Genomic DNA, 479,968 nt, shown 5'->3' with positions numbered 1-479,968 from the left:
GAGGTGATGCTGCTCATCCACCGGGAACTTCAGATCCAGCCCAGGAGAACAGCAGGGAACTGGCAAGAGAGGAAATCCCACCTCGGCACTTTTCCATATTTAGTACCAGAAGCTCCATTCCACTATTACTGAGTTCCCATCTTCTGGAAAACAGTGCAAAAACTCTTCTGGCTTCAGTTTAGAATCTTTATTGTGATAAGGATACAGAGATTTGTGCGTGCATCAAAACAAAGATCCATTTTATCAAGGTTGAGCTGCACAAAGAAAGCACATGGCTGGGGTGGCAGGGACTGTTGTCCTTGGTGTGCCCCTCCTCAGCCCTTCCTGAACAGGCTGTTGAGCCCCGCGACGCAGCCGGCAGCCTCATAGAGCCTGCACATCCCGCCGGCACAGAGCACAGGAAAAACTGGGACAGATGAGGAGAGGGCACGCGTCCAGCTAAGAGATGCCCTTGGAGAAGCTGGGGAGCCCCAGCCAGCACCAACATTGCAAATCAGCCTCTCACCACGGAGGTGATGGCCCCACTTCCAAGAGCTTCCCTCCAAGTGCAAGTTCCACTGTGCTTTGCTGCAGGGCCAGAGAAATCAGCTGTAGCCCATGCACAGAGGAGAGCAGGCTGTGTCAGGCAGGAGAGCGAAGGGTACTTAGAGCCTGTGGTGGGGACTGGTTGTTTTCTGCAAGAGGTGAGCTTGCTGCAGGCACCCAGGCTTTCTCTTTTGACCCCTGAAAATCTGAGCCTCACTGGTAGTTTTGCTTCAGACCTGACACTTGGGTGAACATGAAAGAGCTTGTGGAAGTCATCAGTCCCAGAGACATCAGACTGCTCCCACACCCTGCAAAGCTATCAAGTTCCCCTGCAAGGAACCTTCCCAAAAATGGACCACTCAACATTTGAACCCAAAACAGAGACACTCATCCCACCTTGCTGCAGCACATCTTGGGGCTTCCTGTGGCAAAATGGGAGAGACCAAGGTCTGGAGTCTCAGCAGCCCAGCAGAGCTAATCAGTGAATAAATATTTGCAAGACAAGAATATGTAGTGTTAAAAGATGCTTTAACCCAGAAGAGCAAAACTGTACAGCAGCCAATGGCTGGAAATGAAAGCCAAAAGCTATTAAAATAGAAATAAGGCACAGAGAATTATCAGTGAGGCATACCAACTGCATTAACAAGAGAAGTGATACCATATTATTACTGGCATATTTGGAAATTCCCCCCACTATCGTTAATGGTCTTCACATATGCATTGAGTACCTCTAGAATACACATTTGAGCTGAATACAGATGCTGCACAGAAGCAAAGAAATGTATGTTCATTAAACTTGAACTCTTTGACCAAGCATTTTGTGTAGCCTCCATGGATAAAGTCCTGCAATAGCAGGAGAAATAGGGATTTAAAAAAATAATATGCCTTTCTGGGAAGGTTCAAGTACAGCCAGTGATATGCAAGGCTCTCACCCTGATAGGATACCTTTAGTCAATCAGTTTCTAGAACTTCAGTCTGCTCAAGTGATTTTTAAATGGCACGTCTGGTGTCACCTTAGAAATTCTAGTTCTGAAGAGACTGACTCATAGATGTAGCCTAAAAGTCACAAGGTTTAAAAATAATGTAACATGTTTTGTACTTATCTTACTTTGGAGCCTTTAGGTTGCACTCAAGTCACATTTACAGCTTTTTAAAAAGAAAACCCAAACTAAAAACAAGAGAAGAAAGGCAGAAGGGAGTAAGCAAAGATACCAGCTGATCTCCTGACTCCAGAGTCAAGAGCTAACAATATTAATACTGTGGGACTTGCAATAAAGATAAAAAACATTGCTAAAGCTCTTCTCCCAGGTTCTGTATTTGACCTTTTCCTTTGGCATAAACCCTTACGCAGGGACCAGAGGAGCTGACTGACACACGCTTTCTCTCCACACCAGCGTCCACATGGAGTTTCTGCACCAATTTCTGAAATGTCCCAGTAGCTCTGCCAGTTCCAGCATCACAGACACAACTAAGCAGCTGCCAGATCCCTGAGGAGGTCTCAGGAGAGGAATTACCATTCTGCAGTTTTCCACACTGTTCATGAGGAGCAAGGATGCACCAGCTCATATGGGGAGCTCCTCCGGGGCACCTGCTCTGCTATGATGACTCCACATGCAAGGAAGGTGGCACAGGATGGACCGTGTTGTAAATGGGGCTGAAGCAGCTCTGATCACACGCTCCTCCTGCATGCCTTCCAGCTGTGACCAAAAACTACCGCTAATCTCTTTTACCTATCTTTGCTGAAAACAACAGAAGGAAGACTCCATCTCTAGATGAATCCCAACATCACAATGTATTTGCAGATAAAAAAAACCTGGTCAGTGGACAAACAGCAAGGGGAAGTGTCATTTGCAGGTTGATCTGAATCACTTGGGGGAATATTTGAATAGTACGTGTTTCAATGGAGCCATACGGAAGGCAAAGCGACTCATGTTAAGAGACAGTGATGTACGGTGTGAGACAATGGCTGTTCTGGAAAGCAATGACTGGAAAAAAAGGCCAAGTTGCAATAGTCCAACTGGATAAAACAGTCCCCAAACTTTCTCTTAAGTGAGCAGACCTGGCCCAGAGATATGCGAATGGGGAACATAGAGTATAGATCAAATCCAGAGGGTATTACTTTTACATATACTATTAGCAACTCTACTACCACTCGCTACTGAAAACTGTGTCCAAATTTCAGAACAAAGTAAAATATTTTAAAGAAGTGAAGTCAAGTACTACAGGGGAGGTCTGCGCAGAGTGCTTTACAGATTGAAGATCAATCTATTTAATATGATACAATGATGACTTGCAAGCACCAACAAGGAAAAAGGGATTTTGATAGCAGAGAGTAACTCAATCTTTCTGAAATGGGTAGAACAAGATCCAACAGAAGCTGAAGCTAGCTAGTTCAGAGTAAAAATAGGATACAGATTTTTTGGAAGAGCAAGAACTGCCCAGAGACATTACCACAAGATTTTTCCCTTACCTTTAGGTCCTTCAATATGTTACAGCTCCTACTTCCAGGCATGAAGTAGAAATAATTGGGGGGCGTTTTCCAGCCTGCACTGTGCAGAGGGACAGGCTGGGAGAGCATGAAAACCGAGCTCTGTGTCTGTGCTTGCTTAAAGGAAAAGGCTTTACTGGGGTTGCGCATCCTCATCCTCTCCATGTCTTCTACAGCTTTGCTTGGGGAAACAGGTGAAAGTGTGTGTTTGCCATGCCTTTCTCTCCACAATATCTGTTTTCTTTTGGCCTCTAGTACTTACAGGTCATTAGCAGAAGAGATTTCCATGACTTCGTGGGAGGTAAACAGGCACCAGTGGTTTCCAAGTGTTTTTATAAAAATGGATTTCTGATTTACCTCTCTTTTTGGACCAAGGAATGGAAAATGGAAGAAAGTGATTCAGAAACCTGATCAGTGGCATCACCTTAGTTGTGTGCTAGAAGATGGGCCGCAGTATGTGCACTCACAAGTCCTGGGTCTTACAGTCATGGGACAAACCTAAGCTATGAGGGAAGGAAAGGCAAATTTTCACTGAGTTTGCTGGTGGAAAGGGTGGTTTAATCTGTGCGTGCTCATGTTGGTTAACTGCTGCCAGCTGTCTATTTATAAAGGAACATGACCTAATAAACCTTTTCCCCAGGTCGGAGGCTCCTGTATGATCAGCAGTGACACTGGGTTGTTTTCGTGGGTGTATACCTGTAGACACGCTGATCACACCAGAGTCCCTGTTGGCATAAGTACTCGCTACTAGTCAAGAATCCTTGGCCAGTATGAGCTGTTCCTACAAAAATCAGCAATGCCTGGCTGGGAACTGGTGTCTTGATGTACCCTAGGGACATGGGAATGGCTCAGTGTAACAGTGAGCCAGCTTTGGTCCAGCAACATCAGGAAGACATGGGAAAGAGCTTCTTGCCACCTCCGACAGGAGCAGACAGCCACCAGAGCCCAGCTAAGGGCTGATGACCACCAGCACACTCAGTTTCTTCATCCTCATCCCTTCTTTTCCCCGAGTCGCATTTGGGAGCCTGGCCAGCCTTCGGTGGCTGTACCCAACTGTAGGGCTGTGAGGACTCAGGGCGCGGGCAGGCGAGCGGAGGTGTGCTGGTGCAGGAAGGGCTCTTGGGAACGGCTTCAGCGGAGGAGGAGCAGGATCGCCCTGTGTGCGATTGCTCCCAAGAGCTCAGTGGGATGTGTGACCCTGAGATTACCCTTGCAGGAGCGCTGGCTCCCAAAGATTGCTGCTGCTTTTCTCTTTATACTGCTGTACACAAGGCAAAAACCAACAAGCAGCAGAGTTTTACTGAATGAAAGTACGACCCATTCAAGGAGGGGACACCTGCTTGTCTGTCCTTGGCAGAGAGAGGTGGTGAGCCTGATGTCCCAACTTCTGTCAGTGCAAATGTGAGTCAGAAGAAATAAATGCCCTTGTTGTACACAGTCAGTAGCCTCAGTTAGAGGCGAGAGGGGCTCTGCAGTACAGCCTGCTCTGCAGGGGTCTCCTAGTCCTGAGCGGCTGGGGTAACATGGCCCCGCTGCCCCCAAGGCTCTTCCTAAACAATCCCCTTCTGCAGGCACTTGGGCTTGTGGAAGAGAAGCCAGGCAGACAGAAGCACGGACACCAGCACGAGGGAGCACAGCACCATCAGCCCCACGTAGCTGCCGTGGGAAAGAGGGGGCACAGCGGGCTCCTCTGCAGGGATCATGTTAGTCAGGTTCAGCATGTAGCCCAAGGTCCAGCCTGCATCGCTGCTGCCAATCTGAAATGGGAGAGGAGCAGAATCAGGGCTGGGAGGTGAAGGGGCTGCTTGTGGCATTGCTGGGGCAGTGGCACCCCTGGGGAAAAAGGGCCAGGCTGTGCAGCAGAGGCTGCAGTTTGCTACGGGGGTAGAGCTCTTCCCGCCACGAAACACACCTTTCCAAGGAAGTGGATCCTTTGCCAGTTCTTTTCAGTGAATTCGTAGCCATTTTCCAGGAGAGAGAGGATGTAGGCTCCCGAGAAACAATATTCACTCAGGTATTTTTCTTTTATTTGGTGGTATGCTGCCTTCACCTAGGGAAGGAGGGAGAAGTCACCAGGCTGTTAAACACAGCTTCCCCCTGCTCCAGCTTGTGCCTGAGCATCCACTGCAGGTGCTGAGGGGCAGGGAAATCTTCCCCCTCTTGCCTTGGAAATTACCCCCAACCAGAAAAATATCAGCACCTCTTGCCACCCAGCAGCCCCAGCCCACTGCCACAGGTGCTGCTCACCTCATGCCAAGGCCGGGTGCAGAAGGTCTCAATGGTGCTGGCCACTTTGTCCAGGGCAACGGGGCTTTGTTCACTGGTCAGGTTCAAAAAGTTCATCACAAAGTAGAAAGCTGAAAAAGCCTGACGGAGAAAGAATATTTTAACCTAACTGGGCCTCAGCATGAGCAGGACAGTGGAAATCCCACAAAAGAAAATGATTTTATTTACAGATAGAAAACTATAAGCAGCAACATCACACACACAAAACTAGGTATATTTTCAAGAGCGATGTCATTTTGAGACACACGCCTCAGAGCTGATGAGAGCTAAGGACTCCAAAAGGAAGGTGGAGGTAGGAACTTCACTGACCACAGTATCCCAGAGAACTTCCGTTAATCCCTCTCCTCTATGCACTCTTGCCAGAGTGGCACATGGTGAATGCCATCACAAATGTGAACCCATTTTGGCAACTGAATGAGATGAGCGTGCAGCCAATGTCACCACAAACAGCAGGGGTGGTGGTCTGAAAGGACTTACACAGCCCCAGCATATAATCCAAAGTCCAGAAAACCCATCTCTGACCATGGCCAATAGCTAATAGGTAGTGGGTAGTTTATGAACAGGGCAAGGGAGTATTAAAAGTTCCCATAGCCACCCAAGTCTTTCAGCTCTAGAACTGATGTTCAGTGTGGTGTCACATACGACGTGTGTTCAGAGCGTGCACTGTCTTCTCATCATGTCTGCAAAGATGAGCTGGCTAATTGGTTTCAGTAGCGCTCACACTTCTGGATGAATTTCAGATCTGGTACCACCTTTGATCTCAGGAGACAGGGTTTGGAGGAGCAGTGTATCATGCATGGCCTCCAGCAGGCTCTCCTGCCCCTAGTGCTGGCCATCAGACAGGACTGCTTGAAAAAAGAATCAGTAAACGGAGCACCCCAAGGAGATGCCTACAGGAACTGGAACAGTGCAGTACTGGTAGGCCAGTATCTACTGGGGTAGCTCTTACATGTTCTGTCCTCACAGCAAGCACAGCACTACTTTTGTAGTTACATGCCCAAAGAGCCATCTTGTAAATGATTTCCTGACCCAGCCATGAAGAATAGACTCTAGCATTACTCTGAGTTTCTGCTCTGAGTTTACAGAAAGTTGAAGAATGTGAAAACTTACCCCAAAATCCCCTTGCAATGGAGGTAGGTATATCCCATTGAAGGAGCAACTGGAGTAAGGACAATTGGTTTTGTTAAAGAGTTTCTGGATGTTTCTTCGGCACTTTTGATAATTCCCCTCTCCCTGTATGTACAGCTGGCTGAAAGGGAATTGCTTTTTCTCGGCTGATGTACAAGGGTTTTTGAAGAAGTCACTTATGTTTATAGTCCTCTGATAGCCCTGGAGAAAGCATGGATCAAAGAGGCTGCTGTCCTCCACGGTCTGAAAGTAAAATCAACCCAAGCTGTTACACTTAACTCTAGAGTAACACCCTGGGAAAGTGCCAGAAGGCACTTGTCACAGAACATCACATCGAGATACACACATCAGGTCAAAGTGACGAGGGTAGTTTAAGGTATTGGCTGTGATGTGGGAGATGTGGGATACTGCCACAACCTCCCTGTAGGAGCCTGGACAAATTGCTTTTAGCCACATTTTGTGAAGGTGCTGCTGCTCTGGGATTCTCAGAGATGGTGAGACATCACCTCCCTTGAGTACTTCAGTTAAGCACAGTACTCCCGCTGTCCCACGCCCAAGAATCAAGGCATCTCAAATTGGTAGTACTTTTGAAAATGTTGACTGTCATCTCTTTTGGCATTTGCCCCGTTTTTATGGAGGATAATGACACTTCACAAATCCAGACTAAGGGATGAGACATTTAGCTCGGACACAGCAACTTTTACAGCATCAGTATGGCAGAACTGGGAGGGTCAGGGATCTCCGCCTGCAATCACAGATGTACTTGCCTGTAGGTCCCTGGCCAGTTTCTGTTGCAGAGCCTGGTCCTTCCCATAGCACAGGAAGCTGTGTGTGTACACTAGGTAATCCTTGCCATAGAGGCGGAAGTAGAGCAGGTTCTCTGGGGACTCAGAATAGCGTTTATTTGGTACAAAGGTAATCTGTGTTGAGGCTCCTCCAAGGTCTAGTGCTCCTGATGTCTCACTGAGGGATTTCAGGGAATGCAGAAATTTTGTCCAGCCAGACTTTAAAAACAAACAAACAAAAAAAATTCAAAGTAAAAACAGATACATCAGGCATGGAGAAGATATATTTGGGAGGAAAAAAAAAAAAAAGAGAAAGACAGAAAGACCTATGAGGAGAGAAGCAGAAGCACAGAACACAGGAAAGGCAGGAAGACCTGGCGAGAAGCACGAGATGGGAGCTGGAACAAGAAAAGAAAAAGATGCAGGCTCAGAAAAGCAGAAGATGGATCATATCTGAGTCTTTGCAGGAGGACTAAGAATATGAAATCCAATATAACTGTTATGTGAAAAAAACCAAACCAAACAGTTGGCTTACAGTTTCAGCTCCCAGGTGATTTTGAGCAACCTGGTCTAGTGGAAGGTGTCCCTGCCTGGGGCAGGGTGGTTGGAACTAGATGATCTTTAAAGTCCCTTCCAACCCAAATCATTCTATGATTCTAAGATTTATAAGCTCAACAGTAAAGAATCATTGTTGAACTTTGCAGGCACAGAAATATTTTAAATCAGGAAGTGAGGACGATGCTGTATCCAAGCAAAGTTATCGAAGATGCTGCTGTTTTATTTCAGTGCTTTAAGCCTGACTACAGTGGTACATCCTGATACTTACTGGTATCAGGATGTACTCCCAGTAATTGCTGAGGCAAGATGTGCAGCTTCCTGATCTCTGGTAAATACGGCGTACAAGGGAAGAAAGTGCCTGCAACACCCTCCTGCAAGGCATGATTTACAAAGTGCTGCAAGCTGATGATTCAGGTATGGGTTTGCCATTGATACAGTACCTGCTTGAAATTGCCCAGCAGGTAGTTAATGGTGATCCATCCATAGGCTCCTTCTTCCTGACCACTGATGATTCTAGCACCCTGGAAGTTGAAGGGAGCTGAGCGTAGTGTCTTCTCTACTGAGGACAAGACTTTGTCAGCTGCACTTTTATTCTCCAAGCTGGATGAATGGAAGAAAGGATGGAGTGACGCGGGCTGACAGCTCTCTGCAGTCTATGGGCTTTATTCTGAGCAGGCAGGCTGCAAATCCCCATCAAGTGTTAATTATAACAGAACAGTCCTGCATACGAGTACATCCGGCTCTAATGGGCCACATCCCTCTCTGTCAGATCTTGACAGCACAGCTGCCACCAGCTCTGACACTTACAGACTCTGCAGCTGAGAGTGGTATTGGAGCAGAGACCAGAGCTCTCTGCTCTCCTGGAGCACATAGGGATTGCACTGTGAAGATTCCTTTCACTCTTCGCCATCACCATTACAGAAGAAATCCATGCCCTCAAGTATCCCCAGGGAGATTCCCTAGGCAATACATACATAAGATCAACTCCCTGTCCCAGCCAGGCAAGAGGTCTGGGGCACCTCCATGAAAATCACAAATGGGAATTAAGGAGGAGATATGATTATAAAGTTACCTTGGCACTGATGGTCTTGGCTGAGTCAAGGTATGTGGGGAGTTGCAACATGGTTGCACACAAAAATCTTAGGTCAGGCCTAATCCCAGACTGTAGGGGACATGTGAGCATCCCCTTGATGTGGGGGATGTCTGAGCATCCCCTGAGCATCAGCTTGGGCATTGCTACCCTCCTGGCATCTCCACACTGGATGTGGCTGGCTGGAGAAGATGCAAGGTTGAAGCAAGTGGAAATGGACCTGCTGGGCAAGCAAGGGAAGAGCCCAGGAAGTCTTGGGGCTGAGATCATCGTATGAAGAGAGTATCTGGGCAAAGGGTGAACTGGCAGCATTTCCAAGGACTTTGCCCAAGCGGTTCCCACTGAGCATCCCTGGCGGTCCCAGATGCAGTGCTGCAGGAGAGGGGGACAAGCCCTGCAGTACCTGAGAAGCCGCATGCCAGCAGTTGCTCCGAGGTAGATGGGTGTCTCTTGGTGCTGCTGTGAGGGAATCACCTCCTCTGCTTGTTGTAGGCACTGTGCCAGAGAGGGACCGGCCTCCTCCGTGGCATGGGAGTAACCTGAGATCCCAGGACCTGCAAGAAATAAGGACACTTCATTGCTCAAACTCCAAGCGTAACCTTAGAGTGCTGTCATGAGCAGTCATGTTAAACCGTATCACTATCACAGGCAGCAACATCACATTCAACCACCCCATTTCTAGGGAGTTTCAGAAATTCTACAGCACCAACTAAACCCGATGCATGCAGGGATGGTCACAGCGCCCAGCATCTGCCACCCATTCTGCAACGAGCAGGCTATGAACTAGCAAGTGAGGGCTGCAGTGAGACACATCATTTGCCTAGTATGACCTGGACAGCTGCAGAATCATCTCTGCTTCTGCCTGGGTGTACCCTGGATCTGGGCCTGAAATCCCTGACCCTTGACTACACTGGGTTCTCTCGGGGAAGATGCTGTCATTTGCTTGTGTGTTGTATGCTTACACTACAACATTGAGTGTTTTGCAGCCATCCCCTTTCATGCTAACCCAAAGAGAAATTCATTGTCCCTCCCTGCCACCTGTCCCCTGGTGAAGGGACTGCCGCAGGAGCAGGGCCCACATGGGCGGCAGTGGAGCCCGCTCTGCGTTTGCTGTGGGTTGCTGTACGCTCAGTGTGCTGCTTGTGGCGTGGCATTCTGCAGCACCGAGCCAACTATTGCAGCAGCTTGATAACAGAGTGACTCTCCCCTGCGCTGCAGCCATGCCTGAAAAGACCCCAGGCAGGCTCTGACAACACCTCTCCTTCCCCCAGAGCGCAGTGATTTGTGATGGTCCACTCTGTTCCTTGTCATGTGCATTCTTGGGCATCCTTCATTTGTGGCTTCCTAAACCATACAATATCTACACAGAAATTAAACAGAATTAAAAAAAAAAAATGACATGCCTAAGTTGAGCAACCTTGGCCTGCAAGCCCAGTGCCAAGCTTGCACAGGCGCCTTGAAAAAGAGCAAACCATGCCCTCCTCTCTTGCTGCCTGATGTTCATTGTCACTTCAGCAAGGGCACATGCAGACATTTTATTTATTTAAGTGTATTCTTTGGTGTAGTTCTTCCCAGTAAGCGCTTCCAAACATCCTAAAAACAACAGGAAAAGTGGATCCTGCTTTTCTGCCAGGAAGGTCAGGAACATACAGCTCCCCATGGAAAGTCGTGGGATATACAGTGGCCCAGAGATGTAACACTGTTTGCACTATTGGCTTCTTCCTCCAGGTTTCTCCTCCCCCTCCCTTTGGCTGCATTACCTCTTCTTCATCCCACACCCCTTCCACAGGTCCCTTTTCTCCTCTTACCTTCGACTTTACACACCTCCACCTGCTGCACCACCCCAGTGTCGTTCTCCTTCTCCGCTGGCCACTCGTACACATACAGGTTAGTGTGGGACGACCCTGCATCCAGCACAATCCCATACTGTGGGCAAAACAGAGCAGTCATTGTACCTGAGGCACTGAACCAGACACAGCGCATGCTGGTCTCCACATGCGAGGGACCAGAAATTAACAGCCTATCTGGCAGCTGTGGGAACATGCTGTGTCATTACTCTTCCAGCAGTGCTTTGGTGCAAACTTTCCATCAAAGGATACCAGAGCTGAGAAGCAGCAAAATTAGACCTGATTACTTAAGAGATGATCCCCAGTGAAGCCATATATTTTTACCTTGCCAGATGTGAAACGGGATGCTTGAGGTGCATGAAGCCAGAGAGATTAGCCAGACCCAGCAAGGGCAGCAAGGTATCCTGGAGCACCATGCATACCTTAACCCCCCACCCTGGCTTTTTTTTCCTATAAGAGCCTCAGCTTAGAATACCTTAATGTTCTTCGGAAGTGGTTTGTTTTGGGTAACTGCTACAGTAATTAAAGCAATTACAGCCAAAGTAGAGAGGAATCCCAGGATGAGTAGAATCTTTCTTGTCCAGGACATCTTTGGTTTGGTACCTGTGACTAAAGCAGAAAAAGCATGTTAATATACCAGTAGCCCATCCTACCTCACCTCAAAGGTCTTCAGACACGTTCCTGCAGTCCCTGTCCACTATGAAGCATCTACCTTTGTCCATTGCTGCTCCCATCTCCTGCTTCATGTCCTCATGTGGGGTTTCTTAGAGGCAGAGCTCAGCCCTGGTGTCCTGCTGATCTGCTCTCACGGGCTGTGCCACGTCTCCGTGGGCTGCCCTGTGCCAAATGGCGATGAAGGAGGACCTTCAAGAAGCAGCTTATAGCTAGCTGGTCCTTGAGATACCTGCGGGTGACTGAGCAAAAGCATCGGTACGGGGCAAGCACCAACTTCTTCTACAGCTCTGCATTTCACTTAATAATCCTTGAGCAGCTGAAAGAACAGGCTGCTAATATATAAACAGCATAACCTTGTGGAAACCAAAGCTTCAACCTCTGTGACATTTTGTCCTAGTATACTTTGTGCTTCACTGTTTTTACAATGTTTATAACAACATCCTCATCACTGGTAATGCCTTTGGGAAGCCTAACACTAACATTTCAGTATGTGGCAGTCACAGTTCAAGTGATGCTGTCCTGCACCCTGGCAATGCTAAATAGAAAATACGACCTGCACTCCACAGGGTATTTAAGAAATTTATGGAGATTTTTGATGTCACTTCTCACAAGACCAGTGAATTATGAATAGTCCATATTTGCAGAATTGGTATAACATGGTTAAAAATCACACTCTTTGCAAAACTTGTACCAGTCTGATTCCTTAGCTGTTACTCATACATTTGGCATGACCTATCTTACATATTAACATTTTGTGGCTTAAAATAAAGGGTAAGCAGTAGAATTCTGTTAAAAAGCCACTTATGGCTGATGGAAATCCTTCACAACCAATATGGAATTTCAGCTTTAAACCAATATACATATACTTGCATTTGTTATTGACTAACATAATGCCATCTTTATATTTTCCTGCTCTGGTTTCTCCTTCATATATCCCATGGTGGAAATCTCCCTTCACAACTTAGGCTCAGCCAGTTTGGTAATTGTTTAATAAAAATACCATCCACAACACAAAGCTCTAGAAAAGGTATCACCAAAAATACTTTCCATATTTATAATCTAGCCGTGAATTCAACACTTATTATTAACAAATAGCTTTGGCACTCTAGAGGACATATCTGCTCCCACTATGACATGAAATCTATGTCTACCCACACTGATGCTCCATACTCAAAACCACTGATTGCTGGACTGCTTACACAGGTACTAATTTATCTTCTCTTATACACAAATACTCTAGGAGATGTTAGAAGTATATTAAAGGTCATCCAAGGTGACAATACCTCTGTGCAGGCAACAACATCAGCTATCTCCATGGTCCAGGAAAGTAAGCTTACTCAACCTGCTATGCATCTGCATGCCAGAACTGCAGTTCCAGGGGTCATTCTCCAGCCCTGAGGTGATACTGTGTCAATGCTCTGAATCCATCCTGGAGCCCCACATCATGCATGTGAATATGTAAAGCATTCAAGTTCTGAACCGAGTCATCTTCTCACCACTCTGGCTTCACATAAAAGGTAGCCCCAGGTGCCAGAACCATACAAAGTGTTACCCAACCTTACAGCAGCCTAAAATCACAGAGCTATTTTCAGAAGTTAGTCAAAGTGAAAAGAAGCAATGCACCTCTGCAAATCTCCAACTGTAGACAAACACTGTCTTCCCACCTACCTAGAGAAAATGGAACCTAAAAGTGCCAAGAGAACTTGTTCTGAAGGTGTCCCTGCAGGCAGGTCCACGGGAAACCTAATGCTAACTTGGAGCTTTGTGCTCCCTCTCATTGCGCTCATGTGAGGCTAACTGTGAAATTTGGAAGCTTGTTATGCTTGCATTTTGTGAGTGCCTCTTTGAGGCACAGCATGCTTGCCAGTATCTCCAAGAATGCAGCTTAAAAAAATAGTCTAGTGCACATACCAGACAGCAGGAGGTAAGAATGCATTTTACACAGCTTTATTCAAAAAAGCCCAGAACTCATGGCTTGAAGTGATTAGAAACAGCAGAGCATGACAGCTGGGAGACTTTCCTTCTTATTGGAGAGAGTAGTAGTTGGCTCAGATTATGACAGCACTGAGCATGTCTGTTGAATAAAAATTATTTTAACACTAGAAAAATGAATAAAAACAGATGCTATAATGTATAATTAGCTGTACGGTATAGATACGAAGCTTGCATGCTTGAAAACGGAAACTGCTGCTGGCAGTTGCACAGCACATCCACATAATTTTTGCTACCCTTACTCTGAGATCTTGCCTAGAGGCAGCCACTAACGGCTTTATTGGATGTTTACTTTCACAAGATTGCAGGATGCACCAGTTGCATAACTTTGCATCAGTTATAAGATTTTCAAACTTCCTGTTGTGATGGGTATTGTCTGTCTGCTTATCTTTTCAGCAGCCACCCTCTGAAAGTAGCAGCAAAGCAGGAGCAATTTTCTTACTGTAATGGACCATCTCAATAAACAGCTGTAGAAATCCCTTGTCTGTAGGCAGAGGCAGAATAACAATTGTCTGCATCCCACCTGAAACCTGAGACTAGTCATTTTTTTCCAAGGCACATTATTTCCTTAACCCTGAACATGACTTTGGCCTGTTGAATTTTAGCTCAGTCTCATGAGCACTTTTCAGGACTCTGGGGATTGTAAATATGTGATTTCATTGCTGTACCCCATACCAGAGCATCCATCTGTGTGAACTCTAATGCTACCAAGCAGCATTTTGTTGAAGCATTTCATACAAAAAAAGGTACAAAATGATAAGCATAATCCCGAAGGTCGCCTAGAAAAGCAATAACCTTCCAAATGGCACTTAAATTGCACAGAAATGAATACTTGATTATTAAAAAAAAACCAAAACAAAATCATAACATTACAAATCCAGATAAAAAATCCAATGTAATTAAAATAAAACTCACCTATCATTTGCTAAAGGTGAGGTGTTTGAACAAGTTCCTTTTCTGTACACTTGGTTACCTCCATCAGCTCTAGACACAATTGCAGGCCCTGCCATGGCAAAGAATTAACTTATTCCCTAGACTCCTCCAGCTCCTTTGCACCCTAAGTTCATGTTGCTGAATGCCAGGCAAACACTCCTCAGTCTCCATCAAATGGGGCAATACTTGACCCTCTAGCACCTCTGATTTCCTTGCCTCAGGAATTTTCTTCCACTAGCAGTTTCCCTCAGCTAAGGGTTAAGCAGGCGTGATCTGTCTCTGTGCCCAGCCAGAACCCAAATAGAGACAGATCTCTGCTCTTTCTCCTGCAGTACCCACCGTCAGTGGCAATAAAAACATCACATAAGGCCGTAAATTGGCATAGAAATTATGCTGCTTTTCTTCTTCTCCACCCCAAAGCTCAGAGCTGCCTGGTACTGGACCCCTGCCCGGCTGTGCAGGCATTAAGCACTCTCCAGATGTTGGAGCACAGCCCAGCTGCTCAGGCATCTCTGTCTGTTTCTAATTTTGGTCTCTTTGTTTTTTTGTAGGGGCTACCACTGACTCCATCCAGTGATTGGTGCAGGCCCCAGAACATAAACAGATCTAATATCCTTTCTGTCTCTGAGTTAGCTATCAACCGAGCGTGACGCTGCCAGCCGCTCCAGCTAACACCAGTTTTGCTGCAGAAACCCTGTTGCTCTCTCTGGATAACCCAGGAAGGATCGCAGCAGCGTGGGAGGCAGCTCTGTGTGAAGGCAAGGAAGTAGGATCGTCCCTGGTGTCTTCCAGAACTTCCAGACAAATACGAAACTGCTCCTCCAGTCAAAATCACGCTAAGTCACTGGCAGCTCTGCGTGCCAGGAAATGTCACTCACATCCAAGGCTGCCCACCTCCACCTCACCAAACAGGACTTAGCAACAAATGTTAAAAGAAATCAAGCAACCAGCTGCTTTTAGAGATGCAATAAGAAGAGTCTAAGGCTGGCTTAAGAACTGAAATGAGGATCGTCAAAAAGAAAAGCAGAGATACTGTGCACAGTCCAAAGTCATGCTCAGTTCAGATAACCTCATTGTGACCCATCATCTCTAATAAATACAAATATAGTTCTAAGCTATGGCTTAGCACAACAGCTGAAGTTGTTGCTCCTTCCTTTGGGTGCTCACACTCAGCCTGTTACAGAAGGGATCACAAGAGGCTGTACTGCAAGGCCATCACTTCGCCACTGCACTGCACTGCCAGACTGACAAGGGACAGTTCCTCACTGTCACCTTTATGTTCTCAGCACACCTCTGTCTGGTCAGAAACATAATTTTCAGTCTTAATTTATTTATTGCTGGTTTATTCCGTCTGTCTTTGTTCCACCTTTGTCTCAAAACTTCTGCAACTCTCAATCCTCCTGGAGTTTATTCTTTTAACCAATTTATAAACAATTAACCTTTCTGGATTTTAGTCTTTCCAGCCCTCTCCATCGCCCTGAACAATTCAGCAGCCCCTCTCTGTGTACAGAATAATCTGCTTTTATTTTTCTTAAGCATTTCTTACCAGAGCTGCAAAGAGCCCAGCCTTGCACAGGAGTATACGTTACACCAGGAGATGATGCAGTCTCAGCCTAACTGAAGTGAGGTGGGACCTGTACCACCTCAGACACACAATCATCGACCATCACGGCCACTGCTAAGTCAACCCAGCACCTCTCCTATGCAACCCCAGCAATCCCACATTTGATCACATTTAATTAAATCAGCTGTGCCTCATGCTGTAAGCAAAGGGAGTTCCAAGACACACTGCCTGCTGCCCACGGGGCTTGGAGTGACGACAGAGAACAAGACGGTGTCTTACGAATCCTGCCCATCAGCTGGCAGCTACCTCTGCTGCTCATCACCCACGCTGCTGCTGCAGTCTCTTGGGATTCTCTCCAGTAACTGTTTTCCTAAGCACATGTCCAGACTTTGCGGGAGAGCTGCTGGATGCTCATGCAATCATGTAGCCCAGCAAACGCAAATACAGTCCGCAGAGTTCCTGAACCTAAACATATTGGAGAGACACAGCACAGTGCTGAGAACACACTGAATTATGACCCATCACAGAAGCACACGGGTATACTTAAAGACTGAGAAACTGGGAACAGTATGGAATGAAATGAGTCAGATGCTGCCGTATTTTTAAAGCAAGGAGCAACAACTTGCCTGCCTGCCAGCTGAAAGAGCACAGGAGCCCATGGCTGACGGGTGCCCAAATCCCTCAGCAGTCTGAATGCACCCAGCACCTGTGACTGGCTCTGTGGTACAGGGTGAGCAGCTTGGGCAGGAGTATCCCTCAGGGCAGGTGCTTGCAAACAAATGTCATCCAGGCCAGCAGAGAGCCCAGTAGACAGGGGCTCTGGCAATGCAGCCTGTGCACATTTACCAGCTGCAGGAATCCATGTCCATGAAGTGCTGCTGGCAGGAATGGCAGGGAAAGGGGATGGGAGCAGTCAGTGCTGCTCTTCAAGGTGGATGGGGCGGAGGCACATTAACCTCCTGCTGAGGGAAAATGAGCTTTTGGTAGCGATGAAGTGTGTCAGGCTGAATTGCACACTCAGTGAGGTTGCTGAACTTGCATCAGGTTTTAAGGCACACTAAAAGGCACTCCTGTCTTCAGACTCACTGCAACCAAACATCTGAGTCCATAAATACGTGTAAGAGCCCCACTGCTTCATTTATCAACACTCTTCTGAAATTTTCTCTGTCCTCATCTAACTTCTTACTCATTTTTCATCTGCCTTTTTCATTCAAACATGCTCTTATCCAAGTTACTTAGGAAGATTTTGCTGCAAAGTAATCTAAACTAACTGTTTCAGGTCAACTTATTGGAAAAGTCAAAAGACTTCTAAGGCTGGTGAGAGACTCGAGTTTGTCTTAGAATATACATACAAGCACATATACAGCAAGTGAATTGCTTTGGTTTAAGAGGTTTTATTTCAAAATGTCAGGGCAAGACACTGAACAGGTTGAAACTAGAATTCAAGCTTCAGATCAGGATTTTACATCACTTTTTACAGCTATTATGTGGAACAGCATGGGAGGCTCTGCTCCAAGTTTTAATTACTTACATAGCAAAGATGTGGCCTAAATACTGGTGTGATCTCTGGCCCTCCTTGTGGTGCTAATTACAAATACACATTTACTGGATTATGTCTTTCTAGATTAAATACTTGTGAGTGCTGAAGTATGAACACTGAAATGTCAGCGAAATGGATAATCTAAACAATGTAAAATGGGCTTTTTGGATGCTGTCTTTCAGAGACATTTGATACTTTGAAATCACACAGCCCTACAAATCTCAAACCCCAGCAGATTCCTATGGATGTCGGCTACGCAGAGTGCTTGAACTAGTCTGTGCCACGTGTACACACACGTGTGCGTTAGTGAGCTGGAAGATGGAGTAAAGAGTGCGTCTGTATCTGTGATAATACCAAGTTGGGAGCAAAAGGACACTGACACATAGGTCTGGAATTCAAAATAAATTTGATAAATAGAGGAGAGTCTAGGGAAAACATCCAACTTTCTGGAGTAAAGACAAGAACAAATATGACATTTAGAAAACAGTCATCGCCCAAAGACAGCGTGGTGAGCAATTGGTTAAGTAGCACTTCCAGAGAAAACACTCTTGCAGCTACAGCCATTTGCAGTAATTCTTCCCTCCATCTAATGCTGGTAAAGCCTCCTGTGAAGTTCTATGCCCAATTTTGGACACTGCCTTTCAGGAAAGATGTAGACCACTTGGAGAAGCTCCAGATGAGAACAAGAAGAAGGATCACAAGTCTAAAACTTGACCTATGAGGAAAGATTGAAGGAATTGAGTTGTTTAATTTAGAAAGAAAAGATCAAGGGAGACACGTTAGCTGTCTTCAGATAAATGAAGTCTCTATCTGCCAGGGCTGTTGTAGATCATCCTGCCTCAGGGCAGCGGTAGCTCCTGGACTTTCTCCCAGCTCTGTTTCCTCCATTCAGAAGGCAGGGAGTTCACAAAAGGAGGGTAATGCACTCATAAGCCATGCTGTTAGCAAAGATCAGTGCAATGCGTATGCTTTACTCGTGGGATACAGATGCATTTGAATAAGTCTGTTCCCTCCTTCCCCTAACAAAGCTCCAGGTTGCATTCAGACAAAATTCAGCCATGGCAACCACCCTGTTATATGCTGTCCACACATACAACATTATTAGGGTGGGAGCACCTCATCCTTTTGCTGCTTTTAGAGTTGTGACTGGGATACATCCCTGGGAAATTGCACAAGACACATTAGAGGAGCTCTGTTTTCCTGGAAAAAAAAGAAAAGCACATGGCAATACCAATAGTTGGTGGGTGCTAGAGGCTGCAAAAGCTTTGCAGCAGCAGCAAGAGATGGACACGAAGGATCAGGCAGCACACGGGCCCCTTCTCTCCCTTCCGCAGCCGCCCGCGCAGCCGGCAGCGGCACAGAGGGGCTTTGTGCTCAGGACAGTCCCATGGCCTTGCTTACATTGGCCCTGCGGTGCTGGTTTACTGCAGGAGGGGTGATGTCCGAGGGGTTCCAGGCAGGAGCCCCTGTGACCCGGGCTGCCCCACCAACAAATCCTCCATTCACCCTGTGCACAAAGCAGATTTCCCAGTCAGAGACCTTCCCACGGTGCTCGGCAGTGCTGGGTGCGCTGCTCAGCCTCCCTGGCCGCTCTGCAAGGCACTCACACTGCCCTTCCATCCCTGCATCGCAGCCCCTCTCCCCGTTATTACACACCAGCCCAACCAAAGCTTTCCCAATGCCTGTTCTCTCTACAGGAAGATATTCTTCTGGCTTACATTCCAGCAGCCAGAGATAACTCAATATTCTCAAATACAACCAACAAGTGGCAGGATATTGCTGACACAATGACAGCTAATTTTCACATTTATATGATTTTACTGAGCTTCTAAGCCTGTACCCTATTTGTGCTCATTTCTTTAGGATTCACACATCAGAAGTGTTTTCAACTCAGAAGAAACAACCGTTATCAGTTACATCAGTCTCCTACCAGGCAACTTCTGGTATTAATTTACTACCAGCCCATCAAAACTACGTTTTAAGTGGAGAAGATTTATTGCCATTATGCACAAAGCTTGAAGTTTCATCAGAAAATATCCAGTGAGTTTGGGATCACTTCCCTCCCCCCATCCCAGCTTATCACGTAAGTTATTGCTTAAATATACTTGGATATTACATGATGTGAAGACATTTGTTTTTCTTTCAGAGAAAAAAGAAGCATCAAGCACTGACACATTTTCAGTTTTGTTATTACTGATAGTTCTAATATGCTGACTTGCAATGGGCCAATGGTGCTGCTAGGCTTCCTTTTGTGCTCAGTATCCTTAAAGTCTTCTCTACTCTTTTTAAATCTCTAGTCATAATTTTTTCTGTATGCTTTTTTGACCATCTTCTAGACTTTCCAACTTTAAATTTGCATTAACTGCAGCTTCCATTTTCTTCCCTAAATATTCATCTTTTAGAGATGATATTTTTCAAATTAGCATCACTTTCAACTGTTGCATTAAGGCTTTTGGGAAACAGAATAAGAAGTGAATAGGCTGCTTCTGACTAGCATTCCTATTTGGCTATTTTAAATACTCCACTGATTCAGCTCAAGTATTTTTAAATTTAGGAAAATCACTTATTTTAAGAGCTACTAGACATTATTTGATGACACAGAATAAGTGTGCATTACTTACATAATAATCCAAAAACTGTCATAGCAATGTTTCTTTCTCAATTAAGATTGGCGCCAGTATACACTTCCCTTGTGCTGGAAGTAATGCATTGCAAAATATGAGATGGTCACTCTTGTTTTTGAGGAATTACCCTGTCATTCACTAAAATCCACCATCATACCAGTTTTTCTCATCTCTGTATAGACAGTCACATCCTTCTCTGTCTCCGGCATCCTAGCTGGTAATGGCACTAACCTTCATCCGCATTGGTTGCTGGTTCCCAGTTCAGCCCCAGGCAGCTATTGTGTATACAACTATTTAATTATTGTTGTTGTTAAAGACAGCAAGGCCACTCCTTTAAGAGGAAGATTGGTGATGCGTGAGTCACATCACCAACCCAGTACAGTTCACCCTTCCCTGTACCCCATCAGCCGCCCACACTAGGGTGATCTAGATTTTGTCATGGCAAAAGAGGGGAAATAGCCTCCAGGAAAACTGTTCCCCCCTGTTCAATACCCGTGTTGGGTCAGCAAGTTCAGAAACTTCCTGGAAAACACAAAGTCCTGAGCACTGTAAATATTGCTACCCCCAACAGGAGGTTCTGGCAGGGGGAACGACCGCAGAGAAAACACATCCGAACTGCTCACCACCCACAGCGCGCTCTGTGCCCGGCGCTTACAGCAGTGTCAAAATATGCCCTCCCAGTAGCCACCAGTTTCCTCATGTCCTCTCCACTGACAACTTCTCCTGTCTCGAAAGGGCTGAGGCTGCCAAGCCCCTCACCACATCTCAAGGATGTTTTTCTCTGAATTGCAGGTTCCTGGGATCGCCTTGTGCATTGAGCAGCACTACCGCTTTTAGGGGCTCACTTCCTCAGCTTCCAAAAAATAACGCATCTACCACCCGCGCTGCTGCAGCCAGCGGGAACCTGAACTTCCCGAGTATTTCTGCACAGCAAAGCAAGCTGCTTTTCTCCTGAAGTTTCACTTCCCACTCAGGACTGAAAACCATTGGACACTGAGCACAGGAGCACAAACACTGTTCCAGGCTGGTGCAGCAGCCGCAGCACCACTGGCAAAGCCCCTGTACGATGAAGCCACGTATGCGGAAGGACAGATGATGCTCATTCCCCAGCAGCCCCGCGTGCGAGTGCATACACTGGGGATTGATGCAGTGCTCATCTGTGCCTGGGATTTTGCCTACACCTGGATTTTGCCACCCATCAAGTGTGATTTCCAGCACAGGTGTCTGCTCTTTTAGAGAAGCGTATCTCAGTACTGCAAGAAACCCAGTGAGTTTTTCCTCCCTTAACATGCATGGTACCCACTTGCAGCAGAGAAAACTGCAGGCACCTTTCCTTCGCAACTAATTCCAGCAGATGAAGTGAAAGGCCCCCTCCTATCCAGGCAGGGCAGCAGCCTTGCTGCCTCCTTTCAGTAAGCCAAGGTTAAGACTGCATGCATAAAAAAGATAGCTCTTTAGTTAAATATTTCCAGATTTGCCCCCGTACCTCCAGCTGTCAGCACTGGTATCTCCATTCCTCATTACAGAGTGCAGGACAGGGAACAGCTGGGACAGGGAACTCCTGCTGAGGAGTGCATCCACTATTTGTGGAAAAATATACTGATTTCTCAGAGGTCAGCTTTAATAACTAGGATTCCCACAAACCATTAGGAGAATTCAGCTCATGGTATTTGGCATGAATATCATGCTCTGTTCCTCAGGCTGCTACAATTTCCATTTCAAATAGCAGGAAACAAATTACCCTGTGGTATTTTTGAGGACAACCAATGGGAAGGAACATGAAACCCTGTCGCAGGGCACAGGCCTTGACAAAGTGCCCAACTGTAAGAGAATAAATACTTCTTGGAGCTTACAAAGATATTAAGTTAAATATGAATCTAAATTTTAGTAGTCAGAAGAGTACCTTGCAAGGGCTGGAGGCCTCATTCAGACGTGGAACAAAACAGCAAAGAAGTTTTGTGGGATGAATGGGCTGGCATAGGATGTTATTAATCTCTGAAGTTCAGATTACTTATTACCAGGACATGCAGTGAATCCTGGGGAAAATTAGGCTCAGGAAAGGAAACCCATTTATAATCAAACTGTAGTTTGCCCTTCAATTTGTATGTCTTCGTTACTCCCCCTCCCTGGCCCCTCTAAAGTCCTTGCCTCAAATAGTTCAAATTACAAACATGAAATATTTTGGGTAAGGCAGCATGGACACACAGTGGTAACAAGGACAAGGGACTGTGACAGCAACCCGTCCTTCTGGCAAGCGCCCGAGCTGCCCTGTCTGTGCACGTCACGTGAAGGGCTGCTGCAGGGGCACTAAACCACCATCATTTCTGGGTGACCAAGCAGCCCGCAGGCACCTGCACAGACTGCACCCAGGACTGGGCCCAGCAAAAGGATGTTACAGCTCTGACTTCTCACCGCGCCTCCCCCAGAGGAGTAAGAGCAAGAGCCGCTCTTGGTTCCCAGCAAGGGGGTGCAAGCAGGGAAGTCCCAAGCTCTTCTGAAACATACACCTCCATCTTTCTGCTCTGTGCTCTAGCCCGTGTGTTCAAAGATGCTTACTGGGCAGAGAAATCAACACTTTCCACTGTCAAAAGCCAACAAAACGGAGGTTACTTCAGCTGAAGAAGCAACAAGCTTGAGAGACAGCCACTCCAGCAAAGGGGGCAGATTTATAGCATGGAAAAGAGCCGCTGGCTGGCTCTGTTAAGAGAAGCGCAGCCCCTCGGCAGCAGGAATGGCCAGCAAACCTGGGGCTGCGCAAAAAGCAGCTACAGGTCTGCTGCTTCCCTGCCACCGCTGCATTTCCCAGCCTCTCTGAGTGCCCTTCTCTATCTGGCTGTGGGAGGTCCCAAGCTCAAGCCAGAGCCCACCTTCCAGCTGCAGGATCCCCAGTCCAGCCGTAGCGCTTGAGCAAGTTCACATGGCCTCTTTCCTCATGTCTCCTGCAGGAGCAAGAGGCATTGAGAAAGTTATTTATTAACACCTCTGGGACAAAGGAGCAAGAAAGAACACAAATACACTTATAAATCAGCTAAAGAGAAAACCTGCGGCTCTAACAGTCTCTTTTGTAATTCCTTAAGTGCGGCCTGGAGCTGCCCTGGCATCACGTCTTGTGATGCTGAGTCAGCAGAACAGCCCCACTTGTGCAGTAAATAGCCTGATAAGGGCAGAATAGCCCTGAAGAAGAAAGTGCTAACTTTTGCTGCATCCAGATTTTTCTTGGCTTCTGCTAGGATTTGGGAAGACAGATAGCGGTCAAGTTTCTCACCACTAAATACCAAGCAGTGACTCATATTAGCATCTATCTCTGCAATCCAGGACATATACTTCCCTCTGGGACAAGGTAGAAATAGTATAAAGAAAGAAAACTCATGCGAGAGTTGTCTCAAACAATACCAGTTAGTGCTAGCTGAGCTCTCAGATAGGACCATACCAATTCTGAGTACTTTGCCAGACTTTTTCCTTTGATGACAGTTCTCAAGGGGGGAAGGAGAACAAAAATAACAAAACGCTGTTCTGTTTAACAGTTACCCATAGCAGAGAAAAGCTGAGTTAAAGTTTCCAACAATTATCAGTACAAAATCCTAAAATAGACATGCAATGTACTTTTTTATAATTTAAAACTGGCTGGGACAGGAGTTCTATTATGTGGAACTATCAAGCTGTATAAGAGCACAGGGCAACATATCGAGATGACATGTTAGAACAGCATTAAAACACTCAGTGTAGCACTGATATGAATGAAGGAGCAAAGGCCTCAAGCAGAAGTGGCAAACTGCTCTGTAATTCATTGGGAGGAACTGCACAACCAGGGAGGATAGATAAATAATGTCCAGACTATCTATGGAAACCACGAGCATACACAGGAAACAACAAAACTTGGAGAAAGACCAACATGAGAAAAACCACTTAAACTTCAGATACTCATAAGGACAATGATGCTAATTGAAATCAGGATCTGATCCCAAAGAGATGGGGGCTCACTTAAAGAGATGTGAACATGGAAATGAGGACTAGCAGGCTGAAGGAGAAATAGGAGCTGTACAGTAACTCTGCAAAGAGAAATTTGTGGGGCTGCCTCCTTGGAGCAGATGTGGCAACCCTAGCTTTAAAATCCACTTATAAACTGGCTGGGCTCCCAGACCACTCTTGTTCAGATGACTCTCAGCACTGACTCTCCTCCTGGGCCACGATCTGCTCACCCTTTACACAGGCACACGGGAAGTCAACTTACTTTGGGTGGGAATGATGAAGGCAAGAGGCTGGTGAGTAATTTCAGCTTTGCACTTCCCATCACTGAAAGCATCTGACACCTTTCCTTGCCCTTCTATTTTGTTTTGCCCAATATTTTTGCCCAATAATTTTCAACTCCCAGAGCCTCTCACAGCTCAGTTTAGACAATTTCTGTGCTTCTGATCATGCCAAAACAAAAACTCCTTAAACCCTGCTGACTTTGCCAGTTATAAACAAAGGTTTTGCATCTTTATCTCATTTAAGAATGGAATAGTTTTGAAACGTAGCTATGATACAGGAAATTAATATAGCGACAGTGCAAGACCTTATGGAGCAGGAAGATGATACATATTTTGAAAAATTGTTTCAATTGCACTCATTTCCTCACCTATGCTGACTCCCCCCATACTCACATGCATGGAGCTCGCCCAGGTGCTCCTGCAGGATCCTGTGCGAGATGGGACCAGGAGTGCCAGCTGCCAAGTCCTCACTGCATCTCTTGGATTCCTCTTCAGTGCCAAGCTACAAATTTTTGAGCAGGTCTTTTACCATCTTTAGGAGCTAACGGTTCCTAGGGCATGATCCCTTTGCCTTCAACTCTCTCTTACCTCATCTCCCAAGAGCCCTAGGAGAGGTGGCTGCTTAGTGCCTTTTTGTGCTCATTTTGGGTACCTTAGCTTCTGCAGTTTGCCTTCCTGCTGGGAGAGGAGGAGGAGGGACTTGCACAAAGGATCTGCTGCAACCTTGCCACCATCCTTCTGTTATTGGAGCACAGTTTTTTTTTTTCCCCAAGGAGTTATCTGCACAGGGGCTCTATCAGCACCCATGCCTTCCTCTGACAAGTCATTCGTGTGAGGCTTATCAAGGTGCTGGCTGCTGTGCTTGTCGCAAACACCACATTTGTCAGTGTTTACCTAGTTTTAGTGCAGTCGGTCACATCCTTGGTTATCAATACAGACCGTTCTTTTAACCCTTGCTCTGTTGCTTCTTCTGGTCCTTCCTCTCACACACACACTTTCATTCCTGTTTCCTTCAGGCCAGTTGTAATATTTCTGCTTCTTCAGCTACAAGCCTGCCTTATGCATGGTGTGCCTGGACTTTTGCTTCATCATCGCTGCTGTGAAAAGGTCTCCTTGGCTTGGTTAGGTTATGGGAGACCCTAATAACAGCAAAGGAAGCAGATTTTAGGGCTGGTCTGAGGTCTGCTCCTGCGTGCAGCTGTGCTGCTCAGATGCAGCCAGGTCTCCTGCTCGGTGCTTGCAGCACAGCACAGACGAGCGCAGCACCAGTGACAGTCTTTTGGAAGTTAAGAGGATGCTGAAATCCAAGAGAAGAACAATGCAGCCTGTCCCTGGGTGTCACTATGAGACTCACCATGAGGGAGTTTAAATAGTTTATACCCAAGATCTCACTGACAATGTTACAGCTGGAGCTGCTCTCAGTCTGTCACATGCTGAGCAGCTCCCTGTGAACAGTACAGGGTGAGACCATTGTCACTGGTGTGGTGCAGACCTGGTAGTGTTCCTATATCTGGGCTCTCAGGGCAAGGCTGACATTAACCTTAGCTTCCCCGATAAAGCTCCGGGTGGAACAGGATAGCTGCAATTATCCCATAGCAGAACCACAAGACTCACAAGGAGGCTTTTGTGTGCACACATTTTCTCATGCTCATGTCACAGCCTTCCGAGCCCAGCCTTCTTTCAGCACATAGACACCAAGCGAGGCCAGGACTGTCTCGCTACTTTCCCACTATTCCCAGACTCCCCTTGACTCTGTGGCTTTTGCAGCTGATTCCAGCTCTCAGCAGTGCTGTCTGCCCACAACATGTGGGGAGCTAATACCAAACAGGTAACGCGGGAGCCTACCATCATACTTTTCTGTCTGTTGAACCTCAGCCTTTCCTTAATAACAAAACTTAACATTTAAATTTGTCCTTTCCACCCATATACTGCCAAGCAGTTTACGGAGGCCAGCGCCATTAGCCCCATGTCCCCAGATGATGACAAAGCACAAGAGAGCAGCAAATCGCCAGCCCGATGCTCTGTCATCATGAACCATGGCTCGCAGCACGCTCCCTCCCACAGAGAGGCAGAGTTCCCAGGGTCCTGGGAAAAAGCAGCACGCTTCGGCTACACCTACTCTTAAATTTATCTTCCATCATTTCGATATATTCTCTTGTGTTCTGCCAGATTAATGGCAACTTGGAGATTATTGGTCTAGTAAAGTACACACACGATTCATACTGCAAGATCTGTCTAGTTCTGCTACAACTCTAAAAACAAGGGAAAAATGGAAAATGTCATTTAAGTTAGGAGAAACATGCTGAAAGAGAGGAACATAGGCAGCGGAGCCCCATAGCAGGGAAGAAGGCATTCCTTGTGTTTCCTTCCCGCAGTCTGACTTCAGGGCCAGAGGCAGGAGAAACCAGTAGAGCAAAAGAGTTGTTTACTACTTTATAAAGGAGTTAGGGACTACCTAACAACAGTCCTGCTGCGTTATATTTAATCTCTATGAAATACTAGTAAACCTAAAGACTGACCGCTACACCACACCAAAAGTTCCCGAGATGTGGTTTGCAGTAGATTACAATGTTAGTTTACGGTTGCAGTCTCCTCAGAAGTAAATGGGCAGAAGAGGCTCTCCAAATCCCTATTTACAGAAGGGCATCTATTCCCAGCAAGGCTTATGGGATCCAGTTAGCATTGTCACAGACACCAAGTGGCCGCAACGCTAAAAGGTCCTTAAATTGGTAGAGAAATTACTAGTCTTTGGAGCTGCAACATGCTTTGTAACCTAAAAAGCAACTGTAAAATTACTGCTTTAACAAGGAGTTCATAGCACAGGGCCAGGTTCTGTTGTAAACCACTATTTTTGAGATGAAGTGCAAAGGCTTAGCTTCACAGCTGGCTTAACTCCTCTGCTTGCTCTGCCACAAAAAGGGACTAGCATACCTCTGTCTTTTGCCGTAGTTCTACCTCGCACTTGTACAAGTGCAGATTCCTTTTCTAATTTTTATATACAGATGTATGTTTTACAAGGCTACTCTTCGGATGGGTTAAGTTCTCTGGTCAGGCTGAGAGTCACGAGTCAGCGTGGGAAAGGAGCAGTTGTCTGAGTGTCCTTTTCATCAGGCAGGGTAGACATAGCTCAGCTCAACTTCATGTGTTAAAACCACTTGCTAAACTGATCTTTAAACTTGCAACTGATGAATTTCAAAATAAGGTCTTAATTCTCTCTGGCTAATGACCCAGTAAACCCTAAAAAACACTGCTGAAACAGTCTTTTCTTCTTTTCTTTATGGCTTTCATGCTTTTTGTCACAACAATATTTCTAAGTCTTGTAAACAAGAACCTGACCACTAGCTTTACCAGAATAAAGTTATTTCCAACTTCAGCTGGTTTCGTATTTACTGCAATCGCAGACAAAGCTGACAAACAGTAAGCTTCCTATACTATTTCAGGAAAGCAAGACTAAATATATAGAAGCTGTAGATTAACTTATTGGGCACATTCAATTCAGGGCAAAATTGCAGATTCCCAGTGTGTTTCCCACAAAGCAGCTGGAGCCAGCAGCTAAGGGCTGATCTTGGCCAAGAGCAGATGTTCTCCCTGGAAGGAGCTGCCCCCTGCCATTCTGGAAAAGAGCAGGTAGGAGGGAGGGACAGTGTTCAGCAGAGGAACAGATCCCACTCTGTTACCTGTCCCCACTACCAAGCCCATGCTCCATGCACCATGGATGTTTCCATCTCATCAGCTGGGCTGCAGCATCTCCAAATTCCTTCTGTCCCTCACTTCTGGAGGAGTCTCCCCCTTCCAGCTACAGCCCAGGGAGGAAGGTACATGGGCTGCTGCCTCCCCTGCCCCCAGCTGCAGTGTCACCATCTGTGAACGTTAGAAACCACAGCAGCTGTACCAGCAGTTCCTGTCACTCCGCTGCCTCGGGAGCCCTCCAAGCCCTCCGAGCAGAGTGCGAAAGCGCTGTGAACTGACTGAGCGGTTGAAGTGGTTTCTACGTACTGAGCTGCTGATTCACCTTCTCCAGGCAGTACACAGAGCTCAAAGGCCAGTTATAGTTTGAGCTTTGGCTGAGAGATTGCACATAGTTAATGAAAAACAAGCTAATTCTCATTCCTTTGTAAAAATAGGTCTGTTTTCTTTTCATTCTCTTCCCCAGGAACAATCTGGCATTCAGCACCCTAGATGATCAGTGCAAAGATTCTCAGGAGGATCAGAAAAAAAGGGGAGAATACAAACCAAACTGAGAGCCTTTAACTTCTACTTATGCAAAATAAAAACACTTGCTCAAAGGTGCAAGTCCCAGCCTGTAAACCATCCAGCCATGCCATAAGGGTTATCTTGGTCAGATGAGATGTAGTGCACAGCTGGATGAAGGTCACAAGGGAGCATGAGACAGTGTGGATCAGACTGATGGGCACATGTCTCCTCATATCAGAAGCTTAATCTCTGCCTACGAAGTATGTTGACATTACAAGAGGAATCTGAAAGACAATGTGAAGGCAGACAGTGAAGCAGCTCTGCAGATCCTCGTAGAGAGCACTTCCCAAGCTGGAAGGGACTGGTAAGAGCCCCAAATGGTTCAGTCAAGAACTGTAACAGGCAGAGCTGCAGCATTGTTGGTGGTGGTTGAGTATTGACAGAGTAGTGATAGCAGTGACTGCCACACTGCCTGCATCACCCTTGAAAGAGAACGGCCAGTGCAGCACAAAGAACAGAGGAACGAGGAACCCAAAGAGCAGACTGGGAAACTGATCTTTCCAGCCACATTTCGGGGGAGCAAACGCATGAGAGGACGTCAGCAGATGAATTTGTTCAGTGTGCACTTAGCCGACTCTGTTCCTTTCCATCTGGTCTCTCACACTTTTTCCCTTAACTCATTTCTTAATTTGTACTGCTAATGCAGCACTGTTTCAGAGCACAGGGCTGTTTTTGTGTCTCTCCTTGTCTTACAGTGAAGTGCCCCCCCAATAACTTTAATATAAGTGACTTTTACCCTTAACTGCTGTTATCTCACTTGGGCTGGCGTTGGCTTTCAAGCCAGACAAACTGAAAGTTATTGCAGAAAAAAAAAAAAACCCAAGGCTAGGGATAAAGGAAAGGCGCCTTTTCTCTTCTCTTTCAGCAGCACAGATTTATGTCAAACTATGTCGGCTGCAGAAGTGCACCCTTAGGCTCTGCTGCTCCCCATGCAAGCATACTGGCAACACTCTGTGCCTAGGAAATGCTGATGGAAGCATCTGCGATAAAACTTCAGCTCTGCTCAGGGAGGGGAAGTTTCCACTGAGCTGAGACATGAAGCCAGTTCTCACATCTAGCTGACAAAACCACAAGAAAATACAACTTAGGGAATGGTCCCATCTAACTCATCTTTCACAAAACCAACGGGGTTCTTCTCTTGTGAAGATGATCTGGAATTTTACCATTTAAGTTTGATCGGTCTCAAGCAATACTAATCCCTTACGGGTTGGCTCCCCCAAGTCATCTCAGTATCATTCACTTCATGACAAAAATCAGCCCAAACACCTCTGTCCTTAACCACATCCTAGCCACCTTGAACAGATTATTTCCAAGCTGAGAACCTGGCTCCTATCGCAACACGTCAAACAAAATCCAACTCCATGGAATGCTGTCATTGAACACTGGGCTAGTAAAAGGGTACAAAACACCTAGCTAGAGGGTGTTAACCCCAAAGTCAAGTTTGCTAGTTGCTCCCAACCCCATAGGTGCTAAAGGTGCAAAGATGTCTTAGGAAAAGAAGGAATGTGACCAAGCTTGATATTTTTGCACCATACTAAGTCAGTTATACAACTTAGGGAAGGCCAAAAGGATTACCAATTATTACAGCTTTTTTAACCCTTCCCTCTTCAGGTGTCCAGGCTTTTAAATTTATTCTTTCTCCTCAAGAAATTCCTTGAGAGTTTTCTACATATTTCTGGTAATTACAAGTCAAGAGGCAAACACAGGTTGCAGTGGTCACAATAAGGTTGACTAGAGGAAAATTTTATCTCAAACAAACAAACAAAATTGCTCTATAAAGCAAAGAAACTATGAGTTATGGCTGTCACGTACATACATACATACACACCTCTGCATATTTTTTTCTGGGCAACATTGTCTGGAAATATTTTTAGCCTATTCAGGATTTGAATGTCCAATTTTCCTCCCAAAGTTGCATTAGCTGTGCTTTTACAAGCTTGGCTTGAAGCCTATTATTTGCTCTTTATGTTTCCAACCACTCTTGGCTTCCTTAGACTTTTTCCTCTGACTTAATTGCTATTTGTACTGGTCCTCCTCCTAGGACTGACAAACTCCATCTGTAAATCAGCAATGATTTTATACTTTTTAGATCATTATTGAAGATGTCTAATGCCATCAAGCCTCTTGCAGAATACCTCTGAAAACACAGCTGTTTAATGACGGTTTCCTTTGATAACTATTTTTGAGGTCTGTTGTTATCCAGGACTTAATCCATTAGTTCATTCTTTGCTGGAGAGTCATAGGGAGACTTTTGTAATCAGAACAACATCAGAAATGCTTCTACTGCTCTGGAAAAGCTTAAACATAGGAAATATTAATATTTACTGTTTTCCATCTGATTTACTGATTTGCCATCTCTGAAAAACAAAACAAGTGCAAATAATTAATTGGAAAACAGATCAGATAGAGGACCAGTTGCCTTCCCAGTCCTATACTCATAATCTACCCTGCGGCTATCAAACACCAACCAGGGAGATCGGTCCTTCCATTTCCCTTTTGTGAAGTGGTTCCTAACCATCAGGGAAGTCAGGCTCTACAAGTCCCTTAACTTACAGCCCAGACTTATTCAATATTAACTCAATTTTTAAAGAATACTTTTTTTTTTCCCTAGAACTTCAATGGGCCTCCAGCCTCATTTGAAGAAATAAATCAAGACGACAATGTTAATAGTGATAATATGCATAAGACAAAATGCAGCCTGTTTTTTTCCAAATGAGAATCACACCAGGCTTGTTTGACATCTATTTTGTTAAGTCAGTTGACTGACTTTGTAAACAAAAAAAGCCTTCAAGACAGAAAGGACAAATGAAAAGGTCTGTCAGTACTTGAAATACTACCCCTGTTCCTCCTTTATAAACACATTCTCTAGTCGAGTTACATAACCAAAAGGAACATATTCCTTGAAGTTCTTGCTGCAGATTCTTGCAGGTGGGACTATCTTCGTTCTAGGGAGCAGACTGATATGCTTGCTTGAGGGGACCACATGAACTCACAGGCTTGCTTCCATCTGTGATGAGTAATTTCCTTTTCGATCCTTTCATTCCCGTCATCCATTTTGACAGTGCTATCCATTCTACAACAACATTATTCTGAAGGTTACTTTGATAAGTCTTATCCTTTACAAAAACAAAAGAATATGGTCAAACTGGCTATTAAAACTTGATTATTGGGGAGATCTATACAGTAATTTAGATAGAACAGATGCCAAACTAAACTGGTAATAGTTCTCGAGGATACCTACCATCATATTGCTGGGATATTGGGTCAACAACAGCATCCTTCCCATTGCCTGGGATATCCCTAGTGTTCTACTCTAGTTTGTTGGGAATTAACATCACTGAGCATAGATCTTCTCAGTAAATATTTGGCACACTTAATTTTGAATTGTTATAAAACTTTGTTTGCCCCCAAAATGTTAATTCACAAAACAGGCTATTTAATTGTAATACTTCCATGAAATACTTCTTCATATCAGAACGTATTTTTTCTGCCAAATTTGGAAAAGTATTTAACCAACAGTTCTGTAGGGTTTTTTTTTTCTGCATCATTAAAATCTTACCCTCTCCGACTCTGTAATGATTATGCAATTGCTAGATACACATTTTATTCCTAAGACACACAGAACGCCTGCTTTGAATTGTGCTTAGTCCTGCTAACTTTACATTTTTCGCCCCTGATATCTTTACTTTCTCTAAGTAATCTTCCACAATTCACAGCCTGTATTTTCCATCAGATGTTCTCCATTCCCTCCTCCTCCACTTCCTTTTGATTTACTTGTCTTAACTTCTATTTGCTGCCTTCACTGCCTGAATGAACTAGCCAGTCATTCTCACTCTTGTTTTTGGAGTGCTGGTTAGTATGTATTCTTTAAATTCGCAATCTTTATTCACATTCCTTTACTTTTTTCCCCATCAGATTTTGCTTTATTACCGTTCCATGCTGGAATAATCACTGGTCCACAGAGATCAGTCATCCGACAGCAGTGATTAATTCGTCATGTATATAGAGCTCCAAACCAGAGTTACTACCACTTCTTCAGTTCAGTACCTTTTATGTTAAAATCTATATATTTTAGAATGTTTACTACTTTTTACTGCTGTCTGCACGCCATCAGCATCATGCTTTCCCCAGACTGAAGCCCCCCACGTATATTTTTCAGTAACATATATTCTTCAGACTTTGTCACGGTTTCTGCCCAAGAAGGTGTTCATACTGACCACTGATACCATCTGTTGCTCTGTAGCGCCCCAAACAGAATTTCTTCGTGGGCCATGTTAGCATATGGATCCAAATTTCAAGGCAGAGCTGACAGGATTGGTATTTAAAATATGGGCTTTCTAAAACCAAAGAGTAGCATTTCAAATCTGTTTATTACAGTCCCTGTGGACAAGACTCCCGGGAAACAGCTCTCTCACTGAAACACTCCCTAATAATTCCTTTCTGATGAAAGGACGTGCCCTCGGTGTGCATTCATGCCTCACTTCAAGGTGGAAACTTTCCTACTAGCTGATAGATACCGCCCGTCCTGGCCTCCCCCGTGTTGAGCCTACCGATTACTGCCTCTGGAAGACATACTGCGAGAGGCGTTTTCAAAAACACTGTCTCGTGTTTTCTTCTCCCACACACATGAAATGCGGTTTCTTGGTATTCATTGCACCAGTTTTCATTAGGCACTTGCAAGACGACTTGCATTTTCTGTAGGTTGGCCCATTCTGACACCATCACCACCTCTTCTGCAATTAGCTCGAGCAATAACTGTCAGTTTTCTTCAGTTTCCTTCTGTCTCTTTAAAATCCCACTTTCTAAAAGAAGGCTCATTTGGTCCTCTTTGCTAAATCAGTTCTCATCATCTAAATTTCTTCCCTGTGATTCCTCACCTCACTAGAAAAGGCATCTCCGTTCATGCAATACATTTCATTTTTGGAATGAAACTTAAAAAAACCTGTTTTCAAAGCTATTCTTATCTCGCTCCTCAGCAGAGGCAAATTATTTCTACATTTCCAGCTTCACGCAAGACTGCATAAACTAATGAGTTAATGTTCTCCTTCTGCCAGTCCTTGCTTTAAATTTTGATGCACGTCAGACTGAGAAAATGCTTCTTCCATTCAAATGCCATTCAGCACATTCTATGAAGTTAAAAACTTGGAGAGCTCTAGTTTACCATTTTATTTGTTCCAAGAAAAAAAAAAAAGAAAACCAAATCACATTTTGATTCCCTGTTGTAACAGTGATAAATGAGAGACTTCCACCTGGGTACTGAATGAGAAACTATCAAAACAGTGGCAACTATTCTCTCTAAGCTTCTCGCTCAATTTAAAGGCTAAGTTCCTGCCCAGGTCTTTTCCCAGTTTATTGCTTTTTGTCTATTTGTCCGAGCTCTTGCTTTGCATTTCTCAGCCCCGCACAGCCCAGTACTGCGAGCTCTTGCTTTGCATTTCTCAGCCCCGCACAGCCCAGTACTGCCAGCAGCAGCGATGGGCCGTATTGCAGAAGTTGCTGTCAACAGAGGGTAAGACGCCCAGGCAGACAAAAGCCGATACTAAACTAGGAAATGTTTCTGCCAAGCGTTAAGCGTGACTGGTGCTGCTACGTGCACCACACCAGCTGATGCTGAAAGGCAAACCCTGGTGCAAGACAGATCTCGTAGGACAATTCCTGTGCAGGAAGCATCTCCAGCGAATGCCGAGTTCCCGCCCCCCGTTCCCCACCCCCCCCGTCCCCCCCCCAGACCCTCGGACCGCAGTGACGGCGAGACGGGGCTTTGCCGAGGTGCCAAGCGGGGAATCCCCCTCTCCTCAGCCGGTCTTGGCCCCGGGAGTACCCGGCACAGCAGATCTTCCAACCTCAGAGCTATTTCGCTTTCCACCGCGGTTTCCTAACAGCCAACACTTCCCACGAGTTTTTGCTCTTTTCCCTCCGCCCCCCGTTCATCCTTCGAGTGCCGCTCTCGGCGCCGGGGGAGCTCGGCCCTGGCCCCGTGGGCTGCAGCCGGGGAGTCACGGCCGGTTCTTCCCCAGCGAGGAAGGGCGGGAGGCAGGGAGGGAGGGAATCCCTCGCACTGACGCGGCCAAACTTCTGCCAGAGGCCAGCGCGGAGCCTCCCCTGCCGCCCGCCCCGGGGGGACACGCCAGCCCCCGCCACCTCCTCCCCGAGCAGCCCCGGCCCCCGCCCGGGCACCCCGGGCACAAGTTGGCATCGTCCCTTCAGAAACGGGTCTAAAGGCTCGGAGCTGGTGCTGGCCAGGGGGAGGGCTGCAGCGAGTCGGCTTCCACCCAGGCAAGCCCCCGCCGCGGAGCCTTCGCCCACCACCCAGCGCGGAGGGAGGGCGGGCGGGGGGTGGGGGGGAGTGAGGGGATTGGGGAGGTGCCGCCCGGGGATGCCGCAGTCGCAGCTCCCTCCCGGCTGCCAAATCTGGAGGCTCCTCATGAATATGCACAGCCCCCGGGGGAGCCCCGCCGAGCCCTGCCTCCCCTCCCCCGCCGCGCCCCCTCGCAGGGGGTCCCGGCTGCTTTTGGAGGTGAGCCTTTCGCCTCCGTCCTTACCCTTTGGCTCGTCCATCAGTGCCGGTGCTCGCTGCCTCCTTCCGCTCTCTCCCGCTCTTCCTTTCTCAGCCTCCGCCGGCTCCGAGCTGCCTCAGCGAGAGGTGCTCATGAAAATGGGCGCTTCAGTGGTCCATGGCTGTGGGAGGGGTTAGTTTAACTCGACGTGACTCAATGCATCTCACTTGCAGGCTGACCTCTCTCTTTCCCGAGAGCGCGGATCACCTCCGACCCGCTGTGCCACCAGCGCCTCGTGGGCTCCTCCTGAGAGTCGCGGGGTCCCGGGCGGCCGTGGGGAGCGGTGGGCGGCTGCGGGACTACCGGGGGGCACGGCGGCAGCCGCGCTCTGGAGTGGGACTGCATCGCTGGCTCCGGGGCAGAGGTGTCATTTCGGCTGCAGAGAGAAAGTGTTTTATCAGGTTTTTGTTTGTTTGTTTGGTTGGGGTTTTTTTGTTGTTTTTGTTTTTGTCCTAAGTCTCATAAGACTGAGCAGATACTCTTCACACCAGTGAGGTTCACAAAGAGCTGTCCCAAGTAGAGATGACCTTCTTTGTTTCCAGATGTGAGGTCCAGCCGACAAAAAAAAAAAAAAAAAAAAAAAAACAGAAAAAAAAATCAAAACCACAAACCCCAAACCCAAACCATAAAATTGCAATAACTGCTGACAAGTCATCTGCACCTACCTGCCCCACAGAATGACCTTGCACCCCTGGCTGCATCTCCTGGGGATCTTCAGGAAAAAGCGAATTTTTGACTATTTGCCAGGAAGGCCTGAAAGGCTGCTTGCCCCCGCTGCATTCCATCCCCACTGTCTTTTGTCCCTGCTGAGTCCCTGCACACCTCCCATGTCAATAAGAAATACAGGACAGCGCTGGAGGAGTCTCAGCAGCTTTTCTCCATAGCCTCTGACATTCAGGCCCTTTCCAGACATCACCTGTCCCTGCTCACCCCTGCCTTGGATCCACCAGCCTCCCACTCCAAAGGAGGTTGCCAACCACCCTGACTCTTCCACTTCCTTCTCAGAGTGGTGGCCACCAGCTTCCCAGCCCCTGGGGATCTTCCCCCTCCCCATGTGCCTTCCCCACTGGTCACCCAGAGGGTGAGGTCACCAGAGCACAGGCCGCTACTACTTGCAGCTGGCTACCATGGCCTGCCTGTGCCAGAGCCTGCTCCCCTCTCAGGTGTTGCTTTTACCAACTCACCCTCCTGCTCCTGGGACTTCTCTTTGCAGCCAGACAAGTGGACACGCTGCCCTGGAGCTGGACATCATCCAGCTCTGTGGCCACCACCAGCTTCCAGAGATCCTGCCCCAAGGAGAGGCAGGAGGAGCCGGGTCCTGCAGGCTGATGCTAGCACCTGGAGAACCAGGTCTGGACGTGGGATTTCAAATCATTGCTGCAGCCCCATCACTAACAAAGACCTGTTCGTTCTCCTTCACAAACTAACATTGACCTAGCCTGTGTTACTGCAATCTGGTAGGACAATCCTCCTGTTTATAATGTTTCTGAGAACAGGAAAATAGAGAGCTACAAAATAAAACAATTGACATAGTTAAGGCTTTAGTGAGTGACATTCTTTCTGGATTATTAGCTTTGGTTCAAAAGCCCAGGGAGCAGTGTTTCAGCACACAAAGCTGAAGCTGGACTGTAAATGTTTTCCACCTTATTCAGAAAAATTGGTCTGGGCAGCCCAAATGAGGGAGAACTGACCTTACCTCCAGTGATAACAGGCCAACATTTTTAAAGGGTTTAGCATGGTGGAAGCAATTATGTTGGTCACCTTGACACCAACTCTTTTTAAAATAAGAGTGTAGTTGATATAATGCTCAGTTAATAAATACAACTTTAAAAGTCTTCAGTGTAATAAATACCAACTGCACAGATTTATCAATAATACTATTGCCTTTAAAAAAAAACAACACTTATTAAAGTGCTTGTATACCAATCACACACTGACTCCTCCAAAGAATACTTGCTGGTAAACTGTCACAGGAAATAAAAGTTATATAAAAAATGCCACACATTAAATGAGTTAAATCCCACTGAAATGTAGTTTTTAAAAACATAGTTGGAATTTAGGACTGATTTTCAGATTACTCTGTTTAGACTCAGTGTCTCTACAGCTAGAAACTCAAGCAGCTCAGTCAGCTTCAGCTGGGCTTGTTGAAGAGCTCACCCAATGGCTAAGGAGAGCAGATTGAACAGGTGGAAGATATCTAGAGGCTGCTCTCAGGGAAAGATAGACACAGCTCCAAGCCACATCTAACACCTCTTATGGATGCTGAAATCAACCTGTTTAAAGTCTTTTAAAATAGTGTACGTACCTGACAAACTACAGTAAGCTCTTTTATACAGGTCTGCTAGTGACAGTCAGTTTGTTTGGTTTGGTTTGGTGGTGTTTTTTTTTTTTTTTGGTCTGAGGACGTTCAGCTTCAGAGATAGATGAAACCTTTATGGTGGAGGATGGGCCACCAAGTGACCATGAAACACACAGTTTTCACACAAGAGGAAGTTGGCACCTGGAGTGCAAGGGCCCCATGGGGAAGGATTGCTATGAACTGTGATAGTTATGGGCTACTATACCTAAAACCATCCAGATCCTTCACAGAGCTGCAGGGATCAGATTTCTGAGTTGAAGATGATCTACCTTAAGTGATGGACTGATAAACACGTGAATAGTATTTCTGCAGCTATAGGAGCAGAGAACGAACGTGTTGCATGCTATTTTGCAGTCATTCAGTTAAGGTGTAAGAGACTCATAAATTAAACTTTTCCCTCTTTCACTGTAACAGAGGGGAAGGGTGGACTTTGTAGCCCCATGTGACATGAAATACAGACTTCCTCTTCCACAGAGGGTCAGATCCAGATTTTGTAGAGCAGCTTGGTTTTGCCTGCTGATCCTCCTGCCTTTGGGGAAACCTCTGACTGCAGTCCACAAGTCAGCAAAAGGCAACAGGGGATTTTGTGTCACAGTCATTTCCATAAGAAAACAAAATGAGGAAAAAAAAAAAATGAAAACCGGCCCCGGAGGCAGGCATTTGTGCTTAGATAAGGCTCCAGACAGTGTGAGGAGGAAGCTTGAAAACACAGAAATAAAGAAAAGAGGAAACCAGAGAACTCAGGATGTAGTTTCCACACGTCTTGAGCAGGGGGTAAGAATAGCAAAACAGAGGAGTGCCATTCTTCTACTCCTAGGACAAAAACAAGCATCCTGTGCAACTTTGTAGGAACAAAATGTATCTTAAATACCCATCTTCTTCCGAGCCATAGTTAGAGCTTAGTCTCAATCATCTTGTTCTTCTAAGTTTACACAAGTTGTGCGTGTGTTTGCATGTGTCTAAAAACATGAAACTTTATAGACACCTAGAATTTGGTAGATGAAAGATGCTGTCTTTGGGACTCAGAAAAGGAGCAAGAGTGAGTGAGCACTGGGACACGTTAGCTCCATTTCCAGCAAACAGGAGACACAAGAAACTGAGGCAATAAGCTAGGATCCAGGGCCAGGACCTCTCGGTTTTGGGATGGGGGAAAGAAATAGCCATAGGAAAAGTGAGCCAGGGACCCTGGGAACGAACCTACAGGCATTAGAAACATAAGTAGTTTGTTTCCACGGAAAGAATTTGTATGAAAACATCTGAAATATTTTAAACAGAAACAGACCATCCCATCACCAGTCTCAAGAACAATATCCAAGTCATCGAGTCTGTGTTTGCTCAAAGGCATGGCCTGGGGGTGTGTCTTTAGATGAGGACACAGCACTCCTATGTTTAAGCAACAGAGTGGAGTGGCAGCTTCAAGAAACTTTGTGTGTAAACATCCCTGCCTCAGCAGAGATAGGCTGAACACGCCTTAGGCTTTCCTAGACACGAAGTCCCAGTGTGCTGGTTCATGTCACCACCTACCAGCCGGCAGCCCTGGGAAAGGGGGCAGCAGGTACCCAGAAGGTTGCCCAGAAAGGTGGTGGAGGCCCCATCCCTGGAAACGTTCAAGGCCAGGCTGGATGAGGCTCTGAGCAACCTGATCTAGTCAGGGATGTCCCTGCTCCTTGCAGGGGGGTTGGGCTAGATGACCTTTGAAGGTCCCTTCCAACCCTAACCATTCTATGATTCTATGATTCTATCTCTGCAGCAGATGATAAACAGTGAAGATCTCCAGAAAGACAGTGAACATGTTAAATTGCTGGGACCAGAGGGAGCAGAATTCCCTACAAAAGAAGGTTGAGCCAAGTGATTAGGACAGCTTCCTTCTGGAAAGGAAGGCAGAGAAGAGGGGGCCAGCCATTAGAAAAAGACAAATAATCAAAAGTGCTAACGATGCCAAGATTTTTTAAATTATTATTATTTTTCCACATCCTTCTGCTCCTTGGCCCACTCATCCCACATTGCAATCACCTCAGACTTGACCGTTTTCACAACACCGTAGGCCAAGTCCTCCTCACATTTCCAGGTTCCTCTGCAATAGCTGAAGTTCAAATGCTTAATATAGATACCCAAAACACTTTGTGAAAAGCGAACCACTTGGATGACTGCTGAAGAAACAGACAAACAAGCAAAAAGCTATGTAGTATTTGTCTGTGCGCACTGATCTTTATTTTTAAAGAAGGCAATTCTCTGAAAAAGGAAAACTTACTTTTGGTATTTAGGTAGAAAGATGAGATGATCTTCAGCTTCATCTTGCTGCAAGCAAGCATTGCTCCTTAGCCTTAAACTTATGAAATGCATTATCTAGAAAAATTACTTAAGTTCCTTTCCTTCATCTTAGTTCTTTGTCTTCATTTGTAACCCTCTTCATATTTGTAACCCTCTTCTCAGAGGATGCCATTATTCTCAGAGGATGCTACTATGCTGTCTCTATGTTGATATTCACAGATCTTGTCACTCCAAAGGTGTGTATCATCTCTAAGATAACACCTTTTTTACTGCGTTCTCCACCTTTTTTTAGTAATCAGTAAACGTTACTGTCTCCTCTATTGTTCAACTCCAACTCAAGTCCCTTTCATTTCTTTGAAGCTTCTTGCATCAGACCATATCGGTATCCCTGGTTCCTCTTCCACTTTAACGTAATTTCCTCAGAGATCCTCATGTTATTTTATTTTGAACTGCAACAGACAAAACTATCTAGCTCATCTGTTACTCAGCCACCACCCTGTCAGCATCTCTGCTGGCTCTTTCTTCTCCATTCATGTTAAAGTTTCATAGCCTTTGCCCATCCCTATTTATTATTTTTGTGATACAGGGATCATACTGCTTAGATGGCACACCTGCAGATCAACCTGTTAATTAGTTATTTACTGATTTTTTGTGATTGCTACGTAACTGGTAACACAGAGATAACGATGTTCATTGAAACTGACAAAAAAGAGTGTTTTTGTTTGTAGAGGTGAATCAGTTTTCTAGTTAATTTGTTAGACAGTCATGGCTATTGAAGACACATTGTATTTTTACGAAATAAATGAAACAAGTTAACACTCTTATTGTTAAAAATCCTCAAAAATTCAGCAAAATATGCAAACAAGCTCCCACACTCAGCCTCAGAATAACAGACGCAATATGAATGGTGGGTACTGAAATGCCATTTGAAAGGAGCCATACCAGAGGCCCATTCTCTAGCACTTTAAAATGCCAACCCAGTTTACGTATTCATTAGCAAATTATCTATTAGGTGCAACTCCATAACAGGCTTGCAATACCATATTCTATAGATTCAACATACTTTCTATGCTATTATCTCATAATATAATTAAAGATTCTATCACTATCTTTATTTAAATTTACAGGGAAACATTAACACACTAAAAGCAAAACCAGTTAGTCTTCATAAGCTCCACAACTTAGTGAAAAAAAAAAGAGTATATCTTAAAAAGTTAACATCATATTGTTCATTATCCAAGTACCTACTTAACAAAACACCAGTTGCTCCTTCTGCTCAGGTTATTTCATGCACCTGCTATTTCACCTGTGTCAGCTGTAAATATTCTAAATCAAATTCCAGAGGCTCTTCAGTCTGCTTGGTAATTTTAATAAAACCATGGCAGTCCCAAACATAAGCAACACCCTGCCCTATAAATCTGCTTCTCAGATCACTAGGCATCATATTTCTACAGCACATCAGTACTCCCCTGCTGATGACAGAGCTCTTGTTTTTCCTTCCAAGCAACTGGGAATAGGCAAAACTATTATTATTGGTTTTTTTAGTAAATACACTAGTGTTGGTGGTATTTGTGATTCATTTATCTTTTATTCTTATAGTTTGCTTCTTTTAGTATCTTCCTGTTGTTTTATCTGGCAGGAGTGGCAGACAATCCCTAATAGTGGCTTACCAAAGGAAAAATTCCCAACTTTCTGGTGCTTACACAGAGCAAGGAGCCCTCCCTGGCTACACAGGTCAGAGCTCTCAGGAGCAGCTAACAGGCACCTTTATCTCTTAAGTTTTCGTGTTATGGGGCCAAGAAAAGAAAGGAGTGCTGTAAAGTGAAATAGGTGAGGCTTATGCAAAGGGATTTGACTAAAAGAAAGAAACAAGTAAAAACAGAGAAGAAAGAAGTATCAGAAAAATCAGTAGTAAATATACCATGAATTGATAAGGGAAGATAGTACCAGTTGCCCTGTCTAACAAACAGAACTTCAAAATACCTTCCAAACTTAGTAAATTAGAGAAAGAAAATAACAAAAATAATTTAGCAACATGCATTTAGGCCTTGAATAATTACTATCTTAAGACTGAAGAAATGACACAGCTTTATTACTAGCTCCTCTGTATGGTTTTATGACCAAAATTAGTTTTTGTCCTGTTACATCTTTATTTATCATGCAACACATTGGTAGGTAGGACAGAAATAAACAAATCAGCTCAAAGCAGCTACTTTCAGAAAAGCCACTGTACATATTGAGATCAGATGAAGTCACTCAATTTTCATATTTCTTCAAAAGGATAAAAGTAAGACACAATGTGGAAAATACACATAAAATGAAAAATAACTTTAAAATAAATACTTTTCTCAGTGCCTGAATTCAGCCTGACTACCCACTACCCACTCACCCTCTGTTAAGTGATTTGTTCTTTAATAAGTGAGCATCCGCAAAGGAAAACCAGTGGCAGCACACAGACACATTGTCCATCGGATGTCACTCAGTCAATAGGAGAAGGGAAGTTGACTGCATCCATCCCGAGGGACTATCTGAAGAACAGTGGTGAAAAGGGATATATCTTGAAAATCCCAAGCATCTCTAATTTGCATATGTTTGTTAACCATAGCCATAAATATACCCATGATAATTCAGCCCACCTGCCTGCCTGTGTTCTAGAAGCATAACATGTTCTCGCTTCCAACAGAGCTACGGAAAGTAGGCTTTGCTTTGGGAAATAATTAAGCACCACTTTGTGTTTGACTATTTACTACCCTTTATTGAAAGTGAAACCACTAAATCTTTGCAACTGTAAAAACCTTCTGCCCTCTTTACACTACACTTCATTTCAGTACATGCCTGCAATGAGTTTATGCATGTCCATGAGCACCACAGAGAACTATCTATAGAGATATGAGTTCTCAGATATTTTCAGATGTGCTTTCAGACTCTCACTATAAGATTTTTCTCCATGTGAATTTATTTATGCCTTACATGACTTCGGGTACAAGCATTTCAGTGTGGTCATCTTTATTTAGTCTCTGGGAGGTTTCGTGTTCTCTTTTTTAGTTTTGGACTTCAACAGACTGACAAAAATGGGGAGAAAAAGGAGAGAGACTTCAAAGCCATCCTGAATTTTAGGAAGTGGTATATCTTAGTTTACTGGTGATTGACATTTATTACTTCCACAGGTTCTAGTATTTTTGCTTTATATAGGGTTGTCTTCACCCCGTTTCAATTCTCTTTGCGTTAGCAGAAAGAATTAAGTAGCTATTTATGTTTGAAGCAAAACAATTTTTCTTTGTACTTGCATTGATTTATAAATTTGAGAAAAATGTTAAATCTGATTATTTCCAGCTGCATTGAACTTCACACTCAGTCCTACATTGGGAAAATAACTTGTAATTTTATGAAATACAGAATTTGTGCATATATTAAAAAAGAAGAATCAGTTTGGGGTCCATAGACTCATGTATATTGACTACATCATAGAAATGGCTTTCCAATCCATTTCTCTCAGTGGACTTCGGTTTTTCACCACCAACTCCAAGTGATTCACTTCAACACTGCTTTCCTTATCCAGTCTATATCTGTAATGAAGGTACAGATCTGCCCCCTTACTAAATACACCTATGTAACTTCAATTCACATTTACCTTTTTCTCCTTGAGCTGCCCTTTATGGAGAAATGCATGCTTTAATCGTTCAGCATGCAGGAAGCATCCTTCATCCACTTTTTCCATGAACATGTCTCCAATTTGACATCCAGTTTAAACTGTCATTGTATTGTCAGTGTTTTCCTCTACAATCTCAACAGTGTCTTCACCTACTTACATGTGTAAGTATATTCTTATCCAACAATCTTTGTTCTAGGAATAGCCTTTATACATCTCTCAGCATCATCAGATGGCTGAGTCTTTTCAAATTGAAAGTATTTTTTTCTGAAGTTAAATGTCTCAGTATCTCTCATTTTGTCATTAAATCATTAACTCTTCAAACCTTCAACCTATGAGAGTACCAATAGATAATTGATTTAATAGAATTAATTTTATTTAATAAACTATTTTCTACCATAGTTATTTTAGTTTTTGCAGTTATTTCAGTATTTTTCAATATTATTTCAGTATATATGATATAGTTATTTCAGTATTTCCCCCAAGCATCCTTTGGAAAAAGGAAGTTACAAGGGGGATGAAATTTTGTGGATAGGTATGTGTTTTTTACATCTTATTCACTTCTCATCTCCTTTCCACTTCTTGCAGCCGGGCTGGACCGAGTTGGGCCCAGTCGGCCACCTGGCGAGAGGCCAGAGGGTGAGGCCTGCAAGGCCCATGAGGCCTGCGCCTCCCCCTCTGCGCCTCTGCCCCCGCTCAGCTTCTTCACATCTTCTCTTCTCTCTTTTTTTTTTCTGTTTTCCCCTTCTTAATTACGTTATCGCAGAGGCGTTATCACGGGACATTCTGCTACCAATTGGCTCGGCCTTGGCCAGCAGCGGGTCCGCCCTAGGCCTGGCCATGTCCACTGAACAAACGGGAGCGACTTCTAGCAGTTTCCTACAGAAGCTACCACCTTAGGCCCCCCCTCACTAAACAAAACCACGACAGTATGGAGAAGGAAAAACTTAGGTCTGAAAAATATTCCCAATGGAAAATATTTATGAAGGACTAGACAAACATGCTTGACTGTCTTTTTAAGGAATTTTTAAGGAATTCTTGCATGAGAGTTTATTTTCCAAGGAAAATCCTCTTGCACAACCAACATTACAAATGAGGTACCTTAACTAGCTTAGTTACAAATTAGCAGGCTCTGAAATAATTTCTCATTTGCAGACAAGACCCTATTTGTACGGTGGTAGTCTTTCTCAAGCATGCTTTCTACACTGGGAATAAGGAATTAACCTGTTCAGATCCCACTGGTGGTATTTCCAGCGGATATTTCATTTTATGGCAGTAATTGTATTAACGAACCAAGAAGTTTATACCATAATTGGCAGCCGGGGAAGGAGGGTGGCACAGCTGGAGCCGGACCTGCCCCGCTTACGAAGGATGCTGAGCGAGAGGCAGGACATCAGCTGCTGCCTCCCGGCTCAGCCCTTGCCAGCGCTGCACCCTGGGCAGCCGGAGCCCCGCTGCACCCAGCAAGGCCCTGCGAGGCACGGATAACTGCCGACAGTCGAAAGTGTCATTTGCGAGCAGATATTAATTTAAAAATTCTGCAGAGCAATTGTCTGGCATCTGCCACAGTTTTACTGTAATACTTTTAGGGTAATAGTTCTGTTATCTGGATCAGAGGCTTTCATCAGGCCTTCATGTGACCTAGCCCTTATGGAATTAAATAATTAAACATTAAAATACAACATGCAAGAAAAAAAATAAGTCATATTTTTAGTCCTCTGTGAAACTATCTGAACTGAGAGGCACATCAGTTCCATTCATTTTATGTTCTTCAGTCTACTATTTAAGACTCTGAAGTGAGAAAATAGTCTGTTCAAGGAACAATTCTAGTTTCAAACCTGTTAGCCAATGTCAAATTTCCAACTTCTTAACTCAGATTTCAAATTTCTTATTTAAGGATTACATATATCTTTCTCTAAATTGATAGCTGTTCTTTTAAGACCCGGGGACAATTAAAATTTTTGGACCAATGCTAAAAGCTGAAAAGGGAACAACTGCCTATAGAAGTTACTGATTTAACTTCTGCTGTTCACTCTCACATGGACTTTCTCTGAGCTCAGCTGTGTCTACTGGAACAGCATTACATCACAGAAAATCTAACATGCTAAAAATATATATTGTAGGTATAATCCTAATTATGCCTAGGTTAAAAAGATTTTGTAGCCTTGGAGATAGAAAACAGTGTAGAAATGATTATTTTTAGCATCAAGGAAATTCTCCAAGCAACAATACCACACAGTGTAAAAATATACCAGGTCAGTACACTTTAGAGATTTCAGATATTTCATCCTCTTATGGGCTAAACTAGAGTACTATTAAACTAAACTGTATTACCCTGGAACTTGGTTTTTTTTTTTTTGTGGGTTTATATGCCATATGATCAAAGAAATTACACAGACATGTGAAGATGTATGGGAACTTTAAGCATAACATCTTTACAAACTGAGCCTGACTCAACAAAAACTGAGTTTTCCACTTGCTTTCAAGACAATCATTAAATTTAGTTTGCGATATGAGAGCAGAAATCCCAAGTGACAGTCTGAGCTTGAACTGAAGACAGTATTTTCTCTGGCGTCCCATGTTTCTTGGTACACTCCTCATAACAAAGTCCACAGGCTTTAGTCACAGGCAAAAGTAGCCTCAGCAAGAGTGCTACAGGATCAAGATCCCACATTATTTGGTTCTGTTGAATCATATTCCCCCACTGACAGCCTCCCCCCATGCTCTTCTCTTGGTTTCCTCTCTTATGAATATGCCAGACCGGTCTGCTGGAGTGAGCACAGTAGCATGCCAGCCCTCTCCATCTCCTCACTGGGTAACGAGTGGAAGTGTGCGAGTATAGGAGGAGGAAATAATTGGAAGTACTGTGTGAGTAGTTATCTGTTAATACCAGCTTTCTTGTATTAATAGCAGCTTCATTTCTGCTAAATAAAGGAGAAATTTGTCTAATATTGGTAGGGAGAATCTCCCTGACTTGACGCCCTACCAGGGAAATGCACCGTATAGTGATACTTGCCTAACTTTTGTTAGCTGTCAAAAGAAACCCATGCACACAAAAGCCCAGTGCTAATAAAATTTTGAGGTTCAACACTTAGTGACAAAGCCTATATGAAAGTGTATACACTGCAGATTCACTAATAAGATTTATCAGAAGGACATATGTGGATATCAGTCATCAATATCCAACATTTCCCAAAATGCTCAGATTTTTCTCTGGCTTGTTTCCCTCATGTAACACCAACTCTTATGTGCTGAAGCGGTGGTGAGATTTCCCAACCGTAAAGGGCAGGTCATACTCTCCTCCACCAAAAACCAATGTAAAGCAGACTGAGAAAAACTGAACAGCCCTGGAAAACGCAGAAGTTGGCTTCTCCCTGGAGCTACGCCACTGTACACTGCGGCAGTGACCGGCACATGCTTTACTGTTGTAACAAAACAGACTTTAAGGCAGCTTGCTTTAAATACAGGCAAAATTAAATACTTAACACAGGAACAATGGGGTTCTTTGTGGCAGGGAAAAATGTTTTTTCCTCTGAGTGCTGGCAGATTAGCCCCTGTCTATTTTGCTTCTCTTTTACCCTGACTGCTTTTCCTTTTTTTTTTTTCTAATATACTCTGGTTTAAAGAACAGTCTGGAATTCAGGGAAAAGCATTACCTACCACTATCACACAGGCCTGCCTAGCAGTATGAAATAGTCCCCAAGTAATCTCTCATTTAAATTTACAGAGCTTCTGGAATAACTGTCCGGGGGCTACATTAGCATGTACGAACACAAACACTGCCAACCTCAAGCTGTTAGTCTTTTCTTACAGGTTCCCATTGCCAATCCTTCAGCTTTTGCCTCAGCATTATTTTTTCTTTCATTTTTTAATGTTTAGCTTTCCTTTACTCCCCCACCTATTGGTTTCTCTTTCTTTTTTTAACTACTCCCTTCTTTCACTTCCTAGTAGTCCTTCTTTTAATAAAAATTTTTCTCTTTTCATATTTTTACATAAAGCTTTTTAATCTTAGTTTTTAATCTGTTTCTTTTCTCTGCAGAGGATTTAGGGCATCTCCGGTTTGTTACAATTGGTGTACCTTTGTGTCTGAGAAATTCTGAATGAAATGCTGCTAAACTGAGTTTAAAGCATAAAGACTTGTTTTACTTCAGAAAAACAGCTTTAAATTGTTCCCAGATGTAGTCTAAGACTACAAGTTAAAGACAAGAGCATTTACAGTATACTAATCAAAGTATTGCATATTTTATATAGTCGCCTATCACTACTACTTTAAATGACTGCCAGTAACTGAGACCTGGGAAGCATTTTGAGCATATTTAATATGCTTATCCTTCAAAACATGATAATGATAGCAGCAATGGACAGCTATGATGAGCCGAAGTTCTACTGCATAATGCACTCGTTTATGAAAAGTGTTGTTTGTCTCCATTTCTTATATAGCAAGATTTATATAAAATACATTTTAAAGCTACTTTGATGAAACGGTAGCGGTCAGCTGCAGAAAGCTAGCCTTTACAGTCTTTATTTAGTTTTTAAAGTATTTTCTAATGTTGCAATAACCGCACTCATTTAAACCACACAACATTGTTCTTATCCTCACTAGTAATTAATTCTTTATTTGAAGGAGACAATTGCAGCTGTTGATTTTTGTATTTTCTCACTTTTTCCTCATCCTTTTTTCATCCCAAAGTGTGAAACTAGAGGTTATGCAGATTGACCTTATTTCCAGCTGACTGGCTGGAAATTCCTGGGGCACAGGAACAGCAAAATGCAGGAATGCAACACTTACATTAAAATTACTTCTTTAAATACAGATCTGTAAAAGTATCCCAATAAATAAGCATTCTACTAGAAGTCTCCCAGGTAATTTTCATTACCTCTTTCTAATAGAAGTTGGATATTTACGATCCAAGTTTGATTTAATGAAGGCACCTTCACCCCTACCATTAATTTATCGCAGGGAAGGGCAGGTTCCCTCATTGGTAATGAATATCACCTCTCCAGACTCATCCAGCTCTGCTCACAATCGCTTCTTTACCTTCTTGCTCTCATTTCAGTATCCCTTTCCATGTAGTGTTCTGTATCTTTAGCACCTTTGTGAATCCATCAGCAAAGGATCTCTTGAATCTTCCTTGCGTCCTTCCATTAATTACCCCTTAATTACCTTACCCTCTAAGGAACTGTGGAACTGTTAATATGACTGTAAAAAGGAAAAAGCAAGGAGCAGAGCAGCAACAAAAAATCCTGCAGTGCAAAATCCTAATGCCAACCAGCTGAACGCTGTCCCCTGGGCACTACTCACTGTGTCCTGATCTTACTCCCTCAACTGCAACTGAAAATAATCGGAGTTCAGGAGCAATTCGGGACATTGGCCAAAATCCAGCACAAGAGTGAAATAATACTGGTCATTCAGGCTAGAGTTGGAAACTTGAAACAAATGGCAGCCAAGTCACCTCCTTGAGCGCCACTGCATAGGACACTGACTGCAGCAACTGATCGAGTGGCTGAACCCAGATTACTGTTGAAACAAGCATTTAAAAGCTGTGAGATTCATTAAGGTTCAGAGATAGTTTATGTAACAAATATTTCTGCTGTCAAGTTCAAGGTTTCTAACAGCAGCAAAAAAAAAAAAAAAAAAAAGCTAAACCAAAGATGAATCTGTTCTTTGCCTGTTGCTTCAGTCTCCCAGTTCAGGGTGTCTATAGGTCTTCCTTATTTCCTCTGCAGAAAAGGTAAATGCAACAAAAAGCTTTGCCCATATGGTGCAGTAGAATTTTGTGATTTGTTGTGACATGACCACATGTCTCCATCAGGCCTATCGTCTTTTTTCAAAATGAGCAGGAGGTGGGGTGGTATTTGAGAAGCATCTCCAAGGCATAGGGCGTTCCAGGATTGTCTGTTCCTCCCTCAGTTATCTACATCCTCACCGTCACCAATACATTCTGTGTTTTTATCAGAGGGGCATTTATGCAATTTCTTGGGAAGAAATAAGTGTCCCTTCAGAACTTAAATAACCTTTCAGGGAAACTCAGAGACAGGGGCTTGCCCAAGGCTGTGCAAGCATCTGCACTAAACAGCTGCAAGTGCAAGAACACAGCGTACCCGTGCGGGCCGTGCCGATTCAGGCGTGCGAGTGTGCAGCTCACCCACTGCAAACACTGCATCCCTCGCTGGTGGGTGACTCCAGCCAGGCCTCACGCTTGGTCAGTGAGCACCCGTGGGTTAACGGACTGTTTCAGCTCGCTGTTCTGCCCTGTGGGGATAGTCCCAGACTTGGGAGCAGTTTGATCCATGTCCTTAGGCAACTCTGTGCTGCAAACCCCTCCTGGGCTGAGGCTGCTGTGCAGGCTGCCCATGGGAGCAGTACTAATGGTCAGAAACGCAGGGAGAGATCTATCAGATCTATCCAGACATTTTGTCTTAGTTTGTGCCATTGTGTGCCTCCAAAGGAGCCATCCCATATAAATATTTTCTACATGTTTTGATGTGATAGCACTACCTGACATGCTCTTGCTCTGAGTCCCGTGACAAAGCAGCAAGAGCTTCCTTCATGCTGATCCTCAGTCAGCACCAGCACAGCAGCAGAGGTGACATGATGCTCCTGTCCCTTTACATGCATTTTTGGAAGTAGATTTGGCCCTGTGGGAGCTTTGGAAACACACTGGGTCTGCTTCTACTTCAATCTGGGTCCCTCCAATAACCTGCACTGAAGTTCAGTGCTTAAAGTTGATGTAGGATAAAACTGGCTGGCTGGAGGCGTGATATTTGGCTTGGTATTTTCTGAATGTGGAAATTAAGCAGTATAATAAAAAGGAGTCAAAAAATAAACTTGATTGAGCTTCTCTGATTTACTTGTGAAAAGCAACCTGGAAGATGATTACATAAAATTTACTTTACCCTGTAAAATCTTTTTATTTGTGATAGAGTTTTCTGCTATTATCATCACATTTCAGGGCTGCATTTGATAGTTCCTAAAAGCCTTACTGCTCTTATGTCACACATTGGGAATTACTTTTTTTTTTACTGTATTATCCCCAAGTACCTCGTAAAAATATAATTACTTCTTTAGCTTAAAAGCCTCACTATCCAATTTGAAAGGAAACTGAATGGTAGATGCTTTCTGTCCTCCCTACCCAGCAAATAAATGGAAAGTCATTTAAAGAAAATACAGCTGCAGATGCAAACAAGTTAGAAATATTTCAGGAATTCTACTGCAGATATGAACCCATTTTCTTTAAGGAGATGATGGTAAAAGTAAACAAAAAAGCTGTTGCAGGTGAAACACTGCTTCCTAACCGATCTGAACTTAAACAGTGAGGTGACTTAAGGTTTTGAGAGAGGTGGTTAGCAGAAACTTCTAAAAAAGCAATTCTAAATAGAAGAGAAACCCAGTATTTTGAGATATTTTAAAAACATGTTGGTAGTCAAATGCTAACTTGCCATTCAGTGTGCTGCAAGATTTGTTCAGCTCATACTCAAAACTTCTTTGATGTGCACTATGCCAAAATACTAGTTTTCCATGAAAAAGTAGTAAAAGTGAGTTGTGTGCATTTATGCGGTGAGCATACTGCAGAAATAGGAACATAAGTGCTCATATTTTTCATTTTTTTTTCATTCGAGAGACTAGAGTATGAATATTGCAGATTGAATACAATAACATAGCTCAAAGTAAGAGTCTCCAGAGATGTTAATGTAAGATCATCAATACTGAGGCACTGATTTACGGTGCCTTGGTGATATTGGGCAAGTCAATTAAAAGTAATAACTACTACATATAACTAGGATTTTCAGCCATAATATTTTGGCTTAAAAAATTAAATTGTTTCACCAGTGTGTTGGTTTAAATAATGTTAGGTTTTATCAAAGCATTTCCTTTAGGAAGTAATTTTAATCCTGTTCCTGATGTCCTGATGTCCAACCTTCAGTAGAGAGCTCTCCCAGTATGGTGACACTGGGCACAACTCTGCCGGTACACTAACAGAAAGGCTTTGAGAGCTTCAGTCTCTGAACTGCATGTGGTGTGTTAATGATTCCACTGCTTGAACACAACTTGGCCAGCATAAACAGCATTGGCACTTGCAGCACTTTCCTTTTGTAGTGTACAAATGTAGAAATATTGCTAAAGAGCTGGCTTAAAGCTAACAATATAAACAAACATTAATTACATGCAAGTACATTTTTTTCACGTTGACATTATTCCTAGTCTGTTTCCTTTGGCCTGTGAACATTTTAAGTGTAAAATTCCCAGAATTTTTGTGCCAATATGCTGTGTTTACCTTCACATACAGTAGTAATGTACTGCTTGCAGGTTTAAATTCGATTTGTATTTAGAAAAATTTTTGTCCTAGTAACAGATCTTGACCAGTTCGGCAAAAGTCTTAAAAAAATCTTTGTAAACTTAAACCTTAAATAGATATTTGCTTCAACAGTAATTATTTAAAATTCAATTAATGTTTAATTGACAGTATTTATGCAAATAAATAGGTCCCCTGACTTTCATTAATAAGTTTCTTTGCAGAGGTTACATTTCTTGATGTATTTCCAGGTTACAGTTCTATTACTTTGAATTTTGACTTACATTAAATCACTGAAGAAAATGGCCTATACAAGGCCTGAACAGTCAGTGTAGCATATTTTGTCTATGCATGTTTATTATACCAATTTCCCAATTTCCAATACTAGTCATTGTCTCAAGTCCTCTTCAAAATAAACAAGTGCAAATGCACTGTTTCATTCAATGTGAACTCTGACAAGAATATATTAGAAAAGAGTCCAATTTTATTACATCATAGTGATGCTATCATGGAAAGAAATTACTCTCTAATAAAATGACTTTTGTAGTGGAGCTCCTGTAATGAGTAGATTATTTCAAGTGATATCTACTAAAATCTAACTAATGGAATTAGTTTTCCCCATAGCTTAGGCAGTCTTTTCATTAATACAAGCAGAAAGGTTAATGTCAGTTTTTCCATTTTAAGTTACAGGAAGTTTTAACAACATGCTAACTGGTTTTACTGCATAACTAAGCCAGAGTTTCCTATCGTGCTTAAAAAGATAGAAATCCCACTCTGAACTACCTGAACACCCATCAACGTTTCAACAAGCAGAATTATTCAGTAATACAGAGACAGCTGAGTAGATAAGGGATATGTAAACACAACTATAAGGAAATACTTATAGTTATATAAAGCTGCTGACTGAAATAGGTCATTGCACCTGTAAATAACATTGCCTATAAACCAAACTCCTCAGCAGTCAATACTGCAGAGAAAGATTCAAATTGTACATTACTCCACATATTTGCAACACCACTCTGTAATTATTAAACAACTTTGTGTCAGTAGCTCGACATCTGCCCTGCTCCTGCAGGTATAGCAACCATTTTAAAAAAAAAGGTGTGGCAGTGATTTATATAAACCATATACGGTACATGAGCTGGTTACATGTGCCAGCATGCTGACCTCGGACTCTTCATGGCTACCAAGTCAGCAAAACCCTTATAGCCACCAGCACCTTGAGAAAGGTACTTTCCTTAAAAGCTAAAACGATTGGTCTTCTCCTAGAGTTGGAATTGCCATCCCTGGTAATAATTCCCACACACCTTGCCTTGGCCAATCCTTCATGACTTAACTTTTTAGATTGTTATTTACAGATACTGCTGTTTGCATCTCACCTGAATTTGGTCTTGTTAATTTAGCTTGTAATCAGTGTGAGCCCACGTCCCAGGCGAGGAGACTGCAGGATGGGTGCACATTTGCTCTACAGGAGCAGAAAGGCTGCGGGAGCAGAGGACGGTTGGAGGATGGTACCACACTGCCACCCTCAGCAGGAACAGCAAATCATCGTTAAAGCAGACTTTTTTTTTCCTCAAAAAAGAAATAATAAAATGATCTTGATTTTACTTGAAGTGAGTAATAAACCTGTCTCCCATCCACTGTGTGTGTCACTACCATAAGCAGCATTGCACTTTTAGGAAATAAGAAGATGAAATACCTGCACCAGTAATATTTACTGTGCTCTGCTTACGCTGCTCTTGAGTATGGGAAGACAGTAGGTACTGATGAACTGATGGGCAACTACAGTGCTAAGTAGTCTGCCTTAATTACTAATGAAGAGGTCCAATATGTCTTTCTCCATAGAAGCGGTTCGATGTCTTTCTCCACAGATACACAGTGACTGAAAATAAGTCAGAAATGACTGATTTGCCTTTTTTTCTTCCCATTATATAAACATACAGAAACACATACACCCAGGAAAACCAATATTATATAGTATATATTTGATTTTAAAATATTACACTAGATGTTATAGTATATATTTGATTTTAAAATATTATACTAGATGTTTTGCTGACATAATGTACACTTTAGAAATCATTATCCTCTGCACTTTGAATACTATATATAATCTCACATTTAAGATAACTCTTTATTCAGTTCAGCAGAGCACCAGAACATGTTTTAATTACAGTATTCATCGTTGAAACAACTGTGATTTCTCATTCACTTAAGCATGTGCCAACATCTGTAAAGAAGCACAAAACCTGCAACTTCAGAAGTGTTAAGTAATTGCTTTCATTTATTTCAAGCCCAGATCCTTTTTCCTCCTTGTAGTCTGTGTAGTTCTCTGATAAATTATTAAATTTCAGGGCACAAAATAGTGCCTTACAGACTCAATTTCCTCTACATGCTTATGTCTGCTTTGCTCTATAATGAACATTAGAGGCTCTTCAGTAAGACACAGGCAGATACACAGCAGTGTCAATGAGATGTAATCTCAATAGCCGATAAGAAAGCAGGCAGAACTGGTAAACTAGAATTGCAGCTTGAGCCAAATCCCTCAAACTTCATATTTGTATTATACTGTAAACTTAAAATACATTAATATACTGTAAATGGTGTTTCCTTGAAATTTATTATTTTACATGATGGCACTAGATGACGTCATTGGAGTAATTTTTATTCACAGAAAGCAGGCATTATTCTGTTTTCTATTTCACATCCATGAAACAAAATTTCAATTTTCTAGGTTTGTAGCTACCCAAAATATTTTTAGTTGTTATATATTTCAGTATGATAAAAACTAAACTATGGAAGAACAACTATTGCAGAATTGATTAACTAAAACTGTTTAAAAGTTACCCTTATTTTACATTTTTGGTCTACAAAGTGTAACAGCTTTTTCTATTTTGCTTTCATTTTTAATAAAATTCCTGAAAAGTTTTCTTTTACTTCAGAGATAAACCGAATGCTTCTCTTCAAATTCTTCAAATGACAGCACATCAGCTATTAAAGTTACAACACTTAATTCTGCTTTGTCAAGAGACTAGACGTTGTGTAATCATACTGTCATTACAGAGCTGACAAAACCTTAACTGTTTTATTTCACTGTTAAAAGTCACTAGTTCTGCAGCTTTGAGATCTTTTTCAATCTAGTTGCTCAGGGAAATAAAGTGTGTGGTGTGTATATACACATATATGCTGATACATTAGCCTATGAGTTCCCAACTAATTACTTTTGAATGCATTTATTAATGTCTCAGGTTTGATAGGTAATTAGTCTCAAATATATTTAATTAGCTTCATGCAAATAAACATGGAAAGAAGATCAGATCATCTACCTTCTCAGAAGAAAGAAGAATCCTGACCTGAACCTTATCTGGCCCCTGGAGAGCCAAGCTCCAGGGGAGAGTTGATTACACTCCAGTCGCAGGAAAAAGCATCAGCCCAGAGACCTTTTAAAACACCAGAGATTATAGCCATGGGCTAAATACAGGAACAGGTTTTCATAATCTTGCTCCTTGTAAGTTAAATATTGTAGGCAATTTCTATTTTCCAGCTCTTTACCCAAGGATAGAACATTTGGCCCAAATTCGTTGGTTTTCCAGGCTCCCCCTTCAATGCAGAGCCACAGTATTCCTGTAGCCTGGGAATCAGACTGTAAAATTGACTGTATAGAACTTTGCTACTCTGCTTTATCAGAGTAGTGTAAATCAGACCAGGACATTAATAATAATTGCATAACCTGAAGTATTAAAAGATGATTTCTAATCTAAATTCCAAGCCTTCAGTATAATACAATTAAAGAGCAGAAGAGAAGAAGAATGAGGACAGAAGCAGTGCTATAGAATAACAGAAACAAAATAATTAAAACTAAGATAAAAAAAAAGATTGGTATTCGGAATACACTAAAAACATACAAACTTTAAAAAGTGTTATTCTGAGGCTCTGAGCCTCAGCACTTCACATCCCAACGACTGTGCATTTAGTCAGCTTGAACAGAATTCTTTGCTGACTTCATTAAAAGAGACATTGAAGATAATTCATTCCCATTTCATCAATGACTGTGTGATTTTGAATCAATGTGGCATTAAGACCACTGTAGATGTTGACTTGCATTAACTTTCACTAGGAGATTTTTGTATGTCATGTATATCTGGAACTCCTTAAACTGCCTTGGGCATTTTCTGTTCTTGGAATTATTTTTTCTTCTAGTTTAATAGATCAGACAGATATTATATCTTTTGAATTAAAACAACTCCCCATGCGTTCCTGAGGAAAATGAAAAATGACTTGAGCAGAATTGCACACTTCTCACAAGGTCTTTTTGCAATTTAAAACTCTTTAGCCCTGAGAATTATGTAGATAACAGGTTTTCTGTGAAAATAAGGTCCGTTGTTACCTAAATTAAAGTTTTACTCTTGATTTAAATAGGAACATAAGGAAATCCTCTTTCATGACCTGAAGTTCAGATACATTAAGCTGTGACAGCAATCTATCAGGCTCTCGTGAAGGTCTCATCTGAGATTTTTCCACCATGTATTCCTCTAACCCTGCCGGGACTGCAGCACCCTGCTTACTGCAAGCTACAGCACCGGTGCTGAATGGATTGCTTGTGTCCTCCAAAGGACTACGGAGGCTGCTGGTGAAAAATACTTGTCATTACCCTGGCCAAGACACTTCCAATTTTCCCCTAGCAAAACTCATAGAAAAAGCCAGATAATGCATATTTACTCAAAGTAAAAGTTCTTTTTTTTTTCCTGGCAATTTTGCTCTAAATCTCACAGCCTTGCAAAGAGATACTCCCAAACAAGAAATAATGTTGTCATCACTTGTAGAAAGTTTTAACTTTGCCAACTTCTGGTGTAAATACTCCTTATAGGTTAATATTTCTACATAATGAGGCTTCATAGACAGTATATTCATAAGGCAGACAAAAGTGAACATTATATTTTATTTTGATAAATTTAAGAGATCATGATTCAGGTTACATTTAAGAGACTATTATGTCTTACTAATATTCTCCTTGCATAATTTTACAGTAAGTGAAAGCCTGATAAGTGCCTGTTAGAAATACTTTCTCCATGTTAATAACTAATTTTAAAGAGAAATATTGGTTAATCCTTTCTGTGTCTATACATAGCTACTAAGCCTTAATAAACAGCACATTGAAGTCTACTTTTAACAGCACAAGTAGGTGCTAGATTATTGGCTAATGCACAGCCAACTATAGAAACAAAATTTGTCTTAATAGTTTCCTCAACATGCTTTAAAAACTAGTAAGAGTACATTAATAGTAGGAACTCCTGTGTAAAATACACAGTACTGAAAATGAAGGAAGACGCAAATAAGTTATTTCCTTTTACAAGCAAAATATTTTTTCCCCAAGTTGTCCCTAAACTTTGGCTCTCTAATGTCATTAATATAGAGTCTAGTGGAATAAACTACACCAGGAACAGATTAGGCCATGTGATACATGTTCAGAGCACAGTGCAATCCCACTTGGGCTGGAAAAAATATTTTCTGTGAAAGTAGAATTTCAGTGTTATGTCATCATTTCTTTTAGATCACATAGGGCTTAAGAATGAAACTTTGATGTATTAATTCTTACAGTTTTTAGTGTATCTCATGCAGAGTTGATGATAAAAAGATGATCATTACATTCATGGACATTGGTTGCATCTTCAGCTAGACTGAGCATGGACAGGAGAAAATGGCACTTTTTTAACAACCACTTCTTTCATGAGGAAGCATAGGACCAGTCCAGTAACCACCCCAGCTTCTTTTTGGGGAAGACAAGTCAACCTTCTGCCAGCAATTCAGCTTTATTACTAAGACTACACAACCACAACTCAAATTTGTCTGGTGGGACAATTAGAGTGAGCCTGGCGCCTCACGGCTCTGCCTGGTCCTGCTTACAACTGGGGCTTGCTCACTCACTCCAGTGTGATTACCTTACCCTGTGTAGAAGCCAGGCCAGAGAGCTCATGATGCACACCAGCAATATCTGTAGAGCTCCCTGTGGTAATGGGGACTGTGAAAACTGCTTCTTGATGTCTCAGTAGCACACTTGTTGGAGGTTTTGTTATTGATAGTTGAACAGGTACATTCTGCTCCTGATGAAAAGTGAGGATTTCAGGCCACTAAAAAACCCCCTATCAAACTAAGTCTTTCAAAACAGCAGGAGACATCCCAGCCAGCGGCTTACACATTTCCACTGTCCTACTGATAATAAACTGGAAAACCATATGATGAAAGACTAGCACAAGCCTGCCTGTTCTAGACAGAATCAGTTAATCCACCCGGCCTTTCAGGCATTGACAGCATCATAAAAAGAATATAAATTACCCGAGATAATAAAATCTACTGTCTTAATCTCAGCTTTCTCATTCATTTAATCTAATTCTTGAGTATTGACATTATTCTGGGCATAATGGAAACGTAAGTACTTAATTAAAGCCAGCACCTGGACATATTCAATAGCGTAGCAGGAGCTAACAAAGCTATGACAAATACAGCCTTGCTGTTATGAATCAACTGACAAGTGATACAGCCAAAAATATGTGCTTCTCAAAACAACCTTTAGAGAAACAGTGGTTTCAGATAAAGGTGCCTTGCTCCTGGGAAGGCTTTGTCACCACATGGGAAGAGTAAAGGTTAGCACAGTGCTTGAAAGCCATGATCCAAGCTGAGGGGTTCAGGTGCAAGATGCATCCTGGCTGCCCTTAACAGCATCTCTCAAGGTACCAGAGCTATAGTGCTGCAGACTTTGAGGTGGGGTAGGAGGCCCCAGTTTCACTAAGAACGTTATGATTTCGGCATATGAGTAATCCTAAAAGACGTCAGATGAACATTAAAATAACCCATTAAGCCTCAGTGACTTCAGTAAAAAAAAAAGCAAAAAACAACCAAACAGTGAGAAGTGAAATAAAAAGTTCACTTGACAAGTAAAGGCTTATCAAAAGAAGAAAAATTTCAACCCAAGATGGATCTAAAAATGATGAAAACATCCAACACTTAATAAAAATGATTGCATTTTATGTAAGTGTGGCTCTTGCTACGGGTAATGCTCAAAGAATTTGTTCTCTGACTAAGCAACAAGATAGAAAAAGGGAAGACATGAAATGTTAAATTTGAGCCATTTTGTATTTTCATTATTTTCTGCTCAAGTAATCTGGAATGGTTGCAGAATATGTAGCCCTCAGGTTACTGAGTGTTATAATAATAATTTCAATGCAACTATTCATGCAGTCTGTAGTAGGTACAAGAATGTAGACTTTCATGGACAAACATTCCTAACTAATCCTAATTTGAGGTTAGATTTTACCAGGTATTAGAGCACTAATTGACTCATCATCTACTTCCCACATAATTTATAATAAGAATTTTTTTTTTTTCCTAAAGAATTCTAAAGATGGAGCACTTTTTATAGTGGTTTTTTCATCCTTTCCATTACATTCACTGGAACACTGGAATGAAACAGAATTGTTCACAGTAATTTTGAATATTCTCCAATTAGTAGATTTTGGAAGTCCTCAACATTGGTATTACCTGTTACCTCATTAAAATGGAAATATTTAAATCAAATCTATAGATCAGTGGGTATTTTCTCATTTTTTGGTTTGCATTTAGCTTAGAGACAAAATTGTATTATTTGGTCTTATTTTCAGGTCCTCACTCAATACTGCATTTATTTGGAACTCATTTGGTCAGTATTCCAAGCATTTGCACTTACATTAATATGTCTAAAATAATGCCCATTAAATGTTAACGTAATAAAATTTAAAATGAGGACATTTTGGTTTACGACAAACCACATTGCCAAGTATTTTATATATTAACATGATACTTAAGCCATAAATAAGCAAATATTAGCATGATAAGTGTTATGTGTTATTGGGCAAGCAGTTCAAACACCCAAAATCTCAAGGCCAGCCTGATGACCAGAATTTAACATATGTGCAGGAATCCCAGGGATCCTAGGAGCTCACTGTTTTCTGTTATTCTTGGCATTACAGCTATTGAAAGTCATTACAGATTACAATGCTGTTCAATCAGCATTGTGGATGTTACAACAGCCCTCTGAGATTACAAATTGTAAGGAAAATCTACTAAAAAAGCAACTTACCCAAGATGAGCTCGAAAAGAGTTACAGAGGGCTAAATGCACAGAGGAGTGAAGTGATTTCTCACCATGGGCATCCAGACTTTCTGTATTCAAGAAGTCTTTTCTGCAAGTTGTTCTCTGAAACAATTTCATTACTCTATCAGCCTGAGGATGGAGTCAGCTGATTTTCCCAGTCGATGAATGGCTCTATTCAAAGACTTAAGCTTTGGGTTAATAATTGAGCCACCCCCTCCTGAGATTTGCTCAAGGGCAGGTGGTAGGTTCGGTGCCTCAGAAGTCCCACTGCTGCAGGGAACGCAAAGACGGCAAGGGCTCAGCAGGAGCTGGCTCTCAGGGGCACAGGCTGGTTTCTGTGCATGGGTACAGACTCATATTAACCAGCTGCTCATAAACTACCATTGCCCCTAAGAGGGTGCAACAGCCCCAGCAGAGAATCAATAAAATAAGAACCACAGGCACCCTGAATGAAGGACCAGTATAAGCTTTAGAAGAAGAAACCAGCATAAGCTTTAGTTTTATATTAACAGGTTTTACTAGCAGTCTTAATATTTCAGGGCATGGTAATTAATCCTTAGCAGTCTCACCTGCTCGCTTGTCTCCAACAGACACTGCCCGTGGCCCAGGTGTTGCTTCAGGTGATCTGGAGTCCCAGTGACTGCCACTGCTCAGGGCTCTCATATGGAGAGGAGGATATGCACTGCCCAAGATTTTGAAATGCATCTCAGTTGTCTCAAAGCCTTGAAATTCAGACAGGTGCTGAATTCCCACTTTAAGATTTTTTTCGGAGTTCTCAGCTTCAGCACTGTGAACTGAAAGAGGCAACAGCACCTTGATGCTTTGAGTTTTCAAACAGAGTATTTTCATTCTATTAAAATTATGATTTGCAACCAGTGGGAACTTGAAATAGGTTTTAAAAAGTAGGTAGAAAGAGATCCCTAGAAATTTAAGGATTTCTGATACTGTGCATTAGATATAACCTGTACTTGGTGTACTATTGGGAATAATAAATGAATATCAGCATTGTTTCTATGCCACTTAGTAATAGAATTGTCTTTAAAGCTGTTTTCTCAGTTCTAATGCTATGAAATGCCACATGAGACCAAACTTGCTGATTTCTCCCACTTGCAGCTGTTCTGCAATAGAAACATTCAGGGAGTTTTTTTTTTCCACTGGGTTTCAAGCTTCTTTCTGCTTGACTGATGAATGAAAGATAAACATTATACGTGTTACACAGTTAGACAGACTGTTCAAATGAGATATGGGGGGGGGGAAGTACCCCAGAGCAGGCACACTCAACACGTATTCTTAACTTATAATTGGATCAACATTCAGCATTTGCAGGGAATATGGGATTTCACATTTCTCTAATTTCTCCTGCCCACAGATGCAGTAACAAATAAGAGCTTTAGGCAATAATAGTAGCAGAAAGGCACACAACAGTAGGGAAATGTGCTCCTTTTTTCGTCATGAAGAGATGTTTTTTTTTCCTCTCCTATTTTGTGCCTCAGACCTTCCCATGTTTTGTAGCTTGGGGGGAGCTTCCAGTGCAGTCACAGCAGGCGTGCTGTGTTAAAATAGCCTCTTATGACAGCATGTCAGTAACTAATTTAAAGATAAAGTTAAGAAAGGACAGTGGTTTTAAACTACAAGACGGTAGAATTAAACCAGATACAAGGAAGAAATTTTTTTTTACAATGAGGGTGGTGGAACACTGGCACAGGTTGCCCAGTCAGGTGGTTGGTACCCCATTCCTGGAAACATTCAAGGCCAGGTTGGACAACCTCTGAGCAACCTGATCGAGTTGGGGATGTCCCTGGTCCTTGCAGGGGGGCTGGACTAGATGGCCTTTAAAGGTCCCTTCCAAACAAAAGAATTCTATGATTAAGCAAAAACTACATGCTTACTTCTGACATGAACTGGGACTGGCATGTGCTAGAAAGCAAAATCTGAGCGTCCTTACTGCTAGAAGATGCAAGGTTGGGACCTCTTAGCCTTTGTCTTCTTCAGCATTTGTCAACTCTTTCATCCCAAAAAGCAGCACTAATAGTTGAAATGGAAGTAGTCAAAATCATCTTCTTTCTCCTCCTCCACAGCTTGGACCAGCAATACCGTATTTCAGTACTGGTGACAGTGACCCTGTCAGGAAAGATTGTTTTTCCTTTTTCTCATATGCTAGCTACAAGCAATGATTTCCGACAGCAGATCTTAAACTCTGTCAGAAGTTGCTTTGCCTAACACAGCCCGAGTTGGAATCGCATTCCCTAGGGCGCTTTCCTTCATCTTGTGTTGTGTGGAATGGCGTTTCCCGAGAGAAAGCGGTACTTTCATTTCTCTATAAGCTGCAGACAGCTCCTGAAGAGAAAGGTCAGACAAAAAAGTAACCTCTGCAAAACTAACTATTTTTTTTTTCTTCTGGACACTCCTAGAAAGACTTGAACAGTGTTACCTAGAGATACCTACAGCATTTCCACATCAAACAGAGAAAAATGGTGGACAGTTCTACCCAGGGTAGTTGGGATGTGACAATTGCAAGAATGAAAACAAGGCAATAAGTTCTATGCAAGCTCTGTTACACAGACATGGAAAAAAAAACCCATGAAGTGGTGGGAAGTGCTACCACTGATTTTTGGCTGGCAAGGATCCCTGACCACTTCTCTCTCCAGCATAGCTTCCCCCAAACACACTAGAAGCTGAAAAGGGGTGTAAGTGGGAGTCAAAGGAGGAGTGCCGGGGAACGGACACTGCTGCTCAGAGGCACCTTTGGGGGCTGGAGCGATGGCGGGGGGGGGGGGCTCTCCCCCTGCCGCCCACCCCCAGCCGTGGGCGGGCTCGAACCCGCGGCCCCGCGCCCCCGCAGTCTCGGCCGGCTGCGGGGCTGCACGGAGGCGGCTGCCCGCTCTCCGCTCCGCTCGCCGTCGCGGAGGGGCCGCGGTAAGGTAAGGCGCGTCGGGCAGCGCGGTCCCGCACCGCGGTCCCGCACCGCTCCCTTGCCGCGGGCGCTCCTGCCTTCCCCTCTCGGTCCTCCCCCCTGCTCAATGCTTTTATAAAATGTTAGTTTTAAAAATGGTTGGTTTTCCTCTCTGAGGTGTGACTAAGATGCGTTCTGCAGGATTACAGAATAACTCAAATTGCCATTAATGACATAAGTCAAGTTTGAGAAGTGCATTTCCCCTAAAAGCCTGCAAAAACTTGTTTTAAAAAACAGTGAATAGTATGTGGAGAAACTTCTCCCAGAAAGATAATTTAAGAGCCAGCTTCCACCCTCCCCCCTTCCCCCCCATCAAATCTGCCCTTCAAATAAATACATAGATGAGCAATGAGCCGGTACTTGAAGAGGTGTGCAGTATTTGAATGAAAATAGATCCTGTTGATTAAACCTGCTGTTGGGCGTGGAGTCATGATGAAAGGAAACACTTGAATTAAATGAAAGCATTCTATTTCTCCAGCAGGCTTTTTTTCTAATTATAATAAAAATCACCTGCCTATATACACAATTTCAATGTCTATTCAAACTTTATAAATAGGGTTCTTAAAGGCTGCTCTTCATCATGATGTATCTCCAGGTAATTCTAATGACTGTAGTAGAATAAAGCTAAAGCAGTGTGTACTTAAAGAGAAGGAAGATCCTGAAACAGTCACACGCTTACCGCATGGGAAGATTAGTTAAATCTGTATTAGCAGAAAAAATCCAAAATACATGTGTTATTGAAAAATGCCAGATGCTTTCAAAGCCTGTCTTGTGATTTCCTCTTAGACTGAATCCCTGATGACTTTGAGCTCAGTTCCACATCTCAGTCAGAATAACTCCTCTGACTTCAGCCTTGGCAGGTACAGAAGTGTGCAGCTGAGCCCAGGACACTGAACTTTGAGAATATTCAAATTTTTGTGTGACTGTACAATTAAAAGCATTTCTACCTGTGATTATCATTTGTGTTTCTGCTGAGTAATTTTGATTAATTTGTGCCAGTTCAGACTCTAACTGACAAGTAGTTGTTTGGTGACTAAGTGTCCCAAGAAAAATACTTTCTCTGGAGGTTTACAGGCATGCATAAGAATAGTCAAAATAGGGAAAATCTATGGTTCAAATTAATAATTCGTATGGAAAACAAGGCATCACTGTGGTATATTCCTTCCCTTCTTTCCCTTTTCCTCCCTAAACAAACCTTTGCCATTGCAAACAAAATTAATTGCAAACCAGGGAGCTGATTCTCTGTCCTAAAACTCAAGAGGCACATTGCAAAATATTCAACGAGGAGAGAAGATGGATATGATTAAGCCTAATCTGCTACCGCAGGGCTGTTATTTTCCCCTGCAGCCTCGAGCATGTGTTCAGTGGCATACGGCGAGACGTCCCTCATTCTTCCACGCCAGCGGCTGCATGGAGGGGAGCTGCGGGCAGATTGGTCGGGTCCTGGGTAGTTTCTACAACATGAGAATGCTCGAGTGAAGCTCACGGACATCAGGGTCTATGTGGAGAGACTCTCCTCCAGGTTAAAAGCTGGAAGATACTAGCTCTGTTAACTTTCACAAGGAACAATAATTTAAGCTGGCATCAGACAGAGATGATTTCACTTGTCTTTTCAAATCAAATTGTTACTTAATTTGAATGAGCATATTCTGTCCAACTTTCTGGATTTTCAACTATGTATATTAATCATATCTATTTTGATAGTGCCCAAACAAAACCACGGTTCCATGTTGCTATGGGCTATAGAAACAAGTTAGCCTGGTCTGTGTGACTACTGAACTATGGTATCAATGCTGCAGTAGCACTGTGTCTGCTTTCAACCCACACTTGTGGGTGCCCTTTAGAAACTTGATTGGTGACCCGAAGCTCTCACCCAGGCAGCTGTCAGGTCTCAGCTTGGAGATGGGAGACGACCCAAGCCATCCATGTTAGCAACGTGCAAGATGTTTGCACCTTCCTGAAAGTCAAAACCCTTGTTAAGGTGCCTTTGTGGTTTCATTCATCACTTGAATCCTCTGAAGCTTGCCTACCTCTTTGACTTGACTCAAACACCTTCATTCTTTAAACTGCATGAAACTGAGCACCTCTGCTGCTTTGGTGTAGCCACCTTGGTGGGCTGTGACTTGTGGCTGTCAAAACCAGACCGGTGTGGCAGAAGATGATCCCTGGCTGTCTGTGGGACTGGGTGTGGGAGAACCTTGCTATGTTGACGTACACCTTAAAAAGTTAGTAAAGGTCTCAGATTTTGAGAGACCTATAGTTTGGTACAAGAGGACTCTTGAACCAGATGTATGTAGAGATCCAGCTGCACAGGTAGCAGAACTGGGATGTACAGAGCAAAAGGTTTAAGTCAAAAAGTCTGTATACACATATAAACAGCCATTAACAACCCCACAAACTTCTGATTAATCTGGATAATTACAAATGGCAGTAATCATCAACCATGACTCAAACACCACTGATCTGCTGGACTTTTGAGTGTCAGCTATCTAAAAGCATAGTTAGGAACAAGGTGGAGAGAAGTGGTTTAATCAGTTGCCTTTTTTACTATAAATAGTCTGTGTGACACACTTGCTAGAGTTTTTTTCAGTAGATACGAGCAGAGCTGGTAACGAGTGCTGTCCTTAAGCAGCCACATGAACACATTCATTTACTAAAACCTGTTCTGTGAATGTTTAGCACTACCTCAATTTCTGTACATTGTTGGAACTTTTCAGTGTTATACTGGCTGGAAGTAGGACATTTGATGCTTGTTCCATGAAGGTAACTCCTAGAATTAGATAACCACTCTAAACACCCAGTTGTTACAAATCTGAAATTAATTTTCCAGGAAAACTGTATAAGATTATCAACATCTCTGCCAGTTACCTTATTTCCCAGCTAACTCAAGATATATACTAATCTATTTAAAATGCAACAGAGCAAAAACAACAACAGATAAACATCTAAAATAATCCTATTATAGGTTATGTAAGTTACTCTAAGGCTTTGATGTTTACAAAATTGATAATGCAGAGAACTTGGTGAGAAATACAGATCTCAATCTAGAACGGCAAATGTCTCTAACAATTAGACAATATACTATATTTATATATTGTGTATATAAATATATATAGTACATTTATATTATATATATACATAAAATATATACTTAATACTGTAAGTATTAGCAGCATACTGCTAGTCCTTACTCCTTTTGTGGTTAGAAGTACTGATACTAAAAAAAAAATTAAAATAGCGGCAACAGTGAATTTCTTTGACCTGGCTTATGGCCACCCAGCATCTTTTGACAACACGATTTTACAGGTTAACTTACATATTATTTGGGATATTGAAAGGTATCACCGAGTGATTGCTGAAACAGTTTGAAATTGTGCCATGGTAATTTAAATTAAAAAAAAAAAAGAACCTGTTTGTAATGCAGGTTTACTCAAGATAATTTTAAAGATACATACAATGCCCTATACATATATAAGCAGTGTTTAATTATGAACTTTCACTTACAGCTCATTTTGCAATATCAGAGAAGCAGATTTTCTTTTCTGGTGAATCTTAAATTAATTCTACTTATTTTAACGATATGACCTTCTGCTGTTGGACCATATCTTTGACAAAAACATCTCAGAGCACAAAACTTGAGAAAAATGTTGTACAGATTGGAGCAACTTGCTGAGTGTTTTGGTGAGAAAGTGATGTTACTGGCACATGTGACAACTGTATTGATTAGAACATCAGAGCATAACTGGAATCCGGTATTTCGCTTTGAACTATTGCTAGATATATCAACAGTAGAAGCTTAACATCCATCCAATTGCTAACATAGCAGTGTCACCGCGGATGGCCCCTGTACTGCCTCTCTCTGCAAAGAAAACATGACAAGACAGCTACTTTCCATGGACCCAGTAAATCTGACTTTGCTTACTTGCCCAAGGAGGCTTTGCATGGTTTATGTCCATGCTAGGCAAGATGAGTTGTGCCTAGGGTTTAGAAACAAGCTAGCTGGTGCGCCAAGAGCCAGCTTGTCAGCCAGGTCAGAGGGTGCCCCTTATAATAGGATGCAGACACATGCATTGGTCCACTTTCATCAGTCAATTCTCCAGTTAGATCCAGAGTTTTGCTGCTGCTGGGTTTTATTCCTTCCTTCTAGTTTGCCCCATAAAAAAAATCTCTTGCTACTTTTCGCTCAAGCCACACTCTCTGCAGTATTAATCAATCTTAACATGAAAAATGTGTGAAGAACTTTTGTTTTCTTCTGTGATCTATGCATTTTAGAGATACTTGAAAAGTATCATAAAACTAGGGCTATTATAGACAGGCAACCGGTTAATACAAAGACTGATAGCATGTCACTTTATTCTACAAAATGCTGTCAGTGACTACTGTCAATCAGTTGTGTGCAGTTGGCCTTTCTGAGTGATGAGCAGAAGTTGCTCATCAGCAATTTAGTTGCTGTCCCTTTAGTTTCACTTGTTGCTTGTGCACAGCTGAAGGAAGATAAAAAATATTATTTCCTATGCAACTTGGAAATAAGAAGAGTAAAGAAGCCTGCCTAGAAGAACTGGAGAAGTCAACGAAGATGGCAATATAGTGTCAAGTGCCAATTTGCTAAAAGCAAGGGCAGGAGTGAAGAGTGACTAAAGAATCTGGAAATGACAGTGGCATTCTGGGGCCACATCCTGGAGGAGTTTTTCCTTTTTATCTCTGCCCCTCTGCTTCTGAATCTTATCTTGTGACTGCCTTCCATATATCCACTCCCTTTCTCCCACTGAGTCTTGAGTATTTTCAGCTTTCCATCATTTTCTCTTCAGTTGGCTCATATTGATCTAACAACCAGAGGATGGAGTAAGGAATATATGGAGTCACTGGCTATGCTGCAGTTGCAGTGGAAACTGCAAGTAGGACAGCGTAGAGTAAGGTAGGCAGTTATGCTTCGGCAGTCTGGCCAAATCCCTCCTGAATGTCTAGCTGCTTTTCAGTCAAGTACTTAAAGGCACTGTTATTCAACAGTTTGGATTCAGAAGTCAAATGCAACTACAATGCTAATTCAGCTTATACTATGTATAAAACCAGTATTGACTTTTTATCTTAAGATAATTCTACACACAGTTTTAGGTGCCTGCAACAGCAGCCCTGGGAGTTCAGGCACATGGCCACTACCATATGACAAAGTATTTTTACCTAATAATTTTCAGTCTTTTCTATATGTCCACTTGTGGATAGGTTACTTCAGTATAAGAGGCATTTCGTCCTTTGATTCATTCACACAAAATTCACTTCCAGTGAAATTTTAAGATACTGCTACCTCATCCCATTTCAGTCTTGGCTGTTTGTGAAACTTGTGTAATTCCCTTTTCCTCTCATGCTGAAAATATAAATACTGAATTCCCAGGAGAAATGCCAAAACATTAGATACTGTTTTACAGTCCTAATCTGATCTGATTCAAAGTAGAAAGTGGTGTCGTCTCATTATAGGGGGAACTGGGGCAGATATTTGTTACCTTTGTCTCCATTACTTGTGGTATGTTTAGCACATGAAGATGTGTCAATATACACATAGTAATCTGGACAGCATATGGTTTGTCTGGGAAAACCAAATGGCTCAATACTGCATGCAGAGAACAGGTTATGTATATTTTTCTAGGCTCTAGGAAAAAGGAAAGTATTATGGGTCCTGCTGAACTAGTTTTAAATACCAGTAGTTAAGGTCTACATATGCAGGAAGGAATCCTGCTGTGAGTGTATAGCATTTGATAAAGAACTGCATGACAGAGGAAGGGTCCAGATGTGCAAACATGCCAAGGGGCAGGCTTTTCAATGGAACAAACCAGCTCAGTAAGCCCCGTAAAAAAAGGATGGCAGAGGAAAATATGCGTGTGCATGCAAGCATGTATGCACACGCAGCAGTGATTTATATATCCAGCTTTTATATATATATATATATATAAAAGTGATTTATATATCCAGCTTATATATAAATATTATCTGTGAAACTGCTCAAGACTTCAGTAGCTACCCAGTTCTGTTCCTTGACTGGCATGCAGCGTCCCCTTGCAGTGATGGGCTGCCAGTTGACATGGGGATTAGATCTCTTGATTAGTATTTCTTATACAGAAATAAGAGATCCTCTCCTTCCTGTTATTTCCATGCTCTCTCTTCCTGAGCATACAAAATTATTACCCATACCATAGAATGGATTTGACCTTTCATATTTTAAAGACTAAAATTCTCCATTCCATCCCCGCATAAAATTGCTAAATTGGATGTTGGGTAAGATCTGAAAGTAAGACCGGTGCTTTAGAAACAGATTAGTAAGCCATTCATTTTGATCTTCAGTTCTGTAAAAACTAAAACCAAACTAGTACAGAAATATCCATAGATTTCCTTGATCTGTTAGTAAAGGATCTTCAGACACATTGGGAGCTCATAGTAGCAGTTCAAAAGCTAAAAATAAAAGAAGCTTTATGAAGTACTCAAAGTCAGTAAGAGCTTTTCTGGGAAAACAGAAGGATAATATTTATTTTTAGCATGTTTACTGTGAGATAAAGATAGTGAATGTAGAAAGTACCCATCCAAACCCAAACCGACATACGTAAAAGAGATCCCACGATATGCACCGGGAGTGTCACAGAATCAGCATTTAGAGAGCAATGTTCTGACAACACCATCTGCTCATTTGTGCTGCATCTTCCTATTACAGGCTCTCTTAATGTCTCATGCATGATTTTCTGTGGAAGTCAGTAGGAGTGTGTGATTTATTTTGACATTAATATTTACCAGGCTGGTGTATGCTTAAAGCATCCAAGATGCTGAGAATTTTTACTTGTTTAAAAAGCCATTGAAATCGCTTTCGTTTTTCTTGGGAGAACAACTTATTTTGTCACTTCACCACTGTTACATACAAATCAGATACCATTCACATTGTATTAATTTAAGTAAATGCCACTAGTGTTGCTCTTGCTAGAACTACAGACTGAAAGAAAAATTACTTTGGGGTAAAAAAGTTCACGAGTATTTTGCATTGGACACTAAAGGATGGTGAAACAAAGCTTCAAGATGTGAAGCTTCAAATTCTTTCCTGTTAGTAATTTGTTGTGGAATTAAAGTGCAAGAGACTCCTGCAAAATTCATTCTGGACATTGAACACAGTATTGTTTGATTGTCCCTTCCTAAAACCTACAAGAGATATTTCATTTGTATTTATTAACATTTAACAGTTGTCTTACATATTCTGGGTGGGTAATGCTCCTGTCATGTAAATGTTTTAAAGTTTTGAAGCAAATCTTACAAATAACATTTCAGTGCTTTGAAATATAGCAAAAGTTTGTACAGTCAGTGAATTTCAGGTCTGTTGCATGACCGCATTTGACTATTGATTGATACTCTTTTCATCCAGAGATGTATTACAGAGCTGACAGATTACTTAAAATAACCATTATGGATGTGAATCATACTGACAAAAGCAAAGAAATCCCATCCAGAAGAAAACATCTTGCCTCAGCCAAACATTTTGATGAATGTGAATGGTTTTATATGATTATTTATATACAGTCAAAGGATCTGTTTTTAAGAGCTAGAGGTAGAAACATATAATTTCAATTTTCCTCATTAACAAAAAGCTTACCAAAAATATGTATCATGGGTATTGTTACTGCTCGTGTACCAGAGATGTTGCTCTTGAACAGCTCTGTGTTCTGAGATGGGATTATATATTTTCCATTCAGAGGAGTGCACTGATATGCCAGAGATGCACTCATTTATAAGCATGAATAGCAGAGACAAAACTCAGTGTTTATGATTCTCCTGCACAAGAGTGCATTATTTTTCAAAGCAATTACTTTTCCTAATATTTAAAGGACAGACACAAAAATGGAAGTGCTGTAGTATGGTGAAATGCAACTTCTCATGGTAAGTGAAGTTATTGCTGATAGCCTGTCTTTTTTCAAGTTTTGAGATATTTTTACTGTTGTAGATATGTACTAATACATTTATAGCAGCAGATATTCAAGATGCAGTATCTTCAGTGTGGAAAATGTTGTGAAATTTGCATGTTTGAAATGTAGTTGTGTTGCAAAACATTACCTCTACTTCTTTTTTTTTTTCAAATTTAGGAGCTACAAGAACTTTTCAAACCACATCTGACAATGTACAGTCTTAGATGCTGCAGTCTCAGAGCCCTTTTTCTGTTGACGCTGTGTAGGTAAGAAATATTTCCTTAAAAATATTATTTCTTCAATGTATAATTATATCAGTCAGTTTGTAATCAATTTAATTATGATTATGAAATATACCTGATCAAGTAACAAAACTTGACAGTTGAATCTTGCCTCTTACAAAGATTAAACCACCGGGATATCAATAATGGAAATACAGAATTGAACTCCTTCACGAATCATCGCAGCTACCTTGACTGAATTACAGATTTTTTTTTCACTAAGAAGACTGATGGGGTGAAAAAAAGAAAGGAATTTACCTTAAGCAAATGATCCTTCAAATGAAGGATTACTGTGTAGAGAGTGTGAATATCAGATGCTTAGCAAATTTAGAAGTGTGCATGGTCCTTGCCTGGAGCATAGTACCTTGCCCAAGGACAGGAGCACACAGTTCACCTGGATGTACTATGAGCTTCAGGTAGTAAAGTCTTTGTGCATTCGTTACTAAAGGATACTGTCTTAAAAAGAAATACCTGGTTAAAACATTTTTCTCCTATTATCTGTTGATGAAATTGTGAAGTCTTAAAGAAAGCTGAGTTATGGTAAGCTGGAAGGTGAAACTGATCCCTTCTACGTACAATAATAGAAATGGAGCACTTAAAATATATTACTTCTATAAAAATAGGGAAAAATATTCTTTATAAGTAATTCTAATAAGAAAATGCAAGCATAGAGAAGTTAAACATTGTCACTACCACCTTTAACTGAAATATTTAAAGTTTGTTAGGCAATTCTATGTAGAATTGCCTAACCTGTTTGGTTTCCCAGTAAATTCCTCAAGATAAGAGTCTGCCTGAGCTTTAGTTCAAGTGGGTGTGCAAACACATGTTTGGATAAAGCCTCCGCTTGGTTGCAGGGGCAGGTGGAACAGTCCTGAAAGGGAGTTTAACACATCTGTCTCCCTCACCTTCTCCAGTGCTAGAAAGATATCTTTGTCCAGAACACACACTTGCTCTAATTTCACCTTTCTTCCTTGTCAGCTGTGACTTGCCACATTCTGTAACTGCTGGGTGATTCATGGCTTTGCAGTAATAAAACACTGCAAAGAGACCAACTAAATTTCAGAAGCATATAAGTAACAGGGAGGCGAAATTCCCTGAGATGTTCAGCTTGCAGTATATAACTACATTTATTATTATCAGGTAGACCTTCTGAGTGCTCTCTTACAGACTCACATGGCTAAGAGTATCCAGAAGCCCAGACAGTTAATTCCTGTGTGGTATCCATAGGAGTTGTGTTCATGCACAGCACCTGTTTAGCTTGGACACAAGTGCCCAACATTGAGCTGATCCGGTCATGTTGTACCCAAATCTAAAGACAGGGTGAGAAGCAGCTCTGTGCCTTGGCTCACTCACAGCCAAGAGGATGCTCAGATACACAAATGCATTTTTCCAGTGCACAAATCTGGAAGGTTTGGTGAACGTGCTGCTTAAAACAAAAATTATCCTGCTTGGCATTGAAACAGATAAATATTTCTAAGCAATATCCAAGGACTGAGGTGCACTGAAGCAAGGGCCAGAAGTGCTCCCCAAGTGGCTTCTTAGGTATCCCACTTGTATAAGCTCCGGCTAACCTGTGAAGACAGTTTCCTCTGCTGAGTACTTTATGATTACTAGTGGTGGGGTTTTTTGTTTGTTTGTTTGTTTGTTTTTAAAGTTTAGAGAGTCAGAACCTCATTTTCCTGTCACATACAGAGGACATGAGCTGTCACAACATATGTGCTAACAGTGTCACACCAGGCTGTCACACTCCACCTTATTTTCTAGTTCTCCTTTCCTGAATAACATTTCTTAACTTCACTTTCAGTGCTTGACATTAAATTGTATTACGACCACATCATAGACATGTACACTAAAATCTGTATCCAGGAGGTTGCCTGGATGGTTACTTTTCCAGAAATAGTTTTATTAAGAAGTAGAAATGAAAAAAAATGAGGTAAATTTATTAGAGTAATAAACAGAACTTACATGTCAAATCATTATCAGGAATCATCTCAGTAAATATATGCTATTTAATCCCAAGAAGAGTTCCCATTTATTTCAGGAAGGGTGTTTTCATGTTAAAGAAAGCTAGGCTGGGTTTATAGGGTCAGATGTCAGATCCAGAAAATTCTGTGGGATATGTGTTTTTGCTTTTGGTTTTTTTGTGTTTTTTTTTTTTTTTTTTTCTCTCCCCCTGAGTTTAAGAGCACTTACAGTATTTAGTTATTTGTTCCTTTATCTGGTAAGTGGTAACGTAATACTACTCTTTTAACTCACCAGTTAACAAAAAACCTGTGACAGTACTGGTTGTTTTGAACCAGAGAATTAATCTGTGGTGTAGGTGATTCTGCTGCAGTTTATCTACAGAGATCGTACAAAAGCCTGTATCCTTGAGCACTTCAGGTATGAAACAATAAGTAACACCTTTGTTTGCATCTGTAACCTCTTTGCCTGTCAGTGGATTGCCTGAAAAAAAGCTTTTTTTCTGTAGCTTTTCCTGAGGGGAGGCGTTTCAAAAGCTTGCGCAGACTGTGTTTGGCATTTTGTTTCTCCCTTCTCTTAGTTCTAAGGTGTTTTTGCCTCTTTCATGATACATAACTTCTGACAAAAAATAGCCAGGAAGAATATTCCTGTACATGTGTCTAGACTGTACTTTTGTTTTAAGCAGTGATATACATTACTTTTTAGGGCAGATGCTCCCTTTCCCCTTCTAGTTACCCAATTCTGTTAAGACACTCACTTGAAAGTATCTTCAATAACAAGCAATTGGTGTATCTTTCAAGTTTAGCCTAGCCTGTAAAAATATTAAGTTTTTGAGCCATAATAACAACTGAGGAAACGAAATAATTGTAATTCAGCTTTTATAAAAGCAAGGATGGGTCATTGAACCTGAAGAGTTTGAAACATGCGTTATACATTGGAAGCCCAGAACAGACAGATATTCACAGCTGTCAAATAAATATATATTCAGTTTTCTTCTATAAAAGCCTATCCTTTCCTCAGTGGCTAGAATAGCTGTTTCAAGACAATCCCATACTTCGATGCATGCCAATGTATTTCAAATACACTAAGAAAATGGAGGAACTAAAACATATGCAATTAGTTAAATTTAACAACACAAGTACTGGGTAAAAGAGAAGCTTAGATGCATTGATTAGAAGATGTAAATGTATAAGAGGAATGAATCTCAGCTTTTACTTTTGTTCTTTGTCATCCCTGCATCAGGCTATATGACAGAATATAGGAATGTGTGCAGCTGTGGGCTCATTCTTGCTGAGTGATGAATGAGACAGGTGAATTGAAGAGCACTTTAAAGGAAACAGGGCATCCTCCCATGAAATGTAGATAAGCAAAACCACTTAAGACACATAACATCTCTAGGTTCCTTGCCCTTCAACGCTGACAATCTGTTTCTGAGTATCCCCAAAGTTACCAGGATGGTAACCCCACACACTCATACTTAGGAGGCATCAGGTTCCTCTCGTATCAATTTATACGATAGGACTTCTCAGAGGTTGTATTGCAAAACAGCACACAAGGGACAGCGCCTCATTAATTCACAGCCTCAAAGCACAGCAGCTTTCCATTGCCAACAAGTTCCTACTTAACCATAAAATCAAAGACCAAAGATATAAGGCTACATCTAATATATTAGTGAGGGGAATAAAGAACTTTCTCAAAGGATACCACAGGTAATTTAAGGGAAAGACTTCCATACAGTAATGCCAAATATTTAAGATATGTTTCAGAAAATAGCAGTTTATGGTAACACACCAGATCACTCTGCAATTGCATACTGATCAGCAGAAAAATACAACCTTGCAGTGGACAAGGAACAGGTTTTCCTTTATTGTTTCAAAATATGTGAAAGTTATTCAAGAACAACCCCATAAAGCTGTGAAATTAAATTAATGCAGCTCATTGAACACTTAATTAAAGTTATATGTAAATTACAAAATCAGAAATATCTATTGCAAGTGCAGTATTTAAGAAATAAGTTAAACTCAAGTACATTTCTAATTCCAACATTTTTGTGCAACATAAAACTGGCCTTTGTATTTATATTCACATGTCAACTCAATGTGACTGTGCTTGCTTCTTTACGACATAACTTGAAGGAGAAACATTCCTTATTTTAGTGCTGGTATTACTCAAGACTACACTTAACATTAAGTAAATAAATAACATAGTTGTCTAGCAATAAAGAAAAAAAACAGGGACACAATAAGGGAAATAAATAAGATAATTCAAGCATTTAAGTTATACGAGTTACAAGACTGCTAATGAAAACCAACTACTTATGTGGGAATAGGGTCTGGTGAAAAGAAATATTACACAGCAATAGCAGAACTTCAAGACAGCAGACACCACAGCTAAAACCACAGCATGATTTGGCCACGTGCATTCAGTGAGATCATCTTAACATTTAAGTTTTGCCAATCTAAGAAGATGCTGAATTATTCCTAGTGGATAAAAACCACAGTTTCCTGACAGAACAGCTCAACCTCTGTCAGAAATACAGTAAAATTATAACCAAGGGAGCAAGCTCTGGAAAGCTACTGAAGGCCTAGAAATACCATCAGGAAGAGGAAGCAGAGTTTTCAGGAGCAGCCCTGGGAGAAATTGCAAAGAAGAAAGTCAGCAGTGATTTAGCAGGACTAGAAAAGACCACAAAACACTGGTGCCCCCTTAGCCATCAATTCATACTTAACATCCTTCTAGCCGAGGCTGAGCCACCACAGGGACATCTCTTAAGCTCTTACACCTGCTGCAGGAGAACTAAGGGGTAGAGCTGGTTGCTCTTAGTGACCAGTCACTTTTGGTGTGTGGGATAAGAAGCACAGGGACCCTCTCCTGGTGAATATATACATGGCTGCTCTCCATCAGCAGAGGCAACAGCTCTGCCTGCAGCCAGCTGGGCTTCCTTCAGTCCATCAATTATTTGCTTTTCACCTTGATAATTGAAGAAAAGTCATACCTCCACTTTTCTCAAATCACTGATGAGCAGTCAGTACCCCTTGTGCTTGAGCACAGCTTGAATCCGTGACGGGTGAGCACAGCCTGCTCATGCTCTTGGGGTGCTCGCCTTAGGGGTCAGGCAGAAGTTAACAGCAAAGCTATGGTGTCTTGCTATGGGGCTGCTGTTTACAGTGTAACAGCCCCAGGGGTCCCTCCCATAGCTGCTAAAGACCCATAAAAGATGAAGGGGGGATGATATATAAAAGTGAATCCTCATAGGGTCTGAGTAAAGAATTGTAGTTCAGGTATGTATTTTCCCTTGTCTCTTTACTCATTCTCCCAGTGAGGCTACTACAAGGGCTCTAGGGCAAAAATGGGAGTTTTAATTATTTATGTTTGACTTCTGTGGATTGTATTTGTAACTGTTTCTGAACAAAGGAGTGGTTTGTGTTCTTGTTATTCTTCACTGATTTTGCCCAACAGGATTATTTCTGTAACCTGTTTAAAAACTGTATTGTAACCGCAGGATTTAAAACTGTTTTTATATACCGATCTCCGAGGCTGGTTTCTGTCTCTCTAGGAGTTAAATTGAATGTATTTCATTATGTGAAAAAAAAAGCTTAATTTTAAATGCTGAAATAAACAATCAAAACCCCTCCCACATTCCTAGATTGTAGCATTAGTGCCCTATTTACAGAGAAGGTATTAAAGAACACTGAACTGTTTTTTTTCAGATTAAGTGTTAAGAAATGATAGACTTTATAGAAATGATAGACTTTAAGGTATAAAAGTGGTATTTTTTTCCAATAAGTGATAATACAGATTATAAAATCTGGTATTTTCTAGAACATTTTTCTACAGTGCTGTGAAATGCAAACATAAAAATGTTTCAGGATATTTTAACTGATGGGCAGTAATCATCAGTAACCTTGAAATTAATACAGCATTTTTGTGAAATGTTGCCTGTGTTATAATTGATGATGTACTTTTAAAACATTCTTATTTTTCATTCCTTTTAGGTCAATGCAAATTCCTGCAGCTGAAGGAAAAGGTGAAATTTTACCTCCAACTATACAAAAAATAATAAAAGGATACAACAAGTACCTACGTCCGTTTTTTGATAGTAAGTAGAAAAGCTGTTTTAATAAGACTGAGCCATAACATAATGCGGTGTCTGAAACTCAGCAATAAGAGCAAATGTTTTTTTGCTGTACTTTCTTTCTCCAATGTTTGACAGTGACTGATCTGATTATACATGATGTACTGTGATATAATAAGATATAACTTAATAGCTTTTGTGGTGCAAGGTGAAGCTTTTATATTCCAGACATTCACAATCAAAGCTTCCAGACTCTGTTAGAAACTTGGCTATCACTGTTCATGTGTCCTCAGTGAAATAAACTATAATACCTCACCTATTTAAAACCATAATTTCCCCTAATTTCCTAAAAAATAGCTATTAAAATAAATTAAATATAAGAAAGCTTTATATATCAAACTGTTCATAAAAACACAGGCAAGTCTTGTTGCTATACCAAGTATTATGTGCATCTACTACAAGATTGCAAGAGAATTATTTAATAAATGCTTCTTGCCTCAGGTCTTAAAGGTCACTGACCTGGTTCACTGCAGAACTGTGAGGGGAAAATGAATTGAAAATGTCAGTTCCCTGCATCAACAGGCCATGGTCACCAAGTTGGAAGACCCACACAGTCTACTGCACCAAGGCTGATTTTACTGCACTGCAGGGCAGTAAAATGTTAGGCACGTGAAATCTCGGTGACAAACATCTTCCTTGCTTGAATTAGGCTGCTGCGTGGATCAGAAATACCAGAGAGTTGTGATGTGCAGCAAAGATCTCTGCCTGGAGGAACTGCACAATGCTGAAGAAGAAAATGGTCTGCACATTGTGTCTGTCAGAAAATAAACTTGCAGAGTGACAGCTAGGCTAGTTCTTGAGTTAGATATTCAGAAATGTTATGGGTTTCCAATGAAAATTTTTATATCCTGCTTAAAAACAGTTGAGTAAAGAGTTTCTCAGACCATGCTGTACCTCTTGCCATCCAAATACCTGGTGAGACTATCAGCCTGTTCAATAAGGACACTCCACATCATGTGCTATTTCTGAATCAATTCAATCTGTATTTTAGCTATTTTCCCTTTCTTTTAAAGCTATTTCATCTGTTAGATTTTATTGTAATTGTCTCAGCTGCTGATACAACTGCTTTAAATTACTTACATCGTCTAAGAAGATTGTCAGCAAAATAAAAGTAATGCTAATAAGTAAACTAACCCTTTCTCATTGGACATGATGCATAATGGAAAATATATTAATGGCCACTGAACATACAGTTATTTAATTCATTACTTCATGCTAGTACTATAGATACCTTGGCACTGCCATGGTGGTTGTGCTTTGGTAGACAGGAAACAAATTAATTGCAAAATCCTATTATAGTAGTTAAGACCAACAGTAAACCACTTCTGTGTTATGAATCTCCCTTTTCTAATGTGAGCTAATTTTTTTTTTTTTTGTCAACTGTTGTAATGCAGCAAGGCTAGAGATCTTTTTCTGCCTGGGAATTTTGCCCAGAGGGATGGTAAGGACTTTTGGTGTTTGCCTGGAAGTCTCAGAGGAGCTCAGCCATGGATCAAGTCTGTGTCATAGGCAGAGCCAGTCTAGCGCTCCCAGACAGTGCCAGCATCGCTGCTTGCGCTCGCCACAGCTCAGGCATGCAAACACTTGTGTCCCAGAAATATTTGGTGGATATATGTTAGGCCTACTGCTGAAGAGATGGGATGAGACTCCTGAAAAATACATTTTACTGATGACATTTCTAAACGCAGGTTGGTGGTTTTTTGAGAAGTGACTTTTTATAGGAGCACCTTTGGTTAGGATGACCCAGGAACTGTTAAATACTTGATGAAGCCAGAGTATCAGTTCAGTCATTTATGCCTTTTCTGTGACCGTTTTAATCCTCCTTATCCCCTCAAAACCTTCATTTCTTTGTTTTAGTATTTGCTTGTCAATAGTAAGACACCAATCAAAAATGGATCTTAAGATCAAAGTGCTGGCTAGACTTGAGTAGACTAATGAACAAATGCATTATTTAAAAAACCAAACTGGGGCATTCTGGTACTGGTGGAGATTATCAGGTACTATAAAAACCAGCATGGTTCTGTGTCAACCTATCGGTGCTGATTTACTCTGAGAAGGAAAGTAATATTTCTAGAAACATGAACAGAGAAGGGTGTATATGCATATTAACCCCAAGATCTATGTCTACTGTCTGAAGTGCACAAAAGGATTTGCATAAAATGTGAATCTACTATGTGTATGTTGATATGCAGGAATATACAAAAATAATATCCTGAAGTCAGCCTCTTTAAAATACTTGGCTCCCCTTTCTGGGCCAAGATTCCTTTTATTTCACAAGTATGCATATTCCTGTTTATTTGTGTGGTCAGTTAGATATGCGCTCATAAATATGCGTGAAGAAATTTGTCATAAACTTAGATGTTATTATTTGTTGGCATCTACAGTGCTTTGAGCTTAACGTTAGCCACTCGTAATGGAACACTGAAATGTGATTTTTATCAAGTGTGAGAGGGCCAGAGGTTGGCTTGAATTTTAGAGTAACGTAATTCAAAGTCATTTCAAAGTTATTTGTCCTTGAAATTTTTCTTCAGGCAGAAAATAGGGATTTTTGAAGTGATGTTTGCTGCCAAGATACAGTCATACTCTTACAAAATCAGTGACACTGAACTCCTTAATATTTAATAAAATGGATTTTTAGTCCTGAAAATAAAGCATTAGATATAAACAAATGATCTTAAAATGAAGTTTTCTTTTTCCTAAGGCCAGGAGAAACTGAAATATTTACTAGTCAAGGAATTTTTATGGCAGCTCCTGAGTTCTTGTTTTAATAAACCCTCTATTTGCCTGTTTGGTTGTGTTTGGCCCTTGTGCTGGGACTGGTGGATGACTGGAAATTACCCAAGTGGATACCAATCAGCTGGTGTCATTAACGAGGCGATTACAAAGATATTTTTCAGTTGAATCCAATGACTCTGCATAACAATATAAAATATGTCTTCTCCTATCCTTGCATTGATTAGAACTAACAGATTTCTAGATTTTTAAGCCTAGTTTAATCTTGCCTTGCTTTAGAGTAGTCTCTCCCAATAAGTCACCTCTCCAGACCCTCGCTACCCAAGCGCTACCATCTATGCCCAATACAGACTGTCATGCCCATCGCTAGGCGCCTAAATTTGATGCCTAAAATTAGATTAGATGAGGCCAGGCTTGGCATGACAAGGGTTTGTAGACCAGTAAAAGTGACTGAGTGCTTGATGTTTGCCCATGGTGAGTGGCACATACCAGTTACTACATTACAGGGGGACTTTTACGCAGTTTTCAGTGCAGAGCCATCTGAGCTGGACTGGTTACTTGGCTCTGCCCTCATCTGAGTGTTGCTGTTAAGATCATTCCCTTTCCTTCACCGCAGCATTTTAATGTCCCTCTCTGAGCTGATTCATCAAGCAAGTCTTAATAAACTGAACAGATGGACCTGGGAAGTTCCATCATTAGTGAATTAAAAAATTACCTAATCCAGAATGATATTAGCCATTCTTTGGTCTGGAGCATGAAATACTACTCTGCTAGTGTTAGTAGGTAGCACCCAATAATGTAACAATATCCTCCCTGGACTTTTAGATAGATGTGAAAGTCTTCTATAGAAAAGCTGACTGAAGGGATTTAAAAATGCACAGTTATTTCCCTTAAATGTGCTACATAACGCTGACACTTTATCTCAGCAATACAAGCTGATTTCAACATCAGGTTTTGCTGAAATGGTGTAGACTGATTTTATAACTCTAGGTGCTGTGCCAAACCTCTCTGAATTAATGAGCAATTCCTGCTGACTTCAGTGAGCCTTGGATCAGGTTCATAGACTTGTTAAGGGATGTATAACATCTTGTAAATAGCTTTATACAAATAGTTTTTTTTTCTGTGATTGAATGTGATAATTTAAGTGTTCTAATTAAAAAGAGAGAGACTAGGAAAAGGTCACAGCTAAGTATATTTGAATATGGAAGCTGCTTTCAAGTGGTATAGAAAAGTGTCATACTTAAATCAGTTATTCAAAACTCCATTTAAAAGATTATTTTCCTTAGCTTTGTAATCAGTAATACACTTTGTGGTCTTATGGTTTAAATTCAAGAAAGCAAATTAAGTCTTTGAGTCCAACCTTCTGTGTAAGACTAGTCATACATTTTTTTTTTTCTCAGTGTTGTTTATATTAACTTACATGAGTTTAATTAGATGAAAGCATTTTAGTCCTCAGAAGCTTACAGTTTATCCCCAAAAGAGACTAGGAGATATCAAACTGTTGTCTATGTCAAAGACCCTTTGATTTAGTGAGACGAACTCAGAGTATATGAGAAAGAAATACCAAATAATCATCATCTAAAGACTATTTTATGTACCAATTAGCCAATGTCTAATCCTTCAGAGAAAGGCAAAAAGCCCTGAATATATATGGCTAGTTGTATATTGAAAAAGAAAATCTTTTGAATCCCTACTGACAGCTTAAAATTGTGATTTAATAAAATCTATGACTTCGTGCAAGTTGTAAACTTAAGTGTACACATGGTGATGTAGATTTTCCTCCCTTTCCCATGGAAATAAGAGACACTATGAGACCATTATCGCCACCAAACCCAGCTTCCTGCATGCAGGACAGTTTGGGTTTTGTGTGTTCCCCCTGCCTCTCCCCCCGCCTCCCCCGCCCGTAAATGCTGGGTTCTAGAGACTAAATGATGAACAGGAATTAAGTTTAGTTAGGAAAAAAAGCAATTTATTTGAAATTGTCTCTAGCTTCCATAAACTGGGATTTTGCTTTGCTCTGTCAGAGAGTGTGTGCATCTTGCTACCGGGTACCTTTTCTGTGCTCTTCCTGACATTGGGCAAGTTGCCTCTCTGTCTTCTCTTTGAGCAGCCGAGTAAATGCTGTTCCTTAATTTTCATGTTACAAGCTTTGATATTAAGCTTCCAGAGTTTTTTGCTTCTGGAATATTTCTCTCTCTCAGTGGGACTCTCTGCTGTTTGCACATTTTTTTTTTTTTTTTCCCCTAAAATTTGGAAAACAAATCTTGTCATAGTAACCTCATAACAGTCTTGCCAATACAGTTCAGATAACTTAATTCTGTGTATTGCTCCCCATTGCAATAGTGCTTCTGGCAAAGCATAATATGGAAAGATCATGCTGAAATAATTATCTGTGACAACCTTCAAATCCTTCTCAAAGGCACTGCTTGCCAGGATAGTGTCCTGTCCTGTACACACTGCCTGCATTATTTGTCCACACATTAATTGCTTGCATTTGATTCTATTAAAATATGGGGTTTTGGCAAATGACTTGGCAAACTGCTATTATTACAATCCCCACCAATTTTTGTCTTGTCCACAAACTGTGCTAGCAAAGCTAGTCTGAAGATCATTGATGTGAACAAATAGGATTGAAGCTGATTCCTGCTAGAAGAGGGTCTGTCTTCTGATGTCTTTGTATGGACAGTTACAGTTGAGATCTGTCAGAGGGCCTATCTTAATCTCTCAAGTCTCTTCATGTAACATATATTTGTCAAGAAAGATGTTTTGTGATGGGAAGTTGAATGTACTGAAAAAATCCAAGTGTTGTCACTTTATCTAAAAGTCCCATAATACTCTCAAATAAAGGCAAGCTGCCAGTCAGACAGACAAAAACAGTTCTTCATTAAACTATACTAAATTATTCTGGTGATACTTCTTCTAATTCTCTGTTAGAGTTGCATAGTATTTTATCCAGTATTGCTACAAGGATGAGGTGTTCTTTCAAAGAGCCATCCCTCTTGAGGTATTTCTGAGTGTCGGAATTGTTTTAAGTTTTCTTAAACTAAATGAAAAAGAGGTAGCGCTAACAGCTCAGCACTGGCAGTTCATGATAGTGCCGATTGATTTAAGCAGCAGGTCTTCAGAGTTACAAATACGTACTTGACTCAGTGGTGGTTTCCTTTGTTGGTACAAAGTTTAACAGGCTGTGATCATTGCAGTGATCCAAGCTGAACTGTAGGTATGCTCTCTGCTGCTCTTCTGACTGCTTTCCCATATGGGATTACTGTGAATATCTGTAAAGAGCATAAAGTAACAGTCTTTGCACATACATTTCAGTAAAAGGTAAAATGTACGTCAGTTAGATTATGCACCCATTGCTGTAACAAGGCACAATCTTCAGCGTTTCTCTGCCATGTTTTGAAGATTCCCTTCACTAATGCAGAACAGACTGACTTTAGTTTTCTTCTGCAGATCGGTGGGTTTCTTCTGAAGTTCTCAGTATACATACAATTCCTGCCAAACATATGGAGATGTAGGAACGAACCGCCTCATCTGGTCTACTGCCCTGTTTCTGACACTGTCAGCAGGAGACCTTTCGGAGGAAGTTCAGGGGAAGCCCTGGTGGATAATTATGGGAAGACTCAGTCTGTTATAAATGCTTTGCTTAAGGCACCATAAATCATATTAAGTGTTTGAACACAAAAAAGAAGTTAGCATTTAACTATTAATATTGCTCTGATTTAATTAACTGTTAAAGCGAAGCTATTCTCAGAAGCTTGTATTGTGCTATTAAAGAATCCTCCCATAATTTTTTTTTTTTTTTTTTTCTCTCCTCTCTCTGCACAACTCCTCCCTGGCATATTGCTGTATCTGAGGGGATGTACTTTTCTGTTGAGTTTTTCTGAGTGCTTGGCTTGTCAGCACAAGCACTTGGTTTGTGGAGACCGTCAGGGCTGGCAGAGCAGGATGGTTTTGTCCTAACAGCGCTACCACACCTTAGCGCTGGAACCACGAGGTAGGTCTGTCCTAGGACAATCAGTTTGAGCTTGAAGTACCTCTTAAGCTAAGCTAGATGACTTCTGGTAGTTGGGATTCACCCAACACTACAGTTCTGTTGTGTTACTCAATAATATTTGGAAAAATACTGAAACAAAAAGAAGGAAGGGAGAGATGTACCAAGACCTGGTTTTGTGATTCCAGAAAAAATAAACCTAATTTAACTTCAGTAATCTTTCTAGAAAGTCAGCTTTTCCTCTCAGACTTGTAATAATAGCACTGATGATACTGAAATTCTGCTAATGAACATTTCCCCTGATCTGTATCACCTTAACTAGGCAAGGATCAACTGTTGTTCCTACCAATAAACTATGATATGATAGGAAAGAGTCTGATGATTCTGAGCTGCAGTTCCCACATAGCCAGATAGACACTGTGTTGTCATCTAAGGATGGTCCATTGTTAAGCATATGCCTTGCATGATGAGATTCCCACGAAATTCTTGTGTGACAGTTGGCAATAATATGCTCTGTTACAGTCATGCACAGGAATCTGTAGAAAGAATTAAAAAAAAAAATTAGAAAATGGATTATAAATCACACTTATTTTAAAATGTAATGACTTTTGAGGGTCTGACACATCTTTTGAGGCTGGCAATATTGTACCCATAATAATGATATAGTACAATGGTAAGTGTACAAGTGTTGATTGAGTCTGTTGCTGTTGCACCCCAGAAGGTTGGTCTGAGTTTCCTAGAGAGTCAAGTTTTTAACACTGGAGGGACAAAATACAAATGTATTTTTGGACTGTGGAAACATGAAAAGAATGGAAAGAAACAGAAGGACAAGCTATCAATGATCTGAGCACTCTCCAGTCAAATAATTTTATTCCAAAGTTTATTCCAATAGATGAACAATTTCTTCCAATCCCTAAGCACAATTTGTAGTATATAATAAACACATAAATTACAATCAGGGGATGCTGCAAGCCTACAGTCCTGCTTTAAGCTGGATCTTTGCAGTTGAACTTTCAAATGAGTCCAGAGCAAAGCATTTGTAGATTCTTTCAGGAGTGCCAGATGTGTAACAACTTTAACATGTGTGTTACAAATGGAAAGTATTTTGGAAAAAAAATAAAAATACTAATACACTTATACCACTTAGAATGACACATTTTTTTCTTTAGTGTTACTCAGTGGGATAGAGGAAGATGGGGTCCAACTCTAGATGCTGTCTGGGGGCACGTAAGAGCTATGTACATAATGCAGTGCAAGGAGCCAGGAGGGGGTTTCAGCAGTGTGCCTGCAATATCCTGGCACCATCAGCTACGTAGATCTTATCGAAAGTGTTCCTGCTTTTCTCAGTGCTGCGTTCTCTGCTTATCAATTACTTGGAAAGATGCAGTTATTAAATATGAATTTCCTTGTACATGTACTCTGTTAATGATTCTGCACGTATTCAACCAGGAATAATGTCATGTTTCCATGAAAGCTGTGCACAAATTCTGCATTTTAAAATGCACAGCTGGTGATCTTCCTTCTGACACTGTGAAATGCACATTCACAAGGAAATGGGAGTCTGAGCGTACTAACAGTACAATGACAACTGCTTAGGCAAGGTATGCAGTCACCCTGAATATACCTTCAGCTGATATGGAAATCAAAGGAGAATCAAATGACTAGTTTTCCTTTATAAATGCAAGTATTTAAGTCACAAGTTAACTGCTAATGGTCAAAAGCAAGACATTAAAAGCAGTGACACAATGTAGACAATATATTCTTAACTGGGCAGTGAATAGAGTCACTCAGCTGTCCCATCTGGATGTTAACCATGTGACATTGCCAGGTGCAAGTCCATAGCTCACTAACATCTGACGGGCCAGATGTTGAAACTGGAAGAATTCTTTCCACTGCTCTGCACCTCAGAGCAGAAGGGTGTGAGGTACCACAGGGATTGTACCTTCCGCACCTTGTTATGCAACATTTTCCCCAGCACTTTCTTTCTGGGAAAAAAGTAATAATTCATATAAAGCAGGAAATTTTTAGAAAATAAAACAGGTTTATTAAAACCAAGATACTATTAGTCTAGAAGTATTATATTTTGGTTATGAAATTGTTGAAATTCTTTCATAATCTAACTTTGGGGAATATTTCCTTTTAAAAAAGCTACCAAACATTTAGAAAAAAATGGATTGTACTGCAGAAGATTTTGTAGCCGGTTCTCCTGAATGCTGAGTATTAAAGAACTGTATGCTAGATTCTGACTTTCTCTTTTTTGCAGATGGTCCCGTGTCAGTTGGAATGAGTCTGGACATTGCAAGCATTGATACAATATCAGAAATAAATATGGTATTGTAGCTTTTGCAATCTTTTTTGTTTTACTTGTTGATAAGCAAATGCCTTGTGTTTTCAGCTGCTGGCAATGCGACTTTGAGGATTTTCTCCTTGTGCAGTCAATGTGTGCTAGGAGATGGAATTTTATTTTTCATTACAGATAGTGTTTATAGCACTATAATAAGTATAGAAATCCAGATGCAAGTCACACCTCTCAGCTACAGAAATTTGCTACTGAGTATTAATCTTAATGAAAGGCATGTAGAGCAGTATTTATTTTCCAGATGAAATGTCTAAATCTTTATGCATTTCAGAACATTAAAGATATATTCTTGTGATTTCAAAGCCACTCCCTTTCCCTGTAGTTAGACACAGCTGAACTCATAGCATTTTTCTGTTTTACTGAGCTATATTCAAAGTCTTGATAAATTTGGCACAACTGTTTCCCTTGTGATGCTGAAAGGATAAACTGTGCTAAAAGATGAAGATTCCCTTGCTGTTTCACTAACTTCTTTTGTCTAGTTGAATTTATACAACTTTGGAAAAAGTTTTCTTTAAAATGCATTATTTAGTAGTTTATGTGAACAAAATTATGTTTGCAACCACTTAGATAAATCATTCTAAAATTTAAAGATTTACAGAGCCTGATTATCTGCTTACAAAACTCTGATGACTTCAGCTGATTTATCGCCCCAGACTTAGGCAGTCAGCTTTTACTGTAAAATTCCGATGACTCTAAGAATAAAAGTTACTCAAGACAATATTTCTTAATGCTGTCAACCTCACATCAAGTGTTGGAAAATTTGGCAGTACAAGAGCCATTACAGCTGCTGTCAGAGTGCCAGCATTTAAGACTGGGACATGGAGAGTCATAGGCTCTTTGTGCCCAACAGCTGTTTCCATGTACTTTTGTAAAACAGGATGGAATACAGGCTTGCTCTGTATGACAATTTTGTTTTTTCCTCTTTCAGGACTACACGGCTACCATATTTCTACGGCAGCGATGGACTGATGAGAGGCTTTGTTTTGATGGTAATAAGAGTTTAAGCTTAGATGGTCGGCTTGTGGAAATGCTTTGGGTACCGGATACCTTCATAGTTGATTCAAAAAAATCTTTTCTTCATGATATCACTGTTGAGAATCGTCTTATAAGAATATACCCTAATGGAACAGTCTTGTATGCTCTGCGGTATGTATATACCACATACCAGCCTTTGTATTTGGCTTCCACTTATATTTTTAACTTTACAAGTTAGCATAATTTTATTATTAAGAAACTGGTCTATTTGTAAAAGTAGACTATGCATGGTCTTGTAGTTTTACAAATATGTAATATGTTTGACTTAATTAACTCTTAAATTTAACAAGTGGTCTCATTTTCTTCCCTAAATAGATCCTTTTGCTAATACAGGAATTATGTTTTGCCATTCCAGTTGTTTTGCAACGACGTCATCACAGAGGAAAGCAAGCTGTAATAACTGATTTGCATTATTTATTGCAGAAAATCCTTTATAATGGGTTTTGATAAATACAACAAAATTGTAAAATGTATTGCAAAGTATCAAAAAGGGAAAATGTACACTGTAAGTGAGAGGGGAGCAAGGGGTGGCCTGTTTAGACTGCCACTAAACTCAGCCATTCTGGAGTGGTTTCTTGTTTTGGATGCTATTACTCTTCTGCATTAGATATCAGTAAATACTAAATTTTTTTTTTCCCCTCACAATAGATATTTGTCTGTAAATATTACCTCGAAAAGTATACATGGCTTATTTTCATTTTTACTGATGAACAATTATATGCCATTAATAATCAACAATACTCTGGGGCTAAAAAAAATAATTAATTTTTTTTTTCCAAGGATCACCACAACTGTTGCATGCAGCATGGATCTGACCAAATATCCAATGGATAAGCAGACATGTACTTTGCAACTGGAAAGCTGTAAGATACTTAATCCTTAATTTTTATACAATTATAAAACTATCTGTGATAATTTCCAAAGGCTACTGGATATTAGTATCAAAGAGGGTGGAATTTTCAAAAGGGACAGTATGTGACCAGTCATTGTTGAATTACAGTAGTATCTGGATACAAAGACAAATGCATGAGGCTTCACTGAAAACAGCATATCAGTACTGAAATGCTGCCATGCTATTAATCATTAACAAGATTTCAGAAGGTTATCGTGGGCTTGGTTTCACAGTGCGCTCTGCAGTTATTCTGTTGGTCTCCAGGGGGAGTTCTGTGAGCAGACATTTTCCAGCACAGCAGAGAATTTTTTTTCTTTTTTTCTCTTTCAGATAGTATGTATTTATTTTTTTCCCCCTTAAGGCACAATTCCTTTAGGAAAGAAAGAAATTAGAATAAGGCTTATTTATAAGGCATAGAGTTCATATTTAATTAATTTGCTGTTCTCATACTGAAAAAAAGGTGATTGCATAGACAGTTCTGTTCTGATATGGATATATGCAGATCTTTCTGTGACTTATTTAATTGTCTCTGGGCCAGTGCCTTGGGAAAAATGTCACTAATTGATAGACCAAGACTCAATATACCTTTATAGGTTCTCATTTTATCAATCAGTGTCCTCAATTTTCATCAAAAAATGCTCTCTAATACTTTGTAGATATGGTCACCTTGCAAATACCAAATGTGCATGTTTATAGTTAACTCTTTTGCTATTATTCTTATTATAAGACTCTAGCAAAATATTTTTGTATGGGATAACATATATGTTCACATATATGTCAATACAAATTCAAAATATTTTGGAAGGCTTTTCAGTACTTGGCCAGTTTCATTCTTTACCGTTTCAGAATTGTGTACATGTTCTTTGTCTCTTGTTGGTAATGACCAATTAGAAGATTTCTGTAAAGGTTCATTTTAGACAGAAACACCAAGGAAATCAACCCCAAAACCTTCCTCACACAATAGTTCCTTTAGAATCAGCAGTTTTATAAGATCTGTTTAACAAATAGTAATTTGAATTAGAACTTTATTTATCTCTAAATTATTTTCCTCTGGAAGAGCATACCGGTGAATTAACATATATAGATTTAAATCAACAGCATTGCCTAATGAGTCATTTAATATTTCATTCTGGAACTAGAGAAAATAGATGTCCCACAGGAACTTAAAACTTATTTGACAGGATTAAAAAAAAAAAGAAGAATTCCCTATATAATTAAAACTAAGCGTTTTCAGAATGATTCCATCTGCTTTTTCAACAACACACAAGTGTCTCCTGTCCAAGGGGAAAACAGTAATGTCTTCACAAATGCTCCCATGACTTTGATGTTTAGTTTTGTGGAAAACAGCTAGAAACAATAAATACAAAGGGAAAGAGTGTGCCTTTAGCTGTGACCCTTTTTCTTCAGTGCACTGCAATACTTTCTTTTGGGTATGCTGGAAATGATGTTTCCCCCTTCATGAGATAAGCTGTGTCAATTTATAGATTAATAATGACATCATCCCAGAATACTGCTTGCAGACACCATTACCTGGAATTAAGAATTGTGAATTTAAGCGTGCATACACATCCACACAAATACTAACACTTAGAAATAAAATGTAATTATATAGCAAATATTTGAGTTGAAACAAAGTGTTAAGCCTTTTAAGTGATTACTAATGTAAAGACAAACATGACATGATATTATCGAGTAATAGCTCTACACAATAAAGCATTCCTAGTGGCCTTTACAATGTGCTGTTGTGCTATTAGTAGTTAATAACATTTATTGACTTATACTTTCTACACAGCAAAACTCATTTCAGCCAAAATGTCTATTGGATTTTTTTTTTGCCTGTTATTCTAAGACTTCAGAAGGTGGTACAGGCATATGTTAGGAGACAGAGAGATGCCACTTGGAGTCTCTATTGATATGGCAGATGTGACAATTGGGGGCTTGGAGGACTCCTGTCTCAGTTGATGCTGCTGGGGGGTTCATGCTCTCTGCCATGTGTAGGGAACACCACCATTCACTCACACTGGGCTAGGGGCTTTTTTCCTTTCTTTCCCCGCCCTCCCCCCCCCCCCCCCCCATAAGCCTCCAGTCCAAATACATATTCATGTTTTGGGCCTATCTCTGAAATCTTATTTCCTTTTTGAAATTGTCCTTCAGCATTTATTCAGTGAAGTGCCAAGAGAAGGCACTTAACTTGTGCTTGACAATCAGGGAAAATTAAAATTAGCAACAGAAAGGTAAAGAAACTCATTTGTATTAGGCATTATGAATGTTTAATCCCAAATGTACTATTCCTGTAGTTAACCCTGACATTAGCTGCTTGTACTCTATCAACGAAGTACAGGAATGAGATATTTTGGGCTCGAGGAATTAGTTAGAATGAAAACTCAATGTCATGTAAAGAGAATAGAGATTACTTCTAGAAGCCAAATAACATGGCTTAAGGATTTTGTCTCTATAAACTTTTTATACATTTTATAATTGGTAAAATATTAATCCCCTGAATAAAGAATAACTTTGCACAGAGGGAGTGCTGTGCTATTTAACTTCACTGACTATAGGGAAGACCCTTTTCATGAAAATTCTTCACAAATAAGAGTTCTGGAATTAGTATTTTCAAAGAATTTTCATAGGAAGTATCACAACCTACTAATTGTTCAGCTAATGAAAATACTTTAGAACAAAAATGATTCTATTCAAGCAAAGCAACCTCCACTTGGAGATATGCTTGTTATCACCCACATGGGCATCGAGTTCTCCCATCTCCCACAACTTGGAAGACTGAATATCTTGTACAAATAAATAAGAATTTACTGTGGTACTCTTTTGTTCTTTGAACTTTATTTAAATATCTGCAGTTCATTTATACTGAAGGAAAGTAAAATGAATCCATGCCTGGAGTGACACATAAAACCTACTTCTATGAACCTCTGTTTTGACTGGGGACAATGCAGTCATTTGTTTATGGAAATGGTGCTTCTATTTTTTTATCTCCCAAATCTGGGAAATTTCCCAGCATGTGGTTTTAAGGAATTGAGAACTCAGCTTGGATGTGTATGCTTTCGGCTTCGTCTTTTGACACAGCGGTGTTTTGACTTTAATTGCTATAAATGTGATAATGTGAGCAGAGATCATTGGTCATGATATCTTTTCAGAAAACTGACAGTGATAGTGAAAATAAGATTTACATTTAAAGAATGATCAGGGAAAGAATTTCCAGGTGAAATTGTCACCTTAATGGATAACCAGCACAGTGTTTCCTTGAAATGAATTTTCTGAACTCCTGTTTTTCCTACATTAAATGGCTGTAGGAACTCAGTCCATTTTTTGTCACTGCAAGAAACAAAGCCATTAAATGAAGACTATTAAAATGCTCTTTTTATTTTAATGCATCTCTTTTTCTATGATTTTAGAGCTTTGCTCTTTTTGCAGCGTATACCCTTGTGCAATGTATTGCATTATTGTCTCTCACTGTAATTTACTTACAATTGACTGGAGTCTAAAAATAATCGTCTGCTCATGTTTCTGTCCCCTAAGCTTAGCTATTAACTTGCACAATGTAAGTCTGTCAAATACAAGAATGATTGATCTAAGTAAGCTAAAGGAAAAGATGTTCAAAGATGTTCAAATGCTCCCTGATAACATGTAAATTACATTAACATAATCTTGAATTAATCGTGTACACTAGTTTGAAAATTACCTCCCTTTTAATATAATGGGGAAAAAACTAGAGGTATTTTAGCTATGATTGTGCTGCTATTGACAAGTGTGTGCAAAATATGGTTGCCTTCTGATAGGTGATTCATGTCCCGTCTCAGCTCCCAATTACTGCTTGAAGGGTAAGAGGAAGTCTCCTGGGAACCCTGAAGCATGCCATGCTGTTGAGCCTGCTGAGACATCAGTATCTAAGCTGGTGTCCTTGGGAAGTGTCCAAGCTCTGAAGCCAAAATGTCATCCCAAGTGACGACCCAAGCCCAGCTCAGAGCACAACACCTGTGTGCAGCAACCCTGCTGCCCTCCTCATCCCTTAATTTCTGTGGGAATGAGAACCAAATGCACTGCATCAAGAAAGAGCATCCTGGGATGTAACGAAAGGCATACTTAATGTTTAGTCCAAATGCTGGCAGTGCTGTAATTCATAAAAACTACATTTCTTTAAAGCTTAAGAGCTGTTGCCTTTAGAATACCAGGTGTTACTAATACCTTTTATTAGTTTGTCAACTTTACTAGAAAAAAAAAAAAAGATATAAAAATGACCACCTCCAAATAAGTCAGCTCTTGAATTGTAAGACTTTGCATGTTATTGGGAGTTTTGTGGCGAACAGGCATTACATTCTGCTAAAACCCATCATTGTTTATGTCTAATTGTACTTTCAGACAGACAAACAAGAAACAGCTGAACCATAAGTGGTCTCCACACAAATTAATTATTGTGTAAAATAAACACTTTTATTGGCTTGTGTATCACTACAGGGGGTTATAACATCAATGATGTCATGTTTTACTGGACGAGAGGAAATGACTCAGTTCGCGGTTTGGACACACTCCAACTGGCACAATATACAGTAGAAGACCACTTTACCTCCGTATCAGAAGCGGTTTATGAGACAGGTAAAAACACCCTTCTAACGCTTTCTAGGTACAGTTCGAAATACGGCTCTAGAAGAGCAGTGCTAATAAACAGCAGCATTAATGAACTGAGCACATTGCTTTCTCTTAGGATGACAGTTTTTATGTTCTGTTAGATTACATTCTTGAAACCATACATACTTTTCCAGATGTTACCAGCAAAGACACAGCTAATGTAAAGGCTGAGAGTTTTTGAGCATTTTCTTGGAGGCTACACATTATCTAAAGAATGTTAAACAAAAGATGTACTACTTCTTCCACACAATATCAGGGAGAGCTCTTGTGAAGGATGAAGAGCCTGTAAGTTGGACATTTAAATCGGAGAGGGACCAGAGACCCTGGGCACCCAGCTCAGAACAGTTCCCAGCCTTCCTGGAAATAGCTGCTCTGGCTTTATTGGGCAAGTGAAAAGCCTCTACTCAGCCATGGAAATTTCTGTGAATATGCTGGGTGCTTTTACAACAGCAAGAAGTTGGGTTTCATGGCTATTACTTGTCGGGGTTGTTCTTTATCTGTGGCAGCCTCTGTCCAGCCTGGTGGGCAGCAGAGAACAGACTGCCCAACTCAAGGGTCCTGTGCCTGGGAAAGGGTCAGAAGAATTTCCACAGCCCTGCTCTTCTGCTGGTCTTAGGAAAGCTTCCTCTAACTTAACCTCATGAAAGAGTGTGCCCTTGTTTATTTTCCAGAGATTTTGAAAGGGCTTTCGAAGAGCTCAAGACCTGCCAAACCTGCTTTATGCTCTTTGAGTGACTCTTAGGTTCACTGCACACTCAGTTTCTCTTCTGCTCAAGTCAACACATCAATGGAAAAGGTGGTCTTTAAATGAAGACACACAGATCCTTCAAAGCTGTACTTTCACCAGAGGATACATTACTAATTCTGAATTGCAGAAATACAGTTTCTCTATTCCGTTTTTGGGTATTTCTGCTTTAATAATTCAACAAGGATAAATTTATAATCCAATTTCAGGTATTAATTCAGGGTAAAAGTCAAAATTCTCTAAATGTATATAAAAGTAGAGATGAAATACATACTAGCAGGCTCCAGGATCACAAATTATCTTGCTGCTTACGTAAATGACATCTGCTTGCCTTCCTCCTCTTTAAGCTTCTGGGTAAGCAACATCGGGTTCAATCAAAGGAGAATAATCCTTTACTGCTGTTCTGCCCAAAAGGGTATTAGGACCTGTTCACCATGCAGGAAAGAGGAAGAGGAGACCTGCTTAATTCTTACCGCTTTCTGCCATAGAGTCCGGGCTGTGAAGCCAAAGAAGTTCAGTTACTTTTTACTGAGTAGAGTAAAATCAATTTCCAGTTAAAACTGAAGAAGCATGATCAGATGAACTGTGCTCTTCTTTTCAGTAAATGATGCTGTCTTCCTCCCTTTATGTTGGCAGTAATCATATGTATAAAGTCAAAAGCCACATTTTCTTTTAATTATACGTATTACACATGCAACTTAATTAGATTAAAATTTCACGCACCTGCTTGTTTCAATCCTCCTGTTCAAAAAAGCCACATTATCAAGTGCTATGCAGTAGTACTTTTAAAATGAAATCTTGTAATCCTCTTAATTTCCTGTTGAGTCGTTATGAGATAGGTGAAATAGGTGCTGTTTTCTAAGGATTTTTTTTTTTTTTTTTTTTTGGAAAGCAATGCCAATTGGTAGCCCATATTAAAAGAGAAAAACAATCAGATTATGGAACTATGTAATCAATTTAGAAATAAAAAAAAGATGCTTCGCATTTCCTTAACATGGTTAATAGAGACATGAGCGTATTTTATAAATAAGTTACATTTGTAAATAACAATTATTCACAAGGCTAAAGCTAAAGATACAACAGAAGAGCCATGTGTAGTATTTCCTAACACAGCAAAAAAAAGCAATCAGGATTTGGTACTCTGTGAACTTGAACAGACAGTACAGATGCTGTGCAAGTGAAATATTGTACAACAATGCAAACTCCAAGTTCACGTACAGCCACTGACAGAGCCAAATTTAAAACGTGGTCAGCAAAATTCCTGCATAAGTAACTTCAGTAAATTTAAGAAAAGGACATTGTGGATTAATCTTGTTTATAGAACAGCATGTATCACATAATAGTAATTACATTATTGTAATCGCATAATAGTAAGTTACTTCAATATTGTTGGCTAGGCTGTTGGCTAGCATTTGGTGTTGATTTTGTTTTGGCACAGACCAATTTCATTTTTGACATAGGTGAATTAACTGCTAGAACCCCTTCTTACCTGTCTTTTAACTATAGTCCTTATTCTACACACACTGATGCACTCCTGGACCCCAAACCCATGTATATGCATCAGTGGCTGCTGGCTTTTTATTTTAGCTGTCCAGGCAACACCACCTGCATTCTCAGAGTAATAAACTGTGATATAAAACGCTTGCCTTTCTTATTGGAAAAACATAAAAGCAATGGAGCACTGTTACCGTCTAGCTTTTTCTGTAAATAATCATAGAAATAAAGCTGAAATACACTTTAAGAATTCATGTAATCTATCTGGATGTTGCAAGGCAAGTTCATCTATATCTACCACCTACTTTCTGACAGATGTTTCTAGGAGTAAGTTAGACAACTCTCCAAAGTGTCTGCTTCACCGTCCTAGATGATTTTTTTTCTGATGATTATTACACACCTATTTTCCTCATGTCTAATCTTGATCTCCCTTGCTGCATTTCAAACCCATTGTGTGGATATAGAAGACAAATTTCCTGCTGTTTTTCAGCAGCTCTTTCACCGTTTCAGGACAGATGTATGTTTTCTCAGACCAATACTGTCCCTCTTTTTAATTCATATAAACAATTTCCTACATCTCTTGTATTTGCTGTTGATCTCCCATCGAATCTCCCAAATCTCTGCTGATGTGCAGTACCCAAAACTGGGTACCCTGTTCCTGTCGGATATTCTTGATAGACGGAAGAGTTTATTTAATGCATCTCATAAACTCTGTTCCTTTTTATCCATTCCAGGTTGATATTTGCTTTTCTTGCAGAAAATTGTTGTGCATTTCTGACCTTGCTCATCCTGCTGTTCCTTATAGTACATCCTCCTCCTTTATTTGCCCTGTAGCCACATATTCCCTGCGCTCTGTTTAGGGAGCTAGTGATTCCAATCTGAGTGTAGGGCTTAGTACGTGCTTTTGTTGAATTGCATCTTGTTTTACTCAGGCTCATAGTTGTTGAGATAATTTTGAACCCTAACCCTGTTCTGCAATCTGCTAAAGCTCCTCTCTTAAAAGACACTTGGTGTGTCATCATGTTTGTTAGTGAGCAGTACTGGGCACAGGACAGACCTAATGTGTTCCCACTCGATAAATGCTTCTATTTTCACAGAAAGGGATAGATAATTAATCTCAGTTAACAGTTTTAATTGGAGAAAGAATCAAAAATGTAATTTAACGCTTAGGGCTAATTGGCTATTGATATATTTTCTTCTGGCTTGCAACCTTCCTTAAGTCTTGCTCTCATTACTGCAACCCTCTTGCCAAGTCTCCAGCAGAAGTAAAGATGCTCAGCTTGCTCAGGTCTAGTCTGACACTGAGTCTTCAGCCTGAGCCCAGAAGCAGGGAGAGTTCTGTCAGGCAGTTAGGGCTCTCAGTGCACTTTTCTGCTTAGAAAACTATGAAGGCAGCAAAATTTCATATTCAAATGATATTATTTTGGCAGAACAGAGTGAAAGAAGAAACAAAAGCTTAAAGTCAGTCTCCTCTCCTTGATGCACAAAGACACTTGCCCTCTTGAAAAAGACTGCAAAGGGAGCTGGCTGCTGTTCCTTGTCTGCAGTCACTGCCAGGATTTTGATATCTATCACAAATCCTGCTTTAGCCTCCTGGGGCTAGAGGTCTCGTCAGACCTCGCTTGGTTATGTGGTGTTGAAACTGTGCTGATCCCTGGCCGCTCCATGTTATTGGCTTCTCAGGTGGGAGGTCAAGACTAAGCTAGTAATAAGTTACTCTCATTTGTAATTAGTTATCTGAAAATTAAAAAGTATATAAACTATAAAGGGTGTATAAGAGTGTATAACTATAACAGTCTCCTACACAGAGTGTAGTCAATCTCCTTCCCTCAAAATAGAGGCACTACCTTACTTTGTCCTACTGTCCCTTCAGCAGTTTCCTAAGGCTCAGGAGATTAGTTAACAAGCAAACTTTTCTAGGATTTTCAGTTCTTTTTTTTTGAGGTATGGTACATTGAGTAACTTGTCTCATTCCCTTTATCAGTTCTTTTATAATCTGTAATTGCTCTCCAACTGTTATATCTGAGAACATAATCTTTGCCATACAGGGCTGACAAAGTATCTCAGAACTGTATTCAGTATAATTTTATCTGATGAGTCTTTGGTCAGCCTCGCCTAAGATTCAAGCAGTTACATATGCATATATATCTGTTACCATGTTATGTTCAATTTCTCTATCTGAGCTCATATAAACACTCATTGTAAGCAAGGTTTTTTACTTGAGTTGATGTTGAAAATTTTCCATCATGAGTTGTTTTTGTGATACTTCTGCAATGTAGAACAGTTTAGAAAGAAAACAGTTTTGGAAAATGCATTGAAAAATGTACAGAACCATAAAAACTTATGTAAATTAAATGAATTGAATGAATATCGAGGATATTAAGAAGAGGCATTTTTCTGTTAACTTCTGGGAAGCTCTTTGTAGTATAGAGAGAAATACACATAAACACTTGGAAAACTTTCTGCACTATAATTTTTTTGGAAGCTTTTTTTCTTTTACAGGTAAGCTAAATGGGTAAATGTATCTGCACACAAATACTATCTGAAAGGGTTTGTTTCATTCCTAGGAAATTTGAATTTCAAACTCATTTTTTGTAAAGCACTTTCATGAACATAAAATGCATGTTGAGAAGCCTGGCCTGATCTTTCATTTCCTTTAGTTCATCTATGAAGAACAAGTAGGAAAAGAGAGAATTTGTAAGACCTTGACCGCAAAGAACGGCAGACTGATTGTTCTCTGGGGGAGGTACAAAGGAGCTGTAACAATGTATTAGCCATGTATATTGACACCTTTAGCATTCTACATCAGTCAGAGAACTGCATTTCAGTTGCACAGCTTATTTGTTGGGTAAAAGTGAGGACGCTACCCATTCCTTAATGTGTATGTTCATTGTAAACAAGAAAAAAAATTTGCATGCTGAAAACATTTTCAGCATATAGTTAAGGCAGTAAAATTCTACTTAAAGCTTTCTGGTACTGTGCCGTTAAAAAGGTGCAAGAACAGAAGAAAATGCCGCATTGGTAGAGTTATGCTGATGCACTTGTGTGAGTTGTACATCACACATTTTAGCTGGCACCCAAGGGGTTAGCATACATATTTCATGATGGAGAAGAATGTGCTCTTTGTGCCTGACTGCACACCCCTGTGCAGGATACCAAAGTGCTTCTTACATAAAGAATGATGTGGAGCAGTCCTTTACTGGAGTACAGTTCATCAAAAAGTCCACAGACAGTAACTGTGGGGAAGGTGCTCCCATCTTGTAGCGCTGGAGAGGAAATTAGCAACTGCTGACAGCCATTGTAGGGCATCAGTCCTTCCTTCAGGTGCCTCTGCTGTGACTGTCCACTGGCCAGAGGGCAGCAGGAAAGAGCAGTGATGCAGTATTCTGCTGTCAGCTGGGAACAGATGCCATAGAAAAATGGGATAATCAAAAAATGGATGACCTAGGCTGATAAGGAAGCCTGTTTGTTTAGGTTTTTATCTGTCTCTTAGGCACTGCAGCAATAGTTGTTAAATAAATCAATAAAATAATTTTATAGGAAGATCTATACAAAGTGTCAGACAGGTACTCCTGTAAATTAGAATATTGTTTTTAGAAGCCAAAATCAAACTTCAATGGCAAGTTATAAAGAGAAATAAACTAGCTTTTCTTGCCTTCAGAAAAAGCTGCCTTAGACCTAGACCTGCAGCTGCTCAGCTGCTGGGAAAGAGTCTATGCTGATATAACTTTTATGATGCTGAAATAAAAGTGGTCACTTGGAACCAACTGAAATTTCATTTCTTTTGTGCTTAATCTTCTTTTGCTGTGGGATCACTGAAGGAAAATACCTTCCCTTCTGATGGGTTTAGAGTGTGTATGCTGGCAGTCGTTTACGTTCAGATTCATCTGAGAAACTGTTAAACGCAGGAATTTGATACTTTGGTAAGTGCTAACACTATGCTTTGCTGCAGAGTTAGCGATCTGCACTGAGATTATTTCCATCACATTATCAAATTTAAGTCACTGAGATGACATCCACTACGGGCCAGAAACTTGAACGAAAAAGCATCTTCTCATTTTAATGCAAATATTTTGTTGTCAATAAGACTCAAGCAAGGGGCAAACTTGACAGTTTTGAGGAGTTAATTTGGGCTGCCTGAGTTAACTCTAGTAAAGCCAAGACTAGGATTACGTGAACCTGTTTCACTTTTGATCTGACTGGCACCACAGCCTCAAATGTGCAAGTTAAAGGCACTGAGACATACCATTACTATGGTTGCAAATCTGTTTCTTTTTAAAGGTGATAACTTTTGGTGCATGTGGAATGTAGATGAAAAAAGGACTGTAATATTTCCCTATCTTCATTTTGTGACATTGCTCATTTCTTTAGCAAAAGTATGCATTGTATACTTTTTCTTGACTACTTCATTCAGTTTATTACAGGAGGAGCTCATATGAATTCTATATATAGGTTGCTTCAAAATTTCCATTATAAAAGCTCTTCTGAACTCTTTAGAGAAACGCTGACACTATTATTGTCATGTCCATGATGTGTCTTTGGATTCTGGCAAGCAGAAAGCCCTAAGGTTAGAGAAATGCATTTCTTTTGTTCCCCAAAAAGCCACTCAGCTATAAGCTGTTACAATTCCATTTCTCTTTGTTGTTCACATTGCTTCAGAAATTTCTGGCATCAGGAAAAATAACACGAAAGAACACAAGAACATTCAAAGAGCTTGTCTACACTTGGAAATTGCAGCAAAGTGGCAAAGTGTGACTTTCAAGTTTGATATTTTGAACTAACTTCCTATGTACACACTTGGCTTTTATACCCAGGTGAACGGAGATACAGTTGTAGGGTGCTAACAAGGAGAGGGCATTGCTGTATGGCTGTTATGTAATGGCCATTTCGGAGTTTTCCTTCTTTAAGACAAGCTCTAAGGCTGAACCACAGGAACTCCTAACGGCCTGTGGTACCCTGCAGGAAGCATAGTCGGGTCTCTTTGCTCCCCTTTACTGAGTACGTGGCCTTTGGTCACACAGAAGCACAAGACAAATGACTTCTGTGGAGGATTCAGTTTCCTGCTGACAGTTTGCACCCTCTTCACTCTCACACAATCTCTGAGATGACACCCTTCCCTCACTCACGGTGGCTGTGGTATCGTCCTTTGTGTGCTAGCTGCACCCATGCCACAGTAATGACAGTTTGGGGTACAAACACTACAGAGAAAATCTTGTCTGCCTACTTAACAGTGTCTATGTTGAGTCCTACTTAAATAACAGCCTAGAAGATTGCAAGCAAAATTAATAAAATCCCTAGCAGTTTTTATTAAGGTTTAAAATGCTTGCTCTTACACACTAGGAAGCCACAGATTTACAATTGCCTGTACAACCCTAATTCTCTTTCCCTAAATATGCTGTGTGCTATGGTATTTTGTTGTACAGACTCAGTGTTTTTCCATAGCACTAGTGCTTGATTTAGTGCAAGGATGAACACAGATGGAAGCAGAAGTAATGTTGCACAGCCAACTGTAAGTTTTGCACTTCCTAGCTTTTGGGTGCTCTACTTTGGTCTGCTTGCACTTAAAAACAATTTTGGTGGGCAAAACAACTTTTACTGAAACAACTGTATTGGTAAAAATCACCATATTAATAGAGGTACTCTAATGTAGTGTTTCTCTTTTCACATAAAAATGATGATAATGGTATAAATCATCTTTGTATCTCCTGCCTCATGGAGAGAGTTAGAGTCTATTGTCCATCTTTATATCCTTTTCTCTATCAGTCAGAAACTTGAAGAAGTAAAAATGTTGAATTTACAAAGAAGAACCCTAAGTACCGTGTATTTGTACCTTGAGGAGGAGAAAGAGCTGACTACCAAAGGACTACTACTTCTCACTACTAGTGAAAAGGCAGAGTTAGCATGGCAGAAAGCTTTATTAAGCTTTCTAAAATCAGATTCAGATTAGAAATTAGGCATTCAGTTTAAAAATAATTATTTTCATAGTAACCATTACTGAGAGAAATGGTGAATGCTGCATGTCTTGATACCCTCAGATTAAGTCTGGATGCCTGTGTGAAAGGTGAACTCTATTCCAATCAAAGTGACTAAGTTCAAAGCAAGGGGTAATTGGGGAAATGTGATGAATTGTGATTAGGATCAGACTACATAGCCTAGAACCCTCTGATTTTAAGGGTTCTATGAATCCTTATCCCCATCCCTGGAAATGTTTAAGGTCAGGTTGGATGAGGCTCTGAGCAACCTGATCTACTGGAAGATGTCTCTGCTCCTTGCAGAGGGGTTGGACTAGGTGACCTTTGAGGGTCCTTTCCAACCCTATGATTCTATGATTATTGTTCTCTGGATGCAATTTATACAGTATGTTTTAAAATGGAAAATGAGCCATCCATGTTCTAGCCTGGGAGCAAGAAGACATTTCTTGGCATCCATTACCTGCACTTCAAGCTTTTAAAAGTACTCTTCTTTGCCTCCGTGTCTCACAGCACACCCGAGGGATGCACAAATATCCTGTCTATGCATATATTGTTGTTGCTAAAGTGCATTCACTGTTCTGTAGTTCTGTCCTGACTCACAGCACTCAGCATTGGACATAAACATAGGACCTGGAGATCATAATTTGTTGGATTAAAATAGATGAAGCCGAAGCTATCTGACCACAGTATGTTCAAACATTACTCTCTCACTGATATTCTGGTTCAATAATTTTGTTAATGTTTTAAAAAACTTAAATACTTTAACATTTAATTTTGAACTCTAAATATCACAATAAAAAGTCTGTTCTGTGCATTTAAGTCAGTAAAAAAGCAAGCTTTTGCCTTACTTTGAACTGTTGGACTGGTAATAATTTCAGGTCCTGCAATTCTGTTGCCCAAACATAGCCAAATTTTGCTCATTTAGTGAGCTGGGTGTCAAATTCAGACTCTGCTTACCAGTGTGCTGCTCCCTAATGAAACCCAACTCTGTCTTTAACTGTGGGCCCAAACTTTGATCTTCTGGAAATCTCTCATTTAGAAGCACACCGTTTGTGCCACAGCAGTGTTGCCGCTCAGAACAGCACCAACACTGTAATGCAGTAATGTAAAGAAAAAAATAGATAGTGAAGATGCAAAGACACTGCTTGTTTTTAAGTGGAATGTAAGAGATAGGTCAGCAATATCAGAGAAGGTACCTTTGATCTACATTTTGAGCAACAGTAAATTAAAAGAAAAGCAAAATAAACCAGATATTTGAGGCAATTAAAAATAAGGGCCCATCCTAACTTCATAAAATTGTTATAATGCTACTTTATGTAGTCATTCACTGTGATTTTTATGAATTGCCACAGCTAAATACATATGTGATTTCGAATTTCCTTGCATTGTGTTATATAATGAAGCATCCTTTCTACACTGCTGGGTTTATTTTTAACTTCACTAATCCTCAGTGAATTTCCCGTTCAAGATGTCTTTAATGAAACTCTGGGTATGGTGACAGGGTGTTACATATTTTGATTTTTTCCTTCAGTTCAAATTAGAGTCTTCATGATAGAATTTTTCAGCACTGCGTTTAACTTTTTCCAGACTTATTCATTAAGCTTTTACTGCATTGTAATGCAGAATAGTAACACAGGTTGATAATTTAAAGAACTTTTTATGAATTACACCTTCACAATATTTTTTTTTTCCCTGCTCTTTCCACAGGACGTTACCCAAAATTAGTGTTTCACTTTGAGCTTAAGAGAAACATCCTATATTTCATACTGGAGACATATGTACCATCAATCCTGCTGGTTGTGCTCTCCTGGGTATCGTTTTGGATAAGCCAGTCATCAGTTCCAGCCAGAATCTGCATAGGTGAGAAGCCGATAAAACAAAACAAGAGCTGGATCATTAGATGCTTTCTTTATTGCATGTATATGGTATCCATTTCCAAAAGTTGTGAGCACTTCTGAGTTTTATGGGATTACTTTTCCGGTTTGCACCTGCAGTACATCATGCAGATTCCCCTTAAAGTCTCGCTATTCCTTGACTGAGAAAAAGTCTTTGGGAGCTGCAGGAGACTTGGAGGCAGGGAAGGCTGCTGAAAGCAAAGGAAAACTCAGTCATTTTGGAAATAATTTCAACATATTCAAACACATGGCATGCACAGACAGAATTATGAGGCTTTTGTGAGGACTAATGATACATACTAATTAACACATGAATAATAAGAGAATTATAAGAGATGAAACATAATTTCAAATAAAGGAGATTCTGAAAGGGAAAGAATGCAAATCGGTTCTGATCAGACTGCAGGTGGGGTGGGAAAAGCATTCCTACAGAACAGGGTAGAAAGAAAGATTTTATGTCACATGAGGCCAGTGGGCAACTACACTGAGCAAAATGATATCTGAATGCTTTAAAGGGAGCATTTTTGTAGTGTTGCAATAATAATGAGTTAATAATAAATATATCCTATATTTATTATATTATAGGTGTATCCTATGGCACCAAAATCAGTCTCATTTTAATTTCCAACCTTCTCAGCTTTTCAAACAGTTTTCATGAGTATTTTAAAGTGTTTAACTTCAGAATCACAAGTTCATGTAAAACTCTTCTTTCCAAAATACGACACATTAATGACACATTAAATGCTGTGGCATAATAGGAGTTCACATAGCCAGGAAAAATTGTCTTGTAGCAGGACCCTTGCAGTAGAGAGCCTTGTTGCCATCCTTATTTTATCAGAACTTATATTTCTGTGTTCCACAGGTGTTACCACAGTCCTTACTATGACAACATTGATGATGGGAGCCAGGACTTCACTCCCAAATGCTAATTGCTTTATTAAGGCAATTGATGTATACCTCGGTATCTGCTTCAGTTTCATCTTTGGAGCACTACTAGAGTACGCCGTGGCTCACTTCTGCACTCTGCATCGACTGAGTTCAAAGGAAATTCCAAAGGTATTTTAATTATTTGATTGTTTTACTACACAACAGACTTCAATTACACCTGCTAAAGAGAATGAATTTTCTTACTACTAGTGGTAAATGTATTTAAGGAATTTTCTGTTTCAGAACAAGGACAATCAAAACAGAATAACCTTGAGAAAAAAAAATATATTTGTATGCCTGGAAATTTTTGGAAGAGATCAGACAAACTGGAACACCCTTCCATAATGATTCTTTGTTTTGGCATGGGCTCTGTGGCCATTTATCAAACAATGTACTAGATGTGTCACTAAAGTCATAGGCACTTGTTGTCTCCCCAACAATGGCATACACTTACTTACAGTTAAAAAATCAGGCTGAGCTCAGTGGCTTGGTCTTATTGTAATACAGCAAAAATTAAAAGATTGTATCGCATTCTGTTTATGAAACTTTCTTTACATGCATGGTATGTGAGTCAGTTTACTGGCAGACAGCTTCAGGTATTTGTACCAGATCCCTACAGCCTTCCCCTGACACCTTCTCTTTCAACAGCCACAGCTGAAGCTCAGACTTGGATTCAATTTCTGTTCTGCATTGTTATTATAGCAGCGCTTTTTGCTGCTCTAATGAGCTTCTCACAACTCTAAAATACTGTAAAATATACTTAAAATAAAAAGGGATCAAATCAACATAGGCATTTTTGAATCTGCTGGTTGTCACCTTGCTGAAATAATCAGGACAGATTAATGAAGAAGTTTTCTCACATCTTCCATCTCCAGTGTTTAGCACTGCTTTCATAAGCAGTGAAAAAGAAATCACAAGGAAGTTGGAAGCTGATTGTCTTGCAGCTTTTAATTATGGAACTGAATCTAATATGCATGATAGAGAAGAAAATTTTAAGCAGCTTATGACATTTCTGGATGAATAGAAAAAAGTAAAACATGGGAAGTGAGAATAACAGGATAAAAAAATAGGAAAAAGTTTGGTTGAGTGCTGTAGGGATAAATGTCCAGAATAAGAAAAATTGTTAACTACTTAAGCCAAACTAGAACAGAGCATCACAAATGCCTAAGTAAAGCTCCTCACTAGGCTTAATAAACAGGATACTGAATTCAAGAGAAGAAGTTTAAAAACAGTGAAGATCAGCCAAGATGTGGGGGTTTTTTTATGCGTAGATAGTTCAACAATATATATGGGATTTTGGCTGTTTGGATAAGAGGTAGGTTCTGTAAATGCACAGGAGTATGTTCAAAGCTGTCCTTATGTCTAGGTCTGTAGAGAAGGACTGAATAATAGATAAAAACTGAGCCACCCAGTGGGTTTTAAAAAACAACATCTAATGGGGGGATGTCTGCAAATGGGCAAACACTCGCTTTGAATAAGGATTTGAGTGGAAAGCCTGAAAGTAATTTTTCCTGGCAAGGTAGCATCAGTGACAATTCCCTCTGAGCATATCCATCTTGTGAAGTAAGTGGTTGTCATTTTGGTCATAGAGCAAAAAAAAAAAGCTTGTTGGAGTTTTGGGCAAGAAAGTAAAGAGTTTCAGTGTTTGGATGATTAAGCATCTTTGTATCTGTGAAGGATGCTTATGACTACCCTTGCCTTCATCTGCCTCTATCAGATTCCCTTTCATCTGGGGCACATGTACTAGTGCTTGCAGATGGGGCAGACATGGGAACTCGTGGATTTGAAAGATGTTCTTGGAAGTAAATGGAGGTATAGCCCTAAAATGAGGAAGGAAGAAAGATTTAAGGTACAGTTTTGTGACGGACTTAATGACTGAAAGGGATGGTCTGTCACTTCAGGCATGTTTCCTGCCTTCTGCTGTGCATCAGGAGTGAGCAAGCCAGTTCAACTCACTTCTTGCCCACAAAAACACAAGCATATAAGGGAAGGGGCAGTTGTTTGGTCCTAGATCAACTCAAGACTCCCTAGAATAAGGAAAATGCCTGTCATGTCCTTTTTCTATTGTATCCAAGGACAAGCAGTGCTTACTGAGCAGGGTGCCATGTAGAGTACACCTGACTTGTATTTCTTATTTCTCACTGTAAAAAACAAAACATCACAAGGACAGAAGTAGCAGCTAAAATCTCATGTCACTGTCTAGCAGGTACTTAACAAATTCCTGTGTGAGTATCATCACCATAAATGTGTTCTTCTCATTATCTTATTCTCTTGTGGACACAGGTTAATTAGAAATCTCACTTCCCAGTTTGTTATTCCCCTATGAGAGCTGATGGAAAATTTGCACTCAGAGTTATGTAAATAAATGTAGGAGGTGAATTGAAAATGTAACCCTTTGCCTTGTACAGGAATTAATTGTACTGATTTGCTTTCCGGTTTGCTCTGTAAAGCAGTTGGGCACTGATGTATCACATTCTTTTGAAGCCTTTGGGGTCTCCAGTTTAGAATATAAACTGGTGAAACAGCTCTTCATATCCACGCTCTTGCAGTGTCTCACATGTGAACCAAGACCCACAGAGAGAGCTTCAAAGCTCATGGCAAAAGCGGAGGAACCCCCTGGTTTGGGGGGTCAGGCAAAACGTGCCATTCACATGAACTGCCTAACAGACTTCCTAAATGGAGAGGTTGTCTCTCCAAAATCCCAAGTTTCTTCTCTTTTATACAAAGGTGTTAATTGTGCTTTCTTATAAAACAGAGAAGTCCTCCTTGGCCTTCATCTGCCTTTCATCTAAACCTTTCCCTTTTGATCAGAAAGGAGAAAAATTTGAAAACTGAAAATAAGGTTACGAGGGCAGTGTTCAGGCTACTTGGCATTTCTGGGCAAACGTCGTGCAGTCTTTATGAACACTGAGGACGCTCCGAGTATGCAGCTCTTTAGCTTGAAATATTTTAAATATTGAATGTCTTCATTATTAAATGGAAGTGATGACTTTCCTCAATTATGCTGGTTTTAGATGTCAGCAGACACTTCAGTGAGCGTGAACAGCAGCCACATGAGCAGGTGCCGTACACAGCGCTTTTTGGGTGATGTACAGTACCTTTGCTGGATGATACCAACTTTATATTGAACAGAGCCCTTAGTGCTAGCTGCCATTTTCTCATTGACAGCAGGAATCCTGAGAAAATGTAGTGTGACGTTTAAAATTAGAGCCACAGTTGAACACTTGCAACATGGTTGGATTTTTTTAATATAATGTAAACCAGCTTAATCTTTCATCACCTTCAGTTCTCCATGGTGAGTTGGAAAAGTCCCTTGACAGTCCCTGTTTATAAGACTAGATTTTTAATAAACTAGCAGTTGTGGTTCTCCTCTGGATTAGCTTTCTCCTTTTCAAGCAATGTGATACAGCACTTTTGCTGTGAACTCGTCTCTGTTCTGCGAGAGCCCTGCCCTGTAATGCTGCCAACAGAATCGAGTGCGTACACACCATGTATGGTTTCTTCTGCTTAAGGAATAACTGCCTCTTGGGGAGCAGAAAGGAGTCAAGAACAGCTTAATAAAGCATCAGCCTCCTGCAGATTGTTCACATGCAGTTGTGAGAAAAGAAAAATGGCACGTACACTATGTCCTTTCATGCTCTGCAGCAAAACTAATTCTGCCCAACTTTTAGGCAGCCCTACCTGGGAGACAAATAGACTCTTACACTGAATAATGCCCCAAATCCTGCCAGTTTTGAAGTATAGATGTGGTTTTGCTCTTTTTTTTCCTTTCTGAAAAATGAGACTGGTGGAAAAAAAAGTCAGGACTCTCCTGACAGGTTTCTTTATTTTATTAACTTGCGAAGCACTGAGCACATTCGTTAGGCTGTCGCTGCAGTGCTGTGTTTCCAGCGCCCGGTGCTGCTGACAAAGGCTCCTCTGCCATCCCTCAGCTCCCTGAACTTTTAGAAGCAGAAGAGCCAGGTATTTATAACAGAGCGAGGCCCCCAGTAAAACTCCAGGTTTGAGTTTTAGTGCTACCCTGGGGATTGTCTATGGTTCAGACTGGAGTTTTAAGGCTTGATACTCTTAATGCTTTGTAGAGAGATTTTTATCCTGGCTTTTGGGTTCAAAATTCTCAGGTAGCTGCGGGAGGCGAGGTGGAAGATGAGCAAGGTTTTGTAGTCAGTGTATTTTTAGGATGACACATTGTGTTGAGCTACATTTATCTCTTGCAAATAAAATATACTGGATTTTTTTTTTTTTTTTCAAATTGAAAATGAAAAGTAGTAATAATCCCCTTTTCTAGCTCCATCTGTTCTGCTTCACTGATTCACAGCAGTGTGAGGACAGTGTCCAGACTCCACTTTAATTTTCAAGGACGTTACTAATTTTAGACAAAGAAGGGCTCAAGAACCGTGCTGTCTGCAAGTACCCTGGGCAGAAGAGCAGTTCTGCACCAGCATGGAGATCACTCAGGTGGCTTAATGAGCTTTCTTTGACTTTAATAGCTGGGATATTTCTAAATGAGCTTTTTATGTGGCTGTACATAGGGCTTTACATCTTAACTTTTCTAAAGTTTGTCCTTGTCTAATCTATTACTTCTCATAGAATCATAGAATCATAGAATGGTTAGGGTTGGAAGTGACCTTCAAAGGTCATCTAGTCCAACCCCCCTGCAAGGAGCAGGGACATCCCCAACTAGATCAGGTTGTTCAGAGCCTCATCCAGCCTGGCCTTGAACGTTGATGCAAATTCTATTTCTCATGATGCAAATAGAAGAAGCAAATTGGAAAGAAAATCTGCATTCTACATTTCACAAATAAATTTTTAGCCTTTTCTTGCTTGTATGCTGCTCGCTGATTTGGAAGGCAATAAAACTATCAGAAGAAAATTAAAAATTCTTTGTGCACCTGCCTGAATTAAAATTACTCCTCCTCCAACTATACAAATTTAAGTTTAATTTAGATACAAAGTTGGAGCCAATCTTTATACCTTGGATCTGCTAGTATCTCTGCAATACCTCAAACCAAACTAAACACCCCAGAACTTTAAAGAAAGCTTGTGTTTAGAGCTGAAGCAGCAGCTGATGTCTAATCCTGTGTCCTCTGAGTCAGTGACAGAAAACCCACTGACTTCAAAGGGTGAAGATTTCGTATATGAACTTCATTGCTCTGAGCCATTTCCAATCAAAGAAACAAAACGCATGAGAAGGCTTATACAACATTCTCCAAAGCTGTAGACTTTGATGTAATGAAACACATAAAAATGCCTTTATCCTCAGTGTAACTTTGAATTTAAAGAATGGATTTCAGGACTTGAAACAAAGTAGTATGAGCTATTTAGTACTGAATTAGTTGTGGGGCTTGTCCCTCTTTGTGATCCTCTTTTTTTTTTTTCTTTTATCTCTTTTTTTTTTTTAAGTAATTCAGTTTTCATCACGAAACACCAGGCATATAGTAGTCAACTACACGGAAGGAAAGTGTCTCATATTCTGGGGTGCTTGATTCAGGGTGCAACCAGCTTGAGTAGCTGGTCGGGCAGCTCCCCCAGCTTCTCCGTCTGTGGACTGGGGCTTTGCTTTACCCACTTTCTAGACACTGACCTTTGCCGGTATCTTACCCTCAGCAGAAGGAGGCTTATTGTTGTGCATTTCATGGATTTGCTGCTGTCTTATGAAGCTTAGTGGGCCATATTTGAACAAATCCAGTTTTGCTCTACAGTCCTACGAAAGCTTTTGCAGTAAGATGTTGCTTAGGTCAGTGTTTTTCCTGTAGACGGAGGCTTTGGCAGCTGAAGGGAGCTGTCTGGTGCGTGTAGGTGCTCACCCTTGGAATCAAGAAGCAAGCTACAGGAGTAGTTGTAAGAAAAATCTGATTATTTACTGCAGCTGTAAAGTAAATAGGTGATGAAATATGCACTTAAGTATCTATTGTTTTGTTTCCTATCAGGAGGAGAATGAAGAGGGTGGAGAAGAGAGGAACGGCATCCTGACAGCAGTCACTAACAGCAGCAGTGCCCCTGACAATATGAACAAGATTGATTCAAATAAGAGCAGCAAAACCAGCATTGATGGAAAAAGGAAGAGAAATAAACACAGTGGGTGTAGTTCACCAATGTCAGTAATGAAAAGACTTTTCTGTATCTTTGATTGCTTCCATGTTAAAAATCCTTACCACATAGACAACTATGCCAGATTTTCTTTCCCATTATCATTCATCATAATTAATGTATTTTATTGGGTATATTATTTGTATTTCTAAATATTTTAACGTGTAAAATTGGTTTAAGGTTTAGAAAGTGGATATTGGAGAGAAAATTGCAGAAGAATGAAGAAGTTGCATTTGGATAAAGGGGTGTGAAAGGACATGCCATCTTTTCAAGCATTTTGACAGAGTTTCTCGTTACATCACTTTTCCACTGTTAAATGACTGTCATCCAAAACTGACTTTCCTATTAGCATGCATGTCCTGTATCAAACTATTTATCAAAGGCCAATAAGTCCTTTTATAATATTTTAATGCTCAATTTTGTAAAATAAGAGTTATATTACACTTGTTTCTGAACTGCATTGAATATCTTTAAAATTAAAAAAAAATGAAGTGTTGTTTTCCTGCTATGCTTTCAAGATTCTGTTCCTTCTGGCTTTGTCAATAATGCATAAATTTTCCAGATTATATAAGAAAATATATAGTTGCAGATCAAAGTGGTTTTGCTTCATAGCAAGAAACAACTTTGAAAGCATGGGCTACCACCACAAACTAAACAGTATATTCATCTTTGTAAGGTCACAGACATGGTATCGAGACTCTTCCCTACATCTGTAGACAGAACTCCCATAGGCATCAACGGCTTTGCTGAATAAGTGCAGGACAGAATATAGAAATGAACTGGAGCCAAAAGGTTTAGATTGAGAGAGATGTTTTTCCCAAGTGAGGGCATACTTAGATGTCAGCCAGCCCTTAATGGAACATGGGCATTGATCCTGACGTTTACACTCTGCTCAGTCTCAATGGCCTGGGTAACTGTTATGCAGAGGAAAAATTTGATATGCTTCAATTTCAGCTTAGCAAATTCCTCTTGAGTCACTTGCCATTAAACATTTCACATGAAGATGAAAAAGCTTACTTCTTGAATTGAAAAGAAAACCCTTAATATGCAATACCTCTTGATGAAAAAAGGGGAAGTTTTGTACAGATGAAATTATGACCCACAAGAGAGAATGGTTACACTTGATGAAAAACCAGAACAGTCTTTTTAAGTGGTTATTTCAGTGACAGGGGTTACTAAAGTTATTGATACAGCAACCCATTTCTTATACTGCAGTCTGGAAGTTTAGAAGCACTTAATATACTTATTTCCTGACAATTATATAGGTGTGTATATATGTGTATGTATGCTTTTATAGACGGTGTACCTTGACATTTATAATGGTCTGACACACTACATGCATAGAAATGCATTAAAAAGCCCCCATAACATTGATCCCCCTTTCCACCACTGTGCTGCCTGTGAAGAACACCATTACATGAGAAGAAGGAAAGTGCAAAATACCAGTGTGGGTTAGATTTGCCCCTGCTCACAACTACATCCATAAAAATCATTGCACATCAGTAAACCAGTATTAGTTCAATAAAATTCCCTCAAAATTTTTATTTTCTAAATGAGTTGAGTACTGAAAGCTTGTTTCTCTACTGTTATCACTAATGCCTTTTCCAAGGCTTATTGAGGCACTGTGGCTTCAGGAACAGTCTAGTGGCTGTTAGTACCTTGTGGCTCTTCTGACATTCATATAAAAGCAGATGCATTCAAGAAATCAAACCAAGACTGTCTGTGTTAAAGATAAGCAAAAAAAAAAAAAAGTATTTTTTTATTTAACTTTCTGCTGTTGCAGATTTAACCTTAAACCCATTATTCAGGAACACATTCTATGAGATTTTTTCTTGGAAATGAGGAATGGAGCTGGACTCCGAGAACTCTTTCCAGTTCTTACTCCTGTAACATTTACAGAAAATACATGGTAAAGCTCTGTATTTAGTTTCTTAAATTTGAAGTTTACATTAATCTCAAATCTTCTCAAATAGTTATCCACATGTTACAAGTTACCTGTTGCGTCAACGCTAAATTTGGGATTTACATTTACTACAAGTATAAAGTTAAGTGTTTAGAGTTTTGTAGCTTCCAACTAACTTGGAGATAATTAACTTTAAATGTTATTTTAGAAAGCTGTTGAAGGTCTGGACGGCTTTATTTACAGAGTGTTAATTGATAACAGGGTCTATTTTCCCACTGATGTGCTAATTGTAAGCAGAGTTAGACACTGAAGTCCCCTATGTTTTCATAAAAGAATAGACTGCACAGCCAGATTATTATTCTGCTTTGCATAATTCTGCATTAATTACTAATTTGAAAAACAAAACTTGGTTTGACATGAATTTGTGTAAGTACAAGATGTTCCCTCCAGGGGACAGGGGAACAGATTTTCAGAATGAAGAACAGCATTCAAATTATCTCATTCAAACATATAAAACTATCCCCAGAAATGATCAAATTCCTTGAGTTAGCTGGAAAGGCTTTTCTAAGTAAGTGGAATTCATGAACAATGTACTGAAGGCTAAAAATAAGGTAAATTAGAGATGGAGAAGTCTCTTTCAGAGCTAAGAACAGGGACCAAAGTTGAGGCTGAGACACTCAAAGCCAGCCTTGGCAATGAAAATGGCTTTGTTTTCATACCTGGTGAAGAGGAAAGAGGAAAGACCTTGGGCTTTCTGCAATCATTTTCTGGTTGATAATTGTCTTTCTTTTGCTTACTTTGATTTTAATGTTTTCTAATCAGTGGCCTTCTCAGACTCGTAATTCAGAAATGTCCTGTTGTATTTTGAGGCTACTTGAGGTGGCTGTACAACTGGGAACACGAGGTAGGTGAAGGGGACACCGGCACGATCTGATGATGCACCTTCAGGTAATTCACTTTGCTGTTTGCAGGAGGTACGCTACCTTTGATGTATCTGAAGGCAGCAGCCAGCCCAAGGAAGAAATTTCCTTCCTCTGTGGAATACCTACAAGCCTGGTCTTTTGGATTAGCAGCCATCTCACAGGTGTCTAACCATTATGGAGGCTACTTAAGAGCAGCATTTTCTATGATGAAAATAAAATCCGCTGTTGAGCTGTTTCTTTAAATATAATAATAAATCTTTTTTTTTTTTGAGATTTTAGACATTTCAAGGCATTAATCCTTGCTACCTTTCCACTTTGGCAATTATCTGTTGTGTTTCTCTGATTCACCTATGTTGTAGGTGAGTATCTCATGTAGCCTGCTTGCTGGGATGTTTTGAGAGTAGTTGAAATGTTCCACCTAAATCAAAAGGGAAATACTAAGAAAGATGACATTTTAGAACAGGCATTCATTAGGTCCCTCATAAACTAAGAAGGTATTTTAAATGAATATCAGAATATTTATTTTAAAACAGAAACAACTAAATGCCCCATCTGAATACTCCAGTCAACACATATGGCAAGCACGGGATAAGGGCATCCATCTGTTGATCTGAGTACCCATTTTCAGCACAGTGGCCTTCTTTATTATCAGTGCAGCAGTAACCTAAATAGCTCTGTTCCCTTCCTTGCAAGTCTCTTCATTGTTTGTACTAATTGTTTTAAGAGAACTGTTATGTCTTTCAATGTGGGAAAATGTATACAAAAAAAAATGATGCTCCACATTGTCACTCTGCAATTCAAAAAGAAATGACCAAACAGATTAGACATTAAAGAAAACATATGTAACACTAAAGCTGATGGCAGAAGGTGAAACAGAAAGATGTAAACCTTCTGCTTTCTGCTAGCAGCTCTTGCCAGTGGCATAGTGCAGCAGAATGCCTACGACACGGCTACGAGCGCAATCTGGAGAGGCTACTGGAGAACTGGCACTGCTGGTACAATTCATCCCGTGCAGCAGTAGATGGAGCTAATTAACTACTCTTCATGATTGAATGAGCAAATGTAAATGGCAAATGCTAGTTAAGGAGGACTCTAGGGAAAAGCTATTACAAGCTGACATTTGTACTGTGGTAACTAGGTCATGTTTGTAGCGACAGATTAATTAAAATCAGGCAAAACAGCATTGTCAGGTGGACTGTTGAGGGCTTCTGATTTTCACACTAAAGTTCAGGCTTCTCAAACCCAGACTGTCATTTCCATCATTTTAGCCACCTAAATTCTTATCATATTCTGCCAGTCTGCAAAGTGACATCGTGACCACAATAACTTTGGTTTTAAACCTGAATTTTCTATCCTTATGTCAAGATGTTCTCCTGCAGATTATAATATTTCAAATCAAGTTATTATAGTAATTCAATATTTCAAGGTAGGCAGAATAGTGTCAGTACCAACAGTTTTCCTATAAATGTTTAAGAATCCTAAACAAATGTTCCCAGGTAATTCACTGGCACACTGCTAACAGTTGACACAAGGTTCAAAATAATTTTAAAAGCCAGTTCAAATCTTTTAGAAAAGTTTCCCTTGAAGATAAGGTTTGTTGAAATGGTGGGAACCTGAGCCATGTGAGTCTTCTGGGCTGATTGAGCTGCAAGAACAAGCTATCTCAGCCTAAGAGCTGAAGGCTGGAGTGGATTCTGCTCACTTTAGAGAAGTGGGTGCTTGACAGCACTTAGTGTAGATAAGCTTGACATGATTTTGAAGTCTGTAATTGATTTGCCATTACTTGCTATATAACTTTATAATTAAAACCAGGTGTCCACTTTAATAGTATTGCCAAATTCAGCTTTTCATCAGTTTCCATCTAGAGACACCTTTCTTCTCCAATCCCATTTGACAGTCAAACTTTCCCTCCTCAGAAAGAGAAGGATAAAGGGGCGCTTGGGGGCATTTCAGTCTCTTAATGTGAGTTTGCTCATATAATTTGGGTTCTGGGTTCCTTTCCAAACTGGAATAGACTCTATTCTTCTATTCCAGATAAAACATAGCCAAAACTTCAGAAAACAAAAAAACCCCATAAGATTTTAGCACATGTGCACACAGACGATAACCCTGATTCATATTCAAACTCCTCTCCGAATATAAATTTAATTCAGATTTAATCACTGGATAACTTCATCTGTATTAATGCACAAACAGCCACAGTACTGTTGCTTTCCTTTCTATAGCAGGTACATTTTGGAACCTAGACAGTAAAAAGATCTGATACCAGCATTATTTGATTTCTTAGAAAGGAGAAGAATGACATTTTTCTGCTTTAAAGGCAGGTCTGCTTTAAAGGAATAGATCCAGAATAGGGACTCTCACAGCACTGGCTCTAGCTGGGGCTTGGCTGCTTTGGAAGCAGAACAAACTGGCAAAGCTAGTAACGTGAGAGTATAAAATGGATTTCAAACCTGAACTACATATTGACATTCTCAGCTTGTATGCTCCTGGCACTCATGCTGATGTTAATGATGTTTCTACAAACAACATTCATTGCATCTCAGAAACAGCAATAAACTTGTGAGATTTAGCAGCAGGGGGGAAGCTAGCATTACATCCACTGATACATCCTTGAAAGACGCGGAAGTAGGGATTGTCTCCTTTTCTATGTTCCAGTTTCTTTAGGAGCCAGTTCATTTCAGCCCACTTATGATTTTGGTTTACTGAGCACCTGCTTTGGATGAGTGCCACAACAAGGTGAACAAGAATCACGTAACACTGCACTAGGCTCTTCTAAGGGAACCATCTGTACAATTATAGGCATTTAAAAGCTAGTCCATTAGACTCATATGCCGGACTATTTTATGCATGTAGCTAATTCAGTCCTAATCAAAGAACTGTCCATTCATAGCAATACCTTTTGATGATATATAATGAATACAACTGTCCTGTTCTGTGGTATTTTCCTTCCCTGTAAAGGAAAGAAGACCTACAGGAAAAGCTTCTACCCTACACTACCCACCTATGAGTTGGCCACAGGGATCTGGTCCAGTCCTTGCTGTAGTTTTATAAGGCTTGCTTTGACAACTCCTTGGTGGATTTCTGAGAGCACAAGAACTGAGAGCTTTGACCTCTTGAAATGGCACAATCCTCAAAATAATAATAGCAGATTAAGGTCTGAAGAAATTTTGTAAGTAGCTAAATATAAATTGACCATTGTTCTCAATTTCTTACATAGAAAGATGAATAACAGATTGAGCATCTTTTTATCGCCTTTCCCCATCATTCTTTATCATCTTTGTATAAGTGTGTTCAAGCATCATTCCTAGTACTTTTTGAGGTTCTTTCATAATGAAAGATTCAGAGATCCTTGTAATTTTTTTTTTCACTAAAGTATGATGTGCAAATACTCTAAAGACTTTGAAGTCTGAAGCTTCCTATGCCCCAGGATAAATTTAATTCTACTGAACAACCTTTTCATGCACCGCTGGTCCACGTTTTGCAAAGCCTGATAATAAGAACTGATAACTCTGGAGATTTCCATACATTTCCATAGAGGATTCCATATGGATGCCAAATACATGGCTGACTCTGTACTGTTTCAAACCACATGTGCTCATGGATCCTATGGCCTTATTTCAAATTATCAGATTTAAAAATACCAACTCTTTCCAGCACATTCCAGCTGCTGAATAAAGTCTTCCTAAAGTTTTGGAAAATTAGGTGATATGGCAGCTGTAATAGCAAATTTTTTTTTTTGTAGTTGACCGGTCCCACTATGCACCTCCTACTATAAGAGCCCAAAAGGAAGAAGAGCCAATTACTTTATTTCGACCCTAATATCCTACAATCCTAATTTCTAATGTACCACTTCTGGGACAATAATTTCAAAGTTGTGTTTGCTTTGGGCTGCCATGTATCACCTTAAAAGTCTCTGGACAGTATCTGCACCTTTGTTTTTATAACCCAGCTGTTGTCACCTTTTCTATAAGCAAGTGCATGTAATGGCTTGAGCTGGATTTCTCTCCTGTTAGGTCACTTGAATTATGATGCAGCTCTTTACCAGCAGAACCAAAAACTGTTTCTGCATCTTTTGCATCTCTGCATATGCTACTATTCTAGCTCTAGCATTTCCCATCCCAGAAGGCTCTGCATTGTTCTGTGACAACATCGGGTCTCCAGATGCATTGCCATGCTGTACAAAAGATGACAGAGGGACAAGCCAAAATAATCAATTTTAATGATATTTCAGCATCATTCTGGTCCTGTGTCATTCCTGTGTACACTGCAGCCATCAATCTATGTTTGTCTAAAATGGTTTGTGCCAGAACCTTAAATGTAGAGAGGGCTGAAGAGGCAAATTTATTATATTTTAACAAGGACAAGCCTCATCTGGCAACCCAGTGTGTCTGAGTGCATCTGGTGAAAAGTACATCCACTTTCTCAGATCCAAATTGCTCTGTTAGTTCTCATGACCCTCTTATCTCCGTGCTGTCTCTATCCACCCTCGTTTCCTTATCACATAATAGGATTGTGCCTGTATCTTCCAGTTGCATTTCTATTGGCTTTCAATGTGCGCAACACTGAGAGTGCACGCTGGCACTCTCTCGCTGAGAGGTGGGATCACTCACCCCAAAACGTAATGCCTCATCTGCAGAGCAGGGGACTATTGGTGACGGCTGCTGGCTCCTTTTGTCTCTTTGGGTTTCATTTCTGATCTGAATCACCATCTACATCAGGGGAAACCTCCACCCACACCTTTGCCTATCAAGGACTCTGTAACGAAAAGCTTCAGAGACCTGAACAGGTGGGGTGAAGAGTGTAGTAGGTGAGATGTATCAATATATCTGCCCATTAGTCTATGCTACCTAGTTTTTTGAACTCGTTGTATTTTTACAAATATGATAAATGAATAGAAATCTCAGAGACAGGATGTTCCTGCAGGCTTTATGAAAACAGATGTCCAGGGCAGAGAGACTTCTGACTCCTACCCACTGAGAAAAACACTACAGCATGAGTTTGATTCTTTTTAAATCCCAGAGAATACACACTGAAGAGAGCATATCTAAGTGCCTCAAATGCAGAACAAGATTCAGTCACAATTTACATCTTCCAGACATGAGAATCAATTAACACTGAAACACTAATCTGGAGAAAATCAGGTTTCATTAGCTCTAATATTCATGAGCTACTTCTCTTCTCTTCTCTGGTCCTAGAGACTAAAGGCTCTCTTTGCTTTTTTCCCTGAATTACAGTGGGAGTTAGAATTTAGGTCTTCAGCTTGGTCTGTGTGAGAACACTCTACAAATGATGCTGCCATAGCTATAGAAAAAATATTTATGTCCCTAATCTTCCTCTTGCTCTCATCCTCCCCCCACCCTTTCCTCCTTCTTTTGTCTTTGTAAATACACTCTTTTAGTATGAGACTAGCATTTTTTTCAGCTGAAGTTAAATCTCTCTCTTGGTGATATTAACAAAATAAAAGATCAGCCTGCCTCCTTCACCTCTGGCCCTGGGTGGCCTCCTGGAAATCAAACTGGAACATACAAGGGGAAAGAGTTACTGGAAGAAGTGTCTTCACCTTTGTAAAAAATAACAAACAAAGTAAAAACCTTGGTTTGTAGCTGAAAGCTGAAACAAATTTATTGTACTAATCTCCCAAGTAGATTGTGTATTTGCAATCCTGATTAAAGAGTAGGTCACTGGAATGTTACAACATACGCAGAAGGTATTTCGTCTAGAACCTGAAAAACAAAATAATGATCAGAAGAGGGTGCTCTCAGCTCATGCTGTTTTGGTATCATTTTGAACATTTTGGTGGGAGTCTGCAGAATTTTCTTCTCTCTTTGTTATGATTAAGAAAATGTTTTCTTGTAAAATATTTTCTGGGTTTTTCCACTAAATAGATTGTCCTTTGTGCTACACCATGTGTAAAATATAGGCTCCAGTCTTTGATTCTTGACTTTTCTATATGCTTTAGAAGGCTTTCTGTAATATTAACATAAGTCATTCCACAATGAACTTGCTCTGTTTGAGCTCACACTATTTTCTGTGTTATGTTTATGTTTTCATGCAGTCACACTCTAGAGGCATGAATATTTACAGGAATTGAATTCCTAGCACCCAAAACTAAGTTCTATGGAAAACTTTAAAAATTGCAAGAGCAGCAATTCATTGTAATAGCACTTGCATTTTTATTCAGGCATGAAAAAGAAACAATAACATATAACTTCAGTGATCAAATTCCAGTTATTGAAATATCCCACATCTCTAAGTATTCACAAACGATTGATTAATTGATCGTTAGAGAAGAATTTAATGGAAACTTAGTGCTACCAATAATGTTGTTTTTTTTTTTTTAGCTAAGCATTTGAGCACAGAGTTCACTTCAGGGAGTGTGATACATCACATAATACCTGACATTTGATAAGTATTATTAAAGCAGTGTTGATGTCATGGATAAAAATAAGCCTTTTAAAATTTAGTTGATACTTGTGTGCAGTTTCATCATTTTTTGGAAGGCCAGTCTTTTAAGGTGCAGAAATTTTGCTGTGCACACAGCACCAGTACACAGGAATAAGTCATGTTATAATCCCAGACCTCTGCAGACTCGGTTGTCTTGTCTGAAGTGGTGTAGCAGAGGGTAAATTCAGGCAGAAGGAAGGCACCCTCTTCTAGTTGGTGCAATGCAGCATTTAGCTCTGGCCCAGCCTCCTCATGGATGAGACCTCCCTGACTCAGATTCCCCAGTGTTTCACTTTTTCTAGCAATACTTCCACTTGTATAAAGTACCGTGTAGCTGTCTTTTACAGGCAGATACAAAAACCACCTGGAGGGGGAGGCTCACACATCTTGTATTCAACAGCAGTGATTGAAAAAGGTTGTAAAACGATTCTCTTCTGTGCATGTATACACATATATTTGTCTATACATATATCTCTACAAATGTTTCTTGAAAAAGCATGATATTATCGGTTAGTTCCTTCTGCACTTAAGAGACTGCTTTTCAATTTTGTGCGTCAACGGTCAGGTCAAAAGTGATAAACAGAGCTCCTGCAGGTCCACGTGCAGAGGAGCTACTCATCACAGTGGCCTTTTGGGAAAAAGTTAAGAAAGCAAGCAGAAGGAAAAAATGGAGTCCCTGCCTCACTGAGTGGGTGTACATTTTTGGGAAAATAGCTGATGTTTGCCAGGACTCTGATTAAGGAAAACCTGTCTCCCACCATTTTAGACATAGGTTTATGCTTTCATTGTTTTTCAGATGAAAGAGAAGAAATGAAAGTGAGAAAACACAAAAACAAGACCAGTTTTCTTATGAAATGTTTACATAAAAGCACCATATTACAAGGAGGTAACTTGTCACTGCTGTTCAAACTATTTCCACCCAAGTTCTTGCTGTTCCTGCGCTCCTCAATATGACAGGTTAAAAGTGAAGGAACCGTGTAGCTAGGCACCACTGTCCCAGCCCTCAGGAGAGGAGATCACTTCTGGTCTCACATGGATGAGTGTAATATGGAACTCAAAGGCGTACCAGAGAATAAAACATACAAATTATTGGATATCCACTACATACTGAAAAAGGGAGGTCAGAGACCACAGGTCGCTCGTGTAGCTACTTAGGCTGAGAGTGTCTGGAGGGTCAGCAATTGGGGTGCATTAAAAAGTCATAGGAAAAACCAGAAACTGAGCTTGTCAGGTCAGCAATAAGCTAGCACAGACAGAAAGGCAACATATACCCTCTAATCACACCGATTGTGAAAAACACACTAGAGTGTGGAAAGCAATTGCAGAGAGATGTTCATAAAATCGTAGCTGACCTCTCCGAGACTTGGACAGGGAGAATAGATATCAGTGATCTGCACTGCAGCTAAAACACTGCATTGCAGAGAGGGGAACTGAGTTTTGTCCTTAAGATCTAGCAAGTATTACAAATAGAAATGTGTGTATAGCATGACCTGAAAGCTGGTAACATTGCTTCCATTACTGTCTAGCAAATCCAGTCAGATTCAGCTCAGGGATTATAACGATGTTGGCAACAGTCACTCAGTTTCTAAATGCCTGGAAGAAAACTAGCAGAGGTATAATTAGAGTCCCATATGATGAAACTTCGGAAAATATAAATCTACTTCACCTATTTCCAAGAGAAGTTTCCACCCAAAATGGGGCTACTGTAGTAAGAAGGGGATGGACAGACGATCCCATCCCAGAACACTGCAGTTTCCCTATCTGATTGCCTTTGCATTTGATGAGATGTAGGCTGAACAAAAGAAAAGTCTGAAGGTTTGATTTTCAATAGATTTTACTTCTCACTGACAAACCAACATAAGGAGCACTGTAGCCTCACAGAGCACTGGACTGAGATTTTTGGAGACTTCAGTATTAGTTCCCGGTCTGTTAGTGTCCTTTTCAATTGGAACCTCCCCACCTACACCACGTGGAAGGTACACATGGAACCTTCCACGTAAAAGTCCTTGGTCCAGTAATGCAAACTGCTATTAACAGTTACATATTACTCTTAGAAGAAAATAACAGATTTTCTGGTAGGACTTCAGGCATCCTAGTCTTCTGGATTGGGGAAAAGGACGGAGTGCCGGACCCTTGGGGTATCTTCATTTCTTTGACTCTGTGATGACCTTTATTATCTGGGCAAGTGAAGGCACAAAGACACATCAAAAGTAATACGGTGAAGACATCTGTTTGGATTGCAAATATTTCTCAGTAGAAAATAGTGTTGATAAAAAGCATACAGGCTTAGTTCATCATTATAAGTCTGAATCACAGCTTTTTGGATGTGGAAGTCCAAAAAATTGAGTATATTTTATAAAAAAATCAGCTACACATTATTTTGCACTTAAAAGCTACCTTGTATTTAAGGCAAATTTAAATAAGATGCCCCAAATAACTTGGTGTAGTTTTTCTAGTTCAGTGGAAAAAGATAATTGCTTTCTAGAAGACGTCGTCTTAGCATTTTCTCTGTTTGATACCTCAGCCTGCAAAGAACGAGCTGAATTATTCCACAACTGAAAACATCTAAGGACAATGGGCTATTTTCTATAGGTCACAACAAGGAATTTATATTCAATATTTCTGCCTTGTTTTTTTCTCTACCTCCAGCAGCACTTTCAGAGCTAGCAAATGAGCTGTGAATAGCTGCTCCTCTGGCCCCAGTACCTGAGGGAGCAGCAAGCTGTAAATTGCCATGGCTGTGCATATTCTTGAAATATCCTCATTTGTTGCTTTTATTCTTCTTTTTGCTGCCCCTGAAAACTTGATCTGATTATATAGACAAGTGTAGATCCCTATTTATTGTCTATCGGTACTCAGCTAACGAGTTAACCTCACATAATTTTTGTGTAGCTTTTATTGTTCACTACTAAATATTTTACTGGTCATAAAGATCCACAGTCTGACAGCAGTTACTAAGCCAACTTACCTACATTGATTGGCAATGATTTTACATTAAAAAAAAAAGATCATCACTATATTTATTGCATGGATCTAACTTTTGGATCCATTCTTAACCACCCACTTATGAGTGACTACCACTTTACTGCAGGTGGGGTATCAGCAGAACACCTCGAAAATATCCTGCTCCATTGAGTAACCATCATGAGTGCTTACCAGTAGGATTTTGGACCTCTGAGGAAAATACAGGCAAGAAAACTGGAGAAATCCTTGAAAAGACTTCAGAATATAATATGTATTTTTAAAAATCAACATAGATTACTGCCATAAAACTAAAGCAAATAATGTATGACTGATCCTGTACCCATTGCCTTTTGTTGGTAAAGTTGGTGGGGATCCATCCCAGATTTTTTAAACAGAAGAAAATGAAACTTTAAAAACAGCAACAGCTGGGTTTTGATTTAAAGCAAGCATTTATACAAGTTGATTTTCTTTTCTCCAACAACAACAAAAATACAATGAATATTTTACAGTTAAAATTCATTTATGTATAAAGAACCACAAAGTTATTTCCTCATTGCAATGACTATAATTGTATTGCTTCAGATAACCCACAGACATCTCTATAGGACAGAGAACTATTCAGTACCCTGTGAATTCAATCCTTTGCAGAATTATCACAGCTGGTGGATAGGGAATAAATGACTGAATGGAGGTTTGCAAAATCCTGCCCTATCCTGACACAGTGATTTCAGCTATTCATGGGATTGTTTTGGGAATCTCTTCAACAAGTAAGATGTTTGATCTGTAAAGACTTTTCAACAGTCTTGTTTTTCATGATACATATGTCCTTTTTTTTCACTTTTGAGATTTGCTTGAAGTCTGTGTCTTTAGCACTGACTTTCCAAAGACTTTAAAACCTTTATGTGATGCACTTTGGGAATTTGTGTAAGTAGAGGACTGAAGGTTGATTCCTGTGCTTAGATGCTTTGCTTGAAGATGAACAGTTATGTGAATTGAAAATATACTTTCTGTCCATTTGCAAGTATTTGTCCTGAAATCTTGCCAGTGAGAGAACTAAGTCTGAGTCTATTGCCAGGTGAAATAAGTAAAATGCTAACTTGTTGTTTTAGTTTACTACTAAAACCAGTATCTAATACTGATAATGTCTCTGGAAGTAGAGACCTAGGATTTTAAAGGGGCTAAAAATAAGAGATTCAGCTGTTATAACTGTTGAAGACCTACAAAATTAAGATGTGGTGATTGAGACACACTTGATCTTTGCACAGACAGCAATAAGGCTTTTCCTTGAATGCCATCTAACAGTCTACAGTTCCTTCCTCTTCCTTTTTTCTACTCTGATATGAGTTGCATGCTTCTGAAAATGAACCATTAGAATGAAGGATAACACATTTTTGTTGTTGGTTTTTTTTTTAAGTCAATGCAAATACTGTAACTGGATGTAGTCGGGTGTGCAGCAGGACGTGAAACCTTCCAGCTAACATCTAAAAAAGGCCTGTGGAAATATATTGAAGGGATACCTGTGATGTATGACTGAGTTGCACACTTTGTTTCTCTCCCTGAAATTTTTCCTGGCTGGATAAAGCAAAGAAGCAGTGGGATAACACAGAACGAGGAGATTAAGAAATGTTGAATTGAGATATATATATATATATATATATATATATATATATATATACACACACACACACACACACATATATATAATTTATATACAGTTCATATATATATAAAAACAATACTTTAGGTACAATACTTTAGAAAGGGGAGAAACATATCTGAACTTTTAGATGGGACAACTGTATTTTATTTATCTATGTTGCAGCATTTTATGCCACTTCTCTGGAAGATATCCTGCAACTCTGTGAGTCTTGGGGAAAGGCTGACAGAAAGATGATGCTGTAGGGATTTCAGTCTTGCTGATTCACAGTCTTGGTTATGCTGCTTTGTTAGTGGATTGTGTATTATATCTTCCAGTCCGACAAGCTGCAGAAGCAAGTAATATTTTAATCTGAATTTTGATATTGATTTGGAATGCCTGATGGTTTAATTTTTTTTTCTTGTTAATGATTTAATTGACAGTATTAAAACAAAACAAACAAACAAAAAAACATGCTAACAATAAAACAACCGAGGACTGTATGTGATTGATCCCATTTAGTAGGTGCCAGTTTGGAGAGAGATCCATGCTACACTGCAGCTAGCTTGCTAGTCAGGAAAAGTGCTGTGCTAGTCAGTAGCCCAAGGAACAAGGACAGGTGTTTCCCAAGAATGCTGCTGCTGTCTCTTTGCTGGTGTCCAGACTGCAAATAGTCCTGATGCAGACAAGGAGTTGGGGTATTGCCCTTCGCTATGCAGCGATGGAAGTGGATTTAACTTGGGGGTTTCTTACATTGACAAGCATAAATTAAATTTTATTTTTATCAGGAAAGAAAGTAGTGTTGTTTTGGAATTATACCGATAAACTACTTTCTTATCTTTCTCCTCTGGGGATTTCTTGTTTCTGAAGATGGCATCATAAGCTCATCTCTCCCTTGCACCTGAGGTCAGGTTGGTGCAGCAGAGTGGGTAAGGATTGTTTGGACTCATGCAGCTGCTTTGCACCCTGCTGTCAGTGATGGACCTGTGCAGCAGAGATTTCTTGTACTAAATATCAGATACGCATTCCCCTTCTGTGCTGTATGAGGCACAGGACGTGCTTCCTCCAACACTTCAACACTTCATGAAGCTATTGAAGATAAGAATTTAATTTCTTTGCTATTCTACCTCTGGGTGCAGGCATCAATTTTTTTTTTTTTTTTGGTGGGGAGAAATGGTAAGGTTCCCAGCAGGTTGCATAGGGAACTGAAGAGTTGAGGAGGAGAAAGGGTGGATTTGCAGTGAAGTCTGCCTAAGGAAGCATTTGCACCACTGATATTTGTCACTGTTCCTATTTGCTTGTCTGTATGCATTTGGTGTATATCAAGATAAGCACTTAAATCTTTGCAACCTATCTTGGTGTTCACGGTGTTCTAATTAAACAATCTTCTAATGTATACAACTCAGTGTATTTACTGAGCCAATATAGATCATCCTCTTCATGGAAAACAACTGAGTCCAGTAACATTCCAGAAAAATGTCAATAGTCTTGTTTATTACATCACAAGCTTTTCAAATATTGTTTCTCATACAAGTAATTGAAAAGTTAGTCACAGGACATGTGGTAAATACTAATGTAAAGAAAAATAGATCTAGATCTATGTTATTTGCAGACCAAGTGTCTGAATTTCCAATAGTGGTAACGAAAATCATTGTTTGACTACAAGTTTCAGCAGATTCTCAAGCCTCCATGTAAATTAACCTATGTAGAAGGAGTATATTAATGTGAATGAGCAAGCTCTTGCTTAAACATCTTACATTTAAGGTCTGAAACATGTCTGCAACAAACATGCTGCTAAATGTTTCTGATAGATAGAATCAATCAGAACTTACTTGTTTTATGGATGGCTAATAAGGATTTGAGAAGATAAATTTGAACTGCCCTCAGTATAAAAGCAGATATTTTTTTTTTTCACTTCTTGTGATTTGCTTATCGAGTCACAAATGATGGCAAGCAGGAGTAAGAGTTGCAGAACATTTTCTTTCTGTACTAAAAAATATTTTCATAGTAACTAAATTTGTAAGACTAGACTAGGAAAGTGAGGAACACTTACTAATTGCATCTAAGGACAACTGAGGAAATCTGTGGCATGCTAAGACTTTTCTGCTGTAGATGGGCTTAGCACCCTTTTCACCCATGTGCAGAGAATGACATGAGGAGAGCCATACTGTAAAGCATTCTGCGTGCCTCGAAGACTTCCATGCATGGCTTACTCTGAATTTGTTTCCAAAATGCACCACTTAATGTGAAATGCTCTCAACAGAAAGCTTCACAGACCTTGGTTTATAACTTCTTAATTACTGTGCGCACAAATGCATTGATAATGAGAGTTAGTGCCTCACATCCCACTGGTTCTGAAAATTTTCTTTTGTGTTTATCTTTTACTCAATTTTATTAGTAGTGGTAGAAATACTACTTAACATGCTTATGTAATAAAGTTCTTTGTCATTCTTTGCCTCTGTGCTAAAATGAATAAGTGTTTTTTTTACCCTTAATGCCCATTGCTAAATGTCTCTGTTAGTCTACAAATGTTAATTAACCCACTAGTGAACTCACTGAGGAAATTAAGGCTAGGAGGCATTTTTTCAACCTTGACAGACACTGAGGAGTAGCCTCAGGAGTAGTAACCATTCATGTATAACTGAATGTAAAACAGAAGCTTGATAACTGAGCATCTAGAGGTGATGCACTTGCCTGCCTGTTTCAGCTTGAAAGATATGAAATCATTCCATTTATTGGATCTGCTCAGTCTGGCAGAAATGTCATTAAGGCAAGATTTCACATTAATTCCTTGGATTTAGCCTTTGGAATTTCCAAAGAATGAGTAGTAATGCAATGACATTTGCTAATGGATTGGGAAAATCAGCTACCCTGCATCAAGAGGTGAAGGGATGAGTTAGATATTCCTCCCAGGGTCTGTACATCCATAGGTTTAACACCCTTTCTCTTCTGTAATTAGGTGTGAATATCTAATTAGAGCATGTTTCATAGATGCATGATCTTAATGAAATAATTTAGAGACTCCCAAATTTTCCTCTAGTATCTTGTAATAATCAGGAATAAGAATTCATGAATGTTCAGCAGAATTGCCTAATCTCTCATTTTCCTAAGCGACCAGTATTTTGATGGCTTTAGGTTGTTTGGATATTAATTGCATTTGTGAGGTAATTTCATTTAACAGGAAATTATCCCATTAGTCTGTGGGTTTTTCACATAGAATCGCCACACAACTTTCCCGAGAAGAACTACACACAATGGGCGCTCTGTGAACAACACAAAATCGCTGTTTAGTTACAAAGTGCTTGGAGGAATCTAGCTCAAACATCAGTCTTCAAGCAATTAATTGTTGTGTGCATGTAAGAAGGACTTGAGGGGTTATGTCACTTCTTTTCTCCTTTAGCTGAACTACTGCAGATGAAAACAAGGTGCAGACTGAAAATGTTATCGACAATCTGGCTAAACATAGGTTAGGCAGGTGTGTATGGTGTTTAAGAACAGGTACAATTGGTTCATGCTGAAAAGTGTGACTTTTTGACACTTTGAAAAGTGTGACTCTTTGAAAAGAGTTTATAATGCTTATGACTACTTAATTTCAGAATAATTGCAGACATGTTATTTTCTTTTAGCCTTAATGAGTCCCTAGCATGTTTGCTCAGAAACTCTATTGAGAAGATATCAGAACCTCCTCTTGGTTTTTCCCACTTTCAAGGAAGTCTATGATAGTGTATCACAGGATGTCTTTGGACTTCAGAGAATAAATTCAGAATTTAAAATGATTGCTTTCATTTCTGCTTTAAAGAGAAGAGTAAAAATACGCAATGAAATCTCTTTTTTCTATTTACATAAACAATAGATTACCAGACATAGGAGTACTCGTGCCGGTACAGCCTAATGAATTTACAAAAACACTTTGTTTTTAAGTATACCACAGAGAAATTTTAAAGATAAGGTTAATTTCAAGGACTTGTATAAACTTGTTTCAGTGCTGATATGTGACCATAAATCCATAAGATCCTCAACAAACTTACCCAGCACTTGGCAACCATAATTATCAACCAGTTAGTTTACACAGGAGCATAGTTAACGTAGATGGAAAGAAGACCTCTCACAGTTTCTCTCTTTAACAATTTTCACAGTATCTCAAATCACCATGTATTTATTGCTGTGTAAGGACATACACCTGGGCAGTCACAGCAGAGCTGCTGAAGTTTCTGTGGCTTGAAGACCCCAGAAAATGCACAGTAAATCTAAGAATAAACAATTTCTCCATGGTTAGTCCATCCCCCTATGTTGTTTTTCTTCCTCAATTATATTCCCTTAACAAAAGAAACAAAATAATAAATGTAATAAATCCATCAAAAGACAGCCTCTAAACCCAGAACAACCTACCAAAGACCCACCCCATCCCTGCACTGTCTGCTAATGCTATTTGAGTGTTGGCTGTCCACATACCTAAAGTTCAAGCCACAGATGCTCAGTTCAATTTCTAGAGAAACCACAGCAAATTTCTTATACAGTGAACGTTTTGTATAGCATTAGAGTTTCATGCTATATCTACTTGCCAGGATTAGTTCTATGGGGTTTTTTTTTCCTTGGTAGTATACTTTCATGTCCTTGTTAACTATCCATATAGCTGCCTGCTTTATTGCAGTCTCTCTCTTTCAAATACAAAATCATAAAATGTCCATGAGTGTGGCTTTTTTTTTTTTTTCTTAAATACATTAAACCATGATAGAGTTTTCAAACACAGAGTATGTGCTCGAACTACCATGAATTGTGGTTTAGGTTGCAAACAGGGAGGCAATTGAGTTGGCATATCTTTATTTAATCTGAAATACGCTTATTAAGCATGGGAGAGGAGATAATAGTTGCCATGGGGTCAGAAGGTCCTTGGAAGAGAAAGGGGCAACAGAGCTGTCAGTAAAAAGAAAAATGGTTCCAGTCTTCTGTGTTTGGGTAAACTCCTTTCCATGATATCTGTGTACTCTAGAAATGGAAATGAGTATCCAGGTCTGTCCATTACGGTTAGAAAATGTCTAATTGTTTGCAGTGTTTTTAATCACCAGGTGGAGATAGAAGTGAAACAATTTGGTGTAAATATATATTTAACTAAGCTTACATCATGCTCCTGATAGGGTTTCATTGTAAATATACTACATTTTCATAAGTTCCTACTATTCCTTAATTGAGAAATTGTATAGATTTTGTTTCTGTGTATGAAAACTTTGCCTCCAACATGGATTTCATAGCCAATGTCAATTAATGTAATTGTACATATATCAGAAGCTCATGTAATTCTGACAAAATCATAATCATCTTTTAAGAAAAATATTTTTTAATATTTAATTACAAAAGCCGTATCAAAACCTTTTGTAGGAATTGGGTATAAAGCATAAAAAGTGACATAAATATTTTTGTCTTGGAACAGGGTCTTGTTACTTAATACCATTAGTTGTTTGAAACAGGTATGCTATTCAGAGGTAGCAAACACATTCAGCTACATCCCTGCCCCAAAAATCTTACAGACCAAAACAGAGTCCTCACACCACTCTGTGGAGCGGGGCTGTCCCACGTTGCCTGGTGTGACCTGTCTGCTCCTGCCTCCTCCAGGCTGCCAGCCTGGCCGTCAGCAGCTAGAATCACAGCACCAGGGAGATACCTCCTCTTATTTTTATTCTGTTTTAATTGAGTTTAGAAGCTGAAAACCAAAAAAGCCATTTTCAGTAACCTCCAGGAAAGACTTCCCAGGCCACTGATGATTCACAGCCGTAGCTAAGAACGTCTGATGAAAGGTACCTAGTAGTCATCATCCCTCTCAATTGGTTTTTATTGCTTTATGGTTTTGGTTCTTCTACTGTATGGTTGTTTATTTTGTTTTGTTTTTTAAACTCGTGGTATATTTAGTAAAATTTTCTTTGTTTTGCAACAATGCTGAGCCCAGGTATCCACAATAAGTTCTCTTGGTGCTAGCATCCCATGCTCAGTGCACATCACAGAAATAGTCCCTGATGAGAAATGACTCATGCTATTTAGTTTAGCCTCAGCAAATTTTATTATGGTTTTTCTTGCCCCATTCAGTTACAATGACTTTTCCCTTGTGAATTACTATTATTATTCGTGCTTTTATAGCCCAAAGGCAGATTAGGTGCTTTGCATTACAGGTAGAAGGGCAAGTAGTAAAATCCTAGAGCACAAAATTATCTTTGTATTTAATGTAACTAGGATTTTCACACAAATTCCTATCCTCAAAGAACATACAGTCTAATTCTGGGCAGTGTGCAGCAGCAGGGAAAGTAACTACAGATGAAAACTTGAAAATTATCAGAGTGGTCTGATTCAGATATGTATTGTTCATGTGTTCCTGTCAATTACGAGAAACCTTGCAAAACAAATCTGTAACAAATCCTTTTTGTATATTTTGCTGATAAGGCAGCAAACTTTGAGGGATGGGAGGAAAAGGGGAGAGGAAAAGGGTATGTGCTGCACAGATGGAATGTTAGGAAGAAAAAGAAGGCCCTTGCTGGATTAAGTTTCCAATGGGTAACATTTTTACATCCGGAGCTAGATTATCAAATGAGATCTCAGTCCTGGGAGAGTTTTTGCCCACAAAGCCCATGCACTCACAAGAACTGATTACATGTAAAAGTCAGCTGAAATCTCTAACTGTTGCTGGTACACAAAGCAACCTGTAGGTCTTGCCTTCATCTGTGATTTTAATCTGCAACATAACGTCAACCCTTCAGCTAAATTCGTGCACTCAGTGTCGCTTTATCTGACACTGCTGTGCTATAGCATGAACAGAAGCTAAACAAGCCTACAGGTTATTTTACTACTTTATCCATCTAGAAATAACAGATCATTATTTTGTTTTAAGTACAGAAACAGTACCTTAGACTTTTACTCATATTTGCAATAAAATTAGAAATCCTTTTCTGGAAAGAGCCTGAAGAGAGTTTAATTTTAAGAGATTATAGGACAGCTCTGGTCTTCTTCAAAAGAAGACAGAATAATAAACAGACATAACTCCTCTTTCACAAACACACTCACTGACTATCGCTTCTAAGCTCTGTTGCTGGAGCAATTCCTATTCTATTTCCAGCATCCCAAAGAGCAATGACACACAGCACTCACTACAGTGCTCCTCACATCAGGAATAAAAGGAACAAGAACAAAATAAAAGTCAACACGGACAGACTTTCCATTACTCCCATTTTCTGAAGTAAATCATTTTTCTCTCTTATGATCTGCCCCTGCACATAGCTGGTAGATGAATGCTTCCCCTTACTTTAGCTGAACCATCTGTGGTAGTAAGGTTTGCAAGAGAGCACTCTATACAGCAACTAAGAACTAGTGCTGGCCAAAAAAAATACAAGCAGCTTTCACAAACTATTTTAAAAAAAAATATCCATTTTCATTATCTTTTGGAGCATCACGTCTTTTACTCTGTAAGCTGTAAAACCTATTTCGGCTCTATCAGTTCTAGAAACTATTGATGGTGAATAGTCAAAGACCTAGCTTTGAACAAGGAGCTAGATTGTCAACATTTTTCAATTTCCTGTACTCTGCAGTGCTTCTGGAAAAATTAGATAATTTCATGATAAAACTAAATATTCTTGCTTGGCCTAGGAATTACTATTTTACATTACGTGTTTTCACTGTATCCAGATTATTTTCTATGCTTTAATGTGTATTGTTTTTTCGAAAGGATTTAAGACTTGAGCATTTAGCTGGTAATTAGAATGTTCCTTTTAGTGCACTAAACACATCTTTGTCTGGCATGCTTTACAGTGACTCCACTATATATGACATTGTCTCAGTACAAAACTCGCCCTGTCTTGTCTTCCTGATTAATTAGAAACAGATTGTAGCCAGAGTTTTGACTGGTGGAAAGCGATTGTTACACAGCCAGGGACAAATGATTTTCCCACAGAGCCACTCCAGTATTCCAAAGCCAAGTTTAAAAATATCACAGCATTTTAATATTTACATTCATCATTCAAAAAAAAAAAAAATGAACACATGGAAGAATCTGTAAGATACAGTATTACAACAGCCATTGTTCATTTTATGGCACTGTACAGAAGCTGATCTAATTCTTCAGTTGTTTCAGCTGGCAAGCAACCAGTTTCAGGGCCAAATTCTTGTTGCATCTGTGTATAACCATCCAGTATGAAATTGGCGGTAAAACGCAGTTTAAAAAAAAACCCAACTGTTTATCCTCTGTTGTTTCTATACAGTTTCCTATATAATGCTTGGGATTATAACTTTTGAAGTTCCTTTCGGAACCACACAGAGGGGGAAAACCCAACATCCTCACATCTATCTTATGCTGTTTGTACTCTCTGTCCCTCCCCAGGGGAAGAAAAGTTTGCAAGAGTGTTTCATTTTGGTTTTACTTCCTTTTGTTGTTGTTTTCTCTGTTTATGTTTATTTCTACTACAGAAGTAGGTGCAAAATAAATGTTTCAACCTGCTTTCTGCACTTGGAGCCATCCTTCCTTCCTTTCTTCCTGGGAGCACTTCTCCTGCAGCCTGGAGTGGCTCCTCTTCTGGTTTTTCTTCCTTGGAGAAGACTAAAACCCGAGCTTCAGTGTGGTGAGTTGCATGGAGACAGAGGAGTAAAGCTTTCTGTTAGATCTTTCTTCCTAGATTTTTAGGGCAAACTTGTAGGCAGTTGGGGTTGTTCAGCCTGGGGAAGAGGAGGCTCTGGGGAGACCTTACAGCAGCCTTTCGGTACTTAAAGTGGGCCTACAAGAAAGATAGGGTCAGATATTTGTAGTAGTGCCTGTAGCAATAGGACAAGGTGTAACAGTTTTAAACTGAAAGACGGTCAGACTAGACATAAGGAAGAAATTTTTTACAATGAGGGTGATGGAACACTGGCACAGGTTGCCCAGAGAGGTGGTGGATGCCCCATCCCTGGAAGCATTCAAGGCCAGGTTGGATGAGGCTGTGAGCAACCTGATTTGGTTGGAGATGTCCCTGCTTCTTGCAGGGGGGTTGGACTTCCAATCCTCCCCTTCCAAACCAAACCATTCTCTGATTCTATGATGTTCTGGGTATAGACCATGAAGGACCAGGCTCTGTGAAACATGCCAGGCTACCTATGTAAGCATTATCATGTCTGTAGGCTGCATCTAACCTGTGGAACAGATGTGCTCCACAAGTCCTGCTGTCTTTGTCTTGACTGTCTTGTAACAGGGACGTACAATTGTACCTCGAATCCTTTCCTTGCCTGTGCTGGGAAAGCAGAGCATGTAGAGAGCAAAGCACATGCCTGGGGTATCATAACACAAAAGCAGTAAACAAATTGGCACACAGAGGTAGAAAGCACTCTGGGATCATATAGGTTACACACACCTAAGGAGGCTCTTGTTTATTTTTCCTTCACAAGAGAAAAGAAAGACAACTTTTCCAGCAACTGCCTCAAACTAAACTGAAATAGATGTTCTGTCCCCTGGACGCTAAGGGGAATAGGCCTATAATATAGATGTTCACAGGGAATTTCTCCTTGTTTGCTTAGACCAGATGGAACAGCCTCTATAACTCAGGTTAGGTACCATGATCATTAAAGCATGTTTATTTTAAAACTCAGTTTATATGCCTGTGATGAATAAAATTCAGAATGTGAATCATCTCAAAATCTGCATCATTTGTACTGCAGCTTCTTATGTTGAGTCTTTTTGACCATCACTTTGATTACTACATGTTCAAGACAAAAGCCTCTCACTAGGATTATATATTTTATAAAAACAGATAGTCCTATAAAAAGACAATTTATTAAATGAATCTATAATTCCTTTTAAAACCCATTATGTAACATTAATTTAGCAGAAAGTTGACATTCTTTTTTTAAAGACTTCTAAAGGTGCAGCCACTTTCTTATTCTGCTGTTCAGTAGCACCTAATACCCTGACATCCATGGATATTCGTGCCTGGAAGAACTGCGTGACACACATCATCTGTAGATCAGTCACAAACTAGGGAGTATAACACAGAATAGTAACATTTTGTACAGCATCCCATGAGAAAGATCTGTACTCCTGAATTTCGTTATGCATATTGAAAATATCAAGTGAAACATTTCTGGGGCAGTGCAGGTTTTTTTTCCTGTTTATTTGAAATAACATTTTCCAGTGCAACTGATATCTCTTCCTACAAATAAAAACAGTTCAAAATGTATGTATGGGGCACCTAACAGAGGTATGTTTTCTTCTCTGCGTGTTTTAAAACTACTTTGTTTAAATATGTTACAGTGCTCTGGAGTGGATTCTTGTCAGCTAAATTAATTCTGTAGCTGGCACTTGTGTGCTGCTGACAAGCAGCTACAAAGAACAGTATGTTTGCAGAGCAATTGCTTAAAGTATTTGGGACAGACTGAAAGACTGTACCTTTCTCCATCAGGTAACAGAAATGTCAAGGGAACCTGGAGAAAAAAAAAGTAATGAAAGGAATTTTATAAAGATATATTTCTATGGCTAACACTTTCATCAGGTTTTGGACCAAGTCCCTCAGCTGCACTCCCAGTGAAAAACTGCATCCTGTTATGTGATTTCCAAATCTCGAGTGCAGATGTGCCATTCCTTAGAAACAACACAAGTTATTTGCTCAAAGAGAGAATCAAATCTGTGTGAATTCATTAAGTCAAACACAGGACTGTAAGTATGCATGATGAACCATATGTTTGTCTACAGAAGTGCTGAATCGAATGAATGAATGTTTACACAAATAAATAGATGTGTACACAAGTGACACATCACAGATATCATTAACGGATATTACACATCCCTTCTAGAATCCAATCTCTTTCTTTACTCATAAGCTAGGGAAAAAACTTCATTAAACTGCAGTAAATTGCTTTCCTCTGTGAAAATTATTTTTGAATACTTCCTCCTGCTACAACCGCAGGTTTCCACAAAATGAGCACTGAACTGTCACATAACCCTTTTGTTAGGAAAAGTAAATACACGTACATGCTGAAGCTAAAACAGACTTAGTTTTTTATAAGCTTTTATAGTATCATCTGAAGTACAGAAGCAACAGCTGGGAGTTTAAACATATGTCCTACTCACAGTGCAAGTCTTCCACTCATCTGTAGAACAGATATAATCATATTCATTAGGTTGTGAGAGATTTAATTTATATTTAGGTAACTCTTTGATATACTTAGTTACAAATTTGGAGTCAGGTAACAAGTTTTAATTGCTTCATCTTCTCTCATGGGTATCTTGCAATCTTATTAAGATATTTTCCCTCCATTCTGATGAGAATTTGAAATCAAAGATTATGATTTCCAGCACCTGTCTGCAGGATACAGTCTCCACTTTCAACTGATATTACAAATATATCACACTCATTAAGCTGAAAATATGCCCAGTTTTACTTGAAAAGAGCAGATGTTTAAGAATTGGGACTTTCCAAGCCCCATATGGCGTTAGCCCAGCAGTAAATCCTTTTTCTACAACTGTGAAAGCATCATGTTTCTGGAAGAAGTTAGAGGACAAGGGAAGTCTTGTGGAACAAAGCCTGAGATTGAAAGATCCAAAAATTATCAGATATCTATAAGTAAATCATAAATATTTGCAAACTTGAAGCAAATATAACTACCACTTAGGGTCCCACAACAGCACACTTTAGGTTATACCTGCTAGTAGGATTTGCTGTCTTATTTTATACAACTGTAGGCATTTCAGAGACTGGTTGAGTTAATATTCAGGTTATCACTAAACACAGGAACGAGAGCAGCTGCATTAGGTCAGATCAAAGTTCCATATCTGTCTCACACTGCCCAGAGAAAGCAGATGTCCAGAAAATAACGTCAGTCAGGGCAAGCATAGGATACTTCCTCCTGAGACCCTCTAGCCTCCTGCAATTCAGGGCCTTTCTGAACCAGACGTCGTTTCTATCTGTTTAGTAATCCTCAATGGACTCTTTAATATTTTTTTTTCTGTTTTCCCTTTCATTAACTTGTCCAGTCCCTTTCAACTCATATGAAATATTTCCTTCTACATCAGAGACTGCAAGAGCTAACAACTGTCCCACTCTACCAAGTGGGAACCTGTGTTACTTTAGTATAGAGAGAGAGGCTTTAAATTACTCTAAGAAAGCAATTATCTCTGTTTCTATATCAAAGGCCATAAAATAATTACTCCCATGCATAATTTACTGATGCTAACGGGAAATGTGCAAATAGATTTACAGTGGGTTTTTGTCTTTAGAATAGATACGTTATTTTGATTAGTAGGCTTCTGTCATCTGTGTGATACACTGTAGGCACTGGAAGTTGATCGTGTATTACTGTAACAGGAACAGATATTGTCAATGATGTATACATACTACATGAAGTAACAAAACTGGCATGTTTCTAAACTTTGTGCATCAGTTATGCACCATCCTCGTGTACTGAAATTCCTTACCAATGCAGAAAAACTATAGTAACAGTACTACGTGACCCAGCTGGTGATGGTGACCAAGCTGCTAGAATGACAAGGTAGCACACCTGCTGAAGATATAGGAAGGATGGCAAGGATTACTGAATGTAAAGACATCTTAAAAGGACAGAAAAAAAAAAAGAGTGAAAGCAAAAGAGCTAAATGAATTTTTTTGCATTGGTGCTTTTGAAAAAAGGAGCTTGAGGAAGTTCTTGCCATAGGGGGATATGTTTGAGGAGCTCTCAGATTGCGGTGTCCATAGAACAGCTTTGAGAAGAAAATAACAAGAGGAGTAGTAATAAATCCTGAAAATCAAGAAGGCCTAATGAAGTTGTCTGTCAGCAGACCCAAAATAGACAAAAGGAACACTGTTTCTCACAATATGTAATTTAACTTCAGAACTCATTGTCACCCCACTTAGTAAATGCAAAATTATTAATGGGTTCATAAAGTAATTAATACAGTGATGAAAGAAGATCCACCAAAGCTATTAATCAGAATTGTGCTGATGCAGTCTCAAACTCAGGAAGTCTCTAAGCCATAGATACATGAAAATTAGGAGCATGAACCGCAATAATAATCACTCTAGAGTTGCACCATTTCCTAAGCATCTGTAGTAACCATTGCTAAAGACAAGAGTGTGTTAGGTGGGTCTTTGGTCTGATCCATCTCAGCTGCTCTTGTGTTCCAGGTACTCCAGAAAGTCATAGATGGTACCATCATTTTTGAAAATATAGGCATAGGTTCTTTCTTATAAAGCAAGAAAGGCTTTGTATATTTTTAACTGCAAGGCAAATCAGTGCAAGTAAGAATCTTCACATAATTAATAATAGAAGATGTACATTTTCATTCTGGTGGGCTTTCATAGTTTTATCACCTCTTTAAAAATAAAGAATATACTGTGTGTATGCATGGAAAAAAAAAGACAATTAAGAGAGTGATTACTTCTGTTTGTACAGTAGTTAAAAATTGCTGTACAAATATTATTTGTGATCTTCGCTCATACTGTGCTGGAAAGATACAGCTGTTTCAACAAAGAAGATAAGTATGTAGTGAAATAGGAAACAGACTTGCTGGGAAAAAAGTAAAAATCTGTATTATGTAAACTGTATGCTCTGAGGAGACAAGCTTCTTTCTCCACCCTGTTTCATTTTATAAGTTTTTTTTTTTCAGTATCTTAAGTCAAAGGATTACTCTTTGTTTTGTACAATTAGTGTATTTTCCAGTATGCAAGATGCACAAATATTGGGCTGGCATACATAAATATAGGAAACATTTGGGAATTCTGCACTAATGTGCAAAATATTAAAATGTTTCTACTGAGACTTTGAAGGCAGAATTCAATTGTTGACAGGGGTTTTTCACCTGTAGTCTATTAAAGAAAACATTGATTTAATTCTAATTCTTAAAAAGAAAAGCTAGTTTGCTTAAATTTTAAATTGACTTTTTGCTCAGCAACAATGAACAAGTAATAGGACACCAAATGTGTAGTTCTCTGTAGTTCTCCTTCTTGCCCTTCTTGAATGTGAGTGACATCTCTCTTTATCCAGTCACAAGAACCTCCCTGACTGACACAATCTGTCAAAGATGATGGAGAGTCACTCTGTGAGGATGGCAGCCAGCTCTTTCAGCACCTTGGATGCATCCTACCCAGTCCCGTAGACTTGTGTTAGGTTCAGTTTGCTTAAGGGGTCTACAACTCAATTTTTGTTTACTGTGGGTAGTAACTCATCGTCTGGACTCTGCCACAAGCCTGTTAGAGCTGGAAGGTCTGAGAGAAAACCTTGTCAGTAAAGACTGAGACAAAGAAGGTACAGAGCAATTCAGTCTTTTTTGTATCCTTTGTCACTAGGCTACAGGAGCCTCATTTTTCTTAGCCTTCCTCTTGCTCCAATGACCCTGCAGAATTCATCCTTGATGCCCTTCACTTTCCTCACCAGTTTTGTCCCCAGTGGACATTTGGAATGCCTGGTACTGGTCCTGCATATCCAGGATATATTTCTGAACTCCTCCTGGGCATATGTCCCCACATTTACCCGCTGTATATTTTCTTTTGTCTTGGAGCCCAGTTGGAGTTCCTCATCTCTCCTGCCAGGCATCTTCAGCTTCCTGCCCGTCAAGACGCTCTGTGGTGCTCTAGGAGGTTGATCTTAAAGATCAACCAGATCTCCCGGGCCCTTTGCCCTTCAGGGCAGCCTCCTGAGAGTCCTTGTCTGCCGGTTCCCTGACCAAATCTTAAACTAAGCCTACCCAAAAAGCCTGTGTCTTTCCATCATAGTACTGTATATTTCTAATTTCAGAAATACTGAGCTATGTGACCGCTCACAGATTTCTAACTCCCGTTTGTTTCCTATGCTGTGGGCATGTGTGTACCAGCACTTGAAAATGGTCCCCACCCATGATTCTTTCTCAGGGGATGTATGACAGCCTCTCCGATGGGCTGGTCCCTCTGGGCAGCCTTTCTTGGCCCCTGTTTCTCCATTTCTTTTCACACTTAGATCTCCACCCCCCGCCCCAAAAAAAAAAAATCTAGTTTAAAGCCATGCTCATTAGGTTAGCAAGCCTATTGGAAAAAATGGTCTTGACCCACTTTGTCAGATGGGTCTCACCTAATATATTTTCTGTCTTCAAGGTTGATAAATAAAAGATGCAGAAAAATAACTTCTCTTGCACTTCTAATCTTGACCTTCAGTTCTCCATTTAAACCTCAACTGGTCCATTTTATTCTTGATCCTTGCAGCTAGACTCTATATTTAAAACAAAAACAAAACCAAAAAAACCCAACAAAATGAGATCAGTATGCAAATCTGTTTTACGTATTTATCCTCTTTTTCTGCAACTATGCAGCTTTATTGGCCAACCAGCCAGCAGTATATATTTGTTTTAACTTTTAGATTTGCTCTCCTAGCTATGTAGTCTCCACTTTCCATAGCCTGCCTCAACCTGTTTTTTTTTAAATTTTTATTTTTTTGTTTTTTTTTCTCCTTTTCACATACAATCTAGTTCTAAATAAATGGTAATTTTGTGTTAAAAGTTATACTTCAATGTTCAAAATGTACCTCGTTATTGATGATGATGATCCTTATACATTCTGCTGGGGGGAGATATACCTATATAGTATTAATACCGTACTAGTGCTGTGGTTTTCATTTAAAAATTGCCTTCCTGTTGTTTCTGATGTAACTTATTTTCATGATAGGTTGTGTATTTAAATAAGGGTGAAGAAAAAGTTCTCTCTCAAAATAACTGTAACCTTTTTGTTTATTGTCAGAAACTGTAATTTACCATGAGTTTATCACTTTTTCCATCCTCCTGGGCATACATTGTGGTACAAGTAAATTGCTGCAGCACATTGATTCTAAACTGCTGAATTACTGGTGTCTATCATCGTATTTCAATGGGTTTGCTCCCAGAGAAACATTTTTTTTTTTCCATTGCTGAGTGCTCTGAAGTAAAAGTAGATTAATAATTTAGCATACTCAGTAACAAAGGTTTGATTGCTTTAAGGACAGCAGAGTCGTGCTTCCTACATGGGGTTTTGGGAGACTCTGGTGTGGACATAGCAGAATGAATTAAAAGTTCCCATCAATATACCAATCCATGTGTGACAGCATTGTGAAGAAAGCACTCTTTATTCACTGAATGACAGTAACCAGACTTATTCAGTTGAGAACATTTAACAAGAATGCAATTGGACAGATCTTCCGTCATTCTGACCAAAGCTAAATTTAAGCAGAAGCACCAGAAAATATAGGTCACTGATTAATTCACTGAGATTCTGCATTCTTGCTCTGCAGTAATCACTTAATGACAAGTTACAGCAAATGCTTCAATGTGATAATTAATTCTGGTTACACATTATTAAGGTCAGAGAAACTAACAGGTTCACTAATGATTTCTATTTTAGAACATGGGACATTTCAATCAAGAGTATATAAAATAGTAAATGTAAGGGAATTTGAGAGTATTTACTGACTTAGTCTATGATTAAACATTGACTCCTGCTCAGCATGTAGAGGTATTAAATACTGCCATTCTATCAGAGGGGAGATCCAACATTTTTGCTGAAATAAACACTTCCAAACCTTTTTATTCCATTTAATTATAATTTAACAAAAAAAAAAATCCTGCACATAGTTAATATAGTAACAGACAGAAGAATAGTTTTGACTTCTCTTATGTGGGAATAACCTACATATGTAGAGAGAAAAAAAGAGTTGTATCTTTAGATGAGAGAAAAAAGCAGGAGAAAAAGTCTAACCTTCATAATTCTGTGTCATCTGATGCCTGCTGAAGCCTAGGGACATATGAAGGTTCATGGTCCACTCACTTAGAAAACACGCCTTCTCAACTCCTCACGCGCACCAGAGCTGCTTGGCAATCTGGGTGGATGGGATTATAATGTTAAGGTTACCTAAGGTAGCCACCATACCAGAAGGCTCCAGAGAAACCAATATTCAGAGATCCAGATCACTGGGGAACTAACAAGGCTTTATGCATTATTAAGATCTTTATTCTTCCCCAGGATTTACAGTGAACCTATGTGCTTTTTTCCTGCTCTTGCTCTTCCTTTTCAAAATGTGCAGACATCTTAGGGAAGCATTGTCATAGATTCAGGTGAAACAAGAACATGCTGAACTTCTTGAATATTCCTTCCCTAAAGATTTAGACACTCTCAATGAGCAGGAGAAGGTAAACTTATATCTCTTGGTGCTTTATTCAGTTTTTCCTTTACACTGCCATTTAAGTTATTGGAAGTTTTTCTAAGCCAAAAGTTTAGGAGATAATCCTGAAAAATAACCATTTACTATGAATGTCTTAGTACTACTACACCAGTAGGTTGTCTACCTAATGAATCATAATATAAACTGAAAACTAGCATCAGCCCCATTGCCATCTGTCATACTTAGCTTGAAATGACAATATGAAATGTTTATTAGTTTCATTGAACTGCTTATTCATCTCACTGAGAACACTTCCAAATCATATAGCTTAATTATCACCCAATGAGCTGAGCTCTCCCAATTTGAAGACACTCATGGGAGGTGAGAGCACTCCTGCCTTACTGTTCCCTTTCTCCTTCAGGTCTGGAATGAAGCTTTGACTGAATGACGGATGGATGGAAGGAAGGATGAGTCTATAAAGAAGAGCTCAATTTTTGATGGGCTCCAACTCACCCCAGCATGGCTGTAACACCTTCATGTGCGCTCTGAAACCCATTCCCTTACTTTGTAGCATAATAAACAATGTGGTAGAACAGCAATAAGAGATTGTATGGAGACGTTGCAGGTTTGCCCATGGGAAAAAACCAAAACAAAACAGCAAAACAGAGAAGAATTAAACCAAGACAATACTTTCTGGGGAAAAAAAAAACCAGAACTTTTGATGGGTTTTTAGGAGGAGAAATCTGGATATGCTTTTTCTTTCTTTTTTAGTTTCTGGATAGAATGATTCCTTTTGTATTCCTACTTTCTGTTTCCCTAAACAGCTTTGCAATGTGTTGGCCAATTTCAAACAAATTTAAGGTAAGGAGAAAATGATCAGAAATATAAAGTTTCTGTAAGTTTTGTGAAAACTGGATAGACACTGCATTGGAAGGACACTCGGGTCAATACCTCCACATAGGAAAAGCATATAGTGTAAGGCTCAGCACCATTCTGTTCCATCTGGCACATACCAGTGAGGCAAAAAACTGGCTGATCACTCAGAAACAGCTGCAGCATCAATTGCTTCTGGTGGAGATAGGAGTCAAGGAAGGTGCTGAGATCTAAGGTACTTCCAGAGAAATGGTGGGTATTGCAGAGGGTGATGGCATAGCAGAAATGAAAACGCAAGCTGGAATTATTGGGAAGGTCAGGGAGTGTAAGACTAAATGGCAGAAATGAAGAATGGGCTTCATTATGTCCACTGCTTACAAAAAAACTTGGTAAATTCAAGATACTTGTGTGAATGTACATGCTCCTTAATCTCATACTTTTTCATTGTGTGAACTTCCCGTCTATATTCAGGTATTTGCATATTATAAAGACCAAAGAGTCTGTAGTCCTACTGGCTAAGTTCCAAAAGTCCCTAAATCAGTTAGGCAGTATAATTTAGATAACGAAGGGTAATTTCAACAATTTAACTTACAAGGCATAGAAATAACATCCAAAACTTTTGTTACTGTCTGGCAGAACAGTTCATTAAAATTCTGCATGAATAAGGTCTATCTTTGGCTTTCAAAATTTTATAGTCACCAGAAGTTTTTGAATCCTATACTGTTAGCTCTGTTTGCAGTCTGGGTAGAATTAATAAAAAGCTAAGCAAATCACCTGGTGTATGATCTGTTCTGACGCTTATTCAGAAGGTTAGTTAAGACTCGTACATCATCAATCAACTTTTAAAGGCAATAGAGAAAAATATTATTTAAGAAACTATTTGGAAGCTTCAGACGTAAGGGCGCAGTGATCAGCCTTTGCAGGTGTTTTCAAAAGATCTGTCTTTATTGTGGAATTCCACATAAAGCAAATTTGAGGAAGATTAAAATTCACATTTTGCCACCTCCTCCCCTCTGACATCTGGTAACAAGATTCCATATACAATGACTTATATGTGGCCTATTTTTAGCACTCAGAAAAGATGTTAATGTGACCCCTTTTTCTGTGGCCCATTTTTATAGGCACTGGACCTGCTACAGAATCTCCTGTATTACCACTCTGCACGCAAAATCTACTTTTCTTTGCATGGGGAGCAATTTGCCCATTTGCCCTCTTGTCATCGCTCTGATTCAAACTACTCATCTGGCTTTCTCACGGAGATGACCACTAAAGGAGTTATCACAGGTTGCAAGAAAAGCATTAAATCCTCCCTTCTGACTCCAGAATAACTAAAACCAAATAGCAAGTGCAGCAAACCCCTACTGGGAAACCATGCATATAAATGTCAGCTTTTTTTTTGTTTTGTTTTGATTCTAGTTTATGGATGAGGCTGCAAGAATAAAATAAAAGAATATGCTAATATTATTAAAATTGTCTTGTTATACAGACTTCCAAATTCTATAGCAATTTTTGTCTGTGTTTGACTTTTGAAAGTTTCCACTTGTATCATCATCTGAAAACTCTTTAACAAAATGTTTTAAAATAGATCTGACCATAAAATTCAAATTGACTGTACTTACATTGTGTTCACAATGAGGGTTTTTCTCCTGAGCAAGAATGGACAACCTAAATAACAAAGACTATTTCTAAATGGACATTTTAAAACCTGTTCATGAAAAATCTTTGAAATTGATTCTGTGGTCTTAATTTACAATGACCAGCAAATGAGCAGTTAGGAATGAAATGTTCATGCAATAACCCTTAATAGTGCCTTCAAGAGTGCCTAGAGAAAGCTGTAGGAGGGTGAAAGCTTTTCTCCTTAGCTCTGCCCTGACTCTGCAAATCAATGTGGATGTGAAACAAAGCCATGACTTCCATTTGTCCAGTTACTCTTGTGACCGGTGACACCTCTAACGGATTTGTGATAAAGGATTCTTTATCTCCATGCATGTGTTCAAGAAGGGCACATAGACTAAGGCTAGGCTGATATCGCTGCTTACAGGAAATGGACAGAAGGTTATTTGAGCCCTTTTTCTGTCAGCTTGTTGCAACTCAATATAGTAATAAATATTTACTGTCAAAGGCATTTGCCGTCTCAGTTAATAAACCTCAATCTCTGCCATTCTCATTTAATGATTCATAAAATACTGTAGTTTCCTGTGAGTGCATTATGCTATCTTTTACTGCTAAGACATTGATTTCCAAAGAAAAAAATCTGAGAAAAGGAGACATCAACTAAAGTCTCATTAGGGAAATAGTGGCATCTTGGATACCCGGGCAGAAAGCTACATTTCTATCCTAACAACTAAATTAGCCCTGTAACTTATTGTTAGGTGAAAAAAAGGAACTGCGAAGGTCCCCAGTGAGGGATAAGTGCTAGAGACAACATCTTGCCTGACAATTTACTTTTTCTCAATTCTTCCTATCTCTGAGGAAGTGGCATTTTTGCATTACCATAGCTGTGTTGTAGTTCCCATAAAAACAAAAAGGAGGATGTTTAAAATGTAAAAGCAAGTTTCTTATATTACCATGCAAGCCCTCCAGAACAAGCAGAGTAGGTATCCTCTGAGATTTATTACATTTTATCTCAGGAAAAGAAGTCTAATCTGTGTTGATTCATGGTAAAAACTATATATTTTGTTTATTTTTTTCAACAATATTGAAGATTATAATAGGCAGAAGACCATTTCCTACAGTTCAGTATCAGCTCTTTTGTTCTTGATTCACTCAGTCTACTAAGACATGGAGTCACCAGAACTAATGAAACTCACAATCATGAGTTGATACAAAAATAATAAAAGTAGTCTCACATTATTATATTTTAACATGTGTTTCACTATTTTGTCTTATGATCTCAGCACCTAACTCAGCCTTACCTCAGCACTTTCAGAGTCCACAATTTCAAACCTCACTGTTCAGATCAGGACGAGGCACTACTGTTAAAACGAGAGCTGAGACTCTCACGTATTCACAGGACACCAGAGACCAAGCTCTCAGACAAAATTACATACAATTATACCACAGTTAAACCACAACTTGCAACTGTTGCAATAAAATTCTTTGCTATATGGCTATCTCAGCTTTCTCCTATATGAGATCCACTCTTTAGATTTATTTTCATGTGCAGAAGGACATCCACATCCTCTGCCACTTGGAAGCCAGTTTCTTCAGTAAATGCAAAATGAATGTTTTGCCCTTTGTGACACTTAGCCATTTATAATGGCAGATTGTAAGTATGGGATTGTAAGAGCTCCGATATTTTGCATATCAGTGATAATGGCATCATTCAGATGCCATTTACTTAGAATTAATTTTACCTGTTGCTGTATTTAACTGTATTGTTGGTTTATGGAGATTGATTTTCTCTTAGAAATTGGCACAGACTCCAAACATAAAAGTTAGGTATCTAGGATCTGCACATATAGGGAAAACTCAGCTGTATCTAATAGGATCCTCCAGATACCAGGCTGTGTTCAAGAAAACCTTTGCTTTCATGCTCTGTGTTGTCCTTTGGCTTCCTGACAGCAATAACACCTCAGTTCATCTTCCAGCTGCCACTTCCATGGTAACATGAAAAAGGTTGTGGATAAATCATAAATTATAAGACCAAACAGTAAATTCTTCACTCTGTCAAGTGCTCTAGCTGTTTCTTTCTTGATGACCCACATTTTTCTGCTCAACAGACTGATGTTAGCCCTCAAAATTTCTTATCTCTGTTGTTACACGTTTGGCATAGACATTACTGCAAGCACTTTTGGAAATGGCTCCAGTAGCTGGCTGCAGGCTGTTTATCAGAGATCAGGAGACACAAGTGGGCTCTGGAAGCCTGTATGCTATTGACACCCCTCCAAACTCTCATTTGCTAATGGTGAGACTTTTCATGGAAGTTTCTCAATGAGCTTTTTAAAATGCCAGCAAAACACAGGAGTAAGAAACTATTACCTACTCATTATGCCACATATTCCTTGAGAATATTGTTACAATATAATTTCAGAAATCTTTCAAGAAGTGGTTTTTCATACATCATTTAACTGTTACTCTTTTTTTGTTCTTTTTCTTTCTCTCTGTTACATTTAACTATGTTCAACTGTATTATACTCAGCTGGAAACTGGTGAGGAGTTGTTCTCTCTGACTGATATGGCGTTATACCAGATGTCACAGACACATCAATCAGGTAATAGGGTTTGGACAAAGAGATACCTAAGAAAAGTGTAGAAGAAAAGTTGGTATCCTCTACAAAAATGAGGCTCTGAGCAACCTGATTTAGTTGACAATGTCCCTGCTCCTTGGAAGGGGATTGGACTAGATGGCCTTTAAAGGTCCCTTCCATCCCTAACCATTCTATGATTCTATAAACTTAAAAGCCAAGGGTTTGAGGAGAGGTGGTTTTTTTTGAGCCATTCTTTTTGGCTTATTTCACTTAGTCAATAATTTATCAATTGTATGCTGAATCTTTAAAATCCAAAAGTCAGAGGTAGGAAGCTTCCATTTTGTGTTGAGTTTATATGCAACCTGTTACTCAGGCTGAATCATGCCCTCTATCAAACAAACTTCCCTCTTCTGAATTTCAATCTGAAAAGTATACATTCAAATGAAAAAATGGTTAACAAAAATCTATGCAGAAATAAAATATCTCTGTCAACAGAGGGCACCTGCAGAGAGGTGTCTCAAAGATACGTGATCCCATGTTTCCCAGTCAGTTTCTGGACTTAATGAATGTTCTCAGTCATAGTCTGCAACAGAATTGACCCAAAACATCTTGAATATATATAATAAACTGAGGTTAAGAAGGGGAAAATAGTACTAAAGAAAAACTTACAATGTTTTTGTGGACATCCCAGATAGCTAAACCACTTTTTTTTTTTAAGTTACTTAAATCAGTCTGGTAGAGAAACATATGGAGAAATTTCAGTCACGAATCAACAGTAAAATAAGGAAAAATAAGTAATCATAAAAGACAACTTGAAAATCTACTCAGAGAGGCCTTGTAACACATGAGACAAGGGGCATAAGCTATCAACTCTGATGCCATTTGGGGCATTGTGATTATGTGGAGTTGAGAGTTCAGCATAAAAACATGCCTTTTGAACGTTGTAGTGTCATAAATGTCAAACTAATGAAACCATTTAAGTCAGTGAGTGATGTAGGGAGCCAGCCTCTGTTGCAGAAATGAACCAGTGAACACCACCAATGAATCATCCAGTATTTTCTTGAAAATATCCCCTTCCGCTCTGTGTATTCTTTTTTTTTTCTCACTTTTTTTTTTTTCTCCATAGCCACTTTCTTTTTACAGTCATAAGAAAAACTCCTAGTTGCTTCAGTATAAATGAGGGACGTTTCTCAGTAAGTGAAGCATCTAAACCAGAAATTTTCTGTCTTTATCTGGGCGTGAATAGAATATAGACTTGAAATGAAAAAAAAAGAACAGAATATAGCAACTTACTGGATGCAAATAATTTATTTTTATTTGAATAATCTCTCATTTCTAAAAAAAATTATAAAAGTTTTTTTTATATCAGTCATGAATATTTTGATGGAATAACCATGGATTTTAGTGAAAACCATATTTCAAGTGATTAGAAGGCACAGGATTACTTTTTTACTGCTGGAAACTTGTGAAGAAATATCTACTATATTGTTACACTTCTGCTTCCTTTACTAGATGCCTACTGTTATTGATACAGTCAGAAAGTAACATATCTAAGCAGAACACTTACCATTTAGGTAAGTGGATTTATTTATTTTTAGAATTTTTTTGAAATAAACTTTTTCATGGTGAAGGTATGCAGTGTGGTTCCTGAAATGCCATTCTTATTCATGGTTTATAGGCTCCTAGAAAGTTAGGAGAAAGTGTAAAGCCTGGGATACACAAATTATATGGCAGAGAAAACACACAAAAAATGGACTAAAGGATAAACTTGGAAGGCATGGATAAATATTTAGTCTTAAATTATTAAACCATTCTATCAAGTTGAAAAGTTATTCCTTATTCCTTCCTATTTTTTTCAAGGTGGCTGTAAAACTATTAGCAGTAATGAAGCATAAGTAAAATGATTGATTTTGCCAATCACTGGGAATGTACCAGACCTTGTGTTACGTAACATGCATTGCAGGTCATCTGTAAGCTTCATTAATCATATACAACCTATTCACTCACGAGGAAAAATGATTAATTTCTGTCTGTGGAAGGCTAACATTAGCCTCACTAATTCCATGGATGTGCAGGATATATTGTAAGCTTTTTTTTCCCCCTTTAAACATGTCAGAGACTGTACTCTGTAATCCTGCACGACACTTTAATCCATGTAAGCAGATATTTACATCCCGTGGAGCCCCACTGATTTTAGTGGCTGATGCCTGCTCGTGTCTAATTACAGGATAGTTTTCCTACTGTTGATATGATGATAAAACTGTGTATATATAAAGATGGGAATAGAGACTTCATTTCACACAACTAAAATTTGGGCCAATAATCATAGAATCATAGAATGGTTAGGGTTGGAAGGGACCTTCAAAGGTCATCTAGTCCAACCGCCCTGCAAGGAGCAGGGACATCCCCGACTAGATCAGGTTGCTCAGAGCCTCATTCAACCTGGCCTTGAACGTTTCCAGGGATAATCAAACCACAAAGAGTGAAGGGAAGGCACTGTTCTTTGGGTTACTAAATACAGGCAACCAAACTGGTATAGAAGCCATGTCATTTAAAATGCACTGAATGCAATCTTAAAAATAATTAGTTCAGGCTCCAACTAACCTTCTTTTGGGAAGCTGCTCCAGAATTTTTCTTCACTTACAGCTAGAGACGGCCTACCAACACTGCCAGTATTTATTCCTATACTAGCAGTGTCTCATATTGTAAAACTCTCCCCTCTCTTCTAGTGTTTACCCATGATATCTTTATAGACAGCAATACTATCCCCCACATTTTATTAGGCAAAACAAAGATCTAAATATTTTAATCTATTCTCACGAAATGGGATTTTTTTCCCCCCTTGATTATGCTCAGGATAATCTTAAGCACTGGTGACAAGGCACTTTCCCAAGTTCCAGAGGAGGTCTCACAAGAGGCTTATGCATCTCCATTTCTACATAAAGTACTGCAGGTGACAAGTCATTCACTTCTTGTCATAAAAAAAATAGGTACTTGATAATAATTATGCTGTTGGTGTCCTGAAACAATCACCTTGTAGTGCTGAGTTGTCTTGGCATCCTTGTACTTTATGTCTTTCTGCTTCGCTGTCTTTTTTGCTTTTTTCTTTGTCTCTTTTCTTCTACTTAAGACTGTTGCACTTTGGTTAAAGATTTTTTTTGTGCATGTTTTGTACAATGATTAGCACAAAGTGGTTATGTCTGCTCAGCCCTATGGTGATAGCTACGGTACTAATAACAGCAATCTGAACATAGGCATTTTCATCCTTTCAAGATAAGCCATAATAGTGTGAACTTTTTTTCTCTTCATCTAATGGCACTGTGGAGTTATCACATGCAATAGCTGTGAGTCATTACAGTGACATGCTCTCCTAACCTCCATGGTCCTTAACTCACACTTTAAAGGACATTTCATTTTCCATGGACTCTAGATAACTAACCCATTCCAGTTGCTGTCTGCAATCAGAACATACTTTGAAAAAAAATTGCATTCTGAAAGACAAGTACCTCCTTTTTAACTGAATTAAAAATAAATGTGATTTCACTGGTATGTGTTTTAGGGTCATTTCTTAATGTGAATAAACCCAGTCGCATTGCAATGACTGGAAAAGAGATTCCTCTCTTTGCTTTTCTGATGTATATACATGCTCTGAGATAATTTGTTTCCCCATGTAAATAAAAGGGAGGTCTGTCTCCAGACCTACATGTGTGGATTAGCTTTATCTTATCACCATAACCGTTTTTAGATTGATGGTGAAAGGCATTGCCTCCGGTGATTGCTCATGCAGTAGAATGCACATTATATTGCCAACTGACATTTAACAGCATCTAATATGCAATCAGCTGCTACTGGAAAATTTTTATGTAACACTTTCTAGATTTTGCTTTAACGTACAGATTACAGAAGAGATATGCAGTGTACTGAACAGTAAACTCCACATTACATTCACTTTGGAGAGAAAACTGACATTTGCTTACACTTCTTGAGCAGAAGAAATGATCGCAGCTAAGATAAAAACTGAACCTGCAATGCTGCCTTTTAACCTTGTCTTTAGCTTGAATTGCAGAGAACTAAATGAAATGGATTATATTAAAACTAGAAGAAATTCCATACAGCTTTAGTAACTGTTGTAAGGAATCACAGTTGCCATCTAAACTTATTTCAAGTTTAATGTTCTAGAAACTTTTGAGTATCTGATTCACACAAACACCCAGTACCAAAATTAAAATGAAGAAGAATCCCAGAGGGAAAAGCTTGAGAAGGTATTTATTTGGAATAAACCCAATACCTCTTTTTAAAGCAAACAGACCAATGTAATTAATAGATTCACCTGAGATTCAGCATGCTTGGATTTTGAGCTGAGACTATTCAAAGCACTCCGGGGGATTTAGATGCATATTGGTTATTGAAATTAAATCCCTTGGACTACTTTGAAAACTCTCAGCCCTGAATTCCTTCAGCCCACATGGGAGGCTGGCTGGTTTCAATTACAAGAGGGCTCGTGCACAAAGCGATGCAGGTGAAAGGAAGACTGCAGACACCAAATAATCATTAATGATACTAATGAGTTAAAAGCTGCTGGACTCATGGACCATATGATGAAATTGGACAATTAGAAAGTGAAGACATAGCTGGATATGTGATGTTTGATCTTCATTTCAACAAAATATCTGTCATAGGATTTCTCAGTTATATTGTGTTGGCTTATTAAGGCTTTTGTTTAGGGAACATTTAGAAATTCAGAAGTTTTATCTACTTAAGTATAATATCTACTCTTTTTACTGTTTATTTTTCTTATTGGCTCTTAAAATACCTAACATTGAATGTTCTGTGTTTACATTAGCTTCTTTCCTGGATTTATTGATCCAGTTAGAAATATTTTGTCATCAAGACATATCAGGTTTAAGGAGTTTCAATTTTGTTTTCTCTTAAGCTAACTAAAATCTGGTATTACAATCAATTAGAAATAGTTTTAGACTGTATAATTTTACAATTGAATATGTTATAGCTTTGATAGACAGTAGAAGCATTCTAAAGATATTTAAGCAAAGGGGAAGATGACTTTCAAAAGAATAGACACAGTCTGCAGGTGAATAAGAAGCATACAAGCATAAGGCTCCTATTATAAAGAATAAAACCACACATGTGATGGTAAGTTATCAGACAACTGTAGTACTGCACCTTTGCAATAAAAATGATGTTTTAAATAGTTATCTCCCTACAGTCTACAAAGCCTAACGCTTTGCTGCTGCTAACAATGACATCTTTATCTAACTTCATTCCTACATTATTGCATGAGCCTGCTACAGTTGTTTGCCATAGAGAAGAACTGTAAGATATTCCTCATTTTAGGAAATTAATCTCAGGTGCTTTAGGCTGAAGTTTGATTTGGGGGCAGGAAAGAGAGCTTTTATTAGCAAAGAGCCAGGCTAAAGGAAGCTCTTGGGTTAGTGATGTTATGCTGCGTGATGGTGACAGAGTGTTATGCAACTGGAACTGTGAGTTTATTTACTACTGTTTCCCCTTTAGCCTGCTTTATCTATCCTACTATCTGATAATCATTATATTAATTCCATTAGTAGGAGAAAATGAATGACTAAACCCTGCCATTTTTTAATAGACTTTCATGAGAGAACAGCAGCATAACCTTTCTGAATAATCTTAGCAGAGAACAATAGAAAAACATACAAGAAATAGTAGCAAACCAAAATATTTTCTTGAGTAAAATGTTTCCTCTGCTGTCTTGGTATCATTTTGTTTTCTATTGTTTTAGGTTGATGTTACTAACTTCCTATTATCTTATATGAACATGTTTATTCTAAATTTGATGATAAGAAATACATAGAAGTAGGAAAGTATGCTTATTGTTGTACCTACAATCTGAGAGTATAAGCTCTGAGATAAGAATGTCTGATGTTTGCATCACCTCTTCTTTTTTTTTTTTTTTCCCCACAGGATGTAAGTTACATGTAGGTTTTAATATCATAATGGTCAATTAAACACTGTATTTGATTCTTTGCTCATGGGAAGAAGTTTGACAGAAATTCCAGGAGGGGAAAAAAGTCTGTGTGAAACATTTGATAACCATCCCTGAAGAGTTAAATAAGGTGTTAAATAAGAGTTAAACTCAGTCTGGCTTTTTGATTTTTGGGGGAGATTTTGTTTTATTTACTTTTTCTATAATTAGGGGAATTTTGGCTCCTCTAGGAACCTTTTTCAGCAATATTTGTGCTGGAGATTTGAGGGAAAGGAGATGCAAAAGCCATATTTTGGAACTTAAAATTGTGGACGTGGTGACACTCACGTAAACCTGCTCGAAATTCAAACCTTGTTGATGATTATTTTATGTTTTTCCTCAAAAGGGAACAGGGCCAGCCAAAACAAACAAGAATTTCCCCTTCCATTAACTGTGGCGTTCCTGAAGCACTTAAGAGTACTAATATAATGTTGTCACTATTATAAAGGCTTCTGAAGTGGGGTCTACAAACAATGATAAGGAAGGGTGATACAGAAAGCTCAGATGCGGAGCAGTTAGACCGGACCAGCCTTTCCTCAGAACTACCATTTCAGGGACAAATTGGTGTGCCTGTTTTCCCTCCAGGGTCCTGCTGTTTAACCAGTGAAGGAAGCCCATATTATTTTCCCCATTACTCAGGAAACAGTCCTGTTCATATAACTAGTGCTAATCAGACTGATGGCCACTCTTTGACCAGATCAAAGGGCTGGCTTCTTGGAAGAACTTCTTGCCTGCTGGATAGCAGGGAAGAGTATGTCCATGGAAGAGATGACTTTGTGATCAGCAGCAGCATTCCGCACCTCAACCTGAGCTTCCCTCCTTTGGGGACAGAGGGGTGCCTGCCACCTCACTTTACTGAAGATACTTCCACCTTTTCCTTCTTAAAGTAGTTTAACCAAATCTTCCCATCACAGGATGTCTGGCCCACTCTGTCTTGTTTTCATTCCCACAGTGAAGGGTGCAGTAACTCCCAATAGAGTGATGTGTCTTACTCCAGTATGAGGGTCCAGAACCAGCTGAACCAACAGAGATGTTGGACAAACAGTAGCAACTTAATCTCTGAAATATTTAAAAAAAAAATGATGGGCAGAAAACCTTTTCAAACATGTTCAGGTCTTTGGCACAAAAGAAAATATATTGTTTCTTCTGATAAACCCAATTCTTTCGTTTGTCATCCAAGTACATACCCTGACAGTCCTGCTAGCAATACATGCTTTTGATTTATCTATTTCCTGGCTCCATTTCTTTGCCTATGCTGCTTCTTGCAGACCTTTCCAGATCTTTTCTCTTGGGCTTTCTCTTACTCCCTTACAGACTCATAGGGGTCTTTCCACTGAGAGCCTTCCAGGAATAGAGAAAAGACTGACTTAGATTCTGAGAAGCAGTGGTAGAAAGCAAGAAGCATTTTTATGCCCTTGTCATCTGCAGAGTTTCTAGAGAATAAACTTCTAGACTAAATAATGATCAGATTAAAAAGCTAATAATACTCTTATCTTCCTGACTACTTTCTTCTCTCTCTTCTTCCAGGGTAAAGGTAGATAATATTAAATGTAGCTCAGTTAAGTACCTTCACTTTTCTGACACATCTATTGTTAATCTAACACTAAATGCAAAAGTCCGTGGAATAGTTTTACATTGGCAGTAGTGCAAATCTTTGGTCTCCATCTTTGAGCTGACTGGTTTATTTCTTAATCTTTTATGATTGTCATTGCCTTTGGGAGTCTATACTTGCTTAGCCTTTGGTTAAATGAATTCATCTATCTGTATCTCCTGAGATATTACTTCATTCTGAATAAAGAAATATTAAATCTTTTTGACCTGTAGATGGTCTACAGCTTATCTGAATTTACTTTTTGTCTTTGGTATTTCATAAATTATATTATACTGATGAAGTTAAAATAATACTTTTCAACTAAAAGAGTAAATGGCTATTCACTACTTATTTTTCTGAACCTGAGGTACTATGAACAAAATAGTCTTGCACAGAGCAACTGCTTGAGTGCACATCAGCTGCTTCTCAGTTTAGTCTTGTTTTCAATACTAAATCTGATTTCCTTCCTCTCCCCCACCCACCCATTCACATTCCTTTCTACTTCAATTCTGGAATGTGTGGTCTGTGGCCAGCTGACAACTTTTTTTTTTTTAAATAAATTTGAGGATATTTAAACAAGGCATTTTAAAGATCTATGTGCTGTGAGCAGGGAGAGCTGCTGGAATGATCAGACAGTAGCCTGAATGTTTGAATGATTTCTCTTCCCCACCCTGCATTTCCCACTGATGTCTTAGTTACAAAACTGGCTGTTGTTGACATATCAAAGTGCTTTAACAACTTCAACTAATCTGTAGGGCTACCAGTGAATTTCAGGAGACACATACATGTCCTAGTAGACACACAGCTCCAATAATCTTTTTGCTTAATTTAAATCTGTACTAATTTTTCAGATAGTTTACACTTGCACCTTTTAATTTTTATTCTTCTACTCTTGGCTAATGCAAACTGAACTCATTTGTAAGTAGAAGAAGTATTTCTCATAAAGCTGCGATTTTTATAATTGAAGATCAAAAAGGACCAATTGTACTATATCACAGAAGGAAAACTGTGGCTCCTAGGCAGACGTCCTTTCCAAATGAGCTAGGATTTCCATCAGAATATAATGCAAACACTGGATAAAAATGAAGAAATGTAAAATCATTTTTGCAGTATAGGACAAGTTGTAGTTTGTACAACAGGTCTTGCAACCAATTAGTGAATGATAGAATAAAGCCTGAGAAATTGAAGGAACAGCTAAAATAAAGCACTATTGCCTGCTTCTGAAATCACTTAATACACTTTAAAATAAGTTTGGGTTAGCTGGCAGACAACATCAGTAATAGCAGTTTTCAGAAAGCTAAAGGGCAGTAGTTTAAGTAGTTGCTACTCTTATGGGTGGTGGACACTGGATTAGTAGAAATAAAAATCTATACATCTCTCCATCTTCTACAGAAAGAGCAATGGGTTAAAAAAAAAACAAACCACAAACCCAAAACCCAACAGAACAAATCCAAACAAAACCCCTCCATATGCTAGCCTCAATCATACAACTCATGTAGAAAGACCCATTCACAAATACTGATCTGGCCTACCTGCTGGAAACTTTTAGCTCAGAATCAGAAAAATCCTAAGCTTCCCAAAATTGTTGCCAGGAGTCTTGATCCTGCTTCTGCTGAGATCAGTGAGAACTTTGACAGAAAACTGGAAGATGGATTAACGTTAAAATCACTAAGTTTGTAATAGAAACAATAACTTCTTGAAATTCTTTTGCTAGTAAATTGCAAAGCACTTAATAAAAACAAGGATCTGTAGGGGAACTAAATCATAGGTATGGAAGGCTGCATGGCAAGATTTCCCAGTAAGCCAGGGATAGATCGCAGCTCTTTCAAGTCCTGTTGTGGTGCTTTAATACATTCAACTGTAAAATACCTGAATGTCTGTCCCTCAAAGTAAATTTCTACAAAGAATTAACAAAGAAAAGCAGTTCTGTCTTTCATCCTACATTTCTTTAACAAGTGTCTTAACCTATTTCAAGAAGGATTTAGTGTAGAAGTTCACGCATCTAAATCAGCCAATTATTTCTCGGTGAAGTATTTTCACTGTAATGTCCTAGAGCAGAATATCACCTCTCTGAAGCTAGCATGTTTACATAGTGTTATAATTCCTGAGTTTATGGTATTTTATGTGTTAGTGTAAATAGTCTGGCTCAGAATATAGACAGTGGTCTCACATAATTGCATATACATCCTGTAGGTGATACAGAAAGTAGAGGACAAGTTGGAGAAGACAACTTAGTCTGACTATTTTGGATTTCTCAATTATTCTCCGGCTTCACAAACTCCAGCTGATCAGCTGTCCTAACTTTCATTTGGAATAAAACTTATTTGCTTACACTAAGAGTTAACTACTTTTAGATGGTACCACAAAGCTTTCCCTTTTGATATCCTGCACAAATTCAAGGAAGCCTAATGTTAGTAGATATAATAGGGAAGGGTAATGTGAACTGAAATTACGATGATTTTTATTTTGACCTAGATCTAGCTTGATTTTGATCTTAGTGCTGTTTTGGAAGAATCTTGATTTCAGTTTCCTTAAAAGTTTACTCTGTTAAAAAAAAAAAAAAAAAAGAAGATAAAAAATTGGATCCTCTAAAAAACCTATTTTTAATGTTGTCTACTCTAAGATGATGATCTGTTTATGACTAGTGGATGTGTGAAGCTACTAATACTGTTTGCATTAGTAAATAGAGGGGACAGGGACAGCAGGAATCTGCCTTATCTGACCTGGTGCAGTACTGATTGAGTCTCTGGATGTTAATATGGGAGATCGTGTGTCACAGTTGCAGTGCATTTATGATTTATATGTTTAAATATTCAGTAATCCTGTTTTATTATAAACACTTCATGCATTATAAATACTTTTTTTTTCCTTCACACCAATTTAGGTACTCAGAAATAATTCATTTTCATGAGAAGGAGCAAATAAGTAAAAAGATGGGCAAAGGATGAGCTTTTCTTGCTGATTTACTTCCAGAGTCTTATTTCTTGTTGTAAGTGGACTGATGTGGAGCACTTATTTTAATTCCCATTGAGGGCCCTTCTAAGGGCCTTCTGAGTACTTCTAAGTACTCACTTCCACTTGCTTCTGTGTCTTTCATGGAGTAGACTTTTTTGTTCTGCTCTCTAAAAGAAATTTCTGGTAACTAGCAGAACACTAGGCTTTCTTCGGACTTTAGACAGATGGGAAGTTTAAGTTGTTGACTAAATCTTAAATGTGCTACGGCTGTCTCAGTTTCTCTGAGTTCCTAGGTAGTCCTGTGAAGAAATTCTTATAAACAGGAGCATCAGATGTCTCCAGCTTCCATAACCATCACTAGACCTGTCTCTGAGCAACTAGATCTGATTGAAGACATCCCTGGTCCTTGCAGGGGGGTTGAATAAGACCTTTAAGGGTCCCTTCCAACCCAAACTATTCTATGATTCTGACATACTTGAAAGCAAAGCCTCTGCTATACTGCCAGCTGTTGCAAGTGTTTGTTTGGTATACATCTGTCATACACAAGGCCATCATTTTAAAATAACATAAAGCCAAATTTTATTCAAATCATGTGAGATAAGGTAAAACTTGATTGTTCATGTTATGCAGACTCAAGCGAAAAAGCCTTTATTTTTTTCAATGGACGCTTTCCTCCAAATGATCACAGAAAACATGAAAGGGAGAAATAATGCTTAATTGCCACTCTTGATGGTTTTATTCTTGCTATTGTAACTGTACTCCAGGAGCATTCAGGAAATACATGTAAGTTTTAAAATGTATACTTCCTATTTTATTTCCTTGACTGCTAAATTGCATACAGGATTAATTTAAAACTCTACTCTTTAAACTGTTCCTAAGTGATATGGGGATGTACACCTATGACCTTCTGCAAAAGTGTATTAATTGCTGATCTTCCCTTTGTAGACTTACAGCCAATTCTTAGATATGTGGGATATTTTGGTTCATGTTGGGAAAGAGGCTGCAAATGGATCAGGAGGACAACTGTGTGCACTGTTGCACAGGCTGCATTTCAGCGTGACTGTGCTGAAGCACAGGGTGCCCCAGCGGGGCCATGCTGCCTTGCCAGCACAGACCCCACCATTCACCCCAATGCTCCTTGAAGACATTTTCCTGCTATGGAGTTTACCCCAAAACAAGTTATTGGTATAGCAGCAAAATCCCCACTGTCTTGATTATTAAGGTTAAAAAGAAAAGTGGTTGGGCAGAAGGAAAGAAGCAAAGAGAGAAAGCTTTCTTCTACTTTTAGAAATGAACAGATGACTCCAATATCTTGTGGGAAGGCACATCGAACTCTTTCATGCTCTCCCTGCAAAGATGCATTCAACTGATGTCAGCATTACCACGAAATATTGAAATGTTTGGCAGTAAGGATGGCAGTGTGACTGAAACTGTTTCGGATGGAGCTACTAAGGCAAAAGTTTTAATTTCAGGGACAATGCTTTGGTAAGGTTTCCAGTTCTTCAGTAGGAATGCCCATTGTGGAACAGGAGAAATAATATATTGAAGTTGTACCCTTCCCCCCGCCCCCCCCCCCCCCCCGTGTGAAAAAAAAAGACAAGAAAATTGGCTTCAAAACACATTCCTAATGCTTAAACCATTCTCTGGAATATACAAGTACTTAGACTGAGGGAGGAAATGGAGAATAGATGAAGAGATTATTTTTAAAAGTATTATTTTTAAGGTTGACTGTTATTGTAACAGTCCAGCCATAGAACCACCTAAAAGTTTTATCACCTATGACAATATTTGAACGTATTCATGATCAGTATTCACATCCAACCATTAGTTAATGTAAGTATCCAATAATTTTAAATGTCAAATTTGTTCTTTATCTAGCATAGACAGATAAGAAAACATAGCTTACTTCATTCAAACTAGGTTGCATCACTTAGCTTATTTTAAAGCCTACTTCACTGTGCCATACTGAAAGCCTGATCAGGAGAATCAACCCTTTGAATGGACTTAAATCCAAATATTGATGGCAGTAACGTACCTTCAAATACCTCTTTGATATACGAAAGGTTACACCTTCGCAGAGAAGGACCTGAAAACTGCAGCAAAGCTTTAAGATTGTGACTGAATCTCTGTCCAGCAGTTCCAACTGAGATGAGCTTATCTGACACTCCCGCAGTGGCAGTGTACTTGTCTCTAAATTTGAAAATACAAAAAAGCTGTCATCTGACTGTCATGTTCCTGTATAATGTCTTTTTTAAACTTTCTCGGAAGCTTCTAGATTAGGCCTCAGCTAAGCAAAAAACTTTTTTTTCTGGCACCTGACTTCTGACAAAAGATAATTCTGATATTTTTGTGTGTGTATGTGGTGAGATTTTTTTGTTTGTTTGTTTGTGAGTTGTGTGTTGGTGGTTTGGTTTGTGGTATTTTTAGGGAGAAAGGAGTGTTTGTGGTTTGTTCTTGGGTTTTTTTGTTTTTTTGTTTGTTTTTTATTATTTTAGAAAACCACTCACTACAAGTTCACACAACTCATCATAAGACTTGTCTTCCTACTTGCATATGGACTGAGTTCACCTACATCCAGGGTTACTTATACTGTGGTACCTTTCAGAATGACATAATGAAATGGTTTCTGAAAACCATCTGATACATCTTGCATGACCTATGCTGAAAAACAAGGAGGTGGATGATCCTTTTAATGAGCTTTAGTATAGCTGTGCATCTTCAGCAAAAGATAGCTGGAAGGTTTCTTTCTTGTAATGAAAGAAAACATTGAATCTGCTATTTTCTTTTACTTAAAGTGGAGTGAAGGATTAGATCAATTTGGCAGCCATGCTAAGGATTTGCTGTGTGTTGTGGTAACAACTTAAAAAATTCAGGCTGTAAAATATCATTAAAATTGGGATTAATCAGGATTAACACACATTGGGGGGTGGGGAATGCATTATTAAGTCTCTTTGTCATCTTCACAGATTTCAGGTCTGTGTTTCACATGAAAATAAATATCTCATGGATTCCTGTAGGTTTCAATACATTCATTTTTATTGATCCAATATAGACATCCTCTTTACAAGAAAAACATTTAAAACCAGTTTATATTTACCAAAGCAGTACATCCTTGGGTTATTTTGGGTTTGTTTTTAATTTGCTTGTCCCCTGACCCTCTTGCTTATTTCCTCTGGCAATAGCTATTCCTAGCTTATAAATGTGTTCTGAATACAGAGGAACTCTGCTGTTAACTATGATTTCAGAAGTGTAAATCTATGATAATAAATATCCTAAAGTCAAGAAAGACTAGATGTTAAGCTTTTTTTTTTTCTTGTGGCCAGTAGTAATAGGAGTTTGATATAATATATACAAGCTAGAGGAATATTTTTTTGGTAAATATTCTTTTTTGCTTTCCTGTTTCCTAGTGACACAGTTGGAAGCAGGAAACTCTTTCTGAGTTTTGAGCTGCAGTAGTCCAAAGGATATCCTTGTCTCTCTCCACCTCTATAAATAATGTGGGAGAACTTTTACCCTGCCTCTAAAAATCAGTATGTGTAACTTCTAGGTTGTTTACAAGAAGAGTCAGAGCTGTTCATAACTATTTGATTTGTTTGCAACTAATGAGAACTGAAGTATTATACACCCAATGTTACTTTGCAAGGTTTCTGACAACTGTTAGATCTCTCCCCAGCCACACACACACAGAACCTGGGCATTTAATGATTTACTCCAGTTATATAATCCTACCTGCAAGGGAAGTATCACAGAAAGATCAGATTTTGGTTAAAAAGGGAAAACTTGTTCTGTTTTATAGGTGAACAATTTTAGGGCCTCTTTCTTTCCTCTTCCACTTAGTAAATTTTTCAGAATACATCATATATTAATGTAACCCAGTATTTGTATTGATAGGATGAGCTGAAATAACACTAGCCTACCTTGCTCAGTAAAGCCTTTACAATAGTCTAGTTCTGATTTAAGCTTTCAGGGACTTTTTTTAGAGAGATTTATTTCTAAAACATCTGTTTAATCACTCAAGCCAGTTTGCTACAAACCTGCACCAAAGTGAGCGGAAATGTGTGGTTTCAAGGAGGAGCAGTATCAGCTTGTGTGTAACTGCCTGAATATCAGGTTCCCGGTTCCTACAGGAAAATGTTGGAATGGTCAGACAGGAATCACAAGAATGAGAAGAGGATGTAAAACTTCATATAAAAACCTCAAGAAATTCAATCAATTTACTTTATCATCTGTAGGCTAAAGGTATTTTTTTTCCAATCTATAACAAATGAAGTCTTGAGAATTAGATACCTCTCCTATTGATTAGTTAAAAGTAGAACAAATTTCAATGCCTGCAGTTTGAAGCTAAGCAAATTCTCATAGAAAGAAGGTACAGATAATGTAGAAATGGCAGTAATTAACCTTTAAGCCAATTTTAGTAAAGACAACAGTAGGTTTTCCATTACCGGAAATCCATAAATCAAAGTTAGATATCTTTTTTTTTTTTTAATTTCTGAATAGTTATTTATATTTTGTTTCTATTTAGGACATAATTCAGGAAACCTCTAGAGTTTCTCTTCTGCAGGAGATCAGACTGTCAGAGCACGAGTGGAATCTCTGATTATGAAGTGTTCTGCTATTTTGGCAAGATTTAGTGGGTGAAAGTCTGGCTATGTTGAGTCCAGTGGAAATATTGACACTAATTTAAATTATACCATAACTTTACAACATTTTATTTGCCATGGGGATCTAAATACCCAGTGGTAATTCTGGATTATGAACTGGGATTACAATTTATTATTTTTGAAAAGATGGTATAGTCAGGAGATAAAAGCAGGGTTTTATTCTTCAGCAAACAGGGAAGCAAGAGGCTGTGTTCAGCCGTGCTGCTGGCCATGGTTCATGAGCTGTACGTGATCCAGAACATCCATCCAGTGTGTTTGAGACAGGAAGTATGAACAGCAGCATCAACAGATGGAGGTGCCTGATTTTTGCAGTTTCTTTGGAAATTCAGAGCTTGTCTATTACCTCAGCACAGCAGCAGCTCCCAAGCACAATGGTACTGAAGGTGCCATAGGCTGGGAACTTCTGCAGTCAAATTTTCCATCACTCTTCCTGTTGAGGAGTGATTGTACCTTTCCAGTCAGCATTGACAGGGCTGGATCCATCAACGCTGCCTAACTGCTGTCCCAGGACGGAATAAATCTCATGCTGGTACTTTGGCATTGTATCACCAGCTCTATGGCCACCTGCTGAGAAAAGATGGAGGAACATATCTCTGAATCACGGATCACTAATTTAGGCCATGGACTTTGACTCTCCTACCTGCAGGGAAGGTTGATTTCACTTACTGCTGTTGTCAAGATCCAGCTAAGGAAGGTTAGAGAAGAGATCAGAAATTCCATTTGCAGCCTTTTGTACAAAGGGATCTAACACAGAGAGCAGAAAAGGAGCAAGGAAATAAATGAACATGTTCAGAAGGAATTTGTGTTCACAGACAGACCAGTAATCATCCAAACAAAACAAAACTGGGCAAAGAAACAGCATGTAATCACTTCGCCTTTAACTGTTCTCTCTCTGTTTTCTACCTGTTCCCCAGACACGTCAGGAGGGATGCAAAAACTTCCATCAACCCCTTCTTTGAACACCCCCACTGCCCCAGACAGGCACATACACTCACTATTAATTTTTATTAAAGGCTGAGAATAATTTTCCCCCTTTTTGTCTGGGAAGAAAGGGAGCAATCTTTACAGAGGAGGTGCATATTAGCAGCCTTATTCCAGTGATCATTTTTCCATCAGGACTGTGCTGCTTCACCATCCAACAGGCTGCACCTAAATATCCCAGTCAGATGTCAACATCTGTTTTTCATTCACTTTGTACTTTCACCAGGGAGGTTTTACCTCACCATGCAGTTGCAAGGCAGGAGAAGGAAGAGCTCGGAACCCTCACAGGGATGGAGGATGAGGGTCACCTACATCCCTTATACTTCTTTTTCTTTTTCTTTTTTTTTTTTCTTCATTTTTCACCCAAAGATGAGGAAGTTTTTCTTCGTGGTACTTTTTTATCAGCTTCAGAGCATGTTACATGATTCTGCTCCTACGCTGCTTTGCAAATCCTGGGCACCAAGATTGCTTGGTGAAGGGCACCAACTCTGATTGGGGTGCCTTGTGCAAGGCGGTGTACAAAGACGGTGTACAAAGGAATGACTTTGCCTAGGGAGACTTAATTTAAAGAAGGCAAATAGAAGAATAATGGAAGAAAGGAAAACTGAGACAAAGTATGGCTACCCCCATTCACACTGGGAAACTGATTCAGCCTAGTGGCTTTTCTACTTCAAAAAAAGAGGTACATTGGGTATCACTAAAGTCTGATACCGCTTCTGATAGGTACACTGAGAATTTGAATTAACAGTATTGCAGGAGATCTAGGAGCCCCTTTAACTAATGGATTTCTATCCTGTTCAGCAGTGTGTTGTCTAAGAGGTTTAGGCTTTGCAATGCTGTCAGTGACTAACTTCATGCAGTGAAATCCATGGTGCCAAGGAGGCATCCCAGCTCTTTGAACACAGCTTCGTACCCCAAAACCAGGTTTCCAGAAAAGATTGATGTGAGTGATGAAACACAAAAGCCAGCTGATCAGAAAGAGTGGAAAAAGTTGTGTTTTAACTTTTCCCTGGTGTTTTGTACCCATTTTGCCTAGCTCTGGAATCAGATTCTTAAACCCAGGCAAAAAAAAACCCCAGAATGAAAACGTCTGTTTCCAAAGACAAAATCACAAATGAAAAATAGAAGGTGGAAAGGGGCATGGCACAGTTGTGACATTTTCATCTCTTTATTCTTTTTGCTAAAGCAACAAAATTTGGATGCTTTTGAAGGCTTTTTCTCTGCCCAAGGAAACAAAAAACCCACCTTACACTGAGCAGTCTGGCTATTTATTTATATGGGAAATGGAGACAACCTCTCTTGTTGAAGCTGCGTTGCTGGGAAGAACGAGCCAGGTTTGGCCGGGCTAAAGGCAGGAGAGCAGTTCTGTACTCATTTCTGCCCCCTCAGCTGAAGAGAGATCCTGGGAATGAGGAGACCTATCTTGAAGGGGGCTGGGAGATGGTAGTTTGCTTTGTTTCTGAACTGTTGAATATAAAACTATTCTGATAATATGTATACAATTTCCTTCTAGTCCTTTTCCTTCTCACAGCAGAAGTAGCTATATCCCAAGCAAAAACAATGTTTCATCCTGTCAGACTTGGGTGGAAAGGGGAGGGGAGGATAAAACATGAAAACAATTAAAAATGTTTATTTTTAATAGTGTCTGGCAGTAGTCAGAGTTTTTAAAACTATAAATAAACAAAGGTCATACTCAACAATGAGAAACATATGCCATACACATGTTTTTGAAAATGTAGATAAAGAAAACAGATAATGAAGAGTATTATGTAGATGGCTCTTTAGAGGAGGCCCATCAAAACTAGCACCACCATGTTCATTAGTACCAGAAAGCAGCTGTGCCACTTGGCCCAGTGAAGAGTGTAAAATTGAGGTGCCTGTGTCCTGTTCCTTGCATTACCTCTGTCCTGCTGGATTTCATCTCTTCTTCTCCCTTTTCTTGGTCTGGGGACAGGTCTCGCTGTGCCTGGAGAAGGCATGTGTACAGCACAGCGGGACCAGGTCTTTGCACCAGCCTGTAGCTGCTTCTGTAACAAACGCGGGATTTAAAAAAATCTACTTGTATGTGGGAAGCTATGTTCAGTGACTAACCAGTGCTAAAGCTCTGGCAAAGAGGACGAAACCTAAATTTCTGGTGTTTGAAAGAAGACGAGGGCAACCTGAGAACCGACCCAGAGCAGGAAGCTAATACAAACCAGGGTGCGTGGTCTGCAGCCCCTCTGTCACTGGGGATGGGTGCAGGAATACGGCTCCAATTATCTGAGCTATTTATGTGCACTTGCTTTTGGCAATCTTGCTTAGGAATGCTGTTTGTAAAAGGTTTCATACTTTTCTATTAAGCTTCTTAAAGGGCCATTATGCATTCACAAAAATCCATATCCATCTGGTAAGGAATGTTTCCTGACTCAACTAACACCGCATGCATACCAATTGCTGCCATTCTGGAGTGTGATTCAGTATTCCAAATGCACTTGCATATTAAGAGAGGAGGTTAGGAAACTGAGTGGGAAAACGGTACATTTTACAAGAAAAGACTAAAGAATAATAGCTTTTTAGTGATTCTCAGGAACTAGAAGTCTTCATTTAAAAACCAGCCCTCACCAGCTTGTTTTGTGGTTGGTTTAGTGCCTGATACTAGTTAATACCTGTACGCCACAGAGCTTTAAAAACAAGAAACAGAAATAATTTCTGTGATCTTTGCCAGTTTCTATTTTCCTGAATACTATCCTTATTCAAGTAGTATATTTATGGGTTTTCAATCACAGATGTTTAAACTGGTTCTCATATTCTTTATCACACAGTTTTAGAGAAGCTTAGAAGGATATTTTTTTGTGATTTTTTTTTTTTTCACAGTAGGATTTTTGGATATTAGTATTTCCAAGTTTTATAGTAACAGCACAGCTGCATTCTCAGCATTTAGTCCTGACACCATAAGATTCAGATGTAGGTGGGGCCCTTTAAAAGCGATAATGTTTTAGTGAATAATTTATGCTATGCTTTACAGCAATTAAGATTTGCAAATACGTAAGATTTTCATTTTCCATGCCTGTAATACTACTACTTTTAAGTGGGTTTTTTTTGATTGACATTTGCTGCTGTTGCTGTACATAGTACTGTAGTTAGGTAGTACTTTGATTTCTTTTAACACTAAAGGTTTTCCTTTCTAAAAGTCCAAGATGAATGACATAAAAGGGCATAATGCTTCTTAAAAAACAAGATGACAACTGAAATATTATGGAAGGGATGAGTTATTCCTGATGTTTTTACATGAGGAGACCAAGGCAACAGTCCAGTTCTCCAAGAATGCACAGAAAGCATAAAAAAACAAACTCAAGCATTACTGACCAATCTAAGAGATATTGGAAATAGAGGGAAGAAGGTATCCACCTGACAGAAAAAAAGCTCAGTTTCTAAACCACCTTTAAGCTGAGGAAGACATGAGCTCTCCAAAGGAACTTGAAAGAAATAATATGTAATAGCGACTGACACAACTTCAAGTGGCTTGAAGTGGGAAATGAAATGAAAGTGGGAATACGCAGGCAGAAAATAACAGATGCAACTTTCTGCTTGTAAGGCAACAGGGACAGAAATTTGTCTTGACAGAAGGAATTTAGAGAAAGATGGAAGCATGCTAGAATGTAGTTGGACGAAGGGATTATTGATACTAGCACAATTGTTGCACAGCTGTTAGCAGTAATTGGATTTGTTGGCTTTTCATGTTAGGGCTTCTATCAATGGACTTTCTAACTTGGCCAAAAAAACCCGAATCTGCTTAAATCCTCTACAAAATTAGTTCAAGATATGGTATAGTTTATTTTTAAAAACTCTGCTCATGTATAAATAAAAGTTCTCATTTAATCTCTGTAATTTGTTTTGCCTATGTTTTCAACTGGCCATTTTAAAACAAATAAATTGGTTATTAGAACTACCAGCTATGCATGAAATCTCTGTAATACTATTATTGGCATTCAGATAGGATTCCATGTAACTGAGTGACAAGGACAAAAATCTATCAGGCAATGCAACATTTCACTATCTTAAGCATCTATTTTATAATTAGGTTCTTACTTTAATAATTGTCTTTCAGATTATAAATTGATATTTTTCCCTTTTCTGCTACAAGTCAATAAAACAGCAAGTAGTGAAATACAGGTTAGGTTAATATGTCATTTTAGTTCACTGGATGCATGATAGCAAGTAACCCAGAAATTTGCTTAATATCTGCACGATTAAGTTTATTAAAAATGGAAATAATACTGTAATAACTACTTTTATTTTGCACCACTGATACATTGTCACGAGATGGTACAGTCATACAAAAAAGACACTGATAAACCGGCTTTAATTCATCGAGGGTCAGTGAGATTACGGGGGGTAGACCACCTGACGCGCAAGGGAGAGGGGACAGAGCAGGGTTTTGTTCTGTCTGGAGAAGAGGTGACACAGGGAGGATCTTAATGCTATCTTCAGTTATCTAATGAGTAGTTGAAGAGAAGAGGGCAGCTAGATTTCTTTACAGAGGTACACAGAAAAAAAAAAAGGGAAAAAAAAAGAAAAAAAAAAGGGAATAGATACAATTTGTAGCAAGAGATATTATTTTAAGAGCTACAGAAAAAAAAATATTTGCAGTAAGGATGTCCAGACTCTGGAGTGGAGCTCAGAGGCTGTGAAATAAGAGTATGCATAGTGATTCAAAATGTCACTGGACAAGCCCTGAGCAACCAAACGTACTTTTGAAGCTGGTACTGTTTTAACTGGGGACTTGGAGCAGGTGATGTCCAGAGCTCCCTTCTGACATAAATCCTTCTGGCATTCTCTGACTGTGCTTCAAATCTGAACTCCATTAACAACTACTATAAAATGTATTTAAAGTCCATTAATGAATTTGCACAAATAGGCATTGCTTTTGCTATTCACGTCTATGACCATTTTCATCTTCCTGACCTTAGAATACCCACGTACTGTTTTATGTCTCCTCTGCGACGAAGAGACTACCTAACCTGCCACTTCAAAGTACAGAGGAGGGTCTTAAGAGATCTTCACAACTCAGGAAGGTGTGGAAAAGACTCATTTTACCTTCTTTAGGCAGAGAGATGACAGAGAGATAAAGCATTTTTTTATGACATGAAGACAAAGTTGGAAAGAGCTCTCTCCCTGAAAAATACTCAATGTCCAGACTGCTAGGTTTTTCTCTGATAGAAGGCATGCTGGTAAGTTACTCAGAATTCTCATGTGACTTAGGAATGAACAACACTGAAGCACTGGCACGTGTACATCAACAGCCAAAAACATGTGTCCTCCCAGTGCATCATAAAACTACATGTGAGAGAGAGAGGGTGGCTCTCCCGAAAGCCCTGTGTTCCTGCAGGAATAGATGCCTGGGTCTGTGGGACAGAAGGCAGTTGCTGTCCCCTCTGTACCTTCTCCTCTGCCTTCTGCAGGACAGCATTTCAATTTTCAGTGCAGTTTTGTAGTACAAACCTTACCCCATGTGAGACCTCAAAAGGTACAAAGTTTAAAAAAAAGCTGCTGCTTCTTTGCCTGACTGTGCAGAAGGGTTATTCTGCTACTGTGCAAGTAAATAAAACAGCATGAAGGGATGAAGGCTGGAACATTAAAAACTATGTGCCATTAATAGCATTTCTAAACAATTTCAATCTGTTCTCTGAGGCAGCTGAGGAACTTGATAACAGTTGGAGTTGTGTTTGGTGGTCATCAGAAATTCACACTGACATATACTCCCATATAGGGATGATTTTTTTGGGAGGGAAGGGGACCTCATATAATTTGGCATTGAGAAACAGCTAACCCTCTACTGTTTTTCCCCTCCAAATATTATTTATTTACAGTTTTGTGATAATTATTCCACTCCCCACTGATAGCTTATTATTATTTGTATATAACTTCAGAGCTGCATTCTCAAACAGAATTTTGCATTGGTCTCATCTCTGCCACAGAGCAAATAAAGCCCCATTTATTTATTTATTTTTAGTAAGGAGTCTCTAACTTCAAGGAACTCCTTATTTCCATGAAGAGTTCAATGCAATTTTTTTTTTTTTTTTTTTTGGGAAACCTGTCACCCTGCAAGGACAGAAGTGTTCAAACCCATTTGGATTTCAGATACAATACTATATTTATAACTGCAAATGAGATGCAAAATATAAGTGCAGGGAAAACAATGCAATGATATTTGAGGGTTTCTTATATTACAATTTATTAACAGAAAAGCAGTACAGAGGTGTTTCTGATTGTGCTGATGCAGAATAGCAGAAATGGAAATCCTGTTTTGTCAGTTCTTTCTAACACAGCATTGTTCCCCTGGCTCATGATTCCCTGCTCTGATTACTCCAGTTCTGAATGACTCAGTTTCCGCATTTCCTTAAAAGTCTTTTAAATAGGTTCAGAATTATTTTGCTGAGAGTCTGTTTCTGCACTCAGTTTTATCCAATTAATTCTAGTAACAGGTAACAATTCTAAACAACTTTGTTTTTATTGTTTTATTATCTTTGTTTTGACATCGTCAGTGCCTCGTCTTTATGAACGAGGTCTATCCCACCTCTAATACTGACATATTAGTTCACTGTGTGGGAAGCTAAAAATTATTGGATCCTTTCTACATGATTTTTATCCATTCTGCTTTCTTCCTCTATCACCTTTCAAACAATGTCATTCCACAGAATTCCAAGCATCTCAGTGGAAACCTGCTCTGGATTGTTTTTCTCCCAGTTACTTTACCTATCCTTTATCTAGGCCAAACCTCTTCTAGGCTTGGTTTGGTTTTTTTTTTTTTTAATAATTTAATGGCAAAGGCTTACAGACATAGTATGGATCTATGCTGATATGAGGAGTAGCATGAGATAAAGTCATGATGGGATAACGGTGCTGGGATACTCAGGCACTGGAAGAAATGGGGTGAATGATTCATTGTTTCACTACTGTCAATAAAGGGTCAATGTTCAAGGAATCAGAGGGCTGATAGAGTGCCAACTTCTGGATAAGAAATAAAACAAAAGCCCTGACGGTTTATGGTTATTAAAGTTTCCATGGCTCTGTTCCAATACTAACATACAATTTTGAAATCCTGACAAAATTTGAATTGACTTATTTACATTCTGCCTCCCCATATTTCCTATTATTGTATAACACATGCTCGTTATTTAATTTCTGTGTAATGTCCTGTGATGCTAAGCAGGTGCTGCTGCTGTTTTGTGCTTGGGAACATGATCTAAATGTAATGTAAACATGTAGTTTAATGAATCACCTGTATCTCTGACCTCTGCCTCCTTTTTGTATTGGTCATATTCATTCAAGCTGCTGCCATTTTAGAATTCTCTTCCTAAATTTATTTATATTCCTTTTTAACACACTCAGCCACAGGATAAAATGTGCTGTTCTAATGGATACGTGGACAGACCTACTAAAAATCCTTAAGACTTCTGATGCACAGAAATAGAAATATAGAGAAAATAGTCACATACAGTCATTTTCTTACTTCCCTGGTCTAAGAAAATGTATCCTTCACTTCTGTGATTTAATAAAATCACTAAAGCAAGAATTTAACTGTAAATAAATTATTAAAATTAGAAAATACTTCATGTTTCAGATGACTCTCTGGTCTTGCTTCTGTCTGCCAGGAAATTCATCTGAGCAGGACTTGGCATTCTATAACTCTTTAAGTGTTTCTTAAGTTGTCCTGGTTGGCTCTGTGGGCAAAACGAGCCGAGTACACATCATGTTCTGGTCGCTGACCAACCAAAACTGTAAGGAGAGATATCCTAAAGTATGTTCCTTCTAATATATGTGGGCAATAACCTTGGGCTAGATTTAAAAAGTTTGAAGAGAAATTGAAGGGTCCAAGGTCAAGTGTAAATTAAAAAATCCTTATTCAGTTCTATTTAACAGCACAGACATATAAATATTCCAAGTATCTTTGGCTTTAATATGCACTATAAACTCATCATTCTCTTGCACAGACCAAAACCATATCATATGCTATCTGCTGTGTAAGTGTCCAAAGGCACCCAAGCAAGCTGTAGGCACACATTCTGTGGAAAACTGGCAGTTTTAGAACATAAACATGGTACAATGTTAGCTGCTTTTCTATTTGCAGTGCCAAAACTTTTTTTCTTCCCATCTTACAAGGGAATCTGGGATTATACATCTTCCAAAGACATGGGAAACTCAGTTGTTTGCATATCATGAACGAGCTGAAGTTGCGTCTTCCAAAGTCTGGGCAAACGGTTAGCTACTGCCAACACCACATGTTCTGCTGTGCTGGCTGGTGACAACTGAAGCAGTATCGAGCTCTGTAGGTGCCCTGGTCCTTTTTTCAATTGGATCTGTTTAAACTGTGAGATCTCAGGCAGGAAGCATCATCCATGCTTTTAAAATAATCATAAAAATTTGACTGTATTTGTATTTGAAGATGAGAGTGAGGGAGGGGAAGATGACTGAGATTTTTGTTTCTTTTTTGGTAAGAAAGGAAGAGGAAAAAAGGAATTGGATACACTGGGAAGTGGAGAGGAAACTCCCCTTATTTTTCACCTCTAATATTGTGAATAACTCTTTTTCTACCTTTACTGTAGCATTTGATAGATGGCTTCAATGTGACTGTAGACCTTCCTGTTCCTTAATAAAACAATATGTTTAAAAAAACTTTCAGGATCAGTGAGTTAGAAAAAATGTTAAAATTCGGCTAGCTTGTGTTCAGGGCTGAGTTTGACTGAAAAATTCCATTCCTTCTCAGCAAGGTCAACATTGAATGAAATCTATGCTACGTCTCAACAAATGTATGTTCTCCACTTGTGCTTTCAGAAATAGTATGTATGAGACAGAATTTTTCAAAACTAAAAAAGCACTTCAAATTTAGATGCTAGATTGGGTTTTTTTATGATAAAGAACAGCATGTAACCATTACAATGCTGAGCGGTCTCATGTAACACAGTCCATTTTGCTGTCTGCCAGTAAGCCTTACACAACTTTGCTTTTAAAAATAAAAGAACAGAGGTTGTAATATTTATGATTCTTTAAATCAGCAACTGTACAGGAAAAGATTGCTCCTGAGAAAGTTCCTATTCGCCTGGAATTTCACAAGGGCGCTAACCCTTCTATCACGTATTAATAAACTTAGTGCCTGAAGGCTCCCATTAGGTATTAGAACACAGTGATAACAGGCATTGTAAATGTGCAAGACAAATCTTCCCTAAGGGACTATAATACAATATTGTTTAAAAAAAAAATCTAGTGATTTCTTAAAATAGCTTTACAGCCATGGCAGACTATTACTAACTTTGGCCTAGATCCTGCAATGAAAATGTGTGTTGTGAGTCTCCATTGAGTATGAGCAGGCAAGGAACACACTCCTTTTGTAAAAGCCCATTAAAAATGGAAGTCTCTCTTACAAATTGCATTTTTTGTCCACTTTCAGAAAAAAAAAGAAAAAAGTAGCTTGCAGTTGATGCTGAAAATCTATCCTGAGAGTTATATCACAAAATGCTATTGAAAATGCTCCAAAGCTACCGATCGCTGTAAACAACATGCACATACAGGTAGAAAAGAAAGAAAACTACTTGTTGACCTGGATGCTGAAGCAGTCTTTGTCTATTGATCAAACCTTTGATTTAAGTCATGTCTGCAGCATTTTTGGAGGGGCCTGAAGTTAGCTAAGCGTGTGGCCCCTCTGTGATGGCAGTGGCCGGCCAGCACAGAGCTGGCTGGAGAACCAGTCCTGTCTCTTGGTCCACCCTGACCTTCGCCCATGGCCCAAAACTCCTTTCCCACCACCACAGGTGCGAACAGTGCTTTGCACACACGTTTCGGGAGTGGTAGCAAAGACGGCTGTTTTCAAAACTAGCTTCCCAACCCCTGCAGTTTTTCCAGCTCCTGCTTTTCCAGTCTGTGCCCAGGCTAGTCGCACCCGCTTTGCGGTCCAGCTCATCCTTGGCGCATCTGTCTGGTTTCCCCATCCCCGATCACCGCACACCCGCGGCGGGCTCAAGGCACCGCGGTCCAGCGCAGGTACCGGCCGCGCAGGGAACTGCCGGGGGCTCCGGGTGCCGGTGGGGCGCGAGGGCGGCCCCGAACCCCGTGAGAGGGGGCGGGGGGGGGGCCCGCTGGGGGCCGGAGGGGTCCGCCCAGCGCCGCCGTTCCACGGGCTGTGTCAGGAAAGGAGCGGCGGCTCCTCGGAGGAGGAGGCAGTAAGGGGGCGGGGGGGGGTCCCTCGGAACGGAGCCGGCCGCAGCGAGAGGCGCGGCGGGGCGGGGCGGGGTGGGCGCAGGAGGCGTGGAGGGGAGCGCGGAGCGGCGCGGAAGGGAGCTGCGCGGCGCGTGCCATGCGCGGCGCGGAGCGGCGGGCGCGGCAGCTGGCGGCTCGCTCGCTGGCTCAGCATGCGCGGGCCGTGCCGCCGCCGTCGCCGCCTCCTCTGCCTCCTCCTCTGCCTGGCGGCCGCCGCGCTGGGGCTGTGCGGAGGCAGCAGGAACTGCCCCGACCTCATCGTGGACCGCTGCCTCTGCGCGGCCGAGCGCGCCAAGGGGCCCGGCCGCCCCACCCTCCGCATCAAAGTGGTCTGCAGCGGCGGCGACTTGGTGGAAACTTTGCAGCCCGCCGTGCTGCCCAACCGCACCGTGTCCCTGTGAGTACGGCCCGCGGGGCAGCGCGCACCTGGCGGCGGCCGCCCCGGGATCCCCGCTCCCCCCACCCCCCACCGCGCGAAGGGCTGGTGGGGGCCGCCCCAAAGTAGAGAGGGGTGCGGGGGGTACCCCTCGGCGCGGCCGTGCCCGCTGCTGCCCCGCCGCAGGCGTAGGAGCAGGCAGAGCCGCCCCGCGCAGACGATAACCCTGGCCCGGCTTTTAAAAAGTCTGTGAGAGTTTGAGTGTTTTTTTTTTTTTTTTTTCTTGTAATTCTCAGTTTGGAAACTCTTGCTGGCGTTTTGGTCGAACTGGGGAAGCTGGGCTCACCCTGATGTAAATTGCATGCCGCTGTGTGTGTGGTGGTTTGGAAAATGTCACGCCAGCAGAAGTGATGGAGCTCGCTGGTGCACCTTTCCGCCGGCCACCCGGGCCGTAAATGAACGGCATCGGTAACGGCAAACTGCCGTCAGGAGTTCTGTGTGATCACCTGGTTTTCCCCTTCTCTCTCGTCTCCTCTAAATAAAGTTTGGAACTTGATGTCTCTCTTTTTTTTTTTTTTAAACAAGAGTTTGTGTTACAACCATTTGGAACGACTCAATCTTCAATATTCTGAGTTGTCCGGTAATTGAAAATGACTCACGGTTTGGTGTCTTGCCTTTTTTTTTATTTTTTTCTCCCCAAGTGACTTAGAAATAGGTTGTGATGTTGTGTTGCCTGTTGCACATAGCTAAACTTGAATAAATGATGTATTTTGTAAGTAAAGTAGTAGAACTTTTCGTAACTATCATCAAGCGTAGGTGAAAGTAATGTCCCTGTAATGGACCCAAGGACTAACAGCCCTGTGACATTTACCCTTTAGATCATGCACATATCAACAGATCTTTTACTGTTGAATGTAGTTTTGTTGACAGTTCCTGCTGTGAACATCTCCACTGTTCACTGCATTTTCTTTAAGTCAACACTTTTAGGAGACAACTGGTAAAGAAAGTAATTTATAACATCTGGGGAACTTGTGCTTGTAAATGTACAGATGTGCTGTGTAGGCTTCAGTTCAGTTTTAGCTATAGCTGTTGAGTGACTTGATGCTGATTAGCGATACGCTGATTATTCATCTGGGAAACTTTTGCGTGTTAATATACAAGATCTAATAACTACACTTCCTGCTAAATTTTAATAGGCTGGTTCAGAATAAAATTCTTACATCAACGTAAGTTTTGACCTAGGTGATAAATTCACTTCTACTTTTGCAGTTTATGTAACTGGCTGTATAGTTACAGTTTGTACTCCCCAAAAAGTATAAAATGTCAACATCTTGGACAGGCAGAAACTATTTCTTTCCATTGGTTAAAGTCCTGTAGAAACTCACACTCAGCGTCTCTACAAAGCTTTTTCTTCTTAAGCATTTATTTACAGAGTTTTGTTTAGATTTTTTTTTTTTTTTAAGAAACTCTTCTTTTCACGAGGTAGATACCAGTAGATGAATCCATCTGACCATAAGATCACCAGAAGTGATTTTGCTTTTTCATTCACTGCTGTAAAAAGAAATGGAATTGGAAACAGAAGTGAGAAAAGATGAATGGGGAAGTGGTGTGTTTGAAGTGGTAGGTGGATTTGCTCACTTAGACATATGATTTAAGGCACCGAAAGCGAACACGCGCATTTCATGTAACACTTGCTCGTACTCATTAGAAAGATGCCATCTTAGTTTTTTTAAAACTTTATTACAAATAGCCATTGACCGGGTAGCTGATTAGCTGACCTTAGTTCATATAAAACATACACACTATTGTTTTTTGTTGTATTTCATGTGGGCAAGTACTGTATCACCTAAACTTATCCCTTTCCTCTTATTGCCTGTCTTGTGAGGTTTTTTTGTCTCAAAAAGTAAATTTAAGGCTAAATCTTGACTATTCAAAGGGAAAAATTTAAAAGCTGTGCTAGGGATGTAATAATTTTCAGTAACTGGAACACACAGATGACAACTTGATTGAATGTGTCAAAGATTTTCCAGGAGAACCTGTTTTTGATGAATTAAGTTACACTTGTGAGATTCAGCCAGCTGCAGAAAATAATGATAAAAAGCTCAAACACTAGCCTTCTTTCAGTTGTTTTTGTAGCTGTGTGGAACACTTGGGCGAAAGAGAATATTCTTGTAGATAACGCCTGCTTCCATTCAGTTTTATGGGCCCACAGAGAGAAAGAGAGCTTTAACATATGGAATATAACATTTTGGATTGCTTTAACAATTAAGAAATATAGAGGTGAATAAAGGAATATGTGTTCAGATGCAGTAACACTTTAATGAAAAAATGTAACAAGCATTTTGGTTTTTTTTCCTGGGCAGATAAGTGATCTTCTCGTGTGTGTATATATATATATTTATTATATAGGGATGCTGCTTCTCTAGAGCTATTTTCTTTTGGAAAGGAAAATCAAAGCCAAACTCTTTTAACTGTTCTGCAAAGATGATGGAGGGATTACCTCTGCTGTATCTCTTAAGCCTTTAAGGGATGAGGTTGTGCATGTGTAACACTTTATTTACATGCTAGGTAATGTTACTTATCAGCAAATTTAAGTTTTGATTTGTTAGTTTAACCTTTTTTTCACCCAAGTGACCGTGGACCTTGACTGAGTTTGACAATTTAGGCTCTTCGTGGCATATGTGGACTAAAAGTATCGCTACTGGAGATACTTGTAACACGTTCACACAGTGACTACAGACTACTGTGAAGTCACTGAGGAAATGCTTGCTCTTGACAGGTTCGAACTGATTATTTCCAGCTTATGAGGTGAGGAAGTTTGCATAGTTTCTTTGAAATCATTCAAACACTAGAGCTATTCAGTACTGTCTGAATGCTCCCAATAGTAAACAATCACACTAGAAATAAAACCAAAATATAAGCTGATAAAGCAGCTATCCACTCCTCTTTATTTTATATTAAAATCCAAAACCAACAAAACCCCCTTCTTCTGGACTCTGTTTTCCTCTCTTTATTTAGTATTTTACTGCTTTGGAAACAAAATTCAAGTGCTTGATGTGGATCAAAAGAAAAAACTTAGCTGTGGCTTCGCATAGTATTTCTACATATTTTGTTAAAGGAATTCAGTCCCTTACTGATTTGCAACATATATTTCTGTGCCTTGTATCGGGGAAGGGATGGAGTTGAGAAAGTTACTGTCTTCTTTTCCATGAGGAATACAGCTATTGAATCACTAATTTATGGGATCCCCTCTCCCCAGTTTGCTCTCAGGTGGCGTGGAAGTGTAGACCCAACAAGGAGGAGCCATATCCCTTCAGGATAATAGAGAGTTTTCTCCATTCAAGCTTTTTTTGGTTTTTTTTTTTTTTTAAATGTGTGATTGGGTTGTTGAAGTGTAACTCTAGGGAAGAAGATTATTTGCAATTTTCTTTCTCTTCTATGCCAACAGAGACTTTAGTTGTTTAACTTTTGATTGACTTGCTGAAATTTGGACTATGTGGAATATTGCTACTTTTTGCAATGCAGAAACCCTACAACTTATTATGAGCTCTTCCATGTAAACTGGACGATATATTGGTGGGTTACTTACTGTCTGTACTTTTTTTCTTTTTTTTCCTTTTTCCTGTCAAATGGTATTAAAAAGTTTATTCTTTTAGTTCTTAAAAGTTCTCAGTTTGTTACATGTCTTGATATCACTGTGCAGAACATACTCTGAAATGACAAATGCTATCAGTTTCTTACAGTAGCATCACTATTTTTCTTCCTCCCTCTTAATTCAAAAGGAAGTCCAACATTTATACCAAAGGTTGTTATTTTTACAAATGTTACCCATGGATACACTTGTGGAAGTCTACTATTTTAATTGTCATGGTAGAAATGAAGAAAATTTAAGGTAGTGTATGGCTCATAGCAATTTCATATCATATAGGAGTCTTCATATTTTTATCTATGCATTTCTTTTGACTTTGAGTTGGAGATTGTCTCAAATTCCTCAGAATCTAAATTTCAGAGTGAGGCTACATGACTCCAGTGGCAATCCATAGCCATAATACATACATAAGGGTTTTCATCCTCAAAGCACTTTACTAATGTTAACTAGTCTTCTGAAAGCAGCACTGTCCCAGTTTTCTCTATCCCAAAATTACTTTTATGTCACATTCATTTATGTCATGTCTACTGGAATTAAAACTCTCATCTTTATTGCTATAAGATCTCACATAGTATTTCTAATTAATAAATAACAGGGTGATTAAAGAAAGTAGGCTAGTTCTCATTATAAGGATTTTCACAAACATTTTCACCTTGTTTAGCTTCCTGTGTTCACTCAGTGGCAGAAAAAAAAAAGAATAAAAACCAGATTTCCTGCTCCATTATTTATGTGTGTATACATATTTATACATGCTTTTTCCAAAACTCTTAAAAAAAAAAAAAAAGCCAGCTTGTTGTTGTGAAAGCAACTCCTAACATAAAGGAAACCAACATAAAATACACATAAAACTTGGAAGGTCTGGGACAGATGGTTGAGGAGGGTGAAATAAGGAGAAGATAAAACCATTAGAGATGAAAAGTCTTTAGATATTAGTCTAGTATTCCTTGATATTTCATGGTATAGATTAAAAAAAATACTGTAACTGAAAATACTTTCATTTTCTTTATATTATTTCTGATGAGGGCATATCTACACCTGAATTCTCTTCTCTGCTTCTCAATAGCAGGCAGTACTAGGGCCACTTCCAAATTATGACTTTCTTGTGATCAAACTGATATGTGGCATTACTGGAAATTTTAACACGAGCGAAGGGTAAAAAAGATTCTGTTAAGGCAAACAGAATTCTTATTTGTAAATGATGTCCAAAATACAATAAAGGCTGCTTTATTAGTTACTAGATTAACAAATCACACCAAGATTTCTTTCCCTGTTTATCCTTACTGATCTGTGAATGTTATAAAGTGAAACAGTGCCATGTATCCTGGTGCTTTTAAGTTCTCAGTGTAACTTTCTTTGAGAAAAGCAGTTGGTGCGAGAGAATATATCTGATACCTATTGAGATGTCCTAAATGAAGTTGAGATTTTGTGATATGGTATAATTTGTCAGTTGGTCAGCTACTGACCTTGTTTGCCATCAGCAGAAAGAAATTTTGTACGTGACACTGGCACCTTTTTAAAATTTTCTTTTCTTTTCTTTTCTTTTTTTGTAGATTGGCCTAATATTCATAAAACTGATTTACTTTTAACTGTCAGAGAGATATTTGCAATAGAAATTTGTTTCTGAAGTGTAGATATTCTTATCTGTTGCAGTGAGGTAGTTGCAGGGAGAAGGTGATTTATGTAAGTGGAATTTCCCTTTATAGGAAGCTGCATGAGTTGCTGCCCCTTGGGACCAACAGACTGTTCTTTAGAAATTTGAAAATGTAGTTCTTCTTTTTCTTTTTCTTATTTTTTTGAAGGCATACTGAAATGTTTTCTTAAAATATATTTTTCTTTCCCTGTCCCTTTCTAAATATCCTGACAGCAATATAAGATGTGAGATGGAGGGAGGGGAGTGATGGAGTAGCGGGGAGGGAGGTGAAGAAGGGGAAAAGACTTTCTTATGACAGGTCTGAATAGCGAGAAGCAAAAGATCTGAAGAATGTTATTAAAATGAAGCTCTAAAGATTCAATATTGTATGCATTCTACTTTTTCTACATATTCAGAAGTTTAAAATCACAAATCTTAATTAATTGTCTGATGCGGTACAACAACAGGGTCATAGGAACCCCTGTGACTCTAGAAGCCTGTTTATTCCTTTGCCATTAACACAGACCTAGAAACTTTCTGGGCAGAAATAGCCAGCGTAACACTGCTTTCTTGTGCAAAGTTTCTCCCTATTTGGGACCCTCTGTCATCACAAATTTTGCAGCTGTTGGATCCAACCACTTTCCAGATAATCCATCCCTACTTTCGTCACTGCTGTCTTTTGTCCTGTTTTTATAATACAGAGTTGGCATGAATCTGAAAGATAAAGGGCAGTGTGTCTTTACTGGGACAGAGGTTCTGCTCTGACAGCCCATAGGAAACACACATCCATGTATATGAAGCTTACACACTTCCTTCGTGCACATCTGAGAGTCAGAGCTTTGTGCCAGCATAGTTTTTGCTACTTAATAATATTCATGCGTGTTTTCAAGGATCACTATGTATGCTATTTAACTTAAATTTTTGAGGAAAATTGCCAACTGATTTCTAAGCTTCCTCCCTTTCCATCTTCCTGACAGAATATCCAAACCCTCACAGCAGTAAAAGCATACAAAACATGAAAAGGCTGGCTGTGTGCTTCTCTAATCAACTATTATTACCTTTGATCAATCACAAGTTTACTGTCTATTTCTAGATTTCCCAAATGTAATTTGGCTAAAAACTCCTTATTATTTATAATATTAACATTTTTTTCCATGTACTTTGGCAATTACATAATACAGGGAACAGACAGTTCAGGCTTGGTTCTTATTTTTGTGGCAACATGCCATTCTTCACCCTTCCCTTAAAATCAGTTCCAACTGTGTTTTCATGTCTGGGACTGATTTGGGAGTACTCTGAAGGTATGGTTAGTCATCTGAAAACTCTGCTTTTGCAGTTTCTGTTATAGTCTTAGAGACTTGTTGACAGTTTCTTTTCTGTACTTAGTTGGTTATAATCTTATCTGAACAGCAATATATTGAATGTATAAACTGTTCTGCCAATAAGGGAAGCACACAGTGGTTTATGTGTATTATGCTCATAAACCTATAAATCTTTGCAAGAACCTGAGATTTATTCCTCAATTGTATAGAATTTAGATTTGCTGATAGCTATGCGTAAGTAAGCAAATTCTTTTAAACTTGTATTCTAAGCTTTCCTTTGGTGGGTGGCTGTCTTCTGAAGTGGCTGTTCATAAAAACTCCTGAAGGTATAAAGGCACTGGCATGCATTTTCAGCATATATACTGTAGGCTTTGTATAACACAAAATGAAATTTAATGTTTGGGTTTTTTTTCTGTGTTATTAAGATATCATTATAGTTTTCGAGTAACCTGATAAGCCTTCCAGATTCCAAATTATGGACATTTATCATTCTCCTTGTTTACTAAAGAATTACTGTGATTTCTTCCTTCTCATAGCAATCAAGATAATGTCTCCCCATAAAACCCTTGTCTTGATGCTATGTGGTAGATTATCCCAGAGAGTGCACGTTTTATAGACAACAGTATAAATTGGGAGCGTAAAGGTTTTGTATGTCCTGTAACTTGAGAAAAGAACAAACTACATCATAGAATGGAAAATAAGGTTAAAACTAGTCACAACCAAATCAGGCCTGGAAAATTTGGAGAAAAGCATAGATTTAATGAAATAATTGAACACTTAACATTGCTCTGTATTATTAGTTCCCTGGCAACAGTTATTTCAATATGTGCACTATAAATTAATCTGCATGATATCAATTTATTTGAGAGCCAAGGAGTGAAAGAAAATCATAATCTGTTTGTGAACAACTTTCTTAATACAGTAGACTTTACAGAAATTCCAGAGGAAGGATATTGAAATGTTAGGAAAGGTTCCTCTAATGGAATGTGCTAACAACCTGATGCAACAGGAAACCTACCAGCGTTTAACAGAGAGGGGGAAGAAAAACAAAAGTTCCTACCAATTTTGAGGAATCAAATTTACCAGCACTCCCAAGTAACTCAATTTTTATGTATTAACACATTTCGTATCAGAGGAGCTTTGCAGGCTAAGAAAAATGCTTAATTCTCTTTGTCTTTCATGGGCCGTCCTCTGTGCATGGAACCATCTGCTGTTGTTCCCAGAACCTTTTAATGCCTTTTATCATTATTCTTATTCCATTGATACTTCTCCCCATTTTTTCCATCTTATCTGCACCTTATTTTTGTTTACTCCTTGCATGTATTGTACACTTCTGTTTGCTACAAATGCAGAGGAAGAAAACCTTTCTCCCTTCTCATCAGCTCTGCTCTTGGTCCTCTGGTATGCTCCACTTCTCTGGCAGCCTCTGCACTTTCACTGCTGTGTGCTGCCGCCTCTGCTTCCAGATCATGGTCTCCACCGCTTCTTTAGTCTTACATGACTTTCCAGTTCCTGTTTCTTTTCTAAAACTGTCCATTACGTCTTCCCTCTTCACCTTTGATCCTTGACTCATTTTATTCTTCTCTTCTGAACTTACTTGAGTGGAACTGAAATGAGTGAGGATATGGGTCCTCAGAGAGATCTGAATTAAGTCTTGGAGTTCAGCGGTGCCTGGAATTGGGGCCAGGCAGATGGAGTTGATCCTATTACACAACTTACAAACATGAAAAACATTTGAATGTCTAGCTCTGCCCCCTTACAGAGTTTATAATCAAAACTGCAGGCAGTGGAGTAGCAAAGGAGTCTGAATGTGGTTGTGTCAAGCAATAATTATATATTGATCCATCAAATATGTTGCTGATGATTGGAGGGAATAGTCACAATGATGAGATTTTTTTTCCATCCCCAGAATTGTGCATTGTTTAGAAGGGAAGAGGAAAAGCTTAATTTCCAGTTTTCTCTACACCTTTGTTACAACATTCAAACAATATTGCAACTGTCCTTCCAAAACCGCGAAATATGTATAACACAAATAATTATAGTGATAAAGATGAAATCTTCATGTGTGCTGTTATTCTCATTGTAGTCTTTGAGCCAGAAAACTAAACTTTTCAATATGTAAGCAAGTCTAAGCTTAAGGGACTGCATTCCTTTCTCCTGTGATATAGCTATTCACATAGCTCTATTCTTGTATCATATCACTATATTTACATTTTAAGTTTATAATCTAGCTCTGTTTTAAATTAGATCATGTTAATGAACTGTTCTCAGCTATGGCTGTAGCAGTTGACAAATCCATGCTAATTTTGCAAAAGCCACAATTTTCCATCCTTACTACCTATGGGATGGAGGAAAGAAAACACAGTTGAAATGCACAAAACAAAGGATTCTTTCCGTTGCAAGAAAACAATACATTATTCCCTTAGTAATGAATGTCATCATTATAAAGCTTTTGTGTTGGGCACACATTTTGTTAATCATATTGTACCAACATTTTCATCATTAGACTTATTTATTACTACAGTCCCTGATGGAGTCATGGATCATCTCATCTATAGCAAGGTAATAATCTATAGAGGGAGAATGGTAAAATTTTGTCATGTTGTGCTTCAGGTAACTCTTCAACGTATAATATCATGTTTATTTAAAGGAATTTGGATTACAAGATGCTCAGAAAATGAAGTCAAGCTGTGGGAGTTAGAATACCAGATATTCAGGTAGCTGTTAAACTACTGAGAATAATATCTTTAGTTTCTGTACAGGGAGTTTTACCTTCATGTTTGGTAACAACAGACTATCAGAAAGTTAATCTGATCTTTTCCTTGGTTATGTTATATAGGAGTCTTCCAGAGGGAAGTTCCATACATTTTTCCTTTAATGTTGGGAGACTTTGAGTAAGAATATAAGTTCATCCAGTACAAGTAGAAGGCCATCTTTAAGATGCTGGGTTTGTTGTTTTCTTTTTTTTTTTTTTTTTTTTTTTCCTCCCAATGGTCATGCTTTCCTATGCTTTCCTTTGCTTTCCTTTCTTTAGCATCTGTGCTCATAGGGTCATATAAAGTTATTAGGGTTTGAGAACCTTTTTTTTGAGGACCTTAAGTATACCTGAGGAAGGGCAGAGGAGGACATTTGAGATATGAGCATCAGAAAATGATGTAATGTTTGGTATTTATCTGTTAGTATGAATTAACATGTGTATTAAATGAATGCCGAGCTGCTGTTCATATTAAAGTCTTACTTGGCATATTTATATACTTACTAGTCCTCTTGGAGCTATAGCAGATATCCTAACACTAATGTCTTTAATTTAAACAGAAAAAGAAACAATGAGAGTTGCAGAAAAAGAGAAGGTGATTTTTCAAACACTTTCCTTTGTCTTTTCCTTTATTTCTATAATAAAAGGATGAATAATGAAATTCCTAACACTTAAAATGTGGAAAACTCCCCACATTAATGGTTGTGTATTGTGCTGTTCATAATTCTCTCCACTTTCTGCACAATTCCATGTTATTAATAACAGTGTAAAGAGTCAACAATATAGATTGATGAAGCAAAAAATAAGCACGAGCTAAATAAATGTAATAAATTCTAATCTTCTGAATGTAGAGAAGATAATCAATAAGCATGTTTCTAATAAAATATTATTTCTGAAACAATTCTCATTAATTAATTTGTGCCTATATTTAATAACTAGTCTATTAGTGAATTAGTCCATAAAATGGTCTTCATAACAATTTTACACAGTTAAACAGTAAATTGCTGACTAGGAAAACATCTTTTTAAATAAATAATACAACAGTATTGGTAATTGGATAAAATGATGTTAAATTAAAATATCCTCCATATTTTTTCATGCATTGTTAATAAGGGTAAGAGAGTTGTTTGCTTCAATCTCCCTGCAATTGAATGCTATTTAAGTTTTTATTTTCTGTAGGTACCTTTGAAGAACTCAGGTCAACTATTTGATATTGTTATTATGGCTGCTTTACAGATTGAATACTTGGTTAGCAAGCTATTTGGTAATGAAGAGGGATTAGATGCCAAGTTTCAGTTTGGAATAGATTAGAGCAAATCATTTTTTTTAATGCTAGCTTTCCAGAGTATTGCTTTAGCTGAGGCAGAGTGATTGTTTTAAACAAATAAAATCCCTCAAGTAATCATTTATTAAATAGCACTGAAGTCAAGTTTTTTTTGTGGTGTTTTTTTTTTTTTTTTTTTTTCTTTTTCCTGAAAGTAGCTGTCAAAATGGTGGCATTGAATTATATGTTGAGCCAGTGGTTCCATATGGTTAGTTAGTCTATAAGCCTTTTCAGTTGGCTGGTGTTCCCTTTTTGAAATTGGAATAGCTAATAAAGCTTCTGAAGAAGCTTTAGGCTGAAAAACTGGGGTGGCTGGATCTCCCAGCTGTTTTTCCTTGCTGCTTTGTTGTTTCATGTGAATTTTCAGTTACTAATATTGTTTTGGAACCTGTAAAAATATGATATATGGACATAAGAAATGTTTATGGTTACACAGCTTTTAATTTTCTGCAGTCTGGGTCATTGATAAAAATATATGAGTGGCTGTCCTGCACCAGACCAAACAGCCATGTACCCTGTCTATAGTTTAGAAGTGTTTAAAAACAGGTGCCTAGGGTAGAGTAGGAGTGTGATATTTCCCACCAGGATCTTCTAGTCTCCATCCCAACTCAGTGTTGTGGTTCCTGTGCATTTCATTTGCCAAAATGGAATGTCCTTCCACAGCCTGGTCCAGCGGTCCCCAGAACCAGTGCCAGCTCCCTGTGTTTGTAGGCGAGAAGTGTGGCAAGAAGTGCTACAGCTCAACTACATACTGGTGAAGAACGACTTCCTTTTTGTTTATTTCTGAGTTTCAAGAGTTCAAAACTCAGAATTTGTTTCAGCCAGAGCTGAGGTGATTATCCAACTTCGGAAAATGGACCAGGTTCTGTCTTCAATAGGGGAACCTGTCTCTCTGCTTTTCTAGTTGTCTTACCTTTGTTATCATTAGTTGTTGTCAGTAAGCTGAAAGGCAAGGGGGTGCTGAGATTGCAAGAACTAAAGTTATATATAATATTAATAGTATGCTCTCTTGTATGTAATCAACGTTGTGTTTAACTTTGTGATAAAACTTTTTGAATAACCAAAGTCACTACATTTCACTCCATCTGTGGGGAAATGCACTGGTCTTCTAGTGGGGAAAACAGAAAGCTGCACTCCTGCTTTTAACATTTTGAATTTATGAAAAATGAATAAAAGCTTAAATTTAGCTTTCTCATTGGTTGGCCTAGTTTTCTCATGGCAGATTGATACATTTTCCTGCCTCTCTCTGTTTTCTTGAGCAGTAAGTGCATCTTCAATTTTCCTTGTGTGTTGAGGCCAATATTTTGTGCTTCATTTAGTTATTAGCACTATGGAAAGGAGAAAGGGTGAAGGTATGACTGAGAGAAAAAGCTATTAAATTGCAATAACAGCATGCCAGTGAAAAAAAGGTTTTTGGAGGAGTTCAATGGCTCTAAGAGGTACAGAGCGCTGGGCAATAGGTCCTTTTTTTGTCTGTTAAAAATAATTCTGGTATTGATGCTGGCTATATATTTGTTCAGAAAGATTGCACCATGGCTCTGCTGATAGCTCTTTTGCTTGAGTTAAGCTTCAGTTTTGTATTTTTGGGTATTCTTTAGTTCACAGCTCTAAGCCTTATAATGTGTTAATAATGGTTTAGTAGGTTTTGTTACGGAGTGTGGGTCACCACTCTGTTCATCTGAAACTGGAAGGAAAAGGGTAAAAGAAACTAGAAGTGGAAAAATTTGCATTTTGAACTTGAATTTTTTTTTTTTTTGGGGGGGGAAACAAAGGTAAAAATATTGACAATGTTTTTTAAACTGGATCACTCTTTTTAGCCGGTCTAAAAGAAATCTTTTAGTAATGCTTCCTCGTCTTGATAGTCTCTCCACATTATCTCTGGTGGGCATGCATGAGGTTGACGCTCTCTGAACATCTATTGTTTTGTGAAGGCTGGCCACAAAACCTGTATTTCATCCCTGTCTCTGGGCTTAGGGAAGGCTATTACACTTTCTACTTCTAGTTTTCACTTTCTTCTGCACCATTATGCCGATTTCCTGTACTGCTGACTGCTTCTTTTTAATGTGGATTTTTGGGGATGTGGTGGTCTTTTTTTGTTTTGTTGGGTTTTGTTTTTTGTTTTTTAACCTGTGAATTATGGGAGCCACCTTCCAGGAACTGACCAGCAGGAAAGTCCTTTCCCTGAGCCTTTAGTAGGAAAGCATTTCCCTCTGTTGACCATTCAGGGTGCCTAGTGTCTGCCTCCTGAAAGAGGAGATGGTCAGACACAGAGTTCAGAGATACATACACGCCATCAGCTGGATTGGTACTTCTTACAGTAGGGCAAAATGCTTAATATTCAAAGAACAACTTCTCTGTATTGATCTGTGTGAATGGTTTGAAGATTTACAGACCTCACAGAGGAGATCCTGCCCAGTCATCGGGGACAGATCTGCTCTGCCAAGCACTTTTTACTTACCTTGAGAAATGTGACAGGACAAGGGGTAATGGTTTTAAAATAGAAGGAAGCAGATCCAGACTGGACGTAAGGGAAAAATTGTTTACAATTATGGTGGTGGAACACTGGAAGAGGTTGCCCAGAGAGGTGGTGGATGCCCCATCCCTGGAAACATTCAAGGCCAGGTTGGATGGGGCTCTGAGCAACCTGATCTGGTTGTAGATGTCCCTGCTCCTTGCAGGGGGGTTGGACTAGATGACCTTTGAAGGTCCCTTCAGCCCAAACAATTCTAAGATTCTATGATTCTGTGTCCACTGCTGATGGTCAGTCAGAGTTGAAGGCTATCCTCCACAGAGGATGCTGTGGGGCTTGTCCTCACTGATGGATTCCCCAGCCCTGAATGAGGATATGGTTGTAGGGGGATGGCTGCTCACTTTGAGCTTGCAAGTGTTAACTTCAAATAGTACTTTTTGTCTGGTTTTGCACTATATTATAATAGAAGCTATTCTGCAGAAAGACATACAGATCACCATACAAATAATGTTTTATTAAGGTTAGTTTGCCAGTACTTAAAAGAATAATGAACAAAGGGCGAGGGTAAGAATATGAATTGATGTATTGAACTTGTGAATACTCCAGTAGCTGTTCTAGTCTTTTCCTCTTCTACTTTTCTGTGATTTTTCAGTGAGTTTATGTGATTAAGAAGAAGATTCCTATAAAATTGAGATGAAGTTGATAAATGTTATTTTAGTATTGATAAATGCTAAGTGAAAAAGGGTGTGTGGAAAATTTTGACTTTACTTACACTTTGGGTGACTCTGAACACTTGTTACTTTTAGGAGTGATAATCTGGAGGTGTGATGCATCCTATGAAAATGACAGCTCAGCAGCAGTCAACACACGTAACAGAACGAAACGTCTTGTTCCCACTGTGTAAGCACACAGTGATGCATCTGCATCTTGGACGCTGTATAGAATTCTGGTTCTTCCATGCCAAAAAGGGCAGAGCAGGGCAAGAGAAGGTACATAGACGTACAGAATCATGGAAAAGCTTGTGTGTGAGGAGTGATAAATAGCTGAGGGAGTCCTGCCTTGAGAAACCCCTATGGTATGTTAAAAGTGAATAGGGAAGGTTGTTCACTGTTTTCTATAGTATAGGACTGAGATGGCAAGAAATGATTGGATTGGGGTTTCATAGGAAGTAAGAAGTAATTCTTCATGGCTCACATAGGCTGGCTGCAGACCTTCTTGCTGTAGTTTTTATATTTGTGTATCTTCTCTTGACCACTATCAAAGACAGGACAATGAGCTAAATAGACTCCTGTCTGACCTGCTCCTGATGACTTGTTGCTGTCTGCATATTTATTCATGATCCAGATGGAAAAAATAAAGTTCTCAGAAGGCAGAGTTGGGAGGAATGATTACAGCCTGGGGCAGTTCTGTAGAGTAACCGGGATTGCTTGGCAAGCTGGACTCAATAGATCAACATTCATTTTAACATGGCCAAGAACGTTGTCAAATATCCAGAACAAAGAAAGTGGTTTGCAGTTGCATGTTCCAGAAAACAGTTCCAAAATTGTGTCACTGAAAAACAGTTAATTATAATGGTGCATAATCAGTTAAACATCTGTTCCTGGTGTGATATTACTAAAAGTGCACTGATAATATCATCTTGAATCCAAAAGCAGGGAATAAAATGCAGAATTAAGGAGTAAGTATTACTTTTGTTCGCTGCTACTGAGAAAAAGATGACTAGAAAAAGATGTTATAAATATATTTTTTAAAAACTAGGAAATATTTGTTGTATCCTTAAATGTTTTCTCATAAATATTTTACTTGTTTGAGATTAAGAGGTTGTTTGATTACATCCCATAGGTGCGTACATAGAAAAAAGAAGTCTGATATCAAAGATAACTTAATATGGAAAATAATGAGATACAGTCATTGAGAGCTCAAACCAAATGCACTCAGAATAAGAATGCCAGTGGAAATCTAAGTGAGAGTAATTAACCTTTGGAATACATAGGAACTGTGATGGATATTTTATTCCTTCTTAGATTGACTGGATATTGTAAAAGCTCAGCAAGAAGATGGTGGCTTGATGTGGCTTTTACTGGGACAGGTTCTTAGCATTGTGACACGATTGCATTTTTCTCTTCTGAACTTTAAATTAAATGAACAGGTGAAAATATACTTCTAGTGTGTGTTCACACATACTTACATATACGCTACCAAAAGAATGCTTTAAGTATTTCTAGGTATGGACTTAGAAATATCAAGAGAATCCATGCAATACTGCTTTCTGTGTGGAAGAAGCTGCAAATCTAGTATAATACTTGTAAAAAGAGACCCTTTTTTTTTTTTTTTTAATACAGAAGTAGAATTGTGGTAGTATCAAAATAATTTTGTTGACTGTCCGGTAGTACACTATATATTTGGAAATACTCAACACTGGATAGTTTTCAAGTGTCTTTTGGCTTGACACTGGCAAGCATGCTCACCAGGTGTACTTCATCTGTGAACAGTTCTTCTGCTTTGAATTCTGCCAAATACTCTGACTCTAATTAAACTCTTGAGATGTGAAACCCACTGATTTTAATGGTCTGTGTTTATTATTTGATGTTACTCAACTAATTCAATTTCTCCTTCAACCCTCACCACTTTACCTACAAAATATTGACAACAAAGTTCAATAAATATATTGGCATAAGAAGTTGCAGTTTAAAAATAATTGGCCTGTTTCTGGATGCTTCTTTAATGAACTGTATTTCTGTTTTCCCTGTCTGTTACTGCCAGTAGGATTTTTATTGGGTGGTGGGTGTTGGTAAAAGGGATGGTACTAGAAACCAGTTATAGCTCTAAGTCAGTGTATAGCAGCTTTATTGCAGAGATGAAAGTCATGAAGAGCTTTGTGATTTCAATGTTACCATCCTTTGATCTTTAAGTTACTCATTAAGTTTAATGTTTCAGTAGCTACTGTTTTTAAAGTCTTCCCCTGTACCCTGTATTTTAAATTAGGAAAAAAAAAAAAAGTACTCTCTGTAATTTGGCACTGTTTCTTTCCTGTACTAGGAAGTGCAAACTTTTAGCTGTATTAAAAAGATTTCCTCTTGGTCTTCCTTAGTATTTTAAAAATAATTTATACAACAGTGAATGTAGTATGTTATAATTTATAAAGACAGGCTAAACATGTCAGATATCTGCTCTCTTCACATTGCTTTCAATCACATTTACAGCTAGTTGGAGACTTATGTGTATGAAATTAAATATTTTACTTACTGAGATGACAACTGTTTGAAAGAACATGTTAATCACCCTGAGGATTCACTGGTAAATTCTCATAGAATCTAGGATTATTTTTGTATTATTGATGGATAATCTCTTGTGTAACAGGTATAAGCATATACGTTATATTATAGCCAAATTCTAAACCCAAAGGAGTAATCCAAGTTATTAGGGGAAGGAGAAACCTTCATGCTGACAATTCTTTAATCACAAATGCTTTTTAGATGGTTAAGTTGCTATTTGATTTGTAAAGTAAAGATATTTGGAAGATGTTTCATAATACAGCTACTTTTAAGCTTACTGCTGTGTAAAACATCACCACTAATCGTTTGTAATTAAATTCGAATATGATGCATAGCTGCTGGGGGGGAGGGATTATGCTTAAATGTTTTGGTTTTTTTTTATTTTTAAAACACTTCAAACAAGCAAGCTTTTTTTCTCCTCTGTAACTTAAATGTGCATCACTGGCTTTCCTAGACAATGTGCAAACTATCATAAAAGAATTAAAGAGGAAAGTCCTTTGCCAGAATTCGGTAACAGGATCTTGAAATGTTTTTATGGCATCCATGCTGCAGGCATTAAAGGAAGCTACTTTTCCCTTGCTCTTCACTTCATCTGTGGTGTCTCCAGATGCTATCTTGATACTGTGGTGTTGGTAAAAATGATTGTTGCCCATTTTTGCAAATAGGTAGCATTTTCATAGAAAAAGCCTAAGTCACATCAGTTTAATGGCACCGTCAAAGAGGTCTGCATGTGATATTTTAATGGTACAGTATGTATGATCAAAGATCATTAGTCTTATTTATTACAGTATGTATTTATGCAGAATTTTGATGGAGTATACATCCAAATGTTTTATTGTCAATAAATCTTGACAAAGCCAAGCTGAAAAAATACAAGCTGACAATAGGAGCTGGCACATAAGTAGCAAAATTTATACTCTGGGGATTTCTAATAGTAGGAAAAGATACTGAATGACTTAAACTGAGGTTTTTCTGAATTTGATTCTTCCCATGACATGTTGATTGTACAGTATTTTATTTAGGCATTTAAATGTTGAGCCTGGTGAGAGTGATAACTGCAGTTTTTGGGACTCGTGTCAAGAACAGAGAGTGCAGAGCATGTTCTGTGTTCTTTCAAGGTGAATAAAATCTTCTTTTACTTTAATGAATGTAGAAAGGGGAAACTTACTCATACCAGTCTGACAGAAATACGTCAATAGATCCTTTACTGCAAGATGACAGCATGGTACTTTATTCATTTTAATCATGTGTGTGAGAGAGATGAATTCCCATTTTCTTTAGTGAGAAATCAGCTCTATGTAATTGGTCCAGTATTCAAAGTCAAGACCTATTTTTTTTTTAATAATGTTCATTGCATTGCTATTTTTTAAGATACTCAAAATACAAATTTTACCTTACCCAGAAATGTTTTGCATAGTCTGTGACAAAAATGCAATATTAATGTATTTGTTTTCTGGTTTGAGTACCCTAGTTGACTTAATTTTAGCATTTACCAGAATCTATAGTCTAGTCTAAAGCTAAATTTACAGTAGTTTTAGCTGTAATATTTGTTGTTCTAGGTGCGCAGTATATTATGATATACATTATTTGTGGAATCAAAGTTGCTGTTGTATTTTGATAGCTCAATCTATCATTTTTGTGCTGGTGAGATAAGTGTTGAAGTTGCTCAGAAGTGACATTCGATATAAAAAACCACACCTTACTGAGTCAGACCAATGATCCTCTAGGCAAATACTATGTCTCCAAATTCTGTCATTTGAAAAGTATGAATTTAGGTTGCAGGATTATTACTTTTGAGATGACAGGAAAGAAAGAAAAATGCAAGAGCGCAGTGGTAATGCAGAGCTTGTAGGAAAGCAGTTGCTAAGTATCGTAAAGATTCAGGTGAATATTGTCAATGTAGTGAAATACCATCCTTCAAATAATTACTGTATACTTCTTTAGTTGCAGAGGGAAAGCTTCATGGTTCATCTGCACTTCCTTTCAGTCCTATTGCATTTTCATATTTACAGTGACACATCAGTCGTCACGGCTTTTCAGAGTCTCCAAGAAGTTGCTGCCAAGCACAGAAGCTCAGTAATGTATAAGTAAATTAATTGAGCATACGCTGTGGTTTTGCCTGTACCTTCACCTGATATCCCCTGGGATGGAGGTGGTGGTGACCGGAAGGAAATCTACTGTGATGATGCTTGAGGATGTGAAGGTACGGTGCCTTACTTGGTCTGGAGATTTGTTTGAGAGAAAGCTGGCTGTTTGCTTGGGGTTTCCAGGTACCCAGGAGCTAGGTGTGAGGGGTGATGGTGAGCAGGTGCCTGGCAGCCCAGGACATTTGTACAGGGCTCCAACGCAGGCAGCGCTGTGGCTCTGTGGGATGAAAGAGCTTGTGCTGAGGACTGGATGTCCATCCTAGAGAGGTTTCAGTTTGGAGTATTAAATGTGGTTGTAGAACTCCATTATACATATTTTGGGGATGAGGGAGAGCATGTGTTCATATTTAAATTCGGACTAGCTCTAGTCTGGTCGCACAGATTGAATGCTCCTCTTCTTCTGAAAGGCATTAGATGCATTCCTGGAGCAGAGCTTGAACTTGATTTCACCTGCAGGATATCCCATCATTGCGCTCAGAGGCTGTTTTGCACTGCAAACCAAAGCACAGAAATGGGGACAAGCATGATTCCCTTCACAGTGTGCTCACGTCCTGAACTAAACAGGACACCAGCATGGGGACATCGAGGAGTGGCAAGAAAAGCTTGCTGAAAGACCAGAAAGGTTGGTGCAGATTTTGGTACAAGCCAAACTCAATGACTTTCTGAAGACCAATTCTCAAATGAACAGGGAGAAAAAAACCCACCCAAAATTCCCCCTCTAATTGTATGGAAGCAATGATCAGGGGAGGTCTGGATTAAAACACTTTCTATTTCTATTCTGTCTGCCATAGTCAAAAGACCTTTGAGTTCTCTTTGAGGAGTAAACTGCAAGCAGAAAGACTAAGCAAATCTTCAAAGCTCAAGCCAACTCACAGCCCTGTCATACATACTTGAAAATTACTTGATGTAGTTTTATATATTCATTCAGAAATTTGGAGGGCATCTACTTTATTTCTGTACACAAAATTCCTCAGTGTTCTTGAGAGCCTGTGTAGAATTTTTGTGCATCTCTGGCTTATGCTATGATGTGACTGAGCTCATGGAAGTGAGCTAATCATACACCTTGCAAGTGCCCGGGATGAAATGAGTTTGGATATTTGCTAGGATCAGTTCTGAAATGTTCACTGAAAGTTTTTTTGAATATAATATGAAATAGTGGCACTGAGAGGCATCCAGAAGTGTTTAAAAAAATCAGCTACTTATTTTTCTTGCTCGTATTATGGCTACTGCATTTTGAAATGATTAAAGTATTTGAAAAGGGAAGAAACTAGTTATATTTTCAAAATGTTTTGTATCTTGCAATATTATGATTTTCTATTACTTCAGCTGATGACCAGGACATAGAAATTAAAAGGCTGGCTGGCTAAAAAGGACAAAGTCAGGAACAGCAAAAGAAGAAAGAGGGTAATCATGGCTGTTGCTTAAGACCTCCAACAACTTTCTGACTTTGACACTTAATGGATTCTTAGGACACATTCATTTATATTAGCTTGGTTTACTACAGTGAAATTTAATTTTAACATGACTTTATGACAGATGCAAGATATATGGAATATTTGAACTAACACATGTAGGTTAAACATCCTGCTGTTGAAAAAAGAAATTACTGTAGCCAGCATTATATCTTCAGAGAATTCAAGTCTTGTACTACTCCAGGTCAAAATTCAGTGGATTAGGTTTGTCCTAGTTTGTTTAAGCCATTGACAGGGTCTCAGACTTGAGTTTCAAAAGTCACTGCTGCCTCTTTACCAGCCCTGCAGGGCACCTTTGAAGTAGGCCCTTTACCTTTAGGGTTGCGTGTTCTACATGGCTAATCTTTAAATAAATACTTTAATTTTCAAGTTGTTACAAGCTGCTTTTCTTGTGAAGTTTCATTAGCTGGGAAGGGGGAGCTGATGTATTTCTTTGTTTTTAAAAGAATTGTATTTTACAGAAGATGATAAGAAAGTTGCTGGGGTTTGGGGTTTTTTAAAAAAAATTATAATTATTACCCCCCTTCCCAGTCTGCTTTTCTGCTGGGGTGGTTTTAGTTGAAACTTATCTTGTATGCTTCTAGATGGTCTTCTAGCTGTGGCTGGCACTAGCCAGTGTAAGTCTGGCCTACTGCCTGTGACAAAGTAAGTCTGAAAGTAAAACTGCCAGCCACAGGGATACTTAGTAATTGTACATTAGAATCTGTATAACACACTTGAAAATACTTGTGTGCTGTTTTGCCTTTTGGAAAGTTCTTATTCTGGTCATGTGTTTGCTGGCCAGTTGTTCACATCTTCTGTAGAACCTAGAATCACATCCTGTTTCAGTAAGGTTTTATTTCCTTGATCAGCTTTGTTGTCCGAGCCTGACTGTCTGAATCCAAACTGGGGAAAGTAGCTTCCTTCTGTGTGGCCACTGTCTGTATTGAGGTATTCATTTAGAGAAAGAGGTTCTGATGGGAAAATAAGCATAAGGGGACAGTGATATCTTCAGATGGTCAGTTATGCATTAAAAATAACAAGTGCAGTCCTCAATGTCAGTTAAAGGTAAGAATGTGATGGATGTGAACAAATATGCTATGAGGATTCAACTGTTTCTACATGAAAAGTCATTATTATTGTTTATTTATAAAGTATCATGAAGATGTGCTGGATTTGATAAATAATCTGAGAAGTAGGGGGGGGCAAATCTAATAAAATTATTGAGGATTTTGAAGTACTGCTTCAATTCAACAAAGTCTTACTTGTTTGGGTGGATTTATGTATGATAGCTACATGGTTCTGAGATTGCCTAAGTCATTTTATCCCATGAATAAGTTGACTGGTACAAGGTATTCAGTAGACTTCAAAGGTAACGCAGGAATATCAAGTCCTCAAATACATGTTAATTACAGTAATAATATTTTGAAAGTCTGGAGAACAGAAAAAAATGATTCCCCAGAAGGAAGCCAACAGTTCCAATGAATTAACCTTCAAAGAAAAATGTCAAGCTTAACTGTAAAGAAATAAGAAACCTCTTAGATGCTGATATATCAAAATTATTTTGAATTTTATTATGGTATAGTTGTAAGAACATGGATTTTGACTGTCTATGTGAGGAAAAAAGAGAATTAAGGATGTATTTTAAAATACTTCAGTGTCAGGGCTATTTCTTAACACACATGAGTTATTATCATATGTCATGTATTATTTTTGATACTTTTATTAGATGCTTATGCATTGAACCCCAGAAAAAGTAAATTTTTTTTTTTATATTTCTCAGGAGAGAAGAGGTAGGGCCAAAACCCAGTAGTGTGCTGGGAAAGTAATGTTATACTTGGCACGCATAAAGATTGGCAAGATCTGGTCCACGCTTGGTATTTTGAAACTGCTCACATTTTGCACTTGTATCTACTGAGTGCTAATGAATAATCACTATTTGCATGTTAGGCATTCTTAGATTAAATAAAACAATTTTTACTTTTTTTTTTATATACAAATTTTGTAATATGACAGTGTTTCTCTTTTTAAAAACAATAACAGGTCTCAGTTTAAATAATTTTCCTGAATCATCTAACTAGAAAAGACAAAGCTTCCATTTTTCCTTTTCTATGCTGCGATAATGTTTTGGAGTTCTGATAAAAAAACCTCATTGGATAAATTTTTACCCTTTGATTGTATAAGGTCTACTTATAGCACTTCATACCTCTTTTTGACACAAATGAAACTGGAAAAGCTCAATACTCTGAACTTCGGAGAGTGATTAGAGACATAATCCCCGGTAAGTGAAGAGTGAGTAACGTGGATGCAGCAGCATAAAGAGCAAACAAATACAGTGAGAGGATATAATAAGCACTAAGCTTAAGAGGGAGCTTTTAATGAAATTGGAGAGGAGGTGAACTGAAGGAAGTAAAATTTAAGTATGGCACAAATATTACTTATGAAACCAGCATTATTGTCAAAAAGGTTCCCACCACAATATAAAAAAATAAAACCAAGTTAAATAGTCTGAGACAATGTTCTTTAATTGAAATAGAAGTACCTAAATGAACCAGTAAATTCAGTTGATATGAAAGACAAAATTGGTAAAACCAACTAATACTTATATGAAGTGTACCTAAATGCAGGCAGTGAAAGCATCAAAGCAGGTAATATAGTACTTTAAAAGGAAATTTGGAAAAGAACATGTACAGTGAGAAAACCTGTTTACACTGGAGTAGATTAAAAGGGCTGCAGGCATACATTAATTGATACTATGGAGTCATAAGCTCATTGAGGGCAGGCTTTAATGTGGGATTTTTGTCATTCCTTTGAAGTGTGCAGTACCGCACATGGGCAGAAACAAGGTTGTCAATGTAGAATAAAAGGTATCAATCAGCAAGATAATTTCTATATTTGTGTGTTGTTTACTACCAAAAGCAATCAGGAATGTGTTTTAAATGTTAAGAAAATGCAAGAAAACCCTCAGAAATGCTGATAAAAGTACTTAGTTTATGCTGCTGTTTTTCTTTCGGTAATTTGCTAAGTGTCGACATATTAAACAAAGTTCATAGCCTTTTTATTTATTGGTGCATGTCAGCTACCATTTTCATATAACGTGTGCTCAGGACAATATATGCAGGGTAATATTTATTTTGATTTTTTTGGCAGGTTCAAGTCGGCTGCACATTTTGTTATTTTACTTTTTCCTTCCCTCCACTTCCCTTAAGTCAGGAACCATAGCTTCCTGTAATGTGGTTTTCAGATATTCTCTAAGGAAATTGAATTTCTAGATTCAAAAGCTGCCCATCTCAAGTTCAAGAGCTCTTCTTTCTTCATGAAAACATATTTATGAAACTATATAGCTTAGGAAAATTTTAATCAGCCTTATGAAAGTTCTTTCTCTTTAAACATAGTAGGAAAGCTAAAGGAATTTAAAGATAAAGGCACATTGTTGAAGTTTAGAAAACTGTCTTGAAGGTTCGTAATAACACCGTAGGATTTAGGAATTTAAATTCCTTTTATTATAGAATCAAAACCACCTCTAAGCATGTAAAATACTTTGCCTCGTTTACAGACTTAACATTCCAAAGCAGTATGGCCAAGAGCTCTGCTTTTATTTTGAGCTTATGGAACTGTTAGGAGCTCGATAGCCTTCTCCGGGGAACAGAGTGAATGTTGTAAAGTACCAAGTCCAGTTGGAAAGCAAACTTAGTGTATTATTTTAAAGTTATATTGCATGTTAGAAAGTAGGATATTGGGATTTTCACTTCTTTAAGTGTTAATTCTTTTGGGAATCAATGAGGCTAGTGGTGGTTTGTAGTTGATTTTTGCTGCTCACTCTTTCTGAAACTATGCAGCTACAAAATTATGCAATATAAACTATGCAGCTAGAAATTTTACTCATCTTATGAATGTTTTATGCCTTGGGCTAATGCAGCTTGTAAAATCTTGATGCAATCTTAAAGAAATAGAAATGAAATAATATAATGTGTAATGCATAAGCTTGTTGATACAGATGATGTCATTTAAGTCATATTCAGGCTAAATAAGAAATCTGTTAATCTTATTCTTGCATGCCTCTTAAAGCCCACAATAATTTTGTATATATTTTTAAAAAAATTATGTAATAAATTGCTACCTAAAATGTGTAACTGCTGACTAGTCTGTGGTTAGCTGATGATTTACAGATGGGAGTGAGATGATCCAGATTGTAGGCCAAGGAGCTTTTTATAGTTGTGGTATATCATTTGGATAAAATTATAACCATGGATGCTTTAGAAGAAGGGTGATCAAGTAGTTAATGTGGGATACCTCTCGTTAGATTACTAAATCTGTTCTTCATTTGAGTATGGTGAATATGGTGAAACTTGCTGGGACATTTATTGAAACATTTATTTCTCAGGCATTTCTGAAGAGAATACTGAAATCTAAAAAGTGTGAGAAAATGACAAAATGTGAATTCACTTTTATAATTTCAATCTAATCCAGTTAAGTGTTTGCCTCGGTCGCCTCTGTCCTTAGTCTTCTCCCTCTGCCCTCTTCTGGCTGTTGTCTGTAGATTAGGACTTCTGCCACATTTTACTGTAGGTAGAGAGGTGCTGAGCTGAGGGAGGCAAGAATTTATTCTGATGGTGATTTCTAAGGCACATATGTTGATACTCTGCATTGGTAAAATGGATACTCTCTGAGAACATTATAGCTCCATTCAAAGAGGTTATTTTGGTGAGCAGTTGCCTAGAAGTGTGAAGAAGAGATTTATAAACTGACCTTCTAAATTTCAGTGAGGCTGGCATAGCTACTTGGTGTTATTCAATATGAGTAAGAGTGGCAGACTCAAGTATTAAATCAGTGTAATTTAACATGATGGAAAGTGGCAGGCTCAGGTATGAAATAATTCTTGTAGTTTTGAAACCTCTTTAAAAATGATTCTTTTCAGTCTGTAAAGGTACAAAAGCTGAAATAATACCTAAGATAGAAGATGTCTTAAACAAAATGGCAAGTAGCGAAATACAATGTAGAGAGCATCCCTACCATTGTTCCTTTATGCAACATGCAAGGGCACGTTTTAACTTATATTGCTTGCTATTTAATAATGTCACTAGCTTTATAAATACATAATATAGAGATAAGAAAAAGGAACTCTCTCCAAGTTTGACATTTTAAAAAGCACTAATCTGTTATAGACAGAGTCAGTGTTTGTGGTAAAATCTATGACATTTTGAACTACTTGCATTGTTTGATCAGGTAGTGTTAACTGCATTCTGAATGGCTTCTATATTTTATTGACATTCTTCAAATGAGATTGGTATCTGACTGTTTTATTCAGTTCAACTCTAAGGTGTTTCAGAAAGTTGTTATGCATTAATTTTGCTATTTTTTATTATTATTCCCCCCCCTCCCCTTCTTGATAGCTGAACTCCGAGATGCTAAAACTGTGAAGGTATCTGATTTCAGGCTCCAGTGCTGTCAGTAGGTCCTTAAAGTTCTGAAATCAACTTTAGAAAGTAGTCTTTAAAAAGTTCACAAGAGTATAAGCTGTAACGGCAAATGTAATTTCATCTACTTTTACGATAAATTTGCGGTCACACAAACTATGCTAATGGTGATTTATCACTGCTGTAAAAGGTCGGTACAAGCTCAAAACCTTGTCCAACAGCCAATGTTTTCATAACTTATTGCCAAGGTAGGTATAGAGGGAGTTTTTGTTTTTAGTATCACTGATGATTTAATTGATCAAAGTGAGAGCAGAGTGGCAATTTACAATTGACAGACTGCATTAACAGTCTTTGTGTCGGTTGGTATTAGATGTGGATGAAAGGTTAATGGATGCCACCAGAGGTTTTAATGTCTTTTGGTAGCCAAGTATCTATATAAAAGTCAATGTTAGAATTTCACCAAGTGACAACTGATTTAACCCTTCCTGCGCTAATTCCCAATGCAGCCACTGTAGTGAGCTATGGCATCTGTTAAGTGAAAGTACTCATCATTAGCTGAGTTCAGTTGTCATCTTAATCTGCAAGAATGGCCATAAATTTTCCAGCCTCATGCCCTTCAAATATGTGTAGAGCTTATCTGTAAAGAAATTTTGGCAGTCAAAATCTTCCTTTCAAACCCAAGTACTTAGAGCACCCTGTAAAGATGCCATTGAGTCAGGCAATCTTTTTTATTTATCTCCTGCACTGAAGAGGGAGCTGAGAATACAGCAGACATCTGACACCTTGATAGAGTTCTGTAGATGCATTCTCAGGCAGGATTTGTTTTCTGCTGCCTTTATGATGAACTGTGTGGATCAGCAGTCAGATTTTCTTGTATTGGATTTTAGGTCTTTAGGTACACAGCATCTGCTAAGTGAAGAGATTTCAGGCTTTATGGCTTGACTTTGCAAAGACAATGCTTTGTGTGGTGTATTCCCATCCTTTTAATCTTGTCTGCAAAATCGTGCCAAGCTGTCCATGAATTTCTATCAAATCATACCAGTTACAATTATTGAATGCTTCTTTAAAGCTCAATTGAATATTCCTTAGGGTTTGGCAACACAGAGAAGATAATGGTTTTCCAGAGGCTTGCAAAACAGTTGTTCTCTGGCATTAATAGAGATCTGATCTGGCATGATACCTTGTGTATTACAGTTTTTAAGGTCACTGATGTGGTCTGTATGTAGCTTAATACTGACAAAATTGGAAGTGACTGTTGCCCGCTCTAGGATTGCAGAAGCTTGCTGAAATGATGCTATCAGCTTTTATTGCAGCGTATTATTCTCTGAAGTGTATCACCTCAGGGAATACCTAAGCATATCTCTTACAAAAGCAGGTAGTTAATTTTCATGTCAAATGGTGGTATACAGCCAAAATGAACTTGGTCTTTGCTTTAAGGTTTTCTATCTCTGCTCGGGAGAGCCCCTTCCTATCCATCTCTGGCTCAGCAGGTGTCCCTGCTTTCACTGCCCTTCTGCTCAGAGAGGATTTGTAGCTGACCTTGGTGTTTCAGCTGTTTCATACTTAACAGAGAAAGCACCAGGAAAGCTTTCCCAGAGAGATGAGCTGGTCCTTGACTGAAATGTAACTGGTTTAATGGAATCTGTAAAATGAATACGTGTATCTGTGTTGGTTTTCATATGTAGTGATTTAATAAGAAGCTCTTGGGGTGGAATTAGCTTTGCCTAAACAAGTGCGGCTAGAGTTGTCTTAAGCTTTCCTAAGTTGACTCATGCGTCTCAGCTAATTCTGTCTCACGATTTTTATTCTTGTGGTAGTTCTCAGCTATGTAATTCTCATTCAGCCTAACGCTCAAGTTGAAATCAGTGAAGTGGGAAGGAGAGTCACTTGCTCTGAGTTGTAGCCTGAAACACTGGAAATTTGATTTTGTTGCCAGCTCAGCTACAAGTCCAAAACCGCACTAATAATTATCTTTCTGGTACTTTGTCTGTGAAATAATCATACATCAATGAGTGTAATTTTAAGGATAAAGAATACTTAGATGTGCTTTATAAAACAAAGCACAATACAACTTCCAGTGGTAGGGTCCTAATGAAGATCACCTCATTTTTCTGCTTCTGCTACACCATTCTGGATTTTGTCTTTGATCATAAAGCCTGTGTGAAAGTTTAAATATTTTTGTTTCCATTATTCCTTTGCCTATAAACTGTTCTTGACCCCTATGTTATTTTACATTGGAAGCGGAGGGAGCTTGAAATCCTGTGCTTATTCGTGTCCTGTATTCTTTTCCAGGTAGATTATTGCAAAATAAAAATAATCTTAGTTCTGTTCTGCTAAAACCAATGAGAGAAGGCTTTGCAATGAAAATTAACGTTTGACATTCAGCATCATTCATAAGACAGTTTGCCATTTAAAATATGGCAAATATCTGAAAACCTGTTCCCTTAAAGAAGGTTAAGAAAATGCTGTTGACCAAGAAAAATACCTTTCAGAGTGAGGAATTATATGTTTATGTATTCTGCAGTATGCATATATGAATCATGAAAAAGGACGCAAGAAGATGCTGCCTTTTGTTTTTCTACAGCTCCCTTTTGATTCTGGCTATACAAAGCCAGTTTAGCACTTAAACATATATAAAAAAATTCTGCTACACACAGCATGATAATGGTCTTCAGATGTACGTGTATCACTATAGGTAGCCATTATGTCATTTATTACTGTAGATGTAAGAAACGTCAAAAGCAATTTAAAACTCCAGTTATCTTGGCTCTGCTGAATCCCAAGATAATGTCTGAATATCTACACAATAGTCTCTGAAAGGCAAAACATCCCCTCTCTAGGACTTATCAGTCTGATAGAGGAACATTTCTGAGTTGTACATCTCCAGCATGTATATCTCCAAAATGAAGTAAGTTTATAAATAGAGTATTTGTAGTTAGAACTGTAAATATAGCATCTAGGAAACCTATTTTCTATTTATTGGGTAGAGGAATTTGAAGTCATGCCTGTACTGAGTATCAGATTATTCAGCAGCAGTTGTATAGCTTTTAGTTAAGAAGTGTTTCAGAGCTAAAAATATGAATATTTCACTGTGAGAAGAGCCCTCAGGGAACCATGGGCACTCAAAATGAAGCTGCTTAATGAGATTCCCAAATTCTTACTCTCCTTCTGACTTTTGCTACCTAGAGCACTGAGTAGCCCTCACTCTGGGTGAGCGTGAACGTCCTGTTGATGTGGGCTCAGTCATCAGCAGCTCCCTGACACTTCCCCATCCTATATTCATGGGGGCTGTGCTGAGTCCTGCTGCCACTGCTTGCCCGCTGTGGGAGCCCTGATTTCCCTTCAAAAAAGAGTTGGCAATCCCAAAGGTTTGCTGTGGGCTCCAGAGGAAACACGTGGAATGTACTGCAGAGGTAGCTGCCTGTGCCCTCCTGCGGCAAGGAAGTACACAGCTCCCTACTATTCCAGGGAAATTATTATATTTCAGGATTCCAAGGTCTGTTACAGCAAGTGCTTATAATGTTAGAGTTTGAAGCAGAGGGAAGAAAGCATTGCTGTCGAATTCATGTACTTAGAAGTATAAGTCAGGATTTTTTGGGGAAAAAAAAAAAAAGACTTTTTTACTAAGGATTCCTCTAGTGTACCTGCATGGTACACTTGGGTCAGCTTTTTGGTTTGTTTATTTTTGTATCTGCGATACCTGGAAACTTCTTGTTTTAAAGTTGACAACTAAACTTCTCAGAGATGGAGATTTTAAAAAGTGACAGATCTCTCAAAAACTAATTTCTTTCCAGAGCTGTCATCTTGAAATAAGATTCTATGGTATAGAATCATTTTTGAAAATAAATGTAAAAGAAAATTGGAGCGTGACACGGCAGATAAAATTGCTGTAGGTAGAGGTGTTGAGCTTGATTTCAGGTATTTTGTGTGATTATCTTGCCATGAAATGCTTTAAGGTAATCTTCTATTACTCTACATAAATATTCAGAATCACATATAATTAAGACATTGAGCTATTCTTATTAATTTTTCCCCCTCATCTATACTGAATAGAACTGGTTTTGCTCAGGAGCAATTAGTTCATGACCGCTTGACTTCTGTGGAGGACTTGAAATGAGAATGGTTTTACTTAGTCAAAACAATGCCTGATACAAAGATTACAATGAGTAGTGATTTTTGAAGTATATATTGGGTCTTGTGTTACGATTTTGAAAGAGTTTATTTTTGGAAATGAAAGTCCTCCTTTTACCTAATCTTTAATACATACCATTCAGAAAGCTTTGTAGGGAAGGACTTTTGATATCTTTTAACTATTCTGTGACAATTACTGAAGCTAATTTGTAGCATCAAATCTCTCAATCTCTGTAAGTGCTTCTCTGATATTCTGTAAGAACTTGGAGTCTGATGGAAGGTAAGTAAACAAATTTTAGAGAAAGAGGCCTAACTAGCAAGAAAAACCAGAGTTAACTAAATTCAATACAGGAAACACAGCAGAAATGGATATTTAAATGCAGTTTGGAGGAAAATTATAACATTTACTCTCTCCTTAGTCATTTGGAATACAGTAGAATGAGGAGAAAATTGATTGAAACAGCATTAAAATATTCAGGTTTAATGTTACAAATGTTATTTGATAATCCAGAGAGTGTGTGTTACAGACTTTTCTTTCTAATATGGAGTAAACTTTTTCTTTTTCCATCTGGCTGGCACTTGGCAGCCTTTAAGAAATATTACATGGTTCCAATCTAAATCAAATAATAAGACTGGGTGTCTGTATTAGCAACTTGCTGCCTTAAATGTTAGCCACCTCATATGCTAACACAATAAGCACAAAATCATGGTCTGATAAATGTCACTTGTGCGGGTGGTCCATAAAGAAATAACTACTACATGTGTTGCACGTAGTGCAGTTGCAAATGAGAAAATGGCATTTTGATGGAAAAGAAATGGATGGGTAGCCATGCTGATTTTGGCTGTTACTAGCACTGTCTGTTGCGCTCCGTACTTTCTGGTACCTTCTCGTCTTTTGGTGATGCAGCTTCCATATTGGTACACACAACTGTCCATTACTCTAACAGTGGCTTACTCAAAGAATGAATGTCTGAGCTGTTTATTTTAGGAGTTGTTTAAGGACCTGCTTCTTTTTCGTCGTTCTACTTAACTTCAAACAGCTCACATTGCTAAAGAACCCAAATTGTGTATCACTTGTGGACCAATTTAATAAATAGCTGATTAATTGTATGTATACCAGAAGAGATAATCTTTATCTTACTTTCCTTTAGTTGTTTTTCTTCATTAGTACTCATAGCTATACTCTCTTGTCTATCTCTGCTTTTTTTTTTTTCTTTTGTGCCTTTTATTTCTTCTATTCTTCCTGTAGACAATCTCTGTTTTTAAAAAATAAGTGCAACTAGTCTCACTTAAGCAAGCTCCTTTTGTGTCATTTCAGGCATCCCAGAAAGGTGCTATAACTCTCATTATTTATTCAAGGATCTGAAGACACTTCTGAAAAATGAATAAATTATTCTGTCATCATTATTTTAGGAAAACTTTAAAAACCACTAAAAGACATGAATTGGGAAACCATTAGGAATAACCAAGCTTCATTTAACATAGCTGTGATAGCTTCAGGTCATGATTCCCTACAAAGCTTTTGGAATTCCTTGTGGATATTGCTGCCAGAGTTTATTATTGTAAAAGCAATGCAGGCAGCTACAGTTACTGTACACCTAAATGTTTTAGGAGCCATTTGGTAGAAGTGCAGGCTGTGAGGTAAAGCTGAATGTTTGCAATCAGGTATCAAACAAAAGGTGGTTGAGTGGGCTGAACACTGACTAATGTGAAAGAAACAGAGACAAAGCAAGGTAGGAAAAAGTTGTGTGATGAAAGTTGGATCAAATGTTAGATTTCTTTGTTTGTATTATTTATACCAGAGTTTTGAACAGTTGTGCTGAAAGCTTTATTTCAAAGATTGTGGATATAACTAAAATGGAAAGAACATCAAATATTGAACAACACAGCTTTGGGAAGATAATTTTAAGTACCTGAGCTGATAGATAGCATTTGAGGCTAAGATTAAAAAAAGACAAATCACAAGTGAGACCATCATTGACCATTTTAGCTTGGAAGCCGAGAAGTAGATGCACTTGGAGATGATTGCTCCTGTGTTACATTATTATGTGGGGTGAGAACTGCCTTCCCAAGTGTCTTATGAGAGTCTTATATTTTGGCTCATTTTCTTAAGGTAACCACATTGCCCTTCATCAGAGCAAAATCTCTTTGAGAGGTAAGACACAAGAACATTGCTTCGGCTTAAAATCAGTACTTTTGACTAAGTAAACTGAGTCTTCTACCTGTAATGATTAATTATTAATTCTGTGTTCTGATTTGGCACACCTTAATATATTTTCAAATTGGAAATAAAAAGCTGGCTGAAATCTTAATTATTTCTAGAAAAAGACATGAAATGTTTGTTCCTTTCTGTATATATATTCAGTAATAATATATTAACATAGGGAATTTTTGAAGTAGACCCTTCAATGGGTTTCCTACAATGGAAATTCTATACATTTACAATAAATGTTATGTTTTAATAATTCTCCAATTTGGCTTGAGTGGGCAATATAGAACTGGGATTTGATATGACAAAGGTTGCTGCCATGATCTCACTTGTGACATGTGGATCCTGAAAAATTATTTAAAAGGAAGGCGCTGTCACAGAAATAAAACACATCCAACCTGTAGGCTACACATTGGTGATTTTGCTGTATAACCCCTAGTACAAATATTCTTGGTCCAGTTAGGGACCCATGTTGGGTAAAGCAGAAGGAGATTCATGTAAAGCTTATCGTCTGCATCCTCATGTTTAGGGTTCCTCAGTCTGATACTTGTTGTGACAATCCTGATTTTTGCTGTAAATGTCTGATCTCTGCCATAGGTATAGAACAGTGTACCTCTATGCTTCTGGATCTAACTTCTGAATTCAAGTTTTTTGGGAATTGTTTAATCTCCTGTAGTCCACTCCATAAATAGTGCTTAAGGCCAAAATAATCTATAACAGCTAATGTCTCCATTACAAAAAAAAAAGTGTCATCATTTCACCACTCTGAGCAGTGCTCTGATCTACCTGAATCCTGCTCTGGGCAGGAGGTGGGACTGGATGACCTCTGGAGGTCCCTTCCAATCTAGGTGATTCAGAGATTGTAAATTATCTGTGATCCTGCATTTTCTACTTCAACTGGATGCTATCCCAAATCTCAATTTTAAAAACAATTTTCAAGCCTTGCAGCACCACCACAAGAACTGTAAACTGATATGATGGCCGGTATGCATTATGCGAGGGTCACTTGCTCTCTGAATTGAATATGAATAATCACCAACTGTTTCAAATTTTGGGATCTCATTCTGCCAGAGCATATATCAGTAGTTTTCTGAAGTTCTTAAGAAAAACTTCTTTGTCGCTCCCTATTATCAGTTAAATCTTTGTTCCTCTCAGTCTTTGAAACCAAAGGGAGGACTAAGAAGAGCATTCTGACATGCAGTCACTGGTTGAGGCAAAATAGAGCAAACAATTTAGATTTAATAACCTAGCTCTTTAAAATGTCTTCCTATAAGAAAAGAGTTTCTCTTCAAATTCAGCTAGGAATTATTTTGTCTTATCAGACCAGTCTTTTTTTCAGGCTTTCAGTTTTTGTATATATTACCCAAAGGATCCAGAATGAATTTTGTATTTTATTGAATTATCAGATGATATACATCATCATTTAAAAAAAAATACTACTGCAGATATCTCTTTCGCAAAACACAATTATAGTCCCAGCAGAACCTATGACTTAAGATACAACATTATAAAAACAAACTCATTTGGAGGAAAATTAAAAATAAATTACTACAGTGAAAAATTTTCACTGTTTTTCTGGATTTATATTCAGCAATTGTTACTGTTTATCTATTGTAGTAACTGAGACACCTGAGTATTTTGAAAACAATTCTGAGCATTTTTTCAGGAATAATATGGAGACTTTACAGTGCTGTTTTAGAAATACATACAAAATTAGCAAAACTGGGTAAAACAGAACAGGTATATTTCAGGGTTTAAAAGTAGAACAATGGGCTCAATAAGAGTAATGCTGAAAAGATCTTAGGAAGGAAAAAAAAGATAATATAAAAAGTGTAATAAACAAGGAATGGTGACCCAGGAATTGTTAATCCTTTTCCAAAATTACTTAGAGGAAAGAAAGGTGTAGTATTGGGAAAGGTGAATTATTTCTTAAAATATTTTCACCAAATAAATTATTAAAATTTAATTAATCTTATTAAAATTCTTGAACTTAAACAAGTGTTCAGAATTTATTTGTAGAATAAAAACACTTGAATGTATTATAGTTAATGTAAACAACAGGTTTGTTGCACCTGCGGGAGCTACAAGGCAGATTGGGATGCTGATGGTTATTTGGCTGAGCAGTAGTGTGTGAGTCCAGGAGAAAGGAAGGGCATGCTGTTATGTGGACCTTGCTGTGAATCATCATGGCAAATTAGTTACAGTAAACATTTTGAAATGGGGAGCCTAAGTGAACTCCTTAGTGCCACTGAAATGAGTGTAAAAATTCCTATCCTACAGGATAACGATGCTTCTCAGCTCTTGTCTGTCTAATTGGTGCCGAGCACACTGAAATGCTCAAATCTGCGCATTGTTCTTGTGCGTTGTTCCCTCAGCTACTCTACTCCTCCTGGTGATGTTTACATCGTAGCTATCACTGAATTATATAAAAGTTTGAATGAGAAACAAATACAACAATGTCATTTCCCCTTAATGTCAACTAAGTTGAATGACAAGCAAATCAAAAGCTATTTCTCCTATAAACAATCACTTCATTAACTCCATTTGCATATTACACCAGCTTAGTCAGTGAAGAACTCATTATTTTTTTTAATATTCTGTATCAGTCTTATTTTTTTTTCTATTAAAAATGCATTTAAAAAATATGTTCATCAAATGAAGGTTGTGCAGTGAGTCAAAGGCAAAACCAGGAACAGAAGTCATGCAGACCCATGTTGTCACCAATTGCCTACATATGCTTTTAGAAATGGTGTTTTATTGAAAGTTCAGATGTAAGGATTTCCTTCTCATTGTAGAGAGAGCTTTGAACAATTCCTCCCTTTTTCCAAAGAAAATGTTGACAATAGAATCTTTGATCTTCAAAAACGAATGCACATGATAAATTTAATTCATGTAAATAATTCTGCTAGGCTCAGTAGGACCCATCACAGAAGGTTAAACACATGTAACTATCTCTTGACTAAGGACTGTGCACTTGGTACACACTTTATATTGCCTTTCTTCATAGGAGAGGTGCTCCAGCCCTCTGATCATTTTTGTGGCCCTCCTCTGGACTCGCTCCAACAGGTCCATGTCTTTCCTGTGCTGAGGGCTCCAGAGCTGGACACAGTACTGCAGATGGGGTCTCAGCAGAGCAGAGGGGCAGAATCACCTCCCTGGACTGCCACAGCCCATTCATGTAGTGATGTCTGTCAACACTGTTTTCCATCATTTTTCTCTCTTCACTTGTTCTGCCAGTTTTGTTATTGTTCTGTGACTTTCCTCTCAGTTTATCTGTATAGTTGTGATAATATCAGTTGAAGCCGTAGGTAGTAGCTTAGCTGTGGTCTTCAGTTTGGAGGGGAAAAAAAAAGTGTAATTACTATCTGTATTTTATGGTAGTTCCATATGTCTCTACATACGTGGCACAAAAAGCAGATGTTCTTTTTTTTCCTGCTATTTCTGACATTTTTGTGGTGCAAGCTCCTTCTTAAATTGTTTTTATGGTGCGAATCTCAATGAATTATAGATGTTGTGGGAATAAACAATATTCTAGTTTACTGAGAAGGATTTTAAAACCTTAAAAACAGTTTTTAATTTTACACTGTAGCATTTCAGTATAAGTGATTCCAGTCTTATTCTGATACCATAAAGAAATTAAATACGTTTTTTTCCACCACTATGTCCAAGTATTTTATAGGATGTCTGCTCACACTCCTTTTGTATCTAACGACATACCATATGTAAAGAAAGCAAAAAGCTTGAACTGCAACCTGTTGGCTATTCTTAGGCTTCCATGAAAAATGATTAATTACTATTAGTACTTAAATTTTTATTTTAAAATAAAAGATATTCCCTTCTGCTTGAACAGAAATTAGTATGTAAGAGAAACTGCAGAACTTGAAACAAAATTTCTTGACAGAACTCCAGCACAGAGGTCCCAGATGTACAGGCTTAATGGACTGAGCTTTCTATCTTTTCTCAAGTTATCTTGGATAGCCATCTAATACACCTTTTTACTTGAGAAGGGGAAAAACAAACAGGAATTAAGAGGAAAATCCACAGCAGGGGCAGGTGTGCTTGGTGTCTCCTGTAGTACTCAGTGTACCTTCAGCTGGTCTCAGTGAGTGGGCCTTAAATAAAGGATTTCAGAGGAATTAATTTTCTAGACATTGGTTGTTCATCTTAGCTATCAGCTAGATATGACTGGTGAAGTCTGGTCTGAACCAGTTCCTGGGCTGTCCAGCAGAAAATCAGGCGAAAGCTGCCATTTTACTGGTTTTTTTTCATTATGTTTGGGTGGACTTTTTTTGCTTATGTCTTTTGTTTACTTCCCCTGTGAATATTGTCACAGGAAATACATATTTTCAGAAGTGGATCACACTTCCTTCTGTGTTCACTATGCATTTGGGAATAGCAGTCTTCATCTAAATGTCTTTCTTGGATTTATTTGTCTGAAATATGCTTTCTATGTGAATACACTGCTGTGTGACCTCACAGTCTTTAGGCTTTGCTGGGTGGAACGCAGTACTGTCTCACTGAAGAAGCTTCAGCTGTGGAATTTGTTTCCTCTATAATGTCAAATGAACCCAAGTCCATTGACTTTGAAGGCATGGTGAAAAGATTCTTTCTCTCTACTTGAGGGATTATAGGAAGTTAAAGTTTGTTTGCACTATGATTGAGAGCTTTTTGTTTGGTTGGTTGTTTTTTTTTTTTATACTGCAGTAGATTCTCTTACACTAGGTGTGTTTTATACTTGAATGAGACTTTTTTTTTTTGCACAGAATTATGTCTTTTTAGACTTTTAATGGCGTCACAAAAACAAAAATCAATTTAAGCAAACTGTGATTTATGGCTTGTTTAATTCAAATGGAAGAATCCAAGAGAAAATCAGAGAGATGGCTTGTAGACCATTAAGACAATTCATCGTTTTAGGTATCTCTCTACTGCTAAAGAAAGAGGTCCAGGAAAGAGTGGAAGCAATGGCTCGTTGGCCATCCATGTTTCTCAGTTGTTAGTATGCTCCTTGGCGTGATTTTGGTCCTTGTGTCCATGTGAGAGGTTAGTTGGTTTGTTTCCAGTACAGGATAAATGAAATAACATGCAGCCTGTATTGCAGCCCACCAGAGAAGTACATTTGCATCATAAAACTACGTATATGGATTATGTGCTTTAGGGTGTCGCTGTAAGCCAAGAGAGGGTGTTTGAAGGATATCCCTTTAGAGCCTGTGGAAATAATGCTAGAGGGCTTCACAGGGCCAGGAAAGGACAACCCTGGTGTAGAGTTAGTCTTCCGAATGTGTTCCCTGGGGTAAACTGTCCCCGAGAGTATCTTGGGAGAAGGAGTGGAAGAGACATAAGATCTGAAAGGGTCAGTGAAGTGAGCAAACAGTTCATAGTGTGTCTGATCAGCAGAGTGGTGCTAGCTAGTGGATCACCCCCCAGCACTATTTTAGTTGATATATCCTGTGAGGGCTAGGCCTGAAGGTAGTACCATTTAAACTTCCAGTTACTTTGGGTTTAGATCATTATATATACTGCAAAGACAGTTTGCACATCTAACTTAAAAATAAATATCTTCTCAAAAGATTTCTTCAGGAAACTTTTTTTTTTTAAGAAAAGTAAAACTTGAAGTGGATTTTGATTTTTGGAAAATAGTTTCACTGAAAACTGCTCATTTTCTTAGTGTTTCTCTTCTTGGAATAAAATACTGAAAATGTGAGATTCTTAGCACATGGCTAGAAGCTGATAATTGTTTGAATCAGCTGCCTAGTTGCAATGTGTCACAATATTTATTGCTGTGATTCACTAGCACATCAGAAAAAAAAAGGCAAGTGAAAATGTTGTGAATAAATAAAATATGAGGAATAATTAATCATAATGGGTGCAGGGTGGCGATTTGTTTTGAAAATCTAAACTACATTTAATCTTTCATTAAAATAAGTGACTCAGTTTCTGTTACATCTGAAAGTTATAATTTTATTATAAGCTATTCAAAATCAAATATGTGAATAGCACCTTTTTCCATATATTTATCCACCAAACTTTTGCATCTATAAGTACAAGAAAAATATGCTCTTCATGTCTCTGTTTTCCTGCAAAATTTCTGCAGGTCTATTATATATTACATATATATGATATATTGCAAATATCTCCCTGTAAGCAAGTGACTGTATTCAAGGGAAAAGAGATACCTAACTATTTCAGCCATACTTCATACATTTCATGTCCATTCTGTTACTTTTCTGAAGAAGTAATACACAAAATTATTCTGTGTAATTTCAGCATCAAGAGTAAGAGCTGCAAGTTGACCAAGCATTGATTACTTTAAAAGATTTTTCATCAACTCTAGTTAAGCCTTGTTTCCAAGTTAGTGTATTGAATATTGTAACCAAAACTTTCCTCCCTTCTAGTGTCATTTCCACAGCAAATGTCCTCAGAAGCAAAGAATGTTATGAGTTGCATCAAAAGTTAACAAGTGATTCATTACTGTATGAAAAATAATGTGATTTAAATTTGCCAGTGAAGTTGTTCATTGTATTCACAGAGTCAGTGTTCAGTGAAAACCAAATCCTTCTTGATAACAACCCATTGCAAGTTTTTGGACATCACTAAAGCTAATTTAAAACAGGGGGTTTCTTCCCATGTAGCTACCAACCAGCTGAATGAAATGTAGATAACTTCTGTTAATTGTTAGAGAAGACTTCCCCCACCCGCTACCCCCCCGGACTTTTTTGGAATGCTAAGATTCTCTACAGCTGTGATTCTGAAGAAAAAAAAAGGTTGTATTTAAACTACAATACCCATATTACTTTGTTTATAAAACCTGAATTTTAGTTGGCACTGTAGAGAAGAGAAGACCCTGAAGGAAACTTAATTTTTGAAACCTGATCTTTGTGTGAAAGTCTCTGTGAAAGTCTGGTATAAATATTTAAAAGATTTCATTTAGAAACTCAAATTTACATGGTTAAGTTCTATGATTTTTTAAAATTATTATTATTTTGTGGTGTCTGTTATATTTTTCAAGACTCAGTTTATCTTTCCAAAAAATAAAAGCAAACGACTAAATGAGATAGCAGTATTGCAGAATGTGAGCTGTGTTTACTGAGTGCTCCATTTATGAAGTAAATGTTCTGCTTAATCTTGTGATTTATTACTAGTTAGATAGTTCTCTTTAATTTCTAGGAGTTTGTTTTTGTGGATTAATGATGCTGGTATCAGTCTACATGCTTAGGGCCATAGAGAAGGAGGCCCAGAGATAGAGAGGAGGATACTTTTCTGCTGCTGAATTATTCTGCATTTTCATGTAGTTGCCAGCAAAGTTCAGGCTGCCTTCTTTTTCTGGGCATAATGAATAGAAGCTGTAAAAACAAACTGGCACCATGAAAATTTTTCAAAGATAGAACTACTTGTATCTAAGCCAGATGAGAGTTCTGAAGTACATGTATCTTTGCAAATCAGGCTATAGATAACAGTCCAAATATAATATTTATATCTAATGTCATTGGAGTAGAGCTCAAAGATGTCACTCAGCATATAACCGAATGACCCAATATGAAGTGGAATTTATGATGTTAGTCTTTCCAAGCCCAGCCAGTTTTAAGTTTGGGATTCATTTTTTCTTCGCTGACACGAGTTCTGTGCAGCCTCAGAAGAGAAGATGAATAAAAAACTAAAAATAAGAGAACATAATGTATTTGTATTTTCTAGTTTAGATAGTCAGAATTTTAAAACATTTTTCCAATTTAGTCACTATATCAGCACCTAAAAAGTTCAGAAAATCTGACAAATAAGAGAAATTGAAACAGTTTGCAGTCTTTTGTCATATCACTGCTGAAATGTATTGCTAAGATGGTAGAGAAGAGTTGGCAGATTAGAGAAATATTTAATGTCATACATATGATTTTAAATCTGAGAAATAGAAGGAAGATCTTCTCAGATACGGAGTTTCTTAGTTGATGTCCATAGACTGTGTATGTACTGGAGCATATTGAATTTTTGTTGTAAACAGAAATTTCTATGTGCTTGCAGATGCCAGGGTGTGAGTGTTTGTGACCAATCCCGAATTGCCATTTGTGGGTAATACTGACTGGTTCTGGATGAGGAGTAATATTGCTGCACGGGTGTAATCAGTAACAACATAGTGCAGCAACATACAGGTCGCATCCGAGCTGTTCTCTTCGCCGTATTCTTTGACAGTGGGCCATCAAATTGCATCAAAAGATATTTACATGTTCATTGATTAATTTTAGAAGTAACTTGCAAAAATCTCCAAATCTTACTGACATTACAGTGTTTTAACTTTCCTACATTGACAATTACATTCTGTTTCACTATGGGTCAGTGTTATATGTTGTCTTTTGCATCTAGACTTGAGATTTTATGTAATAGATGTATGCTAGGGCAGAGCGCTTACTGTTCATATACAATGGGAAATGCTAAGAGTGAGACAAATTAGGACAGTCTCATGTAACAGATTGTTTTAAAACTTTACAAAAGTAAAATGTCAATTTGCAAAGTCTCAAGTTTTCTAGTTAAGAGCATAATTTTTTTTTTAATTTTTAAAATGTCTATTGCAAGCTATGGCTCTTACTTTGAAACAAAATTTTGTGCACTAAAGAAGTCTAACTTATTATAAATGTTACATTAAAATACTCATTTCTCAAGCATTTGGAATTAAATTTTTTCAGAGACAAACATTTCATCTGTGCATTGCATAATCATTAAATCTATTTTAAAAACCAATTTATTGAGCTTCTAAACCAAATTGCATTTCTTTTGCATATTGCAAGGTTTTTAAGTGGTAACATCTTCACAACTGCATGTTGATATTGTATTGCTTCTGAAATAGCTGGGGAAATATAACAATGGAAAAATACTAAACTAGAAAGAGCCACTTGTGACATCAACAGTAGTTTAACATGAAGGGGAAGAATAGACAACTTTTTTCGATAGCTTGCGTGCAGGGCCAGCTTGCATGTGTACTTGATGGTAGTGGTACTTCATGGGACAGGCATAGCTTAATTACTGAACTTCTACCATGAAGAGGTTGCAACAGGAAAACGTTTGGACTAGTCTGTTACTGTGATAAAGGGATGGGGGTTTGTTTGTCTCTCCCGCAGAAAATTAGAAATTTCTCTGTATCTTAGCCATGGATGGTATCATTCTTTGTACGTCCCTGCTATAGCAGCCACTGCAAAGTGATTATATTGTCCTCTAATCTACCAGAACAGTTTTTAACGTGTTCCTTGCTTTAGCCTTTTTGTTGACTGGGAAGCCCAACAATTACATTTGCCAGTGGTAATTTAGAATTTACTAGTGAAGTGCAGACAATGAAGTGTGGACATTTATCAATGTTACAATTTTAAAGTTGAAGCCAAAATTCGTTTGTTGATGTATTTCTTGAATGTGCTTTTATTTAATAAAGAAGTAACTATGCACTTCAGGAAATGGTAATCTTTATTTACTGCTATGATGGGAAAATGCAAATGAAGCAGAGAATTTTGTGATTAGTATTTTACAGAGCAGTCATTTACTATAATTACATGTTTTTAATCAGTGGAATTATCATGTTCTATTAACCAGATGCTTTCCTGATTTCTTGTAGGATTCTGAGTAACAACAAGATCTTATGGCTGAAGAATGGCTCTTTCTTTGGACTGAGATCCCTGGAGAGATTGTGAGTAACTGATCAGCCTTGTTTCACCTTCAATTAAAAAGCCTTTGCATTTTAAATATAAAAGCAAACATCAGATAATGAAGTTGAGATGTTCTGAACTGTATTGCACAGTATTTCTAAGCAGTCATCAAGTTAAAGAAACAGCATAAAAACGGGTGAATGGGGATGGCTGTGGAACATACAGGAAAGCACTGCCATCAATTTGGAACTAAAATAAACATCCAGTCAAAGACTTGTACTACACTATGTACACTATCACAGTGAAGACTGGTATATGTAATGATAACACTAATATACCTGACATGTAGTTTGGGTTATTTAACTCATTGGTCTCCGATACTTCCATTTTAATTCTATTTTATGTTTTAATTATATTCTAAAGAAATCGGATAGCATTTTTCACTGGAGCAGACAATGACGTTGATAAAGCTCCATGATCATGTAATTCTAGGCAATATTTGGAGGGGGGAAGAGGAGCTCAGGAGCAGCTAATGAGTTAGGAAGAAAACATTTGGAAACTTCAATGGAATAAATAAGGAGTAACATATACTGTAGCAGTGTAGTAACACTGCTTTCTGTGATTATTTGAGAATAATCATGTAAGCAAGTCTAAAAAGTTTTTTTTTCTACCTATAGGCAACTTACTTTGCCAGTGCGTCTAAAATGAGTAATTATATCACGCCTGTCTTACAGTATCTCCTGCAGCTTAAGCTAAATTATTTTTGTATTGCTTTGTAAGAATACCTTCATTATGTAGTGCTGTTGATATAAAGTAGCTGCTACATTTGTGAATGCATGAATGTTTGCATTCATATGGCATGTTGTATGAATGCTTCCATATGCAAAAAAGTTACATATTAAAATCAGCTCTTGCTAATATTTTACTGTGTATGTGTGTGATGTGCATGCTGTTTATGGTGGTGCAATAAGGTGGGTAAGTATATGATACTGAGATATTTGAATATTCTAACTGCAATTTAAATATACATAATGTATTTCAAGGTCTGGAGCAATCCCTTAAGCACCTTGGATGGTTAGGATAAAGCTGACTATCTGAAAAGTTATGAAAAGGGATACTAAGTTTTCTATGCTTATAGTTATAGATGTAATGGATACTTCTTTAATATTAGCAATATTACGTGGTATGTAATGAAGAGTACTTGTGTATTATTTTCTAACTGGTTTAACCTTAGGTGTAACAATGATATAAGGCTTATAAAGAAGTTTACAAATATTTTAGGCAAAACAATTTAGAATAGGGGATAGGATTACAAATTTATTGCAAGAAGGAAAATAAGTAAATTAAACCTTAATGTACTGCAAGTAAAGCATTAGTATTTAGAAATAGAGGAAAATATTTCCTCTGGGATTTTTTAAGATTTGATTTACATTGGGGAATGATACTGAGCATGTACTTTTAAAAGCTGTATTGTTTATCTAGTTAAAGAAATACTTCAATCTGAAAAGACATTGCAAACAGTATTGAAAACAGTGAGAAAACAACAACAACAAAAAAGCCTTAGGTGTTTAGCCTCAAGTATCATCACCATCAAAACTTTCTTAATTTTATTGTATTGACTTTTCACAACATTACAGATAAAATGGGTGAGTCTCATCTCTTCTGTATGTAACGCTATTTGGCCACTGTGTTAATACAAAATCCGTTAGTCCTTGAAGCAAAGACTAGAATTCAGGTGATGACATTCTCATCAGATTTAGATGCTCTGTTTCTTGTTCTCTGGCCCCATGCACTTCTTGTCAGTATCTGCAAAGTCCCAGTTTCAGCGAGAGGGGTGAGAACATCTGGAATAGGCTACTAGGAGGTGGAAGTGAATGAACTACATCTGGAAGAGTGCTCCTAACCCTTGGATAAAGGTTCCCCCAGCTTCACCTTTTCCACACAAGCCAATTCAGAGTGATACGTCAGGTGCTTAAAGTGGAGAACTATGGCAGCAACTGCTGTTGATGTTCATGGCTCACCAAAATGGACCAACAAGAATATTTATTCCTTGCCTGAAAGGGGAGGTAGAGAATCTTATGAAGTACAGTGGCAGGAAAATCCATCTTCCTGTAAGATAGTGTTAAGTTTACCAGATTGGGTGCTTAGAAACATGGGTGTGCTGGAGTTAAGGATTTCTCATTTAATTTGGCTTTGCACACCTTGTGATCCTGTTCAGAGAAAAAAAAAATGAGTGACATGAGTGCCACAGAAACAAGAATCACGTGTGTCTGTAATTCTTTTGTGGTACCATGAGATCATTGTCCAGAAAAGTGTTAGCGTCTGTGGAAAAGGAAATAATTCAGTGTCAAACTTGAAAACTTTAGAGAAGGAAAATTTTTAGGTGGAACTGAGTGACTTGTATATTCTGGCTCCTTGCTGTCCTGGAGTGCTCAAAAGCTATTTTTCAGCAGAGAACGATTTGAAGCCCTACCCCAATAAGCTAGTGACAACTTTCCCCTTATTATTTTGTTTTTCAATGGATGTAACAACAGGAATTGGATTACAGAAGTGTCAGTCCTCCCAAGTTCTGGTGATTTCTCAACAGTGTTACACAAGTGGGAGACCTCACTGAGCAGTTGTCTCAAACTAGGACTCCTCATTTTATACAATTTTAATCAAGCAAACATAAGTTGTTGGCCCCTTAACTGTCCATTCTAAAAGTAAACCAGAATCAGTTTCTCTAAATCTAAGACTGTTGTAGAACTCTTACATTGTGCACAAATTGCATTTTTTTTTTTCAAAATATTGTTGGACCTGGTTTGTGTTTGTTTCTGCAGACTTCTCAGAAAATCACATTTTTTTTCAACCACAGCATGAGTATTACAAGGTTTCTATTTCAGATTGTCTTAGATTGTGTTACTGCTGTAAGAGGAAATCTGATATTAGGTTTTCAGGGCATACAACAAGCCAGCCAGGAAAAAATATTTTTTTTCCCTTTTTGTAATAGAAATATAATCCCATATTTACTAATACTTTATTAATATTAAAAATGAAACATTTAATAGTGCCTGTAAAAAAAGCTATGTAAGTAATAGTGAACAAAATGCATTGATGAAATAGTGTTTTTACTGGGCAGTTTGGAAAAATGCTTTGAAAAACACCGTGTCACAAAAGGTGCTTTTTCTGTATTTTGTGTGTGTGTGAACAGTGACTCATGAGTGATCTGTAGAGATGGCACTCTATGTCCACTTAGTTTGAGTTTTCTGAAACTAGGAAGTGCTGCCTTGTGCTGGTTTGGAAAGGTTGACTCACAAATGTGTTATGGCATCTGGATCATGATGCACCTCCTCTGTGCCACTGGGCTTACTTTGTAGTACTAACAAGAGGCATTAAGAACTGAATATCGTTACTTAAATACTATGCAAGAATAAAAACTTTATGTAAACTTAGGTTTTGTATGGTGCTCAGTTATAGAGGCTTTGATTTGGAATAAAATCAGAAGTGTAGGTAAGAAAATAAATAAACTTTTTTTAGGCAAGTGTGGTAAAGAAACTGTTAAAATATGAATAGCTTTATGGAATTTAACCCAGAGATCTACAGACCATAAATTCTACAGATGAGAGTGAGCACCTTGAACTCATTTATTTGATACACCCTGTAGAGATGGCTTCACCTTCAGGAGGCTGAGAGTTCAGTTTGGATCTGAAGCTTGCAGCAAAGACTTGACAGCTTGTAGTGGTTTCAATCCCAGTGCCTTCCCTGTCTGTAGTCAGAGTCCTGCCTTCTTGGGAGATGCATTGATCTGAGCAGGACATTTAAATAAGTTTTTCTTATGCTCTGGAAAGCGTAAGATTTTTCTTATGCCTTTCCTTACCAAAAAGGAAAGGCCAAGTGGGCTTTCAAAGCCATGAAATGGTGAGGTGGTCCTTTCAAGTAAGTTTCAGTAATCCAGAAGCTCTTGTTCAGTTAAAATAGTGATTTGGAGGATCTGAACAACTGAAAAATGAAATCTATATAATTTGATGGTATAGTTATTCCATACATTGGAACAATATATTAAATAGAGAAGTCTGTGACATACAGTTAGCTTATTTTTTTTCTTCAGTTATTGTTATTTGTTTATTTTTAATGCATGGGCAGTGGGGTTAATCGTTGCTATTACCCAAGGAATCATAGGCTAGTGTGCAATACCAAGTTACTAGCAGATACCTTGTCATGGCAGTATATGGTATGGACCCTGCTCCAAAGACATTGCAGTCTCTGAACACTACTAATTTTCTTACTCTCCACGACCACCACTGCATCACAATTTCCTGGATAGCCCCTGTCCTTCACTAACTGCCCGTGTTATCTCTAGCTGGGGGCAATCTGTTGTGGTTTCTCAGCTGTGGGCTTCCTGGTGCTTAATGGGGTTGATCTTGTACTTGGCATTTTCTGAAGTGGCTGTATGAAGTCTCATTCTCCCTCTGTTTCATAACCAAATGTACTTTTTTGTTAAGTTTATAGGAGCATAATTACCTCTGAGACTGCCATTCCTTTGTCCCCTGTGTCTGAAATGCTTTAATGGGTTCAAAAGCTATTTGGAGGTAACCAGCACGTAAAAATAAACATACACACAAACGGGCTGTGATTGCATAAGCAGTGTTTCCTTGGGAATCAGGATGAAAGATCACTAAGCAAGATCACACATATTTTTGTCAGTTGGCCCTGAAGAAAAGCATGCCAGGCACTAATACTTCAACAGCAACTGTTTTACGGAAACTTGATGTTACATTTTCTCAATATTCCTAGACCCATTTCTAGACAAAGAAAAAGAATAATGAAGTATTTGTAAGAATTTAGTATTGATTTTTTTTTTTGTTGTTTTAATTTTATTTTTTTTTTAGCTCTATAGCTCAGTCTTACGTGACCAGGTCTCACTTAGATGGTGTGTACTTCTATTAAGTGTTGCTGTATTGTAAAGTTCCCAGCTGTGTGGCAGTGCTAAGCAGTCACATGCTGTCCTGAGTTATTCTTAGATAAAATTGCATAAAACCTACTTTCAGTAGATTTCAGTATGACATTCTGCAACTATATATTGTGCTGTGCAATTGAAGTAATAACACATTAACTTGAGGGAATGAAAGGGCAGGAAAGGCAAGCAAAACAAATTAGACCATAGGGAAAAAACCATGTTTTTAAACAGCTAGTATAAAAATATGGTATTTAGATGTTCTTTAGCAAAACTCAAGTGATGAAAGGGTAAAATATAAAGGTTTTACATTTTGATATACTGATCTGATTCTTTAAACATGCAATTTAAGTTCTTTAAGTTACTGACCACTTCATTCTTTTCCTGCCTGTACTTTTGAAACGTACATGTGTATGCACACATGCGCACTCACATGAAGAAACAGGGATGTTCTTCCATTGTGAAGGATTGCAAAGATGCTTAAAGAAATAGTTAAACAATTTTATTTTCAACAGACATGTGTGACATCTTTAAAGTTAGAAACTTCATAAATTAAATTTAGAATTACATGTTCTTTTTTGTATTGTTCTAAAAATAGAAAAATAGTAGCTATTATGAACTAGTAATATTTAAGACTGACAGCCAAGGACCAGTTGTACAAATTTTCTTTTTTATTCTTTTTTTTTTTTCTTTCCTCCCTGAAGAGGTTGCCCCTAACTTCATGCAAGTAATTTTAACAGAAAGTAGATTAATAATCTTGGAGGCCTCAAATGACCACATTAATTCATCTGATATGCCACATAGCCATGTTTACAGAAATGTGATGTTAGTTAGGGAAAGGACAATTTAAAAATCTATTTTAGAGCTGTCTGTTGTGTAAGTAATCATGGTATGATTGAAATGGTTTGGTTCTATCTGCTTTTTTATTTGGAGAAATATAGAGGAGTGAAAATCACTACAAGTTCCTTTCTAAAGTTTTCTTGCCACTTTTTCTTGTATTTCAAATACCACATGGATTTAGTAAATTCTCTAGATCTAGTTGATAATGATAACAAATTAGTTTTTTCTTAAATTCATCTTTAATATTCTCAAAGAGCAAAAATACAAATGCTCCAACCATTATTTTTCCTCGTCTAGTAATGTGTCTGGGAGTCCTGGGGAAATTTAAGCAATTTTTCATGTTAAATTTCTTATTGTGGTGGCTTGTAATTGTTTACAAAAAAACCTCATTATGCTGCATTACTGTTTGAAGTGGTTGAGCATATTCCAGTAGGTGAAGAATGATGGGAATAGCCATGGGGAATGATTTTTCTTCTGGAGTGAGACTGTCTGTGCTTTGTGCACGTACTCTAAACCAGGCTGAAAACAATTCATATTCCTCTTGGTGCTCATTGAACTTTGAGTTACCCTTTTCGTTTCAGTGTCAGATTAAGAAATTGTCTTTCTAATTACAATGATGCTAGTATTTGCATGAAGCAGGATAGTTCCCTTTGTCACTTCTGGAAGCAGCTAATATAGCTAGAAATTTTTTAGTTGATGTTAAGTATACTTGCTTGCAATATATTCCATACTAAGGCAATTATAAACATTGAGCTCAAAAACCAAAGCTCTGAAGATTCATGAATTACTGAAGTTAAGGTAACTGTTCTTCCAGAGAAACATCTATTGTCTAAACAGAGGCATCTGTTTAATATCTTCATCAGTGACATAGACAGTTGAGATTGAATGCACCCTCAGCAAGTTTGCAGACAACTCCAAGCTGAGTGGTGCAATTGATGCCTGAGGGACAGGAAGCTATCCAGAGGGATCTGGACAAGCTTGAGAAGTGGGCCCATGTGAACCAAGGTTCAGCAAGGCCAAGTGTAAGGTCCTGTAGCTGCGTTGGTGCAACCCCCAGTATCAGTACAGGCTAGATGATAAAGGGATTGAGAGCAGCTCTACCGAGAAGGATTTGGGGATACGAGTGGATGAAAAGCTGGACATGAGACAGCAGTGTGTGCTTACAGCTCAGAAAGCCAACCATATCTTGGGCTACATCAGAAAAACTGTGGCCAGCGTGTCAGGGGAGGTGATTCTGCCCCTCTACTCTACTCTGGTGAGACCCCACCTGGAGTACTGCATCCAGTTCTGGAGCCTCTATCATGAGAAGGTTGTGGACCTGTTGGAGCAAGTCCAGAGGAGGGCCACAAAAATGATCAGAGGGCTGGAGCACCTCTCCTATGAAGACGGGCTAAGAGAGTTGGGGTTGTTCAGCCTGGAGAAGAGAAGGCTCTGGGGAAACCTTATAGGGACCTTTCAGTATTTAAAGGAGACCTATAAGAAAGATGGGGATAAACTTTTTAGCAGGGTGTGTTGTGATAGAACCGGGGTAGTGGTTTTAAGCTGGTAGAGGGTAGATTCAGGCTAGATATAAAGAAGAATTTTTTTTACAATGAGGGTGGTGAAGCACTGGAACAGGTTGCCCAGAGGCTGGTGGTTTCCTTTCCCTGGAAACATTCAAAGCCATGTTGGACAAGGCTCTGAGCAACCTGATCTAGTTGGAGATGTCCCTGCTTTTATTGTACTGGAGGTTGGACTAGATGACCTTTAAAGGTCCCTTCCAACCCAAACTACTCTGTGATTCTGTTGCAAATAACAGGTTTGGAAGGTTGGAGATAGTCAAGAAATAAAGACCTTTACCAGTACTGGTAGGGGGAAAAAAAAGCTATGAACAATGTCAAGCAGCAGACAGATAGAAAGAGGGAAGAAAATATTTACCGATATAATAATTATTTATCACTTAAAATTAGAATAGCTTTTTCTGAAATGAATGTGTTTTAAGGCTCATCCTGAAGCGTGCAGAGAACCAATTTCTACCAAGAAAATGAGTGGTAAGCTAGTAAATTGGGCTATATTTTTCAGAGCTTAGCTATCTCTTTTTTTTTTTTTTTTTTTTTTTTTAATTGATAGTGAATGCACCAGTCAGACACTGAAAGATATTTTTGTCTGGGCTTGCAACATATCCGTGGGTTAGGACCCGATTCCTTACCCCTCCTGGCACTCCTTCCACACCTACCATGACCAGTCTGTCTTTGTGGTGGTAACAGCTCAGATGCTCTGGGATTTTGCCTCCCTTTGCTGCGTGGTCCTCTGCCATTATGATAATTTTGGTTATGTTACTCAACGCTAATGACAGAAGCCAGAAGATAGAGACATCGATTTAAATGAATGTGTTCTTTAAATATCTAACTTCATGTATCTGTCAATGAAGTTTGTAACATTTAAAGGGATTATTGCTGAATAATTAAATACATGTCAGAAAAATGTATTTTTTCCATAAAATCCATTTAGTTCCATAAAATCAAGTTTCTATAAAATTGTTTTAACATCTTACAATTTTAATGGCATGGGTTGGTGAGACTGGTATGAGTCTGATAGCAGACTGAAAGGAGACACAAAAATGATCTTTCTAGCAGTAGACTAGCTTCAGTTCTTCACCTTGAAGGTTTTTTTTTAGCATCAAATATGGATTCCTCATTAACATTTAAAATATTTGAATTATGTCTTGTAAAATGTGCAAAAATACACATTTATTTATTTATTTATTACAAACAAAATGTTATGTTGTAATGAGACGCTTCCCTTATCACCTTACTTAGCTAAAATTATAGTATTCATAGCGGATAGTTTTCAACTGACAGCTTAAGTTGGACAACTTTATTACTTATTAGTATTTATTTATCGACAGATTCCTTTTGTCATAATCTGATCTTGGAATATACTCTGTTTTAGTATTGCATTCAATTAAAAATACAGTTTTTTAGCTACTATGTCTTCTACTTAAAGTAATTAATCCTTCTTAATCATAATAGGGTTTGTTTAAATAGGGAATTTTATGCATGCTGTAGCAAATGCGTAACAGTCAATGATATATACTAATGTTAAACAGAAGAGTCTTTTGAAAGAAGAAAATCTTTTGAAAGAATAGACTTTTGAGGTAAATGATTGGAAATCAGGGACTCTTCTTTTAAATTTTGCCATCAATTTTTATTCAATTTTTGTCATATCACTTGATCTCTCTCTACCTCTCTCTGTTTGTCATCTGTGAAATAGTATTGCTTACCTAATGTCTCCAAATCTAGTAATACTGAAGGACCTCAATGCATCTTGAGAAAAAAAAAGTACAGTGATTACTATGTAATTCCAGTTATTTAACTTCTCTGCCTTAAACAGATTGAGTCATTTGTTTATTTTTAATGTACTTTTTCTAGCAATCTTAATGGGCACAAATACATGAGTGCAGGTAGAGGATACTGATGCTCAGTTGACATATTTTGTGCGGCTCCATGTGTCACAAAAAAATGAGTTAGTTAACTAAGTTTTAGTAGTAAATATAACCTCACTTTTTTTTTTTGTAAGCAGTGAAAAGGCAGGTTTGGCAGCAGCAAACTGTCCTCTACCAGAAAAAGTTTTATGTTTGGCTACAACAACTGAAGTAACTCTCACTAAATCCCATGGTGCCGATCCTGAGCATGATGTAGGCTGAATAGCATGAGTCTTAGACAGGGATGGAGACAACTCTCAACCTGTCATCTTTGGTGATGAGGCTGTCTTAGTGACAAGGCTGAGGCAGTGCTGGCTCATCTGTATGCCCAAGAGGACTGTGACAAATGCTAGCAGGGCTGCAGGGGATGTGGCTGAGGTCATCCTCTTGTTGTCTTCTTGATAGACTTTTTAGACTTGGTTTTAGTCTAGACATAAATTTGATCTATTCTTTCAGTCATATAATCTGGTGTAATCAAACATCATGGGGGAAAAAATACAAATAAGATGGATCCATATATAACACGCTTGTATTAACATACTGTTTGTAAAAATTGTATCAGGTTTGCATGCCAAGGTTTTGGTAGTGGGGGAGCTACAGGGGTGGCTTCTGTGAGAAGCTGCTGGAAGCTTCCCTTATGTCTGATAGAGCCAACACCAGCTGACTCCAAGTCAGACCCACTGCCAGCCAAGGCCAAGCCCATCAGCGATGGTGGTAGTGCCTCTGGGATAACATAGTTAAGAAGAGGGGTGGAAAAAAAACTTGTGCAACAGCAGCAGCAGTCAGAAGAGAGGAGTGAGAATATGTGAGAGGAACAACTCTGCAGACACCAAAGTCAATGAAGAAGGAGGAGGAGGAGGTGCTCCAGGTGCCGGAGCATAGATTCCTGTGTAACCCATGGTGAAGCAGGCTTTCCCCCTGCAGCCCGTGGAGGTCCACGAAGGAGCAGAAATTCACCTGCAGCCTGTGGAGGACCCCACACTGGAGCAGGTGGATGCACGAAGGAGGCTGTGGCCCTGTGGGAAGCCCACGCTGGAGCAGGCTCCTGGCAGGAGCTGTGGCCCCAGGGAGAGAGGAGCCCATGCTGGAGCAGTCTGTTCCTGAAGGACTGCACCTCATGGAAGGGGACTCATGCTGGTCCCTTCTGTTCATGAAGAACTGCAGCCCAGGGGAAGGACTCATGCTGGAGCAGGGGAAGAGTGTGAGGAGTCCTCCCCCTGTGGAGGAAGGAGCGTCAGATACAAGGTGTGTGATTGACTGCAACTCCCATTCCCCATCACCCTGCACCGCTCGGGGAGGAGGAGGTAGAGAATTTGGGAGTGAAGTTGAGCCCAGGAAGAAGGAAGGGGTGGGGGAAAGGTGTTTTAAGACCTGTTTTTTATTTCTCATTATCGTACTCTGATTTGATTGGTAATAAATTAAACGAATTTCCGCAAGTCTAGTTTGTTTTGCCTGTGATGGCAATTGGCGAGTGATCTCTCCCTGTCCTTATCTTGACCCATGAGTCTTTCAATATATTTTCTCTCCCCTATCCAGCTGAGGAGGGGAGTGATGGAGCAGCTTTGGTGGGTGATAGTGTCATCCAGCCAGGGTCAACCCACCACATCCTACTAGCAAATAGATCTACATGTAAAATTATTATTTTTTTTTTAAATGGCTGGAATTCAGCTGTAACTGTCCTGTTGCATGTATTTTTTTTTTTTCTGTGAAAGATATATTAGATCAGAAATATACTGAGGAAGAGTTAATGTAAGATACCAAATCCTAACCCTGCACTAGGAATTTGAGTTTGCAGACTTGATGCTCCCCTTGTCCTAGTATTGTCATTGCAACCAATATACGCATGTGTATTTTCAAAACCAGACCCGAAGGATCCTTTGGAAACATCATGGAACAGAAAACTGGACTTGGAAAAAGCGCTGTTGGTTCTCATGTAGAAGTAGAGGGGGAAATGAGTTTCAGAATAAATATTATTTGGCTGCGGACAATATTTTAATGAATTGCACAGAAGGAGGATATTTAATTTTTAATTGTTGCATAGAAATTTTGAGAAAACAGACAAGGAGAAATAGAGGCAGGATCAATGTCACAAGTCAAAGTGAGCAAACTTAATTAAAAATTGCCTTTTCATTTTAATTCTGTGGTCCTTTATGGATCTCTTGATTACATCCTATGACTAACAATGAGTTACTAATTTAGCAATGCGAAAGCTAAATATGCGTTTTTTGAAACACCCCCCCCCAAAAAAACCAATCCACAAACAAGCAAACAGAAAAACTCCCCCAAAACTCTCTCTCTCAAAAAAAACCAAAACCCTCTCTCGAAACTCCAGAACCTATTGTGTGCTCGCATGCAGCATTGACAAGGACAGATTTAGGATTATATCAGGAACTGTAAAACTCCTGTTGTTCTTAGTATGACTGTCAGGAACAGAAGAGTTAGAAATTAAAAGGAAAAAGAAAATTACATTACCCTCTTCCTATTAGGCATATGTACTGTAAGTCTTACAAGCATGAAGTAACTACCAAGGCACTTGTAATGTAATCTGACAGAAAGGTAATGTATTTTTTTTTCCTCTAGTCGTTTGTTATTTTCCAGTACAAAGTTACAATACAGTGTATTAGACATCACATACTTTTTATTTTAGAGGATGAGACAACAGGCAAATACCCTGTATTTACCCTGTCTGCTTGTGTAGAGCTGCTACATTATAATGCTCAAAAAAAAAGCAATAATTTTGAAAAGATATGATATTTCCTTTTGGATATTACAGTGCCATTTAAAAATAGCAGTAATTAACTCTAAACAATAGGGTAGTAAAATCAATCCAATAGTTTTAGTGCAAGTGTCCAGAATCAAGTGTGTTTCTCATCTTTTCTTTTTACCTTTAGCCTGTTTTTTTGTTTGTCTCCTGAACTGCCACATTCATTTCTCTGGTTTTTTTGTGGTATTTTTTCCCCTGATAGAAATGACATGGGCTACCAGCCCATGTCTTTGCTCTTAATTCCATGCTTCATAATGAGATGTAAGACTTGCCAGCGCTGCATTCTTTCACAGGCGTGCTTATTGGCATGATGGGCATTTATGCCATTCTGAACGTGCTGCTGGGATTACATTCCTCCAGTTCTGAGATTACATTCCTCCAGTCCTGGTGTGAAACTATGGTTTCAGCTTGGACACAAAATTGCCAACTGCTAGTACGTATGTGTATATTTAAAATGTCAGTGGTTTGCCAGGTTGCATTGCTATACTTTTGAATGTAACTATTTGCACTTTTTTCCCTGACAAAACAGATTTCTGTTGGAAATGCTAGCATGACAAAATAAAAATGTTCTGTCGGGACACAGCAGTTTTGAGAACATCTTTGTCATAGATGTCCAATATTTCAACTGTTTTGTATTCACAAAATGCAATCTTTTTGGGATGATAAAGCTGAACTATACCACTTAGGACTGATGCAAGCTGTATATCTTTTCTATAAAGAAATGTCAGACTGGTTGGAGAAGAAAGGGAAAACAGAAATGTGATTTAAGGGCAGTTTGTATGAAGTCACAAAGCAGCATGCTGGGAAGCCAAGCTCATAAAAATTAGTGTTAGTTGATCGATAACTGAGCTAATCTTGTGAAGTGAGCTGTGAGGAAAGTTGATAGCAGAGACCTTGTGTTCATTATTTTGTGATTTTGATCCCTCAGCTGTAGGATATTGATGGAATAATGTTTTCAAACTCAAAAAAAAATTATAATATTTCTTTTATTTATATGGTCTGTGGTCTTTTGCACATTTACTGTTAAGAAGACCAAAGTTTGATGCCTCATCTGGTAGTATCTGGACATAAAATGTGAGACCTCAAGTTCTGAATCGGAACGTCTCCTCAATGTCATGATGTGCTCAGGTAGAAGTCAGTATCAGAAGAAAAGCTTCAAACTCCATCCGCCCTGTGAGAAAGTTTTCTGGGGCCTACAGATACCATTTTTGTCTCTCTGTCTCTGACTTGCTATCAGTTGAAAGACATTCCTCATTTACTTGTTTATAAGAAAAAAAACCCAAACAATATCAGTTATTCTCTTCCAAAAGTTAACGTCTGTAGACTAGCCTGTGAGGTCTCCGATGAAAACGTGTTATTACTCATGCATATCATGCTAGTTTGTAAATCTTCTGAGGGTACCCAATGACCCTGGGAGCTTCTTGCCCTCAAAACTTCTGGTGATAGCTGCAGAAAGCATAGCTTGTTCCTGGACACTTTTACTTCATCAATAATCTCTAAGAATGCAAAATAATAATAAAAAAAATAGATTGTACTTGAAAAGAAATAGAAAGAAGGGCTGTGTTTTATTCCAATTTAGTTTAAAAAACATCCCCAAAATGAGTTGTCTGAAGTAGTTAGGAAAGCTGATGTAATGTAACAGCTGTGGGCAGTTTTTCTCCCCACTTCTTAATATAGACAGAATTGATTACTTGGGTGTAGTATAGCGCTGCGTGTGTCAAGTAGGTACAAAATGGTTGTTCTCACGAGAAAATTGCATGCAGGCTTAGCACATGATAAGCTGTCTTGTGTTAACACAAATTGCTTGGTTCTTGAAATGGAAAGTGACTGGGAGAGCTATAGAGGATGTTTGTGTAGTCTGAGCTATGCACATATTCTGTGAAAAAAAGAATTACAAAATTCTGCTATGCTCTACTTTAGAAAGTGTTCTGCTGAGGAGAATACAGAGAGAAACATTGTGCTAGAATAAAAATGTGTGCTTTTATTTGCTTGTGAACTTGAACGAATAAAATGAAATTGTTCTATGCAGTGATAGTGAGCTTCATCTTGTAGAAATGAGCAGTTTGAGTTAAAAATAAGCCAGTTGAGTTAGCATAATGCAAGCAACTTGTTGAAGCATAAATAAAATGTTTTTATCATGCTTTTATAACCCAGAAAACTGCCAAAGGGGCAGCTTGAAACTCTTAAAATAAATTCATTTCTGTCTAGGAAAAAAATATTTTAGTTGTAGTTACCTGAAAAAAATAGTTTATTGAAAATCATACCCTCACAACCATAACTGTAACACTTTTGCTATGATACTATAATTATTGGCCAATGAAAGAAACTTTTACAGCTAATATATGTTCCCCAGACACATGGTGCATTTGTTGTTTTCACCAAGTGTTCCTGCTGGTTTTTTATGTTCAATATTCGTATTTGTTTCTTAATGCAAAGTAAGTTAATACTTTTTTTAAAGACCTTAAAGATATTCTTTTCAACTGAAATGGAAGTTTAAAGTACCTTGTGTTCAGAACAAAACAGTGTTTTCTGTACTGTGTCAGCAGCTAAGTTGAGAATTTGATAGCTTTTTTTCCCTTTGTACCATGAATTGCTTTTAGGTATTTCTGAGAAGTGTAAGCGCCTCACAAGGGACAGTTCTCCCATTTGAGTGGAGTACTGTATTAAGCTTTCCTACTGTACAGAGTTATGTGAACTTACAAAAATATTTAGGAATATAAGACCAGGATGGGTTGCAGCCAGGCTGAGTTTCCAGGGATAAAAAGAAAATTTGTTCAGCTCTCCCTCTCATCATATACACTATAAACTAACCACTCCATTAATTGCTCTCCAGCACTCCATTAAGAACACTGAAACTTCAGTTCAAAATAATGTCCCTAAAACTTATAATGTGTTAGAGGAGAAGAAGTCGTAATGTGTCACAGGGGGTTTTAAAAAAATTCTTTTTACATGTCTTTGCCACTGTAACCAATAAATCCTTATCCATCCAAATCTGACATTTACTTTAACTGTGAGTATGCCAGCAAGGTATACCAACACAGACACCCGAAATTTCTTCAGTACTGGACCAGTTCAGGTTGCCAATGTGAAAGTTCCCTCTCTTAACCTTTTTTAGCAAAAAGGAAGGAGCAGGGGAAGCTCCTGAAGCCATGTTCTGCATCAAGCAAGAAATGAAAAAATGTTGGTGGTCCTTGCAGATGCCCAGACAGGATTCAACTTTGGATATGCAAAAATTCATGTCACAAGGTGCAAATTCTAGCTTTAGTAATGTCTGGGCATAAAGCCCCTTCAGTAGGCTGAAGGCTGCTCCAAATCTTTATTTCTGAAATAGCTAAACTTTTAAGAATTTCTATTTTTTCTAATCTGTGATCTGAAAGTACTCATACCCTATTTTTATCCACATGACTTAATAGTACTGTCTTTGTAGGGTTCACCATTTATAAACAATGGTGTAATACTCACTGTCCTTGTTTAAGCAAGCCAAAAACATTATAGTCTCATACTAACTTCATGAAAATAACCATGAAATGTATACATCCTTAAAAAAAATTGATGGGTGCAAAGCCTGAAACGTATCTAAAAGTAAGATTATTATCTGCAAAGATTTATTTTGTGTTTAATGGCAGTGTACTTTATTTAATAGTTTAAAAAATGACTTTTAAGCCAGTTTATTGAATATGCAGACAAATACAATTTCAGCTTAGTTTTAACATTTAGAAGTGATGTTCATGTTGTGAAACTCTCATAGAGCTGTATACAAGAAACACCCCTCTGGAGGATCTGTATGCAGGAAATATCCTTGGGAAATTCACTGGGATTTTAGGGTTTAGGAAGTCTGTAAAAAGCTGCTTTCTCTGAGCTTGTGTAACCAGCCAGTGCTGACTAAATTGTCACTTAGAGAAGCCCAGTGAAAATTTAAAGCTTTCTGCTGATGACGTTCAATTGATTCCTACTTTTCTTCCTGTTTTTATTTCTGTTGTCCCTATTTTCAGGTTGAGTACTGACATTACTGGGTGAGGGGGGGAGATTATTTTCTTTTTGCCTTCTCTAGAACTGAGAATTCAGTAAACTGATCATCTGGGTTGTGGGGTGGGTTTTTTTTTTGTTTGGGGTTTTTTTTCTTTTTCTTTTTTTTTTTTTTTAATTCAAACTGTCATCTGCACAGAGATAGAGGGTAAAATACAGACCTTTTGTTACAGGCTGCTCCCAATTTCCTGACATACAGGTATATGAGTAGTGGTCTGTGATGGGTGCTTTGTAGTTTATTTGTGTAGATCAAATTAAATGCTTTTTCTTCAGAACCAAACAAGGCATTTCACTCATTTTTCCACATTGATTATGTTATTGCACAGCAGCTGCTCCCTGGTTTCATATACCTATCTACTCATGTATTCAGATACTATCTTACTGTAAGAGGAGAAAATTTGCCTTAGCTAATAGCTCTGACATAATTTTGCCATTTCCTACTTTTCTACTTGCCTTGTTCTAATTTATGTTAAGCACTTTCAATGAAAGGGAAAATATTTTATAAAAGTAGAAAAATGGTATCATAAAATAATAGATATTAGCAGAGGGGTGGAGGGCACACATGGAACGTGGGAAGACACCTAGCTGTTTGGAAGCAGTTAGCAATAGCATGTGTTGGAAATGGTCTTTATGCAGACTTTCTTCTTTCATTCATACTGATATAAGAAAATTTCTTGTCTTATCCCTGTGTTGAGTTGCTGTGCTAATGGATGCATTTCCTGAAGTTTTGTTTTTTCATTGCAAGTCTCTTCCCTCTGAAAATTCCCCAAAGTTCTCTGTTTTTAGGTGAAATATTAATTTCCTAGGCATGTCATTCCTATAGCATCATTAAAAACAAAAGATTCTGTCCTTTGCCATTGTATTTGTGTTCTCACATAATTCCGACTGCTTATTTTTCTTGTGTTGAAAACCTGCCAAGACAGGTACTTCATTTAGGTTGATGATCTTGGTGGTCTTGATTGATGATCTTGGAGGTCTTTTCCAACATTAAAGATTTTATGATTCTATGATACCTGTATAATTAATTAAACAGTTCCGTAAGTGTGCATGAAGTCCTATATTCTTAATTACTTTTGGCCCATTTCCCTGACAAATCTAGTAAAAGATTTTTATGTGACAATTCCTCAATAAAAGAATTAGGGTATAATTCTCGCATTAAGTGAGCTAAGCCAAGTTTCCTACCTTCAGCCCACCTAATGCCTCTCAGTAGCCCCTGTGGCTTTCCACACCTCCATGTTATGGAAGTGCTATTCCCTAATGCTCCACTCTTTTTCACAGGAACAGCCCATATTTCTTCAGAAAACACAGCTGGCATGCTGCTGAGCAGCCATTTCATTAGCAAGCATTTTAGGAAAAAAGGTAGGTGCAGGCTGAGAAGTGAATCCATCTCTCTGGTTGATGCTTACAAAGAACATAGAACCATAATTTATGAAGGATGTATACTGAACACATGTTGCTGGCATATGCTCAACTTCTAGAGCATGAACTCTTCGGGACTCTGGGCTCACGCCAACGTATGCAAAAGCCAGTATAGGCATGTCATTGTTGCTGCTGCTGCTGCAACATGCTAATGCATGGTATGCCATGCTTTCTTTTGCTGAAGGAGCCTAGCAAATTCATTTCTTTAAATACCTGATATGTCTTAGCAAGGTTGAGGTTCAACGGACTAAATCTTTAGCATTTTTTATGAACTGTAGAGCACTAGCTGTGCGCTTTTTATTTATTTATTTTTATGCTTACGTGTTTCAGAGGTTGTAAATCTGTTGCTTTAGTTTACACTATTAAAGCCACTGGTGGTATGCTGTGAAGAAGTCCCATTGATTGCCCCGTTTTCCTGGTAAGCTAGTCATATATAAATGCAGGTGTGGATACTGTTTTCATTAAATGGCTTTACACAAAACTTAAAACTTACAGCTGGGAAGGGTAAACAGCATGTATATTTTGTGATTCACAGTCAGACTTCTATGAAATGAAGAAAATTCCTGAAACTAAAGCTTTTCTGATGACCTATTTAAGTCATTGTGTAGTTCAACAACATTTAAAAGATGATATATAAGATACATGAAAAACAAACCCTAATGAAGTGCGGCGAGCCAGCAAAAAGCAGACAGGATCACGCAAGGTATTATCGGTCTTGCAGAATGACTGAAAGAACCTTTTATACTGGCTTACAGATTTTACTGTCAAACTTTAGTAATGGGCTAATGTAAAAAGAGTGCTCTGTGAGAGCAGCTGCTGCTGACTTTCCTACTTCAATCTACAGGCTGAAGTAAAGCTAGAAATTGTACTTTTCTTCTTGCAATATTGAGGTAGTAGTACAGCTGGGCAACTTGCATCGATATTGACTTTGAGAACAATCCTTTTATATGCAAAGTTTTTTTGGTAGTATTACCTCTAGCTTCACTGCTCATAAGTCGATGTTCTGATATTAAGAATAGCACGAATCATCATGAATTTCTAACTTAGAGCTACATGAGCATACTTCTTACATCAGTCGCTGGGATCAATTCAGGTTAGCTAAGTGTGAACTGTTAAATCAGAACAATACTGCCAGTTTGGCAATATTTGTTCTAAATGCAATTACCTTTCATTTTCCATTTAAGTTTCAAGCTCCTGTGTGAGACACAATGAGCATGGAGTCAAATAAATTGAAGAAGAGAATGCTTGTGCGTGTATGTGTAATATCAGTGCCAGTTTGCCAGCGGTGAGCCTGAAGGGAGGCAGCCTGCCTGCTCCACCAGTCACCCAGAAAGTTAGCAGAACAGTCAGTCAGCCAATTACCCAGCAAGCTATCTACATCCCAGAATGCTAAAAGTCAAAGCAATTTTTTTTTTTTTGTTGTTCTTTACTGGCATTTCTTCTTTGCATGTCAGCTATTCTGTGCATTTTCTATATGTTAAGTTTGGGAGTGTGTAAGCTTTGTTTTCTGGCTTATTCGCTTGTGTTTTAATGTGATAATCATATATTTCATTTAATTATATTGCTGAAAACAAGGGATTACTAAGTATTATTTTTATTATTATTATATTTGCCTAAGTGTACCCAGGTTTATCCTACTTGACTTTACAGGATTAAATTGAAGGTGACAGTTTTGCTTCTTATTTGCTTTATTCCTAATAATGTCAGAGAAAAGACTTAAGGGAACAATGCAAGAAGGGGCTGATAGAAACACAGTGCTGCAGGTCATTTTCCTCTGACCTGTCTTTGCTCTCTCTTCGTCTTCTTTTGGAGATGGAGAAAATGGAAGTGATTAGAGCTTACCACACTTTGTGGATGAAGGGTAAGGAAAATATCTGTATACATACATGCACTACCCCTTGATGATTTGTGCTTCCTGTTTCCAGGTTCTGTTGTCTATTATTGGCAGGTATCCTTTATCAGAAGATTTTTTTTTTAAAAAAAAAGCTAATCAGTGATTGCCATCACAAAGTTGATTGGGTATTATCAGAGCCAAAGAAGTATGGTTTATCTTAATTTAAAGAAACCTCTCTGAAGTGATGTTCAGTCCTCTGCAGTTCAGTCCATTCATGATAAAACAAAATTTTCATCAGCAGCAAGTACATCGGACATAATATGATCTGAATTATTTTTGCATAGAATAATGGTCAACAGTCCAGTTTCTGGATTGCTTTGTTTTCTTATAGAATCATAGAATCATAGAATGGTTAGGGTTGGAAGGGACCTTCAAAGGTCATCTAGTCCAACCCCCCTGCAAGGAGCAGGGACATCCCCAGCTAGATCAGGTTGCTCAGAGCCTCATCCAGCCTGGCCTTGAACGTTTCCAGGGATGGGGCCTCCACCACCTCTCTGGGCAACCTGTTCCAGTGTTCTATAACTCGCATCGTAAAAATTTTTTTCCTAATTTCTAATCTAAATCTACCCCCCTCTATTTTAAAACCATTACCTCTCGTCCTATTGCAACAGGCCCTACTAAACAGCCTTTCCCCATCTTTCTTGTAGGCCCCCTTGAGGTGCTGGAAGACCGCTATCAGGTCTCCCCGGAGCCTCCTCTTCTCCAGGCTGAACAGCCCCAACTCTCTCAGCCTGTCCTCATAGGAGAGGTGCTCCAGCCCTTTTATCATCTTCATGGCCCTCCTCTGGACCTTCTCCAACTGGTCCATGTCCTTCTTGTGTTGGGGGCTCCAGAACTGGACACAGTACTCCAGGTGGGGTCTCACCAGGGCAGAGTAGAGGGGGAGAATCACCTCCCTCGACCTGCTGGCCACGCTCCTCTTGATGCAGCCCAGGATGCGGTTGGCCTTCTGGACCGCAAGGGCGCATTGCCTTATATTATATTATATACTCTGAAAGTCATAAGTTCGTAAGTTTGGGTACTCATTCTTTGTTTGCTTGGTTGCATGATGAATATGAGTCATAAATTCATTTTTTGAGGAAAAAACATCTAATTTACTGCACCATAGAACTCTTTCTTATCATGTTTTATGCACTATTTTTGTAACTGTTCAATAGGATTGTATATAATGCTATTTTCCTAGAATGTAATAGATACTCTCATTAAAAGTAGTGTTGCCATCTTTTGGGCAAATGTCAAATTATAGAGATTATTTGTCCAAAACTTTCATTTAAAAATCTTACAAAATGCCAAGGAGACATTTTAAAGGTTAAAGCTTTAATTGTGAGATATTTTTTCTCTTTCCCTATACAAAAGTCTCTTCAGAAAGCTTAGTACAGATTTGTTCCAATTCTGTATTTTTAATCTCTAGTGTGAATAATTTAATCAGATCTTTTGGTTGTTGTTTGGTTCATTTTAGGTTAAGCCAGGGGTTAACTTCTTACAGAGATTCATTAAAAAGCAGCTGGGTTCTTTCTGAGGACAAATGGAAAAGTATTTTGGCCAAGATTTGAAGAAATTACGCAAAACTGAGATTTCTATCCACTCCACTCTCCTCCCTCCACACTGTTATATTCAGATTTGAAGTATTCAGACTTGAAATCTGGCAGAGATTTGTCCCTGTGTTTCAGATGTGGTCTTCCACAGTTCAATAATGATCTGTTTTCATTTGGCTGAGATGCAAGCTTTTAAACAATATACGTTACATTTGTGCAAAGATTTACATTAAACAATGAAATCAATGATTTAATAACATTCACTTGGTACATTATATATGTATGTATGCCATATCAACACTGTGGAAAATCCCAGTAAAAGTAATTTTTGCAGGAACTTGCTAGATTTGTGTGCGTAAAGAAATTTAAAGATACATACATGGCTCTGGACTGTAATTAACAATAGTGTATGTGAATGAAAGGCAGTGATGAAAAAATTGTCACCTCGTTAACTGGGGACTATACTATGAGAATTCTGATGATGAAGTCATTGTACATGATAATGGAATTATACTATCAGTGATTTAGCATGTGTATAAAGGAATATCTAAAAGTTGTACAATGAACTTAATACAAAACACTTAATAAAACCAAGAAATTTATCACCTGAAATGCTACTATCATATTGTCACTTTAAAAAAAAAAGATAAATTTTGCAAATGCAATAACCTCTGAACCTAGCCAATCAGGTAATTTAAAAAAAAAAAAATTATAAAAATGAGGGGGGAAAAAAATCTAAAGAAAAGCAAAATAAAAGGTTGCTATATGTCAGAATTTGGTCTTGTAATATTAAAAAAAGTTTCAGTTTCAGAGTTCTGAATGATCTATTTGAGCTTAGGAATATAAGAATCAATTGCTAAAATAATTATTTTGTTATAAGCAAGTCAGACTAGGTGATGACAGCAGTGCCTCTAATCTTAGCAGAATGAATTAAGAAATATTAAGCATAAGGTGATGAAAAAGTGGCAACTGTACTATAGATTTATCTGCCTTTTCATATTGATTTCACTTGTTACATGATTTTTAAAAAACAATGTTTTAAGGGTTGCTATGGCTGTAGGCTATAGTATGTCATCACGAGAAACCTGGAAATTTTCCTCATGGTGATGTGTCAAATATTTCACCATGGCAGTGAGGCACTGGGACAGGTTGCCCAGAAAAGTTGTGGATGCCCCATCCCCAGAAGCGTTCAAGGCCAGGCTGGATGGGGCTTTGAGTGACCTGGTTTAGTGGAAGGTGTCCTTGCCCAGGACAGGGGGGTTGGAACTGGAGGATCTTTAAGGTCCCTTCCACCCCAAACCATTCTATGGTTCTATGAAATACCTGCTACTGAGACATATCAAGTATCTTAATTCTCTTTTTCCTTGAAATCCAGGTGTCATAATGGCAATAGCTCTTACTGTTATGGTATCCTTCAGTACAGTTGTCAACTTGATTGTCTTTGGCCATGTTAGATGTGGCCATACATATATGAATAAATTTTGTAACATTCTATGGTACACTTAATAATAAAAAAGTCGTAATCACAAGAATACGTAACAAAGTAAGCTTATACTGAGTCAAAGTTTGAGCAGTGTAATTGAACAAACTTCCATCGATCAAATTTATATTTTGCCTGTCTCTCCAAAAGTTTTTTGCTGCTACCTGCTAAGTTGCATGCTTTTGTGACTGACGTTTATTGTAAGTATATAGTCTAATCTGTCACTTCTAATGGAGCTGCAAAATATCATAAGCATGAAAATTTGTAGGCAGAATAGTAGTACCCATTATTAATCTCTAACTAGGCCTGACATGGTACAGATGTGGTCATTTGCTACAAAAATATTCTGTCTTCCTGAAGCCAATAGTGAGATAATTATCTTGGAGTACAGAAACTTTTCTTGGCCAAATAATTCTGGGGAATGAAAGTCAAACAGAGAACACTAAATAATTTGCTAGTATAGAGACACTAACTTTGGATTTATTATAACAAGAAGCTAGACAGAATTGCAAATTAGTGGAAGGCTGCCTGTTTTATCAGTCATTTACATGTCCTGGATGGAGTGCAGAGCAATACCTTTTCAGCTTCTCATCTGCACTGAAGTGTGAAGCACTGAGCCAAATAGCACATGAACCAGTGTCAGAGAACCACGTGTGCTCAACCAAACTGGAGATGAAGGTGGTCTTCATAGGTGGTAATACTGTCATTAAGACTTAAAGCACTGACTAAAGCCTCTGCTTTTAAGAAGATTAGTGGAAAGGGTAAAAGAGAAGATAAAAATAGGAGCAGGAGAAATGGAGTATGAGATTAAATAAAGATCAAGATGGAAAGAGCAGGCATAGAAAATTTAGATTGGTGGAACAGTGGAGATAGCTTGGGAAGATGTAGCTACAGGACATCAGTAATGAGTGATGGAATGGTGATACTAACACAGAGAGAAGGGAGAGTACCAAAGAGCTCCTGAAAAAGGAGGAAAATTCATTGCTCTGAATCTCCTTAAACCACAGGCATGTGGTGTTACTTGAGCAGGATGGCTCGGCCTGGCCTAGGACACTTCTGGGAACCTGCATTTAGGCGTTTGTTTTGTGTTCATCACCCCTAGAATGAGTGGTGAGTACTATGCTCTGCACAGCAGAGGAGGAGGAAGAAATTCACATTGCTTAAAAATAATACACTTCAGATGTGCTTTGCAGGGCACTGAAGGGGGGATCTGGCCAATGAGTGGATGGTCTGTGTTGCATTGTAAAAAACTATTTAGGAGTATCTTGGGGGGAAGAAAATCAAGTTAAAAACTGTAATTCCTTTGCAGGGCAATCCTTACACAGTTATTTGCTTCATTGCAAAACTTTTCCTTTGTGAAACTATGCTAGAGGTCTAGTGACATGTAACCCAGTCCTCCCTCAGTCCCTGATACCAGCAAACTTGTGTAGTTTGCTGATGCCTGCCTGTCTTCTGTCTAAAGTCAGTGCTTTTTAATGCATGCAGATGGCTTTATGGCAAAGAGAAAAATAAAAGAACCCCTGAAGAGTCCAGTGGGTCATTTGGAAGACAGAAGAAACTGACAAGGCAGAAAGCCCTTCACCTTTCAAGCAAAAATAAAGTAACAGGATGGGAGACATCAACATTACCCAGCTTGTGAGACGCATCCCCATTATGCCTGCCGTTAAAGAGGTGTCTCCACCCTTGAAAGTCAACAGACTGTAGTAGAACTGGAGTGTAACCTGCACTAGAAAAAATGATGACAAAGAAAAAAAATCAGTGCATTCCTAAACAGCAGGTAGATCCTGCTGAAGCCATAATTATCCTGGGCTGACCTACATATATCCAGTGCTGAGCTTTCTGTGTCCAAATGTTCAAGCTGATACAGAGAGGACTTTTCTTTCCCTTCCCTAATCCTTTTCTACTTTTCTTGCCTTATCCTTTGCAGCTAAGGAGCCGTTCAAGGTGTTCCTCACTGACAGCTTGGTGATTGTAGAAAAGGTTTGTGGCTAAGGGACGTGATTTCATCCTTTGTTGGGGCAAGAAAATGCAGAAATTCAGAAATAGGAAGTGGGCAATGGTTGTGAATACGAATTACAACAGAAATACTGATTTGTTTTTCATCTGTTCAGACTTTTTGTAGAATGCCAGGCTTTTGCAGAAATTGTGCTTTGGTGTTTAGAAAAGGAAGTTTCTATCTCCCAAGAAAAGGGAATCAGTTAAAAACCAGAAAAGTATCTCCTTTTTTTTTTTTTTTTTTTTTTCCTTTTCTTTTTAAGAGTTCTGGCTATTGAACTGTAACGCTGGCCACATGTGCATTAAAACTATAAAGTCCTTATGAATCTTTAATGAGGAAGTGTTCATGTGCGTACAAAGTAGATGGTTTTAACAGAGTCACTTTGAATTTTGTTTCCCTCACCATCCCCCAAATACCTCAAGGGCTCCGTTCTGCATTCCTTACACATTTTGCTTGCTCAGGAGACACTCATTTGCTTTGATTGAACGACATCACCCCCTTCCTCCCCAAAAAAGCCCCACAAAACAAGACCAAAACTCCATTTACAAACTCATTTTGATCCCAGAAAAGCATATAAATAGTTTGTTTCTTGATTGTTCTCTGAGCTTTTGATACAGGTTGAGGAACTCCCCAAAGAGAATTACTGTAACTGCAAAGAAGGTAACCTCTTAGAAGTGATCAGGCTCTGTTTTGTGATGGAGCTAGTTAGAAATGTTATAATGTTTCATTATAGTTGCTGTTGTAATTAGGGAGGGGGATAAAAGTGTGTCCAACCTCAGAGCAGGCAAAAGCAGTGAGTCTGGTCACATCCCAAGAGGTCAGCACAATGGCAGAGACGAGGATGCTTCCTATTGACGCCACGTGAGACCATGGGTAACAGGCTTCTTGTCTGGATTCAGTATTGGAAATAATAAAGGTCAGTCCTATTAAAAATAGTGTAAAAGTAAAAAGAGAATCTTGCAGGGAAATATCAAAACTGCTAAACGTAGCTTAATCATGAGTTTAGTATAATATTGATGAAATGGTTATCTTTCTTATTTTAGAAGCTAACTACATGGTGAATGCAATCAACACCCATAGGACTATATAAAATCTCAGCAGTTTTATTAATTTGCTTTGCTCAGGAAGGTTATTCTTGCTTCATTTTCTACATTTTTAAAAGTTATTCACCTTAAGATATATTTCTAGTTTTAAGGAAAGGAAACTCAATAGAGCAATTAATACCCTTTGAAATCTATGAAGCATTCCTTAGTTATTGGGGTTTTTTTTGTCCTAAATAAGGCTTCCAAGTAATAAACGTAATGGTATTTGTGAAGATGGATATATAATACAATGAAATGTAAAAAAAAAAAACAAACAAAAAACAAAAAAAAAAACCCAACCTTTAAACTCATTTTTACCTCTGGAGAGGACAAGAAATAATTGTTTCTCAAATAACAAGTTGTTTGTCAAAATTCCACTGTGAAGTATTCCCAGCATCTCAAAATGAGCCGTGACAATGGAATTAACTTCTCAATTACTATTCTTAAAATCAGATTCTGAAATCTGTTTGAAGTAATAGCTGTATACAGTTTCAAACTTAGTATGTTAGAAAGAAATGTAATATTCAGAGCAATACAGGTTATGAACACAGTGGTTTACAATTCTCCCATTTCTGATACAGCAGGTATCTATTAAATGATAACAGGAGGAAGCAGGTTAGTTTTTGTTTATTGTGACTATGGGATGAGGAGGTCTGCAGCCTGACCCCGCTGTGGGTAGCTGCCTCAGAAAATAGGACAGCTGGGATGGATAGCTTGTGGACAATAAGTTGGGCATCTTTGCTTTAAAAGGCAAAGTAACATTAGGCATTAACAAAGTAACAACCTTTGTTACTTTACATATATGCTTGCCTCTGATCAAATGATATTATTTTTGGTATCTTGCAAATGCATCTTCAAATAACACTTATTTAGAATCCAGGACACATGGAGGCTGGAGGTGGGATGGGATTGTGCATCTTTGTGGAATCAAGGTTAGGTGCCATCCAAAAATAGCTTGCAGGAGGTTACCCTGAGTTTGTACTGATCTTTCAGGGACTATTTCAGCTCTTGTAGCAATCTGAAAGACAGGAAATATAAATATATTAAACTTTATTTACCCCCAAGGTGCCATGTAGCTTAGTCTTTGGACCATGCTTTTCCCAAGTCTTGTCATGTATGATACCACAGTGTGCAGAGGTGAGAGAATTTAATTTGTTTGTAAGTTTAATTTGATAGAATTTATATAAAACTAGAGCTGGTAAGGCCTGGATTTGCTATGATTTAAAGAAATCAGTACTTCGCATGAAGTTCCAGGATTTAAGCTTTATCTGTACAAAGAGGATAAACACATGGAGCACAGCATGTCACAACAGTGACCATAGCTAAACAGCATGACACCACGTAGTAATGTATTATGCCAGCTGGAACTGCTGGCAGACAACTTAATTCAGCCATCAAATTGTAACTGAGGTTAATAGTGGCAACAGCACCAGGCCATGCAGCTGCTGCTGTCCGTGGAAGTTTGTCATATGTCAGTAGGTTGCCTTTTAAATGTTTTGAAATGCCAAAGAGTTTGGTGTGTGACAAACCCTCTTGGGTGTGTGTTGTGTCAGGTTGTATGCAGTGTTTTACAAGATACTGAAATATAACCCAGATTGTCAGGGAAGACTTGGTATTCCACATAGTCTAGCACAAAGGAATGAGAAAGTTTCTTTTTTTTTTGCAAAACTACTTCTTCATTTTCTTTTGCCTGGTGCATACTTGGCCACCCAGAAGATAAAGCTGATACTGTATAAGTAATAAAAGTAGCTTCACTTACAGGTTTGAGGGTTTTTCAATGAAATATTTATTTTTGTTGCTGTGCTAGACAGAAGGTTTTTGCACAGACAGTGTGTTCCATTTTTCTCACAGCATCAAATGTTTAATGTACGAGCTGTCTGCAATAAGGATATAAAGCTTGTGAAATCCTTCGTTATAGCGTGGTACAGTTGTAATTCTAAATATTTTCAGCTCAGTGGGTGGCTTTAAATCAGCTTTTTTTTTTTGTTAGTTATGAGCCACAAAGCTATCTTGGTATTAATTGGTATGATATTGAGCACTGTTGATGTTATCTTTGCAAAAAGGTATTTGGACAGTTAACTGACCTAAATAGTTTCTCATGTGTGTATATGCTCATATTACAATACACTTTTACAAGGTGGAAGTTTAAAATAAGATCCTGTCCTAAAAACTAATTAGCTCTGGATTTTTTTTTTTTTAAGTCTAGTTGTGTTGCTCTGAATTCAAGGAAATAAAATCAGGAATTTGTGAATTAAAATGCACCACTGTAGCAGGAAGTTACATGTTTTCCCATTCAAGCAGGTGTTTAACTGTTCAAAACATTGCAAGCAAATATTTTTTTAAAAGTTTATTACATAAATTTTGATTACATGAACACTAAGAATGCCTGGCTACAGCTTTCAGTTATGCATATATTACAGTAATATACATAGTATTATTAATAGACTGCATTATGTGAATAATATTATATATATATATATAGCACAATATGTTAATATTATATAACAATGTCTATAGATACCTGTGGGATGTGGTTTTAAGCTAAAATACAGCTGCCTGCCATTTCCCTTTCCCTGGTTTCCCAACAGAAGCAGGATTTCCATTGACAAGGACTGCTGTTCATTTTTAAACTTGCAAATACAATTCCCAGAAATACATGCACTCAAATGGTATTACTGTCTGGCTAATTTTTTTTTTTTTTGGTTGAGCATTTTTTCACAAGGAAACTCACCAGGCATAATGCAATAAAACTCCCTTTATTTGCATTCATAGGTTAATTTATAGCAGACATCAGGGAAGATGTCCACTTGTAAGCAAAACCAGCCTCCTGCGAAATATTCTGAATGACTGAAGCAGCTGTGTACTGCTCAGGCAAGAATGCATTGTCTAAGTGAGGAATTTTAAATCAGTCCTAGCTAGCGATATATACAGACTTGGAAAAGAACGTAGTTGGGGAAGCACATGGGAACACAGGGTGTGGAAAAATGTGAGTACTTTCTTTGTGCTCCCAGCCACCCTCTCATAACCATCAGCGCACTCGCCTTCTTATTGAAGTCCCAGGGGAGAAGTGACAACAGAAAACCCAAAGTTTTTACTGTTGGAAAATGGGGAAAATCTGCTGGTATTACTTCACATGTTATTGAAGTTACCACTTTGGATAGATTTTGCACTGCGGGATCTTTTGCCCAGTGTTCTGTTGTTTTACTGATCAAATTTAATTGGAAGTAATGGAAAACAGAATCTTTCCTAGATTAGGAAAGAGAGAGAAGGAAAAAGTCTCTAGGCAGAACCTGAGAACCTGAACAAGTGTGTGCCTGTTTCCATATAGCCTTCACTGTAATGCAAATTCAGTTTCAGTTAAAGTTGCTGAAAGATTCTTCCACTCCAGCCATACTCAAACCACAGGAAAGCATTATTCCCTGAAGCACTGTATATCATCTATTGTTTCGCTGATTATGTTTTTGTTATAGCCAACTTTCCTAGAACCATGTATTGCAAATCAGATTTATAGTTGCCATGTTAACAAATAAAAATTATCCTTTGTTTTTCTTCTGCAAGACCTTTAAATAAAAATTGAGGAAGTGAACTTCTAGTACTAGTAAGGACTGCTGAAGGGCTAGCTTTTTTCTAACCATTTTCTTTTGTATTACTGCTAAATATAGGTAGTCCTTAATAATTCCCTTGGGGAATGTTCTTCTGTTGATGCACTAAAGAACATTGTGGAATTCCCATTAATTTTCATTGACATTAATGATGTCAATCTCAAAGAATACTTCCAACATATAATTGGAAAGTTTATTGAGACAGTCTTGGTTATGTAATTTAATATATCATTAATACTATTTTTTATGGGAAAACATTGAATTTTATGTTCATTTCCTCAATTTATGAAATCTGTCATGTTACCTTGCTATTGGGGGGGGGGGCTATTGGGAGGTGGGGGGGAGAGGGGAGTCCACCTTCTGTTCCCTAAAAAAAATAACTTTTTTTTCTGTGTTGATGTACTTCCATCCCTTGAGGAAATTGTCTCTACGGGGAAAAAAAAAAAAAGTTAAGGAAAATTATTAGTGTTTTTTAAAAGCCTACATAGAAGAAGAAAAAAAGGCACTAAGTATTGCTGTAAGAGAAGTTCCTCGCTACTACAGTGAAACAGTGGGACAGTGTAGCAATCGCCCTGTTCACTGGACCAGGGTCTTATGTATAATAGAATGTGTTGCTTTTAACATAAAAGATATATTCTGCTTCCTAGATTTCCAGAAAGTATTACTTCAAATGAATTCTTTGAACACTTAAGCAGATGAGAAAAGTTGTTTCTGTCTTTTAGCCTTTCCATTTTAACTATTTTTGTGAGATTTTTGGCAAGTAAGCTCCTTTTTCCTTCTTTGGGACTCCTGCAGAATATTTTGCTGATCCCTGAAAATGCTTCTCTCTTTAACTATGGACAGCTTTTGTTTATCCGTGAGTACATAATCTGAGTTGCAGATTATTTCTGCAATATGTATTAGTTTGCGCAGAGCAGTGTACTTACGTCGCTGTACGGCTTTGACAGCTATGAATTCAGAAGCAGCGTAACAGTTTCATGTGGCACAAAGCTGGAGTTCAAAATGCATCCTGGATCTCTGCTGGACCTGGGCGCACTCAGAAATGTAATTCAGAGATAAGAAACTTCCAGGTGAGTGACAGCAGAGTAAATACACATAGGGATGAGTACAGGACTGCATGTCAGCTTCTCAGGCTTTCAGAAAACCAGAGTTCTGGGAAAAACATTGCAAAGATATCAGAGCAGCAAAGAGTTCTGACTTGATGGAATTGGATTTCTATGTATTAGCTATACATTATCTCACTTATTAGCTGAACTTTCCTGTCACATAAACTCTGTGGTCCCCTTTGCCCTGGATTAGAGACTGTACTGAATTTGATGACCCATGGTGGTCAGATGGATGTTTACAGGAAAGGGGATGAGATGTGGGAACACATCCAAGCTCATCTTTTCTTACAGATGATGTTGCTTGATAGCAAGTCTTACAGGTCTAAGTCTTACAGGTTTGCCCAGGAAATCTCCTACTGAAACCAAGCTTCAATTTACTTCAGAAATATTTCACGTTTTGCCTGTGTTTTTCATACGGAATGGAATTTCTGGTGTTTTCCAAAAATTTGTATACACTTTTGCAGATTTTACTGCCTGTGAGCTGACACAGTTTAATACTGAACGTTTGAAAATACCGGAGTTTCCTATATTTCCTTAAGTAAATATTTCAGCTGATTAATGTAAGGTCATAGTTAGTCTTGAATGGTTTGCCTCAGTTGACCGAAAGGTGAGAACAGCAAGTAGGTTACTAGTTAAGGATCAAAGTTGTGGGCAGTTTTCTCACTGGTTTGCATGCGCACACAGTAGTAAAGCAGTGGAGATGCACCAGTTAGCTACTCCCTTAAAGAGCCTGGGTTAGAACATGCTCTTGAAAGAAGTTAACAAGATTGGTTTAAAAAAATAAAACTGCATTTATATGAAATTAGTCTTTTAAAACTCTAAAAGATGCAGTAGGGGAAGACAATGAAATAGTTTATATATCCTTTTATATGGTCATTATGGCTTTTACAAGTTAAATCAATGTCAACATAAACTGTAAGAAGTTATTTGTTCCTTTTTTTTCCCAATATGTAAGATTTAGTGAATATTTTGTTTTATGCAGATTTATTTATAATATCGTTTTAGATTTATAGTATAGTTTTACTATATTTAATATAGTTATAGTCATTGTTAAGTCAAATACTATTGCCACAGATGTCATAACTGGGGGTTGCACAGCTGTATGGGAAACTTTAGGAGTGACTAAAGCTTCAGTGAGCTGTATGGGATAGATACACTACTACAGCCACATTGCATAGCTCTGCATTTTTTTTCTGGAAAACCTCAGGCAAAAATATGGATCCATGAACTAGATGGGCATGTGCTTTGTTTTTGATCTGTGTGCATGCAGTAAATCCAATGGGTCAAGCTTCCAGGCATATGCTGCCCTTTCTGCAAGCCAAATACTGCTGGGTTCAGTGTGCCCCTAAAGTGTCAGATCTGTTATGTGCACTCTCAGATGTCTGAAAACTTTGGACAAATGAATATTCTGCCTAGTGCCACTGTCAGTCTATAATAATTGATACATTGCTTCTTTGCCTTCTGTTTCCTCTTCTGTATCATATTTATGCAATTTTTAACAGCCATTTGTATTCCGAGTAGTCAGTGAGAAATATATTTTGTAGAAGCAGACCTTAAATATAGTACTCATTGTGGCAATCCACCTTATGTATCCGTGCATTGAGGGAAGCTGTCATTGAACCTATAACAGAGTTATAAATTTATTCTGGAGCTTTACTCTATTTATAATAGCTCAAAGAGTTTGAAACATTTTATTTTTTTTGCCATTCACTGGCACTAATCTTATTGAGGTGTTGTTGATGCCATGTTTTCCATTATGTCAAGCAAAATTTTAGATTTGGGGGCAGGAAATTGTGTATACATGGAATGTTGAAGTAAAGAAGAAAAACTGTGTGGGAAATAATTCTTCATAGTATGTAATATGGAAAATATGACAAAAGTGCTATTAGACTGATTTTTGTTTCCTGACCTTTATCACCTGATGTCAACTCTGTATCCCATTTCCTGGTAATGACAGATATAAATTTGTTATGCTGCATGGCAATATAGAATATTTCAGGCTATTCAGTTTTTATCTTTTGACAGTGATCTAGATTTTGCATCTCATTGACTTAACTTGTTCTCAGTTGACAACCTGATACTACCTGGGTAACACTTATTTACCTTCTCCTCCTAAACCTTCTTCTACTTCCTTCACTTCCAGCTCACCCATCTTTTTGAAATTTTTATTTAACTCCTTTCATTTTCAATAATTATTTTATGCCTGCATATTTCCAGACAAAGTGAATGGCAGCTGCTAGCTTCCCTATATGCAGCCTTCCAGATGAGATTGTTATGTTTTCTGCATCTTGGCTTTAAGAATGTTCAGCACTTTGGGTTTCAAATAATATGAAGATGTACACACTCCAGCAGTTTATGCAGCATGCTTTGCATTTGCTGCTTTTTAAAAACTTGACTAAATATTATTTTTTCCACCATCAGAGATTTTCATCCATTCCACCCATTTTAGAGTTATGATTTTAAAATTAGCCTTTGGTTTTTCTACACCAAAAAATTTATGGTATTTGAAATTTATTCCTTCTGTAAATACAGCGGAGATAAAAAAGGTCAAGATGAAGGACAGAGTTGCTTCCTGCACTGAATGCCACAGATGTCTTGGCTCTTTCTAAGTCATGTTCGGCCACAGCTGAATGAGAGTGAATGGAGAAATCTTTACCAGTGTTTTATTTTGATTAATAGTTATAGTATAATCCTAAATGTGTCAGTTGACCCTTGTGCACTGTGTCAGTGCTCAGAGGACCGAAGAAATACTATCTTTCTACTGTCTAAATTGATAGATACTTTTTAATGAGAAAATGTCATATAGAATTATTCCACTATTAAAATGTACATTAATATAGAAGATTCTTATGTCCACATAAAAGCAGAACAACACCATGGAGTTAGAAAATAGCAATAACATTTGTAAATATCTGTGAATAAGGTGATATGTCTGTGTCACAATATCTGTGACAACAGTAGGCATCACATTAAATATGCCATATATCCACTCTTTATTGCCTATTAAATGTTTTGTATTTAACTTTGTACTGATTTAAATGTATTTGTAAAAATTATTTGGCATAATTGTTTTATATTTATTTATTATCTATTCTTCATTATTTACAAATTTCATTCATTAATTAATATTTTGATACATATGATTGGATCATGTTAAAAAAAGAAAGAGAAAAGCCTAGTAACTCTATTGTCTGTGACTAAAAGTAATGCTTAAAGGTAGCAATTCATTTGGAACTCGGCTAATGTGATTAAGGCATGAAAATACTTTCTCTCAAATTATCTTTTCTGCTAAGTAATAGGCATGGCCTGATTAAATAGAAAGAAGTAAGAACATCTGTACAGATTTCAGACGTCTGCAGGGTATAACCCTGTCTTTCATGCAAGCGTACAAAATTGCCTGGAACCACAATACTTTGAATACTTTTGGTACTTTTTAGTAGTTCTACTGTTGAACCACCCGCTAACTATTCAATAGATGTGTGCCAGACTCACTGTGTGAATTTTCAGTTTTACATTATAGAATAGCTTGGTTGGTTCTTTAAAATTAAATAAAATTGAGAAATTGTGCATACATAAACCTGTTCTGTCATTTGATAGCGTAAATTTCAGTTTCAGGCAGTGGACTCTTGAAAGTGATGTGGGGTGTAGAGTTCTGTTTTTTAAGTGTTGCTCATTTAAGAGTACTCAGACGTACTGCACTGTTGTGTAACATTCTAGAAAAGAAGTCCAAGCCTTGAATTGTGCTTCTCTAGGCAGAGCCACTACAGGGAGCAGCTGAGTAAACCACTTGCTGATCCTGGTATTTCTTATCTGTAGCTTGCGAAGGTTTTGATCACAGTAGCATTACTGTTTGTAAGTGCATGACTTAAGGTTGCTGAGCTCACATAGATGAGAAGTTGGGAATGAAAACATTTTGATTGAATAGCTTTTTGTCAATCAATATTTAGCTTTAGTCTCTCCCAACTAGCTGAAGTTTAAAATCTGTTTTGATGTTACTGGTATATTTGACCAGAACAGGTCTACTACTTTCACTCTTTATGCAAAACCTTGATGTGTATAAACAATTTTACTTATATCTGGGCAATGCTGATGGTGGGGAGGTCTAAGGGGATGTTGCTGAGAAAAGGCATACAGCTCTGTAGGGTAAAGAAAATTACTGGCTTTCTTTTGGTCTCTGAGTGAGTAAAACTTCAGAACCATTCTTCAGAGAAGAGGGTCAGTGAGGAGAACAGTGGAAGCCAGTTAAAAAGCTGATTGACTAAAGCAGAAAGAGATTGAGCTCCCTTTCCCTTTCCCTCATGGCTGCTTGGAAAGAAACAATGAAAGCTGCCTTTTGTGCCAGTAGGTTTATTTTAATAGGATCAATTTTATCAATACGAAATTGAATTCAGTTAATAATGATGGTCTCTCACTCTCAACTGAGAGCCCATAATTGGTTATGAAAGATAGTAATATGAAACGTAGAGCATTTCTGCTGCTCTTCTATTATGATAAATATGTACAATTGATAATATTTTCTACATATTTGTATATAATTAGATTATTATTCAGTGTTTTCAAAAAAATTAAATACTTGGAACATAAAAGGTCATGTTGTCCCTGTTTAATTAATTGGCCTCTAGCGGTTTGTTTCCTAGACATTGCTAGTGCAAGACTAAGGCACTGAAGCCTACTCTTTCCAATAAAATATCTGAATTAAACAAAGATCATTTGCTGCCCTTTAATTACTGTGAGGAACCTCCTTGCATCTGTTTCTAGGTCACAGTAATAACTATTACAGGGCTGTTGTTTAAATACTTCATATTTATAGATTATAAAATAGATGCACAAATCTCTGTACAATAATAATGGACAATGGGAATAGGAAGAAACAGAAAGAGAAATCTATGCAAGACAAATCATGGAGGGAGTGCTGCTGTACTGGGGTCGCTGGGTGCTCTTGTTCCCTCATCATGTGTTGTATTAGGTAAGGGTAAATTTTTCCAAACCAGGTGTAAGTTTGTGGTGTACAACCATCAAAACCAAGGTGTTAATTCAAAGGCTTTTCTATCCTACCACCTTGTCTGTCTGGTAGAAGTGAGATACAAGAGCTTTTGGATTTTTTTGAGATTTGTTTGAACCAATGAATTTGGACGGACTCTTTGGGGGGGGGGGGGGGGGTGAATGAAAAAAAAAGGGATTGAAACCCATATTTTAATAGTTTGTTTATCTCAGTATTGTCAGACACATCATGCATTCTTAGCTCCTGTGTCTAAATATTTGCGTTTTCACTGGTGTTTTATCTTAGATATGCAGCTCAGTTGAGAACATCCACGAAATACTTTCAGTAGTGTCTTAACTGCTGGTTAAGGCAAGTTATCACCTTGCTGAACTGTTTGCTCAAGCTGCTAGTTAATAGTTTCTAATCTTGAGAAAATATTTACAAGTTCAAATGCTTTAAATTTATTTTACATTTTTATAGTTTCATTTGGATTCTATAGCAGCTTCTGTGGTATATTCTAATCTCTTTTGTGGTGTTTTCTTATTCAGGTGTGCGTATGGTTTGGGGATATCCATCTAGCACATTTTGTTGTTTTTTTCATTTTTTTATTAACCAGTAGATTAGACCTACATTTAATGTTGAAGTTTCAACTGTCTGCAATGAAAGCTTGACAGATTACAAAAAAAAATTAACAAATTACAAATTCTGTAATGACTTTCTTTGAAGATGTAAAATGAAACATGGAGCTGTTCAGCCAATTGGTGGAGAATCTGCCGTGAAGTAAATGTGCTTGTGACAGACTTTGCTAACAAAAAAATAAGGCAAAGAAACATTGCTACGTTATCTCTGAGCTTCTTATTTTCTGGTTTTAGAAGTAGTCTTTTGCATGACAGAGGCAGTTCATAACCTTCAGACTTTGATTTGTGGTTGTGTGCAAGTCAGGAAAGTTTTTTGTTTTGTTCTTTTTTTTTTTAGTTTTTAATCTCATGAAGATTTGTTTAATTCTAGAGTGAAAAGCTTCAATGTCAGAGATTAAGGTAGTCCTTAAGAAGGATACCTAATACCTACTTGAGGGGGATATTTGGAAGGCTAATGACAATTGAGATCTTACATACTGGAAATAGGTGAGTTTCCTAAACTGGAAGGGAGAGAACATAACTGTCACCTTCTTTCCTTTGAGAAAAGCTGTGCATTGAGGGCCATGAATGGCAAAGTACCTTCCCCTCAGTCCTATGTGAAGGGAAGTTTGTGTAATGAGTGATTAATATTTCTGGTTAACCAGGTTAATATTTCTGATTAATCAAAGTATTTGGAGTTTGTGGGAGCAGACTTTGGAAGAATCTCACACAGTTTGGGAGTGCCAACTGTGAATTCTAGTATTTCCTCACTTTTCACTGTGACTGAAATCCACAAATCATCATCACCCAAATATCCGACAACACAACACCCACTGTTTGACTTACAAGTCTCAAACTACTAGGCCAAATTTATCTCTGTTTTTGGTAGCCCATGCCAGTAGGTTGCAAAAAATGCTTTCTTCAAAACTGGGTCAGCCTCCTTTATCTATGAACCTGCTGCTCAAGAGCTGGAGAAGTTCTTTGCACAACTTTGTCCATACAGGAGGTCTGAAGTAAGGATGACCACTTCAAGTGGAACAATGAAGCTCTCACCTTCTCTGCTTGCTGACACAGTTCTGACCTCCCAGGAACCATGGAAAAAGTCACAGCAACCTCCCATTGCATCAGCCAGCTCTGTTTTATCATGTCAGCATTCTGTCTGTGTAATCCTTGTATCAGCACTGCTGCTGTCTCCTCTTAGTGACTAAATGATGATGAAATACACGTGGTGCATCCAGCTCAAAGCTGGGAGAGTACGTGAGGGAGGCATCACTCTGTGCCTCGTAAACATTTATTATGAGTTTCCACTACTGGCCACAGTTGGATACAGGACTCTTGGCTGGATGGACTTTTAGTCTCGTCCTGCCTGGTAGTTCTTGTGCTCCTATTGCGTAGGAAGTTGAAGTGCTGCACTCAAGGCTCTGACTGCAGCCAGGCATTTAAAGCCTCAGCACTTGCTTTTGTAGATTGAACCCACAGAGTCCTGAAAAAGCAGCAGGACATTCGCTGACAAATCTAATAATATCTTTTAGAAAACTATGTCCAATGTGCCAAATGCTATAAATACACTGTAAATATGAGGTTCCAACTACTTTGTCCTTTTCTTTTGGTTTTGCAAATGTCACTTGCTCATGAAGAGAATGAAAATGAATGAAAACACAATGAAACAAATTGCAGTTCTAGAGAAATGCATTCATCTGGCACCAGCAGGCTTGAATTTTCAAAACAGAAATACAAACAAATGATGTCTATTGAAAAACTATGTAAAAATAATACTGTCATTTTAGACATCTTTTGTTTTCTGTTGGAGGTTGGATTTTTTCTTTTTTTTCTTTTTTTTTTTAATATGTTGAAATGAGCAATTATCAGTTTTGATTCAGTGTTTTAAATGCAGTTGACAGTTTATGCCTGGCCCAGTTCATAGAAAACTCATGCATCATTAATATGGGATTTTCATGCACTTGGAAGAATGCATTCTATGCTCCTCCAACAGAAAGCAGCGTCTTTAGTATGTTCAATATGTTCATTAAATACCTTTCCTTGTTTATACAAGTGCTCATGTCTCCATTATTCATTCAAGCAGAAACTAATACAGAATGTGGCACGTCTGCTGTAGCACATAAAAGTAACTAAACAAAAAAAAAAAACCCTTTTACTTAGGAGGAGATAATTCTGCTCCCTAAGAGGAATTTTGCTGCATGTTTTTTCCTTAGTTGGAATGTCATCTAATTTCTGATGGATATCAGGTGACGTCAGAGTCCTACATTTGTTTTCAGAATTGGAGGAGCGGTGTTTTTTCTAATTCAGAACTGAAAATTTTGTATAAATGCATCAGTCATGCTTCCAGTGGGAGGGGTGGCTGGAATTGCAGGGGCTCACTGGGGCTCACTGCTGTACCCGGGTAAGTGACTTGGGTAGTGATTTCTGTTGAACCAGTCCAATGCAGATAGTGTTTATTTTATAAATACAAAACGGAACAGTTTTGGGAATTAAAACTGACAAGGCGTTTGCCTGGGATGACGGAAGTGCTAGATTAAAATGTTTGCTCCACATTGGGCAATGGTGGCCCTTCCCCGTCACAAGGCATGCCCTGCCTGCTGGGCTCTCAGCTGTTCTCCATCTCTCTTATTTCCTTCAAAAACATTGAGAAACTGATTTGTTTTTCTAGTGTGGAATGAGAAAATAATACTAAGCCCCCAGTTTTCATGAAATAAAAATGTTTCCTGGCCCTCCCTGTTATTAATGTATTAAGTTAGCACTAGTGAGAAACCTTTCCTTAATACGATGTCCACCAGGTATGCTTTTTATTAAAGAAGTGACAGCTAGTTTCACACTCTCAGCAACACTGGAATATAATTTTGCAGATACTCTTTTAAGATTTGAGGATAAGGGCTTTAATCTTCCCGCACAGTTGTGGAAAGGTGGCTGCATTTTAGAGGAACACTTCTCTATCCTGGTTTTAGTAGGTGCATCTTGGTCTCTGTGTGCAGGCTCTGTGCTGGGAAGATCTGAAAAGGTCTGAGTGATTTGGAAATCAGAGATGACCCCTTGATACTGAGGAAAGTGTTGTCATTCCCAGGGATCCAATTTGTGAGAGCACTGCATACCAAAGGGTGCAGGGATCATGTGCAGCTAGATGCAGCTCTCACCGGAAGACTCCTATGCATGTTAAAGCTTATTTGCTGCAAGTAGAAGGCAATGCAAGATCCTTCTTGATGAAGCAGAGACAGTTCTTTGCACTAACCCATGCTGCAGCAATTGCTATAGGCCTTTAGAGAAACCATTAAAGTCTTGCAGTATCTTAGAGCAATGTTGTTTGTTTTGTTTTTTTTTTTTTTTAGGGGATATAATCAGGTAAATTGAGAAACTCATTGTGTAAATGCAGCTTTAAAATAACACTCTGCTTTGCCATTCCATTGTGTATATCTGCTGTCAACAGTATTTTTTTTTAATGTGAGTTTCTTAAAAGTTTGGAAGTTTTCTAAATCCTGATACTTTAATGGAGACTGTAGATGAAATATAATCCTCATCTATTCATAACCAGTCAAAAATAAACAGTTTTTTCAAGCCATTAGAGCATACAGAGGAAAAGTTCATGAACCAATCATTTGGGGCTTTTGGCAGACCATACGGAACTTTTCTAACAGCTATTTATAAGGTCTTAATTTGTTTATTTTCACAATAAATCTGACTTATTGCTGAATGTGTTGGTTTCATAGTAAAATAAACACTGAAGATTACAAACATAACCTTTTGTAAAGTCTTCTGAAAGCCTAAGGCTTAATTTAATAAATGTGATATTGTCTATATTGCCTGGGAAATGCATGCCAACTCTGAGGGGAAAAAAAACAATCCCAACAACAGCCCAACCCCTTGCTTTAAATTAAAAATCAATTATCACCAAGTTTACATTATAGCTGAGCCTTTTGGCCTGTAAAAACTATTAATAACTGATAGATGGATAGGTATAGGAACTAAGAATGGATAAATCAAGGAAAATATGTACCTCAGTGCTGTTGTTGAAGGCCTCTGTGGAAGAAATACTCTATCTTTATAAATACACAAACTTAACTTCATTTACAGATCACTTAAATTTACTTAGCTTAATTCTGTAATTTACTAATAAAGTTACATGTAGCTAAGCAGTTTTAAAAAGTGTTTAAAGTGTTTTGGATGCATTTACATTATGGATTTTACTGGTTTAATTAGAAGAATTTAAATAAATCATGCTGTAAATCAGAATATTTGTGCAATTTCTCCAAGATTTTGCCCCTTGCTGGTGCCAGAGATGTGCGTCCTACTCCACTAAAGTTAGTGGCTCTGTTACTCATGTTGCTGAGTTAGATGTGTAATAAGATTATCAAATCTTCAGAAGAGGCAGTTAAACAATAACCAATCCATAAAAGAAACTTTCTCTTTTTATACTGTGTCCTCAGAATTCCTGTTTGATGTGGATGTGAATGTTCTCATTAGGTCTATAATGCCTAATACTTTTAGTGAAGCCTACTAAGCCCTTGACCTCAATGATACGTTTTGGTAATGAGACTGTAGGGTAATTAACGTATTGTGTCAGAGTACTTCCTTCTGTCAGCTTTAAAAATATTGCTTTGGAACTTCATTAGATATTCCCTTGTTCTTATCATATTCAAATATATCACTACCAACTATCAAATAGACTTTTGTGTTGGATTCATTATTTTATTTGTCTGTTGCTAAACAGACTTCATCTTTTCTTCTTCACAGTGAAGTCCCTTCAAACTTCAACCAAATGTTTTATGTTTCACATAATGAAAAAGTTGCTTTATGTAAGTTTTGTTGCGCTTCTGGTGTGTCCAATTGCCTGGGTGGGAGACGAACTTGGCTACGATTTAGTGTAATGCTGAGGATCTAGTGTCGGATAGACTGCTTTATATAACATAGCATTGTTTCAATATATTATTTATTTTCAAAAGAACTTGAATCATGGCCACAGAATGTGCTTTATGTGCATGGTTTGTTCTCAGATAGAAGCCTGCAGGATCTCAAACAATTAAAAAGAAGTTGTCATTCCAGTTGCTGAAATGCTGGTGCTTTGGGGATAGTTTGGGAACGACTCCAAGAGACATGCCTGGAAGGGTGGACCTGGATAGCAGATTGTTTTTAAGAAAACATCCTTCTGAGTGATTTTGTGTAAAAGAAGAAAGAGACCATTGAAATTCATTAAAAATGCTTTGTATTTTTGGAAATGGTTTTTAAAGTTTAGAAAAAAAATGGACCAGCTGGACTAAGGATCTTAACACACTATACAGTAGTCATCTGTTTTCTGGGTGACACTGCGGACATTTATAAATGCCAGAAATGTTGGTCTGTGCCAGGGTTGTTGAGGTTTTGGGGTTTTGGTTTTTTTGTTTGGGTTTTTTTTTTTTTTTTTTTCCAGAAGTGGGACAAGCTTTTTCTGCTACTGGAAAAGCTGCAAATTTCTGATAATTCCTTCAATAATTACTGTCTTGTATAGCTGTTATGAATATTTTTTTTTCTGTGCAGTGAATCATTTAAACTATATTTGATTAGTGCAAAAGAAGAAAGGTTATAACAATAAACATGGTCATCACATTCCCCATTTTTCTGAAAGTAATTAAGACTTTACTGGCAAGAGTTCATGCTGTGGTAGCCTATAAATCTTGTGCAGATCCTTAAATGCTCATGTCATAAATACATTAGCTAAGTCAGAATGAGCAGATTGGTTGGGAAGGAGCTTTTTAGTGGAATCAGTGTCATAGAGAGTCTGTGCCCAGGCAAATACTCAGAGTTTATAGAATTAGCTTAAAATGAACACTTCCCCAACATTAGAGCAATCTGGGCCGTTTTAATTTGTTTAAATGGAAAAAATGTTTAAATGTTTCATCATGTTTTATTTAAGTTTTCTTTCGACCACTGCTTTGTATTTCTGTTGCATAAGAAATAGTTGTAAGGCAAGAGTTTATTTGACTTCATTCTGGTCTCTCAGAGGTCAGTGACAAAACTCCTATGAATTTTATTCTGGTCTCTTTAGGGCAGGGAACATAACATCTGTGGCTGATCCTGCAAATGGTTGTATATGGGTGAACTTATGTCCAGTCATTCTATATATATCCAGAATAGGAAAAAATGTGTTTGCACAGCACAAAGGAGCTCCAGCCCTGACTGGGACTTTCTGGAGGCTTCTGTAAGATAAATATAAAATATTTTCTATTTATTGTTGTTCCTGGAAACAAGTCATTGAGCCAAAAATATACAAAAGTACAAGAATACTTCTAGTTGAAATCTTGTTGATGCAGATGCTGAAATGATTCTGGATACCAGTCTCTGTATTTTATTTAATATGTAAGTGGCCAGATTTAGCAGCTTAGTAGTAGTGCTTAGTCATGTCTAACCCTATGATTTTAGATGGTTAACCTGTACAAGACTAGTACTACCCCAACCTGTTAGTAAATAAAGAGCAACAACTTACTTCAAATATTGACAAAAGTTTATAGAGGAACTGTAGTATTATACCTCCTGAAAAAACTCCCACATTGAAGATACAATGAAATTACAGAAGTGGGAAATAAATCACAGATAGAAATGTGTTGTTTCTAATATCTTGCCACTAGACAATTTAAATCCTCTACTGAAATGCATGTACAGTTCAGTTCATACTCTCTCAGAATCTACTGGTGTATGGAAATAACTTTTTTGAATTACCCAATTCTGTTGCTTTCAGTGCTTTCAGGATGTATGTCAAGGAATTATTTTAAATTTATGCCACCTATATAACATTGTTTTGGATCAGTCACCAATACGTTACACAGATTCCAAGTTAGAATGCCTATCTATATTTAGCTGTACTTTACATAAGAGGAGCCTTTATTTAAAACAAAACAAAGAATACCTCACCTAACTGTCAACGTTTTCAACACTCACAATTTTTTAATAGCAGCAGTCACCAACCCAGCACTTAAAAGCAATAAAATGAATAGTTAAATACACCATAAATCTTCTATTTCATACATAATAAACAAGTTTGTTGTCATCATCAATTATGGAGAAATACATACACGGTTCAACTAAAAATGCTAAATTTGTCTGATGATGATGGGTTTTGCTGGATTTTAACTTGTAGGTTTTGACTTTGCTATCTGCAAAGTATTTTTGAAGCCTGCATAAGAACCTTCCCATTATCGCTTTCACTTGTTGATTGTATGTGTTTTGATAAATTATTTACATTTTAATTTATTGAAAGCAATATAATATATTGTAAGTTTTCAGAAATAGTGCAGACTACTGTCAATATAATGTTAAAATAATATGGAGCTTGCATTTGAGGTTATGTTATTAACACAAATAAAGAAATAATTTTTTTTTATTTTCAGAAAATTTGGGGCATATTTTGTTTTGAGGCTTCCAGTTGGAGAATGAAATAAGCATCTCATTTTGTAGTTCTGCATGTACAATAATAGATATGTGCATATGCTTTTTTATTATGCTAACATTTTCAAAATAAAGATAGTCTTAACTTACTTTTCTTGAGCTGAAAAACTTATTTTCAAAGTAAGTTATACAATTTTAACTGCTTTTTACTATTTTGGTTACTATGTGAGTTTCATTTATCTTATATTTAGAATGGTTTAAATGATGTGTTATGTTTATTTTATTTCATATACTACTTGGCAGGAATGTGGTGGTCTACTTACTTTCGTGAAGTCAAAATCAGCCTCTTAGTTTCTCTCCCTCGTGCATGTATGTGCTCAGAAAAGACAGTAAAGAAATCCAAGCCCATATGTTTTCCCACATATATGTCTATTCAAATCAAGAGGCTGCTGAACAAGTTGTACAACACCATTGTTCCCCTTTTAGGACAGCTCTCCCCTTAATGAACTTCCAAACAATGACAACTTTTTTTTTCTTTTTAAATTGTGTTTCTAAATCATTTCTTTAGGTAAAAGCATAGTTACTTAAGCATCATATTTGATTTGCACACAATTCTTTGTAAGTAGCATTTTAAAAGGAAATTATCTTTCTTTTCTTGATGTGAAAAATATTTTATATTGATGGATAAGCATGTAATCTGTGTGAGAAATGTTTTGTTAAATCATTAACACTAGGTTGTTTGTCTGTTGAATCAATGACCTTCTGATGGCAACAGAGATTTCACTGTGATAGTCGTTAATATTCTTCTTTTCCCATTAGGACATGGAGAAATGGTTTTAAAGCAGCCTCTGTTACATGTTGATATGAATAGTTAAGTTGTCAAAGCTGCCAACAAGAATGCTTCCATATTACGGAGTGTGTTGTAAGCACACTACATACAGTGTTCTTGCTGGTAAACACAAACTGTGCACATTTAGTAGTGCAGCTCAGTTCTCATCCTTCAGCTGAATTTAATGAGCTGTAACACTGTGATGGGATTTTTGAGAACTGGGTTAGTGTGTGCTGAGTGGGAGACAGATATGGGATGACATTTTTTCCTAGCTGCCCTTTCCCACCACTTAACAGCAGAGGGGAAGGGATAAGAGTGGAATACGTGCACAGTGTATGTTGTTCCACAGGAAAATACTGTTCTCCAGAATGAGCCCTTTTAAAAATACTCTATATGGGAAAGGAAATGCAAAATCATATTTAGCCTTATGCTCCATGTCTTTTTGAAATTAAAAAGAATGATTTCTTTTCAAAGTATTGCCTGCAGTGTTTCTTAGGGGTACCGCACTGTGCATTACTTCTTAGAGAAGTGAATTGCGGTCCAAAACGTGTACCTTAGCTCTCTGCGTTGGAAGGGCTGGCATGTCACATTAATTATGCTCGCTGCTCTGGTTTGCTGCTACTGTCTTGTTTAGGTTTTGCTTTCTGGATTGAAGAGAAAGTTGATTCTAGTCTTGGCCTATTTCAAAGCTGTCTGAAAAAAAAAAGCTAAAAGCAAACTAAACCCCAGCCAAATGGGTAGTAAATAATACATTCAGCCCTTAAACAGAAAATTTAGCAGTTTGCTAGCTTAGGAAATCACTGAGGCTCCCATCAGCAAGAATATATAGTAGACTTAGTGGTTCTCAGCACTGTCATACATAGCACATATACTTAACTTTCCAAATGTAATTCTTATCTATTCTTTGGAGGCCTAAGCTCTTGATACAGCGAGTGGGGAGAATTAGGTGTGTAAGAAGAGGATCCAAACCAGCCACCATGCTGAGGGACTAGACAGGCACCGAAATGCTGAAGTCTGACATGATTTTTCCTGTGCAGTCCTAAGTTAGAAGCCTTTGTGGGACTGGGATTTGCAACCTAATCCTACTTCTGAAGCCATTCCTCTTTATAGGCATAACTGACTCCATATTTTCTTTTGAAACCTGCTCATAAAAGAAGGTAGTTGTGCTTTTGTTCTTTCTTTAATAGCCTACTGGCTGGAGTATCTGCTGCGGAAGAGAAGGACTTGGGTTCAGCCTGAGCACATCACACGTTTGCTGCCTCTATGGGATGGCCTTGACTGGGATGCAGGTCTGGCTGAAGTGGAGCTGTGCCAGTATGCAGTCAAGTGTTTAAGATTTATGGGGGCAGAAAGAAAAAAAACAGAAGCGGTCAAGTGCCAAGGGTATTTCATCAACAAGGAGAAAATGGGTTTTGCTATAAACATTCATTTGATAAAATACAGAAATACTCTTTTAGGGAGCAGAGACTCCTGTCTGTTTCTTCAGGTCCTGTGTGTTTTTAATGTAGGTATATATCCCTTCTGGATGAGGACGGCATTGAAACAGTATCTTTAATTTCCCCGACTTTAATCAGTAGGTTGTCATAGAAAAGATGGATGGCAACACTTCCTCTCCCCTTGCTGTTCTCTGGGATGCTGGGCTGTGCTTTGTTTCTGTGGGTATGCTGATTGCATCCCCTTAGCCTGCCTGGCCCTGCAGAGAGCATAGTGAAGGCAGGCCTCATCTGCAAATCCTGAAAGAGCTTTTTACGAGACCAGCTCTGAGGTGTTTGGCATGCCTGGCACCATTTCTGCACTTCGGGAACTTGAAAAGTGAAGACTAAGGTACCTGCAGCCATTCAGACATGTAGGAGGTGGAGGTGAAGAGGGGGCTGTGAATTGCACTCTGGGACTTACTACCTGTCTCCCACTTAAATTTCACTTTAGTTGGTCTAAGTGCTTTTTTGGACCTGGGCCAACACTTTTCCCATCGTGCTTCAGATGACCAGTATATACTATTGTGGTTTGGCTAGGGATTAAGTAATTTCTGAGTTTGATGTGCTTTGAGTATTTAAAAGTATTGAAAATTATTTCTGCCATTCAGGTCAATTGATTTGAAGAAGAGATTATCCAGTCCTGATTTTTGTTTCAGAAATGTTTGTACTCTGGTTTGTGAATACTTTATGTGATTTGACAAGCTGTGTCCCAGCATTGTTTACTGATACTGCTTGTATAACAGATTTTTTATATCTCAGTATTGGCTAAATAAAAATAACCTGCAAAAGGAAGAATCTCCAAAGAGCAACATATACATTATTCATTGAGCTCTCTGGCAACTGTTGCTGATCTGTTGAGCTGAGTTATTTTCAGAGTTCTCAGGAAAAGGATTAAATCAAAATTTGTTATTGACCTTAGAAAAGTCAGAGTGACCTGCTCCCTGATAAACCAGTTTCACATTAGGCTATCTGTTAGGGAGATCCATAGACGGATGTTGTTCTGTTGATCATATTATTTGAGACTTTGAAAGAATAATAAGTGTAGTCCTACTGATGTATGGTAATATAAAGCTTAGTTTATGAAGGACTAGTAAAGCCTCACTCATCTGTGAAAGTTTCCTTCATGAAGAGATTGGGGCTGTTCAGCCTGGAGAAGAGAAGGCTCTAGGGAGACCTTATAGTGGCCTTCCAGTAACTAAAGGGGGCGTACAAGAAAGCTAGAGAGGTACTTTTGACAAGGGCATGTAGTGATGGGACAAGGAGTAATGGCTTTAAACTGAAAGACAGTAAGTGTAGATTAGATATAAGGAAAAATTTCTTCACTATGAAGATGGTGAGGCACTGGGGCAGGTTGCCCAGAGATGTGGATGCCCCATCCCCAGAAGTGTTCAAGGCCAGATTGGATGGGGCTTTGAGTGACCTGGCCTAGTGGAAGGTGTCCCTGCCCATGGCAGGGGGGTTGTAACTAGAGGTCCTTTAAGGTCCCATCCAACACAAACCATTCTATGATACTATGATGATTTGGAATATGAGGTCTAATTTGCTTGATCAGTACTTAAATAATTATTAAAATTGGATGTAGTATGTAATTGAAATACTGGGAAGAGTTCTCCATGCCATCATATTTCACTGGTGCAATGGTCATTATCTTTGTGCTCCTCATATAATCTCTCTCATATAATCCAGACATTTTTGCCTTTGTATTACATTAAATATCCTAGTGTCTAAACAATTTGACTATAGAAAAGATTAAGCTTATTAGATTTTTTTTTTTTTTTAGTAAGGATGATGTTTGCAAGTGATGGTCATAATCCACAATTCAATAATTCATTTTACTGCATAAAGATATTAAGAAGCTTTTAAAATTTTTGCCTAAAAAGCATTTAGGTCACAGTCTTGTACTATGATGTGTTTTATGATTCATCAGTTTTTAAAAGGGCAAAACATACTGTGAGTATCTTTTCAAGTGTAAAAGATAAAAATGTTTCAAAGTGAGATGAGTGAATATAAGACATATTTTTATTAAATAAAATCCTAGGGAAATATTTTAATGAAAAAATATCTTCAAAATTGTTACAGTTGTTGTGGAATGAACACAAAATGTGCAGAATGTGACAAAAGCCAGGAATTTCTACTTTAAATTCAGTGGATAGCAATGTAAGCAAAGAGAACATCACTAGTGGTTAAAAGTGAGTTAATTGTTTAGAAACAGATTGAAAGAAAGTTGTATTAGACAGCCGTAGGCAGGAATGAGAGGTCGTAATTTGCAGATAACTTTTGCTGTCAAGTTAGAATGAAAAGTGTCTTTCTTGTGTTGTCAGTCAGTGCGAAGCACTTGTACAATTAAATAAAATACCAGTTCCTCAGGGTCAACTGTAGCTGCACTCCTAACCTAGAATAGTCTAGTAGTCTACTAGTTTAGATATATTTATTAGATGTCAGTTATCATCATAAGGAATTATTTTTATACACCTCTTAAAATGGAGGTGTCTAAAAACATTTTGCAATGTTTCCTAAGAGTTTTGCCTGGACACTTGCTGTTAAGTCATCATTTAGTTACTTGTATGGCTGAACGAACTGGTTGATTAGACACTAAGATTATTTTTGCTTATAGCACAGCAATGAATAGATTTATCAGGGTATTGCACATTAGAAAAATTATATAAGATGTTCTATATAAAAAGTCAATATTAGTAGTTGTAAATCATGGACTTTTTTTTTTTTAATTTATGTAACATGAAGTTTAGCTGTATTTCAGGAAGTCACTTAATTGAATTTATGAGCATCTAGACTCTTGGTTCCCATTAGGACCTCAAATAGTTCAGTTAGTCTGGTGTGCAGTCAGCTATCTCAGCTGCATGATATACTCATCTGACATTTTATATAGTGATGTCATTAAGATAACACATGATTTGTGTCAGATGCTGTCATCCTTTAAGAAGATGTATCAAGTGCGGAATTATAAATACATGTTAAAATAGCCACCATAAAGCACCTTTTCTGCCACCAAAGTTTCTTCCTTAATGCTTCTAGCTCTAGTAGCACTGGAAGGTATTAACAGGTTTTTTGGCAGGGAAATATTTGTATAAGGATTTATCATATGTAGGCATGATTCCGAGCTTTACAGTGAGCTATCCATTGCTGATTAATCCCCTGTCTATATGCTGTTATTCTCAATACAGCATATGTGCTTTACTGAGAAACAGTCCTAATTCACTTCCACAACTAACTGAAAATAAAATAACCTGTTAGGAAATCAGCATGGCACAGCTGTCTAGGCAGAGAGCAGAGAAATTGAGTTGTGGCTCCTCAAAGCACCTGTGGGCTTTCCTGTGCCCTTCATGCCTGAATGAGGTTTTGACAAATAAACGGAATTATTTGTGGGAGAGAATAGCTATGTCCCTGGCCTTAGGTAGGAAGACTGGGGAAACAAAACACCATTTCTGAGGTGCTGAGGGTGAAGAAGGTAGAATAAGAGATGCCATGAAGGAAGCTGTGAAGAAAACAAGCTGGGAAAAGTTTTATTACTCTGTGTGGTGAGAAGGATAGAAAAGGAAGTGATACTTAACTGAACAAAACATGCTAATAGCATTCAGCAGTAATTATCTCCAACAATAACATACTCCTTTCCCTGCATCCTTTTTTTGTGCTTCCTTTCCTGCTTCCTCCAGTTTTTCGTGTACTTCCAGGGCTTGAAGACCTGTGGGTGTTCCTGTGACCCCAGCTACTATTGTGTGTTATTATGGCTGTGTTGATTTTTGTTAGGGTTTTTAAAAAATAATCTTTGCATATTCTGGATCTGAATAACTGAGAAATTTATATAAACAAAATAAAACTTATTTTAAAAAATGTAACTTTATCTGAAACACTAGGAAGAAACCATCAAAGCATGGAAATCATTGAAAAACAACATTTCAAGAATATTTCAATAGAAGAGGTTTTGGCTTAAAATTAATATCAGTCTGGCACTTCTTAGGTAGAAGAAATATGATTTGTTCAGTTTGTTTAAAATAATTTTTACTTGAAAAATCTCATGACATGTGCATTGTATAGCATGTAAAGTATATAGCAGTGAGCTTAAAGAATAAGTAGAAATTGTACATTCGTACACATCCTCTCATCTCTTTACTTTTCAGCCTTCTAGTTTGCTCTACTGTTCATCTGTATTTCATATTAAATTTTAGCAAAAAGTATTTTAACATTTCTGGCAAGTACCTGCAAGAAAGTGCAAATATAAAAACAGTACGGTGAAAATACTCTAGGAAATTCTTCAGAGTAGTTGAAGAGGATACTCATTAACCCTGATTTCTGCAGGATAAGACAATTCTGCATGCCTTCTTATTGGTACATGTGGTTGTTTTTAAAATTACCTAAATTTGTCTAAGCCCCAGTTTGTATAAAACAAAGACTTCTACGTCAGCTCTCCCAAACAAGTCTTTTACCAAGGTTTAATTCCTCTGAGCTAAACTATTTATAGACAATTCTCACCTGTTATCGTTAAACCACTTCTTATTGACAGTTTAAATTGATGGGATTTCTATGTAATTAATGTTCCCTCCAACACTGGCTGAATTAAGTGTTCAAATGGTCTCTATTTTTACTTTTTTCCCTTACTTTTCTGGAAAAGGTTTCCTGCTCTAGGTGATGCTGGAATGTATCTGGGCATTGCCCTGACCCAGGTAAGCAGGAAGAATGACTTTGAGTATACTCATTCTGGAGATGAAAGTTGTTGCAGTGTTGTCCTGTCCATCTCCTGTCACGAGGTAAATAATGATTGCGGGTCCCTCAGGATTCAGAATATAGTCAGTGACTATGTTCTTTGTGATATTGTTAATTAACATTCTTACTCTTTTATTGAGATTACATAGAAATAGTATGCAGCAGAAAGAATGAGTCTCTCCTTGACATTTTATAATTTAATAATCTTATTTTTAGAAGTATTCTACTTCTAAAAATTAATAGTCTACTTATAGTCTTATAAAAAAACTACAATAAAATAAACAACATAGGAAAGATTATTTTGTTGATTTACACTCAGTAGTAGAATCTTATTTTTGGCTCAAAACTACTCTAAGCTAATCTATGGACCATCTGCAGGTCCTTGTCTTTCCTTTACAGCTCAGGGTGGAATTCTTTGTTCTTTTCTTTGCATATTTTAAGCCATGGAAGAGAGTATTTCTCTGAAGTTCAAATTAAAATTCAATAAAGAATTGCTTATATTCTTCTAAGTCAATACTGGTTTAGTAACAGAAAAAGAATCAAATGTTTCGTTTAACCCCGCCCCCCAACTCCATGATACAGTGGTTTGTATATTGTGTGGTTCTCATACCTAACAAAATACATTTTCATTACCCTGGTATCTCTGATAATTTAGTGTCAAAATGCAAGTGTCTCAATTTTATTATGCAAAATTAATTCAGGTGCACTTCTGAAAATATTAGATAAATTTCCAATATTTAATTTTCAAAATTGAAATTATGTTATTAAACTGTAGTTCTAGACTTTGAAATTTGGCTGAAGAATGTTGAATACATATTGCTGGAAATCTGTAACAGGCAAATAAGTGCAGTCTTAGAATGTGGAATAACAATTCCTACACTGGAGTTTATACCTTTCTCAGTAGAAAGTACTTTTTATTCACTGTTTTACATTTTGTTTGATCTGTGCACATCATTTAAAAAAAAAAAAAATTAAGAATACTTTTTTCCCCTGCCTTTCCACTTTCTTTGCAAACGATTTTCTCACAGGTTGGAATTCTGCTCAGAACTGTTTTTTTTTTTCTTTTTCTTCTTTTCCCCCTCACGGTTAGCTTTTTTTCAAAAGGAGTGGAGTACATGTCAAGAAACCTAACCCATGCTGAACTGCCTTCTAGGCATGAACACACAAAGGAATCCCAATGGGTGTAGAAATTAAGGCAGTCTATGATTCTTTTCAGCCACCAAAGTTTTCTGTGCTCGTCATGTCTTTACATAGTTATGGTTAGACATGAGCTCTGCTATCATCATCAATGTTGTGCCAAATCTGTCACTGTACACGAGGGCATGATTGCTAGCACGCACGGAGGTATTTTCTGTTGGCACTGCAGAGCTGCTTGCAAAGCTGTGAAGACGGAAATCCACTTTATGTGCTTCCCTTGGCATTTATTGCTTCTGACCTTTCAGTCTTGTTTTGACTCCATGGAACTCATCCACTGGACTTCTTCTGCCACATAGCACAGCTGCTTCATCTCAGCTCCCCGGGTTACAGCTACCAAGCATGGGAGGCAGTGATTTCACACCTACACAGCGAATAACTTTAATGCTTAATGTGACCTTACCATATATCTCTGGTTTTGTGGCATGTCCTAGGAAAATAAAACATATGTAGAAACAGTTGCATATGTTTGGAATGTGAATATTTTTCTGAATTTTTTATTCTTGAAAACAGACCAAAGAAAAAGAATCTCAAAAAGCGTGGATGATTTTTCTTTATTAGAAAATGCATTTCATTTTGAGCTATCAATAGCAAAATGCTAAACTTCAGGTAGGTACCAAACATCTTTGCATCCTCATCCAGATTCTGATTAGTTGATGCTATATTTTGAATAAAATTAGAGTTTACACTGGATAAATTAATCTTTTCAAGTGCTATTTTCCAATATATACATGTAGAAATATGTATCAACAAAAAATTTGCAACAAAAGTCTATCCTGCTTTACCAAGCTCTTTGCTCACTGTTCGTTATTTGACATACTACTCCTTCAATTAAAATACTCTGAGCCTTATATTCTTAGTCTATGATTATTACCATTAAAATGAAATATGTTAAAACATTCTGTGGGATACTTTGAGCAAGCAAACTGCCATAAAGCCTGTATCTGTTTTATTTCAGCTGCCATTATTGGCACTGTGTTTAACATTTTTAGGCATGTTCCTAAATAATGAGTAACTGCCAAATTACCACAGGCCAGTTGATGTGAATGAGTCATCATCCTTAAATTAAAAAAAAAAAAAATGTGATGACCTTTGTGTTGTTCTATATGTCATTATTGCCATCAGGCGACTAGTTTGAGACTTCAGATCATTCATTAGTACCTTGAATGGCAGCAGTTACTGTTTTGTCCAGTCCTTAGGGTCTATTGTTTTAGGTAATCCAACCAGTAATGGCTTGAAATAAAAAATAAAATTAAAGGAAAATGCATAATCAACATGCACCAATATGTTAAACAAACAAAAGACCCATAGCCTCTGTGTCTGCAAAGACAGACAATTATTGGACAATTATTTTCTATGTTTCTTTGCATGTTTATGTTTATTATGTTGTGGGAATAATCTAAAAAAAAGGTTTAGCCTTATGTCTTGAAACTTAACTGCAGCTCAACCATAACTTTTCTGGTTCTGGAAGGTAGATTAAATATCCACTCTCATCAGAAAAAAAAACCCAACAACAAACAAGCGCAGGACTTTCATAGGGGCATTGATGATACCAGCTAATGAATATCACTTAACCTTCCTGTTTCTTAGTCTACAGTGTGTGACTGACAGTACATTCACCAACAATGGAAATTAAAATAAATTTTGATAATATCCAGGCCATCAAAATATAATAATGAGTCACTGGCTTCTGATAGACAGTGTGCAGATGGGCATTTGAAATGTCTTCAGACAGATTTAACTGATAAAATCTTAATTCTTTGTTCTTGTATCCAGGACTGCTAACCCTGACAGCTGCTGTCCTGACTACAGGATAGGTGCTAAATGTGGTCTTTTGTCATTGGCTATGCCTCTTTCTTACCACTGTGAGCATAATGATGTTTTAAAACTGAATCTTCTTCAAGGGTCCAAGTCTGCATTCATTTCTTTAGTTTAGCTGGAATATTTTGCATGAGAAAGAAGTGGAAGATGTGACCTTGTTTTTTTTTTTCTGCTGTTGTTGTTTCATAGTAATATGCAAAATGTGGAAAGTCAGTCATATTTTACTGGTATTTGGCATCTACTCAACAACTGATTGCTCTTCTCAGAGCTTTTTTGGAAAGTTTGCAGCACCATAATAACAGCTTTCTAAACACAGATGTCCTCTTGGTACAACCTATAATTTTTTATGAAAGATGTATCGATGTCAGGAATTTGAACGAACTGCTGGAATTAGTTGAACATTCTTGTTATGAATATGTATTCAAAATATCTACAGTATATATGTTGTAAGTTGGGGGAGGAATCTGCAGTGTCTGAAGGCATAGATGTTGGTACAAAATGCCCTAAATCTCAGAATATAGTTTAAGATAAATTCATTCTTTTGGTAATGGACTGTGTATATTTTAGTGATTCCCCCCCCCCATGTTTTATACTGTGTAAGTGCATGCTGTGGACTTGAAGCATCAAGAATCTTAGGAACATGTTTAGATAATCAGGAATTTGGCCATGGAAGATGTCTAATAGCTGAGAGGACTGGATTAGTTATTAAATGTTCTTGTAAAGTCCCGTTAGTAGCCTCTTCCTCTTGTGTCATTTACCTCTCAGCTAAGCCATCAGGAAGTGAATATTTCAAACACAGAATTCCTCCCCTTAAGTCAACTGCTTTTGTTGAGGTAACTCCTCTTAAATGTCTTCATTAAGTATAAGTCAGTTCAAAGATTAAAGTGTAAGATGATAAACTCCCAGCAGCTTGTGATACTTAGTAAAAGAATCCTGAAGTGTTTTTACCCGTGAGACTATTATTTGCACATAGATACAAATTATCTACACACATGTAGGAAGACACTGCTTAATGGTTATTGTATGTAATTTATATAAGTGCAGACTTGTAAGTGAAAAGGAAACTCTCCTCTGTTAACTTACTGTAACCATTTGAGATTGTTTTTTAATGGTAACACTGTCCATTCTATGTTGTTCTTTTACCTATTCCAGTCTAGTTAGGTTCAGACTACCATGCAGCAGGTATATCTAGCAACTATAATAAAATCAGGGGAAATAGATTTCAATAAATACTGTAGCATTTTATTTTTGTGCAGCTGTGCAGCTTTTATATAAGTGCAGTTGTTGTGACTACAGCTAACTTCATGTAGCTTCCATCTAAATAGATGTACTTGTACAAGGCACTTGGTTTTGATTTATTTTCAGGTCACCCACACCACTAATGACACGTCATTCAGATTCAGAATAGATACTTTAAAGTTAGAATGCTGCATCAGAAGTGATGCAAAACCATAACTGTTAGTTAGAAAATGCCTTTTTTTTTGGACTTTCACTAGGTCACGCTGTGGTCATTGTCTATTACGATACTGGGCTTCTTTCCCTTTTCTTTTACTTTTGGTTGATGGTAAAATCACTTGCATGGTATATACGCCTGTGTGCATGTGTGTGGCCGAGGCCGGGCTGCTGTTTGGCATGCCTTGGATCGTGACCTTTTGCCAAACCTCAGCAGTAGCTCTTGGGGGGAAAAAATGTAAACATACAACCAAATTTACCCTGGTTTCTTTATTTAGCTTGCTGAAAGTTGATACACATTGCTATAAGGCTTCAATATAACAAACTCTTTGCTAAATTAAAAAATGGAAGAAGCTAGTTTAATATTTAAAAAAAAAAATTTTGTAAAAAATACAAATGGGAGGCAAGCAAATAAATTCTCCTAATGAAGAAGTAAGAATTGTAAGTGATTAACAGTTGTGACAATTTTATTTATTTATTTTAATCACATTTTAGTCTTCCAGGATGACAATACCTATTTTTGTTAGGCCAGAAGTATATGGAAACATTATGGAATAATACTAATTACTAAGAAAGTGCCAGGATTGTGGGTAGTATAATAATCTACAATTTTCTGAGAATATCCTTACTAAAATGACCTACCTAATGTGAGTGTAATTTCCAAAATAAGGAGACCAGATGTCTGTCTATGGGACAGTGCAAGTGATGGACAGTTTTCCTTGAAATGATCTGGCCTCTACTAACATTAAACTGTCGGTTTTTTGTCCTCTAGATGATAGTTTAGGATTATGCTGTATTTTCCTATGTGGTTAGAAGTTAAGGGGAAAAAGATCAGAGTTTCCATAGACTAGAACATAGACAATCTCATTAAATGGAAGACCTTTTGTTTACTTGGTTGTTTTGACTGACATTAAAACTCACCTGCTAACAGTTTGCCACTTACACATTTTTATATTTATTGGGAGCTGTTGCCACTGTTGACTACATGAGATTATCAAGTCACCTAACTACAAGTTGCAAAGCATTTAGATGGGTTGTCAGTTAACACAGAATGTGTGTAATTGGTGTAAAGATTAATGATTAAAACTGTCAGTTTCCCCTGCCTAAAATGTGAATATTTGCTCTGAACTGTGCCTCTAAGTGGTTTTCAAGTGTATTCCAGTGTAAAGCATGAGATAAGTCAGTACAGAACCAAAGGGACTATAGTATTTGGCTGGGGGGTTGGGGCTTTTTTGTTTGTTTGTATTTTAAGTTTTAAGAATACAGAAGTTTTCATGATGAGAGCAGTGTTCTTTCAGTCTTTTCCATGTGGCCTTACTTCTGCAAGTTAAAGAACTTCCTTCAACCTGAGTAGTTATGTATTTAACATAATGTACAAGCGAAAGGATCTACATTTCAATCATGAGGATATTGTCAGTAGTGCTGTCAAAAGAAAGCTAACCCTTGATGTTTGGTGTGAACAGAACCAGCGCAGACCAAACTATTTAGTATTGAAAATTTAAAGGTTAAAAGCCCGAGGCATTGGCTCACCCACACAGCAACACATCCTAAAGCATCACAGGAAAGTACACTCAAATAGGTTAACTTTTACCCAACATACTAAGACTAATTATCTCTTTGCAAGTTGATGGGACTCTGGAGAAGAGACTGCAGAAGTTTTATGTGAACTATTTTGTTTATGAGACGCTGTGAAAAATTCTGAGTTAAGGATCTGAAGGAATTGTCACAACCTCTTGGGAAGACTAAGGCAGAAGAAAGATTAATCTAGTAGCTGCTGGTACCAGGGAACTAAGATGAAAGTGTTTGACTACAGAATTTAAAAAAAAATGGAAAGCTTCTTCCAGTTCTTAGAGAGTGTTTTCATAATAACAAACATCATCCCTTGTATTTCCTAGAATCATAGAACAGTTTTGACTGGAAGGGACCTTTAAAGGCCATCTAGTCCAACCCTCCCTGCAAGGAGCAGGGACATCTCCAACCAGATCAGGTTGCTCAGAGCCCCGTCCAACCTGGCTTTGAATGTTTCCAGGAATGGAGCATCAATCACCTCTCAGGGTAATCTGTTCCAGTGTTCCACCACCCTCATTGCAAAAAAATTTTTCCTTATATCATCTGAATCTGTGTCATCATTTGTGTTAAAATCAGCTACCATCACTTTGATCCAAATCCAGTAGAAGGGTACAAAGCAAGAAAGAAGACTGCTTTGCCTGGCTTAGGGAATAGGGAGAAAGGCAAAATATCTATTCAGAAGATCTGCAAAAGTGACTAGCAAACTACAGAAATATTTATTTATGATTCTGACTTTGAAATTAAAATACATCCTACTATGAACTGAATATTTGAGATGAAATCTTGTCCTATTGGGGGCAATCACAGTAAGTGGAACCAAGATTTCACCTGATGTGCATTTTATTTGCAGTAAAATAAAAAGTCATAAATAAGATGACTCATGGGGCTGTTGATACATCCATACTTTGGCAGTGTCAAGTGGTGTATGTGCTGTAATATACTGGAAATGGCCAGTCTGAGAAACAACACTGATATTATTGCACACCAGTCGTTCCCTATGAATTGCAAATTGTCGGAAGATGAATTCTGACTCTACAAGAATTTAGAGCATTTATCTCCAAGGCCTGCTTATCTAATTGCACTGAAGGCATTTCCTCAGGGTTCACATCACGAAGAGTCTTGAGACAATTCAGTAGTAAATCTCTGTAGGGACTGAGCTGAGAGCAATGTCGTGGCCCCAAGCACTGTGCCAAGAGCAGATGAGATTACTAATGCCAGTGAAATATTCTTTATCTGCACAACAGCCAATCCTCTGGATTGTCACCAAGTGCAAAATGAAACGTCTGTCTGCCAAATATGAGAAATTGCTTGTATTTCAGGACAGAAACCTGACCTATCTGTTTGTCTCACATGCCAGCTGCTTTGACTACATTAGGTGGAAATGAGAAATTTATTAAGTGTAAAGTGCATAGCACAATGAATAAGCAAACTAAAAGGCTCTTGCTTTGCTGACTGATTATTTTATTCCATCATTGATTAAAACATTTTTCCTGGGGCAAGAACGACTGGTAAGCTGGTTTTGAAAAATACAAATAGGAGAAGAATTAAAACAAGCAGATTTTTTAAACATCTAATCTTAACCATCTTATTTAGAAAAATATGTTTTTGTAACCTGCAAGTGATGTAATGTTTTTGGTGTTACTATTTAAAAGAAATTAATTCTTGGTTTTAGCTAAGACAAATAAAGGTTAGAATTGCATTGCATTTCACACTCCTTGTGTATAACAGTAGTACAGTAGGTAAAGTGATAATTAGTTGCTCCTCCTATTATGTCTCTCTAGAGATCTGAAGAATAATTTGATCAGCACGATTGAGCCAGGGGCCTTCCATGGACTTTCAGAACTGAAGCGCCTGTAAGTATTAATTCCATTTGAATTATTCTTAAAATTCTGTTTGTATTGACATTTCTATCCTTAGGTATCTCAAATATGCCACCAAGCAATAATCACATAAGGACACTGGCTGTAAAATGGAAAATCACACACTATACTTTTTAAATTTATCATGCCTTTTTCTTTTTCTTTTTCCCCATTTAAATTGCCTGTTTGTTCTCCAATAAATGTCCTAAGAAGTACATCTACAAAGTTAAAAACCACACCTAGTTAATGACATAGCAGACTATATCACTAGAGGCTTATATCCCTATGGTTCAAATATGTGTAAATGATGTTTTGTGCAACACTGTTTTTTTGTTATGTAAGTTCTACTTTATGTTTATCACAGACCAGGTCTGTAAAGTAAATTTTTAGAAAGGAAACTTAGTCATGTTTTAGAATTTGTTTACTAGTTTCATAACTGTCATGTTGACTCTGCTTGATTTTTTTTTGTTTTTTTTTTTTTTTTTTTTTTACTTTTAGCATGGTTTTCTAAGGAAAGGTCCCTATCCATCATGTTTGCATTCCTTTCTCTGAAAATGTTCTCGTAGTACTATTGAGAGCACTGGCTGATTTTTAAACTACATTTATGGAGGGTAAAAGTATTTAAATTACTAAGATCCTACAAGTGGGTTTGTTTGCTTTTAGTTAACAAGAACTACAGACCCTCCTTAGTTCTACTCAGACTAAAGGAAAAGTGAGATGAATCCCTTTTTAATTACAGTTTTCCAAGTGACAGCATCCAAATGTCCATGTACTGGCTAACCAGGCCACCAGTGCATGCTGCCCAGCCACTGTGTGCACTGTTTTACACATGATGAAAAAACCTGTGAGGAAACAGGGATTGTTTTTGTGGGATGGGAAGATTTAGATTAGAAGGAAAGCAGATCTCCAGAAAAAGAAATGTGCAAATCCTTCTGCTTTTTTGCTCTGAGGTTGAATTCCCGAACTGCTGCACACAGGGAGCACTACACAACCTAAGTAGAAGATTTCTGTCTCTGATTATACAGGTAGCAGTATTTTCTAACACCAACCGCTGTTTTAGCCAATGACATCATAATGATGAAGTCAGAGTAGCATATACATTTTTAATACAAACAAAATCATTAGGTTGAAACTTTCTTGCTCGCTCTGTATACAGGGATACTAATACAATGAAATGATGATCGAAACGAGTGCTAATTGTTGCCTTGGCCGTGTAATCCAATAACACAACCCTGACCTCTTGTGGGAAAACCAGGAAACCTGTGCAAGTCATGGGCTGCACATCTGAAGACCGCGCAGGTGGAGCCTTAGGCCAGCCAGGAGAGACAAGTCATGGAAGAAGTAGTCATTAGGCGTCGGGAAAAGTGAAAAGGAAAGACTCTGCAGTCTTTTCTTCTAAGGAAGAATTCCTAAACTAGGAATGGCAACACTGAGATTTATCATGCTAGATCTCAAAAAACCCCACCTTGTTGCTGATATGAACAAGAAACACTGGGAGCAATCTAGAGACAGGGAATCAATTAATTGCTAGGCTGCCACATGTTTGGTACAAATCAGTGTCATTTCATGGCAAACGAGAAAATCTCTGCATTCCTTCTCTCTGTAACTGTTGGGCAGCAGACAGCTGAGCAAAAGGAATAGATAGTGTCAATTCCTGCGGAATGTTGAATACAGTAATTATTTTAAGGCTGTACTTTACATTCGTATCTTCTTATTTCACATGTAAAATACAAATGATGCTGTGAAAAGCAGAAACTGAGGTAATATGGGCAATTGCAAGAGATATGGCTATGGCAAGCAAGGCAAACTGCAGTCTGTCAACATCAAGTTGTTTTCTGGGAATGATTTGGAGAACTGTTATAATTTGTATTTGAATGACAAACAGAACTATTTCAAGGGTTTATTCAAAAAAGTGCACACAAAATTGATGAAAATTGAAAATTTATGAAGCACTAAAATTATGGCACTCAGTTATTCAACAGAGTTTTGTTTTTTTAAAAGTCAGCATTAGTAACTAAATGTCTTGCTCCTGAAAAAGAACACCAGCTTTGTACATTACCAACTGAATTATGTCTAATATAACAGACATTAGTGTGGAGGAATGTGTAGCAAGCTGTCTTTTGTTTTTGATAATGTTTTTTTAGAAAACATGTTTTACAATACAGAGATTTCAGCCACTACCATTTATCTTATTATGAAAATAACACTTATTGAAATAAACTTTGAGGGAAAGGTATGTAGTCTTTTGCTTTGTTAAAAATACTGTTTTACTGTGTGCCACACTTAGAGGATTATAGACTTGTTTTGATTAGTTTAGATGAAATTTGCTTTTGCAATCCAAATTATGCCCCATCCAGTGATGCATTTCTTTCATACGTGTTCAGATTTTGCTTAGGCAGAAGTAAAGCATTACCCAAGCAAGAATTTTGGGAAGATTCTTGTTTACTACTTGCCTCTTCTAAGAGAAAGATATATAGAGACATATATATGTTTGTTTGTCTTAAACTCGCATTTTTAGATTTTCTATGTAGCTTTCATTAGGAGAACTTAAAGAATAATGCTAATCTGCAATTAATGCACTGTACTGTTATCTGCACTATTTTCTCAGCTGTTGCTTATTTGATGTCCCTGACAAGCATTTAAGAAATGTTGTCATTTTAATGGGATGTTTCATCATTTAATTGTTCAACAATATATTCTTTGTCTGATAGAAGACTTTGTAGTGACTTCTAAAGAAAATGTCTTCACATTCCAGCTAATTGGATATGTCTCCATGAAAGCAATAACTGGATTTGTCAAACTACAACCTTTATTCTCCTGTTTGATTACTTTAGTGTTCTCATGTAACAACAGAAAATGGGAAATCTGCAAAATGTAAAAAAGGAATCGGAAGACTACCACTGATTCTAAACCAAAAATACATTCAGATCAATTTTAACATTTTAATATATGCATAATCACTTAAAATCCTTACATTACTGCACTTATTTAAAAAACATACTTGATAAGAAAGAAAATTTTACTCAAGGTTGAAAACTAAATATGCAGAAGCTAAACAGTAGTTCAGAATGCACGAAGGGGCTGTATTCATGTTGTTATCACAGCATCATTGTTCATATCTATTTTTGTCTCCTTCCTGTAAGTATTCTACACATTGTAGAACTTGTAGAACACTGGAACAGGTTTGTAGAACACTGGAACAGGTTGCCCAGAAAGGTGGTGGGTGCCCCATCCCTGGAAACGTTCAAGGCCAGGCTGGATGAGGCTCTGAGCAACCTGGTCTAGTCGGGATGTCCCTGCTCCTTGCAGGGGGTTTGGACTAGATGACCTTTGAAGGTCCCTTCCAACTCTAACCATTCTATGATTCTATGATTATGCTATATGTATGACTTGTACAGAAAACATCCATTCATCTTTCTGCAGACAAGAGTTACGGAACGTAATGCCTCGTACTGTTTGTGGTCTGACAGACCTAAAGTTTCATGGGTTTTTTGTTTGTTTCAGGGATCTTTCAAATAACAGAATTGGTTGCCTAACACCAGAAATGTTTGTTGGACTTAGCAGCCTTCACAAACTGTGAGTATAATACCAGTTTTGTTTTAAACAGGAGAAATCCAAACTGTCATATGGCTTACCTGAGTACAGTTGGCAATAAACTTTCAGTATAGGAAAATTATAGGATTTGTACTAAAAAAAAACCCCAGCCTCTCCTGAGCCTTTGATTGTTATGGTGTTGTTTCTATTTGTAATTGTAAAATCTATCAGAACTGCAAAGATGAAATTTCATTTAACATTGAGGCTGAATGGGGCATTTCTGATTGAATGTATTTCTATTTGCATGTCTCAGAAACAATTAAAGGTCAAGCACACAAATGAGACTTATACTGGTTAAAAAAGACACATTACTCTTTCTATCCGTTACAGATCAATTAGAATTTTACATCTTTTTTTTTTTTTCCTGAAGTGTGTTACATAAAAAGTAAACATATACTGAGAAAAAAATGTGTGAAGTATCAAGTAAATTTGGAGTATCAGGGTAGTTCAAATGGCTTTAGAAATATCATTTTAGGAGGGGTCCTGGTTTAAATGGACATTTGGCCAGACCCAGGAGGGATCTGTATCTTCATCCACATCTGTCTTCGTTCCTCAATGGGAAGTAAATTCCTATACTGCATCATAGCGTGTTGCAAATCTCATGCTTTATTTTCCTCCTCTCCAACCAGTTTTGGCATTTCCTTGGAAAAACAGGGAAATTTTTCTAGAAAGATCTGCCATGAGGTCAAGATGACACCAGGTAAAAGGCTGAAATCTGGAATGCTTACTGATCGCGTTAATGAGAGTAACTATGCCATGTCTACTCTGATGAAAACAAGGGAGAACAGATGATGGGAAAAGCCTTGATACCATGTTGATGAACATGTGCAGACTACTCCTCTGTTTACTCATCTCAGATGAATTACCAAATTGGGCAACCCCAACTTACTTATTGAGGGTTGCTGAGTGTCCTTTTCTTGCCCACAGTGAACATGACTGTGACCATATCGCCAGATTACTATAGAAGATATGTTTAATTCAAAATGGTGAAGTCACCTTATTAAATGGAAGCTGCTTTTAGACACTAGGGGCAACCTCAGTAGAAACTGTTCAAATCCCTGCTCTCTCATCCCTGCATGTCTAAAAATTCCATTTGTAAATCTTCCAGACTCCATCTTAAAAGTCAATTAAAAGTTAAATACAGAACTTCAGTCTTGTTATGTTAAGGAACAGAAATTTATTTACAGTGACCATAAAACATATGTTCTGTGACAGCATTTGGCTGTGCTATCCCTTTCCTCTGAAGACGAGAAAAGAGCGTAGCAGCATATCTCCACATCCTGCGCTAATACCAGAGATGTCAGAAAAAGGCACAATATGTGTGCTAAAAGCTGTCTAGTTAGCAGGCTGATCAAACCACCTGGTTACATTTCCTGTCCCAGTGGTGGTGAATCTTTTCTGAGGATGTAAATCTAGAGAACGTCTCATTAGTTCCCTCTACCCTTTCATTAATACTGTATTTTCTTGCATCTAGTCTTTTTCTGCATCCTAAGTAAATATGTACCTTTTCCTCAAGATGAAGCTAACTTTTATGTCCAAGTGGGTGTAGACCCAGGGCTTTCTGTGTTGTTTTCCTTCTGAGGCCTTAGTTTTATAGCAGAAATTTGAATTATACCTTTCTTAACTATAACTCTCAACTGACATTCTTGATACACTTTTCACTTTGAATAATATGATTTAATGAAATTACTAGACCTCCCATCTTCAAGAACATTCACCTCTTGTATGATAGTTCTCTTAATATTGCTGAATCCTTGGTTTTGTTATTACCAGATTCATTTTCACATGCTTACCTTTCTAAGCCAGTCATTAGTGAAAGCACTAAATACAATCAGTCACAAAACTCTTTCTGCAGAACACCAGTAATATCTCGCACCCCTCCCTTCTATCCTTTCGATTGTTTTACCATGTCTTACAGTAAATGCACTAAACCCCAAGTTCTTTACACTTTTATGGATGTTATGTCCATGCGTCAGTGGAAAAAAATTATGATTCTGGTAACTGTAGACCTGTTAGTCTGACCTCATTGTGTTTGATGCAGTTACTGAGTGAGCTTTTAAAGAAAAGTAGAAAAAATGTTGGCAAATCAGAAATGGGAAAAAAAATCAATATGCATCTATTGAAGATGTATCATGTAATCATATAAAAAGATCACTAATTTTCTAGACAAGGAAAATTATTTATTGATTTTAGTATACATCTAACATGATACTACATAAGCAGGAGAAAAACATGAACATTAGATACTGGTGTTTTCATGTGGCTGGAATTAGCCTAGAAGGCCTCTAGTTTCCAGGTATTTTTTGGATTTTAACTAGTTCTGCAGATCGGTAGTCATACTGTAAGTGGTCTTGGGAAAGAACGTTTCCAGAATTTCATGTATGCTTTTCCACTAAGTACCTATAATCCAAATGACCAATCTTACTGAACAGAATAGAAAGTAGTAGTAATGGGATATATTTAGGCTGTATACAATATGTACTTTGTCTTCACTTACTTGTAATATAGTAGTATTGTTAATGTGTCTTTTAACACCTTGTTCTAGTATACTTTCCAAAGTTTAATTCAATTTTTTGTGATTCTCATTGCCCCTCTATGCTTCCTGTCTTATTGCTAACCTTTTCCTGTTCATTATAATCTCTATTTCTTTGATCTTTCTAAAACATGAATTATTTTTTCAAGATTTAAGATTTGGTCATTGATTCATTTAGTCTACCTTTTGTTTTCTGTTTTGAGTTTTAAATTGCCTTTCTACCATTGACCTTGGGGCCATCCTGCATTCTAGTCATGTACTTTACTAGTTTGTGCTAATTACTTTATTTTTTTTTTTATTGCAAAAGTCTATCATTTGGAAAGCAGACGCATAGTAATAGATAAGTCTAAATTCCCCTTTCATCTGAAGTAAATTAGTTCATGATTGCTGTGTCCAAAGTTATGACTTTCTCTTTCATAGGAACTGCCCATCTTACCAAACTGAAGTCAAGAGTACCATTACTCTTGTTGGGTTGGTGATTATTTTGTGAATGAAATAAAACCCCAACTTCAATCAAGAGGAACTGTTCCCTGCCATTCATAGTCCATTTGTTCCTCAGTCTCAGAAATCTCATATAATAACATGACGCTGATGATAGTAATCATTTGGGCTGGGATCTCAGGTTGCCTCTTGTGCAAGAACTGATGATTGTTCTTTGACTACAAGCTAATGCTACCTGATACTTTTCTAACACCTTCTATGTTTTTCCCCCTTGGAAGTTCATACACAAAACTTCCTAGAATCAAACTTCTTAAACTTGTTTAAAATACAGTAAGTCACCTTTCCATTGGTACTGATACCTCTGAATTGTGTTTATTGTCATTTCAGGGGTATGAGAAAGCTGTTCTCTGAAAAGGTTATGGAGAAGCATTTACTTAGCGTAATCTCTGCTGATATAATTGTACCAAGGAAAAGCTGACAAGTTCTTAAACATGGAACTGGCTTGAGAGCCAGCAAGTGTGGTTTATGTTACTGAAGGAGTGATAGAAAGATATATACATATGCATTGATTTATGCAGTTGTTGATTGTGGTAAATTAGAGCTCTCCTGTGTTACTTCAGCAGAGATAAAGTACAGAAGGATCTTTGCAGGCTGTTATCAAAACCAGTAGGGAGAGCCGTGAGTCCACTGGAAGGAGCAAAGGACATAAATCTTTTTATGCACCTTCTGCAAAGTACAGAGATGAGGTTTTCTTATACCGTTTACAAGCAAAAATACCAGGTGAAGCAAAATAACACCATGTGTTTCACTCAATCTTGTAAGTCTAATTCAGTTTGAAACAATGGAATTAGAGCTGAAAAATCAGCTCCAGGCCAAAACCGACATAGGATGCTTAACCAAATGATGTGATGCATGTATCTAAACTGAGGAGGGTAAAGGTATGTTTAAATACTTCAGTAAAATGAAGGATGAGAACTGCTTGATCTTTCAGGGGTAATGCAAATACTCTTCAGAGGACCTGGTGGTTTTGTGCAGTCTATTTTAGAACAGGACAACGTACAGGAACCTTGAATTGAGAAAAAAATAATTAGTGGTATCGTCGAGGATTGTTTCAAAAACACACATGTACAGAAACCACCAAAAAAAATGTAAGCCTCTTGATAATGTAGAAAAGAAGACCTTTACTCCTATTGCAGTCAGGATATATATTTCAGTGAATAGGAATTGAATTTCAAGTTACTAATGAAATCTAAAATCTCACACTGGTCCTGAAATTACTGCAGCCAGTGAGTTGTGATTGTGTTCCTTGAGACTGATCTAATTTTTACACCTCCTTGGATTTGATGATTTGTACTCTGGAAAATGATTCCAAACTGCTTTCACGTCATATGACAAATGCAGCTAACAGTGCCTCAGACAGTATAAGAGAAGATTTATTATGTCTTCTAAGATATTAGCTTAACATCTTTGGCTTATATATTATTCTTTGGCTGTGTTTATGCTGTGATGAGGTGCATGTATTCTAACTAGGAGTGGCATAATTGAATCCAACAAATCTTCCAAATCTCCTTTGGCCCCTCAGTGGCCATGTTTCAGTGCTTTGTTCCGGAATTATGGATGCAAATATATTTCTGCTAGGTAATGGAGCTGCCATCCACATTAATTCTGTTTATATTTAATCTAAATATCAAAATCTGTGGAATACTGGGATGGTGTCACTGTACTGATATACCAGATTTCATTTCTTTAGCCCCCAATAGTTAGCTCTTCAGGTTCTGAAATGCTGCAGCCTTAAACCAGTTTCAACAAGCAGACACTGCTGAATCTTACATTTGGAAGCTCAAAACAGAACTTCCTCCTTACTTCCAATTGTTTGATTAAAGTATAGCTGATTTATTCTTCATCCTGCCTCTGAATCATCATCAGCAGTTAGCTTTATGATATTATATCATAAATTCTTGTGTGACTTTCTTGCTGTCATTGAAGCAACTAATCACTTTTTATGGTGCCAGAGATAAAGTACAAAACCAGAAACATAGTGAATCAAACAGACCCCACGGTAGCAACATCAAGAAAACATGCACCTTAACCTGCCCTCTCTGCATTTCTGTTGTCATTTTTCACACCTCCTATCCCAGTCTTTTTGCACAGAAGATCAATCTGTCACCCTTGTGTTCAGCTTTTGCTTTTAATACTGCTCGTAAGGGTGAAGCATTCTTTATACTCATATACTTCTGCTTCTACCTATATTTTCCCTCAAAATGGTCCTTTGAGATGCATTTGACTGTTTTATGGCATTTTTCATTTATACTAAAGCTTTTGGCAGAAGTGTTTTATTAATTTCTGTAAAAGCACAAAAGAGTATTTGGTATATGAAAAAAAAAGTGTAGGATCTTATACGTAAGACTAAAATGTTTCATGTCTGATATAACAGAAAGTACATGTTTCTGTTAATGGAGAAAGTTAATGGCACAGTAAGTGCTATCAGCTCTGGAGTGCATTAATTTGTTATGTTTGAAATGTTTGCAAACTAGGTGATACAGATGTTTTTAGAACAAATATCCTTTTAAATCAAGCTGAACTGGGTTTTTAGGATATCTGAAATGGTGGAATTTCACAGCACTGTGCATTTGGAGATATTTTAATATATAACATAAATTATGTAAACCAACAGAACCAGGCATTTGCAGGGTGCTGCAGATACCTAGCTCAGAAATGCATGTATTATTGGAGTGATTGAAGAAGATTCCTGAATGTTTTGTCAGAGAAGAAGCTATTCCCACTGTTAGAGATCCGGATGTTGTAACTATGTGTTTCTTGGGCATAGAAATGTACTGCTTTATTCCAGCACCTGGCAAAACCACTGAAGAAGAGAGTTATATACTTCTGTATCACAATGAAAAGAAACCAAAAATTTATAAATGGAACATGAGCCAGGAATTTTTAGGTTAACAGAGTGCAGGTCAATTCTGGCTGTCTTGGTGGATTTAGCAGGGCTTACAGAAAGCACAGAGCTTCAGTAGAGACAGAATGGGCAGCACTGGCAGGTGCGTAGCTGCCATACATCTGCTGAACCCTGCTACATCAGCTGTGGAAATGACTTATAGTTTTTCCTTGTTTCCTAAAATATTGGCCAGATACAGTCTTCCTTTGGTCCAAATGGAAATACCAAACTTCAGACTTGATGTTTTGTTTGTTTGTATGAAGCCTGGCTAGCTATTTAAGGGAAAAGCTGGGATTTGCATCAGATTGGAAGTGTTGTCATACTGCAGTGGGGTAAAGAAAGAAAAGAAAACCCCTGTGTTTCTGCCTTCTGGGTGCCACCCATGCAAGGCTAGGCAGATTGCTTTCCCCATTGTTCAGTTCAGCGTGATTGTCCTCTCTCAGTAAGTTTATAGTACTGTAACCGCTTTCACATTAGTGGAACCACTTCTGATTTACTTCAGTGTAAATGTCAGGGTTATCAGTTTGTAATTTAGTCTATTTAATGTCCCTGAGCTGCTTCAGCATATGCCTTGTCAGGACTTATGTCCAATAAGTACATGAGTAGTTCAATTAATTTTAAGAGGTAACTGAATCTTTGTGAAATGCTCAGTATTTTTAGTTGCTGTTGATAAATCCTAAATATTAAAGGTATGTATAGAAATAGGTGGCTACAAGCAAACATTGATTTTCACCTTTAGACATAGCCACATTTGAAGAGATACTTGAAAGCCCTTCCATTTCCAAGAGCTTTGTACAACTGCATTAAAGGTGCACTGTTAAAATCTTAACAATGAGTTCAATTATATCAACACATCTTATCATCACTCAATATAATGAGAAACAATTTCACTTAATATTACTGAGCAAGTTTGTTTTTCCTTATTAGTAGATTTTTGCTTTAAACTACCATGAAAATACAAAGTGTTTGGGTTAATTTTCTTTTTTTTTTTTTCCATTGTTTCAGTGGGGAAAAATTAATTGTGTACAAAAATAAGATTAATATTGTTTCAAGAATGCTTTGTAATTTTCTTAAAGTAATTTATAAATTAGCAATATTTTCTCTTCTTTCTTGAATTTATTAATCCATATGTATCTGTACAGGTTTTTGTAGAAAGTATGGTTCTTGAGTTTTTTGTTCTTCCTTACTTTATGAAGCTGGTTCAGATCTTCTGCAGCTTGGTAGATTTCTCACTGGTGGAAGATTGCTCCTGATCTGAATTTATACGTTCAGTTTAGTATACATTCTTTACTTTGTAGACATAAGAGAATAACATCAATAATTATAAAAATATCCCTTTTAATGAAAAAATAATGAAACCATTTTCTTTGCCAGTCTACTTTTTTTTTTTTTTTTTTTTTCATAGGTAACAACAAATCTCCAGGGAAGAGATCTGAAATTTCACTGATAGCTGAAATTTTGTAGCATCCTTGAATTCAGACATGTAGGCTTCAGGCACTGGATAGAAAGGAACATGTATCAGTATTTCAAAAGCAGATAATTCACATGCTATGAAATGTTAATCTTGGATACTGCATTAATTTTTCAGTTTACTGGTATAGAAAAAGACAGTGTTACTTGACATTAACCATTACTAGTTGTGCTATTCAGGCACTGGCAGGACAATGCTATTAAACTAGGCAAAATTAAATTGCATCTGTTTACAAGTATTCAGCTTCATCCATTCAGCCATTGAGACAAGAAATAGTAAAACAGTAGTTAAAATGGAAGTTTCCTTAATTTAAGGATAGGAAAAATCAAATTGCTTAAAATCCTTTGTAATAAAACTATTTGTATAGTTACTTTGAAAACTCATTACTGTTTTAAGGAATCGCTTGAAGTCTTCTGAGCATCACTAAATTAAGACACTTTTTATTTCTTTACCTTGATGTGGCATTCTACATATACTATAAAAATACAACACAGGTCTCACTGACTAATCATTGTATTAATATTTTCACTTAAATTCTAGAATATTCTCTTCTGGAATTCTGTTCTATGAAATACATAGAAATATTCCTGTTTTCTTTTCACAGTAGGTCAAATAAAGAAGTTTATTATTTGATTTGAATATTGCTGTCATTTGTGAAAAAACAATGTACAAATTCAAATATGTTTTTACTGTTGTCAAGAAAGCAGAATTTCTTAATTAGCATTGGGAAAATTATACTCTATAACAATTTTGTTTTCTTGTATTTGTTCTAACTGACTGTAAATTGCTTTTTTCTAGGAATTTGTCAGGGAATATTTTTTCAAGTCTCATGAATGGACTTTTTTCTGAGCTGCTAGCTCTGAAAGCATTGTAAGTATGATCCTTATGTTCAGAAACCTGAAATATTGAAGAGAGACATTGGAATAAACATAGCAGAGTTGAATATGAATTCAGACAGAATTGTTTCTAGCAATGCATTTCAATGCATTTCAATGTAAAAATGCAGTATTTTGTTATCAATGTCTGTCTCTCAGCAGCGCTATCACTAGATGCTATTCTGTAACCAAAACCAGAATTTTGGTATAATGTTTTAGAAGTCAGTAACAGTGGGACAATGTGTATTAGTTGTATCAGGATATCTTTCTCATTATACTTCTAATTATTCATCCATAGTTATGCATCTATCTAGAATTTGTTCTCTTTGGAATCAGATAAATTGGATTTAACAGAAGAAAGTATGTTTATGAAAATTGCGTGTGTACCAATTATGATCTTTGCCTTTCTAGACATTTCAACACTGATTCACTCATATGTGACTGTAATCTAAAATGGGTCTTGCAATGGGCCAGAAATGCTTCGGTTCGAATAGCAGAGGAAACAGTTTGTGCTTACCCCAGTGCTTTGCAAGGACTGTCATTTCGTAACCTGAAGGAAAACCAGCTGATATGTGGTGAGCTGTACTCTCATTTAACAGTACAAATTGAAGTGGAATCCAGAGAAAATGTTGAAAACCAGAAGTTATGCCAAAAAAATACCAAGAGTAATAAATCTGACTTGCTTGTAGGCACAAGGCGTTCAGGTATATGGCACAGAGTATAGAACTAAGATAGAATGAAAAAAACCGAAGTTTCTTATTTCATAGAAAATTATATACATATATATAAAAAAATATATCTATCAAGAACACTGCTGTCTTGTATATATTAGGTAGCATGTCATTATGATTTAGAGCGTTAACCTGTGATGGTAGCTTTACATTGTATACTGCATGAAACTGAGGATTCCTACAGGGATCCTTCCTACAGAATGTTCCTTTCAAGTTGTATCTCTGACAGTGTAGCATAAATGTCAGATTCCTTTCTTGTATTTTTCATTTTTATAAACCTGTAACTATACGTTTTAGCACTGCACCCTGGGGTTGAGTGGAATTTTTACAGTGAGCTTCAGTTAAGTGAATTCTATATTTGAAGATCTGTAAGTGAATTGCTTTTTGGAAAAGGTTTTCCACCATAGTGAGCATGATGGATATAGCATGAGGAAGGAAACAAAAAAAATATGAATGAGTAAAGAAAATTCATCTCACACTGAACACAGTCTAACAAAGAGCGGACTAAACCAGAGATTTTAAAAGTATCACATACTGCAGAGAAAAAAATCATTGCCTAAGATGATGCTGGTGGGTTCTAGAATCAGAAGTATAATTTCATGCATACTTGATTAATCACAGAATCTTTGAATCTTTGACTTTGTTGGATGACAGAAAATTGCTGGATAGTGACTTTGCTAATGTCTTATGGAAGCAAAAGTCACACTCTTATCCTCATAACCCCAAGAGGAATCATGTGCATTGCTAACACATTTATAGAAGAAGGGGGATCAGGGTTGACTGATCCGACTGATCTGTAACAACAAAAATGTTATTTTAACAGCAAATATAGATATTTACAAGTTAGGAGAGATGTGAAAGGATGTGAATACCAGGATGTGAATTACTGAACATTTGAAAATCTGCAATATTTCTCAAATATCAAGTTACCATTTTATGGAGACCTAGCATGGGCATGTTCACAGAGATCCATTTTCCAGCAGGAAATGTCTTTCTTCTGATAATGGTGGAATGATCAGAAGAATCAATTAAGGGCTGTTAACTGGCATTTCCAGATTGCAAATGAATATAAGCCTGTGAATTTTACAGAGGAAATGAAAGTAATTTCTCAGAATTTCGTACTTTAATTCCTAATAGGACTACTTACCACATCTCTGATACAGAATTTGTAATACCCATCTAATTCTCACTGCTGTTTATAATGTCCACAGAACACTTGACAAGGTTTGTAATGACTGCCAATAGCCTGGTGCTGCTCTTTAATGTCTGCAGAGAGCTTCACGGTGATTGTATTTGCTGAGCCTTCCGCCAGCTCTGTAATGTCTGCCAGGTACTTCACGGTGTTCATCATATCTATTGGGTAGCTCATGGTGCCCACAACATTTAGCAATTTCATTTTCAGTAACTTAGTTTGAACGTAGGCTTAATAGAAGGCTGTTTGGCACCAAAATAATAACATGTATTGAGACTATTTTAAAAATTATATGTGTTGAAATATGCAAAGGAGTATTCTGATTAAGCATATCTTAAAGAAAATATTAAGTGATTTAAAAATTAAAAACTCCTGCATGTGAACATCTTCCATACTGTCAGAGATTTGTGTTTATAGTTACCAATCTTCCTTCTGCATGCTGGAAGAGGTCATGAGGTGTCACAGTCACAAGATGAGGAAAGAAAAGAAGAATGGAAGGGAAAAAATAAAAATAGAAGGGAAATGGCAAAAATCTTTGCAGGTGAGTTAGGGAATTAACCAAAAAGTCAAAGTATGTGGAGAGGGGACTAGACAGTAAAAAAAAAAATTCTGAATAGCTACAGAGAGCAGTTTGCCATCAGCTTTTCGGATTTATTTTATGTTTTAATGGGAGAAGAAATAATTTTTCAGATTTCTTTCTGGCAAAGCTTTTTCATGCATATGATAACTCACAATAGCCAAAGTATTCAGCCACCGAAAACAGTTTAAAACCTGCTTTGGGGATTCCTATAAGAGTTAAAGTACCTGCACAGTTTTGGATTTCACCGGGTTCTGCTTGCATATTACATTAATAGATTGTAAAAGCTATTTAAATCTTCTTTAAGAAAAATTTTCAACTCTCAGAAATGTTTGGATATAAAATGATTTTTGATAATGTTGGAAATAAGTCTGAAAAGTTAGTTTTGTGATAAAAGATAGCTTTTCCTTTGCCTTCTGTCTTAATTATGAGGGACTGCAATGAATTCGTAATGGTATGGACAGAGTATCTTTCTGAGAAGTTATTGTGAAATTGGCTTCATGCAGTGCCTTGTTACTATTTCTCCATGACTCCAAATAAAACTTACACAATTTACAGGGGGAAGATTATGTTTTCCTGAATGCCAGTGCTATAAATTCCACCTAAGGTCTGAGAGTAGTCTGTGATTTTTCCCTTGCACACATCACCATCAGAAATGGATTCTGTAGGCCAAATTCTTCACTCAGGAAAGACCTGAATGAGTTTTTGTCCTAAGGGAATTACAAAAGATTTCTCTTAAAGCTGGGTTTTGATTATTTACTCTGATGAATGAGATATTAGAATTTAGTTTCTTAGTCTCAAAGCTATATTGATGCTATTGAGTTGACAGTACTAAGTAGTAAAAGTTCATTTGTTCTGCAAATTACCATTGACATATAACTGGTGGAGCCTTTTTCTGTTAGAAAATGTTGACTCATTAAAATAGATGTTTGGAAAAGTGCTGATTTTCTTATGTCCCCCAATTAGATTTTCTTTAAAGTTTAGAAAGTAGTTGACATAATATTAGTAATCTTTAGATAAATTATTTAGCTGAAAATGATGTAAATATTTACTAAGTTATACAAAAAATGTGGTAAAGATCCAAGTATGAAAATAATTTTATAGTACTTTAGGACAGTGGCATTATTTATTTCTTTTCACCACAAAGAAATTTTTCTAATTCTCCTGGGACAGAAAACTTTCTAATGCAGGTTTCCTACAAGCTGAAGTATTGCTTTTTGCAATTTTGTAGGTCTTCTCTACAGATGTTTATAAATATTTGGGACCATGCTATAACCTTTTTTTAATTAAAAAAAAAAAGCTTCAATGTTAAGAACATATAAAAGAATGCTAAGAAACATTTTTTTTTTCTTAGAGTTTAATGCATTTCTACACAGTAAGTTACATTTTCATTCCTTATCATTACGCATTTTTCTATGCAGAGAGTTGGATGGGTTTAGTTCTTCTCATGGTGTCAGTAGCTTTTCAGGTTTATGTAGTCTACTGTCCCAGTCTTGGTCATCATATTTTTATGTGGACTATTTTCCTATAAAGCAGACAGGTTAGAAGAACTAGACATAGTATCTTGTCAGTTCTCAGGAAGTCTAATTGTAGAGGCACCTAGATTTTTCCCAGGAATTCACTTTGCTCTACTACTCAATGAGATGGTTTGGTACACATACATCCACACCATCTCACCACAGCGCTTCAGGGAAGGTAGTTTTGTCACACTTTACCCCTTTCTATTCCTGGTGTTGCCCTTACCTTTCCTAGCAGTCTGCTGTTAGGCAGTCTGGCAGTAAGTCTGATAAAGCATTCTTTAACAGTCTTGAATGATTCTCGCCGTCTTAGCAGAGCTCATTCTAGCCCTTTGCATCTAGCCCTTTCATGAGGAATTGGCTAAATGTAGTCCCACAAAACTATGTTTACTCTCTTTCTCTATCTGTATTGATGGAAAGAGCGACACAAGTCTTTTCCTTGGAAGAAATGAATCGATTGTTTGTATCTTTATTATGCTTCTGTCCCAACTTTTTCCCTAGTTTTCCAATTCGTTATTTGCTGTGTTGCATTGAATGTGAGGAAATCTTGCATTTTGAACAGAGGATTGTAGGACAAGACTTAGAAGAAGTTCTAAGATACAGCATTATTTATTCATCTATCTTGTGCGTGTCTCTGAAAAACTCTTGTTGCAATAATTACAACCAACAAGGCAAATAGAGATGATTAGCAAAGCTGGTATTAGTGCATGTTCTTCGTGTACCATCCTCAGTCAAGAAACTTCCAGACTAAGGAAACAGATATAAACTCAAATGGTACCTTCATTTTAAGATGCAGTCTCAGGAGAAAGTACAGTGGAAGTAGAACTTGCAAAGCATAGAGTAACGGCAAACAAAATATCACAGCCGAGTAATTTTCCTTTCTTGTATGAACATGGCTGAGATAGCAGCTGTTTTTATGTAGTGTCTCATCGACCTTAATGGGGGTAGGGTGGCCACCTTACGCTTAGGAGCCTGTTTCTCAGAGTATCCTAGAAACTGTTTTTGAAGTCTATTGTTACTCTGGGTGCCTCATTCATGAAAATCAACTGTAGTGTGTTTCATCTGGCATAGAGGGGTTGTTACAGTATATTATTTTGAAAGTATGTATTATGACAAAATGCATATTCTGTTTATGGGTAGTGCACCTATTAGTTGTCATGAATAGCATTGGAACTGTTTATGTCACACTTGTGATGAGAAATTGTTTGAGTTGTTTGATAATTTGCTCATATCTTTAATAGTCAATTCGGACTGTCACTATGAATGACAGGGAATGAGTACTCAAAATACAGGGCTGAAGGTTTGTCTGTGCGAGACCTGCATGATTAGGTTTCTAGCATGCATTAGGGGGCTGTCTACTGAGAAAGATGTTAACACTAAAGGAGACTAAAAATCCATCCTACTGAAAATAGAGGTGAGAAAGAGTGGAAGATAATAGCTACAAGTTGTGAGTGTCCAGCAGTGTCTGAATTATTATTCAGTCTCTGGATTCTGTAAACTGCCTTAGTTTAAAGTATTAGCTCATGAGTGACATTAGCAACCTGTGACTCCAAACATATAATTGAAATGTGCTTTTTTTTTGACATAATAGACTCCCTCCTTAGGAGGGCTACTTCAAAGGGAGGGATACAACTGAAAGGGGTAGATGCTTTTCTTACTTCTATATTGTACAATAGAATTCATTAAATGTTTCATAGAAAATGTAAATAATATATTGAGAGGGAGGGGATATAGTTGTTAGGGAATTGTTTGTACTTAACCAGCACCCTATCTTTTGTAGTTTGCCTCACTTCACTTAGAATCAGAGTATTCATCCTCCAAAGGAGCAGAGTCAGGCTAAAATGTAAGCACTTTCTGCTTTGGTGCTCCATACCTCTTCACATTGAAACTGGTGCAAAGAAAAAAAAAAAAGGAGAAAGCACATTTATATTCTTTATGCACACTTGTGTTCTTAGAGATTTCTTGACCGTTTTAAGATTTAATTTCTTACATAGAAAGATATGAAGTACTTTCATCATTACTTACCTACTCTCACATTTTCTAATCTGTATTTCTCATGCTTAAATATGAGCAGAACATTAAGGCATATTTCTCTCAGGCCACATGCAGCTCTCTAGTCTATTTTCATAAGTAATTTTTTTTTGCGATCTTACCTAAAATACCACAAAAATTGAGAACATTCTTGACATTTTAAATCAATTGCACTAATACCATTGAGGGGAAAAAAAAGAGAACATTTTCTTTTCTATACTTCCTGTATAATGTACTTTCATTTTCTGAAGCAGCTTTTTTTTTTTTTCCTTGACACGTGTTCTTAAAGTGCAGTGTGGTTTTAACTGCTTGCTCAGCAATGATGGAATAACAATGTTTTAGATGCTAGATATGTTGAACTGTCCTTATAATTTTACCTGATGTGGTAACACATTGTTTTCCCTTCATACAGTTAGTCTTTGAAATAAATAAGTAATTTTAAAATGCCAAAAATAGAAAAAAAAAAAAAAAGAAAAAAATACATTGCTATTGGGAATGTCTGTCTTTGAAATTATACTTTTTGACACATTAAATTTAAGCATGAAATCAACTGAATTCATTCAGCTTCATTCTTTGTCAGCTTTTAAGCATACTGTCAAATATTTTGTGCTAGTATATTGGGTGAGAAATGAGATGTGAAGTTGTTTTTTTCATATGGTGACAAAAATTAATTATCTACATTGCCTTTTGAGTCTTGATAATTGTGTACAACTGCACATAAATTGTTCTTGAACGTTTTCTTTCGTACTTGAAATATATTGCAATAACAAATACTGGCTCAAAGTTAACAAGGAACATTTTTTTCTTCATTTATTTCTCTCATAGTACACATAACTTTTTTTTGTTTCATTTATTATTTACTTAATCTTAGAAATGGGCTTGAGATTAGTGTTTCAACCATTTCTTTCTTCATTTACAAGTCATTCTTATGACATTAACACAATGTAAATATTGAACTGTGGGGGGTTTTTCAGTTTGTAGTAACTGACTAAACTCAAAATCTCTAGTACAAAGAATGATGGATTAATTATCTAGATTTAGATTCCAGTCCTGCAGTTTCTTGGCAGCCTACAGATAGCCTGCTGCATACATGTGGAGCATCATTGTCTTCAAAAATATGCAGTTCAAGACTTCAGCTCCTATTCTGCAGGGAGTGCCTAATCATATGAATAGGTCTAATTTTATTGAAATAGGAATATTCACATTAGTAACCTTTCACCGGATTAGCTTTTGCAAGATATGAATAGTGATAGAATTAGCTATAGTTAAGTCCCCTTGCAATTGTTTCTATTTTACAATGTTAGCAATTCGGGATTTTCTTTAATAGCAAAATATGGATAATAACAGAATGTCTGTAGATCAAATAATGTAACTGTACATTTTGGTCCGTTCAAAGATGGGTGTGGTAGATTAATTTTCTATCAGAGCTAAGTGGCCTATTTGAATATCAAAGTTTTCAGTAGATAAGCATTTGGCAGTATGAAACCAACAATGCTCTGTCATGGCTAGACTTGTCATCCACTTGCTGTGCTGGCTGAAACCTATATGAGTTGGATTTGCTAAAGGTGACTAGATTTGAACTATACTTTTTCCAGCTCAACTTTCTTAGTTTCTACACAGATTTAACTTATTTTAACTAAATAAATCTGAGAAGCACTTGAATTCCAGAATAAATCTGGAATTCAAGTGCTTCTCAGTAAGGCTGTCATCCAAATCTGTTATTGTAGCTCTTCTTGGCATAGCTGCACTGATTTTAATTTTCTCTTTTGTAGATATGGAGTGTACTTATGAGGTTAGCTAACCCACATAACTGAAGCTCCAGTAGCAGTGGACTGTGACAGCCTGAGCTCACTGAACTAACTCAGAATAAATCCTGGGTTTGCTACTTCTGTTCAGCTCCCTGCAGCAGCATCTACATTCTTATCAGTGCCTCAGTCCACTGACTCTGCTGTGCCTGCTCACGAGACATACAATCTTTCTCTCTCTTTTTCTCAGATTTGATGGCTTTACAGAAGTCTGCAGGAGTAAAACACAATACAAACGACTTAAAACAGCATTATGTGTCTGAAGTCTTGCTCTTTAAGTAGTAGCTACCATTTCAGTGTAGCACTTATCTCTACAAAGTAAACACAAACCTATGATTTGATTATGAGATGCTGCAAAAAAAAATACATTTACGTTATGTTCCTGTCTGAAAAGCATGTATGAAGTTGAAAGGGACTGATAAGGTGGTGTGCACTATACCTTGCTCTGCCAACATTGTGAAGTTGGTGGAAATAAGAAGCTATTACACAAATGTAAGCTACACTTCTGCAGTGAGTGCTAAATGAATATGGTACAAAGCTTTCTTGTCCCACGCCCAAAAGACTTATCTTGTATATGTTTAATACATGTTGGCATTTGTATTTCCTTGATATTATGTTAAAATTGCAACCAGGCAAAGCTTTTACTAAAACTGAAGCTTGGCTCCCGTTCTGTATTCATTCTTGACTTTCTTGGCATATGGCACTGTGTGACCTTCTACACCAAACTTTTCGTTATTGTCAGCAAATTTTGCAATATGGAAATTGGCATTGCTGTACTGGCACCTCCCCTTCTTGGTAGAACTGGCATTCAGAGCAATTCAGATCACTTTCTTTTCTTCAGTTCCATTCAGTAAATATCAACAGATGTAATTTGCTGTGTCAGCAATTCAAAATTTTAACTAATGTTTTTCCTCATTTTCATCTGTCCTTTTTATTGGACCAGTTCCTTTACTTTGTCCTCATTTCCAGCTTCCCCCCACTGTGCTTTCTATGCGCGTTTCTTTCCCACTGAGATTGTATACAAATATTAGAGCTCTAACTCACACTTTTGTCAGCAGGATGTGCCGCACTCTGTAGGCACACTCAGTTCAAATAAGAAGCCCATTGGCAATACAATAAATCAAGTGATTAAGAAGAAGCAAAATGCCAACCTCTGGCTTTTTTTCTGTCCCAAAAGCTTGTGGTGCACTGCAGCAAACTGAATTTTCTACCAAAAGGCAGAGGTCAATGGTGTATCCTGAGACATGAGCACTGTAATACTGTGCTGGTATGTGGGCAACTTGGAGAAACCTGTAGATTTTCCTATTTCTGACTGTGTAAAAGCTGCCAATATCAAACAAAGCCACTTATTGAAGGCCAGAAAACACAGAGCACAAAACTGTGTCTATGGTAAACTGAACAGCGGAATGCTTTAATGTAGTAACCAGGATTATGCACTTCATAGCTATTCAGCTGTAGAGAGTTGTGCTGTTCAGGTTATAGGTTGTGTAGGAGAAAAAGCAACAAATGTGGCTGGAGGTAGGATATAGCTTCATTTTTCTCAGATCATGTCTCTTGTACCTTCTCCTGATCATGTTGGCCGATGACTGGCCAACTTTCTGCAGTGTTTAGACAGATCTGTTGCACAGGCCAGCTTTTGTGCTTACAGATTTCCTTTTGATCATTTACCCAGAAAACAGGAGTGTCCATTCATAAGTGCATACATTCTAAATGTGATCATATCGTATTTAAAATGTAAGTAAAATAAAGGTTAGAAATGCATTGTATCTTATGTCTTTTAAAAACATTTGTATTCCGTAAATGTCCTTTGCATCTTTTAAAACAATGAACAAAAAAGAAAGCCAAAATTAGAAGGAAAATTGAACTCTTTTAAAAAAATCTCAAGAGCTAAATTGTAAGAAAAAGGCAGAAAGCATTTAATGTGTGTGCGTTGTGTGTGAGATAAACTGATTTATAAGGATATTAAGGGCATACTCACTGGAACATTTCCTTACAGCTCCAGTGCACCTTACTGTTTTTCTATTTTAGCTAATGATTACTAAAATAATTTCTATATTTTTTTTCAACTTTATATACGTCCTGGGGCATTGCATGCCTTAAAATGTGCAGGAATATGCTTTCTGTGAGAAACACTCTTAAGTGATATTCTAATTCAGTGGTATTTCTGTAACCTAATTCCTCCTCAATACGTCCTCAGTATTCCAGTCTAGAGCTAATCTGAAATACAAGATTGGATCTCATAAAGAATCTGGCCTTCAGTCAGCTAAACCCTTTTCTGCTGAGAAGTGAAAGATAAAGAAATAGATGTAATTACTGTAATGATGGGTTAGACCTTTAGATTTATGCTGCAATCAGTGATTCCTGTGGTGCTCTGCCGCAATCATGGTTTAGGCTGACTAGAGAGACAAGGCAGGTAAAGACTGTAAAACACTCCAGCAGCCCTTGATCTAAATGCCTATAGGAGAGACACACCTCTCATTTGCAGATGGTGGTGCTGGCTCCAAACTTGAGGGCAGCAGAGTGGATTGTCTTGGAAGGAGAATTTTGGAATAATTTTCACGTGTGTAAAAAATAAATAAATAGAATCCTCCTAAGTTAGTCCCTCCTCTCCCAGGATACAATATTAAACTGTAAAATATTTTTCATCTTATGAGGCAGTTGTATCTGCTGTACGCACACACACACACATATATCAGCATCAGAGATGGTACATATTTATTTGGTCTTTCGTAATCACATCATCAAAGGGAACATTTCTATTATGTAGGGATATGCTTGCCAGAGCTGTTATATTTCAAGTGCTATCAAATCAATGACAAAATAATTCCAGATACTCTCAGAATTTCTTACTTATTACTTTATTCTCGAAGTTAAGCTTGGAAATGTGTGTACAGCATTAGGAAATCTTTTATTTCTACTCTGAATTTGAAAGATTGTTGGATTATGGATTTAGAATAAGTATTTCCAGCTGATGCTAATGGAACTATACAATCATTTTATAGCCATTCAGGATAAAGGGCATTGGCCCTAATCCTGAAACTCTTATTGATGCAATTAATCCTTATATCTGTGAGCTGTGTCACTGAAGTCAACTGGAACTTTTGCATGAGTAATAGTTGTCGAACCAGCCTCAGTCATTTAAATCATGATTATCCCTGCAAAACAACTGAAGATTAGCTCTGGTAATCATTTTTTTTTGTATACAACACAGAGATTAAAAGCAGATGTTTTGCAGATTTACCTAAGTGTACTTTCCATGGTCTGGAAATGTCATAATCCATAGAAATTTTATTAGTTGCACTTTGAAACTGACTTTGCAGTGATATTTGTCAATTTGGCAATAAATTCAAAGTGATAGTGTTACACTACATCCATATGCCTTAGACACTTAGACACTCTTAATACTTCATAGCCTTGTGACACGTGTCACTCACTGCATTACCAAATATATATAACAAGATAAAATATCCTCAGCTTAAAAAATACTGTATTCATTAGAAATGTTTTATTTCTGTGAGTGCTATATATTGCTGTTGTACTTGTGACAGTATTTTTAATTTTTCTGGTCTCCATTTTCATAATCTTTCCATTAAGTTATGGGTAAATTCCACATCATAACTTTTCCTTATATTCCGTAATTGACTTTGTAATGCAACAGAAAGAAAGATTGCAACCTTTTGGAAACAGAGGTTGTCTCCATCTTCCAGTAAAAAACTTTAATGTAAATGTCTGAGACCAAGCCTGCAGCTATTATGAATGAGGTATTCATCTGGTTTACTTTCTCTTTTAGTTAGAAGCCGAAGATCATATAAAAATACTAGATATGTTTCAAGGAATTTTTAGAAACGCATCCATGTCCACAAATAATAGGTGCAATCGGAAGATAAACTACAGGCTGTATATGCAAGTAAGGAGGGATTTCTGAAGCCTGCCCTTTATAGTCACAGCAGACTTAGAACATTTCAGTAGATAGTAGCTAACCCCTTAATCCTCTGTGTGCTTCTCCTGGACAGCAATATCACATATTCACTCATGTACAAATCCTGTGTATTATGCTGGCCAGCATTCTTACTCTGTAAAAAAAAGCAGAAGTGATCCCTCTCACTGTTTGTTCAAAGCAGGTGATGAATATACTATTTAACATTTAAATTCCCCAATGGTATTGAGGGCCCAAGGCTAAGTTTATAAATCCAGCTTCTCAGAATTTACGTGTTCTGAAGACAACATCTGAATGACATAAAAAAGCGTGTTAGAGTGGGATGCTGAGTAAGAAGAAGAAGAACAAACACTATTGGTTGTCCACATACTTTAGCAATTGTAGAACCAGTGATTATGGCTTGCAATCTAGTTAGGCATGGTTAAGTTCATTTGTATTTATTGTGGGCAATAGTGGATTTTGAAGAGAAAGTTTAAGGAAGATAAAATGGTGAGCAGTGAAATGGAAAAAATGTTAAAGTACTTGTCATAAAAATAGATGTTGGAGGTAGTTACTAGTGGTGCAAATGTGGAAGGGTGACCTTTCAACTGACAGCCTTGTAGGCTGGATAGATATTAATGATGAGAGGCCTTTAAATGAAGACAGAAGAAAAATAAGGAAGAAGATGATCTAGCTTAAAAATTCTCTTTCCTCATCAAGGTAAAAGGATTTCCAAGGTGCAAGACTGTAGACATTTTGTCTAAGGTGAGATTGCAGTAGTGAAGTCATAAAGTGACCCAGGCTCAGTCAGTTATTTTGGCATAGTAGGCTGTGGTGAAAAGGTTGTATTTCTAGGAATTATTGTGCAAGATGTTCATGGTAGTGTGTTTTTTCAATCACATATGTGAGTCCTCAGTATTTTTATTACCTTTAGAATTTTGTGCAATGATAACAAAGTGTCAGAGGTAGTAATTTTCTTCTATTGCCTAAGGAGACTATATCAGAAAAAAATAAAATAAGGTTTTCCTTTATTCCTTATTATGCCATAGAAGGTAATCTTTCTTTAGATGCAGAGCCTCTGTTTCAATTACCTTTCCTAAAATGCTGCTTTTCAATGTTCTGCTACCGATTTAAAGAAATAGCATTAATCTCACAATGTATAGAAAATATTTTACAGAAATTGTGTTAAGGTAGTTTCAAGATATAGAAATAAAAATGGAAGAAAACAAATACTGCCTACAGATTCAGTCTCTACAGGCACTGTAGAATTGAAGTATATAGCCTTCAATCACTGTGAAATCTATGAAATTAACAGACTTTCAGCAGTCAAAAACTGTGTATGTCTTCCAAATTTAAAACTTATTTTTTGTGTTTAGGCATATGGGTATGTGATGATGGCAGCTGGTATTTTTTGGGGAAACAACAACAGGACAGATAAAATCCATAAAATAAAGATCATGAAATGTACTCCACTATTAAAAAGTAGAAAGAGCTATTTAGATAAGTATTTAATGTTGAGTAAGCATCTAGAGTGTAAAGACGACTTGTGGAAGAGGCAGAAGGAGGTAGGGACAGGGAAATGAGAAATCACAGGGACAGTTGAACTCCAGGGGACAATTTAACTTTCATTATTAACCTTATTATTATCCAAATACCAGGCATATGAGATAGTTTAGGCTCTCTGGAGTGAGTAAGTTTTGTCCTGGAGCACAGTGTGAATTTCATCCACTGGTAGTGAATTGGCCTTATAAGTGTTAACTGTACCTATATTAATTGGGTTTTTTTAATACTTTTTCTTTAATTGGAAGACAATTTTTTTTTTTTTCCTGTAGTAAAACATCTTGCTTTGAGTAGGAGCTGGACTGAAGCATCTCCAGAGATCCCTTCCAACCTCACCTGTGCTGTGAACTACTCTGTGAAACCCAGTTTCTAGAAATCCTGAAATTATCTGGGCTCACACCAATGAAAGAAATGTGGTCTCTAGAATTCACAACATGAACAGACTTAAGTTTGTGGGCACATCTGTTATATTAGTGCTTTAATATTAAGATGTAGGAACTAGAATTGTATAAAATTTGTTCACAATTTTCATGAGAGGAATTCATTGTGAGGTTTTCTTTCTTCCTATTTTTTTGTTTTGTTTTGTTTTATTTTCCCTGCAGCTGGGCCTCTGGAACTCCCTCTTTTTGAGTTGATCCCGTCACAAAGACAAGTGGTTTTTCATGGAGACCGCTTGCCGTTTCAGTGTACTGCAACATACGTTGACAATACCACCCAAGTATATTGGTACCATGCTGGTCGTCTGATCGAAACAGATGAAGAAAGTGGCATATTTGTGGAGGACAGCATCATTCATGACTGCTGCTTAATTACACGGTAACGTATACCCCATGTAGTAGTCCAACTTGTAGACAAGGTGAACAGAAGCAACGCTTGCAATAAGCTTCATTAAAACATCTATCAGGAGTTGTTTTATTTGAAGGAATTTAATTACATGCTTGAATTGGAATACGCACAGGGATAGGTTTTTTTCATGGCTATAGGTGGCTGTAGTTCCAAATAGTATTTCATGTGTCTAAGTATCCAGATTTGAGCAACTATGGTTTTGAAACAGTTAAAAACAGAGTTTCTTATGTGAAAAGAAGCTCAACTTAGAATAGCTTCAGTAGCATATGAGAGTGACTTACAGCCAAACTACTACTTCTTGACACCATCTAGAAGATTGATTTATCATAGTGATCTACCTGTGAAGAACTATAAATTTAAAAAACTTGGATTTTGTAGATTCCAATATACTGAATCCTATATTCTTTAGTTAAGTAATCTCGTATTTGTTTCTTATTTAAATTTTTCTCAACTTTCTGTGACTTGTACCATCTGTATGCCTCTGTGTGCTTGAGAGACAGACATCTACAGAAACCTTTGCTGATGTGAAAAGTGCAAGAGGAATGAAATAGAATAGGCTTCTATAAAAGAAGTAACAACTAATATTTGGTAATAACCACATCATTCCAGTTTTGCTTCAGTTTTCCCTTTGAAATCTTATATAATAAATTATTATAAATCTCTGTGTTTATTTTTAGTTTTCATCATAGAGTATGGGCTTGTCACTAAAAGCTGCTAAGCTGTTGCACACATCCTTTTGTCCTCTGCCAATTTCTATCATTGATCAAAAAAAAGAGTCTGATTCTGTGTCTATGTTCTGCCTTTCTCTTTATAGAAGATGGAGTGAAAATAGCTATGCTAATTAGCTCTGGATCATCATTAACATCTTTTCACTCAACCAGTTTCTATTAATATAATTGATCTGAAATGCTTCTTGAACTATCAAATGAAAGTTATGAAGGGAGTCAAATTAATTCCTCTCCGCTGGGGTCATTTGGCTTTATTGATTTTAATTTCATCTACTCACTGATTACTTGATGCTTTTTGGAGCTCTGTAGATCTAGAGACATAGATCTGACCTATTCTCACAGCTACTGGCTTTCTTCTAATACCAATGTGTATGGCTATAGCAGATAATGGAAAAGACTGTCAGACCAATTAGTATGGTAATGCCAACCAAGTGCATGAGCCATTAAATAACTGCCAAACTTTAATTTAAGTATGTTCTTCTTATTTCTATGATATCAAAATTAAAAGATGTGCTGTTAATCTCACTATATTTTTCAACTGAATTATATTTTGCACTATATAAGCAATTTGTAGAGCGTAGGAATAAACTGGAATAAATTGTCTAAGTATGTTAATATTTTCAAAATAGCTATTCTTTTTAAAAAGCTAGTTTAGAAGTAGCTTGACTGAATTTTACCTCATATTTCTTAATTTTTAACAGACTATAACATAAAAATTATTGTTTACCGTAGCAATATTTTAATAAGAATGGTTGATCTGCTACCTACCTCATTTACTGTGCCATTAAATAGGTGACCTTGATGCTCATATTGCAGTGTACCCTGGGATCAAGTATTCAGAAAGAATGTTCTCTAAATACGTCATAATATTTGCTGTTATGTATTGGAAAAATACGTTGACTTATCCAAGTTATGTGATACAGACTGTCAAAATGAGACAAAATATTTTAAATTAAGCTCAAAGTCTTTAAATAGCTACTTAAAAGCTTAAAACATTTTAATTACTCATTTATTCAAGCTGTATATTTCACTTCACAATATAGTAGAGCATCAGTGCTGCATTTACTGTACAGCATGGTCCTTATCCAGTCAAAAAAGCTAATACTCAAGCAATCATGCTTCTGCCTTGGTCAAGGAATTGATCCAAACTAACTTACTAAAGGCATAAGGAACCTATACTTTAGAAACTAGCTTTCAAAAATCATACTATTTTGAAGTCAATTTTTTTTTAATATTAATTATGGAGATGTATTATCTCTTCATGTTGAAAATGAGAAAACATTGATCAAGTTATCATTGTAAAAACTCTCTTCAGCAATTCTTAATTTTAATTGCATCATCATGACCATGAATACTATAACACCATTTTTATTATTATTACATATTAAAATAATATGTAATAGCATGCTTATTACATGTTACAATAATATGTGTTAATATGCTTATTATGTGCTGTTACACACTAATTTGTGATAGTTCTTAAGGCCAAATCACAGTTGTGCAAGGCACTGTGAAACATTAGAAAGACTATGCCTCCCTGAGGTTATTACATGTTAAGTATAGGATTTGGAGTAAAAATAAAGTTAATTTAAAACCAGTTGTTACAGTGTCATATTTTACCTTCCTATACCTACTCTTTACAGTAAATGTCCACTCTCTGTGGCTTTCTGTGATTGCACTAAAGAACAGGCTTTGGTTTGTGCTGCTTAGCAATTTAAAGATTTCTGAAGCCAGTTTTGAACTAAGAGGTGAAGTCCTGTTCCAAAAGCTGCTTAGTCAAACATTTTTAGATTATTATTTTATTGGGTAGTTCCAGATATTTCTGGACCTGGATTTACAACACAAATATCATACTAAACCCTTCTGTTTTATTAACTGGCACAGTAGAAGGATAAAATATCCAAATGTGTATTTTTTTTGTCTGCTATGATAAAGCAGAATAAACTAAAATAAATGTTTTTGTTACAATAATTAAACTAAAGTTTTGAACTGTGTTCCGGCCTGTGACATTTTTCTTGGCAAAGCATATTCTCTTATAGGAGATCTTGAGAAGGTGTTTTCAATTCTGCTGCTAGCTTGCATTTACCATTTCTTGCCAATGATAATAATATTTGATTTTGCTCATGTTGAATTTTCTGACATTTTGCCTATGTATAAATGTCATAGTCATATGTGGAAATGTAAATGTGATGTGGACCTAATTTCCTATCATCTGTGAATGGATCTAGCTGAAATTGTTACTTGTGTTTCCATGAAGACAACCTAATTTCTGAAACTTGGAATAGTGGATTATCAGTTTGGTCACAATAAGTGGCAATGAAACAATCCATGTCCCTGAAGTCACTGAGAAGGCAGATTATGTATGATTCTCTGAACTGTTCCTCTCAGAGGCTAGCTGGGCAGTTACTAGAATATTAAACTAAAAAAAGGAAAATATTTTAGTTTCATGAACTAAGCAACTCCATGATAGTAGACAGACTTTCATTTTCAGGAAGTTTCTTATTTACCACGTAGGCTATAATGACAATATTAAAGTCTTTTTAGTTCTATTCTGTAGATACTTCTGTAGAATGTTTAACAGTGCTTATGCCTCTGACAGCTGTAATGGCTGCTCTGGGACCATTACAGTTCACAAGTGTGCCTTCTGAAAATGTTAAACTGTGCAGAAAGTTAAGAACCCATAAAAAGGAGTGCTACAGCTGAAGAAACTAACATGCTTTCAGCTAAGTATAGGATAGCAGGTGCTAGTATCAGTAGTTTTTTTCAGATGTAATTTTTGTTAAGTTTTGTAGATAGATTTGCCACTGGAAATACCGACTACTAAGTCTCAAGTGTGATCTTCCACAAATAGTGTTTTTGTCTTAAATTCTGTCCTAAGTATTTCAGTCTTCTAAATATGGCTGCCAAATACAGGTTTTGTTTTATTTTTTAAAAAGGAAGCTAAATAATCTGTGTTTTTTAAAGCATCTGGTGCCTCCTTACATTTTGACAGCAGTCAATGCCAATATGGGATGGTCAAAAGTAAATAATGAAATAAATAGTAATGTTTGAGATAAAAGAATATGGAACTACAGCTGTGACAGCGGCAATAGTAAGAAAACAGATTTTAAAATTTGTACATAAAATGTGTATATTCACTCTGAAAGCTGCTTTTAGAGGCATATGATTATGTGAAAATCTCCAAACTTCCATCTGCAAAAGAAATGTCTTCTAGAAAGGAAGAGTTTCAAATCATGATCCACTTCTACTGTAATAGTGAAGAAACTAGGAAAAAAAAAATAAAAAGGAATGAAATGTTGTGGATTAAAAATTTGTCTCGTAATTGTTGTAATCTAAAGAGGGGTTTGAGTCCAATTAATATTTAAGTGTTTAAAATTATCACTGCAGCTATTAGTAATGAATTTGGAATTCATCTGAGAAAGTTTCACTCAAAGAATAAGGATTGTTTAAGATAAGATTGTTGAAAGAAAATTGATTCCATGCGTAGACAAGTGGTATCATGGCAAGTTTGAGATCCAGGCAGGTCTACTGACTGAGAAAGCACAAAACACTTCCAGAACTTCTGGGAGAAAGGCAGAAATTCTATGCCTATTTTTTGAGGAAAGGATCCAAATGACTCCTGAACTCTGTTAACAGTTTGTGGCAAGAATACATCTGGAAAAGTTATGAAGCGAGCGGTAGTGGTTTGGACTGATACTAGATTAAGAACAGCCTGAAAATGGTATATCACTGATGAGGTTGTTGATAGGTTGGATACACAATTGGAAGTTCAGATATGTGATAAATCATGGCAAAATATTGGTGATTCACTCTGTACGAGAGTAACAAAAATAAATTTTAGAATGGATCCAAAGAATCTGATTCAGAAATGCAGATATTTTGTAGTCACTTTGTGTTCTGCTATCGTGAGAATTTGGAGATGAGCAGCAGTGTCATACTGAGAAGCCCAGGGAAATCAGCAGAAATTGTTTAGTGCTGGTATTTTGTTGGTTCACATAATTGACTCTGTTTGACCCTTAGCTGTCAAACAATTAGGAAAGAAATGAAGCAAAATAACCATTTAAATTGTAAATCAATATTTCTGTATTGTTTTGAGATTACTTTAAACCCTGTAGTCAATGGTGCACAGCTTGCTTCAGGCACTGTAGGCAGCAAAGGACTAGTGACATGCACCTTTACCAGCAATGTTCTCATATATCAGACAGGAAGATTCTATTTCAAATTATTATGGAATATTATGAAATTCACAGGCTAAGGGTTTCATTATCTGAGATTAAGAGAATCTTCATGTGAATTAATTTGGAACATTAATTAAACTTAGGCCTTTCCTCTAAAAATCTTTCAATTATCTGAACATAACCCAATGGCAGTTTTACTACTAATCAGTTTGGGGAATAATGTAAAATGTAACATATGAAAAAGTATACTAACAGTATGAAAAGCAAAAGCACCAACGACTATATCCTCTTTCATTAAAGGAATGGACCATTGTGTAAGAATTGTGCTGTGCCATAAAAACTGTAGGCTTAATTTGGGTTACTGCTTGTTGAAACTTGATTGAGAAATCACAAAAAAAAAAAAAAAGTGGGTTTTTTTTCTGGTAGAATTAAAAAACCCTAGAAAGTCAAAACTGTAAAAAAAAATTTATGGAGTTGTTCTTGAAGAACTTTAAGAGAGTATCCTTTTTGTGATTTTGAGACGAGGTTAACAAGATGCCTTGCACTAAATTTTGACCTCTCACTTCCATCTCTGTGTATTTCCTGCAGCTATGTACAGCTCCATCCAGCCACACCACTGAAATGAAATGTGAAGTGTATTAAGAACAAAACTTTTCACTTTCTCCCCTGCAAGGGGGAATTAGTAGAGTTTTGCTTTGACTTTTTAGGGCTGGAATGATTTTAATGGGGCCCTTCAAACAGCAGCAGCTATGCAGCTGAGGAGATGCTGTGCTGCAGCAGCAGTTTGGAATGAACATCCCAGTGAACTGGGGTTTTTTTAAATTACTTTTGCTGTCAACGCCAATGTAAGGAAAAATTATACATTTTTCTCAGTCCAGGCAGTAGTTTGTAACCCTGTGCATCAGCTGTGATTATCGGAGCAATTCTGACTTTGATGAACTCCTTGTACCAAGTCAATCACCTTAGAAACCAGTGAAGCAAATAATTTATTTAAAGCAAAACATGTTAAAAATATTAAACAAATAACTAAATTACTTCATACTTTTTTATATATTTCAATCTATTCAATATAGAGAATGTGTTGTAGGACATATTCCTTATGGATTTATAGAAAGCTTTTTTACTCTAACAGCACGCTGGAATTCCATGAAAATAGGTCCCAGCCCCTCACCTTCTTTCTCCCTGAAGGATAGAAGAACCCTATTTTTCATTGTTTATAGTATTTTGATTGGATGACTCCTGGCCATAACAGAATAAAATTTACACTGATGGAGATACTGTACACTGGAGAAAGAATAGAGATTGTTCCTGAAGTTCTTATGTAGAAATCTCCTATGTGCTACCTCCTTTTCAGATCATCACAAGTTTCTTGCAGGTCAGAAAATAAAACAGGTCAGTATTCTAGCTCTATTATACAACTACTCTATTTCATAAAGCATTCATTCAGTAATTAACTTCTGCATTTGTAGTGTCACCACTGACTAGAGAGAGTGGGAGACACTTTCAAAGCAGTATGCATTTGACAAATAGTTTGAAATTGTAAAATTAATGTAGCAGGTTTTTTTTTTCTTTGTGTGTTGTTTGGGTTTTTTGGTATGTTTTGTGTGGGTTCTTTGGTAGTTGTTTTTGGCTTTTTTTTTTTTTTTTTTTTTTTTTTTTGGTCTGATCCTAGTGGCCTAGGGGGAAATATTTTACTTTAGAAGCTTTTTATGCAATTTTGGCTATTGGACTGATTGTCATAGTGTTATTTTTGTCTAAGAATCTCTGATAGCGTACAGATCACAAGAGGTATGCTGATAAAATAAAGCTTCCTCTGGATGGAACATTGCATACATACTACGTAAGGGCAGATGAAAGGCATACAGCAGGTGTAGTGTCATTTCCCCAGAAGACTGCAGTTGTATACATCCTGCAGTTGAGCGGTTTGCTGGTAGAACAAAATTAATAACAATAAACAGATTTGAGCATCCCCAAACCTTTCACAACTGACAAAGCAGCTCGATGATAGACAACTGATTCATGAAGTAATTTAAATAAACCCGGGCCCAAGTGTACTCTCTTCAGATCAATTTATGGCACTGTGCCATCACGGACCTGCCAGCTGTCTGAAGGTTTCTCCAGCAAGAGAAAGCTTTGACTGTCTGAAGCTGTTGATAGCTTTTTTTTTTTTCCCCTTCCACTTTACGTTCTCAGCTAGCTAGACTGGCATGTATTGACTTTGGGACTGTGGGACTATGAAGATAAATGCAAACATCTTTATGTACACCCTTTGATGCAGCGCAGTAGCTGGTAGTTCGTGAGAAACTGAGAAACTCAATGAGAGAGAAAAGGATTATGCAATGTGGTACATTGTAAAGCTATTTAGATTTTTGACTCCATTTCTGAAGATGATTTAATTTAGTCACTCTTAGTAGTATTTATTTTCTCAGTTTTAAGAAACAAATTGATGGCATGTAAATGTAGGTCACAGGTTGTTTGACATCCTCTTACAGAAAACGCATCTCGCTATTGGGTAAATGTTTACATAAAAAGTGGATAATATTAGCCTGTGATAACATTTGTGAACATTTGCATTTCAGTCAAAATAATTTGAGCATTACAAAGGAAAATAAAGGGAGATGGTTTACTAACTGATATACAGGTCTTTTCTCCCGTTTTGGAACTAGGTATTTGTTTGTTGGTTTTTTTTTTTTCCCCCCTAACAATATATTGTAATTAAAATTAGGTCCTTTCCACTGGCATCTCAGAAGTCAAATCCAACTTTTGTCACGGTCCTAGCATGCTGATATGAACAAATTAGCTGATAGATAAATTATAGTAAAAGTACATTATAGCACATTACGTTTCTTGGGTAGATACAGACGGCATTACATAGTAAGTTATGTTTTGTTTTTATATTCAATCAGAAGAAACACAAAATCATGTGTATTGAATTTCCTATACATATGACAAATTGATTACACCTGAAAATATTTGCTAGACATCTAGCATAAAATGAGTAGCAACTTTAATCTTTAATCTTCCTTTTCTCTTGCTATTGCCTGGATACGAGCTTTCTTTAAAGGCTGTTTCTTTCATGGGTAAATAAGTAATTTTGTCAGAGAGATCAGACTAGCAATTTAAGTTCCGTTAAAGTGCCTAGATTTACACATTCTCACTTCATTTTCCATGTTTTAACCTTATATCCCCTGTGAAAGGCTGTATTCCAAGCAGCAGTGTACTCTGGAGACCAGCACTCATTTTTTAAATTCTGTGTTAGTATTAATAATTTAAGGTGGTATGGGTTGGATGCAGGTTATGCCGGCCTTCTGCCTGAACTGTAGAAAAGCATTTGCTATTCATCTATCTGAAGAAGAATATGAGGAAACCTAAATATTATCTGTGTTTGAGTAATTAATTTTTACTTTTCTCCAGGAGGAGCAGTTGATTCTTTCCAAGTCTCACAGGAGCTCAAGTCAGATTTTAAAATGTTTCTTTTAGAAAGTAAATCAAAATATGGTGTTAAAGTCTCCTCTTTGTAGAATGGTTGGAGTTGGAAGAAACTTTAAAGATCATGTAGTTTCAACCTCCCTGCCATGGGCAGGAACACCTTCCACTAGGCCGTATTGCTCAAAGCCCCATCCAACCTGGCCTTGAACACTTACTTGTTACTCCGTTTCCTGGCATGCAAATGACTGCTGACAACAGTAAATGTTGCTAAGGTATTACTTTAGCACATGGTTAAGTAACTTTGCATAATGAGACCTACTTCTGATTGTCTAATTACTTATGCATAGCTGTAGCAATGTCAAACTATGCCTAAAATAGAAATCTATTGTCATAGTTTACTTGATTACATGAGTATGGCTTCCGCCAGTATTATGGTTCCTCTCTTTGTAATGACCAATGCCATGGGCTTCTATTGAATATTATAACAACTTTTTCATGCACCTGCATTAGCTGTACGTTTTAATTATTTTTTCAATATGTCAGTCATTTGAAAAAAGAATCCTACCGTGCATGAAATTTCCCAGTACAAAAGAGAAATGTGTATTCTCTTTCTTCCTTTCAATGTTTTTGCTTAGAAGGTCACTATAATTTCAAAAGAAAAGTTGAAAAAAGCTTCCTAGCCATCCTTTTCTTCTCATCAGGCAGCGGTCTTTATAGTCAGTTTGCCTTGACACCATCTCATGGATGTCTGACTTTAGTTTATGTGTTGGTAGGTCAGAAATTTCCACAAAAGTAGCAACTATCACAGCTCGCAGCAATGGGATATGATTGCTAATGTAGAGGGAGCAGGAACTCTTTCTGACTTATACTTTATGCTTAGAAAAGCTGCTTAGTAGAAGCAAGATAATTTAATTTGTGGCCTGACATTTATTAGCTTCTGTGAAATAGGATAATCAAGAAAGGATGGCCAAAGGTGCCATCCTCTCTTAATTTTGTTATGCTCTTGTCAAGCTCCTAAAGCAGAGTCCAGTCATATTCTCAGGTCACAGGAGAGTTCTTGCCTTTTTCAAGACTTGTTGCCATACCCAAGAGAGATCAAGAATGTGTTTCTACTAAGAGTAAAAAAACAATGCAACTTCTGGGCATGCTAAAGTAAGAGTGGCAAGACTTAAAATATGTAACTGACTTACCAAAAACTTTGTGAAGACATTGAAAATTCTATACAGGCCCATCCTTTCCTTTTGGTCAGGATTATAAGTGGAGAAAATGTTAAAGGATCAAGTTGACTGCTCTTTTTGAGAATTAAGACTTTTTTTTTTTTTTTTTTGCAATCCAGTCCCCCATATTCTTCAGGGATATAAGATCAATTTATCATTTGTCATATCCAGATGGTAAGTAAATGAACAGTTTCACCATTGGGCTTGCTATCCAAAATATTCCTAGAGGAATATAAATGAATGCATCATTTACAGTGGCCAGATGGCAATTCAGAAGACAATTCAATGTTCTAGTCATTATACAACTTCTTCTGTATTACGTAAATCAAACCTATTCTGGCTTATTTTGGTCCACCATCTGAAGAAAGGGCCATAGAAGATTACAAGTGTGAATGTGAGGATTTACTCATCATTTTAGAGTACCTGAATGAGTGTTCTAGTACTATGTTTCTACCAGAAGCAACACTGATGTATCAGTAAATATTTGTCTGTGAAACTGAGAAACTTGATCTAATGACAAGAGATCTCTTTAGCAGCAGATAAATTTGTATTGGACCACATTTCAACAATTTATATAAATTGAAAATGTACCCTTTTTCTTGATATTTATTTATCTTCATATTGATTACCTGTAAAACTGATAATATAATCAAGTGTTGTACTTACCTGTAATCTCTGTGGTTCCCAGTTTATCAAATTTGTAGTGTTAACAATGATTATAGATATTTTATATGGAACGTATCAAAAGATTAGCACATCTATTGCACATTCTATTAACTTGGGAAGTCTCTGGGTCTCAATGCCACAGGTGAATATTTTTGCTGCTTATTGTTTCTGTGAAGGTGAGCTTTTATGAATAATTGTTTTTATAAACTCTAGGAATGTATTCTTTCTCAGTTGTCTGTAAAGATGATGTGAGATTTTTGTGACGTATGAAATAGAAGATTTAATTTAAAACTCTTAATCAACTGGCTGTCTTCACTTAAGTATTTCAACCAGAATGTAAGAAGATGTATTGAGTTAGCTAAAAGGCGGCTTTCTCATGTGAGATTTCTTAAGAGAACAGTTGCTTCTTTTGACATTAAAATATTCAGTTACTCTGTCTGAGAATGGCTAGTAATGCTTTTTCTATATTTTCTGCAATAAAAACATGTTAGAAATAAGGAGTTCCAAAGTACTTGGAGCTCAAAGCCATGACAAATAGGAACAGCACGAGATTTTTAAAGTTTTTGTTGACTGAATTTGAATGAATATCTGGCGAACTGCACAAAAATTCTGAAGCAATTTAAATTAAATCAAAGGCTATTTGCCATGGTTTGCTTGTTTTCTGGGGATCAAGATAACAGGCCTGTAGTAAGTACTTGAGAAAGTCATCCTTTATTGTATGCATATTTCTATGGAAAAATTACATACACAGCTGTCTGATCACTTCCCACCTTGATTGTGGTCTACTTTTGTGTGCATCAAAAATAGTCTATATACAAGGAGATTAGATTTGATCCTTTCTTGTAGCCAAGTTAATGTAAGTGCACATATAATACACAAAAGTTTAAACTGAAAAAGGATGACATTTTTGGAGAAGTTTAAAAGAGCAAGAAATTAAAAATAAATTATATATAATTATTCTTTGTATATCTTTCAGAATATCAGGCTCTTTACAAAAGTGCCAAAGGCCTCAAGTAGAATTTTTTAAGATTTTGTTTTAAACACAGATATGAAATCAATTTAATAACTTTTAAATTCTGTGCTTCTCTTTTTATAATGTACCTTTTCCCACTTTCTGATTGTACTCTTTCTTCCTACATAGTTTCTAATTGTCTAAACCACAAGGCATATTCAAAGACAAGCCATTTGTGTAAAGCAAAGTAAATATTTCAGATAATTACTACCTTTTTCCCCTCTCCCAACTACTATCAAAAGCTGTACATTCTTTAAAACTGCAGTAAAATTTCTTTCTAGACCAATAGCAGATTTAAGATCTCATGTATTACTTTCTTAAAATGTAGTAACCCATGCCCTGGTTAGGGCCTGGGTTACATCCATTACATGAAGGGAAGCTTCTCACCTGATTAACAATATACAGAAAATAGTAATCAGAACACTTCTAGACAATTTTTAACATTTCTGAGATTATTTCCTCCTTCTCTAATTATATTTCCTCCTTCTCTAATTATACAGAGAATATTTAGCTTAGACAGCTAAATATTGATGTGGTGCAATCATGAACAATGCTTGTATTGTAAGAGAAGCCATGACATGTCTATATTTAACTTGTCTAATACTCTTTATAAATAGTTAATGCAACATAATTTATTGATATCAATAATTACATTTCATATTTGGTGGTGGACAGTGTGAAAGAAGTTTGTCAATAGTAAAGTACTGAAAGAAATATCAGTATTTGCCTCATCTCATTTTGCATTCGTCAGGAAAATTATACACAGCTTCCAAAGTCAACAGCTATTCTAGAAAACTTTTCCCATGCCACCACAGGAGCAGGAGATTCTGCTGTTCAAATGCCATAGGAGCTGCAATCACAGCTGAAGGGAAGCATTCTCTGTGAAATGATTGCATTGTTAACTTGTAATGCATTTCTGACTTTCAACCCATTTCTGACGTTCAACCCACCCATTTTATAATATTTGGAGAAAGGAGAATGGACATTGATATATAGCTGATATACTTTTGTGATGTAATCTGTGTCATAGCCTGTCATGAGTGGTCAATCCAAATTGGTGCTGCTAAAATCTTAATACCAATCACTTTCATATTGTCTGTCTCTATAATAACATAAAGCAAAACCTGGTTTTATATTTTCATAGAAATTCTCTGAGGATAAGTTAATGTCAGAAAACCAATAACTCACTCTCTATGTAATTAAGTATATGCAATAATTAATCTTTTATTTTTATAGTGAACTTATCCTATCCAGCATTGACATTGATGCAACTGGAGATTGGGAGTGTCTAGTCAATAACTCCTATGGAAATAGCACTAAACAAGTAGAAATTGTGGTACTTGAAACGGCTGCACCCTACTGCCCTGCAGAAAGGGTTATTAACAACAAGGGAGATTTCAGGTATGATTTTCTGATTTTGGAGTGTGTTTCATATATTAATACAGATACAGACCATATTCAGGGTAACATGATACTTCAGTGTCAGTTAAGAAGGTGACACTTATTGTACTTGTCATTTTTGTGTAATATGTAGGAAGGAGGCGTACTGTGTGATTTTTACGGGAAACGGCAGCTAGTGCTTCAAGAGCAGCAGTGGTTTGTGAAATTCAGTTTCTTCTCATTCCTCAGTATGAGATTATGGAAAATTTCTAAAGATGTAGGCTCTTTACAGCTAGATGAGAGAGGGTTCAAAATCGTTCTTGGTCTTTTCTAAATTACATAATATGATAATGCTGCATGAAAGCATAAAAAGATTAAATCTTTAGTACTTTTCAAATCTATTCTGGTTCTGCTGGCTTTGTTCAGCTGAGATTAGAGGTAACAAGTAACATAAAACTGTTAGTAAAATATTTCACTGAAGAGAATCAAAATAGCAAGTAAAACTACTTAGTAAACAGATAGATTGTTTGAGATGAGCTTAAGGACACACACAGTTCCACCAATATATCACATAGTTAGAAAACACATCTGTCCTGCTATCTGAATCTTAGAGTCTGCACAATTTTGTTGACCAAATGTAATTTTTGTTTCATCTTTACTTTTATCTGCATATTCTGTTGGTTTTTTTGTTCATTTTAAATGCCATAAACTGAAGAAAAAGTGGAATTCTGTGGAATTTGGTATTGTTTTCAGTTAGCTCTAAAATACTTCAATGATATGCATAAAGCTTTTAAACAAAATATAATTACCTGCTTGACAATAACACTGATGTGTGATGGCATTCCCATTGAGAAATCAAGAAGGTAATTTGTTACCAAGTGAATTATAATAAGAATTCAGCTTGAATAATTAATGAAAGTGAAAGTAGATGAGAGAGGAATCTTCTCTTAAATGCCAGAACTTTCTTCAAATACTTTTGACCTGGAAGCCTCTCTTCATTTTTAAGTTACCTTTAAAACTTTTTTCAAAGGCCTTTTACTACTATTTCTTGTGTTTGAATAAAAATAAAGGAATAAATTAGAAAGAAGTGGAGAAACCGACTCACGTAATCTGTTTTCTCTTTACTACAAGGCTATTTTGTTACATCTTAACTTCGGTTGCTGGACATATATTTATATATATATTTAATCCATCTACATGGATTAAAATCTATTCGAGATTTTGACAATCTCAGCTATAGATATTTTTTGTCGTCACAAAAACTGCCATTGTGTTTTCTCGTAGCAGATGTGCTTTAATGTATTTTAATGAGATCTTTTAAAATATATATATTCTTCCTATCAGATAACACATACTAAATCTTTTAGATTACAACTTTATGAAGTTTGTGTTCTTGCCATAGAATGACATCCTTTTCTTCATAAATAAATATATATAGATTCTATAGACTGCACAAACTAACACCAGGGGCATTTTTGTCATTTTATATAAATCAAAAGAACAGGAGTGCACATTTCTCTCCCTATTGATCATCTTTGTAGAAATCCATATAAATTTATTTTTAAAATGTATATCAAAAGGCTGCTGAGTCTGTAGGTTCTTTTGGCATTTGAGGGAATGAATTTAAAATTATAGAGAATTTATCAGGCTCAAACTCAGCATTAGCACTTGAAATTGTTCAAAAGGTTTATTCTCAGAGATGCAGCTATCACACCAGTAATTTTTCTTACAAAGGTCTTTGAAGTTTTCATAACATAGCAAGTATGCAAGCAGAAAGAGTTGAACCACAAAAGCAAAGCTAGAAAGAACAGTTCTTTTATTGGGGAAAAAAAGGAAAAAAGCGGCATCTGTTAGATAAGTGTGATTCTTTCAGTTGGCCAGCCTAGGTGGTATTTATAATTGCACAACTGCAGTAAGAATTAGGCACTGTGAGTCAGAATGAACTGGCCTTATGTACTAAAGAGTTTTTCTCTATGATAGACATATTCTGCTATTTTTTTTTTGTTTTGAACTTTCTGTAAGATCATTCTGAAATGCAAATGATAATGTTATGTCCTATCATTCCTGTTCATAAAAGCCAGATTCTGCTACCTGTGCTGATACTAGTTTCAAAATTATCTCTGTAGTTTTACTTTGGAGGTAAGTTGCTACCCAGTGTGGCCCAATTGCATTAATGCAAATATTTTACTAAAAATAATATTTCAGCCCAGAGGCAAAAGGGTAATATACTACTGTACATATTTTGATTTTATGTGAAGTTGCTTTCATGGTTTATTTTGCAGCAACTGTTTTTACATCATAAAATGAGTTATTCCAGTGACCGTTAACTATGACATATAAAAATATTTTTCTTCTTACCTTTTCTCTGTTTTCAATGAGAAAAACTTACATAGCCCCAAACCTGTCAGTATATTATGTAAACAATGTCCAAATGGACCTGCATTGTCTAACTAAGAGGGGCTAATATGTATGTTTCAGCAAAGGTTGATTGTCAAGGTGTGGCTTCACTGGCAGTATTTTTATGATTGGTTGGGTTCACTCTTTACATCAGTGCAGTTAAAGAAAGAACCACATGCTTTCCAGATATGCTGACTTATTGATGATATGCTTCTGGTTTTGTTTGATTTCTCCCAATTACATGATCCTGCTATGGCCATATTAGCCTGGAAATGACAATGGATTTTGTACCAAAAGAAATAGATCCCAGTTGTTCCATTCTAGAGAATGCAGCATATATACAGAAAAAGACTATTGTGTAACAGACCCATGAGCTAAATAGAACAATTTTGTCTCCACTTGATTTATAGTTTGTTTTCAAAGACTGCTTTGGAATCACACTGCATAAATCACATACACCTAAATAGTTAATTTTTAAGGGCTAGCTCCTTCCTCCTCCATGGGACATGATCTCTGCTGAAATCTTCTTCATTGGTTTCTGATATATTCAGGGATTTTTGCTTTTCAGGGCTTCTAGCAGAGAGGGCTTTGTACTGTTCGGTCAAAATGCAAAGTAAAAATTGAGCATCTAGCTTTTGGAGCATTTAATAACAGGACTGGGGGATTTTTTTTTTTTTTGCTTTATGGACTTACAGTACTGCTTTGTGCGATCTGCAAAGATGAATGAAGGGAAAAATGCCATCCATATTTTTTCCTTAGCACCAAATGCCTTCCTGAAATTAATGCAGAATTCATGTGTCACCAGCAAGATTCAAACCTGTATAATTTTGACATTTTCCAAGGAAACAAAGTAATTCATTATAGAACATAATGAGGTAAAATATAAAATAGCCTTTTTTCTCATATATTCTGTATATTGTTGCTATACTGTAAGTTGCCTTTAAATAAGAAGTTTCACTTCATAATTTTTTGTTATCATGTTGTTCATAGATGGCCCAAAACTTTGGCAGGGATAACTGCTTACCATCCCTGTCTCCAGTATTCAATTAACTCCATTGCCTTTCACAATGGCGCAGAAGAGTCTAAAGCATGGCGCAAATGTAATAGAACTGGACGTTGGGATGAAGAAAATTATTCTGAATGTCCTTATTCACAAGAAGTAACTCAAGTTCTTCATGCCTTTAGTCAGGTAACGTTATGAAATCCAGGGCTTCCCTTCTCTGGTACTGATTTTATTGAATAGCTCGCAAGAAATGTCCATTCAGCCACAAGTTTGGGATAGCTGGACTTTTAAGAAAAAGTTTTACTTGAAAGACAGTGTGTTTGTTTGGCAAATTAAGTTGTAATAGGAACAAGTGCACGGCATTTATTGCCTTCATTTTAGTATTTTTGTTCCTGCATTTTTACCAGAAAGATAGTCCTCTATCAGAGTTTTGTCAGCTGAAGTGCCTTTCCTCATTGCCATTGTCCATAACATATTAAAAGAGCTGTAGAAAAGAAAACTACTTTAGAACGCCTTTTTGATGTCTTCCAAAAAAGCAGTACTTAAATGATTTCTTATGGGTAAGTAAAAGAGCAAATGAGATAAAAAAGTAAATGGATAGAAAGTAATGAGAAAAAAAAAAAGAGCGTAAGAGGGAACAGCATGGAGAATGGCACAGACCTGTAACTGCTGTGCTAACTTTTACCCCTTTCAATTTCCTTGATAATTTCTTCCCAAACAGTGGTGCTAGACAACACCATAGGAAGTTTGTTTTCAGATGTATTCATACTAAGATAAGAATAATTACTATATTAAGAAAGCCAGTAGAATGACAGGATAGTAATTCTTTTTGGAAGGAAAGTCTTTAGAATCCAGTCCATCCTCCTGCTCAAAGTAAGGTAAGCGATGAGGTTAGGCCAGGTTTCTCAGGGCTTTAACCACTCAGATCTTTAAAACCTCTGAGGATGGAGGCTGTACAACCTCTGGCAGTAACCTGTTCAAATGCCTGGCTGTCCTCATGGCAGAAAAGACTTTCTTCATAACCAGTCTGAATTTCTCTTCTTTCTACCATTGTCCCTTGTTCTCCCACCATGCACCACTGTATGTATGAACCCTCACTGATACTGTTGTTGTCAAGATCATCTAAAGATATAGGCAAGGTAAGGTTAATAGCTTCATATAATATTTCATGATGCCAGTTAATTACGGTATACAAAAAGTTGACAAAAATCTTCAAAATTTGTTGGCCTGTTGTGGTGGTGTCTTCAGATTACAGCAATGAAATCTAAGACCTAATGCTGAAGATATATTCATATGCCCCTGAAATTTATGTCCCTGGTACTGCTGATGTGTATAACTCTCTGAAATTGTAGCAAGCAAATGGACATGATTTCCAGTTTTTAAAAGAGAACAAAATTACCTGATTTATTACACCTAACAATTCTCGTGTGTTTTCAGATGCACATCAATTTGACAACCGTCCTTGAATTTTCCCGCCAGCTGACAGCCTACACAAGAGGTGCTTCCCACTTTGCAGATAAAATGGATGTAATATATTTGGCTTATATAATGGAAAAGTTAATTGTCTTCGTGGATGAAGTTGAAGATGTAAGATATCTTCTCTATGCTGAAAAAAGTGTCACTTAGAAGTGAAGTCTTCACATATGGCCCTGTTCTTAATGTATGCAGGCACACATGAAGAGTAGCTTCTAAAATTGATTGCTGGTGTTCTGATTGCAAATGTTCTGTTTATACACTGACAGGTTTCTTTATGCTAAAAAGGACAACTAAGCCATCTCATCTGACTGACAAAGGCATTGCTGCTTAGAAATATTTTTTTTTCAATAAGCCATTTCTTTAATTTTCACTTTAATTTCTACTATGTCTAACATATTAGAGTGAACTCTAAGGTGCCTCTCCATCTGGCCACTGGAGTTACACATCTTTTGTTTTTGTATGTTTCATCAAGAGGTTTTCACTGAGTTTTGAAAGTATGTATCATTTCATGTGAAGAGAAAAAAAAAATGTATCTTTAAGTGGAACTTTCTACAGAAACTTTTAGCGTAATGTATGGCATTTTTACATGGAAATCTAATCAGAGAGTTATGCAAACCCTATGGGAAAAATAGGCTTTTATAAAGAACAGCAATGTTCATCATAGTTTTTACTGTTAATTTTCAGAGTAACTGCTTGCATGAAGATTGCATAACCTGTAATTTTTGTACATGATAGCTACAGTTAAGACATTTGTTTTCTTTTGGTTTGGCAATGTTCATTCCATTCTGGCTCTGGGGATTGTAACAGTTAACATTTTAGTGCTGATCTGAGAAACCCTCCAACTTCCATTTCATCATTATACGCCAGACCTAAAGTGTATTATTAAGTGCTCTCCAAGAATCATGTTTCAAAGCTACAACTGTATTTCAGCTCAAAATCCTGATAGGATCTTACTGCTTTCTGACAAAACAAAAATTTACCATCCAAAAGAAACAGTTGGATTTACCATAAAGCCTCTTTATTTTTCTAGCAGCTGATGCATTATCTATTAAAATTGAGCACCATCTCTAATCTTGTAGTTGATTTCTTCTACCTTCGAATAGATTTCAGTTTCTGGTTTTTGATATCAAAACATCTCCATCTCCACCACTTATCTCTACATCTCTTACTTCATAATCCTTTATTGTTTTCATAATTTAGAACATTTATCCTAATTTGTCTCTGTTTCCTTCTTCTGTTTTGAACTTTACACTTTTTCCTCTCTCAGGTTCACTTCATTTATTGAGCTCTTTACTAACACCCATTTCTTAACTTATAAGGTACAAAAATACATGTGAAGTGTCAGTAGTTTCACACATAAGACTGTACTCATCTAATTATAAATAGGATTGAACTTCATTTAATACAAGGCAACATATGAACAAAGGTATATTAGTTTGGAATTGACTAGCAGCTAAAACTACTGTTATATAAAACCATTAGAAATTAATGAAAATACAGAGGTTTTCTGTGATTTATCAAATCACAGAAATTAAATTTAAAAAACATTTTAGCTAAACTAGTATAGTTTCTGTAAATCCTCTTTGAGTGTGCCTCTCCCAGTCAGCACAGGATTATTAATTTTTATACAAGTTAGTGGTACTTTGTCCACTCGTAGTTCATCTCTCAAACAACAGAGCTTCAACAGAGCTGCACTGGGGACATATTTGCAATATATTACAGATTTTGCCAGGGAGATGTACACATATTAGCCCAAATTTTTGTATTTTAATGCCATGCCTTTACTCTTCATTAATGGATTTAATTATAATATAAATTACTTCCTCTTATTTGTCTCCTTTTGTATATTTATAGACTATTGTTCTGCTCTGAGTAAGTTACTGCTTAGCTGACTAGTGTATGCTTTAATCATTTCTCATAAATCACTCCAGTCTCTTAATTTGTTTTATTATTATTCATTGTATCAATAACTCTGTCACATTGTCAAAAGCCATCTAGAATTATCTGCTAATTATGTTCTCAAAAATAAATTAAATATTTCAGGAACAGTCACATAAAATTTCACACATGGTCCCATTATTTCTGTATCCCTTGCAATGCTTGTGAAATTTATGTACTTTTTATTGAAAATGCAGAACTAACTTTATAAACTCAGTCATTCCTTAAACCTTTTTCATCATTGCTGAATTTCTTTTTTCCTTCCAACTGAGTTATCTGTATATTTGCCTTATTTTTCTGTTTCTATTAGTTTGACTTTTTAGCCTCTTGAATGTTTCATTAACTGTATTTTTCTCAGTCATTTTTTTTTTCTTCTATATACTTTTTTATTCAGGTTTATTTGTGACAACTTTGTATATCTTTGGCATATCTTTGCATTCAAAAATAATGGTAATGTAAATTTTGAAATCTCACTCAAATTAAGTGTTAGAATTTTAAAAAGTAAATATCTTCATTTCAATTTTAAATAATCAGAAAAAATATGCACAGTGATGTTTATTCTTTCTAAGTGTAATATACTAATAAAAATTTGAAACACATAGTCATACTTAGCAAAATCTGCAAAATGTCATCTGGCAAAACAAAGATTTCTCACTTTGGGTTAGCCACAAGAGTGAAATAAAACATCCAAATCTATAAGCCCACAATTTCTGTGTAGCCAACAAGATGACGCACGTTTGTATCAGCACCTGAATTATATCTCAAATTTACCTCACTATGTCTGTAACAAAAATGTCTTTCAAATATATTTTCCCTCTTTCTTTTTTTTCCTTTTATTTTTTCCCCAGATGTCTTTTGATTAAACATGAAGCAGTTCTTTAGAAGGGCATGGTCGATTTTAATTAGTTCAAGAAAGAGGGTAATAATTCTGGGATTCAATTTAATGCTCAAAGACACACTCAATTTTTGTGGTGTATCTTGAAGATAAGCTTTAAAATTGTGAATCAAGAAGTTTTTCCTTGAAGTGAATTGCACTTTTCTTCGTCTTTGTTTTTCAGTCCATTTAATTTTCTTAATAGAATCAAAACTGTCTTTGAATGATGGTTACTAAGAGAAATAAGGTGCCTGCTTTCAGTTGTATTATTGTGTACTCTTTTCCTAGTTTTGTGTGTTTTCCAGACAGTTTTTTTTTTTTTCTCTTACAGATTGGGGATGCTCTTATTGAAATTGCCAGCAATATAATGTTGGTTGATGACCATGTGTTGTGGATGGCTCAAAAGGAAGACAAAGCATGCACCAGGATTGTACGATGTGTGGAACACATTGCAAGTCAAATACTGACAAACAATATTCAAGTTATATCAAAGGTATTTCATAAAATTACAAAGCTTTTTGCTTTTTGGCATTTTTATTTTAAAAATGGCATTTTTATTTTAAAAATGCCATTTTTCTTCACAATTTTTGCAACCAAGTAGTATACAGAGAAGTGAGATTGTGTAAACCAGATACATAGGAGAGGTGATTTATGTAGATATACTTGGATTCTGCAATTTTTTTTTTTCCCTTCTCCTGGATTCTATTTGGAAGACCAAAGCATTTTTTTTTGAGTATCACTGATAGTATTAAAAAATGTTTTTTCTTGACTTAGATTTATTGTATTTTTTCTTACAGTAGACTGTTCATAACAGCATATTTCTAGTGTTCTTACTGTTAACTCATTTTCTATTGTTCTTGCCACTATAGTATATGGATTTATTTTGAAAGGTCCAAGTTGAGTGAGTGAAATTTTTAATAGGAGAAAAGATGACATGCTCCTTTGCTGTGTGAAGATTTCAACATGCTGTTCAGGAAGATTCTAGACAATACTTGCTTAAAACATTTAGAAAATTATCCAAAAAAAGGGTGTATCTTGTCATAAAGATTACTAATTTTTGGTTAGTTCTAGGTTTTCAGAAGGAAATGTAGCAGTAGCCTCCACCTACATGAAGTTGTCACTTAGACACTGAGGGTTTGTCATTTGGACACTGAGAAACTGTGGGTTTTTTGCCAGTTTCAACATCTAAATAGCATGCATCTAAATCAGAAGCTTGAAACTTATCCTTTTAGAATTTTAGATAAGTATTTTAAAGCCTTATTGCTTCTTGGGTTGGTTTGCTTGCTTGCTTAATTTTAGACAGCCTTCATTGTTTTCTCAGTTGTCCCCTGTATTTAAATGAATCCACTATTTAAAAATGAGTTCAGTGTTAGTTATATTTACAGCAATAAGGTATAAAAGTAAAAATAAAAAAAAAGGAATTCTAGGATAAGCTGAATTATAGGCTGAGCCAAATAGTGTAATGACCTTCACTGTATATTTTTAGAAAAGCAGTCTTTCAAACAAAGACAAAAATATATTGGACTATTTTCTAAAATGGGAAATAATTCCCCTTTACATAAAATAATCAAATTTGCTAAAAATATTTATTTATATTAAATATATAGAGACAATAATGTGCCTTTTAGAAGTATTTTACAATGTGATAGCTAGAGGGGCTCTGTTGCTTTATACTTAAATTTCTTTTAAATGTCAAGTGCCAAAGGTCATTTTTTTTTTCTTGTCACTAGTTCCAGAAGCTTCTGATATTACTGTAAACAGTATTTCTGTGTACTCAAATATAGATCTGTGTCACTAACCTTTTTGCCATGCGTAATCTTTCTGCTTCTTACAGTTTTCTGTAGGAGAATTAGTTTACTGTCGAGTGCAATTTGTAAATAAACAAAGCTGTGGTGCTTTTCTGGTGTCATCTCATGCAATACGAAACACTTCTGTTCCTTTGGGAGGCCAGCCAGCAAACTGTCTTCCAGAAATTGCATCTGCTGTCTTTATCTTAAACAACAGCAAAAGAAAACCCCAAAGCTTAGGTAGCTTAGGTAGCTGCTAGCTTGTAATACAATTCATGAAAAAAAAAAAAAAAGGAACCTCTATGAACTGTGTCAGTCATGTAACATATGCACGATTGTGTTCCCTGTACATTGAAAAGCTATTTAGAATCATAGAATGGTTAGGGTTGGAAGGGACCTTCAAAGGTCATCTAGTCCAACCCCCCTGCAAGAAGCAGGGACATCTTCAACTAGATAAGGTTGCTCAGAGCCTCATCCAACCTGGCCTTGAAATACTTGGGAGCCATGACTGTTACTCTGCATCATTTTTGGAAGACAAAAATGTTTTTCCAGGTCTGTGAGTTTGTGGAATGACTAATTTCAAGGTCAGAAAAATGGCAAGAAGATACCTTTGTTTAGATCTTAAGTCTCCCTTGCTGTCAAATGGCATACAAAACATTCTACAGGAAGAATGTCCAGTAGCAACTTTCAAATACTAGATAATTTAACGTATTTAAATATAAAATATGATATGTTTAATGCTTCTTTTAATAATTATATAACAGTAAAACAAAGAATATGTTATTCTGCTGTATGGTATTGAAAATTTTAGAGAAGTCCTGTAGACAAAAGGTTCTTCTCGGGATGTCACAATGTCTGGGGCCTGGCCCCAGCTGGGGAGCAGGGCAGGCTGGGGGCAGCCCCAGCCTAGGGGCATATCCTCAGGGGTGGTGATAAGGCCAGGCAGGGGACACTGCAAGCAGGAAGCTGCAGATCAGGGTGAGGAGCAGGCCCAGTGATCATAACCGAACCCATCTGCAGCCGAGCGGTTGCCAGGCCAGGCTGTGGTGAGGAGACCAGCTACAGGTCAATGATGGGCCTGGGGCAATAGGGCTGCAATGCAGCCAACACGGAGCTCAGGTGAGGCCTTGCAGGAGCCTCAGATGGAAGGAGATGGGAGCCCTCTCAGAGGCCCTCGGTGCAGCCAGAGAGGCGAGGGCTGCCCTTGGAACAGAGAGGTCCCAGCATGGATCTGTATCCCAAAGCAACCCTGAAGCAATTTCCCTTCAGTATTGTTCTGAGGCACTTCTTCACTCCTGCTTTTATTTTATTGCTGTGTATACATGTTAGATGTGCAGTTTGAAAAAGGAAAACTTCCTGCTGATGATTAAACTTATCTCAATAGTCCCCTCTCAGGTGCGTGCAATAGTTGTCAAACCCACCCTGAAGAGTTGTCATTTCATTTTCCAGTTGGTGAGACTGTCAGAATACTTTAGGCTAATTGCAGCATGGCTTTTTATTTGTGCTCTCAGTCTTTGCAGCCTTCGGCGCTGCTCTCAGCTTACCTGGGTAACAATCCCCTTTGGCTCTTCTGCTGAGCAGTGCCTTTAGCTGAGGTTTAGGACACACAAATTATCGTTTTCTGTATCTGTACTGCTTAGAGACAAGATTAGCTTGTGGCTTTTCATAACATGTACCTGATTGTGGCTTGTTTCCATGGATAATTTTGCTCTGAGTTCATCTGTATCCATTTTGTAGCTCATTTTACAATCCTACATAATAAACACTGCTTTACTTTGCATGTCACCCATCTGTTTCTATATGCTGAGAATGGCATGCTCACAGTTTGAACATTGTTAGGCCTTTACAAGTATATTTTGAGAGTGGAAAACCCCAAGTGTTTAAAGAATTTAATATTCAAATTTTTTAAAATAGGGCTTACTGTTGTGAAATCACTTGAATCCTCATTAAAACATTATCTTATTCACCATCTCATTCACCATCACTTCACAAATGTGAAATAGGAAACGAGTGTTATGCTCATTCTACAGCAGGAAATACGAAATTGTGAATAATTAAATGGCTTTTCCTTAAAGAAAACCTGTTACCACGCAGGAGTTTTACCTGAGTCATGTAGCTTGATTCTTTTGATATGGATGATAGTATTCTGTCAGCAGTAAATTTTTTAACTCCTTGAAAGGTTATCTACAGATGGTACAAAAAAAATATCCAGGTAAACATAATTTCAGGTTTCAGGACTTTTCAATGAACAGCCACTGGATTTTTAGTACAAAACTTACTTGATTCTTAATGATCTTTGGCATTTTTATTCAAGTGTAGGAAGAAATCGCCTTCAAGCAAAGACATAAAAGGTGGAAATTTAATTTTTAAAAGGGATATTTTAGGAATTTAGAAACAACTGAAAATAATCTTTAGGTTACTTTTACTTTAATAGTAATATATATGTTACTTTTTATATGAAAAAAAATATGCTGAAAACTTCTGGACTTTGTCTAATTTCAACAAAAAATAAAATAAATTGCTTAATGAGACTTCAGTACTTTCATTTTGGACATATGCAGAATCATCAGTGACCAAAGAAGATGCACTCAAAAACCTTTTCATAAAGTTCAAAAGAGGACCATAAGCCATGCACTATGTTTCATGCTAAGATTTAATTTGTTCTGATACCATGACTTTTACACAGTTAGGCTGCCCTCTATCCTGCCCTTATTTTCTAATGCAAAACATCTTCTTTCGTTCATTTATTAGTATGAATTAATGTGATTTTCTTTGGTGAAGTAATTTCTTGTCAGCACAACTCATATGATGCCCCAGATTCTGAAGGATTCACACCACTTGTACTAGGTGTATTTAAGGTACTTCTGTATTGCTAGCTTGCATAACAGAAGCAATGTACAGTAATATAAAACTGCCACATTTGTACATTTGTCCTTCTGATAAACCTGCTAGTTTGTGGCTTAACTCAGGTATCTTTACATTGCAATCAATGTGCAAAATACATACACTCATAGATCCCTAAACAATCTATGCCTGCAAGCAGAAACCATATACTCCAGTCAGTGTGGTGCCAGTCTAAGCGAGTCAACCTGATTATGACATGAGCTATTCATCTCATGCACAGGACTGTGCTGAAATAAGTGTTCTTGTTTATGATGGAGATGCATGTCTCTGCAGTGTGCTACGATCACCATCTAGAAACATCACCTCACTAAAGGGCAGACCAAAGACATATAAGGTGGTGTTGCATTGAACCGGATGGTCATGTTCAATATTCTGTGATGTGTAAAAAACCAATCCATCTACTAAATAGGTAAACATCTTTCTGTTTCATTTCTGAGGTACAAAGCACATCCTTGTTATTTTTAAAAAGAATTCCTAATACTGCTGTTGCTAATTCACTTTATAACTGTATTGCTTTGAATCAAGGTTGATTCTATTGAAGCTGATAATGACACAATTGCAAAACTGATATAATAATAACTGATATGGCTGATATAAACTGATACGTTCCTAAAGAAGATTCAAGTAAACCAACTATGCTGTTGTAGAATTCTAGATCAGTTTTTAAAATAAGTTCCACTTTCTTTCTTACCCTACAAGTATGTATGGAAATGTGTGCATGCACAATCCTTTATAAAGTAAGTATATACAGTAAATACACATGTACATATGTGTACATGTACATAAATGTACATATAACAATGCAATTATGCTTAATGAGTTAACATGTCTACTTGTCAATGTTTCCACAGGTATCTCGTAATATTGCTCTGGAGGCTTTTATGGTCAAGCCATCTAGTTTCACAGGAATTACTTGCACTGCCTTCCAGAAAATACCTGCAAATTATGACAAGTCAGTGGTGCGTGATTTGGGAAGCTGGGAAACAAATCACCATCCTGATCAGTATTTGAATTTCAAGTGCAACACTGGCAATCTGAATGGATCCTTGGTGAATTCTTCTACCAGAGTAAGTCTGTACAGTCGTGAATTTAACTTATTTATTTCAGTGTGTTTTCAGTAGTACTTTTAAGCAGAATACCAGTTTGGAAAATATATTTCATGTCTTGTTAGCATTGTAAAATGGTTAATAATTTCAACATGTAAGTGGCCTTAAACTGGTGTAGCATATTTTGTTGTGCTAACAGATATTCCACTTATGTAATCAGGTGGAATGCAGGAAAGCAGGATGTGAATAGAAATTTGAACTTTATATAAAGGGAAAGTGTTACATTAGAGTTTTTGAGTAGTAGCCAAAGAAAAACAATAATAAATAAGTCTTTTAATAGAATGCACTATTGTTAGTGCACTTCAAATAATGAAGTGTAACAATTAAATTTTGATCTAGCAGGAAATGGAATTTTGCATTTGGCTGAGCGTGTTATTAAATTTAAGTATTGCAGAGTTGAATTTTTGTTATCCTTCAGCTGTATGTCAGTTTAATAGGCTTATTTCTTGAAGTACTTACTATGAAAAAATGATACTTTTCTGGACAATATTACTAGTTTATTGAACTTAGAAAGTATTTTGATTGAAGTTATTTTCTCTTTGGTGCCTTTTAATCTTCTGTATGGTATGCAGTCCATATGGTAGTCTGTGCTCTCAAGAGCTTCTGGTACAAAGGAGTTATCTTAATTATGGAAGAACAGATTACATTTGTTTCTTGCAATGGAGTTCATTTCTTCTGTGGACACTGTTAACATGTCTCTCTATAGGAAAGAGAAAGTTGTTTCTGAAAAGAGTTTGGCATCCATAAGGTGAAAACCAAATGTCAAACATTTAAAAGATACAAGATTTCTGCAAGAAGCAACCCTGAAACATTCTGCAATATATGGGATAGTGTTATCAATATAGAAATATACATGGTATTGCATGAATTGGAAAGTTTTCTTTGTCAGCTCTACCAATATATTTTGTATTCCTTCAGAAACTGTGTACCAGTATTTCTAGTAAATGAATCTCTTGAAAGTTTGATGGTCAAGCACTGGTGTTTCTCTCCTATTGTAAAGAATTCTACCATAAATGCAAATTTCTCATCTCTCCTATCAGCATGCTTGTGTCCAGTACACAGAGTAAGTTAGAAAATTTATTTGAAGCCCCTTCCCAAAATGTTGACAGAACGTTACAGTATAAAGATCTCAATAAAATCTTCCCTAATGTTTTTTGAACCTAGCTGACTTTACACAACATGCAGAAAGGAAACTTTACTGATGACACAAAGAAAGAAGCCAGGAGAAAGGAAGTAAACTTACTACCGTTCAAAGCAATTTTGAAGTATGTGATATATATTCTGACAGAAGTGACGTTATTAGGTGGATCACTAGTTATCCCCTGTATAGGAATTTGTAACTATTATAAAAGCCAATACAGGAGATTATAGATTTAGCTAAATGTTAGTTTCATGCCTTTAGGTTTTAACATTATGGTGTACTCAGGTTTTAAACATGATATGTGAATAAACAGACTGAATATATTCCTTTGTCTTAATCCTGAAAAGCAAGATGTTTTAATTCATTTTTGTTCTCTGAAACTTTTAGACTTTAGACTTTAATTCATTCTGAAATCAGTTGTGTTTCTTCATTGTTCAATAGAATGATCTGTAGAATTGTAACTGATAAGAGAAAATGGGATCCTTTATCATCATCCACAAGCAAAATTATTTCTATATTTGCTCAATGTAGGCAAAAAGTGAACCTACTTGATTGTGCTATGCAAAGTTCAGGAAAAGAGAGAATTTGTAATGGAGGGAGTAATTTGTAATGGGAGTTGGTTGTTTTAGTTACCAATTTAGTCACTATATTTTTAAAGTTATACTCGTTATTATGTCTGACTCTTTAGAGCTTCATCTTAGATGCTCAGATTATTCTTCCTCTATTTAGCATAGATTAATCATAAGAAAAAATCTAATTAAAATCACTAAATACAAATGATAATTATGAATTTAACTTACTTCTAGTAAAAATGTGAAAAGTTGTCCTTAAAAAGCTTATTAAAAGAGAATGTTTATACATTTTTGTGCTAAAAAGTGTAGCCCTCTTCAAATGTATAATATTGTAAATCATCTGCTCACTAAGCATAAACAATTGTTTACACCATCTGTCTGTTGCTAACCAATTGCACTAATAAAAAAGTGAATACGCATGAAGCGATTTGTGGGCAGTTGATGGGAGAAAACTGAAATCAATGATCAGGAACTCTCTTAATAATACAATCAAAGCTTTTGTAGTTTATCCATAGTGATATTTCCTGGCAATGGTGGGAAATCGACACAAATCAGTGGTTGTCTGTACATAATTTAAACTGATATGGTTATTATGGAATAGAGAGCCACCAAAAGGGGAAGAAATATTTAAAATTTAAATAACAAAAAAAAAAACAGTTAAAAATAAACTTTGAAAATTAAATAATTTTAAAAGCACTGAAGGAGATCCGCCATTCAGAGTTCAGGAGATAACTGTTAAAATATACCTAAATCTACTTATGGTTTAAATAAACGGTAGGTCTTTTTGTAGACTGAATTGCAGTGTTTCCATATGCCCTAAAGCAAAATATTATTGCAGTTTGATACAGAATTTTTTATCTTTAAATCTAATACTGACTCTGTAGCCAGTAACCAATATGAAAGTTTTAAAAGAATCATTAATCACTATTGCAGATCAAAAGTTTCTTCTTGTAGGATTTATACCCAGATCCCTTCTCTTAGATCCCATTTCTGCTGCTAGTAGGGAGCTTTTGCTGCCTGCCTGGACTCTACTGGGTGAAAAAAACGGCTCCGCTATATCTTCCTCGTTTTTGATAGAGTGGCTTGTATTTTGACAGAGTGGTTATTTTCACCTCTGTTTAAGTAGACTTAAGGGCATCTTCCCAGCCTGGGACTCCAAACTGAGATCCTGTCACAGGAATGTTCCCGAGGCACATTAGGCTGTGGTCTAAGGATATCACGATAATGACACGCCTAGAAGGCTGCTGTAACATTTGAACTCTCAAAATGTGAGAATATTTTATGAGATTTTAATGTCATTCAGTATGAATCCAGTGTCTGGTTCCCATTTCATATCAGACCTGAAGCATATGTAGAACCTAATCTCTGTTCCAGCTTGATCCTGTAAACTACCTCCAGTGTGCAAAGATAATTAGTTAAACAGTTAATTATTCCTCTGATTCACTAAAATTACTTCAACGTAAAGTTAATTTTTAAATGTCCTGTACTAGCATAATTAAATGTATAGTTTACAGCGGACTGTAGATTCATGCTTTGACTGTAAGGAAAGTATTTTATTAACTTTATTAATGTAATTTACAGTTTCAGCTTCATTGAAAATACTTGTCAAATAAAAATTATTTTCCTGTCTTTAATTATTATTCTGATGCATTAATGAATTAGCAAGTTAAGTTTCAAAATTTGAGTAATCTTTATTTTCACATATAATCCCTGACTTCTGAAATTTGAATTCCTTATAATATTCTCCATGTATTCCTTTTAACTTTTCAATTCTCTTTATTTCTTATATGCTCTGAGCTAGACTGACCTTTTGATTTGTCAGGTTGTATTACACATGATGTCCGTATGATAAAATGTTAAAAGTTAAATTGGTACTATGATGGGTACTAGACATGCTAACCATGGAAAAAGAATTGTAAACTGTTTTGACAAAATTGTGTGATTACTTACTTATACCACTTTGAGACATTATATAATTTTAGAAATATTCTTGTCTCAGGTACTTTTTGGAAAATGTACAGTCAGTATGTAGGAGAAGGTTTTTTCTTGCATAAATTTTGAATGTTAGATCATACAATTAATGTACAAATAATAGTAAGTTCATATGTAGAAGTTAATAGGAATGCAGAAAAGAACTTAATGCAGATATTTCCACCAACAAGTGACAAGGCATTTGGGGTAGGATAAAGCACAGAAGTAAAACCTGAAGAGGAATTGTGAAGGGAAAAGTTTGAAGGTGCAGAAAATAGATCTCATAATAAAAATGTCTTTCCTACAATCCACTCTATGTGAAATGTTCAGGATCTCTATAGGCAATTAATTATAGCCATTTGGAAGCTGCTTAGTAGCGTGTGCAATAATTAACATTCTCATTAACGCAAAAACTATTTCTTATATAAATAATAAATACAATTTACACAGGAAGCATCAAAGCCAGAGTGTAAAGACATGCAGTTACCCAGCTAGAGGTTCCAAAATATTTTCCTGTGGTACTTCTGCAAAAACAGTTGGTTTTGACTAAGATTTGAGCAATACTTTGTCCTCTTTCAGTCAAACAAAAGCAACAAAAGCCTGTAGCAATGTCTCTTCTAGCTCTTTAGATCATACCTTTTCATTAACAGGGACCTTCCTCTTACACTGGCAATTTGTAATGGTACGTATATTCTAATCACCTGTGAACCTCGTTGTGGAAAGTACTTTCATTTAAGCATGTGCTTATTGTTACTAACTTCATTGAGTAATTTGTCCATTTAGGATACATTTTTCCATGCTTAGGACGCATGTGTACAGAATTTCTCAAGTTAATAAGATCAGCTAAGGAAATTTAGAATGCAAAGTAATGTATTGAATTTGTGAACTCAATTAAAATGTAATACAAAATGAAAATACTTCCTGCTACTTGCACAGAAGATGGCTACTTTTGATTAATTTTTCTGGTCCAATCTATAATTCTATGATAACACAAAGTGTTCCCCAGTCTTGATCTTCTTTCATTCACTTCTACATTACAAAATTGCACAAATGTTTTTCAGTCTCCTGTTGAGAAGATTCACATTGAAATGTTCCATAACCACATACACCATATTAACAAAATACCAGCCAACATGCTTGACAAAGTACTGCTGTACTACAGTGTGCCACAATATATCATTAGGGTAATTTTGGAGGGTTTTTTCTAGAGTTTAATAACTAGTAAGTTGGTAGGAGTCATAAATGTAACATGTATTACATTGGCATCATCATTTCCATTATGCTTTCATCTAATTTCACAGTGCACATTGCTTCTTAGGGAGTATTACAACACTTTCCTCATCAAATATGATGAACTTTGAGTATGTCTGTATCATACAGATTAGTACAAGGTTATAATTTTCTTTTTTTCTGAATCTATAGTTTTTACAACTTCAGAAAACATATAATAAAGAAAACACTGCCAAGTGAAGCAGGACACCACCAAACAAAAGTTAGTTTCTCAGTTTTATATTTGTGGCATATTACAGTGAGACACTAGGTTCAATGCTGGAATACATAATATCGTAGCTTATTTTGGTTTAAAAATATTTTTTCTTCCAAGTATTGTAAAATATGTCAAGATTAAACATCCAGATCACACATGTGATATTACATATCAGAATTTGCCCTGTTCCTTTTCCTTTGGGAACAGTCTATTTTTGCCCATTTTTCTCTTTTCCCTATTCTTTTCTTTGTGTGTTTTAGTGCCCAAAGCATTTTGCTCTTCTTGTATTGGATATTGATACTCATTTTAGAATTTGCTCTGTGAACTTATGGGAAAGTTTGCTTGAGTGTAAATTCTGTATATTGATTTTACTGTAACTGTTCTAGGTGTGTTTCTTCTGTCTCTGTGGGTAGGTTGTTGATGATGTCATAAAGGCATATTTTTATGTGATGCAGAGATTTTAAAGTTTATTCTATTTTACCTACTCCATCTCTTTATATTTATTCTACCTGGTTTTTTAATCTTTAAAATATAGTTTTAAATTTTATACTGTAGTGGGTTTTTATTGTGATTTAGAATCTATCCAGACATACAGTATCTATTTATTCAATATTCTGAATTTAGAAAAAAAAAAAACTTAGTTATTTAACTGGTTCTCCTTTAATGCTGTGTAGAGTTTGGACTTCTAACTTGTATGTGTATGAAGAAGGGAAAAGAAATCTGAATAGCTTGAAGAGAATAAATACAAGGACAAAAGGACTGAAAGCTACCAACTTGTATTTGATATAAAATTCTGTTATTTCAACTCACACTTGCTTTCTTGTGAAACATGCTTCTGTTCCTGGACAGACATGAATCATATTGATTTTATGTATGCTGTCAATATATATCTGAGAGATATGCTGTCCCTCTCTCATCCACAATGGTTGAGTAAAAGACTGTTTTCTTCTGATTTTCTGCACCATTGCTCCTGTTACAGGAAAGTTCTCTTTGGGATTTCCCAAAGGACATGGTAAGATTAGTTTCCTTGTTATAAACTATCAGACTCCTTCATGTGCACTCTGCTGTTAAAGAATAGTTTGTACACTAATTAAGATAAATCTCATAACAAAAACACATTCACACTGTTAACAGTTAATAACCCAGTACATTAGTTGTTAGAACATATTTTAAGTTAACTTAATGGCCCAAAGGTAATAATGAACAAGTAGAATACTGAGTACTATTGAAATTCCTGGTTCTGGATTGACATTTGAGGAATTACACCCTGATTCTAGTTTTCTTACTATACTAATAATAAACTTTTTACATTTTTATAGAACTCTATGAAAGTTGAATATTTTCAAATACCCTTTTCTAAATTTTTCTTTCTAATGCCTGTTTTATTTCCACTGAGGAACATTAATGCCAGCTAATGGAAGATACTTCAACATCCAAGAAATAATTACATTTTGTCTCTCAAAACATTTTTCACTACATGGTTTTTCAGCTAATTCATTGCTACCTATCTTTACTGTTACAGAAGGCATTTACAATTTCTAAATGGATAATTTTAGTAACTGGAGAAGTGTGGTGTAATTTTTTTTTAATTTATTTTTTTTTCCTGGGTCGGTTTGATTGCTGTTGGCTTATGTTGGACCACAAATCGTTTGATGATGACAAAGAGGTCACTAAAATAGATTGCTTTTATGATTTGCAGGTGATATGGCTGGAAGTTTTTTTTCTGAATGTGAGTTTTTCTCCTAGAAACTCTAATTGTTTCCTGACTTTCCAGTCTCCAGCTGTATATGATAATTAGGGGGGAATGTCCAATGGCACAGAGGTGAGGAGGTTCCTTTTGGAGGATTCAAACCCTGCATGTGGCATAAAGGTGCTCACTGAAAGGTACGGTCTTTTCCTTACAAAAGTGACAGTGTGGGCTGCAGCTCCTGTTGAGGATCTGACCTCCTCAGGGAAAACACAGCAGTATATGAGGTCATGTATCAAAGATTTTTTGAGTGATTTTTGGTTTTGTGGACGTAGAAAAGTTAATATGTGATTTTCTGTGTGGTATTTAGGACTCTCTAATTTTTATGCTGTGGAAGTTTCCCAGAGACTATATATATAACCAGATAGATAGTCGTTACTGAGTGTGTAGTGGAAGTCAGCAGTGGAACACAAATGTTCAGTCCAGGAAGTGGGTATGTTACCTCTGTATTTTAAGCACAATGTAGACCTAGGGGTGCAATTATGTAGAATACCTCTTTTAAAGTGACTTATGAGGAGACCTATACCAATGAATTGATTCATGAGAAGATTAGTGTGCTTCTGAACTGTCTGTGTGATGCAGGAAGTGAAATTTGAGTTAAAATACTAATGCCAATATTGCCTTTCTGTTTTCTGTTTATGAGGACGTTATTTAATTGGGCAGAATGCTGTTTCTCTGGTTTTGGTGAACTTAACTGGGAGAAGGAATTCACCCCTGATTTTTCTGTTACTTCCAAAAAAAAACCCCACAAAGATACTAGTAGAAGTCTGTTAAGTTTCTTTTTTGGGTTAAAGGATTCAATATTTCCTTATTTCATTGACTGTTATCACTTTGTAGAGCATGAGAAATGTTCTGTGTCATGGTGAATCCAGAAGTACTTACTATATTCTGATTCATCAATCTAAAAGTATGTATAAAAATCGGTGAAGTAAAAAATTTTCTTGCAGTAGTTTTGATGTAATATGGTGATATTCACTAAAAATGCATAGATTAAATAATTATGTGTGGGTTTTTTTAAATTGTTTTAAAAATCATGGTAAAGTTCTGGCATTTTCTACTGTATGAAAAGAATGGTAAACTTGTGTGCATCTACAGAACACATCCACATACACCTGTGTGTATGTAAATAACTTTATTACAGAATTTTTAAGCAAGCTTCCTGATTTGGGGGACTGGAGTCCTGGTTTCTATGTATATGGGGTTAGCAACAGTTATTCTGGAAGGAATAGTGCACACATGGACGAATAATATTTGTTTATGGTCCCTATAAGCTATTTGAGTTTGATTTATTTTCTGAACTTTGAGCATGTCTCCTAGGAAAAAAAAATACAGAGGGAAAATGAAGTAGAAAGAGTGAGGGAAGGGGAAGGGGAAAATAGTGAACTTGGTAGAATCAGTTTGCTGGGTCTGCAGTCCTCATGAGATCGGTCTCTGCTCTGTTAAACGTATATTGTTGGAGGGTGTGGGAAGAGGGAGACATTTGGTGATGAGGGAGAGGAGAGAGTTGTTTATTTGTTTTAAAAAAAACAAACAAAACTTTGACAAGGCTTGTGTTATTAGGAGAGTTGACTGAAACTGTAACTCTTCATTCTTGTCTGCCATTTTAAACTGCATGTTATGTGTTACACTTGTAAAATAGGATGTAAGTGTGCATGACTACTGCCCCATTGGGCATCTCACAAAGATGTGCATAGTATTTCCTGAGCCCATCAATGAGAAATTGATTTTTAACTAAAGAAATGTTGATATGCTGATTCATGTTCCTACTGGGAACTCTTCCTGCATTATTGATTTATGTATGGTTGGAATAATATATATTAAATGTGTAAAAGAAAGGTTGTAAATTAGTTGAACTGTTATTTAACATAGTACATACAGACCTGAAAAGTACAGATGTGATCATAGCATAATCTCCTGACTGTCAGTTATAAAAATCACATCTTCAAAATTCCATAGTTCTACATAAGAATTAATTCATTATTCTAAATGATTCTTATTGTACTCCTGAACTATCAGTGAAGGAACTTAGTGGTTTTAATGCCAGATTAGTTTTTAATGAAGCACTTATGCACTGTTTTACAGAGAAAGGAATTCTAAATAGATATTAATTTTATGACTTTATATACAAACAGTTTTTCTAAGTTAAGTTAATTTGCTTCACTGTCTTTTTTTTAGGGAATTAAACTCATATGCAGCTTTACTTTCTTTCTGAGAGAACTTCATGATGAAATACAGACAATTAGATTTCCTTAACGAACTTAAGAAAAAAAAATGCTTTAAATGACTCTTAATCTAGGCCTTGTACCAATTTCTTCTATTGGTATCAATGAGTTACTAAAAAGTAATGTTAAAAAATACTAATAAGAAGTTACAATTATATTTATGATAGCTAGGAAGAAGATTCAGTACTTCAGTAAGAAACTTGAATCTAATATTTTTTCAAATGTTAGTGAAAAGTGTTGAATTTAGAGATATAAGCAGAGACACGAAGGGTCAGTCCAAAGCTCAATTTAGCCTTGTTTCTTGCCTCTAGTACCAGTCTAACAGGCTAGATGCTTTGGGAGAAAAATATATAGAGAAAAGGAGACACACTGGTACTGCTCTTCTATATCCACCTTTGTATGCCTTATGGATTTCCTCAACTGACTGTCCAGAAGATTGTCAATACAGGAAATTGTTTCATTCTTTGGAAAAATAATTATCTGAAGTTTTGAGACATCTTAATGGATTAGGTCTTACAGTACCAGTACCACACTTGTTTTTATTTATTCACTAAATTATATCATATATGTTCTTAGATGTAGAAAGACTTCTCTTTCTTAATGTACCATGAATGCAAATGTAAAAACCTGAGAACAGGAGTGATTATGATTGTTGAAAAGCCCACATCTGTTAACATCCTCTCTGTGTGCAAGTATATATTTGTACACCATCAAACTGCAGTCCTGGAGGTTTTCTGGCATTAATCCTTGTACTGAATTTTTTCATACATCCTGTATTACTCATTAAAAGAGGGAAGAAAAAAAAAAAAAGTTGGCCAATTGTTTTAGATCAAAACAGGCTGGAGGCTGTGAATTTTGGATAGACAGGATAACACTGAATTGTATTCTTTTGCTAAATTTAGATTAAAGCCCCTCAGACCAAAAGTCTGATGAACCAGAATTGAAAAACACAAGGGCTAATTCAATATGTACAGGTCATACAGTAGATGTAACATCTGTGTAGTGTATGCTTCAGTGACCAGCATATGCTGCTACTCTGAAAGAAAAAGAGTAAGCCTAGGACTTGACACTTAAAAGAAGAAAAAAAAAAATCCCATTTCTGTGACATTGTATTGCTGAAAGCCTCCTGTGTTTCATAAGCTCACTTTGATCAGTACTGTGTAAAGTATCTAACAGATTTGAAACTCTTAATAAATATAGTTTATCAAAGTTGCATATAATTATCAGACTCATTGGACTGAAGAGTTATTTACAGCTATGTTGTGTTTCTTCAGCCTTTATCGCTGCATTTCTGATGGTAGCAGTCATCTACAGAAATGCCACAGAACATCAAATACACTATTTAAGTGGTACTGATCATTTAAATGTGCACATTCTTAATTTCCACATGAAATGTGATTGCATATGCATTCCAAACTATTTTATTAAGAGCTCCTGTTCACCAGAACAATGGTTTTCAGTCTCTGTGGGATTTCAGTGTACTTGGTTGATCTGGCATCTATTTTTTAATCCCTCCTTTTCAGAAATTTCATGTCTGATTTAAGTGAAGTCTGTAGTAAGTAAATGTTTAATGGGAGTATATGTCAGAATGTATGTAATGTATTTGAAATAAAATGCATCTTACCCTTAGATTTTAGCTTAATTCTGTTAAATAACAAATCAAATCAAATGGGAGAATGAAGCTTCAGCATTAAGTTTTTCTCCACAGTGCAATTGCTAGAGTTTCTTTAAGGAAGGAGCTTTCAAAGAGGATCAGACTCACTAGATACCTTTTGCTACAGTGGTTCTCAGTGTTTTGTTTCTTGAGGATTCATTAAAATGTGGATCACTCTAGACATAGCTGAAAACTAGCAGTTAATGTTAAAATCTATGGATAGCTGAGTATCTGCAATAAATACTTAGAAAACCTACTGCTGTACTAGTTGGGCCTGATTTTCTCTTGTATAATCCCAATTGAATCACTGCACTGAAAAATGAGTCTGTATTTAGTTTGGCTAATGATCTGTGAATTCCTGAAAATAACTTACACAGTTTGTTACCACTTTAAAAAAAACAAACAAACATAAAGTGACTAGCACACTATTTTATATCTTCATTTTAAAAAGTCTAAAAGGTTATCTTTTCCACTTAGCATTAAGCTCAGGGATGCTTTAATATATGTCAAATTTAAATCATCAGTGAAAGTAAAATAATTCAGTAAGTATAACTCTAAGTATGAGATGGTTAACCTGATGGTTAGCTGCTTCTCCTAATGATCTGCTCAACTTTGTTAGACGGTCATATATTTGTTCAGACTTATGCTAGTAGTAGTTACTTATGTAGTAGATGTGCCCTGGCAATCCTAGTTGTTCTGAAACTCTGTTACCACTAGGAAAAGCAGATAGGTAGATGATAATTTTCTTTCTAATGTGCCTTCCATTTTCAGGAAGATCTATACAGTTGATATCAGCTACCATGTATTTGCTGATTTTGCAGTATCCTTGAAAGTGGTACAATAGTAAAATTCGTTGGTCTTATATTTCAGTTTAAATAATTGAGTTTTTTAATAATTATCAGAATCTGAGAATAAACTTCCTTTAAAATGAAATGGGTCTTCTGCAATTGGGCTATGGGCAGGAGAATCAGAAAAGTAAATATACCTTCTGTAGGCAAAATGTGCAGATGTGTCATGTGAAGTTGTTACATAACCCGAAGAGTCAGGGAGGAGATGTTTATTCCGCTCAGTGAACAAGTGCTGGAGTGAGGTTCACAACTTTAGGACACTAAATTAAACATCAGCGAAAGAAGCGAACAGGCTGCAGACTTCACATACAGCTATGGTGATGTCTTCGCACGACTATGAAGAAGAAAAAAAAAGTGTAGGGAAACTTTTATAGCACTAGAACTCTTAAGAACACTTTTTCTCATGTTGTGTCATTAGCTTTGCTAGTACATTCTCTTGTGCTGTTGTGAAAGCATACCAGGCTGAGTTGCAAAGAAGAAGTAATGGTACCAACTCTGTTTTACTTAACAGCTGAAAGGGCTTGAGAGAGCACAAGCCTATCTCCTCTCTAGGTTTCAATATGTATATATTGAAATAAAGCATTAAAATTGAAATAATGCATAAAAATTGGTTAAAAATTAATAAATTCTGAGTTGCTGAAGATATTATTTTAGAAATAACAGTTTCTAGTGGCACTCCATGCATAATTTCTTCATTTTCCTTTGTACTCAGTTTAAGAGTTTTGTCTGCTTGCAGACACTGGGGAAAATTAATCTGAATTAGTTTTGAAAGCATTTAAGTGAAACCCTAACTCAGGCACCTTTTTCCAGAATCAAAGTAGCTTTAATTCAATTCAGCTGAATTGAATTAATTTGGAAATGAATTCAGATAAATTGAATTAAGGCCACTTAGTTATGAAGGAAGGTATCAACGGAACTATCTAAGTACAGTTTATTAATTTACTTTAAATTAAGACTTTTAATAACTTGTTCTAACTTTTCTTGATCATCCCTTGCACATGTTCTCAACACATGTACACTCTCCAGATTCTCCCCGAAATTTTCATATGGACTGTAAGGGGCTCATTCTCTAAAACTTCGGCCATGTCGAATAACTTTGTGTTTGCTTAGTCAGTCTAGAAAACATAGATATTCTTCCTCTCCCTTTTTCTCCATTTTACCTTGTTATTGTATTCTTGTTGAGTGTTTTCTTCTGTTAGGCCATGCAGGAGGACTGACTGACCTCTCATTATCCCAAAAAAAAAGAGGTAAATGATTTTAACTGTGGAACTGCATACTGAAAAATACTTTTTGTCACATGGCATCACTAGAGCTCTAAAAGCTATGCTACATCTGAAATGGACATTTGTAAAACAAAATGCTCAGAAATTGCTGGAAAGGTTTTGGAGTCTAAATGCCTGCTCTCGGTGGTTTGTATAACATCTTTGAGGTGTCTCTCTCAACCATTTCATACTGTTACATAATAGAAGCTTTCTTAGTAATTATTTTACAATCCTTTATACTCTTAAACAAAAATAAATTTAAAATTTAAAAAATAAAATTAAAGGACAGAAGAAATTATTCAGGTAATTTTTTATGATCTATAAACAGCAATAAAATGAAAATGCATTAGGTACAAATTTACTGGAGTTATCCCAAGTAATAGGGCCGTGCAGCCAACCCAGGTAAAGCACAGCATAAAATCTAATAAAAATACATATTAATTCCTCAAATTTTATCTCTGTAGAGTAAACAAGCACATAAGTCTACAGAGGTGAATGAAGGAAAACTTTTCAGTGAGGAGCCTCAGGTATATAAAATTTTCATAAAGCTGTTGACAGCGTGTGTAAAGATATCCAGCTGCTTTTGTCATCTTATATCTATTTATATTTTCATATGGTTTTGGCTTCTAAGTACTTATTTTGTAGTACAAGCACCTTATAACCCTTAGGCTGATATAACCCTTACAGCCCTAGAGCTGATTCAGTTAGACTAATCTTTATTATTGAAGTAAATCCTGCTCCTTCCTGCCTAATCACAGAAAGCTTTGCTGGCTGGATGCCTATGTTTTGTAAAAGAGGCATAAATCTCATACTGTTTGAAAGAAGTGTCTGCATTCTCAGGTTTACCATATCTAACTGTATTCCGACCAACTTGTTGGAATCTGTTGTATTCCTATAGGTAGCAAGATTTGCAGAGTAGGAAGAGTTAGAGTAGTGAATCTGTTACCCAATCTATAGCAAAGTGCAGGAGTGTTACAGTAGCAAATCCTGCTTCAGTGATTATTGCCATAGGATGGACAGGCCATCTTTCCTGATTGACTTCCCAGACTATTAGATACACACAAATCTATAATAAGAGAAGAATCCTGTATGAAGGAATAACGATTTGTTTTAAGACCACATCTCTCCAAAATCCATGTGCTCTGACATTGTTACAATGCTATCCTCTTTCTTTTTTAAAATACTACTCCTTACAATGTTTTGAAGAATTATTCTTTTTTAAAAAATAGTGTTTCGCTATTTTTTTTTATCCTTGCCTAAGAATTTCTTAGAACTTAAACCAAAACTTCTAAAGCCTTGGCCATGAGGAGTTTGCGTATTGCTTGAGCAAATCTAGAATAATCACTGCAAATTAAGATAATCAGAACTGGTTTTACCCATTTCTCTTCCACTACTTTTTCAATCTCTTCTATGATATTATTATTTCTCTTTCCTTTATTATGATGTTTATTAAGTCCTTTTTTTCCCCAGAATTTATTTTTCCATTGATTCTGTTTTCTCTAGAGGGAGGCAATGCATTAGAAACTAATCAAGTAATTTGTCTCTTTCCAATGATGTACTAATGACTGCTTATCTTTAGTTCTTTTGGGCTAGTTTTGATTTTTTTTTTTTTTTCATTTCTCTTCTCTTGGCAAAAGAAGCTGTCAGACACATCTTGCCTTTCAGCTGCTTGTGATGCTGCTGCTTATGCTTTGCTGATAAGGTGAATGCCATTCCATAATAGGCAGAAAACCTCATGATAAAGATGGTCCTAGTAAGGGCTGAATACACATTTCCATTTTTGCAGTGCAGAAATTTTCAAGAAATTGGTTTATTATCATATAGAGACAGAATGTCTTCTATTGGGTATTGTGTGGCTCCCTTAGGCAGAGAAGCGTTTGAAAGGCCTATGTTATTGGGTTTTTTTTCTGATAGTATTTGTAATACAAGTTGAAAGTTTGGTAAAATAATTCTGTTTTCGGTAGCTATAAAAATTGATAGTTGTGATTGCCCAAGGTTAAAAGTGTTTTGAATCTGGGATTTTTTCAATTAAAATCTAAAAAATTCTAGCAGGAGTTTTAGATATGATAAATGTAAAAACTTTTGCTGAATTGTTTCAATAAGATTTAATTTTTTGAATATTCATCCCATGATTCTGAGCAAATATAATACAAACATACACTATTCAAAATAGTAGGCAGACTGTATATCATGATTATATTTAGTAAATTAAGAAGATGTCTGTTTGCTGGGGGAAAAAAAAGGCAGTTGGGCTTTTTTCTTGTATTGAGTGTTTGCTTAGCCCACAATCAAAATAAAACCATGTCATTGCTGGAAAAGCATTTGTGAACATGAAGACTGATTAGAGGCACTCATCTTGACAAGGGATGGTAGCAACAGCAACAAGGTAATACACAGTTACCTCTGTGTAAATCTCTATAGAGGACTCTTCATGTCACCTAACCATTTCTCTGACCTCCCCAAATAAAATAGCTGAGAAAAGGTAGATCCCTCTAAAAAGCAATTTATAGCACTCCAGATGTCACAGGTAACCTCACATTTACTGAAGCTCAAAGTTTTCGTTTCATATACTCACTGCTCTTTGCCACCACTCTGCAGTACAGAGTAACTCAGAGAAACTTAGCTAACCATGGTAAGTGACGGACATGACTTCTCCCTATATCTTTATCCAGATGTACCTAAAATTTTAAACCTTTATGACTATTGATGGTGATGCTTACATCCCTCACTTTAGATAAGGTTTCTTACAAAGTTTCCAAATTACATTTGTCATAGCAATAATAATGGCAGCTTATGCACCTGCTTGATGAAACTATTATAAAACAAGTTTAGGCAGAAGTTTTTAGATAAATTTGTTGGCCAAACACTTCAATGTTTTTCTTTGACTTAAAAGAATTCAACAAAGATTTCTCAGATGACTCAATATGTTGCATTGTCTCATTATTCTGATCTCAGTTTTCAAACACAGGAATTAGAGAAGCCTACGTGGTACTTAGTAGCGATACTATCATTTATTATTTTAATACAATGAAAACCTAATTCACATTGTTAGGGTCCAAATCTTGTAATGAGTTCTTTGTCACAGCCCAGATGCTGGCAAACGTCAGTATAACATTGACAAACTTATTAAAATGTTGAAAGCATGCAGGTCAGGTATTACAAGAAATTACCAATAACTTTGAGAAAAAAAGCAGCAAATTAGCTCTGAACACAGCAATATCTTTATTAGCATTCTACTCAGGTATGCTTTTAAAATTGTACATGCATGGGATAAAGCATGTAAAATAGGTAAAGGTGTAAGTTATAACTGGTTTTGTCAAGTGCTTTGAAAACAGATTGATGCTGAGATAAAAACTACTGCTGCTTGGAGGACACAAGGGAAATGTCTTGCTTCAGGAGGATGAGTCAATTTTTACCTCTGGTAAATAAATGGTAAGCTTGGAGTAATGGAGATGCAACTTAATTTTTTTGACAAGTAACATGCATCATTGTGTAAAAGGGAGGAGGATTTTATTAGCTACCTAGGTTATCAGATAATGCTCTGTCAAAAAGTTAAGCATAGTTTAGCAAGGTTTCTTTAAGTACAGTTTCAGGTTAAAATATGACTTCTAATGAACAGCAAGGATCCTCAATTTTTTGAGGGAAATAGGGTGTCACTCTGATTCAAGAACTCTGTTAGAGAGGCATGGTACAATCTCCTTCTAGCAAAATAATTAAGTGTTTAACCTACTGATTACTGTTCCAGTAATTTTATATAAAGATTGAGCTGTGGCCTTAGTATTATGAGAAATCATGCATGTCTAGTATAATGGGAAAAAAAGGGGAAATTGTGGTTGTTGCCATATACCAGTAACACACCTTATGAGGACTTCATGGGAAGGACTTCAATGCATAGAAAGTAGTATTTCTAGATATTTGGGGAGAATTTGAGAGGTAGGAGCCATGTGCGAAATATATTTCAGTGATAAAGGAATTTAAAAATTAAATACAATTAATAACATTAAATTATGTGCAATTGACTTTAGCTTTCATGTTTGAAAGGGAAAAAAAAGCAGCATGAAAGAGATCAAAATTCTGATGATCAATTTAAATTATTGTGAATTTTACCCTTTACATCTTTCCTCAGTTCCCTTTCAGGGAAGTTCTGTTCTTTTTCTTTTTTCCATGATCTTCCAACAGTTCAACCAAGATAATGTATTGTAGATAAGACTTTAAAACTTCACAGTTAAGTTCTTTAACTTGCATTGAAATCTCTGCAGCAAACTTGGAAAACCAGCCAAAATATTACACCAATGTTATGTACAATGTTAACCAAGCAGCCTTCAATTCATATGTTTAGTATTTACCTGTTTACTTTTGCATCACTGGTGTTTTTGTTATGAAAGCACTAATTATTTTCCTCCAAATTAAAGAAATTCAATGAATAATCATTAGACAGACTCCTTGGAGACCATCTCAATAACAACTAAATAGATAATTAGAAAACAACTAGATTAGATAATTGGAAAAAAAATTATACATAGTACACATTGAGCCAAAAGTTCTTTTTGTTGTTGAATTGCTATAAATTCTTTTTACTCAGCAAAATTTTTGTATTATTTAAACATGTGCAATATGTAAAAATGTAAAAATAGCTCAGCAACTGCTTCATTAAGTTTTATAAATACCTAAATTACAATAAGTACTAGCACTGACATAATTTAAGAGAAGCTAGATAAAACCTTACTCATATTTCACAGTTTTTTAATAACAAGATGCTTCAGTCCTAAGTATACAAATAAATCAAAATAAATGCGTTATTATAATGAGATACGATAAAAGATGTGCACATTCATAGTGCATTTACTATGCACAGTTTACTAGAAAATAATCGTAAAAGCCCTCCGGAGGCACTAACAAGAAGTGACCAACAGAGTACAAGGATTCATATGTTGTACAGCTATTGAAAAATGTCTGTCCACTCATTCTGCCAGTTAGATCTCCCACAGTCATATATTTAAACAATGGAATAGCTTTCTTTTTGCTGTTTTGTAATTTACTAGTATTCCTGTAGATTCTTTGATCTCTGATTATTTGCAACAATTCAGTGTAGTTATGGTAAAGCACTTGCATATTTTTCCGCTTTTCTTTGACAAAGGTTAGTTCATATCAGGCTAATAATTTTCAATTGTTAGATATTCATGCAAGTCAGCCAAAGAGAAATATTAAACCTTTTATTTTCCTGATTACTGGTAGTGTAGTAATATGTGGGGGAAAATGACTCATATTACCAACATTATAAACCACAAATCCTTTTCTTGAAAGGACTGGATTAAGGAAGGTGTGCCTACTGTTGGTTTGTTTGCATTGTCAACGTTAGAATGAAAAGCAACTATAACTCTACGCTGGTGCTTTCCGCTTTTGTTACCATAGAGGGCTGTTGTGTCATTAATCTTGTTAGAAGTGGTCTGACTTTTTCTTCTTTTTCTGAAATGTTCACTAGATCAAATTTAGGTGGAGAGGCTGAAAAAAATAATTATTTACTTGGTGTGGCTGATGCATTCTGTGTTGACCTTAACAGGATCAAAGAGTTTTAGTATCAGTAAGGCCAAGTGATGGACAAAATAATGTTGTAAAGTAAAATATAACCTCTCTTAAAGCCTCAATATTACTAACTGTTATCAGAGAAATAAATCTGAGGTTTAGATACCCACAGTTTTATAAGAAGTCAGTCTTTTGTCTCTAGAAATATCTACCTTCCTTTTCATATTAAGAATAGATGGACTCAGGTGTGAGCAGGCCTGTTATTTTGAAAACAAACATTTATACATGGTTTAGGCTTGTCTGATGTCAGATGGCTATTTTCAAGACCACTTACAGAAAATTAGAAATTAGTTTGCACTAACAGAAAATAGGAGTTGGAAGTATTAAATACCCTTACAGTAGTTAGCCCATAAATGATGCATTGAAAGTGTTAGTTTTGAAAGGGGTGAATAATTTATATGCAAATAAAATTGAAATCTGTTCACAGAAAAAAAGAATTAGAATTTATTGTAAGTTTTATATAAATAATTTCCTTACTTTTGTAGTTGGCATGGGTTTGATGTAGTATATTTACATAACACAAATTATAGTATGCCTTACCTACTTTCACATGGTGAGCAGCTAGCAATCTCATAGAGCAGGAAATTTTACTGTTGCCCTTTCTTCCACATGTTTAGATTAGTTCCATGTCTTTGAAAGCTTGAATTGAATTCACTTTTTAATGCTTTGTGGTTTACCATAATATGTAAAGAGGTTATGAGAAACATATTAGGGTAAGAGAAAAATGAACCAGCAGTTACTCAGTTACTTATCTGTCTTAATATATTGAAATTCAAACTTCTGTCTTAAAAGTCATTGAGGAAAGAAAAAATAATTAGTTCTTTTTATCAAAATCTATTTGATGTGAAAGTCTGAAAATACCACACGTGATTTCTAAATTTTGGGGGCCATTTTTTCTAAATGCTTCAATGCATGTGCAATTTTTTTTTTTTTTTCCAAAAAAAAAAAAGCAGCCTCCAAAATCCACCAAGAATACTGAAAGGTAGTTGTCCTGGTTCTGGCTAGGATAATAGAGTTAACTTTCACCTAAGCTAGGAGAAGAACTGGAGCTCGTGGCCCCTGTGGCTGGGGGACACAGCTGGGATAGGTTACTAATTAGCCAATACCTGGGGTTAATTTACCCAAATTGGCCAAAGGGCTGTCCCATCCCATGTGACATCATGCTCAGTGTATAAGTGAGGAGGATGCTGAGGAGAGTCTCCTGCTACTCTGGAGGATGCTCGGCATGAGGATTTGTTGTGAGCTCTTATACTATGATTGTTTTCCATAACTGTTTTGTTTTCTTCTGTTACTGTCTTAAATTTTTTTCACTTCAACCCACAAGTTTTGCCAGTTCTCCTTGCTGTCCCACTGGAGGGTGGGACGAGTGAGCAAGAGACTGTGTAGCTTGGTCCTGAGCGGGGCTAAACTATAACAGTTGTTCTAGATCTTTTGGGTTATCTACATTTGGCAACAGAAAAATTCAAGAAGAGAAGTTTATCCTCACATGGATTTTGCATTTTGGCTTTTGTTAATATAATTTTAGTCTTGTTTGCAGGACTTGGGTTTTTGGTTGGTGGTTCTTGATTTTTTTGGATAAGTCATGGATGCACTTTAACAGTTTGTTTCAGGACATTTTCTTCTTTCTGTGTTTGAATTTCTATATTATCTATCCTGCTTACTAACTGGTGAAATTTTTCACCAGTTTTGAAATAAGCAGTTGTGTACTTTCATGTTGATTTTTAATGTCTTCCAGAGCGGTGTAGATAATCTTTCTTCATGGTGACCCCATTTGGGCTCATGTGACATCCTTATGTCACTTCTCAGGCCATCACAGGGTTGAGTTTTCCAATGCTTTAATTTTGTTTTCTGAATTCTTATGCCTCTCACTCGTCACAAACCACACAATAGAATAGCTTCCTTTAAAAGACAACTTCTTTCCACATTTCTCTAACTCTGCAGAATTAGCAGGAATTCTTACTCCTTGTCTATTTCTTCGTCTGTTCTTGCTGTTAGCCTTAAGTATTATGTAGGGACTGGTAAATCTCCTCCCAAATTCCCTTTTTCTTACCTTGTATTCCACGAACCTGAAGTCATCTTCCTCACTTGTGATATTTTGTGATTTTTGAGCTGTTGGACAGCATTTTCAAAAACAAACAAAAAAACCCCACCCTGTGTAACACAAAATAGCCTGTTTTGTTGAGCTGTTGGAAGCTGAATAGATAGCCGTCATACCAAAGGAGGAGTCTGGACAATATAATCACATATATAGTAGATTTTCCTATCCTAATCTCTTTCTGGTTAATCTGATTGACAAATTAAAATATTAGCTCTAGTACTAGCTGACTTTTCTTCCCCAGTTTTATAAGGCAGAAGAAACAATGGGAGTTTTAATACACAAGTTGCTTTGTTTGGCTGTCAACAGAGGCAGAAAAATGTGTTACAAAGAATTTGTTTCAGTCTGTATCACTTAGAAGCAAAATTGGGTGGATATTCTTGTTGACTGATTTTCTGATTTTTATTACCGAGAATGATGTTGTTATCAGAGGTTAGTAACGGGTCTACATTTCCTAAAAAAGACTGATTTTTTCTTTTTTAATTTTTTTTTCTTTCTTACTAAATTGCTTATTGTATTATCCATCGTCAGTGACCTGGCTTAGATATCTGAACTAATTTTTTTTTTTTTTTTAATCAGGAAAATGTAGTGTTGTAACTTTTCCAGTTTCTCATCACTTTCTCAGGTTATAATGACTTGAAAGACATTCTGTTTGCCTGTAATTATCTGTGCTAGAAGTTGAAAGAAGTTTAAATTTTGTATTGTTATGTTTCAACTGCAGAGATATTTGTCACAACTGAAGTCCTAGAAAGTGAAATCATTTGCATATTTAAGAAACAACAGACAAAGCCCACAGGAAAGCTCCTAGACATGCTTTCCAACACTGTCACTAAAATACTTGAGTTCTGATCTAAAGAGAGCCCCCTAAAGACTGAAATGGTAATTCAGTTTTCATATCCATTTAATCCTTGGGGTTTTTTTTGGACAAGAGTGACAGTATCCTGGGCTACATCAAAAGAAGTGTGGCCAGCAGGTTGAGGGAGGTGATTCTGCTCTGGTGAGACCCCACCTGAAGTTCTCCATGCAGCTCTGGAGCCCTCAGCACAGGAAAGACATGGACCTGTAGGAGCGAGTCCAGAGGAGGGCCACAAAAATGATCAGAGGGCTGGAGCACCTCTGCTATGAAGAAAGGCCAAGAGAGTTGGGCTTGTTCAACCTGGAGAAGAGGCTCTGGGGAAACCTTATAGGGACCTTTCAGTACTTAAAGGGGACCTACGAGAAAGAAGGAGACAAACTTTTCAGCAGGCTTGTAGCGACAGGACAAGGGGTAATGGTTTTAAACTAAAAGTGAGTGGATTTAGACTGAACATAAGGAATACTTTTGTTACAATGAGGGTGGTGAAGCACTGGCACAGGTTGCCCAGAGAGGTGGTGGATGCTCCATCCCTGAAGACTTTTGAGGTCGGGTTGGATGGGGCTCTGAGCAATCTCGTCTAGTGGAAGGTGTCCCTGCTCACTGCAGGGGGGTTGGACTAGATGACCTTTGAAGGTCCCTTCCAACCCAAACCATTCTATGATTCTCTGGTTGCCAGATCCAATTGTGATAATATTATATTTCTGAGTGGATAAATGAACAGTAAGAATTAAATGAAAACATGTAAGTAACTTTGTATGAAACGCTGATTGAACAGACTAGGTGATTGAGATATTTGACAACTACTTTTAAAGCTAGATTCAGTCTGGTAGTAAAAACATGAAAATTCCTGAATAACTCAATTTTTAGCAAATGAATACTGAAATAAGCTATCTCTTTCTGTAACTTCTGCTCCTCTGTGAAGAATGGGATACACCAGAATAGCTACTTACACTCTGAAAGTCCCATTCTTACTTGAAGTTATAGATTCTAGAAATAGTTTGTTTTAAAGCTCAAAGTGCACTGGCATACCAAATTTACATTAATGCCACATTGTTATCAGAATATCCTTTTCAGATTAAAAAAAAAAAATTTGATAATTTCAAGTAATTTTCAGCTACTTCTGAAAATAAAAGTAAACTTGTTTCACACCCCCCCCCCAAAAAAAAATATAGTGGTAGCTGTCAAGGAAGTTAGATGTTTATTACCTTGATTTTAAGTTTCCCTGACAACATACAAGCTGAAGAATGTCAGTAGAATATGGCTTTCCTCTGTATTGAGAACACAACCACAAAGTAAATAACTTTTTTTTTTCTTTTTTTTCCTTTAAGTTTAAATAGAAGAGGGAAGGTAATATACAAATTCCCCTCACAAGGCTAAAGATTTTGGGTAATTAAAACTAAATCCTATGTTTGTCCTTTACTGTAGCTACTGAATTTGATGAAATAATGTTATAAATCTTCAGTCTTTCAATCTTCATACTTGTCACACTGGTCACTAATCACTTTGAGTTATTTATCAAACAAGTTAAAGTTACAAATCCAGCCAAAGAGGGAGGACATTTTCCTCCTCCTTTGACAAATGTAAATCTTGATGCCTGTTCTTATGAAAATAACTCATTTTAGGGATCTCAACTTGGGCACAGACATACCAATTCTGTACCTTTTGGAATTAAGTGTTTAAAAATCTCTTAGAAAAAAAAAAAACAGTCTTAAGGAGCACTGTTTATTTTTGGTTTTTCTCTAGAAAAAAAATTATCTTCTCAAGTTTCTCATCAGAAATCAGACCCTTCAAAACACTTCAGAGTATCTTTAGTTTCTGACTGTTGACTCCTGTTTCCCAGTTTATCTGTCTGAATTCCCCAAAGGCTAAGACCATCTGGTCCTTCAATTTATTTAACTGTTTCTCAGTTTTTGTGAGCCTTGAATTAAAACTGTCAGGCTCAAGTTTTATAACCATAATGATTTCTCAGACATCATTAATTTTAATGTTTCCAGGATCTGTTCCGTTTTTTTCTTACTCTTATCTCCCACAGAAGTAAGAGCTTCCTTTCTTGTAAAATGTGCTTTAAAAGTGGATTAAAATGAAATTACATAAGTGGGGAAGAATCATTGAGTTGCAATCTGAATCTTTATCAGAATTATTTTAAATTATCTTATTCCATATTTCATATATGAAATAGCTGTTTATGCATTTTCTTGCTTTCATTTAACTTTCCATTAAACATAGAAATAATTCACCTTTGCCAGTGGGCAAACCTCCTCTAATGTAGATGGTGATTATACATAGTAAAGTGAACATGTAACAGTACATTAATTATTAACACATTATGTAAGGGTTAACCAGCTAGTCTCAAAATACCTCTGGGAGGCTAATAAGTATTATTTATCCTTTCTTTTTTTTAATTGAGAAGATTAAGCCTGTTTGATATAAAGAAGATTGACTTAAGTATTCAAGGGTTCAAGTGCTTTCCAGTCAAGACTAAATGAGAGATATTCAGGCAGACTAGGCATTATTCTTCCCTTCCCTCCCGTGTCTCTGATACTAAGGCCAAGATGAAGGGGCTGTGTTTTTTAAGTTCTGCTTCAGAAATTTGAAAGAATTATAAGAATGATCATAGGTCATAGAAATACAACAGATGTAACGAAAGTATAAGCAGCTGAAAAGTCATTTATATAGCCATTGTTGTTCTTACAAATAACATTGTTTTTTCTGTGTACAGATACTGATTTATAAATCCTGATGTTATCTTTCACCTCTTTTCTTGGGAATTCTTTTCTCCGGGGAGACCTTATAGTGGTCTTCCAGTACCTCAAGGGGGCCTACAAGAAAGATGGGGAGAGGCTGTTCAGTAGGGCGAGGGGTAATGGTTTTAAGATAGAGGGAGGTAGATTTAGATTGGATATTAGGAAAAAATTTATTACAATGAGGGTTTGTAGAACACTGGAACAGGTTGCCCAGAAAGGTGGTGGAAGCCCCATCCCTGGAAACGTTCAAGGCCAGGCTGGATGAGGCTCTGAGCAACCTGATCTAGTCGGGGATGTCCCTGCTTCTTGCATGGGGGTTGGACTAGATGACCTTTGAAGGTCCCTTCCAACTCTAACCATTCTATGATTCTAATTGAGTATTTAGTATACATTCAGTTAAACTTGCACATCTTTTGCTCTACTGCCATTCATTATCCCAGTGAAAGAGAGAAATCTTAAATATGTTTTTATGGATCTTTTATGATATATATTGTATGTCAGTCTTGTTACTGATTTTTTTTTAAATATATTAATAGTTCAATAAATTAATACTTTGGGGATCATTATCACTGCATAAAGCCAGAAGTGTAATATTGATATAGACATGAAAGTTGAGTGTATATATATTGATCATTACTTTATCATGTTTATTGTAAATGCCCAGAGCAAGAACTTATATAGTTTAGTAGATAAATCACAGAAATGTCTAGGGATCTGTGGTGGTTTGCTTGCATTCTTGTTTTAAGATACAGGAAACTTAAATGTTACCCTTTTAGAAAATGGGATTGTACCATATGATAAAGTGCTTAAGAAAAAGGCTACCACATAATGTGAACCTTGGGTCACATCATCTACTCCTCAAGTCCATATTTTCTTATTGCTATCATCATGACTCCTTTGATTTCCATTGTTGTGGCCTGTATCACATGTTTAGTCACAGAATGAACAAGATTCCAAGTGAACAAGGGTCTACCAGACCTTATTAAGGGATCCTTTGTAAGGATGTCTGTACTTTCACATGATAGGCTTGCACTTCTTTTTGGTGGCTCTCCAATCTCAGGTGTCCCAGGAACCTTGAAGAAAGGTATAATGCTTTTTTTAAAATTTAGAAGCTTATCTAAACTAGGACAAATATATTTGATTTTTAAAAAGTTATCTGCTGAAGTGTCAGTTCAATTGTATTTCACACTTTAATTATTTAGAAGTGGTTTGCCTGGAGGAGGGCAGCAGACTCACTATTTTGAATATATTAATCTGTATATAAAAGAGGAGAGTTTTAAGGAATATTCAATACTTGTTTTAAGACAATATCTGTTTTTTTTTTTTAAAATCAGAAGTGGAAATAGTGTTAGGATTTTAGCAGTCCGTATTATGTACTAGTTGTTGCTATCATAACAGACAGTCTCACTGCTTAGGAAATCAAGGAGGCACTTTCATTCTTTAGTTAAGATAAAGTTGGCCTACTCATTCACAGGGTAGAAGTGTGCTTTCACCCATGGTGTCAGAGGTGGAGGTGACAAGGGTGCTGTTTCTCGTGGGTCACAAGGGGAAAGAAAATTCTTGGCCTATTATATCTTCCTTATTCTTCTTGCTAAAAAACTGAGAGGACTAATAAAGTAGAGCCACAAAACATGTCATCTTGGCTATTCCAAGTACAACTCAGCTTTTATTACAAAGGTGTAGCTGGTTGTTCAGAATCATGCTCTGCTGCTAGATACCATCATATAGATTTGATTTATGACTTAGCATCACCAGGTCACCATCATGACCCGTTTGTGGCTGTTAATGGAATGTAAGAGAGAAGTTGCCTTTTGGTTTAACAACAGAATGACTTTTGTACTGTCTATATAACAAACAACACAAAATACTTTAAACGAGAGTCTGGTATTTGAGCTGCATTTCATCACAGTTGTAGAAAATGGTGAGGACAGGAGCTCAAGAATAAGAAGGAGTTTCTCTTTAAAATGCTGTGTTTGTACGATAGCCTGATAGTTGCTGCATTTCTGTTACTGCTCAGAAGACTTGTCCTTTCTGCAGATTCCTCTCTTTACTTCTGGGTGTCCAGGAATGTTCAGCACAGCCAAATTCTACAACTACTAGAAAAAAAAGATCCAATACTATATCTTTTGCGAAAAAAAAAATAGGGAAATCTCTGTAGTGGGCATGAGACAAGCAGAACAGGAACAATCTGTTACTGTAAAGTGGAACACATGAAAATGGGAAGGACTGACAAGTGTACTTCTAGTTGCACAGTATAGTTGTAGCCATGTTAATAATATTCCTGCTGTCTCTTCTGCCTTTTGATGAGAAGTCTACCACAGCTATACAAATACAGCCATATTCATTAAACCTTTTTTTTTTTTTCAAGATTTCTTGTGCCATGGACAGATGATTTAATTCATCACTGCATCTTTAGTAACAGATTTGGTAGCAAAGTAGGCCTCCCTTAGTTATTGGTGGTAAGTACTGCTCATCACTTTTGTAAGTAACGTGTTCAGATCAGAAGAATACATCTTAAAAGCTGCTATTTATTCATAATGTAAGACTTTCTTCTGTACATAGAAGAAAATTGTAGTCAAAGCCAGTTAAAGAAGAAAAAGTTGCAACATTGTTAATGAAATGTTTTATTTCCTCAAGCTGGATCACCTTGGCACATCTGTGCTTACACTTTTTTTTATTACTACATTTAATCTAAAAGCCTATTATATTCTTGGGGATACTGGCTAATTTTTGCTTGTTTAGAACTATAGAGAATTCTCAAGACATACATTCTTCTTCAGACTGTGTATTGCTTTGCACTATCATAACAATCACTTCTTAGTTCCATGTGAAGCCCTTTGTATGACCTTCCTACAAGCACCTGTTGTCTTTGTTATGCTGTCTAAGCATAATTAATGGCACTCTGCTAGTGGCAAGGGTTGAATGCTAATATGTCATAGAAAGCTTGTTAGAAGGGTTTTTGCACTTCTTGTACTTTAACTTGAGTGCTACTGTAGCAGTTACATTTATGTTTAGAAGATGTAATTATTATTTCATGTTAAGCATCAGCTAAATAACATCCCAAATGAGTTTAATAATAATCATCATCATCCCAGAAGACAGCATGGAGTCCTCCCTTATCAATTAGAACTTACTTAATTAGTAATATTTAATATTAATACTATTGTGGAAACATCATGAAAATATATGAAAATAAGATCATTTGTCCTGGTGATTATAAAGTAAACTTTTTATGTAGACATCAATAGAATATGTAGAATTTCCTGTGTAAGATTCTGTTTCATTGTAGATTTTTAGAATCGCATCTTTAACTTGTATATTTTGTCACTGGTGTTAATCAGTTTATACCAGTGGAAGTTCCATCTGTAAAGACTAAAACTGCAAGCACTACATTTACACTGAATATTAAATTGAGGTTTATTCTGAGTTTGATTTTGAATTCAAACTGTTCCCATTTCAATTTCAAAAAAATTTAACTGTAACTTACAATACAAATGTAGTCCAGCTCTGAAATTCTGGGCAGGCATATATATCGGAGATTAGTGTTGTGGTCCAGCTCACCTCTTACATGTATTTCAAGCAGAGCTGAGTCTGCATCTAATTATCTCAGTTGGTTGGCTTAGCTGATTCCTGATCTTTGGGACAAAGAAAAAGTGCAGGAATTTTCCCAGTCCCCCCTAGAAAGGAAGGAAAAGCATTCTTAACCTTTCCAAACATCAGCATCTATATCCTTTTAGATGTTGTGACCAGAGACCACAAAGATGGAGGAGGACTGTGTAACCACATGCATGGGCTACGTTATGACCAGCCACCCTCAAATTGTGTCATTGTTGGGATGTCTCTTTAGTTCTGAATTTTCCCTGCTCTTCTTTGTTGAATATTTACCTTTAGACAAAACCTAGGTCTCAGGTTTACTAGTATTCTTCACACATTGTCAAATGATTGTTCAGGAGCTAAAATCAAAATCTCAGTAGAGTTTTAAATTAAGGATTAGAACATAGCTGTAAATTAACAGGAATCTAATTATCTACAGCTATGCAAAGACAGTGAAAATTTACACTGATTGCTAGGAATGACTGCATAGATAGTCCTCTGTTTACAGTTATTAACTAGATGCTACTTGTAGTGTATTTCTCTGGTTTTCTCATTTACAGGTGTTAAATTATTTCTAGACTGTAATATAAACTACCTTTTTCTATATTAGAATATATTTAGTGCAATCCCATTGGATGTCATTGGAGGATATTTACCACAAAAGGAACGCATTTGCCTATGCCTATCAGAAAAAGGCACCCAAATGCAAATCTACAAATCTTAGGTAGTTGGACTGTTTATATGACAAAATGCATTATTACAGAGAAGATTGACAGCATTAACTTGATTCTCCCATGTTGTGCCTTATTAAGCACTCTATCTCAATATTACAGACTTAATTAGCTGGAATCATAGTTACATCACCTTCAATGGTGGGGATAATTGATGTGAGCTGAAGCGAGTATAATAGACTTGACCTTCAATAAGTTATGTGAATGGTTAAGAAATTAAGTGCATACTGTATTTGCCATCTTACTGAAGGTTCAAATGGATCCAGTCTCCAAAATAAAGAGCTGTAGAAGTCAATACTGAGGAAGTCAAGCGCAGGCATGCACACACTTGAAAAGCTGAACTTTTTCCTGGACTTCAAACACCAATGTAAAAATACTACTGGCTGGAGCCTGTGTCCCTATATTTAGGGAAAGAAATATTAATCAAAGCAGTAACAGGTTGTCCGTTAAAAAAACATGGAAAAGTAAGACAGTTTTGTGTTTAATGTTGTAGTCTATAATATACCATTAATTATCTTTGTAAAATTAAATCTACCTGCTAGTTCCTTTTGCAGTTTTTGCATATGGTTTTTATATCCACATTTCCCTCAGAAATGACTTAACAAATAGTGTTTAAATCTACATCCTTCCCTGAATACAGTCCAGAGCACTGTAATGATGCCTGTCAAATACAAACATGCCTGAATGTCACAGCCGTGGTCTGGGCATGTTTCTCTGCACTGGCTAGTGCAGACAGTGAAAACAGCCTGACATGAAAACAGCCTCAGCTCTTTCAAAACAGAATATCCTCCTCCTCTTCACCTGAAGGTCTTGAGAAATCACAGCCTAGGAGACAGTTCTTCTAAGTGGCCTGTGCTCATTTCTTCATGTAGGATACAGCCCATGAATTTCAAAGGCCTCTGTAAAGATACAGTGTTTAGACTGTAGAAATATCATCCTTAACTAACTGATGCTGAACCTAGGATACCTCAGTAAAGAACATACAAATGGCCCAGGCTAAAGATTAATCAATATGTTGTGTAGATTTTAGCAGTGGCTAAAAGCAAGTGCGTAGGGGAGGGTGTCAGAACAGGGCTAGCTTGAGCATTTCTCAGTCCTCCATTTTTTCGCAGCTCTGTGTTTTCTTGCACAGTCTCAACTAGGGAAATATCTTATAATAAGTTGTTATTATTAAGGGCTTTCTTCTTAGAGAAAAAGGCAGAATTGTGACTATGCTTTAAACTTCAGGTGAAGCATGGATTTGGTCTGTGACTGTCAGGTACGCTGTTGTACTTTTTTGTGCTAATAACAGCTCAGCTAGAAAAGACAGCACTGGACTTCAGTGAAAGTCAGGTGCTGAATCCGTAATAGTGTTTGTGTTTCAGTAAATGACAGCTGAGAAACTTTCTCTGAGTAGAAAATTAGGAGATTTCTGAAAGTCTTACTGTTACTAATGAAAATTACAGCACTTTCAGTATTGCATAGTGCATATGCTGCCAAAATAGTATACTTAAGATCTGGTATTCAGCATCTTGTGCGAGATGATGCACTTGGCTGAAAAGCCTGATGTACACTGCCCTGCCTGGAAATGGTCATCACAACTATGTCAAAGGAGCTGCCTTTCAATATGTACTTTGCCTTTTCTTATTTGAGGACCTAAAGAAAGCTTATAATGTTCCTGTGTTGAGAATTGAATTTAATGATTAATATCACTAAAATATTATTAAATTAGAAATAATTGTGCAGTTCTTGTAGCCTCCTAGAAATTACTGCTTAACATGAGTAGCTAAAAATAATCCTTCAAGTACTGCAAAATAGCTGCACTGGCTTTGAAGTTACTAAGCTTACTCTTTAATACAATAGATGGTAAAGACTCAGTGATGCAGTTTCCTGAGTTCTGTAGAAAGCATTTTTGTATAACTCTCTCTGAAAGTTTTGACTTAGAGCTTTTTTTAAAAAATCTGTATATACATACACAGACATATATATGCACACTTAAATATTTATGTAAGTATGATAATAGAAAAAGTATAAAAATAAATCTTGACCATTTGGAAATATGTTCCTGAATAGCTTCATAGTTTAAGAAATATTGTTGTCATGTTCTGTTGTAGGTGAAAGTTGTCATTCACTCCCCTGGTATTTCATTATTATTTGTTGGCAACTAAGATGAGGTCATACTCTTTTGGATAATCTGACTATTAGATTTTATTTGGGCAGCATTTTAGAGATACTTTAAGATTGCACTAGAACTCTGTTTCAGTAGATCAGGAAATTGAAAACATAAAGTAACGTATTTACATAACTATTTGTTATTTTGGGAAATTTATCTTAATGCTATGTGGAAACATCATGTATACAATCCTATGTGATCCTTCAGGTTCAAGTACCGGTCATTTTCAGCTGTTCTGGTTCCTGGGACAATCGTATAGTTCCACTGTTGGTGTAGACCAGCTTGAAACTTTACTTCCATTGGTTGGTAAACAGTATCTATGAATTTATTTTTCTTAGTACTTTTTTATGGACCTCGTAGAGTTAGTCCACAGATTCTCAGGGATCCATGATTATGAGTTGAAATCTGTTAACTAAATAGGGTTGACAATTCATTTGGCTAGCCAGGCAATGAAACTTAGGTTATTGGCTTTTTCCCTGTGAAGAAGGCTCAGATGGGGAAGAGGCAGAATTAGCTCTCTTCATATTTTATTTGTCATGGACTAGCAGCTCCAATCTCTTTTAACACATCGGCTTTTATAAGCTTTCCATACTTTTAGATGGAGTGCTTTTAGTTCTCTAGCTTGCCTCTTATAAAACTGACATGTTTTGTGTCAAATAGATCGTTGTTTCAAAATGTCATAAAACACAATTGCTTTTCTATAAAAATGGACTAAACTATTTTTATACCCTTTGACAAATTCATTTTACAAGCAACTACAAAATACTGCATTTCAGTCTGGTAGGCCATAAGTTGTACATATTGAGTTACAATACCCTGACAGTGGTCTTCTGTACCCAGGAAGAGTAAGTGTCCCAGTAAACAATATATAAAACTATTACCCAGAGATTGTTACTAGGAATTGTGCTTCGTGCAGCAGTAGATCCTTAGTCTTCTCTGATTGTCATCTTTTGAATCTTCTCAGTTATATTTAAAAGGCAAAAAAACCCACCTCAAATCCACAATTGCTTAGTTCCATATCATTCATTATTTAATGAATAAGTACTTCAGCTATCTGAGTGAAATGTGGATTTTGATACTGGTAGCCTGTAATTATTTATAATGTTGTCTTCCACTCTGTAATACTGACATATCCTAAACCTCGAGTGTTCCGTGTAGAGAAGACTGCTAACAAAAGACATCCCTTAGTTGTAAAAAATAGTCTCCTGATAATATTGGTGTTTATCTCATTTGCTTGAGAAGATAACATGATCATTTCTCAGAAAAAGGGAAAAAATAAAAACACTACAATGACCTCTATTTTCTGTGCAGGCAGGTATTTCCTTTATTGTGTTTTATTATGACAGGTAAATTTTCCTTCTGTCTGTATCATTCTAAAGAGAAATGCCAAAGAATTAATGACTTTAGATTATTTATGTCCCACGTGATCACACCACTGTACCGTAATGTTTTATTTTACTTCCATAGACTTTATTAAGAATTTCTTCCTTTGAGAACAGACGCAAAACAAGCTTCAATATTGCCATAGAATAAATACAAAGATTATCTTAAGGTCTTATGCAGTAAATAGTAATACTGTCTTTAGAAATACTCAATAATATTTCAGGAGAACTTCCCATGTTTTCTCATAGCATCAACCAACAAGTCACATTTTTATGAACAGATTAGGGGAGGAGTGTTTCTATCTTCTCTCAATTGGTGTCAAATCATTCACTTCCCTCTGAGGCCACTAAATTGGTCAGAAATATTTTTGTTTGCATGGCATGGGAGGGAAGGAACACTTATATACAACAAAGAAAACATTTCTGGGTGTTAGCCAAAAAAAAAAAGAGAAATTGGCCTTTTTCTCTGCCTGAATACACTCTTCTTCAGAAAGTTTTGTTGGAAACCTTGAAAAGTTCAGGTTCCCTCTGCATAATGTTAGTGTTTATGCAACATTTTTGTTCCATTCAGTCTTTCCCACAGAATCAATGTTGTTCATGGCACTAATAAGGTTATGCCACCACTGTCCTGTTGAGAATTTTTTTTTCTCTGTTGCTAAATCCGCTTCTTTTTTTTTCTATTCCAAGCACTCAAATTTTGACAGAATTTCTTTTGGCCCATTGCATGTTCATTTTGCTGCCCTGCAATGGAAAATACACAGGCTTCATTTTTTTATGTGAGCCTCAGAATATTTTCATGGTCTTTCAGGGCAAGTGAAGGGAAGAGAGAAGGTTGATGAACTCTGAGAAATTTTGGCATTGTTTTAAGTTAATACATATAATCTTTTCTAAGGCAGTTGCTGTGAAAGCTTTTTGACATCTGTTTGCACTGCTGATGAATTTCCAGATATGAGATCCATATGGTATGATGGGAACAACATTTGAGTTGAAGATTTGTTAAAATGCATCCTAACTGCCAAATCCTGTTGATGTTGCAGAATGTCTTCTCAATTATAATTTTTTGCATGTTAACTCAAGTTAAGTAACTTATTTCTGTATTTTATTGCCTTTTTGGGTAATATGCGAATTGCAATCTCTCCAGAGGAACTTCCTTAATCACACAGACTTGCTTGTTAACTGGCATAGAGGGACTATGTTTTAGCAATATCTGGGTCTTCTGCTGCATTGTTTACAGGTATCTGTACCTTCAGAAGAATTTTGTGCTGCTTCTCTGTACAAATTATTAAAAAAAAATATGCACAAGCTGGCACAAATTCATAAACACCCACACTGCAGCTGGCATAAATTGAATTTACTTTTGAACAGGATGGAGTCTTTATGGTCAGAATACAGATAGTTTCACTGGTAAGAACTGTAAAGAAAAGAGCGTCTCATGGTGGTTAGTAGAGCACTTATACGTGCAGTAGAGGATACCTATAGAACAGTAAGACTATTTGTGTTCCAAGTTGGAGTTTATTCTGCGTTTTATCATTTGGTTAACTTTTGAAAATTAAGTTAAACACTTTTAATGAAGATCTGAGTGCTCTGGGTAAGATGCTGAGATCTCTTGAAGTCATCAGATTATCTAGTAAACCTAAATACAATTAAAGGCTTTTTAATGTTTCAGTCTGACACAAGCCCTCTTCAATTTCTTAAAGGCTGACTTTCAAATATTTTAAGAAAAGCTGACAAACAGTTCAATTTGTTTAAATTCTAGACTTATGCTTTATTCAAAATTTTAGGCCTTAAAGTTGAAAGGACTTTTTTCCTTTCATGAATCTACAGTTTGTCAATATAAATAATCTCCATATTTCTGACATCCTTCTCTCTAAACTAGAGAGACATGGGTTTGATGGACGGACCACTCAGTGGATAAGGAGTTGGCTGGATGGCCACACTCAGAGAGTGGTGGTCAACGGCTCAGTGTCCGTGTGGAGACCGGTCATGAGTGGCGTCCCTCAGGGGTCCGTGCTGGGCCCGGCCCTGTTCAACATCTTTGTCGGCAACATGGACAGTGGGATAGAGTGCACCCTCAGCAAGTTCGCCGGCAACACCAAGTTGTGTGGTGCCGTCAACACGCTGGAAGGGAGGGATGCCATCCAGAGGGACCTTGACAGGCTGGAGAGGTGGGCCCATGCCAACCTCATGAAGTTCCACCAGGCCAAGTGCAAGGTCCTGCACCTGGGTCATGGCAATCCCAGGCACAAATACAGGCTGGGCGGGGAATGGATTGAGAGCAGCCCTGAGGAGAAAGACTTGGGAGTGCTGGTGGATGAGAAGCTTAACATGAGCAGGCAACGCGCCCTCGCGGCCCAGAAGGCCAACCGCATCCTGGGCCGCATCAAGAGGAGCGTGGCCAGCAGGTCGAGGGAGGTGATTCTCCCCCTCTACTCTGCCCTGGTGAGACCCCACCTGGAGTACTGTGTCCAGTTCTGGAGCCCCCAACACAAGAAGGACATGGACCAGTTGGAGAAGGTCCAGAGGAGGGCCATGAAGATGATAAAAGGGCTGGAGCACCTTTCCTATGAGGACAGGCTGAGAGAGTTGGGGCTGTTCAGCTTGGAGAAGAGGAGGCTCCGGGGAGACCTGATAGCGGTCTTCCAGTACCTCAAGGGGGCCTACAAGAAAGATGGGGAAAGGCTGTTTAGTAGGGCCTGTTGCAATAGGACAAGAGGTAATGGTTTTAAAATAGAGGGGGGTAGATTTAGATTAGAAATTAGGAAAAAATTTTTTACGAAAACACTGGAACAGGTTGCCCAGAAAGGTGGTGGAGGCCCCATCCCTGGAAACGTTCAAGGCCAGGCTGGATGAGGCTCTGAGCAACCTGATCTAGTTGGGGATGTCCCTGCTCCTTGCAGGGGGGTTGGACTAGATGACCTCTGAAGGTCCCTTCCAACCCTAACCATTCTATGATTCTATGATTCTAAAAAGGTGCATCATATGATAAAATTACTCTGCGCTGTAGCAGCCTCTTAAAAGGCTTGATTCCAAATGTCAACTTCAAAAAATTTACAGTTAAACAAACAGTATTAATTTCATTCCATAGGCTGAATAACCAGATTTCTTATGCAGTTTGGCTTTGTTTCAGATTCAGTGACTCTCAGTATGTTGGTTCTAGATGTTGTAGCAGGAGGAAACAATGTGAGGAGAGTATGGGGTTTCCAGCTGGGAGTCTTTTCTCGCATCAGCACTACTACATCCTTCTTTTAAAAAGTCCTCTCTTCCCAAATGCTAGCTAATTAGTTTTTTCTCCCTCTGGCTTGTTGACCTGTCCATTGACCATGGCATTTGTTGGCTTTGAAAGTACAAAGCTCTTCTGGAACAGTTGTTTGGGTTTTTTTGTTTGTTTGTTTGGGTTGTTTTGTTTTGTTTTTTTTTTTCTGAAGCAGAATCTTAAAAACAAACAAAATTGGCTAAGGTCAAACTGGTTAACTGTAGAAAAAGAAGAAAGCAGCAAGTGACCTCAGAGCATCATGTCTACATAATTCCTTCTTTTTGCCAATTTATTTATTTTTGTAAGAGCCATTTGATGATGACAGCCTCGCACAAATAGTAATAAAGTTATTTCTTCTAATAGTTGAAAAGATTTTCCTGATATCAGATCTATATCTTTGTTGCAAATAAGCCAGCTTTCCCTTCATATAATGAAAATGATTGATCACATGCAATATGAAACATGCTTTATTATGATGTTGCTTGTCAGCCTTTTCTTTTTTTAGATTTAACAAATCAAATCACATCAAGAGTAATTTTGTCTGATCATTTGTCTTCTGGAAGTGGGATGCCCCACAATGGACTCTAGCTGAGGCCTCAAAAACTTCAAACAAAATGAAATAGCAACATTTTGCGTTTTCATATGACACTTCAGTTACCTAATGTCACTTATTTCAGAACAGTATATCCATTTTTTGTTAGATGACTTACAATTTTCTATTTCTATTTTCTATTGAATTAACCAGTTATTTCACCTCTGTGTTTATGAATGTTTTCTTTTAAAATTTAGTTTGCATTTGCTTTAATGAAATTTTTCACTTGTCCCAGAATTCATCAAGATAAAGTTATATATTCTTAGAATAATCTATTCTTAAATTATTTAGAATGTTTATAAGTTCTATGTAACATCTAAATCATTCGTGACAGTATATAATGGTGACTGATCCAAATATGCCTTTTGGAATTCAAGCTGAAATGTTCTTTGCTGTAATCTTGTGTCAAAACCTGCTTTTTGCATTCTTTATTTCCAGCCCATGTGTGCTCATCTTCTAGCACTTTCGGCTAAACTGTATTTCCCTTATTTGCTTAGGCTAATTTACATTGCAAATATTTCTTCTTTCTTATCCTGTAGACTAATGGCTCTGAAAAAAAAAGTTAGGTTGGTTTAATATGATTTGTTCTTGAAAAATCTGTTGTCTGTTTGTTATGTTATTATCCCCAGGTGCTTGAAATTGATTTTTGAATAATTTGTTCTACTAAATTTTCAGATAGCCCAATTTAATCAACTAGTCTGTGAATCCCAAGATACATATAAAAAGGAGGGGGTAAAGTTTAAGTACTGGTTTTGCTGCCTTGAGAGCGCCCCCTCTTCCATATGTTGTCAGGCCTAACAGCTAAACTTTTGTTTCAGTTGATGACATATCTCTTGAATTGCTAAGTCCTGCTGAATTGGAAACCTAAATATTGTTTTACTCTCTCCCTTTCCCCTTTTTCTTGTCTGCTGTACTGTCCCCTTATTAAAATTATTCCAAGCACTTGGTCGCAATTACTTAGTTAGCATCTTAATTCACCACGCTACCTGAGAAATTGATGCTATTATAGGTGATATTGTTTACACTCTACTATTCTTTTTTTAAATATCAATCATTCAAGAGGTCCTGATTTAGATTTTTAAGTGTATTCATGTACTTCCTTTTTATCTTCTTGTTTGAGATATGTTGTTTTTCTGTCTCCAGACCTGGTTCTATTTAAAACTTCCTATTCTCCTGAGCCTTTTTAAAAAACAAAAACACAAACAAAAAAAAAGAAAAACCCACAAAACAAAACTTTGAATGTTTGCCCAAGAGATCCTATCTCAGTTAACAGTTTGTTAAAGTCTGGTTTTGGAATGTCATTGTTCTTAATGTGCTCTGGCAATTCATTCCTTTCCCAGTATTTGAGAACTCCGATTGTTTTATGGTAACTTTCACTCAAACTACCTGGTCCCTTATACTCTTGACCAACTTTTCTATATAAATAGGAATTGAAACAGCAGTCCTTACAAGTACCTACTTACTTCTTCAGCTCTCTGAGGCTATTTCTAGCAAATACCAAGAACTTGTTAGACAATTCATATCTTCCAGCATTGCTTACTTAGCAGAGTTAGGGTAGTCGATTTGCCATCATCGCCACTTCCTATCCTCTGACTGCTTCTATTAATTGCTCTGGAAGAGAGTCATTCACCCTCTGACTGGATTTGATATATCATTGATCCCTATCATGAGATTGGTCTGGTCTTCCTTCCCTTTTATCCTTGTCCAATGGTCTCTATTAGGTCTTAAGCTCACCTGTTCTTGAATAGCAGAGAAAGTATATTCATTATAGCTACACGGTGCATCTCTGCCTCTATTTTTCATTTGTACATCCTTTCTTGAGGAGTGTTTTATTTATAGCTTGAGGAGACACTGTATCACAGTAATATACTGATAGAATACTACTACATTTTATTTAAAAGAAAAAAATCTGAGCTCAACTGGAATTTGGTGACTTTAGTGAACTGTTTTAAATGACTGGGAAGTAAGTCATGGTCAATGTATTGACTACAGCATTTGTGACAGGAGGAAGAAAAGAGACAAGAAGCCTGAATGAGAAAAGAGAACATCATTAGTCTTCTAAGAACATGTCCAATACTGAGAAAAGGGTCAAAACTGGAAATGTACCAAGATACTGCTTAGAAATTGTAAGATCAGCTAGAAAGATTCTAACAAGTCTGAACATGGGACATTAAATTATTGGAGACTATTACAATGAATAATTAAAAATAGGATTGAAAAATGAAAGAGAATTGCTTTGTTGACAGAAATTTTATATAGAATTGGGTATGAAATGCATGTCTAGGTTAGCAATAAGTATTGGCTAATTATTCCATTTATTAACCAGATTAGAGGGCACATTTTAAATGAATGTCCAGAATATAATTAAAAAAAAGTATGTATACTTGAAAAACCCAAGTTTGCTTATACAGAAAAATAAAGGGAGAATGAAGATGATATAAACTAAATATATTGCTTAGAAGGCAAACTTCCATTGTTCTGTACAATGCACATGGCAGTATATATGGAATATTTTGCTAATGAGAAACCATCAAAAGCATACCAGGAATTCTGCATTCCTTGTTCACATTGGGAAAATCTGTGTTTCCCCCTCCATAACAGTGAGGAGGACTTAATGAGTTTGAGGGGAGGGAAAATGACCGTTAAGCCTGTGATTACATGAATCTGCTGTCCAAGATGCTGGTTTAGGGTAATGTATAACAGCTGTGGCTGCTGCTGCCTATGGACTGCAGTAATGACTGCAGAGCAGCTGCTCTAGTGCTATGAACCCTAGGGGAGGAATTTGCTCTCTCCTTTTATTCTGCAGTATGTAGAGCTAATTTACTTGGATTGCAGGGCTGTCTAGAATTTGCTTCTAAACACTTACTTGAAAATGAAATTTCTCCTATGAACAGAAAATTAACTCAAAATTTGTACATGGTCATGTACATATCAAATACATTTGTTGTAGCCATTCAAAATTATATATTTGGCTATAACAATGGTTGTTTCATTCTACAAATATTCTTTGAAGTGTAAACATCTGTTTTATAAGGTTGTAAAGGGACTCTCTTATATGTGATTTTATTTAATCTCTCTGAAACCAATATGTATGTTTTCACTATGGTGAAAAGACTGACTTCTTATTGCCTTCATTACCTTTTTCAGAAGTGCTTCCTGAGAATTACAGTTCTCTAACAATAAGAGTTTGGGGGCTTATTACATAATAACGTGCATGCTACTTCATGTTGTTACTCAGTCTGTGAAAGTCTCACCACACAAAACGTATTATTCAAGAGTATTAACATATATGCTGCATCACATAATAAATATCTAGTACACCTTATCAGATGAGAAGCGTTCTAGAATTTTTTTTTGTTACTGTTCTTTTTTTGGATAGTAAATATAAAGTGCACACTTTGATTTTATAGGAGGCTTGAGTATCCTTACTGCTACCATTCTCCATTTCCTTGTTTTTTTATTTGCAGGAGTTTATTAAAAATATTTTTCAATCCTGGGGAATTTTGTGGTGTTTCCTTTGCATTAGAGACGATCCTGTATTTTCATTACAAATCTGTATACCCAGTGACTCCAGTAGGACTCTTCATAGTTATTTCTATATTCAGAGAGATAATTTTTCAATAAAAACATAGACTTCCAGGCTAGAATCTTTTTATTTTTAGTGGGAGTTTGTTTGGGTTTTTTTTAAGCCTTCTGGGGAGAAATGTTTTCTGATACAGATAATGATGATAAAGTATGTCAGCATTCACCAAATATCTGTATATTCAAAGGATCTATGAAAATAATTCCCATGTTTCTTTCCACTGCATTTATTATGCATTTTTTAATTGTACAACTGTCACTTCATAACATTTTAACATTCTTGTGTATGCAACACTTTAACAAATAGCACTGAACAGTAGGTAGACATTGATGAACAGCAAATAGACATGAGGGGATAAGTTCTCAAACTTGTGTAACTGAGTGAAAACCTATTTATAGTATATTCATAATCATCCACTTCTCTCCAGATCCGAGTACATACTTGATAGTTATTGTAAATTCATTCCTAGCTTACAGACTATGGAGACTGAAGATGGTTTTTGATCTACATTCATAATTTAAATGATCAATGACGGAAATATCACTAAATCCTGTGAATTCTGCTAAGACAACTTAACCAAAAGAGTAGTTTACTGTTTTGTCTACAGCATTTCAAATAGAATCATAGAATCATAGAATGGTTAGGGTTGGAAGGGACCTTCAAAGGTTATCTAGTCCAACCCCCCTGCAAGGAGCAGGGACATCCCCGACTAGAAACAGCCCTCAGGCCCATTCCAGTGCTTTTCTGTGAAAAGAGTATGAAGTTTAGTGCCTAAACAGTAGTGCTTTTTGTAGCATTCATTGCATTTGCCTCTTAAATTTTCTGTTCTCTAGTCAGCTATCTCCCTAAGGAAGCTTGTAGAAGTACTTTTAGTGTGCTCAACACTCTAGCAGGACTAGGGTCACTAAACTGTATGAGAGATCATGAATGCCCCAGCTAGATACTGCAGTCTGTCTGCATCATATGATCTACTCAGCACTAGTAAGACCACAGTTGGAGTGCTGTGTCCAAGTCTTGGCTCTCCAGTACAAGAATGTAAATGTACTGAGTCAGCAAAGGGCCACAAAGATGGATAAGGGACTGGACATGGAAAAGATAGGGAGCAATTTTAAAGCATTACTAATGGTACCTATAGAGAGCTTTATGGCTAGATAATTTTTAGTACCTCAGCTGTTTAGTTTAACACAAGGCACAAGTTAAATACAAATGTGGCCTTTTCGGTAAGGCTTCAGACTAGCACACAGCTGAGCTGGGTTGTATTTTTGCCCACATGCCATTTTCTGTATGATGATGTTTAAATCACCTGAATTCTTTGAGACTCAGTTCTACAACCTAGGCAATTAAGGGATAATTACTACCTTGTATGATTATGTAAAATGTTAATGAAGGATTTTCAAATATTTAAATAGAATACACTATAAAAATGGAAGGTGTTCTTCTATTAACAATAGATTTTTATTTTGTTGAAGTTCACTCCAATGTTTGGTTCTTGTTGTATTTGCAAATTAATTCATTGAGAAGCTGGACAAATCCATGAGTTCACGACACTTAAAGATTTATCTAAAGCAATTTACACTGTTGCCAATCATGCAAAACTTTGTAAAACTATGTAAATAGTTTAACTTCAGAATGCACACTACAAACTCCCTTATCTCTACTGTAAGAACAACTACAGTAATTCAAATAATGACATAAACATGCTTTCTGAAAAGTGCAAAATTTTAAGGGAAACCATTGTATTAGGTATGTAGAAGTTCTGTAATAGAAATCTTGTGTTCTTATTTGCTTGCTTTTTTTATCAGATGAGAAAATGTTTTCAGTCTATATTTGTGCTATGCTTGTTCCCAGAGCATATGAACTGCATTAAACTAAGTTAGTCCCGGGCTAAAATTGGCTTATTTTTTTTTCTTTTGCATAAATACTGTTACCAGTGGTTATCTTTAGATGGCAAGATATAGGGGTGTGAATTACTTTGCATGTCTTTAGTTAAATCTGAGTCTGCAAGTTGCAAATTCTCTCTAGTAAAAAGAAGTGTGAATTGGAAGAATATATGCCTGACTCAGCAGAATGCTGCTATTATTATTTTATAGTCACTTAAGAATTTTCTTTCTTTGCACATTCATACATTAGCTTGGCTACATCCTATATATTGTTTTGAATCCTATATATAGCTTGTGATCTTCCTTGATCTTTCAATTTTTATTTTTTTTTTAATTTTTCTAGATCTGTGCTTTTATGTCTTGAATATCAAGACAATGTATTTGGGGGATACTTCTGCTTGAAGGATCAACAGATTTCTGGTATTAAGTGTGGATTTCCTTATCCTTTGTTTTGTAAAAGCAATGTTATTCTAACTATGTCTACTCTAACTGCTAATGCCAGAATTGCTGTCTGTGACATCAGTCTCATAATGTCAGCAAAAAGACAGGTGGAATACAGTGAGGCTAGACAAGTGCCTAGGAGTTTGGCTGGGTCTCCTTATAATGCTTACCCCAAAACGCTCTAATGAGTAAACGGTGTAGACAATCTGTGAATCCTTTCTGAAATCCACCCTCATGACTACTTTTGCTCAACACTGTAGATCTGGCATCTTGAAGTCAGATTTACATTACACTTGCCCAGATACCATGGAAATGGGTCTTAAATTGTATTAAGGTCTCCTAAAAATCAAATCTATAAACTCCCCTTCTCATATTAAAATAAATATGCTCCTAGTTCCCCCCCCAAAAAAGCTCTATTTCATGTCTTTGGAAGCAAATGTGTTGTTAATTTATGTATAGAAGTTGCGGGAGTTTCTAATTTAACCACAGTTACGTTGAGTATTCTACATGAATTCCATGTCTTTTGTCAACATTTTAATTTCATGCTAGTAAGTTCTACCTCAGAGCAATAAAAGTGGATTTTTTTTAAAGCTGTTGCTAGGAGATTAATCCTTTTTCTCCAATTTCCCATCATGGGAAAAGTTTGAATACTTTGTTCTCTTGTAGCCATGAGAGTGTTGAACACAGTAACATGATCATGTGAAATCTGAAGTTGGACTTCTGTCTTTTCCCTCCATGCTTTCTGAATTGTTTGGAAGACTTCCTCATGAAGCGCTTCGTGTATTTCTTTAACAGCTACTCAGTAAGAGCACTAGAGATTTGATGTAGGACCAAAACTGCTATTATAAAGATTATGTAGATTGGCTTTCTGGCTCTTCCCAAATATATAATCTTTAGTGGCTCCACATTTGAACTGTACGTTTGTCCTCATGTGAGTGGCCATTTCATCAGTGTTTTTTCTTCATCTTGAATCTTTATCCTTTGTACCATTCATAGCTGCTTAGGCCACTGTTCAGTTTTGATGATCTACAAGGAAGGAAGAAAATATTACTGTTATGACAGAGAATCAAAAGAATTTTTAAAATGCAAAAATATCCAGCAAGTAAAACTTCCAAAATTTAACTGGCTTTGTTTCCCACTAGTGAAGAGAGCATAGCAAAATTCACAGCTCACAGCTGATATCCTTTGACTTTCCCTTTGTTAAAAGACAAAATTCAGCATTGCTGGCTAAGCAAATCACTTAGTTTCACCTGTCATTTCTATTCTCTATTAACATTTTCAAAGAGCATAATTCTGCAATTGTGACATTATCTGTAGTAAATGAATACAGCTTCTTCTAATAAGATGAATTACTACATGTGTTTTTATTGCTTCTGTGGGAGTAATTGGATGCACTAATGTAACCATGCAAAAATTCAGCATAATATGTGAACAAATTGGCAAAACCATATTATTTGATATGAAGCACATGAGCTTCCAGAATATCTGACTTGGCATATTCCCAGTGTTCTCTTGTCCTCACATCTTGAGGAGTCACTTGCAACAACTACTTTGTGATTTCATGAAACAGGAAGAAATTTCTCTATCCATATCTCTGTACCTATAGCTGTGTCCTCTCACCTTTTAGTGAGTTTCAGTGGGTTACCAGCTTTCACTGCATCGATGAGAGAGTTGTATTACAAACAACATTAAAATTAGGTAATTTTCTTTCACTTAGAGCATGTATTGTCCAAAACTATAGCATATGTAAGTCTAAGCTAGTTTGCAGTTCTGAGTTAAAACCCTTTTAATCAGTTTAAAGCGTGGTTCAAGTCTGAAATATATCCAAAGGAAAACATATCTACCACGCTCCCTCTATGTCTTTCCCTTATTCTTTATCCTGGCTCTGCATGGTGGTTCAAACTGGTTACATGACTGATTTGTATTTTATTCTTGGTAGCATGCTTCTTTTCTTCAGTCATAGTTCTATTCTTAAGGGTGGTATTTTTTTTTTTTAAGATGTCCCATGCCATACTATCCCGATCATAAAAGCTGTTACTTACCATCATGCCCAACAAAGTAATGCCTTGACCAAACAAAAACTAATAGAATAATTATTTTACACAGAAATTCTGAGAAAAAAAAACCAAACCCAAGTATTGTATTATTACTTCTGCTTGGGGCTCTTTCATTGTAAAAATAATAAATATCTGTATTATTATGAATATCATAATGATCCAAATAGCAGATGAAAAATATTTACGGTCAGTTTTTATAAATTACAACTCATAAATTTACTAAAATGGTGTCTGAAATGCTACTGGAGTATGTTGAAAGCCAATGCAATTTATATACCACACTCTTTCACAGAACCATGCTGCACGAAGAGAAAGACATGTTGATATGTACAATTACGTTTTTATCTGCCAGACACATATCAAATAAAAAGATTGCTTTTAATTCCTCGGAATGCAGGCTTGCTGTTACTAGTAGCTAATAAGCCAAGATCAGAAATTTCCATTACTGGTACTGTGTAGAGTGGAAAATTCTTTTTGAAAACATTTGTTTACTGAATTTATTTAGTTCTGATAAACTTCACTGAATGGTGGCTGAGTATTGGTAATTATCTTTGTAATGACAACATCCTTTAAATTGGTTATAAATTTATTTTGTATTAAATTATGTAAACTTTAAGTATTTATTCCTCAAAATGAGGTCTGAAGTATAAACAAGGACCTAATAATTATATTCATTGTTTAAATGTACCACAAGCAAATAAAATAATCTTTTCCTCGATGGAAGTATGCTAGTGATGCTTTAAGGCACTTGTAATGCAATACATTTGTTAAAAAAACAGCACCATTATTATCAGGTCTATGCACTTAAGTCCATTTTAAATGCATAAATTTTGGCTTCTCAGGAATTAGCATAATTAGCCTTTATATGCTTTAAGACAGATTTGGGTACTGGTGATCTAATTTTCTGCAAAATACTAAATTCTTTTTAGATTTTTGTTCTTTTTAAACTGTTGAATCCAGTAGAGTGAGTTTTTGAATGCTTCCTGCTCAGTAGCTTGCACGCAGTGCATGTTCAAGTAGTTAGCCTTTGCTTAACAAATGCTGACTGAAATCAGAGTCACATTTTTTTGGCACGGATAAGCTAGAATAGTTTGGGGTGGTTTTTTTTTGGTTTTTTTTGGTTTGTTTTTTTTTTTAAAACCAAGTATTGGCCTTCTAAGGAGATAAATATATGGTATGTGAATTTTTTTCAAAGTGTGAAAGCCTCCATCTTTGCTTAAGCTTGGAAAATTTTATATTCCTACTTCTGCACAACTTTTAAGGCCTGCAGCTTTCTCTCACCTGCAAAAGTTACTAACAATGTTGAATGCGAGAGCTGTGCAGACCAGTCGGTGCTCAGTGACATATCATCTCAAGTGGGTATGCTTCCATATTAAAGCCTCTGTATTCTGTTTTTCTCCGTTACAAATATCCAATATTCAAATCAAGATGCGTCATTACTGAACTTAAGGCAAAGTGCAAGGATATCATTGTCTTTAAAAGTTGTTTTAACTGTCTTGTACTCAGCATTCAAGGCAAGGATTTTATGCCAAATACCTCATATATCTGCCTCTTCTTGATATTGTTTGAGATGTTTAGTTTATACCAGTGGTCTTCAGTTAGATGGAAGCAGAGGTACTCAGCTGTGGTTCAAAAAGGTTTTTTGCATGGCTTAACTCTGTGATCCCTTTTTCTCACCATCCTTTAGCTTAATGAGCCTTGACTTCTTATACAACATTTGTGTCTGCTTTTGTTTGTTGTGACTTGCACTTGCATTCCCAAAGAGAAAGTTTACATTAAACGTTTCCCATACCATGTTGCATATTCTGTTGGTGTTGCCTCATAAACGTCCAAGACCATATTAGTTCCATCGCTTTCTGCATCTGTCCATCGCAAGGTCTGCAAATGCCTATTAACACCATTCATGCATTGGATTAAGATTTCTGCTGTCAATATGACAGACAAATAACTTTAGGCTCATTTACTCACATTGCATACCAGCTACCTGCAATTAATTGTCTTTTGTTTTGTGTAGTGATTGACGGAAGCATTGTCAAGACAAGGAATTATGGTCTTACTGGGTGCACAACAGTACTTCTGACATGCAACTATGTTTTATTCAACTAACCTTTGTATTCTCAGATTTCTTTACTGCTGCTGTTTATATTTAAACAAATCATATGCTTCTGTTTGGAATTCTGCAAGGGAGTATGACATTCAAGATACTTCCTGAACTCACCGTAAGCAAGACTACCTACAGCATGTTTGTGGTCTCTTTAAGTACTGGAGGTTTACAGCTCTGCTTGAGTTTACTAGAAATTACTCAATATCACATCTCCTAATTGTCCCAGGTGTTTTAATGCTCACCAGTTAAGCAGTATCATGCTGACAGCACTAAGTTTGAAAATTTTGGAGTCTGATTTTCTTTATTTATTATCCTCTCAGTTTTCTCTGATTTTTACAATATGGTGTGGAGATTTAATCAGAAATCAGATCATCCATCTTAAGATGGGCAGAGGATAACTGGTCAAGCACATAGCAGACTATCTAGTATCCGGCATAATTAAAATTAGATAGAGATGCTATAACCGCTATCTCTTAGACAACTGAGGAGTACTTTAATTATGAATGCTTCAGGAAAACGACAAAGTGTGCATAGACTGATTAGATATGTAAGTACCAGTTCCAAATAGATAACATACATAGAAACTGTACTAAAAATAACAAACATCATGTAAATAACAGGAAAATAGAAACAAAAATAATGGCATCCAGTTTTTATTTTGTAATTCCCAAGAAAGCAACTCGTATGAAAAGAATATCACATACAGAAAGACCTAATTAAGTCACATAGATGATTCTTTCTGACCCAGATGCAGTCAGCACTGGTACCCTAGAAAGTGCCAGTTGCCAACACAACTTACTGGTTATTTCATACTGCCTACTGGATAAATTCAAAATCATAGTATAAATGCAGGTGTAAATCTGCATCTGCAAAGCTTTGTATCCAGTGTATGCCCACTGACTTGGCATGATGTAAATGTGACAGGCAGACTTGATGCAAAGTCAAACTGCAAAAATTCTCATATGGGCCTTTTAGTAGAATTTTTAATTTTTAAGTACTAGAAGACCGTGTGGATTGCCCATCAGTTTTGATTTTCTCAGAAACAAGGTATACAACTGCAGCTTAGAGTTAAATTTTTGTCAAAAATTTTCCAGTTAAAATGTGAGCAATTTAACTTCTCCAAAAACCCATTCCAAGTATGCTTCACTGTAATTATCCTTGAATACCAAGTACTGATCAGATGTGTAATAGAAAATATCTGTCTCTGTGGAGTTCTCTACTATTAACTTTGTGTCAGCATTCTGATTTTTATTAAGAAATGTCATATTTATTTCATGGGCTAATTATTAGTTTTGATGGAATATTTGAACATGATTTTTCATCTTGCCATTGTTTTCCTGTTCTTGAATGTTGCATGTTTCATAACATTTTTTAAATTCCTAGAAAAGGAACACTGTAAACTTAATTTGAAAAAAAAAAAAAATCAGTTGTACAAGCAGGATCATTTTCCCCAAGGCACAGTCTACTTATTTGTAACTATAAAACTCTGTTTTTTCCTGTGCATATCAGACCTAAAACCCGTATGTAGTCTGTAATAAGTAGTGCAAGAGGTTGAAATAGTGTTGAGATGGAGTTAGCTCAAGGTCAGCTTTCATCAGACCCTTAATAAAGACAGAGGCATTCAGACATCTTTAGAAAAAAAATATTTTTATTTTACATACAAATGAATTATTTCCCGATACCCTCATACCAAATTATCATTGAACACAATAAAGACGTGTTCCTCACTGATACTTAATGTTTCAAATTTTAATTATCTGGTTTGGAACCCAGATTTGAAGAAAGCTAACTATGCAATGATGTTAATAAACCTTGAGAAACAGAAGGGATGAAGTACTAGTCTCATTGAAGTCAAAGTAAAATTCATGTGCACCTCAGTATAGTCAAGATTTCTTCTTCTATGCTTCTTTTAGTAAAATCAGACATTATATAAATTTGTTAGATATTAAATGCACCACACAAATACAAGACAAAGAGAAATAATTGGAATGTACTTTATGCAAAAGTAGCATTATCCCTAAGCTGCAGACCTGTAAAAATGTTTGATGTACTAAAAAAGAAAGAGAATAATGTAGTTAACAATTAAAGTAAAATTTAGTCATGCTAAATCTTGGATTTGAGATTTCAGATACTTGTGCACACTATGATCACCATCTTTGCTGGCAGCTATAAAAACAGTATGCAGTATATCAGTTGTAGAACCCATCACTGAGTGCAGCAGACAGATGGAAGAGATATGGGGGAAAAGACCAAAATTAATTCAGCAAAAAAATGTAATTGAATATACTTTGTCTATTCCTAGCTTTCATTTTTTCTATGAACTTTGCCTAGTCCAACTTCTGTCTTTTGGGTGTCCTTTTTCCAGGTCTGTTGTTTTAACTCATCCCAATCTTCAGATATGTTAGCTATTCCTTACAAAAATAAGGATCAGTTAATGTGTTCTTGTACAATACTTTGAAGCTGTATCAATGATTAAACTTTTTTTTCTGAACTAAGCCATTACCAGTTGTGAAGTACTTTAAAGTATGAGTTTGTATATTTAAATCAAAAATTAATTTTTTTTTTTTAACAGCACACATTAGTCTGCTACTGACACTGCTGTCTTAAATGGGTGTTTTGTCATTTAACTGATTGGACACTACTGTACAAGTCTGGTGATGCACAAGGAGCAGCAGAAGCCAGTTTGCTCTGTCTTTTGCTCTGTTATGTCTGGGCTGATGAAAATACAAAATCAGAAAAATGCCTTGGCACCAAACTAAGAAATTGCATCCTGAATAAACATGATTAGTAGTCAAGCTGTTGATTAAAACAATGCATAAAAAAGCATAGTCCTTTTTTTTTTTTCCTTTGAGTGGAATTTCATTTCAAATACTCATAATTCAAAGCTGAAAGTAGCTGCTCCTGTAATAAATGTGTAAAATTAAGTCATTTGACAAAAATTATGTTAGTTTACTTCTAATTCTTGAAACAGATAGTATAGTGAAAGTAACTGTGGGGACTTTATGCACTGTAAGGCCAAAGAACAATTAAAGGTTTAATCACCTCTGTGGTGGTTATGGCTGGTAAAATCTCCCAGGCAATTTGTGTGAACCATTTTATAGTTCCATTTGGGTTATGTAGGCACTAGTTTCAAATCATTATACTACTGGACTGCCTTGTAACATTTGGATAGTTCATTTCTGAGCTATCCATTACCGATGAAGTAGACCATAGTGTTTCCATAGAGATGATCCCTCTCTTTTATCTCTTGTCATATAATCCTCCATGCAACACATTAAATACTCTGCCAGAGTAGTGGGCAAAATTTTTCTCTGACATCTACAGCACGGTTTTGAGCTTCAATATTGTTATTCCTATGAGAATGGTGATCCTTTGATCCATGTTTTCAGAAAATCAGAATATTGTGAGACCATATATAAATATGGGAGCAGTTTTCCCTTTTAACTGGTCCATTGTTAAAGAGGTAGTAAACTGTACGGTTTGTTTTCTGGATCACTGGTTTAAAGAAAGGACTTTAAAATTGTGGCTTTGAACTTTCCACTTAAATTCAGAGTGTGGATTGTTGGGAGTTTTTTGTGTGAATTTCAGTTGTTTAGCTTGTGGGAGCTAAAGGATGGGGGGCTTAGGAGCTTATGAAAGGGGCTGAACCTCTGTAATATTGCACATACATTGGTGTGATCTGCAATGAATTCATGTAATTGACAGGATAAAGGCTAGCAGAGCCAGTGTGTATATCAAATGCAATAGGAAGTATCTGCATGAAAATGACAGCCTTTTCAGGTCTGTGGAAAAACAATTTCAAAGTCAAGTTCATTTCATATCAGAGACATTTTGCACCCCATTGCAGTACTGAGAGGACTACACCCCTGATTTGTTTCATCTGCTCATAGTGTGAGTCTGACACCTGGTTACTGTGAGGTAGACACAAACATCTGCACAAAACTGTGACTTTCTGGATGTCTGCTGTACCTTACAGTGTATGTGAGGTTATATACTGCTGAATAGAGATGAGAAAATCAATTGGTCATTGACCATACGAGCAAAAGGATGCACACTGGAGGTTCTTCTGGATTGAAACGTACATAATAAATCTGTTCTCTAGCCTGTCATAATCCATGTAGCCGTCCTTTCTGTCACTGTTTTACCAAAGTAAAGAAATTTGTTTTTCAACAATGAATGATTCTCTCTCACATAAACGTTGGCAACGCTCAGTGCTTCTGCCTCTTTCAGTACCAGTGGAAGTTGCTCATTGATTAAGCAGGAAAGACTCTCAATATTTAGGATAAGCAAGGCTACTTGTTGCTGAAAATTACAGCAAGTGAAAATACAGAGTCAGGGTTTGAAATCGTGCGGTATTTTTACAAATTCCCATATGCTCACTGAGAAGCAGAAAAGAGACTGCAGCAAATCCTTAGCTGCTGTAAATTAGCAAACCACTGGGGATTTCAGTGGCTGATGATCTGCTGCATTCTTTCTTGACCTGTTAATATTGTATAGGTGCCATTTTTCAGTATCTCCTGAATAAACAGTACACCTTTTCTCTTTCTTTAAATCAATGGGCAGATATTAACTTGCATACATTGTTAGTTTTGTTAGATGATTTTGTTTCCACAAGGTATATACAGGCAAGTGATAATTAACGTTCACAGTATGAAATTGCTAACTCTCCTTCACACCCAACAGAAAGAATGTGTGCTATACAAAAAACTGCGAAATTAAAGGTGTTTTTTTTTGTGAATCAGGCTCTCACAGAGTTACCCCAGCTGTAGCTTTTGCTTTGTTGCAAATCTAGCTGTATTATTTGACTAAAGCTTATGGTACATTTTCAGCACACATTTTTTTACAATTTTAAAAATGGCTCTTTCCAAGTTTTCTACTTTTATACTTAATGTGCTATTTTATGCAAATGTTACTTATATGCATTTTAAAAAGATAAAGTAGGGCTTTACCTGAAACAGTTTTTTAACATTCCAAGTGAAGAAGTCTATTGTTAATAATACTGTGTTAGCTTCATAATCAATTGATTTATTAATTGAATTGTTTCCAAGGAAGCAATACTGTCTGAAAAGAAAGCGTAAAGTTTATGGCAGCTATTAAAATTATTGTAGTAAGCATTATGGAATTAGAAGTATTAGTATAAATTGTACCTATAGACTTGTGAAATATGATTATGGAAATCAATCTAGGTAGAAATATGATCATATGTTCATGTATATACTTTAGAATGTGAAAAGATGAATCTTTTTCAAGAAATATAATTAAATAACTCAGAATAATATAGTAATCACATTAATGAGAAGCACACTGATTTGTAAATTCTATAGTCCTGAACACCATGATACAATCTTAGAAGTCTAAAATACTAGTTTGTCGCCCAGTAGATAGAAGTTTGATTTGCAAAGGGTCATTGCGGAAGTGCAATGGTGGTTGCTTGGATAATCAGAACATAGATTTCATAAAATATGTTTTCATTGGTTTGGGACTTTCTCTCCTTCTTTCATAAAAAGTAAAGGTCTTAGACATTAATGCTTTTTAGTGCTTCAGAATGCTGGTATGTCTGGCATTATTTCAGAGGAAGAAGAAGAGAAAATATATTTGAGGAAAATGAGAGGTGAATGGAATTCTTCATACATCCTCATTTGTTGCAGCACCTTTATTTGGAGAGGATCACTGCAAGATAGGCTGTGGAGCAAGTGTCTTCAGGCTTCACTGAAACAAGTGTTTTATATCATGGTGGGAAATTTATGTTAACCGTAACCAACAGAAATATTAGTAAGTCTGTTAAGTAGCAGAGGAGCACTGTGTACAATATTAGATTGTAAAGGCTGATAAAGCTTTTGAAACAGGGACAAATTCTGATACCGCTTCTTAAAACCATGGATGAAAATGAATATAGAAGCCTAAGCAGAAAAAAAAATGCACACTTTTTAAAACACTTTGTAGCCTCTTATAGCATTCTGCTCTTAACCATCTGTAAAATACACAAAGATAATAAATGCAAAAGTTTTGGTTTAGATATTCAAATTGGTGTGTACACCGGTTCTTGCCTGCAGACTCAATTTTATTGTCCACTTTTCTCCACTTCTAGATAATTATGGACTTCTCTCAGGAACTCTCAGTTCATTATGCACCTGCCTATCTAAAACACAAAGTTTGAAATTACTTAATTGCTTCAGTCAGCCAAGTCTTAAAAATATCCTATTTCATTATCTCCATAACGAAAATCTTATTTTCACTATATGAGTGGAAGTGCCAATCGAAACTGTATCAATTTCTTTATGTATATCTGAGAGGAGATTAACTAGTCAGAATAAAATAGACATTTCTATTTTACTCAGTACATTGATTCAATGCACTAACTAGCCAAACATCACAACTTCTTTCAAAATGTGCCTTTTTAAGGTCTTGCCATTCCCTTGCTTCAAATGAAACTATATTTCAGGATTAGATTAAATGTAACCAAATACATACATACTTTAACGCATTTTAAAGGTTAGTGTTTTGAAGGACTGTGAGACTGACAGTAGAATTGAGACACTCTCTTCAGCAGTTAATCAGCAATGAAAATAGCAATATATTTTCGTTAGAGTATTTCTAGTCAGAGAGGAATTGCCAGCCTCAGTAAATGAAAGAGGGTTATTCAAATCTCTGCTTGCTGAAAGTGCCATAACAATAGTAGTGAGAATAGGGTGAAGAAAAAAACTCAAGTCATCACAAGTATTTTCAGCTTTTGGGTTAGCAAGGGTTGCTGGAGTGTGTTTGGGCCTCAGAAACAAGTCTAGAACTTTCCTACAAGGTGAAAAACTGCTGGTATGTCAAGCATTAGCTTTTCTCTCCTTATTATTCAAATAAACGAATGTTATTTTTCTTCTATATTGAACTACGTATTCTGGGGAAAGGGGAGACTTTTTTCTTGCTTTTGTCGATCTAAATCAGGAGTAAGAGAGCTAAGCTGCTTTTGGGGTTTTGCTCCAGCTTTTAACCTGGACTTTTCAAATGCTATCCTGCATGTATCTTAAAGCCAGACCGTGGTGTTACTTCTAGAGAATGGTGAGCTTGCTTTCTGAGTTCTTCCATCTAAAAGTAAATGCAGCAATTACAGCACATTTGCTTAACTTCAGGGCCCCCCAAAATTGGCTGAATTTGTTCTGAAATGAGAGCTTGAACAAGAGCTCCGTAAGGTCATTTTCTTAAACAAGCTAGTATTGTATTAGTTAGTATTGTATGAGTCACTTGAATATGTAAGGTACAAAATTTTGTGTCAGAATGCCATTGTTCTAATAAAATCACTCTCACAGGCAGATCAGATCAGCTGTCCCTATGCCATTTGGGGAGCCACAGGTTGCTTGTTTCCTGTTTCTTTCTCCTATTGTCTTTTTCAATAGGTTTTAATTGCCTGATTGAGATTTATTTCAGGAGATTTACTAGTAGAGACTAATGTCTAGAGATGAAGCTTTCCATCTCAGTTTAGGTTTGTTAACTAACTTTGATTTGGAAAAGCCATTCAATTCCAGTTCAGTTAGCTGTCCTTGAATGAGACAACAGGTGAGGTTACCTGTTATAAGCTGTAATGATGAGTCTATAAAAGTTCTAGTTGTTGTATGTGGAGGTTGAAATTATTGTGGGGATTGCAGATCTATCCACAGTTTTAGAAAGGAGAAGAAGGGGGTTATGGTGTAGGGAGGAGCAAGGGCTCCATTTTAGCTGGTTTTGAGGCTTAGGAGAAGACAGATCTTTTGGAGAAGAGAGGGCTCTGGGGAGACCTTATAGCGGTCTAAAGGGGGCCTATAGGAAAGATGAGGAGAAACTCTTCAACAAGGTCTGTTGTGAAAGGACGAAGGATAATGATTTTAGAATAGTTGGAGGTAGATTTAGACTAGACATCAGGAAAAAATTTTTTATAGTGAGGGTAGTGGAACACTGGAACTGGTTGCCCATAGAGGTGGTAGATGCCCCATCCCTGCAAATATTCAAGGCCGGGTTGGACAGGGCTCTGAACAACCTGACCTAGTGGAAGGTGTCCCTGCTCCTTGCAGGGGCATTGGACTAGATGACCTTTAAAGGTCCCTTCTAACCGTAACGATTCTATGAGATACCAATTACTCTCAAGAAGAAGAGAAACAGGAGAGACCAGAGTCACAGAAGGGAAGGAGAAACTTGTAAAAAGTGAGAATTGTTTAATTGTACCTTAGAAAGTAGTGCCATGTAATAGGTGCAAATCTGTGGAGCAAAACAGTACTGAGAATCCAACACCGACATTGTATGTATTTGAGTGTGTTTGTTCCAGATTAGCTCTAGTCTGGTCCTATGTAACTCGTCAGTTACATATTGTGACTGTTTCATCCAAACAGAATCCACATTGTGCCCTGAGAGAGTATTTTGTGAAAGCATGGCGATGGAGAACTCGTCAGGAAATTTACCTGAATATTGGCATTCAGACATGAATGTGATAGGATGAAAACAATATCTGAATATTAGACCAGTGTTCCAAATCTGAACTAAAGTGTTAATACAGAAATACCCATAAGTCTACTGTACACAAGGAGCATGGATTCGGCAAGCTTATTAAAAAATCTTGGTGAGTTCTTTGTTAGAGGAACACAGTGGTGAAACTGTATTTTTTTTTCCCTCCTATTTTTAAATTGCTATCTGAAAGACCTTTTCCTTGACTTTAGAATAAGTAATCATCTTCATTTTTTTTAATGCCACTACCAATACTTTTTTTTTAAATGTAACAAGAAAACATCCATTAATTGTTAGCAATGCTACTTTAACCCCATTAAGGCATCTGACATAGAGTATGGACTCAGCCTCAAGGCAACATGATTCACATCTGCCTATATTGTAATCTTGATTTATTTTTACTTTGTGTTTTATTTTATGATATTACATTGCAGCTCAATCTAGTAGTTAATGGATTGTTACAGATCTGTTAAATTCCAGTAACAATCACATTTGTTTTCCCATTGTCATTTACCTTTGACTGTGCAGGCTTTTTGCTGGTACAAAGTTTGTTCCTGTCTGGATTTGTGGATTCAGAGCCTCAGGTTATATTTTATTTCTTCTCTTGCTTTCTACCTCTTTTCTGCCTTGAATTCTTCTGTTTTTACAGTTAAACATTATGCAGTCCCATTGTTGAAGATTGAAGTGCTATATAGAAATCCATTTCTTTTTCTGCCTTGCATATAGTGTATCTGTCAGTTCAGTTTAGTGTAACCGTAAGGAAGGGTTTGATTTCAGTTTGTGCTTGATTTCACATTGCCTGTCACTGATAACAAATTTGTCCACAGTGATCCAGGACTGAATGCATTTCCGTGCTTTTTGCTTCCTCAATCTTTTAGATCCGATTCTGTGATTACACTTTTTTTTCTGCCTTCTGTCCTCTGACCAGCATTCTCATGTAAATGAAATTATTTAAAACTGAAAGCATATATTTGAACTAAAGTTTTTTATTATTATTTATTTTCCTCAGAGTTAGAATTCAATAACTCTTAAGCACAGTTTAAAACTACACATAATAGCATCAGATTGCTTATAGCCTCTGAATGTTTTAATTTTAAATGCATTACACTTATTTGTCCAGTTTTCTTTTCCGACATGTTTTTAAGTTCTGTGATGCAACAAGTGCTATAGCATATACCAAATGGGAAATCTGCAGTAATGTTTAGTTGTGGCACTTGCTTCCAGGAAAATGAGTGAGTGTAGGATGCATCATTAATATGGATGTACTTCAGAATGTAATATTAGCAGTTTCTCTAGTAAATATAGACTTTAAGTTTTCTGTCTTTGATTTTTTTTAATAATTTCTTACATAAAAATAGTGTCATTACGTTATTACCTTTAGTTTGACCATACATTACATTTTAAATAGCTTAACCATCTTTTTTGCAGCATTTTCTTTCCCCTCTCTCCCCACACTCAGTACAGAGATGTACAATTGATACGTGTTTTTTGTGTTGTTATGGAGGCTCTTGTTTTCCCCTTTCCTCATAGCAATATGTCCTACTGATCTGCAAGCAGACCTGGCCATCATTGCCATGGTGTGTTTATGCTATGACAATCAAAACTGACTGTTCTCTACTGAAAGCATGCTTGGTGATCAAAAGGATCTGAAAATTGCCAGGTGGCTACTTCATACAGGTGACCAGACAGGCAGTTGTATGATGTTTCACCAGACACTGTAAATATTATATACATTTCATATATTCCTGTTCCCTCTCTCTTTCATAGCTCAGCTGTTTCAAAAGCAACTGGGCCTTCTTTTTGCTCGTAAACTGATTATTAAAAACAAAAGCAAAATAAAAAAAACCCTGCACGTTTACTAGAAAAGGAATTTATTTTAGAATTCCCCAGCCTAGAAATTCTATTCCAGGTTTTAGATTATTTTCCCAGTGGAGAATTGCTGGCTAATACTTTTAGATGAATGTGGATTACACTTTATTTTCTAGTAAGAATCTGTATAGCAAGCATACACTGATGATGTTAGTGATACTACCCAAGGTAATCAACAGCATTATTCAAATTTTAGAACATGATTAAATAAATATTCTAATGCATTTTCCCCAGAAACTCTTCATTAATGTTACGCCTTCTCTTCTCCATATGCTTTTTATGTGTTCATTGGGTCAAGAATTTCAGTGGTCCTCAACTGTATATTGACCAGAAGATTACCATTTATCTTTAATTTTTTAAAAAAAGTCAATGCAACTCTCTGAAGATCTCCCAAGTTGTACTTGGAATTAATGTATTGTAATATTGCATATTGTAATATAAAAAACTAAGTAATATTATGAAACTGAAAATATTTATTTATCCTTAAACCAGATTTTTACCTTAGGGTAGTACTGAATTTGTTGACTTAAATCATTGTTAGAAATGGTCTGCACAAGTTCAAACTGATGCTGTATGGTGGAGACAGCTGGTTGTCATGGTAACTGTAGTGCAGTTTTTAATTCCACTTGGTGAGTAATGCTAACACAATGATGCTGAATAGACCATGGCTTAACAAGTACAAGTATCTTGCATTCTCCATGTCAAGGTTACAAAGCAAGAAAATGCTGCTGTTTAGACATGCAGACTGCATCATTTTTGGCTTATTGCTTTTGAACAGAGACATTGAAAAAATATATATAAAAGCTAGAGGTTATCAAAACTATACAGAGAATATGTTTTTGGTGTGTCCCTCAAAGAGCCCCAACAAGGTGATAAAATTAAAAGACAGACTGTAAGATATTTATAACTAGTGAATATGATTTTGTTTTCTTATGAATGTATTTGTCACTGCATTGTTAATGAAGATCTATTGAAGAAATGTAGGAATATCAAAATTTAGAATAGCAGAAGAGCACAAAGTGGCAAATCAATTTTTATTTTTGTGTTTATGTATGGAAGGAAATAGGACACTAACCAGAGTTATTTCATTTTGTTAAAATTGAGACATTTACTTAATGCTGTTTTTAAGAGAAGACCTTTGTTTTTCAGGTAATATGTCCTGTAAAAAAAAAAGAAAAAACAACAACACAATAAGTCTAGGTGTAGTTGGGAAAAGTAGGAACAAAAATCCATTTGTTACTTTGCTAAATTAGTCTTTTCTAGTTTTATTTAGGCCCTCATACTTGCTATAAAAATACTTCTTTGTGTTAGACAATAGTCAGAGAAAAATGGGAATACAGTTTTCAGTAGAGTCTGCGCCCTTGACAGCAGTATTTTCCTATCACTGCAGATATATAGAGCTTCCAGGACTCACAATTCCTGATGGTAAAAAAACCCTAAGTCTTTCTCGTTGCTGAGATAGACAATTTGGAACTCTGCCAGTTCTTCTCAAATACACTGTCTTTCAGCTAATAATGTTAGTTATTAATTTTGTACATGATGTTAGTCCTTCAGTTGGCATGAGAGACTCAATTTTTTTCTGTATTGATTTTCTTTCCTTTTCCCTTCTTCAGCACGTTTCTTTCAGATCCTCGCTCCTAAATAATTAATTTATACAGTCAGGTACTCATATCAGCATCTGGTAGTAGCAGTAGTAAGAGTCTAGAAATGCATGTGCAGGATTCAGCAAAGTACTCCCATCCTATTTAATGCAGAAAGTAAAACTGGGGAGTCCAGAAGAAAAAGACAGTGAAATGGTGAACATATTAATTTTTTATGTTAGAAAATGAACATTGCTACTGCCTAAAATAAAGGCATATCAGTTTAATAGGAGACTGGAAGTGATTCAGCAAGAATGATAACACACTTGAAAAAAAAAAAAAATCAGTCAAATTTGGCAGTGGAAGCCCTTGAGAAAGTCTGAATTGTACACACTATTGATGTGTTTGATGAAGCCCTTTAGAATAAAGGCCTTTGGTACGAATTTGTGAACACATTAAATATACTGATGCCAGAAGAATTGACCTTTACTGAAAAAGACGAGAAAATCAGTAGAGCAAGAGGGAAAGACCAAAAATATTCAAACCATTGTGAATGTTTACATATAACAATGTAAAACAATTCATTTTCTACTTATTAAATTGCAAATTTGCTGCTTATATAACTAATTTACAAGATTTAAAAAATGAACACTTAATGGCTTATAGACCGCTATTTTTAATGAACATGTTGCTGTTACTGTTACAGTATACAGGCCCTGCAGCACTAATATTTGAAAACTTGTATTAATTCAAAAGCTGTGAGCAACATGAAAAGACTGTGCTTTCCCATCCACTCCTGTTGTACACTGCAAACTGAAAACAGCTTTGTATTTGGAAGAATTATGTTTATTCCCTTTTGTTTGATCTAAGAAATGGGGACAGAAGGCTGATGTAAGTTCTTAATTCTCTGTCTCTGTTACTACAGGAGTTTAATTCCATCTAACTTTAGCTAGGTTGGCACCTATCTGAGTATTTAAAGGAATCTATTATATCAGGAATCTTCATTCTCAACGATCACTGAATGGGAATGAGGGGATGCTCATCCTGGGGTTACTTCAGACCTCAGTTAGGTTCATGCACTATATAAGAAGTCTCAAATGACCTCCTTTGGCTTCTCAACTCAAAGGTGCTTGCTTGAGTGAGAGCAACACAGTGCATAGTGCCCCAGAAATATAAACCCATCCTGGCCCAATATAAACCTTGAGGTTTCATGTAGTGATGACTGATGGCAAGAACTGATAATGTATGCTAGTATTTAAAAATCTTGATCAGGAGAAGGTCAGCACTGTTTTGTAGCAGCTAAGCTACAGAACTTGATTTGACTAGAGGATTAAGATTTTAATTCAGTCAGCTTTTAGAAATGAAATGTCTAACATTGATTGTACCAAGTGACTATTTTTCCAGTAGCAAAGAAAAATTTGCACATATGCCTAGATGGTTTCCTAGCATCTGTGAAATGTTAAGAAATAAGAGGTTTCTTCCAACATTCTTCAACTAACAGGACTGTATAAAGTGATCGCTAGATTTGTGGAGATGTTGTCTGATGGAAGATTCACTCAGATCTCACTTCCATTATGGTTGTTAGTGGATTTTACTGTGGATAGTGCTAGCAAATGTTTCTGATGTTCACATAACTCTGTGACAAGTCCCGGAGAAAAACTTAGTAGAATGACTTGAGATAGTTTGTTTCTAAGTGCTTCTGTTAGAACAGATGTGTTCCAGGCTAAGGAGTCTGTCTAGATAATCTAGTAATCTATGATGAGGACAATGAAATTCAGCTGGAGGTAAAAGTGTTCTGTTTGGCTCTGAAAGCTTTCTGGCTGAACCAAAGGACCAACACAACAGATTTTAACATGAACAATACATACAATGTACTTAGGTACACATCCCACAATGTTTTATTTCCAGAGATTCCTCATGACTCTGGTTTAGCTTGTTGGTGAAAATATATCTGCAAATATGTTACTTGCAAGAAGAACAACTTGTATATTTTCTTTTAAAAAAAAGAATGGGGGAATATCCTGTTCCTTAGACAATATCCATTTTCTATATATAATCCAAAAATAGAATGGCTTGGAAAATGGTACTAATCTTAACGAACTGTCAACTTACTTTCCAGATGGATTCCTTTCCTCCATTCCTTCTCTGTCCAGTTGTCAAGAAAGTAAGACAGAAACAAAGGCTTACATAACCACTGTGGCACAAATTTGTACCCACTAGTGCTGATAATTAATTTATGCAAATGTAGCCTTGGATAAATCGGTTTGCTTTAATATCTCTTATTTCACACACAAACTTATGTACGAAATTCATTTTTGGTTTTGTGCTAGCGAGGTGTTCAGCATGGCTTTTGTCCAGAACTGAACTTTAAGGGTGAAATTCTGACTTTACCATTTCATTGTCATATTGAGCTAATTATCTTGTCTTTTGTGTCCACATTGGATACATCAGTGTCGGAGTTCAGCCCCAACGGGGACCAGACTACGCAGTCTCTCTCTCACTCCCCCCACTCTCCGAGAGAATAGGAGGAGATTTGACAAACAAAAGAAAACCAGAAAAAAAACCAAACACGCGGGTTGAGATTGAACAAAAAGTAAATTTAACAGTAATGACAGAAGAAAACAAGACAGTGATGGAACACAAATACAGTACAATAGCTCACAACAGATCTCCACATCCAGTCTCTTCCAAGTAGCAGGGGGCCTCCCTTCAGCACCCTCCTCACTTATATACTGAGCATGATGTCAGATGGGATGGAATAGCCCTTTGGCTAATTTGGGTAAATTAACCCCAGCTGTTAGCTAATTAGTTAACTATCCCAGCCATAGGGGCTACCAGCTTCAGTTCTCCACCCAGCTCAGGTAAATATTAACTCTATCCTGGCCAGAACCAGGACAATCAGAATCCTGAAGATGTATGTGAGGCTTATGGAGCTGGGTACATGATTTTGTATGGGAGCTTTGGGGAAAAGCAGCTACTAACAACTACAGGCACTAGCAGTAGTGGAGTGTCTGTCTTCTCCTTCATAATCAACATCTCAATTATAAGAATTCTCTTAAAATGTCACTTTTATTGATATATATCCATGTTACCACCATGCAGCTCAAGGGTGTGGAGACCTTGGGTACTTCAGACCAAACGTGATAATGCTTCTGTGACTCAGAACCTCTCTCTTGCCAGTGCAACTATATGCACTTTACTCACTTTTTTTTACATTTCTTCTTTACAAGACAGGCTTTCTGACTGTACTGTAGAAGCTAATAAATTGATTGAGTGACTAAAACGCAGGAAGCAGATTATTGTTTTGGCAAGTTGGAGACTAAAATGTATCAGTTTTTCAAAGTGGAAAACTGAATTTGGGAACAGAAGGAGGGAAGAAATCATATTTGCTCCTCTTCAGAAGGCGCATTTTCTTGACTGTTGTGAGGATAGTGAAGTTGTATTTTGTAACAGAGTGAAAGAAGATGTGATTCACAGAACCACAGAATTATCAAGATTGGAAAAGACCTAAAAGATCATCCAGTCCAACCATCACCAATACTTCTCAGCTAAATCATATCCCTCAACACAACATCCAAACGTTTCTTGAACACCCCCATGGTCGGTGACTCCACCACCTTCCTGGGCAGTGCATTCCAGTGCCTGACTACCCTTTCCGAGAAGTAATATTTCCTAATGTCCAGCCTGAATCTCCCCTGGCACAGCTTGAAACCATTGCCTCTAGTTCTACCACTGTCTACACGAGAGAAAAGGCCGACCCCTAGCTCACTACAACCTCCCTTCAGGAAGTTATAGAGAGCTATAAGGATTGTGCATATGTGAACTAAAGAAAAGATGATCTTACCGCTTTCCTTTTTCAAATACTGAACTGTCTTTATATAGCAAAGCAAAGGAACGTAGTGATCTCACGTCTGCTTCTAGAAATGTGTGCCTTACTCAAGTTATGGCTTGCAAGAGTAACCCGAGGCTGAACTGTTTAATGGCTACAGGCAATAGGGATCATTCCAGAGAATAACATCCGAATCAATCAAAATCTGTTGGATATTGAGGTATTTTATGATACAGAACTTTTAAATTCATTTCCTGAAGACTTAAATTGCTAAAATTACTTTCAGCAGTTTCAGCTTTCCTTTGCTATCAGACAGCGGCAATGTTTCAGTAGACATCAGGCAGCTATGTCAGCATTTCATTGCAGTCATCTTTATGAAAAGGCAGCACCAGGCAAACACTTAATACTTGGACTTCTGTACATTATATGCAATGTAGAAGCTCATTTTGCATCAGGAAAATTATATCAATATAGTTTACTTAAAATTTCTGAATTAATCTTTTTCACTACATTCCAGCTTATGTTACTAAATGAACTTTATGTTTATCTGGCTTAACTAAGTGTGAATAAGATATCAGTGAAATTAGAAATCCTATCATCTAGTATGATTAAATAGTTGCAATATTCATTTTGAATTACTATATTACCTAATGGTTGCATTACTGTGTACTCATATTCATTAAATGGATACACACAAATTATCTAAGACTTCAGAAAAATCATAAAATATGTAATGGCGTGTACTGCACTCCATTAAAATACATATGAATTTTATTTAGTACAGAGTAGTTTTTCTTATTCATATAAGCCACCTAGTATCCCTTCTCCTTCTAACCAAATTGTGTTTGTCCACTTTAGAAAAATCTTTGTTAACACTTTGAGTACTGGGAAATATCCTCTTTGTTCACATTCCTAATAATAGTTTCTTATGTATGATAATTACTAAGTTACGGACCATGCAGAAAGTAAGACTGTTATGAGATCTACATATTAACACAATTCACCTAGTTCAAAAAATAAATTAAAAGTGGTCATGGAAAAAAAAAACCTCATGTGTGCAAGTATACCAAAGCTAGAATTCCATGATTCCTTCCTCCAAACTGGTAATACCTCTGTATAATTGAATTCAGTGGTCAACGAGCTGTAAAAGGTGTTTGGTTAGGTATTTGGTATAATTATGTTGCTCTTCCTAAGATTTATGGTGATAGCTTTGTAATTATGTAGCTGAATGTTCCACCTAGACAGCTCACAAGATTATTTACTGTGACTTTATATTTTTAAATTCTAACAATTTAACATATGCCCATCCCATCTTCTGAGTGCATCTGCAACAATTAAAACCAGTCTCATCAATGTAATAGTAAAATTGAATATGCTTATCATATCTCAAGAAAGATCTCACATATTTAATGCCTGAAGATGAACTAAGCTTCTAAATAAAAAGGAAAAATACTCCTTTATCACAGGCTGCTCAGAGGAAAATGTAGTATTTCTAGGAGCTAATGCATCCCTGAAGCGCTCAGTGAACCAAACTCCTAAGAGGGCGAGTCTTCCTGTAGAGCGCACTGCCAGAAGCCATCTTTTTAAAAATGAAGCTGCAGTGAGTCTCTGTAGGTCCAGAGGAAAACAACAGGTTACAGTGTGCATTTGGGGGTCTGTCCAAAATCCTTTAAGACACTAAGCATCTTCCCCCCCAAAAAAAACCCTTTAAATTCCAGTTGAAAACTCATAAGCCACCCTTAGGAATTCTTATGCTCCCAGGAAGACCAATTTTCCACATTCTCTGACACAACTTCCTGCATTATGGCAAGTCTGTTGCAGTCTCTGCTTGCCTTGCAACAAGGAACCCTGAATTGAAGCAGTCATGGAGCGCTGTCTGAAAGATATAGAAAGATCCTTAAAATAAAAATGTAATATAAATTAAACTAAAAACTAATAATTAATTATAACAAAATTGTGTTATGTTTCTCATATAAAATTCAATTGATAAAATGTTACCTCATTATTGATTTTTGTTGTGCTTTACGGTGTTTTTTCTGTTGTCAACATTTTGGCAAAAGATACACTACCATAAAAGGTGAAAACTTGGATAAAACGAAAAGTTTAAAATGAGGTTGCTGATGTGGAATATGCAAAATGTATACTATCACATTATCAGCAGTAAATCATTCACTAATGTGGTTCTTAATCCTTGCTCTTACATTGTATCTACTGGAGAAATAATGTTTGAGGGTGTCTGCAGATTAATTGTTTTATGAGGCTTTTGTGGAATGACCTGTTTCAAATGATATTTGAGTTGCTTCAAAGGCCTTTTTTGAAATCACCACAATATGAGAGTTCGGTATTATGGTCCTACGTATAGATGCAGCCTGTATGGGAGATTGCTAGCTGATCCAACAGTGTAAAGAAAGGATTTCATCTTTTATTCAGAGACAGAAGGTTACCCACTAGTGCTACTACTGATGCTACCGCCAATGAAGGATATCTTCATTTTATATTCTATTTCAGGTAGAGTAAATTTGGGGTTCTTGTTCAGGAATGGTAGTGTAGTAATTAGGATTATTCCATTTTTATGTCATTTTATCTCAGCAGTGTTCATCTGGGTGTCACAAGTTAACAGTTATCTGTGAAGGATATTGCTGTCCTGACCATCAGGAAGTATAGGAGACTGAGCTCTTGTAACTTCAGTGCTAAAGATTCCTTCAATTTTAAGGACAAATAGTAGGAAGATAAGTAATAGAAATATGCCTTTGTCTTCAGTTTTTACTGTTCTGTGTGAGATCTGTGTTTAATTGTTTTAATTTTAGACATTTATTTTAAGATTTCTAAATATAGGTGCCTACATTAAATAAGTCTCAGTTTTCAAGTTTGACTGTCTGCAGTTATTACATGTGTGCAGAATTTTTTCTTATTTCTCAAAAAAAAAAATGGTAATATCGTTTCCATGCTTAATGTTTTTTTTGTTGCAGATGTGAGTTACGTGAATCTACCGTGACTGTATAGGTTTTTTAACTCTTTTTCTTCTTACTGAGATTTTTACAAACTCTATTTACTGTATTCTGGCAATGTAAGAAGTAGGAAGTTCAGGAATCCCTTTATTCAGGGAATTCATAAGTTTTCTCTGTTGTAAAACAGAGAAATAAACCAAAACTTTTCTAACTGTGCTGTGTAATTCTATCAAAATTTTTAAATACTCTTTCAAGAGTAGTTAATTTTTGTGTGTGTCTCTATGATCTTTGAAAGCTCTCCTGTCCTCTCTGTTATAAAGGCTAGGAAACATTTTCATACTTTCAAGTCTGCATTTTTGCTCTTGACCAATGTTTGTCCTTGTGCTCATGCTGGCTGTTTGTTCACATGACTCTTCTTCCTTCCTAGATGCTATTCCTCTGGTATTTTTAAAGACAACAGGCACAGCCTCCTCTTTCATTTTGCTAGGCTAAACTCTCTTACTCTGCACTTGTGAAACAAATTATTCATTCTAATGGTGACCCTATTAACCATCCTCTACACCCATTCTATCCTGGAGTGATTTTTCCTGAGCCTAGTTGATCAAAATAGTGTAGCTTGTTTCTGATTAGGCCTTTAAAATCAGAGTATTTCCATGGAAATGCATCATCTTGTGTGTTCTGGACTGTATTTGTCTTTTTTTTTTTTTAATTGTTAAATCATAGTGGCTCTGAGTCATCCTGCAATCAACCAGTGCTTTCAGGTCCCTTTCCTTATCTGTTGGTTCCCAAAGTGATCTGTTTCATCAGTTAATAATAAAAATTCTCATTATAAATCTGTAAAACATTATTTTGAACACTGTCTTAGGTGACATTCCTCTCTGTTTCAAGGCCATCAAATAAAAATTGGAAATCCCCAAACTGATTTTTATAGAAACTTTGGATATATTCTCTCCGGCCTGTCTTTCCCTTTCAAAGTAAACAATTGCATTATCAATTTTAGCTTCTTCCTTATTCACGTGACACTATTTCTTACAAATTCTCAATGTCTCAACTGAGCTAACAGTTTTCTATGTAGCATCCAATATTTTATTGAAGGCCAAAGAAATTAGGTGAATTGTATTGCTTGTCTAAACAGTAAAACAGTTATCAAGGAGGACTATCAATTCCAGACTATGTGAGTCTGGAATTATTTACCTTTCATACATCTACCCTGTCTCCATTTCTGTTATCTTTCTCTTTGATTTTTTTTTTTCTTCTCTTTCTGTTTTTCCATCACAATATCAGATTAGCGGGTCATCTGTTGCGTGTAGAATTCCACACATTTTCCTTCTTTTTTTTAGGGAAAAAAAAAAAAAAGTATTTTCTGTCCGTATTTTCATGGATGCATTAATCATGAAGTCCTAAATATTGACCTGTGGTTTGGAGATACAATGTATGAGTGCGTAAGCAGCTTCAATGCATCACACTGGAATGCGGAAACAATGACATAATGGTCCATATAGAAGTGCCTAAAGGACACCCCACATTTTCATGCAATTTACCAGTCAACTCTTTCAAATTCATTAAAAGCAGCCTGTATTTGGACACAGAAGCAGACCAATATGGCAGCAGCAGCAGCTGTGAGTGGTGTTGTGAACTGCACAATAAAGTTGTTCATTTGGGCATAGGTCTATACCGTTATTTGTATGCCAAATTTGGTTCACTCATTCACCCTAACCGTAGATCATTTTACAGAGTAGTCATCATTGCTCTATGGCCAACTTGGTAGATTCCTAAAAAAATAAAATAACAATTGTCCTTTGATTTCATATATCAGTTCCTTCAAAGATTTGCATGGCAATATTAATCTCTTATTGAATTTTGCTTTGACATTTGTGGTAATTTTTATATTCTTGTTCTCATTCTTGATCCTAACTTTGTCTCCATGTAAAGATCAACACTTTCATTGAGGTTAAATTTAAAAATGTATTATCTGATTTTTTTTCTGGTTTGTATTATCTATACCTGATTTTTTCTATATGGCAGCTCTACTTCTTTCCTTGTCCTTTTCTTAATATAGTTCTGAAGAAATTACTTCTCTGTGTAAAATGATTTTGGCAATTATTACTGTATACATCCATGTATTTAAACTTAAAATACTATTTTGTTTCACAGATCAGGCCTTTTTGTAGGCCTTCTGATTATACTCCTTGTCCTTTATAATCTGCTAATCCATTCTTGATCTTGTAAGTCCAATTAACTTTTATCAGTGAATTTCCTGACTTTGCCAAGTTTTCAAATTTGAAATACAAAATTCTAATGTGGAGACTACATTTATTTTTTACTTTTATTTGAAAACAGTTACTGATGACCAGGTTTTCCAAGATTATTTTATATTACCTGCTTTTCTAGAATGACCATGCTATTTGCTAAATCTAACATTTCTGTAGCATGACTCTAGAAGACCTTTATTATTAAATAGTGAGAACCTTTAACACACATTAAGATGCTTTTGTACCTTTGCATACAATTTGCCTATATTTCTCGTTGATGTTACATTTTCACTATGCGTTAAAACAGCATTCATACCTGACTAGAACAAAGATATCTTGTACTTTGTACTTAGGCTTCCAGATATTGAGATGGATGTGGACTGCAGCATTACTACATAATGACTTTATCACATAATAATCCTAACATGCTTAGCAATTTCATCTCAATAGCCAAGTGATTTTATGTTGCATTTTTGGAGGTACCTCTTCTTTTCTATCTGGGAATCTCTATAAATTTTGCTTTTCACTTGCTAGTCATCCCTGAACCTTCTAGACTTGTGTTTAAACAGCAGTCTAAAAAGGTAAGTTAACATAGCTGAGGATCTCCTACTTTCCATGCTTGGTATCCCCCTATTGAAAAAAAATAAAAATCAGTACTGTCTCTTTTAGGAACTGTCAAATTGATTGTCATTGAGTATGTATCTTGTATAACCATATTTCTTAAAATTGGCATTGTTTTCATTCTTTTTACAGGAACTTTATTTGGCATTTTCCTAGACAGTCTAAATTTCAGGGATTTTTGTTGATACTTTTCATACCAGAAAAAGAGGTCAATCCTCATGTACAGTCCACCTAAAACCTTCCAGCACTGGGACAAATGCCTGTCCTTATCTCATATATCACATGCTGAGATAATTCTAAAGGAATGTTATTTAAATATCTAGCAGGACAGACAGCTGAAAAACCAATTTTGCACTTTTTCATTATGTTAACCACCAAACCTCTAACATTAACATCAAATTGAAATCTTCAGTTGCTTCTAAGGAGCTGCTGTCTTGTTTGAGGGCCTAAATAAGATCTATTGTATATGTATAAATAATGTATCTGCTTGATTTTATTACTTTGACCACACTGTTAATTCAGTCAGTACCTATTTAGTCATAGAGGCTATTACCCATAGAGCTTAGTGTCTACTTTTTGTTTGCTGCTCCTGTAACTTTATATAGCTTGTGCCTATTTTGGCAACACCTTTGTGTCTTTCATAATATAATATTTGGCATCTTGCATCTGAATCTATAAAACACCTCATCTTTAAAATCTGAAAGCAGTGGAGCTGCTTTCCCAGTTCTCTGCCAGGCATTCAGGTGATTTCATTTGCTCCTTTTTTTTTCTTTTTTCCTACCCCTCCAGTTTTGTTCTGACCTCTTGTTACGGTGCTGGTTTTTGTGTTAAGGAAATTGCCAGCTGGAAAAATACACCCTACAACTGTTCTGAGGACTCAAAATTGGATGCTTTCCTATGAAATATATTTTATCTCAAACAGAAATACTGTGTTTGAGCTCAAAATCAATCTAGCATCAAAGCATACACAAGGAAGTGCTACTGAAAAATAATTTGATTTATGTCATTCCACAGTGGTTACCGAGTATGTTGCTTGATAATGATAGTCTGATAATGGGTATGGTCTCTCAATATTATGCTAAATTTTAGGCAAGTAGAACAAGATAATGGGGAAGCGATGTTGAAAATGGGAGCAGGTCTCTTTAAAGAATTGTTAAAGTAGAAGTGCCAACATATCACAAAGGCATATCATAAGGCAAAAGGCTGTCTTTCCTAAACACTTAAAAATTCCTTGTAAATGCTAGCATCTATTATAATGGACTGCTGACCAGAACAAAATTGCCTGGGGAAGAACTTCACTTTAAATCTTTCATTTTTCCCTTAAAATGTTTTTAATAAGGGTCACCATGCTGCAGAAATGTCAAGAGTCTGTAACTCTTGATGTCCTGAGGACCATTTCCTCTTTAGAATGAGGTTTTCCATTCACATTTAAAACTTTTGGGATCCAGTTGGATTTATTTCTGCTGTTTTTGTTTGTCAGATATTTTGAAAAATTTCACACGCACACAGAAAAGCTCTCAAATGGAAACAAAAAATGAAACTTCAGAAGTACTTACAAAACCCTGCTTTCCAAATTACAATTCAGAATGTTTAAAACAACCTTTCATTTGGCTTTTTGGAAAATTTCCCAGGTTCCAAGAAGTCTTAGAAGCCAGGAGTCCTAAGAGCCCTCCCGGAAAATCGTCAGAGCTGGTTTAGTGCTGATAAGCCCTCCTTCCATGGCTGCAGGTCACACAGCAGATTTTTTAATATCTGGGCAGATTACATGAAAGATAACTGGGAGCTTTTGAAATTTGCATAATTTATATCTATTTATGCCCAAATGGATGGATCTCTGTGGTTAGCTTTACTTTTGAAACACTAGTATTTTCCAGCAGAAAAATATTCCTTAGAAAAATCCACAGTATGTTCAGGATTTCTTTTTTCTAACGAATGCCAGTACAATCCAGTTAATAGAACTAAAAGTGAAATGGAGTTGTGAAGGGATTATTGACATTCCATTTTGAAAACTGAATGTCTAAAACCTGACTAGTAAATCGCTGACACAGACCCTACGCTGTTCCAGGGAAAATGTGAGATGCCAATGCTGACCTGTGTCATTACAAAGCTGCAGCTCCCATGCAGGACACTTGATGGTGGTTCTCTCCCTAGTGCTCTTTCTCCCCTCTTAGAGATGGAGCAGCTTCCTGAGATGCTGCCACTAGCACGCTCGGAAATATCAGTTCTTATGGGACGTGGTGATATGATGTCCAAAGAACATTTTTAAAATTGAGATGATTTATGTGGATTTTGAAAGATCTGAAGCACAGACATTCACTCAAAACTTGATGTCACTGTCGCTGGTATTAGTAATAATCTGTTCTCTTATTGTGTTTCATCTGTGGACTCAGGGGCACCTTAGAAAGCAAAAGAAATACCCTCATTTTTATTTCACCAAATGCAAGGGGAACTGAGGCAAGAGTGGTGAACTGACTTATCCATCACTAAATGCAAAATTAGCAGAATCGAAAATTGAGCTTCCAGTCAGGCTCCATCCATCCTCTACCACAATAAAAGGATTGCCTGAGTGTTCAGATCATCCCTCTCCTGTGAATAATGACTAATGCTATTGCAAAGATTCTCACATATCTTGGATATCAAAATTGTTCACAAATATTTATTCATATTTTTAAACAGCATTGTCAATATGTGGGCACTCTCAATGTGTGCATTTTTCATTAATATCCTAGCACATGAGCTTGCTGGCAGGCATGTTGGTGTAGCAGACAGTTTGATGTTTAATTTTGAGGAATTTCTATGTGAAGTAAATATTCAATGTGCAGTGAATGTGTATTGCATGTACATTTGTCCAGTCAAGGAATGGCCCTATACCTTTGCCCTTCGCTTCATCAGGCTGCCTGCACTCAAAATAAATAGTTTGAAATAATAGGTATATGTAGAACAGTATTCACAATTAAACTGTTTTCCAGGACTGCAGACATTATTTAGCAAGGATTATTAAATAGTTAATGTTATGGGTATTCATATTCTTGGTACATTTCAAGGAAACAAATAAGGAAGAACACTCTCCTGAAATCTAATGAAGAAATAATTTTCTGTAAATGTGTCTTTTTGTCATGTGAGTAATTGGATGTTGTGTTGCTGCATGTGTGAGATTTAGTCAGTCAGCCTGAGGAGTGTGGTCAGTCCTCACTAAATCCCTTTGTAGGCTGTGAACAGTTTTTCCTCACTGCATTTGACTCTGCCCCAATGAGGCAAAGCTGTAGTCTGTAAGACTTGGGGCACCGTGATTAGGTTCCCATCTTTTAAGCATAAAAGAGTGACCCCTAGTGAAGGGTCTCTGTCTGGGCAGAGACAGGGCGATAGTGAGGAGGTGAGGGGTGGACATCACTTGGGTGTGCAACCCCAAGTTGTGCAACCTGCCAGCAGACCTGCATGCCAGCTTGCTGTGCTTCACATGTGTGCAGCCTCTTCTCTGCACCTTTACACTATTACTTTTTCCCGTTGGTGTCAGTAAGTCACAATGAAGAAGAAATTAGAGAACCACAATGAATTAGACTATTTCCTCTCTTAGCAAAAGTGCTTTTCTCTGGCTTGTGTAGTGCTGCTTCTGTCAAGTCATAGCACATTCTTGCTTATCCCAGTGCCTTTAGCTGTTGGTTTCATTATCATAAGCTTATTCAGATGCTTCTAGCTTTCTATTTTTGAGTATAATAAGTAATTAGTGTAATTTAATATGTCATTGTTATTGCTTTTTCCAGCACAGAATAATAATAAAAATCCAACATAAATAGAAAGTTAATCATACTGTAACTTCTCTTACACTTCTGTACATCTCCAGATAAGTCCTCATCAGTGATCTGGGGTTTGATAAATGACACTTCTAAAAATTTCTGTACATACTTATTAATAACAATTTTATGGCCAAAATGGTATCATCAGAGGTTCAGCATATACAGGTACTTTGGGATATCATAGAGTAAAATATGTCTTTTTCAGAAGCATGCGATAAAGCCAATTATGACAGCTTTAGTGAATTAGGCAATGGAAACAATCTAAGGGCAAGTACTTGATGTTTAGCTCAGTTAATTCCACTTAAAGCCTTCATAGTAATTTTTAAATCTACTGTAGAAATGTTCTTTTGCTATTTGCTCTACTTTTTCTAAGTGTTTTTAAGAAGTAGCACAACCTAGATTGAATACTTACTTAAAAATGAATTTTGGGCATTTTTTTGTTAAAATTGCAAAACCTGTCCGTAATATACATGATAATAAAGAGAAAATTGTACAGAAGCCTTTATCTGTTTATTTAAGCAGTGACATCACAGACCACGCATGGCTTTCTCCCATGTTTACCATGAGGTCACTAGATGTTTCTCATATTTGTTTTAGTTCGCTGATCTCTGTTGCACCTTTTGTCTCTCACATGCATTAATGTCATGTTTGTTTATGTGATTGTGAAGATTATTGTTTTACTTCTCAGAGAGGTAGCACACATGTGCTCTGAGTAAACTGTGTGATAATCTATGTAAATTACGCACACAGAAGCTGTACTTTGCCCTTGGGGAAAATGCAAATTAGAACATTTTGCAGTTTGTTTGTTTTTAAATACATAGACTTTTCTCTTCAAGGCTCAGGACAGACTCCCTGTTTATTTTCCCATTGCTCCTCATTTGTTTTTTTCTTGTAAATATCTCAGTCTTTAATGATTAGTTCACTACTTTGGCAGGACAAAAATGCTTGATGAATGAAGTCCTCAGAACATAATGTTTGGTGTATTTTATAGCTCTACTGTAAGGGAATTATCTGCTTGTAAAAGGGTGTATAACACACTCACAACTCAAAGCCATTATAGTGATCTGACAGTCTTCATTCATTTTCTCCTAGTGCTGTCTTATTTTCTTCTGTTACATTAATGCTTGTAATATTTTTTAATCTTGCATTACTAAAATACAGATTTAACCGATTTTTCCTTATATGAAGCAAGAAAAAACATATTCATGAAGTGTGTTGTATACTGCAATTGCAGCTCTCTGCTGATTTTTTTTCTATATTAATAAAATTATTTTTATACTCTTTAAGTACCCTTTCAGATAAATGTTTTAATGTAAGTTGTCTGATTCTGTTTTAAGTGAAGGAGAAAACCTGGTAGAGGTTGTCTCTTTAAATCAGATCTGCAGTGTTGATGGACCCTCTAGCAGGCACGGTAAGAACCATTCTCACCTCTGCAGCAGGGAGCTTGACCATATAGACTCTCACATTCAATCACAACGTTTCCCCTTTTAATATGCACTGTACCAATCTTATTCCCATGGTTACAGCTCGTGCTTCTTTGGCTGCTTCCAGTCTGTTGGAAAAGGACAGCAGCATACATTTCTCGTACAGGAGTTTAAAACATCATGAAAGCAACCCTGTTGTGATTTGCATTTTAAATGTTTCTCTTTTTTTCTCATTGTACAGAACGCTGTAGCAGTAGCTTCAGTTCATTTGCCACAGTCTGTCTTCTCTCAGTCTTCAGCCTGGCAATCTGTTGATAACTCCACTTGCAAGCTACAGTTTATTGTCTTTCGGAATGGAAAACTCTTTCCTAGCACAGGAAACTCATCAAATCTTGCCGATGATGGGAAACGTAGGACCGTTGCCACACCAGCTGTTTTTGCTAAAATAGGTGAGGAGTTGTTACATGTTATTTCTTTTAATCTAAAAGCTGTGGTATACTTGATTTGTAGAGAATAGAGGAGTAGAGTGCACAGTGTGCTGAGAGGCTGGAAGCAGTCTCTTTCTTTAGTACAAATGTTTGCAATTGTTCCTATCTGCATGATTTTATTCAAATTATCCTGCAAATAAAGACAGGCATTTGCTGTATGAGTACTGTGTGTTGACTGTTTTTATAGATGCTTGTTTCTTAAAGCATGGTGCTATAGGAAAGAACCTTGGTTTATTCTTTAGAATGAAAATTGCAATGTTAACATCCTAGACACTGATAAAAATAAGGCTTTTGGAGTGGGAGTAGTGCCCTGTTGCATGTATCAATAGTCACCAGTATACTTTCTGACATGATGGACATAAAACAGGTGTTGATAAAGGCTTTTATCTACATATGATATATTGTATGTGCTAGTGAGTCATTATTTTGATTAATTATTCACTCATGCAATTTTGCTAATTTTACTTGATACTGAATAGTGCTCTTATTCCTATTAACATTTTTAAATGTTTAAATGTGACTTTCGAAGTGCAGAATTGTCTCAGCTATTAATCACACCATGAAACCGAGCTGTTTCTTGCAGTTAGATGGGCAGTAGTGTAACACTGAGTAGTCCTAACTGAAGAATCTGAAACGAAAAAAAAAAAAAATCTGCTTTGTGAAGGATGATTAGATCATTTGACACATTATGAGACTGAAATGTTCGGATTTATTTATACTATTGCAAACTTTTCTGAATGTGAGCACTACATTTTATTTTGACTATTAAGAGTATATGTCTCTTGCTTTTTCCCATAGTTTATCATATCAGATCTCTTTACACAGCATTCATCAATAAAGGGTTTTCCGCTCCATCTCTCTGATTCACTTTGTTGCTTTTGCAGATGGGTGCAGTTTTGGAAACCTCACCAGCCCTCTGACTATAGGGTTGAGGCACTTTGCACGAGGTATAGACCCCATTGCAGCCTTCTGGGATTTTGACCTTCTAGATGGACATGGAGGCTGGTGGGGAGAAGGGTGCCACATAATTAGTTCTGCAGGCAATATTTCCACCATTCAGAGTACACACTTCAGTAACTTTGCAGTGCTAATGGTAAGTATATGATTTAGCAAATATACCTATATTTCTCTCTCTCTTTTGCCAAACATAGATGTTCTTTTTACGTGCATCAGTATCATTCTTAATTGTCAGTAACTGACCTTCTATTTTCTATAATGTTTAGTATAAAGCAGTCTTAAAGAACGTAAGTTATTTAACTGCTAGTAAGTGGATAAACCTGGGGGTCAGTTTTAATATTCAGAGACAGGCCTAATCAGAAATGACATTAAATTCAGTCTTACAAATGAAAGTTCCATCAGGAAAGATTAGTATGTAATGGTTATAAATTATAGGACAGCATTTAAAAATGTATACTCCTGTGTGCTTTTACATCAGCACATCTCAGAGGCTGATCTGCTTTTGTTCCTGCCCTGCACTGTGTTGATCATACTAATTAGTTGCAGGCATACTGCAATGTTGAATCATTTAATAAATGGAGAGGAATAACATCTTCCGCTCTTTTAAGTAAGGATAGTGCTGTCCTTGTTGATCCTGTAGGAGTTTTAGTTTGTATACCAATGCCGATAGCCTTCTTGTGAAATTGCTGTTCATGGAGAAAAATATTTCTGTGCAGTGCTAACACATCAGCCTGCTTTGGTCTGTTCTCAGTCACACTTACAGTTCCCATTGCAGTTATTTAACTATCTTGCTTAACGGAAAGTTACCTTCATGAAAGCAAAAAGATTATGCATGCAATACTGAGATGATATTATTCAGGGAATAAAGGAAAGCAAACAGAAATTTAGAGCTTTTTAACATAACTGTGAAAAAATGTTTGCACCATTAAAAATTTATTTATTATAAACCAATTGTAAAAAGATTAGATGTGTGCTATTAATACCAGACTGATGCTGAATGCTGGTGCATGATTGCACTGTAGATGCTACTCATGTGCATTACAGAAATGTTTATAGTTGAGTAAACAATGTATTGTGTGTTATGTGTAAGGGACAGCAAACATAGGCGACAGGAATTGCAAGGACGTGTGCAGAGAATACCAATCTGCTGCTGTCAGATGGAACCCAGATGGCAGCCAATCATAGCACAAGGCTGTGGCACCCACGAGTTAAATGCGGATATTATTGTCCACTTCATAAGAACTGATTTCCCTCAGAGTTACTTGAACATTTTTTTCACCCATTCTAGAATTGTTCAGAATTTAAGAGCTGTTCCTAAGATTTAATCACATCAAACGTACCTAATTTTCTACAGCTTCTATGAGTTCCCTCCCCTCCCCCCAGCCACTTGTTTCCCTGAATGTGAAATGTAATTTTGCTTTAGGGATGTTTTTCTAAATTAATTAAAGAAAGCACCTGTTGACTTTGCAGGTGCCACACCCAAAATGGCTTCCTCCTCCTTCAACTGCTTGGGTTCAGCCTGATCTTCTGAAACTTTAAGTTATTAAGAGTTAACTAGTTTCTTGCAAGCAACTAATTCTATAGTTTCATTTTGTTTTCAAAATCATATACTGACATAAGGGCTACAATTAATTTTTGCTTTGTAAAGCCAAGTGCACATTTATCTCTGATAAGATATAGCAGATTGGTTTTTCTACAACCATAAAGACAACTGAGGCACCTTTTACAGCAGCTTTTGCATCTGGTATGTAATTCGGGTTTAGGTCTTGTGTCTGTTCTGTTATGGTAATTCACCCTTGCTTTTTTCCTATGTGCATCTTCCATTTTTATCTGTGCAAGACAAGAAAATAGAATCTTAGATTCACTCTTGTTTTTCAGTTGATATGGTACCAAACAATGCGATATGTTCCTTAGCTCACGTTCCACAGTCACTGCTAAGAAAAAGGATGCCTGGCCTGAAGTTATTTATATTTTTATAAAATATATACACACATATACACAAATATGTCTTCCAACAGCTGTCTTTCTAAACAGCTATTGGAAAACTTTTGTAGCTTCGTTATGTGCAACCATTTTCACTGAAGTGTTATTTCTCAATCAGCGTTTTGTGGCATAAAGTCAGGAATTGTTCTATTTGATAGAGATTACACTTTTCTGGGCAGTTCAATTCTCATACCAGAAATGAAAAATATTTCATTGTTTTGCTTAATTTATACTACAAACAATATAAAGTGCCTGTGTGCCTAATTCACACCTGAATGCCTAATATATTTTAAAATACTAACAAACTGACAGCACATTCAAAATAGCTAGCATATGGTATGTAGCCAATGAAATTGGCTACAGTACCATGATACATGTTATTAATCTAGAATTCTCAAATCTATTAAACCATTAAAAAATCATAATTTATTATTATGTTTGGGGGTAATAGCAGAAAACTGAAGGATCATCTGTAAACCGAAGAGCAGCAATAAAGCAACAGTGATGAAGGTTTACATTACCATCAGAATAATGTATATCCTGCTGTGGAACAAGATGAAATAGAAGCCTCAGTTAATTCAACTGTCCACTTTATAGTTAGTACAGCACATATTGTGATTTGTCATCTTTTTAAATAGTAAGACAAAGCTCCTGGAACTGCTTTTTTAAAATGTTTCTACCTATGTACAGTAAAAGGGTTAAAAGAAAGATTTTGTAGAGTCTTTTTTTTAGAAAGGCAGTAATCAAGGATTTGTCAACTACAATTGATAATTAATAAGCCTACTTCAAGTGAGAGGATTCATGTAGAGCCATTTCATTTCTCTCTGTGACAGTTGTTCATATGATGTCAATGAGAGAGACAGTACAGTTTGGAGGTTGGATTGGAAAAGAGGTACAAGCTCCTTCCCTCACTGCTCTCACACTTTCACTCTGCTCTGGGTTGGGCCAGTGAATGGAAGTAAAATAGTGGTGTCAGACATAATACAGCATTATCTTTTTCTGATTAGCTTTTGAATGGTATGTCCTAGTGGTGAGTAAAATACTGTGAACTAAACTCCCAAGTTACATTCCTGCCTTTCCCTTCCTATACTGTGTATTTAGACCAGTCCTCTATTTTGTCTTTTCTTCTGTTACCTGTAGAAGGAAGACAGTCACACTCTAGCTTCTTTTGGAGGTGGACAAAGCCCCTCTAGAGTCTTGAACTATGAACCTCTACAATATGATTTTCTGGTTTAGAGTAAAATTATGAACTTACATATTCTGAAGCTTTGAGGGGGGTGTATGTGTATATTTATTCTATAAATACTATATATTTGTGCTCTTCTTCAGTTCACACTGAACTGCATGTCAATATTTTAATTTTTCAAGACAGTGTTTGTGTATGTTATGACCAATCTAGTGCCCTGTAGCCATAGTATATCTGACTAAAAACTCTTCAGGAGATAACAAAAATGTCCAACAGCAGCATTGAATTTCAAAATGTGCTAAATATGTTTTGATATACCTTATCCTTTGTTCTTCCTTTCATTTTTCTTAGAACAGAATAGCAATTCAATAGTGATGGATATTACTGTAATTGTATACAGCATTTCCTTTTCCCCCTCTGACTGCTTTGTCAATAGTAATTTCCTCAAATCTGCCAAATAAACACTAGTAAAATTCTTAGATCTAAGTATGCTACTTCTCAATTAACATAAAATGGATTAATAGATATTGTTAGCATTTTTAATTGTAATCCTGAAGATAGGTTAAATGAACATAAAATCATAAACAACTCCTTTCCTGTTTTGTCACAATGTATCTCATTATTCCAAACAATATAGGTGGAGGGTTTGTGAGTGTAAGGAGTCATTGTTCGCAAAAGTAGCATACATTCAGTGGATGGCTATTTGAGATCATTAGGGCTGACTTAGCTGACGAAAACAGAGCAGATTTGAAACTATTCTGGAAGCAAACATTGGAAAACTGAATGAGAATTTGAGGAAAGGCAAGATCCTAGGAACAGATCATGCTGAGTTACAGGATTATTGTCCTGTTTTTTTACAAGCATTCCCTGAATCTTTTAAGTCTTTCCAAATTGGTAGGATCACAGTACTGTAAAAGCTACATTTTCAGTATTTTCAGTGTGGCTGGAGACAACTGGAGAAATTTCTTAGGCCTACTCATGAAGTTCAGTTCTGAAAACAGTCTTCTAAACTTTCATATTCTAGGTCTACTCTAAATTAAACAGACTGTCTAAGCCTTTTGAGAAATTAATTCATGAATTGGGGAAGTATTACAGAGATGTCATTTAGAAGGTTGATATAATTACAGTATTTGACATTTTCCCCATAGAGAACACAGAGTTTTCTCATAACAGCCTGTGGAAATGTGGTTCAGTACTTTGAAAAATCAAACTGCTTTATAAAGAGAGATTTAAGAATGAACTTTTTTTTTTGGGTGTTTAAACGCCTACTTCTACACCTACAAAGTAGACTTTAAGTCTAAGAGTTTAAGTACCAAAGACTTTGAAAGTGATCCAGCAAGTTTACCTGCTATCTGCAAAATTAACATTTGGTGTTGTGGGAACCGGAAAATTCCCTGGAATCAGATCTTCTACATGTGCATAGATACTTCCTAGTGTGAAGAGCTAGATTTCTAAGCTCTGCTGTCAAACAAAGTCTTGGTCAGGAGAATATACTCTTCACCTAAGTCCTCAGCTGGCATCTACTGCTCACCTAACAGAGAATGCTTAGCCCATATGGGTCCAGTTTCTCAGAAAAGGTTGCTTTTTTTCCAGAATATTCCTGAATGTGCCAATCTTTTGGATAAAGCCTTGGAATTAGTGTACTTAAAAGAGCAAGATTTGGCTTTTATTCCTCTCTTCTTGGATTACCTCTACTTTTTATTAAATTATAAATACGTTTAATAACGCATATTATTTGCTCTGTAAAATACATAAACTGGCTTAGTACTGGGGACAAAAATCTCGGCTTGTCTCCTTCAAAATGCCCTAACTTTATAACAAATTAAGCTTCTAGCTCAAGTTCTTTCTTGCTGTTTGCTCTTGCTTTCTCTTGGCTTAATGGATCTTGCATTCTTGGTGGTGCAGCTTCAACCAAACAGTAAAGGGATCCAGACTATAAAGGAGCTCAGTAAAATGAGACAGCTCCTGGGAGACAGGAGGTGTAAGTTAAAGACCTGGAATCTAGATCTTGAGCCATCTTTTTTTCTTCATGACTTCTTATGGACTCCTTCCAGTTTGTCAATGCCTTTCTTGTACTGAAGTGCCCTAAACTGAACACACTAGTCAAGATTTGGTCTCACAAGTGGTGAACAGAAAGGAGTAATCACTTCCCTCAGACTGCTGCCCGCACTCTTGCTAATATGGCCCAATATGCGATTCACCTTATGTGTCACAAGGGCTCATCACTGATTTGCTTTCAATTTCTTGTCCACCAGGACCCTCTGATCCTTTTCTGCAAAGCTTCTTTCCAGTCAGTTGTCCTCCAGCCTCTACTGCTGTTGGGGTTACTCTGTCCCAGAGACAGGAAACTTATTATTTCTCTTTATTGAACTTCATGAGGTTCCTGTAAGCCCATTCCTCCAGCCTGGTGAGATCTTGCCAAATGGCAGTCCTGCAATCCAGTACATCACCTGTTCCACTCAGTGTGCATTGCAGTGTTTTCAGCTCTCCATAGAGACTCAAGTCTATAGATAATTTCCATATTCTGGTGCTCCTAAACATCCTAATAATTAGCATGTATTTTTTAAGTTTTGTTTTGTTTAAGTAGGAGGAATCTAAATACAAATAGGAATCTACATCTTATCATAACTGATTGTTCAATTGCACTGGTGTTTCTAAGTCTCTGTGGCACTTGGATGCAACTACCTTGGGGAACACCATTTCAGGTGTCCTGCTTTAAACACAGAAACCAGTTAGATGATACTTTCTAAAGCCATACTACTACAAGTAATATATTTTTTAAAATGTTTGATTTGCCAATATAACCAAATGGATTACAAAAAATTACAACACAAACTACATTGTTTTTAGCAACTGTGATTTTGTGAAAGTACCAGATATTTAGTATTAGTTCACTGTATCTTCCCCAACAGCTTTCTCAGCATCTGGGATTAGATTTCTCAGGGCTGCCTTTGGTATGTAATTTGTCTATACATCTTTATACTTTCATATTGAGTTTTAACTGATCAGCATAGATGTGTCTTTTTCAGACAATTTCTGGAATGAAGACTCAAGTAGAAGTAAAATAGTCCCATTTGCATTCTGTTGTTTTTATAATTGTGATCGTTGGATGAAATAGCTGATTAAATGTATTTTCTGACACTAACTTCCATCACTAATTTCTATTGTGCCTTATATACTATGGTGGCAGTTACAGCTGAAAGAAGCTGGTTTCACACCTTCTTATAAGGGTAAATGAACGACAATATCTCATTAGACATGTTACTGGCCTTGTAGTTGTAGACAGCAGATTGTAGTGGTCAAGGGCCCGTGTGTATTCGTTTTCCTGTAGATACTTCCTGTAATTTTTTAATATCCTCATTATTTGAATCCCCTCAGGAAATAAAATAAAACTTACCTTTTTAAAATGTAACATACAATTATGCTGCTTTGCCTACAGCATGAAAATATAACTGTTTTCTTCCTGCTGTCTTCCCCAGAAGATTACTCAGGGGAGGCTGACAGATCAATAAGGTTTAATTATCATCAAAAAGCAGACAAGATAAAGTTTTATGTATTTATAATGAAATCAGTTTTCAATAGACAAAACTCTTAAAAAGGATATTCTACATTGGCAATAGTGCATTATGATACTCAAAAGTTTTACCAAGTATTTACTGTACAAAAACGAGATAATAATAAAAAATAAGTATTTTTAAATGGAATTAGCTTTAAGATGCTGATCGTTCTTCATCTTCTGGAGGCAAAATGACTATATTCCTGTAGGACATATGGCATTTGTTTTTATACTGATTTTCAAACATAGTGATGGATTGATCCCTCATTTACACTATTAAAAGCTAATTCTTTAGTACACTAAATGATGCCACCTCAAGTAAAATCACCTTCATTTGTTACTGCATAAATGTGTAACTTCACTGTGTTTCCTTCTTCACAACTTTGTTAACTTTTTGGAATATTTTTTCAGAAATACCCGAGACATTTATTTCTTTTAAATAATTGCACTGTTACTACTTTATAACTTGCAGTAACAGTTTGCTTAATGCACAGAACTGAAGCAAGTGTATAAATAAAATTATGACAAAGTTTACCATTGGTATACAAAAATGTGATTGTATCAGCAAGAGCTAGAAATAAATGTTTTGCCATTTCCAATAGAGTATTTAAATTGTCCAGTATTTACATTACCACTCTAGTAATATGACCCAAAATTATACTGAACATTTCTGGTAAATAAGTCTACCTCAAAAAGTTCACTCTGTAAAAGAATTAATGGGGACATGATGCAAATAAAAATATGGGAGAAAAAAATGGTCAAAAAAGGGTGTTTGAGTGGAGATTTAGTGGCAGTTCTGAGCCAACAAACTTTTAAAGAATTATTTGAAATTTGTGAATTCAGTATATCCTGAAGATATATTCATACATGCTAAAAAAAAAAAAAATCAAGAGAAGGCCTCAAGAGGACAGATCTATCACATTAAAAAGCTACCAAATCAAAAGACAAATTATTTTCCTTTTCTATTCTACTTGTGGTTGAGGGAATAGTAGCCATAGACGTTAGAAGACCACATAAGAGTACCGCTGTGGCAAGTGACTCCACCCCTGGCTTTGAGTTTTGGTGAACTGGGCCGGGCTGAGAGAGGATTTGTGTGTGGGACAAGTGGTGACTGAGCAGCTTTAACTGAGGTACACATGTAAGCTGAGGAAGTACTTGAAGAGAAATGGGATGTGATGACATATCAGTCCAGAGGAGGGCCACAAAAATGATCAGAGGGCTGGAGCACCTTTCCTATGAGGACAGGGTGAGAGAGTTGGGGCTGTTCAGCCTGGAGCAGAGAAGGCTCCAGGGAGAGCTTATAGCAGTCTTCCAATACCTCAAGGGGGCCTACAAGAAAGATGGGGAGAGGCTGTTCAGTAGTGCCTGTTGTGATAGGACGAGAGGTAATGGTTTTAAAATAGAGGGAGGTAGAATTAGATTGGATATTAGGAAAAAAATTTTTACAGTGCGAGTTGTAGAGCACTAGAACAGGTTGCCCAGAGAGGTGGTGGATGCCCCATCCCTGGAAACATTCAAGGCCAGGTTGGATGGGGCTCTGAGCAACCTGATCTAGTCGGGGATGTCCCTGCTTCTTGCAGGGGGGTTGGACTAGATGACCTTTGAAGGTCCCTTCCAACTCGAACCATTCTATGATTCTATGATATATTTACCATCTTGTTCATATGTTATTTGTTCATTTTGATGGTCTTTTTTCTGTATGTTGTAAGCTGGTCTGTTTTAGAACTGACATTAATATGCATCTGGAGGAACTATTAAAATCAATCTTAGGAACTTTAAAGCTAGTATGAAGAAAAATAATGACTACTAGGGCATCTGTTACTTGTAAGGACCTTTCTGGAAGGTAAACGGAACAGTAACTTTCCCTCTGATTTAATAATTGCATATGCTCATGAACATTAGCTGCTTGTATGTGGACAAGTTCATATACATAAATAATGGTGCTGGAAATGAGCTCTCTGCATGCAAATGCGATTAAAAAAATGTATTAGCATTACAGTCCCAGTCTCCAAAGGGGAGATTTCACCTCAGGAAGATAACATATTGAATCTTCTTCCAGGGAAACCTAAAACTGACAAATAAGAAAAATATCTTTTAAATGTACCCCAGTGTTTTCAGTGTTAAGTTTGCTGGATTGTTGTATTCGGTACTTTTTCAGATTTTAGCTTTTTCAGTGCTGTGATGTGTATTCATTTTTGTGTGCACAGTTAGTGCTGCTGCACATGGATACTGACATGTAGACAACACTTTGGACTCAGGTGGTAGTTTATGTGTCTAATTTATAGTACTTCTTTGCAGAGATGTAGTGCAAGAAACAGATGTGGTTTAATGTATTACAGTGAACCTCTAATGTTTGGTTTAATTCAGGTAGTCTGAAGACACTGTTTTCTGTAAAAGGGCTCCTTTTCCTTTCCATCCATCACACCTGCAGATTTAGCTCTCCTACTATTTCTTAATTTTGAGGTCCAGTAATTTAGAATGGGAATTGAATATTGTTAATTTTACAATGTTATTAATATTTTTTCACTATGTTTTTAATGAAGAATTGTGTCAGTAGGCACTAACAGGTCCAAAAGGAATGCGTGGATCTTTAATCTGATGTTGGTATCGCTGTCAAGCTGCTTTTGAATTGATATAAGTAGCAGAGTATTTGCAACTAAGTCTGAAGGTCACTGGGTCAGAGGAGGTGTATCAACTGGGAATTATATTTTAATATAGGAGCGAGTCAGTCAATATTTTGTGTGTATTCTCGTGGCTTTTGTTTCTTTGAGTGGTTCTTCTGCAGCCGTGTGTATGCCATTTAGAAACCTTATGGTAATTTGATATTTTGTACTAATATCTTAGTAAACTACACACATAATTTCATGTTATCAGAAGGAACAGATATTGCTAATGCCTGGAAGATATAATACTCTGTGTATTTTTTCAGACCTTTTTTTTTTTAATTAGGATATGTCTGCTTGTACAAAAAAAAAAAGAAAAGGTTAATTTCTGTCTTGCAAAGTGTATGCAGATGAGGAAAGAGTAGTCTGATGTGATTGTAAATTCATGAGCTGTATCTACATTAAAAGTTCATCATCTTATTTTCCTGCTCTTGAGAGGGAACAGCCAGAAACATATTGAAATGGAATCTCAGAGTTTCACATATGCCTAACAATGTTAAATCATTTTGCTTTCTCCCTAGGATTTTAAGACAGTGCTGTCTTTCCCCCAGTACCCAGGGGAGTTTCTGCACCCTGTGGTATATGCGTGTACTGCAGTTATGTTGTTGTGCCTGTTTGCTTCCATTATCACCTACATTGTCCATCACAGGTAAGAATTCAGTTTTAAGCACTTATGTTAAATGGTCAGAATTATGCTGAGGTACTTTAGTTTTTCTAACCCACACTGAAAAGATAAATTTAAATTATCTGAATTACTATTGGATAGTAATATTACCAATGCGATGTACAGCAGAGAAATGAAAACAAGGTTATGGCAGCCTGCCTCAAGCTGTGTCTTTCCTAAGATATGGTGACCACACTGTTGCTAAGACTTCTAACTCGACATTTCAGTATAAAACCGTGGGCGCTGTCAAGTTGCTGTCTGGCCAGTTCCAGTCAAAGAGCAGCAGCACTCTGGACAGCTCCACTGGCGGAACCGGCTGTCAGAGCAAGGTTGGGTGAAAGACTTGGTAACGACCGTTGGATAAAAGAAATTCTCTTTAACTTCTAAGTCTCCTTGGGTTTAGAAAACGTGTGTTTTCTTTTATATGAAAGATTTATATAAATGGCATTTTAACTACATACTTCTGTTAAAGACCATTAGCAATTTAAAAGAGTAGAAATGTATTGTACTGTAGAAGCTGCTAAATATTAATTAAGTGAACTTAATGCAATGACTTCTGATCTTCAGCTTCCATTTAATACTTTGGAGATGTCTTGTTAAAGTTATGCATATCTGAAGCCATGCAATAAGCTTTTTGCTTTTATTCTTCTACTTTAAATACTTTATTTGATGGAGGAAATTTTAAGTCACTAGACCCTTCTCAGTACCTTTATTTATAATTTTTACAATTGATTTTACCTTTTTACTATTGACTTCAATGCTGTATAAATCACACTTTGTCCTATAGGTATCAGTATACCTATAGGTATAGTATAGCAATGTGTGTAGGTATTCAAGAATCAGAGAATTTAATTTCATCATATGTAAGCATTTTTTCAAAGTGTAATTTTAAAATGTGATTTTTCAACAGCACAATTCGAATAAGTAGAAAAGGATGGCACATGCTTCTCAACTTTTGTTTCCATACTGCTCTTACGTTTGCTGTTTTTGCTGGTGGAATCAATCGCATTAAATATCCAATTATATGTCAAGCTGTAAGTATCTGCCTCAGTAATTCTTACTACTAAATGAGAACCTGAAACTCTGTATTTTAACACAATATTTATAGTTCTCTTTCCTTTCATATATTGCTCCTGGACCTTAAGTTCTTCAGAATAAGTCATCATTATAAGCATGTCTTTTACAGGCAGCACTGGGAATATTCAGTGTTTGGTTGTCACCTAAGTTTTTGTGAAAGGCTGACCAATGCACTAACTTCTCTGCAGCTCAGATTTCCTTATTAAAAAAAAAAATCCCTGAAAATCATTATATTTCTCTGTTCTACAGGACAGCTGAAAACTAAGTTTCCCAAATATTTCTACTGTCCTTTCTGATCTTTGGATTGATTGTGTGGAACTGAAGTTACTGCTGCTCTTTTTGTAATCTATATACCATTTGCCTGAGGGTGGCCCTGGCTTCACTGGGTGATCTCTAAATATATACTTGGGCAGCTTAATGTTTTTAGTATGGTTATATCTTTTAATTACAACTCAAGCTAAGGAGACAAAGCAGACCAGTACATTTTCAATTTATGGACCCCCATTTGCACTGCTGGACTATTTCACATCTCTTGCTTCATCCTTTCCAGGCGTATAGTGCCATGAGATGCCCAGAGAGGGCATGACCTCAGCTACTCTGAATATAGAAGCTCAGTCTGTAGAGTGTGTAAAGAAAGTAATTTCAGTTATCTTCCATAACACCTGATGAGGGCTTGATGCAATTTGTCTGTCTTAAATATTTCTTCCTCTCAAATTTTGTAGAAGTGCTCCAGATCTCATCAATGTTGTTGGTATTTACCTGTAGTAAAGCACTTCATAAGAGAACTTTCTCCTAGATATTTTGCCTGTCACTAATCTGTTTCTTCTGATTGGCTTGAATGGGTATAAACAGCAAGAGTTGCCAGCCAACAGCAGAATCATTGCAAAACTTGCATAACTAATGTAAGAGTTATCAATCTAATTTTCAGTGAGATGCTTTGGCAACCTTTTGTGCGTACTTGTGCATGACCATCAATAAACAGCACATGTAGATCTGTAAGCCCCTGTAATGTTCTACATGCAAAGTCTGCCCATATACGTTACATGGTATTCATTTAAATGACAGTTGCCCACTAGATTATTCTGAGATAAATATCTCAAAATATCTATTGTACTGTGTCGTAATTAATCTATGAGTTCTTGCAAATTGAAATATCATTTACCATTGTCCTTATCTACAGTTTGCAAGTGAGGGTAGCAGATTAGTTTGTAGGGCAGCCATGGCCTTGTAATTACATGATCACAAATGACCATCTGTTGTTACAATCATTGTCTGGTTATTTGCTTTGCAGATTGCATAGTAACAATGCAGTATTAACAGTGATAATGAAAAATGTATTGAGATAAATGAGTTATTAATAATCTGTTATGAGTAATATATAAACTACAAGGATATCTTCATAAAATGCATTATCAGTGACAGGTGTTTCTTGCTGTGGAGTAGAGCCAGATCCTGAGCTGCTGAGAAACATGCACACTTAGAGAAACTAAGCCTTCTAACCAGTTTCATAAAGTTCTTTATCTGACACCATGCTACATCAATAGACAAGATCTTTGGCAGTTAAAATACAGCAAAGATACAGGACACAGAAGACACACAGAGTCCTCTGGTTCGTGGTAGAAATGGTCTGATGTAATTAGGTAGGGGTAATGGATGCAGCAGTCCAAACAATTTAAGACAAAAGTCCTATAGCTGGTAACTCCGGCAGAACAAATATTCACTCTCAAAACATTGTACCCAACCACAGATCCTTTCTTGCCTACTGACAGCAACATTTTTCAAACTTCTCTGAGTCCTAGTGCCTTTCTCCTCCTCTGATAGCCCTGAGAAGATTACTCTGTGAATTAATATTCAGGATGCCAAAGCTAGAATGTAGATAGATTAGACCTACTAATGGTTTCCTGAGAAGCTCACTTATTTGAACATTTCTCACAGCTTGTGTAAGCGGTGAGGGGGTGCACAGCACTCCTTTTCTCCTTTTAATGGAATATAGCAATTCTTTAAATCACTCAGCCTAATGAAAGGCATGCATATACATATAACTATTGTGGACTTGAGTTTTCCTCAAGTCTAAGTTTTGTCTCTTTCTCCTTTTTTTTTTCTTCAGTTCTGGAAAAAAAAAAAAAAAAAACAACTGATATTAGGGTTTTAAAATATATTTGTGAAAATATTACTGCTTCAAGCAGCACTAAAATATTAGTTATACTCCATGTGTAACGCTATAAGTGTTGCTCTAGTACAGGTATCTTTCCATCTGCTACAATTCAAAACACAGTTTTACCCTGCAGCAATGTAATTTTTACTTTTTGTTTCCCGAGTGCATAGGGGAAGATTCCAAATGCAAGTATTTTCTGTCCCAATAATTCAAATGTAGTGTCAAAGCCAGTGAGCTTCCACCTCTCTTATTGTAATTTTCCTTAAAACTTTCACACAACATCCTTTCCCAAGTGAAATAATGGACTAAGGTAATTTTAGTCCTTCATAATTAACCAGAATGGTTCTAAAAAAACTTCAGTTAGATCACCTCCCTCTAAATGAGATGTCCCAGGCTAATTTTAAGCAATAAGAATTAACACTATGGAAATGGACCCATTTTCTGTGATAGATAGCTGGAAGAACCTTCATATCCCGTTGAAGGCAAAGTAATTACACAAAAAAAAAAAGTGTTTTCAGAGATAGTAAGGTATTTATTTTTATCTGGAATCTAAGATTTCCTTTTAAACTTGCATACCTAGTTCAGAGAGGATTTTTTATAGACATGTGCTATGCAGTCTTTATGATTTATAAAGAAAACTGATGTTAGAGTGCTGGTCTGGAAGAGCTGATTGATGCTTCACAGATTTCCTGTGTGACTGAGTTTATACCTACAAACTGTTTAGATTACCCATTAATCTGATTCCAGGTGCCACTGAGTGCTGGCTGTTGATGTAGAATCTGGAGTCTTGAGTTTATGGCAAAATCTTTCATGCAAGGCAAAGGTTGTGTTAGGAGTGGCAGAAAGGGATTAATCAGAGCCAGCAGACTAGGCAGAAGGGTGCTTGAGCCAGCCAGTGGATGATGTAGTTGGCCCCTTCCATATCGCTGAGTTAGTCTCAGATTACTTTCCTTCAAAGGGCAGAAAGATATTTATTCTTTTCATGTAAGGAATGAGATGGAAGGAGACACAACTGTAGCTGTATCATTCCCCATGTCTGGGAGGCATTGATTCTGTACCCTCAATCTGAAAGATTTCAGTCTCATGGCCCCTACTTTCCAGGAGAGCATGATAGCCATCAGGTTATGGATGCTAGGGGATGAAATCATCAGTTCAACATGTTGAAGCATGAATAATAGGCTTAGGGGCACAAGATTCAAGAGACAGAAAAGTTAGGGAGTGAGACAGAATCATAAGCTTTTATCCTAGTGGCCAGTCACCGAGTGGCATCATCAACTCAATCACATCTCCAAGAACCTCTTATATGGTTTATCAAATAAAAACTTCCATGTAAAGTTTGGCAAAGCTCAGATCTTTCTCCTCACGGATGAGTGTCATATGTGAAGCTGCTTGTGAATTCCTCTCTGTAGGGCAGTAAATCGTCAGCAAGAAAGGTGAAGCCTGTTCCATACTAGCCAGTAGCCTGGAAATTAGAATGCTACCCTTGGAAGTCCGAAATGTGGATTTGCATCTTTTTAAACTACGGAGCTACTAGAGCTATGTGCCACATCTTTGGTAGGAGTTGTAGACACAAATATATTATAGAAAGAGGAGGGAAAATGCAGCTCTTTCTGCTCTAGCTATATTTCTTTTTTTTTAAAGAATGAGTGTAAAATTAATATACTGTGATCAGGTTTGCCAGTTAGGGTGCCTCGAGAGAAAAATGCTATTTAAGAGCTCTTGAGTGGTCTTTGATGAGAAAGGTGCTGCATTGTTCAGCTCTACAGAGACAGGAACAGAACTAGTCATATGCACAAGACAGACTGTGGGTAGCTGGAAACTTACATGATTACAATTTAAAAAAAAAAAATTAATTAAAAACTAGAGGAAAACAAAGAAATTTATGTGCAAGTTAAAGCTGATGAAGAGAGCTTTTTGCACCAAAATGCTTAGCACAAATGTGTATTCTGGTCATTACCATGGTAACTCCATGGTGTGGAACTTAATTTACCTCTAAAGTACTGAAATTTATTGAAGGAGCCCATAGAGGCAGGATCTTCTTACTGTAGAAAAGTGTAATCTTCTATTCAGTAGGCTAGTGCGTATTCCCAAAGAGAAGTGTTCTTAGAGCACAGAAGATGGAAAAAAATTAGTCCAAAGAAACAAGAAAACTCACCATATTAATGCGGTTATTAAATAGCTTTAGGTGCAATGCTGGCTTCAACGCGTATGTCCTGACAAGTTCTTTCTGTGCCATTTGGCTAGTCAGTGGAAACCCTTTGTATGAGTAAGGCTCATTGCTTTAATATATTCAGTCATAATCCTTTGTTCTGTGCAGAAATCTTGACTCTTCTCACACAATTTTGTGTGAAATACAGAAGTTCCACTTACAGTGAAAATATTTTTCAATTAACACCTGGTATTTAATTGGTATCTCTTTATTGGCCTCTCAAGCTTTACAGAGGCACAAATCCAGTAACAAGGTATACACAGGTAAATTCGTACCCTGGACCTTTAGTGCATGAACCTAAGGTTTACATTTGCTAACAGAGTTAAGTGAGAGTTTCCTGAATAAAACTATCTTTGTCCTGTTCCTTCTTCTGCTGAGCCTTGTCTTCTCCTTCCATGTCTTGAGCTGGTATCTCATGTATTTCTAGAATAGGTCCCAGATGTCTTCCTAGCTTAAGAGAGCCAGAAAGAGGTCGTCCCATTGAAGTGGACAAATGAGCATGCAGCCACAGACCTTAAGTGCAACAGTGAGGAAAAAGCATCTCCATGGCATGACTGATATCAGTGTGGAGATACAGAGAAGGAAGAGGCAGAAAGCAAAGCTCCCCACTTTGAAACACTGAATTTTCAGGATGAGGTGTGACAAGCATTTCTTTACTAATTATTATTGGTGGATAAGTAAAAGCAAAAATTCTAGTCCAGAAAGTGTGTTTTGTGATGGGAAGCGAGAAACAAAATCATCACTACACAGAGAAAAGAGTACCCTTTCCTTTGGAATTCAGTGTAACAGCTCAGCACACCCCTCCAAATTCCGCAATTTTGTTGTGTCATGTATGTTTTACCTCCAGGTTGTCACCGTTGTCCTTCAAATCTGTCAGTCATGAGGAGGTCCTGTATCATCAGAATATATGCTCTTTTTCTTTAAGCAAGCAATGCAAAATGATTTTTTTTTTTAAGAGAGAAAGAGACATATTATTAAAGAGTTAGTACAGAAGATGATAACATTTCTGTCTCTTGTCCATGTTTGTTCAACTTATCCATATATCAGAAGGAACTAAGTTGCTGAAATATGAGCACACTGTGAAGAAAAGCAATGTGATTCAGATGTGGCATAGCAATGATGTTTTCAGTTCATCTGCCTCCTTGAAAGTTCAATAACATTATTTTATTGTACTATTTTTAGGAATCTCATTCACTTAAGTGGTTGAACATTTATGTATGCATGGCCATATGTGTTGTAAAAATTTCACATCTAGGTGCCTTGCCACATGGAATTCATCCCTGCTATTCATATTCTTATGAACTCTGGGATACCTGTGTAGAATAATACAGAATATATAGTAGTAGCACTCTGCTGAAATCAGAGAGAGGTTATGATCCAATTCTCTAGAATTTTTCCAGTTCTTTCTCATGGTTCCCACCTCCTTTTTCTCTCCCTTTCTTCCCGCCCTCTTCTCTCTCCTGCTTTACTCCTTTACTCCCCCCCCAGCTCATAGTCATATTCACTGCATCCCTACAGAAATGCTGCAAGCTGCACATGAACTAAGTCCGGACAGCACTAGCCACTGAATTGGCAATATCTGCCAGCTGATGGTACAAAGTTGTCTCATTCTCTTATTTCTGCTTCTTTACCTCAAGCGACAACAACTATGAAGGTTTTCTACTCTCTTGTCTAATGTGTCAGACAAGTCCCCAAGAAAATTACAAAGGGTTTTCTGTTGATGATATTTGCTGCTATCTTCAAGTTTTGTGCTATATTACTAAACATAAACAAAATTAATGGAATTTTTTTTTCTTTACCCATCAATTATTTTGTTTTAAGTTGAGCAAAAATGAACACTGGTTCAAATAAATCATTATAATAGATTTGTGTTAGCTTTATTCAGCAATCCTCTGTATTCCTTAAACATTTATGTGCTTTCCAATTATAGCAATATTTTACTTGTCACTGCAAAATGTCAGGTTATTGCTTCAAAGGTAACCTCATTTTATATAATCGGATGGAGACTTAGCTGATGTAATAAAGCATTGGAGATTGGATAAAATTCCAATTACTGTTTCCATAGTAATGAATAACAATTACTAACATAACAAAGATGTTAGTATTTTAGAGGTGTTTGTACTTTATTTTACTTTCAGTGATAAACATATCAGTTTCTTGGAGACAAAATGTTAATAACACTGTTGAGAGGTTGTATTTCATTTTAAGGGAAGATGCCAAGATCTGTCATTTAATTTTTAAAATTGTATGGCCAAGTTTATAAGTTCCTTAAAATATGTCTGAAAATAATCTGGTTTTAGGCAAATAGCACTGATCCCATTACAACCTTGGCTATATGCAGCTGAGAGGGAACTACAGCAGGATAGTCCTGAAAAATGAAAGGAAATAGTAGCGTAATAGCAAGCAAAAATGCTGACTTCTCATTAATTTTTAAATTGCATTGTCACCATAAGCTAAGAAAGCTTGCAACACAAACTAAGCTTTGCATCACTTTAAATCCAGGTGTAAAAAGCTGTCATTAATCAGGTTCTTAGAAAACAAATGTCTTTACAGTCTTGGTTTCATAACATACCATCTGGTATCTCAGATATTATCTATGATCAATTAAATAACAGATTCCATCTGCTTTTCAAAATTATTTTCTCTGGTTAGAAATAACCAGACAGAGAGAAAAAAAATTATGTACTTATGAATTCAGTTTAAAAAATGTTTCCTTCTTCACTTATGCAGTAAGATTCTTCTAAAACTCTTGTTCTGCTGATTCATTTACTGATATGTTTAACTGTCCACCTTTGTTTTAGGTTGGGATAGTACTACATTATTCTACACTCTCTACTATGCTATGGATTGGAGTAACTGCCAGGAATATTTATAAGCAAGTCACAAAAAAACCTCAGCCATGCCAAAATAGTGACCATCCTTCTTATCCAAAGCAACCGCTACTCAGGTAAGGAATATTAGCAATACTTTTTTTTTTAAGTATTCATAAAACATATAAATTTTAAACAAACTCTCACTTTTCATTCTGTATTCTTTACAGTCTTTTTATAGACTATAAATAGGATCCATGAATAATTGTGTCACTTAGGTGTATATAAAAATCTGGATATTTATTGTATGCCAATAGTTAATTCTACTCAGGAAATGGAAACATGCAGAACTGGTATTGGCTAGGTTCAGATACCTTTATCTGAACAGGAACAATTTGAATGTTCCTGTTGGTTTCTGATGGAGGAAAAAAACCTGGCTTGTTTCCAGGTTAAGCCATTATTTAATCATCAGAAACTATTCTATAATGACTCTCCCTTTACCCTTATCTATTCTGCTGTAAATCTTGCCCACACTTGTATTGATTGCCTAGTAACCTGATAGCAACCTTCCTCATTCCACATCAGAGATCTAATACTATTACAAGAGCGACTGAAAGTCTGTGCTGCCTATCAGCTTTCTAGACAGAGCAGACTAACTAACGGGTCTCTGACAGCATGGCAGATGTAATGCAGTAGGGATTTTAACCAGATACCTATGAGATGCTGATACTTCAAGCCAAAATACTCAGTCTGCATACGAAAAAACAAAACAAAACAAACTTATCACAAACTAAGTTTTCTGACCAAAGGCATGAGAAGATGGATTAATCTTTTTTTTACTTTAGCTATCAGAAAGTTACATATTAGCCAAAGTTAACTACTGTCGCTGTACAGATTTTAGAGGGAGATTGAGACAGAGAGGAACTTCCAGAAAACAATTCCTCCTATCTGTCGGATGTTTGTGTGAGGACAGGATGAATTGTCTTGTGGAGGTGGCTCTCTCGCCGCAGATCATGGAAAATCCTGAATGGTCAATTTAGAATTAAGACCTCCATTTTATAGTGAATAACAGGAAATACGAATTCTTTTTTTGCCTTTGCTGAGAAAAATCTAGATTAGTGTATTCCTTTAAACAGACCTAACTTATTTTATTTTGAACACAAAATGTTTATTAAGCAGTATTTATAAATGGTTGTGTAAGGCTGTCATAACTTGTTAAAAGTCTATAGGATATGAATTGTGTTTTGCTGTCTTACTCTGCTGAGTGAAATATGTATTAACATGATTTGTTTTCTGCTTTTTAAAACATTTTCTTTACCAAAATGAAATTTATTAAAGTTCACATAAAATTTGTATAGTGAAGAGAAGAAGAGCCGTATTGAACATTAGTTTTCTTAGGTGTAAGCAAGAGGACATACTTTCACTGAGAGTGCTTGACTTTGCTAATCCATGATTTACTATACCATTCTTCACAGATGAGAATTTCACTCTTTCAGTTACTAGCTCATTGCAAAATGAATAATTGCCAGTTTTCAAATGCTGCAGTGTGGCTATTAAGGTAGAAAATTGTTACAGGTTACATAGACTCAGCATAGTGTTATGTTCTTCAAATTCAAATCTTATTTCAGTTGGAAAACAAGAGACAATCAGGTTGCAGAAGAGATTACACTAATTAGAATCTGTGTTGCACCAGTCATGTTGAGGTTCTCATGCAGTGAAAATAAATGGTAGATATTTTAAGTTTAGTGATAGAAATTACAAACTTCCTCTTAGCTGTAAGAGAACATGAGTATAATGGTTTAATAGCTAAGTAAAGTGATTCAAAGTTATTTTTCTCACTTAGGGCACCATATGTCCTAGAGACACAGGCACTGAAATGTCTAATATGATTTCATAATGGGTAGTACTAGATTCAAAGTAGTAAGGATCAATTTCATTTCATGTAGAAAATGGGCATAGTATATGGAAAATTATAAATTGCTTTAAGCAAGAAAATGCCAAACTCATAATTAGTAATTGTTGTTCTTTTAGAAGGATAATGATCATTTCTATGGGAATTTTAACTTTCCTGGTTTTAATAATATTAAAACCAGAATTATTCTGTATCATAATATTTCCATAAAATTCATTTAAGATGCTTATATTTCAGTGTATTCATTTATAAGAAATGTTTTAACTAGACAGTGTTCTTGTGTCTGTAAGCTTTATACATATTATGTCTCAGGTACATAAGAGAACATCACAGTTTGTCCCGGTCTGGATTTGGGTGAGCAAGTGTTAATTTTTTCTCCATTTGACAGGAGTAGATAGTTAAACAATACAAAGTTTGTTCAAATGGAGATTGAGTTAAGCTTTTTAATATGTCAGGTCCTTCAGTGCTAGGAAGAATATAATACAGTCTGCAAGACAATTTTAAACAAGGGGTAGTTTGTCAATAATCCCTGTCTGTAGACCTAGTTTGATTTGTGTTCAGGTTTTGCTGAACACAAATATACAAATGTGTTTGGTAAGAACCATACACTTTACTGTTCTCCTTCGGTCTTTTCTGATACTGGGTGTATATGGTAAACTGGGTTTCCAGTTCACATAAGAGTGTTTTTGTATACCTTGTATATGCACTTGGTGTATGAGACATAAGGATATCTTTTGTGAGTCAGTAAGTGGGGACTGCTGCCAAAAATCAATACATAAGAAGCTTGATCCACTCTAAAAAGTAGCTGAAATAGTGAAAATAAATACCAAAATATCTAAAATGAAACCTAACCTGTTAGTAGGGAAAGACGTTTGCTTGTAACAGTTGCTTTCATTTCTCTGTCTGCTATTTGCACGTTCATTTGCAGAAGTAAGACGAATGAGGTGCACTTCCTCCTAGTTTTCCTTAAGCTGTGGCAAGATGCATCCTATTATTTAAAATTGTGGTTCTCTATTTGTTTTCTCTGTTTCTAGATACAGTGATCAAACTTGAAATCTTTTTGCACTATAATTTTACCGAAACTTGTTGTTCATGGCAACATAATAGTGAATATTGTATATGATACACTATATATGTTATACATGATAATTTTTGTTATATATATCACATAATATATATATTATCTGTTAATTATAGAGCTAAAGCTCTCAGGGCCTATCATTTTGATGACTAGAACAAACTGTAACAATTCTGGTATTTTTCACTAAATGTGACTGGATGCTAATGAGGTGGATCAAATTAATGCATCATTGAATTTTGTGTATTGAAATGCTCAACCCTAGCACTTCAACAGATAATGAAATTACTTTGTGTAAAATATACTCTCTGGAATTCTTAATAGAGATAAATAATTCTATCTGTTCATTCTCTGTGGACATTTATTAAACCTGTCAGAGTTTTGGCTTCTGACTCATCTGAAGTCAAATTTTACCAGCAAAGACAAAGGGCAATGCAGTATTCAGCTATTACTTGCAATGTACAGAATTTCTCAAGCTGAGGCACAGGTAGTATTAGTTTTTATACCTGATATGTTTATGCATTTTTCATGTGATGCTGTGTGCACATGCAGATTAGACAGGGCAGAAAATATTTCTGAAAGGTATTCCGTTAAAATCATTCCTTTCCAGATAAGAGAAAAAAATTAGACTACTCTCATTTTTAATAATATAACTACTGAGCACAATTGCACTATAAGCATATATAATAAAAAATAAATAAGGTGCCAACTGTGCCGGAGATTGGTGTTAAGGAGACAGATAATTAAGTTACCTTTTATCTCAGGATTAGATACAAACATGTCTCCTAATTTCCTCCATCCTCTTTTATTCAGTGAGCATCTTGCAAGGTAACTAATATGACAGACTTCAGATTACAGATATCCTATATCTGTCATGAAAAAAAACATCCAATTTGCACAAATAAGGTTGCAGGATCAACTGCAAAATGGGTAACAGGTGATGTCACTGTCTCTGTTGAACTCCATCTTGTTTATTATGTAGTATATCTTGATAAGCTTCTTAAAAGGCTCTTACTAAAGTTACGGGACTTCTAGGAAAAGTACCTCATGCAGTGCCTTAGAAAAAATTGTCTATCTAGCTGTAGCAGCAGTTTAGGAATGGATTATGTGTCTTTCCTTTTCTATTCAAAGTACTAGGCTTAGTACTATGGCTATTAAAAATAAATATAGAGAATTTGGGGAAGATAATAACTCAGGCAAATTAAATCAGTTTTCAGCAGCACACTCAGAGCACCTACAGTGAATACCACTGGCTTCAATTCCATTCTGTTAGTAGTTTTAACTTTAAATAATTTTTAAAGTTAAGAATAATTTTTAGAATGAGAAAGCTGTTTGCATATTTCATATGTTTTGAAATGTCTTAACTGTTTTACAGAAACTCTTGTTTAACTTGCAGACAGAGCAGATCTAGAAATAGTAGATGAGAACTGAAGTGGTTCAGTTGAACTGTAAATGTCTGCTAATGGATGTGCGTGTGTATGTGTGTGTATATCTGCTGTCCTCTATGAGTTCATATATGGGCAAGTATCTGTACATCATCCGTACCCTTACAGAGTTCCGAGTTATGTCTTTGAAGTAACAGCGACAGGGGTCTTCCGTGTGGGCTGTATTTATGGTGTAACAATGACTAACAACCCACAGTCTGATCACGTGCATGTGGAAGACATAACAGTGCTCCACTTGCATCTTCCCCCTTTCCTGTGGATGTGGCAGCAGCTCTTTACAGTCCTTCTCTGGCTCGTTATTTCTCTTAGCTACTCAAACATTAATCACTAGTATCCAACTAAACAGTAGCAAATTATATTTGTGACATTGAATTATTTTACATTCTTTCCCTGGAAAAAGGAGAAGCCATGCTAAACTTTCACATCCAGGAAAACCCTCTCCTTCGGTTTGTGTAGACAAATCCTGTGATAAGCCTTTTGCCTCAAAGCGAGGAGATTTTACAGACTTACATGATACCACAGGAGTCATGGCATTTGCTTAGTGCTTTGCTCACATTGTTAACCCTGCTTGTTTCAGGATGAACATTTAGATCTAAATTCTGACAAGGTGGAAACCAAGTCATGGGCACAAATGGATCTACTGCTATGTACTGCTGCATTTCCCTAACTGCAGGTCCCAAGAGAGCCCGGCTGGAAGTCTTGTGACTTCCATCAAAAATTGATGAAGTGGCAATTTTTACTGAATAAGTTACCAATAAAGCAGGCTATTTCCCAAATTTGAGTTGCACACAACAATATTAATGATGTCATTGAAGACTGGCATGTGATGTTTTTGCACCATAATGGAGGTATTAAAAATACTCCAGTAATAAAGACTAAAGACTTCTTGTATTTAGTTTTTTAAAGAATTATGTCCTTTACAAGAGAAAAACCCTAGAATAAAAAGAATTAATAGTTTCTAATATTCCTGAGGTTGAAAGGGTCTTCAGAAAATGATCTTTGTTACTCTCAGGGTCTAGAAAATTTCACCTATCAGTGATTACAAGTTGCCTATAATTTATTGCAGCATAATAGCAATGTAATGGGAGATCAAAATTTGACCAAGATAAATTCTCTATTAAACATCAAGTTTGCCAAATATGTCATGTCATTTTCTTGGCCATGTTCTTTTCTGGATCTTAAGCGTGAATCATATGAAGCAACTTAATTTACATTCTGACAGACACAGGCATTACTTGTCCCCTTGACACCAGCAGCTCTGAAATGCAGTTAAGTTCTAGTGCATTTTTCATTAGCACTGGCTCTCATGAATTCATGTCTTGTATCAAATAATGATTGAGAGAGGGAGAGAGAAAGAGGCCAGATGAAAGCATCAATTACAGTCCATTGTTTTCTTCTTTATGGTATGCCCTTAAATATTAATTTCTCTAATCTTCATCCATGGAAGCCCATTTTTCCTTCCCACAGCGAACATACTAAACCTCCTCTATAAAGTTTACATTTAGGCCTGATTATCCCATGAGATTATCTGCCTTTTCATTAACTACTCTCTATAGTTTGCATGTGTTGAAATAAATGGGAAATGCCAGCGGGCAGAATTCTCAGAAGCCTTGAAGAGATCTCCATAGTTCAGTTTTTACCATTAGAATAGACACAGTTCTGTCACTGGAGAGTAAGTGAAAGTGGTGTCTCCCTCTGAGTAAGGTTTTCACCAGCTGGTTGAACCATGGTACAGTAAGTCAACAGTCTCACTGAAAGTTGACTATAATTTAAATACTCAATTGCATCCTTTGCTTAGAGAATAGAATATTTTGATGTGGGCAGAGTCAATCATCAGGAAGTTTAATGTCTCTGATATTATCACCAATGTTTCTTATTTTAGTTACTGGAAGTTAAGATTAGAAAATTGTCTTTTCCAATGTATATTTTTAGATCATTTTCAAATTGTGCTGTAATTAGGTTGGTTCATTATTGAACAATGGAAGTTTTTGCAATCCTAATATATTCACAAGGCCACTTATAGCCCAAATACCGTAAGTTTCTAAAAAGAACAGTGTGTAACAGCTGCTTTCATACATATTATCCACAAATCACTGTTCCCATGTTTCTTCTTTCAATATTTGTTGTATATTCCAGGAAGGAGAAAGGCCATAGTGCTGAAATACCATTTTAAAATTTTTTTCATTTGATAAAAGTTTAACATAAGAGAAGCCATGTTTTCCTTCCAGCTATTGTTTTAGTTTTATTCACCAAAATAAGGCTTATATTGAACATCAAAATAAGCTAGTATATTATTATATTGCATATTAAAATAATCTAAGGATAAGAACCATTTCAGAATTTTAGTATGGTTTCATTATAGAGCTAATCTTTTGAACAATGCTGTGTTTTGAAGACAATTTTAATAACTCTGACATTCAAAGATGACACAGGTAATGACACAACAGTACCACCAGAAATGCTGATCTTTAGTCAGATTGTACGTGTCTTATGACCCCACCAATTTAGGCAAGTTCTCAAAAAAAAAAAGAAAAAAAAAATCAAAAAAAAACCCAAACAAAAAAAAAAATTATAATGTTGAGACCTCATCTAAAATGACCAGAACGATTCTGCCACCCGAGGTATAAAAGCTGTTGATACTACAAGCTATTTGATCAGATGGAATCATGGATTACAGCCAGAGCCATTTTATTGCTAGCTAGCAATGTAACTGAAAGATCTGCAGTGGGAAAGGATATAAAATGGTGACAAGGGAAACATTTTCATGAATTCTTCTTATTCAATTTCAGCCTGAACCTAAATGCATTTCCATCATATGGGGAAAAATTATCTTAGGACAAGGAAAATGTTTAATTCAGCTTTGAATTAATTGTTCCACACACGAACACTTTCAGTAAAATCAAAATATTAAAATATTAAGGAGATTCACAGTAGCGATATATTATCAGCGAGAACTCTGAGAAAGCTGTTGCACTTTGCATAGGCCATGTAAATACTCACTGCAGAAAGCACTGGATTGCCAGTGCATGATGTCATAGTGTGGAGTTATTTTCCTGCCTACTCTGAATCAAGCAAGAGAAGTGATTAGAACTTTGCTTCTCTACCTTTAAGGTGAATGACTGAATTATTGTATTAAGACCAAAATGGTAACAGAGACACCTGCTTTACTTTTAGTTTCACTTCATCTGGCTTGTGAAACAAGCCTTAAACTGGAAGTATTTCAAATGTTTGTTCTCATTTTCTACTTGGGAAAATTATTCTTCAAATCTGACCTGAATGCACTATCAAATGCTTTAAGTGAATGATGCCTGGAACAGAGGTTCCTCTTTGATTTGATCTTATTTCAAAAGTATGTTACAATCAAAGTAGAAAAAGGATTTTTTTACTGTCATAACTTCATTAACTAAGGTACAGGCAAGATACACACAATATTGACACTTTCCAGAGCAGAAATCCAATAATACCAAATCTTTAAGAGATGTTGAGGTAGAAGGTGAAGTTTTATCTTCTTTGTTTAAAGAATATTGTCTGAGCTGCTTAGTATAGACGAGAAGAAATGGTTTACAGTTATTGTAAAGGAAAAGTATGTCAACTTATTACTTGTAAACAAGCTATTAAACAGCAGAGCAAGTCACGTATCAAGACTTTCAACTGAAACTCTCCCCAGTTGTAAAGCTATTGACAAAAAAGAAAATTACAGCATCTGAGTGATATCTGGTCATTTAATGACATTTAATGAGGGAATTATGGTCTTGGGAATTAGAAATTGTTAACAACATGAGTTATGGCATTTGCAAGCTTGCAAAGTTGTGAGCTTCAGGGAGACTTTATAATGATTCCTATGATATTTTCCGATTTGAAAGGCTGTAACTGCAACGTGCTGATCTGCAGAACTTTATTAGGCTGAATTTTCAACTGCTTTTATCATGAGTTCACATCTAGGTATTTCCTGGAAATTCAGAATTCTTGTCACACTATTCCTTGCATCAACACTTTCTAGCATTCGAGCTAGTCATACACATAATTATAGAGGATAAGTTGGAGGGTAGGGTAAGCTTGATAAAAAGCTCCATGCTTTGATACGCTGCTCCAGGCAAAATGTAAAACGCTGATTGGAAATTTTGCAAGTTCTAAAAATCCTTGAAGATAATATATTCAAACTCCAATGGGGGCTTTGTAGAAAACTTTATCAGATTTGAAAGAGCTAAATATTTTCTCAGATGATTCTCTGGTGTCACATAGATTAAACTTGATTATGCAAAAAGCTGTAAAGAGAAATGCATAAGATAATTTCAGATGTGTCTATTGCCATAGTCTGGACAAAGAACAAAGCATGAAATAATATTCACCACAGTTACAGGAAAGGCTACCTGACTTTTAATTGTGGATGATGATACTCATTTATTATTAAGAAAATTTAAAAATGAATCATTTGCTTTATTTAAATAAAGCCAAAGTCACATTAGCTACAAATTCTTTCTTATGAAAATTGTTATGTGAGAAAGACAGAACTTAAAGCTTGTTACAGGACACCTCTCTTTTAACTGAGTGTCTGTATACATCCAGCTTAACTGTAATGAAAACAGCAGTGTTGCAAGAAAACGTAAGACATGAAGTATTGTGAAGTATGTTGTGCAGACTGATGAACTGAAACTAGAACACTGCAGGCAATCAACTAGTATAACATAGAATTATTCAATAGTCTATAATAACTGCAGCACAGTACAACAACTACACATTTAAATAAGAGCATGGCATAGGTCTTACTAGGTTATTGCATTTGCCAATACATTGCCACTATTCCATAAAGTAATTTTGTCTTAAAGATATGATTAGATTACAAGAGCAAATTATAACAATAAAAAGTATGTGGGTTATCTTAAAATAAACTAGCAATAAAATGAAAATGTCTTTTTATGCACATATAAATATTTTTAGCCATGATAGTTTTAAATGCATTATTTTACCATTTCAGTATATTTTTCTTAATGAATGGAAAAGTTCAAGGAAATAAAAATATATTCTTTGGACATCAAGACTGGTGAAATCTACAGATGCACATATTAAATTAAATATGCTGCATCATATTCAACTGTAACTGTTGTAAATTCAACTTTGGACCTGACTCATTCCATGTATACTTCCTGCCAAATATGTGTGACAATCTCTAGTTTATGCCTGTTTGGAAGGAGGGCTTAAAAGTCTTGGTAAATTCACTCAGTTTTGAGTTGGGAGACCATGGAACAATACATGTACTTCCATTGATCTCCCTGACCTTGTACATTCTGAATAGTTGAAGCCCGTTACTGGAAATGTAGATGATGCTTTTCAGCTTAGTCTTCATTAAAAACTGCAAATGAGAAGACATTAAAGAGAAAATCACACTTACAATTTTAAAGTAAGAATGTTTAAAGTTAGTATCCTCCTGGGGTATGACTGAGTAATTTTTTATTTGATTTTCAAAATCCTGTAAAAGTAGACCAGTTTAGAACTTCGAGCAAGCTTTGGACCAATTTTAGTTGTCTTTCAACTGCTAAGACTGTAAGTAGTGAAGTAGTGTTCAGGAGTAAGGTGTATAAGTTGTAGAGTGAAAAGCAGCTCATTGTTCAAAGCTATATCTCAGAGTTTTGCCTTTTGCTTTCATCATCACTTTTGCTTTTAACAGAAACAGAAAAAATGAATCGCAGCAGCTAGTTTAATGCAGAGTGGTAAATTAAAGTTCTCCTTCGTAACTTTTATAATTTTAGTATTCTGAGTGCAGAATAAGGTACATTCTAAGAATCACTTCCAGAGTAGATAGAGCCCTCATACATTAGATTAAAAGTCAGCTATTGACTGTTGGGGTTAGAGTAATATTTTCTGGATCAATTACTTCAAAATTATCTACTGTGGAGTTCCTTACAATGGTCCATGAATGATAGTAGAGGAAAGGAGGGTCTTATCTGTAGAACAAGTCTTAAACATACATAGTATTTTCTACTGTTTCTACTGAATGCTTCAAACTTTATATTTTTCCATAGAAAAATTACACTTCCAGTATAGCCAAGGTATTCAGAATTTGCATTCTTAATTTCCTGACTATTAATCTTCTGATTTTTCAAACTTTGTCTTGGACCGTTATAAAGTGCTATGAGTATATGTTGTGTTTTACAGAGACAGTTGAACAATTGTCTGTGCAGAACAGCATACGTTGTAAATGAGAGAAACTCAGTAAAATGATTCAAAGTATAGAAACTGGAAAGTAGAGGAGTTCAAGAGGTACATCAGGAGATTAAATTTTGACTCAGAATAAGATAGGGAATCAGTGTGAAAATAACAAAGAAAATGTCCAAAAAAAAAGCTTTAAAGAAAACTAAGCCAATGATGGGTCTTGAAACAAAGTGCTGACCAACATACAGACCTTGGGAGAACTGTAGAAAGTCTCAAGGAAATCATTCAGACTCTAATACAGGAAAGGAGAAGTCATAAGGACATCAGAGATGGTGATAATATTAATAAAGGCAATGGAAAGGGGAAGAATGCTAGCCTGTGGCAAGGTAAGAGATAAGCAAACTCAAGTTAGGTAAAAAAATCTATCACGTATTTTAAACATCCATATCTATCCTTATCTATCTACTGGAATTTCTGTTCAAACCCTATTCCTGATCTTTCTTAATGGGATAGTAAATCTCCTCCCTATTGATGAGAACCCTTGAGAGGTTCTGCAGTTGAATGGGTGGGAAAAGAAAAAGATATCTGTGCAGTAATCATGATTATTTCATATTCTGTTTTGAGCTTGACTTTCTGGACTTGCATGATTTTGTTTGAAACCGTCATCCTAAACTTTTTAAAGAAAGCTTCTAACTCCTTATTCACAATGACTGCTGTAAACATGAATAAAGAAGGAATACATGAACTCAAAGTTATAGACTCTCAGTGCTAGTTATGAGTGTTAATAACAACATTGATAAGAGGTTTAAAATGTATTAATAACAAAATTCTCTGAAATTATTGAAGACAGGACAATAAACAATAAGCTTAAGTTGCAGTAAGGGGTAAACAAGTTGATATTAGAAAAAGATTTTAAACTATGAGAATAGTTGACCATTAAAACAGATTATCTGAGAGGCTGTGGAAACTCTGTCATAAGCAATTTGTTAACATAGATTAGATATTTCCATGACAGATGTTTAATGTGACTCTGCCTAAGAGCTTTTGAGTGGACTAGATGACCTCTTGCTATTCATTCTCACCCTACAATTAAGTTATTCTTAAAACAAGCATTTTTCCTAACAGTATTCTCATTTTTCAAACCTTTATTTGCCACTGAATTCCTACAGCCTTGTTGGTCTCGTAAGAACTCTTTGTGTTTTATTATGCAAGCAAATTCTGACAGAAGAGACTTTGAAACTAATGTGTTCCAAATATGCCTTCAGTGTTTGGAAATGTTATGAGTCTTGTAGAAACTGGCTGCTGATCCTGCTGGTATTTTTATTCAGGTACCACGTTACTATTTAAAACATAACAAAAAAATTAGGCCAGCTTCTGCTCTGAAATGTCCATACCCACAATACATTCACAGTGCATCAGTGGGAGTTACACACATATGATCCCAGGAAGTTGTTTGTTTTTTTTTTTTTTTCATAGATGGAAATTACTGCTTATTACTACTTAGAAATAAAATTAGGTAAATTCTGGGGAATTTTAATGACACAAATTAAAATAATGTAAGTATATAATATCTAATATACCTTAGCAAAATAGAGTGTCAGATTAAACTTTATGCCTATGTTGATTGAGTACTCACTCAGATAAAGGAGTGATGCCATTATTATTGGCTCACACTAGGTAGTCAGGGAATCATTCAAGATTCTAACAGTTTATCTGCAAGTGAATATTGGCGTAGGTTTTCTGTGAAAGAAAGCCTAAGCCAACAAGATACTTGACTTATTTATCTGTTGATTATGAGAGATATCTAGTTAATCTATTGATTAGGAGGTAGGAGAACTAGGATTACTGAAGATCATTTGTATTTGCTTCTCAGTATTTATGAGTAATGTCAAGAAATTGGAAATTTCAGAGATTTACCTTCAAATATTTTATATTATTTTTGTGGAAAACAGATGAAATATTAGAAGTAGTTCCCTGTTCCAACATGCCTTAACTGGTTGCTGTGCCTATTACAAGTAGTCATATCAGTAGACAGCGGTAATTCACCAAGAACCTTATCCACAAGTTTATGCCTATAAACCTCTGAGCAGACAACAATTTATTCAGATATAATTACAGCTTTAATTTTTCTCCCAGTCTTTTACTTTTGCAATCAGTTGTTTTATATATTGATTATGGAGGATCCCTGAATTTGTGATATTTGTTAATTATATGAGTAATGAGTGGTCAGTCATAGGATCTCACTGCTTCTTCATATTAGATGAGTTTACAAACAACTACAGGAAAAAAATACCTATACAGGCAGAGATCATTTCCAATAAATATTTATGAATACCACTTTGGAATTTGATATCTGGGGTTACTGATGTCAGTAAAACTCATGAGTCTCAAGTAGAAAAGGAATAGTTACCCCATGCTGGTTATAATTGATATGTATGGACTATTAAGGTGGTATATCATAGTCTTGTTGTCGTCCCATACAAGAATGATGTTAAACTTGTCTGCTCATATAGAGTCTTAGTCTTCCATGAGTGATATTGAAGAAGCAATCAATTAGCTGTATTCCCTCTTCATGCATTTAAGATAGTGTTTTCCACCTAGAGAGAAGACTTTACTTCTTTCTGAGGTTCTGGCATTGCCAAATCCAATAACAACTATCATACCTAGGCAGCCTTTTGACCTGGAAAGTTGAGCAATGAGATACTTTTACAGTTTTGTAAAGATGGCAATGACTGCTGTTCATTCCTTTTCAGATCTCCATTTTCCACATTACTAATGCAGTAACATTCTGGAAATGACATGTCATTTCTGGCTTTTAATTAATATTTCTCAATTATTATTTTTTTAATAAAGATATCTCTCCTCTATCTCTGCTTGTCCTTTTCTTTCAAAGTTTCATGATCACTTCTGGCTGAGTGCACCAAGAAACCCTGTGATTTTTTTAGAAACTTACCCTTTGACCTTTTTATATATGATGGAAAAGCTTTGTTTTTGCTTCTGGTTAAAATCTGCTATAAGGATCACCAAAAATAGATTCTGTGTATGTCAGTTTTTAAACAACAGGGAAAAGCAAATGTTCATGCCATCATTGTATATATAATATTTCCCATAGCTCAACTTAGTAAGACTAAAACCGACAACAGCAAAAAACCTCAACAATAAAGCTAAAAACCGGGGTTGACACTCATGAACTCATGCAATTGTACCTTTATTTCTTACTTTTCAATAGAGTGAATTAAGGTCAAAATGTCAACCTGAATTTTTACCAATAAATCTAAATTTCTATATTTTTGTGAAGTGAGGTCATTAATTTAATACAGTTTGTCTATGATTTAATAGCAGGCTAATCCATAATCATTGTTTTATGTATAGCATTAAAAGGAAATGCATTTTGCTGCCTCTGAATTAGTAGATTGAATTACATCCTATGGAACATGAGGGAGAAAGTGTTCCAGAAAGAAGCCAAAAGTCAAAAACCATGAGGAAAAGTCATTTCCATCATGCTTTAATGCTTCACTGCTGCTTGTTTCATTTAATAGCATCTACTTGGTAAGATTTTAAGTTCTTGGCTACCTGGATATCTGTCAACATGATAAATGGGAAGTTGTAGATGTGGGTAACATTGCATAAATCCTAATACAATATTTTCTCCATGAAAACAAACATGGAAAAGTAAGCTTTTTCCTTTTTGCAAATGGTAAGAATGAAATTTCATTAAGATTCTTTAGAGGGTAGATTAGTTTCTGCAAAAGAATAATGCAATTGTGTAGTACAAAATCATGCAAGTCTGCATCTCACTCATGTGGAACTTACCAAAATCAGTGGGAACACTTGCGTAAGTAGTGGATGCATAACTTATCTGATACAATAATAGATTTTATACACAGCATAAATTTTTCTTTTGTAACTGTTCTTGGCTACAATCACAGCTGTAGGCATTGTTGATGGGATGTGAAGTGGGGTCTTTTTCTGACCTCAATCCTGTCCTATCTCAGGTACATTTTAATAATGCACCATACTCTTCTGAAGAACTCTGGCTTTAGGCACATAGCCTTCTAATTATAGGAATTTTCAAGCTATGCTCACTCACCTGTGAATCAGCCTACTCTGAGTAGTTCATATGTTTCAGTTTAGAGAGTAATGTAAACTAGAAGAGCAGTAGGTCTACAGAGCTCTTCTCTCAGCATTGCCAGGTGCTATAGATGGACTCTCACAAGACTGAAAAGATAACAAAGAATAATAAGTTTATTAAAGAATCACAATAGGTTTGGAAGAAATATTTGTAAGTCATCCAGTTTAACTCTGCACTCAAAGCAGATCCAACTTGAAAGTTAGCTCAGGGCCTCATCCAGTCAAGTTTTGAAAATCTCCGAAGACCTTTTTTCTTCCTCCCATCCTAATTCTTTTTCATTTTAGCTTTCATCTTGAATGGACCAGAAATATGAAATGTAAGGTCTATAACCTAGTCTGAAATAAAGCACAAAACATCACTGTTATTCCCATGAAAAAACCCTCATGAGTTTAACAGAACATCATTAAAATTCGTAGGTATATAATGTGAAGTTAAAATTCATAGCTACATAAAGTAAAATATATAAATATCATGTTTATGGACACAAGTAATTCTCATCAAATTGCACATGGTCTGTCTAAACTATTGATGAGAGAATGTAAGGGATGCCAAAAGAAACTTGTCGTGTAGTGGCCACCTCATTCTGCCGCAGTCCATGAGGACTTTGATTCTAATTCTCTAGTCCTGACTCTTTCAGCCTTTCCAGAAGTTTAACAAATTTCTAAAAAACTGCAGAAATAAGAATAAAATAGAGTTGTGATGGAAGTGATTTTCCATCCCTGCAAAGTGAAAGTATCTATACCTCATAAGGAAATTAGTGCAATCTGTGCTAATACTGGAACACTGAATACCCCGTGCTCACAGCACTCAGGTGTGATGGCTGACCCTTAATCGTCTAATTCAAGGAGAGAGAATCTGTCTTCCTCATCACAGAAGAGAGTCCAGGCACCTGATTATTGAGTATTCACAGATGGTTTTCTCTCACTATCACTTAAAGTAGCTGGTTCACTTGGTATAATAGTTCACTGTACCAAAGTAAACTTTAAATTGTTTCCTGCCTCAGGGCATGTTGTTATGAATCGTAGTTTTTTGCTCACCTTGGTCAGTGTACACTGACCAGTCAATGTGTGTAGCATTAAGAAGGTAGAGAGAGCTTTGTTATGCTCTAACAAAAATGTGATGTACTCAATTATGTGAAGGCAGTTGTTATTGTTCTAGAAAAACATCCAAATTCATTCATCATTGTTACATGGGTTTAAAATTGCTTGGTCCAGCTATTTCTTAAGCCATGAAGAAAAGGAAATGCAACTTGAAAATAGCAAAACTGTGGAATATACTGCAATGTTGAAATACATAAAAATGAAGTTGTCATTACTAAAGATTCCTAAGTGAAAAATGACAGGAAGTAATAAAATGTTCTTTTAAATATATTGGAGTACTATCTAATTACCAAGTCAAGGAAAATAGTTATTCACAATTAATCAAATTAATAGGGTTTAGATTTCTAATGTTTTCTTTCTGTATGAGTCCATTGAGGTGTATGTAGTGGTTGTATATACTGTATATATGTGTTCCAAATGTGCCCAGCTGTCAAGCAGAATTATCATTCATGGGAGAGGCCAACATTTTTGACGTCTTCTTATTCTGAAAAGGAAATGAAAGTCAATATTTAGAAGTGATTAGGTAATAGCTATTCAGAAGAATTTCCAGTTGAAAAAAAATTGAAATGTTTCATCTTGATAGTTTGGTTTTTTTTACCTTACCTATATTTTGCAGCCTCCCATTTTATATTTCTAGTGCATAAATTTTCAGTAACTCTGGTCTTTGTAGAGTGCAAGTTAATTCTTGAGGCAGGCACTCTATTCTGTTCTGCTGCTCTGTATAAATATGAAGATATTTTTTCTCAGCATGTATTTGTGAACAAAGACAATATAAGGGTAGAAATAGGAAAAAATAAAGAGGCCCGTGTTTAATGTATACAAACATCTTACACATAATACTTCTTTTTAGGTTTTTTATTGTGCAGTCTTGATAAATAAAGCAAAAATGTAATGACTTCAGAATCGATATGTCAAGTCATCTAGGGTGTATCTTAGGGTGTTAACATCTGTGCCTTGCACTGACTTCACCTGAAAGTGTTTTTGTATGGTTTTCTTTATGATTGAAAGCAGTACTCTGAATGAAAATCTTGTCTTTGATGTTTGAGGTATTAATTTTTCTTAACTTCCAGGGATGCCACCCCCCCTCCCCTTAACCTGTGGCAAATCCTAAAACTGTTCAATTTATTAAAAAAAAAAAAAAAACTATTCAAAATATTTTAAAATGGGAACCAAAACCAAGCACCAAGCACAGAGTCCCTTCCTTTCCTGTGCACCAAATATGGACTTCAGAGGAATTCAAAACCTGCTTGTATTCTTTTCTCATCAGAAACAGTTCCTTTCAGGAAACTGTTTCATCTTTCCTCTAAAAATGTGGGTTTAATTTGTTGATGACAAAAGCTTGGTAGCTGGAAAGATTCAACAGTAAGTGTTTTGTGGTTTCCATGGATCTGCGTAAATGGTTTTCAATTTTAAATGGCCCTCTGGGTTTGTGACTGAATACTTCTTGTAGACCAAGAAGATTTAATAATCAAAATGATATTATTTTTATTTAGTGTGTGGTTTCTTCATGTCTTAAACAAGACTGTTTGTTCTCTCACTTTGCCTTAGGATACATCTTGCCCTAGCTGTGTGATTAGATTTTAGATACATGCAGTTGAAAAGAAACCAAATTACCTAAATAGATGGAAGGTAGAAGTAAATTGTGATTAGCACATATTGTACAACTAGACATGTAGAAGCCTGAAACACTAATTCTGTTTAATTTTGGTGATGTAGCACCTAATCCTTTACAATATTTTAAAGGCGGAGTGTTTATTACTTTATTGGTAAAATACTCTGAAACAGTAAGAATGCTTTAATACTTCGAAGTTTTAATATTGAAAAGCCAATAGAGCTACCTCTATATATTATCTATACACAGACAGTATAAACATATCTTGAGTATCGTGGATGGGTATCATTTAAGAATATGCATAAGATATGCTGAACAAATCTAGGGAAAGATGAAATTTACCATTGTTCTGTAAACTTCATAATAAAGTACTTTATAAGGACATATGAGTATATTAAATATGAATCTATTAAATATTAAAATATGTATGTTACATGGTGGCCAGATTATGTGTAGTTTTAAAGTATTTCTGAGAGTACTCTGTATAACAGTAGCCACCCAATCACTGTTATGTGACAGAAACCAGCTGATGCATTCAGCAGTTTTACATACAATTATGGGTGAAGCTGTAATTTTAATTTTTATTGAAGAAAGGCAATTTTTTTTTTTGCAGAAATGGCAGATTTCATAGGGCAACATTAAATTTCCTAAACACATTATTTTAATAGCCTGTATCAATCAAATCAGCTTTATAAGATGCTTGAAGTGTTTCAGGGCCAGCAGAAGAGATAAAAATGCTTTTTAGCTTGTCGGAACTATGCTTTCTTGTTACTGTTTTCTCTCTGTGAGTAGTAACACCAACATTCATCATTTAAGAATCAGTAAATTAAAGTTAAAATTGTAGTATTAGTGTAAAAAAAATAACATTTTTTGAAAACAATGAATTTAAGATTCCTGTTTGTCTGCTAGTTTTTGAACCATTGAAGTTCACATTTTTCACATTTTGCCTATAATTATCTGTAATGGAAAAATGAAATACCTTCTTATTTATATTATGATGTCTTTAAAGACACAGTTTGTTTAAATATGTGACTGTTGTTGGGACTTTCCTTGTCTAATAACTGGCTAGTCAACCTGAGATGGATAGAGATCATTGAGCTCCTGTAAATTTCACATGACTGCATGGGTAGGTGAATGACAAAGATAAATATCTCAAAATAAGGCTGAAATGAGAGAGAGAGAGATGGGAAAAATCTCAAGAGGACCTTGTACCTCTTTAGACACCAAAGACAATCATAAGGCAAAATCTGGGGGAATCATAGAATCATAGAATGGTTTGAGTTGGAAGGAACCTTAAAGATTATCTAGTTCCAGTCTCCATGCCATGGGCAGGGACGACTTCCACTAGGCCAGGTCACTCAAAGCCCCATCCAACCTGCCCTTGAACACTTCCAGGGATGGGGCATGCACAACTTCTCTGGGCAACCTGTCCCAGTGCCTCACCACCCTCATAGTGAATAATTTCTTCCTTATATCTAATCTAAATCTGCCCTCTTCCAGTTTAAAACCATTACTCCTTGTCATGCCCTTGTCAAAAGTCCCTCCCTAGTTTTCTTGTAGGCCCCCTTTAGGTACTGGAAGGCCACTATAAGGTCTCCCCACGGCCTTCTCTTCTCCAGGCTGAAAAACCCCAACTCTCTCAGCCTCTCTTCATCAGAGAGGTGCTCCAGCCCTCTGATCCTCTTTGTTGCCCTCCTCTGGACTCACTCCAACAGGTCCATGTCCTCCTTATGCTGGGGGCTCCAGATTTCAATTGTTTCTGTGCCCACATAAAAGTTCAGTAGAGAAAGCTGAGATTCTTTATCACCCGCTCTCTGGAACCAGGGGCTTAATATTGCAAAAAAAAAATGCAAATTAACAATGTATTTTTTGGTGGAAATTCACATCTCTAAAGTATTTCTTTTATTCATCTCTTTATTCTAAACAATTTCAGCTCCCTCTCGCTCTGTGGGCAAAGATCTTGCCCTTCAAATGAAATCATTGATTTATATAAGTGAAAAAGGAAAAGAAGACATGAATTTAGGAGAAGAGAATTAACATGTCCTCCCTAGAGATATTTTCCAAGAGTTCCTGTATTCTCTTTTCATTGTCTGTTTGCACACGTCTGTCTTGAATGCTCAACTGAGCAAATCTAAGAACAAGCCACCTGGGTCTACCAGTAAAGCCCTTATCTTCATTATATCGATTGCTTGGTCCTTAATATCTTCTGAATCATTCTGTGTGTGTACAGTGAAATAACCTAACAGAAAATAAAGCTAAAAGTATTATTCTCTAGAGAATGGACAGTTTCACATACTACCTATGAAACTCATGCAATTGAAATTATTCAGCTCTAACTTGGCAATATAGCTCATAATAAAAAATAAGGTCTCAGAATATCTGTTCTTAATACAACAAATAGATTTCATACCTAAAACAAAAAATATACCAAGTAGTGAACAAATAACCTCTGAATAAACTCTCCAGAAGTTCTTCTCCTGCAAAACTTGAAAATAGTGTATTTTCAGATTATGTAAAAATTACAAAACAAGGACTTGACTGGTCTGTTTGAAATTTTAAAAAATGACTGCAGAAGAAAAAGCATTCTTCTTGACAAGCAAAAATGTCACCTACAAAGCAACTAAGTGTCAGACTCCACAATACATGAAACACAGGGGGATTCATGGAGTTGTATTCATGACTGCCATAATAAAATAGTGAATTGACATAAATTCCTTTAAAAAATATGTTTTCAAAATTTAGTCATAGGAGAGTATAGAATAGAACCCCTGTCAGTGACTTTCACAGCTGATCGAAATTAAAATATATTTCCTCCTGCTACTCATTTCATTTGGTTCCTTTGGCAGGCTTAATGAAATATTACATCAAGTAAAACCAAAGAAATTCATATTTTCTATTTAAAAATTCAAGGTGATTCTGCTGACAGTCATAGAACATTGATACTAATATAATGTGAACTGAGTATTATATATGTGACAATATAAGGGTACAGCACTTATTATCACTATCTTTGCATGCTTTACTTTTCATTTTACTTTCATATTATATAAAATGGCATTGTCATATATAGGCTGTTATCAGAATTTCTTGTCTTGATGAGGGTTGATAGGTTAATGGTTCTTTTCTCCCCTTTGAAAGGCAGAAGGACATCCTGGTGGTAATTAACTTTCTAAAGGTGTACTGCAACACTCTGTGAAGCAGTTGTGTTTGATTCAGTAGGCTGGAACTGCAAAATAATTTCAGCTAACAGCTCTATGCCAGAATAGTCAAATGCCTGGAAAAATGAGCTAGCAATGAATTGCTCAGAACAAGAGTATCAGCCATTTTACTGCTAGAAATTAACTGTGGAAACAGAATTGAAAGGCCTGTTGTGTTCCCTAGGGATAAAATGATGGTGCAAATAGAAAATACTTAAAGCATGAGTAGTATTTCTCCTCCTATTATTTCTATCCAAGCATTATCGTAAACAGTTTTCTCTCTAGGAGCTCCATGCTCTCTTTAAACTTTTTTAAATACAGATAGATTCTTCAAGAAATACTAATAAATATATTTTCTTTCTCATCAACATGCTGCGTAGTTCTTTCCTCCAGAAGTACATTCAGCATGAGTACCTCCTGACTTAAGCTATTTATTCATTAAGCCTGAGCAGGAGTAGAAGTCAATAGAGCTAAACTGCAGCACAGAATGCACTGTAAGAATCATCTCTCTCTTTTCCAACAGCCTCTAAGGCATTCTCCAATGAAGCAGGAAAAAAAAAAATCTTGCTTCTTAGATACAATGGCTCTTCAAGTTGGTCTAGCTTACCAAGAGACAATACAGTTATCTCTATGTAAATGAAACACCCTTCTCTTTCTTCTGAATTTTTCTCTAAACATTTTTTTGAGTTCTTGAATTCTTTTTTTATTTTTTTTTTTGGTATATGCATTTTTGTCCTCTTTGCTGACTCAGACTGTTGTAGAGGGTCATGGTAAATCAAACTCCAGCTGTACTGCCAGCCTGTAAATTCCTTTTCCTCTGCAAAATACCAAAGTAGACGTAATGGCTACACTATCCATGAAGGGTGTTAACTGAGGAAGTTGAATAGAAATAGCTTCAGCAAATCCTCTTGGCGTCCTCCACTAGCAGGGCCTAAACACTCACACTACCTAAATGGCAGCGCATGAGACATCATCCGACATAGACAGAAAGGAAGAGAAGCTCAGTATGAATATCTAGTGCAGTGGGCTCGCATAAGAGAGGCAAGTGTGTTTTGAAGCCATTTGACAGATGAGGTTTCATATGTTCTGACACTGACTAACATTCTCCCACTTTATTGCCCAGGTTCCCATATTCTAAGTCTCTAAGGGCGGATCCAGCAAAGTATTTAAAGTCCTATTTCATGGCCAGTTTTAATAAAAAATTAGAGCCTAGTTTTGTCAAATGGAGGCCTGGACATCTTAAGTTGAGCAAACAAATCTACAGAGACTTTTCTTAATTATTTTGTCATTCATGTCTCTGTGCTTGAGTCTCTGCCTCTAAATGGAGAATAGTATATATATGCTCACAAAGACATTATAAAGATTAATTAAATAATGTTTGTGAAGCTCTTAATTTGCAATAAGATCTAAAAGAAGGGATATATGTAAAAATGAGTAACTACCTGTCCAGTGATCTTTGTTCTTCTGTACTGAATGAGTGAAAAAAAATGGACTGTGAACAGGCAGATCAAAACAATAACAAGCCACATTAAGGTGTCAAGTAGAGTTTTCACACAACTCTTAATTCTGCTATTATTTACCTTTTAGAATTTGACTTGCAATATTAAAGTTTATTTTAGCATTATTAGTAGATGAATATTTTTTTTAGTGTATTCTCCATATTTATATTCTACTTTGCAGACAGGGAAAAAGCACGTAAGAAATAAAAGCTGTTTCTCTTCAGCAAGGCCATGAAGCAAAACTAACATAGTATTTGTTACTATGTTCATAAGTCCAGAATATCTGCAAGTAGGATTCCAAATGACTTTTTTTTTTCTTAAATGAAATGTATATTTTTCAAAATCACATCATTTCTACAAAGTCTCCTTTTTATTTTATCAAAATTCCCAGGAAAAAGGACCATGAAATGATGTGATGCATGAAAAATTCAGGAAAAATAATTTGAAAATCAGGCTCATAAATTCAGCTTTCTGCAGGGCAGCTACTTACCTGTCTGCCTGCCTGCTGGGTACTTGAACTGTGGCATCTGGCTAGCTCAGAAGTTAATGACCATTTTCTATATGGATTTTTTTTTGCAAAGATGTTAAAATCAAATCCCAGCTCAAGGAAAAATAAAGGGGAAAGTCATATTGCTGTGACTCATCTTTTATTTTTCGTGTTTATTTTGCAAGTGGCTAATAGATTGACATCCCTTCCTATATGAACTGTGCCCTAGAAGTAAGTAAAGCTAAACAGATTAATCTTTTTTTTTGTACTGAGGAAAAGGAAAAAAAAATAATGTTTCAGTGGTATCTTTATAGATCTAACATGTACCTTTCTAGACGTGCATGCAGAGAGGAATACTTTTAAATATACATACATTTTAATCAAGTACTGTTGTAATAAAGACTGTTTGAAGCTATTAAATCACTTCTTGATACATCACCATTCTGCCAACCTCTGCAGAAAACAAATTAAAATCAATCTTGCATTACACCCACAAAGCCAAGGTCTGGTCGTTTTTGCAAGAATTCATTCCAAATTCAAGGTTCTTAAATCTGGAAACAATTTTCGGCTAGAGAACAGCCAGACACTCAAGCAAGAAGTTCATCACTGGGTAGAACTCTCCTTTTACTTGCTGATTTACTGATTAATACTTATGGAAATAAACTTAGAAGAATACACTGTATGTTAAGTTAGCAGAATGGATGCTGCCTGCAGGCTATTGCAGTCATTCTTGCTGACGTTATCCTGTTTCTATCAGATTGGCTGCTTAGCTCCCAGTATTTTGTGGTAGGGTTTGCCTTACAAGAGGATTTCTTGCTGGAGGGAAGCTGGAAAACAGTAAGCCATGATGTCAACAGAGGGACATGGCCTCAAGCAGTGTCTGCTGCTCTGTTGGTTTTTTTGTTTGTTTGTTTTTATGTCAATGTATGTAATAAAAAATATTGTACTTACTGGTCTCAGGCAGCTGCAGCAGGAACTCAGGGGTTCCCACTAATGCTCAATGAGTATGAGTCCACGCCTCACAAATTGCTACAAATCACTTGAGCGTGTCTGAATAGCCTGATTTTCAGGCTGTAGGTGTTGCCTACACTGCAGCTAAGAGGTGCAAGTGCAGCATGCTGAGGCTACCAGGCTAAGTTTAATCTAATTAGCTTGTATAACAATATTAGTGAAGATGTTATAGAGTAAGATTCAGTAAATAAATGTATGCTGATGTGAAAGCCTGCTAGGAATCATCAGGACATCCCTGGGTGGCCAGCAACAACAATGTACAAATTTTTAAAACTCTTCCTGAGGGCTATTGAAGCAACAGCTTGGCAATTGCTCCAAAGCCCCAAATAATCCCACAGATAGCTTACAGTTTTCCCTGTAAAACAGTTTTAATATATTATATAAATTAACCACTTGTCAAGATCAAATTTTAGCTGAAAAAAAGTCTTAATTTCCTCCCTGTGGTTTCCCAGTCTTTAAAGATTTGCATGCATGGCTGTCTCAACTAAAGCCAAACCCTCTGTATTAGCTCATGCCATCATAACAGTTACATCTGTCAGAGCAGGGTTCTTCTATCTTCTTACTACTGCCTACAGAGTTCATTAATGGTAGTCTGAGTACCACTGTTTGCATTCTTGCATGGTAGAAGAATAATAATTGGCTCTGGGTCCTGAGTTACTGCATGTTGTTCTATGAAGAGGAGACAGCCCACTGGCTTAATGAGAAAAATTAGAAAATTAACTTAGAAGTAGAAAAGGTATTTGGAAGACAACATCTGGTTACTGAACCGAAGGATATACACCTTTAAAGCTTTAAAACCAAAAGACAGTCCTGAGAAGGAGCAGTAAATGTAAGTTAGGCAAACAATGACGGAAAAAGATTTATAATTATTTTTTTAAAAAAAAAAAGAAAATATACTTGAGGAGGCAAAAAAAGATGGCTGAAAAGCACATGCTTGTTCAATCTACAACGTTCATCCTTATGATGCTGCTTATTATATTGTTCTGTGAATGAACATTACTAAACAGGAGCATCGCCCCTTACTTTTGTTCTTGTGTGGCTGAAAGACACTGAAAGTTGGCTGCAGCAGCAAAAGCAGCAGAACCTCCACACATCAGGCTTTGTAGGGAGTAACAGGGAGTCAGTCATTGGCGAGGCTTAGTGAGTACTGGGAGGGAACTACCTTAACCAGGGCATTCTTCAGATAAGATTATATTCTTGCTCCTGCTTGAACATACAGAGAGGGAGTTGTGTTTCTTGGGCTTGGAGACAAACTCCTGGATGCCATGATTTGCCTAGTCCCTTCATTTACAGTAAGAGAGGCACCTTGTGTTTAAACTTAGGATGGGAATTAAGAAGTGTCATTCTGAAACAGATTTTATGTGCGGCCATGAACACTTAATCTCTCCTTGCTTGTTTTCTCATCTGTGCAACAGAGATAATAATGTTTATTGGTCACACACGGGGCTGTAAAGCTAAATTAATTAATGTTGTGAAGCACTGTGATTCCTTAGATAAAAGATTTTCTGAAAGTATGAAGCATAGCTCTTTATTATCTGCATTTTCTTCACTTTTCATTCATGCCCTATCAATTGTACTTCAGCTTTTTCTTCAAAATTATTTGTCCTAATCATCTCATCTGGATGAAAAAGAATAAATTTATAAAAACTAATGATGACATAGAAACTAATGTTTGGAAAGACTGGCCTAATTTTCTTAATTTTAAGTGTACTTCTTCATGATGAACATGTATATAGATCTTTTTGAAAAATGTTTCTTCTCTTTTGTGAGTGGTCTCTTCTTTTTCTAGTGTGGCCTTTTCTCCTCTATATACTGTTTAAGGTATCCATGAGCTCACACAAATGGGCAGGAGTATGCACTCCCACTTTTACAATTTCACTTCTATTTATTTGATTTTTTTTTCTTTTTCTGTTTGCTCTATTTTAATCCCGTTCCTCTCTTGCTGACTTTTCTTCTATTTGGCAGATTTATTTTCCCTTCACCCTTCAAGAATCCCGAATCCACCAATGAAGAATCATTTGTATACACTGTCATTTCTATTTGCTATTTTACTTTTTTTTTTTTTTTTCACCAGTGAGACAAGGCAAGCAGTGTCCTGTGCTGGATATCAGTACAGTGCACCTTGGGTACACTGAAACCATTTGACTTCACCTTATGTTATTTCTAGAATGTATTTTCTTTCTCTTAGCAACAAGCCAGGAAAGGCATTTGGCTAGATTTTGCCACATTTCTGAAGCACTGTGTAGCTAAGTGCTTCCAGAACATCTGATGCTACTGTTGCAGCAATCAGCAGCCTGCTGAAAGTGTGAGGGATGAAGTAGATTGTCTAACACCCAAACACTGGCTTGTATGAGTCTTTAGATAAGGATATGATTTAAATGTATATATCCAGTCTGTGAAAAGTGGTGGCAGTGCAAAAAATGAAATTATAGGTTGCATTGTGGGCAAATTCTATGTTGTAATCACTTCAGATGAGTTTGAAGTGCAGTTTCCTATACTTGCTTCTATATTCCTATTTTTCTGCTCTTTACTTTTTCTTAGATAAATTGGGATTAAGTTTTTTATGCCTCATTGCTTACCCTAGTCATTTCCTGAATTTCAAAAATGTCATTGAACATGTCTTTGTTAAAAATAATAATAAGCTATTAAACTAGCTTATTAAACATGCTCAAGTCCAAAGATACGTACAATCATTAAACTGCAGTGAATGAATGGATTTTGTAAGGAGGCAGCTTGTTCATTGGAATTTGTTGAGCTCTACAGAATAAGCCAAGTTTGAAGAAAAAATATATATTTAATGACTTTGAAGTCATAAAATCTGAAGGGCTTTTTGATGAATGTGGAAGATTATTTTCTCTGCTTTGTTTACAGCTCAGACCATTAGGACAAAGATTGACTGTAAATGTTAACGTGAAATTTTCTGGGCCCTGGCCTCTAATTCTGCTTCACAGAGGTGGGGGAAAGAGGTTACGAAATTCTAACGCTAATTCTGGGTTTGATTTAAATGCTGATTTATTTAATCTTACTTTATCTCTGTTTCTATAAAAATCCTGCCTTGCAATGACTGTGAAATTTCCCAATATTTATGACACATTTTAGAAAACTAGTGGCCAGATTCTGGTCAGAATGTGTCCCACACATTATCAGGTTTTTCTTATTCCTAATGGACAGCATAATAGAAGTGACTGGGAACTGTCCATATCCCTGCATACTGTTTCCCGCACCAGAGGAGTGGATTGAGAAGAAACTAATTTTGTCTACTGACAGAAAAGCATTGGTTAAAGCAGGAGATGAGTCAAGATGTTCGGAGAACCATCTGAGCTTCTAGGTGTGTGGAACGTTCTCCCTTTCGTCCCTGAGCAGCATTTCTTCCAGCTGCAGCCTCACATGCACGGGGCCGGTGCTGTCCACCTTGGAGACCACAGCGGTGGAAGTGCTGTGCTCCATGCATAATTTTGTGGTTTGCTTATATAAATTGAAAATGTGATGATGGTTTATTTTGCTGAATTTGGACATATGAATGCTGCTTCAGTGAGACATCCCCTAGGACTTCAACGTACCCTAATGATCATACGTTGGCATGACTGCTGCTTCCATGTAGTTCAGTGGCATTTAACCACTTAAAGGGGTGTGCAAAACTATGTGCTTTCAGTCTTCGAATACAACTCTTTACAGAAAGATTAACACAGGTTAACGCTCTTCTTGGATATTTATGAGATCTTGCTGAAGCCGTAGAGGCACTCACATTTTAATGCATTTGCAAGGCTGGGTATTGAATGAGGGAAGAAAAGTGCGGTATATGCAAAGGCATATTTAATCCTCCTGATTTCTCTAGACTGCTCCTCTGTGCAGAAAAAAAAAAAAATTTCCAAGTGGACTGCCCCTTTTCTCTTTACCTAACTGAACTCCATTTCTTTTGTCATCCAGGAGTTAGGAAAATGTTTCTGTGATTTCATTGAATTTCCCTGAGAACATTTTCAGGTTAAAGTGAATACTGAATATTGTCTGAATATTTTTTATTTCTAATGCTTACATATTTAATAACTATTAAATATAAATCTCTAGGTGAGTGGAATAACTTTATTTGGGATATAGGTTCTTTCATTAGACAAGGTTTTGTTCTTCATATGACTGCAATAGTAACTACATTTACTAAAGACATAGTGAAGAGATTGTTAGAAGTAGGTTCATATAAATATTAAATATTAAGCTTTCTGCTGTTTAATTCATAAAGTGTACTGTTTATTGTGACAATACTTCATTCTTTGCTTTTCTGGTTTTAGGGACACATTTCATGTTTCAGCAATATTGTATACTCAAGATACTTCAAGAAGGTACAATTATTTAAAAAGCAGTATTCGACTACAAGTCAGGCAAATTAAAATATCAGTTATTATCTCTCAACAGATTTTACCTGATTAGTGGCGGAGTTCCTTTTATTATATGCGGGATTACAGCAGCAACCAATATCAATAATTATGGGATTGAAGGCAATGCACCATAGTAAGTATGGTTATTATTAGAAATTATTAAACCATTATAAAACTTTTAAGGAAAACATACTCTTCTTCTTATGCCAATAAATGTAACTGACTTCATAAAGGGTACAGACATGCCATTTGGGATTACATTTATTATGAAATTTTATTAAATAATAGCTATGAAAGAGCAGTGTCTTATTCTGGGGCTTGCTGCTTTACTTCTACCAATTTGACTCCATTATGGTCAATAGAATCACTTTTCATTTACTGAATTATTCCTCATTTACATCCAAGTAAGTGAAAGGATGTTAAAAATACCTAATGGATAGCATATTTAATGGAGCTACTAATTAATTAAATGCTTTCAACTCATTATCTACTTTGAATTTATAACCTTCAGATGACTTAAAGTAATTTACAAATAATTATATGAAAAAACAACAAGCAAAAATCCCTCCTCCCCCTCCTCTACCTCCATCCCTCAAAAAACAATTATTTTGGATTTTCACCACCTGGAAATGTTCGTCACAATGTCTTGCCATCCTGACATAGCCCGCTAGTGTGTTAGTGTTCACTATACCTCCACAAGCTGTCCAGGCATCACATTGTTATAAATTCTTGGCATGAAACATGAGATATCAATAAAGTACAATAAGTCTTTCCATAAAAGTGTAGCAGAAAATGAATCAGACTGCAAAATTAAATACATTCCGTGTAAATGATCAGCATGGCAATGACTGGCACACTAATGGATACATTCGTACTCTGCCAGCACTAGTACTCTGGAGGACATCGCTCTTAGTTACTGCTTTGAGCATCTATTGTAATAGATTTGAAACTAGTTATGTTCTGGGTAAGAAAAGTGGAAACAAAGGGGAATGGTTTGTAAGTGAGCATTTGGCTCCTTAAAGGCATTTTTATAGGTAATTGAAATTTAAATTCTAGTAATAAATTAGTACATAACATGGCTAACTGCTCTGCCTAGGGCCCAGCTCATGTTCATATATTTATTCAAACTTATCCTATTAGACAATCACTTATAATCAACACTATATTAAAAGACTCAATTATTTATGTTCAATGAATGTGAGACATTTTCCATTTTAGCACAGTTATAGAGGTTATACTTCCTTGATCATGTTCATCATAGCAAATCAATACCTGGTACCACAGTCTGTACAAAAAACAAGGCACAGGTGAGGGATGGTTATAAGACTGAGTAAAAAGACAGCTTCTAATTCAACAACAGCATAGTGGGTTATATGCCTTATTCATTTTTAATAGTATTAGTACAGTAAATGTAGATGCACAAACTTGAACTGTTTTTTACGGAACTGATTTTTTAAGCGATCCACAATGAGATTCCACTTGAAATAAGAGCATCCCAAGAGACTGTTCCACTGGGGAGCATTCCATTCTCCGCTTTGCATCAAATATGCATCATCCAAATGTAATTCAAGTATTGATGTATCTTTGTGCTCTCTGCTTATCCAATTAAATATTGGTAGTAACTTACCAATCTTTTCACAGATAATTTTCAGGGAATCTTTTCCTGTACATGTCTGACAGCAAGACAAATACTCCTTGGATTGTCTCTAAGTTCATTAATAAATGTGTGTATGCTTTTGTTTAAACACACGTTTTAAAATTTAAAGTAGTTATTCTGCAGTTTCTTGGGATAAATATCCAGTGAGACTGCCTCTTTTTAGCTGACAGGTTCTTAGCCTGGGAGAAAAAATTCATTCTGCCCTTTTTATAGTGTGTGGTAGATGATTCCTGGTTTGACAAGAATGTGATATCAGAAGGTCCCTCACTGTATTGGAGGGACTGAAACCAATCACACACACCTAAATGAGTATGAAGTGTCACAAAGTGTCAGTTTTAGAGCTGGAATGGATCATGACAGATCACCTGGTCTGTCTTTCTGACGCAGTGGGAAATTAGCTATATCCAAACCACTCCTGACAGTTATTTATCTGAGGTGCTTTAAATGCTCCAATAATGGATAGACCACACTTTATTCCAACAGCTTATTATCCTAATTGTCCTAACAGCTAGGAAACTTTTTGAAAAATCTAATTTAAGTCTTTCTTTCTGCAGTTTAAGCCCATTACTTCTTATCCTAGTCCAACAGATAAGGAAAGTAACTTACTCCTCTTTCCAGAAATCCATGCAATATTTAGAGTATTAGAACCTAATGACAGCTGTACTAGCTTATACCACTAGCTCAGTTCCCTGTCTGTAACCATGGCTAAAAGCAGATCATAGAAAAGAGTAAAAACTAAGCAATATTCCTTCTCCCTCTGACTCAAGTTCTCCCAGTTTCCATCTGAGATTTCATTAGCCAGAAGTGTTTTCCTCCCCCATGTTTACTTGATTAGATCATTCATCCTCAGTACAGTCATGTTAGACTGCTAATAAATTATGCAGCTGGCTGAGGCTTATTCAGCTCATTCTGGCCTGTGAACTACTTCAGGCTGGTCTAAAATAGTTACAGTTATATTTAAAGCCTAGCAAATAATGATCCATGTTACAATAATATTATGCTACCAGCATATCACAATGAGACCGTCAATTTCTGTTATTTTTCTGAGGCCATTCAAACTGATGTAAATTAACTCCCGTGAATTTCAGAAACAGTGGAGAATTCAAAAATGGCATATATCTTTTGGGTCCGCTCACTGCAGAAAGTAGTGACCGTTCAACTGAAAGCGTTTTTTCAGCCTCTGTTATTACTCAGGCTGTTCTCTACTTTGGCAACAAGAAAATTCTGTAAGGAAAATCTTCATGCTTAAGAGTTAGTATCAATGTTCATTGATACAAACCACGTACATTTCTGTTCCTCACACAGATTGTATAAACTATGCCTCATTTGCTTTTTAATCAATGTATTAGTGCTGATAATAGTAGAAAAAAGAGTTGACATAAATGGTCTTATTTCACTGCAATTCTAGATTCTAAACTGACCTACATTTCTTGGAAATTTTCAGCTGTAATATCCTGTAAATTACACTAGACATTTTGTTGTATTAAAAAAATATGAAAATGATGCCTCAGCTTAATTGGTATTAAAGACACACTCCCTTTCTCCACAGGGAACATACCCAAACTTCTTGGGTCATACAAGTTAGTCAGAAAGCCCAGTTTCATATCAGCCAGTTGTCCGTCACATCTAATGTGGGCTATAAAATGTTCTTGACTCTCTTTTTCTGTTGTTTTCAGTTGCTGGATGGCATGGGAGCCTAGTCTTGGTGCTTTTTACGGGCCGGTAGCATTCATTGTGCTAGTCACCTGTGTTTACTTTCTCTGCACGTACGTGCAACTGAAGCGCCATCCTGAACGCAAGTATGAGTTAAAGGAAAAGACAGAAGATCCGCAGAGAATGCCAAGTACTGAGGTGGGCCGTGGTCATATTACAGACTCTATGTCCGTTCCCCAGGCTACCTGCTCCATGATTTCTTCTTCCTTATTGGAAAATGAGCATTCATTTAAGGCTCAGCTTCGAGCCGCAGCATTCACTTTGTTCCTGTTTACTGCCACTTGGACCTTTGGAGCACTTGCAGTATCTCAAGGTCATTTCTTGGATATGATATTTAGCTGTCTTTACGGAGCCTTTTGTGTGACCTTGGGGCTTTTCATCTTGATCCATCACTGTGCAAAGCGAGATGATGTGTGGCATTGCTGGTGGTCCTGTTGCCCATCTAGAAGAAACACCTATTCTGTCCAAGTTAATGTGCGCCCAAAGGTGAATGTCAATGGTGACACTCAAGTTCATGCACCTTGTCTTCAGGAATCACCCTGTCCCAACAAATCAGCTGTGTTTAATCATCCAGCAGCCAGCCACTGCAAACTTACTAACCTACAAGCAGTTCAAAATCATGTTAACTGCCTTTCGCCTGTGACACCATGTTGTGCAAAAATGCACTGTGATCACCTACTTGATGATGAAGCTCACATTCATGTCCACAACGAGGGAACCTTCAGACCCAATATGCACATTCATAGATGTCTGAAAAGCAGAACTAAGCCACGTTATTTCAGTCGGCATAGGTCTGCAGGTGAAAGAGAATATGCCTATCACATTCCTTCAAGTATTGATGGCAGCATCCACAGCTCACATACAGACAGTCCCCACAGTACACATGATAGCCAGTCAGGTCACAGACGGGCCTGCTGCTCAAAAAGCGATCCATATCCTACAGTCAACCAGCCCGAAAGTAGCGATGCAAGTACTGTAATATATAGTTGTACTAAAATGCCAGAAAGTGACACTGTGCACCATCCAGCTCATTTTGAAATGCACCCACGGACACAGTCATTGCCATTTAATACGACAAATCACAACGGAATTCTCAAGGGAAATGTGCATGAAGCCATGATATACAGCTCAGATAGTACAGGAAATATCAAAACTGGTCCTTGGAAAAATGAAACTACTGTGTAGTTCATGGGCCATCATAATGTGTTTTTCTCTTAAACCCTCATTATCTTTGGTTTTATTCCAAACTAAATAAGATGACTTTATTTGTGTAGCTCATCAGTAAATTGTACAGCTTTTCCATCTTTATTTCAATTTTCTTAATGAGTCTAAAAGAGAGAGATAGTGACAGTTTTAAAGTGAAGTTATTTTTAAAAGAACGTTATAAAATTATTCTGAAAGGTAATTAGAAAATGAAGTCTAGACAATTGAATATGAGAGGCAATATCCTTTTGTTACACAGAACAACATTTCTTTAGAAATACATAATTTTCATTCGTTGCTTTCACTTTTGTTCTGTAGTAATTCAGACACCTTTTATAAACATATCAGCATCTTAAACTTTTACTTATTTATTTTTGTAGCAAATACTATTACTGTGCCATGAATTTTAATCAGAAGTGACTGTGGTAGAAATGATAAACAGGATTTTATAAAATTACAGCTTTTTAGATCTACAAAAGTGATACTGCCTCTAAAGATCTTCTGTAGCATATGGCCTGTAAAGTCGTGTAATGTACAGTCTCTGTTCTGTCTTTTTTCTTGTTGGAGAGAAGTGCTAGGTAATGTCTCTGTTACATCTATGGTGCTGTATTGGTTGTATTTTGCATGACATATGTCAGGATATACCATTTGCTGTTTTCTAGTGTTACACGTGTTAAAAAAAAAGAACAAAAAAAGTGTTGTACAAGGCTGTGAAAAACCCTATTGGTATTAATCTAGAGCATTATAAATCTACAGGAAAAAAAAAATCACTCTGCACTAGTTTAAGTGGCACAATCCTTTGTATAAGGTTATATGATAGCTTTGATAAGGGTCCACTCTAATGTCTTTACAGAGCATGCACTACTCATTGTATGTGACACTGTGCGGTGTAATAGCAATTGTCTCAACAAGTTTTACACTTCTTTGTAAAGTATGCCTTTTGAACAAATCTGTAAGCTCTTTCACGATAACCTTTCCACATCTGTTAAGGTAGAGCAGTTTTATCATTAACTCTTTGAGGACTACAGTTATTTTCTTAAAATAGCTTATTCTAGTTCAGAGACACTGTATATATGATATTGTCTATTTAGTTACATGATCAATGTAGTCCACAGTTATCAGGAAAGAGAAAGTTCAGTCATTTTCCAAAAACACACCTTCTTAGAGTCCATCTATTAGTTTCACCAGTTGCTTTCTGAAAATCCATTTCCTCTCATAGCAAATTTCAGATAGTCTTCATCCTCTAATGCAAATTTGACTTTCAGAGAAGTTCTTTATGTTCATTATTTCTGCTGAATTGTAGGGCATTCCAGGGTCAGTACCATTCTCTATTAACAAGGCTCTTGGCAAGAAATTTTTTCATGTTTCCATGAACATCTGGACACAAAGCATCAACTCACAGTACAGAACTGCATCACAATTATCCCTATATGAAATGAAACTGCTTTTTTTCAAATAGGAAGAGTGCAGAATAATAGTGGATTGCAGAAAGTGAATAGGAGCATAGAGCTGAGAGAAAAATGTCTGCAGTGGAAAGTGAGCTGTGCATCCATAAATGAGAGAAAAAGCACAATTCTGTATGGCCACATGAGAAAGTTTACTGTCCTGTCTTAACACAGGCTTATGTAATTGCTACATTGCTGCAGAGAGGAAATACAAAATTCCCTTGAGAGATCAGTCTGCGATTCTCTGTGTATATGTTGCAGAAGTCTTCACATACTACACACCATTATTTTTCTGTTGTTAGCAGTTTCTTAGTCTCTACCTTTTTTTTTAATGTGTAGGAATACATTTCCTAGTAGTGTACATAAAGATGACAATTATAATTGTTAGAATGTTATAAAAACATGTAAGTCAGATGAATGTGTTCTGCAGTGTTGCAGGTGGGAATTAGTACTCAAAGGGTTAATGCTCAGTATCTGAGTGCAAGAAATCTTGTTTTTCTGTATTTTTGTAAATTTGAAATATATATTGTAAACTCCAGCAGTGCAATGTATCCATCTCAGATTGTGTATTTTTAAAAGGTGAGCAAGAAGAATGCACTAGGTGGTTGTCAAGTTTTAAGCCAATATACAACAGTTTCATGACTGCTTCGTTAGCTAATACAAAAACAGAAATGCCTGAGCTTTATTATGTATATGCTGTATATGCTTGAACTGTCTCTAAACTAAAATACAGTATTTTTCTTTGTTTGCATAATGAAATATTTTCTGTTTAATAATTATTTTCTTTTATTACTTTTACTCATTCCACATAGACAGTGAGCCCTAAACAAGCATAGACATAATGTGAAATACCACTCCTCTGTGTCTCAGCACTATGTGTATGTATATTCTGTAATAGCAAAATCCTAGGAGGTCTGTAGACCATTATGCAAAATATTCCACACACAGAGCCAAGTGAAATACTCACTCTGCAAGAACCCACTCAGTGAGCTTGTTCATTCAGCTTGTGTTTTAATCACCTCTGTTATTTTGTCTGAGAGGCTAGTTCCACCTTCATAATGGCTTACAAAGAAGTAAATAGGTGCTGCTTTCCACAGAATATCTTATGTGATAAAACTCTCTGGAATTTAAACGTAAAATATTAAAACACTTTTCTTATTGTGTTAAAAATTAATTTAGTGAATATTTCTGGGCTAATTTGGAAGAGATGTGTTATGCAATAATCTGTTTGCATATTATTTTTTCAGAAAATATACAGTATAACTACAGAGTAGAAGAACATGATATTAAATAAATATAAAAATGTTTTGTAACATCAAATTTGACCAAAATGCTTTTTGTGCTTTTGACTTTTTTTTCCTTAAGATAAATGAGATAATTTCAATGTTTTGGGAGTCTGGATTTGTTTTATTGTGGGGTTTTGGTCAGTTATAGTCAGTGAACCATTACTACTTTACCTGATTTTCTTTCCTATAAAAATAAAGTCAATGAAATAACTGGGGTATAAGAGATATATTGTCCTAATAAATTCCTCACAGACCTGCACATCTAGCATGATTCAAAGTCAGCATTAGTTTTGGTGATTCATTGATGGCATTAAAATGACTGGACAGATTTTTACTGTTCACTTTCTGTCTGAGATCAAGCAAGAGAAATTTCATCCAAAAAAAAAAGTACTTTTGGAGAATGATACAATCAACAGTAATCTGAAGGGCTGTTATTACAATTCTACCAGGATAAAAATGTACTCTGATGCTGTAGCAGTCTTCTCCACATGTAGAAATTCCAGTTTTCATGACCAAATTTCAGATCATCTAAGTGACTCCATTTTAAGTCACATAGACTGTTTACAAGAAGAATTCCTACTCAGCTTCATACAAAGAGTTTTGGTGTTAAAATAAAGCATAAATTTTTGCACATTATGCCTGATCATATGTGTTGTTCCCAAGAAGTCTGTTGGTTGTGTCTGCACTAACATGACTGAGCAGTCGCTGTCAGTGGCCATAAACACATGTTCTGCTTCACTACACAGCTGCCTGCCAGCTACCCTGTGGATACCCTATCCAGATGTTAACCCACTGAGGGAGCCTTCACTGTGGCTCTAAAGCATTCTTGCTGTCTAAACCAAAAACAAAGTCAGTGCTTAAAGCAAAGTCAAGGCCACTTTTGATAGACAACACAGGCAATTAGGCAGCCTGCACTTGAACCCTAAGGGCTGAAAGCAGATAAAGCTAATGGAAATGGCTTTAAGCAATGTAACTCCTCTCTCCAGCTCTCTGCCTAAACTACCTGCCTCGTAGATCTGTTGCCTACAGATATCTGGCAAATTAGACAAATCCAGGCAAAATCAGTCAGCTTGCCTAAAATCCTGGTTAGCTGAAATGAGAGTGAAACAGTACAGTGGACTTAATGATCAGAAAAGCCCAAGTTGGAGGAAACTTTTTTGGATGCTCTGTCACATGTGTGGGGACATGGTTCTAAACATCCTGGATGCCCAGAAGATCTGAAATTGCTCTTGTGCAGATACTGTTAAGGCTTACAAAGCTGACTGAGATGCCACCAGCTTCAGCTGTAAATTATATGCCATTTTACAATTAAGACATTGTCTGACAGAGGAGGCTTGTCCACTTGACTATTTGGGAAAAAGGAAGCTATCATCAGGATCAGGCCAGTAACTCTCTTAACACAGAATCTCCTTTGCATGGACACAGAAAAAGAGGAACATGGGTACGGTTCTCTGGAAAGGAGACCACCTGTACTCTCACTGAGTTTTTGTTGCCTATGGCAAGAAATATCAGGTCAACTAAGACATCAGCAGCTCGGCGGCTTCCTTACCAGAACATAAATTCAAGTTCCTGTATCAGCATCTTCCAGTTCAGAAAGAAGCTGTAGGAGGCAGCTTGATCAATCGGGATCCATCAGCTGGCTTTAATGGCTGGCTGGCTGACTTCAGTCGAGCAATTTCAGCAGTAACTTGGTGCTCTAAGCAGCTTTTACTTGCTTAGTTAACTCTGCAGAGAAGGGAGCTTTGGGGTTCGTTGGTTGTTTTCTTTTTTGTTTTGCCCAGTTGGCCATTTTTTAATTAGCAGTTGAATTGCTAAGAAGCAAATTTCTTCTACAGATCACCTTAACTATATAAACCATTGTTCAGTGTTCGCTGTTACTAGGTCTGTGAAGGTGCAAGTGGATCCGTATTCCCTTATCTGAGCAGCTTATTAGCTGAGTTTTACAGGAGCCAAACAAGCACGCATCAGTGAATTCAGGACAGTCTTATAGGGCTCACTTCTCTGCAAGGAGGGTTGAAATTTGGTTTGCAAGCTCTAGAGCAGTTCAACCTCAAGCAAATATCCTGCCTTTAGGTTGCGCAGCTGGCCACGCCTGAGAGTAAGGGGTTGTTTGTAAACATGGTGTCTGTATACCCCGTAGGTACTACTGTCTCTTTACATTTTGATCTGTTTAAGTTCTGTAGTGCCTTGCAGTCTGAACAGCAAAATGACTGACTGTTCCCATCAGCCTGTCACTCTGCTCCAGCTGTTCTCCTCAACCTGCAGCACACGGTCAAGCCAGACTGTCCAGCACAGTCCATGTTTTCATTCAGTCCTTTATTTGTTTCCCAGGCACTCAGTAACGCCTGAGGAAGGCAGCAGGAGGAGCTTATTCTGGGGCTAGTGGGAGACTCTGGGAGAAAAGAAAACAGTAAAACACATTATTCATATTCTTCTCACAGTACTTTCTTTTGTTAGCCCATTTGTTACTGAGCTGTACACAGTTACAGTCACTTATTCCCTGATTCTTTCCATTTTAAGACCTTATTCTCTACTAATTATAACATAGCTGAAAGTTAACTCTTTAGCTTGCTTTATACCCTCAGCAGTTACTGCCCTGAGATGGATGATTTTCAAGAGTTCAGCCAAAATGGCTGCAACGTTTTCAGCAAAGAGGCTTGAGGAAAGTATGTTTGTCCACAATAGCACCTTTCAGTGATTTTTTAACAGTTCTGTCTTCAAGGCCCATTATTTGAAAACTTTGGGAAACATGGCTATTATAAGAAGAGATAAGGGCATTTTTTGCTCTTTATAGAAAGTAAGCAGTTCAGTACAGATGACAATTTTAGCCACTAAAAATATCCCAATATACTACTGTGAAAAGTCTCCCTTCTTGTTAGAACATGTATGCCTTGACTGGGGCTACACCCACTGATCACATCCAGCTGCAAACTATAGGGGCTCTAAAGGACCTGCCCTATAAATTATTTATTTCAGCTGCCCTCAGCTAGAATTAGGATGGGAAGAGGGGAGCCTTGATTCTCATATTCTCTGCTAAACTCTCCAGCTTGCCTTCCTCTCATAGACACCACAATGGAATGGAGGAGGGGATGGTCTGATTTGTATGAGGAGAGACAAATGCTGAGCTAGAGGAAACTGAAAAGAAGAGATTGAGCTTTTAGCAGTGGATTGAGTTGAATGGAAGAAGCTGACCTGAAGAAGAGAGGCTGGTATGAGTTAGGAAGCTGCAACAAGCTGGTGTGGGGACTGGTTTGAGGCTAGGAGGAAAAGGAGGATCACAAAATTGAAAAGAGGGACTCGGAGGTTGGGAAGAAGCTGAGACTGAATTGGTGATGGGGGAAAGGGGAAATAGGGTGAATTATGTCCATGGGTGTTTCCAGGTTGGGTATAAGTAGTTGACCTCTGTTATTCCTCTGCACTCAGTAAATGCCTGAAAACCTACTAGCAAAATGCCTGTTTGCTTATAATGTTGTTCCTCATAGAAAATGACAGCGTATTAGTGCTGTCAGCTACTCCATTAGCATAAGTGTTAGAAATCTGTGTAATGAATCACAGATGCTTAAAGCTGTTGATTAACTTGATATTTCATGTGCCACATGATAGAATTTCTGAATTTTTAACGTCCTCTTTCAAAATCCAGGAACTATCATAAAAGACAACTGATTTCAAACAGTACTAGTGAAGCTGAGTGTCAAACACAACAAATTGAGTATCTGTTAGAATTAAGGTTGCCTTTGGAACATCCATTAGCTTTAGTTTGTCTTTTGATGTTGTTTTTAACTATTTGAATGCATGCTGCTTTCTAATACTTTGGCTTTGATGCTGTACACTTAGCATTCTTTAAAAATGTGGCTTTGTTTACATCTAGAGTCACTTCACTGTAAGCTTTCTTCTCCATCTTTTTTTCATGTTTTTTTTTCCTGGAACTTTTAAAGAAAGTCTTCTCATAAGAATTTTGATGTTGAAGCCTTCTAATAACTGAGACCTTTCTTTTCCACCCTTCCCTGTGCTGAGTGCTAGAAAGGAAGAAGTGGCTTGACAGACTTTCCTTCGAGCTTCTCCTTCTTGGGGTTCTTTTCCAATGCATTTGAGTAGCTGTAGAATTGTTCCAAGTGTTGTCATCACTATGAGGACGTAGAAGTGTTTGGAGAAGGAGCAGGCTGAAGTCATGAAGTCCATGCCCTGGCTCTGTGCAGCTATGTTACAGTCTATAGGAAGCCTGAACCTCAATGATGATGAATCATGTTGATGTGTGGGCTGCCTGTAAATCCCATGTTCCCCTGCAATAGAGCCTTTTCTGGAAAGCCTATGGGGAAGATACCTGGGGCTGCTGAAAAGGGCAACACATACTCAGTGCCTCCAAACTGCAGGCTGTGTGAGCTTTGGCTGATGAGGGATGGATGTACTTTTGCCTCTGGCACTGCACAATGGCCTCCTCAAGCCAACAGCTGGCTAGCCTTACGCACTGGGAGAGAGCCTCAATGCAAATGTGAGGTTTAGACCCTGTCATTATACAAAGGTCGTTCTGCTGTGAGCTCCAGGAAGGTTCCTTCCTTTCAAAAACTCACACTTCATTGCTAACACTGAGCCCATTGCCCAAGCTAGAAGCTGGAAAGCCCCAGTCACCTTGACAAGATGGCATGAGGATGTGTCATTAGCATGGAGGGCTCATTCCTCTCTGTCTTGTGTAAAACATAGTGAAACTTCCCCTGTGTTTGTATATGGGGGCGGGGAGGGGAAGGCAGGGAGGAGAGAGTTAAATGACCAGCTACTAATCTCTTCTGAGATAGTAAGGGAATAGTTTAAGTGCTGCAAGCAAAAAAAAAAAAAAAAAAAAAAAAACAAACCCCTAGCCATTCTGAGTTAGTACAGAAGCCTTAAATCTAGCATTATAACAACGTTGTATTCCACCTGGCAGCACGGTGCAAGAAATGTGACACACAGTCAAGGTCTACAGTACATTGAAAGTAACTACGCTTCACCCACAATGCTTTTCCCCTGGGTAAAAATAAGCTGTACACAGTTGTACTGTGGAAATATTTTCTGCATCTTTTGAACCACTGGTGGACTGTCTCAGGCTAAGGATCCATTTAGTGTGGACATGCACTTAAAATGTTCTTGTAATATTGAAGTGAAATGAGGGAAAGTTATTTTTTTATTTTCTTTAATTACACAAAAAGCTAACCATCAGCATTACACTGAGATGTTATTTTTCTTCAGTATGTAGCTAGCACAGAGCCAGACAGCTGCATAACAGAGCATTGCACCAAGAGCAAAAAGTAACCATGGAAAATGAGGCGGGGGGGAGAATCCTCTTGCTGTCAGCGGTTCAGAACTTTACCTGTAAGAAACAAAGCAGATCATGCAATCTGCTTCATTAGCCCATTCATCTTCTCAGTGTGTTATTAAGGTTCAACTTGCTTAACAAAACCAGGGAGATCAGAATATGCCAATCAAATTCAGAATGACTTGAACAGTCTCTGGTATAAGTGGCTTACGTAGTTCATTGCAGATTGACGTGGGGAAACTGCTGATAGAGACAAAACATACAGGATATGATTTCAAAGCCCTGGAGCTGTAGGATGAAAAAATCTTTAGCAGAAGTCCTTTTACTTAGACAAAGTAAGAATACAATATCTTATGTAGCATATAAGGAGGTTTGAATTTAAATCAGTGAAGCGTCACTTTGAACAGCTCAGCACAGGCTTTCCTTCATTGTGTAACCACTGCTAGATGCAAGCAAATGTTTAATTTATGCAGTCTTTAGTCAAACTCTTTTCACTTTAGAGCAATAAGCTGTAGAGTTGAAATTACAGGCAGAAACCTTTCCATCAGTTTCCATGGGTCCTAGGAATGCACAGTGAACAGAAAAGGCGTGGCGTACAGTTCAGAACCTAATCTGAAAACTGAGAAACTGCAAACCTCATTAAATTGAGGCTTTCTGACATAGCATGGGCTTGCATGTCCTGGCACATATCCACAGTGGGAAGGACCTGGAGCAAAAGCAGGTGCAAATGAAGGAGAAATGGGGCATAAAGGGGAGAAGGCTGGTGTGATGGATAATCAAATAAACACAAGTGCCTGCTGAGGTGGTGTGAGCATGAGTGACCACAAGCCCTGGATCAGTAAAGAGGGATATTAAGCAGGACTGAGGGCTGCACAGGTGAGCCTGTTCCTGTTGTGATGCTCATTCAGAGAGGATGCTGAAAGATTGGATCATGTTTGGACATCAGCCTTCCAGATGAGCTGAAAACTGGAAATATACTTCAAGCTAAAGGCATGTAATGTGTTTGGGTTGTGGAGAAAAAGAAGGGGAAAAAAAAAAGTTAAGTGACTTAGGTACCTATACAGGCAGAAGCTACCCTACAGAAGGTTCTTTAATCTGGCAGCAAAGGTATGAAATGATCCAGTGATTAGGAGCTGAAAACTTAAAGTAGGACTTGCCCTTTAATCTGCAAAAGTAATTAACTTCATAACAATTCCTTAGTGATAGGTGAGTTGAAATTTTTAACTTGAGAGAGTTTATCTTTCAGAAATACATTTCACTTCAAACTCAAATTTTTACCTTGGTGCTATAGGAAATACAGCACCAGGTTAAAATTTTCCAGGCAGCTTACATTATATTTGATGTTCAGTTGACTTAGCCTCAGAAAAATCCTACTTTCAGATAGTGATTGTAGAGGTGAATGGAAAGGACAGTGTCTCAACCTGCCTATGTAGAACCTAGGAAATTGTGTTGCACACAAACACCTGGACTTTGGCCTTTGTGGCACTGTTGTCTAAGTTCCATTTTAATGTTTATGATTCCAGGTTGTCTGTAAACTGTACATTCGAATGAAAAATCTTTATATTCCACAACACAATAAAGTTCATAGTTACTGCTTTAAATGAAAAATGCCATTAAACTCTGAGTAAAACCACAACGGTGGTTATCAGTATGTCCTGTAACAGTCTGCATTAAATCAAATTCTTCCTTATCTCCTCCCTAGCACCTCATGGCAAAACCTCGAGGTGCATTAATAATTTGATGTTTCTAGTTTAATTCCTTCCTTGCCAGGGTATTGCCTATAGTAGAATACATTCTTCATAATCTTCTATTTTTCTGTCTTTCCAGTAAAATTATTCCAGATTTCACATTTCTAGTAGCAGAAAAATTAGATCTCTAAAGTTTCCCGAAACCTTATTTCAGATTCTAGGTCCAAAGTTTATCTTCCATATTTGGTATGTTTACTTGATCTTGATGTAAAATAATTGAGCCTTTAGTCTCTTGGGAACAAAGGGAAAGCAACCATGTATTAGGATCCTAATGTACTGCACAGAAACTGGCATTTTCTAGGTAGAGATAGCCCTAATTCTGTACATACTGTTTGTACAAAGTTGGACCTGTACCCAACATTTGTACCTGTGCACATCAAACTGTGATGAACAGTGTAAAACTGTTCCTGGGCTGTGTTGGGAGATCTTCATTTTTTACTCTTTCCAGCCTCATGCACAGTGGTTCTTCTCATATCCTCCTATTTTTCATTGTCTGACTTTGGTTTGTGCACTCAGTCACGTTGCTGTTGTTCCATTCACTTTTTCACGTCCTTCAGTGCTGACCTCAGCTTACCTGACAGCCCCAGGTCTTGTGCTGACAGAGTGGTGTCACGGTTATGATCCAAAATGCTCTTTGCTGTCTCTTTCTCTCTCCTCCTAGATGTGGATTTATCCAGGGAGATAATTAAGCTGCAGTCCCCTCACCCTCTCCATGTCTCCTGCCTGCTGCAGCGTGCTGGGTCCCGTGATACGAACACCCATGTCCTTTCTCGGGCATGTTGTGTAACTTCAGTGCCAGGCATCCACAGTGTCCTCTTCTTTATTCTTCCTTTCTGAAAATGCCTCTGCTATGCAGCGCACAGCTCTGCTTGGTTTTCTTTATTATTGGTTGTGAAACATTCCCATATGTCTGTCTGATGACAGACCTGTGGCAAAGTGATTGTGAAACATTCCCATATGTCTGTCTGATGACAGACCTGTGGCAAAGTGATTGCAATTATTTAACAGAATCGTAGAATGGTTTGAGCTGGAAGGGACCTTTAAAGGTCACCTAGTGCAACCTGCAGTGAGCAGGGACATCTTCAACCAGATCAGGTGGCTCAGAGCCCTGTCCAGCCTGACCTTGAAAGTCTCCAGGGATGGGGCATCCACCACCTCTCTGGGGAACCTGTGCCAGTGCTTCACCACCCTCTTTGTAAAAAATTTCTTCCTTATGTCCAGTCTGAATCTACCCTCTTTTAGTTTAAAACCATTACCACTTGTCCTATCACTACAGGCCCTGATAAAAAGTTTGTCACCATCTTTCCTATAGGCCCCCTTTAAGTACTGAAAGGCCACAACATGGTCCCCCCAGAGCCTTCTCTTCTCCAAGCTGAGCAACCCCAACTCTCTCAGCCTCTCCTCATAGAAGAGGTACTCAAGCCCTCTGATCCTCTTTGTTGCCCTTCTCTGGACTGGTCCATGTCCTGATGTTGGGGGCTTCAGAGCTGGATGCAATATTCCAGGTGGGGTCTCATGAGAGCAGAGTAGAGGGGCAAGATCACCTCCCTTGACCTGCTCTTTCTCACAGTAATTATTTTATTTGTTTAGTAACTGATTGTTTGTGAATACTGAAACATAAGCACCACAGCCAATGTGGGGACATCCTCTGCTGACGTTCCCCAGAAGCACCAGTGTTGTGCAAATCTGCTAGGAAGTATAATTTCTCATTTTTCTTTTAAGGCACTTGCCTGAGTTCTTCATTTTCCACTTCTGTGTTTCCCCTAAAGCTTCTTGCTATTTCTTGGTTTTTTATTCTCCCTCTCACACTTTGCTCTGTGTGGCTCAGACAGCATCCAGATGGTCTCTTCCTGAAGTGAGTTCTTTCTGGAAAGAGCCTCACTGTTGTCACTCAACAGAGGATGAAGCTGACCTGAAAAGACTGTACAAAGCAGAGAGGTTAACTTGACTTTCACTGATGCTTAGGACTTACACAGCTCTGAACTATATATATGTGTGTGTGTATATACATATATTTATTTATATAGTTTGTATGTGTGGAGATATACACACACACACATATAAATGAACTGTGGAGAATATCAGAGAGGTATCAGCTGTTACTGCCTTCCTTTGTTTTGAGCAAGCTGCCCATGTTTTCAGAATAGGTCTTCTAATCTGAAGTATTACTGGTATTTGCAATATTTCCTACTGGTTCTAAATGGAACCTACAGTTTTCTAAATGTTACAGGTATTCCAACTCTGCATAAAAGGAATGAACCATTTAAAACCTCAGAAGCTTTTTCAGTGGCTGTAATTGCTTTTTCACTTGCACTGTAAGTACCTCCCCAGAGGTATGGGAAGCTGCTACTTGTAAAATTAGTCTGAGAGAAGCACGAGATTCCTAATAGTGATATTTTTAACACAGTTTTGTGCAGGCTGGACAAAATTAGACCTTTTATTATATTCCTGATATGCATTAGCAACTCTAAATTCCTTTTAAGAAATTTCTCTTCCAGGGAAATGTCTTGATTTATAAGCATATATATATGTGCGATATTTCCAGATAATTGAAACCACATGGTTCAAGTTCAAATTCTTTCAGATGCGTGTGGTTTACAAATGGAATTCCCCCATAAACCATAAGATATTGATGAGTTTCTCCAGTTAAGAGTTAAATGAGTCAGCCTGCAGTCTATCTAGTCATAACAATTAGAGGCAGAAATCATTAATAATTTAATTTAATTATAACCACTCTTTTGACTGTGGCTGCTGTAGAAGATTGCAAATATGAAATGCTTGCATAATTATTATTCTGAAGATCATTCAGGACAAATAAAAGACTGAAAAAGATGTTAAATCTCTTAAAGGACTTATTTTAATTATTTTAAAGTCATACATTAATTAAGGTGTTTACTTATTAATTCTTGAAAATTGAATTCTGTACTCAGAATAAGTGCTGTAATTTTCTTGAGTAAGAGCTGTGTTTCTCATACATAAGAGAGGCTGAATTGCTCAACCTTAACATTAGAATTGCCTATAATAACTTGAGGTATGCTATCAGTGAACTCGCTCAACAACTTCTTTACGCCTCTAGCAAGTTTTGTGACTCTAACATCTCACTCTTCCAAAATCTTTTTGTTGGCCTAGTTTATTTGGGTCATTTACCAGTCATTGTCTGCTGCTTCATTTCTTGCTGACCCTAATTTATCCATCTGGAATTAAAGCGGAATATAGACAGAATTGATTCTGTGGCTGCGGTTGCATACCAGTTATCACAAGCTGAATTTGAAGCACTTTTATATTTGTGGCCCCCCTGGAGAATCTCCTTCTCACAAACATAAGGGATTGGGGTGTCTTCTACCCTTAACTGCTTTCTGTCCCTCCTCATGATGGACCTTTGAATGTGGGAAGCAAACTTCACTGTGCTGCAGTGCCCAGGAAAAAAAATGACAATCTCACCTCTTCAGCAGAAATGCAGCAGTCTCACTGCAGATGACAGAATACAAAGCCTCTGTATAGCCTCTACATAGCCAGCCGTAGAGCTGCCTGGAAGGGCACGGTCTCGGGAAAATGAGAGGTGCCTTCCAGATTCAGTTGTATGTCTGCTTTGCTTTGCTTTTCTCCCTCCCAGGCCCTCACTGGCCATGCAGACTGTGAGAACTACTACTGTATCAGCAGATTTAAATTTCACATAGGAAGTACAATATTGGATAAGAGAACCTAAATCATTTTACTGTTGTGCTGTAGCATAAGGATTATCCTTCCCTCTGCAACCCCGCATTGCAGTTGTAACCAAGCAATGCAGAGTATCAGCAGCTGAAGCCATTTTAAATGTTGTCCCCTAACTACCTGGTATCTTCTCCCACACTGTGCTATCTGTGGGTTATCTGAAGAGACAGCATTTCAGTGAGGTGTCCTGGTGGATTGTTCCTTTTCAAAAAGTAGATGTTGTCTTCTTGGTTACAAATGCAACAGTCAAGAGAATGATGGGTGTTGCCAACTGCTGCAAAGACCAGTGGATGTGTCCAGCTTGATGTGGCCATTCAATGACAGTGATATGTAAGGTATGGGCAGATGTTAGCAGTGAAATCAATTTGCGTATATTTGACTCTCCTTGCCATCAAAGCCTTCTAGAAAAATCTGGACAAACACTTAAGCATTGAAGTCTGGTCAAGCCCGTTCTAAATTTCCTAAACATACAGATGTCACTGATTTAAAGTTAACAGACCCATTGTCTACAGTACCTCCTCAGCCTGTCTCTAAGAGGGAGCAATCCTGTGTTTGTGACATTCAGGTGCCAAATAAAGGATTAAAGCTTCAGGCTTGATTGCGGCTGTTAGAGCCGTTTCAAAGGCAGTAAGTCATTGGCTCAGGTAATTTACTTTTTCAGGCTGTTGGAAGTAGGATACAGAGAATTTCTCTGAATGCCCATCTGAAATAGCTCTTCTTAGCTACAGAGTGCATTTATTGCACCTGCGATTATTGGAGTAATTGACAAGGTCTATTTTTCCCAAATTAGACCAAAAATGAAACATTTATTTTGACACATTGGGCTACTGCCATCTGTGCCCCAGCATCAAAACATTTTTTTTAATGTTCTATTTCAGCTGTTCCAGTTGGCCTCAGAAGAGCTTAAAATCTGGCAAAAAATAGCACCAATGTTTAACTGTGCACAGAAGGTATTATTTATATGTCAGTAGCACATTGTTTGCTTTCTAGGTCTTTAACAGCTGTATATAATAACATGATCCTTCACACATGCTACTTTTAATGGGATATGTCATGTGGCTATTAAGTACAAAGCTGAGGGTCAGCAAATCGTTTTGTATTTTTCTCGTGTACAAGGACGATACACAGTCACTGCACGGAATCTCAGTGTAAGCCAGATACTATATTATTTCATCAAAAGTAATAATGCACTTCCCTGGCATTTGTATAAAAAATTATTTCTGTTAATCTGAGTCTTTTCTTCAAACATTGGGTGAAGAGTTCCATTTAAATCTTTTTGTATAGAAATATATGGTATGTAATATCCCCCCAGGCAAGAACTAGGACTTGGCTCTCAAATGACCCAATTTTGAGAAAGACAATAAGATTACTAAATTGAGGTCCAGCTGATATCAGTGCCCAAGGCCACCCCTAAGCTTCATTGCAGTCTGTGTGATGGAAGGTCACCTCACTTCAGTGTCTGTAAACTGTAAAACAAACAAACAAAACATCAGCAGTGCAAAAGGCCTCCTAGAAACATGTGTTTTAGATAGAGGCCTGTTCTTTATTTCAAGTTTTTTAGAATACATCAATTCTAATTTTTAATGTAATATAAAAGGGTACTGGACACAAGATGTTTTTCTAAACTACAAAGCTATTGCAACAGTCAGTAAATAAAAACATAACAATCATTTCAGCTGACCATTAGAGCAGTATGACATAAATTACAAAATGAAAGTAATGTAACACTCCAAATATCTAGACTTTTTTTCTTTTTTGTCTCAAATTCTGATAAAATCCTCCAATTCATAAGCAGTAAATTCCAGATGCTGCCTGATAGACTTTTCCCATAAAACTAAGGATGCACACCAATCTGTAGACACATGGCTTGGTAATTATGGGGGGGGGGAGGAGGGGAGTCTTCAGGCAGATTTTTAGGCAGAAAGCATGAATCAGTCTCCCAGACAAACTGTGAAAGTTTATCCCCTGTTGTTGATGCTGAAATGAAAACATCATAGAAATGTAATTCGATTCAAGCTCACCTCATTCTGTTGGGACCGTAGCCTGAGGTGGGGGGGAGTAAAAGATTGGTAGCTGTTGCTGAGTTGCCCAGCTACTGTGTTCTGCCATAAGCTACTACCCAATAAAAGCCAGCAAGTGTCCAGTGTCCCCCTCTCCTCACTGGCCAATGCTCAAGTATCTAATTTCAGTTTAAAACATTTATTCAAGGAAAAGAGTAGACTTTATTAAAGAAGTTTAAGAAAAAGGAAAATATGCTCCAATTTTTAATGTGTGTGAAGTAGACTAAATGAGAAATTAATGCTACAAAATTGAATTCATATGATTTAGTGGTGAGTTGTGGGTCAAAGTAGCAGCACTGAGAATCAAAGGCTTCTCTGTTCAGCTGGAAGCCGTAACTGGCTCTGTCCTTAGTAAGACTTGTAAGCTCCAGTTTTTAATACAGTCTTTAGTTAAACCTTATTCCCCTCCCTGTTCTTATGTCTCATCATATTTACAGCACATATGCACATCCCTACACAGCACTTAATATGATACTTTTTTCCACATTTCAGTATTGTTCAGGCATCTTGGGGTTAACAGAAGTCAGGAAAGAAGTCTATTCTTTAGACTGTCTGAGAGTTCACTTTGATTATTCATAGATGAATCAGCATGTCGTCATCTCCGTCGGTCTAGACGTAAGAAAAGTATAATATCCAACCCCATGCGAGTCACGCCTGCAGTGAAAGCCCTTTATCTGAGCAGTATGAAAGCACATTCACTCAGGAATCAGATGTGGGCTCAGAGGCAGTCAAGCAAGAGCAGCTCAGCTAAAGCTCTGGGGAAGAAAAGAAAATGCTGGCCTGAAATTTTGTGAAATATAAATAACAAGACCAGTTCTCGATGCATAAGCATATGCTGAATGACATGTGAAAAAAACAAATTCCTATAAAAACCAGGAGTCTCTCTTTCCCCAAAGGTAAAGCCTTTCATAGCAGTTTAAGACCTTTCTTGTTTTTTGCAACTCTGCTGTACCTGCAACCCCCATCTTCACTGACAAATTTTCATTGCATCAGTGTTATTGGGAGAAAGATGCATGGGCATCTAGCTATATTTATTTAGTCAGCAGCTTCAATATTTTCCTTTTTCAGTAAACCTTAGCTGACGTTATAAATGCAAAAGCTAAACGCTCACTAGGGATTGTAAAGCAATGCAAATTTTTTATAGAAGAGATCAGATTTTATCTAAAACTTACTTGTTAACAATTCTTTCAGGTCCTTCAGGGCAGTTGGTGCACATTAAAAGAGATTTCCACAGAAACCTGCAGACATTGCAAGCCCATCCTTCAGTCTTTTTCAGTGGAAAATGATGTTTTCGCCGCTCCAGCTGTAATGGGATTCCTTGCAGTGTTGCCTAACCCACAATCTTTGGTCAGATTAATATCTCAGAGGCAGAATTTTCCTCAGTGAAAACAACAATATTTCAACGACATGGGTGAAATACAAGATACTGAAATAACACAGGGATAAAAAGCTTATATTATTTTAAAATAAAATAAATTTTATAAGTAGGAGGCTAAAGTGTTGCTCCTACCTTGAAAAGATAGCTATGGTACAAGTTACAAGATGTGAAGGTACATAGTGTTCATGAAGATCAGGGGAAGACTGTAACTGTTCTAATAGGCTCTGAAAAGCAAGGCTCACCATTGGATTTGCTCAATGAAGGCCTATATTGGAGTATGGCCCCCACTGGCTTCTTACTCTGCGTAAAGCCCTCAGGTGCCTTGTATGAGGTCTCTGTCTTATCCAATTAGATTTAATATATTAAGCCATAAATGCAAGTTATTAAGTGTTCTGTATTTAAACCAAAAGTCCATTGGATGTGTAAGCGCTGCCTTGTCTACAATTATAACAGTTGGTGACCCAACAGCACAATGTTGGCAGATGCAACTTGCCCATCCAAAGAAAATCAATGTGATATCTGTCCAGTCTGGGCCACATCAGTATAGGATGCCTGGAAAAAAAAAGTAGAGAGAGAGAGAGAGAGAGAGATGTTAGTGAGTAAATCATAGTCAGCATGGATATTTTTTAAGTTTTCATGAAAACAGAGAGATGAGAGAATATCTGGAGAGGGACCAATTACAAATAACCCTGTGCACGCATGCATAATTAACAGGATTCAAGAAGCAGTAATGATCATTCTTTTAACACAGCGTAAGTCTGCCTAGAGAGGTGAACACATCAAAAAAACTCAGCATGAAATTTTCAAAAATCTTTGACTAGTTTGGCTTTGGGGAGCTTGTCAGATTATTAACATTACTTTAACCTAATTTTAATTTTGTCTAATGTGATTTCTTTTTCCATGAAGCTCTTAGAAAAAATGTTGTTTATGCAAATAAACTACATGGAAAATTGGTTTTGTAACTAAATGACAGTTGACAGACTAGACTGTAATAGCCAATTGGGAACTTCTAAAGCATGATTTGTTTACTCAGTAGTACAAATTGCATAGCTCTGATTATTAGGGACTGTAAATATCTTAATAGTGGCTATTTTAATTAACAGAGTCCTATGGCTGGATCTCGGTCCCCACTGAGACTGTTTTGTGCTGCTCCAGTGGCAGCAAAAATAGCCTTAATCCTTATTTTAGTATTTGCCCTATTTAATAGTTCAGAGGAGCTGGAATAACAAAGGTCAGATTTGTCCCACTTATTTCCTTCTGAAACAATGTTTCTTGCTTGACTGTTTGCAAAAAGAATAAATCTTACTATTTTTATCCTCCCTGTCAGCCATGACTTCTCTATTTGCCTTCATCTGACTCCATAGTTCTTTTTTTTTCTGGCTGGGATGCAAGTCCTTTAAGAAATCCCTCCTCTCTAAAATCTTAGATTCTACTTCACTGTCAGATCTTTGGATTTTTTTTAGAATTTATTTCTTCATTTGAATGTCAAGGTAACTTTGTCACAGAGTTCTATGGAAGTTTAAAAAAAAAAAAAACCCACACTACAAAAACCACCTCTGTAGCCAATGCAATATCCATAAGTAATATAACTACTTTTTTACGTCTCCTAATGTAGAAATATGGATGCTAGGTAGGGAAAAAGCTGTTGTACATGTTGCCATTTTCCTGAGAGTGTAAGATTTTCCCTGCTGACAATAATTTAAAATAGCTCAATATGATGAAATTATGCAGCATCATAGGCATCTGTTTCATTTATGAAAGCCTGGTATTCCCAGAGATGCCTTGATTAACTAATCAATATTTGATCATTGTGTTGAGGAAATCTGGGGAAACTCCTGGGTCTCTGTTGTTCCTAACATCAAAGCCAGTGCTCTGTCAAATCTACGTTATCCTAAAAACACAGCAGGGGATGGAGGGAGACCAATTCCAGAGACCGTGGAAACCCTCAGCAGGTGAATTACTTGGGGAGAGAGAGAGGAGGAGGCCACCAGCTCTCTCCTCACATGAGTTATCTTACGAGCAAGTGAAACTTTTTTTGAAATGACCGACTTTGAATTTCAATATATTTTCTTGTTCTCTTTTCTGCAGGTCCTTTCACACCTCCAGGCCTCTCATATGGGAAGGGAGCAGATACTGACTGTCAGGGCTGTTTTACTCCACCCTGGCTGTTCAGTGTGCCACAGGCAGTGAGGCAGAAGGTCAGTGAAGATGCTGCAAGGAAAGAGTCATTTGAGGAACCTGAAGGAAGGAGAAAAAGCTGACAGCAGTAGTCAGGTGAGCAATAACGTGAACGAAATATCCCTCATCTGGCTAGGAAACCGTATGGGGCTACTGAGAAGCAACAGAAATATTAGTATAGGAATTAAAATTCATCTGGACAGCAGAAGAGAGAAAGCTGAATTATGGTGCAGTATGTCAAGCCAGATATAATGAGGGTTAACCAGCAGAGGTAGAAGAATAATAATAGGGCGCAACATAAATAGGAAGAGTACACATCATTCAGGAAAGTTAGAAATAAAAGGTAGAGTAGTGAAATACTATTATATATTCATAATGTGCTAAGCTAAAAAAAAATGGGATTATATAATAAAATGTATAAATTTGAGTAAAAAACAATTAAAGTAAGGATTATTAAAAGATTTGGATAATGTTGGATGTCTGCTTCAGCCCCCTAGAGTTTAATTTGCACTGGACAAAGATCTCCATAATGCTATTAGAAATAGAAATATTAGCATTAGGGAAGATTTACTGTCTTTGTGGGAGATTTTGACCTTCCAGAAACAGACTTTAGAACAAATATTACTAATAATGGCAGAACGTAGGAATATCTAGCCATGGTAAGTAAAAGGTTTTTTCACTGAACAAAGGAAGTATAACAAAGCCATGCATTTAGGAAGGAAAGCAATAGTTATGCATTTGGGGTTAAACATTTTAAAACTTGACAATTACAGCGTATCTGTGAGTCACTTGTGTAATAGGGAACAGAAAAAGTAAAAACTGTGCTCAGACATATCAGGAAAACTAAAAAAAATATCTAACACTATTTAAAATTTATCTACAACACAATAAGCAGTTCTTGTTACCTGTACTAAAAAAAAAAAAAAAAAAGTGTTCTGGTAACCGGTTAGGTGATAGAGCTCTTTTATTATTTGAGCTGAAGAATACAGATGGACTATATGTAACAACATTTGAAGGGGGAATAAAGTTTGATAAAAAATTATCTTGGCTTGTGTAGAAAAAATAAATCAAGGCTGGAGGGGGTAGTAACAGAAAGGAAAGAAAAGAATTATTGAAGCATAAATGATAACACTGGCATAAAACCAACTGAGCTTGTGCTAGTACAAGTAAAGGATAAAAGATCCTTAATCACTGGAAGCTTCAATTTCTCAGAAACATCGAGGCAAAGGCAAAGAAGACAGAGAAGATGTAAAACTGTGATTTGATAATTGAGATGGTCACTTCAGGTGACCCTGGCATTCAGGAGAGATGAGAGGACTTTGACTCTTGGCACTGACTAACAATTGAGATGTTTTATCCTGAGATTTTGCATACTTTACAGAAAAGAGTGATTTCCAATTTGGATGTGAGGTGGTTTCATTTCATTATTCCCTGATCTTACATACTTTGTCAGTAATTTGGACTGCGTCACAATATTAGTTACAACAGCTAAGTCTTGGCACAAATTTATTTTTATATATATTTTGAATGCATTTTGAAGAAAAATGCAAAATGAGAAATAACTATTTGATTAAAATATATTTTCCCAAATGAAATAGTCTTTTATTTACATGATGGAGATAAAATATGTCATTGAGAAAAAAAAAAGCTTTTGGTTATATAGGTGTATACTCTCATAGTCATATAATAAAAGAGAGTTAAAATTGATACTCATTGCTGTAATGTTTCTGAGAAAATAATTTTAAAAGAAAGATGTTACTTAATTTCTGTTATTTCCCTTTGAAGTTCAATAAACAGGAGACGAACAGATGTGATTCTCACTGTTTTTAGAACCAGTGCTTCTGTCTGCAGATTCAAGTGGACGTCTCCGAATTACTTAGTTTGTTAGTGTTACTAAAGGTAGCTCTGCCCTTAGAGTAGAAGTCAGTATTTTTCACTGAAAGCTGAGCTACTCTGGCACAATTATCTGGCAATCTGCAAAAAAAAAACAGAAATGCAATGACCAAGTATGTAACTGTATGCACAGTATTTCAAACATCAAATACAAGAGCCTTGAAGTTTCATGAAGCATCCTGGGACTTGTTACATAAACAATACTGCAGAAAAAAATAACTTCCACTATAGTATATGACTGGGTCTATAAACCTATTGCCATTTTAAATTGCAGTAAACCTTAATGGCCTGTCTATTGGAGATCTGCTTGCAGAACTTTTTATGCTACAGATGTATAATGTAATGGAGTGGAATATCTCTGCTACTCGAGACACTCAAGCTAATGCTAGAGATGGGGAAAATAACTTGAGTAACAGAATAACCAACCAGGTCTTTCCCAGCACTCAGCTGGCTGTGCTTTATCTAGATTGTTATATAAGGCAACCTAATTTACTCTGTCTTCACTAAAAACAATCTAACATTGTTAGTGCCAGGTGTTCCCGGGCAGTGGTCAGGACTGATGGCCTTGCAGCATGCTGTGGCCCGTTACCCCAGCAGCACTACAGAAGCTCTTCTATACTTTTATTCCAGCCATCACCTTGCTGCTGAAACTCAGGGCTAAATGCATCAACTATAGCTGTCTGGGCTCTCTCAGCATCACCTTGCAGAAGTGAAGCATTCAGACACATTAGGAAGGGTTCAAAAATAAGTTAGTGAGTTGGTGGCTAGAGAGAAGCTATAACCCATCGAGGGCCACCTGCAAACTGTCAATTAAAGCTGCCATCCCACAGCTGAATCCATTTTGCTGCATACTATGGGACTGTTTTCTGTTAATGCATTAAGTGGAGTCAGGACATGTGGCCTTAAGGTCGTACCCTGATAGCTGATGAGAACCTGGCTATGCATTGCTTTGGCTTGTCATGCAGCAGAAGAAATAATTTTGCAACTTTGGGAACTAAAGTCCTTACTCTGTCATTCACTAAGAATTTATTTGCCAAAAACAAATTCAATCCAGACTGTTCTCATAGCAAACAAAAAGATATGTCTCAGCTAAGTTGCCCCAGATGAATCGTAAAATATAACTTAATATGCACATGCATCTGTTTCATGGAAACTACAGGGGAGAGGAAAATTATGTGAGTGTTTTAAAGGTTCTTCAGTAATGATGAGCTCAATTGTACTTTGTTAATGCAAACTTGAAGTTACAAAGAGGAAGACATAATAACGGATAGAACTTTTTTTAATATATTTCTGTCCTTTCTATTCCCCTTCCTTTCTTTTTTTATGTCTAGTTTAATAGGCTGCTATTATGAGAGAGATCCTTTTTTGTGTTTTGCCCCTGACGTGCAGATTTGTTTGTATTTATTTGTCTCCTGGAGCTGAATTCTGGCAGAATCTCTCCTTATGGTTGGTTTAAACTACCTAGACTGCTGTAACAATACTGTGGTTTACAGGAATGATGCAAAGAGACAATTGACCTTTATTTTCTGCTCTCAGATACCTGACCTGTTCCAGGACTACAGAAGCACACGGTCCTGTTATATGACAGAGGTCAGAATTTACTGACACTGGTGGCAACTGCTATACAGAACAAAGCACTAAGGTATGCAATGTGATGAGTAGAATATGGGAAAATATCATATATATCTGTTTGATGATAGTGAAGAGTGAATATTGGCTTGTTTTGTGTCTTGCGTTACCCAGCCAAGATTTCTTCAGTCTGTCACCAACACAGTTTCTTGTCAACTCTGCTGTCTGTCTTGCAGGCATGGAAATATCATTTTTGCTTTCATCCCTTTTTTCCTGGCAAAACAGTGAGTGGAAATAAAAAAAAAAGAAGTTGTTAATATTAAAGAGAACAGTGCTGCAAAACTTAACAAGGACAAAACTGGGCATCTTGTCGTATAAAGAGTAAAGTAGCTGCGTGGTAATGTACAGGCACAGTCAGACCTACAGATTTTGGAGTATTAGTCCACTGAAGGCCAAGTAGTCTGTTGTGAGATACTGAAAGGTCACATTGATGGCAACACAAAGGAAGCATGAAATTTGAACAAGAGGTTCCAGCACACTGACTTTTTGGAGTTTGCTGGCAGGGACAGGTGTAGAAACCAGGAGGCTGGGTCATTCAAAATTTCATGAACTTTACTGCACTGCAAGAAATTCCATTGTACTCCAGGGAAAATCTCATTCCTAAATGCTATCAGGTTTGAAGTTTATTTATTCCACTTAATCTTGATAGATGCCAGCATGGAGGCAGACTGCACAAATCTGATTTGAATGATAGAATTACTGTAACTGTGAAACTTGGGGGTCTCACCTGTTGGATTTTCTTACTGGTTTATGAAATTTTCTAACAGTAGCAAAGAGCTGTTTGCTATATTCTTTCCCTTGTCTTTCCCTAATGCACATTAATAGTTCTGACAGTTGTGAGCATACCTATCATTGTCAGTGCTGGTAGGTGAGAGGAAGAACAGAGAAATGTGTTTATCTCACCAAAATCAAAGCTAGTGATGATCATAGCTTAAATGCCTCTGAACTGTAAGTCATTCCCTCTCAACTGTCAAACTATAAGCTGAACAGGGAAACAAACAACTTGGTCATTATTCAGGACAAAGAAAGGATATTTCTCCTTCAAAATAAAAGAAAACAAAACCATCACTCCCTCCCCCCTAGAAAAGAAATTAGCTACAAACATTGCCATTATAACTCAAGCTTTTCAAAGGATTCCTTTTCTCACAAGATTCCTTTTCACAATATAAAATTTTGAAAAAAAAATAAACATTTTTCCAACAAATACTGTGAGTGATTGAAATCTGGAAAACATTCCATTTCTGTTGCTATAAATGAGTGGCAACAATAATCTTAAATTGAGAAGCAAATTTTCATTTTAAGTTTTTCAAGGACAAAAACATTTTCTTACAGGTATAGGTTGAAAGCAATGAAAATAAAATTAGCTTTTGGGAACACGAAGGTTTTCTTGCACTAAGAAGCTGTCAATGCTAACTAAGCCCCAGGTATACTGATGGTTTCATATTTTCAAAAATCTTAAGAAGGCCCCAAATTTGACATATCACGGCTATATGTAACGTTTACAGGTGTATATTAAAACCAACTATTGTGCCAAATACCTCTGAAAATCCACTTATCTGGCTACCTTTTATTATGTGAAGCTCTACTTATATTTTATGGACAAAGTGAGGTACAACTTTCCTTATCTTACCCATGAGTTATAATCCCTACATTGTTTTGAGAAAACAGAGAAAATATTAATGTAAATTAAGGTTAGGATTTATCAGCACAAATTTGCCAAAGAGAGAGCATAGCCATCTCTCCTCCTTGCTATTTGTGGCATTTCCAAACTCTGACCACTCAGCCAAGAGTGAAATGTTGGTATTGTTAAATTACCCATTCCTGAGACCAAGCACTTATAACTCATATTTTCACAGAGTTTGAAGGCCAGAAGTGACCACCTATGCTGATGTATATGCCACAGCATTTCTGATCAAAGTATATCCTCCAGAAAGCAAATTGCCACTTTTCAGCATTGCCTGTTTCAGTAGTTAATGTTAATCTGTGCTGTCTTTACAATGAGAATTTTGTCTTCCATTTCCAGTGAGTACTTTTGATCCCTACTAAGGCTGTTCTTAGTGAGGAGGAGTTCCCCTTTTTAGAGATAAACATATTAAACTTTTAATTTGCTTTTGGACAAGCTAAGCAAATTTATTTGCTAAGTTGTTTGGTATTTCCTACAGTTCTGCTATCATTATTGTGATTCTGGTTATACAGTTTCTTAGCATATTGTTTCACGGTGGGCACCAGGACTGTACAGTAGTTTGTATCTCTTTCATATTGCTGTTATTGGATCAAAAAAGCCACACTCACACTTCCTATTATGCACACTAATTAACTTCTATTTATAGGGTCAGTTTCAGCCAATTCTCAAGACAATTTTCAGGAGAACAGCACAAGCTTCCCCCCACCCCACCTTGTGAAAGCTATTTAAGTTAAGCAACAGCTCTGAAATGAAATATTACATGCATATGTCCACCACGCGTATGTCCGCAGAGGGAATTGCACAGTCTGTTACCTTGGGCAAAGCAAATTGCCAGCTTGTCTAGAGAGATTTCATTTGCCTCCCACTGGCTTGGCAGAGCAACCTAATGTCTGCCTGTAACTGAGCACACAGACGTGTGCTAAACACGTCGTGGGACCCCTGCAGAACTCAGATCACTCGTTTGTGACACCAGCACAGATATTCGTAGCCAGAAGTTCAGAAGAGCGCTGTCGGGATCATGTCCAGACTGAAATATGAGGCTCTGTGCCTGTTTTGCACAGGCAAGTATAAAATATACCTTACGCGAGGGATTCTTACAAGTCAATAGATACAAATCTCACCAGTCATTTGCTGGTAAGCTTGGCATTGCATTTGCAAACAGGAATGTGTGCCAGAGCCTGTATTGTTTTGAAATCTGCACAGATTACATGCTGTTTATTGTTGCTTTCAAATTTAAATATGACCTGGAAGGTATTTGGTGGGGTTATCCCTTTTATCGCTAATTTTATGACATGCAGACACACAAAAAAAAAAACCCATTCATTTTTCCAAAGATATAACTTGAGATTTAACTTGGTCTTTGTTGTATTTTGTCATTATAATCCCTTTATAACAATTTTATTCTCCCGGAAGCGATCAGGCATGGATACATTATAATCTATTTTAAAAGTCCTTCTCAAGAAAATGCTACAATCTATCATTTGATCTTCTATCTGAGATACTACATTTTTTAATTCAGGAACTTTTATATTAAAAATGCAGTGTTTCAGTCCATTAGTTGCTCACTTTAGTTTGACCCAGCTTTAACTAGATTGAACATTGTGCAAATGAGATAGATTGGAAATGGCCTTCACTAGAATGAATGATTTGATGATCTCTACTAATTTGCTATAGGACAATGACTGCATTAAGGAGATGTATGTTTTTCTGGCCTAGAAAAGACTTGAGGCTATGTACTAATGGGGAAGAAAAAAAAAAAAAAAAAAAAAACAAAAGCACTGACTCCTATGCCTGTTTGATATCCCTTGTCCAAATATGTTTCTAACACGTATAAAGGGAGTCATTTGTAAGTACAATGATTACTTAATGTGCTGATTTGCATTACGTATGTGTCTCGCAGCTTTCTCTCATTTGTCCAACCTGTTGCTCTCATTATCGCAGAACCTGCAGCTTAGGTTTCATTTCAAACTACTGTTTGTAGGACTGAGTTTCAAATCTTCCCTCGAATCATCTGAAGAGTCTTACCTCTCTGGCTCTCTAGTATTCAACAGCAAGAATTCTGCCTTGCTAGAAGGATGGATCAAATATCTCCTTTTTGTCCCTTTTCACTAGCAGTGAGATTAGAATGAGATCCCCTTGATTAAAACACCAGTAGTTCCCCATCGCTAATGAAGTTGCACCACCAACGAAAATAGCTAGCAATAGGAGGAAAATCTAGCATGGGCAGCGTTCATCTATAACAAGAGAATTCCCAGCAGGTTTCTAGGACAGCTTCCCCAAAGCAGACATCCAGCAGCATACTCCCATGCAGTGAAGGCTTTCAACAAGCTCCTTCCCGCACAGGTTGCAGCAGCAAGCTAAGCGCAGGGCACCCCCAAAGAGACTGCTGCTTTGGAGGTCAAGAAGGAGGGAGAAGAAAGGGTGAGACATGGTTGTCTTGAATTTATATCCAGTGCATTTAAAGATGTCACTTGAAATAGTGCTGAAAAAGTATCCTGTGTGTTAAAGCATAGAAGATTTCTGGTGAGAGTTGTTTGCAGCGCAGGACATTATATTCAATAAAACCTGGCATGGGGTTGGGAGGAGCAGAAGATGCTGTGAAGATGATATTTTAAAATCTCTATTGTTAACTAGTCTGTATTTGATCATCAGTTTGATCGTTTTGAATTACATTTTCTGTATGTGAATCATGAAGTGGCTTTTAGGTCAAGCTAATCAGAACAGTTTAAATCACCTTCTTGCTGTCCTACAGACTCTCATTAACCCACACAGAAGAGGAAACCTGCCACTTCTCACTGTGTTTCATTTAATTTCTGTTCAAGTAACCAGCCTATTTCCACTTGTCTAAGTTGTGACTAGGAAAAAAAAAAACAAAACAAAACAAATCTGAAGCATTAGATTCATAAATATTTGATGTGACATGCTTTTTTTTTTAATATATAAAATGAGACTTCCTTGTGATACAGCCCTACCTCCAGGACTGATCAATACAGGAGTCAGAATGACACCTCTTACCAATGTTTTGGACTCAACAACTCCTGGTGCCTAAGCTGGGGCTCGCAATGGACAGGCAGTGTGCAATGTCGATCTTTATTTCAGCATCAGCTGAAATTTACAGCATGTACTTTCAGTGACAAACTTGGCTTTTAGAAGAGGAAGAGACTGTATTTTACTAAGCAGTTGGAGCGTTTAAAGGATTAATCTCTACTAATTATAGCTATGTAAATGTTAGGCATCTAAACTAAGCTTATCACCTACAGAGAGACAACAGCTGACCTTAGGGGCAGAAGACAGGCACTTTCAATCAAAAATTCATCCCTCCCCAAGACTAATCACCTTCTCTGTAGCAAGCGGCTCATACCATGTGCTTAACTTTCTCATAGCTAAAGTAGGTGAGATGAATCCTCCCTTTAACCTGAAAGTGCCTTATCTGGGGCCCATGCCTGTTTACCAGGTACTCTGAGAGCTCTCTATTCAAAAGACATTTCCCCACCTCTTCACTCTTTTACCAGCAACTCAGAATTCCAGAGTCATAACTGGACTCATAAAAAATGGGTATCTGGGACCTCATTTTCTCTTCTTGTCTCCTCTAATTTCAGTATTACATAAATAAATGAACTGGTCTTTTTCAGCCTGTGTTCACAGATTCCAAAAGCTCATCTGCAAGTTTGACTAGGGCTGAATGGATTATTCAAAGCATGCATGTTTGCAGCTTCGAAGGGGATTGTTTTGGTCCCATTCATTAGAACAATAGTGAGAAGAGTATCCAAATGGCTGGCTGCGGCTGCCTGCAATGCTCTTACGCATACGCATTGCTGTAGTGGTGTACTGTCACCTGCACCCTTTGCGTCAAGACTGAATCATCTTGCACCCACTAGTGAAGTTATTGTAGGAATGCTTTCTAATTTGATATTTTTTTTTCTGTATTATCAACTTAAACCTTTAAAGGCAAGCAAATAAATCCTCTCTGCCATCTTCTTGTAAATGCATAGTCATATATAAACAACAGCATGTTTGAAGTCTGTAAACTTCCAGTTACAGTATTTTTGCCAAAGTAAATGAAGCCACTGAACATTCTGAACCAAATGAGCTCTCTCTGGTGGCTAATTTCAGTTTTACAGTTTCTCATCGATTTTGCTCAAGTCAGGCCATCATTTAAAAATCCTGCTAATTTTTCTTTCATTTTTTTTTTTAATTATAGATTAACATATTCCTAGAGCTCAAGCAAATAAATTATTTTCTCAAATAGTGTCCTAAGTTAAAGTTCTCTTCCCTAGTGCTCCTGTAGATTCCCACAATTGTGATAAAAAAGACCGGTATGACAGATATACAGGAATAAGTGACTCTCCTCTACAGTCTGGTGCATGGTTGCTAATTAGCACAGGAAGGTAAATGGAGCAAGGCAGAGCATGGCTGGACCGTCTGCAGAGGTCTCCAGAATCTCCCCTCTAGCTGTGCTGTTTGTCTTTCTGAGGTCTGGTTAGTGGGTTCCTGGAGCAGGAACCAGTTCCAAAGGCAACTGTGCTGCCACAGGCAGGTATTCATGCTGTCTTCTCTTCTGAAAGTCATGAGAAATGTAGAGGTAGCCAGGAGCATGAACTATTTCTCTATACCAAGGGCAAGTCCCTGCACTCTCAGCATCTTTAGCAGAGGGATGGTGTGGACTGGTGTGCGTGCTTGGATCAAGGCCCAGCCTCAGATGGCAATTAGGTATAAATTATTTTAACCTTGATTGGGAAGCAGCAGTTAGACCAGCGAAAGACTTCTGAGGTCGTCTAGCTCTTTCTTCCTGCTGAAGTACAGCTGTTCTCCGTGAGGTGCCATCCACACGTTCAATGTCTGGCTGAACAGAAAACCTCTGGGAATGCTTAAACAGACTTTGAATGCTGAACTTTGTCCAGAGGAGTCTCTTTTAAAGTAGGTGAAAATTAATGGAGATTAAAACGTCATACTGGAGTGGGAATGCTTCCTGGGTCTGTCACGCTTGCACAGTGAGGCCCTGAACAGACTTGTCTTTTCCTGTATGTTTGAGAAGATGGGTAATGGTATAACAGGCAAGGGTGACCTCAGAGTAAAGCCAGAAAAAGGTAAGTATTTAATACTCCTGCAGTCTCTCTGGCAAAAATATCTTGTCCTGAGACTGTTTAAAGTGAAATGAAAATAATGTGCTTAAAGAAAATAATTTTATTTTTATCAAATATATTTCTGTAATGAATAAGATCCCTTTTATTGGTTTGTTCATGTTTTTTTTTTTCCTAGGGTTTGTTTTGTTTTGTTTTGTTTTGTTTTTTACTTAGTAAAAAACTTGGCTGGGCAAGAGTGAAGGCAGTTGTCTCTCTGCCTCATCCTGGCTGCAGGTCTCTGGGTTGGGGAATCCCTGGAAGCACAGCAGAACCTGGGATGTGGCACTGAGATCCTTTCAGGATTCATTCTGGGGCTGGCACAGATTTCCATATTATGTTATTATAAGATTTGGATAACTGTAAATATTATTATTAGAAAACTCAGGAATTATTTTCCTGAGCATTTTTCACATAGCTATGTGATGGAAAAAGATGTGGGCCTCTGGAAAGAGAGTAAGGTGAAAAAGGCAAGTAGGTGTCTTCATGTATCAAACCTTCATCCTCCTTACAATTGAAAACAGGTTAAGTCTAACGTGTGAGGGTTAAAGAAACTGAGTTCACCCTTCTGTAAAGACTAACTCAAGGTTCATGCATAATTTAAGTCATACTTACACTCTATTTTAAGGTTTTAGATGAGACTTAAATGAGTTATCAGCCTTAAGCTGAATTTTCCCCTTAGAGAAGCAATCTATATGCAAAGAGTAAATCAGAGATACATTAATTTCTTCAGTACACAACTTTAGTAAGAAACAGGGTTTTTTATGTTTTATGACTTGAACCACCTAGAAAGCAATGAAAAAAGCCCAGTGCATCATTGAGATGCCATCTCCGCTCCTAAGGATGAAGGTAATGCTCTGTGACACTAATGTATCCTTGCACCATCTGCTTTTTCAGTCAATAACACTCAAAGCTGTTCCTTTCAGAATTCATTCATTTTAAAAGTTTAGATTTTCAGTGGAAAGTATATAGATCATATAATCCTTTTTAAACATGTTTTCATTTATATTGGATTTATATATTTTAAAATCAAAGGGGCTAAAACTGTATATTAACAAGAGAGAACGTAGCTGTGCAAAGTTCTTAAAGCAGACTTTTCTGTTTTATAAGCTATTGCTGATATGGAGAAATACAAATCCTTTGGGGGGAATTTATATTATTCAATAAGTTTTTCTGTAACATTTAAAAGAGATCCGAAAGAGGGAAACCAAGTGCTCAATGTTTCTTTTTCAATACATTTCATAATGAAGTAAAAACTCAGGATGGGCTGACAAACAT

The 479,968-nt window shown here is 37.3% G+C and overlaps 3 protein-coding genes across 4 annotated transcripts; 2 read left to right on the top strand and 1 right to left on the bottom strand.

Annotated features, from left to right (window-relative positions):
* Window positions 1–4,295: 4,295 nt before the first annotated feature.
* Window positions 4,296–35,187, bottom strand: ENTPD1 (ectonucleoside triphosphate diphosphohydrolase 1). The gene is made up of 10 exons (XM_086751963.1): window positions 35,082–35,187; window positions 11,183–11,316; window positions 10,669–10,786; window positions 9,264–9,414; window positions 8,211–8,370; window positions 7,195–7,431; window positions 6,410–6,670; window positions 5,261–5,380; window positions 4,926–5,063; window positions 4,296–4,770 (listed from the first exon to the last, which is right to left on the bottom strand). The coding sequence occupies exons 1-10, from the start codon at window positions 35,095–35,097 to the stop codon at window positions 4,564–4,566; spliced, it is 1,542 nt and encodes a 513-aa protein (XP_086608089.1). The 5' UTR covers window positions 35,098–35,187; the 3' UTR covers window positions 4,296–4,563.
* Window positions 35,188–70,890: 35,703 nt separating this feature from the next.
* LOC104487710 (gamma-aminobutyric acid receptor subunit pi) lies at window positions 70,891–109,987 on the top strand. Of its 2 annotated transcripts, XM_086751962.1 has the most exons (10): window positions 70,891–70,946; window positions 76,919–77,022; window positions 86,049–86,116; window positions 87,073–87,290; window positions 87,960–88,042; window positions 92,542–92,679; window positions 102,631–102,783; window positions 103,681–103,874; window positions 104,675–104,680; window positions 109,679–109,987. In XM_086751962.1, the coding sequence occupies exons 1-10, from the start codon at window positions 70,891–70,893 to the stop codon at window positions 109,985–109,987; spliced, it is 1,329 nt and encodes a 442-aa protein (XP_086608088.1). The 2 variants fall into 2 exon arrangements, with proteins under 2 accessions (XP_086608088.1, XP_010129058.2); XM_010130756.2 differs by lacking the exon at window positions 104,675–104,680 and having other exon boundaries at window positions 109,676–109,987.
* Window positions 109,988–172,392: 62,405 nt separating this feature from the next.
* On the top strand, window positions 172,393–452,100 carry LOC104483131 (adhesion G protein-coupled receptor A3-like). Its single transcript, XM_086752545.1, has 19 exons — window positions 172,393–172,699; window positions 214,045–214,116; window positions 272,022–272,093; window positions 275,604–275,675; window positions 283,881–283,952; window positions 284,369–284,532; window positions 297,889–298,102; window positions 310,599–310,763; window positions 314,130–314,328; window positions 315,580–315,729; window positions 318,762–318,923; window positions 323,973–324,188; window positions 397,199–397,406; window positions 398,330–398,538; window positions 408,312–408,439; window positions 409,365–409,488; window positions 416,697–416,842; window positions 444,736–444,831; window positions 448,032–452,100. Exons 1-19 carry the CDS (start codon window positions 172,455–172,457, stop codon window positions 449,251–449,253), a joined length of 3,936 nt encoding a protein of 1,311 aa, XP_086608671.1. The 5' UTR covers window positions 172,393–172,454; the 3' UTR covers window positions 449,254–452,100.
* Window positions 452,101–479,968: the final 27,868 nt, after the last annotated feature.

This window comes from Chlamydotis macqueenii, chromosome 7, assembly GCF_036417535.1.
Source record: "Chlamydotis macqueenii isolate bChlMac1 chromosome 7, bChlMac1.mat, whole genome shotgun sequence".
Lineage (NCBI taxonomy): Eukaryota > Metazoa > Chordata > Aves > Otidiformes > Otididae > Chlamydotis > Chlamydotis macqueenii.
Note: the sequence above shows the minus strand (reverse complement) of the source record. Positions and strands in the feature narration are given on the sequence as shown.

Coding starts and splice junctions, on each gene's coding strand:
- ENTPD1 (XM_086751963.1), bottom strand. Junction 5,381..6,409: donor CATTGCAAGGGGATTTTGGG/GTAAGTTTTCAC, acceptor TTTCTCCGTCAG/GCTTTTTCAGCTTTCTACTT. Junction 4,771..4,925: donor GGATCCACTTCCTTGGAAAG/GTGTGTTTCGTG, acceptor CTCCCATTTCAG/ATTGGCAGCAGCGATGCAGG.
- LOC104487710 (XM_086751962.1), top strand. CDS start 70,891: ATGTACAGTCTTAGATGCTGCAGTCTCAGAGCCCTTTTTCTGTTGACG. Junction 86,117..87,072: donor CAATATCAGAAATAAATATG/GTATTGTAGCTT, acceptor TTCCTCTTTCAG/GACTACACGGCTACCATATT. Junction 87,291..87,959: donor ACAGTCTTGTATGCTCTGCG/GTATGTATATAC, acceptor TTTTTTTCCAAG/GATCACCACAACTGTTGCAT.
- LOC104483131 (XM_086752545.1), top strand. CDS start 172,455: ATGCGCGGGCCGTGCCGCCGCCGTCGCCGCCTCCTCTGCCTCCTCCTC. Junction 214,117..272,021: donor CTGAGATCCCTGGAGAGATT/GTGAGTAACTGA, acceptor ATGTCTCTCTAG/AGATCTGAAGAATAATTTGA. Junction 318,924..323,972: donor ATATTCAAGTTATATCAAAG/GTATTTCATAAA, acceptor ATGTTTCCACAG/GTATCTCGTAATATTGCTCT.